Below are 576,716 nucleotides of genomic sequence, written 5' to 3' on the forward strand. Positions count from 1 at the left end.
GAAACATGTATGTAAAACTTTGAAAAATGTCAATAAAAAATAAGTTACAAAAAAAAAAATTGTTTGCTTGCACTAAAAAGGATGATTTGGATAAACAAATGTTCTATGAACTTTCGTAAATCGGCTTCTTAGTTTTTTGTGATTCAGATTCAGTCTAATAATAATAATATGAAAGAGATATTGGTGATGATTTACTAAAATAGGCATTAAAGTGCACCACTGCTGTTACAGATTCAACCTAATTAGCATTCAATTTGAATTGATATAGGCAATTTTACTGCTAGAACTGTTACAGCTTGAGTTTAGTTAAACTCCTTGGTGAGAACGTGGACTGTCTTTTAATTTAATGCATAAGGAAAACTAAAGTTTAACTAAAGAAGTAGGCTAGAAATGTCGTACATTATGGGGCACATTTACTAAGGGTCCATCGAAGGATTTTTCCTTCGATCAAAAAAACCTTAGAAAACTGATGGGGAAGGTCCCCATAGGCTAATATTGTAGCTCGGTAGGTTTAAAGTGGCGTAGTAGGTAGTCAAAGTTTTTTTTAAAGAGACAGTACTTCGACTATCAAATGGTCGAATAGTCGAACGATTTTTAGTTTGAATCGAACGAATCAAAGTCGAAGTCGTAGTCGAAGGTCGTAGTAGCCTATTCGATGGTCGAAGTACCCCAAAAAAACGTTAAAATTCGAAGTTTTTTAACTTCGAGTCCTTCACTTGAGCTTAGTAAATTTGCCCCTATGTTTTGTGCTTTTGTACCAGCCCAAGGCAACCACAACCCTTTAGCAGTAAAGATCTGTGTCTCCAAAGATGCCCCAGTAGCTCCCCATCTTCTTTTCTGCTGATTCACTGCACATGCTCTGTGCTGCTGTCACTTACTGAGCTTAGGGACCCACTCACAATATACAGTACACATAGAATAGAAATGTCACAATATAAGGCTGATTAGTAATTAATACAGATAATTACTACATGGCAGCACAGAAACCAGTGCAATTAGCATCAGAATTTAATAATCAGCAAACCTGTAGCATCCTCATATATTACAGATGTTTTCTAACATTCAACTAAACTCAAGCAATTAGAGAACTGAGAACATTTTCTTCTTTATACATTTCTATACCAGATGGACTGTAATAGGAATCAAATCACTGTGCCCGCTGGGTAATAATGTTTAGTTAAATCTCAAGAGCAATGGCACATGGTAAGATTAGTCACCTGCTGTTAAAGTTGCCCTACAGCAGACAATAAATTTGTTGCATAACATTAGGACAACCACAAGTATAACACATGGCAATCTGTCCTATTTCCCTATATTAAAACAGATCTGCAAGTCATTTGTTTTACTAGCAGGAATTCTAATGTTAATGCCATTGCCATAAATGTGAAATACATAAACCAAATTCATAAACCAAGGGGATTCTCAAATCATACCAGTTATAATGTAACATTAAGGGGCATATTTATCAAGGGTCGAATTTCGAATTGAAAAAACTTCGAAATTTGAATTCAAAAAGACCAACCGAAATTAAGTCAAAGGTTTTCTTTGGTCGAATAGGTCAGTTTTTGATCGAGTAGGTCCATATTTGTCTGAATTCGAATTGTACGAATCAAAGGAATAGCGGAATTGATTGAATTCTATTCGATTCAATGTTTTTCCCAAAAAAAACTGCGATTTTTCAAAGTCCGCCAATTGACTCCAAATAGGAGGTTCCCCATAGGTCAAAACAGCAATTCGGCAGGTTTTAGATGGTTGAATTTTTAGAGAGACGGTAAATTTCGATATTCGTATTTTTGATTTTTTTTCAAATTTGAATTCCCTAGTCGAAGTACACAACAAATAGCTCGAAATTCAAATTGTTTTCATTCAAAAATTCACCTTGACCTTTGATAAATCTACCCCTAAGAGATGACTTAGCTTCTTAATTCTTGTATATAAGCATCTTCCTTGAAACTTTATTTTTTATAAACACATATTCTTCCCTGCAGACAAAACAACCTTATATCGAGATTTATTGAAGAAAATGAATATGGATCCATATGAAACCAAAAACCTAACATTACAAGATATTCTTCAGATCGATCAAGAATGCTTACAGAAGACTGATGATTGGCAGAGAGAGTCTGCAGCCTGGAATTTTATACATAAAATAATTGGATTAAATGAAACAGCAAGAAATATAAATAGTATAAGTAAGAACGAGAGTGAAGATCCTCAGGATGATCTAGAAGATATCACTTGTGACTCATCTAATTCTGTTCACCCCCTAGATGTCCTGTGTCTTGTCCTGCATTGCTGTGACCATTTTTTGCAGCAGGAGATTATACTGAAAATGTCCCTGTGCCAATTTGCTGTCCCTTTGCTGCTCCCTGATGTTGATGGTCCAGGCTAAGAGAGATTTTAAAAACATGGAGGCCTCAGTCCCTAGCAAAAACTAAGGGATTAGTCCAAGCAAATCTTGTTAAGATATCTATGCCAACATTCAGGGGCACATTTACTTAGCTCGAGTGAATGAATAGAATAAAAAATACTTTGAATTCCGAAGTATTTTTTTGGCTACTTCGACCATCGAATTGGCTACTTCGACCATCGAATTGGCTACTTCGACCTTCGAATCAAATGACTCAAACTAAAAATCGTACAAAAGAAATTGAGATTGACTGGGTAATGGGGTAACTCAAACTCTCTATCTCAGTCAGACACCTCCGCTCCAGGTGCAGCAAATGAACCAAAAAACTCAGTAAGACCGAGAGAGAGCACACGATGCAGATTAACTGCTAAGTGGTTTATTCTTCACAACATGTTTCAGGCTACACGCCCTTTATCAAGTGTAAAACAAACTGATTGTTCACAAACATTTAAAGGTGTAGACAGGAAGTGAGGTCACACAAGGCAAATACAAATGACCTTAAATTGATACAGTAATTACCATATAATCACATTTTATATAAATAGAGTATTATCATAATATCCAGAAATATAAAGGTATATAAAAAACATTTAATAGAAACGCCATTAGATGGAAAAGTGAATTGTGAAAAGGCCTTTGTAGAAAAAACTTTTTTTATAAAAATTTTTATAAAAAGATTTTTTTAAAATCCATACATAGTACTGCCCACTATTAGGGCCTGCTATGAAAAAGCTTGATTGTCCTGTGTTACTAACAAGGAGGAAGGAAAAGCCCGGTAATCTTACCAGTAGCCGTACAAATTAATATATTGTATCTATCTTGAGCACAGAGAAATTTATCTGCAAAGAGGAAACAAACACAGTATCAGTTTCAAACAATAAGTAACCTTGTAACAACATTTAAAGGAAACATTTCACACTCCAGCTATCATTCATGCCCTTTGGCTGTAATGTGTCGAGTCTCTTAATCCAATAGGCTTCCCTTTGTAATAACCTTTTACTGGTGTTCCCACCTCTCTGGGAGGGGGTCACTACTTCCACAATTGCCCATTTTAACTGAGATTGGTTATGAGAAGCAGAGTTAAAATGTCTAGATACTGTAGTATCTGTTGCTGTTCCTTTTTTAAAATTACGAATATTACCCTTATGTTCCTTAATACGAATTTTTATTGATCTTTTCGTTTGGCCAATATATACTAGACCACAAGGGCACTTTAGCAGATAAACAACACTACTTGTGTCACATGTGGCATAGTGCTTCAGCTTGACCGGTGTACCCTGTGTCGGATGGCGTATCACATCTCCTTTGATAATAGAGGAACAACAGTTGCAATTTAGGCATGCAAATGTGTCGATTTTAGGTGTCCCTAAAAACCTTTGAGTTCCTTTTTGGGGGGGGATTAACCTCTGAAGGACACAGTAAATCTCGAAGGGACACAAAATTGAAAAACAGTTATTTCTGACTGAACCGTATCTACAACACATTGTTGGATATTACAGGTTTGTGGATGATATTTTAGTACTCTGGGAAGGTACAGATCTGGCGTTTAACGAAATGGTTACTTGCGCCAATACAGCACACCCTACCATTAAGTTTACCAGCGAAACAGGGGGACATTGCATAAATTTTTTGGATGTCACACTAACTATCACTAATGGCTATATCAGTACCAGTCTGTATCGAAAAAGTACTGAAAAAAACAACGTTTTATTAGCCTCTAGTTTCCACGCCCCTAAAGTAATTAGAGCTATTCCCAAGGGTCAGTTCGTAAGGGCACGGAGGATCTCCTCCGAAGAAGGGAACTATACTTTAGCGGTGGAAACGTTAAAACAAAGATTTGTAAAACGTGGCTATAAAACTAGGGATATAGAGAACTGTGCCACAGAAGTGGGTAAACTGCCTAGAAAAGAACTGTTAACATATAAGCCTAAAACTAATAAGAAAGTGTTCCCATTTGTAAGCCAATACAACTCCAATAGTAAAGCAATAGAACGTATCATTTGTAAATACTGGACAATATTGCAACAAGATAAAACATTAAAGGGTGTTTTGCTAAATCCACCGATGTTCAGTTATAAAAAAGGTTCGTCCCTTCGAGATTTACTGTGTCCTTCAGAGGTTAATCCCCCCCAAAAAGGAACTCAAAGGTTTTTAGGGACACCTAAAATCGGCACATTTGCATGCCTAAATTGCAACTGTTGTTCCTCTATTATCAAAGGAGATGTGATACGCCATCCGACACAGGGTACACCGGTCAAGCTGAAGCACTATGCCACATGTGACACAAGTAGTGTTGTTTATCTGCTAAAGTGCCCTTGTGGTCTAGTATATATTGGCCAAACGAAAAGATCAATAAAAATTCGTATTAAGGAACATAAGGGTAATATTCGTAATTTTAAAAAAGGAACAGCAACAGATACTACAGTATCTAGACATTTTAACTCTGCTTCTCATAACCAATCTCAGTTAAAATGGGAAATTGTGGAAGTAGTGACCCCCTCCCAGAGAGGTGGGAACACCAGTAAAAGGTTATTACAAAGGGAAGCCTATTGGATTAAGAGACTCGACACATTACAGCCAAAGGGCATGAATGATAGCTGGAGTGTGAAATGTTTCCTTTAAATGTTGTTACAAGGTTACTTATTGTTTGAAACTGATACTGTGTTTGTTTCCTCTTTGCAGATAAATTTCTCTGTGCTCAAGATAGATACAATATATTAATTTGTACGGCTACTGGTAAGATTACCGGGCTTTTCCTTCCTCCTTGTTAGTAACACAGGACAATCAAGCTTTTTCATAGCAGGCCCTAATAGTGGGCAGTACTATGTATGGATTTTAAAAAAATCTTTTTATAAAAAATTTTATAAAAAAAGTTTTTTCTACAAAGGCCTTTTCACAATTCACTTTTCCATCTAATGGCGTTTCTATTAAATGTTTTTTATATACCTTTATATTTCTGGATATTATGATAATACTCTATTTATATAAAATGTGATTATATGGTAATTACTGTATCAATTTAAGGTCATTTGTATTTGCCTTGTGTGACCTCACTTCCTGTCTACACCTTTAAATGTTTGTGAACAATCAGTTTGTTTTACACTTGATAAAGGGCGTGTAGCCTGAAACATGTTGTGAAGAATAAACCACTTAGCAGTTAATCTGCATCGTGTGCTCTCTCTCGGTCTTACTGAGTTTTTTGGTTCAAACTAAAAATCGTTTGATTATTCGACCATTCGATAGTCGAAGTACTGTCTCTTTAAAAAAAACTTTGACCACCTACTTTGCCACCTAAAACCTACCGAACACCAATGTTAGCCTATGGGGAAGGTCCTCATAGGCTTTCCTACCAATTTGGGATTGAAGGAAAATCGTTTGATCGATTGATTAAAATCGATTTTTCCTTCGGTCGAACGATTTTTCCTTCGATCGTTCAATCTTTACTAAATGCGGTAAATCCTTCGCCTTCGATATTCAAAGTCGAAAGATTTTACTTCACACCCACTACTTCATAGTAATATGGAAGGTGCTGATGTCACAAGAGAGATATCTGAGGGGCTGGTAGAAATATCCTGGTATTTTCCAGCTGGTAAAAGTACATCAGATATTTTCTCAGAGCCAGGTGCATTTGCAAACCTTCATGGAAACCTGGAAGAAAACTTGAAAGAGTTTGCATTTCTAACTCAGATCTCATCGGCGGTGTTTATTTTTGTCCAGAATATTGATCAACATCTGTATGACTTTTTATCCCAGTATGAAAACTCTCAGACAAACTTTGTTATTGTCAATAAAAATGGCAAAACTGGCAAAAGCACAAAGCTCACAAATACCACTGTACTTGTGTAGGGATGTGTAGAATAGCCATCCCCAGTATTATTTAGCAGGCAGTTTCTCTAGTGTTATAGACACCTAACTGGGTCCTAAAACACAGTTGTGAGGGGTAACTGGTTCCTATTCCTGCTTTAAGTGATGCCCCTTGATGTTTCTCGCTGTGACCAGCAGATGGCATTGTGCTAGAGTATAAAAGGCACTGAAGCCATGCTTTCATTGTCCATCTTGTGCTTGCTCTAGCCTGTGCAGGAGGCAGTGCTTGAGTGGAACCTAGACAGGTCAGGTCTAGTAAGAATAAGCTACTCACCTTTATATTGGCAAATTAATAAATTCGTATGGTTTCCACTACCACCTCTATGCTGACCTGATCTCAACCCAGAACTCTTAACTCGCGTCTCCTCCTACCTGTCCGCTATCTCTACCTGGATGTCGCAACGCTACCTTAAATTAAACCTCTCTAAAACTGAAATGGTTCTCTTTCCTCCAACTAACACCAGTAGCATCCCCGAAGTATCCATCATAGTTAACAATTCCACTATCACCCCCTCTCCCCAGGCCTTGGGGTCATCCTAGATTCTGCCCTGTCATTCACTCCTCATATACAGTCACTTATTAAATCATGTCACTTCCACCTAAGGAACATATCAAAAATACGATCATTTATTACCCAAGACGCTGCCAAAATTCTTATTCACTCTCTCATCATATCGCGTCTAGACTACTGTAACTCTTTTAATTGGCCTCCCCCTCCAGAGACTGTCACCTCTCCAGTCCATAATGAACACTGCTGCGAGGCTCATACACCTCAGCAACCAATCCTCCTCTGCCTCGCCATTCTGTCAATCCCTGCACTGGCTTCCGTTACCTTTCAGAATCAAATTCAAATTAATGACACTGACTTTCAAAGCACTTCATAACTCTGCCCTACCCTACATCTCTGAACTCATCTCTATATACTCACCCACTCGCTTACTACGCTCCTCTACTGACCTGCTACTCAACTCTTCTCTCATTACCTCCTCACATGCTCGCATTCAAGACTTTGCAAGGGCTACACCCCTCCTCTGGAACACTCTCCCACGGTCTGTCCGACTTTCTCCCAACCTTTCTGCTTTCAAGAAATCTCTGAAAACGCACTTCTTTCGAGAAGCCTACCCTCACTCTGCTTAACTACCAAACGCAACACCACATACAATACCACATTTCTCTCCCACTTAATTCGATCTTGCCCACTCCCACACCTTGTGTACTACTCCCTTCCCTTTAGACTGTATGCCTATGCATAGGACCTTCCTCACCTATTTGTACCTGTATTGATTGTGATGTTTGTTACTCCATATATTCTATGTATGTAATTCACGTGATGTAGTTGTATAATCACATTTACTTTACAGTGCTACGCAATATGTTGGCGCTATATAAATACATGTTAATAATAATAATAATAATGGTCACTCTAGGAGTGACAGACAGTCAGTATTATTTAGCTGAGCATCTTGAGGCTCCTACGAGGATTGTAGTGGGATTAAGATCCCAGGGTACTAATTGCCCAGAAGTAGGGACTAAGTGTACAGAACTAGGGTAGATAGATTCCCCTCAGGTTCCACTTAGGGAAAAGGCTGAAGACTGGGTGTACCTCCTCAAAGCTGCATGTATTGTTCCTATCTCTGAGGAGAATCATACTGACCAAAGGTGCTGTGAGTACTGCCTATTCACTGTATTGTATGATCCTGCAATGTTCTCTTTATGTACACTCCACTGAGGATTGTATATTGTGCTCAATAAATCTGTTCTATGGTTAAGTTATAAGAACCACTGGCGCCCAATTATTTGCACCCTGAATACAGTTACAGTTGCACTACACCCTGCTTCCACATCGCTGCGAAGGCTCACTCCCTCAGGTTTTAAGGTCTCATCCAGAGCATATGTACTGGGAGTGACGCTTATAGTAGAGTAAGGTGCACTCAATTAACTATAGCGCTACACTTGCTATCAATAGTGAAAATAGTGGAGCAATAAAAGCAAATAGAATCTGAGCAGCTGCTGAATATTTTATTAAGAAAGAATTCCGTGTCCTGAGTCTGGAGAATATGTGACAAACCTATTCCAAACTGGGAATCTCTATCGATGAGAATGTGACAGAATGTCAGAATGCAAAGGCAGATGCCAAAGCAATTACAGAGGAGATAAAAGATGTTGCTGAGTACAAGAAGAAAACACTGAAACTACAGGGAGACTTGTGGAGAAAGCTGGCCAAACTAGAAAAAGAAATGTGTCAAATGAAAAAACAAGGTGATAAACACGGAGAGAGATACAAATCGGAACTACAAAAGCAATGTTTAGAAAACTATTTACTCAGCTTGGTAGTAGAGTCTAATGAACATTATGGTACATGCTGGAGTCCTCCAGTGGCCAAACAGAGGTACAACCATATATACTTAAATAATTTTCCAAAGCATGCTAGTAAGTAAAAAGTTAATTTTATTACATCATCATAATAAAAGCATAATTCAGAAAATCCCCTTATAGCGCCTAACGCGTTTCATGCTTACCTAGCACTTAGTCATAGGCAATATCTGTGAGACAGATATTGTGATAACAGATATTGCCTCAACACTGCCTTTGGTATAAAATGAAATACTTGCTGAAGTTGCGAAATGTAAAAAAATAAAACACCACTCAAATACTTATTTCAATGAACCACTAATTCCTTTAGAATATACTCAGGCTGCTGCTAGATGTATAACCATTCCACTTTTCTACTGAAGGTGATTCTGTGATTTAGCAAAGTGCACCAGTTTAATTGTTGGCATTACGTAAAGCATCAAAGAAGTAAAATTTACTACATGTGATTTTATAATTAGTAGCAATATGAGAATTCTCCTTAAAGGAACAGTTCAGTGTGAAAATAAAAACTGGGCATATAGATAGGCTGTGCAAAATAAAAAAAGTTTCTCATATAGTTAGTTAGCCAAAAATGTAATGTTTAAAGGCTGGAGTGACTGGATGTGTAACATAACAGCCAGAACACTACTTCCTGCTTTTCAGCTCTCTAACTCTGAGTTAGTCAGTGACTATAAGGGGGGTCACATGGTACATAACTGTTCAGTGAGTTTGTAATTGATCCTCAGCATTCAGCTCAGATTCAAAAGCAACAGATATGAACCATGTGGCCCTCCCTCAAGTCACTGATTGGTTACTGCCTGGTAACCAATCAGTGGAAACCAAAAGAGCTGAAAAGCAGGAAGTAGTGTTCTGGCTATTATGTTACACATCCAGTCACTCCAGCCTTTATACATTACATTTTTGCCTAACTAACTATATTAGAAACATTTTTTTATTTTGCACAGCCTATCTATTTACCCAGTTTTTATTTTTATACTGAACAATTCCTTTAATATTATGATTTCAATAGCATTTCAATGGCTTTAGGTTGTGACACTGCAACCAAAAACAAGCCAGAGCAAAGTGATAAGTTCATGCCAGCCAAGAGGTTCAGAAGTCCAACAACAAAATTTTTTTTGTTAGGCCATCTTTCGAGTGGTTGGCAACAATGCACCTGATCAGCATGTTCTGGACTATTGTTGTGATGGGTAAATGTAGGGTTCATCCTTTATTATCAAGACAGCAGTAACATATCATCTGTCTCAAAAGCTGATGCTGATTAATAATGTTAGTGTTAGTAAGTTGAGTTGGTCTATCTCACAACTTCTCCTCTGTAGCGATTACTCTTGCTTTTCAGCTGCACACACCCACCAATGGCCCTTAAAGCAAAATATAGCACCAATATTGTGTTACCATCAACACTAACCAAATTACTCTTTCAGATTTTACTTACAAGTCTGTGCCTTCAAAGTTGTTATTGTCTCATACACTCTACCCAGTTCAGACCAACGCTGCCATCTATTCAGTGGTTCTGTAGGATTCCTGTCGCCTTCTCCTTCCTCTCCCACATTGCCCCTACGGGTCACCACACTGGACACAAAGGCAATCACTGCAGGCTTGCTCCTACTCCATACACCATGGAATATGACCAAGCAGTACAAATATGGGAATGTTTTAAAGTTTTTATTGCAACAATCATTAAAACAAATATAAACACTTACATATAAGTCTTTAATACTGACGTGTGTTGTGACCTTACACAATTGCACACCTTGTTGTTGTTTATACATATTCAATAATTGGTAAACAGTCAGCCCAGGATCCAATAAATTAATCATAAATCTATATAAAATCTTAGATGAAGAAACAGAGTCCTACACCACAAACGCTCTACACCATAACAAATAAAAATTAAAGAAACATAAATAGGTAGAGGCAGAGTCTTATAGTTCATACCTACTTCAGGTAACCATTAAATAAATGGATGATGACAGCTTCTTGTTAATAAACCCTATTCAACAGAGTTTTATAGTTCAACCCTACTTAGGAAAACAATTAGATTAATGGCTAAAAACAAGAGTTTTATTATTCAACCCGACATTAGATTATTGGGTGGAGGCAAAGTATAAAGTATTTTATATAGGTTTTATGAGTCATTTATTGGATCCTGGACTGATTACCAGTTAGCAAAGGTGTATAAAGGACCCCAAAGGGGTACAGTGTGTAACAAGCTATTGGTGCTATCTTTTGCTTTAAAGAGATTCTGTCATGATTTTTATTATTTTATTTTTATTTTTAAAATACATTGTTTGCATTGCAAATAATTCAATCTACTATTTAAATTTTATTCTTGAACCAACAAATGTATTTTTTAGCTGCAATATTGGTGAGGATGCACCAAAGTGCCTGATTCTTAACTTTGAGAAGGAGCCACGACTTCAGGATGAAACTGCTTTGAGACAGCTATTGTTTTTCCTCTTCCTATTGGATTATACCATAACCCTAGGTCGTATTTGCTCCCTAGCCCCGCCTAGTGGTATTCAGTTTTTCCTGCTTTGGTGCTATTCTCATGGCTACCACTAGATGGGGCTAGCAATGTAAACAAATTCTTCAGCAGAGGTGCCAGGTAGCTGCTATCTGGTTAGCTGCCCATTTTTCTGTTGATAGGCTGCTGGGGAGGGAAGGGAGGGGGTGATATCACTTCAACTTGCAGTGTAGCAGTAAAGAGTGACTGAAGTTTATGAGCACAAGTCACATGATCTGAGGGCTCCTGTTAAAGTGACAATATGACTATCACAATGCCAAATTTCAAAATTAAATATAAAAAAAAATCTGTTTGCTCTTTAAAAAAACGGATTTCAGTGCAATTTTGCTGGAGCAGCACTAGTAACTGATGTGTTTTGAAAAAAACATGTTTTCCTGTGACTGTATCCCTTTAAGGGCTGTTGATGGGTGTTTGACACTGCAAACCCAGGGTAACAGCTACAGAGGAGAAGTTGTGAGATAGAACAACTCGACTTACTAACACTACCGTGTGATTACTGACTGTATTAACTAACAAAGGAGTGTGCCAATTAACCCAGAACAGACCAAAAGTAGGAGGACTTCCAGGAGGGCTGTAGGAGAGCGTTTTTGTTTTTTTAAATGTATATTTTGATTGATGGATGTGAATAAACAGAATACACTGGTTTCTGTTTTGACATGTAATGAAATGCGAATTTTCAAATTTTTTTTCGATTTTTTTTGTATTACACAATAAAAAAATTACACAATTTGAAATGCAAACTATTAAAATGCAAAATAATCCACAATAATCCAAATAATGTACTGTTAATATGAATGCATTTGGTGATAATAGCTACACCTGCTGACCAGTTTCTGACCAGTCTGACCACCAAGTAGTCAAGGAAGTTGTTAAGAGAAATAAAAAGGCTGCTCTGGTGTTCTTCTGCTTTGGAAAGATTTAAGAAATGTTTTTAATATCATCTGCTAGATCATTTATTTACATTTTTGTCCTATTCAGATTTTCTGTACCCTCATTGGTCCTTTAACGACAAGTCCTGGATAGGTAAAGTAGGAACTTCCCCTCCAGCCTATCCAATCCCAATGCAGCTTTATCGGGAATTAAATTTAAGACCAATAGGGTACAGAGAACTGCATAGGAGAAAATCATGCAGGAATGGGAGCTCCAGTCCTCTCTTCTGAAGCTTCCAGCATGCTGACAGCAGGGGGCCTGGCTTATCAAGTAAGTTAAGCATGGCCTGGCCGGGGGGCCTGGCCACCAATTTTTTTTTTAATTTAGAGGAGGCCACCATGACTTTTTATAACTTGGGGGGGTTTCAGGCCATCACATTTTTTTCACTTGGAGGGGGGCCCTGATCACCAATGGCTTTTTATAACTTGTGGGAGGGGGTCCAGGCCATTAATATATTTTTTTACTCGCAAGGTGTACGCTGATCATTAATGTCTTTTTATAACATGTGGGGGGGGGGGCTGGCCACCAATGGCTTTTTTATAGCTATGGGGGGGGGGGTTAATGTTTTAGCTCTGATGTCTGTGTGGACTTTTTACTGTAGGGTGGTCTCAAGATATAGGGTGGGGCTTGGGGTGGGTGGAATGTTGCCGTACAGGGCCCCATGATTTTTGAAGGTGGCCCTGATTGTTCAGATCACTTTTTGCAGCAGGAAATATTTACAAAAATGTCCCTCTGCCGGTTTGCAGTCCCTTTATTGCTCCCTGATACTGATGGTCTGAATTTCACCTTCATGTTATGGGTAATGAGAGACATTGTCAAACGCTGGAGACCAGAATCATTATCAGAGAGCAAGGGCTTTAGAGAAGAAAACCTGGTCCAAACAAGCATGCCAACATTCTCTTTTGTAAGACTGGGGCAAAATAAATTATCCACATCAAAAACTTTGAATCAAGTTCTCAGTCCAGCTTATCTAAACGATAACTAGTTTGTCCATGATAATATGGAAGGAGGTAATAGTATCAGGACAGTTTCTGATGGATTAGTAGAAATAACTTGGTATTTTCCTGCTGGTAGCAGGAGCTCAGATATTTTGCCTGAACCTAATGGAGCTACAAATTTACGTGGAAACCTTGAGAGTAAGATTTGATCAAAAATTTGATAAAACAAATATCATCAGCAGTTTTTATATTTATTCAAACTTTCAATGCAAATCAGTATGAATTATTGATGAAGTATAAAAATGCAAACACAATGTTTGTCCTTATTATTACACCAAAATATATTAAACTGGACAAAGACACTAGAGAATTTTTAAAGACACTGACTTCATTGTTAAATAGGGTAAGTGTCTTAGTATTTGATAAGGCAACAACCAATGCTGAATTTGTGAAAAGGATTCAATCAACTCTTTCCAGCATGATACTGTAAGGGCCCGAAGGCACAGTTGGAGTGCGGACCAAGGAGGAGGCAGGTAGTAGACCAGAGTTCGCGGTATCAGTAGGTTTAGGCAAGAGAGTAGTCGAAAGTCCAGGCAATAGTTCAATCTAGGCAGAGAAGAGTCAATACGTAATAACAGGCAAGGTCAATGAATCAGTAATAAACACACCCAGGAATACACAAAGTTAAACCTTTACTTGAGCAATGTTTGCAATGTCCAGATTGCTTTATAATACACAAAAGCCATAAATATCCTGTAAATTATATCCTTATAAACGGTGAGTTCTGATGTCATCAGTTATAAACGGTGAGTTCTGATGTCATTTCTGTCACATGACTCACTGAAACTTGTGTATTATAATAAATAAAGTACCCCCAGTTGTAAAATATGAGGATATTAGAAGTTACCTCGGAGTTCCATGACCTGTATGAAAACACTCGGCCTTCGGCCTCGTGTTTTTATATGGTCATGAAACTCCTCGGTTACTTATAATATCCTTATATTTTACAAGAGGGGGTACTTTATTCACTATATATAGGCCAGGCTTGGCGCCAAAAGTTAGGGCGCAATGGCGTCATGATGCAGGCGTTCTGACGCTGACGCACGTTCTGACGCCGGCGTCCATTCCGACACCGGTGTCATAGCACTGCGACCAACAGGATCCGCATGGAGAGGCAGGGAGTCGCCATGTTGGACGCCATTGACATTTTGGATGTGAGTACCGACTTCCATTACAGATACAACTAAATTCAAATTCCCATAGCATAGAGGACATGGCACATGCAGCATCTACACTAGGATTCAGTATAGATGAAAATAGGAAGGAATGTCAGGCTGCAAACGCAGAAGCCAAAGTCATTACATATGAGTTAGTGGATGTGGTTGAATACAAGAGGGAAACTATGAAATTGCAAGGGGAGACTCTGAAAGAACTGGTCAGATTAGAAAAAGAAATGTATCAGATGAAAAGAAAAGGTAATAATAGTTCAGAACACTACAAATCCAAACTAATCAATAAACATCCCATGATACGGAAACAACAATATGTCTGTGAGGTTCCATCTGGCATACAGAAATTTATTAAAGCAATAAAGAACAAAAAAACTGTAGAAAATCAATATTTTTTAAAATGGATTAGACAAGACAGAACCTCTCGGCAATGCAAGCAGAGTACAAACAGAAATATAATACGGCCAGTAAAGAAATGCTCTCAGCACTGGACAAGAAGATACTTCAGATACTTCACTGGACATTGAACATTTCATAAGGGAACTTACTTACTAACAGGCTGCTGACTGGAAAAAAGCAACTAAAAGCAAACAAATCAACTGAAAAGGATAAGTATTTGTTATTAACTGTTATTTTATAGTTAGGTTTTATATTTAAAGGAGAAGGAAAGGTTAAAACTAAGTAAGCCTTATCAGAAAGGCCCATCTAAATATACCAGTAAACCCCCAAAGTAATGTTGCTCCGAGTCCCCTGTCAAAAGAAATACTGCATTTCTTTCCTTCTATTGTGTACACATGGGCTTCTGTATCAGACTTCCTGCCTTCAGCTTAAACCTCATTGCCCTGGGCAAGAGCATGCTCAGTCTGCTCCTCTCCCCCCACCCCTCCCTTCTCTACTGTAATCTGAGCCCAGAGCAGGGAGAGACTCAGGCAGGAAGTGATGTCACACCACATTAATACTGCAGCTCCTATTCTAAACAAACAGAGAGTTTCTAGAGCTTTTTACTCAGGTATGGTAAAACATTCTAAAGAATAAATATAGCATTCTCGTTTGTACTATTGCAGCTAATCTATTGGCAATAAAATGCCTCTGTAGCTTTCCTTCTCCTTTAAATACTGTGGTTTCATTATTTTATAGTTTTTGTCTGTCCTGTGTGCTAAATAGCAAAGTTTGGTGTGCTAGTGTGCTTACAGCAAGTTTGTCACAACCTGCTTTACTTTTCAGTTAGTTTTTCCCTCAGTTTGAGGGGGTGGGGTTTGATTAGTTGCACCTGAACAGACTGTATAAATAGAATCCCTGGGACTCCAGTGGAACTTGCTCTAGTGTTTAGCTTCTCTGTTAGTGTTTGCTCTGTAAGTGGAGTTACAACCACAGGAGTTTAAACTAAAGGAGGTTCAACCTAGGTCAAAAGTTTGTTCTAAACCCTCATTTTTTTTTATTTCTGTTTTGATCTGTAACTGGGATAATGAGTGCTAGCAAGATTGAAGGTCTGACTCAGTGCACAGTCTGCCATATGTATGCAGATTTGGAACAAGAGATCCATAATACTTACCTCTGTGGTGGTTGTGAGCAAATTGCCACTTTGGAGGCTGGAGTTAGAGCAATAGAGCAACAAATTGCAACACTGTGGTCGATTATCAATCTTGAAAGGAGTCTTTTGCTCACTGAGCAGGACCTAGCGGGGTCAGATAGTTTGGGGGGAACAGAACAGCAGCAGGATATTGAGGCAGCTAGCTGGGTGACAGTTAGAAAATCTAAGGTGGGCAAAAGGAAAATGGAGGCTGATCTGGGGTTTATACATCCCAACAGATTCGCCAGATTGTGTGAAGATGATGGGAGTATGAACTCTGGATTGGCAATTCTAGATGGGGCTGATCTCTCTAACAGCCGAGAGACCAGTTTCTCTAGTAGTGGTGGGGAAGAGAGTAGAGTCAGGCCTAAGCAGATTGTGGTTATAGGGGACTCAATTATTAGGAAAGTGGATAGGGTAATTTGTCGTCCGGATCGCTACAACCGAACAGTTTGCTGTCTACCTGGTGCCAGGGTTCGGCATGTGGTTGATCGGACAGACAAATTATTGGGTGGGGCTGGGCATGACCCAGCTGTCTTAGTGCATATCGGTACTAATGACAAAATAAATGGTAGATGGAAGACCTTAAAGAGTGATTTCATGGTTCTAGGCTCTAAGATTAAGGGCTCCACGTGCAAGTTTAGGAAAACAGAGGGAGTTTAGGGAGCTAAATGCGTGGCTCAAGTCTCGGTGTGGGAAGGAAGGGTTTGGGTTCCTAGAGCACTGGGCTGATTTTTCCTTGGGGTACAACCTATACAGTCGTGACGGATTGAACCTTAATGGAAGGGGGTCCACTGTGCTAGGGGAAATAATGGCTAAGAGGTTGGAGGAGTGTTTAAACTAGGCAAGAGGGGGGTGGGTGAGATAAAGAATTATGAGGAAGCTAGTGAAGATGGGGCAGTGGTATTCATAAGGGGTCATGGGGTAGGAGTGAGGGGGGCATACAGTTTACCAGCTAAGGAGGTCCCTCTGTTACAAGGAAAACAGAATAATACTAACTTAACATATAATTCTCCACTAAGTAATGCAAATTTCAGAAGTAAAAGAAGTAACCTCCGCCGTATGCTGGCCATGCGCTAAATAAATAACCATTGTTGGCACTGTTGAGGGTGTTGAATCCCTCTCGGTGGAGATTTTGAATGGACAAAAGAGAATTATCATTGGTGTATGCTATAAACCACCTCGTATAAGTGACGAGTATGAAGCCCAGCTACTCTTACAGATACAAGCGGCTTCACAACTCGGTCAAGTTATTACTATGGGTGACTTCAATTATCCAGACATTGACTGGGGTGATGGGTTTGCCAAGACAGTGTTGTTAGTGGAGTACCACAGGGCTCTGTACTAGGTCCCTTGCTTTTCAACCTGTTTTTTTATGACCTGGAGGTGAGCATTGAAAGTACTGCTTTTATTTTTAATGATGATACTAAATTGTGCAGAACTATAGGTTCCATGCAGGATGCTGCCACTTTGCAGAGTGATTGGTCTAAACTGGAAAACTGGGCAGCAAACTGGAAAATGAGGTTCAATGTTGATAAATTCAAGTTATGCACTTTGGCAAAAATAATATAAATGCAAGTTATACACTAAATGGCAGTGTGTTGGGAGTTTCCTTAAATGAGAAGGATCTAGGGGTTTTTGTAGATAACAAGTTGTCTAATTCTGGGCAGTGTCATTCTGTGGCTACTAAAGCAAATAAAGTTCTGTCTTGTATAAAAAAGGGAATTAACTCAAGGGATGAAAACATAATTCTGCCTCTTTATAGGTCCCTGGTGAGGCCTCATCTGGAGTATGGGGGCAGTTTTGGACTCCAGTCCTTAAGAGGGATATAAATGAGCTGGAGAGAGTGCAGAGACTAAGTGCAACTAAACTGGTTAGAGGGAGGGAAGACTTAAATTATGAGGGGAGGGGGGGCGTGGCTGGCCGGCAAGCAGAGTGGACGCGTCTCTTCAGCGCTCCCAGGGTCCCTGCTTAATTCAGCCGGTATCCCCTGTATTAGGCTGCAGTCCCCCAAGATACAAGCTCCCTGGTGATCCGCGGAGTCGGCCGCTTCCGTCTGGGCGTCCATCCACCGCCCCGGCTGCCTCTACGCTGCAGATTGGCGTGCGGCCTAGTCCCGCGCCTAAAGCCGCGGTCCCCAGTACTGCTCCGCCCGGAGGCGCATCCGGATCGGCTGTTCCATTCCGCCAACTGAGGCGGCGGCCCAAACGCTGCAGGGCACACGCGGTGGAGTGTTGAGGGGGTGAGTGCCACGCTGACCCTGGGGGCGCCCCATCTCACTGGCCATAAGGCAACCAAATGCCCTTTCCACTTCAGGCTTCCAGGGCCTGAGACTCTGGGGCTTCCTGCCACTCCCTGCATTGCAGTGATACTGCTCTTGCCTGAGGCCCAAAGAAATAAAAACGCCTGTAGCTATAGTGTGAAGACAGCCCTGCGCCCTGTAGTGGAGCACCCACTGGGCATATGCAGTTCCTTCTCTGGCCGGCGCTACTACAAGGCCCTAACACACTCATGCCCTCATATTGCCTTATGGACTGTTCACAAATGGGCACTGATCTAATGTAGTGCACTTGCACGTGAGCTCCGTGTACCGTACTTAGCCATTATTTTGGAGACCCTAATCTAGCAATAGGCACAGCTACTGATACAGCGGCACTTCTCTTTCCATGATGGGGGGCAGCAAAACTCAAAAACCCAAGTCTGATGCGGCATCTAAACTTGAGCAATTTGCCAGGCAACCCTCTCAAACTGGCTCTCAGCCGAAAGAGCCTCATCCGGAGGCTGCGAGCTCCTCAGCTTCGCAACCTGAGGCTGCGACACAACTGCTGCTGGACGCAATTACAGACTGCAGGACCTCGCTGTCCTCTAAGTTGGAGGAGGTCAAAGTTGATCTTTCCCTACTGCGAGCTGACCTGCAGAATATGCGGGAGAGAGTGTGTGAAACAGAAAACAGAATCTCGGCCCTAGAGGACACCTGTGTTCCACTCCCTGCTGCAATAACCCGCATGGAAACTCAACTTAAAGCCTGTACAGACAAGCTGGACGACTACGAAAATAGACAGCGACGAAATAATGTACGTATTTTGGGACTCCCAGAACGAACGGAGGGGAATGACCCAGTGGCCTTTGCAGAGAAATGGCTGAGAGACTGTCTCCCCGCAGCTGCCTTCTCACCCTTCTATGCGGTCGAGAGAGCCCATCGGGTGCCAGGTAGGGCTCTCCCGCCGGGAGCGCCTCCCAGGCCCTTTTTGGTTCGGCTGCTGAACTTCAGGGATCGGGACGCCATACTTCAGGCAGCCAGGCAAAGCCCCGATATCTCGGTGGAAGGAAAAAAGATATCCATATACCCAGATTATTCTGCAGAGCTTCAGAGGCAGAGAAGCACCTTTGTGGCAGTCAAGCGTCGCCTGCGGGAGGCCAATTTGAAATATGGCATGCTCTACCCAGCTAAACTGAGGGTTCAAGCCGGAGACAGGGCCAATTTCTTCACCTCAGCTCAAGATGCAAGTGACTGGCTGGATGCGAGGGGTGCTCCGCCCCCTAGAGCCAGCCCTCGCCGGCCCGACTAGATTGTTGCTGGAAGAAGTTGCTGCAACAGGTGAGATCATTCTTGTTTGTCCCTTTCTGACTGATGTAGCCTTGAATTATCGCATGAGCCGTCTGTAGCAGACTCCAGGTGCGGATGATAGGATGAAGGCGTTGCTCCACATGTACCCACACTGCTCAATGTTATATGGATGTACCCTTTCCATCTTGCAGTGGCACGTGGCTGGAACTTTGAGTCATGATTGCGGACTGGTTACTACAGACTATTCCTGCATATACTTTTGAACTTTAGGAGCCACCCTTCACGCCCTCTTTGTGGACTACTCGAGATAGGGGCCTGCACTCTCCTTCAGGGTTCTCTGTTGATACTACGCTAGAGCGTGTCTTATCCTGACCACTGCACTATTGCCCCGTGATATGGCCGGTTTACGGCAAGGGGACAGCTATACCCTGTGATTTACACTGTCTGCGTATGCCCATACTCCATTAGTACGTGATTTGCTTGGCTACCTCGGTTGGATCCTGCTGCAGTGATGGGACTTAGGTTCTCCCCGATATCCATTTGATATATTAGGTACCACGGAGACTCAGACTTTACCTCTGTGCCATCGTATATTTTTGTTTGTGAGTTATTGCCAAGAGCTAGCCACTCCCCTGTTGGGATTGTTCGAATTAAGGGAAAATGTATCTCCAGGTTGGGAGGAGGATACCGGGTGGGGGGTATAATGTTAAAGGGTATATTTTTTGTCTGTCTTTCTTCTCTTTTCCCTTTTCCTTTCCTTTACTTGCCTCTGTGAGGGGAGGTTTAAGATCTTACAAATATTGCTGGTATTGCGTGACATTGCTGCTGTCTGCTATCGATATCCCACGACACTTGAAATGTTTTATACTATCACCTACAAACGTCACTTTCCTGTTGGGTGGTCACGGTCCCCTGGGATCGCCCAGGCCCCGGTGGCCCATAGTCTACCCTAATATTAAATATGACTCTGCATGGTTTTAAACTTCTATCCTGGAATGTGCGGGGGATAAATGATAAAGTCAAAAGGGCACTGGTTTTAGATACGGCCAGAAAATCTGGGGCGGATATTATTCTATTGCAGGAGACACATCTCATAGGCCAGAGGGTTCGAGCTCTGAAACGGAACTGGGTTTCGGTGGCATACCATGCGGACTTCTCAACCTACTCCAGGGGAGTTGCTATCCTGATTAGAAAGTCATTACATTATCATTTTCACGCATTGACCACGGATAGAGGTGGCCGATACTTAATTTTGAAAGCCCAAATTGCTGGTACCATTTATATCATTGTCAATGTCTACCTACCACCTCCCGCAGATATTCAAATACTAAATGAAATTCTACTAAAAGTAGCGGCAATGGGCGACCACCGTATGATATGGGCAGGCGACTTTAACTTGGTCCCTGATCCGGCTCTAGATAGACTTCACCCCTCTGCCCATGACACTAAAACTTTTGCCCGGTGGGTGGAGGCTACGGGCCTGATAGATGTCTGGAGATGGAGGCATCCCCAGCTTAAACAATATTCGTGCTACTCAGTGGCCTCAGCGGCAATGTCTCGCATTGATATATGTCTAGGGACAACTGAATTATTGCCATTTGTTGATTCTGTAGCGTACTTGACAAGGATGTGTTCTGATCATGCCCCCCTGTTATTGTGTCTGGGTAGCACCAATCAGGTTGGGAGAGATAAATGGAGATTACCCCCCAAATGGATAGCTAACCCAAAGGTTCACGAACGTCTCCTCCCTCAGCTGCACCAATATTGGGAACTAAACCAAGGCACGGCAGCTGACCATATAGTGTGGGACGCCGGTAAGGCTTTTATTAGAGGTGCATATATCTCCCTTATTAAATTAGCACGTAGTGAGGGTGACCAGGCTCTCTCTCTGGCACAAGACAATCTAGCTAAAGCAGAATCAGAACTGACGCATAACGAATCAGATGTGACTAAACAGGCTATGCAATCAGCTCAGAGAGATCTGGACTTACTACTGGTTGACAAATACTCGCAACGAGAGCTGTATAGAGCAGCTGCCTGGTATGACAAGGGCGACAAAAATGGGAAGCTGCTGGCGCTACTGGCCAGAGGAGATGTGCCTAAGACCGTGATACCGGCTATCACGGATGGCAATGCTCTATATACAGACCCGACCCTAATGACGCAACGATTTGAGAAGTATTTTCAATCCACTTACCAATCACCTCCTGACACCTCTCCTGACAGACTTAAAGAGTTCTTAGATACGATTGACTTCCCAGAACTTTCTCCAGATATAGCCACGCAATTAGACCAAGATATTACCTTAGATGAAATTAAAGATGCCATTAATGGGTTTCCTGTGGGGAAAACACCTGGTCCGGATGGGATTCCGATAGAATGGTATAAGAAGTATGTTGATTTTTTAGCCCCCAAACTTCTTGCTCTCTTTAATGGCACCATTAGGTCTGGGGTACTGCCGGACTCCTGCTATGATGCCTTTATTACCCTAATACACAAGGAAGGCAAGCCCCCTGATAGGTGTGATTCCTACAGGCCTATCTCCCTCCTTAACTGTGACATTAAGATCTTTGCCAAACTCCTTGCCAACAGACTTAAATTGATAGCACCTGATCTGGTACATCCGGACCAGACAGGCTTCATGCCCTCTAAGGCCACGGATATCAATGTGAGACGTCTCTTTACTAACCTAGCGATTCAGCATGACAATATGGGAAATAGAATTGTAGTGTCCCTCGATACAGCGAAGGCCTTTGACACGGTCCAGTGGCAATACTTATGGGAGGTACTGGCTCGGTACAAGCTAGGTCCTAAACTTTTGAAATGGATTCAGCTTCTGTATGCGCACCCGAGGGCCAAGATATTGGTTAATGGACAAATATCCGATAGCGTTTGTCTAGGTAGGGGCACCCGCCAGGGGTGTCCTCTTTCGCCTTGGTTATTTGCCCTGGCTATAGAACCCCTGGCCATTAGAATACGGGCGGATGAGGGTATACAGGGCCTTTGTGTAGGTAACTTGATTGAAAAAATCTCCCTATACGCTGACGATATGCTTGTCTATCTGGACAACTCGGGTGCGGCCCTTGCGAATCTCTTGGCAACTATTACTGAATTTGGACATTACTCTGGGTTAAAAATTAATCGTACTAAGTCGGTGGTGTTCCCCATAGATCCCCTTCCTCCGGATTCGCCGGACACCTTCCTACAACTCAAGGTTGTGGACTCTTTTAGATACCTGGGTATAGTGATCCATAACGACCTTAATAAATATGTACAACTTAATTTAGATCCAGTAGTGCAGTCCCTGACCAACAAAGTTGCTGTTTGGCAAGACCTACCTCTTTCTCTACCAGGGAAAATTAATATGTTTAAAATGATCTTTTTACCCAAATTTCTATATACTCTCCACAACTCTCCCGTAATCCCGCAGGCCCATTGGTTCACCAGGCTAGACAAAATAATTAGGAATTTCTTGTGGGCAGGGGCACATCCCCGTTTAAACTTTCAGGTGTTACAGGCGCCGGCTTCTGGGGGAGGCCTAGCTTTGCCTAACCTTAAATTATACTTCCTTGCGGCCCAGTTGGTCTATGCCCACTGGTGGATTGTCCCAGATAGAAGCAACTCAGCGGTGGTGTTAGAGGCAGCAATACTAGGCTCCTTTGAGGCCCTTGCCAAACTCCCTTACCGTGGTGTCTCCCCTTATCACGTGACCACCACCCCTATGCAAACAGTGGTGACAGCATTTCAGAAATCCATAGAACTGGTCCGAGGATCCTCCACCACCTGGTCCCCCCATACCCCGCTATGGGGGAATAGTCACCTCCCTCACTTGTACTCACTCCCAGATATTGCCCGGTGGGCACAACTTGGGATCAAGACTCTTGGTGATCTCGTCACGGAGGGTGACTGTAAGAGCTTTGACACACTCCAACAGGAATGCCACCCTCACCCAGTTATGTTGTTTCGATATCTCCAATTACGTCACGCTTTCAATGTGCAATTCCCAATAAAGCCTGTGGCCTTGAAGGTTTCGTCCCTTGAAACCTACCTGTGCAGGTTGGACTTGCCAAAACCCCTATCCTGGTTGTATACGATACTATCTACCGCAGGTCCCTCTCCCCTTGAAAGAGTTAAGAGCAAATGGCAGGCAGACATTTCTGACCTGGATGATGAAAAGTGGAAGGACGCACTACAGCTTGTACCAGTACTTTCAATATCAATGAGAGACAGGCTTATACAAATTAAATTTTTAAATAGGGCTTACTTGACCCCATACCGCCTGGCCAAGATGTATGATACGGTATCGGACCTGTGCCCTAAGTGCAGAGTGGAACCTGGTACTATGTTTCATGTGTTTTGGTCCTGTCCATTAATTCAGAGGTTTTGGAGTGAAGTCCTCCAGTACTTGAATGAAAAGCTTGCACTCCCCAGCGTACGTTCGCCAGAAACCTGTCTGTTGGGGATTGTGGGGGACCTGCAGTTGCACCCATATACTAGATTATGTTATTTACAGCTCCTGTATTATGCTAAAAAAGCTATATTAATGCACTGGAAATCGCTCAATCCTCCCACGGTACAATATTGGAGAACTCTGGTAAATGACTCTCTTTCGAGTCAAAAACTGACCTATCTCTCGAGAGGATGCCCCGCGAAATTTGAAGCAATGTGGGGTACTTGGCTGACTGTCCAAGATGATTGCATGCCTGTCCGCTAATTTACTGGATGTAACATTCTATTCCTTACCCCCCCTCCCCTCTTTCTTTTTCTTTCTCTTAGCTTTCTCCCTGTTCTCTCTCTTTATTGTTCTTAACTCTGTCTGTTATGTTTAAAATTCTAAATAAAAAACTTTTAAAAAAAAAAATTATGAGGGGAGACTGTCAATATTGGGGTTGTTTTCTCTGGAAAAAAGGTGCTTGTGAGGGGACATGATTACACTTTACAAGTACATTAGAGGACACTATAGACATAAAGCAGGGGACCTTTTTACCCATAAAGTGGATCACCGTACCAGAGGCCTCCCCTTTAGACTAGAAGAAAAGAACTTTCATTTGAAGCAACGTAGGGGGTTCTTCACAGTCAGGACAGTGAGGTTGGGGAATGCACTGCCGGGTGATGTTGTGATGCTGATTCAGTTAATGACTATAAGAATGGCTTGGATGATTTTTTGGACAGACATAATATCAAAGGCTATTGTGATACTAAACTCTTTAGTTAGTATAGAGATGGGTATATAGAATTTAATTAAAAGTAGGGAGGGGTGTGTGTATGGATGCTGGGTTTTCATTTGGAGGGTTGAACGTGATGGACTTTGTTTTTTTTAACCAGATTAAACTATGTAACTATGTATATACTAAAAGTTAATTTAAAGGGGAATAACCCCTTTAACGCTTTATCAGGAGTCAGAGTTCATTTTCTTTATTCTTTATTACTTATACTGTATAGTAAGGGGAATTGGGAAATGACACATCCATAGACATGTTAGAGGACCCCATGGATAACCTGTTATTCCATGGGTATGTTGCTTCTAGCTAACACAGAGAGACTACTGAGCAGTATTTGATTGCCAACATTACATTGAACAATGTTAATAAGGAGAAAAAAGTACCCGCTTAATCTAATTAACTCAAACAGGTCACTACCATAGGTTATTAATATACCTTTATCAACAGGTTAAGACTAAATAAATATATGTAAAAAAACCCAATAAAACCACCAATAACTATCAATCTAATAGCACCAATCACTTAATAAATAAATTATTTATTAAAACACAGGAAGGCTTTAATCAATAGTTTAATTTTTAAAAGTTTTCCTCAGTGTTTTAATCAATTAAGTGTATTTATTACTTTGAGGAACTTTGCTGCACATTAACTGAAGGAGGATAGATCCCACTGAGGCGACCTTTTAACTCATTGTTTAGAATTGTGGGATTTTCCAATAAATTATTTTAATTAATTCATTGGGATCAATTGATTCACAACTTACTGCACTTTAAATATAGCTAATTAATTTATTGAGTTATTGGTACTATTAGATTGATCATTATTGGTGGTTTTATTGGGTTTTTACATATATGTATTTAGTCTTAACCTGTTAATAAAGGTGTATTAAAGGACAAACGAAAGCTAAAACATAAGTTAAGCTCTATGACAAGTCTGGCAAACTAATTACTTACATTGCGTAGTAAATCCTGTGTCCCTGGTGTCCAGTAGTTGGAAACGCGCTCTGATGAGAATGCGGGCACAGGACTCCAGGGACATCACAGAACTTTCCTTGAGCTTCCTCCAGGGTGCCCGAGGTAGTCTTGAGTCGCATTGGTCAAAATTAGCTTCTATTGCACATGCTTCAGGGGTGCAGCGGTCCTACCATCTTCTATGATGCTCTTGCAAATAGATCTACCCATGCGTCATCATTGACCCCTGCCACGCAACCCAGCCAATCGGATTACAAGCGTTCCTTCTGAGTCATTCTAGGAACAGCTACCCGGCATCCAGCGCTTGTGGTGCGCAGCGAAGGCACAAATATTGTTTCTTAATCAATCTACCGTGAGGCACTAAACAACTTCATTTATTTAATTACTCGAGACGCTCTCCTGGGGTCAGGGGGAGGAATTTCTGCACATGTGTAGTAATTGATACTGGCTGAAGGTGGAAGGTAAGATTTTTAGTAAGATTGCGTCGCGTTACCATCAGCAGCCTGCAACTTCGGAGCTTAGTTTTATTGCAAAAAGATTTAAAAAAATAAACCAAGTGATTTTGGAGGGGTATACCAGGACTACAAAATGAGAAAAGAAGTAAGTTCTGCTTTTCGTTCTCCTTTAATAACCTATGTTAGTGACCGTTTGAGTTAATTCGATTAAGCTGGGTACTTTTTTTCCTTATTAACATTGTGAAATATATTACACTGACCCAGGTCAGACCTCTGCTATAATCTAAAGGAAAACATTTTAACCAATTACCAAGGGAATCTTTTGTGCTTTTTTGAAAACAACATTACATTGTATTAAACATTAGATTCTTGAGTTCACATTCAAGATCTGCTTTATACAACTCTCTTTTTCTCTTTCTTCATTCTCAGCCTCTCCTATTTCTCAGGGGCAAAAAAGCAGTGCATAAAGTCAATATCAAAAAGAGAAAGTGAGGGCACTAACGAAGTATATTCAAAAATTCACACCTAAAATATAATCAGTAGGGAAAAAAATCTCACTGTTCCTCACAGTCTGCAGGTGCATGCTATCAGCAGAAAAAAAAATATATGTAGCTTTCCCAAGAATCCAAGACAAAAGTAAATTAAAAATACAAAATAATTTATTAGGCCACAAGAAATGACAAAAGAAATGAGGCCTAACACATTTCGTGCCTATCGGGGCATTTAATTATATGCTCATCCCCTTTTCCCATCACTCTCATTTAATCTTGACCGGAGACTTGTTGTTTCCAAATCATGTGTGCCCGCCTTTTGGCTTTGCACAGTGTTATTTTTCCCATTTCTAGTAATTCCCCTGATGTATCAGAAAGAATTTCAGCAGCAATATGAAAGTGAAACGAACATTTCCCAGAACGGAGGACAATAACTAAAAACCATAAAAGTATAATTATTTTATAAATCAGTTTTAGGGGAGATTAAGGTAGGTGAAACTATTTCAGCAACAAAGAGCAACAGTAAAATCATCTAAAACGAATTACAACTGCACACTATCCTGTCAGGATTAAAATGGGCACAATAGAATCTGGCAACACCCCCCCCCCCACACACACACACACAGCTTGCCCCTTCTCTTGCCCCTTATCTCTTTACCTCTTCTGAGAGATGGGAGGTTGGGTTTGTTACATTCTACTTCATTTATAGATGTTTTAACTGTCCTTTTTACCTGAGATTCTTAGCAATCTTTACAGTTGGACAATTGGGGTAATTTGAAGTTGCGGGTGTGCAAAAATTGATGCAGTTGTCAAGTGTATTGACACCATTAGCAATGGCAATCCTGGCCCCTCCGCCACCTGAGGCAGCAGATCCTGCCCCCCTCCCCCGGAAATTCACTCTTAAAGTACCAGGAGTTGTGAGTTACAGTTCAACGTCATGGCAGCACCAGTACAGAAGTGCAGCCGAAAGCTAAAATCAGTGAAAAGAAAAAAAACAGGAAGCTCGGGAGCTACAGATACATCCTGTTTCAGGAAATAACTTGATTAAGTGCAGCTGGGAACAGAAAACCCTACAAAAATGACAAAGAATATATAATATATATGTAACATTTCCTATCAAAACACATACTAATCTAAAATCATACTATTTTGGTCAGCTGCTCTATTTATTTGGACAACCTCTATGTTTATGACGGTGATAGATTTATATTTTTTATAGATTTAACATTATGGGTAGGACTAGTCTTGGAATCTAGATTCTATTCAATTCTAATATTAGCACATGACATGATAATAATCTATTATTATGGGGTTTATCATTTTGTTATGTCAGTGCCTTTTACACACAACCAGCTACATATAGAGCTGAGGACCTGGGGCAATAATACAATTAAGTAATTACAGGAAACTTTCCTTCTAAAAACTTTTTAAACAGATACAATTTTACCTTTGTTGTTTTCATAACTAATCTATAACTAAACATATAGAGAGAATGTTACATTATCACATTCCCATTGTTCTTATAAATTGTACACAATTTAACTATATCACATTCAATACTGTATGAATGTAAAACTTAAAATTAACCCGTTTCAATATCAGTCCATCAGTTCATTATAGAGGAAAGTCCAATCAGAGAGACATCATGGCTGTGGATAGACATATGAAGAAATATTCAACAGTCACTTGTATTCAGTTAATGCAGCAGTCTCTGTACAGTTCTTAAGAGTTCATAATCAGTCCATAGATCCGATATTAGGATAGGCAAAAGATGTAAAGGCATCACAGATATGAATGGCAAACTTTTGAAATGGCTCTTTGTATGTATGTAGAGTTTCCTTCAATGAGTGGTGGGATCAATGATAGCTGTTCTATTTGGAATGGATTGGAATATAGTGGATAATCTCAACAGCTACTGATGGAATTTTGCTCAGATCACCAACCTGGAAACAAAGAGACAATGTGACAATATCTGGTGTTCTGATAATACTGACTTATCTAATGTACTAGCTAAAGAACTCTAATGAAACTGTATGAACTGTCAGTAATGAGAAGTGGTTGTATACTTATGATATGAGTGAAGGATGTTTGTTTTCTTGTGGTTAATTCAAATGAAGAAAGTCCACAACACCTGATAGGATTGTTGCCAAGAATTGACAGGACAGCTGGGAATAAATCCAACCAAATGCTGCCAGTAATTGTGTTGTTGGAAGTGGGATGGTACAAAGACACAACTCCACTTAGTATCAGTGTAATTTGCACATTTGTAACAGAATTGAAAATTTTATTGTGTAAACTATCAAATACAACCTGTACTGTTTCCTTCTTATAACAAAATAATATTGATTAATCATAACCAGGAAAAACATGTAACAAGTTCTCTCTTGTATCTTTATATATATTTAGCCTAAATGAGAATGACATAGACCCATTTTAGTAGCATCATTTATTTCTACAAATTTGGTAGTGAAATTACTGGTTATCAGATGAAATCAACAATAAATCCATTAAGTCACTTCTGCATTTTCTTACACTTGCAGATTTGTGATACAAGATACACAAGTGCAATGATTACGGGAGAATTTTTTCTATAGCAGCGGCACAAGCACATAAGCTGCATTTTTATGAACTGAAGCTTATTTCACTAGAAAAAATAGTAACAACAACATAACCCACAATATAATACTCCCCTCTTGTTGTACTGCAAATACAGTACAATTATATGAAATAATAGATTCACATTTGTGTAAAGAATAATGAAAAGAGTTTAACCTGTACCAATGAGTGAATCGGGGATGGATACAAACTGCATCAAGTTTACCTTCATGTTGGTGAAAAAGATCCAGACGCAGGAGATACAGAAAAAAAAAATACAGATGAATATGAAATGGTAAAGTTAAAAATATTTGCTGTGGTTAAAAGTTCCTGAGCCAGCGGCTGACAAAAGAGGAAGTTACAAAACAGTGAGAGAGATTGAGCATCTGAAATATTGTGCAACGGAGGATTCTGGGAAGTGTAGTTTTTATGACAGTAGCAGCAAATAGAATCCTTCTTGTTATTGTTTGGACTATGAACTAGATTTCCTCTTAAAGGGTGCTGTAAGTCTAATGCACCGCTAAGTACTTCAGTGTGAATGGCATTTAATTGCTCCTGAGTATCCATATTAAGGACTGAATCTAAGTTTGCTGAGCAAGGAGCAGAGAATAGGTGTAATGTCTCAGCTGAAGTATATGTGAGAAATATCACTTTCTATTGTTTGGCATAAGCCTGCTAGATCTAATGGCATGCAATTAGTATAGTAAAATATTTGCCCTTACACTTATCCTTTATCTGTCACAGTAGAATTTCAAGTTATGAGGGAAGAATACTATCGCCTTCTGGCCAGGAAAACGCAGTCTTGTCCCCTCCACTGTGACACTTAACAAAGGCTTTGAAACTTAAAATGTTTTGGGCACTCAATTAGCATATCTAGGAGGATTGTTAGATATTCTAAACTGATGGAACATGTTTTTTTCAGATCCCAAGTCAAACATAATACACTTAGAAAAGAGTTATTAATCTGACACATAAAGACAAAAAATAGAAGTAAGGTTAGTTTGAGACAAAAAACTATAACAGAGAACATTTAAAGAGACAACACTAGTATTTCTGTTAACACAAGAAAGACAAGTGGAGTGAATTAACCTTATTCACGAGTAACCCGAAATACACAAGAGAACTAATGTTACTATGAGAAAAATAGCAACGTTAGGATAAGATAAGAATAGTGACATGATAGTCAAAGACAAAATGACAATATTTTAGTGACAGACACATAGAACAAATATTACATTACAAGAGGTACCTATGAAAACATATAAACATTAAAGAGAACCAAAAAAAGTAAGGCAAACATATTCATTACAGACACATCAAATTCATATAACCGTCAAGTCCTTTTCTTTCTAACATACACACAAGTATTACATTCTACAATATGCTCTAACAGACCTGTAGGATGCAAAAAAAGCTTAGCAGCGAGCTATTAACATTGGTTTATAAAACAAACAGGGAAACAAACAGACATATAAACTGGAGTCACCTGCAGGAAAAAATGATGTTATACTTTTCTCTGTAATTTAGAAGAGGCTTACAATTGAGTGGAAAGGGAGAAAATAGGTTTGAAGTTGCAGATGGACAACACCTAAATGTTTGTAGGGCTCTAGTTTTTCATCTGACAATTCAAATGGACAGGAAAGTGATTCACACTTCACACTCTAAAGAATTTCCTTCAGAAAACCTAGTTTTCCGTATTTCTGGCCTGTTAGGTCGCCCCATAAACAGGAACCGCAGAAAAACTCCTAAACAGCGAGCAGACTCTGAGATAGAGCCACAAATTCTCTCGTACACCATCACACAGATGACAGTTACACTAAAGTTATTCACGCACTCGGCTAGGCAAACCTTCAACATTCATGGATCCTTTTGCATCCATCAAACAACATACATGTGTAATTTCTATTTCAAGATGTTTTAGACTACACTTCATGATAAGGAATAAGAGACGTACAAAAACAGGAAGGAAAATTGCTGATTCATATCATGAATGGCAGATAATTTCAGCTGATTAACACAACAATTAACAAAACAATAGGCAAAAAGAAGAAGTTAGAAAAAACATATATGCCCCACCCAGGGGCACTTACGCGCGTGTATCAACCATCCGGGAGTAAAGCTCCAGGGAAAACCTTCCAGGAGGAGACAGCTCCACGGGTAGACTCCAGTTGCCCGTAGCAGCTGGATTACGCGACTGAAAATATGACTGGGAAAAGACTGGATCACAGTCGGCCGGTCACCATATGATGGTATTTTTAGTAGTACCATTTTTGACCTCGTGTAAGACAAAACTCAGTAAAGGAAAACCTTTAGTAATAGTCAGGCAATTTATTCATACATAATACAACATAACAGTTTTGTCTGGGTAAGCTGTTGGAGTAACACACAGAATGTCACCCAAGGACTCACCAAAGACCCACCTCTTGGTCCAAGCATTATATAACTTTCAGAAGGCATTTACAGTAATTGTGACAAGGGGTACACGGAAATACCATACATGGTCTGGCGAGGAGACTTACTGTCATATATATTTATACATTCCTGTAAGATGTGCAGTTTTTGCAACATAAGAGATTTCTGGTTCCAACTGTCCACAGCCTCCTAAACATCTGTTGGCTAAACATAGCCATTGTGGTAAAGCTATTGAGCAACACTTCTGCAAAAGGGCATAAGAGACATGCTGACACTATGCTGACACTCTGGAATCTAAGTAACAGTGGAGTGGAGATCATTTATTTGTATGGCCTACTATAAGTTATATGAGTGACCATTGTCCACAGTTGACCATTAGCCCTTATAGTCCATCCTGCCTTGGGCCCTATAGTGTTATGGCATCATAGAGGATGGGGGTAATAGATATCGACCCTCTGACACTAGCCATTCATCCATCATAGGAATTAGACAGTTCCAGGTATAAAAGATATAAAATATATAAACATGGGGCACTGCCGCCTGAGGCAACAGCCTCAACTCGCCTCATTGGCGAAGCACCCCTGACCATTAGTACTTGCTTTGTCCCATTTTGTCCCATTTTCACTTCACCATCATTATCAGCAGTATATATACAACAGATGTAAAGGCACAACCCCAGTGAACATATATAGGAACTTACCACCAACTTACGTCTGTGTATTTGAGTCACTAAAATAGCAAATATTACTCTTATATTTATTATAATAAATTATAAATTAAATTATAAATACCTTGCCCATGGTATTGCAAGTTATGACTACAAAATAGGCACAGCTGGCAGTTTCTGACCATTTTTCCATTTCCAAATGTTGTTACGTATGTAAAGTTAGTGATTATATTCACTTGGGGTGAGGTGCACAACACATTAGCAATCCGCAGTGAATATGACTTGATCTTTAATTGTGTTGCCGTCAACTTGCCCGTAGCATATCTCTTCTTATAAGTTATTTTTATTATTATTAACAGTGCCAACATATTGCGCAGCGCTGTAAAATCAATGTGTTTATACAAAGAAATCACATGAATTACATTCATAGAACATACAGAGTTACATACATAACAACCAGTACCAGTACAAAAGGTGAGGAAAAGAGCTTACTGTTTAAAGGGGAAGGGAATGAGACACATGTGGGAGTGGACAAGATCTGAAATAAGCAGGTGAGAGATGTAGCATATGTTATTGCATTTGGTAATTAAACAGAATGAGGGTAGACTTCTCTAAATAAGTACATTTTAAGAGATCCTTTGAAAGCAGAAAGGTTGGAAGAAAGTCGGACAGACTGTGGGAGAGAATTCCAGAAGAGGGGTGCTGCCCTTGCAAAGTCTTGAATGCGAGCATGTGAGAAGGTAATGAGAGTTGAGGAGCAGGTCAGTCGAGGAGTATATAGAGATGAGCTAAAAGATGTAGGGTGGGGTAGAGTTATGAAGTACTTTGAATGTCAGGGTCATTAGTCTGAATTTTATTCTGAATGGAAGTGGAAGCTAGTGCAGGGATTGACAGAATGGCGAGGCAGAGGAGGAGCGGTTGCTGAGGTGCATAAGCCTGGCAGCAGTGTTCATTATGGACTGGAGAGGTGACAGTCTCTGGCAGGGAATGCCAATTAATAGAGAGTTACAGTAGTCGAGACAGGATATGATAAGGGAGAGAATAAGAATTTGGGTCTGATACAGGAAATGATCATATTTTGTATATGTTCCTTAGGTGGAAGTGACATGATTTAATAAGTGACTGGATATGAGGAGTGAAGGACAGGGCAGAATCAAGGATAACCCCAAGGCCTGGGGAGACAGGTGATAGTGGAATTGTTAGCTATGATGGATTCTTCTGGGATGTTACTGGTGTTAGTTGGAGAAAAGAGAACCATTTCAGTTTCAGGGAGGTTTAATTTAAGGTAGCGTTGTGATATCCAAGTAGAGATAGCGGACAGGCAGGAGGAGACCCATGTTAGGAGTTCGGGGTTGAGATCAGGAGAGGAGAGATAGATCTGAGTATCACCAACATAGATGTGGCAGTGGAAACTATACGAGTTGATTTGTTTGCAGAGAGAGTAAGTATAGAGAAGTAAGTGCAGTTTGCAATTGTGAAAGTGAAACTGCTGTTTTTATCTGAGTAGATGTGGGCGTAGAATATGTACATATAAATCTGTGGAACAGCAACTTAATAAATTAGACAGAAGAGGTGGTCTGGCTGGATACTAACTGCAACTGTACCTTGATATCCTCCAGCAGTTCTTCTACAGATAGTGAAGCCATCAGACTTAGCTTATGGGAGCACTTCTAGCTGCCTGGGAACTGCCCTGATAGGAAATCTTCAGGCACAGCGACACTGAGACTTTTCTCTGATTCTGTAATGGGTAAGGATTTCTTATATAATATATAATGTATGGTAATGGGTATAACATGACAGATACATAAATTAATAGTTTAAATTACTGCTCCTGTATAACTATAGCAAACAAGGGAAAGTTGTGCTCACCACTATTTTTTAAAAGCAGCTAGTAAGTTGCAGGTAAAACTTAGTAATGGGTTGAGTGCAGAGGACCTCTTGTATTTGTCTATATGTATTTTGTGGTCACAGCCTCATTGCACCCCCCCTAATGGTTTTAAAAATTAGTGGTGAGCACTAAAGGGTAAGGCATTTTTCAGTAGCAGTATGCACAAAATGTCTCTGTCTTAAATATATTGATAATGGGTTGAGTGCAGAAGACTCTTGTATTTGTCTATATATATATATATATATATATATATATATATATATATATATATATATATATATATATATATATATATATATATATATATATATATATATATATATATATATATATATATATATATATATACTGCATTGGATCATGTGGCAGTGATCTGGTGGTAGTAATAAGTTTGTTCTACCTGTGTGTGACATATTGGAACTAAACCATATCTACACATCTCCATAAGTTCAGTTTTCACACTTCATCAGTTGTCAGAGGCAGTGACATACCTAAAGGGACCCAGGCCCTCCCGCAAAATTGTTTGCCTGGCCCCCCTCCAGTGCTAATCACAGGTTACCCGTGATACAATAAATATAGCAGGGAAGGAGCTTCATCAACTTGAAGCTTCACAAGACACCAAGCAACAATGGGTGCCTGGACAAGTTATTAAAAAATAAATAAAAGTGAAGAGCACATTTGGTGCCTCTATTTTTTTATATAAATGTTTTTGCACTTGATGCAATATTTTCAGTTCTCTTAGGGCTGTCCAAAGTAAAGCTCACGTGCAAAACAATATTCCAGTCAGACTCCTGCCTACCTGAGCTGTGTATACAGGATATATTTTACTATTTCAACTTTTTTCTCACTGATTGCACCACCTCTCTGAAATGTTCTACCACATTACATTTAGATAACGCTTGCTAGCTCTTTTTCTCAAAGCTCCTTTAAAATCACCTTATAGAGGAAGCACTGGTCTTTCTTTGCAGCAACGAACCCTCGACCAATGCACATGTTCCCCTCCCCATAAAGCTTATGCTTACTCTTTCTAATAGATTGTAAGCTCTTAGGAACAGGTACTTCATCCCAACTGTGTACTGAAAATGCCTAAGCACCAAAGTATTTATTTATTTTCACTGTTTATTTTTTTTTTAACACAAATGCTTTATTGTCACATCCACAAAAGCATCACATACAGCATATGCAAAATAAATGTGGAATGGCACATACAATGACCAGCATTGAAATATTGCTACGCATTGTGAACAATAAACAGAAAACAGTAAATCTCTCATAACTGTGTCTCCTCAGTACGAATGATTGCTCTATAAGTTGTCTAGAATTGACTGGGTAGCCGCATTAAAAGAAAAACAAAACACAAAAAGGGGGTAGAGAAGGAGAAGGGGAGGGTCATCGGAGCAGGGAGGGCCTAAGGCGCAACCTCCTTAGTGGATTTAGCAAAATATTGCTGCCACGGCAGCCAAATTTTGATATGCAGATCCCGTTTATCGTCCAGAGTAGCAGCCATCTCTTCCATACGCTCACTGGAAGAAAGCAGGGTGATGAAGTCCATATGAGCATAATCAGAATCAAGTTTCCATTTTCTAGCAATGATCGTAGCAGTCGCCGTAAAAATGTGGAATAACAGCTTTCTCATAGTGGGAGTAGAATCCGGTGGGGCTGCATGAAGGAGTGCTATCTCTGGTTTGGTGGTTATTATCCACCAGAAATGGGTCTTGATCCAATCAAAAGTTGAGATCCAAAGCATATGCACTTTTGGGCACTCCCACCACATATGTAACAAGGTACCTGTGGCATCACACCCTCTCCAGCATTTTGGGCTATAGGTAGGATTGATGCGACAAATCTTAGCAGGTGTCAAGTGCCATCTGAAGAGAATTTTCTTGCTAAGCTCGATGTGGTTAGTGCACCGAGTTGCGCCCTTAGAAGCCGAAAAAATCAAGTCCCAATCTTTTGGTGCAAGACTTATATTGAGATCCTGTTCCCATCGTAGCTGATACAATAGTTTCCGATCCGGGTCCTTCTGTATAAGCATCTTGTAACAGTCTGATAGCACTCCTTTGCCATACCTGCTCGACCTGCATAAGTGTTCCATTAGTGTGGAAGGTCTGATGGTCTTGTAGGTTGGTAAGTGTGTCTGCATCAAGTGGCATATTTGCAGCCATGGGTATCTAGCCTGCTCTAGCAAGCCGTACTTCCTTTGTAAGTCCTCAAAGGGTCTCCATGAATTGGCGAAATAAAGGTCACCCAAGGTCTTAATTCCTTTAGCATGCCAGTCACCTAGATGAATATGTGGAATCAGGCGTTTAAGAGCTGTAATAGGGGTGAGCTGAGAGGGGAAAGTCCCAAACTTAAATTTCTTGCGATGGGTGTCCCAGATATGAAGAAGTAGTTTGGTCGTCGGTAAGGCTGCAGGAGTTGCTGGCCTGGAATCACGAGGAAGCCAGACCAGGTCCGCCAGGGAATGGCCATCCAGAAAATGGGATTCTAAATCCACCCAGGATTTACAGCCAGGATCACTATGCATTCTAACCACATTTTCAAGAAGGGACGCCCTGTGGTATAGGGAGACATTGGGAAACCCTAAACCCCCTGAGTGTGTCGGGTAGTGTAATGTATTCAAAGCCAATCTGGGTTTCTTACCCTTCCATACGAAAGATTGGAGAGCATTTTGGAGATCTTTAATGTATTTGGGAGGAAGGTGGACCTGTAAGGTGCGAAATAGATAAAGGATGCGAGGGAGAATGGTCATCTTGATCGTGGCTATGCGTCCTAACCAGGAAAGCTCAAACTTTTGCCATTTGGTGCAGTCAGACCTAATAGTGTTCAGAAGTGAAGGAAAATTCAACTGGTAAGCGTTGTGCAGAGTTTTGGGAATCTTAACCCCTAAGTAAGAAATATAGGCTTCCCGCAATTCAAACTGGTATTCCTGCTTTAATTTCGCGACCGTATCATGAGGGATACCAATTGGGAGGGCTTGAGTCTTGCTGCAATTGATTTTATAATGAGACACCTTCTGGAATTCCCCTAATTCCTACTACGTTCAATAAAGACGAGGTCGGGCTCGTTAGGGTAAGGACTATATCATCCGCAAACAGACCTATCTTATGTTGTTCATTTACTATCTGGATGCCCAGTATGTCATTGTGAGAGCGGATCCTCTCTGCTAGGGGTTCAACCATAAGAGCAAAGATAAGGGGTGACAGCGGGCACCCCTGTCTGGTCCCATTGGCTATGGCAAAGGCGTTCCACAGGGCCCCCGGGACTCGGACCTTCGCTGACGGAGCGGTATAAAGGAGCATGATAGCTTTTAGAATATTTCCCTGCAGACCCACCTTTTCCAGAACTTCCCGCATATACACCCAATTAACCCTATCGAACGCCTTCTCCGCATCCAAAGAAAGCACCATCAGGGGGAGCCTGTCCCTTTCTGCTATATGGATAAGGTTTAACAGTTTCCTGGTATTATCAGGGGCCTGCCTTCCCATAACGAACCCGACCTGGTCATTCCTGACAAGCCCTGGAAGAAATGGGGACCGTCTATTAGATAGAATTTTGGCGTAAATTTTGACATCTGTATTCAGAAGCGCTATAGGCCTATAATTGGCACAATTATCAGGGGCTTTGCCTTGCTTTGGAATAGTAACTATGTGGGTGGTGAGGAATTCAGAGTTGATCGAATTGTCAGAGACCCAGTGATTATACAATTTTGCAAGTTGGGGAGCTAGAATAGATGAGAACAATTTGTAGTAATTGTTGGAGAATCCATCCGGGCCCGGTAATTTGCCCACTTTAAGATTTTTAATCATATCCAAGACCTCGAGTTCAGTTATCGGGCCATTTAAAGTTTCTAATTGGTGAGATGTGATAGAAGGGAGTGTAATAGTGGTAAGAAACGTACGTATTTCTGCTAACGTAGGGTTGTGCTCGAGAGCCTGATCAGAGAGATTGTAAAGCCCCCTATAGTAGTCCGAGAAGGCATCAGCAATGTCTCTGGGGTTAGTAATATGATTACCATTATGCGTGAGGTACTTAATTCTGGACTGTGCCTGAACATCCTTAAGTTTGTTGGCTAGCAGTCTGCCAGCCTTATTGCTTTTAGTATAATATTTTAATTTCAGCAGCTTAAGTCTGAATTCAGTTTTGGCAATCAATATCTTGTTGAGCTGTTCCCTACATGTTACTATTTGTTTCCGAATTTCAGCTTGTTTTGAAGGGCCCAGAGGAGTCTGAAGAGAGGCTTCAAACTGTTTCAGTTGGGACTCCAAAGTACTTTGTTGGGCTTCCCTAGCGCGTTTAACCTGCTTGCTAAGGTTAATCAGGGCACCCCTAGTTACCGCCTTATGTGCTAACCACAGCATCTGCGGGGACATCTCGGGACTCGTGTTGAGGTGAAAGTATTCTCGAAGTCCCTGTTCTATTTGTTGTTTATGGTCTGTTCTGGTCAAAATTGAGTCGTTCAGCCTCCAGACCGTTGGGCCCTGCAGTTCGTGGGGGTCTCTGAAATCCACTATAACTGGGGCATGGTCAGACCATGACCGAGTTTTAATGGAAGCGGTTTCTAGCAGGCTCGTGGTTTGGGGGTCCGCCAAAATAAGGTCAATCCTCGAATAAGAGTCATGCCTCGGGGAATAGTAAGTAAAGTCCCGTAGATTATGGTTGTGTGCTCTCCAGAGATCAATAAGAGCATTCGAGTGCATACAAGTAGTGATTTTCTGAGCCATTCTAACTAGATTCGGGTGCGGGGTCTTCCCCAACGGTCTGAGAGTGTCTGCAACCTGGTCTAAAGCTATGTTAAAGTCTCCCGCCACCACCAGGCGCCCCCTCTTGAGATCATGCAATTTGTTGAGAGTAGTACTGACAAATACATCCTGATTGACATTAGGCACATAAACATTAGCGATTGTATACAGAACACCATTGAGCGAGCAGATTACCACCAGATACCTGCCACTGGAATCAGTAATAACCTTATGCAAATCAAACGTGACATGTTTCGAAATCAATATAGAGACTCCCTTTGTTTTGGTTAGTGCATAGGAATGGAAACTATGAGGGTAATTCCGGTTGAAAAATTTAGGAGGGTTACGAGACATAAAGTGGGTTTCCTGAACCAGTAGCACATCTGCACGTAGTCTGCTCGCCTCCCGCAATGCTAGATTGCGTTTCTGTGGTGTATTTAAACCCCTAACATTATGCGAAACAAATCTAACCATGGTCAGGATTCAATACAAGCTTACGTAAACCTCCAGACTTGGAAAAAGCTTCGGGGGGATAAAGTAAATGCGGCATACCCAGGAGAGAAAAAAGGCGGACAAGCTGCTGTAGAGTAGAGGAGAGAGGAGGGTGCAGTAGTGAGAGCATAGAGTCAAAATATCAACACAGTTATATATATAAAAAAAAACCTGAACTGGGCCAATAGGCCTGAGTGAGAGTTTGTGGCGACGGTCCAACTGCGGTTGCCAGCAGGCTAAAACCGCCAAGGGGCCAGTTCACAAAACCTGTAAAGTGGGGGGAGAGGATGGTGAGGTCTCCCTATGCCCGTTCTCAACTACAGATTTTCCCCAAAAAGGTAAGGACCATGCTCCCAAGAAGGGGGGGTGTCAAAGGGGTGCCATTACGCCGTTTTCCAGTCTGGTCTGTGGAGGAGAGGCTCGGTCGATGGTAGATGATATTCCGGGAGCAGCAGGGTTCGCCCCGTTGTTGAGCGACTTGGCCGTTACGTTCTGGGCGTCCTCTGGAGAAGCAAACGTATAGACAGTGCCATTCCTGGACACCAGCAATTTAGTAGGATAGGCCCATCGATATGGAATCTTATGATCCCGGAGAGCTTTAGTCGTCTCCTGGAAAGCCCTTCTTCTGGCAAGGGTAGCCATGGAGAGGTCAGTATAAAGTGCGAGAGCTGCGAACTTACCAGGCCACCCTTCTTTCTTCCTGGCAAGAGCCAGTATTTTTTCCTTCGTTTTATGGAAGTGAATTTTGGTGAGTACATCACGGGGGGCCTTTTCTGGTGCGGATCTCGGTTTCGGCACCCTATGGATACGGTCCAGAGTCAGCTCAATAGGTGGTGTGTCTGGGAGTATGCCTAAGAGCAATTCCCCAAAGTAGGCCTCTAGCTCCTCCGCCTTTTTCACTGTTTATTTTTTAATAATTATATCCATGCTTGTGTTTATGTCTTGCAAATCACTGCAAGCAGTTGAGGTGCTATATATATAAATAAATGTATATGTACATTTTTGAACAACTGAAATGATCTTCTTAACGGATATTTGATTATGTTATATTTTACGAGGTCAATTATTAAGGGGCTGATTTATTAATCTTAGAATGATGTTATTCTCCCAAAATGTCATCCTATATAAACAAGGATGATGATCCAAACTACAAACAAAATAGAGAAACTGCCAAAGGCAAGATATTTTCTAAAGAAGTTGGAACCATTTTTAGGCTGTAAGATATATCATTTCTAAACAAAGCAGAAAGAATCTCTAGCAAGATATTATAATTAGACAATAATCACAGGGCAGGAACTGGGGTGGGTAGAAGAGGCAGTTGCCAATGTAATTTGGAGAGGTGCAATAAAAAAGATTACTGAAAGATATATTCCACTCCTGCTCCAGTCTTGTCTTATTTGTTCTTGAAAGGGAAATCAGGAGCAAGAATGGGTTAACAAGCAGAGCAGGGAGTGTGGGGGGCTGGGTGTCATTCATTAGTGGGACTGTTGAAATGAGCAGCAAATGGCCAACTGTGGTGGGCAGCGGGAACAAGAGGTACTTACTTTGGTTGCAGGCAGTGCTTGAATTGGGTTGAAAAAGGTGCAGGGATGGTATATATGCCGCGCTATGCGCGGCGACAACAATAATTAGACCACGCCCACAAGTGTAGGCCCTGCCCACACTTGTAGGCCACACCCACTTTTAAATAAGTCTTGGCCACCAGTTATTTTGCTATTTCCATGTTTGTGAAAAATATTTTTTATGATATTGCAAGAAATTGAATGACCCTAATTGTTTACAATTAAATAGTTACATAGTTAAATCGGGTTGAAAAAAGACAAAGTCCATCAAGTTCAACCCTTCCAAATGAAAACCCAGCATCCATACATACACCCCTCCCTACTTTTAATTAAATTCTATGTACCCATACCTATACTAACTATAGAGCTTAGTATCACAATAGCCTTTGATATTATGTCTGTCGAAAAAATCATCCAAGCCAGTCTTATAGTCATTAATCAGCTGAATCAGCCAGCAGTGCATTCCACAACCTCACTGTGATGAACCCCCTTTGTTGCTTCAAATGAAATGTATATACAGTATATGCATTTAGAAGCTTGTAAAGTGTAATCCCACAAAATATATCAGCAGTTTATGAAAGCCTTGGTTGTCCTGAAAAAAATTGTTTTGCCCCTTAAGTGTCTCAAGCATTGCCATTATACAAAAAATGCACAACTGAGCCAGCAACAGGAGATCCAGTTATTTAAACATGTGAAAATGTTGCACATTCTCTACAGAATACTGACTCCAGAATATTGGTTCCCACTCATGACTGATGCTCTACGAGGACCAACCATACAGGGGCCAGTGGGTCAGTCTCTCCTGCTCAATCCCACATAAAGCTACTTATCAGGCACATACACGGATACCAGGTCACGGAGCCTGTTTTGCCTGGCAGTTTCCTGTTTTCTTCAAAACAATTTATTAGCCAACATACTTGTACAGGCGATTGCAGTAGGAAGAGACTGGAACCCTGGACACACAGACAAACTTGCCAATGTGGAGACCCGGCAGGCTGGTGGCCATACACACACACATACATACACACTATACACACACATTATACACACACATACATACACACTATACACACACATTATACACACACATACAAACACACTATACACACACACCCATACATACACACTATACACACACATACATACACACACACACACACACACTATACACACACATTATACGCACACATACATACACACTATACACACACACATACATACACACACATACATACATACACACACTACACACACACACACACACACACACACACACACACACTATACACACATTATACACACGATACACACACACATACATACACACACATACATACATACACAGACTATACACACACATTATACACACTATACACACACATACTTACAAACACACATACACTATACACACACTATACACACACACATACGTACACAGACACACACACTATACACACACACTATACACACACACACATACACCCACTATACACACACATTATACACACTATACACACACATACTTACAAACACACATACACTATACACACACTATACATACACACATACATACACACACACACACACTATACACACACACTATACTCACACATTATACACACACACTATACACAAACACATACACACACACAAACATACAAACACACACACACTATACACACACACACTATACACACATACATACAAACAAACAAACACACACACTATACACACACTATATACACATATAGACATTATACACACGCAGCAAGCATGTCACATTGGCAGGATGTTGTACACATGCTCACACCAATCGCGCCCATCCCAGCTGAGCTCCAGCAACATCACGGCACACACAGGAGAAAAACTCAAGTGCCTCGTTCCCCACACAAACATTCAGTTGCCGTTTGTCAATAGGAAGTTGGAACACAATACTCACCGGTAGCTGCATATACCGGAGTGGTAAATCAATGCACGCGCCCACCCACTTCCCCACTGGGCGCGCTCTCTTCTAACTCCGCCCACACGGCACACGCTCCCCCGGCAACACTTTCCATCCTCACGCTGACTGTCTGGTGCGTCCTGCAGTGCACAGCCAGCCGATTTTTTAATTTCTAGGGCCAGCCCAGGCAAAACTATACCGTCTTATTTGGCGCTTTCACGGAATGGACAGAATATCTGTCAATCAGCACAAAAACAAAGGGAAGTTTTAAAAAAACACGGTCCCCACATAGCTCCGATTCATTCTATCCCGCCTGACGGGATGGAGATCAGCCATTTTAAAAAAGTAACGGGATGCCATCCCGCCGCATCCCGCCCCAATTCAAGCACTGCAGGTACTCTTGCCCTGGCTCTGATGAGCAATCAGAAATTATTCATTTAAAGAGAGAATTGTGCTAACAAAAGTGTAATTTCTCAATTTCATTAAGATAATGTGAATATGATGATGATGATGGCACAGAACAAAATACAGAAATTGTCAAAGCGAGATGTATAATTTTTTAAAGGTGTCAGACCCATTATTAGGCTTTCTAGAAAATTGGAGAAAAAAAACTGTATGATAAAAGGGCCAATTTACAACTACAAATGTAGGGAACAGAATAGCTTGGTGAAAGAAAATAGTGATCATTAGAGATACAGGATGTAATGTAATAAAAGGTGCTACAGGTCTAGTAACCCATAGCAGAGGAACCAACCAGTAGGTAGATTTTACTGGTCAGCCTTTTGAAAACAATTATTGTATAGGTTATTATTAGTTACAAGATAGGAAGATAAAGAAGGGGCCCTGCACCAAACTTTGGGCTTAAGTCCACATTGCCAATCGCTGCTTCAGTGTAAGGACTGCTTACCTGCGTTCAGGCATTCTCCAGTGCCATAGACAAGATGGTGGCGCCCTGGTCTTCCAAGCAGCTCGTTCTGGTGTCAATGCGTCAAAATGAGCACAGCGCATTGAAGTTGGATACAGTGCGTCGAAATGTGGGCAACGTCATGACGCCAGCGCGTCAAAACATGCAACGTCAGCATCCAACGTCAGCATGTGACGCATGACGTCATCACGCTCCTTTGGCGAGAAAATGGGCATATTTAAGACACCAGAACACTGCAGACCTTGCCCAATGATAGGTTCTACTTCTTGTGTTCCTGGGTGTTATTCTATGATTGTTATTGATTCCTGTGTTTGACCTCGGCCTGTTATATCGACTCTGAACTCTTGCTGCCTGTATTGACCTTTTGCCTAGACTTGACTATTCTGCTTCTTCAACCCTTTGGATACCTTGAACTGTGTTGGACCTTCGGGCCCTTACATTCAGAAGCAGAATATTGGGTACAGTACTTTACTGAGGGTAACAAGGTAATATATGAATTTTTTTCTTCCAACTAAAGCCAACATATCTGTATCTAACAATTTATAATTCGCTTTCTGTATTGCACCTCCCTAAGGGCAATGCTATAATTAAGATTTAGGGGCAGATTTACAAAGCTCGAGTGAAGGATTCGAATTAAAAAAACTTCGAATTTCGAAGTGTTTTTTGGGCTACTTCGACCATCGAATGGGCTACTTCGACCTTCGACTACTACTTTGACTTTGAATCGAACTATTCGAACTAAAAATCGTTCGACTATTCGACCATTCGATAGTCGAAGTACTGTCTCTTTAAGAAAAACTTCGACCCCCTATTTCGGCAGCTAAAAGCTACCGAAGTCAATGTTAGCCTATGGGGAAGGTCCCCATAGGCTTGCCTGTGATTTTTTGATCGAAGGATATTCCTTCGATTGTTGTATTAAAATCCTTCGAATCGTTCGATTCGAAGGATTTAATCGTTCGATCGAACGAATAATCCTTCGATCGTTCGATCGCAGGATTTGCGCTAAATCGTTCGACTTCGATATTCGAAGTCGAACTATTTTAGTTCCTAGTCGAATATCGAGGGTTAATTAACCCTCAATATTCGACCCTTCTTACATCTGCCCCTAAATGTAAGATTTTGTTTTATTAACACAAACAGTATACTTCATATTTAATTGCTAAAAAATGTGAATGTGTTAATTCTAATGTGATCATATGATAATTGAAATGCTTACTTTAAAATTAATGATAACAATATGCTGAAACAATAGTCCTAAGCATTTCCTATGTTATTGTTCTCATAAAACAACTCTGTAACATAAATCTTTAAAAATAGTGCTGAGTGGTGTAATCACTTATAATCACAGTGTATCTGCTTAGTGATCTTACTTGTTATAATACCCTCAGTACTGAGGCATATATGATCTTTAAAACAAGCTGAAGATGGAAGGTACATTTCATATATATATATATATATATATATATATATATATATATATATATATATATATATATATATATATATATATATATATATATATATATATATATATATATATATAAAATTTGTATAGAGTTTTTAGACTTCATACAGGTATTAAGGTTAAGAAAATTCAGATTCATTCATATCAATAAAATTTCTGCAAATTTAAAGGGATCCTTTCATGGGAAAACTTGTTTTTTTCAAAACACATCAGTTAATAGTGCTACTCCAGCAAAATTCTGCACTGAAATCCATTTTTCAAAAGAGCAAACAGATTTATTTATATTCAATTTCAAAATCTGACATGGGGCTAGACATTTTGTCAGTTTCCCAGCTGCCCCAAGTCATGTGACTTGTGCCTGCACTTTAGGGGGCAAATTCACGAAGCGCCTAACGCAGGCTGCTGTTTTTCCTTCTCAATGTAACTGAATGTGTCTCAGTGGGACCCGGATTTTACTATTGAGTGTTGTTCTTAGATCTACCAGGCAGCTGTTATCTTGTGTTAGGGAGCTGCTATCTGGTTACCTTCCCATTGTTCTTTTGTTTGGCTGCTGGGGGGGGGAGGGGAGATGATATCACTCCAACTTGCAGTACAGCAGTAAAGAGTGATTGAAGTTTATCAGCGCACAAGTCACATGACTTGGGGCAGCTGGGAAATTGACAATATGTCTAGCCCCATGTCAGATTTCAAAATAGAATATAAAAAATCTGTTTGCTCTTTTGAGAAATGTATTTCAGTACAGAATTCTGCTGGATCAGCACTATTAACTGATTCATTTTGGAAATCTTTTTTTTTTCCCATGACAGGATCCCTTTAAGGGATATAAATATTTTTATTATTTTTCTAAATGCAGATATAGGACCCCTTATCCAGAAACTAAGCTGCATGAATCCATATAAGTGTCAAAACAATCCTATTGAGTTTATTTAATGTTTAAATATTATTTTTAGCAGCCTTAGGTATAATCATCCAAACCATATAAATATATTTTATCCAGAAAACCCCAGGTCCCAAGCATTCTGGATAATAGATTAAATTACAATTAAAACTCAACATTTATGGAAAAGAAAACACAGAAAACTTTACTGGGTAACTGTTACATTTGTATTACGGTTGGTAAAACCTGTTCTTGAATTATTTTGTGTTCTCCAACAGAGTCCTTGCATCCTAGAACAATGGAAGACAATGGAGTTGAAGAAAAGGAAGAAATAACAGATATTTTGCCAGGTCAGTTACTCGGGGGCTATTTTATTAATCCTCAGTCATTTTTCCCTTGCAATAATGAGATTTTATTTTCTAAGGTCTTCCTTATTCCTCTTCTTTACCCTCAAAAAGCACAAGTATCACTCAAGAATGGGATGGAAATAAAACTTTATTATTTTAAAATATATTCCTACAAATTACTCATATAATGATACAATGAAATGAACTGGTTTATGGGGAAAAAAACAGAACAGAAGTTAATTGTTAAATATAAATTTAACAATTCATGTTTTCAAATTACTTCACTGAAAAACTATTTAAATTTGAAACAAATCCACATTTACTTTATAGCCAATGCTCTGTGTCAGATGGGGGTTCCCCAGGGCTTTTTTGTTACATTCTTATTCTGTTGTATCTCTTCCCCTAAAGTCCTCCAGGGATATAAGATTCTTGTCCACTGTGAGTCACTATTTGCATATTCACAAGCTAACATTTAAAAATAATAATAGCAAAAGACAACTATGTGTTACATAGTTACATAGTTAAGTTGTGTTGAAAATAGATCAAGTTCAACCCCTCCAAATGAAACCCAGCATCCATAAATACCTACACTCACACTGACCCCTCGCATAAACTATATATACCAATATCTATATATATTGTAGATTGTAATATCACTATAGCCAAGGATATTATGCTTGTCCAAGAAATGAGCCAAACCCCTCTTAAAGGCATTAACAGAATAAGCATCTGTATTGAGATTGGCTAAACTACACTTAGCATACTATATATGGTGAAAATCAAGCATTAAACAGTGTCACATTCCTTGAATTGCTAAAAGCTCTAAACACCATCTTTAAGGTGTTGCTCTATTCTCTCTATCCAATGCTCTGTGAATCATTAATTTTCCTTACAAATTGGAAAGCCACCATTTTTCTATTTCTATTTCAATCACGCATTTATTCAAGGGACTATTATGAAAAACATTTAGAAAAAGTTAGGTCTAAACAAAGAATTAATGCACTTAATTAAGTTAGAAAAGTTATGGCTAATTTTTTTCAAGAGGCCACCCTTCCCCCACCCTCCAGAATACAAGGCCCCGTGGTCTGTGTCAGTGGTCAGAGAGGTTGGTTGGATACAGTTTGTTGACTTTCAAGCACAACTGGGGCATACTGGGGTTGCTGGATTAGGGACCCCTACACCCACCTCAGCCACCAATCAGGACCAATGGAGGAGGTCAGGGACCACATTAAAGTAACACCATTTACTTATCACTGCAGGGTGCATTTGTATCCCAAGCCTTTTTCAAGCCAATTATGTTATCCAGACTGTTTAGGGAAGCACACCAAATTTTCTGGCAAAGCCTTTATCTCATTTTATTTGCAGAAATTGACAAATTTCTGACATGACATGTGAGGCCCCTAGGCTACACTTTCCACAGTGCCCCCTTCTAGGGTACTCCCACTCCCAAAGGTTTAGAGATATACAACAATTAACTTCCAAATTATTATCTATTAGTAATAGTAAAATAGTTTCTAAAAAAGTATCAAGCCAAATCAGAAAAACAACCAAAGGGTAAGCTTACACTTTGGCATTAGGCACATCATGAAACAAGAACGAGTACAACAGACCTGGTTGAATAAAAGCATATCAAAAGCAACCTTAAAACATTATAAATAATTAAAAAGGTGTAATGAAAACGGTTGTTGCACAAATGTAGAGAATTTATTAACTATTAAAAATTCTGAATTGATTGTTAATCAAATAAAAACTGGCCGTCCAGAGCTCAGAATTAATTCAATATAAATTTATAAATAATTAAAAAATCAATAATTTACAATTCATGGTAATTCAATTCATTCCCTTATTTCCATTAAGAATTTCTGCCTGGTCATCCCCCTGATCTCCAAAACACCATGAAAGACACCAGGACAGAAGTCCGTATCCACAAACAATTGAATTGAATAATGTTGTAATTGTAACAATTATGTTGTAATTATAAATACATTATTCAATCTAATTGTTTGTGGATACTACCACTCTCACACAAAGACTTTCATGGTGGTTTGGAGATCAGGGGATGACCAAGCAGGAATTTTTAATGGAAAATTTATAAGGGAATGAATTTCAGTACTTTGGAATTGTAAAATTATTGAATTTGAAATTATTTATGAATTTGTATTAAACTAATTCCGAGCTCTGGCTGGCCAGTTTTTACAAAAATTGATTCTGAATTTTTAATAGTTAATAAATTCTCTACATTTGTGCAACAACTGGTTTTGTTAAACCTTTTAAAGTATTTATTATATTTATTGGTATTCCCAATAGGACCTTGGGGATTAAAGGTGTTTTAAAGACTGTGTTGACTAGAGATGTCGCGAACTGTTCGCCGGCGAACTTGTTCGCGCGAACATCGGGTGTTCGCGCTCGCCGGAAGTTCGCGAACGTCGCGCGACGTTCGCCATTTTGGGTTCGCCATTGTTGGCGCTTTTTTTTGCCCTCTCACCCCAGACCAGCAGGTACATGGCAGCCAATCAGGAAGCTCTCCCCTGGACCACTCCCCTTCCCTATAAAAACCGAAGCCCTGCAGCGTTTTTTCACTCTGCCTGTGTGTGCTGAAGAGATAGTGTAGGGAGAGAGCTGCTGCCTGTTAGTGATTTCAGGGACAGTTGAAAGTTTGCTGGCTAGTAATCGTTTTGATACTGCTCTGTTATTGGAGGGACAGAAGTCTGCAGGGGTTTGAGGGACATTTAAGCTTAGGTAGCTTTGCTGGCTAGTAATCTACCTTCTACTGCAGTGCTCTGTATGTAGCTGCAGTGGGCAGCTGTCCTGCTTCTGATCTCATCTGCTGACTGCTGCAATAACAGTAGTCCTTGTAAGGACTGCTTTTATTTATTTTTTTGTTGTTTTACTACTACTACTACTACTACTACTATAAGAGCCCAGTGCTATTAGTCTAGCAGTGTTGGGGAGTGGGACTGGTGTGCTAATCTGCTGCTCCTAGTAGTTCAGCAGCACCAACTTTAATTTTTTCTTTTTTAATATTCATTTTTTTTTTTATTTTACTTTTTTTTATTTTACTACCGCTGTAGTAGTGTATAAGTTGACCTTTTAGGCATTATTTGCCCTGTAGGCATTATTTGCACACTGTTTTCTTCAACCCGCCATCTAGCTGTGTGACCTTGTTCACATTCTGTCTAAATATCCATAATATTACCGTCTCCAGAAAAAACACCGGAGTGACTTTTTTCAAGCAGCCATAATATATTTTACGTAATCCGTATCCACCGCTGTAGTAGTGTATACGTTGACCTTGTAGGCATTATTTGCACACTGTTTTCTTCAACCCGCCATCGAGCTGTGTGACCTTGTTCACATTCTGTCTAAATATCCATAATATTACCGTCTCCAGAAAAAACACCGGAGTGACTTTTTTCAAGCAGCCATAATATATTTTACGTAATCCGTATCCACCGCTGTAGTAGTGTATACGTTGACCTTGTAGGCATTATTTGCACACTGTTTTCTTCAACCCGCCATCGAGCTGTGTGACCTTGTTCACATTCTGTCTAAATATCCATAATATTACCGTCTCCAGAAAAAACACCGGAGTGACTTTTTTCAAGCAGCCATAATATATTTTACGTAATCCGTATCCACCGCTGTAGTAGTGTATACGTTGACCTTGTAGGCATTATTTGCACACTGTTTTCTTCAACCCGCCATCGAGCTGTGTGACCTTGTTCACATTCTGTCTAAATATCCATAATATTACCGTCTCCAGAAAAAACACCGGAGTGACTTTTTTCAAGCAGCCATAATATATTTTACGTAATCCGTATCCACCGCTGTAGTAGTGTATACGTTGACCTTGTAGGCATTATTTGCACACTGTTTTCTTCAACCCGCCATCGAGCTGTGTGACCTTGTTCACATTCTGTCTAAATATCCATAATATTACCGTCTCCAGAAAAAACACCGGAGTGACTTTTTTCAAGCAGCCATAATATATTTTACGTAATCCGTATCCACCGCTGTAGTAGTGTATACGTTGACCTTGTAGGCATTATTTGCACACTGTTTTCTTCAACCCGCCATCGAGCTGTGTGACCTTGTTCACATTCTGTCTAAATATCCATAATATTACCGTCTCCAGAAAAAACACCGGAGTGACTTTTTTCAAGCAGCCATAATATATTTTACGTAATCCGTATCCACCGCTGTAGTAGTGTATACGTTGACCTTGTAGGCATTATTTGCACACTGTTTTCTTCAACCCGCCATCTAGCTGTGTGAGCTTGTTCACATTTTGTCTAAATATTGATAATATTATCGTCTCTAGAAAAACCACTTGAGTTACTTTTTTTCAAGTAGCATTCATATATTTTACGTAATCCGTATCCACCGCTGTAGTAGTGTATACGTTGACCTTGTAGGCATTATTTGCACAGTGTTTTCTTCAACCCGCCATCTAGCTGTGTGAGCTTGTTCACATTTTGTCTAAATATTGATAATATTATCGTCTCTAGAAAAACCACTTGAGTTACTTTTTTTCAAGCAGCATTCATATATTTTACGTAATCCGTATCCACCGCTGTAGTAGTGTATACGTTGACCTTGTAGGCATTATTTGCACAGTGTTTTCTTCAACCCGCCATCTAGCTGTGTGAGCTTGTTCACATTTTGTCTAAATATTGATAATATTATCGTCTCTAGAAAAACCACTTGAGTTACTTTTTTTCAAGCAGCATTCATATATTTTACGTAATCCGTATCCACCGCTGTAGTAGTGTATACGTTGACCTTGTAGGCATTATTTGCACAGTGTTTTCTTCAACCCGCCATCTAGCTGTGTGAGCTTGTTCACATTTTGTCTAAATATTGATAATATTATCGTCTCTAGAAAAACCACTTGAGTTACTTTTTTTCAAGCAGCATTCATATATTTTACGTAATCCGTATCCACCGCTGTAGTAGTGTATACGTTGACCTTGTAGGCATTATTTGCACAGTGTTTTCTTCAACCCGCCATCTAGCTGTGTGTATTATCGTTTCCAGAAAAACCAACTGAGTTTTTGTTGTTGTTGTTGTTTTTTTAAAAATAATGCCAGGCAAAGGCAGGCCGCCACGCAGAGGCCGTGCTAGGGGCCGTGCTGCTATGCAATCCTGTGGCCCTAGCAAATTGCCCAGTTTTAAAAAGCCAATGACCCTGAACTCCCAAAATGCTGAAGAGGTAGTTGACTGGCTTACACAGCACACACCATCCTCTACCGTTTCTAACTTTACCACAACATCCTCCTCATCCTCCACTGCTATGGCCACCCCACGTAACACTTCCTCCACCACCGGTGCCCCTTCTTCACTGGGGTCAGAGGAGTTATTTTCCAATGAGTTTCTTGAACTGAGTAATGCGCAACCATTATTGCCAGAAGAAGATGAAGGAGATGAGGACCTTACACCAGATTTAATTCTGGCAGAGAACACGATAGAGATGGACATAATGAGTGATGAGGAGGAGGTCCCCGCTGCTGCTTCCTTCTGTGATGTGTCAGAAGAAATTGATGCATCTGAGGAGAATGATGATGAGGAGATTGATGTTTTGTGGGTGCCTAGTAGAAGAGAGCAAGAGGAGGGTAGTTCAGATGGAGAGACGGAGAGTCAGAGAGGCAGTAGGAGAATAAGACTTAGAAGAAGCAGGGAGGACAGCCCGCAGGGATCAGTAGGGCAACAACATGTATCGGCACCTGTGTTCAGCCGGCCAACGCACCCGCCATTGCCGCCAATACCGCCAACTCCGCCAACTTCTACCGTTACCACCAGATCGCACACTTCCAAAAAGTCAGCAGTGTGGGATTTTTTTAATGTGTGTGCCTCTGACAAAAGCATTGTAATTTGCAATGAGTGCAGTCAGAAACTGAGCCTTGGTAAGCCCAACAGCCACATAGGTACAACTTCTATGCGAAGGCACATGAGCGGCAAGCACAAAGCACTTTGGGAGCAACACCTCAAAGGCAACAGGCAAACTAAAAGCCACACTCCTTCTGGTCCAGCATCTTACTGCTCTACCTCTGCTCTCCTTGACCCGTCTGAACCACCCTCCACTCCGCCTTCCACCTTGACCACCTGTTCCCATTCCCAGTCATCTGCCACCAGCCAAGTTTCTGTGAAGGCCATGTTTGAGCGTAAGAAGCCAATGTCTGACTGTCACCCCCTTGCCCGGCGTCTGACAGCTGGCTTGTCTGCACTCTTAGCCCGCCAGCTTTTACCATACCAGCTGGTGGACTCTGAGGCCTTCCGCAAATTTGTAGCAATTGGGACACCGCAGTGGAAGGTACCCAGCCGCAATTTTTTTTCTAAAAAGGGAATACCACACCTGTACCAACATGTGCAGAGCCAAGTTACCGCATCTCTGTCACTTAGTGTTGGGCCAAAGGTCCATATGACTACTGACGCATGGTCCTCCAAGCATGGTCAGGGCAGGTATGTCACCTACACTGCCCACTGGGTGAACTTGGTAATGGCTGGGAAGCAGGGAATGGGTAGCTCAACAACAACAGTGGAGTTGGTGTCACCGCCACGGATTGCACGCGGTTCTGCCACCACCTCTACTCCTCCATCGCTCTCTACCTCGTCTTCTTCTTCTTCTTACTCTGCTGCTGGGTCCTCCTTCTCCTCCTCCACACCTGTGCACCCCCAGCTCCCCCTAGGCTATTCGACGTGCCAGGTACGCCGTTGTCACGCTGTCTTGGGGATGACGTGCCTGGAAAGCAAAAACCATACCGGAACTGTACTCCTGTCATCTCTGCAGTCACAGGCCGATCGGTGGCTGACCCCACACCAACTGCAGATCGGAAAAGTGGTGTGTGACAATGGAAGCAATCTGTTGGCAGCGTTGAGACTAGGCAATTTAACACATGTGCCCTGCATGGCACATGTGTTAAATTTAATAGTCCAACGTTTTGTCTCCAAGTACCCAGGATTCCAGGACGTTCTCACCCAGTCCAGAAAGGTGTCGGCCCATTTCAGACGTTCCTACACAGCCATGGCACGCCTTGCTGACATTCAGCAGCGCTACAACATGCCAGTCAGGCGTTTGATTTCTGACAGCCAGACTCGCTGGAATTCAACGCTCCTTATGTTGGAACGTCTGCTGCAACAACAAAGGGCCGTCAACGAGTACCTTTTTGAACTGGGTGGTAGGACTGGATCTGCACAGCTGGGGATTTTTTTCCCCCGTTACTGGGTGCTTATGCGCGATGCCTGCAGGCTCATGCGACCTTTTGAAGAGGTGACAAATATGGTCAGTCGCACCGAAGGCACCATCAGCGACCTAATACCCTTCGCTTTATTCCTGGAGCGCGCCGTGCGACGAGTGACAGATGAGGCTGTAGACCAGCGTGACGAGGAGCTGGAAGCGCACGATTTCTGGTCGGAATCACCAGAACGAACCCAGGCACCTGCTGCAACGCAGGGAGAGGTGCCAGAAGTGGAGCCAGAGGAGGAAGGTGGCTTTGTGGAGGAGGAGGAGGAGGACCAACAGGAGCAGGCTTCCCAGGGGGCTAGTGGTGACCTTTTGGGGACCCCTGGTCTTGTACGTGGCTGGGGGGAGGAGACCGTGGATGATGCAGTCCTTGATAATGAGGAAGCGGAGATGGATAGCTCTGCATCCAACCTTGTGAGAATGGGGTCTTTCATGCTGTCATGCCTGTTGAAGGACCCCCGTATCAAGAGGCTTAAGGAGAAGGACCTGTACTGGGTCGCAACGCTACTAGACCCTCGGTACAAGCATAAAGTGTCAGAAATGTTACCAACATACCACAAGTCCGAAAAGATGCGGCATTTACAAACCAGCCTGCAAAACATGTTGTACAATGCTTTTAAGGGTGATGTCACTTCAGGAACTCATCAACATTCCAGGGGCAGAGGTGCCAGTAATCCTGCCACGAGCACACCTGCAAGGACAAAGCCCTTTGGCCAGTCTGTAACGTCAGACATGCAAATGTTTTTCTGTCCAAGGCAGCGCCACAACCCTTCTGGATCCACCCTCAAAGAACGCCTCGACCGGCAGGTAGCGGACTGCCTGGCATTAACTGCAGATATCGACACTCTGAGGAGCGATGAACCCCTGGACTACTGGGTGCGCAGGCTTGATCTGTGGCCAGAGCTGTCACAATTTGCCATGAACCTCTTGTCTTGCCCAGCCTCAAGTGTGCTCTCAGAAAGGACCTTCAGTGCAGCAGGAGGGATTGTAACTGAGAAGAGAACTCGCCTAGGTCACAAAAGTGTCGATTACCTGACCTTTATTAAAATGAATGAGGGGTGGATCTCGGAGGGTTACTGCACGCCGGAAGACTTGTTCTGACTTCTATGCAGCTGTCCTTCTCTTCAAGCCTCATGACTCCACACACAGCTGTCCTTTAGCGTCCTCCTCCTCCCTCCGCCACCGTTACAAACTAGGGTGCAAACCCTACTGGTTTAATTTTTTCTGGCCTCTGTGCTTCAGTGGCTGCAACCAAAAAAACTGGGCAAACAATGTCTACAAGGTCAACGTATGGCAAAAAATGACTATTTTCAGCATTTATATGGCATATTTTTTCTGGCAACTGTGCTTCAGTGGCTGCATCCAAAAAAATGCATATTTTCTGCATTTATATGGCATAATTTTTCTGGCCTCTGTGCTTCAGTGGCTGCAACCAAAAAAATGCATATTTTCAGCATTTATATGGCATAATTTTTCTGGCAACTGTGCTTCAGTGGCTGCGACCAAAAAAATGCCTATTTTCTGCATTTATATGACATAATTTTTCTGGCCTCTGTGCTTCAGTGGCTGCAACCAAAAAAATTTATATTTTCAGCATTTATATGGCATAATTTTTCTGTCAACTGTGCTTCAGTGGCTGCGACCAAAAAAATGCATATTTTCTGCATTTATATGGCATAATTTTTCTGGCCTCTGTGCTTCAGTGGCTGCAACCAAAAAAATTTATATTTTCAGCATTTATATGGCATAATTTTTCTGTCAACTGTGCTTCGGTGGCTGCGACCAAAAAAATGCATATTTTCTGCATTTATATGGCATAATTTTTCTGGCCTCTGTGCTTCAGTGGCTGCAACCAAAAAAATTACTATTTTCAGCATTTATATGGCATAATTTTTCTGGCAACTGTGCTTCAGTGGCTGCGACCAAAAAAATGCATATTTTCTGCATTTATATGGCATAATTTTTCTGGCCTCTGTGCTTCAGTGGCTGCAACCAAAAAAATTTATATTTTCAGCATTTATATGGCATAATTTTTCTGGCAACTGTGCTTCAGTGGCTGCGACCAAAAAAATGCCTATTTTCTGCATTTATATGACATAATTTTTCTGGCCTCTGTGCTTCAGTGGCTGCAACCAAAAAAATTTATATTTTCAGCATTTATATGGCATAATTTTTCTGTCAACTGTGCTTCAGTGGCTGCGACCAAAAAAATGCATATTTTCTGCATTTATATGGCATAATTTTTCTGGCCTCTGTGCTTCAGTGGCTGCAACCAAAAAAATTTTATATTTTCAGCATTTATATGGCATAATTTTTCTGTCAACTGTGCTTCAGTGGCTGCGACCAAAAAAATGCATATTTTCTGCATTTATATGGCATAATTTTTCTGGCCTCTGTGCTTCAGTGGCTGCAACCAAAAAAATTTATATTTTCAGCATTTATATGGCATAATTTTTCTGGCAACTGTGCTTCAGTGGCTGCGTCCAAAAAAACTGGGCAAACAATGTCTACAAGGTCAACGTATGGCGAAAAATTACTATTTTCAGCATTTATATGGCATATTTTTTCTGGCAACTGTGCTTCAGTGGCTGCGTCCAAAAAAACTGGGCAAACAATGCCTACAAGGTCAACGTATGGCAGTTGTTTAAAGAGAACAGTAGATTACTAGCCAGCAAAGCTACCTAAGCTAAAATGTCCCTCAAATCCCTGCAGACTTCTGTCCCTCCAATACAGAGCAGTATCAAGCAGATTACTAGCCAGCAAGCTTACTATCATCTGTCCCTGAAATCACTAACAGCTCTCCCCCTACACTATCTCTTCCAAGCACACACAGGCAGATTTTTCAGATACATTTTTGCCCTTGATCCCCCTCTGGCATGCCACTGTCCAGGTCGTTGCACCCTTTAAACAACTTTAAAATCATTTTTCTGGCCAGAAATGTCTTTTCTAGATGTTAAAGTTCGCCTTCCCATTGAAGTCTATGGGGTTCGCGAACCGTTCGCGAACCGCTCGCATTTTTGCGCAAGTTCGCGAATATGTTCGCGAACTTTTTTTCCGACGTTCGCTACATCCCTAGTGTTGACATATACTTTCCCCTTTATACCACACTACATTAAATCTACATTTTCTTGTATTCACTGTGAATAAATCTAAGAACAAAATGGAAGAGATATTGGTGATGATTTACTAACATATTAAAGTACACCAGTTCAGCTGCAGTTTAACAATTAGTTTGATCAGTCTACTACAATTTAAAAAATGAACGCAAAGATCTGGTTGACAACAGTTGAGTTAAAGCATTCCCTTTACAAGAGATGAATGGTTTAGAGTGGTGATCCCCAATCAGTGGCTCATGATTAACATTGAATGTTGCTACCAGTTGCCACAAAGCAGGGGCTTATTTTCCAATTCCAGGATTGAACGCAAGTTTTAGTTGCATAAAAACCAGATGTACTGCCAAACAGAGCCTCCTATAGGCTGCAAGTTCACATATGGGTGATGTTGCTTGTGTTAATTCTCAAATCTTTTCACATTTGAATGTGGCTCATGAGTAAGGTTGGAGTTGCTTTAGAGTTACCTTTACAAGAAGTTAAGCAATCTTATTCACTTGAAAAAATCTATCCTTTTCCTTAAATTAGTGTACAGATGGAAATAACATTTTATGACAATGTGATCTCTTCAATCACCTCAATTTGTTAGGGCTATCAAGCATGAGCCATCTTGGTCACCACTGACAAAATGAACGAGCAGCCCCATTACCCAAGGTTTGATGCCTTCTACTGATTATGGAAAGCAAATGTGTCTTGTGCCTTCTGTTTCTGTTTGTAGAAGGTCAGGAAGTTACTTGACTAAGCTCACAAGATTGTGATAATATTACATTGTATGCAAGTTGTCCCTGATTTTACATTTTCCTGGATTTTACACCATTTTTTTCTGTTCCCACTTAAAATGGGGGGTTTTGCTGTAATTGATTTATAAGCTTTATGTGTATGTGTGTGATTAAAGTCTATATGTAGCTTTATGTGCAATCAGTTATAACCCTTCTTCATGTATTTTGTGCTAAGTATTTGTAAAACTTCAGTCAACAGATAACCATCTGTTTACTGCTGAATGATTACTAATCACAGGGCCGGAACTAGGGGTAGGCAGAGTATGCACGTGCCTAGGGCGAAAAGCCGGGGGGGCGCCAGGCAAGTAACTGCTCTGTCGCCTACCTCGTGTCCGGTCCCATCTCTCCCAGACTGCCTAGTGTAACTTTAACGAAAATGCGCCGATGCGCATACGCAAACACCCTTTTGCGCATGCACGAACACGATTTTGCGCATGTGCGAACACCATTCCGCGCATGCACACTGAGCCGGCGCCGTGCCTGCCAGGTTGATAGGGCACCTGGCCGGGTTGGCCCGGCTCTGGCTAATCAGTTTAATTATTTGCCCTGAAGAACAAACAGACAATGATACAATGAATAATAGTGAAGATAAATACACAAAAGAAAATACAGGAACCTCCAGAGGGATGTAACAGTCAACTGAACTCAGAATATGCAGACTGCACTTGTGTATATGCCATTTGTGTAATTTAACAATGAGCAAAACCAGTCCATTTCCCTTCAGTGAAAAATTTGTGAAATTGATTAAGGGCCTGGTTGGCTCGAAACGTTGCCTTTGTATGCTGTGGGCTAAATAAATTATGCACTTGAGCACTTTTGCAACTTAACAGTGTGCTGCTATTTTTGTCTATGGATATTCAGTGAAAAATTTGTGAAATTGGCAGAAAAGTCACAAATCACCAGAAATGTCTCCAAATCCGTTTCTCCAAATCCCACATTGACTCCAAAACAGTCAATGTGAAGGTAAAATTACCTTGCATTTCCATTGATTTATATGCTTTACACATATGTTTATGTGTATACGTGCAATCAGTTATAATCCTTCTTCATGTATTTTGTGCTAAGTATTTGTAACAGTTTGGTCAATAGGGATGTAGCGAACGTCGGAAAAAATGTTCGCGAACATTTTCGCGAACTTCCGGACAAAAATGCGAACGGTTCGCGAACGTCGTGAACCCCATAGACTTCAATGGGAAGGCGAATTTTAAAAGCTAGAAAAGACATTTCTGGCCAGAAAAATGATTTTAAAGTTGTTTAAAGGGTGCAACGACCTGGACAGTGGCATGCCAGAGGGGGATCAAGGGCAAAAATGTATCTGAAAAAAACATTGTTGACACAGCGCTGCGTTTTGTGCTGTAAAGGGCAGAAATCACACTACGTCACTCAGGTGATGTTTCTGGACACGGAATGTGAAAAAGCTCACACAGCTAGGTGGCACTTGGTTAAAGACTGGGCAAACAATGCCTGCAAGGGCAACGTATACAGTAGTGGATACGGAATATATTATTGCTGCTGTAAAAACATCACTCAGGTGATGTTTACGGACACGGAATTATTATTGTTATTATTTAGACAGAATGTGAAAAAGCTCACACAGCTAGGTGGCACTTGCATACCTCCCAACTGTCCCTCTTTTGACCACTCAACCCCCTGTCCCTCTTTTGTACTGGAAAGTCCCTCTTTTCTCTGCACTGAACAGCCAGAAAAAAAACAGTTTCTAACTTAATTAGCTTTTGGCAGAGAGCTCAGAACAGCTAACAGGTGCAAATAAGATACTTTGTAACAATTTTTATGAATGATACCGTCAAGTGAGCAAATAATAGTTTTTAATTACTAGTTGCTTGTCACCTCCAGGATGTTCGTCCTGTTGGTGGCAATATTTCTGTAGTGGTGTGTTTAGCAGTCACCGTGCTTGTGCGCACATGCACGGTCAGGCAGAGGTAATTCAATGTACAGTGAAGTGAACCAAAAAACACTGATTCTGCAGTGTGGGCCCAGTTTTGGTCTACTTTATTGATCACCTGCAGTGACCATAAAAGATGCGATTTTGCCACTGTTGCAGAACCCTGAAAAATTAGGCATGTGTACTTTCCTGAAAAATTATGTTTTTTTTGTCGCAGCCACTGAAGCACAGAGGCCAGAAAAAATATGCCATATAAATGCTGAAAATATTAATTTTTTTTTTGTCGCAGCCACTGAAGCACAGAGGCCAGAAAAAATATGCCATATAAAAGCTGAAAATAGTCATTTTTTTTTTGTCGCAGCCACTGAAGCACAGAGGCCAGAAAAAATATGCCATATAAATGCTAAAAATAGTCATTTTTTTTGTCGCAGCCACTGAAGCACAGAGGCCAGAAAAAATATGCCATATAAATGCTAAAAAAAGTCATTTTTTTTGTCGCAGCCACTGAAGCACAGAGGCCAGAAAAAATATGCCATATAAATGCTAAAAATAGTCATTTTTTTGGTTGCAGCCACTGAAGCACAGAGGCCAGAAAAACTCAGGATTTACCTGTCCAAAAAGTTTTGATTCAAATGAAACCAAACCAGTAGGGTTTGCACCCTAGTTTGTAACGGTGGCGGAGGGAGGAGGACGCTAAAGGACAGCTGTGTGTGGAGTCATGCGGCGTGCAGAGAAGGACAGCTGCATGGGGAGTCAGAACAAGTCTTCCGGTGTGCAGTAACCCTCCGAGATCCATGCCTCGTTCATTTTAATAAAGGTCAGGTAATCCACACTTTTGTGACCTAGGCGAGTTCTCTTGTCAGTTACAATCCCTCCTGCTGCACTGAAGGTCCTTTCTGAGAGGACACTTGAGGCGGGGCAAGACAAGAGGTTCATGGCAAATTGTGACAGCTCTGGCCACAGATCAAGCCTGTGCACCCAGTAGTCCAGGGGTTCATCGCTCCTCAGAGGGTCGATATCTGCAGTTAATGCCAGGTAGTCCGCAGCGTTCTTTGAGGGTGGATCCCGAAGGGTTCTGGCGCTGCCTTGGACTGAAAAACATTTGCATGTCTGACGTTACAGAGTGGCCAAAGTGCATTGTCCTTGCAGGTGCGCTCGTGGCAGGATTACTGGCACCTCTGCCCCTGGAATGTTGATGAGTTCCTGAAGTGACATGACCCTTAAAAGCATTGTACAACATGTTTTGCAGGCTGGTTTGTAAATGCAGCATCCTTTCGGACTTGTGGTACGTTGGTAACATTTCTGCCACTTTATGCTTGTACCGAGGGTCTAGTAGCGTTGCGACCCAGTACAGGTCCTTCTCCTTAAGCCTCTTGATACGGGGGTCCTTCAACAGGCATGACAGCATGAAAGACCCCATTCTCACAAGGTTGGATGCAGAGGTATCCATCTCCGCTTCCTCATTATCAAGGACTGCATCATCCACGGTCTCCTCCCCCCAGCCACGTACAAGACCAGGGGTCCCCAAACGGTCACCACCAGCCCCCTGGGAAGCCTGCTCCTGTTGGTCCTCCTCCTCCACAAAGCCACCTTCCTCCTCTGACTCCACTTCTGACACCTCTCCCTGCATTGCAGCAGGTGCCTGGGCTGGTTCTGGTGATTCCGACCAGAAATCGTGCGCTTCCTGCTCCTCGTCACGCTGGTCTACAGCCTCTTCTGTCACTCGTCGCACGGCACGCTCCAGGAAGAAAGCAAAGGGTATTAGGTTGCATGAGCCTGCAGGCATCGCGCATAAGCACCCAGTAATGGGGGAAAAAAATCCCCAGCTCTGCAGATCCAGTCCTACCACCCAGTTCAAACAGGTATTCATTGACGGCTCTTTGTTGTTGCAGCAGACGTTCAAACATGAGGAGCGTTGAATTCCAGCGAGTCTGGCTGTCGCAAATTAAACGCCTGACTGGCATGTTGTACTGCTGCTGAATGTCAGCAAGGCATGCCATGGCTGTGTAGGAACGTCTGAAATGGGCCGACGCCTTCCTGGACTGCCTGAGAATGTCCTGGAATCCTGGGTACTTCGAGATAAAACGTTGGACTATTAAATTCAGAACATGTGCCATGCAGGGCACATGTGTTAAATTGCCCAGTCTCAGTGCTGCCAACAGATTGCTTCCGTTGTCACACACCACTTTTCCGATCTTCAGTTGGTGTGGGGTCAGCCACCGATCGGCCTGTGACTGCAGAGATGACAGGAGTACAGATCCGGTATGGTTTCTGCTTTCCAGGCACGTCATCCCCAAGACAGCATGACAACGGCGTACCTGGCACGTCGAATAGCCTAGGGGGAGCTGGGGGTGCACAGGTGTGGAGGAGGAGGACCCAGCAGCAGAGGAGGAGGAAGCAGAGGAAGAAGACGAGGTAGAGAGCGAAGGAGGAGTAGAGGTGGTGGCAGAACCGCGTGCAATCCGTGGCGGTGACACCAACTCCACTGTTGTTGTTGAGCCACGCATTCCCTGCTTCCCAGCCATAACCAAATTCACCCAGTGGGCAGTGTAGGTGACATACCTGCCCTGACCATGCTTGGAGGACCATGCGTCAGTAGTCATATGGACCTTTGCCCCAACACTAAGTGACAGAGATGCGGTGACTTGGCTCTGCACATGGTGGTACAGGTGTGGTATTCCCTTCTTTGAAAAAAAATTGCGGCTGGGTACCTTCCACTGCGGTGTCCCAATTGCTACAAATTTGCGGAAGGCCTCAGAGTCCACCAGCTGGTATGGTAAAAGCTGGCGGGCTAAGAGTGCAGACAAGCCAGCTGTCAGACGCCGGGCAAGGGGGTGACTCGCAGACATTAGCTTCTTACGCTCAAACATGGCCCTCACAGAAACTTGGCTGGGGGCAGATGACTGGGAACTGGTGGTCAAGGTGGAAGGCGGAGTGGAGGGTGGTTCAGACGGGTCAAGGACAGCAGAGGTAGAGCAGTAAGATGCTGGACCAGAAGGAGGGTGGCTTTTAGTTTGTCTGCTGCCTTTGAGGTGTTGCTCCCATAGTGCTTTGTGCTTGCCGTTCATGTGCCTTCGCATAGAAGTTGTACCTATGTGGGTGTTGGGCTTCCCAAGACTCAGTTTCTGACTGCACTCATTGCAAATTACAACGCTTTTGTCAGAGGCACACACATTAAAAAATCCCACACTGCTGACCTATTTGAAGCTGGCAATCTGGCGGTAACAGTAGAAGTTGGCAGCAATGGCGGGTGCGTTGGCCGGCTGACCACAGGTGGCGATACATGTTGTTGCCCTACTGTTCCCTGCGAGCTGTCCTCCCTCCTTCTTCTAAGTCTTATTCTCCTCCTGCCTCTCTGACTCTCCGTCTCTCCATCTGAACTATCCTCCTCTTGCTCTCTTCTACTGGGCACCCACAAAACATCAATCTCCTCATCATCATTCTCCTCAGATGCATCAATTTCTTCTAACAGCTCACAGAAGGAAGCAGCAGCGGGGACCTCCTCATCACTCATTATGTCCATCTCTGTTGTGTTGTCTGCCAGAATTATATCTAGTGTAACGTCCTCATCTCCTTCATCTTCTTCTGCCAATAATGGTTGCGCATCACTCAGTTCAAAAAACTCATGTGTAAATAACTCCTCTGACTCCAGTGAAGAGGGGGCGCCGGTGGTGGAGGAAGTGTTACGTGGGGTGCCCATAGCAGAGGAGGATGAGGATGTTGTGGCAAAGTTAGAAACGGTAGAGGATGGGGTGTGCTGTGTAAGCCAGTCAACTACCTCTTCAGCATTTTGGGAGTTAAGGGTAATTGCCTTTGTAAAACTGGGCAATTTCCTAGGGCCACAGGATAGCATAGCAGCACGGCCCCTAGTGCCTCTGCGTGGCGGCCTGCCTTTGCCTGGCATTTTTTTTAAAAAAACAACAACAACTCAGGTGGTGTTTCTGGAGACGGTATTATTATTGATATTTAGACAGAATGTGAACAAGCTCACACAGCTAGGTGGCAGTTGTTTGAAAATGAAGAACACACTGGGCAAACAAATTGAAACAATGCCTGCAAGGTCAACGTATACACTACAGCAGTGGATATGGAATATATTATTGCTGCTTGAAAAACGTCACTCAGGTGGTGTTTCTGGAGACGGTATTATTATTGATATTTAGACAGAATGTGAACAAGCTCACACAGCTAGCTGGCAGTTGTTTGAAGAACAAACTGGGCAAATAATGCCTGCAAGTGCACTACTATTGGTGCACTACTATGAAGAACAGCAAACAGCACTGGACACGTTAAAGAACAGTGAGATAAGTAAAATAAAAAAATATATATATATATTAAAAAAAAAAATTACTCTGGTTGGTGCTGAACTACTAGGAGCAGCACACCAGTCCCACTCCCCAACACAGCTAGACTAATAGCACTGGGCTCTTATAGTAGCAAAGTAAAAAAACAAAAAAGAAAATAAAAGCAGTCCTTACAAGGACTATTGGGTTACAGGCAGCAGTCAGCAGATGAGAGATCAGCAGCAGTGCCCACAGCAACTACATATAGAGCACTGCAGTAGAAGGTAGATTACTAGCCAGCAAAGCTACCTACCCTAAAATGTCCCTCAAATCCCTGCAGAGTTCTGTCCCTACAATACAGAGCAGTATCAAGTAGATTACTAGCCAGCAAAGTTACTATCAACTGTCCCTCAAATCACTAGCAGCTCTCTCCCTACACTAGCTCTTCCAAGCACACACAGGCAGAATGAAAAAACGCTGCAGGGCTTCAGTTTATATATGGAAGGGGAGTGGTCCAGGGGGTGTGGGGGTGGTCCAGGATGGAGAGCTTCCTTATTGGCTGCCATGTATCTGCTGGTCTGGGGTGAGAGGGCAAAAATAAGCGCCAGCTAAGGCGAACCCAAATTGGCGAACGTCGCGCGACGTTCGCAAACATTCGGCGGACGCGAACACCCGATGTTCGCACGAACTAGTTCACGGGCGAACAGTCCGCGACATCCCTATTGGTCAACAGATAAACACTTAGTTACTGCTGAATGATTACTAATCAGGTTAAATTATTCACCCTCTGTTCTACTGCAGATTATTCAGACAATGATACAATGAAGGATAGTGAAGATAAAAACACAAAAGGAAATGCTGGAACCTCCAGAGGTATGTAACAGTCAACTGTACTCATCATATGCAGACTGCACTTGTGTATATGTCATTCATGTCAATTATTGATGAGCAGAACTGGTCCATTTCCCTTCAGTGTGAAATTAGTGAAATTGGCAGTGGAGTCAATGAGAAGGCAAAATTACATTGCATTTAAGGTATTCTTAGCTCTATAATCACATATACATTGCCCTATCTTGTGAGAGAAGCTCCTTTCAACTATGTTACAACTGTTCTTCATAGAAAAATGGCTTCCATGTTGCCAATTTCTTAAAAACATGGCACCCAGATAACTTTTTAGATAAACAGTGGGTGGACTCAAAACTGATTGGTTGATGTGGAAGGCAAGGGGCACAGAATGATGTCACAAAATCTTGCATTTTTCCCATCAAACCATGGCAAAATTGTATTGTGAATTTGCAAAGATCTTCACATCTGGTGAAAATGTGAACTTTGCCAAGAAACTATACAAGGCAAAAAAGTTTGCTTATGCCTAATGTCTATGGGGGTTATTTACTAAACTCGTGTCAACTTTTTTGGGGTAGAACTCTAAATTTTCAGTTTTTTAAAAAATGGAATTTTTTAAAAATGGTATTAAATCCCGATACAGCAAAAGGCCCGAATACGCCATCTCAGACCTGCTAAGGTTGTGTATAAGTCAATGCAAAGGTCCCTATCCTATTTTGACATGTTTGTGGTCTGTGCTGGAATTAGCTCCAAAATCTGACCTTTTCGTTCTTTTTGGGCAAAAATCTGAAAAATTCGGGCTTTTCATAAAAAGCCCCAAAAAATCAAGTGATTAAAAAGAAAACTCTGAAACAAATCGGACGATGGTGAGGGAACACCTGGAAGGAGACACGGCAGGCAGGGATGTGCAGTCAAACAGTTATTTTTTTATTCATTACGGCATGCATCAGTACAGCAGTTCACCAATATGGCTCTATTCCTGGTCCATCAGCTTTACAATTCACTGGACTGCACACTGTCAGGGGGGCCCACTCTCTCAGGCACCCCTCCTTGGGTTCTGACCGGTACTATCAGCCAAACCTAGCCCCTTAGGCCCTGACTGGCAGGTATCCAGCTGCACACACTGTGCCCACTCACTCCTTGTAGGGCCCACAGATGCCCATGCTAGTCCCTGGCTAACTTATGCACTCTAGAGCGTACTAGTTACAGAAGATTGCTCACTACCTCATTCATTATGTCTTCCAGGAATGACTCAACTAACAGAGAGCCTGCTGCTCACTTTCTTTCCCACGCATCTCTATATTTCTGCCTGTAACCATCCCTTTTATCACTTTCTTTCCTCCACCCACCGGGGACTTTCCTTAGCAACAGCTACCCTCCAACTCCCCCTTGTGGTTAACCTAGGAAAACCTGTATTAACTATTTATTACACATTTGTACTTAAACAATTAACAATTTTACCCTACTATAGCATGATATTTTCTATCTAGTTTAGTGTTGCTCAGCTGAGCTCAGGGGGATTCTCCAATCACAACTCATCCTACCATTTATAATGTAACACTGGGAGATTATGAAGACATGTGGGTTCCTGGTCACCTGTTCTATCTAAGCATCTCATTTTATTTATATAAACACATACTGTATTTCTTTCTGCAGACAAAGAAACCATGTATAGAGCCTTATTGAGGAAAATGAATATGGAACCATATGAAAACAAAGATCTAACATTACAAGACTTTCTTCAGATTGAACGAGAATGTTTACAGAACATTGGTGATGGGCAGAGAAAGTCTGCAGCCTGGAATTTTATACGTAAAATAATTGCTTTAAATGAAACTGCAAGAAAAAGTGAAGATGGCAGTGAAGATCTTCTGGATGATTCAGTTGATGAAACTTGTGACTCATCTAATTCTGTTCACCCCCTAGATGTCCAGTGTCTTGTCCTGCATTGCTGTGACCATTTTTTGCAGCAGGAGATTATACTGAGAATGTCTATGTGTCAATTTGCTGTCCCTTTGCTGCTCCCTGATGTTGATGGCCCAGGCTGTACCTTCATGCTTTGGGGAATGAGAGATATTGTAAAAAGATGGAGGCCTCAGTCACTAACAGAAAAAAACGAATATATGGAAGATAATCTTGTTCAGATATCTATGCCGACCTTCAGTTTTGTTAGATTGGGTGAAAGTACATTATCTATATCTTATATCCTGAATCAAGTTCTCAGCTCAACACAGCACATCTTTGTTCATGGTGAAATGGAAGGGGGTAATGTCACAAGAGAGATATCTGAGGGGCTGGTAGAAATATCCTGGTATTTTCCAGCTGGTAAAAGTAATTCAGATATTTTCTCAGAGCCAGTTTCATTTGCAAACCTTTGTGGAAATCTGGAAGACAACTTGACACAGTTTGCATTTCTAACTCAGATCTCATCTGCTGTGTTTATTTTTGTTAAGAATATTGATCAGAATCTGTATGACTTTTTATCCCAGTATGAAAACTCTCAGACAAACTTTGTTATTATTATCAAGACAAATGTTAAAATTGACAAAAACACAAATCTCGCAAATACCACTGTAATTGTATTCAGGAGTAAAGATAATGTAGTGAAAATAGCAGAGAGACTTCGAAAAGCTGCTGTAGATTTTATTAAGAAAAGATGCCGTGTCCTGAGTCTGGAAGATATGTCAGAAATTGCTTCCAAACTGGGAATCTCTATCGATGAGAATGAGACAGAATGTCAGAATGCAAAGGCAGATGCCAAAGCAATTACAGATGAGATAAAGGATGTTGCTGAGTACAAGAAGAAAACAATGAAACTACAGGGAAATTTGTGGGAAAAGCTTTCTGAGCTGGAAAAAGAAATGTGTCAAATGAAACAACAAGGTGATGAACATGGAGAGAGTTACAAATTGGAAATACAAAAGCAATGTGTGGAAATACGTGAGCAACAGTATAATTGCAAAATTCCAAAAGGCATTAGTTCATTTATCAATTCAGTCTTGAAAAAGAATCACATTGAAAAATTGTATTTTTTTAAATGGCTCAGATTTTATCTTGATTCAACTGCCAGGAAGAACCGCTCTGTTTTACAAGCTGAGTATAAAGAGAAATCTGAGTTGTCTGGCCTTGATCATAAAATATTAGCCAGTTCTCTGGGGATTGAACATTTCATAAGAGAGTTAAGCCAGTTTTATGAGGCAGAAGATTTTATGCTCAAGCATCGAATTGCAAATAAAAGACAATTCATGCAACTACCGGCATTTGCTGCTGATCTCTTACTGGGTGGATTCCCATTGGAGCTGATAGATGGAGATGCTTCTAATATCCCACTGCAGTGGCTACAGGATGTACTACATGAGCTGGACAATAAAACAGGGAAATGCTGCAGAATGGGGGTAATCACTGTATTAGGGGTTCAGAGCACAGGAAAATCCACCCTTCTAAACACAATGTTTGGGCTGCAGTTTCCAGTCTCTAGTGGACGATGCACACGAGGAGCTTTTATGACACTAATGAAAGTGAGAGAAAATTTCCAGGCGGAGCTGGGCTGTGAGTTTATTCTGGTGATTGATACTGAAGGATTGAGAGCTCCAGAATTGACTTCTCTGGAAAACAGCTATGAACATGATAATGAACTGGCAACACTGGTCATTGGGTTGAGTGACATCACAATTGTAAACATGTCTATGGAAAATACATCTGAGATGAAGGATATTTTGCAGATAGTGGTCCATGCATTCCTTAGGATGAAAGAGATTGGAAGGAAACCCAACTGCCATTTTGTACATCAGAATGTGAGTGATATTTCTGCTCATGAAAATAACTCACGGGACAGGATAAAACTTCTGGAGCATCTAAATGAAATAACCAAAATTGCTGCAAATATGGAAAAGAAAATTAAATTTACAGCATTTTCTGATATCATGAAATATGATCCAGATAAGGACAGTTGTTATATTCCTGGTCTCTGGAATGGAGTCCCACCAATGGCTTCTATAAGCACTGCATATAGCGAGGCCATCTTTGAGCTTAAAACATATTTAATAGAATGTATGAAGAACAAGGGGCACAGAATTGATGACTTTATAGAATGGATAAAAAGTCTGTGGAATGCTGTGAAACATGAGAACTTCATTTTCAGCTTTAAAAACAGCCTGGTAGCCATTGCATACTACAAACTGTCTAAGAAATACTCAGAACTAGAGTGGAAGTTCACTAAGACAATCCTTAATTGGCTAGCAGAGACTGAAACAGTGATCAAGAATCAAAATGCGCAAATGGCGGATAGTGAAGGAACAAAATGTACAACTGCAGTGTATTCTATACTCAGTGACGAGGAAAAGAACATGCAGGAGGAATTAGAAAAATATTTTTCAAATGAAAACAAAGATGCAAGTCTAATAGAGAGGTTCAAAGAAGAATTTTTAACTAGTGTGAGTTGCCTTAGGAAGAAGTTGGAATCATCATCTCTTAACAAATGTGCTGAGATTATTCGCATTAAAAAGGAGAACTTTAAGGTTAGAAATGTTATCAGTGCATACAAACAAGTTATTGATAAAAAGGTCACCAGTCTTGTGATGAAGTTCAGGGAGGAGAAATGTAAACCTAATGAAAAAACACTTGAAGAAGAATTTGAGTTAATGTGGGCAGACACTATATCAGAGTTAAATGTTACTGCCCTTCCAGAACTTAACATTGAACTTAATTTACTTGCACAATTAAAGAAAGAAATGGCAGCAAAGGGTTCCTCTGTCAATCAAAGATTAAATAACATAAGCCAACTCCTACAGCAGGAAAAGCTACATCTACATGAAAGTCAAGCATTATGTTTGTTAAATCATGTAAAGAGATTGCATATTTTAGATAGTGCTGCAGGTGATAAATTAGAAGAATTTTTAAAGTCTCTTTCAGAGAAATGTTCTGAGTATATAAAAAATAAGCTAAGTTCAGAGTCTGACTATGATGAAACATATGGATTGGAACTACTATATATAATTCATTCAGTGTGTGATGAAAACAAATTCCTTCAGATCTCAGCAGATATAGAGCTGGAGCTGAAACTCTTTATTTTGGGTAATGCCCTTGGTGCTTTCCAACACATGCATAAGGAATTTGTCAAGAAGAATGATCCTCTGATTTGTCTTGGAGAAATGAAGCCTAAATATTGGAAAAGTTTCCAGTATCTATTTCAAGAAAAAAATGAAAGCTGGGAACGAGCAAAACATTTCTGTGAGTTGTGGTTAAAACCAGCTCTGATTAAACAGGTAAACAGAAAACTTGGATATGAAATAGTAGATCACATTCTTAAAGACTGCCAATCCAATCAATTCAGCACAAGAATGTACTTCCAATTCACTGTGATGAAAACTCTTTTAGAAAAAAGTAATTTTTCTGACTACTTAGAATACATAAGTGATTATGAAACATTTGTCAAAAAATGGATAAATAACTGTATTTTAGAAAAATGTGACTTCCACCATCTGCAGTCGATTATTCTTTCTAATATCACAAAGAAGGTAAAAATATTCCTAAATGAGCCAAGGACCTTTCAGTTTCAGAAAGTCTCTGATTTCCTTGAGCACCTTAAAAAAGGACTGAGGACTGATCTAGTGTTATCAGATGATATGGATCTGTTTTGCCTGAAAGATGAGGCAAATATAAAAGAATTTGTTGAAAATCTTGAGAAATCTCTTAGTGACACTGAAGCAGAAATCATATCTGAGATGAAAGCAGTGGACAAGGAAACGATTCTTTCAAATGTTGTGGTAAAACCAGTTGATGAATTGTTTAAGAAAGTTTTTGGATGTGGGAAGCAGTGTCCATTCTGCAAAGCACCTTGTGAGGCTGGTGGAACTGAACATAAAAGTCACTTTGCATCTATTCACCGACCTTCAGGACTGGGAAAATACAGAATTGTTTTCACTCAGGCTCTTTGTTATGATATCTGCACCACTAATATATCTGGAAATAAATCATTTATACATGGAAGTGGCTCTTCTCATCTCTATAAAGAATACAGGACAGTTTACCCAGATTGGGATATTCTCCCTGACCCAAGTATGGAGTCCTCTGATTATTGGAAATATGTTCTTAAAGAATTTAATGAACACTTTGCAGAAGAATATGAGGCCAGTCCTGCTGAATATCCTAAGGAATGGAATACAATAACTAAAGCACAGGCAGAAAAATGCCTCAACACTGCCTTTGGTATGAAATTAAATACTTGCTTAAGTACATTATGTAAAAAAAGCACACTTTACTCTGCCAAGCTGTTATTATTAATATTATTATTATTATTGTTTTATATTATTAAACAGGTATTTTTAGAGTGTTCTGCGCTTTTTATCCCAAAAAGTATTCGAGCAGCACCTGTAAAATGTGGGTCCACGTGTAAATTAAAAAAGTCAAAAGGGAGTAGGTGCACTAGACAGCAGTGTTACGATCTCAAAATCTGAAAAGAAAAAGCAATCCCAATAGTGCAGAAAACCTATAACATGGACTTAATGTTTTAGTATGCAGAACTACTCACAAACACCTTGTAGTTAACGTGCCTGTGTGTTTTGGAATTTAACCGGACTAGCGTCTTGTATGGTCGTACCTATAGGAAAAAAGCAGCAATAGTGCAGTATAGTCGGTCTAATTTATAGACGGTAGATTACCGTCCACGCTTACCCCTCAGTGGTTCGGTGGATGCGCCTGTAAATATTGTTCGGTCCGATCCTCAAGATGTCATTCTCAGCGTTGTGTTTGTTCGGACACGCTGGGCTTCCGATCGGCTCTTTTGGTTGGAGATGGCAGATGCCGGTTTTTTGCTGCTTTGCGTCTCTGTTGGAAGGTGCTTCCAGCTGGTGAGGTGGTTTCCTCGTGTAGAACGCCAATAGTTTTCAAATAGAACTCACACTAATTTTCTTTTAACGATATGGGAGAAGTTCACACTGTGACAGTATTCTGGTGTTTTTAATTAATGGCTTTATTTAAGACAAATTTAATACAGCCCAACGCGTTTTGTATTAGATAATACTTCCTCAGGGGCAAAGGATAATTCCCACATTCCTTTTCGTGGCTTTTTTATTTGATTAGTGGGTAGTTCTCTCAATTTGCTTAATTAATAGAAAACAGTTGTATTTAACGAACATGAGTTGCAAATCTAAAATATTTCAAATTATATAAAAAATCATGCATAGTCATGAAAGGGTTTACAATAGAAAAACCAATTAATCAGTTAAAAACATTTTAGATCAATATCAATATTTAAGACTCTGAGTGCAAGTGTCTTTAATTTGTGAATCCAGACTGTTTCTTCCTGGGGAATTACTTTAATTATATCACTTCCTTTTTCGCTTTTTTGTGAATTATTCCTGCAAAAGTTAATAGAGATGGATCAGAAATTGTGGTGGCTTTTGAAGTGAGCTGACACACTGTGTTGTTACAACTTTTTTGATATTGTTAATGTGTTCTCTTATCCTTGTCGTGAGGCATCTACCTCTCCTTCCTATATATTGTAACTTACATGGACACTGTAACAAATATATAACCTTAGTACTGTTGCAAGTTATTAGACTTATTAGACTTTTAATATCAAAAGTTTCATTGGTTACATGTGATCTAAATTGGAAACATTTTTGCTCGTTGTTTTTGCAAGTTTTGCAGGCTTTGCATTTTTTGCAGGGATAAAATCCTTTATTGTCATGTGTGAGGAATGTTTTAATAGTTTTATTTTCAACTCGTATGCAACTGGGTACTAGAATTTGTTTCAAAGTTTGCGGCTTTTTGTATAATATACTTGGATTTTCTTAGATAAATCTTTATCTTTTTTTAAAATGTACCAGTGTTTTTGTAAAATCCTTTCAAACTTATTTTTGGAACGATTGTAGGTTGTAATGAAAGGAATGGAGTCTTCTGTGTTATGCTTATGTTTCTTGATGTTTTTTAGCATTTCATTACGGTCTTTCTGGTCACACTTAGTCTTTGCTTCTTCAACTATTTCTTCGCTATATCCCTTTTCTCTAAATTGTTTCTGTAGGATTTGACATTCTTTCTCGTAGTCTACTTTTCTACTGCAGTTTCTTTTTGCTCTGTTAAACTGGATTAGAGGGATGTTATTTAACCATTTTTTATGGTGACAACTTTTTTTTAGAATGAACCCATTAGTATCCATAGGTTTTCAGTATAAGCTGGTCATAAGTTTATTGCTGTCAACTGGAGAGTTGCAATGTGCCATTGTGATTGGATTAGTGGAAGAGTTTATATGGTGAGAATTTCCCAGTTGAACTGAAGAAGCTGCTCGGATGAGTAGTGAAACTTCTTCAATGATTACTCAGCAAGTCTAGTTGTTTTAGATTAACTTATACTAGATATGGCATAGAAAAGGTTTTGTCACACATTAAAGGTGGAAACACATTGGATAGACTTCTTAAACAAGAAGCTAAATAGATTTTCTTTCTAGAAACTAGACAACCCTCAGGAATGAACTTAGAATACAATGGATCCTGTTTTGTCTAAAAAAAATTGAGAATTTGTCTAAAAATATTTCTAATATTTTAAACCTTGAATAACTCTGAAAATACTAAAACTGTCACCTTAACTGTAATAATTCTTTTATACAATCATTTAACTATAAGAATTTCTCTATTTTGTAGAAATGTGTATTTTAAGCTTTTAACGTTTGTACTCAATGTATACCCTTATATTCCTGGACAACCCAATTATATATATATATATATATATATATATATATATATATATATAATAACCTTTCTGATTGGCTGTTCAAAGCACTTTTCTGATTGGTTTGTTTCCATTTATAAACCACTCTCTGTGCAGAATATCCTTAGCCTATGATTAAGTGCCCACAAGCACAAAATGCGTAAGGCTACTTTTTGAGATGTTCTTTTTTGTTTAAAAGACTGCATCATATTTTGGAGTGAAGTCCAGTTTGTGCCAGCCTACAATTGAACAAAAATATGGAAAGAAAGGAAAGCATAATCAAATTATAACATCACATCTACTAATCAATTTAGGTAGATCATGTAAAATATATTTTCAAATCTGGTGTCAAAGACCATGTTGCCCTACACTTGATTGGCACTGACTATCTTAAGGGGCAGCATGTATAATATCATAAGGACCATTCTTTAAGGCTACTTAAATAAATCTTAAACATTAAAAAATAATCTTAGGTCCTAGGAGGATTAATATAGATAAACAGATCTATAATATAAATTTAAAGTATTACTGGGTATTCTCTCCCAATTACGTAATACATGATTGAATGAAAATCTGTTATATACTAAAATACAGTACGGGGCAGATTTATCAAGGGTCGAATTTCGAAGTGAAAAAAACATCAAAATTTGACCATTGAATAGGCTTGACAATCGAAGGATTTTTAAGATCGTACGATCGTGCTTCGATCGTACTTCAATTCAAAGGATTTAATCGTACGATCATACGATTTTATAAAAAATCCTTTGACGTCTCAAAACTTAGCCAAATACTGGCTAAAGTTCTAGGAGGTCCCCATAGGCTAACATAGCAATTGGCAGGTTTAAGGTGGCGAAGTGTCAAAGTCTACATTTTTCTAAAGAGACAGTACTTTGATTATTGAATGGTCGAATAGTCACAGCATTTTCACTTCGAATCAAAGTCGAAATCGAATTTGGCCTATTCGATGGTTGAAGTACCCAAAAATTACTTCGAAATTCAAAGTTTTTGAATTCAAAAATTCACTTTGAATTCACTTCGAGCGTTAGTAAATGTGCCCCCAAGTAAATGGAAAAGAAAAAACATATAAACTTTAAACTTTATTGGCATAGGGCATATGAATTAAATTTTGAATAATAAAGTTACTAAGGTAATATTTTTTAAGGGTTTATTCTACAGATTATTGTTCAGATAATTAACTCCATGAAAACATGTATTTTTTTCACTTTTTCCCAATTGAACTTGACAGAAACTGCTATTTCAAAAAGTATACTATACAGCTTATCTTATATGTAGCTTGGAGAGGACACAAGTATTTTTATATTATTCATATTTCTCTCAGATCATTCAGAAAATAATACAATGACAATGAGTGAAAAAGATGATGGAAAAGAAGAACACACAGAAACTTTAGAAGGTGAATTCTTAATTCGAATATATTAGTATGCAATTACACACATACTTACAAATGGTAGTTAGGTGGAAAAAGAACAATGATCCATCAAGTTCTACCTTTCTAAATAAATTCCATATATTATACATGTATAGACAGACTTATCTACACACACACACACACACATAAAACAAGGGAAGTTGTGCTCACCACTAATTTAATCCATTAAATGGGGTGCAATGAGACTGTGACCACAACATTCATATAGACAAATACAAGAGATCCTCTGCACTCAACTATTATAAATATATTAAGGACATTGAGACATTTTTATGCCTTAAGCTGCTAAAAAATACCTTACCCTTTAAACAAAACAGGGATTGTTTGTTCATATATTGTAATATATTTAAGCTGGTCAACTATGTCAAAGTAATCCCATATCTGGCCAGTCCTATGCTCAACTTTCACTGATTCATTAAGAATTGTACTCCATCATTATGCATTTTACACTGGGACCAAGTTTTACCTGCAACATACTTGCTGCTGTTAAAACTCCCAAACTTGGTTGCCCTTTTGTTGGCCGCCACTTCATTCACCTGCCTATAGCTGGAAAGGGTGGGAGCTAGCTGGCCACTGCTCCTGTATAAACTATAACAAACAAGAGAAAAGACCAGGGACTGGCAAAAAATGCTCATGTAGATATTGTGCATGGACTTCTAGAAAAGAAGGTGTAGGTCACATAGAGGATTCATAATTTCAATATGTAAATGCTTCATTTGCTATTTTTTTCATAGAAATGGTATATGATGTTGCCTTAAATGAGAATGTAGCTAAAAGGAAAGAAGAAAACAAATGTTTAATTCAGTATTGCCACAATGATAAATGTGCATGTAGCTAGACCTTACAATTTGGGTGCACTGCTTTTCTTAATGTTTAGTGCATTATTAAGGGATCTCACAGGGGACTCCTGAGCACCAAATAATTATTACTGTATTATGATGTGCACCTCTAACTACTTAATTTTGAATGAAGTAGCTGAAAGGAAAGAAGAAAACCAGAACCTTCCAAAGATAAATGTTTCATTCAGTATCACCAAATTGAGAAATGCGCATGTAGAAATTGTGCATGAACTTCTAAGAAAGAAATTGAGGGCCATTTAATAGGGTTTATGAATTAAATATGTAAGTGCTTTTTTTTTTGCATTTTTTCATAGTAACAGTAGATGATGTTGCAATAAATGAGAATGGAGCTGAATGGAAAGAAGAAAACACAGAAGTTTCCAAAGGTAAATGTTTACAGTTTAATTCAGTATTACCATAATGAGAAATGTGCATGGAAATATCGTGCATGGACTTATAGGAAAGGCATTGTAGGCCATATAAATACGGTTTATGAATTCAATATGTAAGTGCTTTATTTTTCCATTTATTTTTTCATAGAAACAGTAGATGATGTTGCAATGAATGAGAAAGGAGCTGGAAGGAAAGAAGAAAATACAGAACCTTCCAAAAGTAAATGTTTAAATCAGTATCACCAACATAAAAATGTGCATCTAGATATTGTGCAAGGACTTCTAGGAAAGAAATTGAAGTCCATATAAATAGGGTTTTTAAATTCAGTATGTAAATACTTTATTTTGCAATCTTTTTTCATAGAAATGGTAGATAAAGCCGAAAGGAAAGAAGAAAACACAGAACCTTCCAAAGGTAAATGTTTATTTTTTTTATAATGTTAAAAAGAGGTAACAATGCCCCCTAATTTAGATTCAACTTCAAATTCTGTAATTGTTTGTGTGTGTATATATATATATATATATATATATCTATATATATATATATATTATACTGTATATGCATATAACAAACAATATATCATTTTATTATAATATATAACTAGTTTACAAAAATACATTTCCTTAGTGGATATGGGAAATTAAATATATTTTACTTTATAATCATTTTCTAAAGATCACTTGGTTAATGGAAAAAAGAAACAAACTGAAACTAAAATGTAAATATAAAATATATGTATAATGTAATACAAGATACAAAGTTTGCTACAGGTCTAGTAACTCATAGTAAGATCATTGCTTTTCAAACTAAAGGGAACAGTTTGCTTCTCTCTATAACCCATAATGCAGTTTATGACTTCTATTATCATATACAATAGCTTATATATTTGGATGATCAAAACATGAATTCAATAATTCCAATTTAATTCTATGAAAAAAAGAAACAGTGATTTATTCTATAATTAATGATAACACATGATGGGGCCGATTCACTAAGGGTCGAATTTCGAAGTTAAAAATACTTCGAAATTCGACCCTCGGATTGAAATCCTTCGACTTCGAATATCGAAGTCGAAGGATTTAGCGCTGATCCTGCGATCGATCGATCGAAGGATTTTTCGTTCGATCGAACGATTGAATCCTTCGAATCGAACGATTCGAAGGATTTTAATCCAACGATCGAAGGAAAATCCTTCGATCAAAAAATCACAGGCAAGCCTATGGGGACCTTCCCCATAGGCTAACATTGACTTCGGTAGCTTTTAGCTGCCGAAGTAGGGGGTCGAAGTTTTTTTTAAAGGGCAAGTACTTCGACTATCGAATGGTCGAATAGTCGAACGATTTTTCGTTCGATTCGTTCGATTTCGTTCGACTTCAAACGAATTTAACCAATTCGATGGTCGAAGTACCCAAAAAATACTTCGAAATTCGAAGTATTTTTACTTCAAATCCTTCACTCGAGCTTAGTGAATCAGCCCCGATATGTCAAAACAGTACCCTTCACAAATATAGGGAGACAAAGTGACCTCCTTGCAGATAGTGTCCTGGATAACATTGAACCCAAAATCCTAGCCCACCCACTGTGTCACTGTTCTGTTCACTTAATCAGTGTACCCCCCATAGATTACTCACCCCCTACTACAATAGAAGAAAATAACATTGGCAAAAGGAAGAAATACCAAATAATTTGTAAGGTGAGTAATCTGATGTTATATCCTAATGGATAACAAAATATATCTTATGTAGCATCTGAAAGGCAGCAGACCGACCACCCAAAAAAAACAAAAAAGCCCAGGTTCTATTGCTAAATATAATATCTGCATAAAGGTCCTCTATGTAGGACCGACACATCAACTTACACCATTACATTTTTGTACATAAATTAAGTCCCATGCATTCTCTGTGTTCTTCATGCTGAATGTTATGAGTTTGGTGGATAGGAAAGACAGTGTCCTGGGAATGCATCATGTTTATACATTGTTTTGTTATTCTTGCACTAAACTACGCAAACGGTGACACCGAAAGTACTTTCATTTTCTAAAATTCTGGTTCTTCTGGACAATTGTGGCATAAAACAGCTAATTTCATTCTCAGTTCACCCCACCATAGAATAAGCTTCATCATAACGGTAAACTTGACATACAGGATTCATGTGAGACACGACTACTTGTTTACACTGAAGTAGTGATGGGCAAATCTGTCTCTTCACTTTGCCGAAAAATTTGCGAAACTGCGAAAAGATTCGAAAAATGCATTGAAGCCAATGGGCATCAAAGTAATTTTGACATGCAACAATTTTGATGTGAATAACAATTTTTACATGCACAACAAGGTTCAAATCATTTATATTTTGTTATTAAAGTGAATTTTGCTTGACTAATGTGATAAAATAGGATTTTGAATAATTTTTTGGGGTAACGGGTCCTCTTTAAATTACATAATTGTTTGCTCCCATAGATCCCTCAAATTTTGGCACAATTGAAGCAAATGAAGAAATCACATTTAATTTACAAGGTCAGTTACTTAGGGGCTGATTTATAAAGCCTTGTTAAATGTTACCATGTGGTAATGATAGTTATCTCTCAGTAAAACATTACTAAAGGTTTGACATATAAATGTGTTTTCTTCTGAGCTAGAAATGTTTCTTACATTGTGAAAGATAATTATCCAAATTCCTTTTCTCTACATGCACTACGCATTGGAGAACAAGACTAGAGTAATGAGATGATAAAGCTCAGTGTTGCTGCAAAGCATTACCGAGAACTACTGTTTTTATAGATCAGAATATAAGGACAGTATTACAACTGTGCTTTCTTCTCCTACTAGAATATAATAACTTGTTTTATAATGCAATGATAGTTTGTATATATTTGTATTTATGATTTCATTGCCCCCTTGTTTGTAAAAGCACCAGCTCTTTGTGCTTGGTAAATGCCCAGTCAGTAATTGCCGTGATAACAAATGCAATCGAAGGGTGTTATTTATTAAAGTCTGAAAGCTAAAAACTTGAGAAATTTGAATTTTTTTTATTATAAAATCTATATTTTAAGTGGGAAAAAACTCTGGATTTAGTATACCCTGAGAATGGAAAACATCTGTATCCAAAAATCTGGCATCTTAGACCATTCATGGTTGTATATAAGTCAATGGGAAAAGTCCCAAAGATATCATGATCTGCACTGGGATTCGTGAAATAATCTGAGGATTTTGTGGTTTTCAGGCAAAAGAGTTTTTGGGCAGAAGATCTGAAAACATTTGTACAATTCACATTTTTCACAAATTTTTTATAGGACATTTTCTGGAAAATGTATTGATAAATTAGGGGAAATAACCCATTCGGTCAGAGTAGATCTCAGAAAATAATGAGATATTTTGAGATTTTGATAAATAACCGTCTAAAAGTGGTTGTCTGACGTCTGTTTGGATGAAGATAGTCTCATTGTATAAGAGTGTATGATGCCAATACAATTGTAATGCTTTCATTTGGTTATTTTTCCTAAATTTCATTCAGATAATGCTATCAATAAGCATGAAGAGGATTATGAGAAAGAACAAAAAACAGAAACTACCAAAGGTGAGATATAACATTTTCTAAAGAGGTTTGAATCATGTTTCAAAATATTTGCATCCTGTAATTTATAATTCCATACCTGTATAACTTCTTTTAATACACCCACTCCCCCACCCGAACCCTAACTTGTCAGTCACGTTAGGAAGTGGAAGAGGAGATGCAGGGCACAACAAGGTCCTGTCCTTACCTCATGCCATGTGGCAGTTGTGAAGTACAGGGTTGGCCTGTGCCCCAGGATGGTCTAAACCTCACCCTGAATTTTCAATCCAGCACAAGGTGCAAAGTGGCGCAGTCTCTGGGACACACGTGATTGTTAAATGAGTACTAAGGGACATGTCATTTTTCCCCTTAATGCTCTACCATTGGCACTGCAAGGAAAGATTTAGATTTAAGGAAACTAACTTTCTATTAATAACTTTAGGAGAGGCTTCAATGATTTATTGAGCAAACATAATATCCAAGGCTATTGTTCTCTTACAAGCTACAGTTAGGGGGTAACTTTTCAAAATAGTGAAAACTGCACCGGCCAAAAAAATCTGATTTTTTTTTGATTTTCCACACAAAAACCACCAAATATTCGAATTATTGCAGAAAACCCAGTGCAGATCAGGATATCTTGGGGACTTCTCCCATTGTCTAATACAATATACAACCTCGGCAGGTCTGAGATGCCATATTTTTGGATTCAAACTTTTTACATCCTGAGGGGGATTATAAATCCTGAAAAATTTAAGGGTTTTTTCCCACTAAAAACTAGGATTTTCTAGTTAAAAAAAAAACTAGAGTTTTTTGAGTTGTTGACATTCGGACTTTAATAAGTAACCCCCTTAGTGTGCATATTTATGTACACATAATTTTATGCAGGTATAGGATCAGTCATCTGGAAACTCATTATCCATAAAGCTCAAAATTACAGGAAAGAGACTCAATTTTACAAAATTAATTAAAAAACTGTTTAAATAGTTTTCTTTATTTCTGTAATAATAAAATAGTACCATGCACTTGATCCCACCTACAGTATAATTAATCCTTATTGGAGGTAAAACAATCACTATTGGGTTTATTGAATGTTTAAATGATTTAAGACAAAAATAGATATCCAAATAAAATCCTTACAAGTTGGACTATTGTACGATATTGATGGGCAATTTTTTTGCCTTGTTTCGACACGGAAATTACGCCCATAGACTTGTATACTGTTGTGCGTCAAAAATAAAATATTTTGCCGTGCGATAAAAATCTTTCGCGTTTTGGCGAATCGAAACGGGTCAAATTCACCCATCCCTAATCATCAGTTATAATCAGTGCTTAGTGATGTCACTGAGATTTCAGTGTAATTCACCCTTTCCGAAAATATGGGGAAACATGAGGCCTCTGGTGCCACTCCAAGGTAACTTCTAATTAGTGGTGCTTGCGAAGCAAAGCATCACTACTGTTATCTTGAAAACTTATTTTTATTCTTCTTCCGTATGAAAGTTTGGCGCGTAACTAGTCCCGCACCGTTTGTCCTAGACCCATGAATGAGGTGTCAAATCGTCCGGCTTAATCGGGAATGGGGTGGTATGACTTTTCTAAGGGGTGGGTGGTTAATTGCCCCTTGCGGGGGCAATTAACCACCCCGAAAAGTCCCATAGATTGACATTGAGGCCAACTTTTGACGGATTCTAGCGCAGAGAGGGAATCTTGTAGAAACGTTAAATTTACCACATTTGAAGAGGTTTGGACCTGTGTCAGATGATACCCCACACGAGGGTATAAGTTTTACCCCCGGGGCAGGAGAGGTCCCCAAATTTGCCCCATTGACTTATAATGGGGAATTTATTGAATAATTAGTTTGTCGCAGACCCATGAATGAGGTGTCAAACCGTTCAGCTTATTCGGGAATGGGGTGTTGTGACTTTTCTGTCCTATTTTGGGGACCCAAAAAAGTGAGCGGAGCCGCAAACAACCAATCAGATTTTCCCTATTGACTTCAATGAGAAAATGTAAACAGCTGTAATTCTCACAGTAATAAAGCCAGAGCTCCCAAACTTGGCACCGTGGGTCACTGGGTGACTGCAGCCAAAATTTACAAAAAGTGGGCGGAGTCTACAACAGCCAATCAAATTTCAGCCATTCAATTAAATAGAAAAATTTTAAACTGCTGCCGCTCTTAGACGGTTAATGGCAGCCTCCTCAAAGTTGGCACAGTTGGTCACTGGGGGACTGGGATTAAAATTAAGAAAAGTGGGTGGAGCCAAAACCAACCAATCAGATTTCTTTGATTGGTTTTAATGGGAAAAATTAAGAAGGCTGCCATTCTCTCAGTATTGATGTCAGGGACCTTGAATATCACAAATGTGGTCGCTGGGGGTTTCCACTTCAAGTTTAGAAAAAGTGGGCCGAGCCACCAACAACCAATCAAATTTCATTCATTGATTTTCAATAGAAAAAAATAGAAATGCTGCCATTTTTACACATTAAATGACAGCATTCCCAAACTTTGGTATGTTAGTCACTGAGTGACTGTGGTTCACAATTAGGAAAAAAAGGGGCGGGGCAACAACAGCCAATCAGATTTGGGCCTGAGTTTTGCCACGGCAAGCACCACTCACATTTTCTTCAGGAAATGTACCTCTCTAGTATGTATATATTGTACAACCGGGGATATATTATTAACAATATAAAATGACAAAGAATCAAAACTGAGACATCTAAAGTTGGTCTCTCAGAAATAGCATTCATCATTAACAGCATTAAAAAGCCATCCAAAGTGGGTGTATATTTGGTATGCAAATCTTACATTTTAATATTTAATTATGTGCTCCCAAAGATCACTCACCTCCTAGTACAATGAACGAAAATGAAACTCAAGAAAAGGAAGAAATTCCAAATAGTTTGCAAGGTTGGTAATTTAAATATTATTTTTGAGATTGTAAATTTCCATGTTCTTCTTTTTATGTAATGTACATAATGGTATATTTTATCTAATTATTTTAATAAAAAAACATAACCAAACCCAAACATTAATATGAAAAATCATATCATACCATTTTTTCGGGAATTTTCCCTGAATCATATGATTTTTTTGAATTTTTGACCAAAAAGCCAGAAATGATTGTATTTGCAGGCTAAACCCAGTGCAGACCATAATAACTTACAATTAGGATAAAGAGCTCTGTCATTGACTTATTTACAACCTCTGCAGATCTGAGATGGCGGATTTTCAGATTCAGACTCATTGCAGCATCAGGCTTTAATAAATAAAGAAAACCTGAAAACCTTGAGTTTTGTCCCCAAAAACCCGACCAGATAAATTTGAGGTTTAGTAACTATCCCCCTTAAAGTTAAGTGGGTAGGAAAGATGGTAATGCAATGAAGAAAATAGGCATGCCTTTTTATATTCATAAATATATATGGTTGTTATTTCTTGACTAAATAAGACAAACTATGAAACTTTCATTTTCAACGTTCTGCTTCTTCAGGACAATCACGAGAGTCGTATAGGACCATTATTAGTTAAACTCCATGTAGAATGAATTCCTTCTTGTATGTAAACTTTAGACATAGGCAACAAATGAGGGAGGACAGCTTGTTTACACAGAGCTCATTATTGTAGTGTAAGCAACCTCCTCTGTATTAAACATCTGGGGCTAGTACAGCGATCCTCCCACCCCTCCTCAACCGCATCCCCCTAGCACTACTTAGGGACAATATAATAAAAGTGTTACTTAAAAGGCTTTTTGCAAATTTTTATCACATACTTTCTCTAAAACTACGCATGTCATGACATTTTATTAAAAATTGTCATAAAAAAGATAAAGTACAAATGAGAAATTACGGTGAATTTTCAATCGAGCACAAGGTGCAAAGTGCCGCAGTCTCTGGGACACATGTGATTGTTAAATGAGTACTAAGGGACATGTAATTTTTTCCCCTTAATGCTCTAGCATTGGCACTGCAAGGAAAGTAAATAACCCCTACAGTAGATTTTATATTTACTCAAACACATGAATGCATTCATTCTAATGTGATTATAAATTCAGAGAACTGATTTATTCTATAATAATATTCTAAAGCATTAGTCCTAAGCATTTCCTATGTTATTTTTCTTAAAATACAAAAGATCCATAAATATCATGTAACATGTTTAGATTTAAGGAAATTAACTTTCTATTAATAACTTTAGGAGAGACTTCAATGATTTATTGAGCAAACATAATATCCAAGGCTATTGTTATCTTACAAGCTACAGTTAGGGGGTTACTTATCAAAATAGTGAAAACTACACCGACCAAATCCACACGTGTGCGGGGAAAAAACTAAAAAAAATAATGAAAATATCAGATTGTGTGCGATTTTTTTTGATTTTATGCCCAAAAACCACCAAATATTCGAATTATTGCAGGAAACCCAGTGCAAATCAGGATATCTTCGGGAGTTCTTCCATTGACTAATACAGTATTCAACCTCGGAAGGTCTGAGATGCCAGATTTTTGGATTTAAACTTTTTAAATCCTAAGGGGGATAATAAATCCTGAAAAATTTGAAGGTTTTTTTCCACTAAAAACTAGGATTTTCTAGTTAAAAAAACTAGAATTTTTTGAGTTTTTGGCATTAGGACTTTAATAAGTAACCCCCTTAGTGTGCATATGTATTTACACATAATTGTATGCAGGTATAGGATCAGTTATCTGAAAAATCATTATCCAGAAAGCTCAAAATTACAGGAAAGCCATCTTAAAGAACCTCCATTTTTCTAAATTGATTAAAAAACAATTTAAATTGTTTTCTTTATTTCTGTAATAATAAAATAGTACCATGTAGTTGGGTTTATTGATATTGATATTAAATGATTTAAGACAAAAATAGATATCCAAATTAAATCCTTACAAATGGGACTATTGTATGATATTGATGGGTGAATTTTTTTTTCTTGTTTCAACACGGAAATGATGCCCATAGACTTGTATGGTGTTGTGCGTCACAAAAAAAAGGAAAGACGCACAACAAAAATGATACTCGAAGTCGAAGGATTTCAATTCGATAGTCGAATATCGAGGGTTAATTAACCCTCAATATTCAACCAATAGTACGTGCCCCGTAAAGTTGGTCTCTCAGAAATTGCATTAATCATTAACAGCATTAAAAAGCAATCCAAATTGGGTATATGTTTGGTATGCAAATCCTACATTTTAATATTTAATTATGTGCTCCCAAAGATCACTCACCTCCTAGTACAATGGATGAAAATGAAACTCAAGAAAAGGAAGAAATACCAAATATTTTGCAAGGTTGGTAATTTAAATCTTATTTTTGAGATTGTAAATTTCCATGTTCTTCTTTTTATGTAATGTACATAATGGTATATTAAGAGGTTATTTACTAAAATCCAATTTTATCTCATTATTTTAATAAAAAAAACACAACCAAACCCAATCATTCATATGAAAAATCATATCATACCATTTTTTCGGGAATTTTCCCTGAATCATACGATTTTTTTGGATTTTTGCCCAAAAAGCCAGAAATGATTGTATTTTCAGTCTAAACCCAGCACAAGCCATAATAACTTACAATTAGGATAGAGACCTCTGTCATTGACTTATTTACAACCTCTGCAGATCTGAGATGGCGGATTTTCAGACTTTTTGCTGCATCAGACTTTTATAAATCTCGAAAAATTTGAGTTTGAGAAAACCTGAAAACCTTGAGTTTTGCCCCAAAAAACCCGACCAGATAAATTTGAGGTTTAGTAATTATCCCTATTAAAGTTAAGTGGGTAAGAAAGATGGTAATGCAATGAGGAAAATAGGCATGCCTTTTTATATTCATAAATATATATGGTTGTTATTTCTTTACTAAATAAGACAAACTATGAAACTTTAATTTTCAACTTTCTGCTTCTTCAGGACATGAGAGTCGTATAGGACCATTATTAGTTAAACTCCATGTAGAATAAATTCCTTCTTGTATGTAAACTTTAGACATAGGCAACAAATGAGAGAGGACAGCTTGTTTACACAGAGCTCATTATTGTAGTTGAAGCAACCTCCTCTGTATTAAACATCTGGGGCTAGTACAGAGATGTTCTTTTTTGTTTAAAAGACTGCATCATATTTTGGAGTGAAGTCCGGTTTGTGCCAGCCTACAATTGAACAAAAATATGGAAAGAAAAGAAAGCATAATCAAATTATAACATCACATCTACTAATCAATTTAGGTAGATCATGTCAAATATATTTTCTAATCTGGTGTCAAAGACCGTGTTGCCCTATACTTGATTGGCACTGACTATCTTAAGGGGCAGCAGGTATAATATCATAAGGACCATTCTTTAAGGCTACTTAATACATCTAAACATTAAAAAATAATCCAAGGTCCTAAGAGAATTCATATAGATAAACAGATCTATAATATAAATGTAAAGTATTACTGGGTATTCTCTCCCAATTACGTAATACATCATTGAATGAAAATCTGTTATATACTAAAATACAGTAAGGGGCAGATTTATCAAGGGTCAAATTTCGAAGTGAAAAAAACTTCTAAATTCGAACATCTAATAGGCTAGACCTACATTCGAAGTCAAAGGATTTTTAAGATCGTACGATCGTACTTCAATCGTACTACGAATTCAACAATTCAAACGATTTAATTGTACGATCATACAAATTTATAAAAAAAATCCTTTGACTTCTCTAAACTTAGCCAAATACTGGCTATAGGTTCTAGGAGGTCCCCATAGGCTAATATAGCAATTCGGCAGGTTTAAGGTGGCGAAGTGTCTAAGTCAAAGTTTTTTTTAAAAAAAAAAACAGTATTTCGATTATCGAATGGTCGAATAGTCAAAGCATTTTCACTTCAAATCAAAGTCGAAATCTAATTTGGCCTATTCGCTGGTTGAAGTACCCAAAAATTACTTCGAAATTCTTCATTTTTGAATTCAAAAATTCACTTTTAATTCACTTCGAGCCTTAGTAAATGTGCCCCCAAGTAAATGGAAAAGAAAAAATATATAAACTTTAAAAACTTAATTATTATATTTATTGGTATAGGGCATATGAATTACATTTTGAATATTAAAGTTACTAAGGTAAGGGTTTATTCTACAGATTATTGTTCAGATAATTAACTCCATGAATAGGTTTAAAAAATATTTTTTTTTCCTTTTTTCCCAATTGAACTTGACAGAAACTGCTATTTCAAAAAGTATATATCTTATATGTAGCTTGGAGAGGACACAAGTATTTTTATATTATTCATATTTCTCTCAGATCATTCAGAAAATAATACAATGACAATGAGTGAAAAAGATGATGGAAAAGAAGAACACACAGAAACTTTAGAAGGTGAATTCGTAATTCTAATGTATTAGTATGCAATTACACACATACTTACAAATAGTAGTTAGGTGGAAAAAGGACAATGATCCATCAAGTTCAACCTTTCTAAATAAATTCCATATATTTATACATGCATAGACAGACTTATCTACATGCTTACTATTTAAACAAAACAGGGATTGTTTGTCCATATATTGTAATATATTTAAGATGGCCAACTATGTCAAAGTCATCCCATATCTGGCCAGTCCTATGCTCAACTTTCACTGATTCATTAAGAATTGTAGTACATCGTTATGCATTTTACCCTGGGACCACGTTTTACCGGCAACTTACTTGCTACTGTTAAAACTCCCAAACTTGGTTGCCCTTTTGTTGGCCACCACTTCATTCTCTTGCCTATAGCTGGAAAGGGTGGGAGCTAGCTGGCCACTGCTCCTGTATAAACTATAACAAACAAGGGAAAGACCAGGGACTGGCAAAAAAAACAATGCTCATGTAGATATTGTAGGCCATATAAATACGGTTTATGAATTCAATATGTAAGTGCTTTATTTTGCAATTTATTTTTTCATAGAAACAGTAGATGCAATGAATGAGAAAGGAGCTGGAAGGAAAGAAGAAAATACAGAACCTTCCAAAAGTAAACGTTTAAATCAGTATCACCAACATAAAAATATGCATCTAGATATTGTGCATGGACTTCTTGTAAATTTCCTTAGTGGATATGGGAAATTAAATATATTTTACTTTATAATAATTTTCTAAAGATTACTTGGTTAATGGAAAAAAGAAACAAACTGAAACTAAAATGTAAATATAAAATATATGTATAATGTAATACAAGATACAAAGTTTGCTACAGGTCTAGTAACCCATAGTAAGATAATTGATTTTCAAACTAAAGGGAACAGTTTGCCTCTCTCTATAACCCATAATGCAGTTTATGACTTCTATTATTATATACAATAGCTTATCTATTTGGATGATCAAAACATGAATTCAATAATTCCAATTTAATTCTATGAAAAAAAGAAACATTGATTTATTCTATAATTAATGATAACACATGATATGTCAAAACAGTACCCTACACAAATATAGGGAGAAAAAGTGACCTCCTTGCAGATAGTGTCCTGGATGACATTGAACCCAAAATCCTAGCCCACCCACTGTGTCACTGTTCTTCTCACTTAATCAGTTTACCCCCCATAGATTACTCACCCCCTACTACAATAGAAGAAAATAACATTGGCAAAAAGGAAGAAATACCAAATAATTTGCAAGGTGAGTAATCTGATGTTATATCCTAATGGATAACAAAATATATCTTATGAGCTTATGTAGCGTCTGAAAGGCAGCAGACCGACCACCCAAAAAAAACAAAAAAGCCCAGGTTCTATTGCAAAATATAATATCTGCATAAAGGTCCTCTATGTAGGACCCACACATCAACTTACACCATTACATTTTTGCACATAAATTAAGTCCCATGAGTGCTCTGTGTCCTTCATGCTGAATGTTATGAGTTTGGTGGATAGGAAAGACAGTGTCCTGGGAATGCATCATGTTTATACATTGTTTTGTTATTCTTGCACTAAACTAGGCAAACAGTTACTTTCATTTTCTAAAATTCTGGTTCTTCTGGACAATTGTGGCATAAAACAGCTCATTTTATTCTCAGTTCACCCCCCCTCATAGAATAAGCTTCATCATAACTGTAAACTTGACATACAGGATTCATGTGAGACACGAGAACTTGTTTACACTGAAGTAGTGATGGGCAAATCTGTCCCTTTTCACTATGTCGAAAAAATTTGCGAAACTGCGAAGAAATTTGAAAAATGCATTGAAGCCAATGGGCATCAAAATAATTTTGACATGCAACAATTTTGACGTGAGCGACAATTTTTACACGCACGACAAGATTCAAATCATTTATATTTTGTAATTAAAGTTCATTTTGCTTGACTAATGTTATAAAATAGGATTTTGAATAATTTTTTTGGGTGACGAGTACTCTTTAAATTACATAATTGTTTGCTCCCATAGATCCCTCAAATTTTGGCACAATGGAAGTAAAGGAAGAAATCACAGGTAATTTACATGGTCAGTTACTTAGGGGCTGATTTATAAAGCCTTGTTAAATTTTACCATGTGGTAATGATAGTTATCTCTTAGTAAAACATTACTAAAGGTTTGACATATAAATGTGTTTTCTACTGAGCTAGAAATGTTCCTTACATTGTGGAAAAATAATTGTCCAAATTCCTTTTCTCTGCATGCACTACGCATTGGAGAACAAGACTAGAGTAATGAAATGATAAAGCTCAGTGTTGCTGTAAAGCATCACCGAGAACTACTGTTTTTATAGATCAGAATATAAGGACAGTATTACAACTGTGCTTTCTTCTCCTACTAGAATATAATAACTTGTTTTATAATGCAATGATAGTTTGTATATATTTGTATTTATGATTTTATTGCCCCCTTGTTTGTAAAAGCACCAGCTCTTTGTGCTTGGGAAATGCCCAGTCAGTAATTGCAGTGATAACAAATGCAATCCAAGGGTGTTATTTATTAAAGTCTGAAAGCTAAAAACTTGAAAAATTTTAGGGTTTTTTATTATAAAATCTATATTTTAAGTGGGAAAAAAACTAAAAATGTTCTGGATTTAGTATACCCTGAGTATGGAAAACATCCGTATCTGAAAATCTGGCATCTAAGACCATTCATGGTTGTATATAAGTCAATGTGAATGACATAGAAAGGAGAAGGGGTAAGGCATGATCATAATAGATAGACAGAATGCGTTATTTTGAAGAGAGGATGATGCCAATGAAATTGTAATGCTTTCATTTGGTTGTTTTTCCTAAATTTCATTCAGATAATGCTATCGATAAGCATGAAGAGGATGATGAGAAAGAACAAAAAACAGAAACTACCAAAGGTGAGATATAACATTTTCTAAAGAGGTTTGAATCATGTTTCAAAATATTTGCATCCTGTAATTTATAATTCCATACCTGTATAACTTCTTTTAATGCACCCAGTCCCCCACCCGAACCCTAACTTGTCAGTCACGTTAAGAAGTGGAAGAGGAGATGCAGGGCACAACAAGGTCCTGTCCTTACCTCATGCCATGTGGCAGTTGTGAAGTACAGGATTGGCCTGTGCCCCAGGATGATCTAAAACTCACCCTGAATTTTCAATCCAGCACAAGGTGCAAAGTGTGTCTGGGACACATGTGATTGTTAAATGAGTACTAAGGGACATGGAATTTTTCCCCTTAATGCTCTAGCATTGGCACTGCAAGGAAAGTAAATAACTCCTACAGTAGATTTTATATTTGCTCAAACACATGAATGCATTCATTCTAATGTGATTATAAATTCAGAGAACTGATTTATTCTATAATAATATGCTAAAACATTAGTCCTAAGCATTTCCTATGTTATTTTTCTTAAAATACAAAAGATCCATAAATATCATGTAACATGTTTAGATTTAAGGAAATTAACTTTCTATTAATAACTTTAGGAGAGGCTTCAATGATTTATTGAGCAAACATAATATCCAAGGCTATTGTTATCTTACAAGCTACAGTTAGGGGGTAACTTATCAAAATAGTAAAAACTACACCGACCAAATCCACACGTGTGCGAGAAAAACTAAAAAAAATAGTGAAAAAATCAGATTGTGCGATTTTTTTTTTTATTTTATGCCCAAAAACCACCAAATATTCGAATTATTGCAGGAAACCCAGTGCAGATCAGGATATCTTCGGGAGTTCTTCCATTGACTAATACAGTATTCAACCTCGGAAGGTCTGAGATGCCAGATTTTTGGATTCAAACTTTTTACATCCTAAGGGGGATAATAAATCCTGAAAAATTTGAGGGTTTTTTTTCCACTAAAAACTAGGATTTTCTAGTTAAAAAAACTACAATTTTTTGAGTTTTTGGCATTCGGACTTTAATAAGTAACCCCCTTAGTGTGCATATGTATGTACACATAATGTTATGCAGGTATAGGATCAGTTATCAGAAAAATCATTAGCCAGAAAGCTCAAAATTACAGGAAAGCCATCTTAAAGAACCTCCATTTTTCTAAATTGATTAAAAAACAATTTAAATTGTTTTCTTTATTTCTGTAATAATAAAATAGTACCATGTAGTTGGGTTTATTGATATTGATATTAATTGATTTAAGACAAAAATAGATATCCAAATTAAATCCTTACAAATGGGACTATTGTATGAAAGGGATGGGTGAATTTTTTTTTCTTGTTTCGACACGGAAATGATGCCCATAGACTTGTATGGTGTTGTGCGCCAAAAAAAAGGAAAGACGCACAACAAAAACGATATTCGAAGTCGAAGGATTTAAATTCGATAGTCGAATATCGAGGGTTAATTAACCCTCAATATTTGACCAATAGTAAATGTGCCCCCTAAAGTTGGTCTCTCAGAAATTGCATTAATCATTAACAGCATTAAAAAGCAATCCAAAGTGGGTATATATTTGGTATGCAAATCCTACATTTTAATATTTAATTATGTGCTCCCAAAGATCACTCACCTCCTAGTACAATGGATGAAAATGAAAGTCAAGAAAAGGAAGAAATACCAAATATTTTGCAAGGTTGGTAATTTAAATCTTATTTTTGAGATTGTAAATTTCCATGTTCTTCTTTTTATGTAATGTATATAATGGTATATTATGAGGTTATTTACTAAAATCCAATTTTATCTCATTATTTTAATAATAAAAAAAAACACAACCAAACCCAATAATTCATATGAAAAATCATATCATACCATTTTTTCGGGAATTTTCCCTGAATCATACGATTTTTTTGGATTTTTGCCCAAAAAGATAGAAATGATTGTATTTTCAGGCTAAACCCAGCACAGGCCATAATAACTTACAATTAGGATAGAGACCTCTGTCATTGACTTATTTACAACCTCTGCAGATCTGAGATGGTGGATTTTCAGATTCAGACTTTTTGCTGCATCAGGCTTTTATAAATCTCGAAAAATTTGAGTTTGAGAAAACCTGAAAACCTTGAGTTTTGCCCCAAAAACCCCGACCAGATAAATTTGAGGTTTAGTAATTATCCCTATTAAAGTTAAGTGGGTAGAAAAGATGGTAATGCAATGAGGAAAATAGGCATGCCTTTTTATATTCATAAATATATATGGTTGTTATTTCTTTACCAAATAAGACAAACTATGAAACTTTAATTTTCAACTTTCTGCTTCTTCAGGACATGAGAGTCGTATAGGACCATTATTAGTTTAACTCCATGTAGAATGAATTCCTTCTTGTATGTAAACTTTAGACATAGGCAACAAATGAGGGAGGACAGCTTGTTTACACAGAGATCATTATTGTAGTGGAAGCAACCTCCTTTGTATTAAACATCTGGGGCTAGTACAGAGATGTTCTTTTTTGTTTAAAATACTGTATCATATTTGGAGTGAAGTCCGATTTGTGCCAGCCTACAATTGAACATAAATATGGAAAGAAAGGAAAGCATAATCAAATTATAACATCACATCTACAAATCAATTTAGGTAGATCATGTCAAATATATTTTCTAATCTGGTGTCAAAGACCGTGTTGCCCTATACTTGATTGGCACTGACTATCTTAAGGGGCAGCAGGTATAATATCATAAGGACCATTCTTTAAGGCTACTTAATACATCTAAACATTAAAAAATAATCCTAGGTCCTAGGAGGATTCATATAGATAAACAGATCTATAATATAAATGTAAAGTATTACTGGGTATTCTCTCCCAATTACGTAATACATGATTGAATGAAAATCTGTTATATACTAAAATACAGTAAGGGGCAGATTTATCAAGGGTCAAATTTCGAAGTGAAAAAAAAACCTTCTAAATTTGACCATCTAATAGGCTAGACCTACATTCGAAAGTCAAAGGATTTTTAAACGTACGATCGTACTTCGATCGTACTTCGAATTGAACGATTCAAACAATTTAATTGTACAATCGTACGAATTTATAAAAAAATCCTTCAACTTCTCTAAACTTAGCCAAGTACTGGCCATAGGTTCTAGGAGGTCCCCATAGGCTAACAGAGCAATTCAGCAGGTTTAAGGTGGCGAAGTGTCTGAATCAAAGTTTTTTAAAAAGACAGTACTTCGATTATTCGAAGCATTTTCACTTCAAATCAAAATCGAAATCTAATTTGGCCTATTCGCTGGTCGAAGTACCCAAAAATTACTTCAAAATTCGACGTTTTTGAATTCAAAAATTCACTTTTAATTCACTGAAAAATCTGTTATATACTAAAATACAGTAAGGGGCAGATTTATCGAGGGTCAAATTTCATAGTGAAAAAAAAACTTCTAAATTCGACTATCTAATAGGCTAGACCTACATTCGAAGTCAAAGGATTTTTAAGATCGTACGATCGTACTTCGATCGTACTTCGATCGTACTTCGAATTGAACGATTCAAACGATTTAATTGTACGATCGTACGAATTTATAAAAAAATCCTTCGACTTCTCTAAACTTAGCCAAATACTGGCTATAGGTTCTAGGAGGTCCCCATAGGCTAACATAGCAATTCGGCAGGTTTAAGGTGGCGAAGTGTCTAAGTCAACGTTTTTTAAAAAGACAGTACTTCGATTATCGAATGGTCGAATAGTCAAAGCATTTTCACTTCTAATCAAAGTCGAAATCTAATTTGGCCTATTTGCTGGTCGAAGTACCCAAAAATAACTGAAATTCGATGTTTTTGAATTCAAAAATTCACTTTTAATTCACTTCGAGCCTTAGTAAATGTGCCCCCAAGTAAATGGAAAAGAAAAAACATATAAACTTTAAAAACTTAATTATTATATTTATTGGTATAGGGCATATGAATTGAATTTTGAATATTAAAGTTACTAAGGTAATATTTTTTAAGGGTTTATTCTACAGATATTCTACAAAATATTAAATTTTTTTCCTTTTTTCCCAATTGCTATTTCAAAAAGTATACTATACAGCTTATCTTGTATGTAGCTTGGAGAGGATACAAGTATTTTTATATTATTCATATTTCTCTCAGATCATTCAGAAAATAATACAATGACAATGAGTGAAAAAGATGATGGAAAAGAAGAACACACAGAAACTTCAGAAGGTGAATTCTTAATTCTAATGTATTAGTATGCAATTACACACATACTTACAAATAGTAGTTAGGTGGAAAAAGGACAATGATCCATCAAGTTCTACCTTTCTAAATAAATTCCATATATTTATACATGCATAGACAGACTTATCTACATGCTTACTATTTAAACAAAACAGGGATTGTTTGTCCATATATTGTAATATATTTAAGCTGCCAACAATGTCAAAGTCATCCCATATCTGGCCAGTCCTATGCTCAACTTTTACTGTTTCATTAAGAATTGTACTCCATCGTTATGCATTTTACACTGGGACCAAGTTTTACCTGCAACTTACTTGCCGCTGTTAAAACTCCCAAACTTGGTTGCCCTTTTGTTGGCCACCACTTCATTCACCTGCCTATAGCTGGAAAGAGTGGGAGCTAGCTGGCCACTGCTCCTGTATAAACTATAACAAACAAGGGAAAGACCAGGGACTGGCAAAAACAAAAAAATGCTCATGTAGATATTGTGCATGGACTTCTAGGAAAGAAGGTGTAGGTCACATAGAAGGTTTATAATTTCAATATGTAAATGCTTCATTTGCTATTTTTTTCATAGAAATTGTATATGATGTTGCCTTAAATGAGAATGTAACTAAAAAGAAAAAAGAAGAAAACACAGAACCTTCCAAAGGTAAATGTTTAATTCAGTATTGCCACAATGATAAATGTGCATGTAGCTAGATCTTACAATTTGGGTGCACTGCTTTTCTTAATGTTTAGTGCATTATTAGGGGATCTCACAGGGGACTCCTGAGCACCAAATAATTATTACTGTATTATGATGTGCACCTCTAACTACTTAATTTTGAATGAAGTAGCTGAAAGGAAAGAAGAAAACCAGAACCGTCCAAAGATAAATGTTTCATTCAGTATCACCAAATTGAGAAGTGCGCATGTAGAAATTGTGCATGAACTTCTAAGAAAGAAATTGAGGGCCATTTAATAGGGTTTATGAATTAAATATGTAAGTGCTTTTTGCATTTTTTCATAGTAACAGTAGATGATGTTGCAATAAATGAGAATGGAGCTGAATGGAAAGAAGAAAACACAGAAGTTTCCAAAGGTAAATGTTTACAGTTTAATTCAGTATTACCATAATGAGAAATGTGCATAGAAATATCGTGCATGGACTTATAGGAAAGGCATTGTAGGCCATATAAATACGATTTATGAATTCAATCTGTAAGTGCTTCATTTTGCAATGCATCATGTTTATCAATTTTTTTGTTATTCTTGCACTAAACTAGGCAAACAGTGAAACCGAAAGTACTTTCATTTTCTAAAATTCTGGTTCTTCTGGACAATTGTGGCATAAAACAGCTCATTTTATTCTCAGTTCACCCCCCCATAGAATAAGCTTCACCATAACTGTAAACTTGACATACAGGATTCATGTGAGACACGAGAACTTGTTTACACTGATGTAGTGATGGGCAAATCTGTCCCTTTTCACTATGTCGAAAAATTTCCGAAACTGCGAAAAAATTTGAAAAATGCATTGAAGCCAATGGGCATCAAAATAATTTTGACATGCAACAATTTTGACGTGAGCGACAATTTTTACACCCACGACAAGATTCAAATCATTTATATTTTGTAATTAAAGTTCATTTTGCTTGACTAATGTGATAAAATAGGATTTTAAATAATTTATTTGGGTGACGGGTCCTCTTTAAATTACATAATTGATTGCTCCCATAGATCCCTTAAATTATGGCACAATGGAAGTAAAGGAAGAAATCACAGGTAATTTACAAGGTCAGTTACTTAGGGGCTGATTTATAAAGCCTTGTTAAATGTTACCATGTGGTAATGATAGTTATCTCTTAGTAAAACATTACTAAAGGTTTGACATATAAATGTGTTTTCTTCTGAACTAGAAATGTTTCTTACATTGTAAAAAATTAATTATCCAAATTCCTTTTCTCTACATGCACTACGCATTGGAGAACAAGACTAGAGTAATGAGATGATAAAGCTCAGTGTTGCTGTAAAGCATCACTGAGAACTACTGTTTTTATAGATCAGAATATAAGGACAGTATTACAACTGTGCTTTCTTCTCCTACTAGAATATAATAACTTGTTTTATAATGCAATGGTAGTTTGTATATATTTGTATTTATGATTTCATTGCCCCCTTGTTTGTAAAAGCACCAGCTCTTTGTGCTTGGTAAATGCCCAGTCAGTAATTGGAGTGATAACAAATGCAATCCAAGGGTGTTATTTATTAAAGTCTGAATGCTAAAAACTTGAAAAATTTTAGGGTTTTTTATTATAAAATCTATATTTTAAGTGGGAAAAAAGATAAAAATTTTCTGGATTTAGTATACCCTGAGTATGGAAAACATCCGTATCTGAAAATCTGGCATCTAAGACCATTCATGGTTGTATATAAGTCAATGTGAATGACATAGAAAGGATAAGGGGTAAGGCATGATCATAATAGATAGACAGAATGCGTTATTTTGAAGAGATGCCAATGAAATTGTAATGCTTTCATTTGGTTATTTTTCCTAAATTTCATTCAGATAATGCTATCAATAAGCATGAAGAGGATGATGAGAAAGAACAAAAAACAGAAACTACCAAAGGTGAGATATAACATTTTCTAAAGAGGTTTGAATCATGTTTCAAAATATTTGTATCCTGTAATTTATAATTCCATACCTGTATAACTTCTTTAATGCACCCACTCCCCCACCCAAACCCTAACGTGTCAGTCATGTTAAGAAGTGGAAGAGGAGATGCAGGGCACAACAAGGTCCTGTCCTTACCTCATGCCATGTGACAGTTGTGAAGTACAGGGTTGGCCTGTGCCCCAGGATGGTCTAAACCTCACCCTGAATTTTCAATCCAGCACAAGGTGCAAAGTGTGTCTAGGACACATGTGATTGTTAAATGAGTACTAAGGGACATGGAATTTTTCCCCTTAATGCTCTAGCATTGGCACTGCAAGGAAAGTAAATAACTCCTACAGTAGATTTTATATTTGCTCAAACACATGAACGCATTAATTTTAATGTGATTATAAATAAAGAACTGATTTATTCTATAATAATATTCTAAAGCATTAGTCCTAAGCGTTTCCTAAGTTATTTTTCTTAAAATACAAAAAATCCATAAATATCATGTAACATGTTTAGATTTAAGGAAATTAACTTTCTATTAATAACTTTAGGAGAGACTTCAATGATTTATTGAGCAAACATAATATCCAAGGCTATTGTTATCTTACAAGCTACAATTAGGGGGTAAGTTATCAAAATAGTGAAAACTACACCGACCAAATCCACACGTGTGTGGGAAAAAACTAAAAAAAAAATGTGAAAAAATCTGGGGTTTTTTTTATGTATTTTATGCCCAAAAACCACCAAATATTCGAATTATTGCAGGAAACCCAGTGCAGATCAGGATATCTTTAGGACTTCTCCCATTGTCTAATACAGTATTCAACCTCAGCAGGTCTGAGATGCCAGATTTTTGGATTCAAACTTTTTACATCCTAAGGGGGATAATAAATCCTGAAAAATTTGAGGGTTCTTTTTCATTAAAAACTAGGATTTTCTAGTTAAAAAAAACTAGAATTTTTTGAGATTTTGGCATTTGGACTTTAATAAGTAACCCCCTTAGTGTGCATATGTATGTACACATAATTTTATGCAGGTATTGGATCAGTTATCTGAAAACTAATTATCCAGAAAGCTCAAAATTACAAGAAAGCCATCTTAAAGAACCTCCATTTTTCTAAATTAATTAGAAAAATAATTTAAATTGTTTGCTTTATTTCTGTATTAATAAAATAGTACCATGTAGTTGGGTTAATTGATATTGATATTAAATGATTTAAGACAAAAATAGATATCCAAATTAAATCCTTACAAATGGGACTATTGTATGATAGGGATGGGTGGATTTTTTTGCCTTGTTTCGACACGGAAATGATGCCCATAGACTTGTATGGTGTTGTGCGTCAAAAAAGAAAAGAAAAGACGCACAACAAAAACGATACTCGAAGTCGAAGGATTTAAATTCGATAGTCGAATATTGAGGGTTAATTAACCCTGAATATCCGACCAATAGTAAATGTGCCCCCTAAAGTTGGTCTCCTTAGAAATAGCATTAATCATTAACAGCATTAAAAAGCCATCAAAAGTGGGTATATATTTGGTATGCAAATCCTACATTTTAATATTTAATTATGTGCTCCCAAAGATCACTCACCTCCTAGTACAATGGATGAAAATGAAACTCAAGAAAAGGAAGAAATATCAAATATTTTGCAAGGTTGGTAATTTAAATCTTATTTTTGAGATTGTAAATTTCCATGTTCTTTTTTTTATGTAATGTACATAATGGTATATTAAGAGGTTCTTTACTAAAATCCAATTTTATCTCATTATTTTAATAAAAAAAACACAACCAAACCCAAACATTCATATGAAAAATCATATCATACCATTTTTTTTGGGAATTTTCCCTGAATCATACCATTTTTTTTTATTTTTGCCCAAAAAAGCCAGAAATGATTGTATTTTCAGGCTAAACCCAGCACAGGCCATAATAACTTACAATTAGGATAGAGACCTCTGTCACTGACTTATTTACAACCTCTGCAGATCTGAGATGGCAGATTTTCAGATTCAGACTTTTTGCTGCATCAGGCTTTTATAAATCTCGAAAAATTTAAGTTTGAGAAAACCTGAAAACCTTGAGTTTTGCCCCAAAAAACCCGACCAGATAAATTTGAGGTTTAGTAATCATCCCTATAAAAGTTAAGTGGGTAGAAAAGATGGTAATGCAATGAGGAAAATAGGCATGCCTTTTTATATTCATAAATATATATGGTTGTTATTTCTTTACTAAATAAGACAAACTATGAAACTTTAATTTTTAACTTTCTGCTTCTTCAGGACATGAGAGTCGTATATGACCATTATTAGTTAAACTCCATGTAGAATAAATTCCTTCTTGTATGTAAACTTTAGACATAGGCAACAAATGAGGGAGGACAGCTTGTTTACACAGAGCTCATTATTGTAGTGGAAGCAACCTCCTCTGTATTAAACATCTGGGGCTAGTACAGAGATGTTCTTTTTTGTTTAAAAGACTGCATCATATGGAAAGAAAGGAAAGCATAATCAAATTATAACATCACATCTACAAATCAATAAAAGTAGATCATGTCCTATACTTGATTGGCACTGACTATCTTAAGGGGCAGCAGGTATAATATCATAAGGACCATTCTTTAAGGCTACTTAATACATCTAAACATTAAAAAATAATCCTAGGTCCTAGGAGGATTCTTATAGATAAACAGATCTATAATATAAATGTAAAGTATTACTGGGTATTCTCTCCCAATTACGTAATACATGATTGAATGAAAATCTGTTATATACTAAAATACAGTAAGGGGCAGATTTCTCGAGGGTCAAATTTCGTAGTGAAAAAAAAACTTCTAAATTCGACTATCTAATAGGCTAGACCTACATTCGAAGTCAAAGGATTTTTAAGATCGTACGATCGTACTTCGATCGTACTTCGATCGTACTTCGAATTGAACGATTCAAACGATTTAATTGTACGATCGTACGAATTTATAAAAAAATCCTTCGACTTCTCTAAACTTAGCCAAATACTGGCTATAGGTTCTAGGAGGTCCCCATAGGCTAACATAGCAATTCGGCAGGTTTAAGGTGGCGAAGTGTCTAAGTCAACGTTTTTTAAAAAGACAGTACTTCGATTATCGAATGGTCGAATAGTCAAAGCATTTTCACTTCTAATCAAAGTCGAAATCTAATTTGGCCTATTTGCTGGTCGAAGTACCCAAAAATAACTGAAATTCGATGTTTTTGAATTCAAAAATTCACTTTTAATTCACTTCGAGCCTTAGTAAATGTGCCCCCAAGTAAATGGAAAAGAAAAAACATATAAACTTTAAAAACTTAATTATTATATTTATTGGTATAGAGCATATGAATTAAATTTTGAATATTAAAGTTACTAAGGTAATATTTTTTAAGGGTTTATTCTACAGATATTCTACAAAATATTTAAATTTTTTCCTTTTTTCCCAATTGAACTTGACAGAAACTGCTATTTTAAAAAGTATACTATACAGCTTATCTTGTATGTAGCTTGGAGAGGACACAAGTATTTTTATATTATTCATATTTCTCTCAGATCATTCAGAAAATAATACAATGACAATGAGTGAAAAAGATGATGGAAAAGAAGAACACACAGAAACTTCAGAAGGTGAATTCTTAATTCTAATGTATTAGTATGCAATTACACACATACTTACAAATAGTAGTTAGGTGGAAAAAGGACAATGATCCATCAAGTTCTACCTTTCTAAATAAATTCCATATATTTATACATGCATAGACAGACTTATCTACATGCTTACTATTTAAGCAAAACAGGGATTGTTTGTTCATATATTGTAATATATTTAAGATGGCCAACTATGTCAAAGTCATCCCATATCTGGCCAGTCCTACGCTCAACTTTTACTGATTCATTAAGAATTGTACTCCATCATTATGCATTTTACACTGGGACCAAGTTTTACCTGCAACTTACTTGCCGCAGTTAAAACTCCCAAACTTGGTTGCCCTTTTGTTGGCCACCACTTCATTCACCTGCCTATAGCTGGAAAGGGTGGGAGCTAGCTGGCCACTGCTCCTGTATAAACTATAACAAACAAGAGAAAGACCAGGGACTGGCAAAAAAAAAAATGCTCATGTAGATATTGTGCATGGACTTCTAGGAAAGAAGGTGTAGGTCACATAGAGGGTTTATAATTTCAATATGTAAATGCTTCATTTGCTATTTTTTTCATAGAAATTGTATATGATGTTGCCTTAAATGAGAATGTAACTAAAAGGAAAGAAGAAAACAAATGTTTAATTCAGTATTGCCACAATGATAAATGTGCATGTAGCTAGATCTTACAATTTGGGTGCACTGCTTTTCTTAATGTTTAGTGCATTTTTAGGGGATCTCACAGGGGACTCCTGAGCACCAAATAAACATTACTGTATTATGATGTGCACCTCTAACTACTTAATTTTGAATGAAGTAGCTGAAAGGAAAGAAGAAAACCAGAACCTTCCAAAGATAAATGTTTCATTCAGTATCACCAAATTGAGAAATGTGCATGTAGAAATTGTGCATGAACTTCTAAGAAAGAAATTGAGGGCCTTGTAATAGGGTTTATGAATTAAATATGTAAGTGCTTTTTGCATTTTTTCATAGTAACAGTAGATGATGTTGCAATGAATGAGAATGGAGCTGAATGGAAAGAAGAAAACACAGAAGTTTCCAAAGGTAAATGTTTACAGTTTAATTCAGTATTACCATAATGAGAAATGTGCATGGAAATATCGTGCATGGACTTATAGGAAAGGCATTGTAGGCCATATAAATACCGTTTATGAATTCAATATGTAAGTGCTTTATTGTGCAATTTATTTTTTCATAGAAACAGTAGATGATGTTGCAATGAATGAGAAAGGAGGTGGAAGAAAAGAAGAAAATACAGAACCTTCGAAAAGTAAACGTTTAAATCAGTATCACCAACATAAAAATGTGCATCTAGATATTGTGCATGGACTTCTAGGAAAGAAATTGTAGTCCATATAAATAGGGTTTATAAATTCAGTATGTAAATACTTTATTTTGCAATCTTTTTTTCATAGAAATGGTAGATGAAGCAGAAAGGAAAGAAGAAAACACAGAACCTTCCAAAGGTAAATGTTTATTTTTTTCATAATGTTAAAAAGAGGTAACTATGCCCCCTAATTTATTTTAGAAGTCTTTCTAGAAAATGTTAGCCATTTAGATTCAACTTCAAATTCTGTAATTGTTTGTTTGTATATATTTATATATATATATATATATATAAATATATATAGACAATTACAAGAGTCCTCTGCACTCAACCCATTATCAATATATTTAAGACATAGACATTTTGTGCATACTGCTAATGAAAAATGCCTTACCCTTTAAACAAAACAGGGATTGTAGCATACTGCTACTAAAAAAACAAACAAACAAAAAAATATATAATATATATATATATATATATATAAAAATTGAACAAAAAACCAGCACCAGGGGTCTTTGCAGTGAAAAAAACTTGTATTGTCACATTAGTATGTACAACCGACGTTTCGGTCCCTCTTGGGACCTTGATAAAGGTCCCAAGAGGGACCGAAACGTCGGTTGTACATACTAATGTGACAATACAAGTTTTTTTCACTGCAAAGACCCCTGGTGCTGGTTTTTTGTTCAATTTTTGTATCAATATTCTACTCCGGGCACAGGGGCAGCTACGAGGTAGCTTTAACTGAAGGTGGGAGCTGTCCTGATCTACATGTATATATATATATATATATATATATATATATATATATATATTATACTGTATATGTATATAACAATATATCATTTTATTATAATATATAATATAGTTTACAAAAATAAATTTCCTTAGTGGATATGGGAAATTAAATATATTTACTTTATAATCATTTTCTAAAGATCACTTGGTTAATGGAAAAAAGAAACAAACTGAAACTAAAATGTAAATATAAAATATATGTATAATGTAATACAAGATACAAAGTTTGCTACAGGTCTAGTAACTCATAGTAAGATAATTGCTTTTCAAACTAAAGGGAACAGTTTGCCTCTCTCTATAACCCATAATGCAGTTTATGACTTCTATTATCATATACAATAGCTTATCTATTTGGATGATCAAAACATGAATTCAATAATTCCAATGTAATTCTATGAAAAAAAGAAACATTGAGTTATTCTATAAAAAATGATAACACATGATATGTCAAAACAGTACCCTACACAAATATAGGGAGAAAAAGTGACCTCCTTGCAGATAGTGTCCTGGATGACATTGAACCCAAAATCCTAGCCCACCCACTGTGTCACTGTTCTGTTCACTTAATCAGTGTACCCCCCATAGATTACTCACCCCCTACTACAATAGAAGAAAATAACATTGGCAAAAAGGAAAAAATACCAAATAATTTGCAAGGTGAGTAATCTGATGTTATATCCTAATGGATAACAGAATATATCTTATGAGTTTATGTAGCGTCTGAAAGGCAGCAGACCGACCACCCAAAAAAACTAAAAAAGCCCAGGTTCTATTGCAAAATATAATATCTGCATAAAGGTCCTCTATGTAGAACCGACACATCAACTTACACCATAACATTTTTGTACATAAATGAAGTCCCATGCGTGCTCTGTGTCCTTCATGCTGAATGTTATGAGTTTGGTGGATAGGAAAGACAGTGTCCTGGGAATACATCATGTTTATAAATTGTTTTGTTATTCTTGCACTAAACTAGGCAAACAGTGACACCGAAAGTACTTTCATTTTCTAAAATTCAGGTTCTTCTGGACAATTGTGGCATAAAACAGCTCATTTTATTCTCAGTTCACCCCACCATAGAATAAGCTTCATCATAACGGTAAACTTGACATACAGGATTCATGAGAACTTGTTTACACGGAATTAGCGATGGGCAAATCTGTCCCTCTTCACTTTGCCGAAAAATTTGCGAAACTGCGAAAAAATTCGAAAAAAGAATTGAAGCCAATGGGCATCAAAATAATTTTGACATGCAACAATTTTGACGTGAGCAACAATTTTTACACGCACGACAAGGTTCAAATCATTTATATTTTGTTAATTTTCTTCAAAGTCTGGAAAGCTTCTTCGCATTCCAGAGATCAGTTGTTTTGAAACTGGGAGGCCACCGAAGATCTTTCTTTAGTATTACTATCTTTTAATAGTCCATTCAGAGGATGAGAAATTTTAGAATATCCTTCCACAAACCACCGATAATATCCACAAAACCCCAAGAACGATCTCAATTCAGTCATGTTGCTGGGTTTAGGCCAACTTAGCACAGCAGCTACTTTTTCAGGATCCGTAGCAACTCCATCTGCAGACACTATGGGGCCGATTCACTAAGGGGCTGATTCACTAAGCTCGAGTGAAGGATTCGAATGAAAAATACTTCGAATTTCGAAGTATTTTTTGGGCTACTTCGACCATCGAATGGGCTACTTCGACCTTCGACTACGACTATCGAAGGATTCGAAGTAAAAATCGTTCGACTATTCGACCATTCGATAGTCGAAGTACTTCCCCTTTAAAAAAAACTTCGACCCCCTACTTCGGCAGCTAAAAGCTACCGAAGTCAATGTTAGCCTATGGGGAAGGTCCCCATAGGCTTGCCTGTGATTTTTTGATCGAAGGATTTTCCTTCGATCGTTGGATTAAAATCCTTCGAATCGTTCGATTCGAAGGATTTAATCGTTCGATCGAACGAAAAATCCTTCGATCGATCGATCGCAGGATAACTTCGAAATTCGACCCTTAGTGAATCGGCCCCTAAGGGTCGAATTTCGAAGTTAAAAATACTTCGAAATTCGACCCTCGGATTGAAATCCTTCGACTTCGAATATCGAAGTCGAAGGATTTAGCGCTAATCCTGCGATCGATCGATCGAAGGATTATTCCTTCGATCGAACGATTAAATCCTTCGAATCGAACGATTCGAAGGATTTTAATCCAACGATCGAAGGAAAATCCTTCGATCAAAAAATCACAGGCAAGCCTATGGGGACCTTCCCCATAGGCTAACATTGACTTCGGTAGCTTTTAGCTGCCGAAGTAGGGGGTCGAAGTTTTTTTTAAAGGGGAAGTACTTCGACTATCGAATGGTCGAATAGTCGAACGATTTTTACTTCGAATCCTTCGATAGTCGTAGTCGAAGGTCGAAGTAGCCCATTCGATGGTCGAAGTAGCCCAAAAAATACTTCGAAATTCGAAGTATTTTTCATTCGAATCCTTCACTCGAGCTTAGTGAATCAGCCCCTATGTGTCCTACAAACCGTAAAGACTTCGGAGCAAACTTGCACTTGTCCAGGGAGAGCTTTAAGATGCTCCAACACATTAAATAGTCTAATATCATGTTCCTCCAAGGTAGACCCAAACATTATAATGTCATCCAAATACACTATACAGTGTCGAGGAGTTAAATCTCCCAACACCTTTTCCATAAGGCGCTGGAATGTGGCAGGAGCCCCACTTATGCCTTGAGGCATTTGAGTGAATTGATTAAACCCTAACGGGCAAATAAAAGCAGTCTTTTCTTGATCCTCAGGGTCCATGGGAATTTGATAATACCACAACCTCAAATCCATCACCAAAAACCAAGCACTGCCATGTAACGCATCAAGCGCCTCATCAATAGGAGGTAATGTATACTGATCGGGTATAGTTTGTTGGTTAAGGGTTCGATAATCCACACACAGCCGAACACTGCCATTCTTCTTCCGTACTATCACAATTGGAGAGGCATAGGGACTGCAAGATTCTACAATTATCTTCTGATCCTGCAACATATTTAGATAATTCCGGACATCCTCTAAATTTCTAGGAGGAATCCGCCTGGACCTCTCTCGGAAAGGAGTAGCATCACTCAACCGTATTCGGTGTTCAGCATGCCTAGCACATCCCATGTCCATGTCATCCACAGAGAACACATCACTGTATGATGCTAGTCGCCCTTCTAGCTTTCTTCGATGTTCTGGAGGATCTTCACCTTCTTCCAGATGGAAAGCCAGTTAAGCGTCGGGTGACCCCATTTGAACAGGGCAAGAATCTACACATTCCACGGGATAACAGTATGCCACTGTACGCCAGGCAGGTATCACCACCGAGTGAGAAGTGATATTCTTGACAGTGACCACATCTGTTCGAGGGCACCTATAGCGATAGTCTTTCCTCTCAGGAACTATCTCCCATCCATTCAAATCAGCTTCTACCGGGTTGGTTTCCAACAAGTAAAAACTACCACAAGAAGCAGGCACAATCTCCACATATACTTTAAGGCTGTTGACTCCTCCTGGTGGAATCTCCACAGGATGCCATGGGTTTCCTACACAACCTCCCGGCAACTCTGGGTTGGAAGTCTGGCAAAACTTAGACACTTCCGGAACTCCAGGTACAGCATTTGAAGTAGTTGCAGCCTTAGGCTGAAAAAGACTCAAAAAGGCCTCCTCCACCACGTTCACATTGGAGCCTAAAATCACCGGGGTGGTCTCTCTACCTCCCGATGGAGGACCCACATATGCAGTCACTGAAACCGGTTCATCTCGCTCCCCCATTACTCCAGGAATGTGCAATAATACGTTTACACTCCCATCCATATAAATGGGGCGCTGTCCTACCCCAAATACAGGCATAGCTCCTATAGGCTGCAACGGTAAATGGCTTAAATATCTTTGATAGAAGGGACGGTGAATGATGGTCAATTGTGAACCAGTATCAAACAAAGCAGTGGCCGGAACATCATTAACCACCAGTTCAAAAGTGCAATGTCGGCCCACTCCTGGAAGACAAAGAGAACCCAGCTTCTGGGGTGAATATCCAGGCTACTTGTGTAGTTGCCCCTTATTACACTGTAAGTTTCCACCATCCTCAGGCATGGGACACTCCTGCACACGGTGTCCCAGGTGTCCACATCGGAAACACTTTGGGGAAGAGACTGCATTCCGAGACTCTGACAAAAAGAGCCTCCAGTGCGGTTCCCTGGAAACTTCTTTCCCGACAGTGACTTTTCGAGCACCTCTCATCGGTGCACTAGGACCATCTTCTCTGGAGGTATCAGCGGTCACATAATGTAGTTCAGCCTCCAACTCTTTCACCGTAAGCATAAGATCTCGAAAAGTGGGAGGAGGACCGTGCCGGTATTTTATCCTTAATACAGTAGACATCGACTGTTCCCCACGCAGGCTACATAAAAGCTGATCCCTCATTTTATCTTCAACTTCAACTCGGGTGATTATATTCTTCTGCACCATTTTGCACAATATATCATATAAGCGCTGCACAAAAACAGAAACTTCCTCCATCTCCCTTTGTCTCGAACTGTGGAATCTTTGTAACCAGACATGAGGATGATCACATGTCCCATATACATCCTCCAGTGCTTTCAAGCACTCCCTAGTGGTGGCTGTATCCTGCCCCATACGAAACATCCTGACTACTCTTCTAGCCAGAGGCCGTAGATTTTCAACGAATTTGCTTGTTATTCTCTGAACACGGGCACTCCTCCAGCATCTGCTCTGCTGTTTCTTGCCATTCGTCAAAACCTTGCTCTCCCTCTGGCACGGGAATCGTTCCAGAATACACTTTCAACTTTGGGTACTTAGTCCCCGTGAACACCAGGGTGGGTTGAGCAGGTTGAGGAGAGGGATAACTGGGAACTGCTGTCGCTGAAGGGATAGCACCATGTACTGTCAAACCAGAGACCTCTGGTTCAGGTTTTACCTTGCCTTCAACCCGAAACATGTTACTGCACTCTGGGTATATCACATTGCAATCATTGGGGAACGATCCAGCCGGATAGAGCCTCTTTGGTCTCTCTCCTTGATGTATTTCCTGAGGAGCTTTATATAACAACGACCAGCTATTTAGCACTCTAGAGCGGGCCTCAGCCACTAATCGACTCCCCTTGCATGACGGTTCCTCATTCATCACCAACCGAAGGCCGCTCTGAGTAACCGCTGGGCCTACGCCATCTACAGCAAAAATGCCGACAGCGTCTCGGCAGAAAGCTTGTGGACACTTCCATGCGGACACTTCTTTAGGCTGGATCTGATCCATGTTACTACCAGTACTTTCAAACGCCATAGCTACGTGGGTTTTAAGAACCACAGAAAAACCCACTATCGCTACTGGCCTTTTTCCTATTGAGTCCACTCCTGCAGCGCTTGTCACACTAGGCTGCAGCGCGGTGTTACAGTTTAACCCCTCGAGCCCCACATACTGGGCGCCAAAATGTAGTGCTATAGTAAATTGTGTGTTATTTACACCACTATTGAGCTCCACTCCCAATAAATATGCTCCGGATGAGACCTGTAATCTTAGGGAGTGAGCCCTCGCAACGGTGTGGAGGCAGGGTGTAGTGCAACTGTAACTGGATTCAGGGTTTAATAATTGGGTGCCAGTGGTTCTTATAACTTAAACATGAACTGGTTTATTGAACATACACAATCCTCAGTGGAGTAAACAATAGAGCATGACAGGATTTGGCATCACATTGAATAGGCAATACTCACAGCACCATATGGTCAGTATTAGTCCACACAGGCAAGAGGACAAGCTCAGCAGCAATAAAGGTACACCCAGCTTTCAGCCTTTTCCCTAAGTGGAACCTGAGGGGAATCTATCTACCCTGTTCCTATACACTTAGTCCCTACTTCTGTGCTATTAGTAACCGGAATCTTAATCCCTCTGACTCTCCTCGTCGGAGCCTGGAGCTGCTCAGCTAAATAACCTGCCTATCTGTCACTCCTAGAGTGACCTATAATGGTGAGTAGCCTATTCTTACTAATCCTAAAATAATCAGGTTCCACGCAGACTCAGCCTGTTAGCTCAGGCTAGAGCCAGCACAAAATGGACGACTGAAAGCATGGCTTCAGAGCCTTTTATATTCCAGCACAGTGCCATCTGCTGGTCACTGTGAGAAGTAGCAGGGGGCATAGCTTAGAGCAGAAAGCGCAAACAGTACCCCTCCCAACTGTATTTTAGGACCCAGTTAGGTGTCCATAACATTGAGGGACTGCCTGCACATAATACTAGGGGTGGCTATTTTACAAAACCCTACATATATATTTGTATTTATGATTTCATTGCCCCTTGTTTGTAAAAGCACCATTTTTTTGTGCTTGGTAAATGCCCAGTCAGTAATTGCAGTGATAACAAATGCAATCCAAGGGTGTTATTTATTAAAGTCTGAATTCTAAAAACTTGAAAAATTTGAGTGTTTTTTTTATTATAAAATCTATATTTTAAGTGGGAAAAAAACCTCAAATTTTTCTGTATTTAGTATACCCTGAGGATGGAAAACATCCGCATCCGAAAAGCTGGCATCTTAGACCATTCGTGGTTGTCAATGGGAAAAGTCCCAAAGATATCCTGATCTGCACTGGATTTCGTGAAATAATCTGAGGATTTTGTGGTTTTCAGGCAAAAATCTTGAGTTTTTGGGCAGAAAATCTGAAAAAATTAGCACAATTCACATTTTTCTTATTCTAGATCACTGTGGTGTTCAGTTACTAAGGGCTTTGACGTAGCAGTTCTGTTTTTTCAAAGGCCTTGGACCCCTGCTTGATCATCTCAGGTATCTACTACTTATCTGGCCATGCATAGTTGGATAACTGCCTCGGCCTCTACAAGTCGTTCATATCCATCTGTTTTGACGGCACTCGCCCCTGTTACATAAGGTCCATGGCCTTGGGGCTGCTTGACAATGTTTTCTTTTGTTTGACTATTATTTTCTTCTCCTCTCTACGAAGGCCTCATGGGCCCAGCTGGATCCCCTGCTATCCACACCCCGAACTGCTCGCTCATGAGTGTGTTTTAGTTTACTGGTTAACTGTTTGGGTAAATTCTGCTTCCAGTTTTTTGGGAAGTTGGAAGGGGAGGGGACGGGAAGATGGCAGTTTAATGGAAAATGTTTTGATATATGTGCACTATGTGAAATTCTGCCCATCTTTGTTTTTTTGTTTTTACAGTTTTTCAGGCATGCGGGATTCTTCAAGCACAAAGTCTAGCTCTTAAGATGATTTACCCTTTGTATACTGATCCTGTTGGTCAGGCTGTGTTTAACAAATGGGGGTCTCTATACTAAGTTGGAATGTAAGGGGTATGAATGACCCTATCAAAAGGAGATTGGTTTTGGATTACGTTAAAAAGCAATATTCTGATGTGGTGTTTCTTCAAGAAACACATTTAGTGGGGGGGAAGTTACTTTCTCTTCGTAAACCTTGGGTGGGTTGGAGTTTTCACTCAACATTCTCTACTTATACAGCAGGTACTTCCATACTTGTCAGGAAGTCCACTAATTTCCAACCCTTGTCCACTAAGTCCGACCCCAATGGCAGATTTGTTTTTGTACACTGCTTATTAAATGCTGCGGAGACCATTTTGGCTAACATTTATATTCCCCCTCCATACTCATACCACTGCATTAAAAAGTTGCTAGAATTTATTCTCCTTCACCCTCAAGCGAAAGTTATATGTGCTGGCGATTTCAACTCTACACTTAAACCAAATCTCGATAGGGTCAGCAGAGGCCAAGGCAGCTCTGTTTCCCCCCCTACTAACTTGCTGACTTTAACAACCAAACTAGGCCTTACTGAAGGTTGGAGACATTTACATCCCCTAGAGTTACAGTACTCATGCTTTTTCTCTCCCTTTCCCGTATTGATTTTATTTTTGTTTCCAATTCTCTCCTGGTCGGCCTAACCTCCTCTGAATACCTACAAAGGGGTATTTCCGATCACGCTCCTTAACTCTCTAAATGGGACAGCCCAGACTCCCCTAAGCTTAATCACTGGTCCTTGAACCCGGCTTGGTTGGAAATTTTGAACATAGACGACTTGATAGCTGCTAGGGTGTCTGAATTTTTCTCCGTTAACGATGGCACCACCAGTCCCTTGGTGATTTGGGATGCCTTTAAGGCTTTTATACGTCGCATCCTTAACTCAGAAATTATAGCAGTAAAACGTAACTCGGCCCGGGAGGAAAGGGATTTGGCTAAACAGGTGCAGGACGCTGAATTTCTAGCCACACTAGTCCCCAGTCAATTAAACTTGTGCAAACTTCAAGAGCTGCAGCAAAATTATGCTAAGTATCAACACTCTAAAGCTAGTAGAAAATTGCTTTTCTCCAGAGCGGCATATTTTGAACATGGGGAGCGTGTGGGGAAACTCCCAGCTTACATTGCCAGGTCTCACTCTTCCCCTCCTGTGATCTCAGCAATCATGGATTCAGCAGGCACTCGTCACACGAACCCTACAAACATTGCAGCCAGTTTGACAGATTATTATACCCAAATTTATCAATCCCACCTTGAGGCCTCTGAGGAGGAGATATCTGGGTTCCTAGGGTCTTTGTATTTGCCAATGCTCCCACAAGACTATAAGTTACAGTTGGATACTGATACCACCTTACAAGAGGTCCTGGATGCTATTGATTCCTTCCCTATTAAAAAAACACCTGGTCCTGATGGTCTCCCAATTGATTTTTATAAGCGTTTTAAAGAAGTTATAGCTCCTCATTTCCTTCAGACTCTCCGACAAGCGCAGTTAGAGGGGATTCTCCCAGCCTCTATGTACGAAGCATCTATAATTCTGCTTCCTAAACCAGGGAAGAACCCGTTACAGATGGATGCTTACCACCCCATCTCACTGTTGTCTGCTGATATAAAAATTATAGCAAAAATTATAGCAACCAGGATGAGTAAAATCCTGAGTGTCCTTATTGCAGATGATCAAACGGGTTTTATTTTGGGCAAATCCACTGCCTTAAACCTCAGGAGGTTGTTCCTAAATTTGGCTACTTCTCACGATAACAAAGGGCAAAGGTCGGTTGCCGCTCTTGACATATCTAAAGCGTTTGATACAGTGGAATGGCCATATATCTGGGCTGTTCTTAAACAATTTAACTTTGGTGAAGCATACATAAACTGGATCAAACTGCTATATATTGCACCTAAGGCTTCCCTGTTAGTGAATGGCGCCCAGTCCGCCCCATTCTTTTTGAAACGTGGCACACGCCAAGGCTGCCCCCTATCTCCGCTCCTCTTTGCCTTGGCCATGGAGCCTTTTGCCCAGGTCATTAGGTCTAGTCCCTTGATTCAAGGGTGGCGAATTGGGCAACGTGAAGAGCGTATACAGCTCTATGCTGACGACACTCTAATATACTTAGGTGACTGGGTTCTCTCTCCACAAGCCATGTACACCCTGACTACCAACTTTGCCCGAGTCTCCGGTCTGGTCACTAGCCCAGCTAAATCAGTGATTTTCCCAGTTGACCCGCTCCCCTCTCCAGACTGCCCCATTGCTTTCCCTTTTCCTGTAGTCCCTCAATTCACGTATCTTGGGGTAATGCCTTTGACTGACTTCTACATGACCAATGTACTCCCTTTGTGTGACACGATTCTGGTTAAAGTCAGGGCGTGGGAATCCCTGCTGCTGGGCCCCATGGGTCGCATTCAATTGTTGAAGATGATTCTCCTTCCCAAATTGCTATATGTGCTCCTCCAGGCTCCCTTGATGATTCCTCAGAGCTTTTTCAATAGAATAGATTCCCTTATTAGACAGCTGATTTGGGCCTCCTCCAGGCCGACAGTTAGCCTTTCTACTCTCACAAGGAGTAAAGATAGAGGAGGTGTTGCTCTTCCAAGTGTATATTTGTACTATCTTGCAGCTCAATTGAGCCATTTGGCCACCTGGGTGGAGGCAGCACATCACCAAACTCTGTTTACCTTGCAACAGCAATTACTGGGTACTCCCTTCACCCCCCTACAATGGCTACTGGTTAAGAAACCCCCTAAACTGCCATATCATAACATTGTTCTTCAGCACACTCGTCAAATTTGGCTTAGGGCTACCCGGATTTTTCAATTTACCGGCTTCCCTCCTCAGACCCCTCTCTGGAACAATCACTGGTTTCCCGGCTTAGTACAACTGGGAAGGAATCGTGTTTGGGAACATTGTAATATTCTCACGATCGGGGACATTTGGCGACAAGCGGAAATGGTTAGTTTTCCCTGTCTTAAACGTGAATTCTCTATTCCTAATAATCAATGGCTCCATCACATGCAAATACGTAGATCCCTCACTGTACAGCATAACAAATCGGCCATTTGCCTGTCACAGCACTCAATGTTAGATGACATAATGCTCGGCTCCTCCAAGGGTCTAATCACTAAGTTATATTTTGCACTACATGACAAAATTTTTAATAAACCCCTGGATAAGCTGAGGGACAAATGGGAGGAAGAACTTGGGCCCTTAGAGGATGATGGCTGGGATGATCTTCTGGAATCCCCCTCTTACGCTTCCCTTAACTATAGGGATAGGATGTTGCAATTATTTTTTGTACATATGGCCTATTATACACCAGCTAAGATGCACAGAATTTTCCCGGGGTCTTCATCTGAATGCCCCAGATGTCATGTTGGTGATGCTTCCCTGCTGCACATGGTTTGGGAGTGTCCTGCTTTAGCATTATATTGGTCCAACATTTTCACTTTCAGAGCACATAGGCCTGATAAAAGATATCACCAAACTTTACATTTTCTGCATTTGCTCAACTGCTAACATGGTAAAATATCTTAAAACTAAGGATTATAATATGATAATATTGTTTATTCCATAATTAAGAAAGTCATGTAATGGTCGTGTAGGGAGAGGTCTCCCGTGCTGCCAAATTTTGTATTCTGCACTAAGACATGAATCAAATAAAGGCCTCCTTCTCTGAGTAAGCATTTAACAGGATTCGGGTAACTGTCTAACGTAAAGATGGTAATCTTTTACTTTCTATTACATATTTTCATAAATGATGACACTCATGTCTATTAGATCAAAAATACAATATGCATGTCTACCTAATGATGGTCTCAGTATGTGAATAAACTGTAAAATATATTCTATATTTATGTCACTTTTGAGAGTTGTCACTTTTCTCCTTTCTCTCCTTGAGCTCTGGCACCTAGGCAATTGATATTATTTTATGGAGTGAATCTTATGTAGAACTTCATTTTTTATAAACACTTACTTTCTTTTTTTCCAGATGAAAAAACCTTATTTAGTGACTTATCAAGGAAAATGAAAATGGAACCATATGAAAACAAAACTCTAACTTTACAAGACTTTCTTCAGATTGATCAAGAATGTTTACAGCGGATGGAAGATTGGCAAAGAGAGTCTGCAGCCTGGAATTTTATACATAAAGTAATTGCATTAAATGGAACAGCCAGAAGCATAGTTACAAAAAATGAGGATGAAAATGAAGATCTTCAGGATGACACAGATGATAACTCTGTTCATCTCCTAGATGTCCTTTGCTTTGTCTTGCATTGCTGTGACAATTTTTTGAAGCAGGAGATTATACTGAAAATGTCTATGTGTCAATTTGCTGTCCCTTTGCTGCTCCCTGATGTTGACGGCCCAGGCTGTACCTTCATGCTTTGGGGAATGAGAGATATTGTAAAAAGATGGAGGCCTCAGTCTCTAGCTGAAACAAAGGGATTCATACAAGCACATCTTGTTCAGATATCTATGCCAACATTCAGTTTTGTTAGATTGGGTGAAAGTAAATTTTCTAAATCTGCTATTCTAAATCAAGTTCTCAGCCCAGCTCAGCACACCTACGACTTCTTTGTTCATAGCAATATGGAAGGTGCTGATGTCCCAAGGAAGATATCTGAGGGGCTGACAGAAATATCCTGGTATTTCCCAGCAGGTAAAGGTAATTCAGATATTTTCTCAGAGCCAGCTGCATTTGCAAACCTTCATGGAAACCTGGAAGACAACTTGAAGCAGTTTGCATTTCTAACACAGATCTCATCAGCTGTTTTTATTTTTGTGGAAAATATTGATCAGCCTATCTATGACTTTTTATCCCAATATAAAAACTCTAAGGCAACCTTTGTCATTATTTTCAAGGCAAACAGTAAATTTGACAAAAGCACAAATCTCAATAATGTTACTGTACTTCAGTTCAAAAGTAAAACTAGTGAAGCAATAATCACAAAGAAAATTCGAGCAACTGCTGTCAATTTTATTATAAAAGGATGTAATTTCCTGAAACTGGAAGATATGGCAGAAATTGCTTCGAAACTAGGAATCTCTGTAGATGAGAATGGGATAGAATGTCAGAATGCAAAGGCAGATGCCAAAGCCATTGCAGAGGAAATAAAAGATGTTGCACAGTACAAGAAGAATACAATGAAGCTGCAGGGCGATTTATGGAAAAATCTGGCTGAGCTGGAAAAAGAAATGTGTCAAATGAAAAAACAAGGTGATAAACATGGAGAGAATTACAAAGAGGAACTAAAAAAACAATGTGTAGAAAACCGTAAGCAACAGTATCAGTGTGAAATGCCAAATGGCATTAGTAAGTTTATTGATTCAATCAAGAAAAGGAACCATACTGAAAATCAGTATTTTTTGAAATGGCTTAGATTTTATCTTGATTTATCTGCCATGAATAACCTCTCTGCTTTACAAGCTGAGTATAAACAAATGTCAAGCAGTCCCAGTATGACTCTGTCTGAGCTTGATCAGAAAATATCAGACAGTTCCCTGGGTATTGAACATTTTTTGAGAGAATTAGGTCAGTTTTATGAGGCAGAACATTTTATGTTGAAGGAAGAAAATGCAAAAAAAAGAACATTTGATCAACTGCCAACATATGCCGCTGATCTCTTACTGCGTGGATTCCCATTGGAGCTGATAGATGGAGATGCTTCTAATATTCCACTGCAGTGGCTACAGGATGTACTACATGAACTGGACAATAAAACAGGGAAATGCTGCAGAATGGGGGTAATCACTGTACTGGGGGTGCAGAGCACAGGAAAATCCACCCTTCTAAACACAATGTTTGGGCTGCAGTTTCCAGTCTCTAGTGGACGATGCACACGGGGAGCTTTTATGACACTAATGAAAGTAAGAGAAAATTTTCAAGAAGAGCTGGGCTGTGAGTTTATTCTGGCGATTGACACTGAAGGATTGAGAGCTCCTGAATTGACTTCTCTGGAAAACAGCTATGAACATGATAATGAACTTGCAACACTGGTCGTTGGGTTGAGTGACATCACAATTGTAAACATGGCCATGGAGAATACAACTGAGATGAAAGATATTTTGCAGATAGTGGTCCATGCATTCCTAAGAATGAAAGAGATTGGAAGGAAACCTAAGTGCTATTTTGTACATCAGAATGTAAGTGATGTTTCTGCACATGAAAATAACAGGCGAGACAGAGTGAAACTTCTGGAACATCTGAATGAAATGACCAAAATTGCAGCAAATATGGAGAATAAGACTAAATTTACAGCTTTTTCTGATATTATGATATATGATCCAGAGAAAGACAATTCCTACATTCCTGGCCTCTGGAATGGAGTCCCACCAATGGCATCTGTAAATGTTGCCTACAGTGAAACTATCTATGAGCTTAAAGCATATTTAATTGAATCTATGAAGAACAAGGGACACAGAATTTGTGACTTCATGGAGTGGATAGAAAGTCTGTGGAATGCTGTGAAATATGAAAACTTCATTTTCAGCTTTAGAAACAGCTTAGTAGCCAATGCCTACAACCAACTGGCTAAGAAATACTCAGAACTAGAGTGGAAGTTCACTAAGTCAATGCATAATTGGCTAGCAGAGACTGAAACAGTGATCAAGAATCAAAATGCACAGATAGTGGATAGTGAAGCAGCACAATGTAAACGTACAGCATATGTTATCCTTGGCAATGAGGAGGTGAGCATGCAGGCAGAATTAGAGAAATATTTTTCAAGTGAAAACAAAGATGCAAGTCTAGTAGAGAGGTACAAAGCCGAATTTTTAACTAGTGCGAGTTGCCTTAGGAAGAAGCTGGAATCATCATCTATTAGCAAATGTGATGAGGCTATTCGCATCCATAAAGAGAACTTAAAGGTAAAAAATATTATCAGTGCATACAAAGAAGTTATTGATAAAAAGGTCGCCAGTCTTGTGATGAAGTGTAGGGAACAAAAATATAAACCTGATGAAAAAAAACTTGAAGAAGAATTTGAGGTAATGTGGACAAATATTATAGCAGAGTTAAATGTTACTGCCCTTCCAGAACCTAATGTTGAACTTGAACTTCTTACATTACTGAAAAAAGATATGACATTAAAAGGTTCCTCTATCAATCAAAGACTGAACAACATAAACAAACTTCCAAAGCAGGAAAAGTTAAAAAGTCTTTTAGAAAGAATAAGGAAAACATTGCGTTGTGAGAGTAGTGGCAAACTAAAAGTATTTCAGTCCCTTTCAGAAATATGTTCTGAGTATGTAAAGGGTAAGCTAAAATCAGAATCTGACTATAATGAAACATATGGATTGGAACTACTAAATTTGATTAACTCATTGTGTGATGGAAACAAAGATTTTCAGATCACATCTGATACTGAGCTGGATCTGAAACTCTTTATTTTGGGTAATGCAGTTGGTGATTTTCAACAGATGCATAAGGAGTTTGTCAAGAAGAATGATCCTCTGATTTGTCTTGGAGAGATGAAACCAAAATATTGTAAAAGTTTTCAGTATCTATTTCTGGAGAAAGATGAAAGCTGGGAGCGAGCAAAACATTTCTGTGACTTCTGGTTGAAACCTTCTCTGATTGAGCAACTAAACCGAAAACTTGGATATGAAATAGTTGATCACATTCTAGAGAACAGTGAATCCAATCATTATAAAACAAGAGGATACTTCCAGTTCACTGTGATGAAAACTCTTCTAGAAAAGAGTAATTTTTCTGATTACTTAGAATACATAAGTGAATATGAAACGTTTGTCAAAAAATGGATAGATAACTGTATTTTAGAAAAATGTGACTTCCACCATCTGCAGTCGATTATTCTTTCTAATATCACAAAGAAGGTAAAAAGATTCCTAAATGAGCCAAGGACCTTTCAGTTTCAGAAAGTCTCTGATTTCCTTGAGCACCTTAAGAAAGGACTGAGGACTGATCTAGTGTTATCAGATGATATGGATCTGTTTTGCCTGAAAGATGAGGCAAATATAAAAGAATTTGTTGAAAATCTCGAGAAATCTCTTAGTGACACTGAAGCTGAAATCATATTTGAGATGAAAGCAGTGGACAAGGAAACAATTTTCTCCAATGTTGTGGTAAAACCAGTTGATGAATTGTTTAAGAGAATTTTTGGATGTGGGAAGCAATGTCCTTTCTGTAGAGTTCCCTGTGAGGCTGGTGGAACTGATCATAAAAATCACTTTGCATCTATTCATCGACCTACAGGATTGGGAAAATACAGATCCTTTTTCACAAAGGCTCTTTGTTATGATATCTGCACCACTAATGTATCTGGCAATAAATCATTTATAGATAAAAGTGGGTCTTTACATCTCTATAAAGAATACAGGACAGTTTATGAAGATTGGGATATTCTCCCTGACCGAAGTTTTGAAGCTTCTGATTATTGGAAATATGTTCTTAAAGAATTTAATGAGCAATTTACAAAAGAATATGAGGCCAGTCCTGCTGAATATCCCAAGGAATGGAATAGAATAACTAAAGCACAGGCAGTAAGATGCCTCAACACTGCCTTTTGTATGAAATGAAATACTTGCTGAAGTACAATATGTAAAAAAAACACTTCACTTTTCAAAGCAGTTCTCTGATGGTGCATCATTTTGTTTAAGGAGTATCAGCCTATGGGTAACAGGTAGGCAATTGGAATCACCGGGGGTGCCTAATACATTGACACTGCCAATAGGTTTTTATATTATTATACAGGGGCATTAACTGGGTAGACAAGCATAGTGCCTTTCCTTTATGATTTATTATTACAAAGAGGAATGAGTAGGCCATTTATTTCTATAAAAAAATCTTTTTATTTAATATTACAGGTTTTGGGCATTTGGCAATCTTAAGTATTGATACAAAGTCAAGTCGGTGAGGAAAACATGTCTCCATAGCCTTCATCTGTGAAAAATATCACATGCTAAAAATGTTTCTTCAAATTCCCTTTTTCTTCTACTGGTAGCATAGTTTTCCACCATTGTTCACTATTTCCAACATTACTTTAGTCAGAATAAAGCAGGGGGGTTACCTTTGATATAAATCTGCCTAAGTTCTAAAGTGTCCTGAAATTAAATTTTTAAAATTAAAACACATGTTATCATAACTGGTAAAATAAAAGTCTACTGTGTTTTTTGATGGGTACAATAATTGTATAATGGGGATGTATTGCATAAACAAAAAAATGTCAGTTGTGCTTATGAAGCAGAAGGTTTTATCAGAAAGAAGATTAGGGCCCTAAACTACGTGTTTATATACCGCAGGATCGTGATGTAAATTTATTATGGGAAGCGCAGTCTGAATGCAACTTTGATACGTAAGGCGAGGAGAGGCACTGCACTGCCAGGATGATGCGGTGGCTACTGGGTTGAATACTGGTATGCAAGCACATGTCTAAGGGAGGGGAAGTCGGTTGCCTATGTGTCGCCACGCTGTATGGTGCAATAAGGTTAGGAGCCATGAGAGTATACTATGTATGGCAATGAAGGAGGCGTCCATCTTGCCTAGGCAACGGGGGCGGAGCCTCAGTGGTGTACACATGACTAGCGCAATGCGTAAAAGGCGTCCTGCTCACCTAGGCAACAGGGGAGCACAAATAATCGAGCACTATACTTATGACAAGGCACGAATCATGAATATTATAATTACCCACTTATTCACGTGAGTTTATGCTTATCACTTAGATGATTGTTGTAGTATTATAACACTTATTAAGTGTGTTGGTTTGTATATTGAGTATATTGAGTTTGCCACACCCACTAATGACATCATGCAGACTGGTTTGGCGCCATTTTTTACACCTTTAAAATGGGGTCACTGATATGTTGTGTTTACCTTCCTGAAGACGGCCCGAGTGATAGCGCCAAAATGTCAAAATAAATAGTAATTGTTTGTTCACATTACAAAGTCCTTGGAGTTTGTTTTTTGTTTATGCTATCATTTTTAGACCAGCACCCAGGCATTTTTTGATCATGGTCGTGAGTGCACCAGGTTGGACTAAGAATATATATAGATATATATATATATACTCAACATTATACAACACAGCACCACTCATCGTTCCAACCAAGAATGAAAACATTTTGAGCGAATGTTTTAATGAGGAAAATTCCTATATTATATATTTAGTAGACTGCAATACCTGTGTTTGCACAACATATTTTTGTATTTATTCCCTCTAGATGATCCCATGCAATGCTTCATTATTCCAAGTGAAGAAGACTTTACCTTCTGTGGTATTAACTACACTGTCCGCCTGTATCCCACATTTAGTAAGTGGTGCAAAAAGTGATAAAAAATATCTGAGAAGTCAGAGAATTGTCACATGAGGTGTACCAGCCCCCCACTCAAAAAAAATACATATATATTGGGAGAGGTAACGTGCATGGTTGAAGGAAAAAGCTGAGACACAGTGTAAATAGACAAGGGAAATAGGCTACTTTATTTTTTTCATCTATCAGACATTGGCAATAACTATTGTTGAATAGATGATGGCTACTGGAAAATGATTGGGAAAATACAGATCATTTTTCACTCAGCCTCTTTGTTATGATATCTGCACCACTAATATATCTGTCAATAAGTCATTCATACATCAAAGTGGCTCTTCTCATACCTATAAAGAATACAGAACAATTTACCCAAACTGGGATATTCTCCCTGATCCAAGTATTGAGGCTTCTGATCATTGGAAATATGTTCTTAAAGAATTTAATGAACACTTTAATAAAAATACCTGGTGGTCTAGTGGTGCGGCGGCGTGGACGGCCGCCATGCCACCGCGCTCCTTGTCCTGCCTCCAGCACCGGCACCATCTTGGTTCCTTAGGGCGCGCGCGGCGAATGGAGAATGGAGCCTGATGTGGCTAAGAGCTGAAATTGAGATCTGAGAGGTAAAGCTCAATGTCTTGAGAGAATACGTATGAAAGGAAACCAATACCCCAGAATGCATACTTAAGCAACAGATAGTTTATATCATATTAAATGACATATTAAAAATTCTTAACTTTTACATCTCTTGCCTCGAACCACCATTTTGTGATGGTCTGTGTGTTGCCTCAGAGATCACGTGACCAGAAATACTGAAGCTCTAACTGTAACAGGAAGACGTGTGGGAGAAAACGACAGAACTTGGTCCTGTAATTGGCTCATGTGACCTAACAAGTATAGTTTGTTTATGTGCACTGTGAATCATAAGGATCCCAGGGGTTGGCCCTCAGTACTTAAAATGGCAGTTTTCTATTTATGATTACCGTATATACTCGAGTATAAGCCGTCCCGAGTATAAGCCGAGGTACCTAATTTTACCTGCGAAAACTGGGAAAACTTATTGACTCGAGTATAAGCCTAGACACAACTACAGCCCTGTCTCCCAGCAGCGCACATTCCGCCAAAGCGACTCCCCCAGCGAAGAGAATTGCCAAACGGATTACTGTGTGCATTGTCCCACTGTCCCACTACCATGTGCAGAGAGTGCTGTGTGATATTGTCATCACTGTTAATCCTTCATATAACCAACAGAGGGCGCTGTGTGATATTGCAGTCACTGTTAATCTTTCATATAACCAACAAAGGGCGCTGTGTGATATTGCCATCACTGTTAATCCTTCATATAACCAACAGAGGGCGCTGTGTGATATTTCAGTCACTGTTATTCTTTCATATAACCAACAGAGGGCGCACTGTTATTTTTTCATATAACGAACAGAGGGTGCTGTGTGATATTGCAGTCACTGTTATTCTTTCATATAACCAACAGAGGGCGCACTGTTATTCTTTCATATAACCAATAGATGGCACTGTGTGATATTGCAGTCACTGTTATTCTTTCATATAACCAGCAGAGGGCGCACAGTTATTCTTTCATATAGTTTTCTATTTATGTTTACCGTATATACTCGAGTATAAGCCATCCCGAGTATAAGCCGAGGTACCTAATTTTACCTGCGAAAACTGGGAAAACTTATTGACTCAAGTATAAGCCTAGACACAACTACAGCCCTGTCTCCCAGCAGCGCACATTCCGCCAATGCGACCCCCTAGCGATCAACCGGACTTCTTTGCAAAGTTGATGGTGACAGAGAATTGCCAAACGGATTACTGTGTGCATTGTCCCACTGTCCCACTACCATGTGCAGAGGGTGCTGTGTGATATTGCCATCACTGTTAATCTTTCGTATAACCAACAGAGGGCGCTGTGTGATATTGCCATCACTGTTAATCCTTCATATAACCAACAGAGGGCGCTGTGTGATATTGCAGTCACTGTTAATCTTTCATATAACCAACAGAGGGTGCACTGTTATTTTTTCATATAACCAACAGAGGGTGCTGTGTGATATTGCAGTCACTGTTAATCTTTCATATAACCAACAGAGGGCGCACTGTTATTCTTTCATATAACCAACAGATGGCACTGTGTGACATTGCAGTCACTGTTATTCTTTCATATTACCAACAGAGGGCGCACTGTTATTTTTTCATATAACCAATAGATGTCACTGTGTGGTATTGCAGTCACTGTTATTCTTTCATATAACCAACAGAGGCCGCACTGTTATTCTTTCATATAACCAACAGAGGGTGCTGTGTGATATTGCAGTCTCTGTTATTCTTTCATATAACCAACAGATGGCGCTGTGTGATATTGCAGTCACTGTTATTCTTTCATATAACCAGCAGAGGGCGCACTGTTATTCTTTCATATAACCAACAGAGGGTGCTGTGTGATATTGCAGTCACTGTTATTCTTTCATATAACCAACAGAGGGTGCTGTGTGATATTGCAGTCACTGTTATTCTTTCATATAACCAACAGAGGGTGCTGTGTGATATTGCAGTCACTGTTAATCTTTCATATAACCAACAGAGGGTGCTGTGTGATTTTGCAGTCTCTCCCCAAGTGAACTGTTGGTATAGGAATGATTAAAAGTGACTGCAATCTCAGCTACTGCCCACTGACTCGAGTATAAGCACATTTTGGATGCTGAAAAACTCGGCTTATACTCAAGTATATACAGTACCCAATGACACATACTACTAAAAAAGTATATTATTATGAAAATGGTTTATTTACATGAACAGGGTTTTAGATAAGAGCTGTTTTATGCAAAACCTACAGTTTTTGGGGTTATAGTTTTCAAATGTGAACATAGTTCCAGTAGTTGAGGCTTTGTATAGAGAAGGAAGAAACCCTGCCTATTAGGTAAAGATCAAATAAAGCAGGAGTTTATTTTATGAATTTGTGAATGTTGTTGCTTGCCAAAAGTGTCTAATATATTATACATATACTTATATATTATACATTTACATATACTTGCCAAAAGTGTCTGACAAGAACCTCAACATAATTTGTGCAGTTTTTCTGTGAAATAAAGTGAATTAAAATGACAGGTTTTGTTGGATTTGGGTGTCCTTATACATACTCTACAAAATGTTTTTACCTATGCCTACCATTTTTAATTCATTTTTTTACAAATGCAGGTATGATATCCCTTATCTGAAAAAACCCCAGAATTTTTCAGATTTTCGGGCTAAACTCGCAAAAATTGAGATTGGTGCTTTTGACTTATACAGGACCTCGACATGTCTAAGGATTTATAATCATGAAAATCCTCCTCATAGGGTTGCCACCTTTTGCCCGATCTGACTCCAAGCAGGGATGTGACATAACAGAGCGGAGCTGTGGTGTGCTGGAGGTTGGTTGTGACATCAGGGATGGGACTATGACGTGTGGTGATTGGCTGATAGCAGCATCAAATCCTGTCCGGTTTTCCTAATATGGAAAACTGGGCAGGCAGTTATGACCCAGGCAGCCCTTCAAAAAACTGGACTGTTCAGGTCAAAACTGAACAGGTGGCAACCCTACTATGTGATCTATAAAGTGGCTCAGTGGTTATTGGTAGTTAATAGTGATAGAGTGTAAGGTTCTGCAGCTCCATTCCAGAGCCTGTGGTTACCTTCTCTGCCTTTTTAAGCGACACGCATGTGCAGTTATACTTAGCATATCCAGGAAGTAACTTCAGCGTTTGAACATTGCTGGATTTCTTTGGTTCTCATCTTCGGTCTGCATTTGGTTTTGATTCTTCTCCCTGGGTACCTCTGCTCAGTTGGACGGATCTTCATGCTTGACCCAGTGTGTCCTTGATTATGATCCTGGTTGGCTCAGTTTCCTGGACGGTGATCCTTAGCAAAGGTTGCTGTATTCCTTCTTCCTGCTCAGTGTGTGAGTTATTCCTGCACCAATTTTCACACTGTTATTGTCACGAATTGGCACCCAGAATCCAGAACCAATGCTAGGCTCCCTGGTCTTGGCTCTTGTTTCTGCCTTTAACAGCTGTCTTTCACCTCGGGAGGAGCCCTCGGCTAATTGGATGCCGCCAGGTCTTATAAGGATAGGAGCCAAGCAAGGGTTCTGGACGAGCAGAGGGGCACAATCATTAAACAAAGTCTTTTGGGGAAAAGGTCACAGTTCAAGGGTTCGATTAAAACGTAGTCAAACAGGCCAGGTCGGTGTGGGCAGAATAAGAGCGGAGTCAGATAGGCAAGGGTCAAAACCGGAAAATCAATCAGAGTAGACAAACAGGCACAGGTCGGATAACGGAGTGTAGGATAGTCAAATAAAAGGCCATGGTCAGGATCACAGAAGTCAGGAGAAAGTCAGGCAGGCAGGGGTGAAAACAGGAATCAAAGAACAGACTATAACAGGAATAGCACCCAGGAACTTACAAATGGAACCAAACAATGGGCAATGAAAAAATACACAAGGTCCCTTTAAATATCTTTAAACTTCGCGCCCCTGCGTGATGACGTCATCATGCCAGTGTCGCTTGCGCATAAACCAAGGAAGTGCGCATCGCACGCCCCATAGAGGAACCGGCAGCCAGGGAGGAAGCATCAATGAGGTGGGCGTCCCTACCGGCCCACTGTCTCGCTCTCTCTCTGCATACCATCTGCATTCCATTTCTCATAATAGATTCTGTTGTTTTGCCTCTAAGGTCGGTTGTCTCCAACTGTGTGGATCAACTGTTCTCTCCATTCTGCTGACAATACTTACTTTATGAAGGTATCCATTTTATCTGTGGGAAGAGGTTATCATTAAGACCAAATTAATTGTAACACCTATTTGGGCTGCATAGCACACAAATAGTTAAACTGTCCAGCTAGCAGTAGAAGCATGGGTTACACTGTGACTCACACAACAGGGTCAGGGCCTTCGCCATGTGGAAGTGTTCCCTCTATGGTGTAGTGCAACTACATCCCCCCCAGGCTACTGTGCATACAACAAAAGATGGGCGCCAGGAGGTTCTTGCAGTAAAACAGAAACGGTTTATTAACTATGCACGAGGCAAGTGACCACAGGTTTAGTAGTCACACAGGAGCTGAGGCAATAGCACTTTACTCACACAGAGCTGCAGGCATTAGGCATTTCTCACAGAGGAAGGGTCTCCATTAGGCATTTGCAGAATTCACACACATTCCCTCCTGGAAGTTGTCAGGAAGCAGCTTCTACCCTACAGTCCCTCTTCACTGAGGTCCCTGACTGGAGGCAACACACAGAGCCTCTGGGAAGCTCCTCCCTTACTGCAAATCCTTGTTGGAGCTTCAGCTGCTCTTTCTCTCTATCCTATCTGCCTTTCTCTCCTAGAGAGACTATGACAAGTCTGCCCTAGTATATCTGTTCCTCATTCACGGGGTTTCCTGGTCCCCGACTTCTTCTCCAAAGCACATGGGCCTTTCTGGGCCTAGTTGTACCCAGTCTCCCCTGAGCTCACCCAGCTGGATCACCATCCACAGGCCAAAGAGGAAGTGGCCACTCCCTACACTCACTACAGTATATAGCAGTGTAGCAGGGGAGTGTCATTCTCTCCTGGCAGATCACTCTAAGAAAAAGGTGGGGCCTTAAAGCTGCAGGGCAGATTAACCCTTAGGGGCCCCTACATAATCTTATCAGAACTATCTTCCCGCTACAGCTGTACATTCCTACGGCTCCCTCCAGATCATTAAGATAGCTCCATCTGAGAGCCACAAAGAATCTTCCATTGTGAAGGTGCCTGGTGATCAAAGACTCTGTTAATTATTGAGGTACTCATATTTTCCTTATTTTACTCGTATTTTCCTTATTGCTTCTCCAAGGATTCATAATATTTAACATTAAAGGAATTGTTCAGTGTGAAAATAAAAACTGGGTAAATAGATAGCCTGTACAAAATAAAAATATTTCTAATATAGTTAGTTAGCCAAAAATGTAATGTATAAAGGCTGGAGTGGCTGGGTGTGCAACATCATAGCCAGAACACTACTTCCTGCTTTTCAGCAGGTTTCCACTGATTGGTTACCAGGCAGTAACCAATCAGTCACTTTCGGGAGCACATGGGTCATACCTGTTGCTTTTGAATCTGAGCTGAATGCTGAGGATCAATTGGAAACTCACTGAACAGTTATGTCCCATGTGGCCCCCCTTATAGTCACTGACTAAGTCAGAGTTAGAGAAAAGCAGGAAGTAGTGTTCTGGTTATTATGTTACACATCCAGTCACTCCAGCCTTTATACATTACATTTTTGGCTAACTAACTATATTAGAAACATTTTTTATTTTGCACAGACTATCTATTTACCCAGTGTATATTTTTACACTGAACTGTTCCTTTCAACCGCCTAAAATGTTGTTGGACTATAGCTGCCAACTTTATTTAACCCTTGATACCATATTGCAGCATGCAGTCATATGCAGACATTTTTTCTGAAAAGTTTTGGGGGGGGTAGAATCTTCCATACAATATTGGACCACAATATGTAATGAAATGGTGGGGGGGGGGGCACTATGTCTTTCTTCTGGTGCACTTTATGCTTCTGATGCTGCCATTCCAAACATGGAAAAGGGAGTGTTTTTGTAAAATGGACATGGTATTTGTGGGTGGTATTTCTCTCTTCCTGGCTCTTTTGAGGTTGGGGTTCAGTGTTGTTTGGGGCTCCAAAACACTACCTTGCCTAGGGCCCCGTTTAGTCTTAATCCAGGTCTGAGTGTGGTTGGTGAGGACCTTGCCTCAGGCGAAGAACCAAAAAATGTTTTTAATGGAAATTCATCTCTTCTAGTGCAGTAGTGATGCAGTCCTCCCCTAAACCTGCTCAGACATGAAAGTGGGAAATCCAGTGGTGGCAGAAGGGAGGCATCACTAGCGCTGCTCCTGGGGTGCCCTTGGTCACTTCTGTACTTAATGGATTTTTATCCACACAATGGGTAAAATATAATAGTGCTTATAGGCAGTCTCACCAAAACGTACCCTTAATAATCTTCAGGCTTGGTCTCCCAATCCAGTGTTCCCTAATTGGCTGGAATACAGAAATCTATAGCTTAACACACTAAGATTATTTAAAACTTTTCCAAAAATTTTTCCATGCTGGATGATGAACATTTTTGGTGGTGTAATTGGTCTGTTGTAATTTTCTTTATTTTTTTACCTTGTTGAACCTCATAAAACCTAAACCTGATGTTGCTGACTTCAGAGTTTGGACATCCAGAACTCTGCTTGATTTATAATGTGCTTGGCACTTGTGGGTTAGTGGGGCCCTTGGCTCGACTCCAGCCAGGAGTTATGTGTGTTCATATATATATATAAGTATAAGGGAAGTGCTATTTTTCAATGCACTTCCCCGGGTCCCCTGTTTCACAAATAATTCAGTATAAATGCAAGTGTGTGTGTTTATGAAACAGGGGTTTTTGTTACAAAGTTATGATCATAAAATTGATAAGCCACCATACCACATCAAGGTAAACCCCATACGGTGGTCCCTAACTTGTTACCTCTGGTCATAGTATAAAGAAGTGTCGGAAAAAAAAAACCCGGTGGGCCCCGACCCTTAATGGGCCCCCGCCAGGCCAGACATGCAAATTAGCCGCAAATTCGCGTCTGGTGAATAAATTCGCCAATCACTATCTAATACTGCAGTTGTTTCATATATAAATACTGTACTAACTAATAAATTCGTGAATTTGCTGGTGTCAACGTTTTTTCGACGCCATCGCTATTGTTGACGCTTCTTCCGAATAACGACCATTTGACGCTGGTAACAATTCGCAAATTTTTGGACAAATTCATGGTGAAGAGAAATGAGACAAATTCGTCAATCACTAGTATTGTACAGATATCACTCTCATTTGTTATTTTTTTCTAAAGTGAATATAAATCTGCTTATAAACAAGGGCACATTTTCCCTTTAACCTTTTTTTTGGAGTAAAAACAGTCTATATTCTTGGAGGAAAAACATTTAACATTGACAGTGTGTAGCTCCTTCAAGTCTATAATGGAGCCCAAGGCCAGATTTAACTTATTTGCACCCCTATGCTGCCAGGTCCTAGCTCCTGCTTGCTTTCACGTGTTCCCCACCCCCTGTACGAGCGTGTGCATGTGCATGTGCCAGTTCGCTGGGGAGCATGCCGCCCCTGAAATTTTGCCACCCTAGGCCCGGGACTGCTCTGCCCTGAGTTGGATCAAAGAAGGCGGAATATAACTCCACACTAACCCTTTCAACAGAAACCTGTTACTTCTCTACTGATGGGACTATGGAGACTAAATGATCCAGGTTTGGCTAAATCTTATTCACCGACAGCTGTTAAACTCATTTTGTTCAAGCTCTCCTTTCATATCCGACATTAAGTCAGGTTTCCCCTTTAGCACATAATACACTGCTGTATTTGCCAGCCAGACATAATTATGAGAATACCCCTAGTTCCAGCCCCAGTGGTGTAACTATAGAGGAAGCAGACCGTGCAGTAACAGGGGACCAGGAAACAGAACTGTGCGGTCTGCTTCCTCTATAGCTAATAAAAAACCCTCCTCTCCAGCTGCTCTCCAGGACACAAGTTGAGCAGAGTCGGTGCAGGGCATGGGTGGGGCAGAGGTGGGGCATGGGCTGGGCAGAGGCAAACAGGAAGTGGCTGGGAGGATGGGAATCGGAGTGAGCCGGCCCCTCTGAAGATTCTTTTGAGTGGGGGCCCATTGCACACTAGTTACGCAACTGGCCAGTCCCACACAAAATCACTGCATTATACTCTACCAATATTTTTCACATAATATTTTTTAATGCAAAACAAGTCAAATTCATTTTTGGTGCTGCATTAAGATTTGGCATTTATTTTTGTTTCCCTCCAGACTGCCCTAAAACATACATTTGACTAAGCCCACTTAACATATCTAGAATATTATATGATCTATGCTTTGCCAGCCTGACTCATTGGTTATTGCTGACTTACAGCACAGGGGACCTAGACTCAGGCAGGGAACTCTCTTCAATGAGTTTGGGTACGTTGGTGGGTTTCCTCCCACACTAAAAAAACATGCAGGTTAATTGGCTCCTGATGAAATTTACCTTTTGACCACGTGAATATGATAGGGACCTTAGTAAGTTCTGCTGGGGCCTAGGCTGATTTGTGATATGTAACCCTTTCATTTTCTCCTATTTTACAGCTTGAATGACCCCCCCCATGCCTACACAGCAGCTTGTTTGTTTATATAGACTATAGTAGTACTTATCTATTATCTACTGTGTATACTGTGCTTGAATGGCTGCCCCCATGGCTACACAGAAGTTTGTTTATATAAACTATAGTAGTACTTATCTATTATCTACTGTGTATCCTGTGCTTGAATGGCTGCCCCCATGGCTACACAGCAGCTTGTTTATATAAACTGTAGTAGTACTTATCTGTTATCTACTGTGTATCCTGTGCTTGAATGGCTGCCCCCATGGCTACACAGCAGCTTGTTTATATAACCTATAGTAGTACTTATCTGTTATCTACTGTGTATCCTGTGCTTGAATGGCTGCCCCCATGGCTACACAGCAGCTTGTTTATATAAACTATAGTAGTACTTATCTGTTATCTACTGTGTATCCTGTGCTTCAATGGCTGCCTCCATGGCTACACAGCAGCTTGTTTATATAAACTATAGTAGTACTTATCTGTTATCTACTGTGTGTCCTGTGCTTGAATGGCTGCCCCCATGGCTACACAGCAGCTTGTTTATATAAACTATAGTAGTACTTATCTATTATCTACTGTATATCCTGTGTAAAAGGTGGGGAAACTTAAAATCAAGGGATGTAAAATGGGGGTTCTACTGTATTACCAAAGCAAACAGGTCAGTTTTAATAGTGCAGGGTAACAGTAAATTATATATATAATGCACCGAATCCACTTTTTTGGATTTAGCCGAACCCCTGAATCCTTCGCAAAAGATTTGGCCGAATATTGAACCAAATCCTAATTTGTATATGGAAATTAGGGGTGGGAAGAGGAAAACATTTTTTACTTCCTTGTTTTGTGACAAAAAGTCACGGAATTTCCCTCCCTGCCCCTAATTTGCATATGCAAATTAGGATTCAGATTTGGTTCGGCCGGGCAAAAGGATTTGGCTGAATCTGAATCCTGCTGAAAAAGGCCGAATCCTGGCTGAATCCCGAACCGAATCCTGGATTTGGTGCATCCTTCTTAATTACTTTAAAACACTTTACATTTTGGTATTACTTTAGCAGTAAAGATTATCCAATCTCTGCATTACCTCAGCAGTACAACCGTGCAGATTTTGAATAAGAGACTGGAATATGAATAGGAGAGACCTGAATAGAAAAATGAGTAATAAAAAGCAAAAACAATAAATGTGTAGCCTTTGACAGAGCATTTGTTTTTTAGATGGGGTCAGCGACCTCCATGTGAAAGTTGGGAAGAAGTAGAAGAAGGCAAATAATTAAAACAATACATGTGTAGCTTTTGACAGAGCATTTGTTTTTTAGATGGGGTCGGTGACCTCCATATGAAAGTTGGGAAGAAGAAGAAGAAGGCAAATAATTAAAAAACTATAAAAAAGTAAAAATGAAGGCCAATTGAAAAGTTGCTGAGAATTGTCCATTCTGCAACATTGCAATTTAAAGGTGAACCACCACTTACATACTGAATAGTGATGGGCGAATTTATTCGCCAGGCGCGAATTCACGGCGAATTTGCGCAATTCGCCGCCAGCGAATAAATTCGCGAAACACCCGCGAAAATTCACGGAAAAATGGGCGCCGGCATCAACATCTTGTAACAACTGTATGTAATTGTGTTGCCTGTATGTAGGGTTGCCACCCGGCCGGTATTTTACCGGCCTAGCCGGTAAAACACCTGCCAAGGCCGGGGCCGGTATTACAAATTTACCGGCAAAAAAAAATGACACTCTGATACAGTTTAGGATCCTGTTTGATTCTGTAAGTCACGCTGTGCTGGAGGCAGTGCAATCTGTAGTCCCCAGGAGTATTTTTATTTGTAATCTGCCTATTGAAGTATTGCTCCAAGTATTGCGCCAACTCAAGCCCAGTGTGACAGAAGAAACTGCTCAGCATCTGCTTCTCTTTTCCCATGCTGACTTTTTGGTACCACTGGGCTTGGGGTGGCATAGGGGCTTTTGAATCTACAAAAAAAGAAAACCCTAAAGTTTATATGGGATTTTATAGGAATGTGTCATAATCCCCTGAAGAATATGACCTTGGCGTTGCTGGACCACAGTTAATTGCATGCTTTAAACTTTGCCAGAATTATTATTATTAACATGTATCTATAAAGTGACAATGATTGCAGTGCTGATGTAGCTTCTAAGAAACAGTGACAATATAGTACTAAGCTAATAAACAAGCCAATATTAAGAGGTAGCTTCACATATAAGACCTTAGAGTTATAAAAAATGAAAAGTGATTTATTAGGACTGAATAGCACCAACATATTACATAGTACTGTATAATAAATTAGATAAGTGTACACAATGAACATACAAGAAGACAACAACTGATATAAGTAGTAAAGTTGGCCCTGCCCAACAGAGCTTACAATCTAAACATTAAATTGTCCATGTGCCCCCTACAGATGTGCATGCATCACACTTCCTAAAAGTAAATGTTTCCCATGTACCTGGAGCCACACTACAGAGGTGTGTGGTGGATTTGGGAACTGCCACATTTAGCTGCATTACTTTGGCCCCAAGGTCTATGTAATAATTTCAAAGTAGGAGCATGAACACTGGAGGCCTACTTATGGTCCTGATGCAGTGTTCAGTGATTACTGATATGATTGCAGCATGGACAACACAGTATCAGTTAAATATAGAGGGTGAGATGTGTTCCTATTGACACCATCCCACCATGAAGTTTATTAGAACACCATCCTACCAGGTAGCACACAGGAACACCATCCTACCAGGCAGTATATAAAGATGGCACCATCCCACACACAGGTCATAGGAACACAATACTACATGGCAGCACATAGAAATGGTGTCATCCCACTAGGCAGCTCATATAAACACCATCCTACCAGGCATCTCATAAGAAGACCATCTTACCGGGCAGCTCATTGAGACAACACCATCCTACCAGACAGCTCATAGGAAAACCATCCTACCAGGTAGCTCATAGTGACAACAACAACATCCTATCAGACAGCTCAAAGGAAAACCATCCTACCAGGCAGCTCAAAGTGACAACACTATCCTACCAGGCAGCTCATAGGAAACCCATCCTACCAGGCAGCTCAAAGTGACAACAGCATCCTACCAGGTAGCTTATAGTGACAACACATCCTACCAGGCAGCTCATAAGAGAATCATAGTATCAGGCAGCTCATAGGGACAACAACATCCTATCAGGCAGCTCATAGGAAAACCATCCTACCAGGTAACTCATAGGAAAACCATCCTACCAGGCAGTTCATAGTGACTACAACATCCTACCAGGCAGCTCATAAGAAAACAACCCTACTAAGTAGTTCATAAAGACAACACCGACCTACCAGGCAGTTCATTGGAAAAAACATCCTACCAGGCAGCTCATTGGAAAAACATCCTACCAGGCAGCTCATAGTGACAACAACATCCTTTCAGGCAGCTCATATGAAAACCATCCTACCAGGCAGCTCATAGTGACAACAGCATCCTATCAGGCAGCTCATATGAAAGCCATCCTACCAGGCAGCTCATAGTGACAACAAAATCCTATCAGGCAGTTCATTGGAAAAAACATCCTACCAGGCAGCTCATTGGAAAAACATCCTACCAGGCAGCTCATAGTGACAACAGCATCCTATCAGGCTGCTCATATGAAAACCATCCTACCAGGCAGCTCATAGTGACAACAAAATCCTATCAGGCAGCTCATAGTGACAACAACATCCTATCAGGCAGCTCATAGTGACAACACCATCCTACCAGGCAGCTCATAGTGATAACAGCATCCTATCAGGCAGCTCATAGGAAAACCATCCTACCAGGCAGCTCATAGTGACAACAGCATCCTATCAGGCAGCTCATATGAAAACCATCCTACCAGGCAGCTCATAGTGACAACACCATCCTACCAGGCAGAACATAAATGAGATCATCCTGGGAGGCAGAGAGCACATGGATACAACTATTTTAGCATTAAGAAAAACAATACAATCGCTTGTACAGCAAATTTATTGCACAAATATACAAAAAGTATAGATGGAAAGCAGATTTGTTTTGGGCTAGAAAGATAATTTGCAGCTCTCTGCCCTCAGAGCCTCCATGTTACATTAAGATGTCAGTGTAATTCACTAAAAAATACACAGCCTACACACACACCCACAGATTCCCTGCCTGCACCAGATTACCACCTGTATGTGACTTTCGGTAGAGTTCTGTGCAGTCTCTTATATAAAAGTTCTCTTTGAAATTCTGCTTCTCTGCAGGAATCCTCTCTCTTTTCAAATAACTTTCCCTCCAGACTTCAGCAGCCATGATACAGGAGGAGCAGATGACATCACACAGCACATCATCAAAGGGAGGAGCAGATGACATCACACACTCCATATCTGGCAACTTCATTGAAAAGGAATTGCTAGAGTGTACTTACCAATCAGCTGGAGGACGTGTGTTTAGCCTAGGAGGAGGCTGTGTCTGAGTTGTTATCTGCCTGGTATATAGAGCTGCCTTGAAGGCATCCTTCGTTCCCTATTCCTGGCTACAACCACTAGGACAGTGTCTGATGGATTAGTAGAAATAACTTGGTATTTTCCTGCTGGTAGCAGGAGCTCAGATATTTTCTCTGAACCTATTGCAGTTACAAATTTACGTGGAAACCTTGAAAATAACATAAAGCAATTTGAATTTTTAACACAAATGTCATCAGCAGTCTTTATATTCACCCAAACTATCAATGCAAATCAGTATGAATTATTGATGAAGTATAAAAATGTAAACACACACTTTGTCTTAATTATAATGAGGACAACACATTCTAAAGACTTTTACTTCAATGTAAAATAAGACAACCGTCTTAGTGTTTAATAAAGGAAACACTTAATTTGCATTTGTTAAAATGATTCAGTCAACTCTTAGAAACCTGATGCAAAACAATTTAAATTATCACAGTATAGAGGAAATGGCAAGCATTGCACCTACACTAGGAATCCGTATAGATGAGAATAAGAAGGAATGTCAGGCTGCAAAAGCCAAAGAGATTACAGATGAGATAGTGGATGTGGTTGAATACAAAAGGGAAACTATGAAACTGCAAGGGGAGACTGTGAAAGAATTGGCCAAATTAGAAAAAGAAATATGTCAAATGAAAAGACAAGGTAATAATAGTTCAGAACACTACAAATCCAAACTAATCCAGAAGTGTGCCAAGATACGCCAACAACAATATGATTGTGAGGTTCCGTTGGGGATGGAGAGTTTTATCAAAGCATTAAAGGACAAAAACACTGTACAAAAGCAGTATTTTTTAAAATGGATTAGGATTTACCTTGATTTAACTGCTAGAAAAAAACGCTCAGATTTGCAAGCTGAGTATAAACAGAAATGTAATACTGCCAGCAAAGAAATCCTCTCCGCACTGGACAAGAAGATGTCAGACAGTTCTCTGGGAGTTGAACATTTCTTAAGAGAGCTGAGTCAGTTTTATGAGGCTGAAAATTTCGCTAATAAAGATATTAATAAGAGCAAATGCAGAGAACTACCAGGCATTGCAGCTGATCTTTTGTTAGTTGGATTTACACTGGAACTAATTGATGGAGATGCCTCAAATATCTCTCTGCGGTGGATAACAGATGTTCTTGCACAGTTGGACAAAAAAACTGGCAATAAATGCAAAATAAGAACAATTACAGTTCTTGGAGTACAGAGCACTGGGAAATCCACGTTATTAAATGCTATGTTTGGGTTACAGTTCCCTGTGGCCAATGGCCGATGCACTCGAGGAGCCTTCATGTCACTTATTAAAGTGGTAGAAAACTTTCAGTGGGAACTGGGATGTGAGTTTATTCTGGTCATTGATACTGAAGGTTTGAAAGCTCCTGAGTTGGCTTCTTTGGATGACAGTTATGAACATGACAATGAGTTGGCTACATTAGTAGTGGGGCTGAGTGATATTACTATATTTAATATGGCCATGGAAAACACCACTGAAATGAAAGAAACATTACAGATTGTTGTCCATGCCTTTCTTAGGATGAAAGAAGTTGGTAAAATGCCCCACTGCCAGTTTGTCCATCAGAACGTGACTGACGTCTCAGCTCATGAAATGAACAGGAGAGACAGACAAAGACTTCTAGAACAGCTAAATGAAATGACTGGAATTGCAGCAAATATGGAAAGAAAATATACAGTAACAAAATTTTCTGACATCATGGAATATGATCTAGAGAGACACAATTGGTACATTCCTGGTTTATGGCATGGAGTCCCACCAATGGCTCCAGTAAATACTGGCTATAGCAATAGCATTCATGAACTTAAAAAACACCTAATTGAAATTATGCAAAAAGGCAAAGCTGTTAAAATATCAGAATATATTACCTGGATATCAAGCTTGTGGAATGCTGTAAAGCATGAGAACTTCATATTTAGTTTTCGAAACAGTCTAGTAGCCAAAGCCTACAACCAGCTGGCCAAGAAATATTCTGAGCTGGAGTGGACATTTGATAAGAAAATGCTTGAATGGTTGACTAGAACAGAAACGGTGATCAAAAATCAGTCGATGAATACAGTAGAACAAAGAGCAAAGACTGTATCAAAGAGGCTTACTATATTCTCTCCAGAGAGGAAGAAAACATGAAATCAGCACTTGAAGGCTATTTTAAAAAAGAAACTGAGCTTGTACCTTTCATAGAAAGATACAGAGAAGATTTTTTTAACAGCGTAAAGCACCACAAAAGAAAGCATGAAATGATAGCAATCAGCACGGCAGAAGAGGCTATAGTTATACAGAAAGAGAAACACAAGATACAGTGTTTAAAGGACAGCTATATAAAAATTATTGAAACAAATGTCAGCAACCTTCGGGAAGATTGTAGAAAAAATCAGCAGCAACTTACTGAAATGGAACTAAATCATGCGTTTGAGATGATGTGGACCAACACCATATCAGAGTTGCATATTACTCCATTAAAGACATATGATATTGCGGAAAACATGTTGTATATTATCACAGAAGACATGAAAAACAGAGGCTCATCTGTCAATCAAAAGTTAAAAAAAATTAAAAGCCTTCCAAAATCTGAGAGAGTTGAGAAAAATAGCTGGCGAGCATTTGCTGTGTATGCAGTTAAATTTATACAAGGTTTCGGAGCTCCTAAAGTAACTGCTAAAGATGATATTTTTTTTAATTCTGTGTTAGATGAATGTTCTAAGTATGTTAAAAAACAGATCAGACAAGATGCTGATTATAATGATGCTTATTGCCGGGAACTGCTGAAAATAATCAATAATATGTGTGAACAGAATGATGGGAAGGGCTTGCAGTTACACGCAGAGATAGAACTGGATATAAAACTCTGTGCTTTCTGAAGTGTTGTAGAACATTTCCAGTATATGCACGATAAGTTTTTTAAAAAAAATGACCCACATCACCGTCTCACAGCTTTAAAACCTGCATATTTAGCCACATTCATAAACACATTTCAAGAAAAAGACGAGAGCTTTAATAGAGCTAAACGTTTCTGTGAATCCTGCATCAAGCCAGCTGTGGCTGATCAAATTAAAAGAATCCTTGGAATAAAAATAGTAGATGATGTTCTATCCAAGTGTGATTCCCAAGCGTTGAAAGACAGAACATTCTTCCAGTATACACTGCTCAGTTACTTAATACAAGAAAAAAATGTCCAAGTCTACATAGAATATTCACAAAATTATGAACAATGTGCAAAAACCTGGATACAGAAATACATTGCTAATACATATGGAAATTTTCATTCTCTGCAGCTTCAAATAGCTTCTGATGCCTTTCAAAGAATAAGAGAAGTTCTCACAGACCCAGAAATTCTAGCATGTGGAAGTGTGAGCGATTTTCTAGGAAAGTTTTGCACAAAGTTAGAGGAAGAATTGGCTCTCAACCAGGATGAAATCAAGGCAATTGTTTTCCAAACTACAGTACCTATTAAAGAATTTGCTAGCAATATATGTAAATCTCTTAACGACACAGAAGAAGAATTAAAGTCAGAGATAAAACACAAGGACGATGAATCTGTGCTTTGCAAACTGACAATTAAACCAGAAGATGAATTATTTAAAAAGGTGATTGGGTGCGGGAAGCAGTGCCCATTCTGTAAGGTGCCCTGTGAGGCCGGGGCAAGCAACCACAAGAAATACTTTGCAACTATACACCGACCCCAGGGTTTAGGACGATACAGGAACAGTGAAACAAAGATTCTGGTACATGAAATATGTTCCACCAGTGTAGTAAGCAATGCACATTTCAGGAATTCAGATACAAAAGATAAATATCATCCATACAGAGATTACTGCACGTATTACCCAGACTGGGCCATTCAGCCTGACCCAAGCATTGATGCATCTGACTACTGGAAATTCATTCTAAAGGAGTTTAATAAAGAATTTGCACAAGTGTATAAGGCTAAACCAGCTGAAATACCAGATATCTGGCAAGAAATAACAGAAGAGCAAGCTATAGAAAGTCTTAAGAAAATCTTCAATATGCAATGACAGAAGAAAGAAAAGAAAGAAAGATTCTTGACAATAATCAAATATTAATTCAGTGTATGGCTCAGAGAAATGGGCAACTTTTTTACTCACTGTGTATGTTTAAGCATATAATCAAATTCATTTACGCTGAGACATATAAATATATATCTGAAATCATAATTTTTTTGATAAAATCATAAAACCTCCCCCTCTATATGCAACGTAACTCACTTAACCTACACACCTCTACTCTATTTCGAGAATTGATGTTTGTCAGTGTCGTAAATGTTAATTTAGAGCAGAATTTATACTGAATTTAAACACATTATGTTTGTTAATTTTTATAGTAAAGTTGATTTCTTTCTACTCTGATATAACAATACAGTATATATATATATATATATATATATATATATATATATATATATATATATATATATATATATATATATATATATATATATATCCAACTGGTAATTGTAATGTATAGTAAGTATAAAAGAAAATCTCCTTTGTTTTCTTTTCTTCTGTAATTCAATACAAGATTCCAAATATGTTAAAGATCAAGGGTGTGCGTATGTTAAATACTTATGTATGTGAAGTGTAATAAATTCTTTCTAAATTTGGACCTGAGACAATTCTGGTTTACCTGTGACGTTGTTATTTATGCTTTCAGACTGGACAGAATGCCCCACAATTTCTCATGAACAATTCTCTCATCCTCATGGAAGTCAATGTGCAATTTTGGTTTAAAAAGCACTGTAATTGCTTGTGAATTGAATTTGCATATATCTCGGCCCCCAGTCTGATTGTTACTTCATGTTACCACATATTAAATATTTTAGGGACCATCCCCACATCTGGTAGAAAGCTAATGACTATTCTTGTTCACAGCTGTGCAATTTCAAAAAACGGTCCGCACACACCAATGTTGCAGTCGGGGATTGTGCCCCTTTTATTAATGCCACCAACAATCAACGTTTCGGGGGGAACACAGCCTCCCTTCTTCAGGATAAATTCACAAAGTGCACAGTGCCATATTTTTATACCCTTAACTCCTCCCATCCCACCTGTGTGACATCTCATTAGTGTCGTTTATACAATTAACTCTTTAAGTTCATTCAAATCCAATGTAAATGAGTTGCATCATGTTATACATGTGTTACAAATAACCATACATATCTTCATTTAATAAAAAACATTTTTTACTCACTGCCCCTGGTTGCGTTTACTTTAGTTCAACTATTTGGAATATACCACCTCCCATGTATAAAAGGGCTATCATGATACATCATCTGTGAAGGAAAAAGGGTGATTATATAAATTATTAAATAGTGTATAAATATCTAAAACCTACGAAAACCACATATATTACAAAAAACATGTCAGATTAAAATCTTCATTGAGGCCTTTAGGCGAAAGTGTTTTCAAACGCCAAATCCAATATGCTTCTCTCCTCAATAAAGATTTTTTAAAATCAACACCTGCATTTTTATACATAACTTCTAAAATCTGCCATCTTATTTGGGAGACATTATGTTTCGCATTATAGAAATGTCTGGCCAGTAGAGTTTCTCGTTTGTATTTCTCTTTACTTTTTTTATCTTTAGTGTCAGTTCACTCATCCGGTTTATAATTTCTAATCACGCTTTTGTGTTCGTTCAAACGTATTTTAACCGCTCTAGAGGTTTGGCCCACGTAACCTAGGCCGCATGGGCATTTTAACAAATAGACTACCCCTTCCGTATTACATGTTGCCATATGTTTTAATCGGATTCCATATCCTTGGCTCGGATGGGTACATTTATCACCTTTAATGATGCCACTGCAGTGGCCACAATCATGACATGGAAGGGTACCCCTTTTGTTAAACATCACACCTTTTGTTTTCTTTGGATTAAAGTCTGATTTTACTATTCCATCCGCCACACTTCTTCCCCTTTTGTAACTGAAAAGTGGTTTTTTAATGAATAATTTGCCATATACTTGATCCTTTTGTAGTATATGCCAATGTTGCAATATGCTTCTTTTTATCAAATTAGAATGTGGACCAAACGTAGTGACACATACACACTCCTGTTCCTTCTTTTTCAAGTCTTTCTTTGTTAACAAGTTTTCTCTTTCTATCCCCATTACCTCATTTTTAACCTGATTAAGTTCACCTCTATTATAACCTCTTTCACAAAATTGTTTTACAATCACTTGTGCTTGTTTTTCGTATAACTCATCTGTTGAGGTGATTCTTTTAGCCCTGATAAATTGGCTTTTTGGTAAACCTTTGCTGACCCCTGCTGGATGAAAGCTGTCTTTCCTTAATAGATTGTTCCTATCTGTTGGCTTTCTATATACGTCTGTGACAAAATCACCATCCTTTAATGTTACTTGTACATCCAAAAAATTGACGGTTTGTGGACCTTTACTCATTGTGAATTTTATTGTGTCATGTACACTGTTGATATATATAAAAAAGTTTTCTAACTGGTCTTCAGTGCCAGTCCAAACTATAAACATGTCGTCCACAAACCGTCGCCACATCCCTATAAATTTCCCATACTCAGGATGTTCCAGGATGTATTTGTGCTCAAACCAATGCATATATATGTTTGCATATGCAGGGGCCATGTTAGCACCCATACTCGTGCCTTGCAGCTGTAAATAGAATTCCGTGTCAAAGCGAAAATAATTTCGCTTCAGCACGAATTCCAGGCAACTGCATAAAAAATTAACCTCGTGCATAGGTAACTTTTCTTTCACCAGATAATCTCTGCAACATTCAATGCCTTCCTCATGCTTAATCGAAGTATAAAGATCTTTTACATTGATTGTACAGAGTATGGGTGACTGGTTATCAATTTTTAACTCTTTTATTGTATTCAGGAAATGTGTTGTGTCTTTAAGGCAGGTATCAAGCTTAGGTATAATTTCTTGTAGATATGTGTCTACATAAATTGCTAATGGTTGTAATAGGGAGTCCACACCTGAGACTATCGGTCTCCCAGGGGGATTTATAAATGTTTTATGCACCTTCGGTAGTATATAGAAGACCGGTATTCTTGGATTATCCTTTTTAAGCAAACCTTCAATCTCAGGTGTGATACTCCCCATCATGCATGCATCATTTAGAAATACCTTAATATCCGTCATTAATCTATTAGTAGGATCACTTTGTAATTTATGGTAATGATTAGCATTTTCTAATTGGCGTTTGACCTCCTTTACGTAATTCTCTGTATCCATTAGTACTATACTTCCTCCCTTATCGGCTTTTTTAATTACCAAACTTGTATCACTCTGCAAATTTTCTAATGCTTTCCTTTCTTGTAACGTTAAATTATTTCTTTTAGGTGTTATACAAGCATTTAAATTATTTTCCACATCTCTATAAACCACATTTGCAAACGTTTCTATGGAGGAATTGACAATATTTGGATTGTAGGTGCTACGATTTTTAAGTTTATTACATAGAACCTCAGTTTTGTTATGGGGTAAAATTCCCCTGGTTTTATCCATAAATAACATTTTTAATTTGAGGGTTCTAATAAACTTAAAAAGTTCCACCTGTACAGTGAAGGGGTCACCCCTAGCCGTGGGCACAAATCCTAACCCTTTATTTAAAACAGTCAATTCCTGTGGGGTTAAAGTCCTGGATGACAGATTTATAACGAGATCTTTTACCTCCTCCCTCTGCGTGAGTTCATCTTGTTCCCTTGTGCAGTGGCCTGCGATCCTTCCCCTCTCGACTGTGTAATCCTGCGTGTTGTCGCCATATCGCCTCCCACCTCTCCTGAGTCCTCTCCTCGTTCGCCTGTTACCGACAAAAAAGGAGTGGACGGGGATGCGGTGACTTGTCTTGCCGGCATTTCGAACGATGACTCTTGCGATCCGGTAGTTGAAGCGCTCCCTCTGCGATGTCCTTCGCGTTCCTCCACTGACGTCATCTTTGTGCGCCGATCACGTGTGCGGAAGTGTCTGCTGTTTGGGCCTCGGCGTTCTCCACTTCTTTGCTGCGCCCATGTGTAAACTTGGCCTCGTTCATAATCCAGCGTGTCACGTTTAAATTTCTTTAATTTCTTCTGGAGGATGATTTCATGGAGTTTGTCCAGCTCCTGCTTGGTTTCATCAAACGCCTCCTTTACCTTCTCCTTCGTGAGTATATTTTTTAACTCCATCGCTGCCTTATGCACCTCCTGTGTGGTTTCTTGTATTTCCACTTGTAATGCTTCTATCATCAGGGTCATCAAATCAAGGCTACATCTGTCCAATATTTGGTGCCACTTCTCTTGAAAATCTTTATTCTCTTTACAGAGTATGGGCTCCAGATGTATGCGTAATCCTCTCGGGATCCTAGACACTTTTACATATTCAGCCAACGTACTTAAATGCAGGGTAAGGCTTAATTCCTTTTTACTCACATATGTGTAGTTCTTTAGCAGGTTTTTCTCCGGTTCTTTGGGGGTTAACACTGGTACCTTTTGAACAGTGCTTAGGATTTTCTTCCTTTCCTCCTCTGTATAACCGAAGGGTACTGCACACTTTGTGGTGGTTTGGCTTATGTCCACAAAAGACATGATGGGTAGGGTGCTGGTTAATGTACTTGGCTGAATCTAGTGCAATGAAATATTGTATTACCGCACACCTCCTTCCACTTTTCTGCGTGGTGGTGCTGGTCCTCCGTTGACCAAGCCCGGTCTCCTTACTGCTGTGCAATTTCAAAAAACGGTCCGCACACACCAATGTTGCAGTCGGGGATTGTGCCCCTTTTATTAATGCCACCAACAATCAACGTTTCGGGGGGAACACAGCCTCCCTTCTTCAGGATAAATTCACAAAGTGCACAGTGCCATATTTTTATACCCTTAACTCCTCCCATCCCACCTGTGTGACATCTCATTAGTGCCGTTTATACAATTAACTCTTTAAGTTCATTCAAATCCAATGTAAATGAGTTGCATCATGTTATACATGTGTTACAAATAACCATACATATCTTCATTTAATAAAAAACATTTTTTACTCACTGCCCCTGGTTGCGTTTACTTTAGTTCAACTATTTGGAATATACCACCTCCCATGTATAAAAGGGCTATCATGATACATCATCTGTGAAGGAAAAAGGGTGATTATATAAATTATTAAATAGTGTATAAATATCTAAAACCTACGAAAACCACATATATTACAAAAAACATGTCAGATTAAAATCTTCATTGAGGCCTTTAGGCGAAAGTGTTTTCAAACGCCAAATCCAATATGCTTCTCTCCTCAATAAAGATTTTTTAAAATCAACACCTGCATTTTTATACATAACTTCTAAATCTGCCATCTGCCAAGGATATGGAATCCGATTAAAACATATGGCAACATGTAATACGGAAGGGGTAGTCTATTTGTTAAAATGCCCATGCGGCCTAGGTTACGTGGGCCAAACCTCTAGAGCGGTTAAAATACGTTTGAACGAACACAAAAGCGTGATTAGAAATTATAAACCGGATGAGTGAACTGACACTAAAGATAAAAAAAGTAAAGAGAAATACAAACGAGAAACTCTACTGGCCAGACATTTCTATAATGCGAAACATAATGTCTCCCAAATAAGATGGCAGATTTTAGAAGTTATGTATAAAAATGCAGGTGTTGATTTTAAAAAATCTTTATTGAGGAGAGAAGCATATTGGATTTGGCGTTTGAAAACACTTTCGCCTAAAGGCCTCAATGAAGATTTTAATCTGACATGTTTTTTGTAATATATGTGGTTTTCGTAGGTTTTAGATATTTATACACTATTTAATAATTTATATAATCACCCTTTTTCCTTCACAGATGATGTATCATGATAGCCCTTTTATACATGGGAGGTGGTATATTCCAAATAGTTGAACTAAAGTAAACGCAACCAGGGGCAGTGAGTAAAAAATGTTTTTTATTAAATGAAGATATGTATGGTTATTTGTAACACATGTATAACATGATGCAACTCATTTACATTGGATTTGAATGAACTTAAAGAGTTAATTGTATAAACCGCACTAATGAGATGTCACACAGGTGGGATGGGAGGAGTTAAGGGTATAAAAATATGGCACTGTGCACTTTGATGTTAGTGGCTAGGTGAATTTTAGTGGCAAATTTGTCTGCCATTAGCGAACTTGCAGATTTTGCTGCAAATTTGTCAGTGGAATTTTTTTTCATTTTTCCATTTTCATTCTACAGTGATACACCATTTGATACACCATTTTTTCTGACCAATCAGTTTTCAGTATTCTTTAAGGGATTGATCCCCACCAGTGGATCATGAGCAACATGTTTCTCACCAGCCCCTTGGATGTTGCTCCCAGTGAACTCAAAGCAGGTGCTTATTTTTGAATTCCAAGCCAGTTTTAGTTGCATACAAACCAAGTGTACTGTCAAACAGAGCCTACTGTAGGCTGCCAGTCCACATAGAGTTTACCAAATTTCCAATCACAGCCCTTATTTGGCACCCCATAGTACTTTTTTCATGCTTGTGTTGCTCCCCAATTCTCTTAATATTTGAATGTGGCTAATGGGGAAAAAAGGTTGGGGATCCCACTTTAGGGTATGGCTAAATGCAAGAAAACACTTACCTAGGGGTTTTCCAATATGCTGAGCTTTATACTGCTGTCATTTTACCACTAAAACACATGCCAACCATCCAATCAATCAAATTGCCATAGTCGCTAAGGACAAATTATACTTCTAGGGGTTTTCAAAGGTGATGAACTTCTGTAAGTCATGTGTTTACTCCAAATTACATGTCTGCCCATCATGTTCCATAGTATGGAGAAGCCACCCAGAAGGGTAATGTTGAAGATGAAAAACCATACATATTGGGGTTTTTGTTGACAGAACAAACCAATTTAAGTGTCAGACCAATGATGGTGCAGCATTCCATAGCACCAGAGAACTTCTCAGAAGTGCAAATGTTTTTAAAGGCACAGATCTTTTTTTTTGTATTTTTAAGATGTAACATCAAATTTCCAAGGCAACACAAGTTACAATCAGTTCTGAGAGTTTTGGGTATATAACACATGAATATATAGGAAAGTTGTCCATGACCATTAACTTATAATTTCCCTTGTCATTAAAGTGAACGTATTCCATATGGTTGCTTGCATCATTGAACCCAATAACTGCAGAACTTACTATTTCATATACTAGTAGGCTGATTTTGGTATTTAAAATGGAACTACACAAACATCTCAGATGTTTTCTGTGTCCAGCACACATTGAAAACTAACTTCTTAGGAGGTTGCCAAAATTTAAATTTCATGAAGCAGCTTCAAGTCTCCAGTTGTTTATACTTATCACATGATAAATTACATATTAGGGGTCATTTACATTAACAATCTGGTACTAGATCACACATCACAGAGGTCCATAATCATAATTTTTGTTACATCTGATATATGGAGATTACTGTGCAGTTTTTTCTTGCAGATATCACATTGTAATTAAACGGCAAGGGCAGTGTGATGTGTTTAATGCAGGGACCCCAACTGCAAGAATCTTGAAAAGAGAAATAAAACAGTAAAAGAGTATTTAAAGCCACTATAATCCTTTCCTAATGTGTCTTCATCTACAAAACTCTATTCCAGCTGCAAGAGATTTTACCTATTTTTCTGCCAATGGAAATTGAAATTACACCAAAGGCAAATTCACTAAGGCGCGAAGCGCCGAACGCTAGCGTTAATTCACTAGCGTTTGGCATTTTCGCTACTGCGCAAATTCACTAACGAACGCTGGCGTAGTTTCGCTAGTGTTACTTCGCAACCTTACGCCAGGCGAATCTTCGCTAGCGACGAAACTACGCAAATTCACTAACTTGCGCAGTGTACTGAACGCTACCTTTTACGCTAGACTTCCTTCGCCACCTCAGACCTGGCGAAGCGCAATAGAGTAGATAGGGATTGTTTAAAAAAAAGTAAATTTTTTTTCTAAGTCCCAAAAAACGCTGGCGTGTTTTCTACATGATGGGTGATAGGCTGAAAAAGATTGAAAATTTTTTGGGGCTCCCCTTCCTCCCCCCTACATTTCCTGACTCATGGCAACTTACCTAGACAGTGGGCACATGTGTAGGGCAAAATAAAAATTTTATTTGCTGATTTGAAGGTTTTCTAGGCATTTGTAGTGCAGATACGTGTTCCTCCATTGAAATTTGAATTTCGCGCTGTATGCAAATTAGCCTTCGCTAGCGCAACTTCGCTTTATATAGCGAATCAACGCTAGCGCAACTTTACAACCTTACGCTACCCCTGTGCGCAATTTCGGATTTTAGTGAATTTGCGGAGCCCTGGCGAAACTACGCCTGGCGAAGTGTGGCGAAGTGCGGCGAAGTTGCGCCTGGCGCAACTTCGCATCTTAGTGAATTTGCCCCTTAATCTCACCAATGAGATTACTATATAATTTTATTCTTCATTATATGACACTGGAATCAGACATGGGGATAAAGGACAGACTTGTTCAGTGCTGGGAAACTGGGCTTAAAGCTTCCAACTCCAGTTGCAGGAACAAAGAACATGGAGCCAGATTGATACAGATCAGATTTCAGGGATTCTCATTGGTGGATTATTTTGCATAGAAATGGAGCTGCTGGCCTTGGAGACCTGGGGAATTTTTTTTAGTAATTCTTTAGTAATACAAGCCTGGGGTTGCTGGACTACAACTCCGAGCATTCCTTGACCTTGATGGGGTATTTAGTCCAGCAACGTCAAGTGTGGTTGCACAGTGTAGCAGCTTCAGTTTCCGCAGTGAGATTTTATTTGTCTGCATCACTTGCTGGCAGTAGGTGTGCCTGTGTGTGTGCGGGGGGGGGAGGGAGGGAGTGTCCTGAGATATTTATGACAAAGAGAAAAGCACTTGCTGCATTGGAAGTTTTACACGTAACAAGTGCTCAGAGATATTAGTGGCGCTGCACTGGCAGAATGGAGCACTCGCTAACCTGAAAAGCTTGGGTAAATGTGCCTGCAGATTCAATATATGACTTATATGGGACCCAGGGCGGCTGAATATAGAGGAGATGCCTACCCAGCCTAGAAAGAACTTGCACATGCCTTATTTACCTCCCACCTCTAGGATCTAGCACAGAAGAGCATAGATCCAAGGTAATGGGGCATACAGGCTCTACAGACATACAAAAATACTTGTCTGCTGTTAGCTGTACTTCTTAATTACTCTCATTGCTACCCTCTGGTAAGTGTCATATACTTTTTACAGAAGCACACACATTTACATACACACACACATACATACATACAGGGCTGCTATCGAGGAGTCCAATCATAGAAACCATGACAGAGAGAGGGGTCACAAAAAACATGAATGCCCACTGCCAGTTGCAGGAATCTCACCAGGACTCCATGATCATTTATTAGAAATGAGCCCACTTGATCTGTTCCAATCTGTCTCATAATGAAACAAAAACTAAATACTCAGCACACATGAGAGCTTTCATATAGGGTGTGGTATCTTGTCAGATAACATTCCAGCTTCTAGCAGCAGCACAGCTACAGTATTTCCCTCTTTTGTTGTTGTTCATTAGAGAAAATGGCGGGCTTTGCAAAAAAATGTATCATTTTATTATGACCTCATTTTTATATAAGTTCCATTTCAATGGACCAAGTCTTTGGTCAACAGAACTACAGTAGCAAATACTAGTAAAACCCGCACTAGAAGAAGGTAAGAGTTAAGCAACATTTTAGTATTGTTTTAACATAATTTGGTAAATATCCAAACCTTCTTGTGATTTAATATGCATGTGTTGCTCCTCAACTCTTTTTACATTTGAATGTGGCTCACAGGTGAATCATAGGTTGGGGATCACTGGTTTAGGGTGTTTCTTAGCCCATCCTCAGCTTAGGTTTAGCTTAGAGCACAACCATCGCATATATGTCCATGTCTATAACCATATTTTCCAACTGTTTCTGATTCCTGGCACCACCATCATTAAGTTTTTGGTTAACTTGTTGCCCACGGGGATCGCAATTTCCTGACAGTGACAAATCTGACACTGCCCTGATACCAGAGATGGCTTTTGCTATCCATGGCAAAGTGTTGCCTGAGGCAGAGTTCTCACTGTCATAGCTAAAACAGTACTGCAAATACTGTACATAAAAAAAAAATGTGTTTCATTTTGATATTGATATTAGTATTATGCCTCTATTGAACACAAATGTTACAGGTTGGGATAGTCTCATCCCTTTAAACACAAGAAACAAATCATCAATGAACCAGACTCAAGATAATGGGACCTTTGGTGCTGCCAGCTCTCAAGGTGAACATAATGAAGATAATTCAGGGATTCCTCAGACAATGCAAGAAAACAAAATAAATGATGTGCATGACAGGTACTGTAAGAACCCCTTTGATGCCATGGTTGCCTTTTTTATCTGCCACACGTGTTGCTAACAAAGTCACATCATAAATCTAGAGTTGACAAATTTAGAGTTGGAAACGTAAGCCTGTCATATTCACTGACATCCACTCATTTTACAGGGTCACAAACTGAGTGGATCTCTGCCGAATTTAGCCATCCACATGCTGAGCCAAACTTGGCACAGCCTATTTTTGGCATGGGTGCTCACAATCGCAGGCACTATGGAGACTCATTGTATGAGAACCGCATCAGCATGCAGTCCTCATCAAATGGAACTTTCATACTGGCTCTATATATTCATGTGCAAAATTAAACCCAATGTGATTCAATGGTATATGCATCTGCACTGCTCATAATGGTTATACAGTACAATGAGTGTCCTATAATGTCACCCTGACTTCTGTCCTGTGTTTTTCGACCTTTGTATGACCCATGATTGACCTGTGGGTATTTTAGTTAAGTATATTTCTCAATCCCAAGGGTTAATAAAACTGGGTTAGCTTGGTGTTACAATACATCTGCAAACTGTTTTGGATTCTGTCACAGGAAAACATGTGTTTTTTATAATTGCATCTGTTAATAGTGCTCCTTTAGCAGAATGCTACCTTGAAATCTGTTTCTTAAAAGAGCAAACAGCCAATGGGCTAGAGCTTGTTAGTTTTCCAGGTGCCCTCAGTCATGTGATTTGTGCTCTGATAAACTTCAGTCTCTATTTTACTGCTGCACTGCAAGTTGGAGTGATATCACCCCCTCCCTGTTTCCCCAGCAAAGCATCACAGGGTTATACTCACAAGCAACTGAGGTAATATGTTAAATTGTCAGGTACAATCACAATAGAGCAAAAATCTATGGCACCATTGTGGAAACAGCCTGGTAGGCTTAAGAGTCACCTTCTAGGGTTTCTAGCGAATGTAGTCCAGACCCACTACAGCAGAAATGGATCTGAGAGAAGAATAGATCCTGCATCCCCCTTCACACCTGCTGTCTCTTCATTCGGCAAGCCAAGCCTAGGGGAGAGCTACCATCTGTTATTAATTCTGATTGGAGCAAAGGCTGCACTTTATAGCTATTCCTGAATATCTCACATTCCCAGAGGGTACTATGACAGTAGCTAGTCCTCTACCTAAACCTCATTCATGGTGTCCCTGTTTCCCAACACTAGAAGGATTGCTCCTCTAGGACAGAAAAGCTTTACTGGGCCTTGTTTATCCCAAGCTCCCAGATCAACAGATAAATGCCAAAGAGGAAGGACCACCCCTTGCCAAACACTATATTAAAGTGTGGCAGGAAGTGGTTATTAGTTGTTGGACCTATGATACAAATATGCAAAACTAGATACATGGGCTTCTGCCCAGCAATAATGAAAATAAAGTGTAGTTATTTGGAGCTATAGGGGACATAAACCCTATGGGTTCCTAAATATGCAATGTGTATTAATTTTTGGGGTTAAAGTGTTAGCTATAAAAATTGTTATGCATTGTTTACATTCTGAGGTTGTATATCTATAAAGACAGTAGACCCTGCAACTGTTGGGGGCCCTGGGTGATTGTGTGCTTGGCAAAGATGCTCATTCATCAACCCCCTGCATCCAACACCGCAGTATTCCTTCCTGAATGCTGCAACCATGGGTTGTGGAAGGGGCACATGCAAATCACATTACCCCATGTTTGGGTAAATCTAAACCCATGTGTACATTACAAAAAATATTTTCTTGGGTCAACCTACTGTTAGTATGTATACAATATAACTGGACAGTTTCAGTAGTGATACAAATCCACAGTGGGGGTGGGGGGTGACTATAGGAAGACGAGTCTACCTTCATTTAAAGAGACCCATATAGTAATCAAAAATATGTGAAAGATCATTGGGGCCATTTTTTCATTCAATGTGGTTCAAGCACTAGAGCACTAAGGGGCTCAAGATCATGACCCATATTGCTCTTCTACTGACCACTTGCGTCCCGGGAATCCTGCACTCTGCTCCTCATGCCATAAAAATTGAGAGCAAAATGCAAAGTACAGCATCAGGTGGTATCAGCAAGCTCTTAGCTCAGGTGGCAAGGACAAGGTGCTGTTGTGGGCTATGTTTGGGTGGGGCCACCACACATAAATACAGTCAGTCTTGAAAGAGCAGATTTTCCAAACTTCAAACATTTATTGTCAACACAGCACACCAGAGCTTACACACAATCATCAATTCAGTCAGTGTTCCAATTTCTCCTTGACACCTATAGGCCACTTCTGTCCCACAGCCCTTGTAGGGATCGCATTATCCCCACCTGCCCTCAACCACCCAAAGCTCTTCTTGCTGCCCCTTGTTATTACAATTTTCACAATAGCTACGGCCTGTGGTCCCACTTTACAGCTTTCCCTGATTACCCCTGTAGCCCTGCTTCCACTAAACTCCTGGTTGGGGCTTTTAGCTACCATTGCTAGCTTTTCCTTGTCTAGCTTGTGCACCTAGTGCACACTATAACATATACTTTCCTATCACTGGCTGAATCTGCCTCCTGTTTTCCAGGGCTGGGCTTCTCTCCTCCATCAGGTGTTCTTGTCTGGACCAAACCCGCCTACAAACTCCGCCTCCTGCCTCTATCGTGGTCCCTTTTATAGTTTCTTCCCTTTTCCTCCCTCTGGTGGCTGGATGTCTCACATGCTATTCACTTTCACACATTATACATTACACATAACACATCACATTCCCTAACACACCTTACATATGCCTCCTGATACAGAGAACCCCTCTTGGATAGAGAAGTTGGATAGCACTTGGATAGAGGACTAGCAGCAGGTCTCTGTGGTTTGAAACAGAGCACAGAAGTCTGCGACCATTCAGTTATTCTCAGTGTCGGACTGGGACACCAGGGGCCCACCAAAAACCCTTAGAACAGGGGCCCACCCAAAAGCATTTAGACCAGGGACCCACTCTAAGATTATTTTCAACCTCTATTTGCCTATTCTCTTTTCTTTACATACTATAACCTATTATTCCATCTATTTAGCCTCTTTATTCTCATAGAAATAGGAAATGGCCTTGAAATAAGCCAAATGTTTAGGAGCAGGAGGGCCCACTGACACCTGGGCCCACCGGGAGTTTTCCTGGTATCCCGGTGGGCCAGTCCGATACTGGTTATTCTTTCTAAATGTCCCCTTATATCTGATGGTCCAGAATCGGCATCCAACAGTCGTGTTGCGTCACATCAACAATGCGACAAGATCCGACACTGAATGCCATTACTTACCTTGTTTCCGTCGTATCCGACGTGACGCCTGTGATTTTGCACAGCGGAATCGGCCGTGTAGTCCTGCCCTAAAGCCCTTTCCAAAACATTATCAGATTATGATTTATAGCTACAGCTAAAAATCAACAAAACAACATAAAGCAAATCCGACTGCAGTCCCAAAAGGTACACACGATAAAAGGTGAAATAAATGGCTTGAATATGGAAAAAGTTGCATATCAAATTTTGCTCATGAAACAACTAGTATTATTTAGAGGACAATAAAGGGGTTGACTTCTGGCAAGCAAACTGAAAGAGGGAAAAAAGTAAACATAGGATTCTTAACATAAAAACATCTGAAGGTGCCCTCCTTACCAGCCCAAAACATATAGCCCAGGAGTTTGCAAAATTTTATCATAAACTTTATAATTTACGGGAAGATAAAGATACTATACAACCAGACTCATCCAATATTGAGTCCTTTCTGGCCCAGACCTCATTGCCAACATTAAAGGAGGAACAACTAAACCATTAAACCTTCCTATCACTGTAGAAGAAGTGCTGTTTACTACTAAAGGGCTTAAACTCAACAAGGCCCCAGGCCCTGACAACTTTTGGGCGAATTTGTTCAGAAAAGCTAATTTTGATGCCGGCCACAGTTCCGACGCCAGCGACATTTCACGCCTATTAAAGTCAATGGGTGTCTATTAATCATCGCCGGCATCTAAATTATCACCGCCGTCTGAACTTTGCGGCAAATTCGTGAATTTATTCGCCGCCGGTGAAAAGTGGAAATTTGCTGCAAATTTTCGCCTGGCGAATAAATTCACCCATCACTATAAATCTTTACTAAATTCGGATCTCAAGCTCAAATCTTAGCTAACCATATAAACCCTATATTAAGACATCTCGTTTCGAATGACCAAGTAGGATTTGTACCATCCAGACAGGCCCACGGATAACATAAGGAAAATTTTTAATATTGCTATACATGCCAACCAAAATAAAATCCCAAGTATACTATACTATACTATATTAGTAGCCTTAGATGTTGAAAAGGCATTTGATAGGGTATCATGGTCAGGCCCGGACTGGCAATCTGTGGGTTCCGGCAATTGCCAGAGTGGCTGCTATAAGATGCCATAGACAGTGCCTATTTAGTGGGCTTGGTGGGGGCTGTTTGAGCCTCCTTGTACCTGAATTGCCTGAATTTTGACTCCCAGTCCAAACCTTATCATGGTTATATTTAAAACAAACATTGGAGAAATTTGGCTTTAGGGGACCTATCCTAGATAACATAATTTTTCTCTATAAAGTTCCTGCAGCCAGAATAAGAATCTTCCTTTTTTCCACTTTCAAATGGTACCCAACAGGGCTGTCCTCTGCCCCTCTTAATTTTTGTACTACTTATGGAACCCCCTAGCAGAAACAATAAGGAGGCATCCTCTGATACACTATTGGAACTATGACTTCTAAGCTATCGTTATTAGCAGACGATAATAATTTCATCTACTTTTCTAACATATCTTATTACAAAGTAAACCAAATCAGAGGCACTTCTACCTATATGAATACCTCAAAATATTTTGACCACTTTAAAATCCTCTTTCAGGTTGACATGGCAGAAGTCATTTATTTAGGTATAAAAATAGGGACTTCAGTCAAATCTTTGTATAATGCAAATTTTCTTCCACTGGAAAAATGTGACTTACTTACTCAAAGCTTGTTAACAAAAGATTTATCCTGGATAGGAAGTGAAATGGCCACTGTGAAAATGATGCTACTTCCAAAGATATTATTCCTTTTTCGGACTATTCCTATAGTTCTTCCGAACAAGTTCTTCTCTTTACTTGCAAAGTAATACTGAAATTTATGTGGAAACATTCCAAACCGAGGATTGCTACAAACATTCTTACAAAAAGTAAATCTCAAGGTGGCCTTGGTCTCCCTGACTTTAAAAAATATTACAAATATGTCCACCTAAACTTTATACAAATGATTTTCTCTACTGATAACCAACCCTAGTGGGTTAGCCAGGAAGAAAGAATTACAACAAACTCCATGTGTCAGCTATCACAGCTACTTTGGATACCACCTAAACTACAGCTAATTATGTATACACCATTTGCAACTACTGAGGCATCAGTCCAAGTTTGGGACAATATTATGCATGCGAGTTCTATTAAATATTGTTTTCATCTAAATTTCCCACTTGCAGCTCTCACAGGTTTCATACCTAATTTTATTTCAAGACTTTGTCTTAAAGCTGGTATTCAACACCTAGAAGGTATATGGGGGAATGTAATATAAGTCAGTAATAGAAAAAAGATTCTTAATGCGAAGAGGTATGCCTCTATGCGAACAAATTTTCCTTTGCATGAATTTAATATAGCTTTTGCGAACCCGGAAACTGTTTAGCGACTACTTCCGACAGTGGAAGACGGTTTGCGAATTTTATAGTTTGCGCCTGTGCGCAGTGAATTTTATAAAACTTCTTACTGAAAAAGTTCTTAGGTTTGCTCCAAAGGATTACGACACTTTCAAGCACTTCTTAATATATATATATATATATATATATATATATATATATATATATATATATATATATCTTGATAAAGGCTCTGGACACGAACCGAAACGTCGATTACTACAATGATGAGTTAATAAACTAATTTTGTATTGATGAAATCCCAGGATTTTCCATGTGTATATATACGTATATATACGAGTATATGCATCTTGACAATGGTCCTAGACCGTGGACCGAAACGTTGATGCTCTTTTCCTATGATGTATAATAAAAATCATTGATAATAATCGGAGTGCGTGTCGCAACATTTGGATTTACATTATTTCAACATTGACATGGCACCCGGCAATTGCTACAACCAGATGAGCGAGTACGGACGCCAGGGACAGAGTATATATATATATATATATATATATATATATATATATATATATATATATATATATATATATATATATATATATATATATATAGGGAATGACCACTATAATAAAGGGTGGAATGAATTTATGGAATGTAATTGCTTAGGTGCCCCAGTGTGGAAGTGGTTGGGATAGTTTATTGGCAGATTTGGAAGTAGATGGAGTGTACTAATAATGTGAGGCAGGGTCTTGACATGAAGGGGCCAGGGATGGGGGACCTCGTGAATCAGGAAGGAGCAGGCTGAGATCAGGTTGGGGAGAGAAAAGGGCAGGTCCTCACCTATTTCTTTTTCATCGCTCAGCTCAGCTCCCGCGCATTCGACTCGTCCTCACAAAGCACCCTGGCGAGTGGCGACGTGATGTCGCGTTGCGTCAGCGACGTCGCGTCGGCGACGTCACGTCGGCAACGTCACGTTGCGTCGGCAACGTCGCGGCGGCGTCCGTGATGTCAATCAGAGTCAGCCCGGAGACTGGGGGAGGCAGTTGGGAAGCGCTGGCTGTGGGTAAAATTAAGCGTGCAGAGAGATTTGTGTGGACAGTCCCAGGGGGGGGGCACTGCCCCCTCTTGCCATCCTCTGTGGACGCCCATGTGCGCAATGAAAGTTCGCAATTCAATAAGCGTTTAAGGAAGAATACTACATTGCAAAATATGAATTTTTATTCTTATTTGTGCAAACTGTTTTGCTCTTTGTGACTTTTATTACATTCTCCCAATAGTGCCTAATAACAAACTATTATCTTTTGAACAGCTCAGATCAAAATGGGACATTCCAATCTCATCCTTTTTAACATATCTACAACTAGCAAGCTACAGTATATTAGAACAACTAAGACCGGTAAAATTAAAACACCGTCTGCTCAACAACTAAAAAGAACTCTTATTGTACGACCTACAGCTAAAATGTCCCAATACTATGCCCTATTAAACGACACAGCTCAAAACTTATTGGATCCACACTCTGTTATGAGGGAGCAGGATATAAGTACTTTAATTGATCCACAGGACTTGAATAGCACACTCAAGCTAATTCTGAAATCTTCTAACTCTACTGGAAACATCAGTTATATTAATGTGCCACTGGTATTACGTACCAGCTAAATTAGACAAGATAAATGTCACGGTCGGCACCCAACACCAGAACAAACACCAGGCACCCTGGTCTCGGCTCGTGCTTCACCAGTAGTGTGACCGCCTTTGGGCCTCGGGAGGAGCCCTCGGCTTACTTGGATGCCACCTGGACTTAAACGAGAGGTGCAAGATGAGGGTTCTGGATAGGCAGAGGGGCACGACTGTATAGCAAAGTCTTTGGACAGAAGATCGTAGTACAAGGCGTTAAGCAAAAGAGTAGTCAGATCAGGCCGGGTCGAGGCAGGCAGAGAATAAACGTTATCAGGCAGGCAATGGTCAAACCAGGAAGTCAATCAGAGGGTTAATCAGAGGAGGTAGTCGGTAATCAGGCAAGGGTCAGAATCCAGAAGTCAGAATAGTCAAAATAGCCAGGCAGGGGTCAAAAACAGGAATCAAACAGGTTCAGAATATAGCAACGAATAGCACAAGGCTCAGAAGCACCAGGAAACAATATCCTATCACGGGCAATGCATAAAGTAAAACTGTACCTTTAAATACATTTGAAATTCGCGCCTTTGCGCGCTGACGTCATACGTCAGCGCGACTGCGCCTTTAAGACGCAACCAGACGCGGCGCGCGCGCGCCCTAGGCGCAGAAGAACCCTGCGGGCGTCCCCGCTTGGAGTGCGGCGGGCGTCCCCGCTGACCCTCAACACCCCTACCGGGGTAAGTTATTACAATATTTCTACTAACAACATCAAAGTGGTGCCGGAGTAAATCCAGGCAAGTAGGCATGATATTTCATACCTGGTGGCCTTGTCCTAAACTGCTCTTATATTGGTCTCAAGTTTTTGATTTATTAGCCAAGTCCATTGCTACCTATTCCATGGTGCAGATACCATCTATCGTCTTTCTCAATTTAGATTTAGGTCCTGTGAGTCTATTCCAAAAATATTTAGCAGTACATATACTAGAAGCCGCTAGACTACTGATTCTCCAACATTGGAAATCTGAAGACATTCCTGTAATTTCAGAACGTATGAACTTTATACAATGAACAGAGAAGTTGGAATATTATGAAGCTAGAAATAAAAACTCACTGCATAAACATGAAAAAATTGGCAGCTTGGAATGCTCTTTCTCAAAAAGAAATGGGGTCTGACCAATACACAACACATATACAGAAAATATAAAATTCATATCAATACCTGCCATATCTCTTTCTATTTTCTTTCTATCTTCTTACTATTATCTGACTTCTCTTTTCTTTCAAGTGTTTTGGTTCCAGCCATACTTTGGCCATAGGTATATCGGTATTGTTTACACTGTATAATAACTTTATATGTAACCATGTCTAATATTTTTATTGCAAAAACTATAAATGAATAAAAAAGTCCTTAAAAAATAGGTAAAAAATAAAGAAAATTCTGTATAGATGCACAGGAAATCTGTTAACTATTACCTTTATATTGTTTTATCTTAACACATCTAACCTTTGTTCAGTTTACCTTACTGTTAGTGATGGGCGAATTTGCGCCCATCACGCGAAATTCACGAAACGGCGCCGGCTTCTCGTTTTTGACGCCGGCGTCTCGTTTTTGACACCGGCGCCCGTTTTTAACGCCGGTGGCAGTTTTTTTGACGCCGGTGGCCGTTTTTGACGGCGGGGGCCGTTTTTTTTCGACGCGGTGAAAACTTTTTTTGACGCCAGCGAATTATATCGGGTAAAGTTTTGCGGGCATTTTGCGAATTTATTCGCTGGCGGCGAATCGCACAAATTCGCAGCAAATTCGCGCCTGGCGAATAAATTCGCCCATCACTACTTACTGTCAATAATTTCTAAAATGATTTATACTAAAAATGTATTTGCAAACATTTGTACTGACCCAGTCTATTTAATATATACATCTGATTTTCAGATCACGTCACTCACAAACACCAATAGCTATGGAGAGTGCTTCTGATAGAATTCGCAAATTACGGAAGGAGATAGACAAAACACTACAGCCGAATATCAATGAATTCTTGGACGAGCTAGACATGGAACTACTCCTTTCCAAGGATGAATACTTCACAATAGACAGCAAAAATGATGAAAAAGCCAAAATCAGAACTTTGATTAATATTATTTTAATGAAAGAAGAAAAAATATGTGAAAGATTTCTTCAGCTGTTACAGAAAGGTAAGATTGGTAGAAATAACCAAAACAGTTTGCACAACTGAAGAATGTCAGGCTGTAGACTTAAAAACATGCCTTATGATTTCTGTATTTTTTAATTAGCTCCTGATTTCTTTAAAAAATACCTTTACCACTACTACTACTTATTTTCACTATAATGTTTTAATTTGCATTTTAAGCTTATTTTTGCTCAGGGAGGTATGTGAAACCAAGACATATAATACTTCTCTACAGTATATTAAAATTTGGTCATCTGACTAGTGATGGGCGAATATGACCCATTTTGCTTTGGTAAATATTTGCGAAAAAGTTGACAAATGCTTTGAAGTTAATGGGTGTTTTTTCATACAACTTTTTTCAAACTCAGTTAGTGTGGGTTTTTGTGCATTGTGTGCAGTTGCAGCGGACACAATGGAAGCTCTACTCACACAACTTTAGCTTTTGCCTTACTCGGGGGCCTTATTTATCAAAGTCTGGATTTTTCTGATTATTTTAATTGAAAAAAGTCCTACCAAACTAGAATCCACAATTGGACCCTATTTAGGTCACGATTTAATTGGATCAGGGACAAACATGAAAAAAAGCTAGCGAAAATCTGTCGTACGATTTTTTCTGAGGTTTTACCCGAATTGCTCGTTTGTTTCACTTTGCAGATTTTGGCCAGAAAAGATGAAAATAGGATATGGACTGTCCCATTGACTTATATACACTACTTGGCAGGTGTGAGATGCTGGATTTTCGGATTCAGACTTTTCTTGGGGTATAATAAATCACAAAAAATGTAGGGTTTTTTTTTCCACTAAAAATTTGGATTGTATAGTTAAAAAACTCGAATTTTTTGAGTTTTTGGCATTAGGACTTTAATAAATAATGCCTTTTCTGTAAAAATGGATTCATACAATGGGAGTGCACAAAGTAGGCCCTGCTGCAAATAAAATCCTTCTTACCATACAAACAAAATAGAAACAAAGGCGCAATCCACACAATGCTTCTGCTAAAAAATCCAAAATCAGGTGAAATCCCAGCACGGGCGCCATCTTCCAGCTCTTCTGTATTCTTCGGGAATTCTTCCCTGCCTTTGGCAATTTCTGTCACTTTTCATGTCCCCTCTGTGAGTTTGAATCTGGAGAGACACTGTAAATTTTGTTATTATTGAAATTGCAGACTGGCTAGTAGATTCTTCTGCCCACAGGATGACTGCAGTTACCTACTCAGTGCTACTTAATGGCTCATTTGGGACTTGCTTTAAATTTAAAGCATTAAAGCATTTGTGGCTGTAAATATACTTATGTAAATGTTTTGCTCCTGTGTCCATTTTTGGGGCGAATTTACTTACCTCCGAAGTTGCGTCAGCGTTGGCTTTGCCGCACTTTGTCAAGCAAAGTTTCGCCAGGGCGCCGCTAATTCATTAAAATCCGAAGTTGCGCTCAGGAAAGTGAAAGGTAGCAAAGTTGCACTAGGGTTAATTCGTCAAGCAAAGCGAAGTTACGCTAGCAATGCCTAATTTGCATACGGCGCCAAGTTAAAGTACAATAGATGTATATGTAGCAGCAAATACATTACACTACACAAGCCTGGGAAACCTTAATAAAATAAAATAGACTTGTTATATTACCCTATACATGTGCCCACTGTATAGTTTAGGTGCCATATGTTAGGAAATGTAGGGGGGAAGGAGGGTACCCCCAAAAAAATTTACGATCTTTTTCAGCCTATCACCCTTAAAAAAGTGAAAGACACCAGCGTTTTTTGGGACAGAAAAAATTTAAACTTTTTTTGAAGCAATCCCTATCTACTCTATTGCACTTCGCCTGGTCTGAGGTGGCAAAGGCAAGTCTGGCGCAAGAGGTAACGTTCAGTAAAATGCGCAAGTTAGTGAATTAGTGGAGTTACGTCCCTTCGCCATAGCGCAATTTCGCCTGGCGTAAGGGTGAGAAGTAGCACTAGAGTAGGTCCAGTTCGCTAGCGAATTTATGCCAGCACCCGGTGAAGTAACGAAATGACGTCACGCAGGGGAATTTGCGCTAGCGTTAGCCGCTTCACACTTTAGTGAATTTGCCCCTTTGTGTTTTCCCTCATTGTAAATGAGAATTTCTGTGCTTATTTTCATAAGGCTGATTTACCATAAGTTTGTGATTTTTACTGAGCTGTACCAATAGTTACCACTTTGTATAATATTAATGGTTAGGATCAGGGCAGCCATCAAGGGGGGACAGGGGGGAGAGTTGTAGGGGGCCCTGAGGGTAAGGGGGGCCCCGTCCACACCACACTTACTTGATTAGTCGGGCCCCCCATCTTTCTGAGAGCTGCTGACTTCTGCAAGGCCACCAATTTTCTTATAATGTGTGGGGGGGCCTGGCCATCAATTTTTTTTTTCAGGTGGGGTCCTAGACACCAGTATTTTTTAATGGGGGGGCCCTGGCCACAAATGGTTTTTTTTATGGGGGGCCCTGACCACCAATAACTTTTTATTTTTTATTAACATGCGGGAACCCTAGCCACCAATATTTTTTTGTTTTTTTACTGTGTGGTGGGGGGCAGACCTGTAGGGTGGGGAGGGCGGACCTGTAGGTGGGGCTTGCGGTGGCGCAGCCAGGGGGCCCAGGAAATGTTGTCGTATGGGGCCCTGTGATTGGTAAGGATTGAACATTTTCTGACTCCTTTCTTCTTTTCTTTGGGGGCAAGGATCAGATGGATAGAAATGGATAATAAATAATTCAGTGCTGAGCATTATCATCTCATAGAGAAGAGTGACATGTGATTCAAACACATTTGGTCTAATTGACATAGTTATACTATTAAAAATCTGTCAATTCATTAAAAACTTTGTGGGGAGATGCTCATGATAGTTTAGAAAGTTTTGATAAATTGTACTGCTAGGATTCTTAACTTATTTTCCTAAAAGCAATGTGTTTTATTTCATTTCTGTAACACTTTGGCCAATAGATAACCACCTGTTTACTACTGAATGATTATTAGTGAAGAAAGTCTGTTTTACCTGAGATGCTTAACATATACAAGTGAAATAAACCTCTGTTTTCCTGCAGATCATTCAGACAAATACAAAGGAGGAAATACAGGAATTTCCAGAGGTATGTTACAGTGGGCTGAGCTCGGCATAAACAGTGCATTTAATCTCTGGATACCTAGAAGGAGATACACATTGACCTTACACTCTGATATGAACAGTAAAAAAAAAAAAGTATAGGCAACAGTCAATTGGTTAATGTTTAATTTGTAGCTTCTTGGTACTTGTACTCTATTATGTAGTTGTACATACCTTGCCATCTTTTTATTGTAGTGTCCTAATTGTACCCACCCTGGATAAGTCTAAGAATAATATGAAAGAGATATTGGTGATGATTTACTAAAATAGGCATTAAAAATGCACCACTGCTGTTACAGATTCAACCTAATTAGCATAAAATTTGAATTGATATAGGCAATTTTACTGCTAGCACTTTTATGCTAGTAAGGGCTCTTACACATGATCGTTTTTACCTGCGCTCCCCTGCGTTCCGTTTTTCGGCGTTCAGCCACAGGGGAGCGCAGGAATAGACGCATTTCATTATTTCAAATGGGGCTGTACTCACACAGGCACGTGTAGGCGCCGAACGCAGGTTGAGACGCAACATGCTGCATTTTTCCTGCGTTCGGCGCCTACACGCGCCTGTGTGAGTACAGCCCCATTTGAAATAATGAAATGCGTCTATTCCTGCGCTCCCCTGCGGCTGAACGCCGAAAAACGGAATGCAGGGGAGCGCAGGTAAAAACGCTCATGTGTAAGAGCCCTTAGTCAACTTGTGTTTAGTTAAACTCCTTGGTGAGAAAGTGGACTGTCTTTTAATTTAGTGCATGTACTTTAAAGGAAAACTAAAGCCTAACTTAAGAAGTAGCTAGAAATGTTGTACATGATGTTTTGTGCTTCTGTACCAGCCCAAGGCAACCACAGCCCTTTAGCAGTAAAGATCTGTGTCTCCAAAGATGCCCCAGTAGCTCCCCATCTTCTTTTCTGCTGATTCACTGCACATGCTCTGTGCTGCTGTCACTTACTGAGCTTAGGGACCCACTCACAATATACAGTACACATAGAATAGAAATGTCACAATATAAGGCTGATTAGTAATTAATACACATAATTACTACATGGCTGCACAGAAACCAGTGCAATTAGCATCAGAATTTAATAATCAGCAAACCTGTAGCATCAGCTTATATTACAGCCAGGGAAGCTCATTTTCTGCTGGATAATTAGTGACGAGCCCTAAGCTTAGCTTCTCAACAGCCAATCAGAGCCCACTGAGCATGTGAGTGTCACAGACACTTTCCAAGATGGTGACCCCCTGTGACAAGTTTGAAGTCCTGGATCATTGCTGCTATTGACAAGCTGAAACTTTAGCCTTGTGCAGTAAGTTCACTATATAAAATATCAAATTTTTAGCCACATTCAGTTTTAGTTCTCCTTTAATGTATATCTTCATCATCATTTCATCATCATTTATTTATATAGCGCTGTCAAGATACGCAGTGCTTATCTTAAACCATTCCCTTTACAGAAGATCCTCAGACCTGAAATCCAACAAAAGTTCTGTTGAATTGCCCATCCTGAACATTAAGTTGTTCAAGAAGACTGATTTAAAATATGTATTAAAGTGTTTTAAGGATAGAATACAAAGAATACTTTATTCCTTTGCAACATATATAACAATTATGAGGTTGACACAAGACACATGTTCATCAAACATTAAAACTTGCCAAACCCTGTATAACTTTTAGCCAACCCAAAGGAAGGCAAGAAAACCACAACACAAGCCATTTTTTTGGATTGGGGGGGGGGGGAGGGGCTGGGGGAAGCAGTTCCTTCCTGATTTTAAGGGCAATTAGTCCAGACCTTAGATAACACAATCACTAAAAAGATATCCATAATTTTCTTTAAATAAATGTACAGATGTGCAGATATAATGAATAATTGCTTCAACCATAGTTTGATCTCTTCTACTGATTAAGGGAAAGCAAATGTGCCATATGCCATATTGTTCCTCGTTGTGGAGGGTCAGGACATGACTTGACTAAGCATGCAATACAAGGTTACCTTGACCAAGAAACCAGGAAAGAGTCAGCTGAGCTCAGCATAAGCAAACTGCACTTGTGTATGTGTGTTCATGTTTATTAGGCCCATTTATGATGAGAATTCCCCATTCAGGTAAATCTACAAAGATTGCTGAGCTTTTTAAGCATGAAAGTCTGAAGCTTGGTCAATGAAAAATGGGCATCTACAGTATCTGTAAAGGGACTTAATATAAACTGTATCCAGGTATTCTTCTAAGAATCAACCTGCAAATGCTATTATATTAGTGGAACTCTCTTTCTGAGCAACTAATTGCAAGCTTTATATTTTTTTGGAAACACCTTGCCATGGAAAAAAATAAAGCATGCAGAAAAATAACGCAATCAATGCCAGAAGCAAAATTAAGATCTTGCTTGTGTTTTCTTACATTCAACTATCAACTAAACTCAAGCAATTAGAGAACTGAGAACATTTCTACGTTTCTATATCACTATAGGAATAGGAATCAAATCACTGTTCCTGCTGGGTAATAATGTTTAGTTAAATCTTAAGAGCAATGGCACATGGTAAGATTAGTCACCTGCTGTTAAAGTTGCCATACTGCAGACAACAAACTTACTTGCTGTTGCATAACATTAGGGGGCTGATTCATTAACTTCGAGTGAAGGATTCGAAGGTAAAAAGCTTCGAATTTCGAAGTTTTTTTGGGCTACTTCGACCATCGAATGGGCTACTTCGACCTTCGACTACGACTATCAAAGGATTCGAAGTAAAAATCGTTCGACTATTCGACCATTCGATAGTCGAAGTACTGTCTCTTTAAAAAAAAATTCGACCCCCTAGTTCGGCAGCTAAAAGCTACCGAAGTCAATGTTAGCCTATGGGGAAGGTCCCCATAGGCTTGCCTAAGTTTTTTTGATCGAAGGATATTCCTTCGATCGTTGGATTTAAATCCTTCAAATCGTTCGATTCGAAGGATTTAATCGTTCGATCGAAGGAATAATCCTTCGATCGTACGATCGCAGAATTTGCGCTAAATCCTTCGACTTCGATATTCGAAGTCGAAGGATTTCAATTCCTAGTCGAATATCGAGGGTTAATTGACCCTCGATATTCGACCCTTGATGAATCGGCCCCTAGGACAACCACAAGTATAACACATGGCAATCCAGTTTAATCCCCATAAAATGTGAAGGGAGGCAATTTCCCTAAATTAAAACAGATCTGCAAGTCATTTGTTTTAGTAGCAGGAATTCTAATGTTAATGCCATTGCCATAAATGTGAAATACATAAACCAAATGCATAAACCAAGGGGATTCTCAAATCATAACTCTTTCGACCAGTTATAAAATAACACTAAGGGGCCGATTCACTAAATTCGAGTGAAGGATTCGAAGTAAAAAAACTTCGAATTTCGAAGTATTTTTTGGGCTACTTTGACCATTGAATGGGCTACTTCGACCTTCGACTATGACTACGACTTCGAATCGAAGGATTCAAACTAAAAATCGTTCGACTATTCGACCATTCGATAGTCGAAGTACTGTCTCTTTAAAAAAAACTTTGACCCCCTACTTCGGCAATTAAAAGCTACCGAAGTCAATGATTGCCTATGGGGAAGGTCCCCATAGGCTTGCCTGAGTTTTTTTGATATTCCTTCGATCGTTGGATTTAAATCCTTTGAATCGTTCGATTCGAAGGATTTAATCGTTCGATCGAAGGAATAATCCTTCGATCGTTCGATCGTACTATCATCGCTAAATCCTTCGACTTCGATATTCGAAGTCGAAGGATTTCAATTCCTAGTCGAATATCGAGGGTTAATTGACCCTCGATATTCGACCCTTGATGAATCGGCCCCTAGGACAACCACAAGTATAACACATGGCAATCCAGTTTAATCCCCATAAAATGTGAAGGGAGGCAATTTCCCTAAATTAAAACAGATCTGCAAGTCATTTGTTTTACTAGCAGGAATTCTAATGTTAATGCCATTGCCATAAATGTGAAATACATAAACCAAATGCATAAACCAAGGGGATTCTCAAATCATAACTCTTTCGACCAGTTATAAAATAACACTAAGGGGCCGATTCACTAAATTCGAGTGAAGGATTCGAAGTAAAAAAACTTCGAATTTCGAAGTATTTTTTGGGCTACTTTGACCATCGAATGGGCTACTTCGACCTTCGACTATGACTACGACTTCGAATCGAAGGATTCAAAGTAAAAATCGTTCGACTATTCGACCATTCGATAGTCGAAGTACTGTCTCTTTAAAAAAAACTTCAACCCCCTACTTCGGCAGTTAAAAGCTACCGAAGTCAATGTTAGCCTATGGGGAAGGTCCCCATAGGCTTGCCTGAGTTTTTTTGATATTCCTTCGATCGTTGGATTTAAATCCTTTGAATCGTTCGATTCGAAGGATTTAATCGTTCGATCGAAGGAATAATCCTTCGATCGTTCGATCGTACTATCATCGCTAAATCCTTCGACTTCGATATTCGAAGTCAAAGGGTTTTAGTTCCTAGTCGAATATCGAGGGTTAATTAACCCTCGATATTCGACCCTTAGTGAATCAGCCCCTAAGGGACAAATTTATCAAGGGTCGAATTTCGAATTGAAAAAACTTCAAAATTTGAATTCAAAAAGACCAACCGAAATTAAGTTGAAGTTTTTCTTTGGTTGAATAAGTTGGTTTTTGATCGAGTAGGTCCATATTCCGCCAAATTCGAATCGTACAAATTGAAGGAATAGCGCAATTGATCGAATTCGATTTGAAGTTTTTCCTTTCAAAGTCCACAAATTTTATAGGAGGTCCCTCAAAGGTTAAAACAGCAATTCCGCAGGGTTTAGATGGCGAATGTTTCAAGTCGGATATTTAAAGAGACAGTACATGATAAATTTTGATATTCGTATTTTTGCATTTTTTTCAAATTTGGACTATTTCCTAGTCGAAGTACACAAAAAAATAGCTCAAAATTCGAAGTTTTTTCATTCGAAAATTCACCTCGACCTTTGATAAATCTACCTCTAAGAGATGACGTAGCTATTTGGCTTCCTAATTTTTGTTCTTTCCTTCTCATTCTATATAAGCATCTTCATTGAAACTTTATTTTTTATAAACACATATTCTTCCCTGCAGACAAAACAACCTTATATAGAGACTTATTGAAGAAAATGAATATGGATCCATATGAAACCAAAAAGCTCACATTACAAGATATTCTTCAGATCAATCAAGAATGCTTACAGAAGACTGATGATTGGCAGAGAGAGTCTGCAGCCTGGAATTTTATACATAAAATAATTGGATTAAATGAAACAGCAAGAAATATAAATAGTATAAGTAAGAACGAGAGTGAAGATCCTCAGGATGATCTAGATGATATCACTTGTGACTCATCTAATTCTGTTCACCCCCTAGATGTCCTGTGTCTTGTCCTGCATTGCTGTGACCATTTTTTGCAGCAGGAGATTATACTGAAAATGTCTATGTGCCAATTTGCTGTCCCTTTGCTGCTCCCTGATGTTGATGGTCCAGGCTGTACCTTCATGCTTTGGGGAATGAGAGAGATTGTAAAAACATGGAGGCCTCAGTCCCTAGCAGAAACTAAGGGATTTGTCCAATCAAATCTTGTTCAGATATCTATGCCAACATTTAGTTTTGTTAGATTGGGTAAACATTCATTTCATAAATCTAATATCCTGAACCAAGTTCTCAGCCCAGCTCAGCACACCCACGACTTCTTTGTTCATAGTAATATGGAAGGGGGTAATGTCACAAGAGAGATATCTGAGGGGCTGGTAGAAATATCCTGGTATTTTCCAGCTGGAAAAAGTAAATCAGATATTTTCTCAGAGCCAGTTGCATTTGCAAACCTTCATGGAAACCTGGAAGAAAACTTGAAAGAGTTTGCATTTCTAACTCAGATCTCATCGGCGGTGTTTATTTTTGTCCAGAATATTGATCAACATCTGTATGACTTTTTATCCCAGTATGAAAACTCTCAGACAAACTTTGTCATTATTATCAATAAAAATGTCAAAACTGGCAAAAGCACAAAGCTCACAAATACCACTGTACTTGCTATCAGTAGTGAAGATAGTGGAGCAATAAAAGCAAATAGAATTCGAGCAGCTGCTGCATATTTTATTAAGAAAGAATGCCGTGTCCTGAGTCTGGAGAATATGTCACAAACCGCTTCCAAACTGGGAATCTCTGTAGATGAGAATGTGACAGAATGTCAGAATGCAAAGGCAGATGCCAAAGCAATTACAGAGGAGATAAAAGATGTTGCTGAGTACAAGAAGAAAACAATGAAACTACAGGGAGACTTGTGGAGAAAGCTGGCCAAACTAGGAAAAGAAATGTGTCAAATAAAACAACAAGGTGATAAACACGGAGAGAGTTACAAATTGGAACTACAAAAGCAATGTGCGGAAATACGTGAGAAACAGTATCAGTGTGAAATGCCAAATGGCATAAGTAAGTTTATTGATTCAATCATGAAAAGGAGCATTACTGAAAATCATTATTTTTTTAAATGGCTTAGATTTTATCTTGATACATCAGCCATGAATAACTGTTCTGCTTTAAAAGCTGAATATCAACAGAAGTCAAATAGTCCCAGCATGATCGAGTTGTCTGGGTTTAATCAGAAAATATCAGACAGTTCCCTGGGTATTGAACATTTCCTGAGAGAAGTGGGCCAGATTTATGAGGCAGAATATTTTATGCTGAAGGGAGAGAATGCAAGAAAAAGAAAATTTACTCAACTGCCGGCATTTGCTGCTGATCTCTTACTGGGTGGATTCCCACTGGAGCTGATAGATGGAGATGCTTCTAATATCCCACTACAGTGGCTACAGGATGTACTACATGAGCTGGACAATAAAACAGGGAAATGCTGCAGAATGGGGGTAATCACTGTACTGGGGGTGCAGAGCACAGGGAAATCCACCCTTCTAAACACAATGTTTGGGCTGCAGTTTCCAGTCTCTAGTGGACGATGCACACGGGGGGCTTTTATGACACTAATGAAAGTGAGAGAAAATTTCCAGGGGGAGCTGGGCTGTGAGTTTATTCTGGTGATTGATACTGAAGGATTGAGAGCTCCAGAACTGACTTCTCTGGAGAACAGCTATGAACATGATAATGAACTTGCAACACTGGTTGCTGGGTTAAGTGACACCGTAATTGTAAACATGTCAATGGAAAATACATCTGAGATGAAGGATATTTTGCAGATAGTGGTCCATGCATTCCTTAGGATGAAAGAGATTGGAAGGAAACCCAACTGCCATTTTGTACATCAGAATGTGAGTGATGTTTCTGCCCATGAAAAAACCAGAAGGGACAGACTAAAACTTCTGGAGCATCTGAATGAAATGACCAAACTCGTGGCAAATATGGAAAAGAAAACTATATTTACAGCATTTCATGATATTATGATGTATGATCAAGAGAAGGACAGCTTTTACATACCTGGTCTCTGGAATGGAGTCCCACCTATGGCCTCTATAAGTACTGCATACAGTGAGACCATCTTTGAGCTTAAAGCATATTTAATTGAATGCATGAAGAACAAGGGACACAGAGTCCTTGACTTTATAGAATGGATAAAAAGTCTGTGGAATGCTGTGAAACATGAGAACTTCATTTTCAGTTTTAGAAACAGCCTAGTAGCCAATGCCTACAACCAACTGGCTAAGAAATACTCAGAAATGGAGTGGAAGTTCACTAAGACCATTCATAAATGGCTAGTAGAGACCGAAACAGTGATTAAGAATCAAAATGCACAAATGGTGGATAGTGAAGGAACAAAATGTATAAATAAAGTATATTCTATCCTCAGTGAGGAGGAAAAGAACATGAAGGAAGAATTAGAGAAATATTTTTCAAATGACAACAAAGATGCAAGTCTAGTAGAGAGGTACAAAGCAGAATTTTTAACTAGTGTAAGTTGCCTTAGGAAGAAGCTGGAATCATCATCTCTTAACAAATGCGCTGAGATTATTCACATTCAAAAAGAGATCTTAAAGATAAGAAATTTTATTAGTATATTCAAAGAAGTTATTGATAAAAAAGTCAACAATCTTGTGATAAAGTTCAGGGAGGAGAAATGCAAACCCAATGAAAACACTCTTGAAGAAGAATTTGAGTTAATGTGGGCAGATACTATATTAGAATTAAATGTTACCGCCCTTCCAGAACTTAACATTGAACTTAATTTACTTGCACAACTCAAAAAAGAAATGGCATCAAGGGGTTCTTCTGTCAATCAAAGATTAAACAGCGTAAACCAACTTCCACAGCAGGAAAAGCTGCATCTACATGAAAGTCACGCAATATGTTTGTTAAAACATGTAAAGAGTTTGCATATTTTAGATAGTGCTGCAGGTGATAAATTAGAAGAATTTTTAATGTCTCTTTCACACAAATGTTCTGAGTATATAAAAAATAAGCTACATTCAAAGTCTGACTACAATGAAACGTATGGAATGGAACTACTCAATTTAATTAATTCAATATGTAAGGAAAACAAAGATCTTCAGATCTCAGCAGATATAGAGCTGGAGCTGAAACTCTTTATTTTGGGTAATGCCCTTTGTGATTTCCAAAATATGCATAAGGAGTTTGCCAAGAAGAATGATCCTGTGATTTGTCTTGGAGAAATGAAGCCTAAATATTGCAAATGTTTCCAGTATCTATTTCAAGAAAAAAATGAAATCTGGGAACGAGCCAAACATTTCTGTGAGTTGTGGTTAAAACCAGCTCTGATTAAACAGGTAAACAGAAAAATTGGATATGAAATAGTAGATCACATTCTTCTAGACTGCAGTCAATCCAATCAATTCAGCACAAGAATGTACTTCCAATTCACTGTGATGAAATATCTACTAGAAAAGACAAATTTTTCTGATTACTTAGAATACATATGTGATTATGAAACATTTGTCAAAAAATGGATAAATAATTGTATTATAGAAAAATGTGACTTCCACCATATGCAAGCTCTTATTCTTTCTAATATCACAAAGAAGATAAAGGTTATTCTCAATGAGAATTCTCAGAAAACATCTGATTTTCTTGTGCAACTTAAGGAAAGGCTGAAGAGAGATCTCGTATTGTCAGATGATATGGATGTGTTTCACCTCAAGGAAGACACAAATATTAAAGAATTTGTTGAAAACCTTGAAAAATCACTTGGTGACACTGAAGCAAAAATCATATCTGAGATGAAAGCAGCGGACAAGGAAACAATTCTTTCAAATGTTGTGGTAAAACCAGTTGATGAATTGTTTAAGAAAGTTTTTGGATGTGGGAAGCAGTGTCCATTCTGCAAAGCACCTTGTGAGGCTGGTGGAGCTGATCATAAAAGTCACTTTGCATCTATTCACCGACCTACAGGACTTGGAAAATACAGAACATTATTAACACAGGATCTGTGCCATGAAATCTGCTCCACTAATATTTCTGGCAATAAATCATTTCTACATGGAAGTGCCTCTTCTTGTCCTTATAAAGAATATAAGACAGTTTACCCAGACTGGGAAATTCCCCCTGACCCAAGTTTTGAGGCTTCTGATTATTGGAAATATGTTATAAAAACATTTAATGAGCAATTTGCAAAAGAATATGAAGCCAGACCTGCTGAATATCCCGAGGAATGGAATACAATAACTAAAGCACAGGCACAAAGTTGCCTCAACACTGCCTTTGGTATAAAATGAAATACTTGCTGAAGTTGCGAAATGTAAAAAAATAAAACACCACTCAAATACTTATTTTAATGAACCACTAATTCCTTTAGAATATACTCAGGCTGCTGCTAGGTGTATAACTATTCCACTTTTCTACTGAAGGTGATTCTGTGATTTAGCAAAGTGCACCAGTTTAATTATTGGCATTACGTAAAGCATCAAAGTAAAGTAAAATTTACTACATGGATGTGATTTTATCATTAGTAGCAATATGAGAATTCTCCTTAATATTATTAGTTCAATAGCATTTCAATGGCTTTAGGTTGTGACTAGGGATGTCGCGGACTGTTCGCCCGCGAACTAATTCGCGCGAACATCGACTATTCGCGTTCGGCGAATGTTCGCGAACGTCGCGCGGCGTTCGCCAATTTGGGTTCGCCTTAGCTGGCGCTTATTTTTGCCCTCTCACCCCAGACCAGCAGATACATGGCAGCCAATCAGGAAGCTCTCCCTCCTGGACCACCCCCTGGACCACTCCCCTTCCATATATAAACTGAAGCCCTGCAGCGTTTTTTCATTCTGCCTGTGTGTGTTTGCAAGAGCTAGTGTAGGGAGAGAGCTGTTAGTGATTTGAGGGACAGTTGATAGTAACTTTGCTGGCTAGTAATCTACTTGATACTGCTCTGTATTGTAGGGACAGAACTCTGCAGGGATTTGAGGGACATTTTAGGTTAGGTAGCTTTGCTGGCTAGTAATCTACCTTCTACTGCAGTGCTCTGTATGTAGCTGCTGTGGGCAGCTGTCTGTCCTGCTGCTGATCTCTCATCTGCATCTGTTCTTCAAACAACTGCCACCTAGCTGTCTAAATATCAATAATAATACCGTCTCCAGAAACACCACCCGAGTGACGTTTTTCAAGCAGCAATAATATATTCCGTATCCAACGGCTGTAGTGTATACGTTGCCCTTGCAGGCATTATTTGCCCAGTCTTTAACCAAGTGCCACCTAGCTGTGTGAGCTTTTTCACATTCCGTGTCCAGAAACATCACCTGAGTGACGTAGTGTGATTTCTGCCCTTTACAGCACAAAACGCAGCGCTGTGTCAACAATGGATTTTTCAGATACATTTTTGCCCTTGATCCCCCTCTGGCATGCCACTGTCCAGGTCGTTGCACCCTTTAAACAACTTTAAAATCATTTTTCTGGCCAGAAATGTCTTTTCTAGCTTTTAAAATTCGCCTTCCCATTGAAGTCTATGGGGTTCGCGACGTTCGCGAACTATTCGCATGTTTTGTCGCAAGTTCGCGAATATGTTCGCGAACATTTTTTCCGCCGTTCGCTACATCCCTAGTTGTGACACTGTAATCAAAAACAAGTCAAAGCAAAGTGATAAATTCCAACCAGCCAAGAGGTTCAGAAGTCCAACAACAGAAAATATTTTGTTAGCTCATCTTTTGAGTGGTTGGCAACTAAGCACATGCTCAGCATGTTTTGGACTGTTGTTAGGATGGGTAAACATACTGTTCATTCTTTATGACATGGTATTGTTAGTATGTTGAGTTGGTCTATCTTACAACTTCTCCTCTATAGCGATTACTCTTGCTTTTCAGCTGCACACATCAATCAATGGCTTTAAAGCAAAAGATAGCACCAATGTTGTGTTACCATCAACACTAACCAAATTGCTCTTTCAGATTTTACTTACAAGTCTGTGCCTTCAAAGATGTTCTTGTCGCCTTTCTTCACTCTATCCATATCAGACCAATGCTGCAATCTATTCAGTGGTTCTGTAGGATTCGTGTTGCCTTCCCCTTCCTCTCCAACATTGCCCCTACGGGTTACCACACTGGACACAAATGCAATCACTGCAGGCTTGCTCCTACTCATACTCCACGAAATACAACCAGGCAGTATAAATGTAGGGACCCATAGGGTAAATATGCCCCTATGGCTTTAAATCCCTACCCTTCCTCATTTCCCTAGTTGCTGGGCAAAATCCCATGTATCTAGTTTAACATTTGCATAGTTGTATTATTGGCCAAGAGGTGTAATGGCCACTTCCTGCCACACTTTAATATAGTGCTTGGAAAGGGTGGATCTTCATCTTTGGCTCCTGGTGTCCTAACCATCTGGATGTTCCCACTGAGCCTGGGTACACCAAGGCCCAATAAAGTCCTTTTGCCCTAGAGGGACCAGCACCTCTAGAGACATAAGTCGGGGAGCAGGGACCCCGTGAACGAGGTTAGAGAAAGGATTAGATCTGTTATAGACTCTCTAGGAAAGTAAGATAGAGAGGAGAGAGAGAAAAAGCAGCTTTGTGCTCCATCAAGGATCTGTAGCAGGGAGTAGCTTCCCAAGGCTCCTAGATTGCCTTTAGTGAAGGAACCACAATGGATAGGGTGTCAGGCTTAGACTTCATCAGGCTTAGACTTCTTCTCCCTGACCACTCCGCTGCGTGGGATCCGAAACACTTTCAAGGTATATCTGCCTTACTACTTGACTACATGCACAGGAGAGTCACATTCTCAGCTGTCTCATCCACCTGTCAGCCTGCTGATGTTATACTGCATATGCCTCATTATTTGTAAGTAACCCTGTGGGTCATTTGTCTCTTACCTTTATTCTTCCACTTAGTGAAGGCCCTGACCTGAACTGTTAGGAGCAGATTTATCAAAGGTCGAGGTGAATTTTCGAATGAAAAAAATTTGAATTTCAAGCTATTTTTTGTGTACTTCGACTAGGGAATAGTCCAAATTTGTTTCGAATTTGAAAAAAAATTGAAAATTCTAATATTGAAATTTATTATGTACTGTCAAATTGCTGTTTTAACCTATGGAGGACCTCCTAGAACCTATTTGGAGTCAATTTGTGAACTTTGAAAAATCAACGTTTTTTTTGGGGAAAACTTCGAATTCGCTAATCCTTCGATTCGTACAATTCGAATTCGGCTGAATACAGACCTATTCAATCGAAAATGGACCTATTCGACCAAAAAAAACTTTGACTTAATTTCGGTTGGTCTTTTGAATACGAATTTCGAAGTTTTTTGAATTTGGAAATTCGACCCTTGATAAAATATGCCCCTTAGAGGCACGTGTAACTCATGCTCTAATCACTAGCTGGACATTAACCCTGTTTGGCCTGTATAGTCCAAAACAGTGTTACACAAATATGGGAATGTTTTAAAGTTTTAATTACAACAATCTTTAAAACAAATGTAAACACTTGCATACAGTATAAGTCTTTAATACTGATGTGTTTTGTGACCTAGCACTTCCTCAGAGGCTCCTTATATGTTGCAAGCCTTGGGGTCCTTTATAGACATTCACTAATTGGTAAACAATCAGCCCAGGATCCAATAAATTAATCATACACCACAAACGCTTCACACCATAAAAAATAATAATGAAAGAAACATAAATAAATAGATAAATAGGTAGAGGCAGAGTCTTATAGTTCAAACCTTCTTCAGGGAACAATTAAATAAATGGATGATGGCAGGGTCTTGTTATTAAACCCTATTCAACAGTGTTTTATAGTTCAACTCTACTTAGGAAAGCAATTAGATAAATGGATAAAAACAAGAGTTTTATTATTCAACCCGACAGATTATTGGGTGGAGGCAAAGCATAAAGTATTTTATATAGGTTTTATGATTAATGTATCCTGGGCTGATCACCAGTTAGCAAAGATGTATAAAAGACCCCAAGTGAGTGCAGTTTGTAACAAGCTATCTTTTTCTTTAAAGGCATTCTGTCATGATTTTTATTAATTTTTTTTTTATTTCTAAATTACACTGTTTACATGTCAAATAATTCACTCTACTATTTACAATTTTACTATTGAACCAACAAATGTATTTTTTTATCTGTAATATTGGTGTGGAGGCGCCATCTCAGAATGAAACTGCTTTGATACAGCTATTGTTTCTCCCCTTCCCATTCGATTATACCATGACCCTAGGTCATATTTGATATATAGGAAAAAGAATTCCTTAGTAAGGGGTAGTCTAGTTTGCCAGTTCACACAGGGCAAATGAGTTCCAGGATTTTGCCCTAGTTCCCAGGGCACCCTCAAATAATCACTTTACAAAATTATCCCATGAACTACTATCTGTTACAGTCGAAATCTTTTTATTACATTAACATAATAAAATAGTACATACTGACCCCATTATCCACCTTACGCATTTCATACCCTCTGGTACTTAGTCATATGTGTCTTTGGTAGTATCTCCTCAATCACAGAATTTAAAAGGAGGTCAGTCCCTCCCTTTTCTTGTCTAAAACCAATCAATGAGGTTGACCCAACCTCCTTGTATTGTTTAAATTTTTCGGGGTACTGGTGCTTGTACTAATTCCTATAACATATATATATATATATATATATATATATATATATATATATATATATATATATATATATACACTGCTGATTTATCTATAACATTTGTAGTGGCACCCTATAGTGCTCAAATGGCCGACAAATATGTATAGAGAGTGTTTAAAGTCATTAGACTATTAAATTCAGTCCTATAAGCATCCTCGACATAGTATAGCACAAATTTTGTGCTAAGGGGCAGATTAGCGAAGAAAAAAAATTTGAAGTATTTTTTTGGGTACTTCGACCATCGAATGGGTCAAATTCGATCGAATTCGAATGATTCGAGCTATTCGAAGTAGAAATCGTTCGACTATTCGACCATTTCATAATCAAAGTACTGTCTCTTTAAAAAAAAACTTCAACTTCATACTTCGCCAGTTTAAACCTACCGAGCTGCAATGTTAGCCTATGGGGACCTTCCCCAGCATTTTTCTAAGTTTTTTTTTTTTGATGGAATACAAATCCTTCGATCGATCGATTAAAATCGTTCGAATCATGAACCCCATCATTTTTGTGGATCTATCGTATTTGCACTGCTAAAAGTGCTCCCTAACCTCACCTAGTGGTTTTCCTGCTTTGGTGCTATTCTCATGGCTACCACTAGGTGGGGCAAGGGAACACTAGCCCCACCTATCAATGCAAACAAATCCTTCAGCAAAGGTGTCAGGTAGCTGCTATCTGGTTAGCTGCCCATTTTTCTGTTAATAGGCTGCTGATGGACTGATGAGGAAGGAAGGGAGGGGGTGACATATCTCCCAACTGTCCCATTTTCAGAGGGACAGTCCCTCTTTTGACAGCTCAACCCATAGTCCCTCGTTTGTACTGGAAAGTCCCATTTTTCTCTGCACTGAACAGCCAGAAAAAGAAACAAAGTTTCTAACTTCATTGGCTTTTGGCAGAGAGCACAGAACAGCCACAGCTGCAGATAAGATACTTTTGTAACAATTTTGAGATAAGCAAATTGTGACAATATAATATAACAGGTCCCTTGGGAGAAGTTAGACTCACAGCTCAAAAGGCAAATCAACTTTATTAGCAAAACTGTAATAACCGAAAAAAACCACAGTAATATTTTCAAACTTTCATAACCTGCCAAATTTTGTAAAGATACATGGTAATTAGGGGGTGTGACCACAAAACATTTTCCCAAAAGTGGGAGGACGTCCAGAAGAGTTGTAGAAGACTGTTTTTTTTTTAAAATGTATATTTTGATTGATGGATGTGAATAAGCAGAATGCACTGGCTTTTCACTATTATGCAAAATAATCCACCAATAAGATTAACAATTTACCTGTGTAAATCTGGCTCTGTGTTCTTTGTTCCTGAAAATGGAGGTGGAATCAAATTTTCTGAAATTGGCCAAAAAGGCCCAGCGCCGAATCAGCCTCAGGCGGCTCCTGCAATGCCGCCCCCCCTCACCAACTTACGTGTCGGAAAGGGAAGGCAGAAACAGTGTTGCGGAGAGCGCAATTGCGCTCTCTCGCAATAGTACAGCCGAATTTCCGGTTCAAAAACCGGAAATTCGGCTCTTAAAGGTGCAGGAGCGGCTTTTTGCCTCCCCTGGAATCCCTTCAGGCGCTGCCGCCTGAGGCGAGCGGCTCAGCTCGCCTCAGTGGCGGCGCGCCCCTGAAAAGGCCGCAAACAATGAAAATTTTGGTCGCTAATGTTTGCAATGGTCTTTGTGAACATTTTTTGTAAACTCACTTATCTGGATTCAAATAGGCTACAATATGACTTCTTCCCTATAATCTTGGACAAGAGCCTTTTTTATCGGTTTTTAGTCTTAAAGGACATGTAAAGTCAAAAATCATAATCCTTGTCTGTTTTGGGGATATCATCTGATAGATAACTTACTGCCACTTCAAGAATAAGTTATTCAAAGCATAGGTGTCAGAACCAGGGGGGGAGGGGTTCATAGCCCCCACCCCCCCACACACAGAATTTCCACTCTTGGTTTTCTAAGATGCAGGCAAAACAATTTTTTTGTAATTTTTTTTTTTTTTTTTTTTTTTACTACCACCAGTCCAGTTGCCCAGGGCCGGTCTTAGGCCTACTCGGCTCAATTGGTGGCCCCGTACCCTGCCTGGAACATGATTTGGGCCATCCTAGCTGTTGAAGTACGTTCAAGTAAATTGGTAGCAGTAATGCAAAAAGTGATTGCGGAGCTGAGTGGGCAGACCATTAATTGGCTGCTGCTGTTCTCATTGTTATTCAGTGAAAACACAAGTGGGTGGGTGGAGTCTAAAAGGAGTGGCCTAAAGGGGGTATGGCCAAAATTCTTCATCCTGGCCCCTCCCAGCAAAAAACATCTTCTGCTGCCTATGGATTACTGTATAATTTTACCTTCATTATATGACACTGGAATCAGACATGGGGATAAAGGACAGTATTTGGAAACTGGGCTTAAAGTTTCCAACTCCAGTTGCAGGAACAAAGAACATGGAGCCAGATTAATACCGATTAGATGGGATTCTCATTGGAGGATTCTTTAATGGAGCCATTGGCCCTGGAGATCTAGGGAATTTTTTTATTGAGCAATATTGCTTTAGTAATACAAGCCTGAGGTTGCTGGACTACAGCTCCCAGCATTCCTTGACCTTGATGGAGTATTTACTCCAGAAATGTAAAGTGTGGTTAAACAGTGTAGCAGCTTCAGTGTCTGTAGTGAGATTTTATTCGTCTGCTTCACTTGCTGTTGTGCCTGTGTGTTTGTGTGTGTGAGAAAGTGTGTGTGTGTGGTGTGTGGGAGAGAGTGTCCTGAGATATTTATGACAGAGAGCAGAGCACTCACTGACCTGAAAATCTTGGGTACATGTGCCTGCAGATTCTATATATGGGCGGCTGAATATAGAGGAGATGCCTACCCAGCCTAAAAAAAAACTGGCACATGCTTTCTTTACCTCCCACTTCTGGGATACAGCACAGAAGAGTATAGATCCAAAGTTATTGGAAATACAGACTTCACAGGCAAGTGTTTCAATGTGGCGTTACTGGCCCTTTAAGTGGGAGCCTTCCTATAGAGAGTGCTTATGTATACTTTGCACACGGCACTTAATATTTTTACTTTCAGTTTGGGTCACCTCATGCCTACTGGCAATGTGACAAGGGGAAAGAGTCCTATATATGATATCAGCTCTCATGTGAGTTGGATATTACAGAGTGTGCCATATACCGACACACTTATATCCTATTAGATACTTTCTTTTGTTTTGCCACATAATTGGCCCAGGGGCACCAGACAACAGCAGATGTGCAAAAATACTTGTCTATTGCCTGTACTTCCTTATTCCTCCAGCGCTGCCCTTGTGCAATGCCTCTTTGCCTGTCCAACTAAAGGTAAGTGTCACACTTATTCCATGCACACATGTACACACACACACACACACACACGGCTACCATCAGGGGGAAGAGGCCAGTCAAGGGCACCATGATAGAGAGGTCCAATCCAAAGGCTGTGAAAGGGGTGTGGCTTTCAGAGGGTAAGCAGGACTTAATGTTCTGGGCATAATAGGGCATGCTAGGCAGAGTGAAGGCATGAATAGGTGTGAAATTTCCACTTTTTTTATTGGGGCCCCTTTATCAGGGACCCGCCACCTTGGCAGGTGGCTACTAATAATTTGCACTGGAGGTCTGGAGGTTGTGGATGGCGCACAAGAGACTGAGACAGAAGTCTCAACATGAGAAGATCCTAAAAGTAGGAGGGCCCACTTTCCAAACTGTTATTCTTCCTCTCTGAATTCAACCTCTTTATTCTCTTAGTCTTTTATATCTACTTACTATACTTTATTATTATTACTATACTATACCTCCATTATTAAGCCTCTTTTTTTACCATTAAGGAATAGGGAATGACCATGAAACAGGCCAAATGGTTAGAAGCAAGAGGCCGACTAACACCTGGTCCACCAGGAGTTTTCCTGGTATCCCGGTGGGCCAGTCCGACACTGGGTAGGACTACCAGATTATGTTTATATACTGTTATAGCTCAATCTAGGATTCTGAGGGCAGTTAGCAGAGCAGCCTGAGGTGCCAACAAGTAGGTTAGTACCCTTGGTGTCCCCTGCCAACATAAGAACTAAAAGACACAGGTTTAGGAAGAGATTCCAAGAGATAAATCCCATATATAATAAGAGAGCCACTTCTGTGAGGGTCCTGTGTTTTGGTCCTAATAACACAAAGGGAGTAAATCTATTGAATACTGAATGTATTCTGTACCATCCTGAAAAAAAAAACATTTGAAAGCCCGTTCATGAGTATTTGAAGTTCCAGCAAAAAACACGTACTTTTGTTTAGAGAAATACTGACGGCCAAGGTATTGAAAGATGTTTAGTGTGTGTGAAACCAGCACGGAAATCCCTTTGTATATTTCATATACTGATCCCGGCAGCAGGAAAAATCAACCCCCATAGCTATAAGCAGCGCTTTATCCATGTTATATTTAAAAATAAAAAACTAAACTGATCTATTGAATTTTCCTTATAATGAAAGTGAAACTAAACACTCGGCATGTGCAGACGTCTATTACAAAGGGTGGGGAATATTCAGCAAAAGACAATCCGGTCAGATAACATTCCAGCTTCAAGCAGCACTTGCACTTCTACAATTCCTCCATGTTCCTTCCTTGCTGTTTACTAGGGAACATGGTGGCCTTTTATTTTATTATATAGACATTTCATTCCAATGACGTTTGGTGAAGAGAATTATAAAATACTAGTTACAGGCTGCACTCGGAAGAGGTAAGAGTTAGGCAAGATCGTAATATTGTGTTAGCAGGTTTGGTAACTATCAAAACCTTCTTGTGATTTAATATGGAAGCTTTGTGACATGAACCTGTGACATTTTCATATTTATCAGGGACCAGGGGCCTGGTCCTCCCTTCAGGGGCCACTAGTGCTTTAAAGTTTAAAGTGGAAACCAAGAAGGAGACTGAGTTGGGAAAATGGCAGGACAATTGTGTGGCAAACAGCAACAACTTTATTTAGGCACAGGCAGGGTTAACAAGGCAAAGCAGAACGTAGGTACTGGAGCATACATGGTTAACAGACAGGTACAAGTTCAGAGCAAGGTACAAGGTTCAGGGTCAGACAGAAAAAGGGTCACTGTGCGGTTTTCCATAGCACGGCCCTGCCTCTCGCTATGTCACGGCAACCCTACACTAGTCTCTATAATCCTGGAACATCTTGTCCTTTCTCATGTTATTAACTTTCTCTGTAACTGCCCCTGGTCATGTGACTTGTGCCTGCACTTTAGGAGAGAAATACTTTCTGGCAGGCTGCTGTTTTTCCTTCTCAATGTAACTGAATGTGTCTCAGTGGGACATGGGTTTTTACTATTGAGTGTTGTTCTTAGATCTGCCAGGCTGCTGGGGGAGAAAAGGGAGGGGGGTGATATCACTCCAACTTGCAGTACAGCAGTAAAGAGTGATTGAAGTTTATCAGAGCACAAGAACCATGACTTGGTGCATCTGGGAAATTGACAAAATGTCTAGCCCCATGTCAGATTTCAAAATTGAATATAAAAAAATCTGTTTGCTCTTTTGAGAAATGGATTTCAGTGCAGAATTCTGCTGGAGCAGCACTATTAACGGATTTGTTTTGGAAAACAAAATTTTTTCCCATGACAGTATCCCTTTAAAGCTTTCAGCTCCAGTTGCAGGAACAAAGAACATGGAGCCAGATTGATACAGATCAGCTGAGATTCTCATTGGAGGTTTATTTTGCATATTACTGTAACTGCTGACAAAAGTGTGTTTGAACAGTGTAGCAGCTTCAGTTTCCGTAGTGAGATTTTATTTGTCTGCTTTACTTGCTGGCAGTAGGTGTGCCTGTGTGTGTGTGAGTGCGTGTGTGTAATGTGTGTGTTAGTGTGTGAGTGTGTGTGTGTGTGGGAGGGAAGGAGGGAGTGTCCTGAGACATTTATGACAGAGAGAGAAGCACTTGCTGCATTGGAAGTTTTACATGTAACTAATGCTCAGAGATATAAGTGGCGCTGCACTGGCAGAATGGAGCACTCGCTGACCTGAAGAGCTTGAGTAAATGTGCCTGCAGATTCAATATATGACTTATATGGGACCCAGGGCGGCTGAATATACTGTAGAGGAGATGCCTACCCAGCCTAGAAAGAACTGGCACATGCTTTCTTTACCTCCCACCTCTGGGATCCAGCACAGAAGAGCATAGATCCAAGGTACAGTAATTGGAAATACAGACTTAACAGGCAAGTGGCATTACTTAAAGTTGGAGCCTCTCTGTAGAGAGTGCTTATGTATTCTTTGCACACGGGACTAAATATTTTTGCTTTCAGTTTGGGTCACCTCTTGCCTACTGCCAATGTGACAAGAGAAAATAGTCCTATATATGATATCAGCTTTCATGTGAGTTGGATATTACCGAGTGTGCCATATACCGACACACTTATATCTTATTAGATACTTTCTTTTATTGTGTTTGAGGTGCTACTCACATTGCATGCTGGGAAACACCGGGTAGGGACCGGTTAATTGAAAAGCACCGTGCAGTGTATATTCTGCTGTAAGAATCATACCAGGCTGCTCCATTCTAGTTGAAGGCAACAATGTTTCTCGGCTGCCATAAATTATTAGGGTCAGTCACATAATTGGCCCAGGGGCACCAGACAACAGCAGATGTGCAAAAATACTTGTCTATTGCCTGTACTTCCTTATTTGCCTCTTTGCCTGTACGACCAAAGGTAAGTGTCACACACACATACATGCATACATACATACAGGGCTACCCAGGACCGCCATCAGAAATCGCAGGGCCCCATACAACAAAATTTCCTGGGCCCCCTGGGCTGCGCCCACCGCAAGCCCCACCTACAGGTCCCCCTTCCCCACCACACAGTAAAAAAACAAAAAAAATATTGGTGGCTACGGTTCCCACGTGTTAATAAAAAATAAAAAGATATTTGTGGTCAGGGCCCCCCATAAAAAAACATTTGTGGCCAGGGCCCCCCCATAAAATATATTGGTGGCTAGGACCCCACATGAGAAAAAAAATTGGTGGCCAGCCCCCCCCCCCCCATTATAAGAAAATTGGTGGCCAGGGCCCCTTAAACGTCCAAGCCTTCCTGAAGTAAGCAGCTCTCAGAAAGATGGGGGCCCGGCTAATCAAGCATGTGTGGCGTGGCCAGGCCCCCCTTACCCTCGGGGCCCCCTACAACTCTCCCCCCTGTCCCCCCCTGATGGCTGCCTTGGGGCTACCATCAGGTGACCAGTCAAGGGCGCCATGCTACAGAGTCCAATCCACAGGTTATAAAAGGCGTGTGGCTTGCAGAGAGTAAGCAGGGACTTGTACAACTCATTGGCATGTTCTGGGCATAATAGGGCATGCTAGGCAGAGATACGACCATGTGTGAAATTTTTACTTTTTTTATTCGGTCAATTTCTACTTGCAGGACCCACCACCCAGGCAGGTGGTAACTAATAATTTGGACCCCAAAGTCTGAAGGTTGTGAATGGTGCGGAAGAGACTGAGGCAGAAGCATCAATATGAGGAGAAGATCTAAAGGTAGGACTAACTCGATTATGATTATATTCTCTTATAGCTCAATCTAGGAGGCCCGTTGAAAGCCAAAATAGACACTTATCTACTGACTGATATATACTGACGGCCAAGGTATTGAAAGATGTTTAGTATGAGTAAAATCAGCATGGAAATCCCTTTATATTTTTCATATATCAACATCAACCCCCATAGCTATAAGCAGTGCTTTATCCATGTCACATTTTAAAGAAATAACTAAACCGATCTATAACATTTTCCTCAAAATGAAAGTGAAACTAAAACACTGGCAGGCACAGCAAAAGACAAGCTGATAACAATCCAGCTTCAAGCAGCAGCACTTCTGCAATACCTCCATGTTCTTTGTTGTTTACTAGAGAAAATGGCAGCCTTTTATTTTATTATGAACTCGTCATTTATAGGCATTTCATTCCAATGACTTTTGGTCAAGAGAAATATAAAATACTAGTTACAGGTTGTACTAGGAAGTGGTAAGAGTTGAGCAAGATTGTAGTATTGTGTTAGCAGGTTTCAAAACCTCCTTGTGATTTAATATGCAAGCTTTGTGACATGAACCTGTGACATTTTTATATTTATCAGGGACCAGGGGCCTGGTCCTCCCTTCAGGGGCTACTAGTGCTTTAACGTTTGAAGTGGGGACCTAGAAGCAGACTGGGTTTGGAAAATGGCAGGGCAGTTGCATGACAAACAGCAACAACTTTAGGCACAGGTAGGGTTAACAAGGCAAGGAAGAATGTAGGTACTGGAGCATACAGGGTTAACAGACAGATAAGGTAAAGATCAGAGCAAGGCACAAGGGTCAGTCTCAGACAGAAAAAGGGTCACTGCCAGGATCAGGAACCATGGAAGATAAGCCAACAGCACTGTGGTTACCCATGGCAGGACAATGAATTGACCAATTACCCTGGAAACAGTAGACCTTAAAGGCATGAATTATGTGACACTTGGTGGTGCACACCCCTTGAAGATGAAATTCCTGGTGTCTAGTGTGTGTCTAGTCAGAACATCGGCTTTCCGACCACCATGCACTTATACATTGGGAACATTGGGACGTCTGTTCTGTTAGCTTACAACCTTCTCACATGATCCTATGCCTTCACCATTATTAAAACAGTACTCCAAGCCCTTTCTCATATATTCAGTTCCATTTGCTCTCATGGGTGTCTGCAGTAGGGGGCAAGAGGGGGCAGTTGCCCCACCCTGACTTCTTCAGCTATTCCAAGAAACTGTTTGTAAATTTAATTCCCAACAACACAAAATGTTTTTTATACTTCCCACCCCAGGACAAGCCTTAATTAGGTTATCTACTGCATTGTCATGATAGGTTCATCTTCAATGGAATGCTACCTTATATGATGTTACCTTACTTGCCCCCCCTGGAAAATTTTCTATGGACACCCATGCTTACTCTGTCTCCTTTTCACTACTAGCCCAGGGTTGTCCCCTTTTGACCTGGACAGCCCAGTGTTCTGAAGGGCTGTCTCTGTCAAATCTTCCTGGCTCATTTTCCAAAATAAGAAAAACCGGGGCCAGATTCCCTGAGAGTGACGAGGTGATTGCCATGTCAGCCCCACCCCCACTACATCACAGCCTGCTTCCTGTTATGTCACAACCCCACCTCCCTGCCCTGCGTTAGTTAGGAGGAAAGGTGACAACCCTACACTAGTCTCTAAACCCCTGGAACCTCTTGTATTTTCTCATGTTGTTAACTTTTTTTGTAACCATAATATACTTTACTGTTCAGTCTGGTTTTGGCCTCCATACTCTGGGTATGTAATGTTACAGATGATCTTCATACTGCCAAAGTCAAAGGACAGTACTCTACTCCCACCGGTGCTCCTTGGTTTCTTTTCTACATTTCTAACCATTCTTTCTCAGTTGCTTTTGCTTACAAATCTTCTTCTCCAGTTCAGTTTAATGCTGGGATGCCTCAGGGTTCTTCTGCACTTGGCCCTGAACACTCTCACTTTATAAAGTTTCAATAGCGCAGAATGATTGAACATATTTGCCCTGACCATGGTTATATTTACAAAGCTGGATAAGAGTGGTGTATTTATGTGCAAAGAGAATTAATAATTTTTATCTGTATGGCGTGTGTCCATAAGATCCTTTTAAATATGGCATAATCGCAAATTGTGAACATTTATACGCACACTCTACAAATTTATTAATACATTTTAATAAAAGTAATAGGTAAATTACTGTCTCCACTAACACCCATCTCATTTGCAAATACTTGTGCACAATGCACATTTGCAAAAGAACCCAGTTGCTGAGCAAACTTGTCACAGGGGCTCAGCATTTTAGGAAAGTGTCTGTGACACTCACATTCTTGTACAATTTTGTGGTACTTTGTAGGATATTGAACATGTATGGCCTTAAAATTGGAAAGCCACCATTTATTTTGTGTCTTTTTCTATTTTAATCACGCATTTATTCAAGGTGGACTATTATGAAAAACACTTAGAAAAAGTTAGGTCTAAACAAAGATTTTCACAATTTAATGCACTTAACTAAGTTAGAAAAGTTATGGCTAATTTTTTTCAAGCACCATCCAGAATTCAAGGCCCATTGGTCTGTGTCAGTGGTCAGAGAGGTTGGTTGGACACAGTTTGTTGACTTTCAAGCACAACTAGGGCGTACTGGGGTTGATGGATTAGGGACCCCCACACCCACCTCAGCCACCAATCAGGGCCAATGGAGGAGGTCAGGGACCACATTAAAGTTTAGCAACAATTTTTTCTTGCAGCACACCATTTACTTATTACTGCAGGGTGCATTTGTATCCCAAGCTGCTTCCAAGCCAATTAAGTCATCCAGACTGTGTAGGGAAGAAGCACACCAAATTTTCTGGCAAAGCCTTTATCTCATTTTATTTGCAGAAACGGACACATTTCTGACATGACATGTGAGGCCTCTAGGCTACACTTTCCACAGTGCCCCCTTCTAGGGTACTCCCACTCCCAAAGGTTTAGAGCAGGGGTCCCCAACCTTTTCCACCCGTGAGCAACATTCAGATGTAAAAAGAGTTGGGGAGCAACACAAGCATCAGGAATGTTCCTGGGTGATGCCAAATAAGGGTTGTGATTGGCTATTGGCAGCCCCTATGTGGACTGGCAGCCTACAGGAGTCTTTGCTTGGCAGTACAGCTGATTTTTATGCAACCAAAACTTGCCTCCAAGCCAGGAATTCAAAAATAAGCTCTTGTTTTGAGGCCACTGGGAGCAACATCCAAGGGGATGGTGAGCAACATATTGCTCACGAGATACTGGTTGGGAATCACTGGTTTAGAGATATACAACAATTAACTTCCAAATTATTATCTATTAGTAATAGTAAAATATTTTCTAAAAAGTATCAAACCATATCAGAAAAACAACCAAAAGGTAACCTTACACTTATCATGAAACAAGAACGAGCACAATAGAGACCTGGTTGAATTAAAGCATATCAAATGCAACCTTAAAACATTATAAATAATTACAAAGGTGTAATAAAACCGGTTGTAGAGAATTTATTAACTATGAAAAATTCATAATCAGTTGTAAATCAATTAAAACTGGCCGGCCAGAGCTCAGAATTAATTCAATACAAATTTATAAAAATGTAAAATTCGATAATTTACAATTCATAGTAATGAAATTCATTCCCTTATAAATTTCCATTAAGAATTTCTGCTTGGTCATCCCCCTGATCTCCAAACCACCATGAAAGACACCAGGACACAAATTCGTATCCACAAACAATTCGATTGAATAATATTGTAGTTATAACAATTATGTTGTAATTATAATTACAACATTATTCAATCTAATTGTTTGTGGATTTAGATTTCTGTTGAAGAACTACCACTCTCACACAAAGACTTTCATAGTGGTTTGGAGATCAGGGGGATGACCAAGCAGGAATTTGTAATGGAAAATCTATAGGGAATGAATTTCAGTACTTGGAATTGTAAATTATTGAATTTGCAATAATTAATGCATTTGTATTAAATGAACTCTGAACTCTGGCTGACCAGTTTTTATTTGATTAAAGGGATACTGTCATGGGAAAAAAAAAATTTTCAAAATAAATCAGAATAGTGCTGCTCCAGCAGAATTCTGCACTGAAATCCATTTCTCAAAAGAGCAAACAGATTTTTTTTATATTCAATTTTGAAATCTGACATGGGGCTAGACATATTGTCAATTTCCCAGCTGCCCCAATTCATGTGACTTGTGCTCTGATAAACTTCAATCACTCTTTACTGCTGTACTGCAAGTTGGAGGGATATCACCCCTCCCTTTCTCCCCCCAGCAGCCAAACAAAAGAACAATGAGAAGGTAACCAGATAGCAGCTCCCTAACACAAGATAACAGCTGCCTGGTAGATCTAAGAACAACACTCAATAGTAAAAACCCATGTCCCACTGAGACACATTCAGTTACATTGAGAAGGAAAAACAGCAGCCTGCCAGAAAGCATTTCTCTCCTAAAGTGCAGGCACAAGTCACATGACCAGGGGCAGCTGGGAAATTGACAAAATGTCTAGCCCAATGTCAGATTTCAAAATTGACATTTCACTGCACTGTGACTGAACCTGACAGAAAACTCCTTATCAGGCTTGTGAAATCCATTTTCTGTCGGACATTGCTTTCAATCGACATCAGGTCCAGGTGATTCAGCCTACTGTGTTGCATTGTAAACTGTGTTAATGCTGTTGTTTAATGTGCAATAAAAAAAATTCAAATAAAAAAAAAAAGAATTAACCGCTTGTTAATAGCAATAGCAATTAATAGCAAGGCTTTTTATATATGAAGTTTGAGTGCTTTAAATAGCGGTGTTCACAAACATATATATACAGTGAACGAACCAAATTTAGAAATTTCCTTCATTTTAAGCCCCTATGATTCAGCCTAGGCTAGGCTATGCGTTAATCCTCCCCTGTGAATTAACATTAATCAGAAAAATCGATTTTAATCAACCTAGGATTCTTAACATATCCAAGTTTATTTGTATCTCTCTGTTGTCTTGCAGATGATTCAGGTAAAAATATAATGAAGGACAGTGAAGATAAATGCAAAGAGGGAATGACAGAAACTTTCAGAGGTGTGTAAGAGTCAGTTGCACTCAGCATAAGCACCTGATGTATCAGGATCAAGTGGAAGGAGATACAGTTATCAACATTATACTCTGATGCAAACAAGAAACTGGTAGCATAGACAGAAGGTAGTCTTTTGGTTCATGTTTGGTTTGTGCTGTCTTTGCACTTGTACTCTCCAACTATCACTGGGCCTGCAGCCTCAGGGGTCCCCCACCCACAAAGTTCTCTCTGATGCTCCCCCCCTTTTTGGTGTCCCAAAAAAGCTGGGGCCCACTGTTTTTTTTTCCACTGTCCTGTTGGTCTTTGGAAAGGGCCACAAGATGCAGAAACTATTCCTTCGACAGAAACAACAGGTGTTGGCCTGTAACAGAGCTATAGCCCTTAACAATTTCCCCTCTCTGATCACAATATGGTCACATTTCAACTCTCACTAACTCCCTCCTCACCCCCTGCTATTCCCCAAACACGTACTTACCGTGACTTGCAAGCTGTAGACGTGTCACATCTCTCTTCTTTCTTTGACTCTCTTCACTCTAATATCTCAGCCATCTCATGTCCTAATGTGGCTACCTCTGTCTACTATAGTACTCTCACCACTGCCCTAAATGAGCTTGCTCCTATAAAAACTAAACGTTCTAGACCCAAACCACTTCAACCTTGGCATACTGCTCATACAAAAGTGCTCCAAATTCACGTGCACTTGAGCGTTGCTGGCGCAAATCCCGTTCAGAATCAGACTTTTGGAGCTACAAATCTGCCCTGCGCTCCTATAACACCAGCCTCTTTCAAGCCACACAAACATACTTTACTTCACTCATTAACTCCCTTTCTAAAAAACCAGCACAACTTTTCTCCACCTTTAACACTCTTCTTTCCCCTTCTCCACCCCCTCCATGCACATCTGTCTCTGCTCAAGATATTGCTGAGCACTTCAAAAACAAAATTGACACTATCAGAAGGGATTACACTACTCAACCCCCCTAGACTTCTACCACCCTCCCTCCACACTCCCCAGTCTCTCCTGTGCTCCTTCACCCCTGTCACTGATGAGGAAGTCTCAAAGCTTCTGGCCTCTTCTCACCTTACCACCTGCCCGCTTGATCCAATTCACTCAAAACTTCTCCGCAATACCAATCCTTGTTGAATCAAAGCCTTAACTCACCTATTTAATCTTTCGCTCTCAACTGGACTGTTTCCTTCTCAACTAAAACATGCTCTTTTCACCCCCAAAAAACCCTCTCTTGATCCCTCCAATCTTGACAACCTCCGACCTAGCTCTCTGCTACCTTTCATCTCTAAACTACTTGAGCGCCTAGTCTACAACCGACTTACCTCATTCCTCTCTGACAATAACCTGCTGGACCACCTACAATCTGGTTATAAGCCACAACACTCCACTGAAACTGCCCTGACTCGACTAACTAATGACCTTTTAACCGCTAAAGCCAACAATCATTTCTCCCTACTAATACTGCTTGATCTCTTAGCTGCATTTGACACTGTAGATCACCCTCTCCTCCTCCAGTCCCTCCATTCGCTTGGACTTCATGACACAGCCCTGTCCTGGTTCTCTTCTTACATCACCAATCGTTCCTTCAGTGTCTCCTGCAACGGAGTAGCATCTTCTCCCCTACCTCTTTCTGTTGGAGTTCCTCAAGGCTCTGTCCTGGGACCATTACTATTCTCCCTCTATACTTCCTCCCTCGGCAAATTAATTGTATGGTTTCCACTACCACCTCTATGCTGACGATACTCAGATCTATCTCTCATCTCCTGATCTCAACCCAGAACTCCTAAGTCGCGTCTCCTCCTGCCTGTCCGCTATCTATACCTAGATGTCGCAACGCAATTAAACCTCTCTAAAACTGAAATGGTTCTCTTTCCTCCAACTAACACCAGTAACATCCCGGAAGTATCCATCATAGTTAACAATTCCACTATCACCCCCTCTCTCCAGGCCCGGTGCCTTGGGGTTATCCTAGATTCTGCCCTGTCATTCACTCCTCATATCCAGTCACTTATTAAATCATGTCACTTTCACCTAAAGAACATATACAAAATACGATCATTTATCACCCAAGATGCTGCCAAAATTCTTATTCACTCTCTCGTCATATTACGTCTAGACTACTGTAACTCTCTTTTAATTGGCCTTCCCCTCCAGAGACTGTCACCTCTCCAGTCCATAATGAACACTGCTGCGAGGCTCATACACCTCAGCAACCGCTCCTCCTCTTCCTCGCCATTCTGTCAATCCCTGCACTGGCTTCCGTTACCTTTCAGAATCAAATTAAAATTAATGACACTGACTTTCAAAGCACTTCATAACTCTGCCCCACCCTACATCTCTGAACTCATCTCTATATACTCACCCAACCGCTTACTACGCTCCTCTACTGACCTGCTACTCAACTCTTCTCTCAATACCTCCTCACATGCTCGCATTCAAGACTTTGCAAGGGCTGCACCCCTCCTCTGGAACTCTCTCCCACGGTCTGTCCCACTTTCTCCCAACCTTTCTGCTTTCAAGAAATCTCTGAAAACGCACTTCTTTCGAGAAGCCTACCCTCAATCTGCTTAACTACCAAACGCAACACCACATACAGTACCACATTTCTCACCCACTTAATTCGATCTTGCCCACTCCCACACCTTGTGTATTACTCCCCTCCCTTTAGAGTGTATGCCTATGCATAGGGCCTTCCTCACCTTTTGTACCGGTATTGATTATGATGTATGTAACTCCATATGTTCTATTTATATAATTCATATTATTTAGTTGTATAACCACATTTACTTTACAGTGCTACGCAATATGTTGGCGCTATATAAATACATGTTAATAATAATAATAATAATAATAGCAACAGATGAACCAATATAAGGGGAGCTTGAACATTTAATTAATAAGAAGTGTGCACATCTTTTTATAGTAGTCTTTTCTTGTATTCACTATGAATAAATCCAAGAACAAAATGGAAGAGTTATTGGTGATGATTTACAAAATATTAAAGTGCACCAGTTCAGCTGCAGTTTAAGAATTAGTTTTGATCAGTTTACTACAATTTAGAAAATGGATGCAAAGATCTGGTTGACCAGAGTTGAGTTAAATCATTCCAAGAGATCAATGGTTCAGAGTGGTGATCCCCAACCAGTGGCTCGTGAATAACATGTTGTTATTATTAACCAACCCCTTGGATGTTGCTCCTAGTTGCCACAAAGCAGGGGCTTATCTTCCAATTCCAGGATTGAAGGCAAGTTTTAGTTGCATAAAAACCAGATGTACTGCCAAACAGAGCTTCCTAAAGGCTGCCAATCCACATATGGGTGACCATATAGCCAATAACAGCCCTTATTTTGTATCCCTAAGAATGTTTTGTTACTCCTCAAATCTTTTCACATTTGAATGTAGCATGAGGAAGAAAGGTTGGAGTTCCTTTAGAGTAACCTTTACAAGAAGTTAAGCAATCTTATTCACTTAAAAACATCTTTCATTTTCCTAAAATTAATCTACAGATGGAAATAACATTTTATAACCACCTGTTTACTGCTGAATGATTACTAATCAGGTTAAATTATTCACCCTCTATTCTCCTGAAGATCAACCAGACAATGAAACAATGAAGGATAGTGAAGATAAAAACACAAAAGGAAATACAGGAACCTACAGAGGTATGTAACAGTCAACTGAACTCATCATATGCAGACTGCATTTGTGTATACGTCATTCATGTAAATTATTGATGAGCCAAACTGGTCCATTTCCCTTCAGTGTGAAATTAGTGAAACTGGAGGAAAAAATGCAAAACATCAGAAATTTCTCCAAATGCAGTGGAGTCAATGAGAAGGTGAAATTACATTTAATTTAAGGTATTCTTAGCTCTATAATAACATATACATTGTCCTATGTTGTTAGAGAAGCTCCTTTCCACTATGTTTCAACTGTTCTTCATAGAAAAATGGCTTCCATGTTGCCAATTTCGTAAAAACATGGCATCCAGATAACTTTTTATATAAATAGTGGGTGGACTCCAATCTGATTGGTTGATGTGGAAGGCAAGGGGCACACAATACATATAACATTTTCTTGTGAATTTGCAAAGATTTTCACAGCTGGTGAAAATGCGAACTTTGCCAAGAAACTATACATGGCAAAAAAGCTCACTCATTCCTAATGTCTATGGGGTTATTTACTAAATTCCAGTCAACCTTTTTGGGGCAAAACTATTTTTTTTTTTGAGATTTATTAAAACCCGATGCAGCAAAAAGCCTGAATATGCCATCTCAGACCTGCCGAGGTTGTGTATAAGTCAATGGCAGAGGTCCCTATCCTATTTTGAAGTTTCTGTGGTCTGTACTGGAATTAACCTGTAAATCCGACCTTTTTGTGGTTTTTGGGCAAAAATAAGAAAAATTCAGGCTTTTCAGAAGAAACCTGTAAAATATGAGCGATTCAAAAAAAAAACTCAGAAAAAAATCAGACCATCCGGGTTTTTACTCGATTTTATTGAGTTTTTAACCAAGACGATTAAATTGAGCTTTTTAATAATAAATAAGCCGGGTATTAGAGTTTGGTCTTGGTTTTTTTATTAAAAAAAATCAGATAAATTTGGATTTCTCCGTTCTTCTGAGAATCAATCTGCAAATGCTAATATATTAGTGGAACTTTCTTGCTGATCATTTCCTTGCAAGCTTTTTATTTTTGAAAACATTTAATCATGGAAAAAAATCAATGGCAGAAAATGTGAGCAAGATTAAGATCTTTCTAGTGTTTTCTTATATTGTATTGCCCGAACTTTAGAATGCTAAAAGCACAATGTTTTATTTGGTTTAGGGTTGATCAGCTGATCTCAATCTTTCATCAAGGAGATTTTCCAATCACAACTCATCCTACCAGTTGTAAAGTAACACTGGAAGATTATTAAGACATTTGGGTTCCTTGTTTTGTTTCACTTATTTTTGTTTCTTTCACCTGTTCTTTCTAAGCACCTCACTTTATTTATATAAACCCATACTTTATTTCCTTCTGCAGACAAAGAAACCATGTATAGAGCCTTATTGAGGAAAATGAAGATGGATCCATATGAAACCAAAAATCTAACATTACAAGACATTCTTCAGATTGATCGAGAATGTTTACAGAAAATTGGTGATGGGAAGAGAAAGACTGCAGCCTGGAATTTTATACGTAAAATAATTTCTTTAAATGAAACTGCAAGAAAAAGTGAGGATGAAAGTGAAGATCTTTCTGGTGATTCAGATGATGAAACTTGTGACTCATCTAATTCTGTTCACCCCCTAGATGTCCAGTGTCTTGTCCTGCATTGCTGTGACCATTTTTTGCAGCAGGAGATTATACTGAAAATGTCCATGTGCCAATTTGCTGTCCCTTTGCTGCTCCCTGATGTTGATGGCCCAGGCTGTACCTTCATGCTTTGGGGAATGAGAGATATTGTAAAAAGATGGAGGCCTCAGTCACTAGCAGAAACAAAGGGATATGTGCAAGAAAATCTTGTTCAGATATCTATGCCAAACTTCAGTTTTGTTAGATTAGGTGAAAGTACTTTTTCTAAATCTTATATCCTGAATCTAGTTCTTAGCCAAGCACAGCAAACCCGTGACTTCTTTGTTTATAGGGATATGGAAGGTGCCGATGTCACAAGGGAGATATCTGAGGGGCTGGTAGAATTATCCTGGTATTTTCCAGCTGGTAAAAGTCATTCAGAAATGTTCCCAGAACCAGTTGCATTTGCAAACCTCCGTGGAAATCTGGAAGACAACTTGAGACAGTTTGCATTTCTAACTCAGATCTCATCTGCTGTGTTTATCTTTGTTCAGAAAATTGATCAGAATCTGTATGACTTTTTAACCAAGTATGAAGACTCTCAGACAAACTTTGTCTTTGTTATCAAGAGTAACAGTAAAATTAACATAGACACACATCTCAAAAATGTCACTCTACTTAAGTTCAAAAGTAACGCTAATGGAGCAACAATAGTAAAGGGAATTTTTACAGCTACTACTGGTTTCATTAACAAGAGATGCCGTGTCTTGAGTCTGGAAGATATGTCAGAAATTGCTTCCAAACTAGGAATCTCTGTAGATGAGAATGTGACAGAATGTCAGAATGCAAAGGCAGATGCCAAAGCAATTACAGATGAGATAAAAGATGTTGCGGAGTACAAAAATAATATAATGAGGCTGCAGGGCAATTTGTGGAAAAAGCTTTCTGAACTGGAAAAAGAAATGTGTCAAATGAAAAAACAAGGTGATAAACATGGAGAGAGTTACAAATTGGAACTACAAAAGCAATGTGCTGACATACGTGAGCAACAGTATAAGTACAAAATTCCAAATGGCATTATCTCATTTATCAATTCAGTCTTGAAAAAGAATCACATTGAAAAATGTTATTTTTTTAAATGGCTCAGATTTTATCTTGATTCATCTGCCAGGAAGAACCTGTCTGCTTTACAAGCTGAGTATAAAGAGAAATCAGTCGTTTCCAGCAAGGCCGAGATGTCTGAACTTGACCAGAAAATATCTACCAGTTCCCTGGGGATTGAACATTTCATAAGAGAGTTAAGCCAGTTTTATGAGGCAGAACATTTTATGCTCAAGCATGAAATTGCAAATAAAAGAAAATTAATTCAATTGCCGGCATTTGCTGCCGATCTCTTACTGAGTGGATTCCCACTGGAGTTGATAGATGGAGATGCTTCTAATATCCCACTGCAGTGGCTACAGGATGTACTACATGAGCTGGACAATAAAACAGGGAAATGCTGCAGAATGGGGGTAATCACTGTATTGGGGGTGCAGAGCACAGGGAAATCCACCCTTCTAAACACAATGTTTGGACTGCAGTTTCCAGTCTCTAGTGGACGATGCACACGAGGAGCTTTTATGACACTAATGAAAGTGAGTGAAAATTTCCAGGCGGAGCTGGGCTGTGAGTTTATTCTGGTGATTGATACTGAAGGATTGAGAGCTCCAGAATTGACTTCTCTGGAAAACAGCTATGAACATGATAATGAACTGGCAACACTGGTCGTTGGGTTGAGTGACATCACAATTGTAAACATGTCTATGGAGAATACAACTGAGATGAAGGATATTTTGCAGATAGTGGTCCATGCATTCCTTAGGATGAAAGAGATTGGAAGGAAACCCAACTGCCATTTTGTACATCAGAATGTGAGTGATGTTTCTGCCCATGAAAATAACTCACGGGACAGGATAAAACTTCTGGAGCATCTAAATGGAATGACCAAAATTGCTGCAAATATGGAAAAGAAAATTAAATTTACAGCATTTTCTGATATCATGAAATATGATCCAGATAAGGACAGTTTTTATATTCCTGGTCTCTGGAATGGAGTCCCACCAATGGCTTCTATAAACACTGCATATAGCGAGGCCATCTATGAGCTTAAAAAATATTTAATTGAAAGCATGAAAAACAAGGGGCACAGAATTGATGACTTTATAGAATGGATAAAAAGTTTATGGAATGCTGTGAAACATGAGAACTTCATTTTCAGCTTTAGAAACAGCTTAGTAGCCAATGCCTACAACCAACTTTCTAAGAAATACTCAGAACTAGAGTGGAAGTTCACTAAGTCAATCCTTAATTGGCTAGCAGAGACTGAAACAGTGATCAAGAATCAAAATGAACAAATGGCGGATAGTGAAGGAACAAAATGTACAACTGCAGTGTATTCTATACTCAGTGAGGAGGAAAAGAACATGCAAGAGGAATTAGAAAAATATTTTTCAAGTGACAACAAAGATGCAAGTCTAATAGAGAGGTACAAAGCAGAATTTTTAACTAGTGTAAGTTGCCTTAGGAAGAAGTTGGAATCATCATCTCTTAACAAATGTGCTGAGATTATTCGCATTAAAAAGGAGAACTTTAAGGTTAGAAATGTTATCAGCGCATACAAACAAGTTATTGATAAAAAGGTCACCAGTCTTGTGATGAAGTTCAGGGAGGAGAAATGTAAACCTAATGAAAAAACTCTTGAAGAAGAATTTGAGTTAATGTGGGCAGAAACTATATCAGAGTTAAATGTTATCGCCCTTCCAGAACCTAATATTGAACTTAATTTACTTGCACAACTTAAGAAAGAAATGGCAGCAAAGGGTTCCTCTGTCAATCAAAGATTAAATAACTTAAAGCAATTTATACAGCAGGAAAAGCTGCATCTACATGAAAGTCAAGCATTATGTTTGTTCAATCATGTAAAGAGATTGCATATTTTAGATAGTGCTGCAGGTGATAAATTAGAAGAATTTTTAAAGTCTCTTTCAGACAAATGTTCTGAGTATATAAAAAATAAGCTAAGTTCAGAGTCTGACTATGATGAAACATATGGATTGGAACTACTAAATATAATTAATTTAGTGTGTGATGAAGACAAAGATCTTCAGATCTCAGCAGATATAGAGCTGGAGCTGAAACTCTTTATTTTGGGTAATGCCCTTGGTGATTTCCAACAAATGCATAAGGAATTTGTCAAGAAGAATGATCCTCTGATTGGTCTTGGAGAAATGAAGCCTAAATATTGGAAAAGTTTCCAGTATCGATTTCAAGAAAAAAATGAAAGCTGGGAACGAGCCAAATATTTCTGTGAGTTGTGGTTAAAACCAGCTCTGATTAAACAGGTAAACAGAAAACTTGGAAATGAAATAGTAGATCACATTCTTCAAGACTGCCAATCCAATCAATTCAGCACAAGAATGTACTTCCAATTCACTGTGATGAAATATCTACTAGAAAAGACACATTTTTCTGATTACTTAGAATACATAAGTGATTATGAAACATTTGTCAAAAAATGGATAAATAATTATATTATAGAAAAATGTGACTTCCACCATATGCAATCTGTTATTCTATCTAATATCACAAAGAAGATAAAGGATATTCTCAATGAGAATTCTCAGGAAACATCTGATTTTCTTGTGCAATTTAAGGAAAGGCTGAAGAGAGATCTCATATTGTCAGATGATATGGATGTGTTTCACCTCAAGGAAGACACAAATATTAAAGAATTTGTTGAAAACCTTGAAAAATCACTTAGTGACACTGAAGCAGAAATCATATCTGAGATGAAAGCAGCGGACAAGGAAACAATTCTTTCAAATGTTGTGGTAAAACCAGTTGATGAATTGTTTAAGAGAATTTTTGGATGTGGGAAGCAGTGTCCATTCTGCAAAGCACCTTGTGAGGCTGGTGGAACTGATCATAAAAGTCACTTTGCATCTATTCACCGACCTACAGGACTTGGAAAATACAGAATATTTTTTACTCAGGCTCTTTGTTATGATATTTGCACCACTAATATATCTGGCAATAAGTCATTCAAACATCAAAGTGGCTCTTCTCATCCCTACAAAGAATACAGGACAGTTAATCCAGATTGGGATATTCTCCCTGACCCAAGTATTGAGGCCTCTGATTATTGGAAATATGTTCTTAAAGAATTTAATGAACAGTTTGCAGAAGAATATGAAGCCAATCCTGCTGAATATCCTGAAGAATGGAATAGAATAACTAAAGAACAGGCAGAAAAATGCCTTAACGCTGCCTTTTGTATGGAATCAAATACTTCATGAAGAACAATATATAAAAAAACCCATGTCACATACAACTTTTTTTAATGAACCATCAATTCCTTCCGTATAGACCCAAGCTGCTGCTAGGTAAACAGTCATGTTCCTTTCCTCCTGAAGATAATTCTGTGGTTTTGCAAAGAATTATGGGTATTATTGTAAAATTTCAAAGAAGTAAGAATTATATAATTTATAGCAATATAAGAATTATTCCTAATTTCATTATTTCAAAAGCATTTCAATGACTTGATGAAGACAGTGTGCATTATGGAATCAGTGGCTGTTGGACATAAAATATATGTAAAATATGGATTTCTAGTCTGTAATGTGACAGAAAATGTAAGCAAATGTGTACGTGCTTGTATGTGTTAAAGGAACAGTTCAGTGTACAAATAAAAACTGGGTATGGGTAAATAGATAGTATGTGCAAAATAATTTTTTTTAATATAGTTAGTTACCCAAAAATGTAATTTATAAAGGCTGGAGTGAACGGATGTCTGACCTAATAGCCAAAACTTCTTCTTGCTTTTCAGCTCTCTAACTCTGAGTTAGTCAGTGACTGTAAGGGGGGCCACATGGGACATAACTGTTCAGTGAGTTTGCAATTGATCCTCAGCATTCAGCTCAGATTCAAAAGCAACAGTTATGACCCATGTGCCCCCGTCAAGTCACTGATTGGTTACTGCCTGGTAACCAATCAGTGGAAACCAAGAGAGCAGAAAAGCAGGAAGTAGAGTTCTGGCTATTATGTTACACATCCAGTCACTCCAGCCTTTATACATTACATTTTTGCCTAACTAACTATATTAGAAACATTTTCTTATTCTTAACATTGGTAATTTACCTTATAAATGGTGGTATTGTTGAATAAAACAGTAATGTGTCAAGAATGTCTTCTTATTTATTGTTTTGTCAAACAATTTCTTCACCCACCATTAAGGTATAATAGGATTTTGGACAGCAAAGTCATTGAAAGGATTATTTTAGATGCAGCTGATGTCAAAATACTGGGAGGGTGGAAACAAAATACAATTCGTATTTAAAATTCATTAGTAAAATTAGAAAATCTTACAATTTCTGCCAGTTTTACTATTTTGAGGATTTAGAACCTAAAAATAAACATACTGAACGTATTGAAAGAACCAAGAGGTTCAGAAGTCCAACAGCATAAATTATTTTGTTTGATTTTGATCGACCCCCACCGCTTGGCTTAATGGAAAACCTTGAAATGACTAGCTAGAGATATTTAAATTAAAACATGGAATCAGGCTAAAAAATTATTTTAAGGGCTATAGACCAATATTGTTACTAAACCTGTGACAGAAAAAGACTGAACTGAATAATTTGGGCTACCGTATATACCCATGTATAAGCCGAGTTTTTCAGCATCCAAAATGTGCTGAAAAACTCTACCTCGGCTTATACTCGGGTCAGCAGTACCCTACCCGAGTAGCTGAGATTTCAGTCACTTTTAATCATTCCTATACCAACAGTTCACTTGGGGAGAGACTGCAATATCCCACAATGCCCTCTGTTGGTTATATGAAAGAATAACAGTGCGCCCTCTGTTGGTTATATGAAAGAATAACAGTGACTGCAATATCACACAGCGCCATCTGTTGGTTATATGAAAGAATAACAGTGACTGCAATATCACACAGCGCCATCTGTTGGTTGTATGAAAGAATAACAGTGCACCCTCTGTTGGTTATATGAAAGAATAACAGTGACTGCAATATCACACAGCATCCTCTGTTGGTTATATGAAAGAATAACAGTGACTGCAATATCACACAGCGCCATCTGTTGGTTGTATGAAAGAATAACAGTGCGCCCTCTGTTGGTTATATGAAAGAATAACAGTGACTGCAATATCACACAGCGCCATCTGTTGGTTGTATGAAAGAATAACAGTGACTGCAATATCACACAGCATCCTCTGTTGGTTATATGAAAGAATAACAGAGACTGCAATATCACACAGCATCCTCTGTTGGTTATATGAAAGAATAACAGTGACTGCAATATCACACAGCGCCATCTGTTGGTTGTATGAAAGAATAACAGTACACCATCTGTTGGTTATATGAAAGAATAACAGTGACTGCAATATCACACAGCACCCTCTGCTGGTTATATGAAAGAATAACAGTGACTGCAATATCACACAGCGCCATCTGTTGGTTATATGGAAGAATAACAGTGACTGCAATATCACACAGTGCCCTCTGTTGGTTATATGAAAGATTAACAGTGACTGCAATATCACACAGCACCCTCTGTTGGTTATATGAAAGAATAACAGTGACTGCAATATCACACAGTGCCCTCTGTTGGTTATATGAAAGATTAACAGTGACTGCAATATCACACAGCGCCCTCTGTTGGTTATACGAAAGTTTAACAGTGATGGCAATATCACACAGCACCCTCTGCACATGGTAGTGGGACAGTGGGACAATGCACACAGTAATCCGTTTGGCAATTCTCTATCACCATCAACTTTGCAAAGAAGTCCGGTTGATCGCTGGGGGGGGTCTCTTTGGCAGAATGTGCGCTGCTGGGAGACAGGGCTGTAGTTGTGTCTAGGCTTATACTCGAGTCAATAAGTTTTCGCAGGTAAAATTAGGTACCTCGGCTTATACTCGGGTCGGCTTATACTCGAGTATATATGGTAAATAGCTGAAAATGCATTTCACAGAGTGTCTACATGCACACCACTTTCCGTTACACATCTATCTTACAACGTCCATCTGGATGTAGGGGACAAGTGGTTGTGGTAAATTCTACTGCTTTTTCCTACTCAATCGTATAGTTTATATAAACAAGCTGCTGTGTAGCCATGGGGGCAGCCATTCAAGCACAGGATACACAGTAGATAACAGATAAGTACTACTATAGTTTATATAAACAAGCTGCTGTGTAGCCATGGGGGCAGCCATTCAAGCACAGGATACACAGTAGATAACAGATAAGTACTACTATAGTTTATATAAACAAGCTGCTGTGTAGCCATGGGGGCAGCTATTTAGCACAGGATACACAGCAGATAACAGATAAGTACTACTATAGTTTATATAAACAAGCTGCTGTGTAGCCATGGGGGCAGCCATTCAAGCACAGGATACACAGTAGATAACAGATAAGTACTACTATAGTTTATATAAACAAGCTGCTGTGTAGCCATGGGGGCAGCCATTCAAGCAAAGGATACACAGTAGATAACAGATAAGTACTACTATAGTTTATATAAACAAGCTGCTGTGTAGCCATGGGGGCAGCCATTCAAGCACAGGATACACAGTAGATAACAGATAAGTACTACTATTGTTTATATAAACAAGCTGCTGTGTAGCCATGGGGGCAGCCATTCAAGCACAGGATACACAGTAGATAACAGATAAGTACTACTATAGTTTATATAAACAAGCTGCTGTGTAGCCATGGGGACAGCCATTCAAGCACAGGATACGCAGTAGATAACAAATAAGTACTACTATAGTTTATATAAACAAGCTGCTGTGTAGCCATGGGGGCAGCCATTCAAGTACAGGATACACAGTAGATAACAGATAAGTACTACTATAGTTTATATAAACAAGCTGCTGTGTAGCCATGGGGGCAGCCATTCAAGTACAGGATACACAGTAGATAACAGATAAGTACTACTATAGTTTATATAAACAAGCTGCTGTGTAGCCATGGGGGCAGCCAGTCAAGCACAGGATACACAGTAGATAACAGATAAGTACTACTATAGTTTATATAAACAAGCTGCGGTGTAGCCATGGGGGCAGCCATTCAAGCACAGGATACACAGAAGATAACAGATAAGTACTACTATAGTTTATATAAACAAGCTGCTGTGTAGCCATGGGGGCAGCCATTCAAGCACAGGATACACAGTAGATAAGAGGTACGTCCTGAAGAATCCCATTGAATACTACAGAGATGTTATCTGCTGTGTATCCTGTACCTCTCTCTTTTTTCAGCTTTGAATGGCTGACCCCATGGCTACTCAGCAGCTTATTTATAAAAATTATTGTAGTCTTTCTGAAGCAAATACACCAGTTTTACCAGTGCAGCACAACACTACATTATATTGTCATTATATTAAAACGCTTTCAGTTGTTGGTGTTACTGTCCCTTTAACCTCTTGCAGATCAGAGATACTTGGTAAATAGTCATATATTTAAGTTACCAGTGTTGCACACTCATGATTGTGCCTGTTTAAATGAAGACACCAATGTGTCCCAAGCAATTTACACTTGCAATCACAATTATGCTGGAATTATGGGACAAACCACTAAATTGTGTATATAACATGGTGAATTGAATTTTGCAGACTGTACTTGAGGTTGTAAATGACCATTATAATCTCCCTACTGCAATACCACCACCATGTGCACCATGATGCAATGTGTACACTGAGTTTTGTGTGACTGTACATTATGATTTGACATGTATGTAACATATATTTAACATATATGCTTCCACCATAGCCATGTCCAAAAGATTTAGACATGCTTATTTAGGTTGTTTATGTCAGGTTCCATGAATACTGTGAGTTTCAGCTTTGGATACAGGAGTACATTGTATAATTCATTACAATACACAAAAGCCATGAATATCCTGTAAATGATATCCTTATAAACGGTGAGTTCTGATGTCATCAGTTATAAACGGTGAGTTCTGATGTCATTTCTGTCACATGACTCACTGAAATTTGTGTATTATAATAAATAAAGTACCCCCAGTTGTAAAATATGAGGATATTATAAGTTACCTCGGAGTTCCATGACCGATATAAAAGGACTCTGCCATTGGCCTCATGTTTTTATATGGTCATAAAACTCCTCAGTAACTTATAATTTCCTTATAATTTACAAAAGGGGCTACTTTATTCACTATATAATTATATCTGCTTTTATCTCACTTGTACATGTACAGTACGGGGCACATTTACTAAGGGTCGAATATCGATGGTTAATAAACCCTCGAAGTAAAATTCTTCGACTTCGAAAAGTAATGGCGAAGGTCCCCATAGGCTAACATTGTACCTCGGTAGGTTTAAACTACCGAAGTAGGTAGTCTAAGTTTTTTTTAAAGAGCCAGTAATTCGACTATCGAATGGTTGAATTGTCGAATGATTTTTAGTTCGAATCGTTCGAAAGTCATAGTAGCCTACTCGATGGTCGAAGTACCCAAAAACAATACTTCGAAATTCAAAGTTTTTTTACTTCGAATCCTTCACTCGAGCTTAGTAAATGTGCCCCTATATATATATATATATATATATATATATATATATATATATATATATATATATATATATATATATATAAAACAAGGGAAAGTTGTGCTCACCACTATTTTTTAAAACCATTAGGCGGGGGTGCAATGAGGCTGTGACCACAAAATACATATAGTCAAATACAAGAGTCCTCTGCACTCAACCCATTATCAATATATTTAAGACAGAGACATTTTGTGCATACTGCTACTAAAAAATGCCTTACCCTTTAAACAAAACAGGGATTGTTTGTCCATATATTGCAATATATTTAAGCTGGCAAACTACGTCAAAGTCATCCCATATCTGGCCAGTCCTACGCTTAATTTTCATCTGATTCATTAAGAATTCTATTGCTTCATATATATATATATATATATATATATATATATATATATATATATATATATATATATATATATATATATATATATATATATATATATATATATATATATATATATATATATATATATATATATATATATATATATATATATATAGTAATATGGTCAGTACTATATTTTATACTTCTACAATGAATCATTCTAGTCTGCACTTACACACTAGTGTATGCATTTTGTATATACAAGTTTTGCTCTGGGAATTTTCCCGTCGCTCACATTTCCTAGCAGCCCTAGTAGATATTCATATTAGACATTGCAGAGGAAGTGATGAAATATGACATCACTTCCAGTTGACAAAAGATTCTAATTGGAATGTGCTGTCAATTCCTGGAGGTTTGCTGGTGGTCATGATGGTCATGATGATGGTTGATTTGTTTTTATATTCTGCTGTACATTTTGTTACCCTGGGGCTGATAAAAACATTGGTGTTATGGTACTTTTATTTGTTTTAAAATGTATTTCCACTTCAAGAATAAGAGCTCAACTGATTGCTTACATATTTCAGTTACATAGGATGCAGACAGACAAGATTGTACTTGGTTAGCTGTAGTGATGAGTGTAATTTCTTGCCAAGTTTCACCATGAAAATGACTTCTGTAGACTCCAATGAATGAAAGAAATTGTTGCACGGCGAAATTTTTTTATTGCCTATGGCATTTCGGTGAATTTTCAGCGTTTCGCAAATTTTCGGCAAAACAAAGCGGCCCAGATTCTCCCGTTAGCTATTATGCATTCTCAATAGCAAATAGGCAGTGAACAAGAAAAAGAGAGCAAGAACACAACATGTAAACCAAACAATTAATGATAATGTTTTAGTAAATGTTAAATATGTTTAAACATTTTTGCCTTTAGTACCACTTTAATAATTGATGTAATAATGCAAATCATTTGGTGCTTCTCCAGAATTCATGTTTGATAAATAAGCCCTTCTGATTCCCTTATGAAACTAAAATTTGCATAGAGGAGTATTTGAATAGGCGGGGCATAATCTCTATCCCAGGCATGTTAAGCTCATCATTTCTCATACTCCATTCCTGCATCTAGCAGCAGCACTTCTACACCTGAACTCCTATTCTATTATGGTTAAGAGGAACATTCCAGAAATCGGAACATTTTATGATGAACTCACCGTTTACTGTTTATCCTTCTTTGGCTGAAAGGATTATAATCAGTATGAAACTCTAGTTACAGTCCGCAATGGAAACAGGTAAGAATATTTGTATGACGTGGAGCTATTTTATTCTGTTAGCCAGCTTATTAAACAGCAAATTCTTTTTGTGAATAACCAAATTCATATAAAGCTGATACCTTCATTTAATAAAGTGCAAGCTTTGAGAGCTTCCCGTTGTTCCCAGTAGTGTCTAATTTACAAGGGCAGAACACTGTCCCTGGAAATACTCTACATTTTTTAAAGTTAATCAGCTGCAGACAATTATTTTAGGCATCCTATGACCTGCGTGACATTGTCTCTCTCAGTGTATCAACTACAGTTATAGAAAAAGAAGGACACAGTTGTATTATTATAATAATATTATCAGTGTATAGTGGTTGATGTGCCCTTTCAACACATTCATTGCACCAAGGTAAATACTGTTAATATTTACGTCCCTAACCCTAACCCTAATACACTAACCCTAACCCTAATACACTAACCCTAACCCTAACCCTAATTTACCTAGATATTTTGATATATCTAAGTCAGAAACGTCTTGAACCTCTTTCGCTACAGTTCCTGATGCTTTTGTGAAGTAGAAATTGCTGCATGGATATTATTGCCTTTAGTTTCTGTTCTTCTAGTTTCGTTTCTCCAGAAGTCTCAGCTATTCCCAACCTCTCACATTGGGGCACATTTACTAAAGTGTGAATTTTCTCCTTCTCTAACTCCATCAAAGTTCCCCTTCATTCGCCAAGTTTTACAACACTTCTCTTATTTTCTAAAAGTCGTAAGTATTTTCTCCTTGGGTAAATTCTCTGTGAACATGTGCCAGTATATTTTTGCCATACAATTGTAGTGAGGAAAATGATCTAGTGAAGAAATAATGTATATAGAAAATCTGCTTGGGTGGGGTGGCTGCTCTTTATAATGGCAGTTTGCCAGTCTGTACCTGGAATATTTATTTTGTTAGGATGGAAGAGTTATTTATATTGGTTGGAACAGCTATGGAAAACTCTGCATACACTGTGCCTTTAGTTTCTGATTTCTAGTTTCGTTTCTCCAGAAATTTACCTATCTCACACATTGTCCCTAAGAGCTTAAAGGTGTAGTACATGTACATGGTCAAAGCTATGAACAATGCAGAATTTGCAGTCAGCCCGTATTATTTTCTTTCTTTCCGTGGTAACTTAATTTCTTGCAACTGATATTTCATAATCCATCATATATGTGTTTTACATTTTAAATATGTCATGTGTGAATACAGCTATAGTACCCCTACAACTAATATATATATATATATATATATATATTTAGGGATACTGTCGCGGGAAAATATTTTTTTTACAAAAAGCATCAGTTAATAGTGCTACTCCAGCAGAATCCTGCAAATCTGTTTTTCAAAAGAGCAAACGGATTTTTTTATATTTAATTTTGAAATTTGCTATGGGGCTAGACATTTTGACATTTTCCCAGCAGCCCCCAGTCATGTGACTTGTGCTCTGATAAACTTCAGGCACACTTTACTGCTGCACTGCAAGTTGGAGTGATATCACCCCCCTCCCTCCTACCAGCTGATGTAATGTAAACAGAGCCTTGTCTGCTCAGCCTGTCAATTGAACAATAGGCAGGTATCAAGATAACAGCTTTCACTGACACCACTTCAGAAGGATTCTGCTGATTGGACTGAGAGGAGCTCTGTAGCTGCCTGCGGTTACCAGTGCTTTGCTTTGACTAAAACAAGGCAGCAGGCTAAGTTATACAGGGAACTCTGAGTATCACTCATGTATTATAAGGGATAATGTACCCCCTACTGTAAATGATAAGGATATTAGAAGTCACTGAGGGGTTCGGTGACCATATAAAGACACAAGGCTGCAGGCTGAGTTATACAGGGAACTCTGAGTATCACTCATGTATTATAAGGGATAATGTACCCCCTACTGCAAATGATAAGGATATTAGAAGTCACTGAGGGGTTGTTCTGTGACCATATAAAGGCACAAGGCTGCAGGCTGAGTTATACAGGGAACTCTGAGTATCACTCATGTATTATAAGGGATAATGTACCCCCTACTGTAAATGATAAGGATATTAGAAGTCACTGAGGGGTTCGGTGACCATATAAAGACACAAGGCTGCAGGCTGAGTTATACAGGGAACTCTGAGTATCACTCATGTATTATAAGGGATAATGTACCCCCTACTGTAAATGATAAGGATATTAGAAGTCACTGAGGGGTTGTTCTGTGACCATATAAAGACACAAGGCTGCAGGCTGAGTTATACAGGGAACTCTGAGTATCACTCATGTATTATAAGGGATAATGTACCCCCTACTGTAAATGATAAGGATATTAGAAGTCACTGAGGGGTTCGGTGACCATATAAAGACACAAGGCTGCAGGCTGAGTTATACAGGGAACTCTGAGTATCACTCATGTATTATAAGGGATAATGTACCCCCTACTGTAAATGATAAGGATATTAGAAGTCACTGAGGGGTTGTTCTGTGACCATATAAAGACACAAGGCTGCAGGCTGAGTTATACAGGGAACTCTGAGTATCACTCATGTATTATAAGGGATAATGTACCCCCTACTGTAAATGATAAGGATATTAGAAGTCACTGAGGGGTTGTTCTGTGACCATATAAAGACACAAGGCTGCAGGCTGAGTTATACAGGGAACTCTGAGTATCACTCATGTATTATAAGGGATAATGTACCCCCTACTGTAAATGATAAGGATATTAGAAGTCACTGAGGGGTTGTTCTGTGACCATATAAAGACACAAGGCTGCAGGCTGAGTTATACAGGGAACTCTGAGTATCACTCATGTATTATAAGGGAGAAGGGCTGCTCGTGGACGCTGGAGAGCAGACAGGAAGTGGGGAAAGTGAAAGCAGTAGCTGCTCTGCAGACCATGGGACCACTCTCCTGGTGACATCAGAGAGGGGAGGGGGAGTACACAGAAGGGGAGGGGGAGTACACAGAAGGGGAGGGGGAGTACACAGAAGGCTCCTCATGTCGTAGTGACTTGGCTTTTCAACAGAGGCTGGCTGCCTCCAAGCACACAGGTAATGCTGTGCCTGCTGTTAGTGCAGCACTTGATGAATGTATAATGAGCAAATATGGAAGCCTCCATGACAAAATAAAAACTGTAATAACTTGTGTATGAATTTGTGAATTAACATTTTAGTTGCCAGACAGTGTTTAGTGAGGTGTACTTTTTATAAAAAGGCAAAAAAAAAAAAAAAGTTTAAAATGATGACAGATTCCCTTTAATCCAGATCATATTATTTATGCAGGTATGGGATTCGTTATCTGGAAACCCATTATACAGAAAGCTCAATATTATACAAATAATCCACTTTTTTAAAAATGATTTCCTTTTTCTCTGTAATAATAATAAATTAGTAGCTTGTACTTGATCACAACTAAGATATAATTAATCCTTATTGGAGGCAAAACCAGCCTATTGGGTTTATTTAATGTTTACAGGATTTTCTAGTAGATCCAAATTACAGGTCCTGAGCAATCTGGATAAAAGGTCCCCATACCTATATATATATATATATATATATATATATATATACGTTGAAGTAGGTATATACATGTCATGGGTCTTATAGTGCTAACAGCAAAGTTTTTATTTGGAGACTGATGTTTCAACCTCAATGAAGGTCTTCTAAAAAGGTTGAAAAATCAGTCTCCAAATAAAAACGTTGCTGTTTCCAGTATAAGACCTGCCATTTACCAAACTATGTGGCGTACAGAGGCAACCAAGTGACAACAGTGAATATGAATTTTCACGACTGAAACTTTGGCTACTACAATATGAACACCCAGTGTGTGTATTATGTGCCATAAGACCCCCTAACAGTATGAAGACCCTAGAAAACCATGGGGTAAATTCACTTAAGCGCGAAGTGGCTAACGCTAGCGCAAAATCGCCAGCCTGACGTCATTTCGTTACTTCACCGATTTACTAATGGGCGCTGGCGTAAATTCGCTAGCGAAGTGGCCCTACTCTAACGCTACTTCGCACCCTTACGCCAGGCGAAGTTGCGCTATGGCGAAGGGACGTAACTACGCTAATTCACTAACTTGCAGATTTTCATGAACGTTAACTCTTGCGCCAGACTTGCCTTCGCCAACTGAGACCAGGCGAAGGCTGGCGCAAGAGTTAACGTTCATGAAAATTTGCAAGTTTTTTTCCTTTAAAAAAGGAAAAAACGCTGGTGTCTTTTCCTTTTTTAAGGATGATAGGCTGAAAAAGATCGTACATTTTTTTTGGGGGTACCCTCCTTCCCCCCTACATTTCCTAACATATGGCACCTAAACTATACAGTGGGCACATGTATAGGGCAAAATAACAACTCTATTTTATTTTATGAAGCTTTCCCAGGCTTGTGTAGTGTAATGTATTTGCTGCTACATATACGTCCATTGTACTTTAACTTGGCGCCGTATGCAAATTAGGCATCGCTAGCGTAACTTCGCTTTGCTGGACGAATTAACGCTAGCGCAACTTCGCTACCGTTCGTCTCCCTTAGCGCAACTTCCCATTTCAGTGAATTAGCGGTGCCCTGGCGAAACTTCGCCTGGTGAAGTGCGGCGAAGTGTGACGAAGCCTGCGCTAGCGCAGCTCCGCAGGTTAGTGAATTTGCCCCATATCTTTTCAGAAAGTGCACATTCTGCCAAATCCAAAATGGTTAAATATTTCTTTCTACTGCAAACTACCAAACTGTAAAGCAATGCTGAACATAGCGGTTTGTATGAAATTTCTGAAAATTGTCACATAGCTTGCATTTTACCCCATTATAAGCCCCACATTTCGTAATGCATCAGCATAAAACATCCTAAATATGAGCGCCAGGGGTCTACTGAACACTTTGATGCCCAATATGCATAGATTTTCTAAGCCATGTGGTGTACAGAGACAACCAAATGACAATAGTGCATATTCATCTTCACCACTGACACAGCTGCTGCAATATTAACACCTGGGGGCAGATTTATCAAGGGTCGAATTTCGAAGTGGAAAAAACTTCGAAATTCGACCATCGAATTGGATTACTTCGATTTGGAATGCTGAAGTCAAAGTTTTTTTTTATCGAATTCGGACGTTTATGGTCGAACAAAAATAAATCCTTCGACTTCTAAAGACTTAGCCAAATATTATTCAAAGGATAATAATTTTATGCAAACGTTTTTTAACACCCTATAACTTTAACGGGGGTGTATGGATTAATTATTACTCACCAATTTTTATGCAGTCTTCAAAGATTACCTTAATTGATTTGCAGCAATTTTAATGAATTTAGTAAAGTTTACTTTTTAACAGTTAATCAGTTATTTACAATCTTCTATAATGAATGGATTTTAATGTGTGATATATAATAATGAATTAACTTTAATCTCACCTGGGTCAATTTAATCCTGGTTATTTAAGTGAACTTCTTAATTTCATTTGAAGCACTAGCACTTTATAGCACAATATTAATTAATCCTGTTACATGATTTTTAATTGCTAATGAATTATTAGCACCTAGCACATAGCACTTTATTGGGTAACCCAGCAATGGCTGCCCAATAATTGAAGCAACACTGGGTTAGTAACCGTTAACGAAACTGTTAATAAACTCTGACACTGCTGCACTAATACTTGAATTTACTTTAATTGGTGGTCAATTGAATAGAGAGGGGTTTTACTTCTTTTCATTTCTATAACCAATCAAGTATGCTATTATGTGAATTTTAACATAGTTATCACCATTCAAAGGGTTGTTCACTTTTGAGTTAACTTTTAGTATGATGTAGAGAGTGATATTCTGAGACCATTTGCAGTTGGTTTTCAATTTTTTTATGTGTTTTTTGAGTTATTTCGCTTTTTATTCTGCAGCTCTCCAGTTTGCAATTTCAGCTATCTGGTTGCTGGGGTCCAAATGACCCTAGCAAACATACATTGATTTGAATAATAGACTGGAATATGCATAGGAGAGGACCTTGATGAGAAATAAAAATGAGTAATAACAATACATTTGTAGCCTTACAGAGCATTTGCTTTTTAAATGGGGTCAGCGAATCCAATTTGAAAGCTGGAAAGAGTCAGAAGAAAAAGGCAACTAATTAGAAAACTATAAAATATAAATAATGAAAATCAATGGAAAGGTTGCTTAGAGTTGGCCATTCTATTACATACTTAAAGGTGAACAACCCCTTTAACATATTTTCTTGTGATGAGTTTATTATTATTGTTGGAAAACGTCTACATTAATAAATTCATATAAATAATGCTTTTAAGAGTCCAGCATTATTGCTTAATTTTTGAAACTCTGTTTAATTGCAGTTTTTAAAGGATAAGTAAACCTTTAAAATAAGTGAGTGTGAAATTGACGATGGTGCTATTTAAAACACTTTTGTAATTTACATTCATTATTTATTTTTCTTTAATTCCAAGATATTAAGGGAAATATGTACTGTTAATATAAATAAATTGTATTACAACAGCGCCACCTGCTGGTCATTTTCCCACTATTCTGAGCACCAAGTAGTCAAGGAAGTTGTCAGGAGAAAGAAAGAGGCTGCTCTGATGTTCTTCTGCTTAGGAAAAAAATTAAAAACTTTTCTCAAATCTTTCCTAAGCAGAAGAACATCAGAGCAGCCTCTTTATTTCTCCTGACAACTTCCTTGACTACTTGGTGGTCAGACTGGTGGGAAACTGACCAGCAGGTGGCGCTGTTGTAACAAAATTCATTAATGTTAACAGGACACGTATCCCTTAATATCTTGGAATAAAAACAAAATAAATAATGAATGTACATTGCAAAATTTCTTAGAATAGCACCCTCGTTAATTTTACATTCACTTATTTTAAAGGTTTACTTATCCTTTAACCTTTATATCTCCGAACACTACATAAATAACCAAAGCGGATGTCTTAAAAAATCATTGTATTTTTCATTTATTACAGTGAAAATGACAGGGCGCAGCAATGTAAAAGTTGCAGTACGGGTGCGGCCAATGAATACAAGTGAAAGACAAAGCCAATCAATGTGCATTGTGAGTATGAACCAAAAGAAGATCCTCCTGCAACCAGTCAGCGGAAATAGAGACATTTCTGAAGAAGCAAAAGAATTTTCTTTTGATCACTGCTTCTGGTCTGTAGATGACTCATGCCCTGATAATTATGCAGGACAAGAAGACATTTTTTTAAACCTTGGACAGGAGATAGTCGACAACACCTGCCAAGGGTACAACTCTTGTATATTTGCTTATGGACAAACAGGATCAGGTAAAACCTTCTCAATGACGGGACCAGATGATGACCCAGGCCTGATCCCGAGGTTTTGCTCTGCCTTATTTAGAAGAGCAGAGGTCTTACATAACTTAAAAGTGGAGGTATCATTCATGGAAATATACAGAGAGGAGGTGAGAGATCTTTTACAGTGCAAACAGCCCGTGAAGAATCTCAGAGTCCGGGAACATACAGTGACTGGTCCTTATGTAGAGGGATTGACCCAACATACAATCAGTAACCCTGATGATATAAATGTTTTGCTGACAGCAGGAAATAAACATAGGCTGATGTCTTCTACTGATATGAATGTGGAAAGTAATCAATCACATGCCATTTTTACCCTCACCGTAACCCATTCTTTTCATCAAGAATCTGATCACGAGCTTCTTAGTAAGGTCATCTTTGTGGATCTGGCAGGCAGTGAGACGACACATAAATCAAACGATGAGAGAAATGATTTGGCTGGATGTATGAATATAGACCAATCTCTTACAGCTTTGTGTACTGTCATTACTTCCCTAGCCGATAAGTCAAAAGAAAAAAAAGGGCAATCTGTTGCCAAATACCACAATTCTGTGCTCACTTGGCTCCTCAAAAATAATCTAGGAGGGAACAGCAAGACTGTTATGTTAGCAACTATTAGTCCAACGGATACAAATTATCTGGAGACTGTTTCCACTTTGAAATACGCAGACATGGCCAAAAATATCGTTAATTATGACATTGTAAATAAGGACGTCCAACAGAAGGGTGTTCAAAAGTTGCAGGAAGAAATAAGGAGACTGAAAAAACTGTCCCAGAAAGCTCAGAAGAAGCACACCAAGCAACTGCGGTCAAAACTCACAGAAGCAGAACATCTCCTTAGAGAAGCTCAATTAACTTGGGAAGAAAAGCGAAAAAATACAGCTGCACAGGACATATATAAACATCTGGAGCAAATGATCGGAGATAAAGACAGAATCTACCTTAAGCTCAACCCTGAAACTGCCAGTGGCAATTACTTACATTTTTTAAAAGGTCACAACAAGATCGGTTCAGGCGCTTCACAGGATATCCAGCTTTTTGGGCCGGGAATTGAGGAAGATCATTGTGTGATCATTGTCAAACCAGACGGAGATGTAGCTCTGATTCCAAATGAAAAGGCAGAGATCACAATCAATGATAATAAAGTTCTCTCCTGTACCAAATTAAATCATCAGGATAAAATTATACTAGGGAGCAGTAATATATTAATCTTAAATCAGTCTAAGAAGAATCACCCTGACTGTCATACGCAAAATAACAAAGAGGCAAAAATACAAATAGCACAAGATAAGATTATGGATCATGAATTGAATGGAATGGACCAGACTCAACATCACGGAGCATTTGGCTGTAACAGCGAATATGTTGACAATAATTCAGGAATTCCTCTGTTAAAGGAAGAAAACATAACAAATGTTGCAGATGACAAGTAAGAAATTAATAGTTTTCAATTAATAATTTTTTTGTTTATTACAGTGAATATGTCTAGTTTTGCCTTGCTGAACAATTAGCAAAATCACACAAAAACATCAATGGGCTGTTTTTTTTATGGGCACATTTTTCTTGTGGGAAAATATTTGTGCCGAGATTTTTCAGCAGTTTTGCAAAGAAAATTTGCCAGTGGTGAAACATGGAATTTTCCCCACCAATCTATTCCTGGTGAAAAATGTCATTTATCAATATAAGTTGAAATTTTCAGCTTAGTTTTCTGCTAAGAGGAGCACAGACATGAGTATCAGGCAAGTAATTACTATTATCTGGGAGGGGGGAGCTAACATTTTACACTTTACTTCTCCTTTATATTTACATATATAGTGGCTTTACTTTTCTCCTCTTATCGCCTGAATTAAAGGTACAGGAATGGAATCCATTATCCAGAAACCCATTATACAGAAAGCTTCATATTACGGAAAGGCTGTCTCCCATAGGGGCAAATTCACTAAGATTCGTAGTTGCACTTGTCCGCTTCGCTGCACTTTGCCAAGCGTATTTTGGGCAGCGCTACGCAAATTCACTAAAATCCAAAGTTGCGCTCAGGGGAAGCGTAAGGTTGCGAAGTTGCACTAGCGTTAATTCGCCAAGCAAAGTGAAGTTACGCTAACGATGCTTAATTTGCATACGGTGCCAAATTGAAGTTACAATGGAGGAATATGTAGCAGAACTACACAAGCCTGGGAAACCTTCAAAACAGCAAATAAAATGTTTAGTTTGCCCTACACATGTGCCCACTGTATAGTTAAGGTGCCATGAGTTAGGAAATGTAGGGGGGAAAGAGGGGAGCCCCAAAAAAATTTTCGATCTTTTTCAGCCTATCACCCATAAAAAAAGAAAAAACACCAGTCTTTTTTGGGACTTAGAAAAATGTTTAACTTTTTTTGAAGCAATCCCTATCTACTCTATTGCACTTCGCCTGGTCTGAGGTGGCGAAGGAAGTCTGGCGTAAAAGGTAGCGTTCAGAAAAATGCACGCGGCAGTGAATTTGCGTAGTTACGTCCGTTGCGCAAATTCGCCAGGCGTAAGGGTGCGAAGTAACACTAGCGAATTTAAGCCAGTGTCCGTTAGTGAATCGGCGAATTAACGATAATGCGCTACGCTAGCGAATTAACGCTAGCGTTAGGCGCTTCGTCCTTTAGTGAATTTGCCCCATAGACTCCATTATTATCAAATTTTTCAAATTTTTTAAAATTATTTCCTTTTTCTCTGTAATTATAAAACAGTTCTTTACTTGATCCCAACTAAGATATAATTAATCCTTATTGGAAGCAAAACCAGCCTTTTGAGTTTATTTAATGTTTATATGATTTTCTAGTAGACTTAAGTATGAAGATCCAAATTACAGAAAGATCCATTATCTGGAAAACCCCAGGTCCCGAGCATTATGGATAACAGGTCCCATACCTGTATAAGTATTTTCTTTATACAGGCAAACGCCATGATATATTTAGGTAATTAAATTAATTATCAATGAAAAAATACATACGCAACTATATAAATATATATTTTTTACAAGATGTCCTACTCGAAGGGGCTGATTCATTAAGGGTCGAATATCGAGGGTTAATTAACCCTCGATATTCGACTAGGAATTGAAATCCTTCGACTTCGAATATCGAAGTCGAAGGATTTAGAGCAAATACTGCGATCGTACGATCTAAGGATTATTCCTTCGATCGAACGATTAAATCCTTCGAATCGAACGATTCGAAGGATTTTAATCCAACGATCGAAGGAATATCCTTCGATCAAAAAAACGTAGGCAAGCCTATGGGGACCTTCCCCATAGGCTAACATTGAGTTCGGTAGCTTTTAGCTGCCGAAGTAGGGGGTCGAAGTTTTTTTTAAAGAGACAGTACATCGACTATCGAATGGTCGAATAGTCGAACGATTTTTAGTTTGAATCCTTCGATTCAAAGTCGTAGTCGAAGGTCGAAGTAGCCCATTCGATGGTTGAAATTCGACGTTTTTTTACTTCGAATCCTTCACTCGAATTTAGTGAATCGGCCCCTAAATCACTGTGTTTCTGCAAAACTGTAGGAATGGCAACATGTCTAGGAATATTTCAATTACTGTATTTCATGCAATGTCTTATTAAAGATTGCATTAACAATGCAATAGTATGATTTTAGTCATATTCCTGAAAACTTCTCCTCTGCTTATCTTTCATATGCAAATCATCACAATGCAGTGTTAATTTGGGACATAACAATACTTACGACCGTAAGAAATGAAAGGGCATAAAAAATAGTGGAATGTATATAAATAGCAGAAGTAGGAAATTTGACCACAGCTTTGACTGCTTATAAGTTGGCTGATGTTATAATTGGTTAAACATTACTTTTATATAGTTTTATTTCTATTATTTGGTCATTTGAATGTCCTGTGAGTGCTCTACAAAATGTACCAATACATGTTTCCTTATATTATTTAATGCATCCCTAACCACTAATCTACTAATTATGAATTTTTTAGATCACATAGTTCACAAACAACAACCTGGCCGGAAAGTGTTTCAGTTAGAATTCAAAAATCACAAAAAGAGTTGATGGAAATTCTTCACCTGAATCTTGATGAGTTATTGGATGCACTCGTCTCAAAACTTCTAATCACCCGGGAGGACTGCATTCATATACAAAGCGAAAATGACGGAATGGAGAAAATTAAAACATTATATAAGATTATTTCACAGAAAGAAGTAGAAATTTGTGAAAGATTTCTTCAGCTCTTCGAGAAAGGTAAGTGTGCTAGATATAAACAGAACTACAAATTCTTGAAATTGAAGCAAATGCAGGTTTTTGGGTGACTGTAATGATAAGCATGGTATCTTATAAGGCACAAGGGGGCTTATATTTGGTATTTTAGTATTAAAATGAGTTAACATCTGTTTGATTAAATACATAACTAGAAAAGTATAATTAAGTTGTCCTTTGACTGAAGATAAGATGAGCTATAAATAGGTATTGGAACTAGTGATGGGCGAATTTATTCGCCAGGCGCGAATTCGCGGCGAATTTGCGCGATTCGCCGCCAGCGAATAAATTCTCAAAACGCCCGCGAAAATTCGCGGCAAAAATTAGTCAAAAACGGGCGCTGGTGTCAAAAAAACGGGCGCCGGCGTCATAAACGAGACGCCGGCGTCGTTTTGTGAATTTTTCGCCATTTCGCGAAGTTCGAGAATTTTTTGGCGAAGCAAAAACGGCGCAAATTCGCCCGTCACTAATTGGAACACATATCCCGAAAAAGGTTCAGCATAGTTTGAACCCTTACTTAATCAAATAATCAATTTAATTCAGTACGTTTAGATGCTCTTCAATATCAGGAGAAAACATTTGGGATAGCAAGCATGCCATCTGTAGAATTAAAAAATTAAATGAAATTCATTTAAAAAAAAGTGCAAGTGTCACAAGAAGGATCAGGAAGTAGAAAGCTCATCTTGATATTACAGACTAAACATTGAATGCATTAAAGTTGAAGAAATGAAGTGGAATGTCCAATGCAATAAGAGACTTTTTTTACTTAAATCTTTATTAGAGGAATACTGCAGAACATTTTTTCTGGTGTGATACTGTCATGGGAAAACATGTTTTTTTCAAAACGCATCAGTTAATAGTGCTGCTCCAGCAGAATTCTGCACTGAAATCCATTTTCCAAAAGAGCAAACAGATTTTTTTTATATTCAATTTTGAAATCTGACAGGGGGCTAGACAGTTTCCCAGCTACCCCCAGTCATGTGACTTGTGCTTTGATAAACTTCAGTCACTCTTTACTGCTGCACTGCAAGTTGGAGTGATATCACCCCCTCTCTCCCCCCCAGCAGCCAAACAACAGAACAATGGGAAGGTAACGAGATAACAGCTCCCTAACACAAGATAACAGCTGCCTGGAAGATCTAAGAACAGCACTTTAGGGCTATTCCACACGGGGAGATAGCCTTGCGTTTGCGGTCGCGGCGACAAAGCGCCACGCCAGTCGCCGCGACCGGCGCAGGCGACAGTTTTGTATGGGCGCCTATGTAAAAACGCCTGTGCTAACCACACGAGGCGATGCGCTTTTCAACAGTCGCCTGAAAATGCCTCGCCAGGCTTTTTCAGGCGACTGTTGAAAAGCACATCGCCTCGTGTGGTTAGCACAGGCGTTTTTACATAGGCGCCCATACAAAACTGTCGCCTGCGCCGGTCGCGGCGACTGGCGCGGCGCTTTGTCGCCGCGACCGCAAACGCAGGGCTATCTCCCCGTGTGGACTAGCCCTAAAGGAGAAGGAAACTCCCAGGGCGCTAAACCCCTCCCCCCTCCCCTGTGCTGCCCCCCTCCCTCCTCCCCCCCAGGGCTACCTGTCGCCCTCGGCAAATGCCCCTAACTTTTTACTCACCCCTCTGCGCAGGTCCTGTCCACGGAGTTCGCAGTCGCCATCTTCTCCCACGCGCGTCTTCTTCCTGCTCTGACCGGCGTCTTCTGGCGCATGCGCAGTAGGAACAGGTACCGGTACGGCTCTACTGCGCATGCGCCGAATGTCACGAAGTTTTCCGATTTCACTTTTGATATTCGGCGCATGCGCAGTAGAGCCGTACCGTACCTGTTCCTACTGCGCATGCGCCAGAAGACGCCGGTCAGAGCAGGAAGAAGACGCGCGTGGGAGAAGATGGCGACTGCGAACTCCGTGGACAGGACCTGCGCAGAGGGGTGAGTAAAAAGTTAGGGGCATTTGCCCAGGGGGACAGGTAGGCCAGGGGGGAGGAGGGAGGGGGGGCAGCACAGGGGAGGGGGGGAGGGGTTTAGCGCCCTGGGAGTTTCCTTCTCCTTTAATAGTAAAAGCCAAATCCCACTGAGACTGGTTCAGTTACTTTATGTAGGAGAAATAACAGCCTGCCAGAAAGTAGTTCCATCCTAAAGTGCAGGCACAAGTCACATGACTGGGGCAGCTAGGAAACTGACAATATGTCTAACCCCATATCAGATTTCAAAATTGAATATAAAAAAATCAGTTTGCTCTTTTGAAAAATGGATTTCAGCGCAGAATTCTGCTGGAGCAGCACTATTAACTGATGCGTTTTGGAAAAAACATGGTTTCCCATGACAGTATCCCTTTAAGTGATACACAGTGCAAACCAACATTATAAACCCTTTGGCCACACACATATATAAACAACCCTGCCACTTATCTGAGGCAATGTTTCTACATTATACCAAACCTTGTAAGACACACATTGTTTTCAAATCCAAACAAAAATTATTTTTAAATTGTAAATTAGTTATGTTCCATATTTCGATTTAGTCCAATTTTTCATAGTTGCAATTTATAAAAACTGTGAATTCTGTCACCTAGTTATACGAGTTATAACACACCTGCATAAATAATATTTATGTGTATATTGCACATATTCGAGACTTTATTATATGGCTGAGAATTTATTCAAGGAAGGAAAATATCAACAAAATGTTCCAGAAATTACCCAGATGACCACAATGAACGTGCTTTCCTCAGAGTGACTAATTACACCAGAACATAAAAAAATATTTGAACAAAAAGAAAAAAGTAAATAAAATATGTTGCTTTTTGTGTAAATATTCTAAACATTTATTCTAGAAAATCTAAATAAGAACAGAGATGAAGAAGGCCAGCCTGATGTCAAAAATGAAAATGAGGCAGGAGACACAGGTATTTTTCATTTTTACATCTAAGTAAAATGTAAAACAAATTCTAATTCATATGATTAAAGTGATATTTAATCATATGAATTTGATCTTAAAAGTGGAAAATGCTTTTATTGCTAATTATTGACAATATTAATCAAGTCAATCAAGTGTGTTTGTGTGTGTGGTTGTAAAAATAGAGTACAAGCTGGATGGCCAGAACCAAAGAAATGTTATACATACTGTACAATGAAGGTGAGGTGGTCTGCACTCCCAATATCCGTATTTCTCAAAGTGCTTTATTCCATAAATTACACCAATGTTTTGGCTCCTGCTTGGGGCCTTTTTCAAGTTTAAATAATACAAAGTGAAAAAAACAATTTATACCATGTGACAATTGTTAACAACCAGTCTTCACACATGACTATTACCTGTACATGTGCCAACTAATTATACCTAATGAGCTTCCAATGAATCTGTAAAGGTACAGTACATAAAACATTGGGGCAAATTCACTAAGCGCCGAAGCGCAGAACGTTAGCGTTAATTTGCTAGCGTTTGGCATTTTCGCTACTGCGCAAATTCACTAACGAACGCTGGCGTAGTTTTGCTAGTGTTACTTCGCACCCTTACGCCAGGCGAATTTTCGCTAGCGACGAAACTACGCAAATTCACTAATTTGCGCAGTGTACTGAACGCTACCTTTTACGCTAGACTTCCTTCGCCACCTCAGACCTGGCGAAGCGCAATAGAGTAGATAGGGATTGTTTCCAAAAAAGTCAAAAAAAATTCTAAGTCCCAAAAAACGCTGGCGTGTTTTCTACATGATGGGTGATAGGCTGAAAAAGATTGAATTTTTTTTTGGGGCTCCCCTCCTTCCCCCCTACATTTCCTGACTCATGGCAACTTAACTAGACAGTGGGCACATGTGTAGGGCAAAATAAAATTTTTATTTGCAGATTTGAAGGTTTTCTTGGCATTTGTAGTGCAGATACGTATTCCTCCATTGAAATTTGTATTTTGCGCCGTATGCAAATTAGCCTCCGCTAGCGTAACTTCGCTTTACATAGCGAATCAACGCTAGCGCAACTTCGCAAACTTACGCTACCCCTGTGCGCAACTTCGGATTTTAGTGAATTTGCGGAGCGCTGGCGAAAATTCGCCTGGCGAAGTGCGGCGAAGTGCGGTGCGGTGAACTTCGATTCTTAGTGAATTTGCCCCATTGCCTTTAACAAGCCATGCAGTGTTTATCCAAAGCTCTTTTTCTAAAAGGATACTGTCATTTTCAAAATGCATCAGTCACAGGTTTACTTTTGAAATCTGACACAGGGCTAGACATATTGTCAATTTCCCAGCTTCCCCAGTCATGTGACTTGTGCTCTGATAAACCTCAGTCACCCTTTACTGCTGTACTGCAAGCTGGAATGCTATCACCCCTCCCTTTCCCAGGAGCCTAACAACAGAAAAATGGGAAGGTAACCAGATAGCAGCTCCCTAACACAAGATAACAGCTGCCTGGTAAATCTAAGAACAGCACTCAATAGTAAAAATCCAGGTCCCACTGAGACACATTCAGTTACATTGAGTAGGAGAAACAACACCCCCTCCCTTCCCCCCCAGAAGTCCATCAGCAAAACAAAGGGAAGGTAACAGCACTCAATAGTAAAAATCCAAATCCATATCTAGCAAGTGTATTTTTTTTTAGTTTTAATATCAGTGTGTAGGGAGCCATCTCAGGTCATTTTGCCTGGTCATGTGCTTTCAGAAAGAGCCAATGTTGCACTATAGAAACTGCTTTCTGTCAGGCTGTTGTTTCTCCTACTCAATTGCAAGTGAAGAGTTGCAGTGGGACATGGATTTTTACTATTGAGTGCTGTTACCTTCCCATTGTTTTGCTGATGGACCTCTGGGGGGGAAGGGAGGGGTGATATCACTCCAACTTGCAGTACAACAGTAAAGAGTGACTGAAGTTTATCAGAGCACAAGTCACATGACTGGGGGCACCTGGGAAACTGACAATATATCTAGACCCATGTCAGATTTCAAAATTGGATATAAAAAAATCTGTTTACTCTTTTGAGAAATGGATTTCAGGGCAGAAGTCGGCCAGAACATCAATATTAACTTATGTGTTTTAAAAAAAATATGTTTTCCCATGACAGTATCCCTAAAGTGCGAAGTTGCGTTCAGGGTGCCGATCATAGGCGAATTTTCACAAGCGTTACTTCGGCAGATGCGCTAACATTGCCTAATTTGTATACGGAGGGAAATGATCAAGTTACATGGACGTATATGTTTCAGCAAATACATTACATTACACAAGTCCAGGGAACCTTAATAAATAAAATAAAGTTGTTATATTGCCCTACACCTGAGCCCAGTGTATAGTTTATGTTCCATATGTTAGAAAATGTAGGGGGGAATCTGGTTACCCCAAAAAAAAAAAAATGTTACAGACCTTTGCAGGCTATCACTCTGAAAAAGGAAAAGACGCCAGCGTTTTTGTGACTTAGATTTTGCATTAAAAATTTAGGAAGTCCTATGCATTCCATTGCACTTCGCCTGGTATGAGCTGGCGAAGGCAAGTCTGGCGATAGAGGTAACGTTCAGTAAAATCCGCATCTTAGTGAATTTGAGGAGTTTTACTTCCATTCGCCAGAGTGAAAATTTGCCTGGCGTGAGAGTGCGAAGCAATGCTAGTGTCTATTTCCTTCGCTAGAGAAGTGACGCCTGCACCCTTTAGTAAATTGGCGAAGTAACAAAATTACGTCATGCTGATGACTTTGCCCTTTAGTAAATGTGCCCCATAGTGCCATATTTAGACATGAAAATTCAAGATATACAGGTCTTTCTCTGTAAAGTTCCTGGGTGCTTCTGAATTACTATTTTGACTTGATTTTCTTGTTCCTGACTTTCCTGCTTTGGTTCTGACTACGCCTGCCCTGAATTTTTCCCTAAAATTTGACCTTGACTTTAACTCTTTGGATGCCACACATTTTACTATTCTTGCTTGCCTGAACAACAGCTTCCACGTTGGTCCATGTTGGTCCTAACTTCCATCTCGGGAAGGCCACTGTGCCATACATCAAGCAATTCCCTGATATTTAGTACAGTGCACCTTTAGTGTAAATAGTCATTTTAACCAGTTTAAAGACAGCCAGTCAGAGTATCATTTATGGGTAGATTATCTAGCATTTAGGCAAAATTCACAAAAGTTGAACTTGATGGATGTGTATCTTTTTGTTTTTTACTTCCACTACTAAACATACATGTGTGTATGCGCATGTTTCTATTTATGCATGTGTACAAATATAGACAGCTAATTTTTATTTATTTGTTTTAGATGAGAAAAATCCCTTTGGACAACTCCTGGCAAAAATGAAAATGGAATCCTACCAATCTGATAAATTGTCTTTACGTACATTTCTTCAGATTGGACAAGAATGTTTCAAAACAATGGGTACCTGCTCCAATGAAACCTTAGCCTGGAATTTCATTCATAAAATAATTGCATTAAATGGAACAGCAAGAAACATAAGCATAATCAATGAAGACAGTAACAAAACATTTGATGATTATGTGAATGATGACTTAGCCTGGGACAGTACAGTTGAAGCCTCTAGTTCAATCCATCCTCTAGATGTTCTCTGTGTCATCCTCCATTGTTCAGACCATTTTTTGCAGCAGGAAATATTTACAAAAATGTCCCTCTGCCAGTTTGCAGTCCCTTTATTGCTCCCTGATACTGATGGTCTGAATTTCACCTTCATGTTATGGGTAATGAGAGACATTGTAAAACGCTGGAGACCAGAATCATTATCAGATACCAAGGGTTTTAGAGAAGAAAACCTGGTCCAAACAAGCATGCCAACATTCTCTTTTGTAAGACTGGGGGAAAGTAAACTATCTAAATCAAAAACCTTGAATCAAGTTCTCAGTCCAGCTCATCTCAACCATAACTGGTTTGTTCATGATAATATGGAAGGTGGGAATGACACTAGGACAGTGTCTGATGGATTAGTAGAAATAACTTGGTATTTTCCTGCTGGTAGCAGGAGCTCAGATATTTTTCCTGAACCCATTGGAGCTACAAATTTACGTGGAAACCTTGAGAGTAACATAAAACAATTTGACTTTCTAACAAAAATATCAGCAGCAGTCTTTATATTTATTCAAACTATCAACGCAAATCAGTATGAATTATTGCTGAAGTATAAAAATGCAAACACAAACTTTGTCTTTATTATAATACCAAAACATAACAAACTCGACAAAGACACAAGAGAATATCTAAAGACTTTGGTAACATTGTTAAATAAAGTAACTGTCTTAGTGTTTGATAAGGCAACTACTGAAGCTGCTTTTGTGAAAAGGGTTCAATTTACTCTTATTAACATGATACAATTACATTCCGATTGTCATACCATAGAGGAGATGGCAGAGACGGCATCTACACTAGGATTCAGTATAGATGAAAATAGGAAGGAATGTCAGGCTGCAAAAGCAGAAGCCAAATTTATTACAGAAGAGATCGTGGATGTGGTTGAATACAAGAAGGAAACTATGGAACGGCAAGGAGAGTCTCTGAAAGAACTGGCCAGATTAGAAAAGGAAATGTGTCAAATGAAAAGACAAGGTAATAATAGTTCAGAACACTACAAATCCAAGTTAATCAATGAAGTTGATATGATACGGAAACAGCAATATCATTTTGAGGTTAAATCTGGGATAAAGCACTTTATTAAAGCAATAAAGAACAAAAACTCTGTCGAAAAACAATATTTTTTAAAATGGATTAGGTTTTACCTCGATGTAACTGCGAGACAGAACCTCTCGGCATTGCAAGCAGAGTACAAAAAGAAATATAATACGGCCAGTAAAGAAATGCTCTCAGCACTGGACAAGAAGATGTCCGACACTTCACTGGGCATTGAACATTTCATAAGGGAACTGGGACAAATTTATGAGGCTGACTATTTCATAATTAAAGAAATGAATAAGAGAAAATTCAAAGAATTACCAGGAATTGCAGCTGATCTTCTATTAGATGGGTTCCCACTGGAACTGATTAATGGAGATGCCTCAAATATCCCTCTGCAGTGGATAACAGATGTTCTTTCTGTGTTGGACAAAAAAACAGGCAAGAAATGCAAAATAAGAGCCATTACAGTCCTTGGAGTACAGAGCACTGGGAAATCCACACTATTAAACACCATGTTTGGGTTACAGTTCCCTGTGGCCAATGGACGATGCACTCGAGGAGCCTTCATGTCCCTTATTAAAGTGAAAGAAAACTGTCAGAGGGAGCTGGGCTGTGAGTTTATTCTGGTAATTGATACTGAAGGCTTAAAAGCTCCTGAACTGGCTTCCTTGGATGACAGTTATGAACATGACAATGAGTTGGCTACACTAGTCGTTGGGTTGAGTGATATAACTATATTTAATATGGCCATGGAAAACACCACTGAAATGAAAGATACATTACAGATTGTTGTTCATGCCTTTCTTAGGATGAAAGAAGTTGGTAAAAAGCCCAACTGCCAGTTTGTCCATCAGAACGTGAGTGATGTCTCCGCTCATGAAAAGAACATGAGAGACAGAAAACGATTCCTGGAACAGCTGAATGAAATGACTGAAATTGCCGCAAAAATGGAGAAAAAAAATACAATAAGTAAATTCTCTGAGATGATGGAGTATGATTTAGAGAAGCACAACTGGTACATCCCGGGTTTATGGCATGGAGTCCCGCCAATGGCTCCAGTAAACACTGGCTATAGCAATAGCATTCATGAACTTAAAAAACATCTACTTGAAATTATGCAGACAGGTAAGGCTGTTACTATAGCAGAATATATTACATGGATATCAAGTTTGTGGAATGCTGTAAAACATGAGAACTTCATATTCAGTTTCCGAAACAGTCTAGTAGCCAAAGCCTACAATAACCTGGCCAAGAAATATTCTGAGCTGGAGTGGGAATTTGATAAAACAATGCTTGAATGGTTGACTAGAACAGAAACAGTGATCAAAAATCAATCCATAAATACAGTGGAAGAAAAAGCCAAAGAGTGTATCAATGAGGCTTACTATATTCTTTCGAAAGAGGAGAATACAATGCAGTCTGCACTTGAGGACTATTTTAACAAAGAAACAGACATTTTACCTTTGATAGAGAAATATAGAGAGGATTTTTTTAATAGTGTAAAACATCATAAGAGAAAGCACGAATCTGTGACAATCAGCAAGGTTGAAGAGACCGTTGTTGTACAGAAACAGAAACACCAGATTCAGTGTATACAAGACAGATACATAGAAACCATTGAAACAAAGGTCAATTGTCTTCTGGAAGATTGTAGAAATAAAAAGCATCAGCCTACTGAAGTGGAACTAAGTCAAGAGTTTGAGACGATGTGGAGAAACACCATTACAGAGTTAAAAATTATTCCATTACAGAGACACAACGTTGAGAGCAAAATGTTGGAAATTATTACTAAAGACATGAAAACCAGAGGGTCATCGGTCAATGAAAAGCTACAAAAACTCAAAAGGCTTCCAAGACCTAATGAGAAATCGGAGAGAAACACTTGGTCCATAGCAAACTCCATCATGAATGTTTTTAAATATTTTGTAAAAAATTCCAGTGACTCTAAAAATCCTGTTGAAGAAGATACTTTTTTTAACAGGGTGTTACAAAGGTGTTCTCAGTATGTTAAAACAAAGGTCACATGTGATGCCGACTATAATGATGCATATTGCTGGGAAATTATGAAGATAATCAATAATATGTGTGAGCAGAATGATGGCAAGAGCATGCAGTTACATGCAGAGTATGAGTTGAATTTGAAGCTTTGTGCTTTGGGTTATGCTGTTGATCATTTTCAACAAATGCATGATGCTTTTATTAGAAAAAATGACCCTCTTTCCTGTCTCTCAGCTTTAAAACCTGCATATTTAGCCACGTTCAAAAACACCTTTCAAGAAAAAGATGAGAGTTTTAGTAAAGCAAAGCTTTTCTGTAAATCCTGCATTAAGCCAGCGGTGGCTGATCAGATTAATAGAATACTTGGAATAAGAATAGTAGATGATGTTCTAGCCAAGACTAGCTCCCTGGTGTTCAAAGACAGAACTTTCTTTCAATACACGGTTCTAAAGAACTTAATCAAAGAAAAGGATTTTGAAGAGTACATACGTTATACAAATGATTATGAAGAGTTTGCTACAAACTGGATACAGAAATACCTTGTAGCTACATATGGGAACTTCAACTCATTGCAATGCAAGATTATCTCTTTTGCCATACAAAGAATAAGAGAAATTCTTAAAGAGCCAGAAATTCTAGAATGTAACAGCGTGCTTGAATTGGTTGAAAGGTTTAGTGCCAATCTAGATCAAGAACTGGCACTAAATCAGAGTGAAATGAAGGCAATTGTTTTCAAAAATACAGCAACTTCTAAAGAATTTTCTAACTATATCTGCAATTCTCTTAATGATACGGAAGAAGAGTTAAGGTCAGAGATAAAACATCAAGATAGTGAATGTGTGCTTTACAATTTGACAATTAAGCCAGAAGATGTATTGTTTAAAAAGGTGATTGGGTGCGGGAAGCAGTGCCCATTCTGTAAGGTGCCCTGTGAGGCCGGGGCAAGCAATCACAAGAAACACTTTGCAACTATACACCGACCCCAGGGGTTAGGAACATACAGGAACAGTAAAACAAAGATTCTGGTACATGAAATATGTTCCACCAGTGTAGTAAGCAATGCACATTTCAGGAATTCAGATACAAAAGATAAATGCCATCCATACAGAGATTACTGCACGTATTACCCAGACTGGGCCATTCAGCCTGACCCAAGCATTGATGCATCTGACTACTGGAAATTCATTCTAAAGGAGTTTAATACAGAATTTGCAGAAGTGTATGAGGCTAAACCAGCTGAAATACCAGACAACTGGCAAGAAATAACAGAAGCGCAAGCTCTAGAAAGTCTTAAGAAAACCTTTAACATGCTCTAAAAAGGGAGGAAGGGAGGGAGGGAGGGAGGGAGGAAGGGAGGGAGGGAGGAAGGAAGGAAGGAAGGAAGGAAGGAAGGAAGGAAGGAAGGAAGGAAGGAAAGAAAGATGGTTCTTTTTGATAATCTGATACCACAGAATGTCAAATGTATAGTCAATAGAGTTCATTTATAAACTTCGCACAGTGCAGTGAAAATATTTGCCCTGCCGGAATATTTGCAAAACAGTTTTGCAACCAAATTTACAGTTTTAAACCAAATTTAAATTACTGTCAATGCTATTTTCAGACACAACAACTTCACACAATGGGCGCACTCAAGCAAACACACAACTCATTTGCGAGCCATTTGCAAAAAAATGTGTTCGCCATGCGAATTCGCGTAAACTGGAAAGACGGGCACAATAGTGCAATATTTTAGCGTTCAGGAAAAAAATATGCACTGCGCAAACTTTATAAATAACCCACAGTGTATTTGTAAATTCTTGGTTTCTTTTAGTCACTAGTGTATATAGGGCTCCAGTTAAGACTGGCAGAATCTTAACTTCTAATCACAAAAATATTTTTAATCATATAAGAGATAATATTTCTGAATGACTATTGTATTCTAGATTAAGTTAATGGGGTTGTTCATCAGGGTGAAAGAAATATACAGTATATATAAATTAAAAAAAATGTTTTGTTTATGTCTTGATTTATGTTTTAATTGTATTTTGATAATAATTTGATCATTTGGAGGGGTTGAACTTGTCTTTTTTCCACCCAATTTAACTAAGTAATTATATATAATTTAGGTGGTTTTAAAGTTGTCAGTTTGTTACAAGTTTATATAGAGCAATGTATTACTTGCTGACACTGTGTAAATAAATGATAATGATAAAAAATAAATATGAGAAGTACAATATAATAAATTCTTTCTAATTAATTTGTGTTTGAGACAATTCTTGTCATTGTCATTGATTACTAACAGGCTGGTGACTAGTGAAAGCAACTGAAGTACACAAATCAATCGGATTTTTTTTTATACCCACGTAAAACTTGTCACAATCACATCAGTAAATATCAGAATTAAGGAACACAAAAATACTATTCGTAACTTTAAAGCAGATACACATAATGATACTCCAGTATCTAGACATTTTGCTACTGCCAAACACAATCTGCTAGTTGAGGTGGAAAGTATTAGAGGTTGTACCTAAATCACGTAAAGGGGGCGACTGTAATACCATGCTGCGGAAAAGAGAAACGTGATGGATTAGGCGCTTGGATTGTATTTACCCTAATGGGATGAATGAGATACTTAACCTGTCATGTTTTTTGTAAGTTAGTAGAATTGTACCAACTATATATTTCTTTTACAGGAGGTTTTGACAGCCAACTAATCTTTATGGATCTCCTGCTGTACCAAGTAATATTGAGTCTTTTGCAACAAGAGACTAGAATTATATGCTGGTTAATATCATGTTATATTGCTAAACTAATGCTATTATGTAAACATATTACTAGCAATAATGAATTGACCCAATAACAACTGTTTTAAAAAAAGTTTAATAACGTAAAAAAGCAACAATGATCCAACAACATGAAAAGCAACTAAGTTTTGAGTTTTCTACATTAATAACAGTTTCAAAAAACTAGTGCCTGGATAGTCTTAATTTGCAGTTACCTTTACGCACAGGCAGCATCAACAGGGACACACACACATCAGAGTGATACACAGGGACACACACATCAGAGTGATACACAGGGACACACACATCAGAGTGATACACAGGGACACACACATCAGAGTGATACACAGGGACACACACACATCAGAGTGATACACAGGGACACACACATCAGAGTTATACACAGGGACACACACACATCAGAGTTATACACAGGGACACACACATCAGAGTGATACACAGAGACACACACATCAGAGTGATACACAGGGACACACACACATCAGAGTGATACACAGGGACACACACATCAGAGTGATACACAGACACACACATCAGAGTGATACACAGACACACACACATCAGAGTGATACACAGAGACACACACATCAGAGTGATACACAGACACACACACATCAGAGTTATACAGAGACACACACACATCAGAGTGATACACAGACACACACATCAGAGTGATACACAGAGACACACATCAGAGTGATACACAGACACACACATCAGAGTGATACACAGGGACACACACATCAGAGTGATACACAGACACACACATCAGAGTGATACACAGGGACACACACATCAGAGTGATACACAGACACACACACATCAGAGTGATACACAGGGACACACACATCAGAGTGATACACAGGGACACACACACATCAGAGTGATACACAGGGACACACACACATCAGAGTGATACACAGGGACACACACACATCAGAGTGATACACAGACACACACACATCAGAGTTATACAGAGACACACACACATCAGAGTTATACACAGAGACACACACATCAGAGTGATACACAGGGACACACACACATCAGAGTGATACACAGGGACACACACACATCAGAGTGATACACAGGGACACACACATCAGAGTGAAACACAGACACACACACATCAGAGTTATACAGAGACACACACACATCAGAGTGATACACAGAGACACACACATCAGAGTGATACACAGGGACACACACACATCAGAGTGATACACAGGGACACACACATCAGAGTGATACACAGACACACACACATCAGAGTGATACAGAGGGATAAAAGCATTACACTGAGATGCACGGATGTAACATGCATATACACATGGATAGGAACAGCAGACAAGTCCAGAGGGATAAAGGGACTGGTAAACTGATATTAAGGGATAAAGGGGACAACACATGTATGAACATTTATGGTTTGAAGAAAAGGCAGAGAGATGAACATGAATGATAAGCAGTAAGACAGTGAGTAGTACAGGTATAAGGAACAGGAGGGGGTATGAGGTAGAGCAGTGAGTAGTGCAGGTATAAGGAACAGGAGGGGGTATGTGGTAGAGCAGTGAGTAGTACAGGTATAAGGAACAGGAGGGGGTATGAGGTAGAGCAGTGAGTAGTACAGGTATAAGGAACAGGAGGGGGTATGAGGTAGAGCAGTGAGTAGTACAGGTATAAGGAACAGGAGGGGGTATGAGGTAGAGCAGTGAGTAGTACAGGTATAAGGAACAGGAGGGGGTATGAGGTAGAGCAGTGAGTAGTGCAGGTATAAGGAACAGGAGGGGGTATGAGGTAGAGCAGTGAGTAGTGCAGGTATAAGGAACAGGAGGGGGTATGAGGTAGAGCAGTGAGTAGTGCAGGTATAAGGAACAGGAGGGGGTATGTGGTAGAGCAGTGAGTAGTACAGGTATAAGGAACAGGAGGGGGTATGAGGTAGAGCAGTGAGTAGTACAGGTATAAGGAACAGGAGGGGGTATGAGGTAGAGCAGTGAGTAGTACAGGTATAAGGAACAGGAGGGGGTATGAGGTAGAGCAGTGAGTAGTACAGGTATAAGGAACAGGAGGGGGTATGAGGTAGAGCAGTGAGTAGTGCAGGTATAAGGAACAGGAGGGGGTATGAGGTAGAGCAGTGAGTAGTGCAGGTATAAGGAACAGGAGGGGGTATGAGGTAGAGCAGTGAGTAGTACAGGTATAAGGAACAGGAGGGGGTATGTGGTAGAGCAGTGAGTAGTACAGGTATAAGGAACAGGAGGGGGTATGAGGTAGAGCAGTGAGTAGTACGGGTATAAGGAACAGGAGGGGGTATGAGGTAGAGCAGTGAGTAGTACAGGTTGTCATACGGGGCCCTGCGATTTCTGATGGCAGTCCTGGCCGCTGGTGTCCATAACTGAAACTGCAGACACTAATGTTGTAACTGACGCCATGGTCATTGATGTGATGAAGGTGAAACCATTCCCCACTACAAGTGCTAATCTGCATCCAAATTCATGGACTGCATACAAGATGAGGTTGTTACTACTTGGCAGTCACCTACTTGTGTGGAGGTGAAATGCTTGTCTAAATTGTTAAGGCATCCAGGTCATCCAGCAGGTGATTTCAGTAGGAAGTTTCTAGTGTGGGAAGGTCCCAGGCCATTAAACCTCTATAAGGGTCATAACCATCTGGTAACAGGACAAACCTTTGAGTAAAAAATATTTTCGTTGCATTTGTAAGTTAGGTGTATATTTGCTTTTATTTCTCTTAATTAGCCAATATATAATTAGTGTTCCTTACTGTTTGTAAAGCTCTATCCATATTTGCATTGCTAATTGTGTACATATTGTATTGGGGAAGCTTCCAAAATGCTTGGGCACATACATTCAATGGATTGTGTCGTGATTTTATGATGTAGTTTTTCTTTCTAAATTACACTGTTTACACTGCAAATAACTGCAGATACTGTCCTGCAAGGTTTATTTATGTGTTAAATAAATTCTGAGCCTGTTTTCCACAACCATTTTTTGTTCACTGACATGCGCTTCATGTGAGACAGAAGCAGTGGTACAGGCTCACAACATGTAACTGGTAAAAGCCTACTTTTTCTTATTTATTTTTTTATATAGTATTGGTGTGTAGGCGCCAACCATTTTTCCTGGTCACGAGCTTTCAGAAAGAGTCAGTGCTGCACTGTGGAACTGCTTTCTGGCAGGCTGTTGTGGAGGAGTCACAGTGGGACTTGGATTTGACTATTGAGTGCTAATCTTATATCTACCAGGGAGCTTTTATCTTGTGTCAGGGAGCTGTTATCTTCTACCTTCCCATTGTTCTGTTGATTAGCTGCTGATAGGCTGCTGAGGGGGAAGGGAGGGGTGATATCACTCCAACTCGCAGTGTAGCAGTAAAGAGTGACTGAAGTTTATTAGAGCCCAAGTCACATGGTTTTGGCACCTGGGAAATGGACATCATGTCTAGCCCCATGCTAAATTTTTTTTTTTTTAATTAAATATTTAAAAATCAGTTTGCTCTTTTGAGAAACAGATTTCTGCTGGAGCAGCAATATTAACTGATGCGTTTTGGTTAAAAAACATGTTTTCCCATGACAGTATCCCTTTAATCTAGGAGTAGGGCCCAATAACACAGTCACTTTAAAAACCCACACTTATCATTTTAGGGAGACTGCACTGAAGTGATCTTTGAGCTCCTGTCCATGCAGAGATGAAATCTCCTAATCAGCATTTTTTCAGAATTCCTCCATGGTTTATCATCCATATTGATACATTTAAATGAAGTGTATGGGAAAGATGTTAATGCAATGAAGAGAAGAATTTCTGCACACAGTGTACACCCTTAGTAGGGCCTCAATCCTGTATTGAAATTGAAGCAAGCACTGCACTCAAAGAATATTACATTGAGTGCTTAACCCTAGTGATTCATTTATTGATAATACTTGGGATGGGAAAACCTTAGTGCTGTGAAACGCAGGCACATACACTTAAATTCATTGAAAATGGTACAACATTTCCTGATTAACTGTAATGGAAAGTTGCAAAGCTGTTGTAAAATTGTATTGTAGTGTAAAGGTAAGGGAAAATCATCAGGCTTACTGGCTCGGCAGGAATAATTCATCGGGGGAAACAAAGCCCAAGGTCCAGAGTCAGGCAAGGTTCAAGGCCTTTTGGTGCTCTAGGCAGGGTCAGACTGGGCCGGCAGGGCCAACCAGGTTTTTTCTTGTAGTCCTGCTGGCCCAGACACGATTAACATGCCTCTCCTCTCCCATCCTGCCTCACGTCTTTCAGGAAAAAGGTACACACAGGGTAGGGGGTCATCAGAGGGGGTAACCCCTAAGGGTGGGGGGCCAACGGAGGGAGTTAAGTCAGTGGCAGAGTTGTGCCTAGCCTGGGGGGCTGGAGGGCATTGTAAGGGCCCCTGACACCGGTGGGCCCTGGATTTCTAGTCTGACTCAGGCTGAAGGCAATTAGGGGCAGGAATCAGGTTCCGAGGGTGCCCACCCAGTAGGGTGACCATCAGGTAAATAGACCTGAAAACTTGCTACTGTCCATGTCAGAAAAGGGTATATATATATCATGGATTTCTGCTGAGCGTTCTCCGGAATAACCTGCAAATACAAACTACGACTGAAATATACAAACTTCAGTACAGGGCAACCCTATACTTCCAGCCTGAATAGAGCACTGATAAAGGGAAAGGCTGTAATGCACCAGCTAACTGGTTTAAACCCAACAGAACCCAACAAGATGGAATCATTCCTTATAATGGTGATCCAAATTACAGGAAGACTGTTATCCAAAAAATACAAGTTCCTGAGAATCCTGAATAACTTATCCGATAGCAGGGCCTGAGCTAGTGGTAGGCAGAAGAGGCACCTGCCTAGGAAGCAAACATGTGGGGGTGCTGGGCAAGTACCTGTTCCAAAGTCTTCTGCCTATCCCTAGTCCGGGTGGTTTGCTTCCCTGCTGCTCTCACCTCTCTCCTCTCTCCTCCCCTCTATCACTCTTCCCTCCCCTTCATTATTTTTCTCTCCCTTCGCTTCTTATGCTTCACTCGCGTATGCACACACTCATGAGCACACGCACACACGGAGGGGGTGGGGGTAGCCGATCGGGTGCCTAGGTCACCGTGTTGGTTTGGCCTGGCCCTGTCCGATTGCTTTAATTAGAACTCCAACTGCAAAGTTGTTGATGGAAGGCCAAAGACAGACCTGTATGGTATTCCACTAACAGCACTGGTCTACAGTTAGTATAGATATTGGTTTATGTGAGTGTACAGAGTGGTTTGTGTATTTATGGACGCTGGGTTTCATTTGGAAGGTGTTTTTTCAACCCAACCTGATGTAACTAAACTATGTATTTGAGTGACCTTTTTGCTCAGGAATGTACAACATATAGTTTTAATGGGTTATAAGTTCATTTTAAAACAAGAGACATTTGTTTTTCAGCACAAGTTTGATTCTTCCCTATCAGGTATTTATTTAACACTAGGCAACATGGAAAACGTGAAACTTGAAAAGCAGAACATTCTGAATTACAAGCTCGATCAACACCATGGCTACACTCGCATTTTGGTGCAGCTGTTTGGATCAGCAGGACACGACAAGTCTTCACTGATAAACTCCTTCATTTATGTACTGCGGGATGGAAGCTTTAAGTCAATAGTTCTGACGCAACTGGATGATGGAGAAGAAACCTTTGGAGGACTCACCACTATCAGAAAATCCTACCACCTCACTGATTCCATCACAGTGGTAGACAACCGAGGGTTTGGGAAGATGGATGATTATGAGACCGGGGAGATTTATGCTCAGCTCGGTAAGTCTGATCTAATATAGCTTATTTAACATTAATTTATGGAATATGTTGGGCTCTACTCTACTGACTTTCAACTGTTTTAGGCAGGAGTGTAACAATGCTGTGCCAGTCACCTTAGCATAAAACATATTTGGAGCGGGCCAGAGCTCTCTGCATACTCTCTGCATACTACCCACCCTCCCACATATGCCCCTACCCAAAGACCTCCGATTGCGGGCAGTCAAATTTTTCCATTATTGTGTAACAGTTTCAGGCGGCTGGCTCCAAGTTTCCTGTATTATTGCTTCTATTGTTGGTTTTTAACTTTAACTTGCCTTTAACTTTAGCTAGTATCCAGAGCTTTGGATCTGGCCGTTAACTAAAGGTTCACACAGGGGCGATAGATCTTGAACAGTCAACCAAAAAGTCAACCAAAAGTGGTTGAAAGTTCTAAAGCATTTATTGGGACATTACAAACGATGGCCTAACGTTTTTGGTGCCCATTGGGGCATAGGCTCACAGCCTATGAGTAAGTACCCCAACAGGCACTTTTGGTTGACTTCATAATTTTTTTACTGTTGTTCACGTACTTCCACTCATAGACTGGGGTGAACTGTGAGTATATCCTCTTTATTACACTAATTTCCTTTGTTCTTACTATTGAACCTTAATTTAATGTGGTAGGGCTTATATTGGCTCTTTGCACCGTCTTATTCTATTGCAATAGTCTTCGCAAATCTCACCCTTATTGGCCTTAAGGTTGGGACACCGTCCCTTTATAAACAAACTATATGAGGTTGGCTGGTGTAATAGTTTAAGAACAATGGCTATAGGGTGAGGATAGAAGTTTTATCACAACTTAAGGGTCTCAGGTTCTTCATAATATAATAAAGGGGCAATCACAGAGTCTGTTTTGTTCTATGCTCAGGAATGCTTTCTGGTAATTACTTGAGATTTGTAAAATAAGGGTATAAAACTTTATTTTTTAAATAAATATACAGTATATGTTACTATATTTGTATTTACTTTTATTGCTCATTTCCTTTTGATATTAGCTAATATTCTGGCGTTGGACGAAATTGTGGAATTTGAAGCAAATACTCTTGAGAAAACGGTTCACAGAGTGATTGATGCAGAAATGAACTTCACTGACTTAATTGTCCCAGTTTATGTCTACAGGTGAGATTTTCCATCTGTTGTATTATCCAGAAAACCCATTATACAGGAAGTCCCAAATTATGGGAAGCTTGTCACCCATAGACTTCATTTTAATTAAATAATTCAACATGTTTTAATATATTTCCTTTCTCTCTGTTAAAAAAATGTCTTGCACTTGATCCCAACTAAAATATACTTAATTCTTATTGGTTGGCAAAAAATCCTATTGGGTTTATTTAATGTTTAAATTATTTTAAAGGAGAAGGAAAGCTACGGAGGCATTTTATTGGCAATAGATTAGCTGCAATAGTGCAAGCTAGAATGCTATATTTATTCTGTAGAATGTTTTACCATACCTGAGTAAAAAGCTCTAGAAACTCTCTGTTTGTTTAGGATAGGAGCTGCAGTATTAATGTGGTGTGACATCACTTCCTGCCTGAGTCTCTCCCTCCTCTGGGCTCAGATTACAGTAGAGAAGGGAGGGGTGGGGGGAGAGGAGCAAACTGAGCATGCTCTTGCCCAGGGCAATGAGGTTTAAGCTGAAGGCAGGAAGTCTGATACAGAAGCCCATGAGTACACAATAGAAGGAAAGAAATGCAGTGTTTCTTTTGACAGGGGACTCAGAGCAACATTACTTTGGGGGTTTACTGGTATATGTAGATGGACCTTTCTGATAAGGCTTACTTAGTTTTAACCTTTCCTTCTCCTTTAAGCAGACTTACAATATGTATATGTAATATAGAGGTCAAAATTCCCAAATCCTACTGAGCTTTTAGTGAGGGGACAATGTACAATGTATAGAAACAGACTTCTACTTACAAAACATTGGAAAGGCCCCATCTAGAATATGCAATGCAGTCTCCAATAGTGATGGGCAAATTTATTCGGCAGGTGCGAATTTGCGCGATTCGTCGCCGGTGAATATATTTGCGAAACGGCCACGAAAATTCGCTGGCAAAAATTTTGGCCGACGTTTCTGGAATTTTTCACCGTTTCGCAAATTACGCCCATCACTAGTCCCAATCCTAAAAAAGTTAATTAATAAAACAGAGAAAGTCCAAAAACGGTAACAAAGTCAATAAAGGAATGGATGATTTCAGTTTGGAGGAAAGTTTGGAGGAAAGGTTGGACAAATTTAAGGTGGGCTATGGTTACTTTGCAGATTTACCGTATATAAGGGGACCATACAATAATGTTGGATACTTTATTTCATCAGTAGGTTCTTCCAGAGAACACAAGGTCATCCATTCAGCTTGTAAGAAAGGAGGTTCCATCCTAAGATGTGGAAACAGTTCTTTACAGTGAGCGTTGTTAAACTGTGGAACTCTCTCCCAGAGGCTCTTGTAGTGGCAGATTCATTCGATAATTTCGAAGAAATGTTGGATGCCTTTTTAGAAAGTAAACTACTGAAAATAACTCCAAAGTTGATCCAGGGACTGGTCAGATTGTCATATTGGCAGCCATGAAGGAATATTCCCCCTCTGAGGCAAATTGGAGAGGCTTCAGAGAGGGGCGCGGGTCAATTTAATTTAAATAGTAGCAGGTTTAAAAAAAAAAAAAAAGATTGACCTTGGTGTTCGTCTTTTTTTCAACATCCTTTACTATGTTACAATGTTATAGGGACCTTAGATTGTAAACTGACTGGAGCAGGGACTGATGCAAATGTGATAGGGACCTTAGATTGTAAGCTCACTGGAGCAGGGACTGATGCAAATATGATAGGGACCTTAGATTGTAAGCTCACTAGGCATGAACTGACGGAAATGTTATAGGGACCCTAGATTGTAAAATCACTGTGGCAGCAACTGACGGGAATATGATAGGGACTTTAGATTGTAAGCTCACTGGGGCAGGGACTGATCGAAATATGATAACAGCTGTTATGAAAAGTCCAGACATCAGCCCATGTGCCAATAGGTAAACAATATTATAGATATTTATTCCATTCAATCAACTTGTAATTCATTAACTGATTAAAAATTCATATTACACCTCATCAATCAAATAAAAACAGTAAGCACTTCATTAATTTCATAACATATTAATTCATTCATTTTAAGCACTCCCACCCCAGTCCCAATAAAAAATTTTTTTTAGCTCAACTAGGGGTAGAGAGATGAAGCAACTGGAAATAAATAAAAAAAAAAATGGGGCAGCACACATAAATTAAAAGACCTCAGGGGTTAAATGTAAAATGATTAAACAGTCTATGTGGGTGATGGGGGGTAATTAAGGGCAGGGCCGGAACTAGGGGTAGGTAGAGAAGGCACGTGCCTAGGGGGCAAAGCTAGGGGTGTGCCATCTACTCCTAGTCCAGTCCCCTCTTTCCTTGCCAATTCGCGCTTCGGTGCGTTCGTTGAAGCGTGTGACCAGCCAGGTTGCCTAGGGCGCCTGGTGGGTCTGACCAGGCTCTGATTAAGGGCCACATATTCCATGTAATCCCCCCCAGATTGTTTGCTCACCACAGTAGAAGCCAGGCAGATCAAATTCATCTGGATTGAACTGGCAGTGGAGAGTAGTGATGGGCGAATTTGCGTCGTTTCGCTTCGCCGAAAAATTCGCGAATTTCGTGCGAAATTCGCGAAACGGCGAAAAATTCGCGAAATGGCGCCGGCGTCTCGTTTTTGACGCCGGCGCCCGTTTTTGACGCCGGCGCCCGTTTTTTCGACGCCGGCGCCCATTTTTGAAAAAAAAAATTTTGACGCCGGCGAATTTTTACTGCGAATTTTCGCGGGCGTTTCGCGAATTTATTCACTCGGCGCGAATCGCGCAAATTCGCCGTGAATTCGCGCCTGGCGAATAAATTCGCCCATCACTAGTGGAGAGGTCAAGAAGCCAGCAGAATATCCAGGCGATTGATTCAGCACACACACATAGACAGCAAGGAAACACCACACTACACAAGTACTTCTGTATACAGCCACTCCCTCACTAACACGCTGCTCACTGACTCCTGCCTGGCTGGTAGTGACATCATCAGGCAAAACTGAATGATGCCCAATCGATCCTGTGCACAGCAGGGAGACCTGAAGAAGAACAGCACAACCAACAGGAGCCACTACCAGCCCAGGTGGAGCAGTGGCAGCGGGGCCCACTAGGTCCAGCGGGAGGACCATAAAACTGTGGGACTGCAAAAAACCGGAGCGCACAATCCAAGTCAAAACAAAAAAAAAAAAATTATTAATTATTAATTAATGTACCCAGTGACATACCTCCCAACATTTTGGAAGTAAAAATTACCAGGTTCATTTTACAAAATTTGGCAGGTTATGAAAGTTTGAAAATATTTCTCTTTATCTAAACTGTTTTTTTTTTTTTTTTTGTGTCTCAAAATTGTTACAAAGTATCTTATTTGCACCTGTTAGCTGTTCTGGGCTCTCTGCTAAAAGCCAATTAAGTGAGAAACGTTGTTTCTTTTTCTGGCTGTTCAGTGCAGAGAAAATAGGGCTTTCCAGTACAAATGAGGGACTGCGGGTTTAGCTGTCAAAAGAGGGACTGTCCCTCCGAAAAAGGGACAGTTGGGAGGTATGCAGTGATCTAGTAGTTGCGGGGGCCCACAAGGACTGGGGCCCACCGGGATTTTTCCCTGTGTCCCGGTGGGCCAGTCCGACACTGGTTCTTACTTTAGTCATCCTGTAAGGAGGTGGAATATATATGTTAGAATTAATGCAATATCCCCAGTACATGGCAGCAACTGTTTAGGACCCTGAAACGTTGGTAAATTAACCTATTCTACTAAAATATGCTGACATTGCTTATTAACTAGGATCTTACTGGGTTCTTTACACTTCTGGGCCACCCAGCAACCACAATGTCTGCTTCTTCTGTAGTTACGCCTCTGATTTTGGAGAAGCCAATTTAACTCTTTATCTGCCTCTGAATATACTGAGAGTATATAGGAGAATATAGGAGAGCAGAGGTTTGCCCCACACTCTTAGCCCCGTATTACACCTGGAGCGAAAGGAAAAAAATATAAGAGATCTGGCATGGACTATAAGGATTATTTCTTATGCAGAACATAAAAAGTATATGTATATGTTCCATTATCCGGAAACCCATTATCCAGAAAGCTCCGAATTAAGGAAAGGCCATTTCCCATAGACTCAATTTTATACAAATGATCCAACATTTTTGAAAAATGATTCCTTTTTCTCTGTAATAATAAAACAGTAACTTGTACTTGATCCCAACTAAGATATAATTAATCCTTATTGGAAGCAAAACCAGCCTATTGGGTTTATTTAATGTTTACATGATTTTCTAGTAGACTTAGGGGCCGATTCACTAAGCTCGAGTGAAGGATTCGAATGAAAAATACTTCGAATTTCGAAGTATTTTTTGGGTACTTCGACCATCGAATGGGCTACTTCGACCTTCGACTACGACCTTCGACTTCGATTCGAACGATTCGAACGAAAAATCGTTAGACTATTCGACCATTCGATAGTCGAAGTACTTGCCCTTTAAAAAAAAACTTCGACCCCCTACTTCGGCAGATAAAACCTACCGAAGTCAATGTTAGCCTATGGGGAAGGTCCCCATAGGCTTGCTAACCTTTTTTTGATCGAAGGATTTTCGTTCGATCGTTGGATTAAAATCATTCGAATCGTTCGATTCAAAGGATTTAATCGTTCGATCGAACGAAAAATCCTTCGATCGTTCGATCGCAGGATTAGCGCTAAATCCTTCGACTTCGATATTCGAAGTCGAAGGATTTCAATTCGAGGGTCGAATTTCGAAGTATTTTTAACTTCGAAATTCGACCCTTAGTGAATCTGCCCCTAAATGTATGAAGATCCAAATTACAGAAAGATCCATTATCCAAAAAACCCCAGGTCCCGAGCATTCTGGATAACAGATCCCATACCTGAACTTTGGCAGAAATAAAAACAAGAAGCCCTTACTGTATAGTACTTCGTATTGCACATTGTTACACGCAAATGGAAACTGAGCTTTTAACTGACATTTCTTTTTTATTGGTTGGTCTTTAGTGTGGAATCTGGTGTTGATGAGCAAAAAACTAAAGAAATCAAGATATTACTAGACAATGCTAAGAGACTGACAGGCAAGTAACAATTTTTTTGTCCAACTGTAAACAAATGGCTACACAGCAGCTTGTTTATATAAACTATAGTAGTACTTATCTGTTATCTACTGTGTATCCTGTGCTTGAATGGCTGCCCCCATGGCTACACAGCAGCTTGTTTATATAAACTATAGTAGTACTTATCTGTTATCTACTGTGTATCCTGTGCTTGAATGGCTGCCCCCATGGCTACACAGCAGCTTGTTTATATAAATATAGTAGTACTTATCTGTTATCTACTGTGTATCCTGTGCTTGAATGGCTGCCCCCATGGCTACACAGCAGCTTGTTTATATAAACTATAGTAGTACTTATCTGTTATCTACTGTGTATCCTGTGCTTGAATGGCTGCCCCCATGGCTACACAGCAGCTTGTTTATATAAACTATAATAGTACTTATCTGTTATCTACTGTGTATGGAACCAATCAGCAGCTAGCAGGACCTGATAGCATGCCTCCCAACTCAAAGAGTAAGCAAAGAAACAACTGCAACTATTTAAGATAAGCAGGTCTCTTGGAGAAACTGTGACTTGCAGCTTAAAGGGCAATTCACCTTCATTAGCAAAACGATAATAACACATAAAAACCACAGAAATGTGTTCAAACTTTCATAACCTGCCAAATTTTGTAAAATGAACATGGTAATTGGGGGTGTGGCCAAAAAATGGGTGTAGTCAAATATTTTCGACGAGCTCCATGCTGCAAAATCTTTTTGTCCCTCTTTCTGTTTCCAAAGTGCTGGGAGGCATATGATAGGGAACTAAATCCTGTATTTGCTTGTATGACTACTGGGCTGTGATTGGTGCTTCTGGCAGTGACCATTAGGACACGCCCACCCCTCATTTGAAACACAGACAGAGACCAGAGAACATCTATGGGGAGCTCAAATAAAATGTAATATTACAACTTTTAGAATAATGTGACACCAATACCCCATATTATTCATAATTGCCTACAAAATTAGTTTTTTTTTTTGTTTATCCTATGTCTCCTTTAATTACTTTAAAATGCTTTTATTTTTTGTGTTACTGTTCCTTTAAAGAACAAGTGATGCTTGACATACTGGACTTTATTCTTTACTACGCAGGGGCAATTTCATCAGATTTCACTTCTGTAATAAGACAGTGGCAAGTTCCAAGTTATTCCATTTGTACAGGTCTTCTACCTACTGTATATTGCTAAGCTCATATCATATAATATCTTACACGTTCCACCACTTGGAGGCCTATTTATCGACAGTCTCAATTTAGTTGTTTAAGAGTTTTTTGAAACCACAACTAAACGCACTTTCTCTAAAACCATGATGTCATGAAATGTATTAAAAGATCTGGAAAAAAAATACGAATACCTCTAAAATCTCTTAAAAACGTAATTTTTTTCAGGCAATTTCTAGCAAAAAAAAAAATATATATATAACCTCTAAAAAAGGTCCCCATAGGCTTCCTAAGGATTTTTAGGTTGAAGAACAATCGTTCGATCGATGGATTAAAATCATTCAAATCGAATGATTCGAAGGATTTAATCGTTCGAACGAACGAATAGCGCTAAATCCTTCGACTTCGATATTCGATTAACTTCGACAGTCAAATATAGAGGGTTAATTAACCCTCGATATTCGAACCTAAGTAAATCTGCCCCTTAATAAATCTCAAATGCTTCAAGTTTTAATGAAAAATAGAAAAACGAATGAAAAATGAATTTTTAGAGATTCATGAAAAAAAATGAAATTTGATTATTTGTAAATAGACTGCTTAATATCAGCTTTTCTTATTCCCTCCTTCAGGTATGGTTCCTATTGTGGTCCTCACGAAAAATAATTCAGACAGATACAAAAAAGTAGAAGACGCGTTCAAAACCATGGGCTTAGAGTGCATTATCGATATAGAAAATTATACTCCACAAGACCATGTGAGAAGCCAAGGGAGGGACAAGCAGTTCCTTAAAATCCTACAGGAGGTCCTGGCACTCGTGGAGTTCAGCACAGCAGATGGAAAATTTAACGATCCATCAGGGTCGGACTGGGGGGTCCGGGGCCCACCGGGACTGGTGTCCAGGGCCCCCCTTTGGCCCCCGCTACCTACTTGTTCGGCGAATCCCTGCTCGGCGCATTGCGCATGCGCAAACGGCGCTCGGCGCGCATGCGCAAACAGCGCTGCTATGCGCCAAATTTTTTTTTATTATTTTTAAAAAACTGTTTGGGAGAGGGGGAATGGCCCGGCGGGGCCCACCGGGTATTTTCCCGGTATCCCGCCGGGCCAGTCCGACACTGCGATCCATTAAAGAAACATAAAGAACGTCTTAAAATGCTACAGATGATGGCAATGGAAAGAGAAGTGGCAAGCGTCAGAAAGAATTTGAGGACAGAATTTGAAAAAGAAAGAAAAGAGTGGATGAAGAAATTGGAAAATGAACAAAAGAAAAATTCATGCACTTTGTTATAAGAACCACTGGGGCTCGTTCAGCTCATTCCCAAGTAACGACCTGGTCTAGTAACTCACAGAAACCAATTTTAACATTGACTGCTTTACTTTATATTACATAATGGGGCAGGGGAGAAAATATGTTGGTGTATGTTAATACGTATGTAATGGTGGTTGCTATGCAGAAGTCACATAGTCACATACAGGCAGCTGGGATTAAATCTGGCAGATCATTTCCATTTAGTCCATGAATTGCTGTTCCTCCTGCTGGTATTGCTGTGCACCTCTACTAATAACTGGCACCAATATATGTCCCGTATTTAAGGGTCCTACACCTTTTGTGCTGTAAATTCTTCACCGCTCATGACTTATTAAAATGTGTTATTTTCATCTAGTTAATAAATAATACTATTTATTAAAAAAACTGTATATATATGTAATGCCCTAGCACCATTAAAAGTGGAATGGTCGTGAAAATTAAAATGTCATATATGTTTTAGCATACTGAAATAAGAAACGTTCTTCATACAATCAATGGAATATTCTGCATTGTTTCTAAAATAATAAAGTTTATCTTCACTGTTCCTCTCTCAGCATCTGTTTCTCTTCATTCTGTCTTTATTCAGCAGTTGGGTGTCAGATATTCATTGACAGTTAGATCCAATATATCTTATAGGGGGGATCCTTTTGCCTAGAAGATGTATTAGAGCTCACTCTATTAAAATCACCAGACATCATGTCTCTCTACATGCAGAATTTGTGCAAAAGGCAGTTATTTGGTTAGATTTTGTTTGTACTGGAATCATTTACGTGTGTGAGCTCTAATACATCTGCAAGGAAAGGAAGCCCCCTATAAGATATATTGGATCTAACTGTCCATGAATATTTGAGTATTCAGATACTCCAGACATGGCCACCTGGTGGGCCCAGACCCCCAGTCTGATGATAGCAGTATCTAACCCTTTCCCCCTTTGCCTTCTCTTTTTTTTTCTACCCCATGTTGCCAGACAACTTTCTGCATGACATTGATTAACTGGGGAACCTGAAAGGTAAATTTTATAGTGCTGGTAGTCTGGTAAGCGGTTAATGTAGGTGGTGACAGCTAAAAATCCTTAAGGGGATACAGCCATGGGAAAACATGTTTTTTTTTCTTCAACATTCATATGTTAATAGTGCTGCTCCAGCAGAATTCTGCACTGAAATCTGTTTCTCAAAAGAGCAACTGGATGGTTTTATATTTAATTTTGGATTCTGACATGGGGCTAGACATATTGTCAGTTTCAGAGCTGCCCCTAGTCATGTGACTTGTGCTCTGAATAAATTCAGCCACTTTTTACTGCTGTACTGCAAGTTGAAGTGTTATAACTCCCTCCCTTGCCCCCCCAGCAGCCGAACAATGGGAAGGTAACCAGATAACAGCTCCCTAACACAAGATAACAGCTGCCTGGTAGATCTAAGAACAACACTCAATAGTAAAATCCAGGTCCCACTGAGACACATTCAGTTACATTGAGTAGGAGAAACAACAGCCTGCCAGAAAGCAATTCCATCCTAAAGTGCTGGCTCTTTCTGAAAGCACATGACCAGGCAAAATGACCTGAGATGCACCTACACCAATATTACAACTAAAAAAAAATACATTTGTTGGATTAGGAATTAAGTTTTATATGGCAGAGTGAATTATTTGCAGGGTAAAACAATTTAGAAATAAAAATGACACCATAAATATCATGAAAGAATCCCTTTAAAATTTGAAAAGTCTGTTGAAGGGATACAAAAAATGGGTTTTACTTTTAGGCCTGTAATTTGTCCACCATGAACTTCATCATATCAATAATTTCTGGCTAGTTCCTGCTTCTCAAAACTGAACAACTATATCACCTAGATGTAGGATTATAGGTTCATCGTTGACTAGAAATAGGAGGTCTTGGTATTTATGGAGAAGAGTTTTATTGGGGAAGTGAAAGAAAATGGGTAATTTCATTCCCAGTGATTGTTTCAAACATAAATGATGAAACAATGAGACTGACGAGTGTGGTCCTCGACAGGAACCTTCATCAGGTGCAAAAACAGTGCAACCAGACCCAGTTCCTTAATACAGAAAAAGTAACCTTAACTCAACTATTGTTTCCAAAACTGTTTGTCTAGCAACCTTAAAGTAAACAACTAAGATATGAGAAAGCATAACCTCATTGAGTCCTGTCCAATTGCATCTGTGTAGCATGAGGTCCCTACTCATACAAGTGAGTGTAACTCATCAGTAGTACATAGCCCGGGCATGTGGACATTACCTCAATAATGGCACTTGCTGCCCTTTCTAATAAAGGGTATATGACACTAATACCAACCATATGATGGGCAAACCCATTCACAGAGCATGAGGGTTGTAGTGTAAGTAACTTATGTAGGCCTCTTCTTCATGGTTTTGCAGGAGACCAAGCAGTCCGAGGCTTATCATGAAATAAGGGACCTCCTGAGTGACAACTGAAAGGCTATACAATCTGATACACCGCAGTAACACATTAACATAGTGGATAAAAAAGGTTAAAGACACAAATCCATTAAGGTAAATCTTTTTTTGCATAAGTGAAACCTGCCTTAAGAGGAAGGTGGGCATTGAAAGTACTGTTTCTATTTTTGCAGATGAGACTAAATTGTGCAGAATTATAGGTTCCATGCAGGATGCTGCCACTTTGCAGAGTGATTTGTCTAAACTGGAAAACTGGGCAGCAAACTGGAAAATGAGGTTCAGTGTTGATAAATTCAAGTTATGCACTTTGGCAAAAATAATATAAATGCAAGTTATACACTAAATGGCAGTGTGTTGGGAGTTTCCTTAAATGAGAAGGATCTTGGAGTTTTTGTAGATAACAAGTTGTCTAATTCTGGGCAGTCACTTAGGAAGGGCCATGCGGTCCCGAAACGTTTGAACATTGAAGTGTTGTGAGCACCATGGAATAAAGTTTGGGATTCACCCGTTTGTAGCAGACAAGGTATTGGCTTTCCATTTATTTTTGATTAATTCTGGGCAGTGTCATTCTGTGGCTACTAAAGCAAATAAAGTTCTGTCTTGTATAAAAAAGGGCATTAACTCAAGGGATGAAAACATAATTCTGCCTCTTTATAGGTCCCTGGTGAGGCCTCATCTGGAGTATGGGGCAGTTTTGGACTCCAGTCCTTAAGAGGGATATAAATGAGCTGGAGAGAGTGCAGAGACTAAGTGCAACTAAACTGGTTAGAGGGATGGAAGAGTTAAATTATGAGGGGAGACTGACAAGGTTGGGGTTGTTTTCTCTGGAAAAAAGGCGCTTGCGAGGGGACATGATTACACTTTAAAAGTACATTAGAGGACATTATAGACAAATAGCAGGGGATCTTTTTACCCATAAAGTGGATCACCGTACCAGAGGCCTCCCCTTTAGACTAGAGGAAAAGAACTTTCATTTGAAGCAACGTAGAGGGTTCTTCACAGTCAGGACAGTGAGGTTGTGGAATGCACTGCCGGGTGATGTTGTGATGCTGATTCAGTTAATGACTATAAGAGGGACTTGGATGATTTCTTGGACAAGCAGAATATCGAAGCCAATTGTGATACTAAATATCTAAAATTATTATACTGTAGATATTGGTATGTGTATATATATATATATATATATATAGTCAACTACAAGAGGTCCTCTGCACTCAACCCATTATCAATATATTTAAGACAGAGACATTTTGTGCTACTGCTACTAAAAAATGCCTTACCCTTTAAACAACACAGGGATTGTTTGTCCATATATTGCAATATATTTAAGCTGAACAACTACGTCACAGTCATCCCATATCTGGCCAGTCCTACGCTTAATTTTCATCTGATTCATTAAGAATTCAATTGCTTAATTATACATTTTACAAAGGGACTAAGTTTTACCTGCAACTTACTAGCTGCTTTCAAAGTAAAACTCCCAAACTTGGCTGCCCTTTTATTAGACACCAGTGGGATCACCTGACTATAGCTGGGAGGGGTGGGAGCTACAACATGGAGCTGGTCACTGCTCTTGTATAACTATAACAAACAAGGGGAAGTTGTGCTCACCACTATTTTTTAAAACCATTAGGCAGGGGTGCAATGAGGCTGTGACCACAAAATACATATAGTCAAATACAAGAGTCCTCTGCACTCAACCCATTATCAATATATTTAAGACAGAGACATTTTGTGCATACTGCTACTGAGAAATGCCTTACCCTTTAAACAACACAGGGATTGTTTGTCCATATATTGCAATATATTTAAGCTATATATATATATATATATATATATAGGGAGTGAGTGTGTGGATGCTGGGGATCATTTGCAGGGGTTTAACTTGATGGATCTTTTTCAACCCAACATAACTATGTTCTGAGTTCTTTAAGTGGCCAACATACAGAAAGCTACAGCTTTGCACAAAACATTATTTAAAGCAAAAAAAGTCTGTCTTTTATATATATATATATATTTTAAAACTGGATGATGAACATTCAATATGTTTTTTTGGTGGTGTATTTGGTCAATTACAATTGTCTTTCTTTTTCACTTTGTTGAACCCTAATGCTTCACACATCCAGAATACTGCTTTATCTATGATGTCCTGGGTGCTGTTAGTGGGGCCCTAGGTTTGATTCCAACCAGGGGAAAATCTGCAAGGAGTTTGTCTCTCTTTGTCATACAAACATGCAGGCAGTTCCTTGGCTGATAATAAAAATGACAGTTGTTAATGTGCATTCGATTGTAAACTCAGGGACTCGTGTATAAAGCCCGGCAGAATGTCAGTGGGGTAACTAGATGTTACTGGGCCCCACAGCAAATTCAATTTAGGGCCCCAAAATATTGATAAAGTGGCCTGTTCTGCTTATAAACAAGGGCACATTTTCCCTTTTTTTGGAGTAAATTCTTGTAGGGAATATATATATATAACTAAGTTGCCTGTTTCCTGCCTGCAGCATATTCATAGTTAAACCAGGAACAGTCTGGGAAAGTGAAACTAATTTTATTTCTGTAACGGTTTTCTTTCCTGAAAATTGCACACAACTCATAGGGAGACAGGAATGTAATGCCGCTGTTGGGAAATGTTGTTTTACCGGATACTGAATTTTGCTCTACCTGGATATAACCTGATATAATCCTCCGGCAGATCAGCTATAGATAGAGGAGCCACAGGACTGGGATTATGGGAACATTTATACCATAACAGCCTTGGAACTGCCCTGTTAGGAAACACTCAGGAATAGGAACATTGAGACTCTGTTCCACATCTGTAATGGGTAAGGATTTCTTATATATTATACAGTATACTGAATGCTAAGTGTGACAGATACATAAACAGGCCCAGATTTGTGTAAAAGCTACAAAAGGTCCGGGCCTAGGAAGGCAGAATTTTAGGGGGCGGCATGCCACCCAAGCACACCCGTATTGGCTTCACAAGCACTGGGGATTTGTGCACAAAGGTGGGGGAAGGGAGAGGGGCAATGAACTGCAGTGGGTCTAGGGGCATTTGCTATGTAAATCCGGCCTTGTACATAAATAGTGTGACACTGTGCTGTGAAATCATATGGACACAATATATTTTTCTATGTTAAGGAGTGCAGTGAAACAGTGGCCTTCCCTATCAGTCTGAACAATTTGCTGTATCACACTCCCTTAGTGCTCTTTGATTTCTGCCTGAGGCGGGACCAGCACTCTCACTCTCTCCTCTGTGTGTGATTTAAAGTGTGAGAGCTGACAGTTTGCTGTAGACTATAACATCTATTGTGTCCACAGTCAGGTCTGTGACCTGGCCAGTGCCATCAGGGCCGCCATTAGAAATCACAGGGCCACATACAACAGAATTTTTGGGGCCCACCCTGGTGCCCAAGCCCTGCCCCAGACCCCTCCCACTCTATAGCACAGTGGGGCCCCAAAAATATTTTTTATAAAAACATTGGTGGCAGGGGCCTATAGAGTATTAAAATAATACATTGGTGGCCAGGGGATTAAAAAAAAACAAAAAAACAAATGGTGTTCAGTAGAATTGAACTCATGGCTTCAGGTCTTCAACTTCGCCTCCTTTCATGACTTCAGGTCTTTTCCACTTTTAATCCACTCCTGATGGCAGCAAAGTAAAACAACCTGCCAGCACAGGTCCAACACTGAACACTTTAGTTAGAGGAGGTTATAGGGAAGAGGAGGCACCTCCTTTTACTGTCTCAGTTGTGATACAGTAGAACCCCCATTTTAAGTTTTTCAGGGGGCCAGAAGAAATGGTGTAAAATCCAGGAAAATGTCAAATCAGGAAAATACATTGTGCTTTATATATTGATGGGACCCCACAAAAAAAAAAAAACAGTGACAAATGGGGAAACTTTAAAATCAGGGTATGTAAATGCCACTGTATTACTTATCATTAAAAAGGGTAATTGATACACTTTTAAAGGTATTCTGTCATGATTTATATGATGTAGTTTTTATTTCTAAATTACACCATTTACACTGCAAATAATTTACTCTACAATATAAAATTTGATTCCTGAACCAGCAAGTGTATTTTTTAGTTGTAATATTAGTGTTTAGGCGCCATCTCAGGTCATTTTGCCTGGTCATGTGATTTCAGAAAGAGCCAGCACTTTACAATGGAACTGCTTTCTGACAGGCTGTTGTTTTTCCTACTCAATGTAACTGAATGTGTCGCAGTGGGACCTGGATTTTTACTATTGAGTGCTGTTCTTAGATCTACCAGGGAGTTGTTATCTTGTGTTAGGGAATTTTATTTGAATTAAATCAATTGTAAGAGATTAGGTAGCTGGGATCAGTTTCCTGGGGTTAAACAGCCCTCTGCACAATCACAACTCATGAGAGTGTAGTCTCTTTTAGGGTAAGGTCACACTGAGCGTTTCGGGGAGATTTAGCCCCTTGGCGAGTAATCGCCTCGTCTTTGCGGTGACTTATCTCCCTGAACGCCTCGTCGGCGCTAATCACACGCGGCAACTCATTTTCCTCGTGAGGCAACTTCGGGCGACTTCAGATAATGAAGCGACGCGTGTACCATGCCGCAGGCGATTTTTGCTTTTAGCCGGCTCAAGACAGAGGTAAGGCATTTGGGGAGATAGGTCCACTTGCATTTCCATTTGTCCCGTTTCGCTTCACCACGAATTTCTCAAAACTGCGATTTTGACGAATTGTCATTGGCGACAAAAGTTGACGCCTGCGCCCATTAAAGTCAATGGGCATCTGTTTATTGTTGACGGACAATTTTCGCTGCAATTTCGAAAATTTATTCGCCGGCGACAAAATGGGCAAATTTGCAGTGAATTTGTGCCTGACAATTAAATTCACCCATCACTACTTACTTCACAATCGATACGATACACTTGCAGCGTGCACTCAACAGATCAATAGACAGCTGATCACAGATCACACAAAACGCATTAGAAATATTGTCTGGTACATAAAACTGTTTTACTTCACCGCTGTCTACTGATCTGTTGAGTTCACGCCGCAAGGGTATCGTATAGATTGTGGAAGCCTCCCAAAGCTGTGGGTTCGGATGTTGCACCCGGACCAGAGACTAGGAGCGGTGAGTGACCTGTACACCACTATTGCATATTGAAACATGATGAATTAAGCGACAGGTTCGGGGCATTTGCACCCTGACCCACTCGGTAATTCGCTGCAGGAATGAAGCCTGCATGATATTAATAACTATATAGAAAGGTAGTAGGATTTGAGTGCATTTGTGTATTGGGCTTATGGTCTGACTTCAGACATAAATTGCACTGGATTTGCCCAGGCCCGGATTCGTGCGAGGCCACATAGGCCCGGGCCTAGGGCGGCACATTTTTGGAGACGGCATGCCGCCCAGCCGCCTGTGCTCCCCAGTGCTTCGCCGCTCGCACGCCGTGTGGTAGTGCGGGCTGGTGCTAGGACTGTGCGGAGCGCACTGCTTAGGGGCGCCCGCCCAGCGAATCCGGCGCTGGATTTGCCTCTCACATGCTTTGCTCACATGGTCAGTCTCCCCACAAAAGGCACACCTCTACATTTACCAGCAAGATGGAACTTGGAGCCACAGTTAAAGCATAACACATTGCTGGCCAACTTAATAACAAACCCCTCTGCCTTTCCCTTGGGCAAATGTTTCTGCCTCTGAGTGTCATTTCACCTGCACCTTGTAGCCTCCCACCCAGAAACCTTCCTCATCAATAATCCTGGTAAGGGGTGACAAGACAAGTGCGCTGCCTCCTGAGCCAAATGAGAATGTCCTCTGGGTGCACATTTCACTCTTCATAATGATAGTGACATTCTTGGTCTCAGGCCTAGAGACGGGGATCACTCGGAAGCCCTCCCACTCCTGTGCCCCCTTTACCAGATTGTACCTCCGCCAGAATTCCTCCAGACCCTGCGCCAACTGAAAACTCACATCCAACTCTGAATCAGTGATACTTAATAATGCAAAGATATCATCTGAGGTAAAGCCAAAAGCCTCTTTATCAGTCTCCTGCCCACAAAACTCAATCTGCTCTTTCCTTAACCTACTTCATCTTAACCACATTGCGTCTCTTCCCAAACTCTTCCTCCATAGTTTCCTCCTGATTTCTCTCTTGCAGCCTCTGCCTTCCCCACACACTTATCCCTAAAGCAGCAGAATCAGTGCCTGTAACTTCCCCCACATTCCTGTCCAATTGACTCCTCATTATCCACCTCTCACCCCCTCCTCCCCTGCACCATTACTTTGTACAGCTGAACCAATGGTTCCCCCAGTCTGCTCTTGTACAGCAGCATTTCCCCATGTACAGCAGCACTTTCACCATCCACAGACACAGGGGCATTCCCCTCAGCACTGTTACGGTCTCTTTAAGGGTATCACAAATTTACCAGCAGCTACATTGCCGGTAAATTTGTAATACCGGCCCAGGCCTTGGCAGGTGGTTTACCGGTGCTGTGATAATCTTTTCATATTCAATTTTTGCTGCACCAGAAGCCAAATCAGTCTTTGCTTCAGCAGCCTTTCCCCCGGCAGTGCATATTGTCTCTTTTGGCAACCCTCCAGCAATACATACAGTCCCTCCAGCCTCTCCCCCAGCAATACATACAGTCCCTCCAGCCTCTCCCCCAGCAATACATACAGTCCCTCCAGCCTCTCTCCCAGCAATACATACAGTCCCTCCAGCCTCTCCCCAGCAATACATACAGTCCCCCCAGCCTCTCCCCCATCAATACATATAGTCCCTCCAGCCTCTCCCCCAGCAATACATATAGTCCCTCCAGCCTCTCCCCCAGCAATACATACAGTCCCTAAAGCCACTCCCCCAGCAATACATACAGTCCCTCCAGCCTCTCCCCCAGCAATACATACAGTCCCTCCAGCCTCTCCCCCAGCAATACATACAGTCCCTCCAGCCTCTCCCCCAGCAATACATACAGTCCCTCCAGCCTCTCCCCCAGCAATACATACAGTCCCTCCAGCCTCTCCCCCAGCAATACATACAGTCCCTCCAGCCTCTCCCCCAGCAATACATACAGTCCCTCCAGCCTCTCTCCCAGCAATACATACAGTCCCTCCAGCCTCTCTCCCAGGCCCAGCAATACATACAGTCCCTCCAGCCTCTCCCCCAGCAATACATACAGTCCCTCCAGCCTCTCCCCCAGCAATACATACAGTCCCTCCAGCCTCTCCCCCAGCAATACATACAGTCCCTCCAGCCTCTCCCCCAGCAATACATAAAGTCCCCCCAGCCTCTCCCCCAGCAATACATACAGTCCCTCCAGCCTCTCCCCCAGCAATACATACAGTCCCTCCAGCCTCTCCCCCAGCAATACATAAAGTCCCTCCAGCCTCTCCCCCAGCAATACATACAGTCCCTCCAGCCTCTCCCCCAGCAATACATACAGTCCCTCCAGCCTCTCCCCCAGCAATACACACAGTCCCTCCAGCCTCTCCCCCAGCAATACATACAGTCCCTCCAGCCTCTCCCCCAGCAATACATACAGTCCCTCCAGCCTCTCTCCCAGCAATACATACAGTCCCTCCAGCCTCTCTCCCAGGCCCAGCAATACATACAGAGTCTTTAGCCTCTCCCCCAGCAATACATACAGTCCCTCCAGCCTCTCCCCCAGCAATACATACAGTCCCTCCAGCCTCTCCCCCAGCAATACATACAGTCCCTCCAGCCTCTCCCCAGCAATACATACAGTCCCTCCAGCCTCTCTCCCAGCAATACATACAGTCCCTCCAGCCTCTCCCCAGCAATACATACAGTCCCTCCAGCCTCTCTCCCAGCAATACATACAGAGTCTTTAGCCTGCCCTCCAGCCATGCATACAGTCCCTCCAAGAGAGTATTTACCTCCAAAAATAAAGTTTTAGCAACTGCAGCTTCCCCCTCATATGAAGGGGCAGTCTTTGCATCAGTTCCCCCATTAGAAGGTAAATGTCGAGCAGAAATAGCCAGTGGCGTAACTAGACCTCCAAGGGCCCTGGTACGTAAATTTACAACTGGGCCCCCTTAACCCCCCCATGCGTTGGGCTGGAACACAGTCTCCCATTGACTCCATTATAATCAAATAATTAAATTTTTTTTTAAAAAAAAAAAAAATCCTTTTCTCTGTAATAATAAAATAGTAGTTTGTACTTGATCCCAACTAAGATATAATTAATCCTTATTGGAAGTAAAACCAGACTATTGGCATTATTTAATGTTTATATTATTTTCTAGTAGACTTAAGGTATGAAGATCCAAATTACAGAAAGATCCATTATCTGGAAACCCTCAGGTCCTGATCATTCTGGATAATAGGTCCCAGACTCCCATACCTGTACTCAAATGATATAAGCACAGTAGTCTGAAATACATTTTTTACTGTGTTAATGAGTAAATAAAGTAAAAAGAGGGACAAAAATTTTTTTTCTGCATATAGCGCAGCATTTGGCCACACCCCTTTCTGTGGCCACACCCCCTAATTACCATGTTTGTTTTGCAAAATTTGGCAGTTTATGAAAGTTTGAAAATATTTCTCCTTATCTAAACTGTGTTTTTGTGTCTCAAAATTGTTACAAAGTATCTTATTTGCACCTGTTAGCTGTTCTGGGCTCTCTTCTAAAAGCCAATTAAGTGAGAAACTTTGTTTCTTTTTCTGGCTGTTCAGTGCAGAGAAAAGAGGGACAAATCCAGTACAAATGAGGGACTACGGGTTGAGCTGTCAAAAGAGGGACTGTCCCTCCGAAAAAGGGACAGTTGGGAGGTATGCATTAACAGCATTACATTAACTGTAATATGGTGCAGAGAGGGAACTTTGCAATTGTTTTTTTAATTTTTTTATTTGCAGTTTGTGTTATTTATTTTTTTTATTCAGCAGCAACTATGAATTGATTTGAATGAAAGATTGGAATATGAATTGCAGAGAGCCTGAACAAAAAAAAGTACCAATAACAATAAATGTATAGCCTTACAAGGCATTGTTGTTTATTAGATGGGGGTCAGTGACTCCCATTTGAAAGCTGAAAGACTCAGAAAAAAAAGACCAATTGAAAAGTTGGTTAGAATGTACCATTCTATAACATACTAATAGTAAACCTGAAGGTGAACCACCCCTTTAATGTAACACTATGGGAGGCCTGTGCAAGGCCTCTCTGCACGACTGTAGGTGACTAGTTGGAATGAAATATTTACAGAAAGAACCATGGCAAATATCTTAGACCTCTTAAGATCACTAACAACAACATTTACAGAGAACTGCCAGACATTTTTGGGAACACCATAACAATAATAGTAAATAAATATTGGTGTAAAATGAGGGAAAACAGGATATCAAATCAAGGGAAAGCAATGCATTTTTCAAACTTAGGGACTGTTCCTGCTGAATTGTGCTTAGTACAGGGGAATACCTATGCTGCCATAGTTTTATGGGATCTCTCTGTACAGACTATGAGCAAACTTAGGGGACTGTTCCTGCTGAATTGTGCTTAGTACAGGGGAATACCTATGCTGCCATAGTTTTATGGGATCTCTCTGTACAGACTATGAGCAAACTTAGGGGACTGTTCCTGCTGAATTGTGCTTAGTACAGGGGAATACCTATGCTGCCATAGTTTTATGGGATCTCTCTGTACAGACTATGAGCAAACTTAGGGGACTGTTCCTGCTGAATTGTGCTTAGTACAGGGGAATACCTATGCTGCCATAGTTTTATGGGATCTCTCTGTACAGACTATGAGCAAACTTAGGGGTCTGTTCCTGCAGAATTGTGCTTAGTACAGGGGAAATTTTTCTTTATTAAAGTCTTGCATCCTGATACAAAAAACGAATAAAATAGTATTCCAAATAAATGTCATATACATTTTCAATAAAAACATATTAACAGAATAAAGCTATTTACATTATACAGTTGTATTCTGTATATAAATAGTCACATTGCAAGTTCAACTTCAAAGCAAAACAAGTGGCACAGTCTGACTGCCACTCTAATCTTAACAAAACAAACACACTGACTCCAGGAAGGCAAAAGATTGGGCTACTCACCTAAAACTGTATGAGCCTTTTCAGAAAAATAGAAAATGGCAAAAATCTACAGGGGTGAAAAGAATTAGCCCAACACCAAAGAGACATCAGGATGAGCAGGTGACTCACGGTGGGTCAAACTGAATGCCCCTCCATAGACCCTTCCACCTTGCTTCATCCATCCTTTGTCTCTCCAAAGAACGTATCTTCCCGAGCTCCCCCAGTATCATTTCCACCACCACTGGACAGGGGAGGACTTCACGCCTCAGAGAAACCTTGCACCGTGCATTCCAGGTGTAAAAGCGGACAACAGAGCTGACTAAGAAAAGAGTGCCCAAATCATAACCCCTGTGTCGCTTGAATGTCCCATAGGCCCACTCCTGGTAACTACAACCAGAGAGGCAAGGAATGGCCAAGGCAACAGAGACTTATTTGTAGACATCTATGTTAAAGGGGCACTGAAGTAAAAAGTGGTCCATTGTCTCCACTTCCCCAGAACATTCCTCCCGCGGGCAATCACGGTCATCGGTGTGTCTGTACTTCAGATTGTCATTAACATAGAGCTTCCCGTGGAAGGAGCGCCAGACGACGTCCCTAAACTTTGGGGGGACCCTTGGGGAGTTGATTAAAGAGAGCCCTGATCTCAATACTTCGTCTGGACAGTCCTTCAGGGCCAGTGATGCATGAAAGTAGGAACCCAAGACTCTCCCGTCAATCTCCCTTCTGGGAGAAGCCCTGATCTCCCCAACAGACACACACCACCACCTCATCACTTTCAGACTCACTACAACATCAGGCGGGAGAGCGTCACGAGGAGCACGCACGCTCTTTACCAAGCCGCCTCTCTGCCAGCACTCAAGATAAGGAAGGACCCAAACTCTGAAGATCTCCACCCACAAAGGAGGCTTCTCCGAAAGGAGGTTGTTATAGTTGTATTTAATAAAGGTGTTCACAAAGAACACAACGGGGTTTACCATACCGAGACCCCCCTCCTTCCTTTGTAGGTAGGTAACATTCCTTTTGATGAGGTTTGTCTTATTCCCCCATAACAGTTGGAAGAAGAGACCTTTGATCTTAACATAGAAAGCCTCTGGCAAAAGGCACACGTGGCTGAGATAGAGAAAGATTGGAATCAGGTAGGTTTTGATGAGATCCACCCTTTCTCTGAGGGTATATTTCAACCATTTCCACCGGTTCACCAGAACAGTTGCGGTTTCCAATTTGCCCTCCCAGTTTTGTCTGGCGTAATCACCATGATCGAATTCAATGCCAAGAATTTTAATTTTGGGCTGGGCCACTGGGAAGACACCCGGGAGACTGAAGGCAGGATCCCCCTTCCCCATCCAGAAAGTTTCACACTTATTCTGGTTAATCAAGGACCCGGAGGCCCTTTCGTAGTCCTTTAGAATACCTGCCACAGTCTTTGCCTCCTCCCCACTAGACACGACTACTGTGACATCGTCTGCATAAGCAGAGACCCTCAGGGCCCTCCCAGGAGACAGAGGAACCCCCCGCTAATGCATCGCCCTCTATCCGCCTAATGAGGGGATCAATGGCAAATACATAAAGCAGAGGGCTCAAAGGACAGCCCTGTCTGACTCCAGAAGACACCCCAAAGCTCTCCCCGGACCAACCATTCACAAGCGGGAAACTCTCAGCCCCTCTGTACAAAACTTTTAGCCAATTTATAAATTTGCCCGGAAGACCGTACCTGTCAAGATGTAACCAGAGATACTCGTGGTTTACCCTATCAAAAGCCTTTGACTGATCCAAACTCAGCAAATACTTACCCCACTCGCAGATCCTGCACCGTTCTATGACCTCCCGGATGTCAAGGACAGTGGAAAAGGTGCTGCAGCCCTTCACAGTGCAGTGCTGAGAGGGGGAAAGAAGCCTTTCTGCAAAAGGAAAAAGGCGGTTAAACATGACTTTGCCAGAATTTTCCTGTCTGTATTAAGAAGAGCGATGGGGCGCCAGTTCTCAACCTTAGACTGGTCCAAACCCTTGGAGAGGAGAATAAGAGCTGAGTGTCTCATAGAGGGAGGGAGCAGGCCTTCTTCCAGGGTGCTATTGAATACCTCTGTGAGACGAGGGGCCAGGATATCAACAAACTGTTTATAAAATTCAGCCATTAGGCCGTCAGGTCCTGGAGATTTTTTGAGGCCAAGGCCTTCAATCGCTGTCCTGACCTCCTCAACTCCAATCTCACTCTCCAATTCATCAAAAGGAATGTTCTCATCCTGCAGAAAAGGGATCTCTTCCAGAAAGGAAGACATACTGGCCTGGGAGAGCCCCTGCCCCTTCAGAAGTTCAGCATAGTAGTTCTTAACAACTCTGAGAATACCAGGGACCGAAATCTCTAGCACCCCAGCCTCATTTTGCAAGCCATGTATGGACTTGCGGGAAAACACTTCCCTACAGTTTTCGAAAGGGTCAGGCGAGTGGTGCTTCCCGTAGTCCCTCTCCAAAACCAGGGAAGAGTACCTGTCATACTGATACTCCTTCATGAGGGCACGGACCCTGGCAACTTCCCCACCTTGGCCACCATCAGACACCAATCTGTCTAACTTTCTCCTGAGAGCTTGGTAGGCACGTTCTTTATCAATTTGTATTTCATTAGCTAGGCCTCGAAAAAGACTCCTGCTGCCCTCTTTTTGACCATCTCCCACCACTCTGCCTTAGTGTTGCAGAAATCTAACAAGGATTCTTGAGCCTGAAAAAAATCCCTTAAGGACTGATTTACACACTCCTCCCCCAGGAGGGCCGAATTCAGGCGCCAAAGATCCCTTCCCCTCGGAGGGGACTCTGAGACATTCAAGGACACACCCACCATACAGTGATCAGAGAACTCCACAGCTGTCACCTCAGGAGGAGACACTATGAAGTCCTGCTTAACAAAAAACCTGTCTATCCTACTCCTACACGTTCCTCTAAAAAAGGTGAAACACATGCGGTTAGGGAAGTGGCGAATGTGCACATCCTCTAGACCGGCCTGACTTACCATGCTATTAAGGAAGATGCTATCGTAGCCCAGCCGACCTGCGGCACCTCCCCTATCCATAGGCCTAGTCACGGTGTTAAAGTCACCGTCAAACACTATCGGCTGGGCTGTAAAAAGAAAGGGCTTGATCCTGCTAAACAGCTCCCTCCTCGCCTTCAGTGTCTTGAGTGCCATACACATTAATAAGGCAAAGATTCTGCCCGTTCAGCAGGACGTCCAAGACCATACATCTGCCCATCTCTACCTCAATCACCCGTTTGACTGTTACCTTATTGGTCTTAAAAAGGACCGCCACTCCACTGTAGGTCTCGGCCGCAAGAGACCAGTAGGAGGGACCGTGTGTCCATTCTTTTTTGGCTCTATGGAGCACCTGTAGATTACATAATCTGGTCTCTTGCAAAAATAAAATCTCTACCTCAATTTGGGAGAGCAAAAAGAAGGCCGCCTCCCTTGCGCCTACAGACTTAACGCTCGCGACATTAATGGTCACGACACGTAATGGAGGGGGTACAGCCATTTACAGGGTGATTAAGATGATGAGGTTTCCGCCTCCTTTTTGCCTTCCTATCATCATCAGAACATTCCCTCTTTGCAGAGATACCAAATGGGAGTTTCTCTGCTTCAGCAGGATACATTTTTTTCAAAATCAGAGGAAGAGTCAGCATTACAAGAACTTGCAAGCTCCCTACTCACACGCTGCTCCTCCTCTGCAAACTCCTGCTGCTCATGCTCTACCCTCTCCCCCCAAGATAATGGGGCAAACCTATTTGCAGATAGGGGAATTAGGCCACCCCCTCCTCCTGAACACATGAATGGGCACTTTCTGCACATTCCCCATTACCTTTTTTTCTGTGATTCCCCCCACTCACAGTCTTATAAGCCTTCTTTTTGGCCTCAGCAGATTTAAGGGGTTTATCTGCCATAACCCAATCCCCCAATGTGTTTTTAACAATGGAAAGAGCCGCACTTGGCAGTTCAGAAGGGGGGGTCTCCTGAACTACTCCTTGGGGGATTGGTACCTGACCTCTAGGCTGCCCCCTCCCTCTTCCCCTTCCCCTCATGGGCCTAAAAGATGTAGGAGGCTGTGGAGTTTTGGGAGGCGGTGGAGTTTTGGGAGGCTGAGATAGATTGTGGGGGATGATTGGGTCAGGATCTGGCACAAGAGGAGTCATCGCAACAACCTGACACAGTGGGTCTTCGGTCTCAGGCTCCACCACTTCCATCCTGAACTCCTCATCTATGCTTTGCCACAACATAGGACAGGAACCGTACGCATGGCCAAGCACTCCGCACAAGTTGCACCTTATACTTTTAGGACAGTGTTTGGCAACATGACCTACTCCAAGGCACATGGCGCATTTCAGTACATCGCAACTGATACTGAAATGCCTGGTGGAGCCACACTTCCAACATTCCTTGGGTTGGCCGGGATAAAAGCAACAGACTAAATCCCGGCCAATGTATGCGGAGCTGGGGATGTGCTGGGGAACATTGCCTACAGTGTGCAGGCGGACTTTAGCTTGCCAGCTCCCCATCCATACCCCCCTGTACCCAAAAACCTTCTCTAACTCTCCTATCACATCCCCGTATCTTTTGAGCCAAACCTTGAGATCTGCAGGGGGATGGACTCATTCTCTAGAAGGATGGTGACCTTACAGACCCCAGGTCTAGATACGGGAACAGCTCTAAAACTCTCCCACATGCCTGAATCAGAAAACTCCCTGAATTTGCTCCAAAACTCGTCTAACTCCTGGACTCTCATGAAGCTGATGGAATAGTCTTTGAAAACCTTATTATGCACAAAACAATAAAGGTCATCAGCAGAAAAGCGCATATCACAAATCTTGTCAATTATGATGTTTCCATCAGGCAAGGGTCCCTCCCCCTCCCACTGGAATCGTACCACATTCTTACGGCGCCCAGAATCTGAAGGATACACCCTCCCACGCTGGGGAAATTGCGCCACTGCAGGTTGATCCCCACGCCCCACACGCACCCCAGTCATAGGCACATTTCTTTGTCTTGCCCCATTCACTCCCCCAGACTCTCTGCCACGCACAACATTTGCAAAACTTTGGCCACTCCCACTCGCCCCTTCACTCACTGTACTCGCACCCACCACTGCAACATTTGCTTCACCTGCACCCAAAGCACTTGTACTGACACCCACCTCTTGCACATGTGACACTTGCACAGCCTGACCCCCTGACACTTTAGCCCCACTCACATTCACAGATGCACCAACAGATTTTGTTTTCTCAGTGCACTCACCAGCCGAAACCTCAGGCATCCGCTCACTGATCTCCTCACTGCACTCACTCCCACGCACACTCGCACCTCCAGAAACAGCAACATCCAGAATTGCTGAACTACAAGAGTCCACTTTAGAGTCTTTTTTTTTCTTCTGGACGGCTGCTTTAGTGGCCTTTTTGGTCATCTTCTTGGTCATCCGCTTTCTTTTCTGATCTGTCTGATCCTCCTGTTGCCCAGCAACTGCACCTTTGCGCCGTGAGTTCTCTTTAACGTGATTATCACTGCCAGCTCTGTCCTGCTCCAGATGTGATGTAGTAAGAATGGCTGAAGCATCTGGTTGCTGTGAGAGTTCCCTAGCAACATTTGGGAAATCTTGTTTCCCTGCGCTGTTATTTGCAGCAGTGTGGCAAAGTTTCAGGATTTTTCTTGACTGACTGCTCTGCGTTCCTTACAGATGGCACATTCCCAGAGTTCTCTGCTGCAGCCACATTAACATTAGGTTTCTGTGCCCATGCGGCCAACACAGCAGGTGCCGACTGCACCCTGACACTCTCAGCTGCTGCTGCTGTACCCCCAGATTGTGGGGCTGCCTGGGAGACTCCCAGAGACACAGGCTGATTCTGGGCCGGGGGCAGAGCAGGGAAATCACTTGCCACATAAATAAAGTCACTTACTTAAGGCTGCTGTTTCTGCCTCCTTTGCTTCACCTTCTCCCTTGAGTCAATGTCCTCTATTTCCTCAGAGGAAAAGACCATTTTTTGTGGTCTCAGAGTGCAAGGAGATTCTGCCGCTCTGATCTCTCTGAGAAGACCCGGTGTTCCAGAGGGGGTACCAGTGGGGGTACCTGTAGGTGAAACAGTTGGGGTACCAGTGGGTGTAGCAGAGGGGGAGCCAGGGCTCCTTGGGGCTGGCTGGTATGGCTGGAGGGCCCCAGAGCTGTCAGGCTCCTCATCACTGGGTATCTCCTTGATCGCTTTGCTTTTAAGTGATGCTTTGTATTTCTCCTCCTGGCACCTTTTCTCCATCCGCCGGAACCTCTCGGCATTATCAAATGACTCCTTTACAGGACCAATTCCATTGCCAAGAATTTCCAGCTCTTGCTCCAGACGGAATACCTATGTTGCCATAGTTTTATGGGATCTCTCTGTACAGACTATGAGCAAACTTAGGGACTGTTCCTGCTGAATTGTGCTTAGTACAGTGTATACCTATGCTGAATACAACATTTCAGCTCTTATGTGCTTCCCTTACATTTCCTTCACATACCAGATATTTTTTCTTTCTTACACTTTGTCCATATATTACCCATGCACTCATCTCTGCCAATGGACCATCCCACCTTTTCTCACTTTATTGGTTTTATCAACCTTTCTCTATCTCCCAGACTCCAGTCTCTATAGCTTTCACTTTCTTCATAACATTCTCTCACATCTCACTTCGACCCAACTGTTTTCTCTGTGATTTTTTCCTTGAACATCAGTCTCTGCCCGATTCCCACTATTGTTTCCTGTTTCCTTCATGATTTGTTCATTTTTCTCATATTTTGTGACATGTGTCCTTCTCTGTCATTCTTTGGATTTTTATTCTTTTGTTTTTTTCATATTACTTATTTTATATTTCCATTTTTTTACTCTTACTTTCTCTACATTACTCTTCAACTATTTCTGCTTTTTCATCCTCATTTACCACACTTTTATCTACATGTCTTTTCCTGGCCATCCTCCGTCAGCATAAAATACACGAATGGGTTAATCTCCTGCTGCTTCCCAGCCTGGACAGAAGAACATGTTAATTTCCTTAGCCATAAAGCCCAACCCCCTTCTGACTCAATCAGTCTTTTTTCTTCTGTCCCAGTCTGGATAGCAGAGGAGATTGTTCCCTCTGTGTAATCCTTTTTTTCTTTTTCTTTTTGGTTTTTGTAGTACTCACAGCATGAAGAGATTACCGGGCACAGTTCTTGGGGGATCTTCTCTCTGCCCGTAGCCCCTATCCTGTACGGCAACTGCGTTGCTTGGAGGGGGACCCTGTGCGGCCAGGGTATGTTCGCCGCTTTGCGGCTCCTATTTGCGTACCGCACTTCCGGGTTCTGGTGCGCGCGATGACATCATCGCGACCTTTTTAAAAGTTCATCCTGCCGATTCCTCGCTGCCCTTGTTGCTGAACTGCGGGTTATGCGATGGATTCGGCTGCCTCCAAGAGAGCCGCTCCTAAAGCCACTACGTGAGTACAGAACATATTTTTTTCTGCACCTTCTTTCGAAAAGAATCCCCACACTAACGGCTATGCCTATCCTTATTTCTATAGTGCCTCTGCTCCTTTGGAAGAGCCAAGTAAGAAGAGCAGGCATGATTCTGAGAGACGCTGCAAGACTTGTAGCAATGCTGCCATTATGGATAAAAGAGTTTGTCAAAACTGCTTCGATGAATATCTTTCTAGGGAGATAGAGGGACCCTCTCAAGACCCACCTATACCTTCCACTTCCTCTGGTCTTCCAGATCAGCAGTCTTTAATGCAGTGGATTAAAAGTGCAGTCTCCCAGACTCTTAAAGAGACAGTACTCTCTACTTCAGATCTATCTCTAATAAATAAGGATTCTTCTGTGCAAGAGATCTCATCTACTGATACATCTGATGAGGAAGATGCTGATGAAGAAATTTCAGTTTTTGATCAAAAGCATTTAGTGCCTCTTATTAAAGCTATCAAGCGTACTCTGAATCTAGAGGACCCAGACCAGCCCTCAACTTCCCTCCTTTTTTCTAAGAGAAAGAAGACAGTTTTTCCTGTCCATAAGGAGGTTCAAGACCTGATCCGTATTGAATGGGAAAAGATCTCTAAGAGAGTCCCGGTTGAAAAGAGGATTCAAAAGTTATATCCCTTTTCAGATGATATTCAGGAAATTTGTAGTACACCTCCTTCTGTGGATGCTCCGGTAGCGAGATTGTCTAGGAAGACTGCGTTACCTATAGATGATATCTCTGCCCTGAAGCACCCTATGGACCGACGTATGGAATCTGAATTAAAGAAATGTTACATGTCGGCGGGTGCAGCCTGTAAGCCATCAGTGGCTTTGGTTTCAGTAACTAAGGCTCTCTCTTTGTGGTCGGAGAATCTGGAGCAAGCTGTGAGAGATTTGGTGCCCAGAGAAAAGATCTTAGAAGGTATTCAAGATTTTAGATTAGCATCTAATTTTTGCCTTCAAGCCTCTTTGGATTTAGTGCAGTTATCGGCACGGGCCATGGCATTTGGCGTTGCAGCCCGTAGAGCCCTTTGGGTGAGATCCTGGTTTGCTGACACAGCTTCTAAGAATTCACTTTGCAAGATGCCTTATGAGGGGAAGAGATTGTTTGGGAAGGCTCTAGATGACATCATTTCTAAATCTTCAGGTGGAAAGAGCACATTTTTGCCTCAGACTAGACGCTTTCGAGACAATTTTCGAAAACAGCCAGAGGGGTTTTCACAAAGAAGAGACGAGTCTAGAGGATTCCGATTTGGAAGAGATTTCAGAACCCCATCCTGGCGATCAAATCAGGCTGCTTTCAAATCCAGAGTTAAGACTCCAAGATCGCCTAAACCCTCTCCAAAGGCTCAATGACGGTCTCCCTGTCCATCCTCCTGTTGGGGCAAGACTGCTCGCATTTCAGGAGGTATGGGCCCAAGAAATTTTGGATTCCTGGGTAGTCGCTACTGTACAAAGAGGCTACCGTTTAGATTTTTCTTTAAAACCTTCCGTAGATCATTTTGTTTCTACCACTATACCCAAAGAGCCCTCAAAAAGGCAAGCTCTTTTTCATTATGTCCAACAACTGTTATTAAAACAGGCAATTTCAGTAGTCCATCTTCAAGAGGAAAGAAAAGGGTTCTATTCTCCTCTTTTTCTAGTCACCAAAGCTTCCGGAGATCTACGTCCAATATTGGATCTTCGAGAAATAAACAAATTTCTAAAGTATCAGCCATTCAAGATGGAAACCTTGTCGACAATAAAGGCTGTCATTCATCCAGGAGATTGGCTTGAGTCTTTGGACTTAAAAGACGCTTATCTACATATCCCTATTGCTCAAGAACACCAGAAGTATCTACGCTTCTGTTTGCGAGATCAACATTACCAGTTTCGCTGTCTCCCATTTGGACTCGCGACTTCACCAAGAACCTTTACAAAGGTGATTATTGTGGTAATAGCGAAGTTGAGGCAAAACAACATAGAGATTTACCACTATCTGGGCGACCTGTTACTAGTAGCCAGAGATCCGAAGACTCTATTATCCAACCTGCAGCAGACCAGAGAGGTTTTGCAGAAGTTTGGTTGGATTGTAAATCTAGCCAAGAGCCAGATGATTCCGGTTCAGAGAATGGTGTATCTTGGGGCTCAGATAGACACAATTTTAGGGATGATTTCTCTTCCATTGCAAAGAATTCAACATGTTGTTCTACAGGTATCTCAGTTCCAGGAAAGGTCTTGCACTTCAGCAAGGAAATTCATGAGGCTGTTAGGTCTCCTAACCTCAACTATTGGCCTAGTCAAGTGGGCGAAGTGGAGAATGAGACCTGTCCAATTATTAGAACGCCGGGTTAAAAAGAAGCAGACATCCACAGTTGCGCCAGCCTTCAATTATATATCAGTGCAAGGGGGGAGGGGTGTCCGCCACATTTAAAGCAATTATCCTATATACAAAAGAGGACTTATCCCCCTATCCCGTTGCACTGTGGAAAATTAGACACAATGTATTACAGTAAAAAGCAATATTTATTAATAACCATGCTAGTGAAACAAATTAAAACATAATTAAAAAAACCAACAGCGCTGCTGGAAACAAAAAACGGGGAATACCCTGATGTTAATTAGTGATCACTATTTTTTATACTGGTTGAAAAACCTTGCGTAGGTAAAAAAATGTGGTTGGAGCAGTATAGATAGTTTGGTAAAGCGTATTAGATGTGAACTCCCGGCAGAAACCACATTAAGGGCATGTGTGCCAAAATGTCCCTTCTTCTCTGTATAAGAACTATATCCCAAGCAGGGTAGGGGCTGGCTCCCCTTGCAAGTCCCTCAGGGGAAGCCCCTTGAGCCGAGGTTAAATGCAGGGTAAGTAAGGAGTTAGCTGTAGCAAACGCTGTATCCAATGTAGTAGCCTAAAGGCTATATATGCAGAACCCCAGTTCAGTATGCCAGCAAAAGGTTTCCTATACTTGCCCTTGTGTGGATATCGTCCGTGGTGTGGAACGCTCACAAATATCCGTCAGATCATCCCCGGGATAAAAACTGCATCCAATCCGCAAGGGAAAAACACCGCTTTGAGCCCTAGCAGCGCCGAACTACTCGACAGCTGTTTCGCCACGAAAGTGGCTTTGTCAAGAGATCAAGCGTCGGAAATCAAGTGGGGCTTTAAACATCTCATCACGTGATCAGTCCTCTCGCTGTGTCATTGCAATTATGTTGTAGACTGCACTTGTTAGACAAAGTTCATTGTGAGAATCAGATCCACATGCTACTCAGCTGTTGCATTTTGTTCAGAGTTGAATTTGTATCCAGAAATGCCTGGAAACATCATTTCACTTCAATTGCTGTTTGCACTGTTGGAAGTGCGCTGAAATAACATTAGTTATATCTCTGTGATCCATAAATGCTAGAGGGACAGTACGTGATTGCTATACATTCACTGCATGGTATTATATCCTAAAGATTGACATATAATAACATTAGTAATTGAAATAAAAATTATTATAAACAACAAAAATAATAATTTTTATTTCAATTACTAATGTTATTATATGTCAATCTTTAGGATATAATACCATGCAGTGAATGTATAGCAATCACGTACTGTCCCTCTAGCATTTATGGATCACAGAGATATAACTAATGTTATTTCAGCGCACTTCCAACAGTGCAAACAGCAATTGAAGTGAAATGATGTTTCCAGGCATTTCTGGATACAAATTCAACTCTGAACAAAATGCAACAGCTGAGTAGCATGTGGATCTGATTCTCACAATGAACTTTGTCTAACAAGTGCAGTCTACAACATAATTGCAATGACACAGCGAGAGGACTGATCACGTGATGAGATGTTTAAAGCCCCACTTGATTTCCGACGCTTGATCTCTTGACAAAGCCACTTTCGTGGCGAAACAGCTGTCGAGTAGTTCGGCGCTGCTAGGGCTCAAAGCGGTGTTTTTCCCTTGCGGATTGGATGCAGTTTTTATCCCGGGGATGATCTGACGGATATTTGTGAGCGTTCCACACCACGGACGATATCCACACAAGGGCAAGTATAGGAAACCTTTTGCTGGCATACTGAACTGGGGTTCTGCATATATAGCCTTTAGGCTACTACATTGGATACAGCGTTTGCTACAGCTAACTCCTTACTTACCCTGCATTTAACCTCGGCTCAAGGGGCTTCCCCTGAGGGACTTGCAAGGGGAGCCAGCCCCTACCCTGCTTGGGATATAGTTCTTATACAGAGAAGAAGGGACATTTTGGCACACATGCCCTTAATGTGGTTTCTGCCGGGAGTTCACATCTAATACGCTTTACCAAACTATCTATACTGCTCCAACCACATTTTTTTACCTACGCAAGGTTTTTCAACCAGTATAAAAAATAGTGATCACTAATTAACATCAGGGTATTCCCCGTTTTTTGTTTCCAGCAGCGCTGTTGGTTTTTTTAATTATGTTTTAATTTGTTTCACTAGCATGGTTATTAATAAATATTGCTTTTTACTGTAATACATTGTGTCTAATTTTCCACAGTGCAACGGGATAGGGGGATAAGTCCTCTTTTGTATATAGGATAATTACCTGTCCAATTATCTTTTCTCAGGCAATGGAATCCAATTGTTCAGAATTGGTCTCAGACAATTCGGATCACTCAAGAGTGCAAGAAGCACCTCGCTTGGTGGAAGGTTCCAAGCAATCTCAGGAAGGGTTTTCCTTTGGAGGAGCCACCATGGATAGAAGTATTCACGGATGCCTCCGGGTCGGGCTGGGGAGCTCACCTTCTAGATATCTTTGCACAAGGAGTTTGGCAGGAAGATCAATCCACAGTCCCTTCCAACGTCTTGGAGCTATCCTTCAAGCTCTAGTGTCCTTCAAGGAAACTCTCCTAGGATCCTTTGTAAAGGTCAGGACGGACAATGCTGCGGCTGTAGCATACATCAGAGGACAGGGTGGAACAAGGAGCAGATCTCTACTCAGAGAGACAACACCAATTATGGAGTGGGCTCAGATTCATCTTCAGGACTTGACAGCCCAGCATATTCCTGGAGTTCAAAACTCGAAAGCAGACTACTTGAGTCGTCAGCACTTACCGAAGGGGGAGTGGGAACTAAATCAAGAGGTCTTTGCTTGGATAACATCTCTTTGGGGTTGTCCGGAAGTAGATCTGATGGCGACAGAGCAGAATGCCAAGCTGAAGAATTTCTTCTCCAGAGCCCCCTGTCCAGGAGCTGCAGCGGTGGATGCTCTCTCCCAGAATTGGGAGGGTCTGTTTGCCTATGTTTTTCCTCCAATACCAATAGTAATGAGAGTCTTGCGGAAGGTCCTGACCTCGAATATGGAAGTGATTGCTATTCTCCCGGATTGGCCCAGGAGACCCTGGTACCCACTCCTCAGACGGATGTTAGTAGCGGAACCCTTGTTGCTCCCTCAAACCAGAGACCTTCTTCTCCAGGGCAGGTGGAAACATCCCGATCCATCCAGTCTCAAGCTGATGGCCTGGAGGTTGAGAGGAAGATCCTAAAAGAAGTAGGCTGTTCAGATTCAGTAATAGAGACCCTGATTAAAGCTAGGAAAAGCAACACCAATGCTAAATATCATAAGGTTTGGGAAACCTTTTCTACCTGGGCTTCAGATAGGCAGCTTAACCCCTTAACACCATCTGTGGCGGACGTCTTGGAGTTCCTCCAGCAAGGACTTCAAAAGGGTTTAAGTCTCAGCACTTTGAAGGGTCACACTTCTGCTTTATCTGCAGTCTTAGGAGTAAGATATGCCAAGGATCCATTGGTGGAAAGATTCTTCCAAGGTGTACTTAGAATTCGACCTCCAACCAAGCCTGTCTCTCCAACCTGGGATCTTCCACTAGTATTGGAAGCCCTATCTAATGAGCCTTTTGAACCTCTGGAACAAGCACCTTTGTGGTTACTCACTTTAAAAACCTTTTTTCTAGTGGCCATTACATCAGCAAGAAGGATCTCCGAGCTTCAAGCCCTTTCTGTGGATCCTCCTTTTACCATCTTTCATGAAAAGAAGGTGATTCTTAGGCCAGTTCTAAGTTTCCTTCCTAAGGTTGTAACTAAATTTCATATCAATGAGCCTATTGTCCTACCAGCTTTTGAGCCTCCCATATCTTCTCAAGAGAAGGATTCAACACTGGATGTTAAAAGATGCTTAGAGGTTTACATCAAGAGAACGGAAAGCATCAGGAAATCAAGGATGTTGTTTATCATTCCAGCAGGAAAGAGAAAGGGGGAGCAAGCTTCTAAATCTACGTTAAGTTCCTGGATAGTCAAGGCCATAGCTTCAGCTTACAAGGAGCAGGGCAGTTCTTTGCCTGGAGGAGTTAAGGCACATTCTACACGTGGCATGGCCGCCTCTTGGGCAGCAGAGGCAGGAATTTCGTCTGAGGAAATCTGCAGGGCTGCGACTTGGGTCACTCCCAACACGTTTATAAGGCATTACAGATTAGATGTCATGTCTTCAGCTCAAGCCCAGTTTGGGCAATCTATTCTTTGTTCTGCATATAAAAGAAATTAAGCATCATTGTCTCCCTCCCTTTATTTGATTGCTTGGGTATGACCCATTCGTTTATTTTATGCTGACGGAGGATGGCCAGGAAAGGAGAAAATTAGTTCATACTTACCGAAATTTTCTTTTCCTGGCCATCCTCCCCGTCAGCATACCCACCCTTTTTTTGTTTCTTTGTTTGCTTTATAAAGAGACTGATTGAGTCAGAAGGGGGTTGGGCTTTATGGCTAAGGAAATTAACATGTTCTTCTGTCCAGGCTGGGAAGCAGCAGGAGATTAACCCATTCGTGTATTTTATGCTGACGGGGAGGATGGCCAGGAAAAGAAAATTTCGGTAAGTATGAACTAATTTTCTCCTTTCTCACCCCTCCATAGCTATCTTGCCCCCCTTCCTATGATCGTCTGTGTTGGAAAGTGAAATGTGTTGGAGGAGAGGGGTTAATGAACAGACCCGTGCTGCTGGCAGCCTCTAGCATATCAGTTGATTAGTTGATTCATGCTTAAAGCATTTAAGCCCCGGATCGTCTTTGCAGAAATACAATAGGCTGGGGTAAGGTTCATAGTTCACGCTGTAGCCTATCACTTTCTCGAGCTGCGGAATTGGGGCTTTACTACTTTCAGAGAAGTTTTTTCTGCCCTATCCAGTCCTGCTGATTGCTCTCTGCTGTTTGTGAGTAGTCAGTAGAAATGGTTCCGACTCTTGTTGTGCGTGAGGGGCCCCCCCGGGCGTGGGGCCCAATAGGCCCTAGAGATACCGATCCCATACAGATCCCAACTGCTTCCAGAGCAGCAGCTGCAGCAGGATGTGTACTCTAGCTCCTCTCTCCAAATGTTTGCGTCAGTGACTAGGGAGCTGCCGCAATGCATGCCAAAAAAAACCCCTGCTGTGCCACCTACGATAAGATTTATCGCAGCTCTGGCGGGCCTCCATTGGGTGCGGGCCCGGGTGCGATCGCTCCCCCTGCACCCCTGGTATTTACGCCACTGCTCTCACTGCTGCTTTGCCAATCGCTTTCTGCTGCCTCCACTGCGACATGTGAGCTGGATCCTGCTCTTGGGCCACAGCTCCCTGGTTTCCAGGCCTTTCTCTGACACCCCTCGCTAGGGTTGCCACCCGCAAAAATTTAATATGAAAAGATTATCACAGAACTGAAGGAGTTAAAGTGCTTGGAGGCCAAGCAGGGGGCTCTGACTAAAGAAACCTGAAATTGCTAAAAGGGGAGTGAAGGGTGGCTGCTATCAGGAGACTGGTGTATGTGAACAGGGTTGCCACCCGGCCGGTATTTTACCGGCCTAGCCGGTAAAACACCTGCCAAGGCCAGTATTACAAATTTACCGGCAATGTAGCTACTGGTAAATTTGTAATACCCTTAAGAAGACCACCTCGGCCCATCCACTGTAAACTTAGCTTGTCCTTCGGTTTTTGTCCTGGCCGTGGCCCCGCCCCTTTGCGAAACAACCCGCCCCCCCTTTGACGTCACACCATGCCCCTTTTTGTACCCCCCCCCACCAGCCGGAAAAAAAATATGCAAAAGGTGGCAACCCTACTCCCAGCGTGACTTGTGTTTCTTTGTGGGAGCATTTCTACTGCAGCTCTGCAGCTCCCCATAGAAACTCCTCCAGCATCAGCTCCCTGCTCAGACACCCTGTCAGGTCTAAGGCTCGCCACATCACTGCTAGTCACAGAGTCCATTTCAGCAGCACCAACATTCTTTGCCTTTGCTTGTCTCACTCTCCTTCCAGCAGCATGTTCTTCAGCAACAGCCATGTTGGATTCAGCAGCCCTCCTGCCTGCACCCAGCCGGGTCCTCTATACACCACCAGAGGCCAAAACTCCTTTTTTCCCCATGTTTCAAGGAAAAATCAACCATGGGGAAATGAGTTTCATAAAAAAGGACATGAAAAAAAGGGAGGTTCCCAAGGTTTAACTTACCTCCCAGACCTGCAAGGGCCTGGGAGAAAACACAGCAAACAGAGAACACCCTCTCTTGTATTCGGGAGCTGCTATCTGGTTACCTTACCATTGTTCTGTTGTTAGGCTGCTGGGGTGAGAGGGAGGAGTTGATATCACTCCAACTTGCAGTAAAGAGTTACTAAAGTTTATCAGAGCACAAGTCACATGACTGGGTCACCTGGGAAATTCATCTGTAATTATAGCGTCTCCAAACAGTAAAATGATTACTCACCACACGGGGGAAGTGGCCCAGGTGCACCGCCCCTCAGCACGGGGAGCGGACAAACCGAAAAACCAATTGGGAGCAGGAACTCAATGAAGGCAAACTTCCACCAGGCGTAAGTTCAAAGTGAAGAAAGTTTATTGTGTCCACAGCCTTACGCGTTTTGTGTCATAAACACTTAATCATAGGCCCTGGGAAACTGACAGTATGTCTAACCCCAATGTCAGATTTCAAAATTAAATATAAAAAAAAAAGTTTGCTCTTTTGAAAAACGAATGTCGAAGTCTGCTGGAGCAGCACTATTAACTGATGTGTTTTGAAAAACAGAAAAAAAGAGACAAAACAGGTAATTTATTTTATTCTGAGGTGCAAGTGCCAAAGTGCTCACCTAAAGGTGGCCATACCCGGGCAGATTAAAGCTGCCGATATCAATTATTAAGATCATCAGCCCATGTATGCAGCCAAATGTGACCCCCATCAATATCAGGCCAAAAATCATCCAGATATCACTCAGGCAGGCTAGTTGATGCGGTCCTACAACCTGTTGGCGCCCATTCTCTTTGTTGTGATCCAATTGTTTGGCACTGGGGCCGAACCAGGCCTGGACTGGCAATCCGTTTTGGCAACTGCCCGAAGGGCCGCTCCACTTTCCGGTGGAATGGGCCACTTTGTGCATTTAAACTCGTCGGTCAGGGACTATGCCACCACTTGCCTGTAATCTCTCAGCCTACTATGATCTATGATCTGCCTAATCCCCTAAACGCTCAGCTCCTGGACCCTATTTGACGCACCCCAGCCTCACAGTTCATCATAATATCTGCATAGCGCTAGGGACTGTGCATTGGCATCGGAATGGGAGGGGGGACCTTTCCACATGCAGCTGCCTGATTTTAATAGCATTCTCCCTAAGGGCAGAGACAGACGAGAAGATTCAGGGAGATTAGTCGTCCGGCGACAAATCGCCTTTTCTTCAGGCAACTGATCTCCCCAAACTGCCTCCCTGCCAGCTAGAATCTAGACTTCGGAAAACAACGATCCGTGTGCCATCCCACCCTCGATTTAGATTCTAACTTTGAACCTCTGCATGGTGCACACAGCACAGTTTTAGGAAGAGGAGTCCTCCTTACTAGATAAGATATATTTAACCAGCTTTAGGGTTAGGGCACACCTGGCAATTCGGGGAGATTTAGTCGCCTGGCGACTAATGGCCTCTTCTTTGGGGTGACTAATCTCCCCGAATGGCTTCCCCCTGTCTTCCACCGGCTTTAATGAAAAATCGGCTGCCTATTCCGAAGTCGCGCAAAGTTTCCTCGTGAGGCAACTTTGGGCCACTTCAGACAACGAAGGGCAGATGGGCAGATTTGGGGGGGGGTTAGTCGCCCCGGCGACAAATCGCCTCTTCTTCGGGGCGACAATCTCCCCGAACTGCCTTCCCCTACCTTCCTGCCGGCTAGAATGAAAAATCAATTTGTTTTCCGAAGTCGCCCAAAGTTTTCTCTTGAGGAAACTTCGGGCGACTTCGGAAAACGAAGCGCCGCTATTGCCTTCCCGCTGGCGATTTTTCATTCTAGCGAATGGGAAGGTAGGGGAGGGCAGTTTGGGGAGATTGTTGCCCCGAAGAATAGGCGATTTGTCGCGGGGTGACTAATCTCCCCGAATCTGCCCCGGTGCCCTCACCCTTAAAGCTGTGGCCAGCATATTTTATTGACTGAGTCAGCAGGGAGAATGACAGCAAGGGGTAAATGGGACTTAAGTGGGGTGAGAAGAAAGTTGCATATTTGTAAAAGAAAATGGAAGAAAAATGTTGGGGCTAAACAAGGCATATGATTAATGAAGGAACACAAAGATAAATAAAGAGAAGAAATGAAAAGCACAGAATGCACATTAAATAGAGAACCAATTAAAGGAGACAGGTGACCAGCAACTTTTAGTATGTTATAGAATGCCCAATAACAACTTTAATTATTGTTTATCTGTTTCATAGTTTTATAAAACATTTTTCTGTCTCTAGCAACGAGTCTTCATATTTTTTTTTTTGTAATTTATTACATTATTTGCTTCTTCTGTCTCTTTCAGCTTTAAAATGGAGGTCACACACCCCAGTCCCCAGCAGCCAAGTTTTTAGTTTTTTAATGAATTTATCTGTATGATGCATAGATTTATTGGCAGATTTTATTATTGAAATTGCTTCTAGTGCCTTGCTTTTAATAAACACACTGGGGCTGTTTTATTAACAGATGCTAAGTTGCACCATAACAGCAATTGGGACCTTTACTTAAATTTTCAAGCCATTAATTGATTTATATAGGAACTGCACTTATGAATTATATCATTTATGCCAGTATATCACAGTTATTTTGAGGATCATTTTTATCTGCATACATGGAGGGTGAATAGACCCTAGAAGTGGACACCAATATATATGTTTTAACCCAATTTATAAGTGTGGCTGAGTACAAGAGCATTGTGTGTTTACATGTGGGCTGCATTCATTTTTTTTTGCCCGGGCTGCTTTTTACTCCCAGTCCGGGTCTGGGTCGAACGTTCAAACCTGATTTCCTGGACACTCCATGTCATACTTACCGGGATAGCCCCGCCCCAGTGCTCCCATCAGAAGGACCCTCCCCAAAGCTTTAAAAGCCCAACCCCACCCCCCAGTCCGGTGTCTTTTTTCCTTCTGCTTCAGTTTTTTTTTTTGCTCCTGTTAGAAGCAAGTTTTCTTTTTAACCTTGGGGAAGCAGTAGGGCTGCTGTTAGCGTCCTAGGGACTCGGGGTTGGTCCTGGTGATCTTTTACCCCTAAGCACATTACCTCAGGTGGAATCTTCAGTGTTTAAACATCTGGATCAGGTAGGCACAGTTTTTACTGTGGCTAATATCATTGCTTTCCTTGATCCATGTGCCCTCCAGCCTGATTACATCAAGGTCTGTGGCAAGTGCTATGTCCCCCCATCCGTATGCCTACCTGGGCATGTCTAAAAAGCGTCCAGCGGCATTGGGTTATATGGCTCATACACCCTTTATGATTTTTACGGATGGGAGAGGGAGGTGGCAGTTAGGTACGTTATTCTGATAACAAATATTTAGTTAGCGGCCTGAACCTTATGGCCTCCTTCTCTTTTTTCCCCCACATGGGGGTATTATTTTTTTCTTCTGGAGGAATTTAGGTGTCAGAGCCAGCTGCCTCCCTCAAAAGACTTTCCCAAGGTTGAGGTAATTGGCAGCTTCCGGGGTTAAATAAAAGAAAACCCTGAGGTCTTAAATCTACTGGCAGTTAAAGCTAAATTTAAGATGAGAATGCCACCTTGTTCCAGAGTCTCCTAACTCTTAAAAAAGTATGAGCCATGTTGGCCATTGGAAGAACTGTGCAGCTGCAAGGCTGATATATACGTTCAATGAGCAATGATAATGCAATGCAGTGATAATGCAATACTGTTTCTACGTGCTGAGAGCAGTTCTATGCAATGATGATCTGCAGGGTCTGAAAGCAGCATTAAGGCAAGACTTGTCTATATGTTATGTGAATGTTGCAAATACAATGTTAGCCTTCTTATTTGAGCGCTGAGAATACTATGTTGATCTGCAGGTTCGGTTAACAGCAGCTGCAGGTAATTGGGTAATTAGTCTGGAGGTCAGTGTTCAGGTTCAGTTAATGAACAGGTAGATCCCCTCCCACCCCCTCCCTTAGCAGCTTAGATTGATTATCTGAAACATCAGGTAAGGTTCTGTGTTACAACTCTTCCTTTATAGTATAGGTTTGTGAACTAAATTAACATGTACTTCTTCTACTCTGCTTCTGATTTAGCTAGCTTAGAAGCTTAGACATTGCTGTATGGAAGGAAGTAAACTGTTTAGCCAGTATATATATGTGTTTATATATGTATGTATATGCGTGTGTATATGTGTGAGCATGTGGATACTGGCTAGCTGGGATGGGCAGCCAGAGAAAGGGGCCTCTTTATTCTTGGGCAGAATGCTCTGTCTGCATTATGTAGGAATTCCTAGTCCTGGCACTACTGAATATTGCAACCAAACTGACTGTATATGTGGAAACATTTCAGTGATTCTAGAGCTGGCTTTAATAACCAAATACAAATGCATATGTTATACATTTATGGGCCTATCACTGCATAAGGCAGTAACCAAACTGACTGTATATGTGGAAACATTTCAGTGATTCTAGAGCTGGCTTGAATAATCAAATACAAAGGCATATGTTCTACATTTATGGGTCTATCACTGCATTTTCTAGTAATCAAACTGACTGTATATGTGGAAACATTTCAGTGATTTTAGAACTGACTTTAATAACCAAATACAAATGCATATGTTATACATTTATGGGCCGGTCACTGCATAAGGCAGTAACCAATCTGACTGTATATGTGAAACATTTCGGTGATTCTAGAGCTAGCTTGAATAACCAAATATAAATGCATATGTTATACATTTCTGGGCCTGTCACTGCATTATGTGGTAACCAAACTGACTGCATATGTGGAAACTTTTTAGTGGTTCCAGAGCTGGTTTTAATAACCAAATATGAATGTACATGTTAGACATTTTTGGTATAGGCACTTTTTAATATTACACCAAACTGAATGTAGACGGGGTAACATCAGTGGTTCGGAGCTGGCTATAATAACCACATACTAATGCACATGTCATACATTAATTGGGCCAGCCACTGGTCACTACTATAACCTTACTGTATGTATATGCTTAAACATTTCAGTGGCTTTGGTGCTTACTAAGGTTATAACTAAAGTAAATGTACATGCTATACATCTCTCTGGTTTGGACACCAATCAATAGAACAACCAAACTGAAGGTAAATGTTAAACTGATGAGTAATGGGTGTGGTAAGGTTCTAGGCATTTCCGGAGGGTGCCTATATAACCTTCAGGTTTGTATGTAAGCATGGTAACACAAGTTAAGGCTCCAGTATCCCTGGGTCATGTCTGTTTCAAGTAACTTTGATTTAGGTTATAAGCATGGATTACTCTTGCAAATAAGCCAATAGGGTAACGTATGCTTGCTGATAACAGCAGCCAAGACTGACTTAAAGGCACTAGCCAAGTCAGATATAGGTATTATGAACTTAATTAAGTACGTCAGCTGTGTTGCAGATAAGTATTATACCCTTATTTACAGCAGTCCATAAGGGCTTAGGGGACTGTGTCCCGGTAAGTATGCCACAATCGGTATATGGGTTACAGATACAGTAAAGGTGGTAACTGATGTAGACATGTATCTTGTCTAAATGGATTGGCTAAGGCCAATTCTGATTCATATAAATGCTATGTAATATATAGGATTATGCACCGTTACAAAGATGGTGTGAGAGTAGTGGCCAATTCTGGTTTAAAGGTATACGACTATACTGCATATGGGTGTTATGCAATAGTCAAACAGCAGGTAGATATTATACAATGGCTGTATTATAACATGAACTTGTAGACCACAACTTTTGAAGTCGACGTGGTCCATATATTTGCTTACATTCAACTATAGGCTGTTGGAATAGTTATCAGTCTTAAGGATCTCACTAATTAGAATCTAGGTTTTACGACTGGACTTTTTCCTGCTGATTAAGAAAATAAGATAAATACGTATCCTGCTTCTGCGATAGGATTGGCCTGGGGCTAAATGGACGTAGACATGTATACAGTCATATATTCATTTAACAAGGATTCTAATATCGCCACAGCTGGATATCAGGCAAGATAAGTGTTCTGTATATTCCAATGATAAATCAAGGTCTATTTATAAAACTAGTATGATATTCATCAGGATCTCTTTCTTGGTTACAGGGGTGCAACTTATCTGGTCTCAGTCTGGAAGACAGTGGGTGCATCAGTCAGTGCAAATGTTTGGTTAAATCACATACTGTATACTGTATTCACTACTGCCACAGGGTTTTAGAGCTTTGCAATGAGGTATTTTATAATACAGACCTATTTAGTTTGTCTCCAATACAATAGGGGTCAGCTCTCGGACTATATATTCATGGGACATATTATATTAATGGGTACCATATAAAGCTGGCTGTAAAATTAGGTATTCTCCATCAATTCAGTTATAGCTAAAAGTTTTGATCCACAGGTTCGTTATAACAGGCTATTCTGTAATGTTAATCCATATGGTGGACAGGAAGCATGCAATCTTGGCATGCTGGTTTTTCTAAAGGTCTATGTTACTCTGGGTTTAGCCTTTTACACCACCATAGACTGGCCTGGCTAGTTGAGGTAAGTATCAGAGGGCTTAACATCAAGCTATAAAAAGGGTCTTATACACTTTATCCTTTTAGACCAAGGCTGCAGTATCAGCCTTAGGCAAGGTCCTGGTTATTGCATCTCTTGCCAACAGGCTTGGACATGCTAGTATGGTTAGTAGGGGAGTTCCATTGCAGAATAATAGGTAAATAATTATATCTCCATACCTAGATTAATTTTAATCTTGAACACTTAAGGATGGTACTGTCCATGTCCAGGGATTTGAGAATAACCAATCTCTAGCAGTATTGTTGGTTGTAATACTTCCTTGAGTCATTCAAATTTCTTCCTACATGGTAAACTCATGGGAGCAGGCCATACAGATTGTTTATAGGCCCAATCTATGGGGTACAATAACTCCAGCTATGTACAGGTCACATCTGTGAAGGCTCGAGGACTGTATCATAGCAAGGTTATGCATATCTGCAGGCATTTCTTTTACCTGGTCTACTCCAGGGCACGCTGATCTTTAATACTATCCAGTCTTGTTTGGTGTTGGATCATGAGCTAAAGATAAAAAACAATTTCAATCTGTACAGACTGCAGAATGCTTCTAGATACCTCACAGGGCAGGTAAGGTATTCCCACATTGGCAGCACTCCTTCTCCATAAGTCATTCTATGGACCTCTCATTGAGAGGTGTATTGGTTATGGTCTAGAATAAATACAGGTTCCTTAGTATTAAAGAGCCGGGGAACTACACTAGGTGATGCCATGTACCGGTAGTGTCATACAGAGCGGGGTCATGTAGAATACTAGTGATGGTATTTTTCCTTCCCCCTACTAAATCCTCTTTTGCAGGTACCATGCTTTTGAGCCATTTCCAAGAGTCCTCTTGTGGATGTTATGCGGTTGGAATAAACGTGCTGGTATGTAGTAGGAGTAAGACTATGTAGAAGTGTTACTCTGGGTTCCTATCCGCTTCTATTTAATTAAGAGAGAGTTCTCTCTTTTTAAATGTAATTGTCATGCTGGTTTCACACTCGGTATCATTACTTTGGTGTGGGTTCCTTTAAGGAGTACTATTTCCTTTATTCTCTTCCAGTCCATTTCCTCTGAAAATAGAGTTCACAGATTTCCACAAGGTGATTTTGGTCCACCTTTGGGGGTTTCATTCTTCTGAGTTTTATCTGGTATAGATTATACTCGGCCACTTCCTTATGTGTAACAAATTCCCTCCCATTGGGATATTAGCTTGCTAAGTCCCGGTAAGTATGACATGGAGTGTCCAGGAAAAGGAAGATTGTATCATACTTACCGTGATCTTCCTTTCCTGGACACTCCATGTCAGGTTTCCCATCCCTTTTTCGGTAGTTTCTAGAAGCTTATTACGAGACACCGGACTGGGGGGTGGGGTTGGGCTTTTAAAGCTTTGGGGAGGGTCCTTCTGATGGGAGCACTGGGGCGGGGCTATCCCGGTAAGTATGACATGGAGTGTCCAGGAAAGGAAGATCACGGTAAGTATGATACAATCTTCCCTTATCACCCTGTCGTTAGTGGGCAAATTGGGTTAAGAAGAGAGGGGGGATACCTCTTCCCACCTTGGTCTCATCAATACTGAGCTGTATATTTGGCAGAAGCAAAAGGTCTCTGTGCTCTAAAACAGGGTGGAGAGACCTGTAATAATTTGCACACAGGTGGATTGTGCCTTTGTTGCACTTTGTACCTTGTATTCAGCTTCACAAATAACCCCATAGAGACTCAGTTACCGACCTTTGCAAAGCATATAGTTACACGGTTAATTTAAAGTGACATAATTCTAAGGTCAACTCCTCCATATTACCCATATATCCATATCCATATCCACCAATTATTCTCAGACCAGCACTCCCTATTGTAAAAATTTAATTATTTATTGTTACATAGTATCTATGCCCGACATTTCGGTCCCTATTTCAGGGATTCATCCTTTTTATCCTTGAAAAAGGTCCCAATAGGGACCAAAACAGGGCCGCCATTAGAAATCACGGGGCCCCGTACAACAAAATTTTTGGGGCCCCCTGGGCCCCGCCCACACTGACGACCAAGCTCCACCCCATATGCCGCCCACTCCACATCGCAGTTAAAAGACCACACAGACATCAGCGCTAAAAAAGTAACCCCCCCACACAAGTTATAAAAAGCTATTGATTGTCAGGGCCCCCTTATAAAAAATTGGGGCCCCAAAAAAAAAAAAAGTAAAAAAAAAAAGTTTTTTTAAAAAAACATTGGTGGCAGGGGCCCCCTTATAAGTTAAAAAAAACTTGGGGCCCCAACAAAAAATAAATGTAAAAAAAAAACATTTGTGGCAGGGGCCTCCTTATAAGTTAAAAACAAATTGGGGCCCCAAAAAAAAAATTAAAAAAAAGTTTTTTGGAAAAAAAAAAAGTGGCAGGGGCCCCCTTACAAGTTAAAAAAATTTGGGGCCCCAAAAAAATTTTTTTTTACATTTTATTTTTTAAAAAAAAAAAAATGGTGGCAGGGGCCCCCTTATAAGTTAAAAACAAATTGGGGCCCCAAAAAAATTGAAAAAAAAAAAAAGTTTTTTGAAAAAAAAAGTGTCAGGGGCCCCCTTACAAGTTAAAAAAAATTGGGGCCCCCAAAATTATTATTTTTTTTAAAAAAAAAAAACATTGGTGGCAAGGGGCCCCTTACAAGTTAAAAAAAAATTGGGGCCCCAAAAAAAAATGTTTTACAAAAAGATTGGTGGCAGGGGCCTATAGAATATTAAAATAATACATTGGTGGCCAGGGGATTAAAAAAAAAAAAATACACAAACTGGTGTTCAGTAGAATTGAACTCATGGCTTCAGTACTTCAACTTCGCCTCCTTTCATGACTTCGGGTCTTTGCGCCGCTTCAGGACTTCGGCTTTGGCTGTTTTCGTGACTTCGGGTCTTTTCGGCGCTTCGTGACTTCGGGTCTTTTCAGCGCTTCGGGACTTCGGCTTTTTCCGTGACTTCGGGTCTTTTCGCCGCATCGGCTTCGGCACTTCCGCATTCGGCAACGCAGAGGGAGGACGTGCGGCTCGGGCGCTCGTAATGGGGGCCCGGATCTTCAAAAAATGCAGCGCTGCCGGGCCCCCCTTCATGCCCGGGCCTGGTACGCTTGTCCCCCCTGTCCCCCCCTGATGGCGGCCCTGGACCAAAACGTCGGGCATAGATACTATGTAGCAATAATTACATTTTTACAACAGGGAGTGCTGGTCTGAGAATAATTGGTGGATATGGATATGGATATATGGGTAATATGGAGGAGTTGACCTTAGAATTATGTCACTTTAAATTAACCGTGTAACTATATGCTGTAACTCAGTGTTATATAATACAATAGGACACCCCTGTCATTCACCCTGGTTAGTTTAAGCTTTCTACATGCAGGTATTGCATTTAGGATCATAAATGCAATACCTGCATGTAGAAAGCTTAAACTAACCAGGGTGAATGACAGGGGTGTCCTATTGTATTATATAACACTGAGTTACGGCGTGGTCATGACATCGGCGGCGCCAATAGGAGGGAGGCACACGTACTCCAGGAGGTCCTCGCGATAGGTGTAGGGGGAGCGTGTGAGCGTGTGCGATCAAGTGGTAAGATCCCGCGATAACTCAGCCACGTGACGTAGGACGCGGAAGTAACTTAAACCACGCGTCTGAGGGAACATTTTCATTACGCCTTGACAAAGCAAACATTGCGAAACGCGCGTCGGCGTTCTTTTCCTTGATCTTTGGCTATTTTAATTATATTTAAAAACCTTGGCTAAAACAATCTCTGTTGGGGGTGGTGGAGATAATCCTTGCTCGGTTCAGATCCTTCTCCTTCTCTGCATACTAAACTCCCAGGAGACCGTGGAATTGTGGTTTTATAGGGTATATTAGCCTCTTAAACCAGCTTAGGGCTCAGTTAACTACGAGGCCACAGTCCCGGTTACTCTGCCTTCTCCATCTTTGTGGTGTCCCAGGGATAGAAAAAAATTCAGGTAGTAGTTTTGGGACAACTCCACCTCCTCTTATTTTACTTTCCTCCTTTTTTCATGAATTTGAGCATTGATTTTAGTTTTTATCCTATCAAAGGGCAGTCTATTTATTTCAATCAATTTAATCTTACTATTCACGTATGAGTATTAACTTATACAGCACTGTAGCACTTTATATTTAATGAATTAAACTTCTTAACTTAGTAATTTTTTTATACAAATCAATTTAATTTATAAGATTATAAACAATTCATGTAGAAATCGGTGATCAATTGGGGTAGCACCTAATCAATTGGCACAATACTATTGATTATATTGGTAGGGTATAAATCTGTGTGAAGGGGTTCCGTCCGAATTTATGGTTTATGGTAATATAGATCCTTTGGATTTCAGAGCTCTTTATAATTAACATATTGCACAGCACTTTATCATTTATTACTAAGTGATATATTCAATTTTATGCACTAATTAGTGGTGTTTATCGAAGTGCTTACAACTTAACTGACATTTAATAAGTGTGTTAAAATTACATTGTGACTGCCTTAGTCTAACTGATCAAGTGGGGGTTCTTTTCTATCCTTCCTGATATTGTGAAATCTTGAGATAGGTGTAACGATGGACATTATTGTAAAGCAGGAAATAAAGCAATGTTGTATATTTCTCATTTGTGTTAAGGGCTAACACAAACAATGGCACTTCCCTAGGACTAAGAGGGAGGAGTTGCCACATTGTAAGTCAGCTAACTGTATGGTGTAGAATAAAAAAGGTTGAGCTCTATAAGAATGGAGCCTGATGTGGCTAAGAGCTGAAATTGAGATCTGAGAGGTAAAGCTCAATGTCTGGAGAGACTACTCTCAAGAGTATGGAAAACAATACCCCAGACTTAAGCAATAGATAGTTTATATCCTATTAAGTGACATATTAAAGATTCTTAACTGATATATATATATATATATCAGTTAAGAATCTTTTGTGACCTGTCCCATTATTGCTCTCAGCTTAGACACGAAGAGGGAAACAGGAACAGGAGTGAATCATAAGACAATGGCAAAACAGCAGGAATGCCCTTAACCAAAATGGCCACACAAGCAGGTTACTACAATAAGAATAGCCATATCACCTAAAATGATCATATTTGTGTTTTGCATACTTTTCTTTCACTACAATCATTTTAAGTGCAGCATTATATTTCTCAGCCATTTGTAAGAACTTCCATTTATGAACCTGTAGTGTTTAACAGCAGCTCTTTTAGGAAATGTTTGTTCATGTTTATTACTATGCAGCACAGGGGACATTAGAGGGCGCCTCTATAGCAGGCCAGATAAGTGCGTCCGTTACATGGAGGTTATACATTTGTGAGACAGATTGCTTGTTAAACTGTACAGAATGGAGTTTGTGACATAATGACATCCTTTTGTGCACTAACCAGATTTTGTTTTCATTCTTTAATAGAAATAAGTCTTTTGTAGATTTTTTTTCTCTGTGTATGGTCACAAATACTTATATAACATGAGAGACATTCATTCTGTGTATTACGGATAGTTTTGTATACAGAATGTATTTGGGACAAACGGCACCCCATACAGATTTTCAGATTCAGACTTTTTCCATCCTCGGGGTATAATAAATCTCAAAAAATTTGCATGTTATAGTAAAAAAAACTTGTTTTTTGGCATTTGGACTTTAGTAAATAACCCCCTAAGAGTTAGACACAAACAGTGAAATAAAACTGAATAAGACACCAGTGGAGGCACCTTAGACTTGTTTCAGTCTGTTTCTCAGAGTGACAGGAGCTTACCATTAATGTCTAACAGAGACTAAATACTGGCATTATTGGGTGTTATTAGTGTCATTAGCATAAGCACCATCTATGAAATTCATAGTGCACCCAGCAGAATACTGAACAAGGTAAAAATGATCAGAGTGAAATTTTCGCCTAGTTCCGCCATAAAAATGAGGCCCAATAATTATATGCCATTTTATCGATTATAACTTGTCTTTCATCTGCATAAAATTTGCTGTCATACTGTTATCATTTGTTTAACGTGAAAATCAAATAAAATATTAAAAAAAAAAAAAAAAAACGAGGCCCATAGACTCTAATGGGTGTAAAAAAAAAAAAAAAGTGAAACTGATCAGATTCACCCATCACTAATCAGAGCCAATTGCTCTGATCATAAAGGGACAAAAAAAGTCAACGTGGACCAATACACAGTATAAAAAATATTCATTTGAAGAGTGGTATTGCTAATGAAAATTGAGTGTTGTAATTCTATTGTTATTTAGATAATGTGGATATGAACAGTGTTGATGATCGGAAAGAACAAAATACAGGAACTGACAAAGGTAAGCTCATCTTCCATATTATATTTTTTTTTTAAATAGAGAAACCCTAAAATTCATAAAATGAAAAACCTTTTCTCATAGTATTTACTAATCAGTAACAAATAATGGGAACAGCAATCTGACCCATTTTGCTTCACTGAAATTTTGTGAAATGGCAAAAAATTTGTCAAGCACATTTCATTCAACTGACTTTTTTTGGACAACAATTCTGCGACAATTTTCAAAACATTTTTTTACTGTACATGAGAGTCTATGGTGATCAGGGCCCCCCTATAAGTAAAAAAAAAATTGGTTATCAGGGCCCCCCTAAATGTTAAAAAAAATTGGTGATCAGGGCCCCCTATAAGTTACTTGCAGTATACAACTTTTATGGGGGGTCCTGGCGCCAATGTTTTTTTTTTACTTATAGGGGGGCCCTAGTCACCAATTATTTTTTTTTAACTTATAGGGGGCCCTGATCACCAATTATGTTTTTTAACGTGTAGGGGGGCCCTGATCACCAATTATTTTTTTTTACTTATAGGGGGGCCATGATCACCAATTTTTTTTAACGTGTAGGGGGGCCCTGATCACGAATTATCTTTTTTTAACTTATAGGGGGCCCTGATCACCAATTTTTTTAATGTGTAGGGGGGCCCTGATCACCAATTATTTCTTTTTAACTTATAGGGGGCCCTGATCACCAATCATTTTTTTTAACGTGTAGGGGGCCCTGATCACCAATTATTATTTTTTAACTTATAGGGGGGCCCTGATCACCAATTATTTTTTTACGTGTAGGGGGGCCCTGATCACCATTTATTTGTTTTAACTTATAGGGGGGCCCTAGTCACCAATTATTTTTTTTTAACTTATAGGGGGCCCTGATCACCAATTATGTTTTTTAACGTGTAGGGGGGCCCTGATCACCAATTATTTTTTTTTACTTATAGGGGGGCCATGATCACCAATTTTTTTTAACGTGTAGGGGGGCCCTGATCACGAATTATCTTTTTTTAACTTATAGGGGGCCCTGATCACCAATTTTTTTAATGTGTAGGGGGGCCCTGATCACCAATTATTTCTTTTTAACTTATAGGGGGCCCTGATCACCAATCATTTTTTTTAACGTGTAGGGGGCCCTGATCACCAATTATTATTTTTTAACTTATAGGGGGGCCCTGATCACCAATTATTTTTTTACGTGTAGGGGGGCCCTGATCACCATTTATTTGTTTTAACTTATAGGGGGGCCCTGATCACCAATTATTTTTTTTTAACTTATAGGGCGGCCCTGATCACCAATTATTGTTTTTTTAACTTATAGGGGGGCTCTGATCACCAATTATTTTTTTAATGTGTAGAGGGGCCCTGATCACCATTTTTTTAAAAAAAAAATTATGGGGGGCCCTGGAACCACAATTTTTTTTACTTATAATGGGGCCTGACCATCAATAGTTTTTTATAACTTGTGTGTGGGGGGGGCTACCTTTTTTAGCACTGATGTCTATGTGGTCAATTTTAATAACATTTAAATTGTAGTAACTCATATTCTTGTTACTCAACTACCTTTGTATATGTAAGATACACCCGAGGGATAAAAATGCGCTAATGAAAAAATTCCTCTATGGCCATGTGAGAACTTTTGGTATGTGTCTGTCCCAAGAAAGATGGCCCTCTGTGGTGATGAAACATTACCTAATTATAGAAAAATAGGGGCAGATTTATCAAGGGTCAAATTTTGAGTTGATGGGAGTTTCTAAAAACTCCCATCAACTCAAATAAACTCGAAATTCGAAAAAAAAATGACCAATCAAAATTTATTTAAAAAAATGTAAAATTTAAAAAATGGGTTAAAGGATTGCGCTGCAAATTTAAACCGAATTCAAATCAAATTCGATCAGTTTGATTTGAGTTTTTTTTAAATGTTTTTTTCTCAAAAGTCCACCAATTCGAATAGTCGAATTTGAATGCTTAAAGGGACAGTACATGAAAAATTTAAAAATTCAAGTTCACATTTTTTTAAATTTGAATGAATTTGGACTATTCCCTAGCTAAATTACACTAGATTAAACTTGAAATAGTAGAGTAGTTCCCCAAGATTGACACACTCTAGGACTTCATAATGCAGTTTAGAAAAGTAAATTTATTGTCAAGGTTTCGGTCCCGTTCTGGGCCTTTCTCAAGACATTACAAACAGATAGTGCTCCCCCCATAGTTTAAAAGCCAGAAATGGCTCCAAAAAGGCTTGTGTGACGTCATCAGTGGTGTGAATACAGTGTCCAAAACAAATATAACCATTGATCACCATGAGAGAATACAAAGCCACAGCAGACATGTATATATATTTCACACAGGCTAATGAAAGCCTTCAATCCCATCCAGGAAGCTGCACAACATAATAAAGCTGTCAGAGTGGGGGGTGTTGGTATTTTTATTACTCAGACGTCGTTTATAAAAGCAAAACTCAGAGAAAAGGCTATTCAAATAAGTGAGGTTATTTATTAGACAAAGACAAACAAGACAAGAGTTTTGCCTAGGAAGTTGTCACAATCTCACCACAGCATAGTACTTAAGTGTGACAGGAGAACTTCCCAAAGACACTCTTACAACAAACTTTTATACATTTTTTACAGAACATTTACCATAAGCGCAAAGGGTACAGGGAAATACCATACATGGTCAAAAGCCCTCCTCCTATATTAGAAGGCATGTAAGCTTACTATAGTAAATATTGCAATACCTGTTACATCATTTTATGTTTCCCCCGATTCCAATATACACAAACCATAAAACCTATGTCTTCTAGTTTGAGACAGGTTGGGTGTTTGCAGTTCTGAAGCAACACTTGTGTATCTCACTGTTTGACTTCTGTCTGCAGAGTCTCTTTGGTCAGCATGTCATTGTGCCTTAGGTCTGGCCTTTGTAAGTACAAGGACGAGGGGTCTTGATCTTTAATTTATATTAATAGTCCTAAATACCAGCCATTACCCGTCATGGAATAGGGTGTTCTCATTATTCTATTGTTAATATCATTATTTTATTGTCAGGGGAAAAGGCAGACACATTGTCATAGCAACGCTACTGCATTCCGACTGCATAAGGAAAGTTATGTGCGTAAGTCCGGGGCACGCATTGTCATGGTGATGTGCGCAGTAGCATAACTAGAGGGGGTGCTCACACCCCCTGCTCCCCCGGTAGTTCCACCACTGGATGTGCGGCTTATCTCAGAAGCACGGCAGTGAGAGGATCAAGCAGAGAACCTAGGGAGACACAGTACAGGGATTCAAAAGGCGGTACTGCTCAGTTGTTTAACTCATGAGTGCCCAAATAGTTAGGTTCATTGAATAACATAGCAATACTTCAAAGTTCCAAGGGCTAGTGAATTTTAATAATCCCAGGCTCACATCAATAGAAGTTCATATTGTGAGATAAAGGTGCCCAAATATGTTGGTGCAAATCCCTAGACACTGAATGAGAGATAGTTCAGTCAGAAATAGAGAAAGGCAATAGTATATGAAGCAGTCATCTTTGGGAGATCAACATCAGTACCGAGGTGAGACACATCCTCCCAAGGTTGATGGTTTTGATCATGGTCCCAAGAAGCAGCGGAAACTGTTCATTTTCATTCAGACCCTTTTTAATCTGTATCCAGATTAAAAATCAATCTACTGTCCATCTGGAGTAAAGTTTTATCTCTGTTGCCACCCCGTGGGGCAATAGGGCAGTGATCAATAATCATACATCTTAAGGATGCCAGTGGATGTCCCTGTATAAGAAAATATCTGGCTACAGGTTTATCCGATTTGTTGCGTTCAACAGCGTCTCGAATAGAGCTACGATGATTAGCCATTCGTTCTCTAAACGAGGTGACAGTCTTGCCCACTTAATATAGTCCACATGGGCAAGTAATAAAATAAATGACATATGTAGAGGTGCAGGTCACATTGTGGCATATCTTAAGGCGTTTGCCTGTGTGGGGGTGTGGAAACATATCACCAGTCATCAGACTCCTGCAGGAAATGTGTACAAACTGTTAACGTCCATAGTAACCAATATGCAGTCAGCGGGTAGGTATGGGAGAAGTTTGAGGGTCTTAATGAGGTCACCCGAGTCCTTTACAAACGATAAGGTGGTAATAGACTGTCCAGATATTGTGAAATTGGTTGCAACAGTGATCCCCTAGCCGATATGATAGGGCGACCAGGTGGGGTATTAACGTTCTTGTGGATTTTTGGAAGAGTGTATAGAGTTGGACAGACTGGGTGTTCAACTTTCAAAAAATCCCTTGTGGTGCTTTTTATGTATTTTGACTCATATGCTGAGTCAATAAGTTTATCAATCTCATGTTTGAAAGGAATTGTGGGATCACTGTCCAGCAATCTATATGTGGATCTATCTGAGAGTTGTGACATAATTTCAGCAATATAGTATTTACGGTCAAGGATAACAATAGCACCACCCTTATCTGCAGGACGTATAACTATAGTGGGGTCATTGGCCAAATTCTGTAAGGCATTCTGTTCATATTTAGTAAGGTTGTATCTCAAGGGTTCCCTAGATCTGGACTGATTTAACTCAGTACCAATCATTCGTGTGTAACCCATGATAGACTGATTAGTCGATGTGGGCAAATAAGTGCTTTTCTTGCGAATGTTGTTAGTTATAGTGTCCCCACTGTCGCCAAACTCTTCTTTGAGTTTGAGGATGCGATTAGATTTAAAGATATCCACTGCTGTGTCAAAGGGGCGGGGGAATGTGGTGGGGACAAATGAAAGCCCATGTGATAATAACAGGTGTTTGTGTACCGAGATTGGTCTTTTGTTGAGATTAAAAATTATGTCCTCCTTGGTGGGCGAGGTGGCCTTTTGTGTGTGCCTCTTGTACCCCCCCCGGCGGGTGGGTCCCAGTTTGTTCTGTTTGTTGTAGACCTTGTGTGTACCGGAGAAAAAACCTGATTGGTATTGGTGGACCCCTGTGTGAGGGGTTCACTGTCAGAGCCTGAAGAGGGGTCTAAGCTATCAACCGTAGAAGGGTTATGTAGTTTTTTGCTACGCCAAGACCTGTTGTATGGCCTCCGTGGGTGGTCTAGACCTGAGAGCCAGCCATAAACACGTTTATCACTATAGTCACGTTTAACCTTTTCAAGTTTGTTATTTTTTAATTGCACCAAATGGTCTTGTGTTTATTTATGGCAGCCTCAAGGCTGCTCAACCACGGAGATTCAGTGTTAGTACTCAGAGTGTCCAGGTGTGTGGACTCAAATGCATGAATTTCAAGTTGGTTTAAAGATAACAACCTCCTCTACTACCAAAAGAATGAGGTCAAAAGAGCACTTATTTAGAATGCCGCACCATCAGCGGCAGAATTCTGGGTTATTGCCGACAATGGTCAGGATATTCTTAATCCTAAAACCTCTAGGGATTTGTTTATGGTGATGATAATCAGATCTATTTCACGCTTTTTTAACTGCAACAGTTTATGGTACAGAGAGAGGGGGGAATCTGTACTCACCATGGATTCTTCAAGTGGTGCAAACAAAATCCGAGTTGCTGCTTCATCAGTAAACTTCTCAATATTGGATGCTGCTATTGCCTGCGTAGCTGCTTCCAGAAATTCGGCCATAACAAGCAGGAGAAGAAATTCTGTTCTTGTCAAATGTGTAGTAGACTGTACACCCTGTGTGGTGGCAGAGTCCAGTATCGATCAAATGATAAAATGCGGAGGGTGCTACCAATAGCATTAAGATATATAAAGTTTGTAATGGCTTGAGAAAGGCCCAGAATGGGACCGAAACTTTGACAATAAATTTTATTTTCTTAACTGCATTATGAAGCCCTGGAGTGTGTCAATCTTGGGGAACTACTATCTATACTTTTTTTGATAGCACCCAGGCATGAAGAGAATGCTTAACTGGAGTGCACCACAGCTGGAACTTTATATATATATATATATATATATATATATTATATATATATATATATATATATATATATATATATATATATATATATATATATATATATATATATTATATATATATATATATATATATATATATATATATATGTATGTATATATATATATATATATATATATATATATTACAGTAGGGGGTCATATCAACACTGGACACATTTGGCCATGGGCAGTAAGTCATGTACACTTTGCAAAATAGACAGCCCCCAAAAGGAATTTTTGTTTGAGGAAAGGCTAATGTAAGCCTGAAACATTGCTGTATTTCTTCTAAACAAAGCCCTTCAAATAAAGGAAATAAAAGAAAATTCCTGTTGGGTGCTGTCTATTTTGCAATGTGTTCTTGAATTTTGACTGTTTATGGAGGGTGAGTGCTGACTTCTTATCCTGTAACCAATAAAAGTGTTGCATTCATTGTCCTACTTGCAGCTGGATTTACTGATTGGTTGCTATGGGTAATTGCCCATGGGAAAATCTACCCAGTGTTGATAAGTGAGCCCCAGTAAAAAAAAGCTAAGAAAAGTACAGTTTCTTCAAGATAGAACTTCTTGTTGTTGAAATTTGAACATTTTACTTTGTCCCCCATAATAAATACATCATACTGTTGTATTCTATCATAGGAATATTGATTCCAAGATTTTTAATTCTACCCAGTCTTTCCGTTTGTTTGGTCAAATATTCAATCTTGCTTCTGCATGCAATGCCTGCATGCTACCCATGGAATTTCATTGCATTTGAGTTGTTTTTTAATGTTTTCACGTGATGCAGTTTTTTAAATAGATTTTTATAAGCACACATTCAAGATATTAGCATTTTTTCATTTTTTTGAATTAAGAAAGGACTTGATTTTTAATAAATCAGCTTCTCTGTGTGACTTAATGTTTCTTTGTTCAATATTAGCAAATAAGCATTTGTATTATTTTTGTAATAATATTTTACATTTTTTTTCTACAGACAAAAAACTCATACATAGAGAGTTGTTGAAGAAAATGCACATGGATCAATATGAAACCAAAAATCTAACATTACAAGACTTTCTTCAGGTTGATCGAGAATGTTTGCAGAACATTGGTGATGGGCAGAGAAAGTCTGCAGCCTGGAATTTTATACGTAAAATAATTGCTTTAAATGAAAATGCAAGAAAAAGTGAGGATGAGAGTGAAGATCTTCTGGATGATTCAGATGATGACATTTGTGACTCATCTGATTCTGTTCACCCCCTAGATGTCCTGTGTCTTGTCCTGCATTGCTGTGACAATTTTTTGCAGCAGGAGATTATACTGAAAATGTCCATGTGCCAATTTGCTGTCCCTTTGCTGCTCCCTGATGTTGATGGCCCAGGCTGTACCTTCATGCTTTGGGGAATGAGAGATATTGTAAAAAGATGGAGACCTCAGTCACTAGCTGAAACAAAGGGATTCATACAAGCACATCTTGTTCAGATATCTATGCCAACATTCAGTTTTGTTAGATTGGGTGAAAGTAAATTATCTAAATCTTATATCCTGAATCAAGTTCTCAGCTCAACTCATCCCACTTACGATTTTTTTGTTCATATCTATATGGAAGGTGCTGATGTCACAAGGGAGATATCTGAGGGGCTGACAGAAATATCCTGGTATTTTCCAGCAGGTAAAGGTAATTCAGATATTTTCTCAGAGCCAGCTGCATTTGCAAACCTTCATGGAAACATGGAGGACAACTTGAAGCAGTTTGCATTTCTAACACAGATCTCATCAGCTGTTTTTATTTTTGTGGAAAATATTGATCAGCCTATCTATGACTTTTTATCCCAATATAAAAACTCTAAGACAACCTTTGTCATTATTGTCAAGGCAAACAGTAAAATTGTCAAAAGCACAAATCTCAATAATGTTACTGTACTTCAGTTCAAAAGTAAAACTAGTGAAGCAATAATCACAAAGAAAATTCGAGCAACTGCTGTTGATTTTATTAATAAAGGATGTAATTTCATGAATTTAGAAGATATGGCAGAAATTGCTTCCAAACTAGGAATCTCTGTAGATGAGAATGGGATAGAATGTCAGAATGCAAAGGCAGATGCCAAAGCCATTGCAGAGGAAATAAAAGATGTTGCACAGTACAAGAAGAAAACAATGAAGCTGCAGGGCAATTTATGGAAAAATCTGGCTGAGCTGGAAAAAGAAATGTGTCAAATGAAAAAACAAGGTGATAAACATGGAGAGAGTTACAGAGTGGAACTACAAAAACAATGTGTAGAAAACCGTAAGCAACAGTATCAGTGTGAAATGCCAAATGGCATTAGTAAGTTTATTGATTCAATCAAGAAAAGGAACCATACTGAAAATCACTATTTTTTGAAATGGCTTAGATTTTATCTTGATTTATCTGCCATGAATAACCTCTCTGCTTTACAAGCTGAGTATAAACAAATGTCAAGCAGTCCCAGTATGACTCAGCTGTCTGAGCTTGATCAGAAAATATCAGACAGTTCCCTGGGTATTGAACATTTTTTGAGAGAATTAGGTCAGTTTTATGAGGCAGAACATTTTATGTTGAAGGAAGAAAATGCAAAAAAAAGAAAATTTGCTCAACTGCCAACATATGCCGCTGATCTCTTACTGGGTGGATTCCCATTGGAGCTGATAGATGGAGATGCTTCTAATATCCCACTGCAGTGGCTACAGGATGTACTACATGAACTGGACAATAAAACAGGGAAATGCTGCAGAATGGGGGTAATCACTGTACTGGGGGTGCAGAGCACAGGAAAATCCACCCTTCTAAACACAATGTTTGGACTGCAGTTTCCAGTCTCTAGTGGACGATGCACACGGGGGGCTTTTATGACACTAATGAAAGTAAGAGAAAATTTTCGAGGAGAGCTGGGCTGTGAGTTTATTCTGGTGATTGACACTGAAGGATTGAGAGCTCCAGAATTGACTTCTCTGGAAAACAGCTATGAACATGATAATGAACTTGCAACACTGGTCATTGGGTTGAGTGACATCACAATTGTAAACATGGCCATGGAGAATACAACTGAGATGAAAGATATTTTGCAGATAGTGGTCCATGCATTTCTAAGAATGAAAGAGATTGGAAGGAAACCCAAGTGCTATTTTGTACATCAGAATGTAAGTGAGGTTTCTGCTCATGAAAATAACAGGCGAGACAGAGTCAAACTTCTGGAACATCTGAATGAAATGACCAAAATTGCAGCAAATATGGAGAATAAGACTAAATTTACAGCTTTTTCTGATATTATCATATATGATCCAGAGAAAGACAATTCCTACATTCCTGGCCTCTGGAATGGAGTCCCACCAATGGCATCTGTAAATGTTGCTTACAGTGAAACTATCTGTGAGCTTAAAGCATATTTAATTGAATCTATGAAGAATAAGGGGCACAAAATTGGTGACTTCATGGAGTGGATAGAAAGTCTGTGGAATGCTGTGAAATATGAAAACTTCATTTTCAGCTTTAGAAACAGCTTAGTAGCCAATGCCTACAACCAACTGGCTAAGAAATACTCAGAACTAGAGTGGAAGTTCACTAAGTCAATGCATAATTGGCTAGCAGAGACTGAAACAGTGATCAAGAATCAAAATGCACAGACAGTGGATAGTGAAGCAGCACAATGTAAATGTGCAGCATATGTTATCCTTGGCAATGAGGAGGTGAACATGCAGGCAGAATTAGAGAAATATTTTTCAAGTGAAAACAAAGATGCAAGTCTAATAGAGAGGTACAAAGCCGAATTTTTAACTAGTGCGAGTTGCCTTAGGAAGAAGCTGGAATCATCATCTATTAGCAAATGTGATGAGGCTATTCGCATCCATAAAGAGAACTTAAAGGTAAAAAATATTATCAGTGCATACAAAGAAGTTATTGATAAAAAGGTCGCCAGTCTTGTGATGAAGTTTAGGGAACAAAAATATAAACCTGATGAAAAAATACTTGAAGAAGAATTTGAGGTAATGTGGACAAATATTATAGCAAAGTTAAATGTTACCGCCCTTCCAGAACCTAATGTTGAACTTGAACTTCTTACATTACTGAAAAGAGATATGACATCAAAAGGTTCCTGTATCAATCAAAGACTGAACAACATAAACAAACTTCCAAAGCAGGAAATGTTGCATGTACATGAAAATAAGGTGAAAAGTTTTTATAAAAAAATAACGAAAACAATTTTTGGGAGTAGTGTTTATAGTTCTGACGAACTAGAAGTATTTATTAAGTCCCTTTCAGACATATGTTCTGAGTATATAAAGGGTAAGCTAAAATCAGAATCTGACTATGATGAAACATATGGATTGGAACTACTACATCTGATTAATTTAGTGTGTGATGGAAAGAAAGATTTTCAGATCACATCTGATACTGAGCTGGATCTGAAACTCTTTATTTTGGGTAATGCAGTTGGTGATTTTCAACAGATGCATAAGGAGTTTGTCAAGAAGAATGATCCTCTGATTTGTCTTGGAGAGATGAAACCAAAATATTGTAAGAGTTTTCAGTATCTATTTCTGGAGAAAGATGAAAGCTGGGAGCGAGCAAAACATTTCTGTGATTTCTGGTTGAAACCAGCTCTGATTGAGCAACTAAACCGAAAACTTGGATATGAAATAGTTGATCACATTCTAGAGAACAGTGAATCCAATCATTATAAAACAAGAGGATACTTCCAGTTCACTGTGATGAAAACTCTTCTAGAAAAGAGTAATTTTTCTGACTACTTAGAATACATAAGTGATTATGAAACGTTTGTCAAAAAATGGATAGATAACTGTATTTTAGAAAAATGTGACTTCCACCATCTGCAGTCGATTATTCTTTCTAATATCACAAAGAACGTAAAAAGATTCCTAAATGAGCCAAGGACCTTTCAGTTTCAGAAAGTCTCTGATTTCCTTGAGCACCTTAAGAAAGGACTGAGGACTGATCTAGTGTTATCAGATGATATGGATCTGTTTTGCCTGAAAGATGAGGCAAATATAAAAGTATTTGTTGAAAATCTCGAGAAATCTCTTAGTGACACTGAAGCTGGAATCATATTTGAGATGAAAGCAGTGGACAAGGAAACTATTTTCTCCAATGTTGTGGTAAAACCAGTTGATGAATTTTTTAAGAGAATTTTTGGATGTGGGAAGCAATGTCCTTTCTGTAGAGTTCCCTGTGAGGCTGGTGGAACTGATCATAAAAATCACTTTGCATCTATTCATCGACCTACAGGATTGGGAAAATACAGATCATTTTTCACACAGGCTCTTTGTTATGATATCTGCACCACTAATATATCTGGCGATAAATCATTTATAGATAAAAGTGGGTCTTTACATCTCTATAAAGAATACAGGACAGTTTATGAAGATTGGGATATTCTCCCTGACCGAAGTTTTGAAGCTTCTGATTATTGGAAATTTGTTCTTAAAGAATTTAATGAGCAATTTGCAAAAGAATATGAGGCCAGTCCTGCTGAATATCCCAAGGAATGGAATAGAATAACTAAAGCACAGGCAGAAACATCCCTCAACACTGCCTTTTGTATGAAATGAAATACTTGCTGAAGTACAATATGTAAAAAAAACACTTCACTTTTCAAAGCAGTTCTCTGATGGTGCATCATTTTGTTTAAGGAGTATCAGCCTATGGGTAACATGTAGGCAATTGTAATCACCGGGGATGCCTAATACATTGACACTGCCAATAGGTTTTTCTTTCCTTGTACTTTAAATACAAGGAGGAGATTATTATACAGGGGCTTTAACTGGGTAGACGTGCATAGTGCTTTTCCTTTATGATTTATTATTACAAAGAGGAATGAGTAGGCCATTTCTTTCTATAAAAAAAATCTTTTTATTTAATATTACAGGTTTTGGGCAGTTGGCAATCTTAAGTATTGATACAAAGTCAAGTCGGTGAGGAAAACATGTCTCCATAGCCTTCATCTGTGAAAATGTATCACATGCTAAAAATGTTTCTTCAAATTCCCTTTTTCTTCTACTGGTAGCATAGTTTTCCACCATTGTTCACTATTTCAACATTACTTTAGTCAGAATAAAGCAGGGGGGGTTACCTTTGATATAAATCTGCCTAAGTTCTAAAGTGTCTTGAAATTAAATTTTTAAAATTAAAACACATGTTATCATAACTGGTAAAATAAAAGGCTACTGTGTTTTTTGATGGGTACAATAATTGTATACTGGGGATGTATTTCATAAATAAAAAAATGTCAGTTGACCTTATGAAGCAGAAGGTTTTATCAGAAAGAAGATTAGGGCCCCAAACTACGTGTTTATATACCGCAGGATCGTGATGTAAGTTTATTATAGGAAGCACAGTCTGAGCGCAACTTTGATACTTAAGGTGAGGAGAGGCACTGCCAGGATGATGCGGTGGCTACTGGGTTGAATACTGGTATGCAAGCACCTGTCTAAGGGAGGGAAGTCGGTTGCCTATGTGTCTCCACGCTGTATGGTGCAATAAGGTTATGAGCCATGAGAGTATACTATGTATGGCAATGAAGGAGGCATCCAGCAACTCGCCTAGGCAATGGGGGCGGAGCCTCATCGGTGTACACATGACAAGCGCAATGCGTAAGAGGCGTCCTGCTCACCTAGCCAACAGGGGAGGAGCCTCAGTGGAATAATCACGTCCAGTGCAATAACACGATGACGGCTTGGGGCCCCACAATGATTACAAAGGGGAACTCAACGATTGTAACTGGTAGTGCCTTATGCTTAAAGGGCTACAAGCACTTTATGAGCCTGTTCCTTGACACTCCGGGGGTAAGTGTTTTTAAATGATTATAAACGCTCGGTCTGTTGATAGCACTGGAGAAATGGCCACGGGATGTGCTTACACAGTCGCACAAACAATCAAGCACTATATTTATGACAAGGCACGAATCATGAATATTATAATTACCCACTTATTCATGTGAGTTTATGCTTATCACTTAGATGATTGTTGTAGTATTATAACACTTATTAAGTGTGTTGGTTTGTATATTGAGTATATTGAGTTTGCAACACCCACTAATAACATCATGCAGGCTTGTATGGCGCCATTTTTTACACCTTTAAAATGGGGTCACTGATATGTTGTGTTCACTTTCCTGAAGGCGGCCCGATTGATAGCGCGGAAACGTCAAAATAAATAGTAATTGTTTGTTCACATTACAAAGTACTTGGAGTGCGGTTTGATGGTTTTAGTTTATGCTATCATTTTTAGTCCAGCACCCAGGCATTTTTTGATCAGTTTGTTATAGATATATATATATATACTCAACACTATACAACACAACACCACTCATAGTTCCAACCAATAAGTATTCAAAAATTTTGAGTGAAACATTAGCATTCCTTTCCAAAATAACTGTGCCTAAGACATTAATACATAGAATCAAAACTGGAGAGGGCCAAATCCTAACTGATCCTAGGGAGATACAGTAGCTGACCAATTTAGAGAGTATTATACCAAATTGTACAGTACCAAGGCCAAATACTCCCAGACGCAGTTGGAAAACTTCATAACAACCATACCTCTCCCCAAACTTCATCCCGCATATGCTGCTCTATTAGATAGCCCTATAACAGCTGCCGATATTCAAGAGGCGATCAGTACAATGGCAACCTCGAAATCCCCTGGACCTGATGGTCTACCTGTAGAATGGTATAATACGCGGATGATGTATTGCTATACTTAACGGACAGGGGTCCTTGGCTTGTAGGGGTACTAGACCTGTTTGACAACTTCACTAAATATGCTGGTTTACGCATTAAGCCAAGTCCGTAGTTTTCCCTCTTGAGCAAGACCTAGACCCTGTTTTAGAAGCTGACCACAGACTGCAATGGGTCACTACCTTTAAATATCTAGGGATACATATCCAGAGGGACTTAGATCAATTTGTACCCCAGAACATTTTCCCCATTACTAGACAGCTCACATCAGTATTGATATCTTGGAGTTCACTCCCACTTACCCTCTGGGGCAGAACTAACGTAATCAAAATGATCTTTCTACCAAAATACCTCTATGTATTACATAATTCACCTCTGAGCATTGCTAAAGATACATTAGACTCTATACAAGCCCTAATTAGACCCTTTTTAATGGATAATAAAGTCCCAAGAGTGTCGCAGAGTACGTTAATGGCACCGTATGATAGAGGGGGACTGGGATTGCCCAATCTTTATGCTTACTATCTGTCAGCCCAGCTGGCTTACTTTAATTGGTGGCTAACACAGGACTTGGAAAATCCCAATGTAATTCTGCAAGCTAAATGTGTGGGCTCTCTGGAGGCTCTACGGAACTGTGTCTTTAGGAAAGAGAAGGATATTCCACACCTTCCACCTTGCATGAAAGCTCCATGGTTAGCATGGGTGGCAGTACTGAAACTTACCCGAACCAAACTCCCAATTAGATCCCCAGCTCTTCCCCTATGGGGAAATTCCCATCTACAATATTTTCTAGATACAGAGATCACTAGATATTGGGCACCCAAAGCAATCAAATATCTGGCTGATTTGGTGGATGTTTCTAACTTCATTGATATGAACCCGTTAAGGTACAAAACTGGGACACCAAATATGCCCATGTACAGGTACCTCCAACTCCGCCACATGTTTCAGGCTCAGTTTAGTGCAGGAGTCATGGTGCTGGGAGAACCCCGGGTGCTAAGCCAACTCAGAAAAGAGGACACCTTCAAAATGATCTCCAAACTATATGCTATAATAGTAGAAACTGGTCCCAAACCCTTTGATAAAGCTCTAGCAGCGTGGAAAAGAGATATTCCAACTCTCAGTATTGATCAGTGGGATGAGGTGACAGGGATCCTTTACAGCATCCTCATTAGTGCCAGAGACAAACTTATACAGCACAAATTTATTCTACAAACTTACCTGACTCCCAACAGGTTATATCGCATGGTGAAACTCCAAGCACCACTATGTAAGCAGTGTGGAGATCAGGATGGGTCCTACTGGCACATGATTTGGACATGTACGGTCATCAATAGATATTGGACTGCGGTAACACACCATGTACAGGAAATTCTTGACCTTCCTGTTATCTGTACCCCAGAAATCTGTTTGCTGGGCCTAGTAGACGACTTTCTTAATGCAACCAGAACAAGAGTTCTAGCTAGATCCCTCCTCTACTATGCTAGGAAAATAATAATTATGAAGTGGATGGCTCCTCTACCCCCAAACAGGGTGACTGGGTACAATATGTTAACCAAATGCTCCCTTTGATCAAACTAATCTATGAAGCCAGAGGTTGTCCTGGAAAGTTTGGGAATATCTGGGACCCTTGGACTGATGTGCACCTGACAACATTTGATTCTATTCAAGATCGGGAGTCCATATAATTATCCAGCCAAGCCTACGGGACTCGCCCCAGTTGAAAAGGGCTATTAATTATAATAAAGTTTATATCAAAAAATGATATAAGTCCCAAAGCTTCTTCAAGTAAAAAGTATTAATTTATTGTAGTACACATTTAAAAGAAATATAACTGGTACATACTACCCCCCCATATCCCACCTTACGCGTTTCGCACCCTCCGGCGCTTAGTCATAGGTGTATCTATCAGTAAGGGGTCAGTTACAGAATTTAAACCCAAGTGGTCCCACCCCTTTTATGTTTAAAACCAATCATGGCCTGTGACCCATGATTGGTTTTAAACATAAAAGGGGTGGGACCACTTGGGTTTAAATTCTGTAACTGACCCCTTACTGATAGATACACCTATGACTAAGCGCCGGAGGGTGCGAAACGCGTAAGGTGGGATATGGGGGGGTAGTATGTACCAGTTATATTTCTTTTAAATGTGTACTACAATAAATTAATACTTTTTACTTGAAGAAGCTTTGGGACTTATATCATTTTTTGATATAAACTTTATTACACCTGACAACATTGCCTTGAATTGTGAATGATATTATTCTGTGTGCTTATGGAATGTAAAAGATGTTCTGCTTATATGGACCTTGCTGTACTTCCCCTCCCCTATTTCTTTTCTGTATCCCACTTTTTTTTTACTTTGGAAATGTTAATAAAAAGTTACCTATTAAAAAAAAATTTTTGAGTGAATGTTTTAATGAGGAAAAATCCTATATTATATATTTATTAGACTGTAATACCTGTGTTTGCACAACATATTTTTGTATGTATTCCCTCTAGATGATCCCATGCAATGCTTCATTATTCCAAGTGAAGAAGACTTTACCTTCTGTGGTATTAACTACACTGTCCGCCTGTATCCCACATTTAGTAAGTGGTGCAAAAAGTGATAAAAAATATCTGAGAAGTAAGAGAATTGCCACATGAGGTGTACCAGCCCCCCACTCAAAAATAATAAAAATATATTGGGAGAGGTAAGGTGCATGGTTGAAGGAAAAAGCTGAGACACAGTGTAAATGGAAAGGTTGGGATGTAAAATGCATAGACAAGGGAAATATGCTATTTTATTTTTTCAGACATTGGCAATAACCATTGCAGAATAGATGATGGCTACTGAAAAATGATTGGGAAAATACAGATCCTTTTTCACTCAGGCTCTTTGTTATGATATCTGCACCACTAATATATCTGTCAATAAGTCATTCATACATCAAAGTGGCTCTTCTCATACCTATAAAGAATACAGAACAATTTACCCAAACTGGGATATTCTCCCTGATCCAAATATTGAGGCCTCTGATTATTGGAAATATGTTCTTAAATAATTTAATGAACACTTTGCAGAAGAATATGAGGCCAGACCTGCTGAATATCCTAAGGAATGGAATAGAATAACTAAAGCACAGGCAGAAAGATGCCTCAACACTGCCTTTGGAATGAAAAAATACAGTTCAATGAATAACCCATTTCTCCAATAAAGATCAGGATGCTTATGGGGTTCATGCCCCTTTCTTACTGAAATTAAACTTTGCCATCTTGCAAAGTGAAATAGGTGTAATGATGGGCATTATTGTAAAGCAGGAAATAAAGCAAAGTTGTATGTTTTTTCGTTTGCGTTAAGGGCTAACACAAACAATGGCACTTCCCTAGGACTAAGAGGGAGGAGATGCCACATGCAAGTCAGCTAACTGTGTTTTTGAAAAAGATGGAGCTCTATAAGAATGGAGCCTGATGTGGCTAAGAGCTGAAATTGAGATCTGAGAGGTAAAGCTCAATGTTTTGAGAGACTACTTGTGAAAGGAAACCATCCTATATACTAAACGAAGGTTGTTTCTATGCCCGGCGTGTCGGGGAGGCAGATGCGCGCGCATCTTCAGCTGAAAGGTTAGGAAAGATGCGCGCGCAGAAAGACACGCCGGACATAGGTTGCTGGCAGAAGATTCAGGCAGACACCGTCCCCCTCACTCATGCCCGGCGTGTCGGGGAGGCCCCTCACTCATGCCCGCCGTGTCGGGTAGGCAGATGCGCGCGCATCTTCAGCTGAAAGGCTAGGAAAGATGTGCGCGCAGAAAGACACGCCGGACATAGGTTGCTGGCATAAGATTCAGGCAGACACCGTCCCCCTCACTCTTACCGCTGTCTCCTTCTGCCTCCCGCCGCCTCTTCTTTGCTGGGGAACCGTTGCGTACCTGAGTGGGCGGCACCGCGCTGCCCAATCAGCACGCACCATCAGCCATGTTGCTACTCCTCTGTGAGTGCCCGGCGCTGCCCAATCAGCACGCACCATCGGCCATGTTGCTACTCCTCTGTGAGTTTGTGTAATGGCGGCGCTAGCGACACTGTAGGAGGGGAAACGGTTGCGTACCTGCGTGGGCGGCACCGCGCTGCCCAATCAACATGCACCATTCAGGTCACAAGGGTCAAAGCAAACCAATCCGCCCACTGAACGTCTGTATGCGCCCTTTCTCCTCAGTTAAATCATCCTTCATACGGTGTGTTGTTCCTCACTATATCTCTCTGCTGAGAACTGTGCTAGCCATCAGGGGCACCATTTGAGGATACAGCTACTAAACTAGCACAACCACTGCCAGCAGCTACTCCACTGCCTCTGTCACCAGTGCTGGCAGCTACTCCACTGCCTCTGTCACACCAGTTAATAAGCTGTCTGCCTCTGTCACCAGTGCCGGCAGCTACTCCACTGCCTCTGTCACCAGTGCCGACTGCCAGCAGCTACTCCACTGCCTCTGTCACCAGCCGACTGCCAGCAGCTACTCCACTGCCGCTGTCACCAGTGCCACCAGCTACTCCTCTGCCTCTGTCACACCAGTTAATAAACTGTCTGCCTCTGTCACCAGTGCCAGCAGCTACTCCACTGCCTCTGTCACCAGTGCAGACTGCCAGCAGCTACTCCACTGCCGCTGTCACCAGTGCCACCAGCTACTCCACTGCCTCTGTCACACCAGTTAATAAACTGTCTGCCTCTGTCACCAGTGCCGGCAGCTACTCCACTGCCTCTGTCACCAGTGCCGACTGCCAGCAGCTACTCCACTGCCTCTGTCACCAGTGCCGGCAGCTACTCCACTGCCTCTGTCACACCAGTTAATAAACTGTCTGCCTCTGTCACCAGTGCCGGCAGCTACTCCACTGCCTCTGTCACACCAGTTAATAAACTGTCTGCCTCTGTTACCAGTGCCGGCAGCTACTCCACTGCCTCTGTCACCAGTGCCGACTGCCAGCAGCTACTCCACTGCCTCTGTCACCAGCCGACTGCCAGCAGCTACTCCACTGCCTCTGTCACCAGCCGACTGCCAGCAGCTACTCCACTGCCTCTGTCACCAGCCGACTGCCAGCAGCTACTCCACTGCCGCTGTCACCAGTGCCACCAGCTACTCCACTGCCTCTGTCACACCAGTTAATAAACTGTCTGCCTCTGTCACCAGTGCCAGCAGCTACTCCACTGCCTCTGTCACACCAGTTAATAAACTGTCTGCCTCTGTCACCAGTGCCGGCAGCTACTCCACTGCCTCTGTCACCAGTGCCGACTGCCAGCAGCTACTCCACTGCCTCAGTCACCAGTGCCGACTGCCAGCAGCTACTCCACTGCCTCTGTCACCAGTGCCAGCAGGTACTCCCTGTCTCAATCACCAGTGCCAGCACCTACTCCCCTCCATCTGCAGTCAGCTACTCCACTCTGTCAGCAGTCACTGTGATCTACTCTATAGTGCTAGCATTCACTGTGCTCTGCTCCACAGTGCCAGTACTTATTTGTGCTCTAATACACTGCGCCAGCTCACTGTGTGCATTTTTACTCAACGTTGCAATCAACTTAAATTATGCATCCTGCAAGACAACTACGTCTAAAAAATGCCACAGCTACAGAAGAACTAAAATGATCCCGGAGAGATAAAGAACATGAACAAAAGCGCATTCAACGCATTACAGAGACACCAAAAGCAAAACAGGAAAGGCTCCTAAAACGAAGAGCTCAAGAATATAAATACAATGAGCAAAAACGTCTACAACGCGCTACTGAAACACCAGAAGCAAAAGAGGAAAGGCTACAAAAAAGAGTTCAAGAATATCATGAATGCAATGAGCAAAGGTGTCTAAAACGCGCTACAGAAACAACAGACGCAAAAGAGGCACGCCTCCAAAAAGAGAAAAAAAGAGATTTGGATAGACGTGCAAATGAGACCACCAAAAAACGGGAAAAACGTTTGGAAGGCTTGCGCAAACGTGCATCCCAAAGATATTTGGAGGAAAAAGCAGGAATGTCACAAGAACGTTTACAAGGTTTAAGAGAGTCAGCAGCCAAAATAAGAAAAAGACAAAGAGAGAAACATCGGACAGTTGCAGAACAATTTCGTGAGTTAGCTAAAAATGCATTCAATAATGAGTCCACTGTTCAGGAAAATTTCTTGGGATTAATGAATGTCATCTGCACTCATTGTCATTCACTTAATTTCATGGAAGAAAAAAGGGGCAAAACAGCAGACGAGTTTACACGTTGTTGTCAAAAAGGTCAAGTAAACCTCCCTCCTTTGGACAAATATCCTCAATATTTACAAAAACTTTTGACTAATGAGGTACCTGAAAGCAAAAACTTTATGGAGTGCATACGATCATACAATAGTTCCTTTGCTTTTGCATCTACTGGGGCAAATATCAAGCCACCACCGGGCAATGGCCCATACTGCTTTCGTGTGTGTGGACAAATATTACATCGGATTGGAACATTGCACCCGGAAAAAAATTACGTCCGTAAATTTGCTCAAATTTACGTGTTAGATCCAGATGACGCAGTTTATCAACGAATGAACCTTCCTGAAAACAAACAATGCACAGAGATGATAATGAGAAATGTAGCTGAAGTCATAAACAATCACCCATTAGCAAAATCAATACAAATGCTACATGAGGTTGAAAAAGAAGCCAATGCGAAAGCAGAGGCAGAAGGTGTAGCACCAACTAAAATAGCCTTGGTGTTAATAAAAGATAAAGATCAGGATCAAAGACGATACAATGTTCCCACTATTAATGAAGTAGCTATTGTGTTTCAAAGTAAAGATGGTGAGCCTCCATTTCACCGCGATATTGTCATGCATTTGCGGACAGATGGAACCAACCAGCCTAAATTCCAACGTGTAGACATTTGTTTTCCAAAACTTGATACCTTAACATACCCAATTCTGTTTCCAACTGGCCAGGAGGGATGGAGTACTGGAATTTCCAGATATAAAAAAACCAAGCACAAAAAAGAGCACGTGTGTCAATGAAAGAGTATTTCTCCTACAGACTTTCCGTAAGAGATGACTTTAATCCATTACTCAATGCTGGAAAACTAACTCAACAGTACATAGTTGACGTATATGTTCGCGCTGAATCAAATGATCTCCAATGGATTAAAAACAACCAATCTGCATTGAGAGCCGATAACTACAAGTCACTGATGGAGTACATAAATCGTGATGCAGATGTGGTAGATCAACCTGCAGGAAAAGCTGTTATTTTACCATCAAGCTTTCAAGGCAGCCCGCGTAATATGCAGCAGCATTACCAAGATGCAATGGCTATTGTTAGAAAGTTTGGAAAACCGGATCTATTTATCACTATGACTTGCAATCCAAAATGGAAAGAAATTACAAATAATCTTATGCCGTGGCAAAAAGTGCAACATCGCCCTGATTTAGTTGCAAGAGTTTTTAGAATGAAACTGAATAATTTGCTAGAAGACATCACCAAAAACTCTATATTTGGGACTGTTAAAGCAATTGTCCATGTTATAGAATTTCAGAAGAGGGGTTTGCCACACGCTCATATTTTACTAATCCTAGATGATAATTCAAAAATTCACACTGAAGATGACATCAATAACATTGTGAAAGCTGAAATACCAGACCATAACATTTCTCCACGTCTCTTTGAAATTGTTACCAAAAATATGATCCATACACCATGTGGCAATGTCAATCCAAAATCTCCATGTATGTTAAATGGTAAATGTTCAAAGGGCTTCCCCAAACAGTTTCAAGACGTTACACTTGGAAACGTGAATGGATATCCTAAGTATATGAGAAGACAAATGAACTGGAAGTTGTACCGGGTCGTCCTATTGACAATAGCTGGGTGGTACCATATAATCCTTATTTGTGCTTACGATACAACTGCCATATCAATGTTGAAATCTGTGCAACAGTAAAAGCGTAAAATATTTATTCAAATATGTTTATAAGGGACACGATTGTGCTAATGTTTCAGTGTCCGAAAGTAACAATTACGATGAAACTCAAATGTATGTGGATTCACGGTATGTCAGTGCTCCCGAAGCCATCTGGAGATTATTTTGCTTTCCAATGTATGAACAGAGCCATACAATTTATCGATTGCCAGTTCATTTGGAACAAGAACAGCATGTCTGCTTCCAAGTTGGCAATGAAGTTCAAGCAGCAGAGAGAGCAAGTATAAGAGACACAAAACTAACAGCATGGTTTAAGCTCAATCAAGAGGATCCAGATGCTCGGCAGTGGAAGTATTGGGAAATTCCAATTCACTACGTCTGGGTTGACAATGGTACTTTCTGGAAAAAGAGGCAGTACGGTGGTGATAAGGTCATAGGCCGAATGTATACTGTGAGTATTAAAGAGCAGGAAAGGTATTACCTAAGATTACTTCTTCAACATGAAGCTGGAGTTAGGTCATTTAACGACATTAGAACTGTGCATATTGGAAATGCTGTCAAAGTGTCCAAGACATTTCATGAAGCAGCGAAAGAGAAAGGATATTTGTTGGATGATACAATTTGGCAGAAAACTATAGAAGATGCAGTATCTTTTTCAATGCCATGTCAAGTTCGTCAGCTTTTTGCTTACATCTGTGCATTTTCATCTCCAGCTGATCCACTGAATCTGTGGAATACAAATAAGGATGGAATGATAGAGGATATATGCCACAAACTGCATGGAAAGGATGACCCTTGCATCAGCTGTGAAGCCTATGCACTTAAAGAAATTCAGTTTGTTCTCATGCTCCTTGGATTTACTTTGGAGAACTTCAATTTGCCAAATTTTCCAAATACGTTACCTCAGTTGAATTTGCTGCCAATAAATATTCAAGAAGAGCAGGATATTGCACAAAGAATGATTTCAAGCTTGAACACTTTACAATCCACCGCATTTAATAAAATTATTGTTGCTGCAGAAGACAATAGAACAATGCCTAAATGCTACTTTCTTGATGGCCCAGGGGGAAGCGGAAAGACATACCTTTATGAAACACTTATACATTTTTTCCGTGCAAAGAATCTCTCCATTTTGGCATTGGCCACCACAGGAATAGCGGCAAATTTATTAATAAATGGACGGACATGTCACTCCTTATTCAAACTTCCAGTTCCAATCACAGAAACATCTGTTTCACATATGAAAATGGACAGTGACAGTGCAAATGAGATACGACTTGCAAAACTATTGATTTTAGATGAATGTACTATGGCATCCAGTCATTTACTCAATACCATTGATAAACTTCTGAGAGAATTAATGGATAATGATATTCCATTTGGAGGAAAATTACTTTTATTAGGAGGTGATTTTCGACAATGCTTAGCTATTGTTCCGCATGCCATGCGTTCCGCTATTGTTCAGTCAAGTTTGAAATATGCCGAAAATTGGCATTACTTTGAGAAAGTAACCTTGGTAGAAAACATGCGCTGTGCAGACCCCCAATATAACAATTGGTTATTGCTACTTGGAAATGGAAAGCTTACCAATGACTTTGAACTTCATCCAGATATTATTCAAATCCCAAAAGAATTTATTTGTGAAGATTTGGTCACAGAAATTTTTGGTAAAGAAATATCATTAGACCAGATACCATTATTAGCAAAACGGGCTATATTATCTCCAAAAAATATTGATGTTGACATGATAAACAACCAAGTGATTGCATTACTTCCTGGACAAAGCTGTGTCTTTCTGAGTACAGACTGTATTGATTCTGAAGACGAAAGTGAGAAACTTAATTTCCCATTAGAATATTTAAACACTATCAACCCTGCTGGATTACCACAACACAATCTAATACTCAAAGTAGGAACAATAGTCATGCTGTTAAGAAACCTTAACACTAAGCAAGGTTTATGTAACGGTACACGGTTGGTTGTGAAGACCATGAGACAAAATGTTATCAAGGCAGAAGTGCTTACAGGATCCCATAGCGGTGATACCATTTTGATTCCCAGAATTGACCTTACCAGTTCTGACCAGGAATTACCTTTTAAACTTAAACAACGACAATTCCCCATTAAGGCTGCATTTGCCATGACAATCAACAAATCACAAGGACAAACACTGGATAAAGTCGGCATTTACCTATCTGAGCTGTGTTTGGTCATGGTCAACTTTATGTTGCATTTTCAAGAGTGCAGCGTTCATCTGATGTTAAAGTCAAGATTTTAAGTACACCTCACCAGGGAGAACTCATTCAAGGACAGGAGAACATTTTCACCAAAAATGTTGTTTATAAAGAAATTTTTCAGTAACACTTTACTACCAATAAACTCAAAATTTAAGAATTCTAATAGCAGATAGGTAACAACAAGCAATCGGCACAGATTCACTCTACATCCCCACAAATTAGCGTCGCCAGTTGCTGCCTGGGGATGGATAGTGAATCAGCACCCATCACATTTTGCTGCCTCACTGTTGTTACCATTCTTTCATTAACGATTCTTTAGAGAATCGGGGGTTTACTGGTTACCCCAGAATGTATACTTAAGCAACAGATAATTTATATCATATTAATTGACATATTAAAAGATTCTTAACTGGTATATATATCTATCTATCTATCTATCTATCTATCTATCTATCTATCTATCTATATATATATATATATATATATATATATATATATATATACAGGCTTCAATTCCCTATCAGGTCCTGCTAGCTGCTGATTGGTTCCTGTCCTACAGTGCAGTGAGCTGAGAGCCGCAGACTCCCCTACACAGCCTGGGAATTCAGGAAGCAGGAAGTGGAAGGGAGGGATTATTAGGGTTTTTGCAGAAATATTCAATAAATCAGCATGAAACACTAATTTTTAAGCGCAATTCTTCTATATCTAAATAGTATAACCCACTGGTACATTCTTATTTTTTACAGAAAATGTCTCCTTTGAGTAAATATTGACCTTTTACATCTCTTGCCTTGAACCACCATTTTATGATGGTCTGTGTGTTGCCTCAGAGATCAACTGACCAGAAATACAGAAGCTCTAACTGTAACAGGAAGACGTGTGGGAGAAAAAGACAGAACTTTGTCCCTTAAATAGCTCATGTGATCTAACAAGTATAGTTTGTTTATGTGCACTGTGAATCGTAAGGATCCCAGGGGTTGGCCCTTAGTACTTAAAATGACAGTTTTCTATTTATAATTACCCAATGGCACATACTACTAAAACAGTATATTATTATGAAAATGGTTTATTTACATGAAGCAGGGTTTTAGATAAGAGCTGTTTTATGCAATTTTTTTATTTTTATAGAGACCTACAGTTTTGGGGGTTATAGTTTTCAAATGTGAACTTAGTTCCAGTAGTTGAGGCCTTGTATAGAGAAGGAAGAAACCCTGCCTATTAGGTAAATATCAAATAAAGCAGGAGTTTATTTTATGAATTTGTGAATGTTGTTGCTTGCCAAAAGTGTCGGACAGAACCTCAACAGAATTTGTGCAGTTTTTCTGTGAAATAAAGTGAATTAAAATGACAGGTTTTATTAGTGTCCTTATACATACTCCATACATACTACAAAATGTTTATACCTATGCCTACCATTTTTAATTTATTTTTTTACAAATACATTTATGATATGCCTTATCTGAAAAAAAACCCAGAATTTTTCAGATTTTCGGGCTAAACTCATCGCAAAAATTGAGATTGGTGACTCGACCTTTGACTTATACAGGGCCTGTGATTGGTTGATAGCAGCATCAAATCCTGCCTAGTTTTCCTAATATGGAAAACTGGGCAGGCAGTTGTGACCCAGGCAGCCCTTCAAAAAACCGGACTGTTCAGCTCAAAACTTAACAGGTGGCAACCCTACTATGTGATCTATAAAGTGGCTCAGTGGTTATTGGTAGTTAATAGTGATAGAGTGTAAGGTTCTGCAGCTCCATTCCAGAGCCTGTGGTTACCTTCTCTGCCTTTTTAAGCGACGCGCATGTGCAGTTACACTTAGCATGTCCAGGAAGCAACTTCAGCATTTGAACATTGCTGGATTTCTTCGGTTCTCATCTTCGGTCTGTATTCAGTTTTGATTCTTCTCCCTTGGTACCTCTGCTCGGTTGGACAGATCTTCATGCTTGACCCAGCGTGTCCTAGACTATGATCCTGGTCGGCTCAGTTTCCTGGATGGTGATCCTTAGCAAAGGTTGCTGTTTTCCTTCTTCCTGCTCAGTGTGTGAGTTATTGCTGCACCAATTTTCATATTGTTATTGTCACAAATTGGCACCCAGAATCCAGAACCAATGCTAGGCTCCCTGGTCTCGGCTCTTGTTTCTGCCTTTAACAGCTGCCTTTCACCTCGGGAGGAGCCCTCAACTAATTGGATGCCGCCAGGTCTTATAAGGAGAGGAGTCAAGCGAGGGTTCTGGATGAGCAGAGGGGCACAATCGTTAAGCAAAGTCTTTTGGGCAAAAGCTCACAGTTCAAGGGTTAGATGAAAATGGAGCTTTCTTAACGATCTGGAGGGAGCAGTAGGAACGTACAGGAACGTACAGCTGACAGTGTGTAGCTCCTTCAGTTACATTCACATCTGGTTGTGTCCATGTGGGATCTAATAAATCTTGCACCTACTGTAAGGACTGGACCAATATACACAACAGATTTACACCTCCAGGCTTGGTCCCCATTCCCTATTGCTCTCACTCATCTTTAAACTGGAACTTCTGATCTTTCCATTTCCAGTAATTCTCTTAACCTTTCAGGAAGTGTGAAAGTGACATTTCTAAGTTCAGATCACTATCTTGAAGGGACTGTTCACCTTTAAATTAACTTTTAGTTTGTTGTAAAGCAGGTCCGGACTGGGATTCAAATGAGGTCCTGTCATTGCAAGTATGAAGAGGCCCCCACCAGCCCAGAGTATAGTGAAGGTCTATGGCATCTTACAGCAGCCCCTCAGAACCCACAGTTTGCAGCCCAGACCTGATGTAGAGGCTGATATTTCAAGACAATTTGCAATTGGTTTTCATTTTTAGGGATGTAGCGAACGTCGGAAAAAAAGTTCGCGAACATATTCGCGAACTTGCGTCAAAAATGCGAACGGTTCGCGAACGTCGCGAACCCCATAGACTTCAATGGGAAGGCGAATTTTAAAAGCTAAATAAGACATTTCTGGCCAGAAAAATGATTTTAAAGTTGTTTAAAGGGTGCAACGACCTGGACAGTGGCATGCCAGAGGGGGATCAAGGGCAAAAATGTATCTGAAAAATCCATTGTTGACACAGCGCTGCGTTTTGTGCTGTAAAGGGCAGAAATCACACTACATTTCTAAACCTGTGTAATAAACTGCTTTAAAACGTCCGGCGTCTACATGCCAATCAAGTAGTGTAAAGGTTACAGCCTGTTCACACGCAAAGACGAAACGCGGCGCTTACTGCAACGCAAAAAAACGCAAAGAGCTTTAATGAATGATACCGTCAAGTGAGCAAATAATAGTTGTTAATTACTAGTTGAGCTTGTCACCTCCAGGATGCCATATAAATGCTGAAAATATAAAAAAAATTTTGTCGCAGCCACTGCAGCACAGAGGCCAGAAAAAATATGCCATATAAATGCTGAAAATATAAAAAAATTTTGTCGCAGCCACTGAAGCACAGAGGCCAGAAACAATATGCCATATAAATGCTGAAAATATTCATTTTTTTTTGTCACAGCCACTGAAGCACAGAGGCCAGAAAAAATATGCCATAGAAATTCTGAAAATATTCATTTTTTTTGGTCGCAGCCACTGAAGCACAGAGGCCAGAAACAATATGCCATATAAATGCTGAAAATATTTATTTTTTTGGTTGCAGCCACTGAAGCACAGAGGCCAGAAAAACTCAGGATTTACCTGGATTCAAATGAAACCAGTAGGGTTTGCACCCTAGTTTGTAACGGTGGCGGAGGGAGGAGGACGCTAAAGGACAGCTGTGTGTGGAGTCATGAGGCGTGCAGAGAAGGACAACTGCATGGGGAGTCAGAAACTCAGAACAAGTCTTCCGGCGTGCAGTAACCCTCCGAGATCCACCCCTCATTCATTTTAATAAAGGTCAGGTAATCCACACTTTTGTGACCTAGGCGAGTTCTCTTCTCAGTTACAATCCCTCCTGCTGCACTGAAGGTCCTTTCTGAGAGGACACTTGAGGCGGGGCAACACAAGAGGTTCATGGCAAATTGTGACAGCTCTGGCCACAGATCAAGCCTGCGCACCCAGTAGTCCAGGGGTTCATCGCTCCTCAGAGTGTCGATATCTGCAGTTAATGCCAGGTAGTCCGCTACCTGCCGGTCGAGGCGTTCTTTGAGGGTGGATCCAGAAGGGTTCTGGCGCTGCCTTGGACTGAAAAACATTTGCATGTCTGACGTTACAGAGTGGCCAAAGTGCTTTGTCCTTGCAGGTGCGCTCGTGGCAGGATTACTGGCACCTCTGCCCCTGGAATGTTGATGAGTTCCTGAAGTGACATCACCCTTAAAAGCATTGTACAACATGTTTTGCAGGCTGGTTTGTAAATGCCGCATCCTTTCGGACTTGTGGTACGTTGGTAACATTTCTGCCACTTTATGCTTGTACCGAGGGTCTAGTAGCGTTGCGACCCAGTACAGGTCCTTCTCCTTAAGCCTCTTGATACGGGGGTCCTTCAACAGGCATGACAGCATGAAAGACCCCATTCTCACAAGGTTGGATGCAGAGGTATCCATCTCCGCTTCCTCGTTATCAAGGACTGCATCATCCACGGTCTCCTCCCCCCAGCCACGTACAAGACCAGGGGTCCCCAAAAGGTCACCACCAGCCCCCTGGGAAGCCTGCTCCTGTTGGTCCTCCTCCTCCACAAAGCCACCTTCCTCCTCTGACTCCACTTCTGACACCTCTCCCTGCGTTGCAGCAGGTGCCTGGGTTCGTTTTGGTGATTGCGACCAGAAATCGTGCGCTTCCTGCTCCTCGTCACGCTGGTCTACAGCCTCATCTGTCACTCGTCGCACGGCACGCTCCAGGAAGAAAGCCAATGGTATTAGGTCGCTGATGGTTCCTTCGGTGCGACTGACCATATTTGTAACCTCTTCAAAAGGGCGCATGAGCCTGCAGGCATCGCGCATAAGCACCCAGTAACGGGGGAAAAAAATCCCCAGCTCTGCAGATCCAGTCCTACCACCCAGTTCAAACAGGTATTCGTTGACGGCTCTTTGTTGTTGCAGCAGACGTTCCAACATGAGGAGCGTTGAATTCCAGCGAGTCTGGCTGTCGCAAATCAAACGCCTGACTGGCATGTTGTACCGCTGCTGAATGTCAGCAAGGCGTGCCATGGCTGTGTAGGAACGTCTGAAATGGGCCGACACCTTCCTGGACTGCCTGAGAACGTCCTGGAATCCTGGGTTCTTCGAGACAAAACGTTGGACTATTAAATTCAGAACATGTGCCATGCAGGGCACATGTGTTAAATTGCCCAGTCTCAGTGCTGCCAACAGATTGCTTCCGTTTTCACACACCACTTTTCCGATCTTCAGTTGGTGTGGGGTCAGCCACCGATCGGCCTGTGACTGCAGAGATGACAGGAGTACAGATCCGGTATGGTTTCTGCTTTCCAGGCACGTCATCCCCAAGACAGCATGACAACGGCGTACCTGGCACGTCGAATAGCCTAGGGGGAGCTGGGGGTGCACAGGTGTGGAGGAGGAGGACCCAGCAGCAGAGGAGGAAGAAGAGGAAGAAGACAAGGTAGAGAGCGAAGGAGGAGTAGAGGTGGTGGCAGAACCGCGTGCAATCCGTGGCGGTGACACCAACTCCACTGTCGTTGTTGAGCCACACATTCCCTGCTTCCCAGCCATTACCAAGTTCATCCAGTGGGCAGTGTAGGTGACATACCTGCCCTGACCATGCTTGGAGGACCATGCGTCAGTAGTCATATGGACCTTTGGCCCAACACTAAGTGACAGAGATGCGGTGACTTGGCTCTGCACATGGTGGTACAGGTGTGGTATTCCCTTTTTTGAAAAAAAATTGCGGCTGGGTACCTTCCACTGCGGTGTCCCAATTGCTACAAATTTGCGGAAGGCCTCAGAGTCCACCAGCTGGTATGGTAAAAGCTGGCGGGCTAAGAGTAAAGACAAGCCAGCTGTCAGACGCCGGGCAAGGGGGTGACTCGCAGACATTGGCTTCTTACGCTCAAACATGGCCCTCACAGAAACTTGGCTGGGGGCAGATGACTGGGAATGGGAACTGGTGGTCAAGGTGGAAGGCGGAGTGGAGGGTGGTTCAGACGGGTCAAGGACAGCAGAGGTAGAGCAGTAAGATGCTGGACCAGAAGGAGGGTGGCTTTTATTTTGCCTGTTGCCTTTGAGGTATTGCTCCCAAAGTGCTTTGTGCTTGCCGTTCATGTGCCTTCGCATAGAAGTTGTACCTATGTGGCTGTTGGGCTTCCCAAGACTCAGTTTCTGACTGCACTCATTGCAAATTACAACACTTTTGTCAGAGGCACACACATTAAAAAAATCCCACACTGCTGACCTTTTTGAAGCTGGCAATCTGGCGGTAACAGTAGAAGTTGGCGGCGTTGGCGGGTGCGTTGGCCGGCTGACCACAGGTGCCGATACATGTTGTTGCCCTACTGTTCCCTGCGAGCTGTCCTCCCTGCTTCTTCTAAGTCTTATTCTCCTCCTGCCTCTCTGACTCTCCGTCTCTCCATCTGAACTATCCTCCTCTTGCTCTCTTCTACTGGGCACCCACAAAACATCAATCTCCTCATCATCATTCTCCTCAGATGCATCAATTTCTTCTGACAGCTCACAGAAGGAAGCAGCAGCGGGGACCTCCTCATCACTCATTATGTCCATCTCTGTTGTGTTCTCTGCCAGAATTAAATCTGGTGTAACGTCCTCATCTCCTTCATCTTCTTCTGCCAATAATGGTTGTGCATCACTCAGTTCAAGAAACTCATGTGAAAATAACTCCTCTGACTCCAGTGAAGAAGGGGCGCCGGTGGTGGAGGAAGTGTTACGTGGGGTGGCCATAGCAGTGGAGGATGAGGATGTTGTGGTAAAGTTAGAAACGGTAGAGGATGGGGTGTGCTGTGTAAGCCAGTCAACTACCTCTTCAGCATTTTGGGAGTTCAGGGTCATTGCCTTTTTAAAACTGGGCAATTTCCTAGGGCCACAGGATAGCATAGCAGCACGGCCCCTAGTGCCTCTGCGTGGCGGCCTGCCTTTGCCTGGCATTATTTTTAAAACAACAACTCAGGTGGTGTTTCTGGAGACGGTATTATTATTGATATTTAGACAGTATGTGAACAAGCTCACACAGCTAGATGGCAGTTGTTTGAAAATGAAGAACACACTGGGCAAACAAATTGAAACAATGCCTGCAAGGTCAACGTATACACTACTACAGCAGTGGATACGGAATATATTATTGCTGCTTGAAAAACGTCACTCAGGTGGTGTTTCTGGAGACGGTATTATTATTGATATTTAGACAGAATGTGAAAAAGCTCACACAGCTAGATGGCCGTTGTTTGAAAATGAAGAACACACTGGGCAAACAATGCCTACAAGGTCAACGTATACACTACTACAGCAGTGGATACGGAATATATTATTGCTGCTTGAAAAACGTCACTCAGGTGGTGTTTCTGGAGACGGTATTATTATTGATATTTAGACAGAATGTGAAAAAGCTCACACAGCTAGATGGCCATTGTTTGAAAATGAAGAACACACTGGGCAAACAATGCCTACAAGGTCAACGTATACACTACTACAGCAGTGGATACGGAATATATTATTGCTGCTTGAAAAACGTCACTCAGGTGGTGGTTCTGGGGACGGTATTATTATTGATATTTAGACAGAATGTGAAAAAGCTCACACAGCTAGATGGCAGTTGTTTGAAAATGAAGAACACACTGGGCAAACAATGCCTACAAGGTCAACGTATACACTACTACAGCAGTGGATAAGGAATATATTATTGCTGCTTGAAAAACGTCACTCAGGTGGTGTTTCTGGAGACGGTATTATTATTGATATTTAGACAGAATGTGAAAAAGCTCACACAGCTAGATGGCCGTTGTTTGAAAATGAAGAACACACTGGGCAAACAATGCCTACAAGGTCAACGTATACACTACTACAGCAGTGGATACGGAATATATTATTGCTGCTTGAAAAACGTCACTAAGGTGGTGGTTCTGGAGACGGTATTATTATTGATATTTAGACAGAATGTGAAAAAGCTCACACAGCTAGATGGCCACTGGGCAAATAATGCCTGCAAGTGCACTACTATTGGTGCACTACTATGAAGAACAGCAAACAGCACTGTACACGTTAAAGAACAGTAAGATAAGTAAAATAAAAAAAATTATATGTATATTAAAAAAAAAAAAAATTCTCGGGTTGGTGCTGCTGAACTACTAGGAGCAGCACAGTAGCACACCAGTACCACTCCCCAACACTGCTAGACTAATAGCACTGGGCTCTTATAGTAGCAACTAGCAAAGTAAAACAAAAAAGAAAATAAAAGCAGTCCTTACAAGGACTATTGGGTTATTACAGCAGTCAGCAGATGAGATCAGAAGAGATCAGTGCCCACAGCAGGCAGCTACATACAGAGCACTGCAGTAGAAGGTAGATTATTAGCCAGCAAAGCTACCTAACCTGAAATGTCCCTCAAATCCCTGCAGACTTCTGTCCCTCCAATACAGAGCAGTATCAAGTCGATTACTAGCCAGCAAAGTTACTATCAACTGTCCCTCAAATCACTAAACAGCTCTCTCCCTACACTAGCTCTTCCAAGCACACACAGGCAGAATGAAAAAATGCTGCAGGGCTTCAGTTTATATATGGAAGGGGAGTGGTCCAGGGGGTGTGGGGGTGGTCCAGGAGGGAGAGCTTCCTGATTGGCTGCCATGTATCTGCTGGTCTGGGGTGAGAGGTCAAAAAAAAGCGCCAGGTAAGGTGAACCCAAAATGGCGAACGTCGCGCGACGTTCGCGAACATTCGGCGAGCGCGAACAGTCGATGTTCGAGCGAACAAGTTCGCCGGCGAACAGTCCGCGACATCCCTATTCATTTTTTATAATTTTTTTTTAGTTATTTTTTTTTTATTCAGCATACATGTAATGTAGATCAGTAACAGCACATTAAGTGCATGGTACAATCAATAAAATTAAGGGAATACAGATTTATATTATAAGTATCTCACAAAGCACATTGAATATGAAGGTGGATCATAAATTAGCCCCGCATCAGTAAGACAAAGAAACAATATTTAAATATATTGCCTGACAAACTTTGCCACATTTTGTCGGGGTGAATTGGACACCCCCACATCTGGTGCAACATTAAATGTTCAGGTTCTGTAGCATTGGATAGAAGGCCCACTCGCAGGTTCAGGTTCAGGTTCAGTAGCAGTAATATAAGGTGAAAAAGGCACAACTAGAGGAACACACCACCATCTTTAGTCTGTCAGTCCCTACAATATTGGCCTATTCACCAAGGCTACTAAATCACTAACATCTCTCGGTGGTCCTAAATATCTATTTATTAAATATAACCTTCATCTGGATAATCACGATTTCTCAGGACTTAAACTGAAGACCCCTGCCTTAGAGCAAGTCTATAATGGAGCCTACTTCACCACAGGCTTTGGACACACATCTACCCTCCCCAGGCCAGATTAATTTATTTGTGCCCCTAGGCTGCCAGGTCCTAGCTCCTGCTTGCTTTCACGTGTTCCCCATCCCCTGTATGAGCGTGTGCATGTGCATGTGCCAGTTCGCTGGGGAGCTGTGGCTTTCCAGTGCTAAGTAGAATATGCATGGGAGGCATGCGCCCTAGAAATTTCTCCACCCTAGGCCCGTGCCTTTGTGGCCCTGCCACAAATTGGAGACTGCTCTGCCCTGAGTTGGATCAAAGAAAACGGAATATAACTCCACACTAACCCTTTAAACAGAAACCTGTTACTTTGCTACTGATGGGACTATGTTGACTAAATCTTATTCACCAACAGCTGTGAAACTCATTTTGTTCAAGCTCTCCTTTCATGTCCTACATTTAGTCAGGGTTCCCCTTTAGCACATAATACACTGCTGTATTTGCCAGCCAGACATAATTATGAGAATATCTGTGACAGGCCAAGTTTGACTCAAAGGGAACGTCAAGTTGGGCTTTCAGTAGTAGAAAAATAAATAGGCATTCTTACCTGATCTTACCCTAACTAACCTTCAGACTTGGCCTTGATATCCAGTGCTTTGGCTCCCCAAAATGGCCCAGTGCTGCCGACCCTTGGCATCCTGGCCAGCTGCTGCGCACACACACGCATAGGCGCATGCACGCCAGCGCGAATAGTAGCATGCTCACAGTCTGCAGCAGAGTAGAGAGAGGAGAAAGTGAGTCAGACTAGAGAAGGAGGCAGAGAAAGTATGTGTTTGGTGCCCCCCCAGCTTTGCGTGTGCCTACTTTGCCTACCCCTAGTTCCAGCCCCAGTGGTGTAACTATAGAGGAAGCAGACCCAGCAGTTACAGGGGACCAAGGAAACAGGACTAATATAAAACCCTCCTCTCCAGCCGCGCTCTCTAACCTGCGGCAAGGAAGTAGAACACAAGTTGGGCAGAGTCGGTGCAGGGCATGGGTGGGGAAGAGGTGGGGTATGGGCTGGGCAGAGGCAAACAGGAAGTGGGTGGGAGGATGGGAATCAGAGTGCGCCGGCCCCTCTGAAGACTTTTTTGAGTGGGGGCCCATTGCACACTAGTTACACAACTGGCCAGTCCCACACAAAATCACTGCATTATACTCTACCAATATTTTTCACATACCGTATATACTCGAGTATAAGCTGAGTTTTTCAGCATCCAAAATGTGCTTATACTCGGGTCAGCTGGCAGTAGCTGAGATTGCAGTCACTTTTAATCATTCCTATACCAACAGTTCGCTTGGGGAGAGACTGCAATATCACACAGCACCCTCTGTTGGTTATATGAAAGAATAACAGTGACTGCAATATCACACAGCACCCTCTGTTGGTTATATGAAAGAATAACAGTGACTGCAATATCACACAGCTCCCTCTGTTGGTTATACGAAAGATTAAAAGTGATGGCAATATCACACAGCACCCTCTGCACATGGTAATGGGACAGTGGGACAATGCACACAGTAATCCGTTTGGCAATTCTCTGTCACCATCAACTTTGCAAAGAAGTCCGGTTGATCGCTGGGGGGGGTCTCTTTGGCAGAATGTGCGCTGCTGGGAGACGGGGCTGTAGTTGTGTCTAGGCTTATACTAGAGTCAATAAGTTTTCCCAGTTTTCGTAGGTAAAATTAGGTACCTCGGCTTATACTCGGATCGGCTTATACTCGAGTATATACGGTAATATTTTTCAATGCTTAACAAGTTTTAGATTTGGCATTTATTTTTGTTGCCCTCCAGACTGCCCTAAAACATACATTTGACTAAGCCCACTTAACATATCTAGAATATTATATGATCTATGCTTTGCCAGCCTGACTCATTGGTTATTGCTGACTTACAGCACTGGGGACCTAGACTCAGGCAGGGAACTCGCTTCAATGAGTTTGGGTACGTTGGTGGGTTTCCTCCCACACTCGAAAAACATGCAGGTTAATTGGCTCCTGATGAAATTTACCATTTGACCATGTGAATATGATAGGGACCTTAGTAAGTTCTGCTGGGACCTAGGCTGATTCGTGATATGTTGACTTTTCATTTTCTTCTATTTTCCAGCTTGAATGGCTCTCCCCCCCTTTGGCTACACAGCAGCTTGTTTATATAAACTATAGTAGTACTTATCTGTTATCTACTGTGTATCCTGTGCTTGAATGGCTGCCCCCATGGCTACACAGCAGCTTGTTTATATAAACTAAAGTAGTACTTATCTGTTATCGACTGTGTACCCTGTGCTTGAATGGCTGCCCCCATTGCTACACAGCAGCTTGTTTGTATAAACTATAGTAGTACGTACGTATCTGTCATCTACTGTGTATCCTGGGCATGAATTGTTGACCCCATGGCTACACAGCAGCTTGTTTATATAAACTATAGTAGTATGTGTCTGTTATCTACTGTGTATCCTGTGCTTGAATGGCTGTCCCCATGGCTACACAGCAGCTTGTTTATATAAACTATAGTAGTACTTATCTGTTATCTACTGTGTATCCTGTGCTTGAATGGCTGCCCCCATGGCTACACAGCAGCTTGTTTAAATAAACTATAGTAGTACTTATCTGTTATCTACTGTGTATCCTGTGCTTGAATGGCTGCCCCCATGGCAACACAGCAACTATAAACTATTATCGAAACAAAAATAATAGTGCAGGGTAACATTAAATTATATATCAATTACTATGGATGCACCAAATCCACTATTTTGGATTCAGCTGAACCCCCGAATCCTTCGCAAAAGATTTGGCCCAAATACCGAATCCAAATCCTTATTTGCATATGCAAATTGGTGTGGGAAGGGGAAAACATTTTTTACTTCCTTGTTCTGTGACAAAAAGTCACGCAATTTCCCTCCCGCCCCTAATTTGCATATGCAAATTAGAATTTGGATTTGGTTTGGCCGGGCAGAAGGATTCAGCCGAATCCTCCTGAAAAAGGCAGAATCCTGGCCAAATCCCGAACCGAATCCTGGATTCGGTGCATTCTTATTAATTACTTTAAAACACTTTAAATTTTTGGTATTACTGTAGCAGTAAAGATTATCCAATCTCTGCATTACCTCAGCAGTACAACCATGCAGTGATTTGAATAAGAGACTGGAATATGAATAGGAAAGACCTGAATAGAAAAATGAGTAATAAAAAGCAAAAACAATACATGTGTAGCCTTTGACAGAGCATTTGTTTTTTAGATGGGGTCAGCGACCTCCATATGAAAGTTGGGAAGAAGAAGAAGGCAAATAATTAAAAAACTATAAAAAAGTAAAAATGAAGGCCAATTGAAAAGTTGCTGAAAATTGTCCATTCTGCAACATTACAACTTAAATGGGAACCACCCCTTTAAGTACTGAAGTAAACATAAAATCTTCTGCAGTAAAACATCTGTGATCTTGTAACAACTATAATTGTGTTGCCTGAATGTCGGCCGTAGCCTTCGTATTCCTGTAAGTAGGGGCCGTCTGGGAATATGAAAGTGAAAGTAGAGTTTCTGTAACTGCTGGGGGTTTTTTCTGGGTGTGTACTTACATTATGTGTGTATGATAGCCATGTAATATCTCAGTTAGACAAAATCAGTTTCACTGGATACTGAATGCGGCTGTACCTGCAAATCCTCCAGATCAGCTACAGACTGAGGAGCCTCAGGACTAAGTTTATGGGGAAACTTTTATACTATAACTGCCTGGGAACTGCCCCAATACTCAGGCACAGGGACACTGAGACTCTGCTCTGCATTCTGATTGGGTAAGGATTTCTTGTATATTATGTACTGAATGGTATGGGGAAAACTGACAGATACAGACACAAGGATAGTGTGGCAGTTTATAGGAAAATCTTACTAAAAATATGTTTTCTTCGGTGACTAGGCTGTAGTTAGATCACCAGGCAGTGAAAGGGTGTTAGCAGCCTCTCCCTCACTCTGATCTTTGTCCTGTGTGATAAAGTGTCAGAGCTGAGAGTTTAAAGGGGACATTTTATATAATGCTCATCTTTAGTTATGTTATTGTTCCTTTCTTACAATATGTAGTGATGTAGAAAAAAAAACTGTTTTTAAAGCATTTTACCTTGTAAAAATGCCATTATATCAGAGCTGCACAGAGATGTTTACTCGTCTGCGTCTATGCTGAAATGAGGAGTGGGCGTGTCTCTTCTTTCTCCCACAGGAAATTGTTATCACACTGACTGACAGGCTGAACACACACACACACACAGCAGGGAAAGCCCCTCCCAGGTTCCTGCCCATGTCTCTCACCAGCCTACAAACACATGCTGTTCCTGCACACTTTAATTTATTTTTATCATATTAGAGAAAAACTTCCTGCAACTAACTACAGAATCAGCATATTATTTGATGCAGATGAACCCAAGTAAATGTTTCGTGTTTTCTGTGCCACGCTCATGTGATAAATTGCACGGTGCACCCATTAAAAAAATTAAAAGGCTTTGATTTATTTTCATATGTGCTGTACATATGGGAGGACGTAGCCGATTGTGTAGGTGGCGATCGGGGGAAGGTGAATGGGGAAGGCATCAGAGTGGTGATCGAGTTAGGTGGACAGAGAAGGCAGCAGGAATGCAATCGGGGGAAGGCAAAAGCAATAGTGTAGGAAAGCAATGTGGGGAAGTGAATGGGGAAAGCAGGGAGGAGGAGATAATGGAAAAAAGAAGGGGGGAGGGCAGCGGGGAGCTGAACAGGGAAGCAGCAGCGCAGCAGTAGAGACAGCAGGAAAGCGATCAGATTAGGTGAGCAAAGAACACAGAAGAAATGCCATCAGGGAGAGGCAGAGAGCAGGCAATCGAGAAGGCAGCAGTAATGCCATTGGGGAGGCGATCGGGGAAGAGAGTGGGGGAAACGTTCTTCAGTGAGGAGGTGAATCCGGAAGGCAGCAGGGAAGAGATCACAGAAAGCAGTCGGGAGAAGAACGTGGCCAATGAACAGGGGAGGCAAGCGTGTAGGCAATTAGGACACATGATGATGAGGCAGCCAGGGCAGGACTAAAAGGACTGACGTAAGCAAAAAAGTACCTCCCGCATCTGCCTGCCCAGTCCTGCCTAAGTGGATATGCTGTTGCTTCTGGCTTTGTAAGGCCGTCGGCCGCTGAGAGATATGGAGAGGAGCCTTGGACCGGAAGTATGTGAAAGGGGTGGGCTAAGTGCTGTTTTTTTGAATTTTTGATATAATTTTGACCCTAAATGTGCAAAAATAAAAATGTATTCTTCTATTTCATGTTCATTAGCATATTTTAGTGAAATTTTATGGTATATGTCCCCTTTAAAGGGGCTTTAATTAAGCAAGGGACAAGGCAATGTTTTATGCCATACTTTTCTCTTTATCAAGTCCATTATTATCAACAAGGGCACCATTTATAATAATTTGTAAAAAATAAATGTAAAGTATTACTGGGTATTCTCTCCCAATTATGTAATACATGATTGAATGAAAATCTGTTATATAGTAAAATACAGTAAGGGGCAGATTTATCAAGGGTCGAATTTCGAAGTGATAAAAACCATCGAATAGGCTAGACCTACATTCAAAGTCGAAGGAGTTTTAAGTTCATACGATCGTACTTCGATTGTACTTCGAATCAAACGATTTAATCGTACGATCGTGTGATTTTATAAAAAAAATCCTTTGACTTCTCAAAACTTAGCCAAATACTGGCTATAGGTTCTAGGAGGTCCCCATAGGCTAACATAGCAATTCGTAGGTTTAAGGTGGCAAAGTGTCGAAGTTCTTTAAAGAGACAGTACTTAGATTTTCGAATGGTCAAATAGTCAAAGCATTTTCACTTCGAATCGAAGTCAAAATCAAATTTGGCCTATTCGATGGTCGAAGTACCAGTGACACCTGTACTGTACACCCTGCCAAAAATTCATAAAAATACAGAACGCCCCCCGGGACGTCCGATTGTGGCAGGGGTACAGTCAGTGTTTAATCCAATAGCAATTTTTTTGGATAAAGTTCTGCGCCCATATGTAGAATCACAAAAGTCGTTTATTTTGGATACATCACAATTTTTGACTTAGCTCAAGGGGATTGAAAATGTTGAAAAAGAAGCCTTTCTTGTCACACTAGACATTGAGAGTTTATATACAAATATACCACATATAGGTGGTGTTTAGGCGGTAGAAAAGTGCCTCCATAGTGATCCTTGTTGGGATGGAGCACATAAACAGTTTATTGTTACATTATTATGATTGATCCTTGAGAAAAACTATTTTCTTTTCCAGGATGTTTTCTATGAGCAACAGTGTGGAACAGCGATGGGATCGAATGTGGCCCCTACCTATGCGAATATTTTTGTTAATAACTTTGAAGAGAATTATGTATATCAAAATAATGGCTTTAAACAATACTGTAGAGCATGGTTATGCTACATAGATGATATCGTTATGGTGTGGGTGGGGCCACACTCAACTCTCATTGCCTTCCACAATGAATTGAATGGATACTTACCATCATTAAAATTTACTGTACACTCAGATTTACAAGAAATTAATTTCCGGGATGTATCGGTGTACAAAAAATGTGAATATCCTTGAAACGGATCTGTATGTAAAACCTACAGACAAAAATACTCTGCTGTTGTATTCCTCATTTCATCCAGCACATATAAAAATATCGGTGCCTAAGTCCCAATTTCCTAGGTTTAAGAGAATAGTATCAGAAAGTGGTAATTTGACCAAACGACTGGGTGATATGGAGAACAAATTGGCATACAGAGGATATCCGAGAAAAGCGTTGGAGAAATATAAAGGAGAAGTATTATTGGAGAGTCGTGTGACTCCAAAACCAAAAATGGGGGAAAGAGTGGCTTTTACCAGTAGCTACAATGTTCTATCAAATCAGATTGGTAAGATTGTAAGAAAACATTGGGACATTCTGAAAGTAGAATGTCCCAATGTTGCAGTTTTTCAAAAACCACCATTACTCTCATATAAGAGAGCACAATCTTTGCGTGATAGACTTGTGAAGGCTGATGCGGGCCCTAAGAAGTTTCTTCGGTAACAAACATTATGTGACGCAAAAAATGGTACCTTTCCTTGTCTATCATGCAGACATTGTAATAGTTGTGTGAAGGGGGATATAATATATCATCCACATAAGGGAACTGCTATTAAGATAAGAGGATATCACACCTATCAGCCTATGTTGTATGTGCAATTAAGTGCCCCTGTGGATTGTTATATATAGGTCAGACAACCAGACAATTAAAGGATAGAATTGGTGAACATAAATCGGATATAAAAAGGAATGTGAGACAAAATCCAGCGTGCCATTTTGTGGACACTGGCCACGGGGTGGCACAATTGAGATTCCAGGTGTTACAGCATGTCCCCAAATTGAGAAGGGTTGGGGACAGAGTGAAACAGCTCCTTAGGTGTGAAGCAGGTTGGATCAAAAGACTGGGTACACTAGCACCAGGGGGTCTAAACAAGGAATATGAGTTAAGTACCCTATTTTGACTGCATGGCATTTTGTAGTATTGTTCTTTTAATTGTTTTTAATATTATGCTTTGTTTTTTTTTTAAATCCTCAGTGGTGAATAAGAAACAACAAGTGAAGCTGATGGGCTTAACAGCTAAGTGAGCCCTAGAATTTTTTCTTGATATATTTATATATTTTTGATGTGAAATATCCCCTCCTCCCTTGACTCTATGCCCCTTTTAATACAGCTCAAGACCTTATTTGCCCTTGATGCTGCTGACTGGCATTGCTTGTTACAGCCAAGTTTATCATCTACAAGGACTCCAAGGTCCTTTTCCATAATGGATTTGCCTAGTGCAGTCCCATTAAGGGAATAAGTGGCTTGGATATTTTTACATCCCAGGTGCATGACTTTACATTTATCAACACTGAATCTCATTTGCCACTTAGCTGCCCAGATTGCCAGTTTGTCAAGATCATGTTGCAAGTGCCACATCCTGGATGGAATTAATTGGGCTGGATAATTTTGTGTCATCTGCAAACACTGATATATTACTTAGAACACCCTCCCCTAAGTCATTAATGAACAAGTTAAATAAAAGTGGACCCAATACTGAGCCCTGGGGGACCCCACTAAGAACCTTACTCCAAGTAGAGAATGTCCCATTAACAACCACCCTCTGTACCCGATCCTGTAGCCAGTTTCCTATCCACGTGCAAACGACTTCATTAAGCCCAACAGACCTTAGTTTAGAAAGCAGTCGTTTGTGGGGCACAGTATCAAACGCTTTGGCAAAATCCAAATAGATCACATCTACTGCCCCCCCCACTATCCAGAATCTTACTTACCACATCATAAAATGCAATCAAATTCGTCTGACATGACCTATCCTTCATAAAGCCATGCTGATTGTTGCTCATAATGCCATTCATTAGGACAAAATTTTGAATGTGATCCCTTAACAAGCCTTCAAATAATTTGCCCACCACAGATGTCAAGCTTACTGGCCTATAATTGCCAGGCTGAGATCGTAATCCCTTTTTAAATATTAGAATAAGATCAGCTTTTCTCCAATCCATAGGCACCATACCAGATGACAGTGAATCTGAGAAAATCAGAAATAAGGGCTGGTCTAAAACTGAACTAAGCTCTCTTAGAACCCGGGGTGTATGCCATCAGGCCCTGGAGCCTTGTTTACATTAATTTGTATTAAAGCTTTTTGAATCATATCCTGAGTCAGCCACTGACTAGATTGAGCTGAACCATTCGTGCAGTTATTAAGTGAGCCTGTGAACCCAGACTCCTCTATTGTATACACTGAAGAAAATAACTGATTTAACACATTTGCCTTATCTGTATCTGTTACAACCATACTGGTACCATAATTTAATGGAGCAACACTCTCAACCTGCATCTTTTTACTATTAATATATTTAAAAAACTTTTTAGGGTTAGTTTTCACCTCCACCGCAATTAACTCTTCATTTCTTTTCTTAGCCTTCCGGATTGCTGATTTACAACATTTATTACAGTGTTTATATTCATTAAATGCAGCTTCTGTCCCTACAAATTTGTAGTTTTTAAAAGCCTTTCTCTTCTTTCCCATTAACTTCTTTACTTCTGTATTAAGCCACACAGGATGATTCTTAGAGCTTCTACGTTTAGTCCTTAAGGGAATAAATTGAGAACAGTTATGATTTAATATCATTTTAAAGGACAACCATTTCTGTTCTGTGTTTTTAGCTGAAAACCTAATGCCCCAATCAATGCTCTGTAGGGCAGCCCTCAAGGCACTAAAATTAGCTTTTGCAAAATTCATGGTTTTTGTTGCCCCAGTATATTTTTGTTTTTTGCACCAGACATTAAAAGATATAACATTATGGTCACTATTACCCAGGGGTTCAATGACTTGCACATTTGCTATAAGTTCTGGGTCATTTGAGATCACTAAATCAAGAATAGCATTTTTTCTGGTTGGCTCCTCAACAACCTGTGCTAAAAAACTGTCGTGCAATAAGTTTATAAACTTGTTCCCATTAACTGATCTGGCAGTACCGTTGCTCCAGTCAATATCTGGGTAATTAAAATCCCCCATTATCATTACTTTACCTAAACTAGCAGCCTTTTCTATTTGCATTAGGAGCTTTGTCTCTTCCTCCTCACTTACATTAGGGGGTCTATAGCATACGCCTACAATTAATTTGCTGGACTCTTTACAATTGGTGAAGAACTCCACCCATATGACTTCTGCCCCTCATTTTCTAACATAACCTCCTCCTTTATATGAGCTTTTAAATCCTGCCTAACATACAGACATACCCCTCCTCCTTTTCTATTGCCTCTGTCCCTCCAAAACAAAGTATAGCCACTGATATTTACTGCCCAGTCATGCGACTCATTCAGCCATGTTTCGGCCACACCAATCACATCATATTTTCCTTCCATCACCAGCAGCTCCAGCTCTCCCATTTTACCAGTCAGACTTCTTGCATTTGTAAACATACATTTAATACTGGCACCATATTGAACATATGACATGTGCTCCTCCCTATCCTTAACAGTATCCCCAGCCAAATCTCCTCCCCCATTTTCCCTTTCTTTGCCCACTATCTCATCTAACCTGTCTACCATTGAATATTTTACTGAACCCTCCCCCCCACACCTAGTTTAAAATCTCCTCCAACCCTCTAGCCATCTTCTCTCCCAAAACAGCTGCCCCATCATCATTGAGGTGCAGCCCAAAGAGCCTGTAGCCGACTGAAAAATCAGCCCAGTTCTCCAAAAACCCAAAACCCTCCTCCCTACACCAATCTTTCAGCCACGCATTAATCTCCCTACGCTCCCACTGTCTCCTTAGTGTTGCTCGTGGCTCAGGTAATATCTCTGAGAAAATTACCTTGGAAGTCCTCGCCCTCAGCTTTGAACCTAGTTTTTTAAAATAATTTTTGAGGACTTCACCACCTCCTCTAACTTTGTCATTGGTACCTATGTGTACCATTCATGAAAAGATTTTAAAAAAATTTAATTTTGTTCCCTTTTTCCCAATTGAACTTGACAGAAACTGCTATTTCAAAAAGTACTATACAGCTTATCTTGTATATAGCTTGGAGAGGACACAAGTATTTTTATATTATTCATATTTCTCTCAGATCATTCAGAAAATAATGCAATGAAAATGAGTGAAAAAGATGATGGAAAAGAAGAACACACAGAAACTTTAGAAGGTGAATTCTTAATTCTAATATGTATTAGTATGCAATTACACACATACTTACAAATAGTAGTTAGGTGGAAAAAGGACAATGGTCCATCAAGTTCAACCTTTCTAAATAAATTCCATATATTTATACATGCATAGACAGACTTATCTACACACACTGTGACTGGTTACACACTATTGCAGGGGTCAGTCGTGCAGAAATAGGAGTGCAGACAAGTTTGTGTCATAAAGCTGTTCAGCTGCTTAGGCTTTAGTTGCTCAAAATAACAAACAAAACGAAAATAAAGTATAGCCATCTGGCTCCTGCCTACCTCACTCAGTGGCCCTATCTATACTAGCAACACAAATATAATGATCACAGTCACTGGCAAAAACAGAGCAACTTACGGTTTCATAGTTTTCAGGGAATTTGAAAATCACTCACAGAGCTCCTTTCCTTCCGGCTTTCAGGCAGCCTGCATATAGGAAGAGAACTCTGTGTCAGGCCGCTGACCTAAATACTCCACCTGTGTGATCAGCACACAGACAGGAAAAACCCAAAACATTCCTGGAGCCTTTTAACACATGAAGTGCCGGAATCCTGGTGCAATGTATACACCATCCAGCACTTTCTCTGCTAAACATTGTGACACCCTGTCACAACACACACACACATATAAAACAAGGGAAAATTGTGCTCACCACTAATGTAATCCATTAAGCGGGGTGCAATGAGACTGTGACCACAACATTCATATAGACAAATACAAGAGATCCTCTGCACTCAACTATTATCAATATATTAAGGACATTGAGACATTTTGTGCCTTAAGCTTCTAAAAAATGCTTACTCTTTAAACAAAACAGAGATTGTTTGTCCATATATTGTAATATATTTAAAATGGCCAACTATGTCAAAGTCATCTCTGGTCTGGCCAGTCCTACACTCAACTTTCACTGATTCATTAAGAATTGTACTCCATCATTATGCATTTTACACTGGGACCAAGTTTTACTTGCAACTTACTTGCCGCTGTTAAAACTCCCAGACTTGGTTGCCCTTTTGTTGGCCACCACTTCATTCACTTGCCTATAGCTGGAAAGGGTGGGAGCTAGCTGGCCACTGCTCCTGTATAAACTATAACAAACAAGGGAAAGACCAGGACTTGCAAAAAAAAAATGCTCATGTAGATATTGTGTATGGACTTCTAGGAAAGAAGGTGTAGGTCATGTAGAGGTTTTATAATTTCAATATGTAAATGCTTCATTTGCTATTTTTTTCATAGAAATTGTATATGTTGTTGCCTTAAATGAGAATGTAGCTAAAAGGAAAGAAGAAAACACAGAACCTTCCAAAGGTAAATGTTTAATTCAGTATTGCCACAATGATAAATGTGCATGTAGCTTAAAATGTGTGTGCACTGCTTTTCTTAATGTTTAGTACATTAATAGGGGATCACACAGGGAAATCCTGCAGTGAGGACCAAATAATTATTACTGTATTACGATGTGCACCTCTAACTACTTAATATTTGAATGAAGTAGCTGAAAGGAAAGAAGAAAACCAGAACCTTCCAAAGATAAATGTTTCATTCAGTATCAGCAAATTGAGAAATGTGCATGTAGAAATTGTGCATGGACTTCTAAGAAAGAAATCGAGGGCCATTTAATAGGGTTTATGAATTAAATATGTACTGTATATACTCGAGTATAAGCCGACCCGAGTATAAGCCGAGGTACCTAATTTTACCTACGAAATCTGGGAAAACTTATTGATTCGAGTATAAGCCTAGACACAACTACAGCCCTGTCTCCCAGCAGCGCACAATCCACCAAAGTGACCCCCCCCAGCGATCAACCGGACTTCTTTGCAAAGTTGATGGTGACAGAGAATTGCCAAACAGATTACTGTGTGCATTGTCCCACTGTCCCACTACCATGTGGAGAGGGTGCTGTGTGATATTGCCATCACTGTTAATCTTTCGTATAACCAACAGAGGGCGCTGTGTGATATTGCAGTCACTGTTATTCTTTCATATAACCAACAGAGGGCGCTGTGTGATATTGCAGTCACTGTTATTCTTTCATATAACCAACAGAGGGCGCACTGTTATTCTTTCATATAACCAACAGAGGGCGCTGTGTGATATTGCAGTCACTGTTATTCTTTCATATAACCAACAGAGGGCGCACTGTTATTCTTTCATATAACCAACAGAGGGCGCACTGTTATTCTTTCATATAACCAACAGAGGGCGCTGTGTGATATTGCAGGCTCTCCCCAAGCAAACTGTTGGTATAGGAATGATTAAAAGTGACTGCAATCTCAGCTACTGCCCACTGACTCGAGTATAAGCCGATGTAGACTTTTTCAGCACATTTTGGATGCTGAAAAACTGGGCTTATACTCGAGTTTATATGGTAAGTGCTTTATTTTGCAATTTTTTTTCTTCATAGTAACAGTAGATGATGTTGCAATGAATGAGAATGGAGCTGAATGGAAAGAAGAAAACACAGAAGTTTACAAAGGTAAATGTTTACAGTTTAATTCAGTATTACCATAATGAGAAATGTGCATGGAAATATTGTGCATGGACTTATTGGAAAGGCATTGTAGGCCATATAAATACGGTTTATGAATTCAATATGTAAGTGCTTTCTTTTGCAATTTTTTTTCCATAGAAACAGTAGATGCAATGAATGAGAAAGGAGCTGGAAGGAAAGAAGAAAATACAGAACCTTCCAAAAGTAAACGTTTAAATCAGTATCACCAACATAAAAATGTGCATCTAGATATTGTGCAAGGACTTCTAGGAAAGAAATTGTAGTCCATATAAATAGGATTTTTAAATTCAGTATGTAAATACTTTATTTTGCAATCTTTTTTTCATAGAAATGGTAGATGAAGCCGAAAGAAAAGAAGAAAACACAGAACCTTCCAAAGGTAAATGTTTATTTTTTTATAATGTTAAAAAGTGGTAACAATGCCCCCTAATTTATTTTAGAAGTCTTTCCAGAAAATTATAGCCATTTAGATTCGACTTCAAATTCTGTAATTGTTTGTATATATATATATATATATATATATATATATATGTGTGTATATATATATATATATATATATATATATAATACTGTATATGCATATAATAATATATAATTTTATTATAATATATAACTAGTTTACAAAATTATATATCCTTTGTGAATTTGGGAAATTAAATATATTTTACTTTATAATCATTTTCTAAAGATCACTTGGTTAATGGAAAAAAGGAACAAACTGAGACTTCATGAAAATATTTTTCCGAATACTGAACCAAATCCGAATCCTATTTGCTTATGCAAATTAGGGGCAGGAAAGGAAAAAGTCACGTGATTTCCGTTCCCATCCTTAATTTGGATATGCAAATTAGGATTCAGATTCGGTTTGGCCATGCACAAGTATTGCGCTGAATCCCAATCCTGCTGAAAAAGGCACAATCCTGGCCGAATCCCAAACCGAATCCTGGATTCAGTGCTTCCATAGTTTTCAGATTTTTTTCTGCTAGTAATTGTCCGTAAAGCTTGAATTGTTAAGGTTTTAGAGGTATTCCGAGTTTTTGGCACATTTTAGCACATACAGCATTATTGTCCATCCTTGCTTTTTTTATTCAGATTTTTTTAACAAATGTCATCGCATTCGTGGTTTGAAAGAAAGTGAGTTTAGTTGTGGTTTCAAAAACCTCTAAAATCACAAAAGTTTGATCTTTAATAAATAGGCATCCGCACATTTTAAATTTTGTTAAAAATTATTTGCTAAACAATGGTGAACAATAAAAAAATGATGATTGAATGCATATTGTACTATATATATTGTAGCAGAACCAATCAAGAATTTTATTATTGTTTAGACATCATACTAACTAATTTGAAACAAAGAAAACTAAATAAATAAAAATTGCAAGCTTTCAGAGCACACAGGCCTGATAAAAGCTTGCAATTTTTATTTATTCAGTTAGCCAATAAAATTATAACCAAACTTTACATTTTCTGCATTTGCTCAACTGCTTACATGGTACAATATCTTAAAACTAAGGATTTTAATATAATAATATTGTTTATCCATAATTAAGAAAGTCATGTACTGGTCATGTAGGGAGAGGTCTCCTGTGCTGCCAAATTTTGTATTCTGCACTAAGACATGAATCAAATAAAGGCTTCCTTCACTGAGTAAGCATTTAACAGGATTCGGGTAACTGTCTAGCGTAAAGGTGGTAACCTTTTACTTTCTATTACATATTTATGTAATGATGGTCTAAGTATGTGACTAAACTGTAAAATATATTCTATATTTAAGTCACTTTTGAGAGTTGTCACTTTTCTCCTTTCTCTCCTTTCTCTCCTTTCTCTCCTTTCTCTCTGGCACATAGGCAATTGATATTATTTTATGGAGTGAATCTAATGTGGAACTTCATGTTTTATAAACACTTACTTTCTTTTTTTTGTCCAGATAAAAAAACCTTATTTAGAGACTTATCAAAGAAAATGAATATGGAACCATATGAAAACAAAACTCTAACATTACAAGACTTTCTTCAGATTGATCAAGAATGTTTACAGCGGATGGAAGATTGGCAAAGAGAGTCTGCAGCCTGGAATTTTATACATAAAGTAATTGCATTAAATGGAACAGCCAGAAGCATAGTTACAAAAAGTGAGGATGAAAATGAAGATCCTCAGGATGACACAGATGATATCATCTGTGGCTCATCTAACTCTGTTCATCCCCTAGATGTCCTTTGCTTTGTCTTGCATTGCTGTGACAATTTTTTGCAGCAGGAGATTATACTGAAAATGTCTATGTGTCAATTTGCTGTCCCTTTGCTGCTCCCTGATGTTGACGGCCCAGGCTGTACCTACATGCTTTGGGGAATGAGAGATATTGTAAAAAGATGGAGGCCTCAGTCTCTAGCTGAAACAAAGGGATTCATACAAGCACATCTTGTTCAGATATCTATGCCAACATTCAGTTTTGTTAGATTGGGTGAAAGTAAATTATCTAAATCTACTATTCTAAATCAAGTTATCAGCAAAGCTCAGCACACCTACGACTTCTTTGTTCACAGAAATATGGAAGGTGCTGATGTCACAAGGGAGATATCTGAGGGGCTGACAGAAATATCCTGGTATTTTCCAGCTGGTAAAGGTAATTCAGATATTTTCTCAGAGCCAGTTGCATTTGCAAACCTTCATGGAAACATTGAGGACAACTTGAAGCAGTTTGCATTTCTAACACAGATCTCATCAGCTGTTTTTATTTTTGTGGAAAATATTGATCAGCCTTTCTATGACTTTTTATCCCAATATAAAAACTCTAAGACAACCTTTGTCATTATTGTCAAGGCAAACAATAAAATTGACAATAGCACAAATCTCAATAATGTTACTGTACTTCAGTTCAAAAGTAAAAATAGTGAAGCAATAATCACAAAGAAAATTCGAGCAACTGCTGTCGATTTTATTAAAAAAGGATGTAATTTCATGAATTTGGAAGATATGGCAGAAATTGCTTCCAAACTAGGAATCTCTGTAGATGAGAATGGGATAGAATGTCAGAATGCAAAGGCAGATGCCAAAGCCATTGCAGAGGAAATAAAAGATGTTGCACAGTACAAGAAGAAAACAATGAAGCTGCAGGACAATTTATGGAAAAATCTGGCTGAGCTGGAAAAAGAAATGTGTCAAATGAAAAAACAAGGTGATAAACATGGAGAGAGTTACAGAGTGGAACTACAAAATCAACGTGTAGAAAACCGTACGCAACAGTATCAGTGTGAAATGCCAAATGGCATTAGTAAGTTTATTGATTCAATCAAGAAAAGGAACCATACTGAAAATCACTATTTTTTGAAATGGCTTAGATTTTATCTTGATTTATCTGCCATGAATAACCTCTCTGCTTTACAAGCTGAGTATAAACAAATGTCAAGCAGTCCCAGTATGACTCAGCTGTCTGAGCTTGATCAGAAAATATCAGACAGTTCCCTGGGTATTGAACATTTTTTGAGAGAATTAGGTCAGTTTTATGAGGCAGAACATTTTATGTTGAAGGAAGAAAATGCAAAAAAAAGAAAATTTGCTCAACTACCAACATATGCTGCTGATCTCTTACTGGGTGGATTCCCATTGGAGCTGATAGATGGAGATGCTTCTAATATCCCACTGCAGTGGCTACAGGATGTACTACATGAACTGGACAATAAAACAGGGAAATGCTGCAGAATGGGGGTAATCACTGTACTGGGGGTGCAGAGCACAGGAAAATCCACCCTTCTTAACACAATGTTTGGGCTGCAGTTTCCAGTCTCTAGTGGACGATGCACACGGGGGGCTTTTATGACACTAATGAAAGTAAGAGAAAATTTTCAAGGAGAGCTGGGCTGTGAGTTTATTCTGGTGATTGACACTGAAGGATTGAGAGCTCCAGAATTGACTTCTCTGGAAAACAGCTATGAACATGATAATGAACTTGCAACACTGGTCGTTGGGTTGAGTGACATCACAATTGTAAACATGGCCCTGGAGAATACAACTGAGATGAAAGATATTTTGCAGATAGTGGTCCATGCATTCCTAAGAATGAAAGAGATTGGAAGGAAACCTAAGTGCTATTTTGTACATCAGAATGTAAGTGAGGTTTCTGCACATGAAAATAACAGGCGAGACAGAGTGAAACTTCTGGAACATCTGAATGAAATGACCAAAATTGCAGCAAATATGGAGAATAAGACTAAATTTACAGCTTTTTCTGATATTATGATATATGATCCAGAGAAAGACAATTCCTACATTCCTGGCCTCTGGAATGGAGTCCCACCAATGGCATCTATAAACGTTGCTTACAGTGAAACTATCTGTGAGCTTAAAGCATATTTAATTGAATCTATGAAGAACAAGGGACACAGAATTGGCGACTTCATGGAGTTGATAGAAAGTCTGTGGAATGCTGTGAAATATGAAAACTTCATTTTCAGCTTTAGAAACCGCTTAGTAGCTAATGCCTACAACCAACTGGCTAAAAAATACTCAGAACTAGAGTGGAAGTTCACTAAGTCAATGCATAATTGGCTAGCAGAGACTGAAACAGTGATCAAGAATCAAAATGCACAGACAGTGGATAGTGAAGCAGCACAATGTAAACGTGCAGCATATGTTATCCTTGGCAATGAGGAGGTGAACATGCAGGCAGAATTAGAGAAATATTTTTCAAGTGAAAACAAAGATGCAAGTCTAGTAGAGAGGTACAAAGCCGAATTTTTAACTAGTGCGAGTTGCCTTAGGAAGAAGCTGGAATCATCATCTATTAGCAAATGTGATGAAGCTATTCGCATCCATAAAGAGAACTTAAAGGTAAGAAATATTATCAGTGCATACAAAGAAGTTATTGATAAAAAGGTCGCCAGTCTTGTGATGAAGTTTAGGGAACAAAAATATAAACCTGATGAAAAAATACTTGAAGAAGAATTTGAGGTAATGTGGACAAATATTATAGCAAAGTTAGATGTTACTGCCCTTCCAGAACCTAATGTTGAACTTGAACTTCTTACTTTACTGAAAAAAGATATGACATTAAAAGGTTCCTCTATCAATCAAAGACTGAACAACATAAACAAACTTCCAAAGCAGGAAAAGTTGCATGTACATGAAAATAAGGTGAAAAGTCTTATAAAAAAAATAAGGAAAACATTGTCGTTTGGGAGTAGTGTTTATAGTTCTGACAAACTAGAAGTATTTCTTGAGTCCCTTACAGACATATGTTCTGAGTGTATAAAGGGTAAGCTAAATTCAGAATCTGACTATATTGACACATATGGATTGGAACTACTACATTTGATTAATTTAGTGTGTGATGGAAAGAAAGATTTTCAGATCACATCTGATACTGAGCTGGATCTGAAACTCTTTATTTTGGGTAATGCAGTTGGTGATTTTCAACAGATGCATAAGGAGTTTGTCAAGAAGAATGATCCTCTGATTTGTCTTGGAGAGATGAAACCAAAATATTGTAAGAGTTTTCAGTATCTATTTCTGGAGAAAGATGAAAGCTGGGAGCGAGCAAAACATTTCTGTGACTTCTGGTTGAAACCTTCTCTGATTGAGCAACTAAACCGAAAACTTGGATATGAAATAGTTGATCACATTCTAGAGAACAGTGAATCCAATCATTATAGAACAAGAGGATACTTCCAGTTCACTGTGATGAAAACTCTTCTAGAAAAGAGTAATTTTTCTGACTACTTAGAATACATAAGTGATTATGAAACGTTTGTCAAAAAATGGATAAATAACTGTATTTTAGAAAAATGTGACTTCCACCATCTGCAGTCCATTGTTCTTTCTAATATCACAAAGAAGGTAAAAAGATTCCTAAATGAGCCAAGGACCTTTCAGTTTCAGAAAGTCTCTGATTTCCTTGAGCACCTTAAGAAAGGACTGAGGACTGATCTAGTGTTATCAGATGATATGGATCTGTTTTGCCTGAAAGATGAGGCAAATATAAAAGAATTTGTTGAAAATCTTGAGAAATCTCTTAGTGACACTGAAGCTGAAATCATATTTGAGATGAAAGCAGTGGACAAGGAAACAATTTTCTCCAATGTTGTGGTAAAACCAGTTGATGAATTGTTTAAGAGAATTTTTGGATGTGGGAAGCAATGTCCTTTCTGTAGAGTTCCCTGTGAGGCTGGTGGAACTGATCATAAAAATCACTTTGCATCTATTCATCGCCCTACAGGATTAGTAAAATACAGATCCTTTATCACACAGGATCTTTGTTATGATATCTGCACCACAAATGTATCCGGCAATAAATCATTTATAGATAAAAGTGGGTCTTTACATCTCTATAAAGAATACAGGACAGTTTATCCAGAGTGGGATATTCCCCCTGACCGAAGTTTTGAGGCTTCTGATTATTGGAAATATGTTCTTAAAGAATTTAATGAGCAATTTGCAAAAGAATATGAGGCCAGTCCTGCTGAATATCCCGAGAAATGGAAAACAATAACTAAAGCACAGGCAGAAAAATGCCTCAACACTGCCTTTTGTATGAAATGAAATACTTGCTGAAGTACAATATGTAAAAAAAACACTTCACTTTTCAAAGCAGTTCTCTGATGGTGCATCATTTTGTTTAAGGAGTATCAGTCTATGGGTAACAGGTAGGCAATTGTAATCACTGGGGATGCCTAATACATTGACACTGCCAATAGGTTTTTCTTTCCTTGTACTTTAAATACAAGGAGGAGATTATTATACAGGGGCTTTAACTGGGTAGACGTGCATAGTGCCTTTCCTTTATGATTCATTATTACAAAGAGGAATGAGTAGGCCATTTTTTTTCTTTAAAAAAAAGATATTTTTATTTAATATTACAGGTTTTGGGCATTTGGTATCTTAAGTATTGATACAAAGTCAAGTCGGTGAGGAAAACATGTCTCCATAGCCTTCATCTGTGAAAATGTATCACATGCTAAAAATGTCTCTTCAAATTCCCTTTTTCTTCTACTGGTAGCATAGTTTTCCACCATTGTTCACTATTTCCACTTGAAAATAATGGAGAAGAACATTACTTTAGTCAGAATAAAGCATGGGGGTTACCTTTGATATAAATCTTCCTAAGTTCTAAAGTGTCTTGAAATAAAAAATGTAAAATTAAAACACATGCTATCATAACTGATAAAATAAAAGTCTTCTGTGTTTTTTGATGGGTACAATAATTGTATAATGGGGATGTATTTCATAAACAAAAAAATGTCAGTTGTGCTTATGAAGCAGGTTTTATCAGAAAGAAGATTAGGGCCCCAAACAACGTGTTTATATACCACAGGATCGTGATGTAAGTTTATTATGGGAAGCGCAGTCTGAATGCAACTTTGATATGTAAGGCGAGGAGAGGCACTGCCAGGATGATGCGGTGGCTACTGGGTTGAATACTTGTATGCAAGCACATGTCTACCCACTTATTCACGTGAGATTATGCTTATCACTTAGATGATTGTTGTACTATTATAAGACTTATTAAGTGTGTTGGTTTGTATATTGACTTTGCCACACCCACTAATGACATCATACAGGCTTGTTTGGCACCATTTTTTACACCTTTAAAATGGGGTCACTGATATGTTGCGTACACCTTCCTGAAGACGGCCCGAGTGATAGCGCCGAAACGTCAAAATAAATACCGTATATACTCGAGTATAAGCCGATCCGAGTATAAGCCGAGGTACCTAATTTTACCTACGAAAACTGGGAAAACTTATTGACTCTAGTATAAGCCTAGACACAACTACAGCCCTGTCTCCCAGCAGCGCACCTTCCGCCAAAGAGACTCCCCCAGCGATCGACTGGACTTCTTTGCAAAGTTGATGGTGACAGAGAATTGTGCAGAGAGTGCTGTGTGTCATAAAACCATCACTGATCTTTCGTATAACCAACAGATGGCGCTGTGTGATATTGCCATCACTGTTAATCCTTTATTCAACCAACAGATGGCGCTGTGTGATATTGCAGTTACTTTTATTCTTTGATATAACCAACAGATGGCACTGTGTGATATTGCAGTCACTGTTATTCTTTGATACAACCAACAGATGGTGCTGTGTGATATTGCAGTTACTGTTATTCTTTGATATAACCAACAGATGGCGCTGTGTGATATTGCAGTCACTGTTATTCTTTGATACAACCAACAGATGGCGCTGTGTGATATTGCAGTCACTGTTATTCTTTGATACAACCAACAAATGGCGCTGTGTGATATTGCAGTCACTGTTATTCTTTGATACAACCAACAGATGGCGCTGTGTGATATTGCAGTGACTGTTATTCTTTCATATAACCAACAGATGGCGCTGTGTGATATTGCAGTCACTGTTATTCTTTGATACAACCAACAGATGGCGCTGTGTGATATTGCAGTTACTGTTATTCTTTGATACAACCAACAGATGGCGCTGTGTGATATTGCAGTCACTGTTATTCTTTGATATAACCAACAGAGGGCGCACTGTTATTCTTTCATAAAACCAACAGAGGGCATTGTGGGATATTGCAGTCTCTCCCCAAGTGAACTGTTGGTATAGGAATGATTAAAAGTGACTGCAATCTCGGCTACTGCCCGCTGACCCGAGTATAAGCCGAGGTAGACTTTTTCAGCACATTTTGGATGCTGAAAAACTCGGCTTATACTCGAGTATATACGGTAGTAATTGTTTGTTCACATTACAAAGTCCTTGGAGTTTGTTTTTTGTTTATGCTATCATTTTTAGACCAGCACCCAGGCATTTTTTGATCATGGTCGTGAGTGCACCAGGTTGGACTAAAAATATATATAGATATATATATATATATAAACTTTCTCGCTGCGAGTGTGGAGCTCCCCATTCGTCCAGGCTACTCACGTGACCTCCAGTCCCACATCCTGGCATTGGATTCCTTCAACTCTCTCACTACAAACGGACTTGATTCACTGACACATTCTGGATACGTTTTAAAATTCTTTACATCCTTTATTTATTCATATTTAAAAGGTTGTCAGCATTGGCACAGTGCATATAACACACCACTGACGCGTTTCGTGCCCTTACTAGCAGGCACTTCCTCAGAGTATATCATTTCAATCACAACACACAGCTTTATAGACACCCCACACCTTAACAAAAAATCTTAAAGGGATATTTAAAGGGGAGTATGTTCAACTATACATATCTTCTATATCTCAGCATGTCACCCTTTGCTTTATTTATTTTCATATTTAAAAACAATTATTTAAAAAGCAGTGGTTATAATAATAAGTACATTCACAATTTTCATCTAGAGGGATAGTTCTTTTATACACTCATCATATTATCTACATAATACATAATACTTTAGTGTATATATTCCCTAATAACCTCCTTAAATCTTTTCATATCTCTCTATTTTTAGTTTTACTTATTTTGTTCCAATTAGTGCATCCATCTTTATACCTCTACTTGTCTAGATAATACTTTATATCCCAATCTTTATTCAGACCTTTTGGTCTCTCCGTTTCCAAGGTGAACATCCACCACACCTCTCTTTTATTTATCAATTTCTCTATATCTCCTTTCCTTTTTCCTAGACTGACTTGTTCTATACCCTGAAATGAAATATATTTCATATTCCCATTATGTACATTTATTAAATGGTCTGCTATTGCTGATGAAATATCTTTCCTTCCTACACACGCCAGGTGTTCTAGAATCCTATCTTTCATTCTACGCATCGTCCTCCCCACATATTGACATCCACATTTGCAAGTAGCTAGGTAGATTACATTGTTAGTTCGACAGTTCACGTAGGTTCTACATTCATATTCCTTGCCTGTTGCTGTACTTTTAAATTTTTTTGAGACATTAATGTAGTCACAGGCTTTACATACCCGTGCTCCACATTTATACGTACCATATTGCTTAAGCCAACCAGATGCATTCTTTTGTTTTTTATCTGGAAGCATACTTGGAGATATGTATCCTGCTATTGATCGATTTTTCCTATATGTAAACTGAGGTTTCCCTATTTGTATTACAGGGTCCGATCTTATCAAATCCCAATGCTTCATAATTATTTTCTTAATGTCCCTTGCTTTACAACTATAATCTGTCACAAAGTACACATTATTGTTTTTTTCATCATCTTTCTTTCGCGATTTACACTTTTTATTTTCTGTTACTTGTCTAAAAAGTTCCCCTCGATCTCTTCCCACAGCGGATTCATAGGCCTTCTTCAATGTCTTAAAACTATAGCCTCTCGCTCCTAGTCTATCCCATAGCTCCATTGCCCCCTTCTGGAAGGCATCCCAAGTGGAACAAATTCTCCTCAATCTAAGGAATTGTCCAATCGGGATACCCTCCAGAAGTGGCTCCGGATGGCAGCTAGTTCTCATTAATAAAGAGTTTCTGCTTATAGGTTTCCGATACACATCCGTCAAGATCTCACCATTATCTTGCATAAACAATATGTCCAGAAATTCCACACTATCTTTACTGATCTTATATGTGAATTGTATGCCATAATCATTATTATTACAATATGTCACAAATTCTTTCACCTGATCCGTAGTACCCTTCCATATTATTATCAAGTCGTCGATAAACCTGTAATATTTATCCATATTATTATCAAGTCGTCGATAAACCTGTAATATTTATATATTTATACAACACAGCACTACTCATAGTTCCAACCAAGAATTAAAACTTTTTGAGCAAATGTTTTAATGAGGAAAATTAGTATATTATATATTTAGTAGACTGCAATACCTGTGTTTGCACAACATATTTTCGTATGTATTCCCTCTAGATGATCCCATGCAATGCTTCATTATTCCAAGTGAAGAAGACTTTACCTTCTGTGGTATTAACTACACTGTCTGCCTGTATCCCACATTTAGTAAGTGGTGCAAAAAGTGATAAAAAATATCTGAGAAGTCAGAGAATTGTCACATGAGGTGTACCAGCCCCCCACTCAAAAAGAATACAAATATATTGGGAGAGGTAAGGTGCATGATTGAAGGAAAAAGCTGAGACACAGTGTAAATGGAAAGGTTGGGATGTAAAAAGAATAGACAAGGGAAATATAGTACTTAATTTTTTTCATCTATCAGACATTGGCAATAACCATTGCAGAATAGATGATGGCTACTGGAATATGATTGGGAAAATATAGATCCTTTTTCACTCAGCCTCTTTTTTATGATATCTGCACCACTAATATATCTGTCAATAAGTCATTCATACATCAAAGTGTCTCTTCTCATACCTATAAAGAATACAGAACAATTTACCAAAACTGGGATATTCTCCCTGATCCAAATATTGAGGCCTCTGATTATTGGAAATATGTTCTTAAAGAATTTAATGAACAGTTTGCAGAAGAATATGAGGCCAGACCTGCTGAATATCCTAAGGAATTGAATACAATAACTAAAGCACAGGCAGAAAAATGCCTCAACACTGCCTTTGGTATGAAATGAAATACTTGCTGAAGTATATTATGTAATAAATAAAAAAATGGCACTTCCCTAGGACTAAGAGGGAGGAGATGCCACGTTGTAAGTCAGCTAACTGTGTTTATGGCGTAAAATAAAAAAATAAGAATGGAGCCTGATGTGGCTAAGAGCTGAAATTGAGATCTGAGAGGTAAAGCTCAATGTCTTGAGAGACTACTTGTGAAAGGAAACCAATACCCCAGAATGCATACTTAAACAACAGATAGTTTATATCATATTAAGTGACATATTAAAAATTCTTAACTGATATATATATATATATATATATATATATATATATATATATACACACACACACAGGCTTCAGTTCCCTATCAGGTCCTGCTAGCTGCTGATTGGTTCCTGTCCTACAGTGCAGTGAGCTGAGAGCCGCAGACTCCCCTGCATAGCCTGGGAATTCAGGAAGCAGGAAGTGGAAGGGAGGGATTATTAGGGTTTTTGCAGAAATATTCAATAAATCAGCATGAAACACAAATTTTTTAAGCACAATTCTTCTATATCTAAATGAGTATAACCCACTGGTACATTCTTATTTTTTACACAAAATGTCTCCTTTAAGTAAATATTGACCTTTTACATCTCTTGCCTCAAACCACCATTTTGTGATGGTCTGTGTGTTGCCTCAGAGATCACCTGACCAGAAATACTGAAGCTCTAACTGTAACAGGAAGACTTGTGGGAGAAAACTACAGAACTTGGTCCTATAATTGGCTCATTTGACCTAACAAGTATAGTTTGTTTATGTGCACTGTGAATCGTAAGGATCCCAGGGGTCGGCCCTCAGTACTTAAAATGGCAGTTTTCTATTTATGATTACCGTATATACTCGTGTATAAGCCGTCCCGAGTATAAGCCGGGGTACCTAATTTTACCTGTGAAAACTGGGAAAATGTATTGACTCGAGCATAAGCCTAATCACAACTACAGCCCTGTCTCCCAGCAGTGCACATTCTGCCAAAGCGACCCCCAGCGATCAACCGGACCTCTTTGCAAAGTTGATGGTGACAGAGCATTGCCAAACGGATTACTGTGTGTATTGTCCCACTGTCCCACTACCATGTGCAGAGGGTACTGTGTGATATTGCCATCACTGTTAATCTTTCGTATAACCAACAGAGGGCGCTGTGTGATATTGCCATCACTGTTAATCCTTCATATAACCAAAAGAGGGCGCTGTGTGATATTGCAGTCACTGTTAATCTTTCATATAACCAACAGAGGGCGCACTGTTATTTTTTTCATATAACCAACAGAGGGTGCTGTGTGATATTGCAGTCACTGTTAATCTTTCATATAACCAACAGAGGGCGCACTGTTATTCTTTCATATAACCAATAGATGGCGCTGTGTGATATTGCAGTCACTGTTATTCTTTCATATTACCAACAGAGGGCGCACTGTTATTCTTTCATATAACCAATAGATGGCGCTGTGTGGTATTGCAGTCACTGTTATTCTTTCATATAACCAACAGAGGGCGCACTGTTATTCTTTCATATAACCAACAGAGGGTGCTGTGTGATATTGCAGTCTCTGTTATTCTTTCATATAACCAACAGATGGCGCTGTGTGATATTGCAGTCACTGTTATTCTTTCATATAACCAGCAGAGGGCGCACTGTTATTCTTTCATATAACCAACAGAGGGTGCTGTGTGATATTGCAGTCTCTGTTACTCTTTCATATAACCAACAGATGGCGCTGTGTGATATTGCAGTCACTGTTATTCTTTCATATAACCAACAGACGGCGCACTGTTATTCTTTTATATAACCAACAGAGGGTGCTGTGTAATATTGCAGTCACTGTTATTCTTTCATATAACCAACAGATGGCGCTGTGTGATATTGCAGTCACTGTTATTCTTTCATATAACCAACAGAGGGCGCACTGTTATTCTTTCATATAACCAACAGACGGCGCACTGTTATTCTTTTATATAACCAACAGAGGGTGCTGTGTAATATTGCAGTCACTGTTATTCTTTCATATAACCAACAGATGGCGCTGTGTGATATTGCAGTCACTGTTATTCTTTCATATAACCAACAGAGGGCGCACTGTTATTATTTCATATAACCAACAGAGGGCGCTGTGTGATATTGCAGTCTCTCCCCAAGCGAACTGTTGGTATAGGAATGATTAAAAGTGACTGCAATCTCCGCTACTGCCCACTGACTCGAGTATAAGCCGAGGTAGACTTTTTCAGCACATTTTGGATGCTGAAAAACTCGGCTTATACTCGAGTATATATGGTACCCAATGACACATACTACTAAAAAAGTATATTATTATAAAAAAGGTTTATTTACATGAAGCAGGGTTTTAGATAAGAGCTGTTTTATGCAATTTTTTTATTTTTATAGAGACCTACAGTTTTCGGGGTTATAATTTTCAAATGCGAACTTATTTCCAGTAGTTGAGGCCTTGTATAGAGAAGGAAGAAACCCTGCCTATTAGGTAAAGATCAAATAAAGCAGGAGTTTATTTTATGAATTTGTGAATGTTGTTGCCTGCCCAAAGTGTCGGACAGAACCTCAACAGAATTTGTGCAGTTTTTCTGTGAAATAAAGTGAATTAAAATGCCAGGTTTTATTGGATTTTGGTGTCCTTATACATACTACATACTCTACAAAATGTTTTTAACTATGCCTACCATTTTTAATTCATTTTTTTACAAATGCAGGTATGATATCCATTATCTGAAAAAAACCCCAGAATTTTTTAGATTTTCGGGCTAAACTCGCAAAAATTGAGATTGGTGCCTCTACCTTTGACTTATACAGGACCTCGGCATGTCTGAGGATTTATAATCATGAAAATCCTCCTCATAGGGTTGCCACCTTTTGCCCGATCTGACTCCAAGCAGGGATGTGACATAACGGAGCGGAGCTGTGGTGTGCTAGAGGTGGGTTGTGACATCAGGGACGGGATTATGATGTGTGGTGATTGGCTGATAGCAGCATCAAATCCTGCCTGGTTTTCCTTATATGGAAAACTGGGTAGGCAGTTATGACCCAGGCAGCCCTTCAAAAAACTGGACTGTTCAGGTCAAAACTGAACAGGTGGCAACCCTACTATGTGATCTATAAAGTGGCTCAGTGGTTATTGGTAGTTAATATTGATAGAGTGCAAGGTTCTGCAGCTCCATTCCAGAGCCTGTGGTTACCTTCTCTGCCTTTTTAAGCGACTCGCATGTGCAGTTATACTTAGCATATCCAGGAAGTAACTTCAGCGTTTGAACATTGCTGGATTTCTTTGGTTCTCATCTTCGGTCTGCATTCGGTTTTGGTTTTGATTCTTCTCCCTTGGTACCTCTGCTCGCTTGGACGGATCTTCATGCTTGACCCAGCGTGTCCTTGATTATGATCCTGGTTGGCTAAGTTTCCTTAGCAAAGGTTGCTGTTTTCCTTCTTCCTGCTCAGTGTGTGAGTTATTCCTGCACCAATTTTTACACTGTTATTGTCATGAATTGGCACCCAGAATCCAGAACCAATGCTAGGCTCCCTGGTCTTGGCTCTTATTTCTGCCTTTAACAGCTGCCTTTCACCTTGAGAGGAGCCCTCGGCTAATTGGATGCCGCCAGGAGCCAAGCAAGGGTTCTGGACGAGCAGAGGGGCACGATTGTTAAACAAAGTCTTTTGGGGAAAAGTTCACAGTTCAAGGGTTAGATTAAAACGTAGTCAAACAGGCCAGGTCGGTGTGGGCAGAATACGAGTGGAATCAGACAGGCAAGGGTCAAAACCAGCCTATTAGAGTAGTCAAACTATCAGAGTAGTCAAACAGGCACGGGTCAAATAACGGAGTGTAGAATAGTCAAATAAAAGGCCATGGTGAGGATCACAGAAGTCAGGAGAAAGTCAGGCAGGCAGGGGTGAAAACAGGAATCAGAGGACAGAATATAACAGGAATAGCACCCAGGAACTCACAAATGGAACCAAACAATAGGCAATGAAAAAATACACAAGGTCCCTTTAAATATCTTTAAACTTCACGCCCCTGTGCGATGACGTCATCACGCCAGCGTCGCTTGCGCATAAACCAAGGAAGTGCGTGTCGCGTGCGCCATAGTGGAACCGGCAGCCAGGGAGGAAGCATCAGCGAGGTGGGCGTTCCCGACGAGAGTGCGTTGGGCGTCCTGACGTGGAAATTTCTTATATTTCGCCATATGGCCGCCACCGATGCGGGATAAGCGTCTTTACGACCGACCTTTGCACAGTCGCCCGATCTTTCCGATTCCCATCCGATTTGTGTTCATCAGGCATGACTGCAGCATGTCGGGTGTGGCGCCGGTTGGGATTGAGGAATACGGACCACTGAACAAAGGTGTACTTTTACAAGATCAGTACAAGCCATGCTAAGATCACTGTGTCTGTGTATATGTATATTACCGGGGGAAGTGCCTTTTGTCCTGGTGTCTTTTGTTTGCCTAGGGCAGTCTACCTTTCCCCCCCCTCTTCTATGGACATGTGTCTGTGTGCTGGTTCCACCAATTGATTCATAGCATAACATGCTCATTGATTGGATATATTGTAAGACCACCTTTTGTCTTGGTGTATAATAAACCACTGGCCATTGTAGAGGAAGGCAGAATACTGGACCCCAGCTAAGAACGACTGCTGTGACGTTATTTCCGGGGGATTGCGCAACATCAGCACACGATACATCGATTGTCCATTAAGGCAAAAGATCATTTAATTCTACCACAACAGATGGCGAGCCTAATGCAGGTGGTTCAATTTTTCCCTTAATTTCAGCAGAATTAAAAGGGGCCATATTTTATTTCAGGCAGCAAAAAGGCCGGCATTGAGGTAAGACATTTTTGTTTTGATACTCTTATATTTGAGAAAGTTTTTGCTGTCTGCAAATTGATTTGTGGTCTCTAGGCTGCTGGAATCAGGTAAAAATCTACCAAAAGAACCTTTTGGGTGTATGTGTGGTGTTTTTCAGTATTAACTGCCCAGGTACTGGTTGGGGCATATCTGCATAACTGCTGTGGGGTTTTATTCATTTATTTATTTTTTTAACCATAAGGGACTGCTATTGCTCCTGCTGGAGGATCTGTGAGTGATTCAGACCAGTGGAGGGAGTTTCTGTGTATGCCGGGTGGTTGTAGGATAATCTTGTAGCAGGATGGCCAACAGTATCTAGAGGCGATTTAGAATCATTGTTTTTTTCATTTGTGTTTGTTTTCTGTCTGTCTACTAAATGGTGTTTGTTTTAAAATTGCGACTCTATAGGTTTCATCCTTGAGAAAATCTTTAGTTTGGCAGGATTGTATTGCTTTTATCATTACAAGTTTCAATAGGTTGGGTAACAATCCGTCCAATCTGAATTACAAACCAAGTTTCTAGCCCTTGCTGAGCACTGAACAGGGGGAGCCTACGCCATTTTGTCTTTAAGCACATGTGCCAGTGGCCATTTTGTCTTTGTCTTTAAGCACATGTGCCAGCGGCCATGTTGTCTTAGTTTTTTGAAAAGGTATATTGGGCTATTGGGGGGAGGCACATCCCCTGCATATAACCCTAACAGTTGTTCTATTGTATATAGATTTTCATCTTTACATTTCATAACAGCAAAGTTCTCTTTGAACTTTTTGGAACATTTTTTACATTTTTGTTATACCTCTCAGCTGTTCCCTGCAGTCTATTGACTCCTACTTCCTCCAGGATAGGGGGTTTTCCTAAGGAAGAGACTATCACATGGTGTTGTAATTGTCCTTTTGTGTGAGTGAAGGAAGAGTGTTGCATGGTTTACAACATAAGGCTATTTGTTAACTAGCTGTTTCTCTTTTTATACTCCTTGGTTTCCTGCTCTTTCTCTCTTTATTTTCCTCTCTTTATCTCCATTTCTCTCTTTTAAAACACTTTTGCTTACCCACTCTCTCTCTCTCTGTCTATAACTACCACACTAACTCTTTACCTTGCTTTTGGCTAGCCCTCTTTTCTGTTTTAATCTATTCTCAAACCAACACATTCTCTGTAGGTTTGGTTGGAAGACATCTTTTCCGTCATTGGAAGTCTGGTAGTGTAAGATAGCTGCTGTCTGCTTATGAAAGTTGCTGTTAGGAAGGAAATTCCTGTTAATTACGACCATAAGGACTGTGCTGCATTGTCGGACTGTATAGGGCGAAAAAACAGTGAACTGGTTAGCTTTTTGTGAGGAGAAAAAGTGGGCCAAGCCTACTCGGGTTCATCAATTGTCGCGTGAGCTTTGTTCTCTTTTCTCTTTCCCTCGAGGTCCATCCTAAGGGTGGAAGGTGTCCGTGGTTCGTACCAAAGCCCGGGGGTGGAGTTTGTGGGGAAATTATTGAGGACTGTTCCCTTTCTTGTTCGCTTTCTTGACTTTTCGTCACTGAGTGACCAGGTGTCCGCAGTTCGTACCGGAAGCTTGGGGGACGGAACTTGGGGAGATGAACTGGGGAGGGGTTTCTCTGTTTCTATCTGTTTTTCTAGCCACTTTCTCTCAAAACCTATTGGCCTGACTGGGGTGACCAGGTTTACGTGGTTCGTACCAGAATCCCTAGGAAGGTTCAACTATATCTCCCTTGTTCTCACTTCCTGTCGCTCCCTCTCACTTGCTGTCAACACTCCAGGCATTGGGAACTCTTATCCTGCAGTCAGGGCGCTGTTTTGAGCCAATTTAGCATGAGGGATAAGGAAGGTGTCCGTGGTTCGTACCTGTCCGGATCCCTCGGCCGCTGATCCTTCTCTCTGAGTGGGCTACGGTGGATAATGTCCGTGGTTCGTATTTGAAGCCCTAGAGCTACTCAGAGGACGAACAGGTAAGGATCGACGGCGGTCTGCGCAGTGGACGTAGACACTGTAGGTGGACGCATCTACTTGGAAAAAGCTCGAGACTCGAGTATTGGTGTAGGGAAATCTAGGGAACAGAAGGTTACCACTTCTGAGTTCAGGACGGCTCAGCAGCACATGAAATCCACATATGGAGGAGGGACTGTAAAGCCCCTCAAAGATTGGCACAAATGGTCTTCAGGTTTAGAATGGTCCATCCCTATAGAGGGGACGTTTGAGGTCTGGATCTGGGAAAAGATCGTCCGTGAGTTCCACTCCAGACTCCAAACACATGGGTCTTTAGAGAAGGCCAATTTGTGGTTACAGGAATCTACCAAGCCTTAGCAGCAGGGCATTCAAAAGTCTCAGACAGTAAGGTCAAACATAATCATGTACTTCCGTCCAGCCAGAACTGCAGAAAGCAATAATGATAAGGACAGAGCTGCAAACAGGTTTAAATTTGCTAGCAACACAGGTCATCTCAACAGCCTCAGCTCATCTGTCTCCATTACCATCCCCACATCCGGAATCCGCAAAAAATGCCTCTGACAAAACGGATTTCTGCAGCCTTGGAAAATCCAATTTGGTCACCTTATGTGAAGCCAGAAGTATCTCTATAATAGACAAATCCAAATTAGAATGCATAGAGGCCTTGGAAAGGGATGACTTCCAACAGGGCCCTGAGGGGGATTACAGGCGCTACGGGGGGGGGGGGGGCAAGGAATTCTGTAAGCAACTGACAGACAAAATGCCCACTATGTATAATGTTGTGTCCCCATTCCAGTTTATGACAGCGATCCAGGGCCCAGATGAGGACGCCTCGGTCTATTGGCAGAGGTTAAAACAAGGGGTAACAAATGCAGGGTTTGAGCCAGGTCCAGATGCCCCAGAGAACACCCAGTCAGTATCGCCCATCCATCTAATGTTAAAGGCTAAATTTCTGGCTGGATTGGTGCCTAAGCTAAGAGATAGACTAATGGTTGCATGACCAGAGGCCCATTCTATGAGTTTCCACTCCCTTATGGCAACAATCCAGGCCATAGAACTGGACCTGCATGCCAGGAAAGAGGCCAAGTCGGCCAAAATCATGGCAGCTCTTGAGCTAATAGCCCAGGACCACCTTCCCTATACTAGGAAAAAGAAACTCACCAAACATACTAATATAACTTGTTTTAATTGCTAAATTGGACATTTAGCGTGCCACTGTCCAGAAAATGAGGACAAGAAAGAACAAAATTCTCCTAGTCCTTATAAAGTTGTTCATGACCGGCCTCATGCACATAACCCAAACCCGGGGAAATCTTACCGTAGTACGGAGGGCCCCCCGGGAACCTACCATTTCATACCAGACCCTGAAACAGTTAAAACCTTCGGAGCTGCTACACAGTCCCATAGCTTCGCCCACTAGGGGAAAGGCAAACCGGTGTCAGCCCATTTCAATCTATTTCTTGAGGAATTGCCATATCCTCTGTCCTGCCTCATCGACACCGGCGCAGCCAGGACTGTTCTAAAAACACAAGATCTAAAAGGCAGGATTCCACTCTCTGGCAACACAACCCCCACCATTGGGCTTACAGGTCATCCAGTGACTCTTAGGGAGACGAAACCATTGTACTGCAGGTTAGGTCAACACACCGAAGCAGTCAGATCTCTATTAGTTTCAGATGATGTCCCTATCAACCTATTGGGAGCAGACATTCTGTCGGAGATTCAGGCCAACATCACTTATAGCCCAGAGGGTGTTGTGGTAACTAGTGCACTCACAGACGAGTTGCTGTGTGCAGTGGTGGCAGTCCCGTATACTGGAGAACCTGGTACAAATTTGTCCCTGGATGTACTAGCTGAGATAGACCCTAAGGTTGGGGCGGTTGACAAATATGATGTCGGCTTGCTGCCAGTACCTCCAGCCACTATACGGATTGCCCCCGGTTGCGTGCTACCAAAATTGCCACAGTATCCTCTGAGTATAGCGCAGATGGACAGTCTCAAGATCCAGATTGATAGATATCTCCAAATCGAGGTCTTAACCCCAACACAATCACCCTGTAATACACATTTATTTCCAGTGGCAAAAAAATCAGCCACGGGTCAGGAAGTCACTTACCGACTGGTCCATGATAACAAAATCATAGTCAGTGATGCCTCGTTAGTGCCTAATCCTCACACATTACTTGCGTCCATTCCTCCTAAAGCTTCGTACTTTAGTGTTATCAACTTGTCTAATGCCTTCTTTTCTGTTCCACTAGATCCACAGTGTAAATACATCTTTGCTTTTTCGTTCCAGGGTAGACACCTGACATGGACCCGGTTACCACAGGGGTCCATGACTAGCCCATTGGAATATTGTTGCAAGCTAAAGGTGGTATTAGACCAGTGGGTGCCAGAGGATCCGGAGGTCGCACTGTTACAATATGTGGACGATCTATTAGTTTGTTGCCCGGACAAGGATTCATGCTATAGACACACTATCTCGCTACTGAACCATCTGGCATCCACTGGGAATAAGGCTAGCAAGGAAAAATTGCAGTTTTGTAAGGAGAAGGTTATTTTTCTAGGCCTCTGTATCTCAAAAGGGACCCAACACCTAACAACACAACAGATATAGACTCTCAAAGACTTAACCCCACCTCGTAATGCCCGACAGTTGAGAGCCCTTCTAGGTCTGATCAATTACAGCAGAGATTGGATCCCTAATATTTTATTCAGAATGGGTCCTCTCTATACTTTCTGTGTTATTACAGAAAGTTGGTGACATAGTTTTAGATTCCTCTCTAACCTTTCTCATCCCACACTCTGTCCAAGAGATTCTCAACCAGGTCCAAACCAAACATCTTTCAGCAGCACGTCTGACCAAATCTGAAGTGACTCTCCTTACCCCTACTAACCTCACACTGAGACGATGTACAATCCTCAATCCCGCATCTCTTCTCCCGACCCATTCTGACTCGGAAGAAGAGGGGGGGACGAAGGGATTGTGACTGACTCTAACCCAACCATGACAGAACCAACAGACAATCACAACTGTCTTGAACTCATGGAACCCGAGACAGAAGCAGTACAACATCCACCTCCGTGACGGGCGGATCCACGCCAGCCACTGCAAGAAGCTGCTGGACTATCAAGTGCAATGATCAGGTGCATTGTTTCTATATACACTTGTTGTTTAATGTATTTTGGATACTGTTATGAGGAGTCACATCCGAATTTACTGTTCAAGATGCATTTACAATTAGCAAAGACAGCAAATAGGTCCAACTGCTGGGTGTGCTCCAAACCCCCTCCAAGCCAGAGCATCCCGGCGATGGCGGCAGTACATGCCCTTTATGACATCAGGGTGGGCATGAGAAAATTTAGTCCTTCAGGTAGATCAGTGGAACGCCATCTGTCCATAGAATTTAATCAGACATTCTTAGATGGTAATGTCACCTATGGTCTTGATGTCAGCCCTGAGGCTTGTACTAGACTTAGCAGACCTGTGTGGGTATCCGGTCAATTAGGCCAGTCCGGGATTTGTTTTAATATCAGCTCTGGTTTTGGAGCCAAGTCCCTGAGGAGGACCGAATGCCCATCTGGGATAACCATCCAGATCGACCATAGAATCCCTGACAATAACAACCTAACCACCAGACATGATTATGTCTGCTGGGGGGGAGGGTGTGACATTCAGGAGGGCGCAGCAATCCCATTATCCATCCAGTTGTTGTGCAATACCCATAACCGTAACCCCAATGACCTTTGTGTCTCATTAACTGGGCCCTATTACTTTTTGTGCGGCCAGGCTGCCTATAGAGTCGTTCCCCCGAATACTAGAGGGTCATGCTCCTTAGTCAGGTTAGTCCCTGCCTCCTACATTGCCGACAGTCACAAGGACTTGAGGGTGCAGAGGAGGGTAAGTGTGGGAAGAAGGACCAGGAGAGAGCTATTCTCCGCAGGGGACCGTGCATGGGCATGGTTTCCGGCATGGACCGGATGGGGTATAGAACTTATGAAGCGGCTAAATAATTTTTCCATCATAATGGACGAGATGTTTAATGAGACAGTCGAAGCCATGAGAGAAATTTCTTCTGAACAACGATAGCTGAAGACCCTTATGCTTCAGGAGAAAATGGCTCTCGACTATCTTTTAGCATCAAAGGGGGGTTTCTGTGAGTTCATCGGGGAGGATTGCTGTACCTGGGTGGAAGATACTGGGGACAAGGTTCAGGCCCATCTTGACAAGGTGAAAGCATTACAGGGACAAGCACGAGCTATTGCAGAGGAGGGTTGGAACCCCTTTAAAGGTTTAGGGGGCTTCGGTGATATGTTGTTTTCTATTGGATCATGGCTTAAAGAAGTTGGAGTGTATGTCCTGATGCTGCTCTTTCTTTTCCTCCTCTATATGACGGCGAGAATGACCTGTTGTTTGGTGAACCAAGTTGCAAGGAGCCGTGCAGAGGACCGTGTGATGATTCCATAAAGAGCCATCGCCTGAAGCATCCGGAACCCTTTACCTCAGGAAGATCAGCACATGAAGAACCACCACCTTTTTTTTTTAACAAACTATGGACTGTCCCTAAAAGAACCGACTTCTTCCCTTCTTGGAGACTTTTGTTGGGCTGTTCTTCTCAAAGAAGACATAACCAGAAACCTTGTATGATGACTGCCTAAAGGCCAGTCTGGACCTCATGATCAAGATATAAAGAAGATCAAGAATATTAGGCCGGTTCTTCTTGTTAGTGCCTTTGTAGTGTAGCATGTTCCCTTTTCTTTCTGTACCCTTTAGAAGCTTTGGTTGGAGTGATTGTAGCGTTAGGAAGCCGTTGCTGTGACGACATATGGTGAAAAAGGAGGGACTGACGTGGAAATTTCTTATATTTCGCCATATGGCCGCCACCGATGTGGGATAAGCGTCTTTACGACCGACCTTTGCACAGTCTTTCGGATTCCCATCCGATTTGTGTTCATCAGGCATGACTGCAGCATGTCGGGTGTGGCGACGGTTGGGATTGAGGAATACGGACCACTGAACAAAGGTGTACTTTTACAAGATCAGTACAAGCCATGCTAAGATCACTCTGTCTGTGTATATGTATATTACCGGGGGAAGTGCCTTTTGTCCTGGTGTCTTTTGTTTGCCTAGGGCAGTCTACCTTTCCCGCCCCTCTTCTATGGACATGTGTCTGTGTGCTGGTTCCACCAATTGATTCATAGCATAACATGCTCATTGATTGGATATATTGTAAGACCACCTTTTGTCTTGGTGTATAATAAACCACTGGCCATTGTAGAAGGAGGCAGAATACTGGACCCCAGCTAAGAACGACTGCTGTGACGTTATTTCCGGGGGATTGCGGAACATCACCACACGATACATCAAGGTTTCCGGATCGATTGTCCATTAAGGCAAAAGATCATTTAATTCTACCACAACAGTCCCCAGCCGGCCCACTGTCTCTCTCTCTGCATACCATCTGCATACCATTTCTCATAATAGACTCTGTTGTTACCCCTCTAAGGTCGGTTGTCTCCAACTGTGTGGATCAACTGCTTCTCTCCATTCTGCTGACAATACTTACTTTATGAAGGATCCATTTATCAGGGTATCTGTGGAAAGAGGTTATCATTAAGACCACATTAATCTTATCGGAAATATCTTCCCGCTACAGCTGTAAGTTCCTACGGCTCCCTCCAGATCGTAGAAAGAAGAAAGCTCCATCTGAGATCCACAAAGAATCTTCCATTGTGAAGGTGCCTGGTGATCATTATTGAGGTCCTCATATTTTCCTTATTGCTTCTCCAATGATTCGTAATATTTAACATTAAAGGAATTGTTCAGTATAAAAATAAAAACTGGGTAAATAAATAGACTGTACAAAAGAAAAAAGTTTCTAATATAGTTAGTTAGCCAAAAATGTAATTTATAAAGGCTGGAGTGACTGGATGTGTAACATAATAGCCAGAACACTACTTCCTGCTTTTCAGCACTCTTGGTTTCCACTGATTGGTAACCAGGCAGTAACCAATCAGTGACTTGACGGGGGCACATGGGTCATAACTGTTGCTTTTGAATCTGAGCTGAATGCTGAGGATCAATTGCAAACTCACTGACCAGTTATTTCCCTTGTGGCCCCCCTTATAGTCACTAACTAACTCAGCATTAGAGAGCTGAAAAGCAGGAAGTAGTGTTCTGGCTATTATGTTACACTTCCAGTCACTCCAACATTTATACATTACATTTTTGGCTAATCAACTATATTATATACTTTTTTATTTTGCACAGACTATCTATTTACCCAGTTTTTAATTTTTCTGAACAATTCTTTAATGTTAAATATTACGAATCCTTAGATAAGCAATAAGGAAAATATGAGTACCTCAATAATTAACAGAGTCTTTGATCACCAGGCACCTTCACAATGGAAGATTCTTTGTGGATCTCAGATGGAGCTTTCTTAACGATCTGGAGGGAGCCGTAGGAATGCACAGCTGACAGTTTGTAGCTCCTTCAGTTACATTCACCTCTGGTTGTGTCCATGTGGGATCTAATAAATCTTGCACCTACTGTAAGGACTGGACCAATATACACAACAGATTTACACCTAATGTATTTTTCTCCAGGCTTGGTCCCCATTCCCTATTGCTCTCACTCATCTTTGAACTGGAACTTTTGATCTTTCCATTTCCAGTAATTCTCTTCACCTTTCAGGAAGTTACATAGTTACATAGTTACATAGTTAAATTGGGTTGAAAAAAAAGACAAAGTCCATCAAGTTCAACCCCTCCAAATGAAAACCCAGCATCCATACACACACCCCTCCCTACTTTTAATTAAATTCTATATACCCATACCTATACTAACTATAGAGCTTAGTATCACAATAGCCTTTGATATTATGTCTGTCCAAGAAATCATCCAAGTCCCTCTTATAGTCATTAACAGAATCAGCATCACAACATCACCCGGCAGTGCATTCCACAACCTCACTGTCCTGACTGTGAAGAACCCCCTACATTGCTTCAAATGAAAGTTCTTTTCTTCTAGTCTAAAGGGGTGGACTCTGGTACGGTGATCCACTTTATGGGTAAAAAGGTCCCCTGCTGTTTGATTATAATGGCCTCTAATGTACTTGTAAAGTGTAATCATGTCCCCTCGCAAGCGCCTTTTTTTCCAGAGAAAACAACCCCAACCTTGACAGTCTACCCTCATAATTTAAGTCTTCCCTCCCTCTAACCAGTTTAGTTGCACTTAGTCTCTGCGCTCTCTCCAGGTCATTTATATCCCTCTTAAGGACTGGAGTCCAAAACTGCACTGCATACTCCAGATGAGGCCTCACCAGGGACCTATAAAGAGGCATAATTATGTTTTCATCCCTTGAGTTAATGCCCTTTTTTTATGCAAGACAGAACTTTATTTGCTTTAGTAGCCACAGAATGACACTGCCCAGAATTAGACAACATGTTATCTACAAAGACCCCTAGATCCTTCTCATTTAAGTAAACTCCCAACACACTGCCATTTAGTGTATAACTTACATTTATATATTTTTTTCCAAAGTGCATAACCTGCATTTATCAACATTGAACCTCATTTTCCAGTTTGCTGCCCAGTTTTCCAGTTTAGACAAATATCTCTGCAAAGTGACAGCATCCTGCATGGAACCTATAGTTCTGCACAATTTAGTATCATCTGCACAAATATAAACAGTACTTTCAATGCCCACCTCCAGGTCATTAATAAACAAGTTGAAAAGCAAGGGACCTAGTACAGAGCCCTGCGGTACTCCACTAACAACAATGGTCCAATTAGAAAATGTTCCATTTACCACCACTCTTTGTAGTCTATCTTTTAGACAGTTCTCTATCCAGGTACAAATACTAAGTTCCAGGCCAACATTCCTTAATTTAACCAGTAACCTTTTGTGTGGCACTGTATCAAATGCTTTAGCAAAGTCTAAGTAAATCACATCCACTGCCATAACAGAATCGAGGTCCTTGCTTACCTTCTCATAAAAAGAAATGAAGTCAGTCTGGCAAGATCTATTATGCATAAAACCATGCTGGCACAAACTCATAGTATTATGATTTGCTATGAAGTCCAGTATCTTATCCTTTATTAACCCTTCGAAAAGCTTTCCTACCCCTGACATCAGACTAACTGGCCTATAGTTTTGAGGCTGAGAATGGGATCCTTTTTTGAATAGAGGCACCACATTAGCAATTCGCCAGTCTCTCGGCACTATGCCAGATCTCAATGAATCCTGAAAAATTAAGTAAAGAGGTTTGGCTAAACTCGCTAATTACCCTGGGATGAATACCATCTGGCCCTGGACCTTTGTTAAACTTAACATGTTCTAGTCTCTTTTGAATTTCTTCATGTGTGAACCATGCATCATAAGTTGTATTACTAGAATTGGGACTGTTAAGAAGGAAACCTTCACTTACTGGTTTCTCATTTGTGTAGACAGATGAAAAATATGAGTTCAGAATCTGCGCTTTTATTTTGTTTTCATCAACCAGCTGACCCCCCTCTGATAGTAAGGGTCCCATCCCTTCCTGCTTCATTTTTTTACTATTAACATATTTAATCAATAATTTTGGATTTTTTTACTGCTTGCTGCAATATCCTTTTCTATATCAATTTTAGCTTGCCTTATAGCTTCTTTGCATGATTTATTTGCCTCCTTGTACCTTATAAATGTTTCGGCTGTACCAGCTAACTTGAAAGCCTTAAAAGCACGTCTTTTCTTACCTACCTCAACACCAACGCTTCTATTCAACCAAAAAGGTTTTGCTTTGCAACGACGTTCCTTGCTTACAAGTGGAATATACTGACAAATATATTTATTAAGCAGCATTTTAAAGACTTCCCATTTTTGTTCTGTGTTTAACCCTGTGAAAAGCATTTCCCACTTAATATGTTGCAGAGATGCCCTTATACTGTCAAAGTTTGCACGTCTGAAATTAAGTGTTTTAGTTACTCCCATGTAGAATTGCTTCTGCAACAGAATCTCAAAGTAGACCATGTTATGATCACTATTCCCTAAATGCCCCTCACCCACACAAATGTTAAGAGATGAGTTCAGTATTGTTAGTTATTACAGGGTCCAAAAGAGAGTTATTCCTAGTAGGTTCTTGAATGAGCTGGAATAAAAAGTTGTCATTCAGCATATTTACTAACCTATTAGCTTTTTCTGTCTTAGCAACCCCATTACCCCAGTCAATGTCTGGATAATTGAAGTCACCCATAGCAACAACTTGACCCAGCTGTGAAGCCGCTTGTATCTGCAAGAGTAGCTGGGCTTCATACTCGACACTTATACAAGGTGGTTTATAGCATACACCAATGATAATTCTTTTTGTTACCTTTTGCCCAGTCAAAATCTCTACCCAGAGGGATTCTACACCCTCACCAGTGCCAGCTATTGTTATTTCTTTAGCGCATGGCTTTAATTCAGTCTTTACATACAAACACACTCCTCCACCCTTTTTAATCCCTCTGTCCCTCCTAAAAAGGGTGTAACCATTTAAATTCCCAATCCAGTCACATGTTTCATCCCACCAGGTCTCAGTGATACCAATTATATCATAATTTTTAGAGCATGCAATTAATTCTAGGTCTCCCATTTTACCTGACAAACTCCGTGCATTTGCAGCATACAGCGGAGGTTACTACTTTTACTTTTGAAATGTGCATTACTTAGTGGAGAATTATACGTTAAGTTAGTATTACTCTGTTTTCCTTGTAACGGAGGGACCTCCTTAGCTGGTAAACTGTATGCCCCCCTCACTCCTCCCCCATGACCCCTTACTAACCCCACTGCCCCGTCTACCCTAGCTCCCCCATAATTCTTTATCTCACCCACCCCCCTTGCCTAGTTTAAACACTCCTCCAACCTCTTAGCCATTCTTTCCCTTAGCACCGCGGACCCCCTTCCATTGAGGTGCAAACCGTCACGGCTGTATAGGTTGTACCCCAACGAAAAATCAGCCCAGTGCTCTAGGAACCCAAACCCTTCCTTCCTGCACCAAGACTTGAGCCATGCATTTAGCTCCCTAAACTCCCGCTGTTTTCCTAAACTTGCACGTGGCACAGGCAAAATTTCAGAAAAGATGACATTGGAAGACCTTTCCTTGATCTTAGAGCCTAGATCCCTGAAATCACTCTTTAAGGTCTTCCATCTACCATTTATTTTGTCATTAGTACCGATATGCACTAAGACAGCTGGGTCATGCCCAGCCCCACCCAATAATTTGTCTATCCGATCAGCCACATGCCGAACCCTGGCACCAGGTAGACAGCAAACTGTTCGGTTGTAGCGATCCGGACGACAAATTACCCTATCCACTTTCCTAATAATTGAGTCCCCTACAACCACAATCTGCTTAGGCCTGACGCTACTCTCCTCCCCACCACTACTAGAGAAACTGGTCTCCCGGCTGTTAGAGAGATCAGCCCCATCTAGAATTGCCAATCCAGAGTTCATACTCCCATCATCTTCACACAATCTGGCAAATTTGTTGCGATGTATAAGCTCCGGATCAGCCTCCATTTTCCTTTTGCCCACCTTAGATTTTCTAACTGTCACCCAGCTAGCTGCCTCAATATCATGCTGCTGTTCTGTTCCCCCCAAACTATCTGACCCCGCTAGGTCCTGCTCAGTGAGCAAAAGACTCCTTTCAAGATTGTCATTCGACCTCAGTGTTGCAATTTGTTGCTCTAGTGCTCTAACTCCAGCCTCCAAAGTGGCAATTTGCTCACAACCACCACAGAGGTAAACATTTTGGATCTCTTGTTTCAAATCTGCATACATATGGCAGACTGTGCACTGAGTCAGACCTTCAATCTTGTTAGAGCTCATTATCCCAGTTACAGATCAAAACAGAAATAAATAAATAAATAAAATAAAAATTAGGGTTTAGAACAAACTTTTGACCTAGTTTGAACCTCCTTTAATTTGAAACTGTATTTGTAACTCCACGTACAGATCCCCCACTTAAAGAACAAACACTTAAGAGAAGCTAACACAACTCCTTCACTTGGCATGTGAACACGTGAACCAAACGGTTAAGAACCTAACCAATAAAATTAACGAGATTGAAAAACAATTGTCTGAGTTTTCCCAAAATGAACAATTTATATTACGCATGTCCAGAGTCAACACTGAGATTGATAGAATGGGGCAGGACACAATTGACAAAAAAAGACAGAAATATGTTCGCGATATGAATGACAATGCAGTGGGCACCATCTTTCAGTGGGGTCGGAAGGCTACGAATCGACGTCAGACATCACAAAGTGATCTCTCATTATCTGATAAATCAGAGGATGACTCCTCACAACAAATCAGTAACATTAGGGGGATGGATGCCCCGTCGACCTCTTCACTTTTTTTAGGAACAGAAGAAAGAAGAGGGTTAGGAGAGGGGGGAAGGGAATTAAGAAATCGGGACAGGTGGGCATACCCATGTCAGAACTACTGGGAGAGGGGCCAGTACAGAAAGAAAAGGACACAGAGAAACTAACTGTGATCAACTTAAGTGAACATGTCCTCACTGATATACAAAGTCATGTATTAACTAAAGGTTTGTCCTTCTCGCCTAGTTTTAACATTAGTCAGTTCTCTCTCTATAAAGATCTTTTCCTTTTTTGTAGGAAACTCTTACTAAGGAAATACTTTAATAAAGATGACAATCCAATCACTCAGTCGACCATGAACCCATTCCTACGTACACCCAATCCCCTTAATCCTCACGATTTAGTAGAGTCTTTCACACATGAACAAGACTCTTTCGATCAGGCGATTTTTGACCTGAATGATTTAATGACGGAACAGGCATCACCAATGGGCACTGTGAAACCCAAGAGTCGCTTCATGCCACCTAAGAACACAAGCTCGGCAGTTAATGTCTTTTGTGAATTAGTCATGAATGACTTCATGAAGTTACCCAGATCGCACTGTGATAATCTTACAAGAGATGAACGACAGGCCATTCAAGACATTTCCCAATGGGATGATCTTGTAGTGAAACCATCGGATAAAGGGTGAAATGTCGTAATCTGGCCACGTATGATGTATATGACAGAGGCCCTTAAACAATTAAATGATAACCTATGTTATCACAAACTACACAGTGATCCCACTAATAAATTTAGGGTATCATACAACACCCTGATTGAGGATGGTTTTCAAACAGGGCTGATTACCAGAAATGAATACAAAGCCCTATTGAATGTCTCTTCCACTACCCCCACATTCTACATGTTACCTAAAATACATAAGAATTTATCAAAGCCACCTGGTCGTCCAATCGTATCAGGAAATGGTAACTTATGTGAAAAGGCAAGCCAATATATCGATATCAAACTAAGGAGTTTCGTAACCAATCTCCCATCATATATTAGGGATACTGGTGACCTCCTCTCTAAATTACAAGATATCAAAACTGATGTGGGCACTCTTTTAGTGGGATGTGATGTCGAGTCACTGTACTCATCGATTTCTCATAAACATGGCCTACAAGCTGTTAGATTTTTCCTGGAGACTGAAAGCAGTTGGGATAATCAATTTATTGATTTTATGACCGAGCTAACCCAGTTTTGCCTAAATCACAATTTCTTTGTATTTAACGATAAGTTCTATTTGCAGGTGAGAGGAGTAGCCATGGGAGCTGCTTTCGCACCCACTTATGCAAACCTATTCATGGGCTGGTGGGAGGCTTTCTGGGTATTTGGAGACACAATGTCCCAATTCACCCAGTACATTACAACCTGGTTTCCATATTTATAGACAACCTGGTATTCCTATGGAATGGTAGCCGTGAATGTTTAGACCAATTTTTACATACGCTGAATGATAACAACCTTAATATCAGATTGACACATACTGTCAGCGATCACAAGTTGGATTTTCTCGATGTAACACTAATCTTAGAGAGTGATGGCAAAATCTCTACAGATTTGTTTCGGAAATCTACAGCTACCAATTCCATACTACACTTTCAGAGCCATCATCCCATCTCAACCAAAAAGGGAATTCCAACAGGGGAATTTCATCGATTGCGTCGAAATTGCTCAGAAATGGCCACCTTCAAACACTGTGCAACTGAACTTAAAGAGCGTTTGATGGCAAGGGGCTACTCAAAATCCATAATTCAGAAGGCCTATCACAGAGCAATCAAAACAGAGAGAGCAAGTCTACTTGATCGACCACAATATGCTGATAATACAAATGATCAACCAATAAGATTTATCAGCACTTTTTGCAGACAATGGCCAGACATTAATTCTGCTCTCACTAAACATTGGCATATCTTACTTACTGACCCAGTTCTATCCATGACACTGGGTCCACGCCCACAATTATGTAGCCGTAGAGCCCCTAATCTGCGTGATCGATTGGTTAAAAGCCACTTTTCCAAATACAAAACCCAATCTGCAAGAATGGGCACATTTCCATGTGGCAACTGTAAAGCATGTAAATTTATGTTTAACCAACTATCAGTTCCAGATAGATTTGGCAAACCTTTTAAAATTACACAGTATTTTTCATGCAATACTACAAATGTAATCTACCTGCTAACCTGCCCATGCAATAAAATATATATTGGTAAGACCAACCGTGCTTTCAAGAAAAGAATCCTTGAACATGCACTAAGTATAGATAATGCCCCAGACTGGGTAAAAACAAAGAATCCACTCCCCCCAGTAAGCAGACATTTCATGGAATGTCACAACAGCTCCAGTAAGGGACTGCACGCCACTGGTCTGTGTAGTATCAATCTAGGGATTCGGGGGGGGTGATGTTGAAACATCCCTTCTGGCAAAGGAAAGTGAAATAATTTTTTTAATGAATGCTCTAAGTCCATCTGGACTCAACGAAAGCATCACGATGAATATCTTTATTTAATGGCTTATGGACACAGTTTTTATGAGCAATAAATCGACAGAATTTCTTTTCCTAAATTACCTATTTCCAGAATTGATACAATCGGTGTAGCCAATAAATCTACAGAATTGTATCTTCCTGTTCAAAAAGATGGTGACTGTATCATAGAGCTTTACCTGCTATTGAATGTTCACAAACTACTGAACTCTGTTACTTTAATCAGAGAATCAGAATTTGGATATTATATAGACATCAGTAAACTGTCTCTATACATTGTTGCCAATGACCTGACTCTCAGGTCCAAGTGATGCTCAATACTGATCAGACACAATGTACAATGACAGGACTCCTCCCCTTGCCCCACGATTGGCCAATTCAAATTGAAGGAGCATCCCCCTGTCTATTTAAACCTGCACTATTTTTGGCGCCCAACACAGCCTTTGATAAAGCTTGTAGTTTGACAAGCGAAACGTGCGTCAGGCGCATCTAATTTTAAAACTGTTAGGCAGGGACGATTATTTGCTGGGACGGGCGGCTCTGTGGAAGGGAGGAAGGGCGGAAGGGCTGGAGAAGGGCACCTTAAATTCGCAGATATCCACTTTAAAGGCATTCTGCCGATCGGCTACTCACGTCCTGAACCGTGGACTGAACACAAAGGAAGGGTGGTGTGGGAGGATACGAGGGCTCTCGATATCGGAAGTTTGCTTCCGCCTCCAACTGTTTAACTACCTCTTCCATGAGACAAGGGGCGAGGTGCAAGCACCCCCGCAGTTGACACGGGACTCTTAGGTGGAAGCTGCCGATTACGGCATCTAAGTTTAAAGAGTACATATTGAGCTTGTTTCTTATCTGCCTACCTAACTCCAAACGCCACTCATCCCTCACACGCACAGAGGCACGCCAGCATGGCAGCAGTTGAGATTGATGGTGGGCAACAGTTGTTACTGTAGCATAAACCCACGTCACACTCTCGATCTTATATATCGTATATTAGCTGATGACCTCGTGTCGATACAGCTACCCTACCTAACCTTGCTTTTAATGCTTATTATCATTTCTTCTCGTGTTAATTTAGTTGATTTAATAAAAGTTAAGTTTTATCTTATATGGTTGGGATCTCGGACTAAATAATGGGATGGTGCAATGACATGGGACACACTTTTCCTTCTTGCACTTCAATGCAAAGTAAAGCAGGTTGTGACAAACTTGCTGTAAGCACACTAGCACACCAAACTTTGCTATTTAGCACCCAAGACAGAAAAAAAAACCTTTAAAAAATAAAACCACAGTAGTTAAATATATCCCAGTGCCGGAACTAGGGGTAGGCAGAGTAGGCGCCTGCCTAGGGGGCAATCATTGGTGGGGGGCGCACTTTTAAGGGGGATTTTTTTTTCTCTTTTTCATTTTTTAATTGTTTGGCCTTTAATAGTATTTACCGTATATATCCGAGTATAAGCCGAGTTTTTCAGAATCCTAAATGTGCTGAAAAAGTCTACCTCGGCTTATACTCGGGTCAGCGGTACCCGACCCGAGTAGCTGAGATTGCAGTCACTTTTAATCATTCCTATACCAACAGTACACTTGGGGAGAGACTGCAATATCACACAGCGCCCTCTGTTGGTTATATGAAAGAATAACAGTGACTGCAATATCACACAGCACCCTCTGTTGGTTGTATGAAAGAATAACAGTGACTGCAATATCACACAGCACCCTCTGTTGGTTATATGAAAGAATAACAGTGCACCCTCTGTTGGTTATATGAAAGAATAACAGTGACTGCAATATCACACAGCACCCTCTGTTGGTTATATGAAAGAATAACAGTGATGGCAATATCACACAGTGCCCTCTGTTGGTTATACGAAAGATTAACAGTGATGGCAATATCACACAGCACCCTCTGCACATGGTATTGGGACAGTGGGACAATGCACACAGTAATCCGTTTGGCAATTCTCTGTCACCATCAACTTTGCAAAGAAGTCCGGTTGATCGCTGGGGGGTCGCTTTGGCAGAACGTGCGCTGCTGGGAGACAGGGCTGTAGTTGTGTCTAGGCTTATACTCGAGTCAATACGTTTTCCCAGTTTTCGTAGGTAAAATTAGGTACCTCGGCTTATATTCGGGTCTGCTTATACTCGAGTATATATGGTACTGTAATAATCTGCCTGTCCCAACCCTCTGTAGCATTACAGAATTGAATATTGTGACTGGAATCCATCTCCCCACTGCCACCCTGCTTCCCTCGGCCACCCGTGTGCTGGCGAGTAGTAGTACCTTCAACCATAGATGGCGCGCCGTGCGTGCATGTGTCAATTACATCGCTGACATGACTGGGCAGCAGAGAGTAGAGAGATGGCGCGTTGGTGTGGCTCACACCGAAGACATTTCTAGAGCAGAGAAAATCTAGTTTTCTGACACTTCCTGCTGACACAGGTAAAGATTCGGGGCAATACGATGGCGGATGGGCTTACTGGCAGAGGTACAGGGGGTAGTATGATGGCTACTGGGCTTGCTGGCACAGGCTGGGCAGTATGATGGCTTCTGGGCTTGCTGGCACAGGTACAGGGAGGGTAGTATGATGGCTACTGGACTTGCTGGCACAGGTACAGGGGGGCAGTATGATGGCTACTGGGCTTGCTGGCACAGGTACAGGGGGGGCAGTATGATGGCTACTGGGCTTGCTGGCACATTTACAGGGGGCAGTATGATGGCTACTGGGCTTGCTGATACAGGGGGGCAGTATGATGGCTACTGGGCTTGCTGGCACAGGTACAGGGGGGGCAGTATGATGGCTACTGGGCTTGCTGGCACATTTACAGGGGGTAGTATGATGGCTACTGGGCTTGCTGGCACAGGCGGGGCAGTATGATGGCTACTGGGCTTGCTGATACAGGGGGGCAGTATGATGGCTACTGGGATTGCTGGCACAGGTACAGGGTGGCGGTATGATGGCTTCTGGGCTTGCTGGTACGGGGGGCAGTATAATGGTACTGGGCTTGCTGGCACAGGTAGGGCAGTATGATGGCTACTGGGCTTGCTGATACAGGGGGGGCAGTATGATGGCTATTGGGATTGCTGGCATTGGTACAGGGTGGCGATATGAAGGCTTCTGGGCTTGCTGGTACAAGGGGGGCATTATGATGGCTACTGGGCTTGCTGGCACAGGTACAGGTGGGGCAGTATGATGTCTACTGGGATTGCTGGCACAGGTACAGGGGGGGCAATAGGATGGCTACTGGGCTTGCTGGCACCGGCAGTATGATGACTACTGGGCTTGCTGGCACAGGTACAGGGGGGCAGTATGGTGGCTACTGGGCTTGCTGGCACAGGTAAAGATTGGGGGCAATATGATGGCAACTGGGCTTGCTGGCACAGGTACAGGGGGGCAGTATGGTGGCTACTGGGCTTGCTGGCACAGGTAAAGATTGGGGGCAATATGATGGCAACTGGGCTTGCTGGCACAGGTACAGGGGGGCAGTATGGTGGCTACTGGGCTTGCTGGCACAGGTAAAGATTGGGGGCAATATGATGGCAACTGGGCTTGCTGGAACAGGTACAAGGGGGCAATATGATGACTGCTGGCACAGGTACATGAAGGCTGCAATATGGTGGCTACTAGCACATTTACAGATTTGGGGGCAATATGGAGTGGCTGGTGCTGGCATAGGTACAGATTTGGGGGTAATAGCTTGGCTGCTGCTGGCATAGGTTAGCAGATGACTGGGGCAAAATGATAGATTTGTGGCTGCTGCTGACAGCCTGGAACAGGTACAGTTTGGGGGCAATGTGAGGGTTTGGCTGCTGTTGGCATAGATACAGATGGGGGCAGTATGATGGTTGCTAGTACTTGTATATGGGAGCAATGAAGAAGGGGGAGCTAATTTTATGTGGCAGCTGACATGTTGTGGACATTCCAGTATTGGTGTTAAGTGAATCCTTTATTTGCACTCTACTTGAAAAATGTTTGATGGGATTAAATGATCCTACTGAAAATAGTGTTTTGGTTGTTCTTACATTTTTATTGTACTTTATTTTTGTTTGTTAACATTACATATTTATATAAAAGAAAACTTTCATTCATTAATGTCTTGTAAGATTTCTTTATTAAAAAATAAAACCTTAATTGTATGTGGGAAATGGTAATCGCTGAACGGGGGGGGGGGAGCGGGGGGGGGGGAGCGCTGATGGAAGGCATTGCCTAGGGTGCCGAAATACCTTGGCACGGAATATGAAGGTGGATCATAAATTAGCCCCGCGTCAGTAAGACATAGAAATAATATCTAAATATATTGCCTGACAAACATTGGCCCATTCTGTCCGGGTGAATTGGACACCCCCACATCTGGTGCAACATTAAATGTTCAGGTTCAGTAGCATTGGATAGTAGGCCCACTCGCAGGTTCAGGTTCAGGTTCAGTAGCAGTAATATATGGTGAAAAAGAGGAACACACCACCATCTTTAGTCTGTGAGTCCCTACAATATTGGCCTATTCACCAAGGCTACTAAATCACTAACATCTCTCGGTGGAGCCTGCACTACTCACTACCTCTCAGTATCATGGTCCTACATATCTATTTATCCTATATAATAAAGTGCAAGTGTCTCTGCGTCCAGTCCCTGTGTCCGTGGAAATGCGCTACTGCGCATGTGCCCCACGGACCCCCCTCTGGCGGCCCGTTCTAGCGCCCGTTGGAGAACTGAAGTTTTGTTGGTGCATAATTAGGTTTAACTCTCCCTAGGAGAGTTAGAGAAGACTATCGGTGAATCAAGACTAGGGTTATTATAGATTTCGCACAAGTGGCATTTTCTCTAATAGCGTACACTCATTGTGCGGATCATTCTCACGCACAAATGACTGCTTTGTTGCTAACGTAATTACGTCATAGCTCAGCTAGCAGAAGGAGCCCGGGATCTTTCCGCAGCCCTATTGCTTACCTGGGCTTCTTGGCAATACAGTCCCGATGAAGAATGGCAGCACCGAAGATGAAGAATGGCAGCACAGGAGCCTGCTACATGAAAAGTGCCAAAACTCTGCCTAAATCCCGACTGAGCAACTTGAGAGGGTCGGCGAGTTGAGCGGCACCAGTGAGACCAGTTCCGAGTCTTGAGCAGCTCTGGAAACGCCGGTGAGCACTAAATAAGAACTAGACCTCGGCTTAGCCTAACAATAAGGAACGGGGAACATACTCTGCCCCTACTGTGCAGGTGACACAGCGGTCAGAAGCTGTCCTTCCATCAGACAAGGCCGGAGAGAAAGAGAGGTGGGGAGAGAGATTAATACCCTTAATGTCCATAGAGCCCAGCTCAGTCATTGTACAATTCCTCCCCAATCCTTCTCTACATGACAGACACTAAATCCAAGGCACAGGGGGAAATCCTCCCACCCCCACATTTTACTCAGCAATGTTGAGTTTGTGAAAATATCATCAAAAGCCCTTTTTTCGATTGTGCCTCCAATGTATCACCCAACTGCCAACTGTTGCCTTTAATGAGCCGCTAAAATGAGTTCTTGGTGGGCCTGGCAGACATTGGCCATGGAATAGATGGGCACAACTCCCTGCGACCTCTTCCTCTTGCCAGACATGATTGTCATTGCTGTGCCCAGTGTGTGCAGAGGGCAACTTTATTTCTCCTCATCCCACACGTTTCTCTTTGTCTCTCCCCTTCCTGAAATATCCTATCTCTCTCTCTGTCTTTAGAGAAGGAACTGAGCATCTCTGAGGTTTCTCTGGTGGCTTTCTCCCTTTTGACTCGGTTTTATTTTTTTCAACTTTTTCTGTTTTTGGCAGGAGTTCCACATACTCTACGTCATTCTGGTTAAATGCTCCTGTTACCAACATGCTGTGCCTCAAGCGTGGGGATGCCTGGCCATCAAGTTAAAGAGCTACTTCACCTTCAAATTAAAGGAAAACTATACCCCCAAAATGAATACTTAAACAACAGATAGTTTATATCAAATTGAATGACATATTAAAGAATCTTACCAAACTGGAATATATATTTACATAAATATTGCCCTTTTACATCTCTTGCCTTGAACCCCCATTTCGTGACTCTATCTGTGCTGCCTCAGAGATCACCTGACCAGAAATACTACAACACTAAATGTAACAGGAAGAAGTGAGGAAGCAAAAGGCAGAACCCTGTCTGTTAATTGGCTCATGTGATCTAACATGTGGTTTGTATGTGTGCACAGTGAACCTTACGATCTCAGGGGGCGGCCCTTATTTTTTAAAATGGCAATTTTCTATTTATGATTACCCAATGGCACATACTACTAAAAAAGTATATTATTATGATAATGGTTCATTTACATGAAGCAGGGTTTTACACGTGAGCTGTTTTACTCAGTATCTTTTAATAGAGACCTACATTGTTTGGGGGGTATAGTTTTCCTTTAACTTTCCCTGTTCTGTAGGTAGCATATTTTTTGCCATTTGGTCTTTTTTAAAATAGTGTATTTTAACAAACATAATGTACATTTTTGGTTCTGCAGCTATGTGTTGCCATACATTAATTACCATAGCAACCAGGGGCAATGGAATATTAAACAAAATAACCAATAGAAAATAATATTACATTCGAAGCCTCACCGTCAGTTGATTTTTTTGTTTATGGGGTCAAAAATGGCCAAGCTGTAGGCTCAAAAGAGCCAGAATAGGTAGGCTACTAATGAAGACCGATATTGTTCTATAATACTTAAAGTGAATTGAAAGGTGAGCTTTTGCTTTAAGAACAACTATGAACTGCTTAGCTGAGTTGATTTATACGGCTGCTGTATGAATACAGAGAGGAATGACTGTTTTATATTATATCCATCTGCCCATTCAACTAGCACCCCCCAAAGATAAATATCTGGAGAGATTTCTGGATATGTTGCCCATAGCAACCAATCAGATATTTGTTTTTGTTTTCTAAGTTATAGGTGGCTGTTTAAATCTATTATTGGGAAACATCTCCAGAAATCTCTCCATAAATCTCTCCAGATATTTATCTCCAATTTTAGTAAACATGCCCTAGAATGGTTGGTTCCTGACACTAATACATTCATACCTACCCCCCCCTCTCTATCCTATATAATAAAGTGCAAGTGTCTCTGCGTCCAGTCCCTGTGTCCGTGGAAATGCGCTACTGCGCATGTGCCCCACGGACCGTCTCTGGCGGCACGTTCTAGCACCCGTTAATTTAACGGGCTTAATGTCTAGTTAAATATAACCTTCATCTGGATAATCACGATTTCTTAGCAGTTAAACTGAAGCCCCCTGCCTTAGAGCAAGTCTATAATGGAGCCTACTTCACCACAGGCTTTGGACACACATCTACCCTCCCCAGGCCCCCGGATTGATTTATTTGTGCCCCTAGGCTGCCAGGTCCTAGCTCCTGCTTGCTTTCACGTGTTCCCCACACCCACACGTGCATGTGCCAGTTCGCTGGAGAGCTGTGGCTCTCCAGTGCTAAGTAGAATATGCATGGGAGGCATGTGCTCCTGAAATTTTTCCACCCTAGGCCCGTGCCTTTGTGGCCTCGCCACAAATTGGAGACTGCTCTGCCCTGAGTTGGATCAAAGAAAGCAGAATATAACTCCACACTAACCCTTTCAACAGAAACCTGTTACTTCTCTACTGATGGGACTATGGAGACTAAATGATCCAGGTCTGGCTTAATCTTATTCACCAACAGCTGTTAAACTCATTTTGTTTAAGCTCTCCTTTAATGTCCGACATTTAGTCAGGGTTCCCCTTTAGCACATAATACACTGCTGTATTTGCCAGCCAGACATAATTATGAGAATATCTGGGACAGACCAAGTTTAACTCAAAGGGAACATCAAGTTGAGCTTTCAGTAGTAGAAAAATAAATAGGCATTCTTACCTGATCTTACCCTAACTAACCTTCAGACTTGGCCTTGATATCCAGTGCTTTGGCTCCCCAAAATGGCCCAGTGCGGGCGACCCTAGGCATCCTGGCCAGCTGCTGCGCACACACACGCATAGGCGCATGCACGCCAGCGCGAATAGTAGCATGCTCACAGTCTGCAGCAGAGTAGAGAGAGGAGAAAGCGAGCCAGACTAGGGAAGGAGGCAGAGAAAGTATGGGGCAAATTCAATAACAGGCAAAAATCGCCATCGATGGCTTTGCGCACATCGCAACACTTTGCCAGGCGTAAATTCGCCTGGACAATGCTAATTCGCTCAGCATTTCGAAGTTACGATAGAGTTGGCTAATTAGCATACGGCGTGCAGTTAAAGTACAATGGACGTATATGTTGCAGCAAATACATTACACTACACAAGGCAAGGGAACCTTAATAAAATTATATAAAAGTTGTTATATTGCCCTACACATGTGCCCACAGTATAGTTTAGGTGCCATATGTTAGCAAATGTAGGGGGGAAGGAGGATACCCGAAAAAAAAAAATTTACGATCTTTTTCAGTCTTTCACCCTTTAAATAGGAAAAAATGCCAGCGTTTTTTGGGACTTAGAAAAATTTTAAACTTTTTTTTGAGGAACTCCTATCTACTCTATTGCACTTCGCCTGGTCTGAGGTGGTGAAGGCAAGTCTGGTGATAGAGGTAACGGTCAGTAAAATCAAATATAGTGCAGGGTAACAGTGAATTATATAACAATTACTAGGGGTGAACCGCATCCACTATTTTGGACTCAAAGATTTGGCCGAATACCGAATTGAATCCTAATTTGCATATGCAAATTAGGGGTGGGAAGGGGGAAACATTTTATACTTCTTTGTTTTGTGACAAAAAGTCACGCAATTTCCTTTCCCGACCATAATTTGTGTATGCAAGTTAGGATTCGGATTCGGTTTGGCAGGGCAGAAGGATTCTGCCGAATCCTGTTCCTGAATGGCTGCCCCATGGCTACACAGCAGTTAGTTTATATAAACTATAGTAGTACTTATCTGTTATCTACTGTGTATCCTGTGCTTGAATGGCTGCCCCCATGGCTACACAGCAGCTTGTTTATATAAACTATAGTAGTACTTATCTGTTATCTACTGTGTATCCTGTGCTTGAATGGCTGCCCCCATGGCTACACAGCAGCTTGTTTATATAAACTATAGTAGTACTTATCTGTTATCTACTGTGTATCCTGTGCTTGAATGGCTGCCCCCATGGCTACACAGCAGCTTGTTTATATAAACTATAGTAGTACTTATCTGTTATCTACTGTGTATCCTGTGCTTGAATGGCTGCCCCATGGCTACACAGCAGCTTGTTTATATAAACTATAGTAGTACTTATCTGTTATCTACTGTGTATGGAACCAATCAGCAGCTAGCAGGACCTGATAGCATGCCTCCCAACTCAATGAGTAAGCAAAGAAACAATTGCAACTATTTAAGATAAGCAGGTCTCTTGGAGAAACGGTGACTTGCAGCTTAAAGGGCAATTCACCTTCATTAGCAAAACAGTTATAACCAGTGCCGGACTGGGAGCAAAAAGCAGCCCGGGCAAAAAACAAACAAAGCAGGCCACATGTAAACACACACACAGAGACACAAACACAGAGACACACACAGAGACAAAAAAACACACAAAAAAGACACAAACACAGAGAGACACACAGACACACACAGAGACACACAAACACAGAGAGACACACACACACACAGAGACACACAGACACAGAGACAGAGAGACACAAACACACACACACACAGAGAGACACACAGACACAGAGAGACACACAGACATACAAAGACAGAGAGACACACAGACACACAAAAAGACACAAACACAGAGACACACAAACACAGAGAGACACAAGCACACAGAGACACACACACAGAGACACACACACAGAGACACACAAACACACAGACAAACAGAGAGACACAAACACACACACAGAGACACACAGACACAGAGAGACACACAGACACACAAACACAGAGACACACACACAGAGACACACAAACAGACAAACAGACAGAGAGACACAAACACACACAGAGACACACAAACACAGAGACACACACACAAAAAATACAAACACAGAGAGAGACAAACAAACACAGAGAGACAGACACACACAGATACACCCCTACCTCCCCCCTAACTCTCCTAGGAGCTTTGTGAAACAGCACGGGAACTCTGACACCTCCCAACCCATCTGCTGGCCAATCACCACTGATCTTAGGAGGAGGAACATGCAGCTGCTTGGTGAGTGTGAAGGAGAAGCACTGCATGCATGCTTTAAGTCTCTCTCCCCCTGCCCAGACGCTGCAAATCAGACGCGGCCCGTTTCAAAGGTAAATGGAGCGGCCCTTCGGGAAATTGCCCGAACTGACAGATTGTCAGTCCGGGCCTGGTTATAACACATAAAAACCACAGAAATGTGTTTTTCATAACCTGCCAAATTTTGTAAAATGAACATGGTAATTGGGGGTGTGGCCAAAAAATGGGCGTAGTCAAATATTTTTGAAGAGCTCCGTGCTGCAAAATCTTTTTGTCCCTCTTTCTGTTTCCAAAGTGCTGGGAGGCATATGATAGGGAACTAAATCCTGTATTTGCTTGAATGACTACTGCGCTGTGATTGGTGCTTCTGGCAGTGACCATTAGGACACGCCCACCCCTCATTTGAAACGCAGACAGAGACCAGAGAGCATCTATGGGGAGCTCAAATAAAGTGTAATATTATAATTTTTAGAACAATGTGACACCAATACCCCATATTATTCATAACTGCCTACAAAATCAGTTTTTTTTGTTTATCCTATGTCTCCTTTAATTACTTTAAAATGCTTTTATTTTTTGTGTTACTGTTCCTTTAAAGAACAAGTGATGCTTGACATACTGGACTTTATTCTTTAATAAGTTCCCCATAGGCTTCCTAAGCATTTTTAGGTCGAAGAACAATCGTTCAATCGATGGATTAAAATCCTTCGAATCGAATGATTCGAAGGATTTAATCGTTCGATCGAATGAATAGCGCTAAATCCTTTGATATTCGAAGTCGAAGGATTTAACTTCGACAGTCAAATATCGAGGGTTAATTAACCCTCGATATTCGAACCTAAGTAAATATGCCCATTAATAAATCTCAAATGTTTCAAGTTTTAATGAAAAATAGAAAAACTATGAATTTTTAGAGATTGATGAAAAAAAATGAAATTTGATTATTTGTAAATAGACTGCTTAATATCGTCTTTTCTCATTCCCTCCTTCAGGTATGGTTCCTATTGTGGTCCTCACGAAAAAGAATTCAGACAGATACAAAAAAGTAGAAGACGCGTTCAAAACCATGGGCTTAGAGTGCATTATCGACATAGAAAATTACACTCCACAAGACCATGTGAGAAGCCAAGGGAGGGACAAGCAGTTCCTTAAAATCCTACAGGAGGTCCTGGCACTCGTGGAGTTCAGCACAGCAGATGGAAAATTTAACGATCCATTAAAGAAACATAAAGAACGTCTTAAAATGCTACAGATGATGGCAATGGAAAGAGAAGTGGCAAGCGTCAGAAAGAATTTGAGGACAGAATTTGAAAAAGAAAGAAAAGAGTGGATGAAGAAATTGGAAGATGAACAAAAGAAACATTCATGCACTTTGTTATAAGAACCACTGGGGCTCGTTCAGCTCATTCCCAAGTAACGACCTGGTCTAGTAACTCACAGAAACCGATTTTAACATTGAATGCTTTACTTTATATGACATAATGGGGCAGGGGAGAAAATATGTTGGTGTATGTTAATACATATGTAATGGCGGTTGCTATGCAGAAGTCACATAGTCACATACAGGCAGCTGGGATTAAATCTGGCAGATCATTTCCATTTAGTCCATGAATTGCTGTTCCTCCTGCTGGTATTGCTGTGCACCTCTACTAATAACTGGCACCAATGACAGGGACTTGCATGTCCTATTTAAGGGTCCTACACCTTTTGTGCTGTAAATTCTTCACCGCTTATGACTTATTTAAATGTGTTATTTTCATCTAATTAATAAATTATACTATTTATTAAAAAAACAGTATATATATGTAATGACCTAGCACCATTAAAAGTGGAATGGTCGTGAAAATTAAAATGTCATATATGTTTTAGCATACTGAAATAAGAAACGTTCTTCATACAATCAATGGAATATTCTGCATTGTTTCTAAAATAATAAAGTTTATCTTCACTGTTCCTCTCTCAGCATCTGTTTCTCTTCATTCTGTCTTTAAGCAGCAGTTGGGTGTCAGATATTCAGTGACAGTTAGATCCAATATTTCTTATAGGGGGGCTCCTTTTGACTAGAAGATGTATTAGAGCTCACTCTATTAAAATCACCAGACATCATGTCTCTCTACATGCAGAATTTGTGCAAAAGGCAGTTATTTGGTTAGCTTTTGTTTGTACTGGAATCATTTATGTGAGTGAGCTCTAATACATCTGCAAGGAAAGGAAGCCCCCTATAAGATATATTGGATCTAACTGTCCATGAATATTTGAGTATTCAGATACTCCAGACATGGCCACCTGGTGGGCCCAGACCCCCAGTCTGATGATAGCAGTATCTAACCCTTTCCCCCTTTGCCTTCTCTTTTTTTTTCTACCCCATGTTGCCAGACAACTTTCTGCATGACATTGATCAACTGGGGAACCTGAAAGGTAAATTTTATAGTGCTGGTAGTCTGGTAAGCGGTTAATGTAGGTGGCGACAGCTAAAAATCCTTAAAGGAATACAGCCATGGGAAAACATGTTTTTTTTTCTTCAACATTCATATGTTAATAGTGCTGCTCCAGCAGAATTCTGCACTGAAATCTGTTTCTCAAAAGAGCAACTGGAGGGTTTTATATTTAATTTTGAAATCTGACATGGGGCTAGAGATAGTCAGTTTCAGAGCTGCCCCTAGTCATGTGACTTGTGCTCTAATAAAATTCAGCCACTTTTTACTGCTGTACTGCAAGTTGAAGTGTTATCACTCCCTCCCTTGCCCCCCCCCAGCAGCCAAACAATGAGAAGGTAACCAGATAACAGCTCCCTAACACAAGACAACAGCTGCCTGGTAGATCTAAGAACAACACTCAATAGTAAAATCCAGGTCCCACTGAGACACATTCAGTTACATTAAGTAGGAGAAACAACAGCCTGCCAGAAAGCAGTTCCATCCTAAAGTGCTGGCTTTTTCTGAAAGCACATGACCAGGCAAAATGACCTTGAGATGCACCTACACACCAATATTACAACAACAACAAAAAATACATTTGTTGGATTAGGAATTAAGTTTTATATGGCAGAGTGAATTATTTGCAGGGTAAAACAATTTAGAAATAAAAATGACACCATAAATATCATGACAGAATCCCTTTTAAAATTTGAAAAGTCTGTTGAAGGGATACAAAAAATGGGTTTTACTTTTAGGCCTGTATTTTGTCCACCATGAACTTCATCATATCAATAATTTCTGGCTAGTTCCTGCTTCTCAAAACTGAACACCTATATCACCTAGATGTAGGATTATAGGTTCATCGTTGACTAGAAATAGGAGGTCTTGGTATTTACGGAGAAGAGTTTTATTGGGGAAGTGAAAGAAAATGGGTAATTTCATTCCCAGTGATTGTTTCAAACATAAATGATGAAACAATGAGACTGACGAGTGTGGTCCTCGACAGGAACCTTCATCAGGTGCAAAAACAGTGCAACCAGACCCAGTTCCTTAATACAGAAAAAGTAACCTTAACTCAACTATTGTTTCCAAAACTGTTTGTCTAGCAACCTTAAAGTAAACAACTAAGATATGAGAAAGCATAACCTCATTGAGTCCTGTCCAATTGCATCTGTGTAGCATGAGGTCCCTACTCATACAAGTGGGTGTAACTCATCAGTAGTACATAGCCCGGGCATGTAGACATTACCTCAATAATGGCACTTGCTGCCCTTTCTAATAAAGGGTATATGACACTAATACCAACCATATGATGGGCAAACCCATTCACAGAGCATGAGGGTTGTAGTGTAAGTAACTTATGTAGGCCTCTTCTTCATGGTTTTGCAGGAGACCAAGCAGTCCGAGGCTTATCATGAAATAAGGGACCTCCAGAGTGACAACTGAAAGGCTATACAATCTGATACACCGCAGTAACACATTAACATAGTGGATGAAAAAGATTAAAAAAAGACACAAATCCATTAAGGTCAATCTTTTTTTGCATAAGTGAAACCTGCCTTAAGAGGAAGGTGGGCATTGAAAGGACTGTTTCTATTTTTGCAGATGAGACTAAATTGTGCAGAACTATAGGTTCCATGCAGGATGCTGCCACTTTGCACAGTGATTTGTCTAAACTGGAAAACTGGGCAGCAAACTGGAAAATGAGCTTCAATGTTGATAAATGCAGGTTATGCACTTTGGCAAAAATAATATAAATGCAAGTTATACACTAAATGGCAGTGTGTTGGGAGTTTCCTTAAAGGAGAAGGAAAGGCTGGAGACACTTGGGGGTGCCAAACGTTAGGCACCCCCAAGTGATTGTAGCGACTTACCAAAAACCCAGGGCCGGTGCTCCTATCGGGAGAAATCTGCACCGGCCCCGGGTTATAGGAGCGAGCACCACGGAGAGATCTACTTCCGTCTTCGCGCAGCTGCACATGCGCATTAGAACTAAAAGCCGAACTTTAACTTTAAAGCCGGCTTTTTCGTTCAAATGCGCATGCGTCAGTCCGGGGAAATGCGCAGCTGCGCGAAGACGGAAGTAGATCTCTCCGTGGTGCTCGCTCCTATAACCCGGGGCCGGTGCAGATTTCTCCTGATAGGAGCACCGGCCCTGGGTTTTTGGTAGGTCGCTTCAATCACTTGGGGGTGCCTAATGTTTGGCACCCCCAAGTGTCTCCAGCCTTTCCTTCTCCTTTAAATGAACCCTAATGCTTCACACATCCAGAATACTGCTTTATCTATGATGTCCTGGGTGCTTATTGGCAGCAGCATTGCTGTTAGTGGGGCCCTAGGTTTGATTCCAGCCAGAAGGAGTTTGTCTCTATTTGTCATACAAACATGCAGGCAGGTCCTTGGCTGATAATAAAAATAACAGCTGTTAATGTGCATTAGATTGTAAACTCAGGGACTCGTGTATAATGTCTATAAAGCCCTGCAGAATGTCAGTGCCAGTGGGGTAACTAGATGTTACTGGGCCCCACAGCAAATTCAATTTAGAGCCCCAAAATATTGATAAAGTGGCCTGTTCTGCTTATAAACATGGGCACATTTTACCTTTTTTTGGAGTAAATTCTTGTAGGGAATATATATATATATATATATATATATATATATATATATATATATATATATATATATATATATATATATATATATATATATATATATATATACTAAGTTGCCTGTTTCTTGCCTGTAGCATATTCATAGTTAAACCAGGAACAGTCTGAGAATGTGAAAGTGAAACTAATTTTATTTCTATAACGGCTGTACACGGCTGTACACAACTCATAGGGAGACCCTGCCGCTGTTGGAAAATGTTGTTTTACTGGACACTGAATTTTGCTCTACCTGGAAATCCTCCGGCAGATCAGCTACAGATAGAGGAGCCACAGGACTGGGTTTATGGGAACATTTACACCGTAACAGCCTTGGAACTGCCCTGTTAGGAAACACTCAGGAATAGGAACATTGAGACTCTGTTCCACATCTATATTGGGTAAGGATTTCTTATATATTATACAGTATACTGAATGCTAAGTGTGACAGATACATAAACAGGCCCAGAAAACTACAAAAGGTCCGGGCCTAGGAAGGCAGAATTTTAGGGGGCGGCATGCCACCCAAGCACACCCGTATTGGTTCACAAGCACTGGGGATTTGCAGGAGATCCAATAATTTTTAAAATTTCCTGTGCACCAATCCCCAGTACTCTGAACCCGATGCTGAAAATTTGTGCACAAAGGTGGGGGAAGGGAGAGGGGCAATGAACGGCAGTGGGTCTAGGGGCATCTGCTATGTAAATCCGGCCCTGTACATAAATAGTGTGACACTGTGCTGTGAAATCATATGGACACAATATATTTTTCGATGTTAACAAGTGCAGTGAAATGGTGGCCTTCCCTATCAGTCTGAACAATTTGCTGTATCACACTCCCTTAGTGCTCTTTGATCGCTGCCTGGGGCGGGAACAACATTCTCTCTCTCTCCTCTGTGTGTGATTTAAAGTGTGAGAGCTGACAGTTTGCTGTAGACTGTATGTATGTATGTATGTATATTTTTATTTGTAAAGCGCTTCTTGAGGGCAAAGCACTGTACAACAAAACAATAAATTAGTAGTAACAAACAAGGGGTCATTGGAATAAAAAGTAACAATAAGTGCATTATTAGAATACAATTCACATAAATATAAAATATAATTACAATACAGATTAAGTGCTCAGTGTCAAGGAAACAAAAGGCTAGAGGACCCTACCCCGTAGAGCTTACAGTCTAAATGGGAGGGTAACATACAGACACAATTCAGAGGGGTATTAAGGTGCTGTGGGTTACAGTTTGTTACACTGTTATATAAGTGCCAGTTCAGGTGTTATCCAGGTGCTCCCAGAGGGAGTCTTTGAGTTTTGTTTTGAAAACACTGAAGGAGGATTCTCTCCTGAGAGATTCAGGAATGACATTCCAAATATAAGGAGTCACAAGAGAGAAGGGTTTGATACGGGAAACAGCAGTAGTAGTGGGGGGTACAACCAAGCGGTTGCTCTGAGAGGAGCGGAGGTTTCGGGCAGGAACATATAGAGAGACAAGAGATGAGATGTATTTAGGTGCAGAGGAATGAAGGGCTTTGAAGGTTATGAGGAGGAGTTTATAAGTTATTCTTTGTTTTATAGGAAGCCATGATAAGGACTTCAGCAGCGGAGGGGCCTGTACCTTTTGGATGAGAGGAGGATAATTCTTGCAGCAGTGTTTAATACAGACTGTAGAGGGGAGAGATGGGAGTTAGGGAGGCCAGTTAGTAGAAGGTTACAGTAATCTAGTCGGGATAGGATGAGAGCATGCATGAGCGTCTTGGATGTATCAGGTGAAAGGAAGGGACGGATTTTGGCAATATTGCGTAAGAAGAAGTGACAGGTTTTGACAGTGGTGTTAATATGATCAGAGAAGGAGAGAGAGGAGTCAAAGATTACCCCCAGACAGTGAGCTGAGTTGACAGGATTAATGAGCCATCAATAGAGATAGTAAATAGGGGAGTAGGACCAGGCTTAGGTGGAATGATGATAAGTTCAGTTTTTGTTAGGTTGAGTTTGAGGTGGTGCTGGTTCATGCAATTTGAGATAGCCAGGAGGCAGTTAGAGATCTGAGCCTCTGTTTCAGCTGTTAATGAAGGGGTGGATAAATATATTTGGGTATCATCAGCATACAGATGATAATTAAAGCCAAATGAATGGATGAGATCTTTCAAAGACAGAGTGTACAGGGAGAACAACAGTGGACCAAGTACAGAGCCGTGCGGCACCCCCACATTAAGTGTAACTGGAGATGAGGTTTTGTTATCATAGGAGACAGTGAATGATCGGTTAGAGAGGTAAGAAGAGAGCCAAGATGCAGCCTGGTTACGGATGCCAATCGAATAGAGAATCTGCATCAGGAGAGAGTGATCAACTGTATCAAATGCAGATGATAGGTCAAGGAGGAGAAGGATGGAGAAGTGACCTTTGGCTTTGGCAACCTGAAGATCATTTGTAACTCTGCACAAAGCAGTCTTAGTAGAGTGACCAGGCCAGAAACTAGATTGCAGAGGGTCCAACAGATCATGGGTGTGTAGAAAGTTAGTAATGAGGGAGAACACAATACGCATCTATTGTGTCCACAGTCAGGTCTGTGACCTGGCCATTGCCATCAGGGCCGCCATTAGAAATCACAGGGCCCCGTACAACAAAATTTTGAAATTTATGAAAAGCCCCCTTATAAGTTAAAAAAAAAAAACATAGGCGCCAGGGCCCCCCATAAAGGTTTTTTTTTAAAAAGCATTGGTGCCAGGGCCCCCCTTACAAGTTAAAAAAAAATTGGGGCCCCAAAAATATTTTTTATAAAAACATTGGTGGCAGGGGCTATAGAGTATTAAAAGAATACATTGGTGGCCAGGGGATTAAAAAACAAAAACAAATTGGTGTTCAGTAGAATTGAACTCATGGCTTCAGGACTTTAACTTCGCCTCCTTTCGTGAGTTCAGGTCTTTTCGCCACTTTGGGACTTCAGCTTCGGCTATTTTCGTGACTTCGGGTCTTTTCGCCTCTTCGGGAGTTTGGCTTCGGCTGTTTTCGTGGCTTCGGGTCCTCTGGCTGTTCGGCACTTCCGCATTTTCGGCTGTTCGGCTGGCCGCAAATCAGATTGTTCCTGAGAAATAAAGACTTTTTCAATTACCTTTAATTTATTATTTTTTTACCGTTTTTCCAAAATCGAAGTGTAAAGTTGAATGTTGGTGTCTCTGGTGTTTGAATCTGGCAGCTCAGTAATTCAGGTGCAGATTCTGAACTGTTACAATTTACAGTAGTTGAATTCTCAGCAGCATCTCTGGAGTATAAGTAACTATTGTATCAAGCCTGTAATGAAACCCAGAGATTCTGCTCAGCAGGGACAAATAAAAGAAATGTATCAAAAAATGTAATTTGCTTAGCTCTGTGATTGCCAAACCTCTTTACTTAATTTTTCAGGATTCATTGAGATCTCGCATAGTGCCGAGAGACTGGCGAATTGCTAATGTGGTGCCTCTATTCAAAAAAGGATCCCGTTCTCAGCCTCAAAACTATAGGCCAGTTAGTCTGACGTCAGTGGTAGGAAAGCTTTTCGAAGGGTTAATTAAGGATAAGATACTGGACTTCATAGCAAATCATAATACTATGAGTGTGTGCCAGCATGGTTTTATGCGTAATAGATCTTGCCAGACTAACTTAATTTCTTTTTATGAGAATGTAAGTAGAGACCTCGATTCTGGGATGGCAGTGGATGTGATTTATTTAGACTTTGCTAAAGCATTTGATACAGTGCCACACAAAAGGTTACTGGTTAAATTAAGGAGTGTTGGCCTGGAACATAGTATTTGTACCTGGATAGAGAACTGGCTAAAAGATAGACTACAAAGAGTGGTGGTAAATGGAACATTTTCTAATTGGACCAGTGTTGTTAGTGGAGTACCGCAGGGCTCTGTACTAGGTCCCTTGCTTTTCAACTTGTTTATTAATGACCGGGAGGTGGGCATTGAAAGTACTGTTTCTATTTTTGCAGATGATACTAAATTGTGCAGAACTATAGGTTCCATGCAGGATGCTGCCACTTTGCATAGTGATTTGTCTAAGTTGGAAAACTGAGCAGCAAACTGGAAAATGAGGTTCAATGTTGATAAATGCAGGTTATGCACTTTGGCAAAAATACACTAAATGGCAGGGTGTTGGAAGTTTCGTTAAATGAGAAGGATCTAGGGGTCTTTGTAGATAACAAGTTGTCTAATTCTGGGCAGTGTCATTCTGTGGCTACTAAAGCAAATAAAGTTCTGTCTTACATAAAAAAGGGCATTAACTCAAGGGATGAAAACATAATTATGTCTCTTTATAGGTCCCTGGTGAGGCCTCATCTGGAGTATGGGGGCAGTTTTGGTCTCCAGTCCTTAAGAGGGATATAAATGAGCTGGATAGAGTGCAGAGACTAAGTGCAACTAAACTGGTTAGAGGGAGGGAAGACTTAAATTATGAGGGGAGACTGACAAGCTTGCGAGGGGACATGATTACACTTTACAAGTACATTAGAGGACATTATAGACAAATAACAGGGGACCTTTTTACCCATAAAGTGGATCACGTACCAGAGGCCTCCCCTTTAGACTAGAAGAAAAGAACTTTCATTTGAAGTAACGTAGGGGGTTCTTCACAGTCAGGACAGTGAGGTTGGGGAATGCACTGCCGGGTGATGTTGTGATGCTGATTCAGTTAATGACTATAAGAGGGACTTGGATGATTTATTGGACAGACATAATATCAAAGGCTATTGTGATACTAAACTCTATAGTTAGTATGGGTATGGGTATATAGAATTTAATTAAAAGTAGGGAGGGGTGTGTGTATGGATGCTGGGTTTTCATTTCGAGGGTTTGAACTTGATGGACTTTGTCTTTTTTCAACCCAATTTATCTATGTAACTATGTATCCATTTAGAACAGTTTACAGGATCGGCGACCCCCCTCTCAGAGTTGTTTCAGAAGGTGAAAAATGACACTTTACACTTCAATATTAGAAAAACAGTGACATATAGAAAATATAAAGTAATTGTAAAAAGTCGTTATTTCTGGGGATCTATCTGAAAACAACTAGTTGTTTGAAGGTGAACAACCCCTTTAACTGATGTGTTTTGAAAAACAGGAAAAGAGACAAAACGTGTCATTTATTTTATTCTGGACACATCGGCTAGTTGATGCAGTCCTACGACCTGTCGGCGCTAATTCTCTTTGTTGTAATCCAATTGTTTTGCACTAGTGCCGAACCAGCCCCGGACTGGCAAACTGTCTGTTTTGGCAACTGCCCGAAGGGCCGCTCCACTTTCCGGTGAAATGGGCCACTTTGTGCAGTTAAAGTTATTGGTCAGGGACTGTGGCACCACTTGCCGCCTGTGATCTCTCAGCCTACTATGATCTATGATCTGCCTAATCCCCTAAACGCTCAGCTCCTGGACCCTATTTGACACGTCCATTCACCAGAGCAAAAATTCACCAGACGTTAGGAAGTGAAGTACCGCTAGAGTCTATCTCCTTCGCTAGCGAAGTTACGCCAGCGCCCGTTAGTAAATCGGCAAAGTACCAAAATGACGTCACACTGGCGAATTTTCGCCCACTTTAGCCACTTCGCCCTTTAGTAAATTTGCCCCATAGACTCCATTTTAATCAAAATAATAATAAAATAATAATAATAATAATGTAATAATAAAACAGTAGCTTGTACTTGATCCCAACTAAGATATAATTAATCCTTATTAAAGGCAAAATAGTCCTGTTCAGTTTAATTCATGTTTACATGATTTTTTTTTTGTTGACTTAAGGTATGAAGATCCAAATTGCAGAAATATTCCTTATCTGGAAAACCCCTGGTCCAGAGCATTCTGGATAACATGACCCACACTTGTATTCAGGGACGGACTGGGAGTAAAAAGCAGCCTGGGCAAAAAAATTGAAGCAGCCCACAGACTGATTTTCAGCCCCATGTGACATTAGCCGATAGGGGACTAAAAATAAGTTTTTGTGGGACAATTGCTTGCATCCTCCAAGTAATATGTAGTAGCACATGTCTAAGGGCAATACCAGACGTGGCGTTTTTGTGTTGCGTTTTTAAAAAAGAACAGCCAGGCTTAAATACGCCACTGAAACCACATGCGACCGTCAACATGCGTTTTTCAGTATGTAGGATTCTTTTCCCAACATGCACTTCTCATTGTTCTCATTGTTCTAACTGAATTTGGACGCCATATTTAAAATACGCTGCATATTTACGTAAAGTGTGGTTTCAAACGTGCAGATCCCATAGAGTCTATTGATTTTGTAGTTTCTTGATGTATTGGTGTTTCTGCTAAAAAACGCCAATACTGGCGTCCTGTGGCGGATTTCAGCTTGCATTGTGTGAATTGTCATAGTGCGTTTTCCATTAGTTTCAGTGGTAGTGCAGTTTATGCGTATTTACGCCTGGCTGTTCTTTTTTAAAAACGCAACTAAAAAACGCTGCAAAAACACCACGTCTGGCCTTGCCCTAAAAACACTGTGACTGATTTTAGCTCTGATCTGTAGACAACATTAAAAAGATTTGCAATGGGACATAATACAACTGTTGGAGGAGAATGATGCACACTGTGTTTTCATCAGAGAATATAAAATACATAAGTTAGATGCATGAAAACAAGAAATCATACAACAGGCTCAGATTTTACATTAGATTAGATTAGATTAGATTTTGTTGGATATTTAAGTCTATAATACCTACACATCAGGAGCAGCTTTTCAGTGAGTGAATAAAGGGGGAGGGGGGGCTAGTCAGTAACTCTTCTGTCTGCAAACCCTGAGTTCTTGTCCCAACTCCTCACCTGGCAGCACAGCTGTAACTGCTCGGTATTTCTTCTCCCCCCCCCCCCGACCTGCTTGTTGCCGTGGCCCACTGTGACCCCGCCCCCTTGTTGTGTAGTGCAGGAAATTCATTAGGGGGGGAGTGGGAAGGGCAACAAGCAGGCAGTTCCGGATTTAATGCAGGCTGTATGTATAGAGGCTATCATTCAGCATCTCACTTTGCGCTGCCCGTGTCTCACAAGCCCAGCTGCTGCTGCTCCTCCATCCTGTTCCCCCCTGCTGCACCTGTTTAGAAGCCATGTTGATCCGAGCATCTCCATGGCAACAGGGCACGAGAGAGAGAGAGAGAGAGAGAGAGAGAGGAACTCAGACCTGAACTTGTGCTTTACTGAAGAGAGCAGCCCATTTTAACTGTGTGTTGAACGGCCCATTGGGCAATTGCCCGAACACACAGATTGTCACTCCGGGCCTGCTTGTATTATATAATTGGTAGGTGTAGCATTGGAAGGCAAAACAAATTAGAGATTATCTTGTACCTCTAATTAAGATATTTGATGCCTTATTTATAGAGAATGTATACGCCGACTTTAAAAAAGAACTAATGCCTAACTAAAGAAGTAGCTAGAAATGTTCATTATGTTTTTTGCTTCTGTGCTGCTGTCACTTACTGAGCTTAGGGACCCACTCACAATATACAGTACACATAGAATAGAAATGCCACAATATAAGGCTGATTAGTAATTAATACAGATAATTACTACATGGCAGCACAGAAACCAGTGCAATTAGCATCAGAATTTAATAATCAGCAAACCTGTAGCATCAGCTTATATTACAGCCAGGGAAGCTCATTTTCTGCTGGATAATTAGTGACGAGCCCTAAGCTTAGCTTCTCAACAGCCAATCAGAGCCCACTGAGCATGTGAGTGTCACAGACACTTTCCAAGATGGTGACCCCCTGTGACAAGTTTGAAGTCCTGGATCATTGCTGCTATTGACAAGCTCAAACTTTAGCCTCGTGCAATAAGGTCATTATAAAAGTATGGCATTTTTAACCACATATATTCTTAGGGTTTAGTTCTCTTTTAAAGGGCAGGCAATGGAATATCTGGCACTCATTGAATACAATGCCTTTTTCCAGTTATTCATTAAGATGCACAAAGAAGGTTTGTTATTCAATGACAGATTATAATCAGACATTTGTAGGCAAAACGGAAAAAAAAGAAGAAACTATTCTGAACACCTTTATATTTGTGAGTTATATTCATTTTACATGCCTTATGTGCAAACTCTCTCCATTTTTTTATTACATTCCATGCCTGTAGTACTTTTGCCAGTAGATAACCATGTTTCCTACTGCACGAATGTCAGGAAAATCCTTTTGCATCTAATCTATTATGTTATTTCACCAGGACATGCTTTACAGACATTGTTCATCAGTCCCATCAGCCCATGTCCCAGTGGACTTACAATCTAAGGTGCCTATCACATTCACACACTAGGGTCAATTTTATCAAGAGCCATTTAACCTACCTGTATGTTGTTGGAGTGTGAGATGCACCCCAAACAGACAGGGGGAGAACATACAAAATCCTTACATACAGTACAGGTAGTGCCAGGCTGGTATCAATCTCAGGACCCCAGAATGACAGAAGTGTTAAACACTGGGCCACCCTATTGGCAAGTGTAATTATTTTCCCTCTGTTTTCTTGCAGATCATTGAGACAATGATACAATGGAAGATAGTGAAGATGAATACAGAGAAGGAAAAACAGAAACTTCCAGAGGTTAGTAAGAGTCCGCTGAACTCAGCATAGCAAGGCTGCCCTTGATATGAACCATATATAAATCTTTAGCACTTAATGATTTCCCCAATAAGATATAGGCAGGACAGGGAACAATGATATGTATAAGGCAGAATCTGTATAAGGCAGCTCAGTCACTCTCTAGGCCACAATATATTATATAAAATGGAAGCAATGGGCAACAATAGTAGCACAGGTCAAGAATACAGAAAATTTTCTTGCAAAAACATATACTCAGAAGTTGATGGAGCAGTTTCTTGTGAGTTCTTATGCCCCCCAGTGTGCACACAAAATACACCAATAATTTCCTGATGTTCAATAGCCCCACTAGAGGGCTCCCCCATTGTATCTGCTTGACTGATTCCTCAGGCTCATGCCTCCACCCTAGAGATGTGTCCCCTTGGATACGGATTGAGCTCCAAGAGACTGAAGTGGAAATACTGAAGTTCTTATGCTCCCAATGTGCACATAAAAGGCACCGATAATTTCCTGATGTTCATTATCTCCACTAGAAGGCTCCCCCATTGTATCTGCTAGACTGATACCCCAGGCTCCTAAAGCTCACACTTCCATCCCAAAGATATGTCTTTGTGGATATGGAGTGAGATCCAAGAGACTGAAGTGGAAATACTGAAATTGTGGTGAAACCCGCAAGCCAACTTGATCACCACTAATAGGCACAATGAGCAGACGCATCTCCAAGATTTTGATAGCCTCTACTTTGGCAATATGCTTATGCCTATGTGCCTTCCCCTTCCCATCCCTTATAAAAGAATGCTGTATTCTTTGGGACAAGTTTCTGCCCTTCACAATGAAGCACAGAGACCCATGGTAATTCAGGAACAACAAAAGGCAGTGTGCAAAATAATAAGAACAGGCACATTGCACCCTTTTTTCTATACTGCCTTAAAGGTTTCAAATTAAATTTATTGTTCACCTGTTTAAAAGCAAAACCGATAACACCTAATAAAGGTCTTAGTGTGCGACTAGCACTAGCAACTAAGCATTTGTATTATTTTTATATTTATTTGTACATATTTTTTCTCCAGACAAAAAAACCTTGTTTAGAAACCTACTGAAGATGATGAATATGGATCCATACGAAACCACATATCTAACGTTGCAAGACATTCTTCAGATTGATCAAGGATGTGCCCAGGAGAAGGGGAATTTTCAAAGAGAGTCTGTAGCCTGGAATTTTATTTATAAAATAATTGCATTAAATGGAACAGCCAGAAGCATAAATATGGCATATGAAGATGAGAATGAAGATCCTCAGGATGATCCAGATGATATCACTTGTGACTCATGTAGTTCTGTTCACCCCCTAGATGTCATTTGCCTTGTCCTGCATTGCTGTGACTATTTTTTGCAGCAGGAGATTATACTGAAAATGTCTATGTGCCAATTTGCTGTCCCTTTGCTGCTCCCTGATGTTGATGGCCCAGGCTGTACCTTCATGCTTTGGGGAATGAGAGCTATTTTGAAAAGATGGAGGCCTCAGTCCCTAGAAGAAACTAAGGGATTCATGCAAGCCAATATTGTTCAGATATCTATGCCAACATTCAGTTTTGTTAGATTGGGTGAAAATACATTATCTAAATCTAATATCCTGAATCAAGTTCTCAGCCCAGCCCAGCACACCTACGACTTCTTTGTTCACAACAATATGGAAGGTGCTGATGTCACAAAGGAGATATCTGAGGGGCTGACAGAAATATCCTGGTATTTTCCAGCTGGTAAAAGTAATTCAGATATTTTCTCAGAGCCAGCTGCATTTGCAAACCTTCATGGAAACCTGGAAGACTACTTGACACAGTTTGCATTTCTAAGTCAGATTTCATCAGCTGTATTTATTTTTGTTCAGAACATCAATAAGAATCTGTTTGACTTTTTATCCCAGTTTAAACACTCTCGGACAAACTTTGTCATTATTATCAAGAAAAACAGTAAAGTAAACATAGGCACAAATCTCACAAATGTCACTGTACTTGTATTCAGTAGTAAAATTAATGGAGCAACAATAGCAAAGAAAATTCGAACAGCTGCTCTAGATTTCATTAAAAAAGGATGTAGTATTCTGAGTCTGGAAGATATGTCAGATATCGCTTCCAAACTAGGAATCTCTGTTGATGAGAATGCGAGAGAATGTCAGAATGCAAAGGCAGATGCCAAAGCAATTACAGAGGAGATAAAAGATGTCACAGAGTACAAGAAGGATACAATGAGGCTACAAGGACATTTGTGGAAAAAGTTGACCGAACTGGAAAGAGAAATGTGTCAAATGAGAAAACAAGGTGATAAACATGGAGAGAGTTACAAAATGGAACTCAAAAAGCAATGTGCTGACATACGTGAACTACAGTATAACTCTAGAATTCCACATGGCATCAGTACATTTATTGATTCAGTTCTAAAAAAGAACCACATAGAAAATTTGTATTTTTTTAAGTGGCTTCGTTTTTATCTTGATTCATCTAGTAGGAAGAACCTCTCTGCTCTACAAGCCGAGTATAAAGAGAAATTATATACTTCCACCTTTAATGAGCTGTCTGGCCTTGATCAAAAAATATCCGACAGCTCTCTGGGGATTGAACATTTCCTGAGAGAAATAGGTCAGTTTTATGAGGCAGAACAGTTTATGCTGAGTAAATGCGTAGTAACTGCAAGTAAAAGTAAATTCACCCAACTGCCAGCATTCGCTGCTGATCTCTTACTGGGTGGATTAGCACTGGAGTTGATAGATGGAGATGCTTCTAATATCCCACTGCAGTGGCTACAGGATGTACTGACTGAGCTGGACAATAAAACAGGGAAATGCTGCAGAATGGGGGTAATCACTGTACTGGGGGTGCAGAGCACAGGAAAATCCACCCTTCTAAACACAATGTTTGGGCTGCAGTTTCCAGTCTCTAGTGGACGATGCACACGAGGAGCTTTTATGACACTAATGAAAGTGAGAAAAAATTTCCAGGAGGAGCTGGGCTGTGAGTTTATTCTGGTTATTGATACTGAAGGCTTGAAAGCTCCTGAACTGACTTATCTAGAAAACAGCTATGAACATGATAACGAACTTGCAACATTGGTCGTTGGGTTGAGTGACATCACAATTGTAAACATGGCCATGGAGAATACAACTGAGATGAAGGATATTTTGCAAATAGTGGTCCATGCATTTCTAAGAATGAAAGAGATTGGAAGGAAACCCAACTGTCATTTTGTGCATCAAAATGTAAGTGATGTCTCTGCTCATGAAAATAACAGGCGAGACAGAGCAAAACTTTTGGAACATCTAAATGAAATGACCAAAATTGCGGCAACCATGGAGAAGAAAGCTACATTTACAGCATTTTCTGATATTATGGTGTATGATCCAGAAACAAACAACTATTACATACCAGGTCTCTGGAATGGAGTCCCGCCAATGGCTTCTATAAACATTGCATACAGTGAGACCATCTATGAGCTTAAATCACATTTAATTGAATGTATGAAGAATAAGGGGCAGAGAATTGGTGACTTTATAGAATGGGTACAAAGTTTATGGAATGCTGTGAAACATGAAAACTTCATCTTCAGCTTTAGAAACAGCCTAGTAGCCAATGCCTACAACCAGCTGGCTAAGAAATACTCAGAAATGGAGTGGACGTTCACTAAGGCAGTTCATAAATGGCTAGCTAAGACTGAAACAGTGATTAAGAATCAAAATGCAGAAATGGTGGATAGTGAAGCAGCTAAATGTATAAATAAAATGTATTCTATACTCAGTGAGGAGGAAAAGAACATGCAGGAGGAATTAGAAAAATATTTTTCAATTGACAACAAAGAGGCAAGTCTAGTGGAGAGGTACAAAGCAGAATTTTTAACTAGTGCAAGTTGCCTTAGGAAGAAGCTGGAATCTTCATCTTTTAGCAAATGTGCTGAGGTTATTCGCATCCAAAAAGAGAACCTAAAGGTTAGAAATTTTATTGGTATATTCAAAGAAGTTATTGATAAAAAGGTCACCAGTCTTGTGACGAAGAGTAGGCAGAAACAATATAAACCTAATGAAAAAACACTTGAAGAAGAATTTGAGTTGATATGGGAAGACACTGTATCAGAGTTAAATGTTACCGCCCTTCCAGAACCTAACATTGAGCTTAATTTACTTTCATTACTCAAAAAAGATATGGAATCCAGTGGTTCCTCTGTCAATCAACGATTAAACAACATACATCAACTGCCAAAGCAACAAAAGCTGCATGTACATGAACACATGGCAACTAATCTATTTACCAAAGTTGAAAAATTGCCTTTTGTTAGACTAAAAGAATTTTCTAAACTACTTTCAGAAAAATGTTCTAAGTACATAAATAATAAACTAATTGCAGAGTTTGACTATGATGAGACTTATGGGTTGGAACTACTACATTTGATCAGTTTGGAATGTTATCAAAACAAAGATCTTCAGATCACAGCGGATGTCGAACTTGACCTGAAACTCTTTATTTTAGGTAATGCAGTTGAACATTTCCAACAGATGCATTACAATTTTGTCAAGAAGAATGATCCTCTGATTTGCCTTAGAGAGATGAAGCTTAAATATTGTAAAAGTTTCCATTATCTGTTTCTGGAGAAAGATGCAATCTGGGAGCAAGTTAAACTTGTCTGTTACTTGTGGTTGAAACCAGCTCTGATTGAGCAGGTTAACAGAAAACTTGGATATGAAATAATACATTTCATTCTAGACAGCAGTCAATCCAATCAATACAGCACAAGAGGATACTTCCAATTTACTGTAATGAAAACTCTTCTAGAAAAGAGTCATTTCTCTGACTACTTAGAATACATAAGTGATTATGAAACATTTGTCAAAAAATGGATAAATAACTGTATTTTGGAAAATTGTGACTTCAACAATCTGCAATCTATTATTCTTTCTAATATGATAAGGAAGTTAAAGGGAATTCTTACTGATCCAAGGACCCTTCGTATTCATAAAGCATCCAATGTCCTTGAACATCTTAAGGAAAGGCTGAAGAGTGATCTAGTCTTATCAGATGATATAGAAATGTTTCGCCTCAAGGACCACATGGATATTAAAGAATTTGTTGAAAACCTTGAGAAATCTCTTGGTGACACTGAAGCAGAAATCATATCAGAAATGAAAGCAGTGAAGAAGGAAACAATTCTTTCCAATGTTGTGGTAAAACCAGTTGATGAATTATTTAAGAGAGTTTTTGGATGTGGGAAGCAGTGTCCATTCTGTAGCGTTCCCTGTGAGGCTGGTGGAACTGATCATAAAAATCACTTTGCATCTATTCATCGACCTACAGGACTTGGAAGATACAGAACATTTTTCACTCAGGCTCTTTGTTATGATATTTGCACCACTAATATATCTGGCAATAAGTCATTCATACATCAAAGTGACTCTTCTCATCCCTATAAAGAATACAGAACAATTTACCCAAACTGGGACATTCTCCCTGACCCAAGTATTGAGGCCTCTGATTATTGGAAATATGTTCTTAAAGAATTTAATGAACAGTTTGCAGAAGAATATGAGGCCAGTCCTGCAGAATATCCTAAGGAATGGAACACAATAACTAAAGGACAGGCAGAAAAATGCCTCAACACTGCCTTTGGAATGAAATGAACTACTTGCTGAAGTACATTATGTAAAAAAAATACAGGTCAACGAATATCCCATTTCTCCAATAAAGATCAGGATGCTTATGGGGTTCATGCCCCTTTCTTACTGAAATTAAACTTTGCCATCTTGCAAAGTGAGATAGGTGTAACGATGGGCATTATTGTAAAGCAGGAAATAAAGCAAAGTTGTATGTTTCTCATTTGTGTTAAGGGCTAACACAAACAATGGCACTTCCCTAGGACTAAGAGGGAGGAGTTGCCACATTGTAAGTCAGCTAACTGTGTTTATGGCGTAAAATAAAAAAGGTGGAGCTCTATAAGAATGGAGCCTGATGTGGCTAAGAGCTGAAATTGAGATCTGAGAGGTAAAGCTCAATGTCTTGAGAGACTACTTGTGAAAGGAAACCAATAACCCAGAATGTATACTTAAGCTTAAACAGATAGTTTAAGTAACATATTAAAGATTCTTAACTGGTATGTATATATATATATTTAAAGGAGACATATAGGATAAATGAAAAAAAAACGAATTTTGTAGTCAATTATAAGTAAGATATGGTGTTGCTTTTACATGGTGCTCAAAATTAATATTATTTTTAAAAATATCCCCTTTATTGGAGCTCCCTATAGATGTTCTCTGGTCCCTGTATGTTTTTCAAATGAGGGGTGGGCGTGTCCTAATGGTCCCTACCAGAAGCACAGTTGGAAGGGGACAGCCAATCACAGCCCTGCAGTCACACAAGCACAGACATGCTTCAATTCCCTATCAGGTTCTGCTAGCTTCTGATTGGTTCCTGTCCTACAGTGCAGTGAGCTGAGAGCCGCCGACTCCCCTGTACAGCCTGGGAATTCAGGAAGCAGGAAGTGGAAGGGAGGGATTATTATGGTTTTTGCAGAAATATTCAATAAATCAGCCTGAAACACAAATTTTTTAAGCACAATTCTTCTATATCTAAATGAGTATAACCCACTTGTACATTGTTATTTTTTACACAAAATGTCTCCTCTAAGTAAATATTGACCTTTTACATCTCTTGCCTTGAGCCACCATTTTGTGATTGTCTGTGTGTTGCCTCAGAGATCACCTGACCAGAGACTGAAGCTCTAACTGTAACAGGAAGAAGTGTAGGAGAAAAAGACAGAACTTGGTCCTGTAATTGGCTCATGTGACCTAACAAGTATAATTTGTTTATGTGCACTGTGAATCGTAAGGATCCCAGGGGTCGGCCCTTATTACTTAAAATTGCAGTTTTCTATTTATAAATACCCAATGGCACATACTACTAAAAAAGTATATTATTATGAAAATGTTTTTTTTTACATGAAGCAGGGTTTTATGCAAATTTTTTATTTTTATAGAGACCTACAGTTTTTGGGGTCATAGTTTTCAAATGTGAACTTAGTTCCAGTAGTTGAGGCCTTGTATAAAGAAGGAAGAAACCCTGTCTATTAGATAAAGCTCAAATAAAGCAGGAGTTTATTTTATGAATTTGTGAATGTTGTTGCTTGCCAAGTGTCTGACAAGAACCTCAACAGAATTTGTGCAGTTTTTCTGTGAAATAAAGTGAATTAAAATGACAGGTTTTATTGGATTTGGGTGTCCTTATACATACTCTACAAAATATTTTTACCTATGCCTAACATTTTTTATTTATTTTTTTACAAATGCATTTATGATATCCCTTATCTGAAAAAAAAAACCCAGAATTTTTCAGATTTTCGGGCTAAACTCACCGCAAAAATTGAGATTGGTTCCTCTAACTTTGACTTATGCAGGGCCTCGACATGTCTGAGGATTTATAATCATGAAAATCCTACTCATAGGGTTGCCATCCTTTTGCCAGACTCCAAGCAGGGATGTGACATAACGGAGTGGAGCTGTGGTGTGCCGGAGGTGGGTTGTGACATCAGGGATGGGACTATGACGTGTGGTGATTGGCTGATAGCAGCATCAATCATAGGAAATCCTGCCCGGTTTTCCTAATATGGAAAACTGGGCAGGCAGCCCTTCAAAAAACCGGACTGTTCAGGTCAAAACTGAACAGGTGTAAGGTTCTGCAGCTCCATTCCAGAGCCTGTGGTTACCTTCTCTGCCTTTTTAAGCGACGCGCATGTGCAGTTATACTTAGCATGTCCAGGAAGTAACTTCAGCGTTTGAACATTGCTGGATTTCTTCGGTTCTCATCTTCGGTCTGCATTCGGTTTTGGTTTTGATTCTTCTCCCTTGGTACCGCTGATCGGTTGGACGGATCTTCATGCTTGACCCAGTGTGTCCTTGATTATGATCCTGGTTGGCTCAGTTTCCTGGATGGTGATCCTTAGCAATGGTTGCTGTTTTCCTTCTTCCTGCTCAGTGTGTGAGTTATTCCTGCACCAATTTTCATATTGTTATTGCCACAAATTGGCACCCAGAATCCAGAACCAATGCTAGGCTCCCTGGTCTCGGGTCTTGTGTCTGCCTTTAACAGCTGCCTTTCACCTCGGGAGGAGCCCTCGGTTCATTGGATGCCGCCAGGTCTTATAAGGAGAGGTGTCAAGCGAGGGTTCTGGACGAGCAGAGGGGCACAATCGTTAAGCAAAGTCTTTTGGGGAAAAGGTCACAGTTCAAGGGTTGGATGAAAACGTTTTTTGGCAAAAATAATATAAATACAAGTTATACACTAAATGGCAGTGTGTTGGGAGTTTCCTTAAATGAGAAGGATCTTGGGGTCTTTGTAGATAACAAGTTGTGTAATTCTGGGCAGTGTCATTCTGTGGCTACTAAAGCAAATAAAGTTCTGTCTTGTATAAAAAAGGGCAATAACTCAAGGGATGAAAACATAATTCTGCCTCTTTATAGGTCCCTGGTGAGGCCTCATCTGGAGTATGGGGGCAGTTTTGGACTCCAGTCCTTAAGAGGGATATAAATGAGCTGGAGAGAGTGCAGAGACTAAGTGCAACTAAATTGGTTAGAGGGAGGGAAGACCTAAATTATGAGGGTAGACTGTCAAGGTTGGGGTTGTTTTCTCTGGAAAAAAGGTGCTTGCGAGGGGACATGATTACACTTTACAAGTACATTAGAGGACATTAAAGACAAATAGCAGGGGACCTTTTTACCCATAAAGTGGATCACGTACCAGAGGCCACCCCTTTAGACTAGAAGAAAAGAACTTTCATCTGAAGCAACGTAGGGGGTTCTTCACAGTCAGGACAGTGAGGTTGTGGAATGCACTGCCGGGTGATGTTGTGATGCTGATTCAGTTAATGACTATAAGAGGGACTTGGATGATTTCTTGGACAGACATAATAACAAAGGCTATTGTGATACTAAGCTCTATAGTTAGTATAGATATGGGTATATAGAATTTAATTAAAAGTAGGGAGGGGTGTATGTATGGATGCTGGGTTTTCATTTGGAGGGGTTGAACTTGATGGACTTTGCCTTTTTTCAACCCAATTTATCTATGTAACTATGTAACTATGTAGTCAAACAGGCTGGGTCGGTGCGGGCAGAATACGAGTGGAGTCAGACAGGCAAGGGTCAAAACCAGAAAATCAAGGGGAAAACATTTTTTACTTCTTTTCCTTTCCCGACCATAATTTGTGTATGCAAATTTGGATTCGGTTTGTCAGGGCAGAAGGATTCGGTCGAATCCTGTGCTTGAATGACTGCCCCCATGGCTACATAGCAGTTAGTTTATATAAACTATAGTAGTACTTATCTGTTATCTACTGTGTATCCTGTGCTTGAATGGCTGCCCCCATGGCTACACAGCAGCTTGTTTATATAAACTATAGTAGTACTTATCTGTTATCTACTGTGTATCCTGTGCTTGAATGGCTGCCCCCATGGCTACACAGTGGCTTGTTTATATAAACTATAGTAGTACTTATCTGTTATCTACTGTGTTTCCTGTGCTTGAATGGCTGCCCCCATGGCTACGCAGCAGCTTGTTTATATAACCTATAGTAGTACTTATCTGTTATCTACTGTGTATCCTGTGCTTGAATGGCTGCCCCCATGGCTACACATCATCTTGTTTATATAAACTATAGTAGTACTTATCTGTTATCTACTGTGTATCCTGTGCTTGAATGGCTGCCCCCATGGCTACACAGCAGCTTGTTTATATAAACTATAGTAGTACTTATCTGTTATCTACTGTTTATCCTGTGCTTGAATGGCTGCCTCATGGCTACACAGCAGCTTGTTTATATAAACTATAGTAGTACTTATCTGTTATATACTGTGTATCCTGTACTTGAATGGCTGCCCCCATGGCTACACAGCAGTTTGTTTATATAAACTATAGTAGTACTTATCTGTTATCTACTGTGTATCCTGTACTTGAATGTCTGCCCCCATGGCTACACAGCAGCTTGTTTTTTTATATAAACTATAAACTATTACGGAAGCAAACATAATATTACTAGGGATGCACAAAATCCACTATTTTGGATTCAGCCGAACCCCCGAATTCTTTGTGAAAGATTTGGCCCGAATACTGAATCCTTATTTGCATATGCAAATTAGGTGTGGGAAGGGGGAAACATTTTTTACTTCCTTGTTTTGTGACAAAAAGTCACACAATTTCTCTCCCCGCCCCTAATTTGCATATGCAAATTAGGATTTGGATTTGGTTTGGCCGGGCAGAAGGATTCAGCCGAATCTGAATCCTCCTGAAAAAGGCTGAATCCTGAACCGAATCCTGGATTTGGTGCATCCTTATTAATTACTTTAAAACACTTTACATTTTGGTATTACTGTAGTAGTAAAGATTATCCAATCTCTGCATTACCTCAGCAGTACAACCGTGCAGTGATTTGAATAAGAGACTGGAATATGAATAGGAGAGACCTGAATAGAGAAATGAGTAATAAAAAGCAAAAAACAATACATGTGTTGCCTTTGACAGAGCATTTGTTTTCTAGATGGGGTCAGCGACCTCCATATGAAAGTTGGGAAGAAGAAGAAGGCAAATAATTAAAAAACTATAAAAAAGTAAAAATGAAGGCCAATTGAAAAGTTGCTGAGAATTGTCCATTCTGCGACATTGCAATTTAAACATGAACCACCCCTTTAGGTACTGAAGTAAATGTAAAATGTTCTGCAGTAAAACATCTGTGATCTTGTAACAACTATAATTGTGTTGCCTGTATGTCGGCCGTAGCCTTCGTATTCCTGTAAGTAGGGGCCTTCTGGGAATATGAAAGTGAAAGTAGAGTTTCTGTAACTGCTGGGGGGGTTTTCTGGGTGTGTACATACATTATGTGTTTATGATAGCCATGTAATATCTCCGTTAGACAAAATCAGTTTCACTGGATACTGAATGCGGCTGTACCTACAAATCCTCCAGATCAGCTACAGACTGAGGAGCCTCAGGACTAAGTTTATGGGGAACTTTTATTCTATAACTGCCTGGGAACTGCCCCAATACTCAGGCACAGGGACACTGAGACTCTGCTCTGCATTCTGATTGGGTAAGGATTTCTTGTATATTATATACTGAATGGTATGGGGAAAACTGACAGATACAGACACAAGGATAGTGTGGCAGTTTATAGGAAAATCTTACTAAAAATATGTTTTGTTCGGTGACTATGCTGTAGTTAGATCACCAGGCAGTGAAAGGGTGTCAGCAGCCTCTCCCTCACTTTGATCTTTGTCCTGTGTGTGTGATAAAGTGTCAGAGCTGAGAGTTTCATGATTCTGAAGGGGAGAGAGGGGCAGCTCTAACAGCTTAAAGGGGATATAAACCCAACTGTAACACAGGTCCTACAGCGCCCCATCGTTTTCTATAGAAGTTGCAGAAAAAAACTAATTATAGATGTAATAAAATTCACCAATGAGAATTCTACTGATCAAAAGCTTCATTATAAAAGCAAAACAACAGACCAATGAGAGTGATGCAGATCATTATAAATGCAAAAGAACTGACCAATGAGAGTGATGCAGATCATTATAAATGCAAAACAACAGACCAATGAGAGTGATGCAGATCATTATAACTGCAAAAGAACAGACCAATGAGAGTGATGCAGATCATTATAACTGCAAAAGAACAGACCAATGAGAGTGATGCAGATCATTATAACTGCAAAAGAACAGACCAATGAGAGTGATGTAGATCATTATAACTGCAAAAGAACTGACCAATGAGAGTGATGCAGATCATTATAAATGCAAAACAACAGACCAATGAGAGTGATGCAGATCATTATAACTGCAAAAGAACAGACCAATGAGAGTGATGCAGATCATTATAACTGCAAAAGAACAGACCAATGAGAGTGATGCAGATCATTATAACTGCAAAAGAACTGACCAATGAGAGTGATGCAGATCATTATAACTGCAAAAGAACTGACCAATGAGAGTGATGCAGATCATTATAAATGCAAAAGAGCTGACCAATGAGAATGCTGATTCCCAGCACCATGTCAGGCATCTTGTTGTTATGTTACATATAGAGATAATTATATCATTTTATTCTTCATTATATGACACTGGAATCAGACATGGGGATAAAGGACAGACTTGTTCAGTGCTGGGAAACTGGGCTAAAAGCTTCCAACTCCAGTTGCAGGAACAAAGAACATGGAGCCAGATTGATACAGATCAGCTGGAGGATTTTTTATTTTTATGTTAAAGCAGCCACTGGCTTTGGAGATTTGGGAAATAGTTCAGGAAAAGTTTTACTGTGCAATATTGCTTTAAGAATACAACCCTGATGTTGCTGGATTACAGCTCCCAGCATGCCTCAACCTTCATTATACATTACATCATTCTGGGATTTGTAGTCCAGCAACAACTGAGTAACGTTTGGTTGAGCAGTGCAGCAGGGTTTACAACCCCTTTAACTCCTATAAAACAAAGGCAATATGGCTTCAACACTCAGCCAGCCCTGATGTCATTCTATGTTTAAAGTCCAATTCAGTTCTAAGGGGGGAGGGAATGCAGCTGACACTGAGAGGGTTAATTCTTTAGTTAGAGGAGGATCAAAAGCACAAAGGGAGGAGGAATCATCAGCTGATATATTGTCTGATATAGACACTCCGGAAAGGAAATTCCCTGTAACTCTCGTTTGCCAATTCGACTTTCATTATCACTGTATCAGTGTTTTAATATCACTGGGAATATTGACAAGGGGAAATGGTTTGTTTTATTATACATGAATATAGACCGATGTCTAAGTTGCTACACTGCTGCTGTTGTTACCGGCATCGTATAGAAGCCAAACGCTGGTATTAGTTGCTGGGAGTTATAGTTCTCTTACACTTGATAGGCCATCAGCTGTTGTCTCTTATAAAGAAATAGTTTCTGAATTCCTTGGCCCTTTCAAAAGACTATGGGGCAGATTTACTAAAGGGCGAAGCGACTAACGCTGGCGAAGATTCACCGCACAGGTGTCACTTTGCTAGTGAAGGAGATAGACTCTAACGGTGATTCGCACCAGGCGAATTTTTGTTCTGGCAAATGGACGTTACTCCGCAAATTCACTAAGATGCTGATTTTACTGAACGTTACCTCTTTCGCCAGACTTTTCTACATCAGGGGTCCCCAATCGCCAGGCCAGAACCGGGCCGAGGACACTCCTGCACTGGGCCGCCCAGCCCACAAAAATGAGGCACAGCGCGTCCAAACTTGCTGCCGACCCCTCTGACCCCGACCGGCCAACCCCACCCCTGACACACCAATCCCTCCATTGATACCTCCAACCCCAACCCTGGTCCTTGTAAAAAAAATATTTTTTTGCATTGGTCCCCGGTCCAAAAAAGTTTGGGGCCCGCTGACTTAAGGTGGCCATACATGGAGAGATCCGCTCATTTGGCGATGTCGCCAAACGACTTTCGGCCAGATCTTGATCGGTGAAGCCCGTCGGGGGGGGGGCACAGTCTGTCGGCAGCTTTTATCGGCCCGTGTATGGCCACCTTTACATATTATTAAGTGGAAAAAGTTTCTAAGTCCAAAAAAAACGCTGGCTTCTTTTCCTTTTTTCAGAGTGATAAGCTGCAAAAGTCCTTAAAATTTTGGGTAACCAGGTTCCCCCTACATTTTCTAACATATGGAACATAAACTATACAGTGGGCTCATGTGTAGGGCAATATAAAAACTCTATGGTCTTTATTAAGTTTCCCTGGACTTGTGTAGTGTAATGTATTTGCTGCAACAAATACGTCCATTTAACTTTATCATTTCCCTCCCGCCATATGCAAATTAGCCTGAGTGAAGACCTCTAACGAAGTTGTACTAGGTAGAATTTAACGCTAGCGCATCTTCGCTTTCATTTGCTCGCATTGCCGAAGTAACGCTACGAAAATACGCCAGCGTTCGGTGCCCTGGACACAACTTCGCATTTAAGTAAATTTGCTTTGTTTAAGCAAATATTCGCCTGGCGAAGTGTTGCGATGGCTGCGAAGCTACTTACTAAATTTACCCCCATAGTGGAAGCAGGAGCTTAACTACAGAGGAGGCAGACCCTGCGGCTAAAGGGGAGGTATAGGGGCCCCATATGGCCCTAATTCATATACAATTTTAATAAATATTGGTAAAACAATGCAACTTCTAGACATTTTGGGGGCATGAAAGATAATTTGCTGTGGGGCCCAGTAATATCTAGTTACACCACTGAGTGGAAGTGATTCCAGGAGTGGAACTAGGGGTATGCAGAAAAGGCAGATGTCTAGGGAGCAACCAGCCTTAAACCAGCATTGTTCTTTGCTCAGGATCCATCTGAGATGCCTCCTGCAATGCCACCCCCATAGCACTTAGTTTATCTGTACCGTAGGGGCTCCAAGAGTGACCATGTGGCTAGTGCAGGCAAATTTCTGGTTTAAAAACAGCTCTTAAAGTTACAGAAATGGCTTTTTGGCACCTGGTTTGCCGCTGCCACCTGAGACGAGTTTTTTTCAACTGATACAAGGGCTGATTTACTAACATACTGTAGATATTAAAGGGATACTGTCATGGGAAAAAAAAATTTTTTCAAAATGAATCAGTTAATAGTGCTGCTCCAGCAGAATTCTGCACTGAAATCCATTTCTCAAAAGAGCAAACAGATTTTTTTATATTCAATTTTGAAATCTGACATGGGGCTAGACATTTTGTCAATTTCCCAGCTCCCCAAGTCATGTGACTTGTGCTCTGATAAACTTCAATCACTCTTTACTGCTGTACTTCAAGTTAGAGTGATATAGAGTGATATCACCCACCTCCCAAACAACAGAACTATGGGAAGGTAACCAGATAACAGCTCCCTAACACAAGATAACAGCTGCCTGGTAGATCTAAGAACAACACTCAATAGAAAAAACCCATGTCCCACTGAGACACATTCAGTTACATTGAGAAGAAAAAACAGCAGCCTGCCAGAAAGCATTTCTCTCCTGAAGTGCAGGCACACGTCACATGACTTGGGGCAGCTGGGAAATTGACAAAATGTCTAGCCCCATGTCAGATTTCAAAATGAATATAAAAAAACCTGTTTGCTCTTTTGAGAAATGGATTTCAGTGCAGAATTCTGCTGGAACAGCACTATTAACTGATTCATTTTGAACATAAAATATTTTCCCATGACAGTATCCCTTTAAATTGCACTGGCACAGTTACCAATAACAACCACTGAGGAGTTTGCTTTGTTCCGACACACAAACTTGCAAACAAGTGTCAGTAACAGAATGATAGCCACGTAGATGCCATATATTTGTATGCAGCAGGCTCACAATTAGGTGTCACAAAACTCACTCTTTTCATGTAGGCAATGGTAAATGTTACCTGATTTCAACTTGGGCTAAACTGAACTTCTAAAGGGAACCTGCCACCCAGACATAAAAAGCTGCATAATAAAAGTCCTATTCAAATTAAACATGAAACCAAAATTATTTTTTTTAATTACTTCTTACAAAAGGTATTTAAAAATCTCAGCTGTCATATACATATACTGCCTGCCCCGCCTTTATACTGCAGGCATAGGGGTATATTTATCAAAGAGTGAAGTTAATAGTGAAATTCCGCCACTCTCTATTCATTTCTATGGGATTTTTATAGGCGTATTTATCAAAAGGTGAACTTTCACTTTCACCCATTGATAAATACGCCTTTCAAAATCCCATAGAAATGAATTGAGAGCTGCGGAATTTCACTCTAGTGGCGGAACTTCACTCTTTGATAAATTTACCCCATAGAGGCAGGGCAGGCAGTTAATTTTACTTTCCCCTCTGCACTTCCCAGACGTCACTGCACTCGCCACATTCCCCCTCCCTTCGCATGGTCTATAAATGTGTATCTTGTGTGTGGCATGTGCATCAAGTCCTGTTTTTGGCACATAAACAAGGTTTTGAGATGATGCCAAGCTCGCTTTAATAGCCGTGCTTATAAATTGGTGCCTGCCTGCTTCCTGTGATTGTTTATTATAAGACTGAAGAAAATCAGATTGATATCATTAATAAAGTGTAAGTAAAACACTACAGTGCTGGACATGAGGAAGTATAAGGAATAGCCAATCAGAACATCTTGTGTGTGATGGAGTTTCACTAGACACAGGTGACCCCTGTAAATACTATTTCATTATTATCCTAGGACAGTGGGTGAAAAAAAAAATGTCACTACATTTTTAATGAGTCCTATTGTATTCATTTCTAGTGATGGGCGAATTTCTCCCGTTTTGCCGAGAAAAGTTGTGAATTTTCCGCAAAATTAGCGAAAAATTTGTGAAACTCGAAAATCAATTGAGGACGCGCATCCGTAGAAGTCACTCACGTCAATTTTGACGTCAGCGTAAAAGTCAATAGCGTCCGAATAGTGTTGATGCGTGGCGATATTGACGCAATCGACTTTTCGAATGTGCTTCCAAGATTTTTTGACACCAGCGAATTTTCATGGGAGTTTCGAAAATGTATTCGCCGGCGCAAAACGCTGAATTTCTGCACAAATTTGCGCCAGCTGAATTTATTCGCCCATCACTATTCGTTTCCTTTTATTATTCTTATTTTGCCATTGAAAAATTAGTTCCTTATTTTTTGTAAAGATCAATCCTTCTTTGCATAGTTAATTTTGTACTTGTTTGGCAGCTTCCAATTAACTTGGACACATTTATCTTGGAGTAGGGACCAAAGCACAATCTGTTAACCCATAATTATCAACATTTTGATTTGCCGGAATTTGCAAATTTCCCGAGGAATTTGCGAAATGGCAAAGAATTAGCAAAAAATTCATGTTACTCAAAAAATGTGCCCGCATCAATTTTAGACACTCGCCCGAAAAGTCGATTATGTAAATTTTGACGCAGGTGTTAAAGTCAATGGAGATCTGCATAGTGTTGATGTGCTGCGATTTTGACGTGAGCGACTTTTCGGCCGCGTGTCCAAAATTTTTTTTAGCCAGCAAATTTTCTCTGGAGATACACTAATGTATTTGCCGGCTGCGATACAAACAGCTAAAATTTGTTAATTAGAAGAAGGTAGAATGAAATAGGAAAGAGACTGAACTTAGTCTACTTTGACATCCTATTACGCATTTCTATTGAATTTAATAGTTTAATAAGAAGGTCTATTTTTTATGTTTCTTTATTTTTTTTTTCAGCTCAAAGTAATGGAAGGCGTTAAGTGAAACCCTGGAATAGCTGAAAACCTGGAATAACTTCTAGGCAAAGAAGTTTCAGGATTTAAGCACACCAAAAAAAATGTCGGAAAGGAGCAACGTGAGAGTGGCTGTTCGGGTTCGGCCAATGAACCAGAGAGAGAAGGCAAAGCAGTCATCTTGTGTTATTTCTATGAATGAAAATAAAACAATTCTGCAGAGCAATGCTACTGTCAGTCCAGGAAAAGTACAGAAAGGACCTAAAGAATTCATTTTTGATCATTGCTTCTGGTCAGCAGATTCAGATTCAGATCCTGATAATTATGCAGGGCAGGAAGAAGTGTTTAGAACTCTTGGGGAAGGAATTATAGAGAATACATACCAAGGATACAATGTTTGCATTTTTGCCTATGGACAAACAGGTTCAGGAAAAACATATTCAATGATGGGAACTGATGAAGAACCAGGTTTGATCCCAAGATTCTGCTCTGCCTTACTGAACAAAGAATCTAAAGGCACTGTAACTGTTGAACTCTCTTATATGGAAATATACAATGAAAAGGTGAGGGATCTATTAAAGCTGAAAAAGAGCAAGACAGAACTCAGTGTTCATGAACATAAGATTCTTGGACCATATGTAAAAGGATTGTCTCAGCATGCTGTTAGTACATGGGAGGATATCAAATTACTGCTTGTAGCTGGAAATAAATGCAGAACCACAGCTGCAACCAAAATGAATGAAGAAAGTAGCCGTTCACATGCCATTTTTACTCTCACTATAACTCAGATATTTCACAACCAAGAGTCTGGTACCTCAAAAGAACTTAACAGCAAATTCAATCTGGTGGATTTAGCAGGTAGTGAGAGGGCATCTAAATCAGGTGCTCAGGGAAAACGTCTTGTTGAAAGTGGCAACATTAATAAATCTCTTACATCCTTAGGCAGGGTTATATCTTCTTTGGCTGAAGAGAAGAACAGAAGAAAGAGTTATGTGAGCTATAGAGAATCTGTGCTCACGTGGCTTCTGAAAAACAGCCTGGGAGGAAATAGCAAAACAGTCATGTTGGCCACCATAAGTCCAGCTGATGATAATTATGGGGAAACCCACTCCACATTGGTGTATGCAGAAAGAACAAGAAAAATAGTTAATGAAGCTACAGTGAATGAGGATACCAAGTTCAAAGCTGTTGCTACATTAAAGGAAGAGGTGCAAAACTTAAAAGAACAACTGAAGCATGCTAAAAGTCAGGAGCTAAAGTTAAAACTAAAAGAATCAGAGAATCTTCTCAAACAACTCAACTTAAGCTGGGAAGAAAAGCTGAAAAAAACTGAAGAAAATGCCAAAGTGATGCAGGAATATTTGGAGAGCATGGGTATTTCAGTGGAAGCTTCCGGTATAAAGTGTGCCAAAGACCAGTGTTTTCTAATTAATTTAAATTCTGACCCAAAATCCAATGATTACTTATTATATTATTTACGAGATGATAGCAAAATAGGTGCAGGGTCTTCACAAGATTTCAAGTTATCAGGACCTGGAATAGAAGAAGAGCACTGTGTGATTACCATGACTCCTGATGGAGATGTTTTTCTTGTTCCAAATGTAAAAGCTGAGACTCGAGTAAATGGCAATTTGGTCCAGGAGAAGATTCAGTTATATCATGAGGATAAAATTAACCTAGGATCTAATTACTCGTTTATTCTAAACCAACCAAAAAAAAGGCAGCCGAACCACCCAAGTGAAAATAAAAGAGAACTGGAAAATAACCCCAAGCATGAATCTGGCCCACATGAGCAACATCCATATTATCAGCTAAGTGGAAGCCAAGATGATGACAATGAATTTACAAAGTCTTCTTACCTAACTCCAAAAAAAGTGGAAATTCCTGCAGAATCGCGGTAAAGGTTTCTTAGATATATTCCACAATGTGAATGATTTTATATTATTGTCAGTGTACAAGTCTATGTAGATATATAGGGGCAGATTAATCAAAATGTGAGATTAGAGCGCGTCACAGAAAAGCTCACCCATGTTCTTTTCATCTATTCATCATTCTATGGGATTTTTAGAAACACATATCATGGGGTGCATTCTAACTTTCACCAATGATTAACTTAAGCTTCTAAAAACCCCATAGGAATGAATAGAAAGTCGGTGAGCTCTTCTGTGGGGAACTGTAATCTCATTCTTTGATAAATCTGTTCCTAAAATGGTACAGTTTAGTTTGAATCTAGAAGTGTTCTCAAGATAGTTACAAAAATGTACTAGTTTTGTAGACAAAAATATAAAAAAGTGATGTAACAATAGTAATAAGTCAAATCAACTGGACTTGCAGTATTTTTTTTCTCTTAAATATGTTTCACTAGTTATCTGACTTTTTCAATTCTGCATTGAATTTGATTCATAAAATGGATGCAAGGCATGCTTGTTCTCCAAAAAAAGTTTTCACCAAGAGCTAGTTTCTAGTGATGGGCAATCTGACCAATTTAATTTTGCTGAAATGTTTTTTTGCAAACTTGAATCGAATTTGGACTATTCCCTAGTCGAAGTACACAAAATTAGCTCGAAATTTTTTCAATTAGAAAATTCGATTCGACCTTTGATAAATCTGCCCTTAGGTTTTTCATATAGGGGTTAGACATAGAATTCATATTTTTTTAACTTTAACCCTAATAATGTTTATATTTCAGATCACATGATGCTCAGTCCTTACCCTCCATTGAAACAGTTCTTGCTATGCTGCAAAAATCACAAGATTCTATAACAGAACTTCAGCAGAACTTTCAAAACTTGGTGGAGAAGCTAGAATCAAAAGAACTTTTAAACCAACAGGAATGTGCTGCTCTTGAAAATACTGAAGACATGATTATGAAATCTAAAACCTTGCTCAGCCTAATATCTGGGAAAGGAGAGAATGCCTGTGCCTGTTTTCTGGAGCTGCTTGAAAAAGGTATGAGTATCATGAATTTGATTAACAGCTCTAGATTTTATGTGTGAGCTCCCCATGGTCAGCCACTCCATACTAAGTGAAGTACAGCCCCAGTGCTGCTTAACCTGTAGTTCTCTGTAGTGTGCAAGAGGGGTGGAACTTTCAAAAAGATTTTTTACATTTATATTTTACATTTACTTTCACTTTGGATATGATTCAATCCTCAAAAATGAATTGCATTGAACTTGTCTTGCATTATTTTGGTGAGCCACCGGTGTGTTTTAGGTGGGTTTGTGGATGAATAGAGAAAGCCATGTTATGGTGAATACAAATGATTTCATGAACATGACAAAGACCAGGTTTAGGGCCTTTATTTTTCTGAGTATTTAAATAAAAAAGTCTGACCAAACTAGAATCCACAATTGGACCTTATTAATTATTTAAAAAAGCATGGTTTAATCAGATCGGGGACAAACTTGAGTCTCTAAGTTGGGGTTTTTCCTGAAAGACCAAAAAAGCCCAGGTTCTATTGCAAAATATAATATCTGCATAAAGGTCCTCTATGTAGGACAGACACATCAACTTACACCATTACATTTTTGCACATAAATTAAGTCCCATGCGTTCTCTGTGTCCTTCATGCTGAATGTTATGAGTTTGGTGGATAGGACAGTGTCCTGGGAATGCATCATGTTTATACATTGTTTTGTTATTCTTGCACTAAACTAGGCAAACGGTGACACCGAAAGTACTTTCATTTTCTAAAATTCTGGTTCTGGTATTGTGGCATAAAACAGCTAATTTTATTCTCAGTTCACCCCCCCATAGAATAAGCTTCATCATAACGGTAAACTTGACATACAGGATTCATGTGAGACACGAGAACTTGTTTACATGGAAGTAGCGATGGGCAAATCTGTCCCTCTTCACAAAAATTTGTGAAACTGCGAAAAAATTTGAAAAATGCATTGAAGCCAATGGGCATCAAAATAATTTTGATGTGAGTGACAATTTTTACACGAACGACAAGGTTCAAATCATTTATATTTTGTAATTAAAGTTAATTTTGCTTGACTAATGTTATAAAATAGGATTTTTAATAATTTATTTGGGTGACGGGTCCTCTTTAAATTACATAATTGTTTGTTCCCATAGATCCCTCAAATCTTGGCACAATGGAAGTAAAGGAAGAAATCACAGGTAATTTACAAGGTCAGTTACTTAGGGGCTGATTTATAAAGCCTTGTTAAATGTTACCATGTGGTAATGATAGTTATCTCTCAGTAAAACATTACTAAAGGTTTGACAAATGTGTTTTCTTCTGAGCTAGAAATGTTTCTTACATTGTGAAACATAATTATCCAAATTCCTTTTCTCTGCATGCACTACGCATTGGAGAACAAGACTAGAGTAATCAGATGATAAAGCTCAGTGTTGCTACAAAGCATCACCGAGAACTACTGTTTTTATAGATTAGAATATAAGGACAGTATTACAACTGTGCTTTCTTCTCCTACTAGAATATAATGCAATGATAGTTTGTATATATTTGTATTTATGATTTCATTGCCCCCTTGTTTTTAAAAGCACCAGCTCTTAGTGCTTGGTAAATTCCCAGTCAGAAATTGCAGTGATAACAAATGCAATCCAAGGGTGTTATTTATTAAAGTCTGAATGCTAAAAACTTGAAAAATGTTAGGGTTTTTTATTATAAAATCTATATTTTAAGTGGGAAAAAACCGAAAATTTTCTGGATTTAGTATACCCTGAGTATGGAAAAACATCCGTATCTGAAAATCTGGCATCTTAGACCATTCATGGTTGTATATAAGTCAATGTGAATGACATAGAAAAGAAAAGGGGTAAGGCATGATCATAATAGATAGACAGAATGCGTGACAATTTTTACACGAACGACAAGGTTCAAATCATTTATATTTTGTAATTAAAGTTAATTTTGCTTGACTAATGTTATAAAATAGGATTTTTAATAATTTATTTGGGTGACGGGTCCTCTTTAAATTACATAATTGTTTGTTCCCATAGATCCCTCAAATCTTGGCACAATGGAAGTAAAGGAAGAAATCACAGGTAATTTACAAGGTCAGTTACTTAGGGGCTGATTTATAAAGCCTTGTTAAATGTTACCATGTGGTAATGATAGTTATCTCTCAGTAAAACATTACTAAAGGTTTGACAAATGTGTTTTCTTCTGAGCTAGAAATGTTTCTTACATTGTGAAACATAATTATCCAAATTCCTTTTCTCTGCATGCACTACGCATTGGAGAACAAGACTAGAGTAATCAGATGATAAAGCTCAGTGTTGCTACAAAGCATCACCGAGAACTACTGTTTTTATAGATTAGAATATAAGGACAGTATTACAACTGTGCTTTCTTCTCCTACTAGAATATAATGCAATGATAGTTTGTATATATTTGTATTTATGATTTCATTGCCCCCTTGTTTTTAAAAGCACCAGCTCTTAGTGCTTGGTAAATTCCCAGTCAGAAATTGCAGTGATAACAAATGCAATCCAAGGGTGTTATTTATTAAAGTCTGAATGCTAAAAACTTGAAAAATGTTAGGGTTTTTTATTATAAAATCTATATTTTAAGTGGGAAAAAACCGAAAATTTTCTGGATTTAGTATACCCTGAGTATGGAAAAACATCCGTATCTGAAAATCTGGCATCTTAGACCATTCATGGTTGTATATAAGTCAATGTGAATGACATAGAAAAGAAAAGGGGTAAGGCATGATCATAATAGATAGACAGAATGCGTTATTTTGAAGAGAGGATGATGCTAATGAAATTGTAATGCTTTCATTTGGTTATTTTTCCTAAATTTCATTCAGATAATGCTATCAATAAGCATGAAGAGGATGATGAGAAAGAACAAAATACAGAAACTACCAAAGGTGAGATATAACATTTTCTAAAGAGGTTTGAATCATGTTTCAAAATATATGCATCCTGTAATTTATAATTCCATACCTGTATAACTTCTTTTAATGCACCCACTCCCCCACCCGAACCCTAACTTGTCAGTCAAGTTAAGAAGTGGAAGAGGAGATGCAGGGCACAACAAGGTCCTGTCCTTACCTCATTCCATGTGACAGTTGTGAAGTACAGGGTTGGCCTGTGCCCCAGGACGGTCTAAACCTCACCCTGAATTTTCAATCCAGCACAAGGTGCAAAGTGTGTCTGGGACACATGTGATTGTCAAATGAGTACTAAGGGACATGTCATTTTTCCCCTTAATTCTCTAGCATTGGCACTGAAAGGAAAGTAAATAACCCCTACAGTAGATTTTATATTTGCTCAAACACATGAATGCATTCATTCTAATGTGATTATAAATTCAGAGAACTGATTTATTCTATAATAATATTCTAAAGCATTAGTCCTAAGCATTTCCTATGTTATTTTTCTTAAAATACAAAAGATCCATAAATATCATGTAACATTTAGATTTAAGGAAATTAACTTTCTATTAATGACTTTAGGAGAGGCTTCAATGATTTATTGAGCAAACATAATATCCAAGGCTATTGTTATCTTACAAGCTACAGTTAGGGGGTAACTTATCAAAATAGTGAAAACTACACCGAAAAAACTAAAAAAAATAGTGAAAAAATCAGATTGTACGATTTTTTTTTTTATTTTATGCCCAAAAACCACCAAATATTCGAATTATTGCAGGAGACCCAGTGAAAAAAACTTCTAAATTCGACCATCTAATAGGCTAGACCTACATTCGAAGTCAAAGGATTTTTAAGATCGTACTTCGGATTGAACAATTTAATTGTACGATCGTACCAATTTATAAAAAAACTCCTTCGACTTCTCTAAATTTAGCCAAATACTGGCTATAGGTTCTAGGAGGTCTCCATAGGCTAACATAGCAATTTGGCAGGTTTAAGGTGGCGAAGTGTCTAAGTCAAAGTTTTTTAAAAAGACAGTACTTCGATTGTCAAATGGTCGAATAGTCAAAGCATTTTCACTTCGAATCAAAGTCGAAATCTAATTTGGCCTATTCGCTGGTCGAAGTACCCAAAAATTACTTCGAAATTCGACTTTTTTGAATTCAAAAATTCACTTTTAATTCACTTCGAGCCTTAGTAAATGTGCCCCCAAGTAAATGGAAAAGAAAAAACATATAAACTTTAAAAACTTAATTATTATATTTATTGGTATAGGGCATATAAATTCAATTTTGAATATTAAAGTTACTAAGGTAATATTTTTTAAGGGTTTATTCTACAGATATTCTACAAAATATTTAATTTTTTTCCTTTTTTCCCAATTGAACTTGACAGAAACTGCTATTTCAAAAAGTATACTATACAGCTTATCTTGTATGTAGCTTGGAGAGGACACAAGTATTTTTATATTATTCATATTTCTCTCAGATCATTCAGAAAATAATACAATGACAATGAGTGAAAAAGATGATGGAAAAGAAGAACACACAGAAACTTTAGAAGGTGAATTCTTAATTCTAATGTATTAGTATGCAATTACACACATACTTACAAATAGTAGTTAGGTGGAAAAAGGACAATGATCCATCAAGTTCTACCTTTCTAAATAAATTCCATATATTTATACATGCATAGACAGACTTATCTACATGCTTACTATATAAACAAAACAGGGATTGTTTGTCCATATATTGTAATATATTTAAGATGGCCAACTATGTCAAAGTCATCCCATGGCCAGTCCTATGCTCAACTTTCACTGTTTCATTAAGAATTGTACTCCATCGTTATGCATTTTACACTGGGACCAAGTTTTACCTGCAACTTACTTGCCGCTGTTAAAACTCCCAAACTTGGTTGCCCTTTTGTTGGCCACCACTTCATTCACCTGCCTATAGCTGGAAAGGGTGGGAGCTAGCTGGCCACTGCTCCTGTATAAACTATAACAAACAAGGGAAAGACCAGGGACTGGCAAAAAAAAAATGCTCATGTAGATATTGTGCATGGACTTCTAGGAAAGAAGGTGTAGGTCACATAAAGGGTTTATAATTTCAATATGTAAATGCTTCATTTGCTATTTTTTTCATAGAAATGGTATATGATGTTGCCTTAAATGAGAATGTAACTAAAAAGAAAAAAGAAGAAAACACAGAACCTTCCAAAGGTAAATGTTTAATTCAGTATTGCCACAATGATAAATGTGCATGTAGCTAGATCTTACAATTTGGGTGCACTGCTTTTCTTAATGTTTAGTGCATTATTAGGGGATCTCACAGGGGACTCCTGAGCACCAAATAATTATTACTGTATTATGATGTGCACCTCTAACTAATTAATTTTGAATGAAGTAGCTGAAAGGAAAGAAGAAAACCAGAACCTTCCAAAGATAAATGTTTCCTTCAGTATCACCAAATTGAGAAATGTGCATGTAGAAATTGTGCATGAACTTCTAAGAAAGAAATTGAGGGCCTTTTAATAGGGTTTATGAATTAAATATGTAAGTGCTTTTTTTTGCATTTTTTCATAGTAACAGTAGATGATGTTGCAATGAATGAGAATGGAGCTGAATGGAAAGAAGAAAACCCAGAAGTTTCCAAAGGTAAATGTTTACAGTTTAATTCAGTATTACCATAATGAGAAATGTGCATGGAAATATCGTGCATGGATTTATAGGAAAGGCATTGTAGGCCATATAAATATGGTTTATGAATTCAATATGTAAGTGCTTTATTTTGCAATTTATTTTTTCATAGAAATAGTAGATGCAATGAATGAGAAAGGAGCTGGAAGGAAAGAAGAAAATACAGAACCTTCCAAAAGTAAACGTTTAAATCAGTATCACCAACATAAAAATGTGCATCTAGATATTGTGCATGGACTTCTTGTAAATTTCCTTAGTGGATATGGGAAATTAAATATATTTTACTTTATAATAATTTTCTAAAGATTACTTGGTTAATGGAAAAAAGAAACAAACTGAAACTAAAATGTAAATATAAAATATATGTATAATGTAATACAAGATACAAAGTTTGCTACAGGTCTAGTAACCCATAGTAAGATAATTGATTTTCAAACTTAAGGGAACAGTTTGCCTCTCTCTATAACCCATAATGCAGTTTATGACTTCTATTATCATATACAATAGCTTATCTATTTGGATGATCAAAACATGAATTCAATAATTCCAATGTAATTCTATGAAAAAAAGAAACATTGATTTATTCTATAATTAATGATAACACATGATATGTCAAAACAGTACCCTACACAAATATAGGGAGAAAAAGTGACCTCCTTGCAGATAGTGTCCTGGATGACATTGAACCCAAAATCCTAGCCCACCCACTGTGTCACTGTTCTGTTCACTTAATCAGTGTACCCCCCATAGATTACTCACCCCCTACTACAATAGAAGAAAATAACATTGGCAAAAAGGAAGAAATACCAAATAATTTGCAAGGTGAGTAATCTGATGTTATATCCTAATGGATAACAAAATATATCTTATGAGCTTATGTAGCATCTGAAAGGCAGCTGACCAACCACCCAAATGTCCTTCATGCTGAATGTTATGAGTTTGGTGGATAGGAAATACAGTGTCCTGGGAATGCATAATGTTTATAAATTGTTTTGTTATTCTTGCACTAAACTAGGCAAACAGTGACTTTCATTTTCTAAAATTCTGGTTCTTCTGGACAATTGTGGCAAAAAACAGCTCATTTTATTCTCAGTTCACCCCACCATAGAATAAGCTTCACCATAACTGTAAACTTGACATACAGGATTCATGTGAGACACGAGAACTTGTTTACACTGAAGTAGCGATGGGCAAATCTGTCCCTTTTCACTATGTCGAAAAAATTTGCGAAACTGCGAAGAAATTTGAAAAATGCATTGAAGCCAATGGGCATCAAAATAATTTTGACATGCAACAATTTTGACGTGAGCGACAATTTTTACACGCACAACAAGATTCAAATCATTTATATTTTGTAATTAAAGTTCATTTTGCTTGACTAATGTTATAAAATAGGATTTTGAATAATTTTTTTGGGTGACGAGTACTCTTTAAATTACATAATTGATTGCTCCCATAGATCCCTCAAATTTTGGCACAATGGAAGTAAAGGAAGAAATCACAGGTAATTTACAAGGTCAGTTACTTAGGGGCTGATTTATAAAGCCTTGTTAAATTTTACCTTGTGGTAATGATAGTTATCTCTTAGTAAAACATTACTAAAGGTTTGACATATAAATGTGTTTTCTTCTGAGCTAGAAATGTTTCTTACATTGTGAAAAATAATTATCCAAATTCCTTTTCTCTGCATGCACTACGCATTGGAGAACAAGACTAGAGTAATCAGATGATAAAGCTCAGTGTTGCTGCAAAGCATCACTGAGAACTACTGTTTTTATAGATCAGAATATAAGGACAGTATTACAACTGTGCTTTCTTCTCCTACTAGAATATAATAACTTGTTTTATAATGCAATGGTAGTTTTTATATATTTGTATTTATGATTTCATTGCCCCCTTGTTTGTAAAAGCACCAGCTCTTTGTGCTTGGGAAATGCCCAGTCAGTAATTGCAGTGATAACAAATGCAATCCAAGGGTGTTATTTATTAAAGTCTGAATGCTAAACACTTGAAAAAATTGAGTTTTTTTTAATTATAAAATCTATATCTTAGGTGGGAAACAAACTAGAATTTTTCTGGATTTAGTATACCCTGAGGATGGAAAACATCAGTATCCGAAAATCTGGCATCTTAGACGATTCGTGGTTGTATATAAATCAATGGGAAAAGTCCAAAAGATATCCTGATCTACACAGGGTTTTGTGAAATCATCTGAGGATTTTGTGGTTTTCAGGCAAAAATCCCAAAAAATCTAGGTTTTTGGGCAGAAAATCTGAAAAAATTAGTACAATTCACATTTTTCACAAATTTTTTTTTAGGACATTTTCTGGAAAATGTAATGATAAATTAGGGGAAATAACCCATTCGGTCAGAGTAGATTTCAGAAAATAATGAGAGATTTTGATAAATAACTGCCTAAAATTTGTTGTCTTACGTCTGTTTGAATGAAGATAGTCTCATTGTATATGATCAAGGGTAGACTCAATAGTAACTTTAATGATCCTATAGTTTAATATTTTGTAATACAGCCAATAGAATATTAAATGTCATAGAAAGGAGAAGGGGTAAGGCATGATCATAATAGATAGACAGAATGCGTTATTTTGAAGAGTGGATGATGCCAATGAAATTGTAATGCTTTCATTTGGTTATTTTTCCTAAAATTCATTCAGATAATGCTATCAATAAGCATGAAGAGGATGATGAGAAAGAACAAAAAACAGAAACTACCAAAGGTGAGATATAACATTTTCTAAAGAGGTTTGAATCATGTTTCAAAATATTTGCATTCTGTAATTTATAATTCCATACCTGTATAACTTCTTTTAATGCACCCACTCCCCCACCCGAACCCTAACTTGTCAGTCACGTTAAGAAGTGGAAGAGGAGATGCAGGGCACAACAAGGTCCTGTCCTTACCTCATTCCATGTGGCAGTTGTGAAGTACAGGGTTGGCCTGTGTCCCAGGATGGTCTAAACCTCACCCTGAATTTTCAATCCAGCACAAGGTGCAAAGTTGCGCAGTCTCTGGGACACACGTGATTGTTAAATGAGTACTAAGGGACATGTCATTTTTCCTCTTAATGCTCTAGCATTGGCACTGCAAGGAAAGTAAATAACTCCTACAGTAGATTTTATATCTGCTCAAACACATGAATGCATTCATTTTCAATGATTATAAATTCAAAGAACTGATTTATTCTATAATAATATTCTAAAGCATTAGTCCTAAGCATTTCCTATGTTATTTTTCTTAAAATACAAAAGATCCATAAATATTATGTAACATGTTTAGATTTAAGGAAATTAACTTTCTATTAATAACTTTAGGAGAGACTTCAATGATTTATTGAGCAAACATAATATCCAAGGCTATTGTTATCTTACAAGCTACAGTTAGGGGGTAACTTATCAAAATAGTGAAAACTACACCGACCAAATCCACACGTGTGCGGGAAAAAACTAAAAAAATTGTGAAAAAATCAGATTTTTTATTTTATACCCAAAAGCTACCAAATATTCGAATTATTGCAGGAAACCCAGTGCAGATCAGGATATCTTCAGGACTTCTCCCATTGTCTAATACAGTATTCAACCTCGGCAGGTCTGAGATGCCAGATTTTTGGATTCAAACTTTTTACAGGGGATAATAAATCCTGAAAAATGTGAAGTTGTTTTTTCATTAAATAGTACCATGTAGTCGGGTTTATTGATATTGATATTAAGGGGCAGATTCACTAAGGGTCGAATTTCGAAGTAAAAAATACTTCGAAATTCGACCCTCGAATTGAAATCCTTCGACTTCGAATATCGAAGTCGAAGGATTTAGCGCTAAACGTTCGTTCGATCGATCGAAGGATTTTTCGTTCGATCGAACGATTAAATTCGAAGGATTTTAATCCAACGATCGAAGGAAAATCCTTCGATCAAAAAAAGTTTAGCAAGCCTATGCGGACCTTCCCCATAGGCTAACATTGACTTCGGTACGTTTTATCTGCCGAAGTAGGGGGTCGAAGTTTTTTTTAAAGGGAAAGTACTTCGACTATCGAATGGTCGAATAGTCGAACGATTTTTAGTTTGAATCGTTCGAATCGAAGTCGAAGGTCGTAGTCGAAGGTCGAAGTAGCCCATTCGATGGTCGAAGTACCCAAAAAATACTTCGAAATTCGAAGTATTTTTCATTCGAATCCTTCACTCGAGCTTAGTGAATCGGCCCCTAAATGATTTAAGACAAAAATAGATATCCAAATTAAATCCTTACAAATGGGACTATTGTATGATAGGGATGGGCAAATTTTTTTGCCTTGTTTCGACACGGAAATGATGCCCATAGACTTGTATGGTGTTGTGCGTCAAAAAAATAAAATAAAAGACGCACAACAAAAACGATACTCAAAGTCGAAGGATTTAAATTCGATAGTCGAATATTGAGGGTTAATTAACCCTCAATATTCGACCAATAGTAAATGTGCCCCCTAAAGTTGGTTTCTCAGAAATAGCATTAATCATTAACAGCATTAAAAAGCCATCCAAAGTGGGTATATACTTGGTATGCAAATCCTACATTTTAATATTTAATTATCTGCTCCCAAAGATCTCTCACCTCCTAGTACAATGGATGAAAATGAAACTCAAGAAAAGAAAGAAATATCAAATATTTTGCAAGGTTGGTAATTTAAATCTTATTTTTGAGATTGTAAATTTCCATGTTCTTCTTTTTATGTAATGTACATAATGGTATATTAAGAGGTTATTTACTCAAATCCAGTTTTATCTCATTATTTTAATAAAAAAAACACAACCAAACCCAAACATTCATATGAAAAATTATATCATACCATTTTTTTGGGAATTTTCCCTGAATCATACGATTTTTTGGATTTTTGCCCAAAAAGCCAGAAATGATTATATTTTCAGGCTAAACCCAGCACAAGCCATAATAACTTACAATTAGGATAGAGACCTCTGTCATTGACTTATTTACAACCTCTGCAGATCTGAGATGGCGGATTTTCAGATTCAGACTTTTTGCTGCATCAGGCTTTTATAAATCTCGAAAAATTTGAGTTTGAGAAAACCTGAAAACCTTGAGTTTTGCCCCAAAAAACCCGACCAGATAAATTTGAGGTTTAGTAATTATCCCTATTAAAGTTAAGTGGGTAGAAAAGATGGTAATGCAGGAAAATAGGCATGCCTTTTTATATTCATAAATATATATGGTTGTTATTTCTTGACTAAATAAGACAAACTATGAAACGTTCATTTTCAACTTTCTGCTTCTTCAGGACAATCATGAGAGTCGTATAGGACCATTATTAGTTAAACTCCATGTAGAATGAATTCATTCTTGTATGTAAACATTAGACATAGGCAACAAATGAGGGAGGACAGCTTGTTTACACAGAGCTCATTATTGTAGTGGAAGCAACCTCCTCTGTATTAAACATCTGGGGCTAGTACAGAGATCCTCCCACCCCTCCTCAACCGCATCCCCCCCCCCCAGCTCTCCTTAGGGACAATGTAATAAAAGTGTTACTTAAAATGGCTTTTTGCAAATTTTTATCACATACTTTCTCTAAAACTACGCATGTCATGAAAAAATGTGAATACCTTTAAAATATATACAAATTTGAGTTTTTCAGACTATTGCTAGTGAAAAAATAACTTCTTAAAGACCAAAGTATTTAAAAAACAATTCAGTAGAATCAGGGCAGCTCCCATTGATTTTTAAAGGACCTCTACAAGTTTAAACTGGGGAAGTTTTATATAAGAGGGTTTTGTGGTTTTTATACTTAGTAATTCATTTTTAGAACTTTTAAAAATAGGAAAACCACACATTTTTAGAGATTCTGAAAAAATCTATTTGATAGTTAATGGGCCTCTTAGCTTTAAGCTAAAATTGATCAGGTTGGCTGGACACAACTAATAGATTTAAACTTTGGCAGCAATTCAATAAAAAGGGGCTTTAATTAAGCAAGGGACAAGGTAATGTTTCATGTTCAATGTTGATAAATGCAGGTTATGCACTTTGGCAAAAATAATATAAATGCAAGTTATACACTAAATGGCAGTGTGTTGGGAGTTTCCTTAAATGAGAAGGATCTAGGGGTCTTTGTAGATAACACGTTGTCTATTTCTGGGCAGTGTCATTCTGTGGCTACTAAAGCAAATAAAGTTCTGTCTTGCATAAAAAAGGGCATTAACTCAAGGGATGAAAACATAATTCTGCCTCTTTATAGGTCCCTGGTAAGGCCTCATCTGGAGTATGCAGTGCAGTTTTGGACTCCAGTCCTTAAGAGGGATATAAATGAGCTGGAGAGAGTGCAGAGACTAAGTGCAACTAAACTGGTTAGAGGGAGGGAAGAGTTAAATTATGAGGGTAGACTGTCGAGGTTGGGGTTGTTTTCTCTGGAAAAAAGGCGATTGCGAGGGGACATGATTACACTTTACAAGTACATTAGAGGACATTACAGACAAATAGCAGGGGACCTTTTTACCCATAAAGTGGATCACTGTACCAGAGGCCTCCCCTTTAGACTAGAAGAAAAGAACTTTCATTTGAAGCAACGTAGGTGGTTCATCACAGTCAGGACAGTGAGGTTGTGGAATGCACTGCCGGGTGATGTTGTGATGCTGATTCAGTTAATGACTATAAGAATGGCTTGGATGATTTTTTGGACAGACATAATATCAAAGGCTATTGTGATACTAAGCTCTATAGTTAGTATAGATATGGGTATATAGAATTTAATTAAAAGTAGGGAGGGGTGTGTGTATGGATTTTCATTTGGAGGGGTTGAACTTGATGGACTTTGTCTTTTTCAACCCAATTTAACTATGTAACTATGCCACACTTTTCTCTTTATGAAGTCCATTATTATCAACAAGGGCACCATTTAATAACATTCAAGCTTTCGTGCTCGAGCATTCAGCTAATAAGAACACACAAAGGTTATCTCCTATAGACTCCTTTTCAATCAAATCTAAAATGATTTCCTTTTAATAAAACAGTACATTGTACTTTATTGCAACTAAGATATAATTAATCCTCATTGGTGACAATCAAATCCTACTGGGTTTATTTAGGGGGCCTTTATCTGGTCAAGCTTTTTAAAGGGAAAACATGAACTTTTAATGGAAAAAAGTATAATTTTTAGAGATTTTATTGCACACCAAAGCTTCTAAAACTCTGAATCCAAAAATAATCCATTTCAAACCTGTCAAGGTCATGTAGAAGTCAAAGGCAGATGTCCCTAAAATTGTTTCATGACATTGTGATTTGCGTTTGATAATCCAAAAATCAGGGATTTCGTTTAACAGGTGTTACAGTAACAGGTGTTATTTGTGAGAGTTGCATGAATACTCCCTAGTAACACCTGTTTCTAGGAGTTACATGACACATTGGATAATCCTATCACAGTAACTACACAGAATCAACACCTCTGTAAATTTCAGATGTCACCTCACTGGAGAGTTGCAATGTGCCATTGTGATTGGATTAGTGGAAGAGTTTATATGCTGAGAATTTCCCAGTTGAACTGAAGAAGCTGCTCGGATGAGTAGTGAAACTTCTTCAATGATTGCTCCGCAAGTCTAGTTGTTTTCAATTAACCTATACTAGATATGGCATAGAAAAGGTTTTGTTACACATTAGAGGTGGAAATACATTGGATAGACTTATTAAACAAGAAGCTAAATAGATGTTCTTTCAAGAAACTAGACAACCTTCAGGAATGAATTTAGAATACAATGTATCCTGTTTTGTATAAAAAAAATTGAGAATTTGTCTAAAAATATTCCTAATACTTTAAACCTTGAATAACTCTGAAAATACTAAAACTGTCACCTTAACTGCAATACTATTTTTATACAATCATTTAACTATTAGAATTTCTCTATTTTGTAGAAATATGAATTTTAAGCTTTTAACGTTTGTACTTATTGTATAGCCTTATATTCCTGGACAACTCAATTATATATATATATACTGTATATATATAGTCAACTACAAGAGGTCCTCTGCACTCAACCCATTATCAATATATTTAAGACAGAGACATTTTGTGCATACTGCTACTAAAAAATGCCTTACCCTTTAAACAACACAGGGATTGTTTGTCCATATATTGCAATATATTTAAGCTGGCCAACTACGTCAAAGTCATCCCATATCTGGCCAGTCCTACGCTTAATTTTCATCTGATTCATTAAGAATTCAATTGCATAAGTATACATTTTACAAAGGGACTAAGTTTTACCTGCAACTTACTAGCTGCTTTCAAAGTAAAACTCCCAAACTTGGCTGCCCTTTTATTAGACACCAGTGGGATCACCTGACTATAGCTGGGAGGGGTGGGAGCTACAACATGGAGCTGGTCACTGCTCATGTATAACTATAACAAACAAGGGAAAGTTGTGCTCACCACTATTTTTTAAAAACCATTAGGCGGGGGTGCAATGAGGGTGTGACCACAAAATACATATAGTCAACTACAAGAGGTCCTCTGCACTCAACCCATTATCAATATATTTAAGACAAAGACATTTTGTGCATACTGCTACTAAAAAATGCCTTACCCTTTAAACAACACAGGGATTGTTTGTCCATATATTGCAATATATTTAAGCTGGCCAACTACGTCAAAGTCATCCCATATCTGGCCAGTCCTACGCTTAATTTTCATCTGATTCATTAAGAATTCAATTGCATAAGTATACATTTTACAAAGGGACTAAGTTTTACCTGCAACTTACTAGCTGCTTTCAAAGTAAAACTCCCAAACTTGGCTGCCCTTTTATTAGACACCAGTGGGATCACCTGACTATAGCTGGGAGGGGTGGGAGCTACAACATGGAGCTGGTCACTGCTCATGTATAACTATAACAAACAAGGGAAAGTTGTGCTCACCACTATTTTTTAAAAACCATTAGGCGGGGGTGCAATGAGGGTGTGACCACAAAATACATATAGTCAACTACAAGAGGTCCTCTGCACTCAACCCATTATCAATATATTTAAGACAGAGACATTTTGTGCATACTGCTACTAAAAAATGCCTTACCCTTTAAACAACACAGGGATTGTTTGTCCATATATTGCAATATATTTAAGCTGGCCAACTACGTCAAAGTTATCCCATATCTGGCCAGTCCTACGCTTAATTTTCATCTGATTCATTAAGAATTCAATTGCATAAGTATACATTTTACAAAGGGACTAAGTTACTAGCTGCTTTCAAAGTAAAACTCCCAAACTTGGCTGCCCTTTTATTAGACACCAGTGGGATCACCTGACTATAGCTGGGAGGGGTGGGAGCTACAACATGGAGCTGGTCACAGCCAAGTTTGGGAGTTTTACTTTGAAAGCAGCTAGTAAGTTGCAGGTAAAACTTAGTCCCTTTGTAAAATGTATACTTATGCAATTGAATTCTTAATGAATCAGATGAAAATTAAGCGTAGGACTGGCCAGATATGGGATGACTTTGACGTAGTTGGCCAGCTTAAATATATTGCAATATATGGACAAACAATCCCTGTGTTGTTTAAAGGGTAAGGCATTTTTTAGTAGCAGTATGCACAAAATGTCTCTGTCTTAAATATATTGATAATGGGTTGAGTGCAGAGGACCTCTTGTAGTTGACTATATGTATTTTGTGGTCACACCCTCATTGCACCCCCGCCTAATGGTTTTTAAAAAATAGTGGTGAGCACAACTTTCCCTTGTTTGTTATATATATATATATATATATATATATATATATATACTAACCTTTCTGATTGGCTGTTCAAAGTACTTTTCTGATTGGTTTGTTTCCATTTATAAACCACTGTCTGTGCAGAATATCCTTAGCCTATGATTAAGTGCCCACAAGCACAAAGCATGTAAGGCTACTTTTTGAGATGTTCTTTTTTGTTTAATAAACTGCATCATATTTTGGAGTGAAGTCCGTTTTGTGCCAGCCTACAATTGAACAAAAATATGGAAAGAAAGCATGATCAAATTATGACATCACATCTACTAATCAATTTAGGTAGATCATGTAAAATATATTTTCAATTCTGGTGTCAAAGACCGAGTTGCCCTATACTTGATTGGCACTGACTATCTTAAGGGGCAGCAGGTATAATATCATAAGGACCATTATTTAAGGCTACTTAAATTCATCTAAACAGTAAAAAATAATACTGGGTCCTAGGAGGATTCATATAGATAAACAAATCTATAATATAAATGTAAAGTATTACTGGGTATTCTCTCCCAATTACGTAATACATGATTGAATGTAAATCTGTTATATACTAAAATACAATAAGTATATGGAAAAGAAATAAACTTTAAAAAGTTAATTATTACATTTATTGGTATAGGGCATATGAATTACATTTTGAATATCAAAGTTACTAAGGTTATATTTTTTAAGGGTTTATTCTACAGATTATTGTTCAGATAATCAACTCCATGAACAGATTTAAAAAAAAAAATTCTATTTTACGAAATTGAAATTGACAGAAACTGCTATTTTTAAAAAGTATAATATACAGCTTATCTTATATGTAGCTTAGAGAGGACACAGGTATTTTTATATTATTCATATTTCTCTCAGACCATTCAGAAAATAATACAATGACAATGAGTGAAAAAGATGATGGAAAAGAAGAACACACAGAAACTTTAGAAGGTGAATTCTTAATTCTAATGTATTAGTATGCAATTACACACATACTTACAAATAGTAGTTAGGTGGAAAAAGGACAATGATCCATCAAGTTCAACCTTTCTAAATAAATTCCATATATTTATACATGCATAGACAGACTTATCTACATGCTTACTATTTAAACAAAACAGGGATTGTTTGTCCATATATTGTAATATATTTAAGATGGCCAACTATGTCAAAGTAATCCCACATCTGGCCAGTCCTATGCTCAACTTTCACTGATTCATTAAGAATTGTACTCCATCGTTATGCATTTTACACTGGGACCAAGTTTTACCTGCAACTTACTTGCCGCTGTTAAAACTCCCAAACTTGGTTGCCCTTTTGTTGGCCACCACTTCATTCACCTGCCTATAGCTGGAAAGGGTGGGAGCTAGCTGGCCACTGCTCCTGTATAAACTATAACAAACAAGGGAAAGACCAGGGACTGGCAAAAAATAAAATGCTCATGTAGATATTGTGCATGGACTTCTAGGAAAGAAGGTGTAGGTCAAATAGAGGGTTTATAATTTCAATGTGTAAATGCTTAATTTGCTATTTTTTTCATAGAAATTGTATATGATGTTGCCTTAAATGAGAATGTAGCTAAAAAGAAAAAAGAAGAAAACACCGAACCTTCCAAAGGTAAATGTTTAATTCAGTATTGCCACAATGATAAATGTGCATGTAGCTAGATCTTACAATTTGGGTGCACTGCTTTTCTTAATGTTTAGTGCATTATTAGGGGATCTCACACGGGACTCCTGAGCACCAAATAATTATTACTGTATTATGATGTGCACCTCTAACTACTTAATTTTGAATGAAGTAGCTGAAAGGAAAGAAGAAAACCACAACCTTCCAAAGATAAATGTTTCCTTCAGTATCACCAAATTGAGAAATGTGCATGTAGAAATTGTGCATGAACTTCTAAGAAAGAAATTGAGGGCCTTTTAATAGGGTTTATGAATTAAATATGTAAGTGCTTTTTTTTGCATTTTTTCATAGTAACAGTAGATGATGTTGCAATGAATGAGAATGGAGCTGAATGGAAAGAAGAAAACCCAGAAGTTTCCAAAGGTAAATGTTTACAGTTTAATTCAGTATTACCATAATGAGAAATGTGCATGGAAATATCGTGCATGGACTTATAGGAAAGGCATTGTAGGCCATATAAATACAATTTATGAATCAATATGTAAGTGCTTTATTTGCAATTTATTTTTTCATAGAAATAGTAGATGCAATGAATGAGAAAGGAGCTGGAAGGAAAGAAGAAAATACAGAACCTTCCAAAAGTAAATGTTTAAATCAGTATCACCAACATAAAAATGTGCATCTAGATATTGTGCATGGACTTCTAGGAAAGAAATTGTAGTCCATATAAATAGGGTTTTTAAATTCAGTATGTAAATACTTTATTTTGCAATCTTTTTTCATAGAAATGGTAGATAAAGCCGAAAGGAAAGAAGAAAACACAGAACCTTCCAAAGGTAAATGTTTATTTTTTTATAATGTTAAAAAGAGGTAACAATGCCCCCTAATTTATTTTAGAAGTCTTTCTAGAAAATGTTAGCCATTTAGATTCAACTTCAAATTCTGTAATTGTTTGTATATATATATGTGTATATATATATAGACAATTACAAGAGTCCTCTGCACTCAGCCCATTATCAATATATTTAAGACATAAACATTTTGTGCATACTGCTAATGAAAAATGCCTTACCCTTTAAACAAAACAGGGATTGTTGCATACTGCTACTAAAAAAACACTGTATATGCATATAACAATATATCATTTTATTATAATATATAACTAGTTTACAAAAATAAATTTCCTTAGTGGATATGGGAAATTAAATATATTTTACTTTATAATCATTTTCTAAAGATCACTTGATTAATTGAAAAAAGAAACAGACTGAAACTAAAATGTAAATATAAAATATAATACAATATACAAAGTTTGCTACAGGTCTACTAGCCCATATTAAGATAATTGCTCTTCAAACTAAAGGGAACAGTTTGCTTCTCTCTATAACCCATAATGCAGTTTATGACTTCTATTATCATATACAATAGCTTATCTATTTGGATGATCAAAACATGAATTCAATAATTCCAATGTAATTCTATGAAAAAAAGAAACATTGATTTATTCTATAATTAATGATAACACGATATGTCAAAACAGTACCCTACACAAATATAGGGAGAAAAGGCGACCTCCTTGCAGATAGTGTCCTGGATGACATTGAACCCAAAATCCTAGCCCACCCACTGTGTCACTGTTCTGCTCACTTAATCAGTGTACCCCCCATAGATTACTCACCCCCTACTACAATAGAAGAAAATAACATTGGCAAAAAGGAAGAAATACCAAATAATTTGCAAGGTGAGTAATCTGATGTTATATCCTAATGGATAACAAAATATATCTTATGAGCTTATGTAGCATCTGAAAGGCAGCAGACCGACCACCCAAAAAAAACAAAAAAGCCCAGGTTCTATTGCAAAATATAATATCTGCATAAAGGTCCTCTATGTAGGACAGACACATCAACTTACACCATTACATTTTTGCACATAAATTAAGTCCCATGCATTCTCTGTGTCCTTCATGCTGAATGTTATGAGTTTGGTGGATAGGAAAGACAGTGTCCTGGGAATGCATCATGTTTATACATTGTTTTGTTATTCTTGCACTAAACTAGGCAAACGGTGACACCGAAAGTACTTTCATTTTCTACAATTCTGGTTCTTCTGGACAATTGTGGCATAAAACAGCTCATTTTATTCTCAGTTCACCCCACCATAGAATAAGCTTCATCATAACGGTAAACTTGACATACAGGATTCATGTGAGACACGAGAACTTGTTTACACTGAAGTAGTGATGGGCAAATCTGTCCCTTTTCACTATGTCGAAAAAATTTGCGAAACTGCGAAGAAATTGGAAAAATGAATTGAAGCCAATGGGCATCAAAATAATTTTGACATGCAACAATTTTTACATGCACAACAAGAGTCAAATCATTTATATTTTGTAATTAAAGTTCATTTTGCTTGACTAATGTTATAAAATAGGATTTTGAATAATTTTTTTGGGTGACGGGTCCTCTTTAAATTACATACACTGTAATTGTTTGCTCCCATAGATCCCTCAAATTTTGGCACAATGGAAGTAAAGGAAGAAATCACAGGTAATTTACAAGGTCAGTTACTTAGGGGCTGATTTATAAAGCCTTGTAAATTTTACCATGTGGTAATGATAGTTATCTCTTAGTAAAACATTACTAAAGGTTTGACATATAAATGTGTTTTCTTCTGAGCTAGAAATGTTTCTTACATTGTGAAAAATAATTATCCAAATTCCTTTTCTCTGTATGCACTACGCATTGGAGAACAAGACTAGAGTAATGAGATGATAAAGCTCAGTGTTGCTGCAAAGCATCACTGAGAACTACTGTTTTTATAGATCAGAATATAAGGAGAGTATTACAACTGCGTTTTCTTCTCCTACAAGAATATAATAACTTTTTTTATAATGCAATGATAGTTTGTATATATTTGTATTTATGATTTCATTGCCCCCTTGTTTGTAAAAGCACCAGCTCTTTGTGCTTCGGAAATGCCCAGTCAGTAATTGCAGTGATAACAAATGCAATCCAAGGGTGTTATTTATTAAATTCTCAATGCTAAAAACTTGAAAAAATTTTGTTTTTTTTATTATAAAATCTATATCTTGAGTGGAAAACAAACTAAAATTTTTCTGGATTTAGTATACCCTGAGTATGGAAAACATCAGTATCTGAAAATCTGGCATCTTAGACGATTCGTGGTTGTATATAAGTCAATGGGAATAGTCCCAAACATATCATGATCTGCACAGTGTTTTGTGAAATTATCTGAGGATTTTGTGGTTTTCAGGCAAAAATCCCAAAAAATCTGAGTTTTTGGGCAGAAAATCTGAAAAAATTAGTACAATTCACATTTTTCACAAGTTTTTTTTAGGACATTTTCTGGAAAATTTAATGATAAATTTGAGGAAATAACCCATTCGGTCAGAGTAGATTTCAGAAAATAATGAGAGATTTTGATAAATAACTGCCTAAAATTTGTTGCCTTACGTCTGTTTGAATGAAGATAGTCTCATTGTATATGATCAAGGGTAGCCTCAATAGTAACTTTAATGATCCTATAGTTTAATATTTTGTAATACAGCCAATAGAATATTAAATGACATAGAAAGGAGAAGGGGTAAGGCATGATCATAATAGATAGACAGAATGCGTTATTTTGAAGAGAGGCTGATGCCAATGAAATTGTAATGCTTTCATTTGGTTATTTTTCCTAAAATTCATTCAGATAATGCTATCAATAAGCATGAAGAGGATGATGAGAAAGAGCAAAAAACAGAAACTATCAAAGGTGAGATATAACATTTTCTAAAGAGGTTTGAATCATGTTTCAAAATATTTGCATCCTGTAATTTATAATTCCATACCTGTATAACTTCTTTTAATACACCCACTCCCCCACCCGAACCCTAACTTGTCAGTCACGTTAGGAAGTGGAAGAGGAGATGCAGGGCACAACAAGGTCCTGTCCTTACCTCATGCCATGTGGCAGTTGTGAAGTACAGGGTTGGCCTGTGCCCCAGGATGGTCTAAACCTCACCCTGAATTTTCAATCCAGCACAAGGTGCAAAGTGTGTCTGGGACACATGTGATTGTTAAACGAGTACTAAGGGACATGTAATTTTTCCCCTTAATGCTCTAGCATTGGCACTGCAAGGAAAGTAAATGAACCCTACAGTGGATTTTATATTTGCTCAAACACATGAATGCATTCATTTTAATGTGATTATAAATTCAGAAAACTGATTTATTCTATAATAATATTCTAAAGCATTAGTCCTAAGCATTTCCTATGTTATTTTTCTTAAAATACAAAGATCCATAAATATCATGTAACATGTTTAGATTTAAGGAAATTAACTTTCTATTAATAACTTTAGGAGAGACTTCAATGATTTATTGAGCAAACATAATATCCAAGGCTATTGTTATCTTACAAGCTACAGTTAGGGGGTAACTTATCAAAATAGTGAAAATTACACCGACCAAATCCACACGTGTGCGGGAAAAAACTAAAAAAATAGTGAAAAAAATCGGATTTTTTATTTTATGCCCAAAAACCACCAAATATTCGAATTATTGCAGGAAACCCAGTGCAGATCAGGATATCTTCAGGACTTCTCCCATTTTCTAATACAGTATTCAACCTCGGCAGGTCTGAGATACCAGATTTTTGGATTCAAACAAAATTTGAGGGTTTTTTTTCATTAAAAACTAGGATTTTCTAGTTAAAAAAACTAGAATTTTTTGAGATTTTGGCATTCGGACTTTAATAAGTAACCCCCTTAGTGTGCATGTACACATAATTTTATGCAGGTATAGGATCAGTTATCTGAAAACTCATTATCCAGAAAGCTCAAAATTACAAGAAAGCCATCTTAAAGAACCTCCATTTTTCTAAATTAATTAAAAAATAATTTAAATTGTTTTCTTTATTTCTGTATTAATAACATAGTACCATGTAGTTGGGTTTATTGATATTGATATTAAATGATTTAAGACAAAAATAGATATCCAAATTAAATCCTTACAAATGGGACTATTGTATGATAGGGATGGGCGATTTTTTTTGCCTTGTTTCGACACGGAAATGATGCCCATAGACTTGTATGGTGTTGTGCGTCAAAAAAAAAAAGAAAAGACGCACAACAAAAACCATACTCTTAGTCGATTTAAATTCGATAGTCGAATATCGAGGGTTAATTAACCCTCAATATTGGACCAATAGTAAATGTGCCCCCTAAAGTTGGTCTCTCAGAAATAGCATTAATCATTAACAGCATTAAAAAGCCATCCAAAGTGGGTATATATTTGGTATGCAAATCCTACATTTTAATATTTAATTATGTGCTCCCAAAGATCACTCACCTCCTAGTACAATGGATGAAAATGAAACTCAAGAAAAGGAAAAAATATCAAATATTTTGCAAGGTTGGTAATTTAAATCTTATTTTTGAGATTGTAAATTTCCATGTTCTTCTTTTTATGTAATGTACATAATGGTATATTAAGAGGTTATTTACTAAAATCCAATTTTATCTCATTATTTTAATAAAAAAAACACAACCAAACCCAAACATTCATATGAAAAATCATATCATACAATTTTTTTCGGGAATTTTCCCTGAATCATACCATTTTTTTTGGATTTTTGGCCAAAAAGTCAGAAATGATTGTATTTTCAGGCTAAACTGAGCACAGGCCATAATAACTTACAATTAGGATAGAGACCTCTGTCATTGACTTATTTACAACCTCTGCAGATCTGAGATGGCGGATTTTCAGATTCAGACTTTTTGCTGCATCAGGCTTTTATAAATCTCGAAAAATTTGAGTTTGAGAAAACCTGAAAACCTTGAGTTTTGCCCCAAAAAACCCGACCAGATAAATTTGAGGTTTAGTAATTATCCCTATTAAAGTTAAGTGGGTAGAAAAGATGGTAATGCAATGAGGAAAATAGGCATGCCTTTTTATATTCATAAATATATATGGTTGTTATTTCTTTACTAAATAAGACAAACTATGAAACTTTAATTTTCAACTTTCTGCTTCTTCAGGACATGAGAGTCGTATAGGGCCATTATTAGTTAAACTCCATGTAGAATGAATTCCTTCTTGTATGTAAACTTTAGACAACAAATGAGGGAGGACAGCTTGTTTACACAGAGATCATTATTGTAGTGGAAGCAACCTCCTCTGTATTAAACATCTGGGGCTATTACAGAGATGTTCTTTTTTGTTTAAAAGTCTGCATCATATTTTGGAGTGAAGTCCGATTTGTGCCAGCCTACAATTGAACATAAATATGGAAAGAAATGAAAGCATAATCAAATTATAACATCACATCTACAAATCAATTTAGGTAGATCATGTCAAATATATTTTCAAATCTGGTGTCAAAGACCGTGTTGCCCTATACTTGATTGGCACTGACTATCTTAAGGGGCAGCAGGTATAATATCATAAGGACCATTCTTTAAGGCTACTTAATACATCTAAACATTAAAAAATAATCCTAGGTCCTAGGAGGATTCATATAGATAAACAGATCTATAATATAAATGTAAAGTATTACGGGGTATTTTCTCCCAATTACGTAATACATGATTGAATGAAAATCTGTTATATACTAAAATACAGTAAGGGGCAGATTTATCAAGGGTCAAATTTCGAAGTGAAAAAAAAACTTCTAAATTCGACCATCTAATAGGCTAGACCTACATTCGAAGTCAAAGGATTTTTAAGATCGTACGATCGTACTTCGAATTGAACGATTCAAATGATTTAATTGTACGATCGTACGAATTTATAAAAAAATCCTTCGACTTCTCTAAACTTAGCCAAATACTGGCTATAGGTTCTAGGAGGTCCCCATAGGCTAACATAGCAATTCGGCAGGTTTAAGGTGGCGAAGTGTCTAAGTCAAAGTTTTTTAAAATGACAGTACTTCGATTATCGAATGGTCGAATAGTCAAAGCATTTTCACTTCAAATCAAAGTTGAAATCTAATTTGGCCTATTTGTTGGTCGAACTACCCAAAAATAACTTCGAAATTCAACGTTTTTGAATTCAAAAATTCACTTTTAATTCACTTCGAGCCTTAGTAAATGTGCCCCCAAGTAAATGGAAAAGAAAAAACATATAAACTTTAAAAACTTAATTATTATATTTATTGGTATAGGGCATATGAATTAAATTTTGAATATTAAAGTTACTAAGGTAATATTTTTTAAGGGTTTATTCTACAGATATTCTACAAAATATTTAATCTTTTTCCTTTTTTCCCAATTGAACTTGACAGAAACTGCTATTTCAAAAAGTATACTATACAGCTTATCTTGTATGTAGCTTGGAGAGGACACAAGTATTTTTATATTATTCATATTTCTCTCAGATCATTCAGAAAATAATACAATGACAATGAGTGAAAAAGATGATGGAAAAGAAGAACACACAGAAACTTTAGAAGGTGAATTCTTAATTCTAATGTTTTAGTATGCAATTACACACATACTTACAAATAGTAGTTAGGTGGAAAAAGGACAGTGATCCATCAAGTTCTACCTTTCTAAATAAATTCCATATATTTATACATGCATAGACAGACTTATCTACATGCTTACTATTTAAACAAAACAGGGATTGTTTGTCCATATATTGTAATATATTCAAGATGGCCAACTATGTCAAAGTCATCCCATATCTGGCCAGTCCTATGCTCAACTTTCACTGATTCATTAAGAATTGTACTCCATTGTTATGCATTTTACACTGTGACCAAGTTTTACCTGCAACTTACTTGCCGCTGTTAAAACTCCCAAACTTGGTTGCCCTTTTGTTGGCCACCACTTTATTCACCTGCCTATAGCTGGAAAGGGTGGGAGCTAGCTGGCCACTGCTCCTGTATAAACTATAACAAACAAGTGAAAGACCAGGGACTGACAAAAAAAAAAATGCTCATGTAGATATTGTGCATGGACTTCTAGGAAAGAAGGTGTAGGTCACATAGAGGGTTTATAATTTCAATATGTAAATGCTTCATTTGCTATTTTTTTCATAGAAATTGTATATGATGTTGCCTTAAATGAGAATGTAACTAAAAAGAAAAAAGAAGAAAACACAGAACCTTCCAAAGGTAAATGTTTAATTCAGTATTGCCACAATGATAAATGTGCATGTAGCTAGATCTTACAATTTGGGTGCACTGCTTTTCTTAATGTTTAGTGCATTATTAGGGGATCTCACAGGGGACTCCTGAGCACCAAATAATTATTACTGTATTATGATGTGCACCTCTAACTAATTAATTTTGAATGAAGTAGCTAAAAGGAAAGAAGAAAACCAGAACCTTCCAAAGATAAATGTTTCATTCAGTATCACCAAATTGAGAAATGCGCATGTAGAAATTGTGCATGAACTTCTAAGAAAGAAATTGAGGGCCATTTAATAGGGTTTATGAATTAAATATGTAAGTGCTTTTTTTTTTTGCATTTTTTCATAGTAACAGTAGATGATGTTGCAATGAATGAGAATGGAGCTGAATGGAAAGAAGAAAACACAGAAGTTTCCAAAGGTAAATGTTTACAGTTTAATTCAGTATTACCATAATGAGAAATGTGCATGGAAATATCGTGCATGGACTTATAGGAAAGGCATTGTAGGCCATATAAATACCGTTTATGAATTAAATCTGTAAGTGCTTTATTTTGCAATTTATTTTTTCATAGAAACAGTAGATGATGTTGCAATGAATGAGAAAGGAGCTGGAAGAAAAGAAGAAAATACAGAACCTTCGAAAAGTAAACGTTTAAATCAGTATCACCAACATAAAAATGTGCATCTAGATATTGTGCATGGACTTCTAGGAAAGAAATTGTAGTCCATATAAATAGGGTTTATAATTTCAGTATGTAAATACTTTATTTTGCAATCTTTTTTTCATAGAAATGGTAGATGAAGCCGAAAGGAAAGAAGAAAACACAGAACCTTCCAAAGGTAAATTTTTTTCATAATGTTAAAAAGAGGTAACAATGCCCCCTAATTTATTTTAGAAGTCTTTCTAGAAAATGTTAGCCATTTAGATTCAACTTCAAATTCTGTAATTGTTTGTATATATATATATATATGTATATGTATATAGACAATTACAAGAGTCCTCTGCACTCAGCCCATTATCAATATATTTAAGACATAAACATTTTGTGCATACTGCTAATGAAAAATGCCTTACCCTTTAAACAAAACAGGGATTGTTGCATACTGCTACTAAAAAAACACTGTATATGCATATAACAATATATCATTTTATTATAATATATAACTAGTTTACAAAAATAAATTTCCTTAGTGGATATGGGAAATTAAATATATTTTACTTTATAATCATTTTCTAAAGATCACTTGATTAATTGAAAAAAGAAACAAACTGAAACTAAAATGTAAATATAAAATATAATACAATATACAAAGTTTGCTACAGGTCTACTAGCCCATATTAAGATAATTGCTCTTCAAACTAAAGGGAACAGTTTGCCTCTCTCTATAACCCATAATGCAGTTTATGACTTCTATTATCATATACAATAACTTATATATTTGGTTGATCAAATCATGAATTCAATAATTCCAATGTAATTCTATGAATAAAAGAAACATTTATTTATTCTATAATTAATGATAACACATGATATGTCAAAACAGTACCCTACACAAATATAGGGAGAAAAAGTGACCTCCTTGCAGATAGTGTCCTGGATGACATTGAACCCAAAATCCTAGCCCACCCACTGTGTCACTGTTCTGTTCACTTAATCAGTGTACCCCCCATAGATTACTCACCCCCTACTACAATAGAAGAAAATAACATTGGCAAAAAGGAAGAAATACCAAATAATTTGCAAGGTGAGTAATCTGATGTTATATCCTAATAATATACAAAATATATCTTATAAGCTTGTATAGCGTCTGAAAGGCAGCAGACCGACCACCCAAAATAGCCCAGGTTCTATTGCAAAATATAATATGTGCATAAAGGTCCTCTATGTAGGACAGACACATCAACTTACACCATTACATTTTTGCACATAAATTAAGTCCCATGCGTGCTCTGTGTCCTTCATGCTGAATGTTATGAGTTTGGTGGATAGGACAGTGTCCTGGGAATGCATAATGTTTATAAATTGTTTTGTTATTCTTGCACTAAACTAGGCAAACGGTGACACCGAAAGTACTTTCATTTTCTAAAATTCTGGTTCTTCTGGACAATTGTGGCATAAAACAGCTCATTTTATTCTCAGTTCACCCCCCCATAGAATAAGCTTCATCATAACGGTAAACGTGACATACAGGATTCATGTGAGACACGAGAACTTGTTAACACGGAAGTAGTGATGGGAAAATCTGTCCCTCTTCACTTTGCCGAAAAATTTGCGAAACTGCGAAAAAATTCGAAAAATGCATTGAAGCCAATGGGCATCAAAATAATTTTGATGTGAGTGACAATTTTTACACGAACGACAAGGTTCAAATCATTTATATTTTGTTAATAAAGTTAATTTTGCTTGACTAATGTGATAAAATAGAATTTTGAATAATTTTTTGGGGTGACGGGTCCTCTTTAAATTACATAATTGTTTGCTCCCATAGATCCCTCAAATTTTGGCACAATGGAAGCAAAGGAAGAAATCACAGGTAATTTACAAGGTCAGTTACTTAGGGGCTGATTTATAAAGCCTTGTTAAATGTTACCATGTGGTAATGATAGTTATCTCTCAGTAAAACATTACTAAAGGTTTGACATATAAATGTGTTTTCTTCTGAGGTAGAAATGTTTCTTACATTGTGAAAAATAATTATCCAAATTCCTTTTCTCTGTATGCACTACGCATTGGAGAACAAGACTAGAGTAATGAGATGATAAAGCTCAGTGTTGTTGCAAAAAATTACCGAGAACTACTGTTTTTATAGATCAGAATATAAGGACAGTATTCAACTGTGCTTTCTTCTCCTACTAGAATATAATGACTTGTTTTATAATGCAATGATAGTTTGTATATATTTGCATTTAGGATTTTATTGCCCCTTTGTTTGTAAAAGCACCAGCTCTTTGTGCTTGGTAAATGCCCAGTCAGTAATTGCAGTGATAACAAATGCAATCCAAGGGTGTTATTTATTAAAGTCTGAATGCTAAAAAGTTGAAAAATTATAGGGTTTTTTATTATAAAATCTATATTTTAAGTGGGAAAAAAACAAAAAAATTTCTGGATTTAGTATACCCTGAGTATGGTTGTATATAAGGTTGTATGGTTGTATATAAGTCAATGTGAATGACATAGAAAGGAGAAGGGGAAAGGCATGATCATAATAGATAGACAGAATGCGTTATTTTGAAGAGAGGATGATGCCAATGAAATTGTAATGCTTTCATTTGGTTATTTTTCCTAAATTTCATTCAGATAATGCTATCAATAAGCATGAAGAGGATGATGAGAAAGAACAAAAAACAGAAACTACCAAAGGTGAGATATAACATTTTCTAAAGAGGTTTGAATCATGTTTCAAAATATTTGCATTCTGTAATTTATAATTCCATACCTGTATAACTTCTTTTAATGAACCCACTCCCCCACCCGAACCCTAACTTGTCAGTCATGTTCAGAAGTGGAAGAGGAGATGCAGGGCACAACAAGGTCCTGTCCTTACCTCATTCCATGTGACAGTTGTGAAGTACAGGGTTGGCCTGTGCCCCAGGACGGTCTAAACCTCACCCTGAATTTTCAATCCAGCACAAGGTGCAAAGTGTGTCTGGGACACATGTGATTGTTAAATGAGTACTAAGGGACATGTCATTTTTCCCCTTAATTCTCTAGCATTGGCACTGCAAGGAAAGTAAATAACTCCTACAGTAGATTTTATATTTGCTCAAACACATGAATGCATTCATTTTAATGTGATTATAAATTCAGAGAACTGATTTATTCTATAATTATATTCTAAAGCATTAGTCCTAAGCATTTCCTATGTTCTTTTTCTTAAAATACAAAAGATCCATAAATATCATGTAACATGTTTAGATTTAAAAAAATTAGCTTTCTATTAATAACTTTAGGAGAGGCTTCAATGATTTATTGAGCAAACATAATATCCAAGGCTATTGTTATCTTACAAGCTACAGTTAGGGGGTAAATTATCAAAATAGTGAAAACTACACCAACCAAATCCACACGCGTGCTGGAAAAAACTAAAAAAAAATGGTGAAAAAATCAGATTTTTTTTAGATTTTATGCCCAAAAACCACCAAATATTCAAATTATTGCAGGAAACCCAGTGCAGATCAGGATATCTTCGGGACTTCTCCCATTGTCTAATACAGTATTCAACCTCGGCAGGTATGAGATGCCAGATTTTTGGATTCAAACTTTTTACATCCTAAGGGGGATAATAAATCCTGAAAAATTTGGGTTTTTTTTTTTCCGCTAAAAACTAGGATTTTCTAGTTAAAAAAACTAGAATTTTTTGAGTTTTTGGCATTCGGACTTTAATAAGTAACCCCCTTAGTATGCATATGTATGTACACATAATTTTATGCAGGTATAGGATCAGTTATCTGAAAACTCATTATCCAGAAAGCTCAAAATTACAAGAAAGCCATCTTAAAGAAACTCAATTTTTCTAAATTAATTAAAAAATAATTTAAATTGTTTTCTTTATTTCTGTATTAATAAAATAGTACCATGTAGTTGGGTTTATTGAATGTTTAAATGATTTAAGACAAAAATAGATATCCAAATTAAATCCTTACAAATGGGACTATTGTATGATAGGGATGGGCAAATTTTTTTGCCTTGTTTTGACATGGAAATTACGCCCATAGACTTGTATGGTGTTGTGAGCACCAAATAATTATTACTGTATTATGATGTGCACCTCTAACTACTTAATTTTGAATGAAGTAGCTGAAAGGAAAGAAGAAAACCAGAACCTTCCAAAGATAAATGTTTCCTTCAGTATCACCAAATTGAGAAATGTGCATGTAGAAATTGTGCATGAACTTCTAAGAAAGAAATTGAGGGCCTTGTAATAGGGTTTATGAATTAAATATGTAAGTGCTTTTTTTTGCATTTTTTCATAGTAACAGTAGATGATGTTGCAATGAATGAGAATGGAGCTGAATGGAAAGAAGAAAACCCAGAAGTTTCCAAAGGTAAATGTTTACAGTTTAATTCAGTATTACCATAATGAGAAATGTGCATGGAAATATCGTGCATGGACTTATAGGAAAGGCATTGTAGGCCATATAAATACAATTTATGAATTCAATATGTAAGTGCTTTATTTTGCAATTTATTTTTTCATAGAAACAGTAGATGCAATGAATGAGAAAGGAGCTGGAAGGAAAGAAGAAAATACAGAACCTTCCAAAAGTAAATGTTTAAATCAGTATCACCAACAAAAAAATGTGCATCGAGATATTGTGCATGGACTTCTAGGAAAGAAATTGTAGTCCATATAAATAGGGTTTTTGAATTCAGTATGTAAATACTTTATTTTGCAATCTTTTTTCATAGAAATGGTAGATGAAGCCGAAAGGAAAGAAGAAAACACAGAACCTTCCAAAGGTAAATGTTTATTTTTTTATAATGTTAAAAAGAGGTAACAATGCCCCCTAATTTATTTTAGAAGTCTTTCTAGAAAATGTTAGCCATTTAGATTCAACTTCAAATTCTGTAATTGTTTGTATATATATATGTGTATATGTATATAGACAATTACAAGAGTCCTCTGCACTCAGCCCATTATCAATATATTTAAGACATAAACATTTTGTGCATACTGCTAATGAAAAATGCCTTACCCTTTAAACAAAACAGGGATTGTTGCATACTGCTACTAAAAAAACACTGTATATGCATATAACAATATATCATTTTATTATAATATATAACTAGTTTACAAAAATAAATTTCCTTAGTGGATATGGGAAATTAAATATATTTTACTTTATAATCATTTTCTAAAGATCACTTGATTAATTGAAAAAAGAAACAAACTGAAACTAAAATGTAAATATAAAATATAATACAATATACAAAGTTTGCTACAGGTCTACTAGCCCATATTAAGATAATTGCTCTTCAAACTAAAGGGAACAGTTTGCTTCTCTCTATAACCCATAATGCAGTTTATGACTTCTATTATCATATACAATAGCTTATCTATTTGGATGATCAAAACATGAATTCAATAATTCCAATGTAATTCTATGAAAAAAAGAAACATTGATTTATTCTATAATTAATGATAACACGATATGTCAAAACAGTACCCTACACAAATATAGGGAGAAAAGGCGACCTCCTTGCAGATAGTGTCCTGGATGACATTGAACCCAAAATCCTAGCCCACCCACTGTGTCACTGTTCTGCTCACTTAATCAGTGTACCCCCCATAGATTACTCACCCCCTACTACAATAGAAGAAAATAACATTGGCAAAAAGGAAGAAATACCAAATAATTTGCAAGGTGAGTAATCTGATGTTATATCCTAATGGATAACAAAATATATCTTATGAGCTTATGTAGCATCTGAAAGGCAGCAGACCGACCACCCAAAAAAAACAAAAAAGCCCAGGTTCTATTGCAAAATATAATATCTGCATAAAGGTCCTCTATGTAGGACAGACACATCAACTTACACCATTACATTTTTGCACATAAATTAAGTCCCATGCATTCTCTGTGTCCTTCATGCTGAATGTTATGAGTTTGGTGGATAGGAAAGACAGTGTCCTGGGAATGCATCATGTTTATACATTGTTTTGTTATTCTTGCACTAAACTAGGCAAACGGTGACACCGAAAGTACTTTCATTTTCTACAATTCTGGTTCTTCTGGACAATTGTGGCATAAAACAGCTCATTTTATTCTCAGTTCACCCCACCATAGAATAAGCTTCATCATAACGGTAAACTTGACATACAGGATTCATGTGAGACACGAGAACTTGTTTACACTGAAGTAGTGATGGGCAAATCTGTCCCTTTTCACTATGTCGAAAAAATTTGCGAAACTGCGAAGAAATTTGAAAAATGAATTGAAGCCAATGGGCATCAAAATAATTTTGACATGCAACAATTTTTACATGCACAACAAGAGTCAAATCATTTATATTTTGTAATTAAAGTTCATTTTGCTTGACTAATGTTATAAAATAGGATTTTGAATAATTTTTTTGGGTGACGGGTCCTCTTTAAATTACATACACTGTAATTGTTTGCTCCCATAGATCCCTCAAATTTTGGCACAATGGAAGTAAAGGAAGAAATCACAGGTAATTTACAAGGTCAGTTACTTAGGGGCTGATTTATAAAGCCTTGTAAATTTTACCATGTGGTAATGATAGTTATCTCTTAGTAAAACATTACTAAAGGTTTGACATATAAATGTGTTTTCTTCTGAGCTAGAAATGTTTCTTACATTGTGAAAAATAATTATCCAAATTCCTTTTCTCTGCATGCACTACGCATTGGAGAACAAGACTAGAGTAATGAAATGATAAAGCTCAGTGTTGCTGCAAAGCATTACCGAGAACTACTGTTTTTATAGATCAGAATATAAGGACAGTATTACAACTGTGTTTTCTTCTCCTACAAGAATATAATAACTTTTTTTATAATGCAATGATAGTTTGTATATATTTGTATTTATGATTTCATTGCCCCCTTGTTTGTAAAAGCACCAGCTCTTTGTGCTTCGGAAATGCCCAGTCAGTAATTGCAGTGATAACAAATGCAATCCAAGGGTGTTATTTATTAAATTCTCAATGCTAAAAACTTGAAAAAATTTTGTTTTTTTTTATTATAAAATCTATATCTTGAGTGGGAAACAAACTAAAATTTTTCTGGATTTAGTATACCCTGAGTATGGAAAACATCAGTATCTGAAAATCTGGCATCTTAGACGATTCGTGGTTGTATATAAGTCAATGGGAATAGTCCCAAACATATCATGATCTGCACAGGGTTTTGTGAAATTATCTGAGGATTTTGTGGGTTTCAGGCAAAAATCCCAAAAAATCTGAGTTTTTGGGCAGAAAATCTGAAAAAATTAGTACAATTCACATTTTTCACAAGTTTTTTTTAGGACATTTTCTGGAAAATGTAATGATAAATTTGAGGAAATAACCCATTCGGTCAGAGTAGATTTCAGAAAATAATGAGAGATTTTGATAAATAACTGCCTAAAATTTGTTGCCTTACGTCTGTTTGAATGAAGATAGTCTCATTGTATATGATCAAGGGTAGCCTCAATAGTAACTTTAATGATCCTATAGTTTAATATTTTGTAATACAGCCAATAGAATATTAAATGACATAGAAAGGAGAAGGGGTAAGGCATGATCATAATAGATAGACAGAATGCGTTATTTTGAAGAGAGGCTGATGCCAATGAAATTGTAATGCTTTCATTTGGTTATTTTTCCTAAAATTCATTCAGATAATGCTATCAATAAGCATGAAGAGGATGATGAGAAAGAGCAAAAAACAGAAACTATCAAAGGTGAGATATAACATTTTCTAAAGAGGTTTGAATCATGTTTCAAAATATTTGCATCCTGTAATTTATAATTCCATACCTGTATAACTTCTTTTAATGCACCCACTCCCCCACCCGAACCCTAACTTGTCAGTCATGTTAAGAAGTGGAAGAGGAGATGCAGGGCACAACAAGGTCCTGTCCTTACCTCATGCCATGTGGCAGTTGTGAAGTACAGGGTTGGCCTGTGCCCCAGGATGGTCTAAACCTCACCCTGAATTTTCAATCCAGCACAAGGTGCAAAGTTGCGCAGTCTCTGGGACACACGTGATTGTTAAATGAGTACTAAGGGACATGTCATTTTTCCTCTTAATGCTCTAGCATTGGCACTGCAAGGAAAGTAAATAACTCCTACAGTAGATTTTATATCTGCTCAAACACATGAATGCATTCATTTTCAATGATTATAAATTCAAAGAACTGATTTATTCTATAATAATATTCTAAAGCATTAGTCCTAAGCATTTCCTATGTTATTTTTCTTAAAATACAAAAGATCCATAAATATTATGTAACATGTTTAGATTTAAGGAAATTAACTTTCTATTAATAACTTTAGGAGAGACTTCAATGATTTATTGAGCAAACATAATATCCAAGGCTATTGTTATCTTACAAGCTACAGTTAGGGGGTAACTTATCAAAATAGTGAAAACTACACCGACCAAATCCACACGTGTGCGGGAAAAAACTAAAAAAATTGTGAAAAAATCAGATTTTTTTATTTTATACCCAAAAGCTACCAAATATTCGAATTATTGCAGGAAACCCAGTGCAGATCAGGATATCTTCAGGACTTCTCCCATTGTCTAATACAGTATTCAACCTCGGCAGGTCTGAGATGCCAGATTTTTGGATTCAAACTTTTTACAGGGGATAATAAATCCTGAAAAATGTGAAGTTGTTTTTTCATTAAATAGTACCATGTAGTCGGGTTTATTGATATTGATATTAAGGGGCAGATTCACTAAGGGTCGAATTTCGAAGTAAAAAATACTTCGAAATTCGACCCTCGAATTGAAATCCTTCGACTTCGAATATCGAAGTCGAAGGATTTAGCGCTAAACGTTCGTTCAATCGATCGAAGGATTTTTCGTTCGATCGAACGATTAAATTCGAAGGATTTTAATCCAACGATCGAAGGAAAATCCTTCGATCAAAAAAAGTTTAGCAAGCCTATGGGGACCTTCCCCATAGGCTAACATTGACTTCGGTACGTTTTATCTGCCGAAGTAGGGGGTCGAAGTTTTTTTTAAAGGGAAAGTACTTCGACTATCGAATGGTCGAATAGTCGAACGATTTTTAGTTTGAATCGTTCGAATCGAAGTCGAAGGTCGTAGTCGAAGGTCGAAGTAGCCCATTCGATGGTCGAAGTACCAAAAAAATACTTCGAAATTCGAAGTATTTTTCATTCGAATCCTTCACTCGAGCTTAGTGAATCGGCCCCTAAATGATTTAAGACAAAAATAGATATCCAAATTAAATCCTTACAAATGGGACTATTGTATGATAGGGATGGGCAAATTTTTTTGCCTTGTTTCGACACGGAAATGATGCCCATAGACTTGTATGGTGTTGTGCGTCAAAAAAATAAAATAAAAGACGCACAACAAAAACGATACTCAAAGTCGAAGGATTTAAATTCGATAGTCGAATATTGAGGGTTAATTAACCCTCAATATTCGACCAATAGTAAATGTGCCCCCTAAAGTTGGTTTCTCAGAAATAGCATTAATCATTAACAGCATTAAAAAGCCATCCAAAGTGGGTATATACTTGGTATGCAAATCCTACATTTTAATATTTAATTATCTGCTCCCAAAGATCTCTCACCTCCTAGTACAATGGATGAAAATGTAAATTTCCATGTTCTTCTTTTTATGTAATGTACATAATGGTATATAAGGGGTTATTTACTCAAATCCAGTTTTATCTCATTATTTTAATAAAAAAAACACAACCAAACCCAAACATTCATATGAAAAATTATATCATACCATTTTTTCGGGAATTTTCCCTGAATCATACGATTTTTTTGGATTTTTGCCCAAAAAGCCAGAAATGATTATATTTTCAGGCTAAACCCAGCACAAGCCATAATAACTTACAATTAGGATAGAGACCTCTGTCATTGACTTATTTACAACCTCTGCAGATCTGAGATGGCGGATTTTCAGATTCAGACTTTTTGCTGCATCAGGCTTTTATAAATCTCGAAAAATTTGAGTTTGAGAAAACCTGAAAACCTTGAGTTTTGCCCCAAAAAACCCGACCAGATAAATTTGAGGTTTAGTAATTATCCCTATTAAAGTTAAGTGGGTAGAAAAGATGGTAATGCAGGAAAATAGGCATGCCTTTTTATATTCATAAATATATATGGTTGTTATTTCTTGACTAAATAAGACAAACTATGAAACGTTCATTTTCAACTTTCTGCTTCTTCAGGACAATCATGAGAGTCGTATAGGACCATTATTAGTTAAACTCCATGTAGAATGAATTCATTCTTGTATGTAAACATTAGACATAGGCAACAAATGAGGGAGGACAGCTTGTTTACACAGAGCTCATTATTGTAGTGGAAGCAACCTCCTCTGTATTAAACATCTGGGGCTAGTACAGAGATCCTCCCACCCCTCCTCAACCGCATCCCCCCCCCCAGCTCTCCTTAGGGACAATGTAATAAAAGTGTTACTTAAAATGGCTTTTTGCAAATTTTTATCACATACTTTCTCTAAAACTACGCATGTCATGAAAAAATGTGAATACCTTTAAAACATATACAAATTTGAGTTTTTCAGACTATTGCTAGTGAAAAAATAACTTCTTAAAGACCAAAGTATTTAAAAAACAATTCAGTAGAATCAGGGCAGCTCCCATTGATTTTTAAAGGACCTCTACAAGTTTAAACTGGGGAAGTTTTATATAAGAGGGTTTTGTGGTTTTTATACTTAGTAAATCATTTTTAGAACTTTTAAAAATAGGAAAACCACACATTTTTAGAGATTCTGAAAAAATCTATTTGATAGTTAATGGGCCTCTTAGCTTTAAGCTAAAATTGATCAGGTTGGCTGGACACAACTAATAGATTTAAACTTTGGCAGCAATTCAATAAAAAGGGGCTTTAATTAAGCAAGGGACAAGGCAATGTTTCATGTTCAATGTTGATAAATGCAGGTTATGCACTTTGGCAAAAATAATATAAATGCAAGTTATACACTAAATGGCAGTGTGTTGGGAGTTTCCTTAAATGAGAAGGATCTAGGGGTCTTTGTAGATAACACGTTGTCTAATTCTGGGCAGTGTCATTCTGTGGCTACTAAAGCAAATAAAGTTCTGTCTTGTATAAAAAAGGGCATTAACTCAAGGGATGAAAACATAATTCTGCCTCTTTATAGGTCCCTGGTGAGGCCTCATCTGGAGTATGGGGCAGTTTTGGACTCCAGTCCTTAAGAGGGATATAAATGAGCTGGAGAGAATGCAGAGACTAAGTGCAACTAAACTGGTTAGAGGGAGGGAAGAGTTAAATTATGAGGGGAGACTGTCGAGGTTGGGGTTGTTTTCTCTGGAAAAAAGGCGATTGCGAGGGGACATGATTACACTTTACAAGTACATTAGAGGACATTACAGACAAATAGCAGGGGACCTTTTTACCCATAAAGTGGATCACCGTACCAGAGGCCTCCCCTTTAGACTAGAAGAAAAGAACTTTCATTTGAAGCAATGTAGGTGGTTCATCACAGTCAGGACAGTGAGGTTGGGGAATGCACTGCCGGGTGATGTTGTGATGCTGATTCAGTTAATGACTATAAGAGGGACTTGGATGATTTCTTGGACAGACATAATATCAAAGGCTATTGTGATACTAAACTCTATAGTTAGTATAGATATGGGTATATAGAATTTAATTAAAAGTAGGGAGGGGTGTGTGTATGGATGCTGGGTTTTCATTTGGAGGGGTTGAACTTGATGGACTTTGTCTTTTTCAACCCAATTTAACTATGTAACTATGCCACACTTTTCTCTTTATGAAGTCCATTATTATCAACAAGGGCACCATTTAATAACATTCAAGCTTTCGTGCTCGAGCATTCAGCTAATAAAAACACACAAAGGTTATCTCCTATAGACTCCTTTTCAATCAAATCTAAAATGATTTCCTTTTAATAAAACAGTACATGGTACTTTATTGCAACTAAGATATAATTAATCCTCATTGGTGACAATCAAATCCTACTGGGTTTATTTAGGGGGCCTTTATCTGGTCAAGCTTTTTAAAGGGAAAACATGAACTTTTAATGGAAAAAAGTATAATTTTTAGAGATTTTATTGCACACCAAAGCTTCTAAAACTCTGAATCCAAAAATAATCCATCTCAAACCTGTCAAGGTCATGTAGAAGTCAAAGGCAGATGTCCCTAAAATTGTTTCATGACATTGTGATTTGCGTTTGATAATCCAAAAATCAGGGATTTCGTTTAACAGGTGTTACAGTAACAGGTGTTATTTGTGAGAGTTGCATGAATACTCCCTAGTAACACCTGTTTCTAGGAGTTACATGACACATTGGATAATCCTATCACAGTAACTACACAGAATCAACACCTCAGTAAATTTCAGATGTCACCTCTCTGAAGAGTTATAATGTGCCATTGTGATTGGATTAGTGGAAGAGTTTATATGCTGAGAATTTCCCAGTTGAACTGAAGAAGCTGCTCGGATGAGTAGTGAAACTTCTTCAATGATTGCTCCGCAAGTCTAGTTGTTTTCAATTAACCTATACTAGATATGGCATAGAAAAGGTTTTGTTACACATTAGAGGTGGAAATACATTGGATAGACTTATTAAACAAGAAGCTAAATAGATGTTTTGTATAAAAAAAATTGAGAATTTGTCTAAAAATATTCCTAATACTTTAAACCTTGAATAACTCTGAAAATACTAAAACTGTCACCTTAACTGCAATACTATTTTTATACAATCATTTAACTATTAGAATTTCTCTATTTTGTAGAAATATGAATTTTAAGCTTTTAACGTTTGTACTTATTGTATAGCCTTATATTCCTGGACAACGCAATTATATATATATATATATATATATATATATATATATATATATATATATATTTATATATATATATATATATATATATATATATATATACTAACCTTTCTGATTGGCTGTTCAAAGTACTTTTCTGATTGGTTTGTTTCCATTTATAAACCACTGTCTGTGCAGAATATCCTTAGCATATGATTAAGTGCCCACAAGCACAAAGCATGTAAGGCTACTTTTTGAGATGTTCTTTTTTGTTTAATAAACTGCATCATATTTTGGAGTGAAGTCCGGTTTGTGCCAGCCTACAATTGAACAAAAATATGGAAAGAAAGCATGATCAAATTATGACATCACATCTACTAATCAATCTAGGTAGATCATGTAAAATATATTTTCAATTCTGGTGTCAAAGACGAGTTGCCCTATACTTGATTGGCACTGACTATCTTAAGGGGCAGCAGGTCTAATATCATAAGGACCATTATTTTATTTAAACAGTAAAAAATAATACTGGGTCCTAGGAGGATTCATATAGATAAACAAATCTATAATATAAATGTAAAGTATTACTGGGTATTCTCTCCCAATTACGTAATACATGATTGAATGTAAATCTGTTATATACTAAAATACAATAAGTATATGGAAAAGAAAGAACATATATAAACTTTAAAAAGTTAATTATTACATTTATTGGTATAGGGCATATGAATTACATTTTGAATATCAAAGTTACTAAGGTTATATTTTTTAAGGGTTTATTCTACAGATTATTGTTCAGATAATCAACTCCATGAACAGATTTAAAAAAAAAAATTCTATTTTACGAAATTGAAATTGACAGAAACTGCTATTTTTAAAAAGTATAATATACAGCTAATCTTATATGTAGCTTAGAGAGGACACAGGTATTTTAATAGCAAATTAAGCATTTACACATTGAAATTATAAACCCTCTATTTGACCTACACCTTCTTTCCTAGAAGTCCATGCACAATATCTACATGAGCATTTTATTTTTTGCCAGTCCCTGGTCTTTCCCTTGTTTGTTCTAGTTTATACAGGAGCAGTGGCCAGCTAGCTCCCACCCTTTCCAGCTATAGGCAGGTGAATGAAGTGGTGGCCAACAAAAGGGCAACCAAGTTTTGGGAGTTTTAACAGCGGCAAGTAAGTTGCAGGTAAAACTTGGTCCCAGTGTAAAATGCATAACGATGGAGTACAATTCTTAATGAATCAGTGAAAGTTGAGCATAGGACTGGCCAGATATGGGATTACTTTGACATAGTTGGCCATCTTAAATATATTACAATATATGGACAAACAATCCCTGTTTTGTTTAAATAGTAAGCATGTAGATAAGTCTGTCTATGCATGTATAAATATATGGAATTTATTTAGAAAGGTTGAACTTGATGGATCATTTCCACCTAACTACTATTTGTAAGTATGTGTGTAATTGCATACTAATACATTAGAATTAAGAATTCACCTTCTAAAGTTACAAAAATAAATTTCCTTAGTGGATATGGGAAATTAAATATATTTTACTTTATAATCATTTTCTAAAGATCACTTGATTAATTGAAAAAAGAAACAAACTGAAACTAAAATGTAAATATAAAATATAATACAATATACAAAGTTTGCTACAGGTCTACTAGCCCATATTAAGATAATTGCTCTTCAAACTAAAGGGAACAGTTTGCTTCTCTCTATAACCCATAATGCAGTTTATGACTTCTATTATCATATACAATAGCTTATCTATTTGGATGATCAAAACATGAATTCAATAATTCCAATGTAATTCTATGAAAAAAAGAAACATTGATTTATTCTATAATTAATGATAACACGATATGTCAAAACAGTACCCTACACAAATATAGGGAGAAAAGGCGACCTCCTTGCAGATAGTGTCCTGGATGACATTGAACCCAAAATCCTAGCCCACCCACTGTGTCACTGTTCTGCTCACTTAATCAGTGTACCCCCCATAGATTACTCACCCCCTACTACAATAGAAGAAAATAACATTGGCAAAAAGGAAGAAATACCAAATAATTTGCAAGGTGAGTAATCTGATGTTATATCCTAATGGATAACAAAATATATCTTATGAGCTTATGTAGCATCTGAAAGGCAGCAGACCGACCACCCAAAAAAAACAAAAAAGCCCAGGTTCTATTGCAAAATATAATATCTGCATAAAGGTCCTCTATGTAGGACAGACACATCAACTTACACCATTACATTTTTGCACATAAATTAAGTCCCATGCATTCTCTGTGTCCTTCATGCTGAATGTTATGAGTTTGGTGGATAGGAAAGACAGTGTCCTGGGAATGCATCATGTTTATACATTGTTTTGTTATTCTTGCACTAAACTAGGCAAACGGTGACACCGAAAGTACTTTCATTTTCTACAATTCTGGTTCTTCTGGACAATTGTGGCATAAAACAGCTCATTTTATTCTCAGTTCACCCCACCATAGAATAAGCTTCATCATAACGGTAAACTTGACATACAGGATTCATGTGAGACACGAGAACTTGTTTACACTGAAGTAGTGATGGGCAAATCTGTCCCTTTTCACTATGTCGAAAAAATTTGCGAAACTGCGAAGAAATTTGAAAAATGAATTGAAGCCAATGGGCATCAAAATAATTTTGACATGCAACAATTTTTACATGCACAACAAGAGTCAAATCATTTATATTTTGTAATTAAAGTTCATTTTGCTTGACTAATGTTATAAAATAGGATTTTGAATAATTTTTTTGGGTGACGGGTCCTCTTTAAATTACATACACTGTAATTGTTTGCTCCCATAGATCCCTCAAATTTTGGCACAATGGAAGTAAAGGAAGAAATCACAGGTAATTTACAAGGTCAGTTACTTAGGGGCTGATTTATAAAGCCTTGTAAATTTTACCATGTGGTAATGATAGTTATCTCTTAGTAAAACATTACTAAAGGTTTGACATATAAATGTGTTTTCTTCTGAGCTAGAAATGTTTCTTACATTGTGAAAAATAATTATCCAAATTCCTTTTCTCTGCATGCACTACGCATTGGAGAACAAGACTAGAGTAATGAAATGATAAAGCTCAGTGTTGCTGCAAAGCATTACCGAGAACTACTGTTTTTATAGATCAGAATATAAGGACAGTATTACAACTGTGTTTTCTTCTCCTACAAGAATATAATAACTTTTTTTATAATGCAATGATAGTTTGTATATATTTGTATTTATGATTTCATTGCCCCCTTGTTTGTAAAAGCACCAGCTCTTTGTGCTTCGGAAATGCCCAGTCAGTAATTGCAGTGATAACAAATGCAATCCAAGGGTGTTATTTATTAAATTCTCAATGCTAAAAACTTGAAAAAATTTTGTTTTTTTTTTATTATAAAATCTATATCTTGAGTGGGAAACAAACTAAAATTTTTCTGGATTTAGTATACCCTGAGTATGGAAAACATCAGTATCTGAAAATCTGGCATCTTAGACGATTCGTGGTTGTATATAAGTCAATGGGAATAGTCCCAAACATATCATGATCTGCACAGGGTTTTGTGAAATTATCTGAGGATTTTGTGGTTTTCAGGCAAAAATCCCAAAAAATCTGAGTTTTTGGGCAGAAAATCTGAAAAAATTAGTACAATTCACATTTTTCACAAGTTTTTTTTAGGACATTTTCTGGAAAATGTAATGATAAATTTGAGGAAATAACCCATTCGGTCAGAGTAGATTTCAGAAAATAATGAGAGATTTTGATAAATAACTGCCTAAAATTTGTTGCCTTACGTCTGTTTGAATGAAGATAGTCTCATTGTATATGATCAAGGGTAGCCTCAATAGTAACTTTAATGATCCTATAGTTTAATATTTTGTAATACAGCCAATAGAATATTAAATGACATAGAAAGGAGAAGGGGTAAGGCATGATCATAATAGATAGACAGAATGCGTTATTTTGAAGAGAGGCTGATGCCAATGAAATTGTAATGCTTTCATTTGGTTATTTTTCCTAAAATTCATTCAGATAATGCTATCAATAAGCATGAAGAGGATGATGAGAAAGAGCAAAAACAGAAACTATCAAAGGTGAGATATAACATTTTCTAAAGAGGTTTGAATCATGTTTCAAAATATTTGCATCCTGTAATTTATAATTCCATACCTGTATAACTTCTTTTAATACACCCACTCCCCCACCCGAACCCTAACTTGTCAGTCACGTTAGGAAGTGGAAGAGGAGATGCAGGGCACAACAAGGTCCTGTCCTTACCTCATGCCATGTGGCAGTTGTGAAGTACAGGGTTGGCCTGTGCCCCAGGATGGTCTAAACCTCACCCTGAATTTTCAATCCAGCACAAGGTGCAAAGTGTGTCTGGGACACATGTGATTGTTAAACGAGTACTAAGGGACATGTAATTTTTCCCCTTAATGCTCTAGCATTGGCACTGCAAGGAAAGTAAATGAACCCTACAGTGGATTTTATATTTGCTCAAACACATGAATGCATTCATTCTAATGTGATTATAAATTCAGAAAACTGATTTATTCTATAATAATATTCTAAAGCATTAGTCCTAAGCATTTCCTATGTTATTTTTCTTAAAATACAAAGATCCATAAATATCATGTAACATGTTTAGATTTAAGGAAATTAACTTTCTATTAATAACTTTAGGAGAGACTTCAATGATTTATTGAGCAAACATAATATCCAAGGCTATTGTTATCTTACAAGCTACAGTTAGGGGGTAACTTATCAAAATAGTGAAAATTACACCGACCAAATCCACACGTGTGCGGGAAAAAACTAAAAAAAATAGTGAAAAAAATCGGATTTTTTATTTTATGCCCAAAAACCACCAAATATTCGAATTATTGCAGGAAACCCAGTGCAGATCAGGATATCTTCAGGACTTCTCCCATTGTCTAATACAGTATTCAACCTCGGCAGGTCTGAGATACCAGATTTTTGGATTCAAACAAAATTTGAGGGTTTTTTTTTCATTAAAAACTAGGATTTTCTAGTTAAAAAAACTAGAATTTTTTGAGATTTTGGCATTCGGACTTTAATAAGTAACCCCCTTAGTGTGCATGTACACATAATTTTATGCAGGTATAGGATCAGTTATCTGAAAACTCATTATCCAGAAAGCTCAAAATTACAAGAAAGCCATCTTAAAGAACCTCCATTTTTCTAAATTAATTAAAAAATAATTTAAATTGTTTTCTTTATTTCTGTATTAATAACATAGTACCATGTAGTTGGGTTTATTGATATTGATATTAAATGATTTAAGACAAAAATAGATATCCAAATTAAATCCTTACAAATGGGACTATTGTATGATAGGGATGGGCGATTTTTTTTGCCTTGTTTCGACACGGAAATGATGCCCATAGACTTGTATGGTGTTGTGCGTCAAAAAAAAAAAGAAAAGACGCACAACAAAAACCATACTCTTAGTCGATTTAAATTCGATAGTCGAATATCGAGGGTTAATTAACCCTCAATATTGGACCAATAGTAAATGTGCCCCCTAAAGTTGGTCTCTCAGAAATAGCATTAATCATTAACAGCATTAAAAAGCCATCCAAAGTGGGTATATATTTGGTATGCAAATCCTACATTTTAATATTTAATTATGTGCTCCCAAAGATCACTCACCTCCTAGTACAATGGATGAAAATGAAACTCAAGAAAAGGAAAAAATATCAAATATTTTGCAAGGTTGGTAATTTAAATCTTATTTTTGAGATTGTAAATTTCCATGTTCTTCTTTTTATGTAATGTACATAATGGTATATTAAGAGGTTATTTACTAAAATCCAATTTTATCTCATTATTTTAATAAAAAAAACACAACCAAACCCAAACATTCATATGAAAAATCATATCATACAATTTTTTTCGGGAATTTTCCCTGAATCATACCATTTTTTTTGGATTTTTGGCCAAAAAGTCAGAAATGATTGTATTTTCAGGCTAAACTGAGCACAGGCCATAATAACTTACAATTAGGATAGAGACCTCTGTCATTGACTTATTTACAACCTCTGCAGATCTGAGATGGCGGATTTTCAGATTCAGACTTTTTGCTGCATCAGGCTTTTATAAATCTCGAAAAATTTGAGTTTGAGAAAACCTGAAAACCTTGAGTTTTGCCCCAAAAAACCCGACCAGATAAATTTGAGGTTTAGTAATTATCCCTATTAAAGTTAAGTGGGTAGAAAAGATGGTAATGCAATGAGGAAAATAGGCATGCCTTTTTATATTCATAAATATATATGGTTGTTATTTCTTTACTAAATAAGACAAACTATGAAACTTTAATTTTCAACTTTCTGCTTCTTCAGGACATGAGAGTCGTATAGGGCCATTATTAGTTAAACTCCATGTAGAATGAATTCCTTCTTGTATGTAAACTTTAGACAACAAATGAGGGAGGACAGCTTGTTTACACAGAGATCATTATTGTAGTGGAAGCAACCTCCTCTGTATTAAACATCTGGGGCTATTACAGAGATGTTCTTTTTTGTTTAAAAGTCTGCATCATATTTTGGAGTGAAGTCCGATTTGTGCCAGCCTACAATTGAACATAAATATGGAAAGAAATGAAAGCATAATCAAATTATAACATCACATCTACAAATCAATTTAGGTAGATCATGTCAAATATATTTTCAAATCTGGTGTCAAAGACCGTGTTGCCCTATACTTGATTGGCACTGACTATCTTAAGGGGCAGCAGGTATAATATCATAAGGACCATTCTTTAAGGCTACTTAATACATCTAAACATTAAAAAATAATCCTAGGTCCTAGGAGGATTCATATAGATAAACAGATCTATAATATAAATGTAAAGTATTACGGGGTATTTTCTCCCAATTACGTAATACATGATTGAATGAAAATCTGTTATATACTAAAATACAGTAAGGGGCAGATTTATCAAGGGTCAAATTTCGAAGTGAAAAAAAAACTTCTAAATTCGACCATCTAATAGGCTAGACCTACATTCGAAGTCAAAGGATTTTTAAGATCGTACGATCGTACTTCGAATTGAACGATTCAAATGATTTAATTGTACGATCGTACGAATTTATAAAAAAATCCTTCGACTTCTCTAAACTTAGCCAAATACTGGCTATAGGTTCTAGGAGGTCCCCATAGGCTAACATAGCAATTCGGCAGGTTTAAGGTGGCGAAGTGTCTAAGTCAAAGTTTTTTAAAATGACAGTACTTCGATTATCGAATGGTCGAATAGTCAAAGCATTTTCACTTCAAATCAAAGTTGAAATCTAATTTGGCCTATTTGTTGGTCGAAGTACCCAAAAATAACTTCGAAATTCAACGTTTTTGAATTCAAAAATTCACTTTTAATTCACTTCGAGCCTTAGTAAATGTGCCCCCAAGTAAATGGAAAAGAAAAAACATATAAACTTTAAAAACTTAATTATTATATTTATTGGTATAGGGCATATGAATTAAATTTTGAATATTAAAGTTACTAAGGTAATATTTTTTAAGGGTTTATTCTACAGATATTCTACAAAATATTTAATCTTTTTCCTTTTTTCCCAATTGAACTTGACAGAAACTGCTATTTCAAAAAGTATACTATACAGCTTATCTTGTATGTAGCTTGGAGAGGACACAAGTATTTTTATATTATTCATATTTCTCTCAGATCATTCAGAAAATAATACAATGAGTGAAAAAGATGATGGAAAAGAAGAACACACAGAAACTTTAGAAGGTGAATTCTTAATTCTAATGTATTAGTATGCAATTACACACATACTTACAAATAGTAGTTAGGTGGAAAAAGGACAATGATCCATCAAGTTCTACCTTTCTAAATAAATTCCATATATTTATACATGCATAGACAGACTTATCTACATGCTTACTATATAAACAAAACAGGGATTGTTTGTCCATATATTGTAATATATTTAAGATGGCCAACTATGTCAAAGTCATCCCATGGCCAGTCCTATGCTCAACTTTCACTGTTTCATTAAGAATTGTACTCCATCGTTATGCATTTTACACTGGGACCAAGTTTTACCTGCAACTTACTTGCCGCTGTTAAAACTCCCAAACTTGGTTGCCCTTTTGTTGGCCACCACTTCATTCACCTGCCTATAGCTGGAAAGGGTGGGAGCTAGCTGGCCACTGCTCCTGTATAAACTATAACAAACAAGGGAAAGACCAGGGACTGGCAAAAAAAAAATGCTCATGTAGATATTGTGCATGGACTTCTAGGAAAGAAGGTGTAGGTCACATAAAGGGTTTATAATTTCAATATGTAAATGCTTCATTTGCTATTTTTTTCATAGAAATGGTATATGATGTTGCCTTAAATGAGAATGTAACTAAAAAGAAAAAAGAAGAAAACACAGAACCTTCCAAAGGTAAATGTTTAATTCAGTATTGCCACAATGATAAATGTGCATGTAGCTAGATCTTACAATTTGGGTGCACTGCTTTTCTTAATGTTTAGTGCATTATTAGGGGATCTCACAGGGGACTCCTGAGCACCAAATAATTATTACTGTATTATGATGTGCACCTCTAACTAATTAATTTTGAATGAAGTAGCTGAAAGGAAAGAAGAAAACCAGAACCTTCCAAAGATAAATGTTTCCTTCAGTATCACCAAATTGAGAAATGTGCATGTAGAAATTGTGCATGAACTTCTAAGAAAGAAATTGAGGGCCTTTTAATAGGGTTTATGAATTAAATATGTAAGTGCTTTTTTTTTGCATTTTTTCATAGTAACAGTAGATGATGTTGCAATAAATGAGAATGGAGCTGAATGGAAAGAAGAAAACCCAGAAGTTTCCAAAGGTAAATGTTTACAGTTTAATTCAGTATTACCATAATGAGAAATGTGCATGGAAATATCGTGCATGGATTTATAGGAAAGGCATTGTAGGCCATATAAATACGGTTTATGAATTCAATATGTAAGTGCTTTATTTTGCAATTTATTTTTTCATAGAAATAGTAGATGCAATGAATGAGAAAGGAGCTGGAAGGAAAGAAGAAAATACAGAACCTTCCAAAAGTAAACGTTTAAATCAGTATCACCAACATAAAAATGTGCATCTAGATATTGTGCATGGACTTCTTGTAAATTTCCTTAGTGGATATGGGAAATTAAATATATTTTACTTTATAATAATTTTCTAAAGATTACTTGGTTAATGGAAAAAAGAAACAAACTGAAACTAAAATGTAAATATAAAATATATGTATAATGTAATACAAGATACAAAGTTTGCTACAGGTCTAGTAACCCATAGTAAGATAATTGATTTTCAAACTTAAGGGAACAGTTTGCCTCTCTCTATAACCCATAATGCAGTTTATGACTTCTATTATCATATACAATAGCTTATCTATTTGGATGATCAAAACATGAATTCAATAATTCCAATGTAATTCTATGAAAAAAAGAAACATTGATTTATTCTATAATTAATGATAACACATGATATGTCAAAACAGTACCCTACACAAATATAGGGAGAAAAAGTGACCTCCTTGCAGATAGTGTCCTGGATGACATTGAACCCAAAATCCTAGCCCACCCACTGTGTCACTGTTCTGTTCACTTAATCAGTGTACCCCCCATAGATTACTCACCCCCTACTACAATAGAAGAAAATAACATTGGCAAAAAGGAAGAAATACCAAATAATTTGCAAGGTGAGTAATCTGATGTTATATCCTAATGGATAACAAAATATATCTTATGAGCTTATGTAGCATCTGAAAGGCAGCTGACCAACCACCCAAAAAAAACAAAAAAGCCCAGGTTCTATTGCAAAATATAATATCTGCATAAAGGTCCTCTATGTAGGACAGACACATCAACTTACACCATTACATTTTTGCACATAAATTAAGTCCCATGCGTTCTCTGTGTCCTTCATGCTGAATGTTATGAGTTTGGTGGATAGGAAATACAGTGTCCTGGGAATGCATAATGTTTATAAATTGTTTTGTTATTCTTGCACTAAACTAGGCAAACAGTGACTTTCATTTTCTAAAATTCTGGTTCTTCTGGACAATTGTGGCAAAAAACAGCTCATTTTATTCTCAGTTCACCCCACCATAGAATAAGCTTCACCATAACTGTAAACTTGACATACAGGATTCATGTGAGACACGAGAACTTGTTTACACTGAAGTAGCGATGGGCAAATCTGTCCCTTTTCACTATGTCGAAAAAATTTGCGAAACTGCGAAGAAATTTGAAAAATGCATTGAAGCCAATGGGCATCAAAATAATTTTGACATGCAACAATTTTGACGTGAGCGACAATTTTTACACGCACAACAAGATTCAAATCATTTATATTTTGTAATTAAAGTTCATTTTGCTTGACTAATGTTAGAAAATAGGATTTTGAATAATTTTTTTGGGTGACGAGTACTCTTTAAATTACATAATTGATTGCTCCCATAGATCCCTCAAATTTTGGCACAATGGAAGTAAAGGAAGAAATCACAGGTAATTTACAAGGTCAGTTACTTAGGGGCTGATTTATAAAGCCTTGTTAAATTTTACCTTGTGGTAATGATAGTTATCTCTTAGTAAAACATTACTAAAGGTTTGACATATAAATGTGTTTTCTTCTGAGCTAGAAATGTTTCTTACATTGTGAAAAATAATTATCCAAATTCCTTTTCTCTGCATGCACTACGCATTGGAGAACAAGACTAGAGTAATCAGATGATAAAGCTCAGTGTTGCTGCAAAGCATCACTGAGAACTACTGTTTTTATAGATCAGAATATAAGGACAGTATTACAACTGTGCTTTCTTCTCCTACTAGAATATAATAACTTGTTTTATAATGCAATGGTAGTTTTTATATATTTGTATTTATGATTTCATTGCCCCCTTGTTTGTAAAAGCACCAGCTCTTTGTGCTTGGGAAATGCCCAGTCAGTAATTGCAGTGATAACAAATGCAATCCAAGGGTGTTATTTATTAAAGTCTGAATGCTAAACACTTGAAAAAATTGAGTTTTTTTTATTATAAAATCTATATCTTAGGTGGGAAACAAACTAGAATTTTTCTGGATTTAGTATACCCTGAGGATGGAAAACATCAGTATCCGAAAATCTGGCATCTTAGACGATTCGTGGTTGTATATAAATCAATGGGAAAAGTCCAAAAGATATCCTGATCTACACAGGGTTTTGTGAAATCATCTGAGGATTTTGTGGTTTTCAGGCAAAAATCCCAAAAAATCTAGGTTTTTGGGCAGAAAATCTGAAAAAATTAGTACAATTCACATTTTTCACAAATTTTTTTTTAGGACATTTTCTGGAAAATGTAATGATAAATTAGGGGAAATAACCCATTCGGTCAGAGTAGATTTCAGAAAATAATGAGAGATTTTGATAAATAACTGCCTAAAATTTGTTGTCTTACGTCTGTTTGAATGAAGATAGTCTCATTGTATATGATCAAGGGTAGACTCAATAGTAACTTTAATGATCCTATAGTTTAATATTTTGTAATACAGCCAATAGAATATTAAATGTCATAGAAAGGAGAAGGGGTAAGGCATGATCATAATAGATAGACAGAATGCGTTATTTTGAAGAGTGGATGATGCCAATGAAATTGTAATGCTTTCATTTGGTTATTTTTCCTAAAATTCATTCAGATAATGCTATCAATAAGCATGAAGAGGATGATGAGAAAGAACAAAAAACAGAAACTACCAAAGGTGAGATATAACATTTTCTAAAGAGGTTTGAATCATGTTTCAAAATATTTGCATTCTGTAATTTATAATTCCATACCTGTATAACTTCTTTTAATGCACCCACTCCCCCACCCGAACCCTAACTTGTCAGTCACGTTAAGAAGTGGAAGAGGAGATGCAGGGCACAACAAGGTCCTGTCCTTACCTCATGCCATGTGGCAGTTGTGAAGTACAGGGTTGGCCTGTGCCCCAGGATGGTCTAAACCTCACCCTGAATTTTCAATCCAGCACAAGGTGCAAAGTTGCGCAGTCTCTGGGACACACGTGATTGTTAAATGAGTACTAAGGGACATGTCATTTTTCCTCTTAATGCTCTAGCATTGGCACTGCAAGGAAAGTAAATAACTCCTACAGTAGATTTTATATCTGCTCAAACACATGAATGCATTCATTTTAATGTGATTATAAATTCAAAGAACTGATTTATTCTATAATAATATTCTAAAGCATTAGTCCTAAGCATTTCCTATGTTATTTTTCTTAAAATACAAAAGATCCATAAATATTATGTAACATGTTTAGATTTAAGGAAATTAACTTTCTATTAATAACTTTAGGAGAGACTTCAATGATTTATTGAGCAAACATAATATCCAAGGCTATTGTTATCTTACAAGCAACAGTTAGGGGGTAACTTATCAAAATAGTGAAAACTACACCGACCAAATCCACACGTGTGCGGGAAAAAACTAAAAAAATTGTGAAAAAATCAGATTTTTTTATTTTATACCCAAAAGCTACCAAATATTCGAATTATTGCAGGAAACCCACTGCAGATCAGGATATCTTCAGGACTTCTCCCATTGTCTAATACAGTATTCAACCTCGGCAGGTCTGAGATGCCAGATTTTTGGATTCAAACTTTTTACAGGGGATAATAAATCCTGAAAAATGTGAAGTTGTTTTTTCATTAAATAGTACCATGTAGTCGGGTTTATTGATATTGATATTAAGGGGCAGATTCACTAAGGGTCGAATTTCGAAGTAAAAAATACTTCGAAATTCGACCCTCGAATTGAAATCCTTCGACTTCGAATATCGAAGTCAAAGGATTTAGCGCTAAACGTTCGTTCGATCGATCGAAGGATTTTTCGTTCGATCGAACGATTAAATCCTTCGAATCGAACGATTCGAAGGATTTTAATCCAACGATCGAAGGAAAATCCTTCGATCAAAAAAAGTTTAGCAAGCCTATGGGGACCTTCCCCATAGGCTAACATTGACTTCGGTAGGTTTTATCTGCCGAAGTAGGGGGTCGAAGTTTTTTTTAAAGGGAAAGTACTTCGACTATCGAATGGTCGAATAGTCGAACGATTTTTAGTTCGAATCGTTCGAATCGAAGTCGAAGGTCGTAGTCGAAGGTCGAAGTAGCCCATTCGATGGTCGAAGTACCCAAAAAATACTTCGAAATTCGAAGTATTTTTCATTCGAATCCTTCACTCGAGCTTAGTGAATCGGCCCCTAAATGATTTAAGACAAAAATAGATATCCAAATTAAATCCTTACAAATGGGACTATTGTATGATAGGGATGGGCAAATTTTTTTGCCTTGTTTCGACACGGAAATGATGCCCATAGACTTGTATGGTGTTGTGCTTCAAAAAAATAAAATAAAAGACGCACAACAAAAAGGATACTCGAAGTCGAAGGATTTAAATTCGATAGTCGAATATTGAGGGTTAATTAACCCTCAATATTCGACCAATAGTAAATGTGCCCCCTAAAGTTGGTTTCTCAGAAATAGCATTAATCATTAACAGCATTAAAAGCCATCCAAAGTGGGTATATACTTGGTATGCAAATCCTACATTTTTAATATTTAATTATCTGCTCCCAAAGATCACTCACCTCTTAGTACAATGGATGAAAATGAAACTCAAGAAAAGGAAGAAATATCAAATATTTTGCAAGGTTGGTAATTTAAATCTTATTTTTGAGATTGTAAATTTCCATGTTCTTCTTTTTATGTAATGTACATAATGGTATATTAAGAGGTTATTTACTCAAATCCAGTTTTATCTCATTATTTTAATAAAAAAAACACAACCAAACCCAAACATTCATATGAAAAATTATATCATACCATTTTTTCGGGAATTTTCCCTGAATCATACGATTTTTTGGGATTTTTGCCCAAAAAGCCAGAAATGATTATATTTTCAGGCTAAACCCAGCACAAGCCATAATAACTTACAATTAGGATAGAGACCTCTGTCATTGACTTATTTACAACCTCTGCAGATCTGAGATGGCGGATTTTCAGATTCAGACATTTTGCTGCATCAGGCTTTTATAAATCTCGAAAAATTTGAGTTTGAGAAAACCTGAAAACCTTGAGTTTTGCCCCAAAAAACCCGACCAGATAAATTTGAGGTTTAGTAATTATCCCTATTAAAGTTAAGTGGGTAGAAAAGATGGTAATGCAGGAAAATAGGCATGCCTTTTTATATTCATAAATATATATGGTTGTTATTTCTTGACTAAATAAGACAAACTATGAAACGTTCATTTTCAACTTTCTGCTTCTTCAGGACAATCATGAGAGTCGTATAGGACCATTATTAGTTAAACTCCATGTAGAATGAATTCATTCTTGTATGTAAACATTAGACATAGGCAACAAATGAGGGAGGACAGCTTGTTTACACAGAGCTCATTATTGTAGTGGAAGCAACCTCCTCTGTATTAAACATCTGGGGCTAGTACAGAGATCCTCCCACCCCTCCTCAACCGCATCCCCCCCAGCTCTCCTTAGGGACAATGTAATAAAAGTGTTACTTAAAATGGCTTTTTGCAAATTTTTATCACATACTTTCTCTAAAACTACGCATGTCATGAAAAAATGTGAATACCTTTAAAACATATACAAATTTGAGTTTTTCAGACTATTGCTAGTGAAAAAATAACTTCTTAAAGACCAAAGTATTTAAAAAACAATTCAGTAGAATCAGGGCAGCTCCCATTAATTTTTAAAGGACCTCTACAAGTTTAAACTGGGGAAGTTTTATATAAGAGGGTTTTGTGGTTTTTATACTTAGTAAATCATTTTTAGAACTTTTAAAAATAGGAAAACCACACATTTTTAGAGATTCTGAAAAAATCTATTTGATAGTTAATGGGCCTCTTAGCTTTAAGCTAAAATTGATCAGGTTGGCTGGACACAACTAATAGATTTAAACTTTGGCAGCAATTCAATAAAAAGGGGCTTTAATTAAGCAAGGGACAAGGCAATGTTTCATGTTCAATGTTGATAAATGCAGGTTATGCACTTTGGCAAAAATAATATAAATGCAAGTTATACACTAAATGGCAGTGTGTTGGGAGTTTCCTTAAATGAGAAGGATCTAGAGGTCTTTGTAGATAACACGTTGTCTAATTCTGGGCAGTGTCATTCTGTGGCTACTAAAGCAAATAAAGTTCTGTCTTGTATAAAAAAGGGCATTAACTCAAGGGATGAAAACATAATTCTGCCTCTTTATAGGTCCCTGGTGAGGCCTCATCTGGAGTATGGGGGCAGTTTTGGACACCAGTCCTTAAGAGGGATATAAATGAGCTGGAGAGAGTGCAGAGACTAAGTGCAACTAAACTGGTTAGAGGGAGGGAAGAGTTAAATTATGAGGGTAGACTGTCGAGTTTGGGGTTGTTTTCTCTGGAAAAAAGGCGATTGCGAGGGGACATGATTACACTTTGCAAGTACATTAGAGGACATTATAGACAAATAGCAGGGGACCTTTTTACCCATAAAGTGGATCACCGTACCAGAGGCCTCCCCTTCAGACTAGAAGAAAAGAACTTTCATTTGAAGCAACGTAGGTGGTTCATCACAGTCAGGACAGTGAGGTTGGGGAATGCACTGCCGGGTGATGTTGTGATGCTGATTCAGTTAATGACTATAAGAATGGCTTGGATGATTTTTTGGACAGACATAATATCAAAGGCTATTGTGATACTAAGCTCTATAGTTAGTATAGATATGGGTATATAGAATTTAATTAAAAGTAGGGAGGGGTGTGTGTATGGATTTTCATTTGGAGGGGTTGAACTTGATGGACTTTGTCTTTTTCAACCCAATTTAACTATGTAACTATGCCACACTTTTCTCTTTATGAAGTCCATTATTATCAACAAGGGCACCATTTAATAACATTCAAGCTTTCGTGCTCGAGCATTCAGCTAATAAAAACACACAAAGGTTATCTCCTATAGACTCCTTTTCAATCAAATCTAAAATGATTTCCTTTTAATAAAACAGTACATTGTACTTTATTGCAACTAAGATATAATTAATCCTCATTGGTGACAATCAAATCCTACTGGGTTTATTTAGGGGGCCTTTATCTGGTCAAGCTTTTTAAAGGGAAAACATGAACTTTTAATGGAAAAAAGTATAATTTTTAGAGATTTTATTGCACACCAAAGCTTCTAAAACTCTGAATCCAAAAATAATCCATTTCAAACCTGTCAAGGTCATGTAGAAGTCAAAGGCAGATGTCCCTAAAATTGTTTCATGACATTGTGATTTGCGTTTGATAATCCAAAAATCAGGGATTTCGTTTAACAGGTGTTACAGTAACAGGTGTTATTTGTGAGAGTTGCATGAATACTCCCTAGTAACACCTGTTTCTAGGAGTTACATGACACATTGGATAATCCTATCACAGTAACTACACAGAATCAACACCTCAGTAAATTTCAGATGTCACCTCACTGGAGAGTTGCAATGTGCCATTGTGATTGGATTAGTGGAAGAGTTTATATGCTGAGAATTTCCCAGTTGAACTGAAGAAGCTGCTCGGATGAGTAGTGAAACTTCTTCAATGATTGCTCCGCAAGTCTAGTTGTTTTCAATTAACCTATACTAGATATGGCATAGAAAAGGTTTTGTTACACATTAGAGGTGGAAATACATTGGATAGACTTATTAAACAAGAAGCTAAATAGATGTTCTTTCAAGAAACTAGACAACCTTCAGGAATGAATTTAGAATACAATGTATCCTGTTTTGTATAAAAAAATTGAGAATTTGTCTAAAAATATTCCTAATACTTTAAACCTTGAATAACTCTGAAAATACTAAAACTGTCACCTTAACTGCAATACTATTTTTATACAATCATTTAACTATTAGAATTTCTCTATTTTGTAGAAATATGAATTTTAAGCTTTTAACGTTTGTACTTATTGTATAGCCTTATATTCCTGGACAACTCAATTATATATATATATATATATATATATATATATATATATATATATATATATATATATATATATATATATATATATATATATATATATATATATATATATATATATATATATATATATATATATAGTCAACTACAAGAGGTCCTCTGCACTCAACCCATTATCAATATATTTAAGACAGAGACATTTTGTGCATACTGCTACTAAAAAATGCCTTACCCTTTAAACAACACAGGGATTGTTTGTCCATATATTGCAATATATTTAAGCTGGCCAACTACGTCAAAGTCATCCCATATCTGGCCAGTCCTACGCTTAATTTTCATCTGATTCATTAAGAATTCAATTGCATAAGTATACATTTTACAAAGGGACTAAGTTTTACCTGCAACTTACTAGCTGCTTTCAAAGTAAAACTCCCAAACTTGGCTGCCCTTTTATTAGACACCAGTGGGATCACCTGACTATAGCTGGGAGGGGTGGGAGCTACAACATGGAGCTGGTCACAGCCAAGTTTGGGAGTTTTACTTTGAAAGCAGCTAGTAAGTTGCAGGTAAAACTTAGTCCCTTTGTAAAATGTATACTTATGCAATTGAATTCTTAATGAATCAGATGAAAATTAAGCGTAGGACTGGCCAGATATGGGATGACTTTGACGTAGTTGGCCAGCTTAAATATATTGCAATATATGGACAAACAATCCCTGTGTTGTTTAAAGGGTAAGGCATTTTTTAGTAGCAGTATGCACAAAATGTCTCTGTCTTAAATATATTGATAATGGGTTGAGTGCAGAGGACCTCTTGTAGTTGACTATATGTATTTTGTGGTCACACCCTCATTGCACCCCCGCCTAATGGTTTTTAAAAAATAGTGGTGAGCACAACTTTCCCTTGTTTGTTATATATATATATATATATATATATATATATATATACTAACCTTTCTGATTGGCTGTTCAAAGTACTTTTCTGATTGGTTTGTTTCCATTTATAAACCACTGTCTGTGCAGAATATCCTTAGCCTATGATTAAGTGCCTACAAGCACAAAGCATGTAAGGCTACTTTTTGAGATGTTCTTTTTTGTTTAATAAACTGCATCATATTTTGGAGTGAAGTCCGTTTTGTGCCAGCCTACAATTGAACAAAAATATGGAAAGAAAGCATGATCAAATTATGACATCACATCTACTAATCAATTTAGGTAGATCATGTAAAATATATTTTCAATTCTGGTGTCAAAGACCGAGTTGCCCTATACTTGATTGGCACTGACTATCTTAAGGGGCAGCAGGTATAATATCATAAGGACCATTATTTAAGGCTACTTAAATTCATCTAAACAGTAAAAAATAATACTGGGTCCTAGGAGGATTCATATAGATAAACAAATCTATAATATAAATGTAAAGTATTACTGGGTATTCTCTCCCAATTACGTAATACATGATTGAATGTAAATCTGTTATATACTAAAATACAATAAGTATATGGAAAAGAAAGAACATATATAAACTTTAAAAAGTTAATTATTACATTTATTGGTATAGGGCATATGAATTACATTTTGAATATCAAAGTTACTAAGGTTATATTTTTTAAGGGTTTATTCTACAGATTATTGTTCAGATAATCAACTCCATGAACAGATTTAAAAAAAAAAATTCTATTTTACGAAATTGAAATTGACAGAAACTGCTATTTTTAAAAAGTATAATATACAGCTTATCTTATATGTAGCTTAGAGAGGACACAGGTATTTTTATATTATTCATATTCATTATTTTCATATTTCTCTCAGAAAATAATACAATGACAATGAGTGAAAAAGATGATGGAAAAGAAGAACACACAGAAACTTTAGAAGGTGAATTCTTAATTCTAATGTATTAGTATGCAATTACACACATACTTACAAATAGTAGTTAGGTGGAAAAAGGACAATGATCCATCAAGTTCAACCTTTCTAAATAAATTCCATATATTTATACATGCATAGACAGACTTATCTACATGCTTACTATTTAAACAAAACAGGGATTGTTTGTCCATATATTGTAATATATTTAAGATGGCCAACTATGTCAAAGTAATCCCACATGTGGCCAGTCCTATGCTCAACTTTCACTGATTCATTAAGAATTGTACTCCATCGTTATGCATTTTACACTGGGACCAAGTTTTACCTGCAACTTACTTGCCGCTGTTAAAACTCCCAAACTTGGTTGCCCTTTTGTTGGCCACCACTTCATTCACCTGCCTATAGCTGGAAAGGGTGGGAGCTAGCTGGCCACTGCTCCTGTATAAACTATAACAAACAAGGGAAAGACCAGGGACTGGCAAAAAATAAAATGCTCATGTAGATATTGTGCATGGACTTCTAGGAAAGAAGGTGTAGGTCAAATAGAGGGTTTATAATTTCAATGTGTAAATGCTTAATTTGCTATTTTTTTCATAGAAATTGTATATGATGTTGCCTTAAATGAGAATGTAGCTAAAAAGAAAAAAGAAGAAAACACCGAACCTTCCAAAGGTAAATGTTTAATTCAGTATTGCCACAATGATAAATGTGCATGTAGCTAGATCTTACAATTTGGGTGCACTGCTTTTCTTAATGTTTAGTGCATTATTAGGGGATCTCACACGGGACTCCTGAGCACCAAATAATTATTACTGTATTATGATGTGCACCTCTAACTAATTAATTTTGAATGAAGTAGCTGAAAGGAAAGAAGAAAACCAGAACCTTCCAAAGATAAATGTTTCCTTCAGTATCACCAAATTGAGAAATGTGCATGTAGAAATTGTGCATGAACTTCTAAGAAAGAAATTGAGGGCCTTTTAATAGGGTTTATGAATTAAATATGTAAGTGCTTTTTTTTGCATTTTTTCATAGTAACAGTAGATGATGTTGCAATGAATGAGAATGGAGCTGAATGGAAAGAAGAAAACCCAGAAGTTTCCAAAGGTAAATGTTTACAGTTTAATTCAGTATTACCATAATGAGAAATGTGCATGGAAATATCGTGCATGGACTTATAGGAAAGGCATTGTAGGCCATATAAATACAATTTATGAATCAATATGTAAGTGCTTTATTTTGCAATTTATTTTTTCATAGAAATAGTAGATGCAATGAATGAGAAAGGAGCTGGAAGGAAAGAAGAAAATACAGAACCTTCCAAAAGTAAATGTTTAAATCAGTATCACCAACATAAAAATGTGCATCTAGATATTGTGCATGGACTTCTAGGAAAGAAATTGTAGTCCATATAAATAGGGTTTTTAAATTCAGTATGTAAATACTTTATTTTGCAATCTTTTTTCATAGAAATGGTAGATGAAGCCGAAAGGAAAGAAGAAAACACAGAACCTTCCAAAGGTAAATGTTTATTTTTTATAATGTTAAAAAGAGGTAACAATGCCCCCTAATTTATTTTAGAAGTCTTTCTAGAAAATGTTAGCCATTTAGATTCAACTTCAAATTCTGTAATTGTTTGTATATATATGTGTATATGTATATAGACAATTACAAGAGTCCTCTGCACTCAACCCATTATCAATATATTTAAGACATTAACATTTTGTGCATACTGCTAATGAAAAATGCCTTACCCTTTAAACAAAACAGGGATTGTTGCATACTGCTACTAAAAAAACACTGTATATGCATATAACAATATATCATTTTATTATAATATATAACTAGTTTACAAAAATAAATTTCCTTAGTGGATATGGGAAATTAAATATATTTTACTTTATAATCATTTTCTAAAGATCACTTGATTAATTGAAAAAAGAAACAAACTGAAACTAAAATGTAAATATAAAATATAATACAATATACAAAGTTTGCTACAGGTCTACTAGCCCATATTAAGATAATTGCTCTTCAAACTAAAGGGAACAGTTTGCCTCTCTCTATAACCCATAATGCAGTTTATGACTTCTGTTATCATATACAATAACTTATATATTTGGTTGATCAAATCATGAATTCAATAATTCCAATGTAATTCTATGAATAAAAGAAACATTTATTTATTCTATAATTAATGATAACACATGATATGTCAAAACAGTAACAGTACCCTACACAAATATAGGGAGAAAAAGTGACCTCCTTGCAGATAGTGTCCTGGATGACATTGAACCCAAAATCCTAGCCCACCCACTGTGTCACTGTTCTGCTCACTTAATCAGTGTACCCCCCATAGATTACTCACCCCCTACTACAATAGAAGAAAATAACATTGGCAAAAAGGAAGAAATACCAAATAATTTGCAAGGTGAGTAATCTGATGTTATATCCTAATAATATACAAAATATATCTTATGAGCTTATATAGCGTCTGAAAGGCAGCAGACTGACCACCCAAAAAAACCAAAAAAGCCCAGGTTCTATTGCAAAATATAATATCTGCATAAAGGTCCTCTATGTAGGACAGACACATCAACTTACACCATTACATTTTTGCACATAAATTAAGTCCCATGCGTTCTCTGTGTCCTTCATGCTGAATGTTATGAGTTTGGTGGATAGGACAGTGTCCTGGGAATGCATCATGTTTATACATTGTTTTGTTATTCTTGCACTAAACTAGGCAAACGGTGACACCGAAAGTACTTTCATTTTCTAAAATTCTGGTTCTTCTGGACAATTGTGGCATAAAACAGCTCATTTTATTCTCAGTTCACCCCACCATAGAATAAGCTTCTCCATAACTGTAAACTTGACATACAGGATTCATGCGAGACACGAGAACTTGTTTACACGGAAGTAGTGATGGGCAAATCTGTCCCTCTTCACTTTGCTGAAAAATTTGCGAAACTGCGAAAAAATCCGAAAAATGCATTGAAGCCAATGGGCATCAAAATAATTTTGACGTGAGCAACAATTTTTACATGCACGACAAGGTTCAAATCATTTATATTTTGTTATTAAAGTTAATTTTGCTTGACTAATGTGATAAAATAGGAATTTGAATAATTTTTTGGGGTGACGGGTCCTCTTTAAATTACATAATTGTTTGCTCCCATAGATCCCTCAAATTTTGGCACAATGGAAGCAAAGGAAGAAATCACAGGTAATTTACAAGGTCAGTTACTTAGGGGCTGATTTATAAAGCCTTGTTAAATGTTACCATGTGGTAATGATAGTTATCTCTCAGTAAAACATTACTAAAGGTTTGACATATAGATGTGTTTTCTTCTGAGCTAGAAATGTTTCTTACATTGTGAAAAATAATTATCCAAATTACTTTTCTCTGCATGCACTACGCATTGGAGAACAAGACTAGAGTAATGAGATGATAAAGCTCAGTGTTGCTGCAAAGCATCACCGAGAACTACTGTTTTTATAGAACAGAATATAAGGACAGTATTACAACTGTGCTTTCTTCTCCTACTAGAATATAATGACTTGTTTTATAATGCAATGGTAGTTTGTATATATTTGTATTTAGGATTTTATTGCCCCTTTGTTTGTAAAAGCACCAGCTCTTTGTGCTTGGGAAATGCCGAGTCAGTAATTGCAGTGATAACAAATGCAATCCAAGGGTGTTATTTATTAAAGTCTGAATGCTAAAAAGTTTAAAAATTTTAGGGTTTTTTATTATAAAATCTATATTTTAAGTGGGAAAAAAACAAAAAAATTTCTGGATTTAGTATACCCTGAGTATGGAAAACATCCGTATCTGAAAATCTGGCATCTTAGACCATTCATGGTTGTATATAAGTCAATGTGAATGACATAGAAAGGAGAAGGGGAAAGGCATGATCATAATAGATAGACAGAATGCGTTATTTTGAAGAGAGGATGATGCCAATGAAATTGTAATGCTTTCATTTGGTTATTTTTCCTAAATTTCATTCAGATAATGCTATCAATAAGCATGAAGAGGATGATGAGAAAGAACAAAAAACAGAAACTACCAAAGGTGAGATATAACATTTTCTAAAGAGGTTTGAATCATGTTTCAAAATATTTGCATTCTGTAATTTATAATTCCATACCTGTGTAACTTCTTTTAATGAACCCACCCCCCCACCCGAACCCTAACTTGTCAGTCATGTTCAGAAGTGGAAGAGGAGATGCAGGGCACAACAAGGTCCTGCCCTTACCTCATTCCATGTGGCAGTTGTGAAGTACAGGGTTGGCCTGTGCCCCAGGACGGTCTAAACCTCACCCTGAATTTTCAATCCAGCACAAGGTGCAAAGTGTGTCTGGGACACATGTGATTGTTAAATGAGTACTAAGGGACATGTAATTTTTCCCCTTAATTCTCTAGCATTGGCACTGCAAGGAAAGTAAATAACTCCTACAGTAGATTTTATATTTGCTCAAACACATGAATGCATTCATTTTAATGTGATTACAAATTCAGAGAACTGATTTATTCTATAATAATATTCTAAAGCATTAGTCCTAAGCATTTCCTATGTTATTTTTCTTAAAATACAAAAGATCCATAAATATCATGTAACATGTTTAGATTTAAAAAAATTAGCTTTCTATTAATAACTTTAGGAGAGGCTTCAATGATTTATTGAGCAAACATAATATCCAAGGCTATTGTTATCTTACAAGCTACAGTTAGGGGGTAAATTATCAAAATAGTGAAAACTACACCAACCAAATCCACACGCGTGCGGGAAAAAACTAAAAAAAAATGGTGAAAAAATCAGATTTTTTTTTGATTTTATGCCCAAAAACCACCAAATATTCAAATTATTGCAGGAAACCCAGTGCAGATCAGGATATCTTCGGGACTTCTCCCATTGTCTAATACAGTATTCAACCTCGGCAGGTATGAGATGCCAGATTTTTGGATTCAAACTTTTTACATACTAAGGGGGATAATAAATCCTGAAAAATTTGGGGGGTTTTTTTCCGCTAAAAACTAGGATTTTCTAGTTAAAAAAACTAGAATTTTTTGAGTTTTTGGCATTCAGACTTTAATAAGTAACCCCCTTAGTATGCATATGTATGTACACATAATTTTATGCAGGTATAGGATCAGTTATCTGAAAACTCATTATCCAGAAAGCTCAAAATTACAAGAAAGCCATCTTAAAGAAACTCAATTTTTCTAAATTAATTAAAAAATAATTTAAATTGTTTTCTTTATTTCTGTATTAATAAAATAGTACCATGTAGTTGGGTTTATTGAATGTTTAAATGATTTAAGACAAAAATAGATATCCAAATTAAATCCTTACAAATGGGACTATTGTATGATAGGGATGGGCAAATTTTTTTGCCTCGTTTTGACACGGAAATTACGCCCATAGACTTGTATGGTGTTGTGCGTTAAAAAAAAAAAAAAAGACGCGCAACTAAAATATTTAGCTTCACAACAATTTTTTTTCACGTTTTGGCGAAACGAAACGGGTCAAATTCACCCATCCCTAATCATCAGTTATAATCAGTGCTTAGTGATGTCACATGTTTTACATAACCTACTGAGATTTCAGTGTAATTCACCCTTTCCTAAAATATGGGGAAACATGAGGCCTCTGGTGCCACTTCAAGGTAACTTCTAATATGTATATATTGTACAACCGGGGATATATTATTAACAATATAAAATGACTAAGAATCAAAACTGGGGGCACATTTACTAAGCTGGAGTGAAGGATTCGAATGAAAAAAACTTCGGATTTCGAAGTATTTTTTTGGCTACTTCGACCATCGAATTGGCTACTTCTACCTTCGACTATGACTTTGACTTCGAATTGAACGATTCGAACTAAAAATCGTTCGACTATTCGACCATTTGATAGAAGTATTGTCTCTTTAAAAAAAACTTTGACCCCCTTCTTCGCCAATTCTGGCAAATATGACCTTACACATGCAGCCTGATTTGTTTTCTAGTTTGAATATATTGGCCTTCAAACATGAATATACATATTATTGTAGAGGCTTCCACACTTTATTTCTATCAACTTATACAGTAAAAATTGTTCTATACATGGTTGATTATGAATTATGCTTCCATTATGTTTCCATTTTAAAGCCAGTCCACTTCACATAAAAGCTAACAATTTCATATTCCTGTGGGTGCACCACCCAATTACTCATCAATATGTTACAGATTATGGTAATGCAGATTTGCTCATTTGTTCATGACTGTTACTTCCAGGAATTCTGGGCCAATCATAGTGTGCTGGAATTAAGGAATATGAGTTCAACATATGTTTTCATGTGGAAATTAAAGTTCTCACAAAAACACTAATGGCGAATAAGGTTTTTTGCCTGAAAAATATGAAACAGTCAGATTTTCGGGGCTAATTCCTCTCTCATTGGCTTATATACCGTACAACCTCAGTAGGTCCGAGATGCCTGATTTTTGGATTCTGACTTTTTCCATATAATAAATCTTGGAAAATATGAGGTTTTTTTAACAAAAAATTTGGATTTCATATAATTTTTCAGACTTGAATAAATAACCCTCTTGATGTAAGTTTCACTTTCCACAATGACTATGTATTATACTATTCTTAGCAAAAAGCAACTGCTGACATTTTGAAAAATGCATCTTGATGTTCTTAGAATGCTTAACATAAGCAAGTTTAATAATCTTAACTTAATGAAATTCGACTTTTAGTAAATGGGTCCCTAAGAGTGTAAGAAATAAGGAAGCTCAAGTATGGTAGCGCCAACTGATACTGTATAAGGAACTGTTAAACTTTACAAATATATAAAATCTGATCTTCCAATGTAACCAGATATAGTTTAATACTACGGGCCCATTAACTAACAACTACATTTTGTTTTTTCCACAAATATCAAAAAATTCATGGTTTAAGGCTCTAAAAATTCAAGATTTAGTGTAAAAACGAGAAAAATGACTAATACAAAATTTCACCAGTTAAAAGTTGGCAAGGTCCTATAGAAGTCAGTGGGAGCTTTGCTAATCCTATTATACAGTTTAAATCATTATAAATTCAGTAGGGATGCACTGAATCCACTTTTTGGGATTCGGCCAAATACCTTCGTGAAAGATTTGGCTGAATACTGAACCAAATCTGAATCCTATTTGCATATGCAAATTAGGGTCAGGAAAGGAAAAAGTCACGTGATTTCCATTCCCATTCTTAATTTGCATATACAAATTAGGATTCAGATTCAGTTTTGGCATGCACAAGGATTCCGCTGAATCCCAATCCTGCTGAAAAAGGCACAATCCTGGTCGAATCCCAAACCGAATCCTGGATTCAATGCTAGTAGTTTTCAGATTTTTTTCTGCTAGTAATTGTCCGAAAAGCTTGAATTGTTAAGGTTTTAGAGGTATTCCGAGTTTTTGGCACTTTTTAGCACATACAGCATTATTTTCCATCCTTGCTTTTATTTTCCATCCTTGCTTTTTTTATTCAGATTTTTTTAATAGATGTCATCGCATTTGTGGTTTGAAAGAAAGTGAGTTTAGTTGTGGTTTTAAAAACCTCTAAGATCACTAAAGTTTGACCTTTAATAAATAGGCCTCCGCACATTTAATATTTTTTGTTAAAAATGATTTACTAAACAATGGTGAACAATAAACAAATGATGATTAAATGCATATTGTACTATAGAAATGTCACGGCCGGCACCCAATACCAGAACAAATGCCAAGGACCCTGGTCTCAGCTCGGCTTCACCAGTAGTGTGACCACCTTTGGGCTTTCTTGAGGAGCCCAAAGCTTAATTGGGTGCCACCTGGACTTAACGAGGGGTACAAGGCGAGGAGTTCTGGCTGGCAAAGGGGCACGACCGGATAGCAAGAGTCTTTGGGCAGAAGGTCAAGGACAAGGCGTCTGGTGGAAATGGAACAGACCGGATTAGGACAGGCAGATAACAGAATCATCAGGCAGGCAAGGGGTCAAAACCAGATAATCAGACAGACTGGATAAGGCAGAAGGATGGGCAGACAGGCTGGGTCGAGGCAGGCGGATATCAGAATCGTCAAACAGGCAAAGGGTCAAACTGGGTGATCAAGCAAGGGGTTAAGCAGGAAGAGTTGTCGTAGGCAGGCAAGGGTCAGGATACAGAATGCAGAGTAGTCAGGAACAGGCTGGGTCAAACACGGATAATCAGTCAGGATAGCAAATTGAGAAACAGGTAGCAAAAGCTCAGGAAACCACAGGATATGATCCTATAACGGGCACTGGCTACAGGTCTGAATGGGCCTTAAATAAGGATCCAATTGGCGCCAAAACATGCACAATTTCGTGGCGTTGCGCGCTGTCGCAATCACGCCACTGCGCCTGCGCCTTTAAGAGACGCGCAGACACGCCGCGCGCGCCCTAGGAATCAAAGATGGCGCCGGCAAGGGCAGGACAGGAGCGGCGCAGCGGTGTGGACCCCGCTGCCCATTAGACCACCAGGGTAAGTTTCTTACAATATATTTATATTCTAACAGAACCAATCAAGAATTGAATTATTGTTTAGACATCATACTAACTAATTTGAAACAAAGAAAACTAAATAAATAAAAATTGCAAGCTTTCAGAGCACACAGGCCTGATAAAAGGTATCACAAAACTTTACATTTTCTGCATTTGCTCAACTGCTAACATGGTGCAATATCTTGAAACCAAGGATTATAATATGAATATTGTTTATTCCATAATTAAGAAAGTATTGTAATGGTCGTGTAGGGAGAGGTCTCCCGTGCTGCCAAATTTTGTATCGGCACTAAGACATGAATCAAATAAAGGCTTCCTTCTCTGAGAAAGTATTTAACAGGACTCTAATGTCTAATGTAAAGGTGGGAATCTTTTACTTTCTATTACATATTTTCATAAATGATGACACTCATGTCTATTAGATCAAAAATACAATATGCATGTCTACCTAATGATGGTCTCAGTATGTGACTAAACTGTAAAATATATTCTATATTTACATCACTTTTGAGAGTTGTCACTTTTCTCCTTTCTCTCCTTGAGCTCTGGCACCTAGGCAATTGATATTATTTTATGGAGTGAATCTTAAGTAGAACTTCATGTTTTATAAACACTTACTTTCTTTTTTTTTCCAGATAAAAAAAACTTATTTAGTGACTTATCAAGGAAAATGAAAATGGAACCATATGAAAACAAAACTCTAACATTACAAGACTTTCTTCAGATTGATCAAGAATGTTTACAGCGGATGGAAGATTGGCAAAAAGAGTCTGCAGCCTGGAATTTTATACATAAAGTAATTGCATTAAATGGAACAGCCAGAAGCATAGTTACAAAAAGTGAGGATGAAAATGAAGATCTTCAGGATCACACAGATGATAACGCTGTTCATATCCTAGATGTCCTTTGCTTTGTCTTGCATCGCTGTGACAATTTTTTGCAGCAGGAGATTATACTGAAAATGTCTATGTGTCAATTTGCTGTCCCTTTGCTGCTCCCTGATGTTGATGGCCCAGGCTGTACCTTCATGCTTTGGGGAATGAGAGATATTGTAAAAAGATGGAGACCTCAGTCTCTAGCTGAAACAAAGGGATTTACACAAGCACATCTTGTTCAGATATCTATGCCAACATTCAGTTTTGTTAGATTGGGTGAAAGTAAATTATCTAAATCTACTATTCTAAATCAAGTTCTCAGCCCAGCTCAGCACACCTACGAATTCTTTGTTCACAATAATATGGAAGGTGCTGATGTCACAAGGGAGATATCTGAGGGGCTGACAGAAATATCCTGGTATTTTCCAGCAGGTAAAGGTAATTCAGATATTTTCTCAGAGCCAGCTGCATTTGCAAACCTTCATGGAAACATGGAGGACAACTTGATGCAGTTTGCATTTCTAACACAGATCTCATCAGCTGTTTTTATTTTTGTGGAAAATATTGATCAGCCTATCTATGACTTTTTATCCCAATATAAAAACTCTAAGACAACCTTTGTCATTATTGTCAAGGCAAACAGTAAAATTGACAAAAGCACAAATCTCAATAATGTTACTGTACTTCAGTTCAAAAGTAAAACCAGTGAAGCAATAATCACAAAGAAAATTCGAGCAACTGCTGTCGATTTTATTAAAAAAGAATGTAATTTCCTGAAACTGGAAGATATGGCAGAAATTGCTTCCAAACTAGGAATCTCTGTAGATGAGAATGGAATAGAATGTCAGAATGCAAAGGCAGATGCCGAAGCCATTGCAGAGGAAATAAAAGATGTTGCACAGTACAAGAAGACTACAATGAAGCTGCAGGGCAATTTATGGAAAAATCTGGCTAAGCTGGAAAAAGAAATGTGTCAAATGAAAAAACAAGGTGATAAAAATGGAGAGCATTACAAAGTGGAACTACAAAATCAACGTGTAGAAAACCGTACGCAACAGTATCAGTGTGAAATGCCAAATGGCATTAGTAAGTTTATTGATTCAATCAAGAAAAGGAACCATACTGAAAATCACTATTTTTTGAAATGGCTTAGATTTTATCTTGATTTATCTGCCATGAATAACCTCTCTGCTTTACAAACTGAGTATAAACAAATGACAAGCAGTCACAGTATGACTCAGCTGTCTGAGCTTGATCAGAAAATATCAGACAGTTCCCTGGGTATTGAACATTTTTTGAGAGAATTAGGTCAGTTTTATGAGGCAGAACATTTTATGTTGAAGGAAGAAAATGCAAAAAAAAGAAAATTTGCTCAACTGCCAACATATGCCGCTGATCTCTTACTGCGTGGATTCCCACTGGAGCTGATAGATGGAGATGCTTCTAATATCCCACTGCAGTGGCTACAGGATGTACTACATGAACTGGACAATAAAACAGGGAAATGCTGCAGAATGGGGGTAATCACTGTATTGGGGGTGCAGAGCACAGGAAAATCCACCCTTCTTAACACAATGTTTGGGCTGCAGTTTCCAGTCTCTAGTGGACGATGCACACGAGGAGCTTTTATGACACTAATGAAAGTAAGAGAAAATTTTCAAGGAGAGCTGGGCTGTGAGTTTATTCTGGTGATTGACACTGAAGGATTGAGAGCTCCAGAATTGACTTCTCTGGAAAACAGCAATGAACATGATAATGAACTTGCAACGCTGGTCGTTGGGTTGAGTGACATCACAATTGTAAACATGGCCATGGAGAATACAACTGAGATGAAAGATATTTTGCAGATAGTGGTCCATGCATTTCTAAGAATGAAAGAGATTGGAAGGAAACCTAAGTGCTATTTTGTACATCAGAATGTAAGTGAGGTTTCTGCACATGAAAATAACAGGCGAGACAGAGTGAAACTTCTGGAACATCTGAATGAAATGACCAAAATTGCAGCAAATATGGAGAATAAGACAAAATTTACAGCTTTTTCTGATATTATGATATATGATCCAGAGAAAGACAATTCCTACATTCCTGGCCTCTGGAATGGAGTCCCACCAATGGCATCTATAAACGTTGCTTACAGTGAAACAATCTATGAGCTTAAAGCATATTTAATTGAATCTATGAAGAACAAGGGACACAAAATTGGTGACTTCATGGAGTGGATAGAAAGTCTGTGGACTGCTGTGAAATATGAAAACTTCATTTTCAGCTTTAGAAACAGCTTAGTAGCCAATGCCTACAACCAACTGGCTAAGAAATACTCAGAACTAGAGTGGAAGTTCACTAAGTCAATGCATAATTGGCTAGCAGAGACTGAAACAGTGATCAAGAATCAAAATGCACAGACAGTGGATAGTGAAGCAGCACAATGTAAACGTACAGCATATGTTATCCTTGGCAATGAGGAGGTGAATATGCAGGCAGAATTAGAGAAATATTTTTCAAGTGAAAACAAAGATGCAAGTCTAGTAGAGAGGTACAAAGCAGAATTTCTAACTAGTGCGAGTTGCCTTAGGAAGAAGCTGGAATCGTCATCTATTAGCAAATGTGATGAGGCTATTCGCATCCATAAAGAGAACTTAAAGGTAAAAAATATTATCAGTGCATACAAAGAAGTTATTGATAAAAAGGTCGCCAGTCTTGTGATGAAGTGTAGGGAACAAAAATATAAACCTGATGAAAAAAAACTTGAAGAAGAATTTGAGGTAATGTGGACAAATATTATAGCAGAGTTAAATGTTACTGCCCTTCCAGAACCTAATGTTGAACTTGAACTTCTTACATTACTGAAAAGAGATATGACATTAAAAGGTTCCTGTATCAATCAAAGACTGAACAACATAAACAAACTTCCAAAGCAGGAAAAGTTGCATGTACATGAAAATAAGGTGAAAAGTTTTTTTAAAAAAATAAGGCATACATTTTTGGGGAGTAGTGCTTATAGTTCTGACGAACTAGAAGTATTTCTTAAGTCCCTTTCAGACATATGTTCTGAGTATATAAAGGGTAAGCTAAAATCAGAATCTGACTATGATGAAACATATGGATTGGAACTACTAAATTTGATTAATTTAGTGTGTGATGGAAACAAAGATTTTCAGATCACATCTGATGCTGAGCTGGATCTGAAACTCTTTATTTTGGGTAATGCAGTTGGTGATTTTCAACAGATGCATAAAGAGTTTGTCAAGAAGAATGATCCTCTGATTTGTCTTGGAGAGATGAAACCAAAATATTGTAAGAGTTTTCAGTATCTATTTCTGGAGAAAGATGAAAGCTGGGAGCGAGCAAAACATTTCTGTGACTTCTGGTTGAAACCAGCTCTGATTGAGCAACTAAACCGAAAACTTGGATATGAAATAGTTGATCACATTCTAGAGAACAGTGAATCCAATCATTATAGAACAAGAGGATACTTCCAGTTCACTGTGATGAAAACTCTTCTAGAAAAGAGTAATTTTTCTGACTACTTAGAATACATAAGTGATTATGAAACGTTTGTCAAAAAATGGATAGATAACTGTATTTTAGAAAAATGTGACTTCCACCATCTGCAGTCAATTATTCTTTCTAATATCACAAAGAAGATAAAAAGATTCCTAAATGAGCCAAGGACCTTTCCGTTTCAGAAAGTCTCTGATTTCCTTGAGCACCTTAAGAAAGGACTTAGGACTGATCTAGTGTTATCAGATGATATGGATCTGTTTTGCCTGAAAGATGAGGCAAATATAAAAGAATTTGTTGGAAATCTTGAGAAATCTCTCAGTGACACTGAAGCTGAAATCATATCTGAGATGAAAGCAGTGGACAAGGAAACAATTTTCTCCAATGTTGTGGTAAAACCAGTTGATGAATTGTTTAAGAGAGTATTTGGATGTGGGAAGCAATGTCCTTTCTGTAGAGTTCCCTGTGAGGCTGGTGGAACTGATCATAAAAATCACTTTGCATCTATTCATCGACCTACAGGATTGGGAAAATACAGATCCTTTATCACACAGGATCTTTGTTATGATATCTGCACCACTAATATATCTGGCGATAAATCATTTATAGATAAAAGTGGGTCTTTACATCTCTATAAAGAATACAGGACAGTTTATCCAGATTGGGATATTCCCCCTGACCGAAGTTTTGAGGCTTCTGATTATTGGAAATATGTTCTTAAAGAATTTAATGAGCAATTTGCAAAAGAATATGAGGCCAGACCTGCTGAATATCCCAAGGAATGGAATACAATAACTAAACCACAGGCAGAAACATCCCTCAAAACTGCCTTTTGTATGAAATGAACTACTTGCTGAAGTACAATATGTAAAAAAAAACACTTCACTTTTCAAAGCAGTTCTCTGATGGTGCATCATTTTGTTTAAGGAGTATCAGCCTATGGGTAACAGGTAGGCAATTGTAATCACTGGGGGTGCCTAATACATTGACACTGCCAATAGGTTTTTCTTTCCTTGTACTTTAAATACAAGGAGGAGATTATTATACAGGGGCATTAACTGGGTAGACAAGCATAGTGCCTTTCCTTTATGATTCATTATTACAAAGAGGAATGAGTAGGCCATTTGTTTCTATAAAAAAAATCTTTTTATTAAATATTGCAGGTTTTGGGCATTTGGCAATCTTAAGTATTGATACAAAGTCAAGTCGGTGAGGAAAACATGTCTCCATAGCCTTCATCTGTGAAAAAGTATCACATGCTAAAAATGTTTCTTCAAATTCCCTTTTTCCTCTACAGGTAGCATAGTTTTCTACCATTGTTCACTATTTCCACTTGAAAAAAATAATGGAGAAGAACATTACTTTAGTCAGAATAAAACAGGGGGGGTTACCTTTGAAATAAATCTGCCTAAGTTCTAAAGTGTCTTGAAATAAAATTTTTAAAATTAAAACACATGCTATGATAACTGATAAAATAAAAGTCTTCTGTGTTTTTTGATGGGTACAATAATTGTATAATGGGGATGTATTTCATAAACAAAAAAATGTCAGTTGTGCTTATGAAGCAGAAGGTTTTATCAGAAAGAAGATAAGGGCCCCAAACTACGTGTTTATATACCGCAGGATCGTGATGTAAGTTTATTATGGGAAGCGCAGTCTGAATGCAACTTTGATACGTAAGGCGAGGAGAGGCACTGCACTGCCAGGATGATGCGGTGGCTACTGGGTTGAATACTGGTATGCAAGCACATGTCTACCCACTTATTCACGTGAGATTATGCTTATCACTTAGATGACGGTTGTAGTATTATAACACTTATTAAGTGTGTTGGTTTGTATATTGAATTTGCCACACCCACTAATGACATCATGCAGGCTTGTTTGGCACCATTTTTTACACCTTTAAAATGGGGTCACTGATATGTTGTGTTTACCTTCCTGAAGACGGCCCGAGTGATAGCGCCGAAACGTCAAAATAAATAGTAATTGTTTGTTCACATTACAAAGTCCTTGGAGTGTGTTTTTTGTTTATGCTATCATTTTTAGATCAGCACCCAGGCATTTTTTGATCATGGTCGTGAGTGCACCAGGTTGGACTAAGAATATATATAGATATATATATATATACTCAACACTATACAACACAGCACCACTCATAGTTCCAACCAAGAATTAAAACATTTTGAGCAAATGTTTTAATGAGGACAATTAGTATATTATATATTTAGTAGACTGCAATACCTGTGTTTGCACAACATATTTTCGTATGTATTCCCTCTAGATGATCCCATGCAATGCTTCATTATTCCAAGTGAAGAAAACTTTACCTTCTGTGGTATTAACTACTGTCCGCCTGTATCCCAAATTTAGTTGGTGGTGCAAAAAGTGATAAAAAATATCTGAGAAGTCAGAGAATTGTCACATGAGGTGTACCAGCCCCCCACTCAAAAAGAATAAAAATATATTGGGAGAGGTAAGGTGTAGTGATGGGCGAATTTATTCGCCAGGCTCGAATTCGCGGCGAATTTGCGCGATTCGCCGGCGTCAAAAAAAAAAAATTTTCGAAAAAAGTCGCCGGCGTCAAAAACGGGCGCCGGCGCCAAAAACGGGCGCCGGCATCGGAAAAAGGGGCGCCGGCGTCAAAAACGGGCGCCGGCGTCAAAAACGAGACGCCGGCGCCGTTTCGCGAATTTTTCGCCATTTCGCGAATTTCGCGCGAAATTCGCGAATTTTTCGGCGAAGCGAAACGGCGCAAATTCGCCCATCACTAGTAAGGTGCATGGTTGAAGGAAAAAGTTGAGACACAGTGTAAATGGAAAGGTTGGGATGTAAAAAGCATAGACAAGGGTAATATACTACTTATTTAGTAGTATATCAGACATTAGCAATAACTATTGTTGAATAGATGATGGCTACTGGAATATGATTGGGAAAATACAGATCCTTTTTCACTCAGCCTCTTTGTTATGATATCTGCACCACTAATATATCTGTCAATAAGTCATTCATACATCAAAGTGGCTCTTCTCATCCCTATAAAGAATACAGAACAATTTACCCAAACTGGGATATTCTCCCTGATCCAAATATTGAGGCCTCTGATTATTGGAAATATGTTCTTAAAGAATTTAATGAACACTTTGCAGAAGAATATGAGGCCAGACCTGGTGAATATCCTAAGGAATGGAATACAATAACTAAAGCACAGGCAGAAAAATGCCTCAACACTGCCTTTGGTATGAAATGAAATACTTGCTGAAGTATATTATTTAAAAAAAAATACAGGTGCAAGATCAGGATGCTTATGGGGTTCATGCCCCTTTCTTACTGAAATTAAACTTTGCCATCTTGCAAAGTGAAATAGGTGTAACGATGGGCATTATTGTAAAGCAGGAAATAAAGCAAAGTTGTATGTTTCTCATTTGTGTTAAGGGCTAACACAAACAATGGCACTTCCATAGGACTAAGAGGGAGGAGATGCCACATGTAAGTCAGCTAACTGTGTTTATGGCGTAAAATAAAAAAATAAGAATGGAGCCAGATGTGGCTAAGAGCTGAAATTGAGATCTGAGAGGTAAAGCTCAATGTCTTGAGAGACTACTTGTGAAAGGAAACCAATACCCCAGAATGTATACTTAAGCAACAGATAGTTTATATCATATTAAGTGACATATTAAAAATTCTTAACTGATATATATATATAGATATATATACACACACACACACACACACACACACAGGCTTCAGTTCCTTATCAGGTCCTGCTAGCTGCTGATTGGTTCCTGTCCTACAGTGCAGTGAGCTGAGAGCCGCAGACTCCCCTGCACAGCCTGGGAATTCAGGAAGCAGGAAGTGGAAGGGAGGGATTATTAGGGTTTTTGCAGAAATATTCAATAAATCAGCATGAAACACTAATTTTTTAAGCACAATTCTTCTATATCTAAATGAGTATAACCCACTGGTACATTCTTATTTTTTACACAAAATGTCTCCTTTAAGTAAATATTGACCTTTTACATCTCTTGCTTCAAACCACCATTTTGTGATGGTCTGTGTGTTGCCTCAGAGATCACCTGACCAGAAATACTGAAGCTCTAACTGTAACAGGAAGAAGTGTGGGAGAAAATGACAGAACTTGGTCCTGTAATTGGCTCATGTGACCTAACAAGTATAGTTTGTTTATGTGCACTGTGAATCGTAAGGATCCCAGGGGTCGGCCCTCAGGACTTAAAATGGCAGTTTTCTATTTATGATTACCGTATATACTCGAGTAAAAGCCGACCCGAGTATAAGCCGAGGTACCTAATTTTACCTGGGAAAACTTATTGACTCGAGTATAAGCCTAGACACAACTACAGCCCTGTCTCGTAGCAGCGCACATTCCGCCAAAGCGACCCCCCCAGCGATCAACCGGACTTCTTTGCAAAGTTGATGGTGATAGAGAATTGCCAAACGGATTACTGTGTGCATTGTCCCACTGTCCAACTACCATGTGCAGAGGGTGCTGTGTGATATTGCCATCACTGTTAATCTTTCTTATAACCCACAGAGGGCGCTGTGTGATATTGCCATCACTGTTAATCCTTCATATAACCAACAGAAGGCACTGTGTGATATTGCAGTCACTGTTATTCTTTCATATAACCAATAGAGGGCGCTGTGTGATATTGCAGTCACTGTTATTCTTTCATATAACCAACAGAGGGCGCTGTGTGATATTGCAGTCACTGTTAATCTTTCATATAACCAACAGAGGGTGCTGTGTGATATTGCAGTCACTGTTATTCTTTCATATTACCAACAGAGGGCGCACTGTTATTCTTTCATATAACCAATAGATGGCGCTGTGTGGTATTGCAGTCACGGTTATTCTTTCATATAACCAATAGAGGGCGCTGTGTATTCTTTCATATAACCAACAGAGGATGCTGTGTGATATTGCAGTTTCTGTTATTCTTTCATATAACCAACAGATGGTGCTATGTGATATTGCAGTCACTGTTATTCTTTCATATAACCAACAGAGGGTGCTGTGTGATATTGCAGTCACTGTTATTCTTTCATATAACCAAAAGATGGCGCTGTGTGATATTGCAGTCACTGTTATTCTTTCATATAACCAACAGATGGCGCTGTGTGATATTGCAGTCACTGTTATTCTTTCATATAACCAACAAAGGGCGCACTGTTATTCTTTCATATAACCAACAGAGGGCGCACTGTTATTCTTTCATATAACCAACAGAGGGCGCTGTGTGATATTGCAGTCTCCCCCCAAGCAAACTGTTGGTATAGGAATGATTAAAAGTGACTGCAATCTCAGCTACTGCCCACTGACTAGAGTATAAGCCGAGGTACTTTTTCAGCACATTTTGGATGCTGGACCCAGTGACACATACTATTAAAAAAGTATATTATTATGAAAATGGTTTATTTAAATGAAGCAGGGTTTTAGATAAGAGCTGTTTTTTGCAAATGTTTTTATTTTTATAGAGACCTACAGTTTTCGGGGTTATAGTTTTCAAATGTGAACTTAGTTCCAGTAGTTGAGGCCTTGTATAGAGAAGGAAGAAACCCTGCCAATTAGGTAAAGATCAAATAAAGCAGGAGTTTATTTTATGAATTTGTGAATGTTGTTGCTTGCCAAAAATGTCTGACAAGAACCTCAACAGAATTTGTGCAGTTTTTCTGTGAAATAAAGTGAATTAAAATGACAGGTTTTATTGGATTTGGGTGTCCTTATACATACTCTACAAAATGTTTTTACCTATGCCTACCATTTTTAATTAATTTTTTTACAAATGCAGGTATGATATCCCTTATGTGAAAAAACCCCCAGAATTTTTCAGATTTTCGGGTTCAACTCGCAAAAATTGAGATTGGTGCCTCTACCTTTGACTTATACAGGACCTCGACATGTCTGAGGATTTATAATCATGAAAATCCTCCTCATAGGGTTGCCACTTTTTGCCCGATCTGACTCCAAGCAGGGATGTGACATAACGGAGCAGAGATGTGGCGTGCCAGAGGTGGGTTGTGACATCAGGGACGGGACTATGACGTGTGGTGATTGGCTGATAGCAGCATCAAATCCTGTCCGGTTTTCCTAATATGGAAAACTGGGCAGGCAGTTATGACCCAGGCAGCCCTTCAAAAAACTGGACTGTTCAGGTCAAAACTGAACAGGTGGCAACCCTACTATGTGATCTATAAAGTGGCTCAGTGGTTATTGGTAGTTAATAGTGATAGAGTGTAAGGTTCTGCAGCTCCATTCCAGAGCCTGTGGTTACCTTCTCTGCCTTTTTAAGCGACTCGCATGTGCAGTTATACTTAGCATGTCCAGGAAGTAACTTCAGCGTTTGAACATTGCTGGATTTCTTTGGTTCTCATCTTCGGTCTGCATTTGGTTTTGGTTTTGATTCTCCTCCCTTGGTACCTCTGCTCGGTTGGACGGATCTTCATGCTTGACCCAGCCTGTCCTTGATTATGATCCTGGTTGGCTCAGATTCCTGGACGGTGATCCTTAGCAAAGGTTGCTGTTTTCCTTCTTCCTGCTCAGTGTGTGAGTTATTCCTGCACCAATTTTCACACTGTTATTGTCACGAATTGGCACCCAGAATCCAGAACCAATGCTAGGCTCCCTGGTCTTGGCTCATAGTGCCCTCCAAACATGGAAAAGGGAGTGTTTTTGTAAAATGGACATGGTATTTGTGGGTGGTATTTCTCTCTTCCTGACTCTTTTGAGGTTGGGGTTCAGTGTTGGGTGGGGCTCCAAAACACTACCTTGCCTAGGGCCCAGTTTAGTCTTAATCCAGATCTGAGTGTGGTTGGTGAGGACCTTGCCTCAGACAAAGAACCAAAAAATGTTTTTAATGGAAATTCATCTCTTCTAGTGCAGTAGTGATGCAGTCCTCCCCTAAACCTGCTCAGACATGAAAGTGGGAAACCCAGTGGTGGCAGAAGGGAGGCATCACTAGCGCTTGCCCTGGGGTGCCCTTGGTCACGTCTGTAATGGATTTTTATCCACACAATGGGTAAAATATAATGGTGCTTATAGGCAGTCTCACCAAAACTTACCCTTAATAATCTTCAGGCTTGGTCTCCCAATCCAGTGTTCCCTAATTGGCTGGAATGCAGAAATCTATATCTTAACACACTAACATTATTTAAAACTAAAAAAGGTTTGTTTTTTATATATTTTTCCATGCTGGATGATGAACATTTTTGGTGGTGTATTTGGTCAGTTGTAAATTTCTTTATTTTTTTACCTTGTTGAACCTCATAAAACCTAAACCTGATGTTGCTGACTTCAGAGTTTGGACATCCAGATCTCTGCTTGATTTATAATGTGCTTGGCACTTGTGGGTTAGTGGGGCCCTTGGCTCGACTCCAGCCAGGAGTTATGTGTGTGTTCAGCACCAACCCTGGGGCTGCTGCCGGCTGAGGAAGCTGCCCTCCCGCTCCACGCATAAAAATCAGCGTCAGAGCGGGTCAAAAGGGGGCAGCATCGCTAGTGCATTGAGTGCAATTGCACTCCTTGCACTAGCGGAGCCGAATTTCCAGTTTAAAACCTAGACATTTGGCTCTTAAAGTTAGAAGAGGCTACTTTTTGTCACCCCTTGTAACTGGCCGCTCGCTGCTGCCTGAGGCAAGGTTCTCACCTTATACAATAATAGGGGGTTGTGGGAGGACTCAAAAAGCTTAGTTAAAGTATAATTTATATTTAAGTATAAGGGAAGTGCTATTTTTCAATGCACTTCCCCAGTCCCCTGTTTCACAAATAATTCAGTATAAATGCAAGTGTGTGTGTTTATGAAACAGGGGTTTTTTGTTACAAAGTTATGATCATAAAATTGATAAACAGCAGTGTAGGACTACGCACACCCTATAGAAGTTGAGAGACGCCTGGTGCACAATGGTAGAGGCTCGGCAACCTCACAGCAGGATACAAGTCAGCGACATCCAAAGGCACACAGGTCTACAGGAATTCTTCCAAAAACTCTTTATTTACGGATTGCAAATGCAACGTTTCGGGGAACAAAAATCCCCTTTGTCAAGCATGCTTGACCGAAACGTTGCATTTGCAATCCGTAAATAAAGAGTTTTTGGAAGAATTCCTGTAGACCTGTGTGCCTTTGGATGTCGCTGACTCATAAAATTGATAAGCCACCATACCACATCAAGGTAAACCCCATACAGTGGTCCCTAACTTGTTACCTCTGGTCATAGTATAAAGATGTGTCAGACCGGGGGGAAACCGGGAAAAAACCCGGTGGGCCCGACCCTTAATGGGCCCCCGCCAGGCCAGATCCTTTTCTCGATCATATTATACAAGAAAAAAAATTTCCCTAGGCGTGCTGCGCAGTGCCATGTGCGTGTGCCGAGTGGTGCTTTTCTAGCAGGAGCACCGAGCGGTGCCCTCAAGCAGGAGCGCGCTCGGCGCATCATGTAGGGGGGCAGGGGGTCGGAGGGGGCCCCGGACAGTAGTCCCGTGGGCCCCGGGCCCCCCAGTACGACCCTGGTATAAAGGATCTAGTGCCTCTCTGCATAGTAGCATTAATTGAAGTAAAAGTCTGCTGAACCTTGGTTTCAGTCTGAAGGCTAGATCCTCCCCCGCTGCTAACTTGCAGCTTTTAAGAGAGAGTAATTGCCCAAACCAACACCCATTTTTTAAAAAAAATGTAAAGATGTAAAAATAGTGAAGGCAAAGTAAAATGATATGTATAGGTGCACAAGTTAGGGACCGCCATATGGGGTTTACCTTGACGTATTATGGTGGCTTATCAAATTTATGATCATAACTTTGTAACTAAATAACCCCTATTTCTTAAACACATGCACTTGCAATTATACTGAATTATTTGTGAAACAGGGGACCGGGGAAGTGCATTGAAAACTAGCACTTCCCTTAAACTTAAATATAAATAATACTTTAACTTAGCCTTTTGAGTCCTCCCACGACCCCCTGTTATTGTATAAGGTTCCCACCTTGCCTCATGGCAGAAGCGGCCCCTTGTATGTTCTCACTTGGTCATACAAACATGCAGGCAGGCTATTTGACTCATAATTTAACTGACAGTTGTCACTTTAGATCATAACTCCCAACATATGAAAAAAGGGACAAAAAGATGTGCTGCGTGAAGTGCGGCAGTTTTTTGACCACACCCATTTTATGACCACTTCCCCTTAATTATCATGTCCATTTTACAAAATTTGGCAGGTGATGAAAGTCTGAAAACATTTCTGGGAGTTTTGGAGCAATGATTTATGTGTTAACACAGTTTTTATAATGAAAGTCAGTTGCCCTTTAAGCTGCTACTCTCAGTTCTCCCAAGAGACCTGCTTTTCTTAAATAGTTACAATTGTTTCCTCTCTTATCTTAAATTGTTACAAAGTATCTAGGTGCAGTTGCTACTGTTCTGGGTTCTCTGCCAAAAAGGCTCTTATTTAAATTAAGTGTCAGAAACTTTGTTTCTTTTTCTGGCGTCAGTGTAGGAGATCAAAGAGAAACTCGGGACATTTCAGTAAGAAACTCTGGACTTCGGGCTGAGCTGTCAAATTCGGGACTGTCCCACAGAAAATGGGACAGTTGGGAGGTATGATTTCGATTGTAAACACAGGGGCTGGTGAATAATCTCTGTAATGTGCTGGAGAATATTTCAGTGTTACATAAAGAATGAGAATAACACACAGTGCAGCAAGACCAAAGCTCCCTGCTTATGAGAGGTATTAGTACAGTATTTACATGTGAAACAACTGCAGTATTAGATAGTGATGGGCGAATGTATTCGCCAGACGCAAATTCATAGCGAATTTGCACGCTTCGCCAGCGGCGAATAGATTTGTGAATTTGCTGGTGTCAAAGTTTTTTCGACACCAGCGCTATTGTTGATGCTTCTTCCATTGACTTCAATGGGCGCCGGCGACCATTTGACGCTGGTGACAATGCTGGTGAAGCGAAACGGGACAAATTCACCCATCACTAGTATTGTACAGATATCACTCTCATTTGTTATTTTTTTCTAAAGTGAATGTCAATCTGCTTATAAACAAGGGCACATTTTCCCTTTAACCTTTTTTTTGGAGTAAAAACAGTCTATATTCTTGGAGGAAAAATATTTAACATTGACAGTGTGTAGCTCCTTCAGTTACATTCACCTCTGGTTGTGTCCATGTGGGATCTAATAAATCTTGCACCTACTGTAAGGACTGGACCAATATACACAACAGATTTACACCTAATGTATTTTTCTCCAGGCTTGGTCCCCATTCCCTATTGCTCTCACTCGTCTTTGAACTGGAACTTCTGATCTTTCCATTTCCAGTAATTCTCTTGTGTGAAAGTGTGAAAGTGACATTTCTTAGTTCAGATCACTATCTTGAAGGGGCTGTTCACCTTTAAATTATCTTTGAGTTTGTTGTAAAGCAGGTCTGGACTGGGATTCAAATGAGGTCCTGCCATTGCAAGTATGAAGAGGCCCCCACCAGCCCAGTGTATAGTGAATGTCTATGGCATCTGACAGCAGCCCCTTTGGCATTTGCCAGAACCCACAGTTTGCCAGCCCAGTCCTGATGTAGAGACTGATATTTCAAGACAATTTGCAATTGGTTTTCATTTTTTATTATTTGTGTTTTTTTTGTTATTTCTTTTTTTATTCAGCATACATGTAATGCAGATCAGTACATTGAATATGAAGGTGGATCATAAATTAGCCCCGCAACAGTAAGACATAGAAACAATATCTAAATATATTGCCTGACAAACTTTGCCCCATTCTGTCGGGGTGAATTGGACACCCCCACATCTGGTGCAACATTAAATGTTCAGGTTCAGTAGCAGTAATAAAAGGTGAAAAGGCACAACTAGAGGAACACACCACCATCTTTGCAGTGGAGTAAAATAGGGAATGAAGGATGCCTTCAAGGCAGCTCTATCTACCAGGCAGATAACAACTCAACCACACCCTCCTCCCAGGCTAAACACACCTCCCCCAGCTGATTGGTCAGTACGCTCTAGCATTGCTTTCAATGAAGTTGCCAGATATGGAGTGTGTGATGTCATCTGCTTCTCCCTTTGATGATGTGCTGTGTGATGTCATCTGCTCCTCCTGTATCATGGCTGCTGAATTCTGGAGGGAAAGTGATTTGAAAAGAGAGAGGATTCCTGCAGAGAAGCAGAATTTCAAAGAGAACTTTGTGGGGAATCACTCTTTAGATATTAGCAGCAGCAGCAACTCCTTTCACACAGATAGTAGACAGTACACAGGTTTCCAGCTGATCTTTGTATGTGATTTTATTCCACACACCAGTTTACACACCAACATAAAAGTTCATAATCTTTTAGGAGGAAGACAACAGAATAGTTCCAGCTGTGCTGGTAAAGAAAAAATGTCCTTTTCCCAAAGGTCCCACAGCCCCACTTGGGCAATATAAGTCCAGCAAACAAAATAAACTGTTAACTCACAGTCCTTTGGAGATTCCCTGTGCTTTTCTCCTGGAAGCTGCTCACTCCCAAGCACTTTAGGGCAGTAGCTGGTAGCCAGTCCTTGCTACCGGAGAACTTGTCTCCTTGTCAAAACTTGTGCCCAGCAATACAGTCCTTATGCTCCACAACACAGGTCACATGCAGTTACACTGAAAACTTGTAACACAGCCCCAGTAGCTCTCCTTTCTCTCTCTCCAGGGCAGAGAACAGCCTTAATTGAGCCTCCACCTTTTAACTCCAGTTGAGGCTAATCACCTCCCTGCTATTCAGAGCCTCATTTTCACATCCCTCTGCACTGCTTCATAGAGGATTCTGGGAGGGATATACTTTCCATCTATGATTTTCCCAACCCTGCTACAACTTTTATATAGGAGACTGCACAGAACTCTACCGAAAGTCACATACAGGTGGTAATCTGGGTGCAGGCAGGGAATCTGAAGGTGTGTGTAGGCTGTGTATTTTTTAGTGAATTAGACTGACATCTTAATGTAACATGGAGACTCTGAGGGCAGAGAGCTGCTATTTGTCTTTCTAGATCAAAACATATCTGCCTCCCAACTATACTTTTTGTATATGTAGGGAATCCGTGCAAAATCATTGCACTTATCCCTGTAAGGGCAGAGAGCCTGTGTCTGTGCTGTAAGCTGTTACCTAGCAACCAGCTATTCAGTGAAACAGGAAGTGACACAGCAGCTAGTGAGTGGCAGGCAGGAAAAGGAAGTCACAGAGACTGGCAAAAGAAGAAAGCCTGGCATAGAGAGCCGCATGGTGGACAGAGAAAGAGGCCAGAGAGCTGCTGGTGGGACCAGAGAGCTGAGAGGCTGCAGCAAAGGCATTCATTTGGATCGGGCTGCACAGGGAAGCCACATACCGTGCCTGGAGAGACAGAGAGTGGCACAAGTTGGTGAGAATTTGAGACAGCTGGCATACAATGGCAATTATAAGAGACTGAAAATATTTTCAGGTGTGGAACCCACTCCCTTGGGTGAAGAGACCTTTGAGGTCTTGACAGATTCTGCTTTGACCGCTGTTGCTGATTGGCCTGGGTCTGGACCTGCTTTGTGTCGCAAGATCCAAGAGAGTTTGTGAGGGCCTGCATTGGACCTCATTAAGCTACACAGAGAGGTGTGCCCGCAAGATGGTCCTGAAAAGTTAATAGAACTGTTGGAAGATACCTAAAGACCAGTGGAAGATGAAATTGGGATGCTGTATAAGTTTCAGTCTTGCATGCAGAAAGACAAAGAGAGTCTGTCTGAGTATTTAAAGAGACTGCAGCAGATGTTAAAGTTACTTGTTTGCAGAAGGATCATTGCTACTGATCGTGTTGATTCCATGAGACTAAAACAGTTATTCCGAGGGGCTTTGTCTATGGACCCCACTGCCGTGATGTTGAGATCGTTCTACAGAGGAAAGAAAGAACCCACTTATCAGAAGTTAATTCAAGAGATCCGAAGGGAAGAAGTTAATGTTCTACGTCGAGAGAAGAAAAATCGTAGTTCTGAAAAGACTTCCAGTGATTCCCTAAAGGAGGAAGAGATTACGGAATTGAAAAAAGAGATTGCAAAGATCAAGGCTCAAGTGTCTGGAAGGTATGAGATGTCAACTATGTCTAGACCGGCTCCGTCTCCTAAAGTAAGTGGTGCTGGCAGAGAACCACCTAAGTGTTTCCTTTGTGGTCGGTTGGGCCATATATCTACAAACTGCAGATAGAAGCTACCCCAAAAGAGATATCTCCAGGTGAAGTGTTACACCTGTGGTTGGTACGGTCATACTTCCCGCTCCTGTGATTGGGGATTGAATAGTAAATAGTTAAATAGTTAAATAGTTAGTAGAATGAAGAATCTTATGATGGATATGTGACATCCTTCCCATGTGAAGTGGATATTCCTAAAGAGAAGTCCTATGGCACGAGGATTATCTCTGAGCACTCTGGCACCCCTGTTAAACATGAGAAACTGGGCCTGGGAAAGCGTAAGCCTTCAGGCAGGGGACATGTCAGGGTAGTTAGTAAGAAAGTTTTCCCCTGTGTTTCTCCCCCAGAGGTTAGGGAGAATAAGAAGGGTCAAGAAGGGCAAGCGAGGACGTTTCCCATTCAAGTAGGGGGAGAATGTAGGGAATCTGTGCAAAATCATTGCACTTTTCCCTGTAAGGGCAGAGAGCCTGTGTCTGTGTGGGACCAGAGAGCTGAGAGGCTGCACCACAAGTATTCATTTGGATCAGGTTCGCACAGGGAAGCCACATACTGTGCCTGGAGAGACAGAGAGTGTGAGAGGAATCCAGACTGGAGGAACAAACAGCAGGAGATTCCTATCTGAGCTTTCAAAGGGGTTGGTAATCGCACTGTATGCCTGAATGTGCTGGATTCACCTAAAGAGAGCTCTGAAGTATCCAAAGAGGATTTGTGCGCATCCTGTTTAAAGGGACAGTACCCTAAAGAGCGCTGAAGATAAACAGGCTGTGTATTAATGGACATTTAAGAACTTTACCTTTTTTCTTAGTTAACTAGACAGATTGCGCTAGCAAGTTAGTTAGTGAGGCCCTATTGCCGCCGGTTAGGAGTGCTGCCTGTATTAGGTGCCCATTTATTTTATATAAACTTATTTAGTTTAACCAATATTGTGTGTGTGTTATTACTGTATTTCTAGTGGGGCCAACCGTAGGTCATTCCCGGATCCCACTAGGTGGAGGCACTGCGCTAGTAAGTACCAGGTACCCAGTCTCTCCCAATACCACTGCGGAGTGGCTCAGGTTTGTCCTGTGTCATCAGGTAAGCGCCACACGGAGTGTAACACAGACAAAGGGGTGTCAAAAGGGTTACATATATTTGTGCAATAAATGTGCTGTACAAGTGATTGTAATGTGTTTCTTAATGCTAAAATAGTAAGTTGTAACCATGTGCTTCCTACCTCCCAGGATGATCTCATTTATTTTTTGCCTGGTAGGATGGTGATGTCACTATAAGCTGCCTGGTAGGATGGTTTTCCTATGAGCTGCCTGATAGTATGGTGATGTCACTATGAGCTGCCTGATAGGAAGGGTGATGTCACTATGAGCTGCCTGACAGGAGGGTGTCATCCTAACACATAGTATTCTCTAAGTTTTTTTAACATATTCCATTCTTATTCTAGTACTACTTCCCTTTCTGCTCCTACTGTATTTTCCTCTCTATATGGGCCAAATTTACTAGAGTGCGAAGTGGCTAACGCTAGCGAAAATTTTCCAGTCTGACGTAATTTTGCCACTTTGCCGATTTACTAACGGTCCCTGGTGTAAATTCGCAAGTGAAGACATACTCTAGCGCTACTTCGCACCCTAACGCCAGGCGAAGTTGCGCTCTGGCGAAGGGATGTAACTACGCTAATTCACTAACTTGCGGATTTTACTGAACGTTACCTCTTGTGCCAGACTTGACTTCACCACCTCAGACCAGGCGAAGTGTAATAGAGTAGATAGGGCTTGCTTCAAAAAAGTTGAAGTCCCAAAATGTAAGGGGGAAGGAAGGTACCCAAAAAAATTTTACGATCTTTTTCAGCCTATCACCCAGTAAAAAGTTTTACTTTTTACTGGGTGATAGGCTGAAAAAGATCTTAAATTTTTTTTGGGGTACCTTCCTTCCCCCTTACATTTAGCACCTAAATTATACAGTGGGCACATGTGTAGGGCAATATAAGACCTCTATTTCATTTTATTAAGTTTCCCTGGCCTTGTGTAGTGTAATGTAGTTGCTGCAACAAATATTTCCATTGTACTTTAACTGCACGGCATATGCTAATTAAGCATCGCTACTGTAACTTTGGACTGCTTATCATATTATCGCTAGCACAACTTAGCAACTGTTTGGTAACCTGTGCGCATCTTCGGATCTTCATGAATTTGCACAGCTTTTGCGAAACTACGCAATTGGTTTCGGTGACCCTCATTTGAAAGCTGGAAAGAGTCAGGAGGAAAAGGCAAATCATTTAAAAACTATACAAAATTAATAATAAAGACCAATTGGAAAGTTGCTTATAATTAGCCATTCTATAACATACCAAAAGTTAACTTAAAGGTGAACCACCCCCTTAAGTAAATTTTTGCTTCCTCAGGCAACAAAAAATCCTGGTTTACTTCTGACTGGCGGTACTTTGAATCACTGGCCAGAAAACATACACACTCAAAATTAGCCTAAAGTCTTCTCATTTCAGGCTAGTTTGGAAAGTGGAATTGATGCACGTTTCCCCACCCGCGGTTCACATTACTGAGGGTGGAAAGAAAACTAGGGATGCTGTGTCGTAGGCAAAAATGTCATATACCATTGCCCGGAATTTTTCTGGCCTACATGGTGGAGAGCCGATAATGGAAGCCAGTGTTAACCACTCCTTGTTTTTAAACCACACAAACTTTAAACCACACCCACACCCCCAGCACATGATTAAACACCTTAGGGGCCCCTAACAATAATTTTCAAATGTTAACAAACTCCAGAACAAATATCAGTGTTATGTTCCACAGGCAGAGCAGGACACACACAGGGAGTATAGGCAGGCAGAGTATGGCACACACAGTGAGCATAGGGCCGGCAGATGGCACACACAGGGAGCATAGGGCAGGCAGAGTATGGCACACACGCAAGGAGCATAGGACAGGCAGAGTATGGCACACACAGGGAGCATATGACAGGCAGAGTGTGGCACACACAGGGAGCATAGAGCAGGCAGAGTATGGCACACACAGGCAGAGTATGGCACACACAGTGAGCATAGGGCAGGCGGAGTACGGCACACACAGTGAGCATATGGTAGGTAGAGTATGGCACACACAGGGAGTATAGGGCAGGCAGAGTATGGCACACACAGGCAGAGTATGGTGCACAGGGAGCATAAGGCAGGCAGCATATGGCATACACAGGGAGCATATGGCAGTCAGCATATGGCACACACAGTGAGCATAGGGCAGGCAGAGTATGGCACACACAGTGAGCATATGGGAGCATAGGGTAGACAGAGTATGGCACACACTGGGAGCATAGGGCAGGCAGAGTATGGCACACACAGGCAGAGTATGGTGCACAGGGAGCATAAGGCAGGCAGCGTATGGCATACACAGGGAGCACATGGCAGTCAGCATATGGCACACACAGTGAGCATAGGGCAGGCAGAGTATGGCACACAGAGTGAGCATATGGGAGCATAGGGTAGACAGAGTATGGCACACACTAGGAGCATAGGGCAGGCAGAGTATGGCACACACAGGCAGAGTATGGCACACACAGGCAGAGTATGGTGCACAAGGAGCATAAGGCAGGCAGCATATGGCATACACAGGGAGCATAGGGCAGTCAGCATATGGCACACACAGGGAGCTTAGGTCAGGCAGAGTATGGCACAACCAAGGATCAAAGGGCAGGCAGAGTATGGCACACACAGGGAGAATAGGGCAGGCAGCATATAGCATACACAGGGAGCATAAGGCAGGTAGAGTATGACACATACACAAGGGGCATAGGGCAGGCAGAGTATGGCACACCCAAGGAGCATAGGGTAGGCAGACTATGGCACACACTGGGAGCATAGGGCAGGCAGAGTATGGCAGACACAGGGAGCATAGGGAAGGAAGAGTATGGCAAACACAGGGAGCAAAGGGAAGGCAGAACAGGGCAGGAGACAGGGAAACCTATCAGGACCAATTAAAGATGTACTGCATACAGTTAAACAGTGCTGGTGCCCCTTTAGCAGTTTGTATGAGTGTGAACAGGTTAACAATGTGGACAATTTCAGTCTGGGTCTCAGGTGTGAACAGTACAGGTTTTAGGGGTGTGAACAGCAGAGGTGTCACAGGCGTGAACAATGCAGAGGGATTACAGTCTGAATTTGAGGATTAAATTATGCAGAGGCCCGTTAATCTGGCTAGTGATACATTTTAAATTTTATAGATGGTAAGCAGACACAGCAGGCAGAATATTCATGTGGAGGGGCCACACAAGGGGGCGTCCCATAGGCTGCCAGTTGGACAGCCCTGCCCTAAAGGGTTTATTGGGCACAAGTGCAGTGTTCCAAGTACAATTTTAAGTAAAAGTTTACATGTTTTTTTCCATAATTCCAACATCTTTGCAGCCTTGTGGGGGTAGATTAATGTTAGACAAGTTAAATGGAACCTAATACTTAACATTTTTCCCCAGAGGTGGGGACTAGGAGAGAATAAAGTAAACAATACTTATGTCCCTAATAAACAATTTTTTTTTCTGCATTTATCTACACAACGAGAAAGCTGCAGCTCTCACAAGTGTGATTTTCTTAAAGAAATACAATCATTTCCTCCATCCAGAGTATGGGCTTTGTATGTAATAGGTGCCTTTTAAATGATAAAATAAGAAATGTCACAACTCCAAAAGTACTGCAAAGTGGACACTCCCAGCATACGAGATGGTGTGTGTTGAGCAGTCTCTTTGGCCTCCCCTCATATTGTGCAATACATGGTCACCACGTAACCGTTTTTCATAAATTATAATTGCATCATTTAACTCTACTGTTTTTTTTATGGAAACTCTTTTAGGCTAAAGGCACACCAGGCTGATTTCCCACCTGCATAGAGACACAGGATGAGATAAAACTGATCCATCACTGTAAGTGAGGAGTTGTCTTGTGTGCACATACATGTATAATGTTGTGTTCTGTGCTAAAGTCCACTCCAAGGGGCAGATTTACTAAAGGGCAAAGTGGCTAATGCTAGCAACTTTTCCCCAGTGTTGCCACCCACAGGGACATTGCCAATTTACTAACGGGTGCAGGTGCCAATTCACTAGTGAAAGAGACTGGCGCTAGTGGTCATTTGCACTCTATCACCAGGCGACTTTTTGCTCTAGTTAACGGACGCTACTCCACAAATTCACTAAAATGCAGATTTTACTGAGTTACCTCTCTCAGACCAGGCGAAGTGCATTAAAGTAGCTAGATCTTCCACAATCTTCTATCACTTACATTATATTCTGTGAGCGGAAAATGCCTCAAAGTCCAAAAAACACTGGCGTCTTTTCCCTTTTTTCAGAGTGATAGCCTGCAAAAGTCCTCAACATTTTTTTTTTGTGTAACCAGTTTCCCCCATACATTTTCTAACATATGGCACATAAACTATACAGTGGGCTCATGTGTAGGGCATTATATTAACTCTATTGTCTTTATTAAAATTCCCTGGACATGTGTAACTAACAGTGGAAATGTAATGTATTTGCTGCAACACATAACATAAAGACATCCATTCAACTTAAATTTCTCACCGTATGTAAATCAACCTGAGTGCAAGACCTATAGCGAATTTGCGATAGGCAGAAATGAACGCTAGTGCATCTACGAATTGAATTTCTCGCATTGCCGAAGTAACGTGCACAGGCCCCCATGTGTCTTCACACCTGCTGATTCCTGTCAGTATAGGCATAGAACTGCATTTCTACATAGAGTAAATTAGAAAATTCTGACCAGGAAAGAAAATGGTGTATGTAGCAATTTTTCTTTTTTCATATTCATTCCCTTTTTTATCATGTCTCTTAAAAATTCTGTGTCACGGTTCTAATTCAGTTTTGCTAAAAAAAAAAAGTGTCTACCAAGACAAGTTTAGAACATAGGGGTGTATTTATCAAAAAGTGAAGTTAGAGATCACCACAGTCTGCTAGAGTGAAATACTGCCTCTCTCCATTCATTTCTATGGGATTTTTAAAGGCCTATTTATCAAAGGCTGAACTTTCACCCATTGATAAATAGCCCTTTAAAAATCAAATAGAAATGAATAGAGAGAGGCAGTATTTCACTCTAGAGGACTGTAGCAATCTCTAACTTCATTCTTTGATAAATATACCCAATATACTGAACTACCGCGAGTGAATTGTTGGGGGCAGTATTCCTTGCCTGCTTTTAGTTCATATACCTATAAGTTGGGTTACAAAAAAAGTTTCCTCTGAGCCAGGGGTGTCCAAACTTTTTGCAACAAGGGCAAGATTTGGTGAGGTGAAAATGTGTGGGGGCCGACCATTCAGCCTGACATTCTTTGAACCATTAACATCATTTAACTCATTTAAACAAGGAATCACGTAGCCATAGCAGTAATATTAGTGAAATGATCTGCCACTTGGTCTATATCGCTGCCTGTGAGCTGAAGGTGTTAGTAATAGACACATACTGGCACGGAGTGACGCACCGCTCTCACACACTTCTTTAGTTTACTATACTGGTACATCAGTACATCTATTGACACCTTCAGCACTAAAGAAGTATGTGAAGTGGTGCGTCACTATGTGCCAGTACGTGTCTATTGCTAACACCTTCAGCACAGATTTGAAATAGCGCACAGATACCTGCAGTCACCCATTCAACATAGAATAATAGAACTGAATATGATGACACATTTTTCATATTTCTGTAGGTGACTTAAAGGAGTTATGAGCTGAATGTAGTACAATGTCGCTAGTGCAACCCATCCTGGTTGGCTGCAGGTCGACGTGTAAAGCTCGAGCTACAAAACCAGATCATTTTAAGGGCTATATATATATATACCGTATATACTCGAGTATAAGCGGAGTTTTTCAGCATCCAAAATGTGCTGAAAAAGACTACCTTGGCTTATACTCGAGTCAGCGGGCAGTAGCTGAGATTGCAGTCACTTTAAATCATTCATATACCAACAGTTCGCTTGGGCAATATCACACAGTGCCCTCTGTTGGTTAAATGAAAGAATAACAGTGCGCCCTCTGTTGGTTATATGAAAGAATAATAGTGACTGCAATATCACACAGCGCCATCTGTTGGTTATATGAAAGAATAATAGTGACTGCAATATCACACAGCGCCATCTGTTGGTTATATGAAAGAATAACAGTGACTGCAATATCACACATCGCCATCTGTTGGTTATATGAAAGAATAACAGTGACTGCAATATCACACAGCGCCCTCTGTTGGTTATATGAAAGAATAACAGTGCGCCCTCTGTTGGTTATATGAAAGATTAACAGTGACTGCAATATCACACAGCGCCCTCTGTTGGTTATATGAAAGAATAACAGTGACTGCAATATCACACAGCGCCATCTGTTGGTTATATGAAAGAATAACAGTGACTGCAATATGACACAGCGCCCTCTGTTGGTTATATGAAAGAATAACAGTGACTGCAATATCACACAGCGCCCTCTGTTGGTTATACGAAAGATTAACAGTGACTGCAATATCACACAGCACCCTCTGCACATGGTAGTGGGACAGTGGGACAATGCACACAGTAATCCGTTTGGCAATTCTCTGTCACCATCAACTTTGCAAAGAAGTCCGGTTGATCGCTGGGGGGGTCGCTTTGGCGGAATGTGCGCTGATGGGAGACAGGGCTGTAGTTGTGTCTAGGCTTATACTCGAGTCAATACGGTTTTCCAGTTTTCGTAGGTAAAATTAGGTACCTCGGCTTATACTCATTTCGGCTTATACTCGAGTATATACGGTAAGCATTAATCACTTTTTCAGAAAGTATCACATATAGATTCCAATTTTTGGGAATATTTATAATAAACAATGGAACTAGAGCTTGCCACAGTCCCACCGAGTGAAATTATATTGCTATTTATTTGTATGGGGGTTTGGGAAGCATATTTATTAATGGGTAAAAGTAAGAGTTTACCCTTTGATAAATATACCTTAAAATAACCTATAGAAATGAATAGAAAGTTGCGGAATATCACTTCAGGGGACTTTCTAGTCCTAGTTTCAATCTGATAAATATTAGCCAAAGGGACATTTCAAGTAGTTACACTTACATATGCAACACAACTCTCAGTTATTCGCAAGTATTACGGCCAAGTTATCTGCCCCCCCTAAAAATCTGACTTTGTCAACATCAGCTTCATTTTGTTTTGTTAAAAATGTCTTCTGGGGAAGTACAAGCAAACAACTATAAATCCAATTGCTGCTTTTACTCAAAATTTATACAGAAGGCTTAAGTGGCAAGTGAAACTATACTTTTGGAAATGCAAGCACCTTAAATGGATTGGAACTTTTTGCTCAGTGACTGTGGGAACTTACCACAACTGCTTCTTGCAGTCCTAAGTAAGCCCTAATGTCCTACTGACCCTAACTCACCCTAACCCATCCCAAGCATGGCCCATCTGCTTATTTATATGCCTGTGCCAACTTGACTGTCTCTAAACTCATCAGAAGGGGCAGGTGTGCATGAATATATAAATAGCAATGACAGTTCATGCTGGTTATAAAATGTTCGGTTAGGACAGTGTAGGGAAGGTCAAGAAGTGGATGGACTGGCAGTGAATATGACCCACAACTCATCTGCAATCCTCTGCAGGCGGCCGTTGTCAAGACCATCTAAACAGGTGACAGGCCACTCTGTGCATCACTAGTTCTAGTACCATTAACATGGAGTGTAATTTATAGAAATTAACTTCTATCACCCAGCATTGCCTCAGGAAAATTCAGACGTCTTTGGAAAAACAAACCCCTGCATATGTTTTTCCATTAATGATTTGCAGTAATAGTGATGGGAAAACAGAAGAGGAGTTTCATTGCAGGCAACTAATCTCTGAGTGTGTCAGACAATTTGTAAAACTTTTTTCTTTTTAAAAATGACACTCTGGCACAGTTTAGGGTCCTGTTTGATTCTGTCAGTCGCGCTGTGCTGGAGGCAGTGCAATCTATAGTCCCCACGAGTATTTTTATTTGTAATCAGCAAATTGAAGTATTGCGCCAACTCCAGCCCAGTGTCTGCTTCTCTTTTTCCCATGCTGACTTTTTGGTACCACGGGGCTTGGGGCGGCATGGGGGCATTTTAATCTGGGAAAAAAAAAAACCCTAAAGTTCACATGGGTTTTTATAGTGTATAATGTGTCATAATCCCCTAAAGAATATGACCTTGGCGCTGCTGGACCACAGTTAATAGCATGCTTTAAACTGCCAGAATTATTATTATTAACATGTATCTATAAAGTGACAATGATTACAGTGCTGATGTTGCTTCTAAGAAACAGTGATGATATAGCGCTAAGCTAATAAACAAGCCAACATGAAGAGGTAGCTTCACAAATAAGACCTTAGAGTTATAAAAAGTTAAAAGTGATTTATTAGGACTGAATGTATAAAGCACCAACATATTACATTGTACTGTATAATAAATTGTGTATTAAAGTGTACACAATGAACATACAGATTACATACAAGAAGGCAAGAACTGATATAAGTAGTACAGTTGGCCCTGCCCAACAGAGCTTACAATCTAAACATTAAATTGTCCATGTGCCCCCTACAGATGTGCATGAATCATACTTCCTAAAAGTAAATATTTCCCATGTACCTGGAGCCACACTACAGAGGTGTGTGGTGAATTTGGGAACTGCCACATTTAGTTGCATTACTTTGGCCCCAAGGTCTATGTAATAATTTCTAAGTAGGTGCATGAACACTGGAGGCCTACTTATGGTACTGATGCAGTGTTCAGTGATTACTGATATGATTGCAGCACGGACAACACACACAGTTAAATATAGAGGGTTTTACTTTTTAGTTTGCATTTAACATCTGACAATACACCATTTACATGCCATCCATCTCAGGTGTCATTTAAATCCAAAGAGTCTGTCAGTATAGCTTACTGACATAGAAAGACACCATTCTACCAGGCAGCACATATAAACCATATCATCCTAATGGCAATAATAGGGACTACACCATTCTACCAGACAGTTCATTGGAACACCATCCTACAAGACAGCAGAAAGGGATGACACCATCCCATTAGGCAGCACATAGAGATTACACCATCTGACCAGGCAGCTCATAGGAATGACACCATCCACCAGGCAGCTCACTGGAATGCTATCCAAACAGGCAGCTCAGAAGAACACAATTGCACTAGGCAGCTCATGGGGATGCCATCCTACTATGAAGTACATACAATTACCTCATCCCCCCAGGTAGCAAATATGGATAACACCATCCCACCAGGCAACTCATAGGAACGCCATCCCACCAGGCAGCTCATAGAGGTGACACCATCTCATAAGGCATCTCATAGGGATGACACCACCCCACCAAGCATTAACAGGAATGCCATCCCACCAGGCAGCTGATACAAACACCATCCCACCAGGCATCTCATTGGAATACCACCCTACCAGGCAGCTAATAGGAACACCATCCTACCAGGCAGAACATAGGGAAAACACCATCCCACCAGGCACGTCTTGGGAAAATCATCCCATCCCACCAGGCAGCTCACAGAGGTGACATCACTGGAAGGAGATCCCTGGTGAGATGTGTTCCTATGAACACCATCCTACCAGGTAGCGCACAGGAACACCATCCTACCAGGCAGCATATAAAGATGGCACCATCCCACACGCTGGTCATAGGAACACAATACTACCAGGCAGCACATAGAAATGGTGTCATCCCACTAGGCAGCTCATAGAAACACCATCCTACCAGGCATCTCATAAGAACGCCATCCTACCAGGTAGCTCATTGAGACAACACCATCCTACCAGACAGCTCATAGGAAAACCATCCTACCAGGCAGGTCAAAGTGACAACAACATCCTGTCAGGCAACTTATAGTGACAACAACATCCTATCAGGCAGCTTATAGTGACAACACCATCCTACCAGGCAGCTCATAAGAACGCCATTTACCAGGCTGCTCATAGTGACAACAACATCCTATCAGGCAGCTCATATGAAAACTATCCCACCAGGCAGCTCATAATGATAACAGCATCCTATCAGGCAGCTCATAGAAAAACCATCCTACCAGGCAGCTCATAGTGACAACAGTATACTATCAGGCAGCTCATAGGAAAACCATCCTACCAGGCAGCTCACAGAGACAACACCATCCTACCAGGCAGCTCATATGAAAACCATCTTACCAGGCTGCTCATAGGGACAACAACATCCTATCAGGCAGCTCATATGAAAACCATCTTACCAGGCAGCTCATAGTGACAACAACATCCTATTAGGCAGCTCATAGGAAAACCATCCTACCAGGCAGCTCATAGTGACAACAGTATCCTATCAGGCAGCTCATATGGAAACCATCCTACCAGGCAGCTCATAGTGATAACAGCATCCTATCAGGCAGCTCATATGAAAACCATCCTACCAGGCAGCTCAAAGTGACATCATCATCCTACCAGGCAGAACATAAATGAGATCATCCTGGGAGGCAGAGAGCACATGGTTACAACTTACTATTTTAGCATTAAAGGAGAAGGAAAGGTTAAAACTAAGTAAGCCTTATCAGAAAGGTCCTTCTAAATAAACCAGTAAACTCCCAAAGTAGTGCTGCTCCGAGTCCCCTGTCAAAAGAAACACTGCATTTCTTTCCTTCTATTGTGTACACATGTGCTTCTGTATCAGACTTCCTGCCTTCAGCTTAAACCTCATTGCCCTGGGCAAGAGCATGCTCAGTTTGCTACTCTTCCCCTACCCCCTCCCTTCTCTGCTGTAATCTGAGCCCAGAGCAGGGAGAGACTCAGGCAGGAAGTGATGTCACACCATGTTAGTACTGCAGCTGCTATCCTAAACAAACAGAGAGTTTCTAGAGCTTTTTACTCAGGTATGGTAAAACATTCTACAGAATAAATATAGCATTCTAGCTTGCACTATTGCAGCTAATCTATTGGCAATAAAATGCCTCGGTATCTTTCCTTCTCCTTTAAGAAACACATTACAATCGCTTGTACAGCACATTTATTGCACAAAATATACAAAAAGTATAGTTGGGAAGCAGATTTGTTTTGAGCTAGAAAGATAATTTGCAGCTCTCTGTCCTCAGAGCCTCCATGTTACATTTAGATGTCAGTGTAATTCACAAAAAAAAACCACAGCCTACACACACACCCACACATTCCCTGCCTGCACCAGATTACCACCTGTGTGTGACTTTCTGTAGCATTCTGTGCAGTCTCTTGCATAAAACCTCACACTGAAATTCTGCTTCTCTGCAGGAATCCTCTCTCTTTTCAAATAACTTTCCCTCCAGACTTCAGCAGCCATGATACAGGAGGAGCAGATTACATCACACAGCACATCATCAAAGGGAGGAGCAGATGACATCACACACTCCATTTCCTGTTCCTTTCACATGGCAGTGGGCACACAAAGGGTCAATCCCTCCTGCCGTGAGAAAGGCACAGGAAATGACGAATAAAAGGACTTCCCCCAGCTCTGGCGCCCATTCTTTTTGTTCCTGTCATACAATACTCCCACAATGTACCAGCAGAGCTGCTTTCCTCTGTTTGAAGCTCCTCTGGCCGAGATACAGGTTCTCATGTGAGCCGCAGGAGAAGCCGGCGGGCTTATGGCCATCCGTTGCCTCCAGCGATGTAAGTCGCAATGCCGTTCTAAAGTAATGCATAATCTGAGTAAACAAGGATGCATACCTGCTGCCAGTGCAGGGACGACAGCCGGATCATCTAGAACAGTACAAGAAAGAGATTCTACTTCCTCTGAAGGGGAAATATCAGAAACAGATACAGAAGAAGCAGAGGAATCAGCCTTCAATATTGATTTTATTGAGCCACTCATAAGACACATGAGAATCACACTAGACTTAGATGAAGAAGAACCGCTACCCAAGATAAAATGTTCAGATCTAGAGAAAAGAAAACACAGGTGTATCCGGTCCATGATGTGATTGCTAGCATGATAAATACAGAATGGGAAACCCCTGACAAAAAACTGGGGGAATCTAAGAGGTTTAACAGAATGTTTCCTTTTTCAGAAAAAGATGTAAAATCTTGGAATTCTGTGCCCAAAGTAGATGCAGCAATCACCAGAGTGGCTAGACGAACAACATTGCCAGTAGATGAGGGAGTTTCCCTCAAAGATGCTATGGAAAAAAGGCAAGATGCCATTCTAAAGAAGCTGTACCTTGCAGGAGGGAAGGCTTGCAAAACAACGGTAGCAACCACATCACTCACCAGAGCCAACAGTATTTGGATATCTGAGGTTGAGAAAGCAGTTAAAGAAGGAGCAGATCAAGATAAAATTCTGGATATAATTCAAGACATTAAAACAGCAAACAATTTTGCTTCTGAAGCTTCCCTTGAGGGAGCAAGGGTGGCAGCCAGATCCATGGGCCTTGCAGTTGCAGCCAGACGAGCACTGTGGTTGTGTCATTGGCAAGTGGACTCTCAGTCCAAGCATAACCTTTGCTCCCTGCCATTTAAAGGAGAATTCCTTTTTGGGGAACGTTTAGATCAAATAATCTCCAAGGCGACAGCTGGGAAATCAGCTTTTCTGCCGCAAGATCGTAAAGATAGAAGAAATTTCAGAAATCAAAACCCTTCATTTCGGGATACCAAACAATACAAACCAGGAAAACCCTTTGTCCATCAGCCCTGGAGATCCAGGTTTCGTAACCAAGACAAAAGAGATCAGAAACCTGAGAGGAAATCAGCATGAAGGTGCGCGAGCCCCTCTGGCCCAAGTAGGTGGCAGATTAAGGGAGTTTGGGACAGTGTGGGCTCAACATATACAAGATTCCTGGGTCCTCAATACGATTGTGGAGGGTTATGCATTGGAACTGATGAATAGACTCCAAAGAAAATTTGTGTCATCAGACAGACAGAGATCAGACCAAGACAGAGAATGTCTCCAATCTGTCATCCTGGACCTCTTGGACAAGGGAGTCATAGAGGAAGTTCCAAAAAGAAGTCATTTTTCAGGAATATATTCCCATTTATTCCTCAGACAGAAACACAACGGTTTGATTCGAGTAATACTCAACTCAATACTCAACTCAATACTCAACTTGAAAAGTCTCAACCAAAATCTCCATGTAAGAACATTCAAAATGGAATCCATCAGAACAATTACGATGCATATCTGCCATGGAGATTGGATGGCAAAGATCGACCTGATGGACGCCTACCTTCATATTCCCATATCGGAACCACACAGGAAATTTCTGCGTTTCTTCATTTTGGGGAAACATTTTCAATACAAGACAGTCCCTTTCAGGTTGGCGACAGGTCCCAGGGTATTCACAAAGATCTTGGCACCTCTTTTAGCACATCTTCGTATGAAAGGAATTCAGATCTTTGTTTATCTAGACGATCTGTTCATAAAAGCTTCTTCATGCCAGTTGCTGACCGAGCACTTAAGGATTGTGGTAACCACTCTACAGAGTTGGGACTGGTTAATAAATTGGGAAAAGTCACTTCTGACCCCAACTCAGGAAATATTGTTCTTAGGAACAACAATCAACACACAAGAATGCCATCTGAGACTCCCCCCTAGAGAAAATACCATCATGCCAAAAATCATGAAAACAGTCACGACGGATGCCAGCAGAATAGGCTGGGAAGCACATTGCAGGAGACAAACATGCCAAGGAATTTGGTCCAAGGAAGACAGCAGAAAGAGCTCCAACTGGAGAGAATTGAAAGCAGTTCTACTAAGCCTGACAAGATTCCACGAAATAGTCAGAAGGAAAGAAGTGCAGATAAAGTCAGACAATCTTACCGTGGTCAATTACATAAACAAGCAAGGGGCACCAAAATTAAAACCTTATTGAGCACGACCATAGCTATTTTTTCGTGGGCGGAAGAGAACCTAATAGGTCTGTCGGCCTGTTACATACCGGGAGTCCAGAACTGCCTAGCGGATCAGCTCAGCAAGAAATTCCCGACAGTGGGAGAATGGGAACTCAGCCAAGAAATTTTCAATCTGATCGACAACAAGTGGGGTCCCTTCTCCATAGACCTGATGGCAACATCTCAGAACAAGAAGATTGCGACATTTTGTTCTTGGGGAAAGAACAGTCAAACTATATTTTCGGATGCCTTTTCCTTCCCATGGAAATTTTGAATGGCTTAAATCTTTCCACCTCTAGCTGTGATACCGAAAGTCCTCAAGAAAATCAGGACAGACAAGGCAAATGTGGTCATTGTGACACCTTGGTAGCCCAGAAGAGCTTGGTTTCCGACACTGATGCAGCTCTATCAGGAAGAGCCATTATACCTTCCAATAGTTCCAACAATTCTCCACCAGGGAATGGTGTTACATCCGAACCCAGGCCTTTGGGCCTTAGCAGCCTGGAAACTGAAAGGCTAAAGCTTAATCGGTTGGGATTATCTGACTCCACAGTATCTACCATCTTAGCTTTAAAGAAAAAATCGACACACATAAAGTATGCCAGAACTTGGGAGGTCTTTATAGAATGGTGCAAAGTAAGAGGTCATGACCCTCTCAGAATATCTGAAGTCACCATCATAGAATTTCTACAAGCAGGGGTAGAACGCAATTTAAGTATTTCTACGCTTAAAGGACAGGTGACAGCGATTTTAGCACACACTGACTTTCACTGGGCTTCAGGAATCCTATTGAAAAGATTTTTTCAGGGATTGAAAAAACTTTGCCCTATCATCAGGTCAGAAGTTCCACCTTAGGACCTCTCGTTGGTCTTAAAAGCGTTAATGGAACACCCTTTTGAACCATTAGAGGAAGCATCTTTAAAAAATCTGTACCTCAAAACAGTATTCTTATTAGCCATCACATCTGCCAGAAGGGTAGGAGAATTGCAGGCATTATCAATTAAACCGTCTAAGCTATCCTTTTTTCCAGACAAGGTGGTACTCAGGACGAAAGATAGATTCATGCCCAAAGTACCATCTAGATTTCATCAGCAGCAGGAACTAATCTTACCTGCATTCTATCCGGAACCACAAAATCAACAAGAAGAAAAGCTTCACTCCTTGGATGTAGTCAGATGCTTACGGATTTACCTTAAGAAAGTGGCTTTCAGAAAAACAGATTACCTTTTGGTGACCATTGGAAGTAATAATTCAGGAAACAGAGCAGCTAAAAGCACGATTGCAAGATGGTTGAAGCACACTCCATCATAGGGATGGCAGCTTCCTGGGCACTCAGAGCCCAGGTATCAGCAGAAGAAATCTGCAGAGCGGCCACTTGGTCATCTTTTTGCACTTTTTCCAAACATTACAAGTTTGATACAAAGGGGCAAATTCACTAAGCCGTGAAGCGCCGAACGCTAGCGTTAATTCGCTAGCGTTTGGCATTTTTGCTACTGCGCAAATTCACTAACGAACGCTGGTGTAGTTTCGCTAGTGTTACTTCGCAACCTTACGCCAGGCGAATTTTCGCTAGCGACGAAACTACACAAATTCACTAACTTGCGCAGTGTACTGAACGCTACCTTTTACGCTAGACTTCCTTCGCCACCTCAGACCTGGCGAAGCGCAATAGAGTAGATAGGGATTGTTTAAAAAAAAGTCAATTTTTTTTCTAAGTCCCAAAAAACGCTGGCGTGTTTTCTACATGATGGCTGATAGGCTGAAAAAGATCGAAAATTTTTTGGGGCTCCCCTTCCTCCCCCCTACATTTCCTAACTCATGGCAACTTAACTAGACAGTGGGCACATGTGTAGGGCAAAATAAAATTTTTATTTGCAGATTTGAAGGTTTTCTAGGCATTTGTAGTGCAGATACGTATTCCTCCATTGAAATTTGAATTTCGCGCCGTATGCAAATTAACCTTCGATAGCGTAACTTCCCTTTATATAGCGAATCAACGCTAGCGCAACTCCGCAACCTTACGCTACCCCTGTGCGCAACTTCGGATTTTAGTGAATTTGCGAAGCGCTGGCGAAACTACGCCTGGCGAAGTGCGGCGAAGTGCGGCGAAGTTGCGCCTGGCGCAACTTCGCATCTTAGTGAATTTGCCCCATATTCTAAAGATCTAGCCTGTTTTGGGCATTCAATTTCGGAGGCGGCTACTGCTGAATAAATGTATAATTGCAGTACTTGGTCTATGTTTTTTGTCCCTCCCTAAATGCTTAGCTTGTTAAGTCCCTTTTTGTGCCCACTGCCATGTGAAAGGAACAGGAAAACTGAAAATCATATCATACTTACCGAGATTTTCATTTCCTGGACTGGAACATGGCAGTGGGCAGGGGCTTCCCTCCCAGGGGTATTGTAATCAGTCAGAAAGAATGAGCGCCAGAGCTGGGGGAAGTCCTTTTATTCGTCACTTCCTGTGCCTTTCTCACGGCAGGAGGTATTAACCCTTTGTGTGCCCACTGCCATGTTCCAGTCCAGGAAATGAAAATCTCGGTAAGTATGATATGATTTTCAGTTATCTGGCAACTTCATTGAAAACAATGCTAGAGTGCACTGACCAATCAGCTGGGGGAGGTGTGTTTAGCCTAGGAGGAGGGTGTGGCTGAGTTGTTATCTGCCTGGTAGATAGAGCTGCCTTGAAGGCATCCTTCATTCCCTATTCTCCCTACTCCTTCTGCACAGGAACTGCTGGGGTTTTTTATGGGTATGTACATACATTATGTGTGTATGATAGCCATGTAATATCTCAGTTAGACAAGATCAGTTTCACTGGATACTGAATGCGGCTGTACCTACAAATCCTCCAGATCAGCTACAGACTGCGGAGCCTCAGCACTAAGTTTATGGGGAAACTTTTATACTATAACTGCCTGAGAACTGCCCCAATACTCAGGCACAGGGACACTGAGACTCTGCTCTGCATTCTGATTGGGTAAGGATTTCTTGTATATTATGTACTGAATGGTATGGGGAAAACTGACAGATACAGACACAAGGATAGTGTGGCAGTTTATAGGAAAATCTTACTAAAAATATGTTTTCTTCGGTGACTAGGCTGTAGTTAGATCTCAGGCAGTGAAAGGGTGTCAGCAGCCTCTCCCTCACTTTGATCTTTGTCCTGTGTGTGTGATAAAGTGTCAGAGCTGAGAGTTTCATGATTCCAAAGGGCAGATATAAAGGGGATACAAACCCAGCTGTAACGCCGTCCTACAGCGCCCCTTAGTTTTCATCAGAAGTTGCAGAAAAAAACTAATTATAGATGTAATAAAATTCACCAATGAGAATTCTACTGATCAAAAGCTTCATTATAAATGCAAAACAACAGACCAATGAGAGTGATGCAGATCATTATAAATGCAAAAGAGCTGACCAATGATTCCCAGCACCATGTCAGGCATCTTGCTGTTATGTTACATATAGAGATAATTATTATATCATTTTATTCTTCATTATATGACACTGGAATCAGACATGGGGATAAAGGACAGACTTGTTCAGTGCTGGGAAACTGGGCTTAAAGCTTCCAACTCCAGTTGCAGGAACAAAGAACACGGAGGTGATACAGATCAGCTGGAGGATTTTTTATTTTTATTTTAAAGCAGCCACTGGCTTTGGAGATTTGGGAAATAGTTTGGGAAAAGTTTTACTGTGCAATATTGCTTTAAGAATACAACCCTGATGTTGCTGGATTACAGCTCCCAGCATGCCTCAACCTTCATTATATATTACATTATTCTGGGATTTGTAGTCCAGCAATAACTCAGTAACATTTGGTTGAGCAGTGCAGCAGGGTTTACAACCCCTTTAACTCCTATAGAATAAAGGCAATATGGCTTCAACACTCAGATCCCTGACCAGCCAGCCCTGATGTCATTCTATGTTTAAAGTCCCATTCAGTTCTAAGGGGGGAGGGAATGCAGCTGGCACTGAGAGGGTTAATTCTTTAGTTAGAGGCGGATCAAAAGCACATAGGGAGGAGGAATCATCACCTGATATATTGTCTGATATAGACACTCCCAGTAACTCTCGTTTGCCAATTCTACTTTCATTATCACTCTATCAGTGTTTTAATATCACTGGGAACATTTACAAGGGGAAATGGTTTGTTTTATTATACATGAATAGAGACTGATGTCTAAGTTGCTACACTGCAGCTGTTGTTACCGGCATCGTATAGAAGCCAAACGCTGGTATTAGTTGCTGGGAGTTATAGTTCTCTTACACTTGATAGGCCATCGGCTGTTGTCTCTTATAAAGCAATATTTTCTGAATTCCGTGGCCCTTTCAAAAGACTATGGGCAGATTTACTAAAGGGCGAAGTGAGTAACGCTGGCGAAGATTCACCAGCGTTACTGTTCTCAGGGACTTCACTGCACAGACGTCATTTCGCTAGTGAAGGAGATAGACGCTACAGGTGATTCACACTCTTATCACCAGGCAAATTTTTGTTCTGGCAAATGGATGTTACTCCGCAAATTCACTAAGATGCGGATTTTACTGAGCGTTACCTCTTTCGCCAGACTTGCCTTCACCAGCTCAGACCAGATGAATTGCAGTGGAGTGTGTAGATCTTCCTCATTCTTATGTTACTTACATCAGGGATCCCCAATCGCCGGGCCAGAACCGGGCCGCGGACACTCCTGCACTGGGCCGCCAAGCCCACAAAAACGAGGCACAGCGCATCCAAACTTGCTGCCTCCCCTGACCCCACCTTCGACCCCACCACCGACCCCTCTGACCCTGGTGCCGACCGACCCGCTAACCCCTCCCTTGATACCTCCAACCCCACTCCCAACCCCTTCAACCCCATCCCCGACCCCACCCCTGGTCCTTGCAAAAAAAACAACAACATTTTTTTGTATTGGTCCCCGGTCCAGAAAAGGTTAGGGACCTCTGACCTACATCATATTATTAAGTGGAAAAAGTTTCTAAGTCCAAAGAAACGCTGGCGTCTTTTCCTTTTTTCAGAGAGATAACCTGCAAAAGGGGTAACCGGGGGGTAACCGGGTTCCCCATACATTTCTAACATATAGAACATAAACTATACAGTGGGCTCATGTGTAGGGCAATATAACAACTCTATTGTCTTTATTAAAGTGGACCTGTCACCCAGACATAAAAATCTGTATAATAAAAGTCCTTTTCAAATTAAACATGAAATCCAATTTCTATTTTTTATTAAAGAATTCATTGCTGTTGTAAACTCATTTAAACATCTCAGCTGTCAATCAAATATTGCCTGCCCCTCCTCTATGCCTTAGGCAATTACTTTCACTTTCCATTCAGCACTTCCTACATGTCACTGCTCTCCCCACATTCCCCACGTTCTCTTTACCGTTTAATTGTGTAGCCAGTACATGGGGATGGACATCAGGTCCCCCATTCTGGGTCACAAACAAGATTCTGAGATGAAGCAAAGCTTGTCTTAATAACAGTGTCCACAAAATGGCTGCGGCCTACTTGTTATAATTATGAATTCCCAGACTAAAGGAAACAAGATTCAAATAATTTATATAGTGTAATTAAAGTTAATTTTGCTTTAAGGTTCCCTGGACTTGTTGCATCATATACGTCTATTCAACTTTATAATTTCCCAGCCGCCATATGCAAATTAGCCTGAGAGAAGACCTCTAACGAAGTTGCACAAGGCAGAATTGAACGATGGCGCATCTTCGCTTTGATTTGCTCACATTGCCATAACGTAAGTAACGCTAGTGAAAATACGCCATCGTTCGGCGCCCTGGACACAACTTCGCATTTTATTAAATTTGCTTTGTTTAAGCAAATTTTCGCCTGGCGAATTGTTGTGATGCAACAATGCAACCTCTAGACATTTTGGGGGCCAGAAAGATAATTTGCTGTGGCCCAGTAATATCTAGTTACACCACTGAGTGGAAGTGATTCCAGGAGTGGAACTAGGGGTAGGCAGAAAAGGCAGATGTCTATGGAGCAACCAGCCTTAAACCAGCAATGTTTTTTGCTCTGGATCCATCTGAGGTGCCACCCCCTTAGCACTTAGTTTATCTGTACCGAAGGGGCTCCAAGAGTGACCATGTGGCTAGTGCAGGCAAATTTCTGATTCAAAAACTGGAAATTCAGCTCTTAAAGTTACAGAAATGGCTTATTGCCACCTGCTTTGCCGCTGCCACCTGAGACGAGTTTTTCAACTGATACAAGGGTATACAGGTATTAAATTCCACTGGCACAGTTACCAATAACAACCACTGAGAAGTTTGCTTTGTTCCGACGCACAAACTTGCAAACAAGTGTCATCAGTATCAGAATGATAGCCACGTAGATGCCACGTATTTGTATGCAGGAGGCTCCCCATTAGGTTTCACTTTGCAGGTGCAAAAACTCATTCTTTTCATGTAGGCAATGGTAAATGTTACTTGATTTCAACTTGGGCTAAACTGAACTTGTTTCATTCTAAAGGGGACCTGCCACCTAGACATAAAAAGCTGTATAGTAAAAATCCTATTCAAATTAAACATGAAACCAAAATTATTTTTTTAAATTACTTCTTACAAAGGAATTTAAAAATCTCTGCTGTCATATACATATACTGTCTGCCCCGCCTTTATACTGCAGGCATAGAGGCAGGGCAGGCAGTTAATTCTACTTTCCACTCTGCACTTCCCAGACGTCACTGCACTCGCCACATTCCCCCTCCCTTCGTATGGTCTATAAATGTGTATCTTGTGTGTGGCATGTGCATCAAGTCCTGTTTTTGGCACATAAACAAGGTTTTGAGATGATGCCAAGCTCGCTTTAATAGCCGTGCTTATAAATTGGTGCCTGCCTGCTTCCTGTGATTGTTTATTCCAAGACTGAAGAAAATCAGATATCATTAATAAAGTGTAAGTAAAGCACTACAGTGCTGGACATGAGGAAGTATAAGAAATAGCCAATCGGAACATTTTGTGTGTGATGGAGTTTCACTAGACACAGGCGACCCCTGTAAATACTATTTCATTATTATCCTAGGACAGTGGGTGAAAAAAAACATTTCATTGCATTTTTAATGAGCCCTATAGTCTTCATTTCTAGTGATGGGCGAATTTCTCCCTTTTTGCTAAAATTTTTTTAATTTCCAGCTAAATTAGCAAAATGGTGAAGAATTTGCAAAAAATTTGTGAAACTCGAAAATTGACACCCCACGTCAATTGAGGACGCGCATCCGTAAAAGTCGCTTGCGTCAATTTTGACGCCGGCATTAAAGTCAATGGGCGGCTGAATAGTGTTGATGCGTGGCGATATTGACGCAATCGACTTTTCGAATGTGCGTTCACAATTTTTTGACACCAGTGAATTTTCATGGGAGTTTTGAAAATGTATTTGCCAGCGCTGAAATGCTGAATTTCTGCACAAATTTGCGCCAGCCGAATTTATTTGCCCATCACTATTTGTTTCCTTTTATTTACCTTATTAAGCCATTGAAAAATGAGAGTTCTTTATTTTTTGTAAAGATCAATCCTTCTTTGCATAGTTAATTTTGTACTTGTTTGGCAGTTTCCAAATATCTTGGACACATTTATCTTGGAGTAGGGACCAAAGCACAATCTGTAAACCCATAATTATCTACATCTGGAGAATGTCTGTATCTTTTTAGCTCTTGCCCACATTTCAATTCACCGAAAATTTGCAAATTTCCTGAGAAATTTGCAAAATGGCAAAGAATTAGCAAAAAATTCATGATACTTGAAAATTGACGCCCGCATCAACTTTGGACACTCGCCCGAAAAGTCGATTGTGTCAATTTTGAGGCAGGTGTTAAAGTCAATGGACATCAGCATAGCGTTGACGTGCTGCGATTTTGACGTGAGCGACTTTTCGGACGCGTGTCCAAATTTTTTTTGCCAGCAATTTTCCTGGGAGATACGCAAATGTATTTGCCGGCTGCGAAATGCAGAAATTCAGCACAAATTCGGGCTAGCAAATTTATTCGCCCGTCACTAATTATTGTAAATTGTAGGCCAAATTGAGAATTCATTTGATGCCATTACTTGCAGATGATTCACTTGCCACTTGTTGCTCTATTTTTGGACCATAAAGGGTAAATTTTATATAAACAGCTACAATTTGTTAACTAGAAGAAGGTAGAATGAAATAGGAAAGAGACTGAACTTAGTAAACTTTGACATCATATTACGCATTTCTATTGAATTTAATATAGTTTAATAAGAAGGTCTATTTTCTGTTATGTTTCTTTATTTTTTTTTTTCAGATCAAAGTAATGGAAGGCGTTAAGTGAAACCCTGGAATAACTGAAAAACCTGGAATAACTTCTAGGCAAAGAAGTTTCAGGATTTAAGCACACCAAAAATATGTCGGAGAGGAGCAACGTGAGAGTGGCTGTTCGGGTTCGGCCAATGAACCAGAGAGAGAAGGCAAAGCAGTCATCTTGTGTTATTTCTATGAATGAAAATAAAACAATTCTGCAGAGCAATGCTGCTGTCAGTCCAGGAAAAGTGCAGAAAGGACCTACAGAATTCATTTTTGATCATTGCTTCTGGTCAACAGATGACTCAGATCCTGATAATTATGCAGGGCAGGAAGAAGTGTTTAGAACTCTTGGGGAAGGAATTATAGAGAATACATACCAAGGATACAATGTTTGCATTTTTGCATATGGACAAACAGGTTCAGGAAAAACATATTCAATGATGGGAACTGATGATGAACCAGGTTTGATCCCAAGATTCTGCTCTGCCTTACTGAACAAAGAATCTAAAGGCACTGTAACTGTTGAACTATCTTATATGGAAATATACAATGAAAAGGTGAGGGATCTATTAAAGCTGAAAAAGAGCAAGACAGAACTCAGTGTTCGGGAACATAACATTCTTGGACCATATGTAGAAGGATTGTCTCAGCATGCTGTTAGTACATGGGAGGATATCAAATTACTGCTTGTAGCTGGAAATAAATGCAGAACCACAGCTGCAACCAAAATGAATGAAGAAAGTAGCCGTTCACATGCCATTTTTACTCTCACTATAACTCAGATATTTCACAACCAAGAGTCTGGTACCTCAAAAGAACTTAACAGCAAATTCAATCTGGTGGATTTAGCAGGTAGTGAGAGGGCATCTAAATCAGGTGCTCAGGGAAAACGTCTTGTTGAAAGTGGCAACATTAATAAATCTCTTACATTCTTAGGCAGGGTTATATCTTCTTTGGCTGAAGAGAAGAACAGAAGACAGAGTTATGTGAGCTATAGAGAATCTGTGCTCACGTGGCTTCTGAAAAACAGCCTGGGAGGAAATAGCAAAACAGTCATGTTGGCCACCATAAGTCCAGCTGATGATAATTATGGGGAAACCCACTCCACATTGGTGTATGCAGAAAGAGCAAGAAAGATAGTTAATGAAGCTACAGTGAATGAGGATACCAAGTTCAAAGCTGTTGCCACATTACAGGAAGAGGTGCTAAAATTAAAAGAACAACTGAAGCATGCTAAAAGTCAGCAATCTCAGGAGCTAAAGTTAAAACTAAAAGAATCAGAGAATCTTCTAAAACAACTTAACTTAAGCTGGGAAGAAAAGCTGAAAAAAACTGAAGAAAATGCCAAAGTGATGCAGGAGTATTTGGAGAGCATGGGTATTTCAGTAGAAGCTTCCGGTATAAAGTGTGCCAAAGACCAGTGTTTTTTAATTAATTTAAATTCTGACCCAAAATCCAATGATTACTTATTATATTATTTACGAGATGATAACAAAATAGGTGCAGGGTCTTCACAAGATTTCAAGTTATCTGGACCTGGAATAGAAGAAGAGCACTGTGTGATTACCATGACTCCTGATGGAGATGTTTTTCTTGTTCCAAATGGAAAAGCTGAGACTCGAGTAAATGGCAATTTGGTCCAGGAGAAGATTCAGTTATATCATGAGGATAAAATTAACCTAGGATCTAATTACTCGTTTATTCTAAACCAACCAAAAAAAAGGCAGCCGAACCACCCAAGTGAAAATAAAAGAGAACTGGAAAATAACCCCAAGCATGAATCTGGCCCACATGAGCAACATCCATATTATCAGCTAAGTGGAAGCCAAGATGATGACAATGAATTTACAAAGTCTTCTTACCTAACTCCAAAAAAAGTGGAAATTCCTGCAGAATCGCGGTAAAGGTTTCTTAGATATATTCCACAATGTGAATGATTTTATATTATTGTCAGTGTACAAGTCTATGTAGATATATAGGGGCAGATTAATCAAAATGTGAGATTAGAGCGCGTCACAGAAAAGATCACCCATGTTCTATTCATCTCTATGGGATTTTTAGAATCATATTTATCAAGGGATGCATTCTAACTTTCACCTATTGATTAACTACGCTTCTAAAAACCCAATAGGAATAAATAGAAAGTGGAAGAGCTCTTCTATGGGGAACTGTAATCTCATTCTTTGATAAATCTGCTCCTAATATGATACAGTTTAGTTTAAATCTAGAAGTGTTCTCAAGATAGTTACAAAAATGTACTAGATTTGTAGACAAAAATATAAAAAAGGGATGTAACCATAGTAATAAGTCAAATCAACTGGACTTGCAGTATTTTTTTTCTCTTAAATATGTTTCACTAGTCATCTGACTTTTTTAATTCTGAATTCTAAATTGCTCAGTTTGATTCATAAAATGGATGCAAGGCATGCTTGTTCTCCAAAAAAAAGTTTTCACCAAGAGCTAGTTTAAAACACTCTCTTGGCGACCCCCCTGGTGCCAAGGTTGTACCAGCTTACCAACTCGGGTCCTGAGTTCCCTTTGCAAGGTGAAAGGTACTGGGAAAACTCTTCTCTGGCAGTGCCTCCACCTAGATCTAGATCCTCTTTCTCTGCCATTCCAGGCAGACTCACATAGAGATGAAGTAGGCATCCAGACTTATCCAGCTCCCAATGTGTCTATAGTGCAAGCACAAAACGACATCCATGCTGAACTGTATCTCTCACCCATCTCCAAAGGTGAATACAGAAATCTAGCATCCAAACTCCAAACCATCTTAGTTGAGTTATCCAGGCACTGGAGGATCCTCTCCAGCCTTTGGCAAGCCTATTGCACTCCACTGAAAGCCAACATGTTGCCTGTGTTGTCACTATGTCCAAAGTGAAACAAAGTTCTGCAGCAGATAACAGCAATCACTGCAACCTGAAACTGTAATGGCGGACAAAGCACATGGCATCCCCTTTTATATGGTTGCACAGCACCACCTTGTGGTTCCTTTTTGGATCAGCCATGCTGCACCAATCCAAAGGCTCTGCCCCTGGAAAATTCAAGCAGAAAACCTGTATCTCAGGCCATGAGGCTCTGGGGAGGGGCCCTTAATCCCTTAAGGTCCCTACATTTATTTGCAAATTTGAATCAAATTTGGACTATTCCCTAGTCGAAGTACACAAAATTAGCTAGAAATTCAAATTTTTTCAATTCGAAAATTCACCTCGACCTCTGATAAATCTGCCGCTAGGTTTTTCATATAGGGGTTAGACATAGAATTAGTGATGGGCGAATTTATTCGCCAGGCGCGAATTCGCGGCGAATTTGCGCGTTTCGCCACCAGCGAATACATTTGCGAAACGCCCGCGAAAATTCGCGGCAAAAACGGGCGCCGGCGTCAAAAACGAGACGCCGGCGCCGTTTCGCGAATTTTTCACAGTTTCACGAATTTCGCGCGAAATTCGCGAATTTTTCGGCGAAGCGAAACGGCCCAAATTCGCCCATCACTACATAGAATTCATATTTTTTTTTACTTTAACCCTAATAATGTTTATATTTCAGATCACATGATGCTCAGTCCTTACCCTCCATTGAAACGGTTCTTGCTATGCTGCAAAAATCACAAGATTCTATAACAGAACTTCAGCAGAACTTTCAAAACTTGGTGGAGAAGCTAGAATCAAAAGAGCTTTTAAACCAACAGGAATGTGCTGCTCTTGAAAATACTGAAGACATGATTATGAAATCTAAAACCTTGCTCAGCCTAATATCTGGGAAAGGAAAGAATGCCTGTGCCTGTTTTCTGGAGCTGCTTGAAAAAGGTATGAGTATCATGAATTTGATTAACAGCTCTAGATTTTATGTGTGAGCTCCCCATGGTCAGCCACTCCATACTAAGTGAAGTACAGCCCCAGTGCTGCTTAACCTGTAGTTCTCTGTAGTGTGCAAGAGGGGTGGAACTTTCAAAAAGATTTTACCTTTTACATTTCATTTCACTTTGGATATGATTCACTTCTCAAAAATGAATTACATTAAACTTGCTTTGTATTATTTTGGTGAGCCTCCGGTGGGTTTTAGGTGGGTTTGCCATGTTATGGTGAATACAAATGATTTCATGAACGTGACAAACAGCAGGTTTAGGGCCTTTATTTTTCTGAGTATTTAAATAAAAAATTCTGACCAAACTAGAATCCACAATTGGACCTTATTTATTATTTTAAAAAGCATGGTTTGATCAAATTGGGGACAAACTCATTAAAATTGAGCAAAAACCTCAATCCTACATTTTTCTCTATTGTTTTGGGCTTTTTCCTGAAAGCCTAAATTTTTCCGATTTTTGCCTGAAAAGTCGGGGACAAACTCATTAAAATTGAGCAAAAACCTCAATCCTACGTTTTTCTCTATTGTTTTGGGCTTTTTCCCGAAAGACCGAATTTTTCCGATTTTTGCCTGAAAAGTCCTAAATAGTCAGATTTTCAGGCTAATTTCAGCACAGTCCACAGAAACTTTCAAATAGGATAGGAACCTCTCCCATTGACTTATAGACATCATCAGCAGGTCTGAGATGCCAGATTTTCAGATTCAGACTTTTTTCATCCTCGGGGTATAATAAATCTCAAGTTTTTTCCCCACTAAAAATTTGGATTTTATAGTAAAAACAACTTGTTTTTTTGGCATTTGGACTTTAGTAAATAACCCCCTAAGAGTTAGACACAAACAGTGAAATAAAACTGAATAAGACACCAGTGGAGGCACCTTAGACTTGTTTCAGTCTGTTTCTCAGAGTGACAGAAGCTTACCATTAATGTCTAACAGAGACTAAATACTGGCACTATTGGGTGTTATTAGTGTCATTAGCATAAGCACCATCTATGAAATTCATAGTGCACCCAGCAGAATACTGAACAAGGTAAAAATGATCAGAGTGAAATTTTGCCTAGTTCCGCCATAAAAACGAGGCCCATAGACTCTAATGGGTGTAAAAAAAAAAAAAAAAGTGAAACTGATCAGATTCACCCATCACTGATCAGAGCCAAATGCTCGGTAACATAAAGGGACAAAATAAGTCAATGTGGACCAATACACAGTATAAAAAAATATTAATTTAAAGTGTATTGCTAATGAAAATTGAGTGTTGTAATTCTATTGTTATTTAGATAATGTGGATATGAACAGTGTTGATGATGGGAAAGAACAAAATACAGGAATTGACAAAGGTAAGCTCATCTTCCATATTATATATATTTTTTTTTAAATAGAGAAACCCTAAAATTCATAAAATAAAAAACCTTTTCTCATATTATTATTTAGAATCAGTAAGCAATTATGGTAACAACAATCTGACCCATTTTGCTTCACTGAAAATTTGTGAAATGGCAAAAAATTTGTCAAGCGCATTTCATTCAACTGACTTTTTTTGGACAACAATTGTGAGACAATTTTCAAAACTTTTTTTACCATACCATAGAGTGTTTTTCTGTGATGAAATGCAGAAAATTATTTTACTCATCCCTACAGTCTTATTATCCTGGTATTTACAGAATTAATTCTGGCTAGAAGTTCAAGGGGCAGACTTATTAATCTTACCTGTGCATTTACATGAGTGAGTTATTAACAAAAATAAAAAGCTTGCCACTAACAACCTGGCATGTTTATATTTTTTTCAAAAACACGCTTGTGGGAAATAAATTATTAAAAAAAAGTCTCTAAGCCAGAATAATCAACTGGGGGAAAATTGAGTGAGTTCAGGAACTTACTTATATTTTCCTACAATCGTATGCCCCAAACATTGATGGGCAAAATTAAACAGAGCAATGGACTGATGATGCCAGCACTTACAGCCAAATAGTTAGTGCCATGTGAAGCTACAATTTTATTGGTATTATCATTTGTATTACTTTTCTTTATATTCAGACCCTTAAGATATTTTATGGGAGAAGGAAAAAAATCTATAAATGGAAAAGTAGGGAATAGAATTGGATGGTGGAATTAAGAAAGTGATATAGGGGGTAATGTAATACAAGATACAAAGTTTGCTACAGGTCTAGTAACCCATAGTAAGATTATTGCTCTTCAAACTAAAGGGAACAGTTTGCTTCTCTCTATAACCCATAATGCAGTTTATGACTTCTATTATCATATACAATAGCTTATATATTTGGTTGATCAAAACATGAATTAAATAATTCCAATGTAATTCTATGAAAAAAAGAAACATTTATTTATTCTATAATTAATGATAACACATGATATGTCAAAACAGTAACAGTACCCTACACAAATATAAGGAGAAAAAGTGACCTCCTTGCAGATAGTGTCCTGGATGACATTGAACCCAAAATCCTAGCCCACCCACTGTGTCACTGTTCTTCTCACTTAATCAGTGTACCCCCCATAGATTACTCACCCCGTACTACAATAGAAGAAAATAACATTGGCAAAAAGGAAGAAATACCAAATAATTTGCAAGGTGAGTAATCTGATGTTATATCCTAATGGATAACAAAATATATCTTATGAGCTTATATAGCGTCTGAAAGGCAGCAGACCGACCACCCAAAAAAGCCCAGGTTCTATTGCAAAATATAATATGTGCATAAAGGTCCTCTATGTAGGACCGACACATAAACTTACACCATTACATTTTTGCACATAAATTAAGTCCCATGCGTGCTCTGTGTCCTTCATGCTGAATGTTATGAGTTTGGTGGATAGGAAAGACAGTGTCCTGGGAATGCATCATGTTTATAAATTGTTTTGTTATTCTTGCACTAAACTAGGCAAACAGTAAAACTGAAAGTACTTTCATTTTCTACAATTCTGGTTCTTCTGGACAATTGTGGCATAAAACAGCTAATTTTATTCTCAGTTCACCCCACCATAGAATAAGCTTCATCATAACGGTAAACTTGACATACAGGATTCATGTGAGACACGAGAATTGTTTACAAGGAAGTAGCGATGGGCAAATCTGTCCCTCTTCACTTTGCCGAAAAATTTGCGAAACTGCGAATAAATTTGAAAAATGCATTGAAGCCAATGGGCATCAAAATAATTTTGACATGCAACAATTTTGACGTGAGCGACAATTTTTACACACATGACAAGATTCAAATCATTTATATTTTGTAATTAAAGTTCATTTTGCTTGACTAATGTGATAAAATAGGATTTTGAATAATTTTTTTGGGTGAGGGGTCCTCTTTAAATTACATAATTGTTTGCTCCCATAGATCCCTCATCTTTTGGCACAATGGAAGCAAAGGAAGAAATCACAGGTAATTTACAAGGTCAGTTACTTAGGGCTGATTTATAAAGCCTTGTTAAATTTTACCATGTGGTAATGATAGTTATCTCTCAGTAAAACATTACTAAAGGTTTGACATATAAAAATGTGTTTTCTTCTGAGCTAGAAATGTTTCTTACATTGTGAAAAATAATTATCCAAATTCCTTTTCTCTGCATGCACTACGCATTGGAGAACAAGACTAAAGTAATGAAATGATAAAGCTCAGTGTTGCTGCAAAGCATCACCGAGAACTACTGTTTTTATAGATCAGAATATGAGGACAGTATTACAACTGTGCTTTCTTCTCAATGATAGTTTGTATATATTTGTATTTATGATTTTATTGCCCCCTTGTTTATAAAAGCACCAGCGCTTTGTGCTTGGGAAATGCCCAGTCAGTAATTGCAGTGATAACAAATGCAATCCAAGGGTGTTATTTATTAAAGTCTGAATGCTAAAAACTTGAAAAATTTGAGGTTTTTTTATTATAAAATCTATATTTTAAGTTTGAAAAAAACTCGATTTTTTCTGGATTTAGTATACCCTGAGGATAGAAAACATTCGTATCCGAAAATCTGGCATCTTAGACCATTCGTGGTTGTATATAAGTCAATGGGAAAAGTCCCAAAGATATCCTGATCTGCACTTAGTTTCGTGAAATTATCTGAGGATTTTGTGATTTTCAGGCAAAAATCCAAAAAAACTGGAGTTTTTGGGCAGAAAATATGTAATTAGTACAATTAACATTTTTCACAAATTTTTTTAAGGACATTTTCTGGAAAATGTATTGATAAATTAGGAGAAATAACCAATTCGGTCAGAGTAGATTTCAGAAAATAATGAGATATTTTGAGATTTTGATAATAAACCACCTAAAATTTGTTGTCTTACGTCTGTTTGAATGAAGATAGTCTCATTGTATATGATCAAGGGTAGCCTAAATAGTAACTTTAATGATCCTATAGAATATTTTAAAATACAGCCAATAGAATATTAAATGACATAGAAAGGAGAAGGGGTAAGGCATGATCATAATAGATAGACAGAATGCGTTAGTTTGAAGAGTGGATGATGCCAATCAAATTGTAATGCTTTCATTTTGTTATTTTTCCTAAATTTCATTCAGATAATGCTATCAATAAGCATGAAGAGGATGATGAGAAAGAACAAAAAACAGAAACTACCAAAGGTGAGATATAACATTTTCTAAAGAGGTTTGAATCATGTTTCAAAATATTTGCATCCTGTAATTTATAATTCCATACCTGTATAACTTCTTTTAATGCACCCACTCCCCCACCCGAACCCTAACTTGTCAGTCACGTTAAGAAGTGGAAGAGGAGATGCAGGGCACAACAAGGTCCTGTCCTTACCTCATTCCATGTGGCAGTTGTGAAGTACAGGGTTGGCCTGTGCCCCAGGACGGTCTAAACCTCACCCTGAATTTTCAATCCAGTACAAGGTGCAAAGTGTGTCTGGGACACACGTGATTGTTAAATGAGTACTAAGGGACATGTAATTTTTCCCCTTAATGCTCTAGCATTGGCACTGCAAGGAAAGTAAATAACCCTACAGTAGATTTTATATTTGCTCGAACACATGAATGCATTCATTTTAATGTGATCATAAATTCAGAAAACTGATTTATTCTATAATAATATGCTAAAACATTAGTCCTAAGCATTTCCTGTTATTTTTCTTAAAATACAAAAGATACATAAATATCATGTAACATGTTTAGATTTAAGGAAATTAACTTTCTATTAATGACTTTAGGAGAGGCTTCGATGATTAATTGAGCAAACATAATATCCAAGGCTATTGTTATCTTACAAGCTACAGTTTGGGGGTAACTTATCAAAATAGTGAAAACTACACCTGCCAAGTCCACACGTGTGCAGGAAAAAACTAAAAAAAAATTTAGAAAAAATCACCAAAAACCACCAAATATTCGAATTATTGCAGGAAACCCAGTGCAGATCAGGATATCTTCGGGACTTCTCCCATTGACTAATACAGTATATAACCTCCGCAGGTCTGAGATGCCAGATTTTCAGATTAAAATTTTTTACATCCTAAGGGGATAATAAATCCTGACAATTTTGAGGGTTTTTTTCCACTAAAAACTCGGAATTTATAGTTACAAAAAACTAGAATTTTGCGAATTTTTGACATTTGGACTTTAATAAGTAACCCCCGTAGTGTGCATATGTATGTACACATAATTTAATGCAGGTATAGGATCAGTCATCTGGAAACTCATTATCCATAAAGCTCAAAATTACAGGAAAGCCATCTTAAAGAGACCCCATTTTACTAAATTAATTTTAAAAATAGTTAATTATTTTCTTTATTTCTGTAATAATAAAATAGTACCATGTACTTGATCCCATCTATCGTATAATTAATTCTTATTGGAGGTAAAACAATCACTATTGGGTTTATTGAATGTTTAAGTGGTTTAAGACAAACATTATATCCAAATAAAATCCTTACAAATGGGACTATTGTATCATCAGTTATAATCAGTGCTTAGTGATGTCACATGTGTTACATAACCCACTGAGATTTCAGTGTAATATGTATATATTGTACAACCGGGGTATATTATTAACAATATAAAATGACAAAGAATCAAAATTGAGACTTCTAAAGTTGGTCATTAATCATTAACAGCATTAAAAAGCCATCCAAAGTGGGTATATACTTGGTATGCAAATCCTACATTTTAATATTTAATTATGTGCTCCCAAAGATCACTCACATCCTAGTACAATGGAAGAAAATGAAACTCAAGAAAAGGAAGAAATACCAAATATTTTGCAAGGTTGGTAATTTCAATCTTATTTTCGAGATTGTAAATTTGCATGTTCTTCTTTTTATGTAATGTACATAATGGAATATTAAGGGGTTATTTACTAAAATCCAATTTTATCACATTATTTTAATAAAAAAACCACAACCAAACTCCCATAGTCCATTTGACCTTATTTATTATTTAAAAAGCTCAAATGAATCGGTTCGGAAAAAAAACAAAAATTCAAATGAAAAATCATATCATAACATTTTTTCGGGAATTTTCCCTGAATCATACGATTTTTTTGGATTTTTGCCCAAAAAGCCCGAAATGATTGTATTTTCAGGCTAAACCCAGTGCAGACCATAATAACTTACAATTAGGATAGAGACCTCTGTCATTGACTTATTTACAACCTCTGCAGATCTAAGATGGCGGATTTTCAGATTCAGACTTTTTGCAGCATCAGGCTTTAATAAATCTTGAAAAATTTGAAAACCTTGAGTTTTGCCCCAAAAAACCTGAAATTTGAGGTTTAGTAAATATCCCCCTTAAAGTTAAGTGGAAAGATGGTAATGCAATGAAGAAAATAGTCATGCCTTTTTATATTCATAAATATATATGGTTGTTATTTCTTGACTAAAAACTATGAAACTTTCATTTTCAACTTTCTGCTTCTTCAGGACAATCACAAGAGTCGTATAGGACCATTATTAGTTAAACTTCATGTAGAATGAATTCCTTCTTGTATGTAAACTTTAGACATAGGCAACATCCGAGGGAGGACAGCTTGTTTACACAGAGCTCATTATTGTAGTGGAAACAACCTCCTCTGTATTAAACATCTGGGGCTAGTACAGAGATCCTCCAACCCTCCTCAACCGCATCCCTCCTCCAGCTCTCCTTAGGGGGAATGTAATAAAAGTGTTACTTAAAATACCATTTTTGCAAATTTTTAGCACATACTTTCTCTAAAACTACGCATGTCATGAAATTTATTAAAAGATTCTAATAAAAAAGTACAAACGAAAAATTACGGTGAGCAATCAGACTATTTCAGACTATTGCTAGTGAAAAAAAATAAAAAAACTTCTTAAAGTCCAAAGTAGAATCAGGGCAGCTCCTATTGACTTTTATAGGACTGCTACAAGTTTTACCTGGGGAAGTTTTATATAAGAGTTTTTTGTGGTTTTTACACTTAATAAATCTTAAATTTTTAGAGCTTTTAAAAAAAATGGGAAAACCACAAATGTTTAGAGATTCTGGAAAAATCTATTTGATTGTTAGTAAATGGGCCCCTTAGCCTTAAAGTGATACTGTCATGGGAAAACATGTGTTTTTCAAAAAGCATCAGTTAATAGTGCTACTCCAGCAGAATTCTGCACTGAAACCCATTTCTCAAAAGAGCAAACAGATTTTTTTATATTCAATTTTGAAATCTGACATGGGGCTAGACATTTTGTCAATTTCCCATCTGCCCCTGGTCAAATTGACTGTCAGGTTGGCTGGACACAACTAATAGATTTAAACTTTGGCAGCAATTCAAAATCACTTAAAGGGCCTTTAATCAAGCAAGGGACACGGAAAAGTTTCATGCCGTACTTTTCTCTTTATCAAGTCCATTATTATCAACAAGTGCACCATTTAATAACATTCAAGCTTTCGTGCTCTATAAAACATAATAAAAACACACAAAGGTTACCTCCTATAGACTCCATTTCAATCAAATCTAAAATGATTTCCTTTTAATAAAACAGTACATTGTACTTTATTGCAACTAAGATATAATTAATCCTCATTGGTGACAATCCAATCCTATTGGGTTTATTTAGAGGCTCTTTATCTGGTCAAGGTTTTTAAAGGGATAATGTTAACTTTTCATTCTAGAATTTTTAGAGATTTTATTGCACACCAAAGCTTCTAAAAGTCTGAATCCAAAAATACTCCATCTCAAGCCTGTCAAGGTCATGTAGAAGTCAATGGCAGATGCCCCTAAAATTGTTTCATGACATTGTGATCTGTGTTTGATAATCCAAAAATCAGGGATTTCTTCAAACAGTTGTTACAGGTGTTACAGGTGTTACAGTAACAGGTGTTACTTGTGAGAGATTCATATAAAGTAACACCTGTTTCTAGGAGTTACATGACACATTGGATAATCCTATCACAGTAACTACACAGAATCAACACCTCTGTAAATTTCAGATGTCACCTCTCTGAAGAGTTATAATGTGCCATTGTGATTGGATTAGTGGAAGAGTTTATATGATGAGAACTTCACAGTTGAACTGAAGAAGCTGCTCGGATGAGTAGTGAAACGTCTTCAATGATTACTCAGCAAGTCCAGTTGTTTTAGATTTACCTATACTAGATATGGCATAGAAAAGGTTTTGTTACACATTAGAGGTGGAAATACTTTGGATAGACTTCTTAAACAAGAAGCTAAATAGGTTTTCTTTCTAGACAACCTAGACGACCTTCAGGAATGAACTTAGAATACAATGTATCCTGTTTTATCAAAAAAATTTAGAGAATTTGTCTAAACATATTCCTAATACTTTAAACCTTGAATAACTCTGAAAATACTAAAACTGTCACCTTAACTGTTATGCTATTTTTATACAATCATTTAACTATTAGAATTTCTCTATTTTGTAGAAATATGTATTTTAAGCTTTTAACATTTGTACTAAGGGGCCCATTCACTAAGTTCGAGTGAAGGAATAGAATAAAAAAAAAATCGAATTTTGAAGTATTTTTTTGGCTACTTCGACCATCGAATTGGCTACTTCGACCTTCAACTACGACTTTGACTTCGAATCGAACGATTCAAACTAAAAATCGTTCGACTATTCGACCATTTCAAAAAGTATACTATACAGCTTATCTTGTATGTAGCTTAGAGAGGACACGAGTATTTTTAAATTATTCATATTTCTCTCAGATCATTCAGAAAATGATACAATGAAAACGAGTGAAAAAGATGATGGAAAAGAAGAACACACAGAAACTTTAGAAGGTGAATTCTTGATTCTAATATGTATTACTATGCAATTACATACATAGTTACAAATAGTAGTTTGATGGAAAAGGACAATGGTCATCAAGTGCAACCCTTCTAAATAAATTCCGTATATTTATACATGCATAGACAGACTTATCTACACACACACATATAAAACAAGTGAAAGTTGTGCTCACCACTAATTTAAACTATTAAGTGGGGTGCAATGAGACTGTGACCACAAAATTCATATAGACAAATATAAGAGATCCTCTGAACTCAACTATTATCAATATATTAAGGGCATCAAGAGATTTTGCCTTAAGCTGCTAAAAAATGCATACCCTTTAAACAAAACAGGGATTGTTTGTCCATATATTGTAATATATTTAAGATGGCCAACTATGTCAAAGTCATCCCTGGTCTGGCCAGTCCTACACTCAACTTTCACTAATTCATTAAGAATTGTACTCCATCATTATGAATTTTACACTGGGACCAAGTTTTAACTGCAACTTATTTGCTGCTGTTAAAACTCCCAAACTTGGTTGCCCTTTTGTTGGCCACCACTTCATTCACCTGCCTATAGCTGGAAAGGGTGGGAGCTAGCTGGCCACTGCTCCTGTATAAACTATAACAAACAAGGGAAAGACCAGGGACTGGCAAAAAAAAGAAGAGAAATGCTCATGTAGATATTGTGCATGGACTTCTAGGAAAGAAGGTGTAGGTCACATAGAGGGTTTATAATTTCAATATGTAAATGCTTAATTTGCAATTTTTTTCATAGAAATGGTATATAATGTTGCCTTAAATGAGAATGTAACTAAAAAGAAAAAAGAAGAAAACACAGAACCTTCCAAAGGTAAATGTTTAATTCAGTATTGCCACAATAGATAAATGTGCATGTAGATATTGTGCATGGACTTCTAGGAGAGAAATTGTACACCATATAAATAATTATGAATTCGATATACAAGTTCTTTGTTTTTCAATCTTGTTTTTTTTATAGAAATGGTATATGATGTTGCATTAAATGAGAATGACAGGGCACATGAATTTTAAAATGGTAAGAAAACTTTCATTAATATATATGGTTATGTATATGTTCATAAAAGTTTTCTAAAAAAAAAAAAATCTTAAAATTTGTGTGCACTGCTTTTCTTAAAGTTTAGTACATTATTAGGGGATCTCAGAGGGGACTCCTGAGCACCAAATAATTATTACTGTATTATGATGTGCACCTCTAACTACTTAATATTTGAATGAAGTAGCTGAAATGAAAGAAGAAAACCAAAAACTTCCAAAGATAAATGTTTAATTCACTATCACCAAATTGAGAAATGTGCATGTAGAAAATGTGCATGGACTTCTAAGAAAGAAATTGAGGGCCATTTAATAGGGTTTATGAATTATATCTGTAAGTGCTTTATTTTACATTTTTTTTCTTCATAGAAACAGTAGATGATGTTGCAATGAATGAGAATGGAGCTGAAAGGAAAGAAGAAAACACAGAAGCTTTCAAAGGTAAATGTTTACAGTTTAATTCAGTATTAACATAATGAGAAATGTGCATGGAAATATCGTGCATGGACTTATAGAAAAGGCATTGTAGGGTTTATGAATTCGATATGTAAGTGCTTTATTTTGCAATTTATAAGAAAGGAGCTGGAAGGAAAGAAGAAAATACAGAACCTTCCAAAAGTAAACGTTTAAATCAGTATCACCAACATAAAAATGTGCATCTAGATATTTTGCATGGACTTCTAGGAAAGAAATTGTAGTCCATATAAATAGGGTTTTTAAATTCAGTATGTAAATACTTTATTTTGCAATCTTTTTTTCATAGAAATGGTAGATAATGTTACAATGAATGAGCATGGAGCCGAAAGGAAAGAAGAAAACACAGAACCTTCCAAAGGTTATTGTTTAATTTTTTTATAATGTTAAAAACAGGTAACAATGCCCCATAATTTATTTTAGAAGTATTTCCAGAAATCTTAGCCATTTAGATTCAACTTCAAATTCTGTAATTGTTTGTGCGTATATATATATATATATATATATATATATATATAGATATATATATATTACTCAAAAAATGCATATAATAATATATAATTTTATTATAATATATAACTAGTTTACAAACATTTCATTAGTGAATATGTGGCGCTTGGTGGCCACTGCTGGTATTGCACATATTTAAATAAAGGAAAATGCGATAAATGCGCCGAGGCAACTCTAGATAACTCGCTTGCTGCTAATTAGCTAGCGTTACAGCGCGTTAAACCTACCAAAAAATGTGGCTGCATCTGTATCTTAAAACTAAGGATTATAATATGATAATATTGTTAATTCCATAATTAAGAAAGTCATGTAATGGTCGTGTAGGGAGAGGTCTCCTGTGCTGCCAAATTTTGTATTCTGCACTAAGACATGAATCAAATAAAGGCTTCCTTCTCTGAGTAAGCATTTAACAGGATTCGGGTAACTGTCTATCGTAAAGATGGTAATCTTTTACTTTCTATTACATATTTTCATAAATGATGACACTCATGTCTATTAGATCAAAAATACAGTATGCATGTCTACCTAATGATGGTCTCAGTATGTGACTAAACTGTAAAATATATTCTATATTTACATCACTTTTGAGAGTTGTCACTTTTCTCCTTTCTCTCCTTGAGCTCTGGCACCTAGGCAATTGATATTTTATGGAGTGAATCTTACGTAGAACTTCATGTTTTATAAACACTTACTTTCTTTTTTTTTCCAGATAAAAAAAACTTATTTAGAGACTTATCAAAGAAAATGAATATGGAACCATATGAAAACAAAACTCTAACATTACAAGACTTTCTTCAGATTGATCAAGAATGTTTACAGCGGATGGAAGATTGGCAAAAAGAGTCTGCAGCCTGGAATTTTTTACATAAAGTAATTGCATTAAATGGAACAGCCAGAAGCATAGTTACAAAAAGTGAGGATGAAAATGAAGATCCTCAGGATGACACAGATGATATCATCTGTGGCTCGTCTAACTCTGTTCATCTCCTAGATGTCCTTTGCTTTGTCTTGCATTGCTGTGACAATTTTTTGCAGCAGGAGATTATACTGAAAATGTCTATGTGTCAATTTGCTGTCCCTTTGCTGCTCCCTGATGTTGATGGCCCAGGCTGTACCTTCATGCTTTGGGGAATGAGAGATATTGTAAAAAGATGGAGACCTCAGTCTCTAGCTGAAACAAAGGGATTCATACAAGCATATCTTGTTCAGATATCTATGCCAACATTCAGTTTTGTTAGATTGGGTGAAAGTAAATTATCTAAATCTACTATTCTAAATCAAGTTCTCAGCCCAGCTCAGCACACCTACGACTTCTTTGTTCACAGTAATATGGAAGGTGCTGATGTCACAAGGGAGATATCTGAGGGGCTGACAGAAGTATCCTGGTATTTTCCAGCAGGTAAATGTAATTCAGATATTTTCTCAGAGCCAGTTGCATTTGCAAACCTTCATGGAAACATGGAGGACAACTTGAAGCAGTTTGCATTTCTAACACAGATCTCATCAGCTGTTTTTATTTTTGTGGAAAATATTGATCAGCCTATCTATGACTTTTTATCCCAATATAAAAACTCTAAGACAACCTTTGTCATTATTGTCAAGGCAAACAGTAAAATTGACAAAAGCACAAATCTCAATGTTACTGTACTTCAGTTCAAAAGTAAAACTAGTGAAGCAATAATCACAAAGAAAATTCGAGCAACTGCTGTCGATTTTATTAAAAAAGGATGTAATTTCATGAATTTGGAAGATATGGCAGAAATTGCTTCCAAACTAGGAATCTCTGTAGATGAGAATGGGATAGAATGTCAGAACGCAAAGGCAGATGCCAAAGCCATTGCAGAGGAAATAAAAGATGTTGCACAGTACAAGAAGAAAACAATGAAGCTGCAGGACAATTTATGGAAAAATCTGGCTGAGCTGGAAAAAGAAATGTGTCAAATGAAAAAACAAGGTGATAAACGTGGAGAGAGTTACAAAGTGGAACTACAAAATCAACGTGTAGAAAACCGTACGCAACAGTATCAGTGTGAAATGCCAAATGGCATTAGTAAGTTTATTGATTCAATCAAGAAAAGGAACGATACTGAAAATCACTATTTTTTGAAATGGCTTAGATTTTATCTTGATTTATCTGCCATGAATAACCTCTCTGCTTTACAAGCTGAGTATAAACAAATGTCAAGCAGTCCCAGTATGACTCGCCTGTCTGAGCTTGATCAGAAAATATCAGACAGTTCCCTGGGTATTGAACATTTTTTGAGAGAATTAGGTCAGTTTTATGAGGCAGAACATTTTATGTTGAAGGAAGAAAATGCAAAAAAAAGAAAATTTGCTCAACTGCCAAAATATGCTGCTGATCTCTTACTTCGTGGATTCGCATTGGAGCTGATAGATGGAGATGCTTCTAATATCCCACTGCAGTGGCTACAGGATGTACTACATGAGCTGGACAATAAAACAGGGAAATGCTGCAGAATGGGGGTAATCACTGTACTGGGGGTGCAGAGCACAGGGAAATCCACCCTTCTAAACACAATGTTTGGGCTGCAGTTTCCAGTCTCTAGTGGACGATGCACACGGGGGGCTTTTATGACACTAATGAAAGTAAGAGAAAATTTTCAAGGAGAGCTGGGCTGTGAGTTTATTCTGGTGATTGATACTGAAGGATTGAGAGCTCCAGAATTGACTTCTCTGGAAAACAGCTATGAATATGATAATGAACTGGCAACACTGGTTGTTGGGTTGAGTGACATCACAATTGTAAACATGGCCATGGAGAATACAACTGAGATGAAAGATATTTTGCAGATAGTGGTCCATGCATTCCTAAGAATGAAAGAGATTGGAAGGAAACCTAAGTGCTATTTTGTACATCAGAATGTAAGTGAGGTTTCTGCACATGAAAATAACAGACGAGACAGAGTGAAACTTCTGGAACATCTGAATGAAATGACCAAAATTGCAGCAAATATGGAGAATAAGACTAAATTTACAGCTTTTTCTGATATTATGATGTATGATCCAGAGAAAGACAATGCCTACATTCCTGGCCTCTGGAATGGAGTCCCACCAATGGCATCTGTAAATGTTGCTTACAGTGAAACTATCTATGAGCTTAAAGCATATTTAATTGAATCTATGAAGAACAAGGGACACAGAATTGGTGACTTCATGCAGTGGATAGAAAGTCTGTGGAATGCTGTGAAATATGAAAACTTCATTTTCAGCTTTAGAAACAGCTTAGTAGCCAATGCCTACAACCAACTGGCTAAGAAATACTCAGAACTAGAGTGGAAGTTCACTAAGTCAATGCATAATTGGCTAGCAGAGACTGAAACAGTGATCAAGAATCAAAATGCACAGACAGTGGATAGTGAAGCAGCACAATGTAAACGTGCAGCATATGTTATCCTTGGCAATGAGGAGGTGAACATGCAGGCAGAATTAGAGAAATATTTTTCAAGTGAAAACAAAGATGCAAGTCTAATAGAGAGGTACAAAGCAGAATTTCTAACTAGTGCGAGTTGCCTTAGGAAGAAGCTGGAATCATCATCTATTAGCAAATGTGATGAGGCTATTCGCATCCATAAAGAGAACTTAAAGGTAAAAAATATTATCAGTGCATACAAAGAAGTTATTGATAAACAGGTCGCCAGTCTTGTGATGAAGTGTAGGGAACAAAAATATAAACCTGATGAAAAAAAACTTGAAGAAGAATTTGAGGTAATGTGGACAAATATTATAGCAGAGTTAAATGTTACTGCCCTTCCAGAACCTAATGTTGAACTTGAACTTCTTACATTACTGAAAAAAGATATGACATCAAAAGGTTCCTCTATCAATCAAAGACTGAACAACATAAACAAACTTCCAAAGCAGGAAAAGTTGCATGTACATGAAAATAAGGTGAAAAGTTTTTTAGAAAAAATAGGGAAAAAATTGCGTTTTGAGAGTAGTGTTTATAGTTCTGACAAACTAGAAGTATTTCTTAAGTCCCTTTCAGACACATGTTCTGAGTATATAAAGGGTAAGCTAAAATCAGAATCTGACTATGATGAAACATATGGATTGGAACTACTACATTTGATTAACTCAGTGTGTGATGGAAACAAAGATTTTCAGATCACATCTGATACTGAGCTGGATCTGAAACTCTTTATTTTGGGTAATGCAGTTGGTGATTTTCAACAGATGCATAAAGAGTTTGTCAAGAAGAATGATCCTCTGATTTGTCTTGGAGAGATGAAACCAAAATATTGTAAGAGTTTTCAGTATCTATTTCTGGAGAAAGATGAAAGCCGGGAGCGAGCAAAACATTTCTGTGACTTCTGGTTGAAACCAGCTCTGATTGAGCAACTAAACCGAAAACTTGGATATGAAATAGTTGATCACATTCTAGAGAATAGTGAATCCAATCATTATAAAACAAGAGGATACTTCCAGTTCACTGTGATGAAAACTCTTCTAGAAAAGAGTAATTTTTCTGACTACCTAGAATACATAAGTGAATATGAAATGTTTGTCAAAAAATGGATAAATAACTGTATTTTAGAAAAATGTGACTTCCACCATCTGCAGTCGATTATTCTTTCTAATATCACAAAGAAGATGAAAAGATTCCTAAATGAGCCAAGGACCTTTCAGTTTCAGAAAGTCTCTGATTTCCTTGAGCACCTTAAGAAAGGACTGAGGACTGATCTAGTGTTATCAGATGATATGAGTGTGTTTTGCCTGAAAGATGAGGCAAATATAAAAGAATTTGTTGAAAATCTCAAGAAATCTCTTAGTGACACTGAAGCTGAAATCATATTTGAGATGAAAGCAATGGACAAGGAAATGATTTTCTTCAATGTTGTGGTAAAACCAGTTGATGAATTGTTTAAGAGAGTATTTGGATGTGGGAAGCAGTGTCCTTTCTGTAGCGTTCCCTGTGAGGCTGGTGGAACTGATCATAAAAATCACTTTGCATCTATTCATCGACCTACAGGATTGGGAAAATACAGATCCTGTTTCACACAGGTTCTTTGTTATGATATCTGCACCACTAATATATCTGGCAATAAATCATTTATAGATAAAAGTCAGTCTTCTCATCTCTATAAAGACTACAGGACAGTTTATCCAGATTGGGATATTCTTCCTGACCAAAGTATTGAGGCTTCTGATTATTGGAAATTTGTTCTTAAAGAATTTAATGAGCAATTTGCAAAAGAATATGAGGCCAGACCTGCTGAATATCCCGAGGAATGGAATACAATAACTAAAGCACAGGCAGAAAAATGCCTCAACACTGCCTTTGGTATGAAATGAATTATTTGCTAAAGTACAATATGTAAAAAAAAAAAACAGTTCACTCTACAAATCAGTTCTCTGTTTCTTCAAATTCCTTTTTTCTTCTACTGGTAGCATAGTTTTCCACCATTGTTCATTATTTCCACTTGAAAAAAATAATGGAGAAGAACATTACTTTAGTCAGAATAAAGCAGGGGGGTTACCTTTGATATAAATCTGCCTGTTAAAATTAAGTTCTTGAAATTAAATTTTTAAAATTAAAACACATATGCTATCATAACTGGTAAAATAAAAGTCTACTGTGTTTTTTTTTGATGGGTTCAATAATTGCATAATTGGGGTGTATTTCATAAACAAAAAAATGTCAGTTGTGCTTTAAAGGGCATGTAAAGGCAAAAAAATAAAATCCCATTTTTACTTTCTTTAATGAACAAGAAACCTATCTCCAATATACTTTAATTAAAAAACATGTACCGTTTTTATAAGAATCCTGACTGTATGCAGTGAAATTCTCCCTTCATTTACTGCTGTGGATAGGAATTGTCAGACAGTCCCTTACTGCTGAGCAGGGAAACAATCATACTTATGAACAGCAGGGGGAGCCCCTGCCTTACTTCCCAGCAATGCAGAAGTCAAGCAGCTTTGTTTATGATGATCCCTAAGCAGCCCAGACCACACTGAGCATGAGCACAGTCTTAGTCTTGCAAAGATGTATAACAAAGTTACAAGATGGTGACCTCCTGTAGCCAACTTTGAAAGCATAAATTATTTGTTTGATTAGGCTTGTGGTGCAGTAAGTTCATGTTTATATTTAGTATACAAAATACAGCATTTCTAGCCGTATTCTATTTTAGACTTTACTTCCCATTTAACAGTTACAACTTTTAAAGGCAATCCAACTTTAAAATATTTAAAAAACCCCAGTATTTTTTTTTTTTCGTTTTTGCCCTTAAACTGAACTCAATGATGATACTGGCAACAAATCCAGCTACTTTTATTCATTGCTTCTCAGAAGTAAAAATATACAGGGAAGAATGTTCTGCACATTTAATAAGCTACAACATGTCCTTAAACAGTACAGCTAGAAAGTAAATTAATGTGCATCTTATTTTTAAATCGTTAAATCTTTTGGAAATGATTTATATATCCAAATTGTTATGGACCGAATCTTAAAATAATTGTCAATGTCATAAATTGTAAAACAAATGAGAACATTATGATCTGAATCACTTATTTAATCTGTACCTACAACAGTCCAGGATGTTACTCTGTCTCATTTGCTTTAGATATGTCCTTATCTTGCTACAGTTTTCCTTTTGTTACTCCTTCATACAGTTGTCTCTATGGCATGATCTCAATGGAGACCATGTCTTCTGTTCACACACACAAGTGACGGAGATGCATTTAGCAATTCCAGACCTGGAAAAAAAAAAGTTGTCATTTTGGACTTTCAAAAAGCAAATATGGGAACAATGCAGTGAGGATCGCATTCTTAGATAGCTTCCTTAAAGGGATTCTGTGATAATTTACATGGTGTCGTTTTTATTTCTAAATGACAATGTTTACACTGCAAATGATTCACCCTACCATATTAAATTTCATTCCTGAACCAATACCATATGTTTTTACATTGTAAACAGGATAACTGGAAACATCAGATTTTGTTCACAGGTAATAGAGTTGTAGTCTCACGCCTATGACTAAGCGCCGGAGGGTGTGAAACGCGTAAGGTGGGATATGTGGGGTAGTATGTACTGAATACTTTTTTTAAATGTGAATATCAATAAATTATTTTTGTTTTTACTCTAAGAGGCCTTGGGACATATATCTTTTTTGATATAAACCTTTTTGCAGTGTGATTGCCTTTGGAACTGGGGCGGGTCCCTTCGGCCAGGTTGAATAGTTATTTGGACTCCCGATCCCTCAATTGATATATAGGATTTTCTAATACCTACTTCACTGGTGCATTACTCCTCCTTCCCCTCTGGATGTCACTGCAGGGGCGCCCTTATGTACGCGGGGGGCAGGATTATGAGCTTGAATTGCCTTGGGTGCACTAGTGACTTGGCCTGGCCCTGCAGCCAGCACCAGGAGTGGGTGCAGAGGACACCACACACACAAAATTCGAATATCAAAATTTATCATGTACTGTTTCTTTAAAAATTCAACTTCGACCATTCTCCATCTAAAACCTGCCGAATTGCTGTTTTAGCCTACGGGGGACCTCGTAGAACCTATTTGGAGTTAATTGGTTGGACTTTGAAAAATCTAAGGGTTTTTTTGGGAAAAAAATTTCAAATCGAATTCGATCGAATGCGCTATTCCTTTGATTGGTATGATTAGAATTCGGCATAATACAGACCTATTCGATCGAAAACTGACCTATTCGACCAAAAAAAAACTATGATTGAATTTCGGTTGGTCTTTTTGAATTCGATATTCAAATTTTTGGACAATTCCCTAGTCGAAGTACACAAAAAATAGCTCTAAATTCTAAATATTCTAAATATTCTCAAAAATTCACCTCAACCTTTGATAAATCTGCTTCTTTAGTGTACAGTTACAAAGAAATGCCTACATACATCTCACAGTTATTATCTGTAATTAATGTTAGTATTACATACATTCTCAGTAGTAGAGCTCTAATGCATGTACCAGAGCCCATGCATACAGTATATCAGGTCTGTGCCAGCATAATGCAATGTTTTTTAATATAAGAAACTAGTAAGAAACTAGTTTGCATCAAACGTGCAATTTTTTTACGGCAGATAATACAAAACAATGCAGATAACAACAACAAATAACATTGAATTACAAACAGGATGTCCAAAATAGCTGTCATATTTCTCTTCATACAGGTATGGGACCTGTTATCCAGAATGCTTGGAACCTGGGGTTTTCCAGATAACAGATCTTTCTGTAATAAGAATCTTCATACTTTAAGTCTACTAGAAAATCATGGTAACATTAAGGGGCAGATTTATCAAGGGTCGAAGTGAAAATTCAAATTTTGCATTTTAGAATTCGGATTTTTGAGTTTTTTGTCAAATTCGACTAGGGAATTGTTAAAATTCGATTCAAATTTTTAAAAAAAAAATTGAATTTGATTTTCGAAATTTATCATACACTGGCCGTTTAAGAATTCAAATTCGACTATTAGCCTATGGAAGATATCCTGTCAATCTGGAGTTGTTTGCAGCCTTCCTGACATTCGAGTTTTTTTCATAGAGTTTAAAAAATCCTATTCATCGAATTCAAATTTATTACTAAGTTTCAATTGGTCAAATTTTGGTTGAATTTCGACTTCATGGGAGTTTTAAAAAACTCCCATGAACTTTAAATTTGACCTACGCTGCCTGTCTACAAAAACGCTAATTCCCCCAAAAAGTGCATGTGCATGTAAATAAATAACCATATGATTCTCCACTGGGGATATAAGATTCTCACCCACAATGAGTAAGTCTCCCTTGGATTTATAAATACTTACTCAAATCTTGCCTGGCCCCAAAGTTTCCCCTGGGCCTGACTTCAGATTCAATCAGGATATTAACCAGACAGCTTTATTTGAGGTATACATTAATATAGAGTATTTAATAATAGCTGATATGTCCTGAAAGCTTGTGAGGACATGGGGGACCAATAAGCAATACAACATGTTACAATTTAATAACTTCTTCTTACATGGGGCTGATCCAGTGGCATCCAATCATCATTCTTGTTTTAACATAACTGTGTCACTATTTCCATGTTAGGGACAGACTCACAGGGGCAGATTTATTAACGGTCGAGGGGAATTTTCAAATGAAACAAATTAAAATTTTTAGCTATTTTTTGGGTTCTTCAACTAGGCCTAGGAAATAGTCCAAATTTAATTTGATTTTCAAAAAAATTCAAAAATTTGAATATCGAAATTTATCATGTATTGTCTCTTTAAAAATTCGACTTCGACCATTTGCCATCTAAAACCTGCTGAATTGCTGTTTTAGCCTATGGGTGACCTCCTAGAACCTATTTGGAGTCAAATGGTAGACTTTTTTTGGGGAAAACTTAGAATCAAATTCGATCAAATGCCCTATCCCTTAAATTCGTACGATTCGAACTTGGCTGGATACTGACATATTCGATCGAAAATGGACCTATTCGACCAAAAAAAACTTCGACTTAAACTCGGTTGGCCTTTTTGAATTCTACTTTTTTGATAAATATGCCCTACAGTCGCAGTACAATAGCTAAATAAGGTCTATTTACTATGTCAGCACAGTGTCCAGAATTGTATCTGTGTAGTGAGTCTTTTTGAAACTATATGTGTCTTTCTTGTCCCTTAAATTGTGACATGAGACAACTGTATTCGATGTTCTGTGTAAACATTTTACAAGCCTAATAACAGAATGGCCTTTAACCTTGAGCGTCTTCTATAGCATGTAATATATGAATTAAATCTAAAACCCTTATATCTACAATATCAATTTAGGAAGTTGCACAACATGGGAGATCTAGGGAAATGTATTGAGAGAGGTTTTATTGGGTTATTCCAAAGTAGATGGAATCGCCTTGCCTAAACTCTATAAATGGGAGGGAGAACCTGAAGCCAAATAGAAATTTGAAAAAAAACCAAAAGAATAGGTACTGTTGATGCACAGTCAGGAGGCAGCTCAAAAAGGTACAAATACTAGGGATAACTGTAATATATATATATATAATGTTTTCCCTAACCTATAATATATATATATATATATATATATATATATATATATATATACACACATATAAAACCTACATTTTCTTGTCTATATATTACATATTGTGCATTTCTGTTTATTTTTAACTAGACAAAATTAAAACATTCTGAATATGCCCATGATTTTTTCCATGATATTCCTACTCACGCTGTCTCTTATCTCCGTGCAAATGGGTAAGTCATTGCTTTTTTAATTGAAAACAAGTCTCCCTATGGGGCCCATTTGCTAACAATTGAATTTTGGTTTTTCTACGAATTTGTTAAAAAATTGTAGTTTTCTTGTTTTTTTAAAAAGCTCTAAAAATTAGAGATTTAGGGGTTATTTATTAAATTCCGAATGCAAAAATCCTCAAAAATTCATGATTTTTTTGTAATAAAATCTGAATTTTAAAAACTCACAAATTTTTCAGAATTTATTAAACCCAGAGGATGGAAAAGTCTGAATCTGAAAATCCGTCATATCAGACATGTTGTGTATGATATGTTGTGTATGCGCTGTGTTTTGGGCAATACCCTGAAGTTTTCTGAATTTTCGAGTGAAAATTACAAAAAAATCGCAAAAATCGTGAAAATGGGATGAAAAAGTCAGAAAAATTTGTGAGAATTGGAAAAGCAAAGCAAATTTTTGGGAAAATGTAGTAATAAATAAGCGTAAAAAACCAGAGTGGATTTGATCAGAGTTTTTGGTGGAAATCCCATACAATAGCAGAATTCCTTCATTATAAATTTCTGTACACTGCCCTCTCAGCCTAAAGAAAGCACCCTCATAAATAATAGCAAATCAAATCCACAATGTTTGTTTCTCATGTTCAACACCCTTCCTTAACCCCACACCAAATTAATCTTTTACATTTCTACATATTCCTCACAACTATGTGGGTTACAAATACATAAAACAAAGACTTAAAGGAGTTGTTCACCTTTAAATGAACTTTTAGGAGCAGATTTATCAAAGGTCGAGGTGAATTTTCGATTGAAAAAATTTGAATTTCTAGCTATTTTTGTGTACTTCGACTAGGGAATAGTCCAAATTCGATTCAAAATTTAAAACATTTGAATATCGAAATCTATCATGTACTGTCTTTATAAAAATTCTACTTCGACCATTCGCCATCTAAAACCTGCTGAATTGCTGTTTTAGCCTACAGGGACCTCCTAGAACCTATTCGGAGTCAATTGGTGGACTTTGAAAAATTTAAGGTTTTTTTGGGAAAAACTTCTAATCGAATTATATCGAATTCGATATTCTTTCGATTCGTATGATTCGAATATAGACCTATTCGAACAAAAGTGGACCTATTTGACAAAAAATAAGCTTCAATTTAATTTTGTTTGGTCTTTTTGAATTCGAATTTCAAAGTTTTTTCAATTCAAAATTCAACCCTTGATAAATATGCCCCTTAGTATAATGTAGAGAGTGATATTTTGAGACAATTTGCAATTGGTTTTTTTGTTTTTTATTATTTGTGGTTTATGAGTCATTTAGCTTTTTATTCAACAGGTCTCCAGTTTGTAATTTCAGCAATCTGGTTGCTAGGGACCACATTACCATAGAAACCCTAGAAACCATGCATTGAGTTGAATAAGAGACTGGAATATGAATAGGAGAGGCTTGAATAGAAGGAAGAGTAATAAAAAGTAGCAATAACAATACATTTGTAGACTTACAGAGCATCTGTTATTTAGATGAGGTCAGTGACTCCCATTTGAAAGCTGGAATGAAAAAGGTCAATAAATCAAAAACTATAAAAAAATAAAAAATGAAGGCCAATTTAAAAGTTGTTTCTAATTAGCCATTCTATAACATACTAAGGGGCATATTTATCAAGGGTCGAATTTAGAGTTTATGGGAGTTTATAAAAACTCCCATAAACTCCCATAATCTCGAAATTTGAAAAAAAAACGACTAATCAAATGTATTTGAAAATTCAATTTTTTTTTAATTCAGGTGAATAGGATCAACCTGCAAACTCGAATTGAATTTGGATCAAATTCGATTCGAGTTTTTTCACCCCAAAAAAAAATACTCCAAATTGATTGTAGGTGGTCCCACATAGGTTACAACACCAATTAAGCTGGTTTTAGATGGCGAATAGTCAAATTTGAATTCTTAAAGGGACAGTACATGATACATATAAATATAGATATACCATATAAATCCACATGGCATGTGTGGCATGAACTGAACTGACATCAACTGAAATGTTATTTTGATGGGCTTCATCAATGTCTCCATTCACAATTACTGCCCTAGGTAGATGAAACCATTGACTGTGGCTCTTCAGAAAATGTCCTCAGTATTTAAAAATACAGCAGAGAATGATCCTGTTTTTGATATTCAATTGTTTCTGTAATAACTCTGCAATGTTTGTAATGTTGGTCTTGTGTTGAATTTGCTGCAGGTAGAGCCATGGATTGTATTATGTTTACAGTATTGGATCAGACCTTTAAGCCAGAGAACTGTACCATAGAAGCATCCTTATTTTCAAATGGTAAGGTCTTTATTTGGAGACTGTGGTCATTTGCTAACATAAATATCAGAATTAATTTGTGCAGTAACCGATAGCAACCAATTATCAAATCACATTCACTGCCCAACTTGCACCAGGTTAATAATTGCTCATTGATTGGTATGGTAATGAAATTCTTTATTCAGAAACCATTATCTAGAAATCTACAATGGGAAGCCCAACTCCCATGCAGTGCATTTTAAGCAAATAGTTCCACATTTTTGAAATTATTTAATTTTGCTTAGTAATAATGGAACCCTACCATATGCTTGATGGCAAGTAAGCTTCATATATACTTATTTGTGACAGACCAATTCTATTAGGTTCACTTAATGGTTACATGTTTTTTTAGTAGACGAAGGGGCTGATTTATCCAAGGTCGAAGTGAAAATTCTAATTTAAAAAATTAAAAATTTGAGCTAATTTTTGTGTACTTTGACTAGGGAATAGTCCAAATTTTATTCGAATTTGAAAAAAAAATCGAAAATTCAAATTTCGAAATTTATAATGTACTGTCTCTTTAAAAATTCAACTTCGACTATTCGCCATCTAAAACCTGCCGAATTGCTGTTTTAGCCTATGGGGGACCTCCTAGAACCTATTTGTAGTCAATTCTAGGACTCTGAAGAATTGAAGTTCGAAAAACTTTTAATCAAATTTTATCGAATGCGCTATTACTTCGATTTGTATGATTCGAATTTTAAAGAAAACAGACCTATTCGATCAAAAACTGACCTATTCGGCCAAAAAAAACCTTAAATTTTATAAATAAATTTCGATTGGTCTTTTTTCAAAATGTATCCAAAAAAAAATTGAATTTTGAAGTTATGGGAGTTCAAAAAAACTCCCATTACTTCGAAATTTGACCCTTGATAAATCTGCCCCTTAAGGTATGAAAATTAATTGAAAAATTATTGAAAGATCCCTTGTTTGGAAAAGCCAAGGTCCCAAAAGTTCCAGATAATGGCTCCCACAAATGTATAGGCAAATGACTAATACAAGTTAGTAGACATTTTAAGCTTGGAATAAAAGCTATGATCTGTTTTTTTTATTTTTTTTAGCAAAGTTTACCCAGGGCTGAACTTGCCAACAATTATAGTGGGTAAAATCCAGTCCTGGCATATTTTGCTGATATGGCCTTGCTTGTCTTTTTTACATTGTGTGGGTGGGGTGCAGCATCAGCTGGGGGATGGCAAGTTTTGTTGGATCCTTGGGTTGAGGTTCTCTGGAGGCCCCATGTTCCTCAAGTTTACCAAATATGCAGGTCTTTCAGAAAAGGTCAACACAGTTTGAGAGTGCACTTGGATCAAAATATGACCAATTCCCTGTCAGATATTAATCAGGGTGTGCATATTTTGGACCCATACACATGGTTGTACCCATGCTTTAGAAAATGTTAGAAAAGTGTTTTTTGCTGCTGTGAAGGACTAAGTAGATGATATGATGTGTCACATTAACGTTACACTGTTCTGCACTGTTTTGTACAAGAAGCAAATAATAATCATGCATGATGCATGAATTGACAATTTATTTTTAAATTAAATACATACTAAGACTATATGCTACTTATTTAGAATATTTACTATAGAGTTTTCATTGCAACAGGAAAGAGTATATTGTCATAATTTAGACTAAGGGGCCCATTTACCAACATTCCAATTCAATTTTTTACCCACAAATCTCTAAAAATGAGTGGTTATCCAATTTTTTATAACCAGGGTAAGAATTTGAGATTAATTAAGTGTAAAAAACATAAAAAACACAAATATAAAACTTCACCGTCAGTGGGTGATGCTCTGATCCTATTGGACCGTTTTAAATCAATTCTGACTTTTAGGTTTTTGGATTTTCTTTTTGCTAGGAATTGTCAGAAAAACTAAAATTTCTTCTAAGGTATTGATAATTTTTAACGCATTATTTTCTGTTAGAACTTTTTTTATTTGGATATTTTAATAAATGTTATGACATTTGTAGTTTTAGAGAAAATGGGGCTCATTTATAAACACTGAGCAAATCTGCACCTCGACAGTAACCCACGGCAACCAATCAGAGGATTGCTTTCAGTGTTCAACCTACAGCTGGCTGAAAAAAGCTACTCATTGATTGGTTGCTATGGGTTACTGCCCAGGTGCAAATTTGCCCTTTGTTTATAAATGCACCCCCTGGGAGGTTATTTGTGGTTTCAAAAACCTCTAAAACCACTAAAACTTTGATAAATAGGCCTCCATGCCTCAGGTTCCTTGTTTTTGCTCCTCTTAACAGATTCTATTTCTTATGGACACTTAAGAATTCTTTGCGACCAGGATGAGGAAAATTCTGATTTACATTTAATAGTGTGCCAAAAGGGAAATGTTTCAACTGTTATAAGTAAGTAAAAGGTGGACTTTGAATTTAATTCTGCACTTATCAAATGTAACCCATTAATACCCAAGTGTTATAATTCCAGCAACTTTGACTGCTTTATGTATTTACACAAATTCAATTTCTTATAATAATAAAAAAAAAAATATATATATATATATATATATATATATATATATATATATATATATATATATACACAGTATATTCCAGTTATGGCTCATGCACTTCTATAAGGTTCCAGAAATACATTTAATTCCATTTTTAACCAAAAACTATTTTTTTTTCCACTCAGAGCTGTGGAGACCACAATTCCATGTGCAAAAATGAACACACAAAGAAAGTTTTAAATATACAATGTTTTCTCTGTGTTCAGATGGCTTCATAGTTACCCATCATTTTTCAGCAAACCAAAATATCAGTGTATACTGGAATAGCTTTTTAGATGACATTTCTAAATACTGTAGATTGTCGCATTTTATTTTTTATTAAAAGCTCTAAAAATTTGAGATGTATTTCATGTAAAAATCATGAAAACCTCCAATACAAAACTTTGCCATATTGAATCCTATTGGACGATTTTAAATCATTTCGGACTTCAGGGTTTTAGAAGTATTCATTTTTTTGGACCATTCAGAGTTATTTTCTGTTCGTACTTTATTCTGATCTTTTCATACATGAAAGGGCATATTTATCAAGGGTCGAATTTTGAATTTGAAAAACTTCGAAATTCGAATTCAAAAAGATCAACCGAATAAGTCTGTATTCGGCTGAATTAAAATCGTGTGAATCAAAGTAATAGCACGTCCATCAATTGACTCCAAATGGGTTCTAGGAGGTCCCCCATAGGCTAAAACAGCAATTTGCCAGGTTTTAGATGACGAATAGTGAAAGTCGACTTTTTAAAGAGACAGTGCATAATAAATTTCGATATTCAAATTTATTTTCAAATTTGAATAGAATTTGGACAATTCCCTAGTCGAGGTACACAAAAATAACTTGAAATTCTATTTTTTTTAATTCGAAAATTCACCTCGACCTTTGATAAATCTGCCCTGTAATTACATTCTGGGTTTTAGAGAAAGTGAGTTTAGTTGTGCTTTCAAAAACCTCTAACATTTGACCATAAATAAATAGGCCTCCATGGGGCAGTTAAACAAATTTTAGGAAAATAGGTGGTGCCTACAGAATTATGTAGTTATGATTTAGTTGTAACTTTCTCTTTCTTTTTTCATCCTTTGTATAGATCAAGGTTTTAGCTTTTTTCGCTGCAAGGAAGATTGCCAGGCATTTAGAATGAAATACATTAATGTCACTGCGACCTGTCCTTTGAAAAACTGCACATTTTGGAAGCAGTTATAGGAAGTCAAAGGGAGCTGTGACAAAAAATGTCAGAGGCAAAAAAGAAAATAACTGACACTTGGAAGTTTGAATCATGGGAAACTTGTAAAATTAACCCTATCTGCATCTTGTGGACATGAATTTCAAGATGATAAAATATATTGTTTGTTATCACATAAATATCTTTTGTGCTGATAATACTTATGGAATAAAAATATTTTCTAAACACAAAATAAATGTATTGACTGAAAAATACATATATGCATATATTTTTGGCTTTCAGACATTTTAATGCTTATTTACAAATGATGCACATGATGCAAAATGCACTTTTCATACCAGAACTGCTATTTTCCCCAGACCATGAAGTGTTTTACTCCAAAATTCCCAACTCACTATTTTTAAGATGCATTCATAGTTTAAACCTTGATCAGCTGCTGAAATTTCTTGGAGTATAAACCTTGATCATAATTATGCTTGGATAGGTACCATACCCAGTAATTTATGCAACATAATAACAATTAAATGAACTACCACAATATGGAACATTTTTTATAAGGATAGTTGGTAATTGACAATTGGTTACATGGAGCTATCCATTGGTGGTGTGACATTTCAACTATACACAGCTCTTGGCATACTAAGGGATGATTTATCAATTTATTTTTCTGACAAATTTTTCTATTTTAGTTTTTAAAGAGTGTTTGAGATTTATTATGCGCAAAAAAAGTTAGCATCCACCCAGCATCCATACACGCACCCCTCCCTACTCTCACATACATTATATATAATCTGCACTCTCTCCAGCTCATTTATATCCCTCTTAAGGACTGGAGTCCAAAACTGCCCCCATACTCCAGATGAGGCCTCACCAGGGACCTATAAAGAGGCAGAATTATGTTTTCATCCCTTGAGTTAATGCCCTTTTTTATGCAAGACAGAACTTTATTTGCTTTAGTAGCAACAGAATGACACTGCCCAGAATTAGACAACATAAAGTTGAATGTAGGAGTCTAGTTAATTAGACACCCCTAATAATATTGACAGACAAATCCCCTAAATGGGTCTTAACAGGGGACCTATTTAATTATTCTACCTTAAGCTATGCCCTTGGTGTTCTCAACAGTGACCAGTAGAAGGCACTGTGCTTAAGTATAAACCCCTTTGTAGTCATGCGCTCAGGGTCCATCTTGAGCTGGCTCTAGCCTGAGCAGGCAGGCAGAGCTCGAGTAGAACCTAGACAGGTCAGGTCTAGAAAGGATAGGCTACTGACCTTAAGAGGTCACTCTAGGAGTGACAGAAAGACAGGCCATTTAGTTGAGCAGCTCAAGGCTCCGACGAGGAGATTAAGATCTCGGGTACTAATTGCCCAGAAGTAGGGACTAAGTGTACAGACTTAGGGATGTAGTGATTCCCCTGGGTTCCACTTAGGGAAAAGGCTGAAAGTTGGGTGTACCTTCATTACTGCTGTGTATGTTCTCTTCCCTGAGGGAACTAATACTGACCACTGATGTTTGAGAATATATGCCTATCCACTGTTCTGTATGATCCTGTTTGCTTCTGTGTACACTCCATTGAGGATTGTATTGTTCAATTAAATATGTTCATTGGTTAAGTTATAATAACCACTGGCGTCCAATTATTGCTCCCTGTATCAAGTCACAGTTGCACTACACCCTGCCTCCACACCGTTTGTGAGGGCTTACTCCCTAAGATTTAAGGTCTCATCCAGAGCACAGTATTGGGAGTGGAGCTCATAGTAGAAAATGGTGCACTCAATTTACTATAGCACTAAGTTCATGAAAATGAAGAGTAAAATGGGTTTTAAGGGTGTAAAAGGATTTTAAAAAAATCTGTATTCTATTTTAGTGCCATTTCTCACATCTGGAGGCTATGACTGGTTTGTTGTATGCACTACACAGTGTATTTTACCCTGAGGAAGGTCACAGAATGTGACCGAAACATTGGAAATGCAAATATGTATCTAACAGATTTTAATTACAGTTTTACATTTGTTCTATTTTTTACTGTTAAACCTCAAAATATAATTGAAAAAATAACTTAGCATATTGAAAAAGGCTCTAGAAAATGTTCCTTGTACATTTTTACCATCAGGGCCCCCTAAAAGTAATTCAAGCTTCAGCTATAGTATATGATTAGTAATTCCAGTTAACCATAATGCCCCACATATTTATGACTTTTACGAATTATCTTACAAAAATATGTTTTGTTATCATCACATCATCATCAATTGAATTGGCGAGCATTGAGCTCCAGATATGGCTATTATATCTACTATGGCATCAAGCTCCAGGTAAGAAGAGTGAATGGCATGGTGTGTTACTTAGGCTATTGTGACACTGAAACCCATAATAATTGCAATTTCCCCCATTACACACAATTGTGATCTAACCCAGGACATTACTTTAATTACTATCTAATGTTGTCATTTGGCAAATCCTAAATTGTTATTATTAAAAAGTATAGGAATTAGCATTATCTCAGGAAACTCACTGCTCTGACTGTAACCTATCTGTTTTATCCAGCTTAGTGCATGAAAAAGTTGCACAAACATCTATATTCACAACCATATTTTTTAAAGATGGGACCCCAAAACAAAGCATCCCACTCATAGCAGACATACTCTAAAGTTTTGAAACCATTGTCATTAACAATATAAATGAGTAAAATATTTCCTCTGGGTAGCTAGAAATATTTTTACCTTACCTGTTACCCAATTAAATTGTTGGTTCCTCCTTTTATGATTTTTTTTTGGCATTTAGTTTTTTTGTGTGAAAGTATAATGCCACTATGACACTGCTTTATGCCTATGTTTCTATCAACACAAGACAAAAGGGCACATTTACTAAGGGTCGAATATCGAGGGTTAATTAACCCTCGATATTCGACCATTGAAGTAAAATACTTCGACTTCGAATATCGAAGTCAAAGGTTTTACCGCAAATACTTTGATAGAAGGAAAAATCGTTCGAACTTTTCAAAGGATTTTAATCCATCGATCGAAGGATTTTCGATCAAAAATAGCTTAGAAAGCTTATGGGGAAGGTCCCCATAGGCTAACATTGTAGCTCGGTAGGTTTAAAGGAAAACTATACCCCCCAAACAATGTAGGTCTCTATTAAAAGATACTGAGTAAAACAGCTCATGTGTAAAACCCTGCTTCATGTAAATGAACCATTATCATAATAATATACTTTTTTAGTAGTATGTGCCATTGGGTAATCATAAATAGAAAATTGCCATTTTAAAAAATAAGGGCCGCCCCCTGAGATCGTAAGATTCACTGTGCACACATACAAACCACATGTAAGGTCACATGAGCTAATTAACAGACAGAGTTCTGCCTTTTGCTTCCTCACTTCTTCCTGTTACAGTTAGGGGCAGATTTACAAAATTCGAGTGAAGAATTCGAATGTAAAAAACTTCGAATTTCGAAGTATTTTTTGGGTACTTCGACCATCGAATTGGTTAAATTCGATCGAATTCAATCGAATTCGAACGATTCGAACGATTCGAAGTAAAAATCGTTCGACTATTCGACCATTCGATAATCGAAGTACTGTCTCTTTAAAAAATACTTCGACCACCTACTTCGGTAGATAAAACCTACCGACGTCAATGTTAGCCTATGGGGAAGGTCCCCATAGGCTTGCCTGTGATTTTTTGATCGAAGGATTTACCTTCGATCGTTGGATTAAAATCCTTCGAATCGTTCGATTCGAAGGATTTAATCGTTCGATCGAACGAAAAATCCTTCGATCGATCGATCGCAGGATTTGCGCAAAATCGTTCGACTTCTATATTCGAAGTCGACGATTTTAGTTCCCAGTCGAATATCGAGGGTTAATTAACCCTCGATATTTGACTCTTGATGAATCGGCCCCTTAGTGTTGTAGTATTTCTGGTCAGGTGATCTCTGAGGCAGCACAAGTAGAGTCACGAAATGGTGGCTCAAGGCAAGAGATGTAAAAGGGCAATATTTAAGTAAATATATATTCCAGTTTGGTAAGATTCTTTAATATGTCATTCAATTTGATATAAACCATCTGTTGCTTAAGTATTCATTTTGGGGGTATAGTTTTCCTTTAAAGTGCCGAAGTAGGTAGTCAAAGTTTTTTTTTAAAGAGACAGTACTTCGACTATCGAATGGTCAAATAGTCAAATGATTTTTAGTTCGAATCGTTCGATTCAAAGTCGAAGTCGTAGTCGAAGGTCAAAGTAGCCTATTCGGTGGTCGAAGTACCCAAAAAAACCTTAAATTTGAAGTTTTTTTTACTTCGAATCCTTCACTCGAGCTTAGTATATGTGCCCCTAAGTTATTATTTGTGACTTGAACCAAATTCCCCTGTGAGCTTAAAACTTTTTTGCAAATTGTAATAGTTTACTTAACAAATGTCCAGTCCCAAGGCCAGATCCTGTTTGGACATTTTTCAAACTGGGAGGTTCTCAGGATAAAGGAAATGAGGAATCTCATAAATAGAAAGAATGAGCTACGTAGGTGCAAACAGAATACAAGATATTTAAGAAAAAGTACTCAGCCACCTTTAATGGTAAGTTTAATAGCATATTGAAATAAGCAGAAGAATAGGATCTGGGGTTTTCTGGATAAGAGATCTTTCTGCAATTTGGATGACCATACCTAAAAAGGTCTTATAAAAAACATTCAAACAGTCGGTAAACCCAATAGGACTGTTTTAACACAACAATGAATTTATTTGGTTAGTTTCCAAGGTTGTGTTGTTATTACAGAGAAAAAGAAAATCATTATGAAAAAAATGTAATTATTTGCTTAAATTGCACTCTATGGGAGATGGTCTTCTTGTAATTTAGAGCTTCATGGATATTGGTTTCCAGATACAGTATTATAATTAATAATGATAATAATGACTAATGAAGATACAGTACTGTAAAGTATAAGCTCTTCTTATGATAAACCATACATCCATAGATTGATTAAGTGTAGATATTTCATATTAAAATTGCATTAACATTTAAGTCTTTCTATTTTAATATCCTACTCTCTTGCAGAGGTTGCACTGACAGAATAACATTAAAACCAGTTATTGTGTTAGACCCTAGGCTGAATGAGCCTAGCAAGCACAAAACATGTTAAGGGGCCCATTTACTAACATTCAGAGATTTACTAAGTGCAAAAACCATCAAAAACTCTAATCAGAATTGTCAAGGTCCTATAGAAGTCAATGGGAGCTGTGCAGATCTTACCGGAACACTTTTAATTAATTCTGGCTATTCTGGATTTTCTCTTTTTTTTTTTTAGAAATTGTCCGAAAACTCATATTTTTAGAGGTATTTGTATTTCTTAGCTCATGGTTGAGCTTTTTTTTCATTCATGCTTTTTAAATTTGGCTTTGTAATAAATTTCATGAAATTCATGGTTTTAGAGAAATATAGTTTAGTTGTGGATTCAAAAACCGCTAAAACCACTAAAATGAGACTGTAGAGAGGCAGCAGTGAAGTGGGTATGAATGGCACACCATTCCAACACAATAAAAAATTCATACTATACTTGCTAACATAAATGAATAAATTGATTGGCTTCAAAGTATATTATAGCCCAAGCTACAGCTGGAAAATTCTTCAGAAACTTTGAAAATACAATTGAAAATAAAAATTATAGTTATATTAATGATGTGAAACTCATACTTGCATTAATGTTTATGTGCCCAAAACCACAGCCAGGAACAGAATGAGAATGATACCTTATCACAATGGAATATTTCTACTGTTTGTGGCTCTTGTTCCTCTGAAATTAGGTGAGTGGGTAACTAAATCAGTGCACTTTAAAGATACCATGCTAATGATATCTGATTAATAAAGCACCAGGATTGTGATATGTTTGAAAGAGGATGATATTATTGTTGTAGTGCACATATAATTCACAAATAGATGTGAAGTTCCACACAGTAGGAGTAAACAAAGATGCATTGTGCTCATAAGACCATAATATAAGAAGTACATGGCAGAATAAATGTATAGAAGGGCATTCCCATCAATCTACTGGTTCAATAGACCTTTGTGACTATACTTCTTCCAAAAGGACTTTGCAACTGTCTCTAGCAAAGTCGTAGATGTCGCTAAGTTATTGCAATATGTATATACATTCTTTACTTAAACATTTTCAGACATAAATAACTGTATATTAGAGAGATGGCAAAGGGAACCAGGGGTTGCTGAAAGAAGGAGTTAACAGGAAGTACAGTGTTTGGAAATGTTTTTCTCAGGCAAATCTTTAATGTTGGGAATAATATAACCTTATTATAAAGTACAGGATACTGAATGTCCCTGAGTTTATCATAGAATAACAACATTTTAATGAGCCTAAAGGACATTTATGTTTGAAATCCTATATAACTGATGAGTAAAGACAATACCTAATGTTCCCCTTTTAATTACTTTTAGGTGATGCAATAGAATGGCTGTTAGTTCCAACTGAAGAAAACTTTATCCCATGCGGAACTGAAACTAAACTTTACATGTATCCGACATTCAGTAAGTAGGCTAGCTCATAATAAGGATACAGATATATAGAAACATTGGGGTAACAGTCACCCTGCTATAGTTCCAGGGGTACCCAGGGTTCAAATAAGCACTCACCCCAAATCTCCCCCTAACTGGCCTTCAGACTGGGCCCCCTTAGCTCATAACAAGGTTACAGATATATAGAAACATTGGGGTAACAGTCACCCTGCTATAGTTCCAGGGTTACCCAGGGTACAAATAAGCACTCCCCACAAATTTCACCCTAACTGGCCTAGTCTGGCCTTCAGGGTAACCATGGCAAGTAATTTAGACTTTAAATACCTTGGGCTCCACACTTTTGTAATCCCAGTTTTAATAATTTGTTTGTATATATATATATACTGTATATAATTTCTTTTTTAATGCTAATTTAAATTTTATTTTAAATGTAATTTTATCTTTGCTGCCTGTAACAGACGAATATATTCATGGTCTAGTAATGATAACGTGTGATCAGTTTCTCAAAACAACTAACAAAGCAATGGATTATGCTGGCATAGTATGCAGTGAAGATGCAAATTGGGAACACCTTTATGGTAAGTGAAGAGGGGGGCACAACTTCGATTTACGAACAATGTAACAGTACAGAACCTTCTATCAGAATGACATTTGTATTTTACCACCAGCATACTAGTGAGAATGGGAGGGATAAAAAGAGAGTTGGGCACAGGGCGACCTGAAACGTATCTTCAGCCCTATAGTTCAATGAGACAACTCTATGAAAACAATTAATTTGGTCCAAACCAAAAATAGGGCATTTCTGATGAGAAACATTGCATAAGGAACAAAGATATAAAATGCAAGTAAAGCTCAGTGCAAATATAGCCATATCTTAGTAGCATTATTACATGATTAGTAAAAATCACAGTCCAACCTGCTTAATAGTTGGGTTCCAATGGCATGGTCTCTCTCTGAGTATCAGCAGTGTGCTACTGTTTCACAACCTACTGCTATTACAGTAGAGGTGCTGGCTCTATAAGGAAAAGTCCATGTACAGTATAACAGTCTTAACCAGCTTTCATTGTGAATTAATACACATTTCATTGTGAATTAATACAACAAATCTATAAATGACTCAACACTTGCCTACAACCACAAAGCTTTGGTATAATATATAACTACAGTGCTTGCCCAGCCTTTTAACTATCTCTGGTGAGAATCTTGTAGCTATTTTCAACCACATTTATGAGTTAAGTCCTTGTCTCCTCTACTCGCTCTCAACTGTGGCACATCAGCAACAGCATACTCATGTTCCACCTTTCAGAGGGTAACTTATCTTATACTTCAACCAATATATTCTTGTTACTGCTTATACTCTTGCAGATGATAACTCATACTGGAGAATTAGGCAAGTTCTCTGTGAAGACACACACAAAACCAAGTTGTTCATCCTCTGGCTGTAAAGCTTATGTTGAGCATTGGTCTATCACATTCTGTATCACACTTTGTAGCCATCATGAAATAATGGACACTGGAGAGTTTTGTTGGGGGGTCTGGAAAATAATTCCCTAACTTGGAACCCAGGCCATTATTTTCCTTGGCTCCTATGAAAGCTCACTGTGTTCCTCAAAAAGACTGTAAAGTGCAGGAATCCAGTCAAGGGGAGTGTATATCAAAATATGTATTTTATTTGTATCACAGGTGAATGTTCAATTCCAATTTTATTATCATTTTTTTATGTACTTCGACTAGAGAATAGTCAAAATTCTATTTGAATTTGTAAAAAATTTGAAAATTTGAATATTGACATTTATCATGTACTGTCTCTTTAAAAATATAACTTCGACCATTCGCCATCTAAAACCTGCCAAATTGCTGTTTAGCCTATGGGGGATCTCCTACAACCTATTTGGGGTCATTTGGTGGACTTTGAAAAAAAAAAATTTTGAAAAAAATTTTGAAAAAAATTTTGAAAAAAAGTTTTTTTGGAAAAAGCTTTAAATCAAATTTGATCTAATGCGCTAATCCTTTGATTTGAACAATTTGAATTCGCCCGAATACAGACTTATTCGATCGAAAATGGACATATTTGACCTAAAAAAACTTTGACTTAATTTCGGTTGGTTTTCTTGAATTCTAATTTTTAAGTTTTTTCATTTCAAAATTTGACCCTTGATAAATATGCCCCTATATGTTCCTCCAATATGTACATGGACATCAGGACAATGAGAAAAAACTGCACTAATAAATTGTTCATATTTATTTCCCAAAATAGAGGTATTTAATAATGCAATGATGTAGTGTTATGGACAGAAATATGTCCTGAGAGTATCTGTCCCTTCCAAATTATGATGAATAAGTTCAGCTAGCTGATAAGAAGGAATGACACTGACACAGACAGTTCAGTATACAAAATGCTTCTCTGCTTTATTCTAAGGCACACAAAGGTTATATAGGCTAAGTGGGGGTTATGACACCCCCGTAAGCTTGCGGTTTTGCTGTATAGCTTCAAGTGGAAAACTACAAGGTACTTTTTATGCGGTTTAATTTAGCAGTCGTCTTCAGGAAACAGGTGCAGAGGGGCATAACCACAACCGTCGTGACCTTCTTAGCACGAGTCTGTTTCTGTGAAGAGGTTCCTCTTGGTTTCATCCTAGCTTGCATCGATATATGGTTTTTGCAAATAGCTGAGCAAGGAAATATAGAAGACACACAGTATAACAGTAAAATAGACTTTTTAAATGATAGTAAACAGAATAGACTGACCAGTCCACCACAGTAGGACCCAAATAAGAAAGTATTAACCCAATCAGCTTTGATAGGCTGTATCTTTTCACAAGGGTTAGCATGAATAAACAAAAAGGAGATTTATGGTCCCAAAATCTATTGCCTGATATTAAATTGTGTATTGCACTGTTAAGCAATTCTCTATGATGGTTCAAGTTTGCCTTCAAAGATCTTGAAGCCAAACCTCTCACCTGGTTTGTTTCTGGGCACTAGTGCTATAATAAAAGCGAACAAAACAAAATTTGTAATTATATCAAGGGGTGGATTTATTAAGGTTTGAATAGTAAATTTGAATTTTCAAAAAAAAAAATGTTGTCAAAACTCACAAATTTGAATTTAAAAACACCAACTCAAATGTAAATTTGAATGTGAGATTTATCTCGACCATAAAAACTGTTCTAATTCGAATATATGTCACCTAAAACCTGCTGAGTTCATGTACAAGTCAATGGCAGAGGTCCCTTGAACCATTTGAAGATGTTAATTGCCTTCCTGACATTCAAGTTTTTTTTTTAGAGGAAAACACAATTAGAATTTGAGTATTATACATTCGTGTTTTTTCATACATAACCTCCCGTTCTAGTTGTGAATACATTCAAATTTATTAGAGTAAAATAATTTACATTCATAATAAATTCGTCCTTTGATAAATAACCCCCAAAGTGACCAACCATAAAAAAGGCCACTTTAGCCACTGACTCACTGACCACTGATTTTATTGGACTATGCACAGTATATGGCAAAAATAAACTAAGTGGGAAAAGTATGAATGGCCAGTTTTACATATAACTTAATAAAAAAAATTGAAAACTACATAAAACTCAAGTCACTTGGTCCTTCCATTTTCCCTAGACATAAAATCAAAGGCAGTGAGGGAATTATATAATAATTTTGTAAAACATATACATATCATTTGTTTTCTAAAGAGTGTAAAATATTATTGGATATTGTGGCATTTGTACCATTAAAGCTTTCAATTTATTGTAACTTCAGATCCTGTCTGTGATATAACCAACATGCTAGGGATTAAGAGTTCTGGAAACAAATAATCTGTGTTCTCTAAATAGACAGAAGGAACTGGGTCTAAGTCAATTTGAGATACATCAGTGAGCCACGCAAAAAACGGTTAGTCGAATATTCGAAATATAATAAAGAAGAGACTATAAGATTAAGATGTGTCAGGAGCAACAAGTACAGAGTAGGGATGGCTGTTTAGCAGCGGAAATGATGCCCATAGACTTGTATGCCGTTACGCCAAAGCAAATTTTTGGCGAAACAAAACGGGGTCAAATTCGCCCAAGCCTAGTAGGGATGGCTAAGTGGCAGGGATATATTTTCTAATATAGAACTTATATAAGTAACTGAATTGGCTGATAATATTTATGTGGTCTGTAAATAAAGACTTTTATTTTCCAACTAGTAGTTGATGGGGGTACAATTACTAATTCGTTTAACTAATTAAAATTAGTAGTTGAAGGTGGTACAATTACTAATTCATTTCAGTTAAAAAAGATCTGTTTTAAGTGGTTTTATTCTTTGATCTTTTTGCAGGTAAAGTCTTGGAAGTTTGATATCACTTCCAGTGTATTAAGGTAAAAATAGAATTTCTTCCCAACCCTAGCTTAGATGTTAAGCAAAGACACAACGGGACTTATTTATTTGGGAATACCAAAATATTTTGCAAATATAACGCTGTGCTTATTTATAATTATTATATCGGGCTTTTCGATGTCAAAAATCTGTAGAAGTCATGGGAAAAAAGGGTGACTTTTTCAGGATTTATTATGAGAAAAATTATGAAGTTTTCCAAAAACTTTATTAATTTGAGTATTCGAGTTTTTTCATTCAAGTTTTTTCTAAAATTAGAAACCTTTTGAGTTCATTCAAGTTCTAAAACAGCTCACAAAGCTCTAAAATTTTACCTATAAATAAAACCAATGAAGCTAAACAGTTGGGTTAGAAACCGTATGCCATATATGTGAATTATTTTGTTATGTTTGTTCATCTAAAATGTATGGTTATGTATAGATGTATGTGGCATAAAAAAAGTTGGTTCTGCTTATTTCGCAGCTTATTTACATAGATATGTATATACAGTATATATGTACTCAACATCATACAGCACAACACCACTCATAGTTCCAACCAAGACGTATTTAAAAATGTTGAAGTGGAAAAATCCTATATTATATATTTAATAGACTGGAATACTTTTCTTATTTATTCCCTCTAGATGATCCCATGCAATGCTTCATTATTTCAAGTGAATTTAGTAAGTGGTGCAAAAAGTGATAAAAAAAATATCTGTGGGTTGGAGAATCAAAGAGAAAAAAGTGTTTGCAGAGATTTTTTTTTTTTTTTAAAAAAAAGAGAAGTCAGAGAATTGTCACATGAGGTGTACCATCCCCACTCAATAATAATAATAATATATTGGGAGAGGTAAGGTGCATGGTTGAAGGTAAAAGCTGAGACCCAGTGTAAATGGAAAGGTTGGTATAAAAAAAGCATAGACGAGTAGTGATGGACAAATTTTTATTTGTTTTCCAAAAAACGGACGCCGGCGTCACAAATTTTTCGCTGTTTTGTGACTTTCGCTGGAAATTCGCGATTTTCCGGAGAAGCGAAATGCCCCAAATTCACCCATCACTATAGACGAGGGAAATAGGCTACTTTATTTTTTTATCTATCAGATATTGGCAATAACCATTGCAGAATAGATGATGGTTACTGGAAAATTCAGTGGGAAAAACAGTGAGGATGGTGGAGAAAATGTTTGGACTCAAGGCTGAAATAATATCCACAAAAAATATGGAAAACCCTTATAAATAAAACTAATGTTTTCACTGCAAACTGAATAATCTGATCTGCCAATTGAGCATTTTTCCAATTTGCAGATATTTTAAAATTTCAGTTTTTGAAAAATTTTAATATGAATTAACATGATCAAGTTTTTCTGATCACAATTCAAAATGTTGTCATCCAGATGTTTTAGATCTCCACAGGTAGGGGACATGGGATCTGGTGCTTTCAGGGGATTGTCATTTAGATCAATAAAGGTGATTTTAGCCATTTTGTCCTCAGCGCATGGAATTAAAAAATACCTGTGTTTCTTTTTCCTAAAAAACACTTATATTAGATTGAAATCTTGTGGTTTTCCTTCTGTTACACCTGCAATTTATTCCCCAAACAGAACTCAAGTTTAATTGTGGATAGTGCAGTCTGCACCTTGTGTCTTGTAAACAATAGTAGGGGCAACTAGTAACTGTATGCACAGTTGATCCAAGCATATAGGAGTAGATGTTGCATGAGCAACTATCACCATGTTTTAACTTTGTTGCACACTCCATACTTCTAGAGGCATAACATCAAAAGTGAAAAATGAATCAAATATATTTAAATGTATTTATTACTCCAACCAGAGCAATGTGTTCTTCAAACATTGACAATATCATACTTATATGATCTTGGATCTGCTGATAGTACAAATATTGCCAAGGTTCTTCAGTATGGAACAATCTAACCTTATCAAAACTACATTAACTTTGTGTTAAAAAACAGACAGTCAAGTACTGTAGCTTAAAATTCAGGTAATGTTTCCTGTAGTTATATTATACACAAGAGACTGATTTACTAATGTTTCATGTTTTTTTTTTTCGAATTTCAAAAAACAATGCTGTTTCTTCCCAATCAACAGCATTTTAAGAAGGACTTGAATTGGAAAACTATGATTGTGTTGAATTGAGCAACATTTAGGGGCAGATTTATTAAGGTTTGAGTAATGTTTTCCACAAAAAAAAAGAGTTTTAAGGTCATTTTGGAGTCAAAAATCTATTTTTGTTTTAAATTTGCTATCCTGACCCTGGAAATAACTTGAATCTGAAAATACACATCTAAAACCGTTCCAGGTCATGTAGAAGTCAATGGCAGAGGTCTGCAAAATGCAAATGTGCTGTTAGCTTACCAGATAATTTTGAAATGTAGGAACTATTGAATAAATTGATGTTGCTGAGCTGCACTGATTGCATTTAAATTAAATTCTAGCTTCATTTTCTAGATGTGTCCCTGTGATCTGGTAACCCCAACATGGAGCCCAATATAAAATAAATAGCAGCAATCTATAGTTACTGTGAATGGCATCACTAGGGCTTTCTGTGAATGTTGAAGTGCCCTGAATCTGAAGGATTGATAGAGCAAATTGCTTAATATTTACTCAACAAAAAGTGATTATATTTTACGACAAGTATTGTGTTTACTAAAGCTCAATTCTACTGTTTCCTGGTTCAATGCCAATCGGGATGCATCATTTATATAAACAGGGAGAAGGAGATTAATACAAGTAGAATTTAAAACACATACATGAAGTACAGCTGGGACCAAGAGGTTTGTATAGTTGGAAAAGGATCTCTAACAAATCTGATTGCTGAGATACAGTAGCTGACTTTGTTTTTTTTTTTTAATTTTCACTAGATTTGAATCACTTTCACACCTAGACATTGGCTCAGAATGATCTCTCTTTACCCTACCCTACTCACCCTAGGAGTTATTGGTATAAACATGGGTAAGCAAAAGTCTTATATTAAAATACATCTACAAATCGGTTTATTTTGTATACAGGTTTATGTAATGGGAGCCTACACACATATGTAAACAATGTAAACTCTAGTTTAACAATCCAGACCTTAGGGATCATTTACCATGTACAGGGCAGAATGCAAGAGCAAAAAAAGGGGCACCATTTACCATGCCTCCTACCTCTTAAACAACTTCCGATTCATTGAAATACTTAGGTTAGGGGGTTTCTTGATAGACCCTTGTTTGATAGACCCAACTGTATCATGAGCAGCATTTAAAGATCATCTTTATAAGTAGAACAAAGACTTTTAGGAGATGACAGATCTGAGTCATATATGTTTAATATTGTTTTATATCTAATTTGAACTGTTTTGATTTCTGAATGTTATATAGGGGGAGCTTTGTGGTGCATATTAAATAAAGTGGATCGTCATATGAGTCATGACTGCAACATAATGGTTGATCTTTATCCCACAGAAGGTAAGGCTTTGATAATAATTGTGTTCGAAAAAAGCTTAGGGGCAGATTTACCTAGGGTCGAATATCGAGGGTTAATTAACCCTTGATATTCGACTGTGGAAGTTAAATCCTTCGACTTCGAATATCGAAGTTGAAGGATTTACCGCAATTCGTTCGATTAAATCCTTCGGATCGAACGAACGAAGGAAGGCTAACATTGAGGTTCGGTAAGTTTTAGGTGGTTAAGTAGGGGGTCGAAGTTTTTTTTCAAAGAGACATGGTCAAATCGAATGGTCAGATAGTCGAACAATTTTTAGTTTGAATAGTGCGATTCGAAGTCGAAAGTCGAAGTAGCCAATTCGATGGTCGAAGTAGCCAAAAAAAACATTCGAAATCCAAAGTTTTTTTATTCTATTTTTTTATTCTATTCCTTCACTCGAGAAAAGCAAATTTGCTTCTAAGCGCCATGTTAACCTCAGCCCCCAGCTCTTTTAAGTAGTGTGCACCATATTTGCATGTATACCACCAATAACTAAAATCCTCCATACAAAATGTAAAACCTCTCAATTTAATAACTATAGTACAAAACATGGATGTACACAACTTAAAGCATGTGTTATTTGTTTCTTGTTTTGTATGCTGTAACTGGAATAGACTGAATGTCTGGCTCACTGCTCAGTTTGCCATATGTATACATGGGAGCATATGTATCTGTGGGAGCAGCACATTTTAACACTGAAACTGATGAGAGGACTTGAAAGGAGTCTCTTGCTTACTGAGCAGAACCATGTTGGGTCAGACAGTATTGGCGAGATGAACAGCGTCAGAGTGATGAGGCAGTCAGTTGGGTAACAGTAAGGGGCAAATTCATCAAGGGTCGAATATCGAGGGTTAATTAACCCTCGATATTCGAGTGGGAAGGAAAATCCTTCGACTTCGAATATCGAAGGATTTTGCATAAATACTTCGATCGAACGATCGAAGGAATAATCGTTAGATTAAATGATTAAATCCTTCGAATCGAACGATTCGAAGGATTTCAATCCAACGATCGAAGGATTATCCTTCCACCAAAAAAACTTAGCCAAGCCTATGGGGACCTTCCCCATAGGCTAACATTGGGTTCGGTAGCTTTTAGGTGGCGAGCTAGGGGGTCGAAGATTTTTCTTAAAGAGACAGTACTGTGACTATCCAATGGTCGAATAGTCGAACGATATTTAGTTTGAATCCTTCGATTCGAAGTCGTAGTCCAAGGTCGAAGTAGCCCATTCGATGGTCGAAGTAGCCCAAAAAACACTTCGAAATTCGAAGTTTTTTTTCTTCTATTCCTTCACTCGAAGTTAATGAATTGGCCCCTAAGAGTGTAATTAGTTAAGGGAAGAGGAAAAGGAAGGCTGATCTTTGGTTTGTGCATCCCAACAGATTTGCCCAATGTAGGGGTAAGATAGGAGTGTGAACTCTGGAATGAGGCTGGTCTTTCTATTAGCAGAAAACCCCAGCCTCGGCTTAATTCAAATCCTTCTGAAAAGGGATCAGATTTGGCCTAAACTCAAACTGAATCATTGAGTATTTACCATTGCTGCTGGAAATGGTATTATATCCTTCATTTCACACCATCAACAGAAACACCAAACTCTTTCTTGTATTTATAGTTTCCTTTGCTTTTGGCACTTTAAAAGCAAAATGTAGGGATGAGAAGAAGTCTTATTCAGTTGATGTGACTTGCTGTCATTCTCTAAGTGGCTGTAACTCCTTGGCGGGTAAGTAACACTTGTGAATGGTCAAATTGCACTGATCTAATGGATTTATGTTACCCTTGCACTCAAGTGCGTCTACGCTTTTAGAAGAAATACCATGCTCTTTAAAGACACTCCTAAACTCTTTAAAGGGGTTGATCACCTTTAAGTTAATATTTAGTATGTAATAGGATGTCCAATTTTAAGCTACTTTTTAATAGGTCCTCTTTATTTATTTTTTTTATAGTTTTTGAATTATCCTCCATAATGCTCTGTAAGGCTACAAACGTGTTGTTAATACTATCAAATATAAGTAATTCTAAAAAAAATTGGACTTGCTGAGTAATCATTGAAGACGTTTCACTACTAATCAACTTTTGAACTGAAGAAGCTGCTCGGATGAGTAGTGAAACGTCTTCACTGATTACTCAGCATGTCCAGTTGTTTTAGAATGACTTATATTAGATATACCATGACCTGGATGAATGAAAATGGTCATAGTCATATTGTTATTACTATTACTCATCTATTCAGGCCTCTCCTATTCATATTCCAGTCTATTATTTATATCATTGCATGGTTACTAGGGTAATTTCAGATTTCTGAAACTGTAAATTGAGGAGCCACTGAATAAAAAGCTAAATAACTCAAAAACTACGAATAATAAAATTTTTTAAACCAATTGCAAATTGTCTCTGAATGTCACTCTCCACATCAGACTAAAAGCTTTTAAGACTTTAAGCAAAAATACCTTGTCTTTCCACTGTAGTTCCACTTTGCACATAAAATTAACTCAACTACATAAAAATATAACTCTATAGAATGGACCATTTACCATGACATGCAGTGTATTCGTTTGAGAAGACTATTACATGCAAACAGAATGCTTGGGTGCAGAGCTTTCTAGATGAGGAGTCTTTCCATAATTTAGATCTCCATACTTTATCTATGTAATGAAATTACCTGGGCATGGTGTGGGGGGACGGCAGGGACGCCTGCCGCCCCCTCGACAGGGACGCCTGTCACGCCGCGCTGCTCCGGTGCCGGCTTCCTAGCGCGCGCGCATGCGCACTCGGATTTAAAGGCGCAGGCGCGCTGACGTAATGACGTCAGCGCGAGAGGCGCCAAATTCAAATAGTATTTAAAGGGCATTCCCACAGGTTACCATTGCCCGTGATAGGATTGAATTCCTGGTGCTTCTGAGCTGTGTGCTATTGTCTGATTCTGCCTGATTCTTGTTTTGACCCCTGCCTGGCTATTTTGACCATTCTGAATTCTGGATCCTGAACTTGCCTGCTTACGACTATTCTTCAGTTTAACCCTTTAATTGATCACCCGGTTTTGACCCTTTTTGCCTGTCTGACGATCCTTGTTATCTGCCTGCCTCGACCCAGCCTGTTTGACGATTCTTGTTATCTGCCTGCCTCGACCCAGCCTGTCTGACGATTCTGTTGCCTGTTCCGTTTGTACCGTGACCTTCGGCCCAAAAGACTCTGCTACCTGCCGAGCCCCTCTGCTAGCCAGAACATCTCGCCTAGTACCCCCTCGTTAAGTCCAGGTGGCACCCAAGTAAGCTGAGGGCTCCTCCCGAAGCCCAACGGTGGTCACACTACTGGTGAAGCCGAGCCGAGACCAGGGTACTTGGCACCTGTTCTGGTATTGGGTGCCGGCCGTGACATTATCACGGGCCATGGAGGACGAAAGTCACGACGAAGCTGCTGCCGCTGCTGCTCCTCCAACTACCACCGAAGTGCTTCTTACTACACTTTTACAACGCTTGGAGGATCATGAACAGAAGCAAAATTACCTCCTACAGGGTTTTCACAATCTAACCCGACAGCTGGAGGGTACGCAAGCTTCGCAGCAGCAGTCTGTTCCGGTTCCAACACCTTCTGTGAGTTCCTCTGCCAATTGGGGTAACTCATCAAAACCCCATGAACCAAAAATTGTGTTCCCCGAAAGGTTCAGTGGGGATCGCACTAAATTTTTTGTTTTCAAAGAGGCATGTAAGCTATACCTTAGTTTCTTTCCTCATTCTTTCCCATCTGACGAGGAGAAAGTAAGGTTAATAATGACCCTGCTTTTGGGTGACCCCCAAATTTGGGCTCTCAGGCTGCCTTCCTCTGACCCTGCTCGTTATTCCCTAGACACTTTCTTTAACAGCATGGCCATTCTCTACGATGACCCGGATCGTGCATCGTCTGCCGATACCGCGATTCGTAAGTTGCGCCAAGGGAAAAGGGATGCGGAGGTGTATTGCACCGAATTCCGCCGGTGGGCAGTGGAAACTGGGTGGAATGATTTGGCTCTTAGGAGTCAATTCCGTTTGGGGTTATCCGATTCTGTAAAGGATAGTCTGGTTAATTTTCCCCTACCTTCTAATCTGGACGACCTCATGTCCTTCGCCATCCAGGTAGATAGAAGACAAAGGGAGAGAAGGGGTGAAAGGAGTACAAACTTCTCTGGGGTTACTAATTTAAGATCCAATGTGGTGACCAATGTAAAATCTCCTAACCTCTTTGTGCCTCTGCCTCAGGAGGAGCCTATGCAATTAGGCATATCCCACCTAACTCCTGAGGAAAAGGCACGCAGGCGTTCCATGGGTCTCTGTATGTACTGTGGTGAGAAGGGACATTTTCTGAACCAATGTTCTAAGAGGCCGGGAAACTCCGAAACCTAAATGGAGAAGGGGAGCTCCATTTGGGTGCAGGAGTTTCCTCTCCCCAATCTGCCTCTAAGATTTTGTTACCAGTTAAACTAACTTGGCCTACGGGCTCTGTTAAACTGTCCGCATTTGTGGACTCAGGGGCGGAGGGTAATTTTCTGGATACTGCTTTCGCAGCTAAATTCTGTATTCCTGTAGTTCCTCTAAGTGCCCCCATGAGAATAATGGCTGTGGACAGAAGACCCTTAGGGTCAGGTGTAATCTCTAAAGAGACGGTAACTCTTTCCTTGTGTGTTAATAATTTGCATTGTGAGGAGATAGCTTTTTACCTCATAGAGGGTGCTTCCTCTCCTCTTATTTTGGGGTTACCGTGGCTCCAGAGGCATAACCCTCTGATTGACTGGGTCTCCAGGGAGGTGGTTCAGTGGGGTACTATGTGTAATGGAGTATGTGTTCCCTCTGTAGTAGCAACTACATCGCTTGAAGGGTTACCTGCTGCATATGCAGAATTCGCTGATGTCTTCTCTAAAAAGGCAGCAGAAACCTTACCCCCACACCGGCAGTATGACTGCCCAATTGATCTGGTTCCTGGATCTACTCCTCCTCGTGGTAGAACCTATCCTCTTTCATTGCCCGAAGCCCAGGCAATGAAAGAGTATATAAAGGAAAATCTAGAAAGGGGTTTCATCAGACCTTCTAGTTCCCCTGCGGGGGCGGGCTTCTTTTTTGTTGGGAAAAAAGATGGTAGTCTTCGCCCCTGTATCGATTATAGGGGGCTCAATAAGATCACCATAAAAAACCGCTACCCTCTCCCTTTAATTTCTGAACTTCTGATCAGGTCAAAGATGCTAGAATCTTTTCCAAGCTTGATCTTAGGGGGGCTTATAACCTGATCCGTATTAGGGAGGGTGATGAGTGGAAGACTGCATTTAACACCAGGGATGGCCACTACGAGTATCTCGTTATGCCTTTCGGCCTCTGTAATGCCCCCGCAGTGTTTCAGGAGTTTGTTAATGACATCTTCCAGGACCTGCTGGGGATCTTCGTAGTGGTCTACCTAGACGACATTCTCATTTTTTCCTCTAACCTGAAAGAACATCATAATCATGTTCGTGAAGTCTTACGGAGGCTGAGGGGAAATAATCTTTATGCGAAACTAGAGAAATGTACTTTTGGGGTTTCTTCTGTTCAGTTTTTGGGGTTTAACATTTCCAGCAAGGGTCTAGAAATGGATCCAGGCAAGGTGAGAGCAGTCCTGGATTGGACCCAACCCCTTTCGTTACGTGCAACCCAAAGATTTCTTGGTTTTGCTAATTATTACCGTCAATTCATCAGAAATTTTTCCTTCATTGTGGCCCCCATCACTAATTTAACTAAAAAGGGCGCTGATCCCAGTATATGGCCCCCTGAGGCCGTTCAAGCATTTGAATTCCTCAAAAAGGAATTCAGTTCTGCTCCAATCCTCCGTCACCCCGACACTGCGCTTCCTTTTATTGTGGAGGTTGACGCCTCTGAGGTGGGAGCTGGGGCAGTCCTTTCTCAAAGGCACCCGACTACCAACAAGTTACATCCCTGTGCTTTCTTCTCCAGGAAGTTTTCTCCCGCAGAGGTGAATTATGATATAGGTAACAGGGAGTTGCTGGCAGTCAAATGGGCCTTTGAGGAATGGCGGCACCTCCTGGAGGGTGCAAAACATCTGGTGACGGTCTATACTGACCACAAAAATCTGTTGTATATAGAGTCTGCTAAACGACTTAATCCTAGGCAGGCTAGGTGGGCTCTATTTTTCACAAGGTTTAATTTTTCTTTGACTTTCCGGCCTGGGACTAAAAATACCAAGGCGGATGCACTTTCGAGGAGTTTTGAAGCAATTTCCCCTGACTCTAGTGAGTGTACTCCCATCATTCCCAGGAAAATAATTGTTGCGACCTTGGAGTCTGACCTCTCTTCCTTACTGTCCCCTTTACAGTCATCAGCTCCTGCTGAAACCCCATCTGGTAGATGGTTCGTTCCTGAGGAATTTAGGGAACAAGTGTTAAGGGAGGTACATGATTCTAAAGTGGCGGGTCATCCAGGTATTACAAAAACCATTTCTCTTTTATCCCGTCATGTCTGGTGGCCTTCCTTCAAACTGGATACTAAAACATTTGTCATTTCCTGTCCAGTCTGCCAGAGGTCTAAGTCATCTCATCATCTGTCCCTGGGGCTATTAAACCCCTTACCCGTTCCAGAGAAACCATGGTCTCACATTTCCATGGATTTTATTGTGGAGTTGCCTCCTTCTCAGGGTAAGACAGTGATTTGGGTGGTGGTCGATAGGTTCAGTAAAATGGCTCATTTTATTCCTCTTCCACATCTCCCTTCTGCTAAAACCCTGGCTGACTTATTTATTACTCATATTTTTAAGTTTCATGGTTTTCCTGTAAATATTGTTTCTGACAGGGGGGTTCAGTTTGTTTCAAGATTTTGGCGTGCTTTCTGTTCCTTGGTGGGTACTGAATTGTCTTTTTCTTCTGCCTATCACCCCCAAACTAACGGTCAAACCGAAAGGGTGAACCAGTCCCTTGAGCAGTATCTCAGATGCTATGTGTCCGATAACCAGTCCACATGGTCCGAACTGCTACCCTGGGCAGAATTTGCATACAATAATGCTACCCATTCCTCCTCCGGAGAGTCTCCTTTCTTTGTTGTCTATGGTTTGCACCCCAAAGCGTTTTCTTTTTCTGACTCTAATTCCCCTGTACCCTCTGCCAATTCTTCTATCCTGAAATTTTCCGAAATTTGGTCTCAAGTTCATAATTCTTTATCCGCAGCTTCCCTAGCTCAGAAAAGAGCTGCTGACAAATCCCGTAGGGAAGCACCCCAGTACAAGGTGGGAGATTTAGTATGGTTGTCAACAAAGAATATCAAGTTGAAGGTTCCCTCTCCTAAATTGGGTCCTAGATTCATTGGTCCATACCCCATCATTGCAATAATTAATCCGTCTTCTGTCCGTCTTCAATTACCTCCTAATTTCAAAATTTCTAATTCTTTCCATGTCTCTCTGTTGAAGCCTGCCAGTGATTCTCGTCTTCTGTCTGTTCCTCCCCCAGTGTTGGTTGAAGGTCAGCCTGAGTATGAGATCCAAGAGTTCCTCGACTCCCGCCTCGTGAGGGGTAAGTTACAATATCTTACCAGGTGGAAGGGCTTCGGTCCCGAGGAGAACTCTTGGGTCTCAGTTGATGACATCAAGGCCGACCGCCTCAGGAAGCAATTCCACTCTAAATTTCCTGGTAAACCTGGGGGTCCAGTGGCCCCCCCTAGAGAGGGGGGTAATGTAATGAAATTACCTGGGCATGGTGTGGGGGGACGGCAGGGACGCCTGCCGCCCCCTCGACAGGGACGCCTGTCACGCCGCGCTGCTCCGGTGCCGGCTTCCTAGCGCGCGCGCGCGCATGCGCACTCGGATTTAAAGGCGCAGGCGCGCTGACGTAATGACGTCAGCGCGAGAGGCGCCAAATTCAAATAGTATTTAAAGGGCATTCCCACAGGTTACCATTGCCCGTGATAGGATTGAATTCCTGGTGCTTCTGAGCTGTGTGCTATTGTCTGATTCTGCCTGATTCTTGTTTTGACCCCTGCCTGGCTATTTTGACCATTCTGAATTCTGGATCCTGAACTTGCCTGCTTACGACTATTCTTCAGTTTAACCCTTTAATTGATCACCCGGTTTTGACCCTTTTTGCCTGTCTGACGATCCTTGTTATCTGCCTGCCTCGACCCAGCCTGTTTGACGATTCTTGTTATCTGCCTGCCTCGACCCAGCCTGTCTGACGATTCTGTTGCCTGTTCCGTTTGTACCGTGACCTTCGGCCCAAAAGACTCTGCTACCTGCCGAGCCCCTCTGCTAGCCAGAACATCTCGCCTAGTACCCCTCGTTAAGTCCAGGTGGCACCCAAGTAAGCTGAGGGCTCCTCCCGAAGCCCAACGGTGGTCACACTACTGGTGAAGCCGAGCCGAGACCAGGGTACTTGGCACCTGTTCTGGTATTGGGTGCCGGCCGTGACAATCTACTAAACAAAATAGTTTAAACATTGTTTCCCCACCACTAAAGATTAATTATATCTTAGTTGGGATCAAGAACAAGGAACAGTTTTGTTATTATTGAGAAAAAGGAAATACGTTTTGAAATTTTGAATTATTTGATTAAAATGGAGTCAATGGGAGATGATTCTCTTGTACTTTGGAGCTTTCTGGGTAACAGACTTTTGGAGAATGACTCCTATACTGTACTTGTACCAGTTAAGAGTTAAATTGGAAATAAAGCAGTTGGTAGTCATGTAAACTCTTAATGGGACTGGATCTGTGGTACTGACAAGATCATCAGTAGCCTGTAATATTGAAATATTGATTGTCTTTTTCAGATGACATCAACAACCAAAGAAAAGATATATTAAAATGGGAACATTATTCTAAAGCCCCTGAAAGTGAGTTCTAAATAGCTTCAGTTTGGTACCAAGGGAATAGAGAAAGAGCAGCTCATAGAGCAGGACAGGTCAATTATTCAGAGGGCCAGAACTAGATATAAACAAATGAGACACATGTATTAGGTGCAAACAAGTGGGGTGCAATTGCTGAGAGCCTAGCGACACTTATAGGTTGGAGTCAGGACCAAGGAGGAAGCTGCTATGCCGGTTAGTAGGCGAAAGTCCAGATCACAGTACACAAGGAGTTAAACAGTTAAACAGAACAACACATGGCACTTAATTGCGACAAGATGACATCATACATGGACCATGGGCACTGGCATCTTGGATTTGAAGCAAAACACTCCTTATACAAATAGCATGAAGGAGAGATTGTCATGGTGGTGGGGTGGGTAGGTAGAGGCGAAGAGGATGAGCCAGCTGAGAGGACATGGATTTTAGGATAAAACAGCCATACTATTTGACAGGCAGCCTTCATACCAACTGAGAGGATACACTCATACTCCAAGAAAGGAGATTGCCATAATAGTTTCCGCTACACTTTGTTCATAAAACACTTCTGAGACTCAGCTCCTAAATGTAGTTTAACAGTAGTTTATGATCTTTAATCTAGACAGCCCAACTTTAACACAATTGAACATATTCACACCCTGCTGCCCCAGGCCTCTTTTCTACTAAATATAACCCTATAGAACAGACTGTTCCTGATGACATCCAACTCTAGCGTAACATTGTAGTTTGAACAGAAAATTTTGGGCATTTTCGTTACTTCGCAAATTCACTAACGAACGCTGGCGTAACTTCGCTAGCGTAACTTCGCACCCTTACATAACTACGCAAATTCACTAACGCGCGCATTGTTCTGAACGCTACCTTTTACGCTAGACCTCCTTCGCCACCTCACACCAGGCGAAGTGCAATAGAGTAGATAGGGATTTCTTCAAAAAAAGTTAAAATTTTTTCTTAGTCCCAAAAAACACTGGCGTTTTTGCTATATTATGGGTGATAGGCTGAAAAAGATCGAAACATTTTTTGGGGCTCCCCTCCTTCCCCCCTACATTTCCTAACTCATGGCAACTTAACTATACAGTGGGCACATGTGTAGGGCAAAATAACAATTTTATTTGATGCTTTGAAGGTTTCCCAGGCATTTGTAGTGCTGCTACATATACCTCCATTGAAATTTGAATTTGGCGCCGTATGCAAATTCTGTCTCTGAGCATCTATACAATGAAAAATTTGCAATGCCCAACTTCAAAACCACCAATGGAGAAACGTTTGTCTCAATCATTTTATACTAATGGCACTGCCACTAACATTGAATATTGGCCAGTCTGCTTAGATTATTCCATCTGTATATTTTTCTTCTTTTATTGCAGTACTACTAATGAGATGCAAAGAACTTGAAGATTGCAAGGTCTTTAGAAAGAAAGCCAGCAATGTTCCAATTACCTGCTTCTTGAGTGAATGCTCATTTTGGGAAAGAAATTCGGAAAGTGAATGAAGGTCCAATAGTCCATGCATCAATACTGAAAAATAAAAATGTCAGTCTCCTCAAGTTAGTTGGATGTCTGAGTATTTTTTCCAAGAATACTTTGTTATGTTAACTCTGCTTTGTTCTGCTTTTACTTCCCCTTGGTGGAACAAGATAGCTTGTGGCCAATGCTGCATGGAAGTCGGTCTGTATACAGGTCAATTGCCGGTATTGCCAGGCACCCCTTCATTATTTTTTCATTTCTAATGTACAAGAAGGAAGGCCAGGGGACATCTGCTTACTACATGTGCATAGGCAGAGGGTGGCTTAATTTGTTTTGGAAGGCTAATGTTGGCCATACACATACAGGGAAACAAATATCACTGCACCACGTCTTTGTTGCAAAAAGTGAAAGCTTGAATTTATTTGGTCAAAAAAAACAGCAACACTTTCTCTTGCCCTTTCTCAAGCCTGACTGAAGATACAATGTACAAACTATCAAACCCTCTTTGAGTGGGAGTGCACCACATCAGAACCTGCCCCTTAGCACACATAAATCAAATAGTATAACTGTGACGAGTCCAATTGTATTCAACAGTCTCTTAGTCCATTGCTTCATCTTTTTAGAGATGTGATAGTCCATTATCACTGTTTCCTAAATAGACATAGTACATACCCACCTCAATACGAAAATATAGCGTTAAAATAAGGATAGTAAAAACAATGGCACCTTTAACCCCGGATAGAAAAGTTTCAGCCATAACTAAAGGTGGCCGATAAAAGCTGCCGACAGACCGCGTCGGCAGCTTATTGGAACGTGTATGGGGCCCCCCGACGGGCTTCACCGATCGAGATCTGGCCGAAAGTCGGCCAGATCTCGATCGGATGGGACAAAAAATCCCGTCGGATCGCGGCCGCATCTATTCGTTGATGCGGTCCCGCGATCCGACCGCCCGTTAGGCATCGTTAGGATCCAATCGTTGGGCCCTAGGGCCCACGATTGGATCAGCCCGATATTGCCCACCTCAAGGTGGGCATATCGGAGGGAGATCCGCTCCATGTATGGCCACCTTTACTCAGTGCAGTCCAGGATCTGGCACCATTTCTTAGTTGACTTCAATTGGACTCATCACACTTGTTATACTATTCGATTTATGTGTGCTAAGGGGGCAGGTTATGGTATGGTAACTTCCCACTCGAAGAGGCTTAAATAGTTTGTACATTGTATCACCAGACAGGCTTGAGAAATAGCAAGAATAAGCCTGGTTGTTTGACCTAATAAATTCAAGTTTTCCGTTTTTGCAATAAAGAGGTGCTGCAGCAGTATTTTTTTCTTGTGTGTCTATGTAAAACCCTTGCAAGGGTTTCCAGACTGGTTTGCACCCAGCCTTCAAGGTAAAATAAGGTAGTTGAAGCACACACAATATTGTCAAAGTAGGCCATACACCGGCTGGATGAAAGCTGATGTCTCATTACCACTGGTTCAAAAATCTTCCCAAATACCTTTTTTGATTCCCAATGAATTCAGTGAGAACAATGCAGAAGTGCAAATAGGAGTGATTTTTTTGCCAAAATACCTTCTGAATTACCAGTAGTCAAGCACTAGTATCACTGTGTCCCTGCTCTGGTAGCACTTCTTGACAGCCAGGACATTGTAGCAATGGAAATGGGAAATAGTATCACAATCATATAATTTATTGAATGCAGTGGGTTCTGCACCCCAAACATTTTATATGACATGAAACTCTGAGGGTACTGACACCGATAAGACAATATACACAGGGACATAATGACATAGTAATTCAGGTTGGAAAAACATGCATGTCCATCAGATTCAACCTTTTCTCTAAATAAAACCTGCATAACTGATAGTTGATCCAAAGGATCCAGTGGATACTTACACATCAAGCAAGCAGTGGGTACTGACCACCCAGCACACCAGATTCTAATCCAACAGACACATTCTATCAAATGAGATGCAGGGACATTAGGGTTAGGATGAATGCAGGTTTAATGACTTGTCATTACGTTTTCATCTCTAGTGACCATAAAACAAGGTAGGATAAATGCAATGGAAATAACACATAACATTAATCCTTATCTCACCTGTACACAACTATCACTCTACCCCTTTTTTCTGCCATGTTGCATTTAAAGCTTGGAATTTTAACCAATGTTAACCCACAGGAAGGTAAAGATTTCCCATCTACAATAGTTTGTTAAAAAAATTGCATGGCTGGTTAAGTCAAGAGAAGGGTTAATATTGTTGTGGTAGGAGAGGATTCTGTAAGGGATTACTGAAAGAGAAAAAGTGAGTACTTCAGGGCTGACTCTGCCCCATATAAGCCCTGCTGTCCTTACATCATGTGCCTGAGTATAAATTCCTGACGAAGCACTCTGGCCTAGTCCCTAGCTCTTGCTCCTGTGTTCTCGCCGGTCTTGCTCTTTGCTTCCAGTAATGCCACCGGTTCTGCTCCATGTTACTGGTTCTTGCCTGCACGATCCATATCCTGTTAATCCTGTTCCTGTCCTTAAACCTCCCCCTTTTCATAACCAATTAGCCATTAACAGGATCATGCCTGATTGACTGACCCTAACCAGCCAATAAGGCAGCTGGGAACAGATAGGGGAAGTCAGGTGATAGATGATGTGCAAGCCTGCTAGCCTGGCCTAGTAGGGCATGCAGCCAGAAACCTCCTATTTAGGTCTCACAATGGTTTGGGATAGCAAAGCCCCCTAACCTTATTGAAAATCCACAATGTACATGTGTACAATAAATTATCCCTTGGTTTGGAAATTAAGATTTATCTTGCATCTCATGCAACAAGCTCTTCGAAAGATCATAAGTATGCCCTTTAATGCATCCTGCCTGTAATACCAAAATGTGGCACAATCAACATAACCATTTGAGAAAGCATTTTGTTTAGTTTTGTTTTTCCATCCCTGAGCACACTGATTAATTCCCTTTCAATTAAGGCAGATACAAAAAACTCACAATAACACAAAATGCATGAAAAAAAACCAAGGTTGGAATAATTTAAATATCAATGTTTTATAGCCTAGGGTGGCACAATTTTAGGGGGTGGCATGCCACCCAACCAAACCCGCATTGGTTTGGAAGCACTGGGGATTTGCAGGAGATACAATACTTTTTAAAATTTCTTGTGCACCAATCCCCAGTACTCCGGACTCAATGTTGAAAATATGCACATCTACACAAAGGAAGGGAAGGTAATGGGAGGAATTAATGTGGCAGGCCTAGGGGCGCCTATTATGTAAATCCGGCCCTGATCATGCTAACATTCCAAATATGGATACTATTCTGTGCCCATGTGCAGCATAGAAAAGAAAAAATACCCTTTATTCAGATAGCCAGCTTACCCCGGTGCCCAGTGTATGGAGGATATGGCAGGGAAACCCTTGCCAAAACTTTTACTGCGAAAAGTGCAAATGCAACGTTTCAGGGCTCCGCCCCTTTCTCAAGCATGCCCTGAAACTTTGCTTTGCACTTTTCGCAGTAAAAGTTTTGACAAGGGTTTCCCTGCAATTACATCCCTCGTGTGGCAGTGTATTTTTTCTTCACTGTGTTTCGGAGGTTGCGTGTCACGACCGGCACCCAATACCAGAACCAAGCACCCTGGTCTCGGCTCGGCTTCACCAGTAGTGTGGCGAATATTTTTCTAAATGAGAAACTAAAATAATTTGATTGTTAATTTGATCATTAATTACCTCAGAAAGATAGAATATTTCTGGGATCTGCCCACCCCTCTTTGATTGCAGACAACCTTCAACACAGAAACAGGAGCCTAGATCTGAGTAAATACAGGCAAGCAACCACAAGGTGTGCAAAGTACAAAAAATGGCTGATTATGGTGTGTTTCAAATGACCCCTATTATGTCTTAAAAATTGGAGATCTCATCTCAGAAACGCACAGCAAAGAAAGAATGCACATTTTGTAGCAAAAGGGTCAAGAGCCCCTTTAAAAAAAACAAAAAACAACAATAACATTTCTTATTCTTTGAACTTTTGAGATAAACAGGGATTATTAATACCTTAAAGGAACAGTAACATCAAAAAATTAAAGTGTTTTAAAGTAGTGATGGGCAAATTTGTCCCGTTTTGCTTTGATGAAAAATTAGCAAATTTCCGTGTAATTTGCGAATTTCCCGTGAAATTTGCGAATTTCCAGTGAAATTTGCGAAACGTGAATTGACAAATCTGATTCCAGCATCGGCATTGTCGCCTGGTGTCGGAAATTGTGCAATTGGCGTATTGTTGCTGCAATTTCGCAAATTTACTCGCCGGCTGCGAAACTATGAATTTATGCCTGCCGAATAAATTCGTCCATCACTATTTTAAAGTAAAAAAAATATAATACAGTCTTGCTCTGTACTGGTAAAACTGCTGTGTTTGCTTCAGAAACACTCCTATTGTTTATATAAATAAGCTGCTGTGTAGCAATGGGGGCAGCCATTCAAAGGAGAAAAGGCTCAGGTTACACATCAGATAAACTCTGTAGAACATAACGTTGGTTTCTGCTATCCACTATTAACCTGGGCCATATAGTTTTTTTTAATTCCCACCATTGCTACACAGCAGCTTATTTATATGAGCTATAATAGTGTTTCTGAAGCAAACACAAGCCCAGGGAAAGTTAATACAAGTATATAGGGGTGTTCTAATGCCCTACACATGTGCCCACAGTATAGTTAAGGTGCCATATGTTATACAATGTAGGGGGGAATGTGGGCACCCTAAAAAAAATTTGATCTTTTTACCTTATCACCCTATAAAAAGTAAAACACGCCAGCATTTTTTTGGGACTTTTTTAAAAACTCCTATCTACTCTATTGCACTTTGCCTGGTCTAAACTGGCGAAGTCAACTCTGAGGTATCGTTCATAAAAAAAAACTTTGTAAATTTGCTTAATTTTGCTCCTTTGCCAGAGTGTAACTTTGCCAGGCGTTAGGCTGCGACGTTCCACTACTCTATCTAATTCGTTGGCAAATTTTCACCAGGACCACTGTTAGTAATCTAGCATGGATTAGCCATGTGCAATGCTCTACTGACACACACAATATGGTTGGGGTGTTTGCAGTAGTAGAAACATGTTAGGTTTAGTGATGGGCGAATTTGCGCCGAAATTCGCGAAACGGCGAAAAATTCGCGAAACGGCGCCGGCGTCTCATTTTTCGAAAAAAATTTTTTTTACGCCGGCGAATTTTTACCGCGAATTTTCGCGGGCGTTTCGCGAATTTATTCGCTCGGCGCGAATTCACGCCTGGCGAATAAATTCGCCCATCACTAGTTAGGTTGAAAAAGCTCACTGATAAACCATATTAGCCACTGATATATCATAAACTATAGCAGTGCTGTCCAACTTCTGTGGTACCGAGGGCCGAAATTTTTCTTGCCTAAGAGGTGAAGGGCCGATAATGTAAGTCAGTGTTGCTCACTCCCCCTTTTAAACCACACCCACTGTTACCACAAGAACTTTTAAGATCATATCCACATTAACTGTGAGAGCACACCAAAAAACCAAGTGGTTGGTGCTCACTGCAAGGATATCCCTCATCATGTGAAAAATTGAAGTCATGTTAAAACATACCCTTAACTCCATATGTCTCCTCCTCCCCTGTGGATAATACAACAACCCCCCAACACATGATTAAACATCTGAGGGGCCCCCTAACAACAATTTCCAAATGCTAACAACCCCCCATAGCAAACCACTACCTTCTTCATCCCACAGGTAGCATTGTGCAAGCAGAGAATGGCACACACAAGCAGCACTGGGCAAACAGAAAATGGCATACTCAAGCAGCACTGGGCAAGCAGAGAATGGCACACACAGGGAGCATAGGGAAGGCAGAATAGAGCAGGAGACAGGGAAACCTATCAGGACTCTAAGATGGACAGTTCATACTGTACTACATACAGGTACATAGTGCTGGTGCCCCTCCAGCAGTTTGTATGAGTATGAACAGATAAACAATGTGGGCAATTTCAGTCTGGGTCTCAGGTGTGAACAGTACAGGGCTTTAGGGATGTGAACAATAGAGGTGTTACAAGTATGAGCAATGATGGGGGGATTTCTTGTGTGAATAATACAGGGGATTACAGTCTGAATTTGAGGTTAAAACAATGCAGGGGCCAGTTAATCTCTCTAGTGATACCTTTAAAAATTGACACATAGGGGCAGATTCACTAAGGGTCGAATTTCGAAGTTAAAAATACTTCGAAATTCGACCCTCGAATTGAAATCCTTCGACTTCGAATATCGAAGTCGAAGGATTTAGCGCTAATCCTGCGATCGATCGATCGAAGGATTTTTCGTTCGATCGAACGATTAAATCCTTCGAATCGAACGATTCGAAGGATTTTAATCCAACGATCGAAGGAAAATCCTTCAATCCAAAAATCACAGGCAAGCCTATGGGGACCTTCCCCATAGGCTAACATTGACTTCGGTAGCTTTTAGCTGCCGAAGTAGGGGGTCGAAGTTTTTTTTAAAGGGGAAGTACTTCGACTATCGAATGGTCGAATAGTCGAACGATTTTTCGTTCGATTCGTTCGATTTCGTTCGAATTCGAACGAATTTAACCAATTCGATGGTCGAAGTACCCAAAAAATACTTCGAAATTCGAAGTTTTTTCATTCGAATCCTTCACTCGAGCTTAGTGAATCGGCCCCATAATAAGCAGACACAGCAGGCAGACTTTCATGTGGGGGGGCCTCACAAGGGGGGTCGCGGGTCGCCAGTTGGACAGATCTGAGCTTCAGTATAAGAAAATGTAATAGTATCTATTTGTGAAAAATAATTAAAGAAACACTTGGGTGCATGTTTATATCAATGAGAGTTCCCCTTTAATTAGGAAACAGCTGGAGCTGACTGTAGGTTGGAGAATGCAGCAAATCAACATGGAGGTTGTGTACCATCAAGTGGTGGAAACCACCATGGTCCCATGAGACGTATGGAGACTAGGCGGGCATAACTTCTTTAAAAAAAAAAAGGTCCTATACTCTGATCTATATCTTAATTCTTACACTATATTCTTTCATCACAAACCCACATGCAATGGGTGATAATTAAAGGTGCATTAAAAGGTTGGAATTAAGAAACTGGTGGTCACTGGAAACAGAGATGCAGAATTTGAGATGTAATTAGTGGGCCCTACACTGAATCTTAATTGTAATTCTGTCCCAGTGTACATATATCCATATTTAATGATCCAACAGGGAGGACACAGTCCTTAAAGCAATATTGGTACATACCTATAAAAATCATAGGAACGTGTCCTATCAAAGAGGTGCTGCACGCTAAATATTTCCATCCAAAAGCCCCCCAAAAGCTGTCCCCTTATAGGAACTTGTCAGTATCACTTTAACATTGCCATGGTGTAATATGCAAATCTACCAGCTATATTTTTATGTCATTTTGAGGCAGGGCAAAAGCTGAAGTACTGCTTTATGAAACAAATCATGTGCTTCTTCTCATTCTCACTTTTATTTTCATCACTTTCTGCTCCAGATATTGGTTCAAAATACTGGTTCAGGTATTGGTTCATTTAACAAGACTTGTTTCTTTGAAAATGGGTAAAAAAAAGAAGATAAACAAATTTATTGCAAATATAATTTTTTTACAAGGACTGATGCCATGCTTTCCCTTGTTTCTTAGATACAATGGCTTATCTACCAAAACCCTTGTGCACCAGCACTGGAGCTGCAAAATTATAGTTTATAGGCCAATCCAGAGGATTTACATCCATGGTTTTGGTGGAGCAAGCAGTGTTATGCCTTATGATTAAGAAAATAATCTAT

The 576,716-nt window shown here is 39.1% G+C and overlaps 10 protein-coding genes across 41 annotated transcripts; all 10 read left to right on the plus strand.

The window, feature by feature from the left end:
• The first annotated feature begins 66,281 nt into the window (after positions 1–66,281).
• LOC108705602 lies at positions 66,282–477,998 on the plus strand. Of its 15 annotated transcripts, XM_041576725.1 has the most exons (59): positions 66,282–70,824; positions 74,663–74,737; positions 75,927–75,998; positions 87,478–87,543; positions 88,116–88,187; positions 88,953–89,009; positions 89,788–89,850; positions 91,473–91,544; positions 93,996–94,070; positions 94,663–94,737; positions 95,098–95,169; positions 95,808–95,864; positions 96,637–96,699; positions 98,321–98,392; positions 408,965–409,027; positions 410,522–410,596; positions 411,183–411,257; positions 411,621–411,692; positions 411,847–411,912; positions 413,194–413,250; positions 414,407–414,469; positions 416,329–416,400; positions 422,339–422,413; positions 423,005–423,079; positions 423,443–423,514; positions 423,667–423,732; positions 423,877–423,927; positions 425,596–425,652; positions 426,806–426,868; positions 428,437–428,508; positions 430,472–430,546; positions 431,138–431,212; positions 431,579–431,650; positions 431,805–431,876; positions 432,022–432,072; positions 433,723–433,779; positions 434,532–434,594; positions 436,208–436,279; positions 436,434–436,499; positions 436,644–436,694; positions 438,363–438,407; positions 439,574–439,636; positions 447,570–447,626; positions 450,414–450,485; positions 452,449–452,517; positions 453,104–453,178; positions 453,543–453,614; positions 453,769–453,834; positions 455,242–455,298; positions 456,454–456,516; positions 458,395–458,466; positions 463,562–463,627; positions 464,219–464,293; positions 464,657–464,728; positions 464,882–464,947; positions 465,092–465,142; positions 466,806–466,862; positions 467,640–467,702; positions 472,788–477,998. In XM_041576725.1, exons 1-59 carry the CDS (start codon positions 66,285–66,287, stop codon positions 477,371–477,373), a joined length of 12,906 nt encoding a protein of 4,301 aa, XP_041432659.1. In that variant the 5' UTR covers positions 66,282–66,284; the 3' UTR covers positions 477,374–477,998. The 15 variants fall into 15 exon arrangements, with proteins under 15 accessions (XP_041432659.1, XP_041432660.1, XP_041432661.1 ...); XM_041576726.1 differs by lacking the exons at positions 436,644–436,694; positions 463,562–463,627 and adding an exon at positions 437,528–437,599 and having other exon boundaries at positions 438,363–438,419; XM_041576727.1 differs by lacking the exons at positions 436,644–436,694; positions 458,395–458,466; positions 463,562–463,627 and adding an exon at positions 437,528–437,599 and having other exon boundaries at positions 438,363–438,419.
• Positions 101,727–118,537, plus strand: LOC108701732 (up-regulator of cell proliferation-like). The gene is made up of 2 exons (XM_041576754.1): positions 101,727–101,868; positions 113,814–118,537. The coding sequence occupies exons 1-2, from the start codon at positions 101,820–101,822 to the stop codon at positions 118,361–118,363; spliced, it is 4,599 nt and encodes a 1,532-aa protein (XP_041432688.1). The 5' UTR covers positions 101,727–101,819; the 3' UTR covers positions 118,364–118,537.
• LOC108701733 (up-regulator of cell proliferation) lies at positions 146,665–170,460 on the plus strand. Of its 4 annotated transcripts, XM_041576741.1 has the most exons (5): positions 146,665–147,000; positions 147,989–148,154; positions 157,343–157,605; positions 160,650–160,694; positions 165,817–170,460. In XM_041576741.1, the coding sequence occupies exons 2-5, from the start codon at positions 148,033–148,035 to the stop codon at positions 170,406–170,408; spliced, it is 5,022 nt and encodes a 1,673-aa protein (XP_041432675.1). In that variant the 5' UTR covers positions 146,665–147,000; positions 147,989–148,032; the 3' UTR covers positions 170,409–170,460. The 4 variants fall into 4 exon arrangements, with proteins under 4 accessions (XP_041432675.1, XP_041432676.1, XP_018092237.2 ...); XM_041576742.1 differs by lacking the exon at positions 147,989–148,154; XM_018236748.2 differs by lacking the exon at positions 147,989–148,154 and having other exon boundaries at positions 146,665–146,912.
• Positions 177,376–197,319, plus strand: LOC108701734 (up-regulator of cell proliferation). 5 transcript variants are annotated; one of them, XM_041576750.1, is made up of 5 exons: positions 177,376–178,098; positions 182,179–182,291; positions 187,325–187,396; positions 190,992–191,063; positions 192,424–197,319. In XM_041576750.1, exons 2-5 carry the CDS (start codon positions 182,273–182,275, stop codon positions 197,010–197,012), a joined length of 4,752 nt encoding a protein of 1,583 aa, XP_041432684.1. In that variant the 5' UTR covers positions 177,376–178,098; positions 182,179–182,272; the 3' UTR covers positions 197,013–197,319. The 5 variants fall into 5 exon arrangements, with proteins under 5 accessions (XP_041432684.1, XP_041432683.1, XP_041432685.1 ...); XM_041576749.1 differs by lacking the exon at positions 177,376–178,098 and adding an exon at positions 180,401–180,948; XM_041576751.1 differs by lacking the exon at positions 177,376–178,098 and having other exon boundaries at positions 181,950–182,291; positions 187,325–187,333.
• On the plus strand, positions 202,931–226,341 carry LOC108701960 (interferon-induced very large GTPase 1-like). The gene is made up of 5 exons (XM_018236971.2): positions 202,931–203,916; positions 210,843–212,622; positions 215,163–215,425; positions 218,275–218,346; positions 221,665–226,341. Exons 1-5 carry the CDS (start codon positions 203,907–203,909, stop codon positions 226,335–226,337), a joined length of 6,798 nt encoding a protein of 2,265 aa, XP_018092460.2. The 5' UTR covers positions 202,931–203,906; the 3' UTR covers positions 226,338–226,341.
• Positions 247,529–295,597, plus strand: LOC121398121 (up-regulator of cell proliferation-like). The gene is made up of 3 exons (XM_041576753.1): positions 247,529–247,547; positions 283,441–283,500; positions 290,410–295,597. The coding sequence occupies exons 1-3, from the start codon at positions 247,544–247,546 to the stop codon at positions 294,999–295,001; spliced, it is 4,656 nt and encodes a 1,551-aa protein (XP_041432687.1). The 5' UTR covers positions 247,529–247,543; the 3' UTR covers positions 295,002–295,597.
• Positions 320,262–337,130, plus strand: LOC108706148 (up-regulator of cell proliferation-like). 6 transcript variants are annotated; one of them, XM_041576743.1, is made up of 8 exons: positions 320,262–320,521; positions 324,322–324,367; positions 327,360–327,434; positions 328,696–328,767; positions 329,867–329,938; positions 330,092–330,157; positions 330,303–330,353; positions 331,902–337,130. In XM_041576743.1, the coding sequence occupies exons 3-8, from the start codon at positions 327,380–327,382 to the stop codon at positions 336,506–336,508; spliced, it is 4,923 nt and encodes a 1,640-aa protein (XP_041432677.1). In that variant the 5' UTR covers positions 320,262–320,521; positions 324,322–324,367; positions 327,360–327,379; the 3' UTR covers positions 336,509–337,130. The 6 variants fall into 6 exon arrangements, with proteins under 6 accessions (XP_041432677.1, XP_041432680.1, XP_041432681.1 ...); XM_041576745.1 differs by lacking the exon at positions 320,262–320,521 and adding an exon at positions 320,546–321,921; XM_041576744.1 differs by lacking the exon at positions 320,262–320,521 and adding an exon at positions 320,546–321,908.
• LOC121398122 lies at positions 346,280–353,113 on the plus strand. Its single transcript, XM_041576755.1, has 2 exons — positions 346,280–346,294; positions 350,562–353,113. The coding sequence occupies exon 2, from the start codon at positions 351,405–351,407 to the stop codon at positions 352,353–352,355; it is 951 nt and encodes a 316-aa protein (XP_041432689.1). The 5' UTR covers positions 346,280–346,294; positions 350,562–351,404; the 3' UTR covers positions 352,356–353,113.
• Positions 477,999–507,167: 29,169 nt separating the features above from the next.
• Positions 507,168–516,701, plus strand: LOC108701964 (kinesin-like protein KIF13A). The gene is made up of 3 exons (XM_041576321.1): positions 507,168–507,554; positions 512,850–514,748; positions 516,395–516,701. The coding sequence occupies exons 2-3, from the start codon at positions 512,950–512,952 to the stop codon at positions 516,699–516,701; spliced, it is 2,106 nt and encodes a 701-aa protein (XP_041432255.1). The 5' UTR covers positions 507,168–507,554; positions 512,850–512,949.
• A 1,314-nt stretch (positions 516,702–518,015) lies between these two features.
• On the plus strand, positions 518,016–533,564 carry LOC108701738 (up-regulator of cell proliferation-like). 6 transcript variants are annotated; one of them, XM_041576807.1, is made up of 9 exons: positions 518,016–518,049; positions 520,066–520,110; positions 521,248–521,310; positions 522,877–522,948; positions 525,863–525,937; positions 526,710–526,784; positions 527,375–527,446; positions 527,769–527,840; positions 528,699–533,564. In XM_041576807.1, exons 2-9 carry the CDS (start codon positions 520,086–520,088, stop codon positions 533,300–533,302), a joined length of 5,058 nt encoding a protein of 1,685 aa, XP_041432741.1. In that variant the 5' UTR covers positions 518,016–518,049; positions 520,066–520,085; the 3' UTR covers positions 533,303–533,564. The 6 variants fall into 6 exon arrangements, with proteins under 6 accessions (XP_041432741.1, XP_041432742.1, XP_041432744.1 ...); XM_041576808.1 differs by lacking the exon at positions 522,877–522,948 and having other exon boundaries at positions 520,066–520,122; XM_041576810.1 differs by lacking the exons at positions 527,375–527,446; positions 527,769–527,840 and having other exon boundaries at positions 520,066–520,122.
• The last annotated feature ends 43,152 nt before the right edge of the window (positions 533,565–576,716 follow it).

The sequence above is a fragment of the Xenopus laevis genome, chromosome 9_10L, assembly GCF_017654675.1.
Source record: "Xenopus laevis strain J_2021 chromosome 9_10L, Xenopus_laevis_v10.1, whole genome shotgun sequence".
Taxonomy (NCBI): domain Eukaryota; kingdom Metazoa; phylum Chordata; class Amphibia; order Anura; family Pipidae; genus Xenopus; species Xenopus laevis.

What these genes read in the sequence shown, in the direction of transcription:
- LOC108701964 (XM_041576321.1), top strand. Translation starts at nt 512,950, where the DNA reads ATGTCGGAGAGGAGCAACGTGAGAGTGGCTGTTCGGGTTCGGCCAATG. An exon ending in GAAATTCCTGCAGAATCGCG is followed by an intron (nt 514,749 to 516,394) that starts GTAAAGGTTTCT and finishes TTTATATTTCAG; the next exon opens with ATCACATGATGCTCAGTCCT.
- LOC108701732 (XM_041576754.1), top strand. Translation starts at nt 101,820, where the DNA reads ATGGTAGATGAAGCAGAAAGGAAAGAAGAAAACACAGAACCTTCCAAA. An exon ending in AAACACAGAACCTTCCAAAG is followed by an intron (nt 101,869 to 113,813) that starts GTAAATGTTTAT and finishes CTTTTTTTCCAG; the next exon opens with ATGAAAAAACCTTATTTAGT.
- LOC108706148 (XM_041576743.1), top strand. Translation starts at nt 327,380, where the DNA reads ATGAAAATGAGTGAAAAAGATGATGGAAAAGAAGAACACACAGAAACT. An exon ending in ACACACAGAAACTTTAGAAG is followed by an intron (nt 327,435 to 328,695) that starts GTGAATTCTTAA and finishes TTTTTTTCATAG; the next exon opens with AAATTGTATATGTTGTTGCC. An exon ending in AAACACAGAACCTTCCAAAG is followed by an intron (nt 328,768 to 329,866) that starts GTAAATGTTTAA and finishes TTTTCTTCATAG; the next exon opens with TAACAGTAGATGATGTTGCA.
- LOC108701733 (XM_041576740.1), top strand. Translation starts at nt 147,961, where the DNA reads ATGCCTCTATTGAACACAAATGTTACAGGTTGGGATAGTCTCATCCCT. An exon ending in TCTTCAGCTGTTACAGAAAG is followed by an intron (nt 157,606 to 160,649) that starts GTAAGATTGGTA and finishes GTTTTCCTGCAG; the next exon opens with ATCATTCAGACAAATACAAA. An exon ending in AAATACAGGAATTTCCAGAG is followed by an intron (nt 160,695 to 165,816) that starts GTATGTTACAGT and finishes TCTTCCCTGCAG; the next exon opens with ACAAAACAACCTTATATAGA.
- LOC108705602 (XM_041576725.1), top strand. Translation starts at nt 66,285, where the DNA reads ATGTATAGAGCCTTATTGAGGAAAATGAATATGGAACCATATGAAAAC. An exon ending in AATCACAGGTAATTTACATG is followed by an intron (nt 89,010 to 89,787) that starts GTCAGTTACTTA and finishes AATTTCATTCAG; the next exon opens with ATAATGCTATCGATAAGCAT. An exon ending in AAAAACAGAAACTATCAAAG is followed by an intron (nt 426,869 to 428,436) that starts GTGAGATATAAC and finishes GTGCTCCCAAAG; the next exon opens with ATCACTCACCTCCTAGTACA.
- LOC121398121 (XM_041576753.1), top strand. An exon ending in AAATACAGGAACTGACAAAG is followed by an intron (nt 283,501 to 290,409) that starts GTAAGCTCATCT and finishes TTTTTTCTACAG; the next exon opens with ACAAAAAACTCATACATAGA.
- LOC108701960 (XM_018236971.2), top strand. An exon ending in ACAAATGTTGCAGATGACAA is followed by an intron (nt 212,623 to 215,162) that starts GTAAGAAATTAA and finishes TGAATTTTTTAG; the next exon opens with ATCACATAGTTCACAAACAA. An exon ending in AAATGAGGCAGGAGACACAG is followed by an intron (nt 218,347 to 221,664) that starts GTATTTTTCATT and finishes TATTTGTTTTAG; the next exon opens with ATGAGAAAAATCCCTTTGGA.
- LOC121398122 (XM_041576755.1), top strand. Translation starts at nt 351,405, where the DNA reads ATGATCAGGTGCATTGTTTCTATATACACTTGTTGTTTAATGTATTTT.
- LOC108701734 (XM_041576750.1), top strand. An exon ending in AATGACAGAAACTTTCAGAG is followed by an intron (nt 187,397 to 190,991) that starts GTGTGTAAGAGT and finishes ATTCTCCTGAAG; the next exon opens with ATCAACCAGACAATGAAACA. An exon ending in AAATACAGGAACCTACAGAG is followed by an intron (nt 191,064 to 192,423) that starts GTATGTAACAGT and finishes TTCCTTCTGCAG; the next exon opens with ACAAAGAAACCATGTATAGA.
- LOC108701738 (XM_041576807.1), top strand. Translation starts at nt 520,086, where the DNA reads ATGGAAGCAAAGGAAGAAATCACAG. An exon ending in AGCAAAGGAAGAAATCACAG is followed by an intron (nt 520,111 to 521,247) that starts GTAATTTACAAG and finishes AATTTCATTCAG; the next exon opens with ATAATGCTATCAATAAGCAT. An exon ending in AAACACAGAACCTTCCAAAG is followed by an intron (nt 527,841 to 528,698) that starts GTTATTGTTTAA and finishes TTTTTTTTCCAG; the next exon opens with ATAAAAAAAACTTATTTAGA.